Source organism: Balaenoptera musculus, chromosome 5 (assembly GCF_009873245.2).
Source record: "Balaenoptera musculus isolate JJ_BM4_2016_0621 chromosome 5, mBalMus1.pri.v3, whole genome shotgun sequence".
Classification (NCBI taxonomy): domain Eukaryota; kingdom Metazoa; phylum Chordata; class Mammalia; order Artiodactyla; family Balaenopteridae; genus Balaenoptera; species Balaenoptera musculus.
Genome location: NC_045789.1, coordinates 22,944,286 through 23,521,001, shown reverse-complemented (window position 1 = coordinate 23,521,001; position 576,716 = coordinate 22,944,286). Strand labels below are relative to the sequence as shown.

Here is a 576,716-nt window from a genome sequence, read left to right as displayed (position 1 = left end):
TCTCACAGTCTATTTCCATTTCTAATTCTACCTGTACAAAATATAATCATGCCTGCTTGTAATTACTTATGCATACATGAATACTAGTACGTTAAACTTGTTCTTCTATTTACAAAGACAGAGTGATACAGAGTAGCTTAGGAATTGCTTCTTTTCCCTATGATTCTAAACGTGCAGCCAGTTTCTTTCTAAAACACATATTTGCAGATGTCACTTTAAACACTATTTTCTGAGATTATATTTTCCATAGAAAACAGATGTCTGCAATTATCCCTTTTTTGACCTCTGAGACTTATCAAAGTCAAATAGGTAATCATCCAATCAGACGGGCTATCATTATCAGAAGAAAAGTAATTATAATCTGAATATGTTTGAACATGATTATTATAAGCTTTAAACTGTTACACTTCTGATTGGGGCAGAATTGGAAGACATTATCACTTCATAATTCAAATGATGTAACTTCACTTGTTTTTGTCATTTAGAATCTGGAGAGCTAAATTTATTTAACAATATAATTCTTTAAACATGAACAAATTATGCAATAATCTCTTTAAAACCATGAGAATGCTTCTCAAAATCCTGACAGTCAAATTAGGGGAATTTTTTTTTTAACTAGAGCAAATCAGAGCTCAGCACTGAGACCCATCAGAGTGGGAAGCTTGAGGCCGACATGTTCATTTGACAGACATTTTGTGATCTGCTTGGTTCTGTTCAAAAGACCAGCTACCTTCCTGCCTACCTCTGGAGGCTCACCCATTGCTGGCCCAAAGCAAAAGGAGAGCTAGGCCAAAATATAGAGAAATGATGAGCAAGAAATGAAGGGGGAAAATGGATAAAAAAAGAGTATATCTTTCCCAAGAAGATGTGTCAATAGAAGAGTGAATTAGATTCAAAACCAGAACTGAGAATTCTTTCAAGGACATAAGGATTTCAGGGGGAAAAAAATAGGGTTGAAAACCTCACGCCTGATAGATATTGACTAAAACAGCATTTCCCTTTGAAAAGAATTTTTTAAAAACCTGAAACACAATCGTTCAGTCCAGACGTTTGATTAGGTGTTTGCCTAACTTGGTGAGATGTCCTGACTTTTCTCTTCCATCCTTTCCAAGACTGTTCCTGTCACACTGCACTTTCAGGCGGGCATGCCCTTCTCCCCAGGGAGTAGGTGGGAAGAGGCAGGGCATTCCGGGGCCACTGCAGGACCGGAGTTCACACTGAACCGTATAGGCACATGGGGCCCTGAGAGAGATCTCCTGTAGCTTGGAAATGTTGGTATTTGTGCTCTCTGAACATGGCCTGGGCTGAGGGTTAGAAACAGTAAGATAGAGGAGCCTTTACAGGGTTGGAAAGGTACTGAACGTTTATTGTTCCCTAAGCACAGAGTTTCTTAGAACAATGGTTTAAGAGGTGCCATTTAACTTGTAATTCTATCAATAGTTCCGCGGAGTGAAGACCTGTGCCTTTCTCCCCTGACAGCAGAACTTTGGTAAAAGCCAAGTTCACACAATCCCCTTCCACCTCCCTTATTCAGAGGTACCCTTTCTTCTTGTTTTTTCTTTTTTTTAAAACTTTTAATTTTATATTGGGGTATAGCCAATTAACAATGTTGTGATAGTTTCAGGTGCACGGCAAAGCGACTCAGCCATACATATGCATGTATCCATTCTCCCCAAACTCCCCTCCCATCCAGGCTGCCACATAACATTGAGCAGAGTTCCCTGTGCTGTACAGTAGGTCCTCGTTGGCTATCCATCTTAAATATAGCGGTGTGTACACGTCGATCCCAGACTCCCTGACTATCCCTCCCCCCACCCCGTTTTTCTTGTTCTTTCTTGATGTGACTTCTTCCCTTCCCCGGCCTCTGCCAAGCCTATGTATCCAATTGCTTAATTCAAGAAAGACCTAGTGGGCTTCCCTGGTGGCGCAGTGGTTGAGAGTCTGCCTGCCAATGCAGGGGACACGGGTTCGAGCCCTGGTCTGGGAGGATCCCGCGTGCCGCGGAGCGGCTGGGCCCGTGAGCCACAGTTGCTGGGCCTGCACGTCTGGAGCCTGTGCTCCGCAACGGGAGAGGCCGCGGTGGTGAGAGGCCCGCGCACCGCGATGGGGAGTGGTCCCCGCTTGCCGCAACTGGAGAGAGCCCTCGCACAGAAACGAAGACCCAACACAGTCATAAATAAATAAATAAAAGAACGTGAATTTCTTTAAAAAAAAAAAAAGAAAGACCTAGTAAGTACAGTGTGGATATAGCAGTGAACAAAACAGACATCTCTGCCCTTCTGGAGCTTACTTTCTAGTTAAATGCTTGCCAATTCCAGCTGCTGAAATATTAACTGTTAACAAAGGGATTGACAGAGTTATCAAGGGTTTATGGTAGTGCTTCTTTTATCACCCAGGGAATCAGCATCTCTGGGGGTGGGACCCAGTGAGAGTGTGCGTTGTTAACTGCCGTCCGCCCGCCCCTGGTGGTTTGGACCCATCGGTGATGACGCAAGGTGAGACTCCCCGCCCAGAGATGGTGAGAGACTTGTGCTGCCCGCGTCTCTGCAGGTGCCTCTTGGAATTTCAGCACGTGGACAGGTGCCCATTCATTACACCTTTCCAAGGCTGGGCTGCACAGAAGCCTTCTCTGCTCTGTCTGGTGTTGGGGAGTCTGTGAGCCCAGTGCTTTGTTAGTCCCTCAACAGCAGAGATCCTGTTTTATGAACATGGCTAACGATTTATAACTCCCTATCACCTAGCGCAGTGCCTGGCCCAGCATGAGCACCCAGAAACATCCACGTGAACGAACGGCTGTCAATTCTGCTTGCCAAAACTTCAGCACTCTGTTCAGTCCAAGTAGAAAGAACTTTCTTTGTCTGTGTTCTCCCTGTTGGTCAGAGATTCCCAGCCTAACTTACTGTCTTGCGAGATGTCAAAGTGGAAATTTCCAGCTTGATTCTGACTCTCCATTTCATGTTGCCCAGGCATTTAAATGATGGCACTCCTTTCAGATGGGGGATGTACTGTTGCTGTTTCGTCCATCACGCTGAATGTTTTGTACATCCAGGCACTGCTTCTGATGGATTTAGCTTATTAAAGTGCGTGGCATCCAGCTGCAGCTCCCTTTTCTCTTTCCTTCTAATTGACTTTCAAGTAACCAAAGCAGCCTATTAACACTTGGGGTTTTCATCAGACCAGGCACATTACTGCCTTTGAGCCTTGTGATCACATCACTTCCCATCTTTTCAGAATAGCCTCCCTCCTCCATTTTGCCTGGTCTCATTCTGTCCAACTTTCAAGACCCACCCAGCAAGCTTGATGGCCCTGTCGTCTCTGAGTGGAGATACCAGAAATCCGAATAAAATTTTTTTTCCACAGAGCGTTGTTTGACCACTACAATTGATCTCCCCATCACTTAGTGTAACTATTTTATATAGAAATCATCTTCCTCCTTTGTCTGTCAATTATCTTTTTACATAGTTATAGATGCTCCCACACTTAATTAGCTAGATGAATAGCAGTATGGCAAGTGGGTCAGAGCATGGCTGGAGGGGTCCAGTAGACCTAGGTTTCAATCTGGGTCCTCCCCTTGGTGGAGATGTGACTTACAGCAGGTTACCTCTCTGGACTTCAGCTTTGCCATCTGTAAAGAGGTGATTCTGTCTACCTGCATTAAGCATGTTTTTTTTTATTCTGATGCTTTGACATCTGGGGCCTTGCTGACTCTGGAGAGAATGTCCCTCCCAGGGCTAGCCAGTTCCTAAAATTGACAAGGGACTGGGCCTGCAGACATGCCTTTCCTATACCAATCCAGATTCCATAGCTCCAACAACCTCCTTTATGGACCCTCACATTTATTTGGACCATGAATACCCTGCCCTAATTACCCCAGGGCAACTAGAGACAGGCCATAGGCCCCAGAACCCACTAAAATTATTCACACCAGCCAATCCTATGCCTGTTTACCCTACTTTGCCCATTTCTTTCCATAGAAGCCATGATAAATGTTCTTGCCCACGATTTCCCCTGCTCCCTCTGCCTCCTGACTGACCCTGGTGCTTGCCCAAGTGGCCTCCCCTTGGCATGCCACTACTGTTTCTAGGGAAACGTGAGTAAAAGCTTCTTCCTTTATGACAGTCATTTCCATGTCTGCATCTTTCCATACCTGATTAAAACTAATCCTGGGTATATTTTAAAACACTACCTCATATGGTTAATGTAGTGGTTCTCGACAGGAGATGATTTTTAACTCCCAGGAAACATTTGGCAATGTCTGGTGACATTTTTAGTTGTCACAGCTGGGGAAAGAGGTGCTACTGGCATCTAGCGGGTAGAGACCAGGGATGCTACTAAACGTCCTACAATGCACAGGACAGTCACCCGCCGCAAGAATTATCTCACCCAAAATGTCAATCAAGAAACCCCGGGTTACAGGGAGGATTCAGTGAGGTGAAGGAAGTAAAGTGCTTGTCATCCTCAGACTACAGAGTGTGTTAGGATTACCTGTTGGGCTTATTAAAGTGCATATTGCTGGGCCCACCCTCAGGTTTTTAATTCAGTAAGTTAACCTGAGGATTTGCATTTCTAACAAATTCCAAGGTGAAGCTGACACGGCTGTTTCAGCACCAACTTTGAGAGCCATTAGCCTAATTCATAGCCATCATTTAATAAACGATATCCCATAATTATTATTGTATCAGATCCTTTAGGTCAGAGACTGAACCATGTACCTCGAATCCCACTCAGCACTGGGGTTTACAAACAGGCATTCAGTAAAAGATGCTGATGGCTATTTGACATTGAAACATTACTATGTGGCAAGCTCTACTTACTAAGATACACTTGGGAGTAGATTTAAAGATTTGTCTAGTTAGGAATATCTTCTGTTTAGCTATTGCTGCATAGCAAGTTACCCCCAAATGTAGTGGCTTAAAATAACAATCATTTTACTATATCTCACGATTTTGTGGGTCAGGAGTTCGGGCAGGGCTTGGCTGGCTGATCTTCTGTTTCACGAGGCATTGACGGAAGCCACTCAAAGATATTTACCTGGCTGACAGGCTGATTCCTTCACATTTCTGGTACCTTGCGGATGGCTTGAAGGCTAGGTGCCACTGGAACTGTGCACTAGAATTCCTTTATGTGGCCTCTCCATGTGGCCACCTCAGGGTAAACAGACTCCTTGCATGGCAACTTAAGGCTCTAAGGAAGCGTTCCAGCTAACAGGGTGAAAGTTACATGGCCTTTTATGACCCAGCCCCAGAAGTCGCATTTTGCGGCTTCTGCTGTACCCAATTGGTCAGAGCACTTACAAGCCGCCTCCCTGGCTCAAGGGTAGGAGATAAGGATCCCGCATTTTAAGGGGAGGAGTGTCACAGAACTTGTTGGCTGTGTTTTTAAACTACCACATGTTTGGTTGCAGCTCTTTTGCTAGTGAAGGGAGTGGAACAAATAAGCAGACGACCCTCAGACTTTCTAATTTTATTCTGTTATTCTCTGTTCTGAATTTCTGATGTCAAATCCTCTCCCCAAATATATCATTGCAAGCCAAGCAGCTTCCCCACTATTGTTTTCATCTTATGACTGGGAGTGGGAATAAGTGTCCATTTACCTGTCAGAATCGCCTCGTGCAGTAAAACCCACAGTGAAATGCCCTTCCCTGTTGCAGGTTCATTACCCAGCATGAAAAATCACATCCCCCAAGGACACAATCCCAGATGGTATTTCTCTCTCCCATTGTAGTCTACAGTGCCCGTGAGACAGGTCTGCTGTCCCCAAGCGAGGCGATGGGGTCGTGTCCAGCCAGTTCAAACGTGATGCTCCCGTTGTCTCTGAATGGAAGCATGGGAGGCCTGAGTGACGCCCCCTCTCATGTCTCCAGGGCGGTGCTCCCTCTGAGATCCTGGACTTTCTGACCGATCCCACACGCCAGCAGGAGCTCAACGACGAGCTCACCAGTGGCCAAGGATTACTCTGGTTGCATTACTCTCTGTGATTATCCAAAAGGGAAAACAAAAAGTCATTTAAGCATGAAGCTTGTGCTCCAGTACAACAAAGGATCTCCTGGAAATCTTTTATTTTTTTAAATGACATTATAATGTACGCTTTGTTTTGTTTTCATCACTTTTATCAACATTTCTTAGCAGAGGCCCAAGCGGCTTGGCTGGGGTAAAGGGAAAAAATGATAATGATCCATTTGTATACATTTGCCCTAGTGGGAATTTGATGTGGTAGAAATATTATTGGAATATTAAATTAGAGGCACTCAACACTATTCTCTGTTCTATTCGAAACCAGACACAGGCTACAAATATTCCATGGGACCAAGAATGCCGTGATAATTCAGTGACTCATGAACCCCGACCAGAGTACCTTGGTTATTTCTAAACCGAGTTGATGTAAGCTGTATCCTGTGTCTGGGGCCCTTGGTGGCACTGTTTTAGTGAATTCTTTAGCTAGTGTCCTCTTCTGCTTGTTTCTCTGTTAAAGTCCCTCCATTAAGGCCGCAGCTGCTGTGGTTCTGGAGAGAAGAGGAGTAGGCAAGCACACACCCAGCTGTCCCAAAGACCTTGTGCTTTCCAATAAATCTGTCCCCGCAAGGTGTTCCCATGCTGGTCCTTAGCAGCTTTCCTCCTGCATCAGAGCTGACCCGCTCCTGAGACCAGAGCAGGATATCAGTCAGGATCTAACCAGGAAACAAGAAACCACCAGATAATTTGAAACAGAGATCTTGACTACAGGGATTGATTACACAGGGGATGGAAGAGCCCAGAGTCCAGCCGGGGGGCAGGGAGGCGTCCAGAGACTGCAAATGTCGGAAGCTGACACTGCTGCAGGGCAGAGGACAGAGGGGAGGGGATTCCAGAGCTCGGGGGGCCTTGTCACCAGATGCAGGCTGGAGCCACAGTGGACAGACCTGCCTGGCAACCACTGGAGCCAGGGAGCTTTCGCAGCTGCAGAGGAGGGAAAGAAGTACCTGCTTCTCCCCCCCTACCCCGCCCTCCATTCACCCATCAGTGCCTCCCATCCTCCAGTCTGGGAAAAGCAACCGACAAGGGTCAGACCCTTTGATTCAGAACAGGGTAGAGAAAGGGCGAGAAACAGACCCAGGGGCAACAGCCAGGGCGTGCACTGCAGTAACCCCATGAAGCCGTTCTCACTCAGCCAGGATCCTGCACACATCTATACTTCAGCCCAAGGTCACTGTCAGCTGCTCAAAGGTCTCAGCCAATGGCATTTATTCTGACTACACTGATGTAACCTTGTCCAATAACAGTCTTTCTCGTTAAGGCTCCACCCTGGTCGCATCTCCAGCTTTGGCCAACCTGCTCCTCCCGCCTCCCAGCCGGGACCTGTTCTTCCTGCCTCTTCTCTGCTCGCTGCTTTCTATTTTTTTTTTTTTTAATTCTACACTTTATTTATTTATTTATTTGTTTGTTTGTTTGTTTTTGGCTGTGTTGGGTCTTCGTTTCTGTGCGAGGGCTTCCTCTAGTTGCGGCAAGCGGGGTCCACTCTTCATCGCGGTGCGCAGGCCTCTCACTATCGCGGCCTCTCTTGTTGCGGAGCACAGGCTCCAGACGCGCAGGCTCAGTAATTGTGGCTCACGGGCCTAGTTGCTCCGCGGTATGTGGGATCATCCCAGACTAGGGCTCGAACCCGTGTCCCCTGCATTGGCAGGCAGATTCTCAACCACTGCGCCACCAGGGAAGCCCTCGCTGCTTTCTAGCTCACTGACTCTCACTGACTCTCCAGTTCTTTACCAACGTGGCTTTGTCAGTGATCCATTTTTGTAAGCTGATTCTCAGCTCCAACAGACATGGCCTGGGTTTGGTATCAAATCATCCATAGAAATATCCTCACGTTTTCTCTTGTCCAGCAGAAGGTGGTGTTCTGCTCTCATGATGGGTCTCCTTCAAGGGGGGAGGGAGTTGGACCCCACTTCTTTGCAGGAGAGCTTGTGGGATGGGAAATATTGTTGTGACTAAGTTTGAAAATACAGTGAGTCCCTGGCAGAAACTTTGTAGATCTCCTCAATCTTAATGAGTAGTTTTTCTCCAGCTACTCTCCCACCTTCTGTCTCTCCCTCCCTCCCTCCCTTCCTTTTTATTTTCTTATAATTCCTGGAGACAGTAAGACTTAATCTTTGTGAAACAGTACATCTCTGCATACAGCTTAATCCTAGATTAAGATTTAATGGTTCCTTACTGTTTCTTGATTTTGCCAGACTAGGCTCTAACATCTTCACTATTAACTTATTCTAATATACTAACTAATAGGAAGGAACTGAAATCAGGACCTACCCCCAGAAAACTGACTCCGCTTGCTAACTTCCCCACAACTGTCAGGCGACATAGCCGTTGTCTAGGTGTATAAGACCTTCTCAACCACAGCATTTCTCTGCAACTGTTCCTATTTTTTCTTTACCCATGTCAGGGGGTAAACAGATCCCCTTATGAAAGGACTTACAGCGATCAAGCTGGAGATGGGGCCTCAGAATTAATTCTGCCATATCTACCCGGCTGGTAGTGGGTGCACCCAGACTGCAGTTCTGGTGAGGAGATAGCTCTCCACCAGTGAAAGGAGGTCCTCCAGTCCTTCCTGCCTGCGTGCCTTGGTCTTTTCACAGGGAAGGAGGACAGGAAGAGGTTTTCCTGGGGTGATCTAGCTCCCACGGGGAGAGAGAGAAGCAATCACATGAGGAAAAGAAAAGATGGTCTTTCCTCTTGAAGTTAAGTATTCTGTAGAAACTTGTCAGATCACTGTGTCTTAATCATGAACTAGACGTCAAGATCCTTGAGGGCAGGTGCGGGCTATACACCAAAATGCCCTGACCAGCAAACAAGCATTTAAATACCTAACAAAGAGAGGACAGAAGCTAATTCAGACCGAGTGAAACACTCTCTCTTTGGGTTCTGATTCCCCTGTCTCAGGGGCAATATCTGGGAACTACAATGGTTATGATTGTGCTGAGCTTGGCTCTAAAAACCTGTGGTTTTCAAACCTATGAGAGCTAACTAAGCTGTTATAACAAGTGTTTTGCAACGTCCCTTTAATCTCCTGATGAAATTAATAAATGTAACATCACACATTTCAAACAGAAATCAACACCATACCTTAACTGATATAAAGACACATTATTTATAATAAAATAATTGTCATTTCAATATGTAAATGCTCAGGGACTGTGCATTGTGACCCTAGAATTCACAGTGACGTCCTGAGGTTTCCCCGCTGTGGAGAGACCCCAGGAACATAATAGTCACAATGCAGCCCATACAGGTGGTTGTTTTGCCATCCGTGATGTGATTTTCTGAAATGGTGAATGACTCTTGACAATACAGGACACCTTGTTTTATTGCACTTTGCTTCATTGTGCTTTGCGGATATTGCATTTTTCACAAATTGAAGGCTTGTAGCAACCCTGCATCAAGAAAGTCTAACAGGGCCATTTTTCCAATAGCATTTGCTCACTTCATGTCTCTGTGCCACATTTTGGTAATTCTCGCAATATTTCAGACTTTTTCATTATTATTATATTTGTCATGGTGATCTGTGACCAGTGATCTTTGATGTTACTATTGTGATTGTTTTGGGGTGCCATGAATTGTGCCCATATAAGACAGGGAACTAAATCGATAAATGTGTGTGTTCTGACTGTTCCACCGACCAGCCGTTGCCCCATTTCTCTCCCTCTCTTTGGGCTGCCCTATTCCCTGGGACACAACAGTATTGAAATTAGGCCAATTAATAACCCAGTGGCCTCCAAGTGTTCAAATGATAGGAAGCATCACATGTCTCTCACTTTAAATCAAAAGCTAGAAATGATTAAGCTTAGTGAGGAAGGTATGGTGAAAGCTGAGATAGGCTGAAAGCTAGGCCTCTTGCACCAGACAGTTAGCCAAATTGTGAATGCAAAGGAAAAGTTCTTGAAAGAAATTAAAAGTGCTACTCCACTGAACATACAAATGATAAGAAAGTGAAACAGCCCTATTGCTGAAATGGAGAAAATTTTAGTGGTCTGGATAGAAGATCAAACCAGCCACAATATTCCCTTAAGCCAAAGCCTAATCCAGAGCAAGGTCCTAACTCTCTTCAATTCTGTGAAGGCAAGAGTGGAGAGGAAGCTGCAGAAGAAAAGTCTGAAGCTGGCAGAGGTTGGTTCATGAGGTCTAAGGAATGAAGCCACCTGCATAACATCCAAGTGCAAGGTGAAGCAGCAAGTGCTGATGTAGAAGCTGCAGCAAGTTATCCAGAAGATCTAGCTGAGATAATTAATGAAGGTGGCTACACTAAACAACAGATTTTCAATATAGACAAAAAGCCTCCTATTGGAAGATGATGTCATCTAGGATTTTCATAGCTAGAGAGGAGAAGTCAGTGCCTGGCTTCAGAACTTCAAAAGACAGACTGACTCTCTCATTAGGTGCTAATGTAGCTGGTGACTTTAAATTGAAGCCAGCACTCATTTACCAAAAATCCTAGGGCTCTTAAGAGATATGTCTGTGCTCTATAAATGGAACAACAAAGCCTGGATGACAGCACGTCTGTTTACAGCATGGTTTACTGAATATTTTAAGCCCACTGTTGAGACCTACAGCTCAGAAAAAAAAAAAAAGATTCCTTTCAAAATATTACTGCTCACTGATGGTGCACCTGGTCACCCAAGAGCTCTCATGAAGATGTATTTACAGCAAGATTAATGTTTTCATGCCTGCTAACACAGCATCTATTCTGCAGCCCATGGATCAAGGAGTCATTTCAATTTTCAAGTTTTATTATTTAAGAAATACATTTTGTAAGGCTATAGCTGCTATAGACAGTGATTCCTCTGATGGATCTGGACAAAGTAAGTTGAAAAGCTTCTGGAAAGAATTCACCATTCTAGATGCCATTAAGAACTTTTGTGATTCATGGGAAGAGGTCAAAATATCAGTAGTAACAGGAGTTTGGAAGAAGTTGATTCTACCCCTCGTGGATGACTTTGAGGGGTTCAAGTTGTCAGTGAAGGAAGGAACTGCAGACATGGTGGAAATATCAAGAGAAGTAGAATAGAGGTGGAGCCTGCAGATGCCTGAATTGCTGCAATCTCATGAGACAATTTTAACAAATGAGGAATTGTTTTTTTTGAGATGGAATCTACTCTCTGTGGAGATGCTGTGAAGATCGTTGGGATGACAACACAAGATTTAGAAAATGACATAAACTTAGTTGCTAAAGCAATGGTAGGGTTTGAGAGAACTGTCTCCATTTTTTTGTTTTTTTGTTTTTTGGCAACACCACGCACGCGGCAGGCGGTTGGGATCTTAGTTCCAATCAGGGATCGAACCCGTGCCCCCTGCAGTGGAAATGCGGAGTCCTAACCTCTAGACCGCCAGGGAAGGTCCAGGACTGACTCCAGTTTTGTAAGAAGTTCTACCATGAGTAAAATGCTCTCAAATGGCACTGCATACTGCAGAGAAATTGCAGGGGCGTTGAAAAGTATGTTCTAAATTGTTAAAGCTAGACTTTATGAGTGTTTTCTAAGTGTTAGCAACAGTTCTAAGAGCTTTACATGTATGAAATTATTAGTACAATTATTATTTCCTTCTCACACGTGAGGAAACAGAGGCGCACAAAGGCTAAGTAACTTCCCAAGGTCACAGAACTAGAAGGCAGTCAGCATGGAAGTCAGACATTAAGCAATCCAGAACCGCAGGAACCATTACCACTCCCTTTCTTTCTTTCTTTCTTTCTTTCTTTCTTTCTTTCTTTCTTTCTTTCTTTCTTTCTTTCTTTCTTTCTTTCTTTTTTTAACATCTTTATTGGAGTATAATTGCTTTACAATGTTGTGTTAGTTGCTGCTGTATAACAAAGTGAATCAGCTATACATATACATATATCCCCATATCTCCTCCCTCTTGCGTCTCCCTCCCACCCTCCCTATCCCACCCCTCTAGGTGGTCACAAAGCACCGAGCTGATCTCCCTGTGCTATGCGGCTGCTTCCCACTAGTTATCTATTTTACATTTGGTAGTGTATATATATATATGTCCATGCCACTCTCTCACTTCATCCCAGCTAACCCTTCCCCCTCCCCATCTCCTCAAATCCAATCTCTAGTAGGTCTGTGTCTTTATTTGCATCTCCATTCATGAGACTTTTTTTCCCCAACCGGTTCCCTGCTGGCAGGTCTAGGCTCTGATAGTATGACCTCCAGATAATCACAGGGAGCTGTTTACTTACTCCGTCCTGTTTCTCTTTCTCGCAGCAGCATCTCAGCTCGCTCTCAGACATGCCTCGGTCCTCAGCTCACCCCCCGGACCCCCCTCATCTTGCTTTTCAGCCCTGGGTCGCTGACCTACTTCATCCATTCTTGCGATATGATAACCAACCCAAGAAAAAAAAGAGGCCTAATTTGCTGCCTTCCCTCTGCTTTTCCAGCGATCCCATTTGAGCCTCACTAATCTTCTCCTCACCTCGCCTCACCTCACGGAGCTCTTCCGTTTGCTCTGTCAGACCACTGGGTATAGCAATGATAACCTGCTCTTATTCCCGGAGACACTCAAACAAAGGCCGCTTCCCAAATGGGCTGTTTCAGAGGCAATTAGCTCACCTCTCACCCAGGGCGGCTCAGCAAGAGCTTCTGAGAGCAGCTCTAGAAGGCAGAGGGCCTGCTCCCTGCCAGCCCCTCCGTCAGCTGTGTGTTAACACGTTCTCGTTGGCCTCTGTGCAGGTGGGTTATAGGCTGTCCAACACTGATGGTCCAGAATGAAGTCGTGGCAGACAAGGTCTCAATTTCCTCCAGGGAACTTGATGTCAAGTAAGTAAACATAAGTCACTAGGTCTTCGAAAATCTACTTCACTTGACCTTTGAACAACACAGGTTTGAACTGTGTGGGTCCACTTATACATGGATTTTTTTCAATAAATGTTTATATGTATGTATTTACAGTACATACATCCTATATATGTACTGTAAATATATTTTCTCTTATGATTTTCTTAATCAGTTTTTCTTTTCTCTAGCTTACTTTTTTTTTTTTTTTGGCCACGCTGTGTGGCATGGGAGATCCTAGTTCCCCGACCAGGGACGGAACCCAGGCCCACCAGCTGTGGAAGTGCAGTCTCAACCACTGGACCACCAGAGAAGTCTCTCTCTAGCTTAATTTACTGTAGGAATACAGTATATAATATATACATATAGCACACAAAATATGTGTCACTCAACAATTTATGTTATCAGTAAGGTCACCAGTCAACTGTAGGCTATTAGTATCAATAGTTACGTTTTGGGGGAGTCAAAAGTTACATGGGGATTTTCGACGGTGCAGCCTTTGGCACTTCTGAACCCCATGTTCAAGGGTCAACTGTAGTTACTCTGGCAGGAATCTCCACTAGGCCCTCCTCCAAGGACAGCATCCAGCTGCATGTGATTTTTCAAGAGACATAAATGCATCAGAACAGGATTATGCCCATGATTTTAATTTGCACGTGCCTCTAACAGTTACTCTAAGGGAATTTTCAAATCAACACTTTGATGTTATTCTCTTACGGCTATTTCTTCTTCCCTGCTTTCTCCGCTCCTATGCAAGCAGCCCAAATCATTGAATCCAACACTCTTTCAGAAACGAGGAGAGAGGAAGATATAAAAAGACAAGAAGAGAGAGAAAGCAAAGCACAAAAGGACTGTGGGGCTGAGTTTTGGAGATTACGGCTTTAACCCAAAAGGCGAAAGTGAGGGGGGTCTTCAACTTTGAACCATTTGAGACCCTAACAATAAGCCGGCCTTCCAAAATGAGTAGCATCCCAATCAAGTCACAGTCAGACTATGTGTTTTCCTCAGTGTCAACAAATGTAGTCACCATGAAAAAGAGATCCTGTTCTCTTTCTCTTCTTTCCTTTCTTCTGTCTCTCCTTCCTCCACTTCCTCCTGAATGAAACAAAGACAGAGGGATTCATCTGATACTAAAACGTCTCTCTCTCACAGGTCTAGAGAGACATTGATCAGGCTACATGGAAACATTTTAAGCTCCTCTCCTAAAAGCAAAGGGAACAAATAAAATGTACTGTATTAGTTATATTCGTAGATAAAAGATTTTAACTCATCTTTCAGACTTTACCAGTTCCATCTCTCAGTCACTACAGTGCTGCCGAAGAAGAAAATCTTGTATGTCTGAGTCACCTCTCCTGAGTGTCAATTTCCCTTTTCCTGCCAGCTAGATTCTTTTGACAATAAAACCTAGTCTTGCAGCTTCATATGCCACTGGTGTCTCTTGCCTTTACCACTTTCCAAGCTCTGGTCACACATTTTCTAACTGCTGCTTGGCCGTCTTCACCAGGAGGTCCTCAACACCTTCACCTTGACACATCTGAACTTGCCCCCCCATAGGCACCTGAACTTGCCCCCCCATAGGCACCACTCTCTCACTCCTCACCCCTCCCATACTTCCAGCCCCCTTGACCCCAACCCTGGCTGAAAGTAAGGCCACTGTGTATTTGCGTATATTTGACTTTGTGACAAGGTATTTATATACAAGATGTATCTCTACACTAGATGTAAGTTCCCTAAGAGTAGGACCTGTACCTGATTCATCTTTAGATTCATCACATCATTTAGCAAGTGCCTTGCGCATTGGACTACTCACTGTTTATTTCATGAATGAAGAGGGTACTCAGCCTTGAGCATTGGTTGCAGTGAAATCAAAGGGACCCAGACGAATGGGGAAGGAATGTAACACTGTTATGGCAAAGTCTAGGGCAGGGGGAAGGGTGCACAATGTCCTCTCCAAATGCCTTACCGACTACTAGTCATCCCAAATGTTCAGTGAGGCATGATTGACCGACTGACTACGCTCATCTCTTCTGCAAGGCTGTTGGAGCGATGGGGAGATGGCATTTTCTTTTCACTATCTCCACAGGCACAAAGTTAGGGGGACACGTTATACCCGCTTTCTACCTAGTGTCATGAGCCATGGACCCCAAGTCCCTGCCCCTGCTGGACTGCCACGAACTTACATAATGTCTACAAACTTCAGATGAAAGGTTATAGGTCAGCACCGTCATCATCATAGTTTTTCATTTTCCTGCTCTGCTGTGAGCTTCCTAAAAATGAGGATCTATCTACCTTAGTATTTAATTCATTCATGTTTATAACTCTGACCCCCGGCACATTGGTGCTCAACAAGTATGTGTGGAAGACCAAATGTTTCTTAGAGCTTCATAAAGATGGGTTAAAAATGCTCATGCAAGGACACATAATTACTAAGAAAAACTATTAATCAGCTGTTTGTTAATATTCACAAAAATTGGTCCTAGATCAATATGCCTGAACTAACATTTTTTTAAATATTAAATCAGAACAGTTTTTACTCTCACAGTGTGTCCTCTAGACCACTTGTATCATAATTACTGGTGATGTATTATATGTACATATACATTATATATATATATCAGATTCATGTGCCCACACCCCAGAATGACTGAATGTTATTCTTTGGGGTGAGCCTGGGAACTTACATTTTAAACACGCACAATAGGAGTTCCCAAGGTAAACTAAAATTTCAGGACATTGACCTAGAGTGACCAGTGAGAGAACGGTCATGGGTTTAAGCGGAAAGTTGACGCAACTCTGAAACTCAGTTATCCAAAAGATCCAAGGAATTCTATTTCTGAGTTCTTTAAGCATATGACAGATCTCATTTTGTCTTAGATGGCTTAGAGCCAGGAAATTGGACAAGATGGCCTCACAGGATCCTTCCTAGATATGTAACACTCTGAAAAACACATTCTCTATCATCCCCCCAAATTTAACACGCACAGGAACAAAACTCTGGACCTGTCATTCTGCGTTGTGATGAAAATGGCTTGACTGGTTCGTTTTCTTTTTCAGTTGCTTTTTCGTCTGCTAACTCGATCCAACGTTCCTCAGTGACTACTTAGTGCAAGGTTTGGGCAAGATACTTGCAATGAAACTTAGAATATGATCAACCATCTGTAAGGAACTCACCACCCAGGACATGAGAGAAGAGATAAGCATATGAAAGTTAGAGAGCAACTCAAAACACTATTAAGAAAGGTCATGAGTTAGTGTTTGTTGAGTACGTGAAATTAATCATGTACTGTAAATGATAACGCCTCAGAGGGTTCCGAGGAGAGCAATCATTTCAAGCTGAAAGTGCTTTTGATCCCAATCTCTATGAGTGGGAGAAAATTTGGAAAGGCAGGAAGGAAAAGGGAAGGGTGTATCCAGGAACTGGAATGACATGAGCACATTTTGGATGAGAAGGGGTAAAAATCATTTGATAGGGGTGGAGGTTTAATAAAGGTGGGAAATAGATAACTAGGTTGGAGAGTGGCTTTGTGTGTATGAGGGTTTCTAATGCCATAGCATCAGTATTTTGGACATTTTTCTGTAGGGAAACTGAAGGATTGTGGGTCATGCAGTTTGGAGAAAGTAGTATTTTACAAAGATTAATCAGATGGCAGTTTTAAGATGATATTTAAAGAGAAAAGATGTGAAGTAGATAGACCAGCTGGAATGCTGTTGTAATGGACCAGACACAAGGTCAGAAGACTTTAACAAAGATTAGAGTGTGGTAGGAATGAAAAGAAAGAAATGATTTTGAGAGATATTGTGAAGTAAGAAAGGACAACAGAACTCAGTGACCAATGGGAAACGGGGCTGCATAGGAGAAGGAGGAATCAAAATGGGCATCCTTTTTCATTGGATAAGTATTGGTCACTGGTCAACCTTTCGTAGGCAAAGATGTTTCCTCTGTGTCTGAGCCTTGCCAATGCGTTTTTCCATTGACTTATATCAGCTTCAGTAATAATCCTGTCTGTGTGCATTTCCAGGCATTTCTCTATTGCATTCCAAAGTGAGATGTTACCAGTTCCACTTGTTGAGAGCAAACTGAGAGTCTGACAAAAACCAGGCCATTGTATCAGTGATCAGTCATATCTTGGCATATCTGCCTTTCAGTGAAAGTACACTGGGTCAGATATAAGGAAGTAACTAGCAAAAAACCATAGACGATGATAGATGATAGATAGATAGATAGATAGATAGATAGATAGATAGATAGATAGATAGATAGATAGATAGATGATAGACAAAAGAATTATCATTAGGAGGAAATGGTCAGCCCATATGATGTGCCAGCATTTCAAAAAACTGAACCTGAACTCTAGTTTCCACAGTGGGTTTGGCTCGTAAGAGAAGAAGGTGCAAGCTATTCTTGGGGCTTACTTAATAGCTCAGACAGAGAAGAGAAAGCAGACCCGGAATCCCCTGAGGGAGAGCTGTGCTCCAACTCACAAACCATCGAAAGGGGATCTTCTGCTTCTACAATGAATGAGTGTCTGACCAAGTCTGTAAATAAGGAACTTGAAATAATGAGAGTAAATGAGAGAGGCTTGCATGGCACAGGCCTGCTATTCCAGAGAGAAGGGCCAATGCCTCAGGTGAGAACAGCCTGATTATATGGACTGTGTCTTATCCGGAGAGAGGCAGAAAATGTCCTAACCTAACCCTTAATCAAAAACTAGATGTTTGATGGACATGGGGATGGAGGAATTTGCACAGAATACCGCAAAAAGTGGTCAATGAGGGTGTAACTCCAGAAGAAGGGACAAGATGAAACCTCAGTTCAGATATGAGTAGAGGCTGGGGAGAAATTGTTAATAAACATCGCAGCCAGAAAATGGGGGTAATTTCCACATCTGGGCCTTCCGGAGCTGTGTGGGCAGCGGGAAAGAATCTACAGAGCTGGCGGAGTGCTCGGCAGAGGGTAGAGAAAGAGCGTCTCCGCAGACTGCCTGGGTGAAAGCCCCTGTGTGGTGTGGGTCTGGAAGGCTGAGAGCCCCATGACCACCTGCGGGAGGACCAGTGGCCACCAGCCGTAGAAAGGAGAGGCAGTACTGTCCCAGGACCCCGGGACGCCATTCCCGCCTGCGGTGCGAGTTTTCACCAGCTTGTCACCACTTCTGCCTGGGCATGTCCCCTGCCCAAGGAGCAGAGGTTAATATGGGGAGTCCCAGCACCATAGCCAGAGGTACATGGATTCTTCTGGCAGCTCTAGGGACCTGCCAGGGCAGAAGGCTCTCACATGGAAACAGGAGGATGGAAACAGTGAGGGTGATGATGCCGGCAGACACTGAGAGCTTGTTATGTGCCAGCCACTATACTAAGAAGCTCTTTACACTTTTCTATTGCTTTAAACCCTCCCAATAAACTGATGAGACCTTATTATTATACCCAAATGAGGAGACTGAGGCACAGAGAAGTTTAATAACTTGTCTGTATTTACACAGCCTGGGCTCCTCAACACTGCGAGATACCTCAGACAACTCTCCCTTTATTTGTCTGAAAAACAAACTCAAAGGAATAGCAGAGGCACAATTAACTGACTGTCCCCTAGGCTACAGACCTCTCCCGTAAATGTTTACACTCACAGAGGCCTTGAACAATGCCTGTGCGCAGCTAAGTGAAAACCTTTGCTTATCTTCCAGATGACCCCCTGATGCAGGCAAAGGGAAAAAAGTAAATTTGCTAAGCTTCCAATGTAGCCATCGTCCCCGTCAGAGGCAAGAGCATCTGTGTAATGATGAAGAACACTATAATTTTAACCTTGTTATTGGACTAAGCACAATTTGCGCTAGTGATGAACAAAAAAGGAAAAGATTTATGAGATGTAAGATAGAAAGATAAACTCTTGCCCCTTAGTGGCTATTAGAAACATTGCCAAAATACCATAGATGTGTGAAGGATGACATTATTATTTTTGCATTTCCGCTGGGCATTCCCTACACGGCAAGAATGTATAGGGGCAGAAGTCCACGGTACAGATGGTAGAGCTGGAGGGGAGAGAGAAGCTGCACTGACCAAGCCCCGGTCTGAGGTGGATGTAGGGCAGGTGGCTTTAGGCATGGAGGGCACACCCGGTCACTTAAGGCACCACACCTGCCAGCATCTTCTTTATCTCCTGGTCCAGCCACCTGCTCTTAGGGCAGCTGCAGTGGCAATACCCTGTCCGATGTTTCATCAGGATTTGGTGTCAGATTCAGATCTACCACAAACTCTCGATTCTGAAAGGACAAGACAGTCAAGGGGGCACAAAGACAGCCAGCTGACACTCATCTGCCTGCCTCATAAACACAAAGCCCCATAAACAGAAGCTTCCGAGAAGTTAGAGCCACCAACTTGGCCCCAAGGAACCATGGGAAGCTTTACAAAAGAGAAGGGAAATAGACACCAGAATGTGGTTGAACTGAAACCACTTTGGAATCATTCTTGCAGCTGGCCAGTCTAGACTGGTTATCCTGGAAGGGACATCGTCAACATTCACATTGGAAGGTCCAGTCACAGGAAGTTAGTCACGGCTGAGTCTGCTGAGTCAGGTCCGGGATGCAGGTTTTGTAAAGGCCTGGGGTTAAATCAGGTAATGGGTCCAAAACTTCCCTGACCCAGCAGCCAACCTCATGGGCAAGAGGTATTTAGGCATTGACCTCTGGAGAAACTTGATAGCAGGATCGGTCTTAGGAAGCTAGGACAACTACTGGGGAAATTGGGGTTCTGAGATTCGTTCGTCCTTTGGTAACATCAGTCATTGCTTCTTGAGGAACCAGTACAGGGCCCTACACCTCACGGGCCTGTCATACAGAAGCCAGCCGACTGGGGGAGCTTTCACTTTCCGCAAATTGAGTGTCATCTCAGTGGATCCGTATCTCTCCAATACGGATATTAAGGGAAACAGCTGCAGAACATCTGCCGGTCACTTGAGGTGTCCTGAAGAGAGATACTATGTGAATAGGCGCTATGTAGATAGCGTTATGAAGCATGAACTTGTGAAGTTAGTGATGTGGAGTCCTTCCGTGTGTAGAAGTGAGGGCCATGTGCCAGAGATACTGGATTGAATTATGGTGACTCCTGTATCTGACCAAGAGAGTACTTTAATTGCTGCATTCCATATCTAAATTTAGGCTGCAAATGAAAAAACAGTTTTTACAACTCTAAGTACACTTTCTACTACAGAGAATGGTGACTAAAGCAAAAGCAAAAATAGCTGCTTGCACCACGATTTGAGAAAACCTAAATCTGAAAATAATCATTTTTATTTGCATACGACCAAATAAGGACGTTGGGGAAGCAGTGAGTCACCACTGTTCTAGCATCTACCAGATTCCAAGATGATGTGAGGGTATTCTTTAAGATGAGATTTGGATATTCTAAAATTTACATTAAACCTTATCCCTGACGTGTAACCTTAAGCTCCTGTCTGAAAAATGGGTTGAATCACAACTTTACAGAAGAGTTATGGCACAGCTCCAATGAATGATTTCAGTACTTTCAAAATTTCAAATACATGGGAATAATTCCTCACATCGGAAGAGTACTTTAGGTTTTTATAAGCACTTTCACCTACATCATCTCATTTGATCACATTTGATTCTCATAAAATCCTTGAAGCAAGCTGTTTGTAGGTGTGTGGTTGTCATATCAAAATATCATTGAACTGGGGGTCTTTTTGTAGAGACAGGATGAATCACTGCCGGGTAGGAAAAAAGGCACGGATGAAAACTAGATTTAGAGATCTAAACTCCCTGTTAACATGTCACATGGCCCCTGTATAAACCAAAGCTCATAAAGTGCCAAAACTCAGCAGAAAGGTTTAGGAATTGTTTGCAATCCAAGTGTGTTTTCTTCCTCTCTATGCTTTTAGAAGACAGTTTAAAGAGAGTTAGGGAATGTTCTGGCCTTTTGTTTTGAAACCTCCTTGGCTTGTTGTCTATTTGTCTGCAGATTGTGAGATTGGTCTATTTGCTTTAAACAGACTGAACAACCTTTAAAATAAGCAGACTTCTATGACGGGTTGACTTATTTTGGATGTGCAAAGATGCTCACTGAATTTCTCATCTAAGACTTGAAAATCCTTCTGTCTCAGTTATTATGACACAGTTAAGAGTTGAAAGGGGAGCACCGTCTGTTGTAGCATGTTTTGGAAGGTGGCAGAAGAAAAATGTCTCTGTTCTACAATATGATCAGCTATCTGCATCTCCCCAAGGATTTTTCATGAACCTAAGTAGGAAATCTTAGTCAAGTTCCCAAGGGCAAACCATCTTTGTCAAGAGACCACTGAAAACAATTTCCAAAGATGGAGGACACGCCTTCTGTGTTCCCAGCAGCTGAGTTAGCGCTGGGCGGGGGGGTGGCAGGATGGGGGGTTGCTCAAGCCCAGCATCTCAGGAGAAGCATTTTCTGGAGAGTTGTGGATAACTGCATAGGTTTCACATATTAACGTATCACAGCAAAATAATAAAAAGTAATGAAGATGATGTCCATATTGTAGCCCCCCACCGGCCCCCTGCTTCTCGCTCTGTACAGAGGGGAAGGGGTGAAAAGGGAGTGAAAGGGCTGCCGCCAATCAAGGCAGCTTACATGTCAGCCCACCCCCATCTAGAGTTACGGCCCATCTTTGTGCACACAGCTCACCGTGCAGGGGTTTCTCCAGCCAGAAAGGAGGCCATGAGGGTGGGTGAGTCATGGGGTGCTGGGCATCAGGACCTTAAACAGCAGGTCATTAATAGAAACCAGGGCTCTCGGGACATAAGGGTCTGGTCCTGGCTCCATCTCTAATTATTTGTGTGAGTTTGGACAACGCGTTCTACCTCCTTCACGTGTACAGCCGGCAGGGGGCGTGTGTAGGTGGTGGTGTTGGACTAAGTGTTCTCCAGGGCTCTAACAGCTCCTAAAAATTAGGACACTCTTGGTAAGGGATGTGTAGGGAGGTTGTGAAACTGAAGCGTAATTATCCCTGTTGGCTGTGAGAGAATAGACCTTGGAGGTGGTGCGAAAATAATCCACAAGGAATCCTTGTGGTGGGCTGGGCAACTATACAGAAACATGGAATTGTGTGTTGTGGAGATCTATGAGGCCGTATAAAACGGGGCTCATACAAGAAAGCCCACACCTTAACGCCGAAAAGTCAGGCTTTTGAACCGAAGCTCTGCCCTATCCTCTTTACAATCTCTCCCCATGATAATATAGCACCTTGCGCACACAATGAAATGTCAGCCACAGAAAACATTTCCCTTGGCTTTGTTGTTCCAGAACGGGATTCTTTTGTCCTCAATATAATGGATATGCAGAAACAATGATAGAACAGAGATTTTTTTCTAAAGCGATGACAAACACACTGCCGCTTCCTCCCTCCCTCCTTTCTCCTTATCCCCACCCCCCAAAATAAATCATTGTTTAAAAAAAAAAAAACCCCATTGTCTATTGTCCACGGAGATCAAGATCTGCCTAGGAACAGCGCTGGCAGGCTCGCTGCGGCCGCGAGCAGCCGGTAGGTGGCGCACGAAGGCAGCGCAGGCGGGAGCGCGGGACTGGTCCCGGCGCGGGGGGTGGTTCTCGTCGCCCACACGCCCGCCCGCCGCCGCCTTCCACCCCCCCTCGCGTGCTAATTGCTGGATACTCTACTGGGACTTCGGTTAGGGGGAAAGAAAGCGGGAATGGGAGGCGGGGAAGGGAGGTGGGGAATCCGGTTCCGAACGCACAAAGCCTCCGGGGTCTCGGCGGCCCGGGAGCAGGGCGCCCCCCCCTTCCCCCCGTCACCCTTCACCGCCTTGCCGCGCCCGGCCAGGGCTCCGGCCAGAGGAGCACACAGGCCACTGGCAGCGGGAATGGGGGGTGGGGGGCCCGGTGGGGTTGGTGATCTGGGTGCAGAGCCCCACGCCCCGGTCCTTGGCGCCCGCCTATGCCTGGACACCTCCCTCCCTCCCCAGCTCACCCATCCCAGGCATCGGAGCCCAAGGCCACCCCAAATGCTGTCCAGCCGAGTGCAGGGCTGCCTTCCGACTCGGGCAAGGCCAAGGCCAGGGACAGGATCGGCGGCGGTTCAGGTCCGCAAGCAGCAGGGTCCGGTGAGCCCCAGAGCAGCAGGGTCCCATGTGGCTGCCTGGGCCCGGCTGGCGCCATCAGCAAGCCTCCTTCCAGGAGGAGTCTGACCGATCCTGCCCCTTCCGTGTCGCGGGCTGGCGCTGTCAGTTGACGATGAACGGGCCACGCGGTCGTCCGACCCCCAACCTCTTGTCTAGTAGAACATGGTGTTAACGATGCTTGATGGCCCTAAAGTCAGAAGCCTGAGTTGAAACGTGAGCATTGACACCTGGGGCTTTGTAACCTTGGGGATGTTCCTGAACTCCCCAATCCTCCATCTCCCCAGCTATTAAAAGCGGCAGTAATACCTCATGAGAATGTTGTGAGGATTTTTCAAAAGCGGTGCTTAACTTAGCAGGAGGCCAGGCTAGAGTAACTGTTAGTATTAACGACCTGACTCTCCTCGGAGGGGGAGGGAGATACACAGTTTGCTGCCCTTGAAACAGATCTGGCATCACTGTTGCCTAGACTGAGGAGAAGGGGGCCAAAAGGAGAGCCGAGGCACATCCTCAGATGGCAGAAGATGCCATCTGTCTGTCGCTCTGCAGCCCTCATATGCTGTCCCTCTTCCTGCCCCGAGGCTGGTCTGCGGCTGTGTTAGGCCCTGCTCCTCTCCTTCCTCTCCCTTGGATATACATTCTCCCTCCTCAGGTGGAAAGTTCTGAGACAGACAGTGTATGACACGGGCTTTGGAGTCAGACACACTCAGGTTGGAATTCTGACTTCCGCATTTGCTAGCTGGGTGGAGCTTCAGTTTGCTGCTTTATGAAATGGTGGTCACGATACCTACCTAAGAGTTCCTGTGAAGATTAAAGGAGATAATGTTTCTAAGCTGCTAGGCATGTGTTGGGTTGGCCAAAAAATTCATTCGGGTCTTTCTGACGATGTTACAGAAAAACCCCAACGAACTTTGTGGCCAACCCAATACTATCTGTTCAGTACATTTTTAAGTTTACAGTTGAAATTAGGTTAGATAATCTTGCAAAAGATAATGAACAATCACTGGAGTTTCTGCAGACATCCACCAAAGCTGAACCCCAAAAACTACTGACAGTGAGTTTCTCTACTCCCTTCTGAGTCGGCAAGCTTTATTTCCCCTCCAGGAAAAGAGCAGAAATCCAGTGAGGACACGTTCTCCCCAGAGCCGCACGGGTATAACTCAGACACTTAAATAGGCTTATTAAAATGGGCCACCAAATGCCCATTTTAGAGCAGTACTCCATCTGGAGGTTTCTCTGGGGGTGAGCCTTGCTTTAAATTGCATTCTAAGCCATGGTGTGTGCCTGGATAGTCAGTGACTTGGTGACGCTCAGCATTCATCACGTGTGCTGCTGCCCCAGCAGAGGTGTGGCTGGGGAGTGACACTGACCCCCCCCTACCTGAGGCAGGCAGGAGGTCAGGAACTGTTGCCCCTTCTCCAGAAGGACACTTGGGCATTTCCACGAGCGTCAGATTTGTATAGCTCTTGGGAGGAGCTCAGGGATTTGTATAGCTCTTGGGAGAAGACCATGTCCCTTGGGCAGCAGTTGGGCCACTAGACAGTCTTGGTAGCCAGCCTCCAAGATGGCCCCCAATGACCCTTGCCTCCCGATATTCATGTCCTAGTGTAGTCCCCTCCCTGTTAAGCAGGGATGACCTGTGTAACCAAGTGTATATTACAGAATCACAGTGTGTGACTTCCAAGGCCAGTACATAAAAGACATTGTGACTTCCATTTTGCTGTCTCCCCTATCACTCACCATGGAGAATGCTGGCCACCAATGCTGTGAAAACACTCAAGCAGCCGTATGGAGTGGTGCACATATCAAGGAACTGAGGCCTCTGCCATCAGCCAGCACTGACTCCCCAGCCCTGTGTGTGAGCCATCTTGGATGAAATGGGTCCTCTAACCCCAGTCATACCTTCAGATGACTACAGCCCAGCCTGACATCTTGACCTCACGAGAGACCCTGAACCAGAAACACACCCTTAAGCCATCCCTGAATTCCTGACTCACAGAAAAACTGTGAGATAAAAAACATTCAGGCCTATTTTAGGTGTACAGATGTTGTGTAGATGACTAATTTAGCAATACTCAAAAGAGCCAGGGGCTTCCACTGGCCAAAGTGGGGCTGGTAGTGAGGGTCCTGCCCCTTCCCCTGGTCAGCTCTGCTGGCTCCATATACCAATACATGTCTGGGGTCTGAAAGCCCCCCTTTCGACCTCAGTTGAAGGCCCCACCTCCAAAGGTTCTGGGAAAAAACTTTAAGCTACAGTCCGCCAGCAGCACTGAGTTAATAGTAGCCCTAACCTTTGTTTTCGCCAAGGGTTGAGAGCAGGGCATTCCTCCCCTCCCTGTACCTCCCCCCCTGAGCCAGTTCTGGCACTTGGCCCAGGTATAAAATTGCCAGCGCTGTCACTGCTTTTTGGTCTTATTATGAGTGTGTCTGTTCTGATGTGCTGGTTTGAGCACGTCATGGTGGAAGTGTGAGCACAGCAAAGGAGGCTGTGTCAGATCTTTCCCTCTTCATGTTAGGAGCTGGCTGCTGAAAAGCCTGTAGGTCAGGTGGGTGGAGACAGGTTACCATGTCCTGAAGGGCTCAGAGCCGGGCTACTCCACGGATCAGATGTGGAAGCTAGAGTGGTCAGTCGCTTTGCTTCTTCCCGAAGTTTTCCTGGTCATTTTCATCGGTGATCTGGAGAGAAAAGCATGCAGCTGAGCCCATACCCCTAAAAGTAGCAAACTCACACTTGTACACCACCTCTAGTAGGGTTCTCACACGTGTTCACTGCTAGTCACAGGCAAGAATCATGTGTTGAATTCAAGCAGAGTTAATTAAAATGAATTAGTAGATAATAGTCTTGAACTGACCAAATGCTACTTGAAATCCTGTTCTTTCCTGAAATATCTGCCAATGAGTGTAGTCAACTCATAGTTCTATTAAGTCTAAGCAAATCCAAAATATTCTCCTGGGCGTCTGTACCATTCAGCTAGATGTCTGGGGCTGCCTGTTTTGTATAGACCCTTAGATCCCCATGGATCTAGGGTCATAACAGAGTTGGCTTGTCAGGAAACCTCAACCTTTTAAAGACCATCCTGATCCCCTAAAAATCCATTTCTTATTTTTGATGTGATTCTGACTTTCAGTTTTTTATTTTTTTCAGAAAGTTTTATTTCTGCTATATTTTTAGATTCAAAAGTATTTATTTAAGGTGAACAAATGATACAGCATACGCAACTGTTGGGCCTGCTTTTTAACTGAGAACAAAAAGGGAATACCTAGGACAAGAATATGCAATTACCACACTTATTGTTTTCAGTGAATTTTTGTCAAGTTTGTTTATCTTATTGTTAATGCGATGATACAGCAATCCTTGGCAAGAGAATAACATTTTGCATTAAAGAACAAATCTCGATAAAAATGGAAAATGGAGTTAGCCACAACCCACAAGGCCTTCTTTGGGAAGAACTCTTGAAGAAAAACCGACTCACACTTCACAGAAGAATATGACACTGTCGTTTTTCCCTCTATAGTACCAGAGTGTTCCTGAACAAAGGCCTCAAGGCATTATCAACTCGTTATCCATTTTTTGATGTGATTTCTATTTTCAGGACCCTGCTTCCCTCCCTCTTTGTTCCTAATGCATCTGGTCATTGGTGCCTTCTACTTTGGTCCTATCATAGTCAGTGTGACCTGTCCCCACCTGGAGAGTTCACCATGGTGACCACGAGTCCCACGGGCAGGGTTACTGCCCACCCACGGGACCAGAGGAAGACCTCAAGGACACCCCCACTGCATTCAGACAAGCTGCAGATATGTGGAGGCTGAAGGACGATCGGGTGATTCCAAACCATCTGGGAAGGAACTGATGGACTATCCAGATATATCCAAGCCCAGGATATTGTTTAAAAAACAAACAGAACAAAACCCCCTTTTTTTTTTTTCTATTGCTGGGATTTCTGATGGTACAGTACACAAGTTCCAACGTGCAATCTAATCAAAGATAGCTATATAGCGCTTAGAAATTTTCATAGCTCAACCATGAACCTTGTAGAAAAGAAGAAACTGAGGATATTTATACGTCACTGGTAAACAATGGCATAGATTGTCTCTGAACATGTCTTCCATCTCAAAAGTCCTACAGCTTGGATTTTATAAATGCCTTTAATCTGATTTTAATATTCATTCATTCAGTCGTTCAACAATTATTTATTTGTTTACATTTTTGGTTGCGTCGGGTCTTTGTTGTGGCACGTGGGATCTTTTGGTTGAGGCGCGTGGGCTCTTCATTGCAGCGCGTGGGCTTCTGTCTAGTTTTGGCGTGCGGGTTTTCTCTCTCTAGTTGTGTCGTGCAGGCTCCAGAGCGCATGGGCTCTGTAGTTGTGGTACGTGGGCTCTGTGGTTTGCTGCACGCAGGCTCTATAGTTGAGGCACTAGGGCTCAGTAGTTGTGGCAGATGGGCTTAGTTGCCCCACGGCATGTGGGATCTTAGTTCCCCAACCAGGGATCGAACCCTCGTCCCCTGCATTGGAAGGCAGATTCTTTACCACTAGACCACCAGGGAAGTCCCTCAATAATTACTTAATGCCTGTTATGTGCTGAGTATAGACGTAACATTAATGGATAAAACAGAAATGTATCCCCCCTTACAGTCTACAGACAACCAACCCACAAACAAATGTAGATATGCCCACAAACTGCATACATCTGGGGGGAAAATTAAATGGATTCAGCGATAGAAAATAACATACTCTACTTCTACAGATAGAGGCATTAGAAATGGCCTAAGAAGAAAAAATTTAAATCAACATCTGAACAATAGAAAAGGTCAACCTTAGCCATGTGTTGACATTCCAGGGAAAAAAATACCAGGTGGGCAGTGACCCTAAGAAGAAAAAAGTGTGATGTGTTCAAAGAGTAGAACGTTGTGAATATAGAACTTTGCAGACTAGAAAACATGCTAAATCATAGCCTGTCAGGGTTTGATTGGGTAATTTAGTCTGGCCGCCCGACCAGTTCTTAAATCCCCTTCACGATTCACCCTCTAAATAGACAATTGCCTTTTTTTTTTTTTTTTTTTTTTTTTACTTTTTGGCCACACCACGTGGCATGTGGGATCTTAGGATCTTAGTTCCCTGACCAGGGATCAAACCTGTGTCCCCTGCATTGGAAGAGTCTTAACCACTGGACCGCCAGGGATGTCCCAATCACCTTGTGCTTGAGTCTCTTCACAAGAAGGAATGTTCTACCTCTTGAAGCACCCATGCTGGCTTAGTTTAAAAATATGAATTTGTTCCAACCAGGAAGCTGGAATCATGAATTATGATCACGGACGTGCATCTGAGGAAATTTTCAAGTTGAAATGGAAGAAGCTACTTAGATCACTGTATTTACCATTCTTTGTTATGTAGAGTGCCAAGAACACACAGCAGGATTTCATGCTCATCACTTTTTTGAGAAGAAAAATATATGAGAATGTTCAAATAGCTCTCACAAACTTCCAACAGTTTTTCTATTGTAGCAAAATTCATGTCAGCATCCTGGCAAACCAATGATTGCACAATAAGGTCAGTTGTACCCTTGAAAGACAGCCGTGTATTTGGGCTGCAGTGGTGAGGTGGGAGTGACTTTCCTGTGGTATTTGTGGTACATCAAGTAGAGGAAGTGCAGTGTATCCACCAATTTTACAAAGGTCTTTGATAATGCAAGTTGACTTACACAAGATCTGTTATTGACTTGACTAAAGAAGCTCAATGGGATTCCGTGAAGATTCTGCCAGGTATTTACTGGTGTTCCCCACAGCCAGTTCACACCACTGACAGTTTGAGACTGGCTTGAGTATTTATTTGTTCCAAAGTACATCAAGAAACCTAAGTTCCAAGGTCTTAGGGAGGTGCTTCCAAGTTCACAACCCACAGGCCATTCTCTGTTAAAGCCATTTATGAGCTGTTATATGGTGACTACTAAGCCACCCTACTTGAAACAGCCTCCAAACGATTTTGGACCATCTTGCAAAGTTGTAATACTGCTAAAGGTGTGAGAAGTCAAAAAGTTGACCATGATTAAATGCTAACCCATGCAATGAAAATCCCATTAGTAGCCAAAAGAAGTTCACTACCGAAATACAAGAAAAAATCCTCCATTGAATTTTTCTTCTCAGATAGCAGTAATGCTCTAAAAGTATCAAAGCAATAGAAAAATTAAGCGAAAAGCAATCAGGATATCTTGATGAGACTGGCAGGTGGAGTATGGTACCCATTTGGCACCTGGTTCTAGACCAGAGTAAATAAAAATCTACAGACCAGTGCCATAAATATCACAGCCAACTTCTTGAGTCAGCTCATGAGGACTGTCTACTACTAGAAATTTAATTTAAAGTGTAAGACAGATTCACCAACGTGCCTGGAACACAGCCAGTCCACCAGGACTGAAGGGATGTCAGCTGGGCCGACCAAATGTCAAGAAGGAATGTCAACAGGATGCTTGTGAAGATGTCCTGTGGTGAGCTAAGGTGGGACACCTCCCAGGAGTAAGCCAAAGGACTGCTTTCAAGACCCGCTCAAGCGTGACTTCTGTGATGACTTCTAGCCGTGGCAGAGAGAGCAACAGACCTTGCTGGCCAGAAGCAAGGAGAAATGGAGCCGATCCTTCTGAGCAGAGGCATATGACAGCTGGCTCCATGAAAGAGGCCATCTGGAAAGAGTGACTGACCCTTGTGAACAAGAATTGGACTCATAAGCCACAGGTTGGTCCTTGCCTTTTATACAACAAACATAGAAGCAGCAGCCAGTTGGTCATCAGTATGGCGTAGTGGGTTGGCACCCAGCTTCGAGACTCAGACTGCCTGAGTTTAAATCCTCACTCCATCATTTACTAGCTGGTTGACATTAGGACAGTTTCTTAACCTCTCTAAGTTCATTTCTTTACAGGAATAATGATCATGCCTACCTTATAGAGGATTCAATGATTGTATGTGTTACCTGTTAGAACAGTGTCTGGCACATAGTCTGTGCTCAGTAAATGTTAGTTACATTATCAGTCTTTATGGCTCCTCACAGGAAACTAGAGCTCATATTATAGTTTGCTATTCGTGTTTCTGCCATTTACTACTAAACCTAAAGGTCAAATTACTAAGAATTTTTAATATCAGTTCCTTGCTCTGTCAAATGCAAATAATACTACTTCATGGGTTTTATGAAGATTAATGAAATAATAGGCATAAAACACCAACAGTAAGGCCTGTATGCTGTTGAGAATCAATAAACGATGGTTATTCTTATTAGGTCCTGATGGTCTGGTAGAGCAGAGCTGTGCTGTAGAAGCTTCTGTGATGGGAGAAGTGCTCCATAGGCGTGTTGCCCAATATGGCAGCCACGAGCCACTTGCGGCTGTTGAGCACTTGAAACGTGAAGAACTGAAGAACTAAACTTCTAATTTTATTTAATTGTAATTAATTTTTTAAATATCCACATATGGCTTGTGGCTAGTGTATTGAGCAGTGCAGGCTGGGTGGTTCAGGCCTCATTCTGTCCTCCCCATATGCTCCTCCTGTCTGTGCCCATATCATGTCCGTCTTGTTGCCCATCAGTATCTATCTGTACCAGGGTTGGACAAGAATGAAGAGAGGATACAAAACCTGACTTTGGCAGGTCGGTAGTGTGGCATAATAGAAAGAAGAAAAGTCAGTGGGTCTATGGGGACCATCTCATTCCAGCTCTGCCTGTTATTCTTGGGCAAGTCACTTAACCTCATCTTCAGAAGGAGAGAATTGATACTGACATGACTTCAAAGCTCCCACCCATCATGTGATCACCAAGGGGTGAATGTAAGAAATATCACAGAAACTTAGATTATTTTTTAGGTGCTATGGGTCACATTTAGCTGTGTTTAGTGTCTCCCAGATTTAAAGGTGGTGTATTTAAGTGTTAGCATACAAACTAATATAAGTGAATAGACAGAGATAAAAAAGAAGTCGAGGCCAAAGGGAAATTAACCTTGGGGCAAAGAAGGACTTTGATTAAAAAAGAACATTTGTCCTGTGCCTATATGTGCTCCTGCCATATCTTTTTGCAGATACACAGCCTTCCAACAGTGTGGGTGAGAGTGGAGAGTGCTGGGGAATGTCTGACTGGTAAACACTTTGGATATATAAACCCATAATATGATTTCTTGTCTCCAGCTGAATACAAACTGGAAAGGAAGTTCTGCGAAACAGATCTCCTAGAATCCACCTGGGTAGAAGGAGCTCAGAACAAGGAACCTGGAGACCCATTTTCCTTCTCTGGCTCTGTGGCTAACCAGCTGGGTGGCCACACTTAATCTGGCTAACTTCTCTGGGCCACAGTTTAATCATCGGTGCAGTGAATTGGTTGCACCCTACTCTTACAAGTGGGGAAAATCTATGTTTATGCTCAGAGCCCTAGAAATCTCAGAGATGCTTTTCTTTACCAGGAGCCAAAAGCATGAGAAATTACAGCAGCTAAGCCAGATAACAACCCCTTCCCCCAACTCACACACATACACATAATTTTAATCTGCTGAAGATCAAGGCCATGCCCTGTGGCATAACTTCTCAGTGTCTAACTGAAGCATCTACTTGTGAACAATAGGTGATAGGATCCCACTTGGTTATAAGCATAGTTCCAACTGATTAGCCTTGACAATACCCAAAGAGTGGTCTAGATTTTTTTTTTAAGAGACAGTAATTCCTCAAACTTTCAGGGCAGTGGTGGTTGTGTATGTGTCTGTGAAGGCAAAGTGAGAAACCTCACCACCTGCTTCCAAAAATGGTGAAATAGAATACACACAGTTGTCACCTTGGATGAGCTGGTAGTAGCAGGAAAAAAACAACAGTGACATTCAGAACAGGAAAACCAGAGGTTAAAGAAAGCCATCCAGGATAATTGGGTTTATTAATCTATGTGACTTTAAATCATCTTTCTTCCATCATACTTATAGTCTCTAAGTCCACAGGTTGTTTTGAAACTCGGCCCCTCCTCCTCTGCTCCTCTCCCAAGCCTGCTACGTGATAAATAGCTCTCCCTGCTCTCTCCGCCTCCCCCGTCCACCATTTCTTCTCACATTCCTCTCTAGCCATGTCGATTCTTTCCTGAGAGAAGGGTGGGAATCTCTACTCAAGTCCACTTGTCTGGACCCTGTGTCTAACAGCAAGAAGTACTGGTTTTAGAGACACTTAGGGAGTGATTCCTATACACACACACACACACAAACACACACACACACACACACCTTTCTCAGACCAGAAGTCCCTGGAGGCAGTACTAGCTGGACCTTGACCCCTAATAATATCAGGATGAAAGTGAATAGGCTATAAAGCAAACCAAGTCCACTTTCCGTAGTAAGTCCTGCTGCTTCATGGCTTTGCAGAGTCCTCTGGCACCCAGGTTGGTTACAGTAGACACAAGAACAATCTTCCCTGCAGTTTCTGCTTCCTGGTGACAGCTTGTCCCACCAACCTCCCTGGTTAGGAGAGGATCCTTCTCCTTTGTTGGGGCCATTATGACCAAATTTATGGCTCTTTTATTAGGTTGGCAGGTGGTTTAAGTGAGGGAGGAAAGAAGTGGCCTCATTTGCACATAGTTCAGGAAACAAGGAAGTGGAAGAATTTATCCACGGTCATTTTCTGCTAAAAGCTTGCAAAATTCTTCAGCCACCATTGAGAAGAAAACTTCTCCCTGCTTCAAGCCTAGATTTCTGGTACCTTAAGGCTAGAAGGGATTTCTAGATCATGAAAACTTCTACTGGTAGGGGAGGGGGCCTAGAGAGAGAGAGGTTAAATAACAGGCCCAAAAGATCACACATTACAAAGCTAGTTAGGAGAGCCCCAGGGCCGAGGATGGGGTCAACTGATTTCCCCAGGTCTTAACCGCTCTCTCTCTCTCTTTCTCTCTCTCTCCTTGATCATCTTCAATAGGAATCTTCTTTGGTGGGCCTAGGAAAAAACAGTAAATCTCTGAAAGACATAAAGAAGATCGGCAATCTGTCTGCTAGCTTCCCTTTCTTTCTTTCAAGATATTCAGTATTCTGACTTTGCCCAGGAAATGGAGAAGAAGAAAAGAGAATCAGATAACATTTTAAACAAAACAAAGCAAATAAAGAAAACTGCTTTTTTAAAGAAAAGTATGTGGGGTGTGTGTGTGTGTGTGTGTGTGTGTGTGTGTCCAGGGCCATGTATCATTTTGGAGTAAGCTAATTAAAAATGTGAGGGGCCTTTGCATTAAGAGAAACATAGAACATGGCCTTCTTTACCTATTTCAGTCTTTAAAAACCTTAAAAATTAGTGTGAGGACAGATGATTTACTCTACCTCAGACACTGGGTCTCTGCTCTGCCCTATATACTGCGAGATCATCCCATTTCCTTTCGGCTTCTCTCAGCTCTCTTGCCAAGTTGTCTGTCTTCCATTATTAGCCATTCTAATAAACACTCCTAATAAACACAAATCCAGGATGCTACTTTTGGCTCCTATGCTGCCTTTAGGAAAGACTGACACCTGCATTAACTTTGTCATCTGTCCTGGAGAAACCCAGCTGAGATCTCTGACGTATTCTGTTGCAAGCTGCAGTATAACGGACGTATTTGGTGTATATTCTCTTGTTAAATGGAATCTGAATTCCTAAGTGAACTAAAAATACTTAATTATTAATAAAGTACCCCAGGGATTGGTGACATTTGGGATGATTTTATCACGCTGTAGATATTGAACAACATAATGTGTATGGTGGTATCTAATTCAACTTCTTTTGTTTAAAAGAACATTCCTTCCCAGTTCATTTTGATTTATATGCCACGTGGATTAGTCCCTGACCATCCAGCTCCGGGTGGAGGTAGAGGGAATTTCCTGAGGAATGGGATGGGACTGAAGCTGGGGCAGTGCAGGGAAGACCAGAAAGAGGCACCAAGGAGCCGTCTCCTGAGAATTGGAATTGGTTTGGGGTAGATGGCAAATGAGGGGCTTCTATTCAGGTAGAGGCAATGGTGGCCATGGATGGAAGTTTCTGAAAGGATCACAGGTCCAGAGACTCACAGGACTAGGTGCCAGGCTTCCAGTTTTGCACCAGTTTGCTGCGTGACTCTGAGCACATTACTTAACTTCTCAGGGACAGAGTTTTCTCATATATTTGGAAGGGATAATTACACGCCCCTTAGCTACCTTATTGAATTGCACACAGTATACATGAAAGTACTTCCAACAATTAAAGCGCTTCATGAAGAATATATTCAAAGATGGGGAAGAAGGAAATAGCATTTACTAAGCACTGTCTATGTACCAAGGGTTGTGTTTGATACTTTTACAAACATGAAGTCAATTAGTCTTAGCAAAAAACAAATCTGAGATAGGCCTGATTACCCCATTTATAGGGGAGAAATTTGAGGCTCAGAGCTTTTGCTCTGAGGTCACAAAGTGGTGGAGCCAGGCTGAAAACCTACAGAGATAAGGTATGTATTTGGGTACACAACATGTAAACGGAAAATGGGTCACAACCTTAACTTTTAAGTAGAAATGTTCAGTCAGCCTAAGATTTGGTTGACTTATACATGATATGCATTATCACAACATATGAACACTCACATGAAATTTTAATTATTTTGTCATCAGCCTATTTTTCTTCACAGTTATGATATTAAGGCAGGAAAATCTCTAGGTATAGTGTCAAAAATCGGTTATTAAATAAAGTAAACATTGAGGAGGTCTTGCCGTTAGGTTGATATGATCTTGATCTGTTAGTGCTGGATGGACCAATCAGGTGGAGCTTTCACTCATCACTTCCTTGTTCCTGGCACATCACTGTGAGTTTCTGCCCCCAGGGGTAACACTTGCCTTTCCTTCGTTTCTGCTCAGACCCTGGCTCTGCCCAGGTTGGTGGAGATCCCGTTTGCACTTAGATGCTTTGTACACTGTGGGTCCTGGTTTGCAGTGTTTGGCCTGGAGATGAACTCATTGATGGCTGTTTATGAGAGAGACAAAGTGGAGGAGGGCTTGGAGCAAGAGACCAGAAGCCAGTCCATCACCTGCTCCCTCGATGACCTCGCTTCACCTCTTCATGCTTCAGTTTCTCCATCTGTTGGTGGAAAGAGTGATACACGATACCTGGCTCTCAGAGTGTCAGGAACATCTTTGTAAAGCACTGGGAGATGCTCTAAGGGCCCTGAAAGACTTCATGCTTCCCTTTACTTGGTCAGGTAAAATCCCATCTGATGGGCGAAAAATTACAGACCACATATATTTTTTAAATAAGCAGATGATCTTATATCTGAAAAAATACTTGCATTTCTTTATCAGTGGGTGGCGTACCATGAAACCCACTTCAATGACAGGGCCTAAATGTTTGTTTAAATAATAAACAAATAAGCCTAAGCATGTACAAGATGCACATACGGCTGCTAATATTTATACTAGTTTACTTTCCTACTACAAAATGCATTTCAACTACTTTTAACATTCTTAGTGTGCTTGTTTTCACCATACACACACACACACACACACACACACAACCATGGTAGATTAGAAGTGAGATGGTATCATCACCCCCATTTTATAGATGAGAAAACTTAAACCAGGAGAAGTAAATAGATGGCCAAGTCCACACGGATAAGGGGGCAAAGTTAGGAAAATAATCTAAGTCTCCTGTCTCAAAATCCGGCGCTTATCCCTCTCAATCTCATTTTTGATCATTCTGAAGACTGAACTTTTTTCTCTTCCTGTTCTTGCACATCTTTTGTTCTCCACTCATTGATATAACAGGGCTGTAGGTGCCTTCTCATGCTTCTTCTCTGGGAACGGAGCCCTTTAAAGCCTGATGTCCTCAAGCAAGGTTTGCGGTAAAGTGAGAGCTCAGACATGACTGCTTGTTAAGCTTGTTCCTCATCGCCAGCCCGAAGAAAAACCTGCCCCAAATCACATTACCCAGTCCCTGGGACCTCTCAGCTGCTCTCAGTGGGGGAGCCAGTCAAGCTGCACCAAGTCATAATCAGGCTGAAATAGCCGCGTCGGGATGCTCTCACAGACACGCGTTTGCTTTGTATGTGCTTCTAAAGTGTATCCTGACTTAAAAATCCAAAGGGAAAGCGTGGGTTAAACACCAAAAGATCACTTCAAATGGTATTTTTTTCTTCCTGTGGGGAATTCAATTGCAAAGATGATCAGAGACTGATGAAGAAACACAGAAAAGCCACAGCGGATGAGGCACTAACCCCACTGTTTACTCACATTCAAGAGTGACTAGCTCTCTGCACACCCTTTGCCAATCCAGGTTGCTTTGAAATTCCTTCCAAGGAAGCACCCCCTGCCCAGTACCACTCTGCAAAAAAGTTCTACTGAGGGTTTTAAACAGTGAGACAAAGAAGGTTGCGAACGGGAACCCCAACATGACAGCCAGCTAGCCCGCTGTGGCCGCCCATGGTCCGGCTGCCGAAGCGCAGACAGAGAGGACGGGCCCTCTTGAAGATGCTCCTGTCTGCCCCGCTTGAGCTGCTCCTGCCAGGGCCGCACCCCCGGGAAACTGCCCTGTAAAGTGAGCAGCTCCTTTTCCACAGCAGCCTCCCAGCGGCTCCCCACCTCCGCGGCTGCCATTGGACGTGACAGAGCAGCCGGCCCGGCCCGGCTCGCCTTTCGCTGCTGAAGACCTATTGGGAGCCCAAGCTGGAAAGCACAGGTGGGCAGAAGCCACGTGGGCAGCCCCGGGTGGCACGCCTGCCCTCCTACCTGCACGGTCTCCTCCAGCTTTGGGTTGATGGGGTGAGTGATCTGAGGGTTGGATGCCCTTCCCAAGCGTTATCAGTTTCCCCTCTTCTTCCTGAATAGCCCGTGCACCTTCACCCATCCTGAAACCCTGCCTGGAAACAGAACAAAACAGAACACTGCAGCCGGCCCATCCCCCAGGAGCCAGAGGGCCAGATCTGGCCCGGAGCCAGGCTCTGAAGAAACGGGCGGAGGGCAGAGAGAGGCGGTGGTGGGGCAGGGAGCCTCGTGTTACACATTCAAAACCTAATTTTGGATCAGAGTCATACTTGTAGCCAAGCCTGAAAGATCGCCGAGGCCCCCAAATGAACCCACAGCTCTGAGGCGGGTCCTGGGCGAATCCTCAGCTCTGTGCCCACTTGCTGCTCTCCTTAGTTCGAGAGGCTGAGTCAGGCTTGTTTGGATTTTCACTTTAAATGAAAAACATTTATGATGTTTTTTAATTTAATGTTTTTTTTAAAGCAACATCAGTTGTCTCTTTGCCTCTTGCTAGCTGAGGGCAGTGCGCACTTCCCACCCCCATCTCGCGGTCCATGTTCGCCTCGGCTGACATGCTCATTGGAAGCCAGGGTCCCTCGTGCAACTTCCCCCCCTGAGTTAGGCCTAGGACACAACATCTTGCTTCGAGGTGACACCGGCACAGACAATAGGCCATCAGGGCAAGGGCAGCCTCAGGTGACAGAAGGAAGGTGCTTACCTTCCTATGAACAGTAAAAACGACCCTCTCTGGACATGGAGGAGAGAGGATACAGCTGGCCTCCGGGAGCGACAAGAGGGACAAGGGCTGCTCTCTCTCGTCTTCCAAGGGTGTGGGCACTTCCTCTGGAGGATTTGCTGCTGCCAAGAGCGGGCTGTTGCCTCCCTGGAACTCGGGGTATCAGGATGCTTGTTTGCAGAGCTGGCCGGCCAGCAGCCCGTAGCAGCTGGTTGTAATTATGCATTGCAGCTTCAGAGGAAGTTGCTGGCTGCGGGAGCGGGAGCGCGTGTTGGGCCTGGCCGCACACTGGCTGCTGGGCTTAAGGGAACAATAGAGATACAGGCCGGTGGCAGCAAGGGAAGGGGAGGAGCAGGACGAGGGCGAAGAGAGGCAGAGAGAAATGGCGCAAGCTGTTCCCACCGCTGCCGGGGCTGAACCTGGAGAAACCCGTGTCTGCGCTCCGAGGAGCCCTGCTCTTATTCCCAGACTTGCAACCAAAGTGTGTGCCCCTCTGGAAGCAGCCCCCAGACTTTTTTTTTTTTTTTTGAAAGCTGTACCTGCTGAGCACTGGATTTCGAGAAGTGTGCCTGGCTGACATGTCAGATAGCACTCCTCAGCCTGTTTAAGCTAAACTGACTGCATCTTTGTAGCAGCTGGCCACAGGGAAAAACCAAAGAATTCATGATGAAGAAGGCAAATCTCTCCTGGCTAGAAAGTACGGCAGCCACAGCAGCAGTTAAAACCTTTCAGTACCAGGCTAAACGCTGTGCCCAGATGTGGACATCAGGCGGGAAAGAAAAAAGGACAACTTTACAGAAGTGAAATGTGGGTTAATGAACAAGTTGGTTTTTCTTTTTTCCCTCCTGGATGGAGAAAAACTTGCTAATGTGTGGTTCTTTATACTTTCCAAGATTTCTTCAGTGTTTCCTAATTAGAACGTAGCTGGAAAATGAACATAGGGGACGGGGTGGGACACAGGGGTGGAGGACTGCCTTCCTGCCGCTGTGTCTGGAGCCCAGGCTCACATCAGCAAGGACCTCCCGTCACACATACAGACACTCCCACCCATGTCTCTCTGCGCTTCCTTCCTCCGTCGGGAGGTTGCCTACAGCATCCACACGGCTTGGAGTCCCCAGCAAAGTACTCAGAATCCTGTTTTTGCCAGCTCAGGGAACAATTTCAAGGCCCACATCAGACCAGCGGACAGGCCTGAGATTCCTGTGGCCTCTTGATGACCCCTCTCCACTCATACAGCTCCTGATTTAAGTCGCTTTAAAAGGGCAGGTGTCTTACCTGGTAACGGGCACCCTTGATGTAGAAAAGTGACAGCGCCACGCAATGACACATGATTGGCTTGGGCTGGTCAATGAGGAGGCCATTTCATTACCTTTCTCCCTTGTCCATTGCCTTGCACACGATGGCTGGAAATGCTATCAATCAGGAGGTGTGAATGCAGAGAAGTGCCAGCCTGTGTGTGGGCATTGCGGTCTTGTTCCCACATGAGTAATGGAAATGCACGATGACACTATTCTCTTTGGGCCTGATTGCTAGAATCTCCTTATTGCCTGGGTGGAGGTATTATGGTGACGGGTGGAAAGAATTTTTCTAGTAGAATCCAAGTAGGCAATATTTTTTCTTCCTTTTCCTTCTCTTTCTTCCACATGAGGTTCTACATTTTCTAAACACACACACACACACACACACACACACACACACACACACACACTGTTAATTCCTAGAGCCATGCCGGTCAATTCAGTAGCCTCTAGCCATTGACGGCAATTTAAATTAATTAAAATTAAATAGAAAATTCAGTTTTTCAGTCATTCTAGGAATATTACAAGTGCTCTGCAGCCACATGGGGCTGGGAGCTACTGTATCGGACAGCACGGAGTTACAAAACATTTCCATCAATGTAGAAAGTTCTATCAGGCAGCCTGTCCTGGAGCATCTATTTTCTCTTGTATCTTAGGACTCCTGTTCCTTTCACAATCCTCTACCAATAATTTTTACAAAGGTGAAACTGTTTTTTCTTTCTTTAACGACAACTTAAATCAAAACTAATGAACTCCCTTTAGGTTCCTGAGGGAAAGTTCCCCAACTACTGTGCTGATAGAACCTTGTCAAATAGTTGAACAGGGTGTGGCATTGTAGACATTGAAAGGACCTCAAGTCAGCAGGATTAGTCTCAGGCAGTCCTGACCCTTACGTATTCCTGTAGATAATTTTCCTAGACAGTCCTAATCCCAGCTAGAAGAAGCTACTACGAGGCTAAGCTGTAAGTCAAGAAAGATACCAGGGCATCTCCATAAAAATTTGCATAATAAATAGAGAGTATAGCTCCTTTAGAACTACAGGGTAGACCACACGACAAGCTCCTGGCAGCCGGGCTTTGAAGTGGGCGGAGATTCACAGAGCAATGAAGCACTTTGATGCAGCTGGAAGCACCTTCAAAGCTTCCAGGGGGAGAGATTATGGCAACTACCTGTAACTGGTTGTTCAGGTCCTTTGTGTGTGTGTAGGTGGGGGTAGGGACTGGACCACACAAAAAGTAAACAAATAAACCGAAAGCTACACTGGAAGCACTCTCCCCAAACTAACTGCAACCAAAGGAAACAAAGGATAAGCTATTTAATTGAACACTTTTGCTGGAAGATTAAAAATTCCACCCAAACTTTTATTTATTTATTTTCTGACTTAGAATAGAACCTTGTTGGCAACTGGTAAATCCTTTTAATATTTAAAAATCTGTCATTTCAGTTCTTGTTTTGCAAAATTTCCCAATCTGTTTTCTTCTCATCTTGCATAGGAATGATACACGTAGCATCTGATGAACAAGTCAGACAGCATGAATACAGACTTTATCCTGAGCCTCCCCCAATTTAATTGAAGGTAGACGTGTCCAAGGTGCAGGCTCCATGACCACGTTATTATTCACAAACCCTCATGAACTTTTATTCTGCTCCATTGTGGTGAGGGTAGGGGTGGGTGACAGCGCGTTCCTGGAGGCAGATAAACAGGATATTACCAAAGTCGCTTTCTTAGTCCAAGCTACTTTGTCACAAAGCAGCTGTGAGGTATTATAGCCACAAACCTGGGCTACCAACTGGCCTGATTTTCCCATTTTTCAAGGAGTAACTGTGGACCTGGCCTTGATTGAAAGTGAAAGCTGAAACAGGGAGGGAGAGTAGGAAAGAACCAAGGCTTGTCAATCCAGTTTGGAAAGTTCTAGAGGGTAGGAGTTAGAAATGTATTTGAGCAAGAGATCCCAGCCCTTTCTTTCTGACCCGCCGTGGGGAGTGTGGGTAGGACTGGGGAAAGGAGTCCTGTTGAAGCTTCTCTCTCCCGATCAGTGAGGCAGGGAGACAGTCTGACAGATGCTGCCATCCTGGGTACCAGTAAAACCTGGTCCCTTTTCAACCTTCTCCCATGTCCTGGGCTGCAGACCCTGTGTGGGAGGGAAGCAGCTCCAGGTGTAAGCAACACCTCTGATAGGGCGGTTTGGCCACACATCCTCAGGCTACAACTCTGTTCTCTTCTTACACTAGAGCCATCCTCATTTAGCTGGGGCTAGGGCGGGGGGCGGGGGAGGGGTGAAGCTGGAAGCTGTCCTCCAGCCCGTTGCTGACAGAGGCAGCCCCACTGTTTTGCCCAGAGAGCAAGAAATGGCACCTTAATCCTCGATGAACAAATCCTCTGAAAGCGAAGCTCCTCCATAGTGAAGCTGGCTGTTTTCTTTTTCTTTAAGTCTTCATAAATCATATGCGCCAGCGTTGGCATGAGTCATATGGCTCGGCAGCAAAGCTCCTGCTAAGCCACACAGCTGCACGGGACAAAAATACCTCGGTGAATAGAGCATGTTTGTCCTGCATGGTTTACGGTATAAATACGAAATCAGCAAAAATGCAGGGGTTCCCCGGCCTCTCGAGTCTCATAACCCTTTGGCTGCCTCCTCTGTTCCTTCTGCTGCCCCGTGTCAACCCACTTCCCCACTTCCTTGCTTTTGTTCAGGAAGAGAAGGGTGTCATCGGGGTCACTGCCATGTACTGATTGATTGTCAGATTGGTCAGCGAGCAACACTCTAGTGTAAGAGAGTTTTAGTCAATGTGGAACCTCCACTCGGTAAACGGACTCAGTCTTTTCATTCTGATGGAATAATGACAGACGTCCCCCTTGTGAAAGGACTTGCAGATGGATGGGATGACATGGGATGCAATGAAATCGTGTAACTCCAACGCTGAGCACGCCCTTGGTGGGTCTGGGGGCCCCTGTGGCGTCAGAGGTGCTGTCTCTCTGCTCTGCATAGCCGTGTCCTTTCAGAGGCTTGTCTGGCCAGGCTCAGTTCCAGCCCCTCCAGGCCTGGTCTGGGGTTGCTGGAGTGACCAAGTCAGGTGGGGTCCATTCTGCTCCAATCCAGGCCACTCCCGCAGGTTTCTCCTCCAAACCTTTTCCCCACTTCTCTGGAGGAGCACAGATTAGCCCTGAGGGTCCCATTCCCTCTTAATCTCCTCTCTCTAATTTAGAGCTTCCGGAGTCTGGTTTTCAGGCAACCTATTTATATTCTTTTGGTTCATATTTAATAATTTTAAACTGTACCCACTTCTTCTCTGTCCTCCTTGGAGGGGTCCTTATGATTTCTGTGTTATTGCCTCATTGGATAATGAAGTTTCTGACACTAAAGTGTGCCATTGGAATGCATTTGCCTCATTAATGGAGGTTGTACTGAATGTAGGTCACTTAATATCTGTTAGGTGGCATATCTCATTTACCTTCAGATTAGGGCATCACTTAATATGTACTTAGGGCTTTGGTTTTAAGAGATGTATTTTTTTAATTGAACACATATTTTGAGTCCTGACATCTGACATGTTCAGCTTATATATAAAGTGTTTATATAATTTGCCTATCTAAGTTCAGCGAAGTATAAAATACACTAATGAATGATAGTAAATCACTCCACACATATAAACCTCTGTTTATTTGTGGCTGGACTAGAAACAGCCTAAGACTTTTCTAACATTCCAAGTACTGTTGCTTTTGGATTTGCTTCCCCCATATACAGGATAAATTCCTGCCTTTAGGACAGATTTCCAGCCACGTTTCCGCTTTGGGGCTTTAGATGTGGAAAAACAAGGAGAAAAGTAAGAGACAAGGTGTTTTCGGTGATCATCTTTTCTCTTTGAACTATCCGCTGACTTCCTCAGGGAAGCCATCACCTGACGACGTGGTGAGAGAGAATGGATTTCAATGTCAAAGGGGACTGGATTTGAATCTAGTAGCTTGTGACCTTGAACAAGTTGCTTAGGGTTAGGTTGAGGGTCCTTTCTAAGCCTCACTTTTCTCAGCTTTAAAAAGTGGGTGATGATATATATTTTCTGGGTTGGTTGTGAAAAGAAAATGCTTAGCCCAATCTCTATCTAAAAGGGTATTCAGGAAGTGCCAATTTTCTTCCTATTCCGATCTTAGCTTAGATATCAGTTTCAGATAGGTCATGTTTAGAAGATAATATGAGGAAGTATTTCTGTCCCGTCTCCATCACCGTGTAAGGTAATTAAGCTAAATCGTCAATTAGAATGTGCATCTACAAAGTTACATTCATCTCACACTGCGGATGCCAGAGCACCAAGCCACTGCCCTGAAGACGCTTTTCTCTACTTGCCAGCCCTGGTCACGTGGAGTCAGCCCTGTGGGGAAGTGGGCGATGAGTCCCAGCCAGACTCCAGGCTGGAGGAGGACCAAGTGAAGTGTACACCTACCTGCCACTACCAGCTCCACTGGGGAGATATGTTTTGGAGGCCATGGAGAATTACCTGTCACCCACACATCCACCAAATTTCTACTTAAGTACTACTGTTAAAGGTTCATCCCTTTTGTTTAAGAGCTTGTCAGTGGCAAACACACAACTCAAGCTAGCTTTTTTAAGGCATGGGAACTTCTTGGCTTATGTAACTTGGAAGTTTAAGGAGGTGACGTTGACTTCAATTCTATCTGGAGCACAGGTCCACCCACTAAACCAATCACTCTGGCTGTGACACACAAAATTTCATTTGTTGGACTTGGGTCACAAGCCTTCCCGTGGAGCAAGGGGTAGAGACAATCCTACCTAAACTACAGGGACAGAGAGTGAGTTGAGGGAGGCTTGCCAAAATAAAAAGATTGCTTTCTGGGCAGACAAATGCAATAGATGCTGACTACAAGCTACTGTAGAACAGACAATATTGTGGGAGTGTCAACACATGAATCCAGGTTGTCAGCTGTGTATCAGTCAGGGTCCAGTCAGGAGACAGAAACTGCCCTAGTTATTTTAATAGAATTTAATATAAGGAATTCATAACTAGGTACAGCATTGTTAACAAGGTAACTAAAAGTGTAGAAAGAGGATATTAAGGTACTACTAGGGTTGGGGGGAAAAGGGAAAAAGATGGAATTATCAAAATCTAGGAGCTTGGAGATGCCGTATGGAGCTAAAACTCAGACCCCTGGGGAGGGGGTGATGGTTGGCTGGCGCTGGTGACTAGGGATGCACAACGTGGCCGGTTCTGCAGATGCTGGGCGAACTAAACACTGGATTCACTCGCTGCTGTGGGAAAGAACTGCTTCTGCTGAGTGAAGAAGTCTGGCTGGGGGGGCTGCTCACAGACATCGAGACAATAGTGAGCACATGGGAAGGAGTTAGTCCCTTCTCCTCCTCCAGCTTTGCAGGCTTCCTCTAACAACCACAGTTCTCAGATTGGAGCTGCTGGCAAAGGGGAATCATGGTTTGCAGACTCCAGCTCCAGCCTCGGAAAGCCAAGTATACAAGGGTGGGTGTGGAGCTGAGGGACAATGACCGCCTAACCGAGAGGTCATCACACTTTAGTGTGCAGTGTTTGCTTCCTTAAAGACGAGCAGACAGTAAGTGTCCTAAAGACACGGAAGCCTGAATGGCGTTGAATAACGCTTGGAGATATGAATCATGATTCTCTCCTACTTCAAAGTTCCTTCTTCCTTGGGCAGAGCAGACCTGGTATCAGACGGACTATACCAGGTGTGACCGTAAAATAGAGAGATGGCATCTCCAAGGAAAGCATTTCGTTAACTTGAGTTATTCTTTCAGGTATCCACGCTACAAGTAAGCCAGGCTTTCCCTTTTCTCTCTAGGCTGTAGGTAGTCAATGTCTTGGTAATTACTGAGCCCATGTGGATCAAAGATCAGCTGAAACTTTCCCGATGACTAAGCATAAACAACCTTGCCAGAGGAAGGAGTCAGTGTGTTTATACAAAATGTTTGTCCTTTTCCGAATGTAAGCGTCTTCTCTTGGTCAAAATTTCTCATTAACTCTGTCACTTGAGATTAGCTCTTGAAGCCCTGAACTTTCAGACAAATTGAATTTCTCTAGTTATTCTAACCATACTAGTATGACTCCTTTAGTCAAAGCAAGTTTTGTGTGTGTGTGTGTATGCGCTTAACAAGGCCAGGTAGAAAACACATATTCTGTGTAAGCAATAAATGTCAGAACATGAAGTACAATTTGGTGAACTTTAGTAGAACAGTTATTAAGCAATACAGCCCTCTTCTTCGCTCCAACAAATTGTGAAGGCTCCACTTCAAAAAAGGAGAAAAGCCAGACAGCACTACAAAATCATGAATCCATTTTTGGTTTACTGTTAGCAAAAGGCTGTCATAAAAACTAATTTTATGCCTATTAATAAATGAGTCATAAATAACAATCATTCCCAATAAGAATACACTTTCAAGGAAAAAAAATTATGGAGAAAGAAATCTGTCGTCATAAGTGACTTTGAGCCTAATAAAAACTGTAAAAAATACTCTAATGTATTTCAACTAAGTGCTTTATAGTTTCCAAAACGCTTTCACATCTATCTTCCCATTCAATCCTCACAGGAACTATATGAGGTAGGTAAGATTTATCATTCAATTTTAGATTGAAAAAACGAAAAAAAACAACTGAGGCTCAGAGAGGCTTAAGCAACTTGCTTAAGTGGTAAATTGTGGAGCTGGGTCACAAACCAGGTTTTCTGAATCCTGCGTCAGCTGTCTTATCATTGCTGCTTCTTTAACTCTCTGGTCAGATTTCCAAAATATGTATAAAAGGAGGTGATCATAGCCTGCTATTTCCTACATATATAAAGTAGTAAGATCTATCCTATTAGATAGTACCACATCTACAGAATGTAACTTACTGGTAACTGGGAAGCAAGTTTTGGAATTTGAGAAGAATAATAATAGCTAACATTTACTGCTACTACTTGCCAAAATCTCTTCCTTATGCAACGCCTGAAACTACCCAAGAGGTATATATTTCTTTTAGCGTCATTTTACAGATGAATAGACAGAGGCTCAGATAACTTTCCAAAGTCACTTAACCAGTAAGTTACAGAACAAGGATCAGATGGAGGTTTGTCTGATCCAAAACCCATGCCGGCCCCTGCTCTTCTGCGCAGACTCAGCTACGGGCAGGACCGCCCCAGTAATAAATGCTGATCCCTCCTGGTCTCCCAGACCTGCCCAAATGCAGAGCATCTAAATAAAGAGGACGAAGCCGCAGCCCAACACGCTGCAAATATAGCTTCACCTGGGAAAGACGTGAACTTCAGCTTTGATTTGCTGAGTCATCTTGGTTAAGACCCTCCTCCACATTCTTCCTCTGTTAACAGGAAATGAAAATATCAGGCCTGTCTTAATGGCCATTTGCCCCTGATTTATCTCCATCAGAGCTTGCTATCACAAGGACAGACCATTGACCAGAAAAGTGGGTCTTTCCCCCCTTACTTCGTTCAATACCCTAGAATGAGAAATGTCAGATATATTCCAGTTATTACCTAATTGGCAACAGTGCATAATATTTTTTATATTGCAGGCCTGAAGGCAGACAACAAAATTCAATTCTGTCACAAGTTGTGGTATTTTTTGAAATATTCAGGCACAAGACAACATATTTCCCAACAAATAGTTCGGTTGTTGTTTTTTTTTTTTTCCTCTCTCCACTTTTTTTTTTTTTTTTGCATATTTCTTTTTCTTTTTTTAAAATTAGTTATCTATTTTATACATATTAGTGTATATATGTCAATCCCAATCTCCCAATTCATCTGCCGCCTCCCCTGCCCAGTTCGGTTGTTTTTGCTAGCTTTGTGTTGTCTTCAAAACATACCACAGGCATTAAGTCCATGTTATGGACTTAGAGCTTTCTTTTTTCTGCTTCAATTCTAACTTATTTTCAAATTATGAAACTTAAAAGTGCCTGAAACCACAAAACTTTTTTTTTTTTTTGGCACTCATAACTGAAAAAGAGCTGAATTTTTTCCCCTAAGATTTTTATAAGGGATTTGCTCTTAGGCTGACGCTTCTTAACTGAAGCTCTTTTTTCTGACCAACTTTTAATTTTCTGAAAGTTGGGGCTTATGATATGGAGAAGGCACTAACAAGTGCTAATCTGGGATAATGAGCTGGATGGATAAATGAGTCCCTGACCACCACCAAAAGATCATCATGGCCACAGATTTTTTTTTCCCCCCTCAATTAAGTGTAGATGTGATTACCTGAACATGCAGCAATATTCCCTTAGTAATTGTGCTAGACTAACGGTCTAAATTTATTTTATGTAATATTCTTTTCAATAACAATGTCTATTAAAGACATCTGGTAAAAGTCTGTAATGCTTATTTCATGCATAGGCAGCATAAGAGTGTGTTTTAAGAATCCTGTTTTCAGTTTAATGTTATGGGCTGTTAAGGAGAAGGTTTATGGGTGTAACACTATTAGTTGGAATTTGGCTCAAATTGAAATTGGGCCCAAGAATTTACTTATCCACAATATTGTGAAGGGCTTTTTAAAATATTAAAAAGTTTAACTAAACAAGAATATTAGTCTAATTTAATGTTTTACCTGCAATTCTCAAGGCCATTCAAAACACTTCCTAATCACCAGATTTCAAATTCAGATGGTAGCCTGTCTCTCATACTGCAAGGCTTTTAAAAATCAGAGGTTTATTACATCAGGTCAGTATTTTAACCACAAGAAAAAAAGATGTATTTGCTGAATTGTTTGACTATAGATGAAAAAGGAAAAACTAGCATATGCCATGGACCCTTTGTTAGGGTTTGAGGTGCCAGCTGAGCCACAGGGGCCCCCGCCCAGGCCTGGCCTGGCCTGAAGCCACCGTATTCACACCACTGCCAAGTAGAAATGAATCACCCTGCCCATTGGCTAGGTTTAGCATCCCTGTAATTTCATTTTAAAACCTCAACGATCAAGATGAAAAGAAAGCAATAAAACATATCAAACTTTTACTCGTGCAGTTCGAAGATCTCCCCCATTCTGCACGTCTGTGGCCTTGACACTTCTTTTGGCATCGCTATTAGCGACACAGGAGTAATTCACCACTGTCAGGGAATTTGGCTGTTTCATCACCTACATGAGAGACCTGCATAACTCCATGGTGATTGCTGTCTAGATGAATTATGTGGCTCCTTCATGCACTTTTTGACTGAGCAGTGATAACTCAGATAGTGCATTATCCCGTGCCTCTCTCGGAGAGGATCCTGTCCTTTTTTCTCACAGAGCAGTGAAAGAAAGACCTCATCGAGGCATTTAAAGTGACATCACCATGCCAATCCCAACTTCTTACAGTCAGTAAGAAGCAATTGCTGGGCCAGATTAATATAGTAAAGGTAAATCTCAGTGACAACTCTTTCAGCTGTTTAGAGCTGGTGCTAATTGTTCATCAAGCTCTTAGAAAATAGTAGATGAAGCAATGCCAAAAATGTGGCCGATAAAATTTATTTTATAATCTCATATTCATACGTGCCAGGGAATCCATGGGTTTTGCCATTTATCCCTTCATCTGTCCATCCATCCACCCATCCATCCTCCCTCCATTCATTCACCATTCATTCAACACATATTGTGGCATGCTCACGGGATGCCCTAGCTAGGCACTAGTGATTCAACAGTAAGCCAAACAGATAGGCGTTGCTCTTCTAGGGTTTATTGTCTATTGGGAAGACAGAAATTAAGTATATACAAGTGTGATGAGTATTGGGAAGGACATATGCAGGATACTCTAGAAGCATGTCACAGGAGAACCTAACCTTGTCAGAGGAGACAGAAAGACTTCCTAAAAGAAATGATGCTTAAACTGAGACCTAAAGGATGCGAGACTGGGGAGGAACCCCCTTTGGCAGAGGAACAGCAGGTGCAAAGTGCCTGAGGCAGGCAAGAAATGCAGGGCAAGCTTGAGAAACTGGCAAAACTGCTATGTCCATAATGGGTGGGACATGAATAGGGCAGGGGAAATTGGTTCCAGATGAGGCTTACTGATGGTCCATGTGGACCCATGAACAACAAACTGAGGAAAAAAATCTTATGTCAATAAGATTTTATTAGAATATGATTTTAGAGGCATGGAGAATCTTAATATTTTATTATGTATATCATATACACTGAGTGTATGTATGTATATAAAATATGTGTATATATACTATATGGTGTCTGTGTATATATACATATAGGCACTGATACATATATTCTTATTAAACTATTCTTAAACTATGACTATTAAACTATAGTTTAAATGAAAATAATAAAATGATCATACTTGTCTCCACCACCCAGATTAAGAAATGCATCTCTGTAACTTTTTTTTTTTTTTCTGGCCGAGTGGCTTGCGGGATCTTAGTTCCCCGAACAGGGATTGAACTCGGACCCCGGCAGGGAAAGCGCCAAGTCCTAACCACTGGACCACCAGGGAAGTCCCACATCCCTGTAACTTTTAAGACACCCTTTAAACCCTCTCCAACGTATTCCCTTTCCTTCATTTTTGTTTATAATTTTACCACATAAGTGCATATCACGAAGCACCTTATTGGTGTGCGTGTTTCCCTGAATTTTATATAAATGCAATTATATTCTATGTATTATTTTGAGACTTTCTTTCTTGTACAAGCTATGTTGAGAGTCAACCATGTTAATGTGTAAACATTTCCTTTTCATGGCAGTAGAATAAAACTTCATTTGTAGCTAACATGGTGAGAGAGGAAAATAGTACGAATTTTGAAAATCTACAGGCAGTTTTCAGATTTCTTTTTATTCATCAGTATCTCTGACCTTCCTCACCCATCTTTTTTCTTTTAATAGATCTTTATTGGAGTATAATTGCTTCACAATACTGTGTTAGTTTCTGTTGTACAACAAAGTGAATCAGACATATGCATACATATATCCCCATATCCCCTTCCTCTTGAACCTCCCTCCCACTTTCCCTAACGCACCCCTCTAGGTGGTCACAAAGCACTGAGGTGATCTCCCTGTGCTATGCGGCTGCTTCCCACTAGCTAACTATTTCACATTCGGTAGTGTATATATGTCGATACTAAGTAACAATGAAGCTGCTAATGAGCAATACATTTGCCGGAGATTACCTGATATTTTCAAAAGGCTTTGTACATTACGCTGTGCAAACACATCATTGCATTTAAACCTCACCACAACCGTAGGAGGTAGGCATGCCCCAAATTTCCAGTTTGACAAGTGAGGGAACTGAGGTCTAGAGAGATTAGTTGACTTGGTGAGTGGCCCCTTTATGTGGCAGTGAGGTACAAAATCCAGTATTTTCCTCTCTCCTCTGCACCACCAAACTGGGCCATGGGAAGTGGGAACAAGGCAGGACTAAAGACTTGAATGATTTGAAAACTTTGTGAACCATTTTTCCTGATAGCTCGTCATCTCATTTTAACCTCTAGGTGTGAGTACAAAGACAAATCCATTCTGATTTAATTCCCAAGTCTTAAACTCACCCTTGCTCCTGGCCTTCTAAGATTTTAGAGAAAAGCAACATCACAGCCTACATTGACCAAGAATTGACCACGTGAAAACCTACGTTCAGAACCTACTCTCTGTACTCTCTGTAACTCTGGGGTGCATTGCAGTGTTTAGTGATGAGACGAATTTGTCACAAATGCCTTGCCTTCTAAAGCTTTCAAAGTTTATTTTCATTAATTTCTCATAACCCAGTAGCCCTCACAAATGGTATTGGCTGCATGGCAAACTTGCACTTGGCCATGTTCAGGGAGGCAAGGTGATGAGGAGCAAAGATCTTCTCACTCCTGATCCAGTTTTCTTCTCCACTCTCGAATGCTCTGTCTATACCCGAGAGGACTTTCAGTTGTGGCACTGCCTGAGGTTATGTTCAGATTGTCTCTGAGGTCCTGAATCTAAGTAGACCACCGAGCTCATCCTTGCGCAGAAACTATTTGCCATGGGCTCCTCTGTGCAGAAGGTGAATTTCCCAGGCTGGTTCTGTAGTCCCAGGGCTGGGTCATCACAAGACAAGCTTTTCGGGCCTTGGAGATGATGTGAAACATCAGGTATTGGCGTCCAGCTTGTACACCAAACTCTAACTTTTCATCTGTATTATTTTTTTAATCATCACCCTTCTACCATTACCTATGTTTTGAAATATGTTTATCCACAAAACAAACCACTTTTAAAACACTTAGGTCTCGTGGTCTTATCTTGCATAAATGAATGCCCTGCTAGGCTTTAACACTGCAATAGCTCCTGGACCTCCAGCCTACGTCCAAGGACTGTCACGCATCTGCAGCACAGGCCCTGAGGTCCACGTGGTCCCTTGGCATTTAAAGTGTTTAGATTCACTGCTTGAATTACTCCAGAGAGACCCAGGAGACCCTTGACCTGTACTGATTTGTAGTTTAGCTGATGCAAATTTGATTAAAATGAGCTGCAAGGTTGGAGAGTGTGGACACCCAGATACTTTGGCTACTGAATGAAGCTGGTCAGCTGCTCGTGATCTGAGTCTGGGAGTAGTTTCACTGTTTTCTTTCCATTCTCAAGCACAATTACGGGAGATGTTATGTGCTAAAGTGCTATTTGCCGACTTGGGGCTTTGCAAAGGTCTTGGGTGTCCTTCTCAAATGCCAGGAGTCTGCTCTAGCCATCTGTAACATTCTTTGAATGAAACTTTCAATATACGTATACATATATGTATAACATATGAAAAAGATTGCATATATGAAAGTAGTGGTATTTACTTGGTATAATTAGAACAGTGGTTCCCAGCTAGAGTTGCTTTTTTCCCCTGGGGACTTTTGGCAATACTTAGAGATATTTTTGGTTGTTGCAACTGGCCAGAGGGAGTGTATGGGGTGGGGGGGAGGGGACGCTACTGCATCTACTGGGCAGAGGCCAGAGACGCTGCTCATCCTGCTACAGCGCTCAGGGCGGCTCCCTATAACAAATAATTGTCCAGTACAAAATGTCAATAGTGCCAAGGTTGAGAAACTCAGGATTAGAGTAATATTTTCTCTATTGTTCCAAAATTCTATGACATTTTTTAATACAGGCATAGCTCAGAGATATTGCGGGCTCAGTTCCAGACCACCATGATAAAATGAGTATCACAATAAAGTGAGTGACACAAATTTTTTGGTTTCCCAGTGCATATAAAAGTTACGTTTACGCTATACTGGAACCTATTAAGCGTGCCATAGCATTATGTCTAAAAAACAATGTTTATACCTTAATTAAAAATACTTTATTGCTAAAATATGCTAACCATCGTCTGAGCCTTCAGAGAGTCATGGTAGTAACATCAAGGATTGTTGATCACAGATCACCATAACAAATATAATAATAATGAAAAAGTTTCAGATATGTCGAGAATTACCAAAATGTGATAAACCTGTATATACATGATTACATAATGTCATTGTGTTTAGGTTTTCTTTTTTTTTTCCTTTGGTAAGTTTTGTCATCCCAACACCAAACGATGATCATTCTTACTTTCTGGAGAAGTTCTTTTATGATTTAAGTTATGTCCTCCCCTTTCATTAAGGGCTGACCAATGAAAAGCCAGATGTGAACACTCTGCATTTTTGGTAAATCTACTGTTAAAGACAGAGTTCACAGTGGTACTCAATTCACTTTATGTAAAGATGCTTTCAGAATACATTTTTCTAACATCTCAGGGCCAGAAACACTTCATCTACCTGGGTGAACTGTTATATTTGTTGACTTTTGGGCAATACGTACAATGTGTTTGCTGCTTTGCCTTCGCTGCTGAGAAACTCGGTGCTAAGTTTTCTCTTCCCATCTTCCTCATCCCTTCACCCTCTTTACTTGTTGATTCTTCCTGTCTTCTTAGGTCTTGTTTACTTTTCTATCTGCACCGAAACTGGTCCTTTTAGAATTAGTTAATTACCTAACTAAAATGGTCCCCTCCTCTCTCCATGTCCTCCCTCCTACTAATTCTTTGTGTTCCCTCCCCCCACAGATTCTTTTTTTTTCCCTCATGGTTTTTATTCCATATCTTATCTCTTTCATAATTTTAAATGTAGCTGATTTATTATCTCTTTCAATATGTTGCATTATCTCATGTCCCTGTTTGATGTTTCTGCTGACTCTCTTTTCACAGCAGATTGCTGCCTGTGTGTGATTTGTAATTTTTGTGTGTGAGTTTATCTTCAGTGGAGATTGTTGTTTGCTTTTTGTTGGAATCCCATGCATCTTTGTTGGTTAAGGAATGAGTATATACATATTCTTTTTGAAAGTTATTAGTAGTAATTTAAAAATATACACATGCTATATTTCATAATAAAATTTAATATAGTAAAGGTATGAAAAATTATTTGAAATTTTTTATTACATCATCATATAAATAATAATGGAATGAACCTGGTGTCATATAGTTGGGGATAATCAAATAAGAGTATGTAGAATGTTAAAATATGAAAGTTGAGTCTATGATATTTTAGAAAGTCCTGGCCTGGAAGTAACATACATCACTGGTCTTCCTATTCCTGTGGCAACCATTCCAATGGCCACATTTAGATACAAAGGGAACCGTAGTCTCTGGCTGAGCAGCTGCATCTCTGCTTTGAGGGAAGTGTGAATTGCAGTGGTCAGCCCGCCATGTCTGCCACAGTGGGCCTGATCCCAATGTAAGGGCCGTTCTCCTTCCTTCTCTTGCTTGTCTCCTCATGATTGAGCCTTTAGTATGCTGCAGGGTCTCCTCATCCCAGCCCTCGCTCCACACTCAGTGCTTTTCTAAGGATGGCATCAGGGGTTGGGGGAGAGATCTGTGTGCCCACCCGAGTGCTAATGAAGTCAGTCCTTCCCTAACCATGGAGAAAGAGTGGTGACGAGTGATGCTCTGTCCAGGTAGAGCCACAAGAAAGTTAACTCTGTGAAGGGAAGGACTCTGCTGCTCTTATTTGCCACTGTGTCATCAGTATCTGAAAAGTGGCTGGCACAGAGTAGGTGCCCATGGATTCTTGCTGAAAAAATATGAATGATTAAATAAATACCTGTTTCTCTATCCTCTTTCCCAGGGGAATAAATAGAATATCTTTCTATCCCTTTCATCTTTCCTCCTATCGTTGGATACCCACTTACACCTCCTAAAATTTTGCCAAAACTTTCTATTCTCGCATTCATCATTCTATTCTACAGAATTCTCCTGTTTCTGCCCCATTCTACTCCTCTCGTCTCCTGTCCTCTGCAACAACCCTCAGTCCGTTTTTATGCTCATCAGCATCCAGACCCTCTTCCTTGCATTGGAACCACCTTTATTTCACATTAACAGTGATTACTAAAGTATAAATGAATTTATTACAGAATAACCAGCAAATGTCCATTTGCATCCATTGACTTAAGTGGTGTCCCAAGGAGACTTCAGTGGAAAGAGTACTTGACCCCTCCCATGACCGGCTAATCTCTCTGCCTGACTGGATGGCACGGGTTGAGCCACGCAACTTAGAGTGGTAACAATACTTCCGGTTTCCCCAAAGCAGCTGCTTCACACTCTATACATTAGCTCCTGCTGCTGAGGGGCTCCTGAGGGGCTGCTGAGGGGCTCCAGCCAGCTCCTCTTTGGAGCAGAATCCCCAGCCTCTGTCCTTTGTAACCAGCCTCATTGCTGGAGAGCAAGGTTTAGCTGTTTCTAAAAGGCTCCTCTCAAACATAGGCAGAACACTCTATGACATAAATCACAGCAAGATCCTTTTTGACCCACCTCCTAGAGAAATGGAACTAAAAACAAAAATAAACAAATGGGACCTAATGAAACTTAAAAGCTGTTGCACAGCAAAGGAAACCATAAACAAGACGAAAAGACAACCCTCAGAATGGGAGAAAATATTTGCAAACAAAGAAACTGACAGAGGATTAATCTCCAAAATATACAAGCAGCTCATGCAGCTCAATATCAAAAAAACAAACAACCCAATCCAAAAATGGACAAAAGACCTAAATAGACATTTCTCCAAAGAAGATATACGGATTGCCAACAAATACATGAAAGGATGCTCAACATCACTAATCATTAGAGAAATGTAAATCAAAACTGCAATGAGATATCATCTCACACCGGTCAGCATGGCCATCATCAAAAAATCTACAAACAATAAATGCTGGAGAGGGTGTGGAGAAAAGGGAACCCTCTTGCACTGTTGGTGGGAATGTAAATTGATACAGCCACTATGGAGAACAGTATGGAGGTTCCTTAAAAAACTAAATATAGAACTACCATATGACCCAGCAATCCCACTACTGGGCATATACCCTGAGAAAACCATAATTCAAAAAGAGTCATGTACCACAATGTTCACTGCAGCACTATTTACAATAGCCAGGACATGGAAGCAACCTAAGTGTCCATCGACAGATGAATGGTTAAAGAAGATGTGGCACATATATACAATGGAATATTACTCAGCCATAAAAAGAAATGAAATTGAGTTATTTGTAGTGAGGTGGATGGACCTAGAGTCTGTCATACAGAGTGAAGTAAATCACAAAGAGAAAAACAAATACTGTATGCTAACACATATATATGGAATCTAAAAAAAAGAAAAAAAGGTTCTGAAGAACCTAGGGGCAGGACAGAAATAAAGACGCAGTTGTAGAGAATGGACTTGAGGACACAGGAAGGGGAAGGGTAAGCTGGGACAAAGTGAGAGAGTGGCATGGACATATATACACTACCAAATGTATAAAATAGATAGCTAGTGGGAAGCAGCCCCATAGCACAGGGAGACCAGCTCGGTGCTTTGTGCCCACCTAGAGGGGTGGGATAGGGAGGGTAGGAGGGAGATGCAAGAGGGAGGGGATATGGGGATATATGTATATGTACAGCTGATTCACTTTGTTATACAGCAGAAACTAACGCAACATTGTGAAGCAATTATACTCCAGTAAAGATGTTTAAAAAAATTAAAAAAAAATAAAACTACACTAATAATTTTAATTGACTTAAAATGATGTCAGAACAGCACAGCTGCCAAGAAATACAGGGCCTCCAAATAGGCACTACAGCAGGAAGAAGACATTAAACAAAGCCAGATGCCGAAGGCTCTGAACCCCCAAATTCAGTAGAGTGTTACCAAAGAAGAGATATTCTCATCAGAAAGCCCATGCAGCCCCATTAGAATGCAACTTCTACTCCAGCACACAGTATAGCAGAAACTTTAAATTTCCAGAACAAATCCCTGGGGGCGGGGGCAGGCCATGAGGTGTTGTTATTCACTGTATAAAAGTTCTTACCATTGAATAGGCCATCAGCATATTTAAAATTTGATTAAGGAACTGTTCATATACCAAAAAAAAAAGGCTCCTCTCATTCCTTAACACCACCCCCTTTCCCCATATCACAGCTTCACGAACTAAGGCTGTGGGGAGCTGCTAGCTGGCCTATGTTCTAACCTCCAGAGCATATTACATAGGACCCCAAATCCAACTCCAACTACTTTAAGCAAAACAGGGAAATTTGGGAGAAGAACACCGTGGAACCTCTTGATAGTCAGGGAAGAGGTCCTAGGAGAAACATGTATCTGCAGGGTTCCTTTCTCTCTATTTCTGTTGGCGCATCTGCAGCATGTCCTCCATGCCTCAGACTGGCAGCCACTGCTCCTTGGTCCACAAGGCAGAAGACATTCTGGAGAATATTATCAGTTACTGTTCAGCCACCCAGAGCGCGGCTAGCCCAATCATCTGTCAGCCTCAACTCAAAATTTTAGGGAAGAGACTCATTGGCTTAGCTTGGGTCAGGATGTCACCCTTAGATGAGTTAAATCTGGTCAGGGGACAGTGTCAGAATAAAATGGCTGCTGCTACTGAAGCTATTTATTCATTTAACAAATATCTTGAGCATCTGCTATGTACAAAAGCATTGTGCTAGGCCATGAGAGGGCTAGGCAATGATATAAGAGTAAAGGATAGATTTAGTCCTTACCCCTGCAAGAACTAATAGTCCAGTAGAGAAGAAAATAAACATATAATACATTATCAAATTCATGAGTTTCAGATTGAGTTAATACCATAATGATTATTGTGATAATAGCCATGAAAATGTGCGGCTCAGGTCTCCCGCTGCAGGGACCATAATTGACAAAAGCTGCTGCTCCTCTGGATCCACCACCATGCTCCTGTGGTGACCCTCACCTCCCTAATGTGCAGACACACCTTAGCGTGACCCCAGTGAGTCATGCCCTTGTGGATATTTCCTCTCTTGAGTGCAGGCAGAACTTGTGGCTAGCTTGCAGGCAATAGAATATAGCAAAGGTGAAGGGATTTTGCAGATGTAATTCATTTCCCAAATCCATTGACTCTGATTTAATCAAGAGGGAGATTATCCTGGTTAGGCCTGATTTAATCAGGTGAAAACCCTTAAAAGAGGGCCTTGGATCCTCCTGGAGATAAGAGAGTTATCTGGAGGGTCTGAAGAAGGAAGCTGCCTGGTTGTGAAAGGGCTCATGAGAGGCACGTGTGGCCCAGAACTTGGGGGCACCTCTAGGAGCTGAGAATGGCCCCTGGCTGACATTTTTAAGGCCAGCATGAAAATGAGTACCTCTGTCCTACAGCCACAAGGAACCGAATTCTGCCAAAACCCACGTGAGCTTAGAAGAGGATCCTGAGCTCCAGAAAAGAACACAGCCTGACCAACACCTTGATTGCTGCCTGGTGAATCACTGAGTAGAGGACCCAGCTAAGTGGTGCAAAGACTCCCTACCCACAGGAACTGTGAGATAATACATGTGTGCTGTTTTAAGCTACCAGGGTGTGACAATTTCTTAGGCAGTGATTAAAAACTAATATATCTAAGAAGGGCCAGCACTTTCCCTGCAGTGCCTCATTCTCAGGGGCCACAAGTGCCCTCCTCAGGAGCTGCCCCACCTCCTCTCTGGTTGCCAAGCCCATAACTAGGGTTACTTCCCTAGCAGACCTGGCTAGGGATGTGCTGTGCCTGACAAGGGAAGAAAGAGATTATTTCCTAAAGGTGTTGCAAGAATTAGCCAGCATGTACCAGCAGAAGCCAGGGGAGTACCCCTGGAATTGAATGTTGATGGTGCTTGATCAATAGGGTCAAATGAAAGGCAGGATAAACAGGAATTTATTGCTTTAGAGACATTTTCTCAGAACACTGCTTTAACACCTTAGCAAGGGCCCTAGGGAATAAGGTGGTTTCTTAGAAGCCTGGAGAAATTGCTGGACGAAGCCAAGCAAAGTGCGATGCCTGAGTTACCCTGGCAGGTGGTCGAGGAAGGAATAAGAAGACTGAGGGAAGTGGGCGTGATGGAATGGATGGATATGTTATATATGTTGGGTTGGAGGGCCCAGAGGACTCACTGTTTATCAAGGCCAAACTAGCTTTTGTTGCCTGTGAATGTCCAACCTGTCAGCAATAGAGACCAATGCTGAGCCCCAATATGGAATATTCCTCGAGGAGAACATCTAGCCATTTGGTGGCATGTCAGCTACATTGGGACCCCCCTATCCTAGAAGAGCCTGGGCGGCTTCAACAACAAACATTTATTTTTCACAGTTCTGGAGGCTGGGAAGTCCAACATCAAGGTGCCAGGAGATTCAGGATCTCGTGAGAGCCCACTTCTTAGTTTACAGAGGGTAGACTTCTTGCTGTATCTTCACATAATGGAGAGAAGGAGAGAAAGAGGGAGAGAGGGAGAGAGACAGAGAGTGCTCTGGTCTCTTCCTCTTCTTATAAGGGTTAATCCCATCATGGGGTTCTACTCTCAAGACATCATCTAAACCTAATACTTCCCAAAGGTCCTACCTCTGAATTTCATCATAATGGGGGTTAGGACTTTAACATATGAGTTTGGGAGGGACACAAACCTTCAGTTCAGAGAATCTGACAACCATGAAAATGCACTTCTCAAATGATTAAATTAACCACAAGGAGTGTAAGTGACTGGTGGTCCCAGCTGCTGCCATTCTGGACCTGCCATTGGGCTTGCACCAAGGCCTAGCCTGTGGGCTCCCAACCCATAACTGAGCATGGTGGCGGGTGCTGATGAAAGCCTGTTCCTTCAAGAGCTAGGATTCCCCCAACAGGTGACTTTGGGTGGAAGATTTCCCGTAGTCCTGGCTAAAACTTTCTCTGAACTGTGCTGCGCTTCATGACTCTTCCTACTCATGTCTCCTTCCTTCGCTCTCCCTTTCAGGGCTGTCAGACCTGTAGCTGGTGGCTCTCCTCACTTCCTCTCGCTCCCTCTCCCTTTATCCATCACAGGCAATTCTCCCAGTGAATCTCTTGTATGTTTAATCCCATCTAGGCATCTGCTTCTCAGCAGATAAGAACTAAGATATCCCATAAAATATATAGGATGCTGAATGCTGGGATGGAAAATAATGTGGTGGTGCTGGGGGTGGGAAGGTGATTACTTTACATAGAGAAATTGGAAGAGGCACTGGGGAGACTGATCCCAGGCTCTAAGGAAGTGACTGCTGAGTTGGGATGTAAAGTAAGGGGAAGACAAGAGCCAGGCAAAGAGCCAGTGGCATTGCATTCTGGAATGGGGAAGGCCAGGAAGGCTGGAGTGCAGTGGGTGAGGAAGGCTGGAGTGCAGTGGGTGAGGGAAAGTGGCAAGAAGAAGATGAAGAGGTTGACAGCTATCAGCTCCTGCAGGGGTTGTTGATCATCCGGATAGCACGGTCAACTAGAAACAAGGGAGAAGCAATCCCATGTGTAAAAATAACACAATGATGCGGAGTTTACAGTTCTATATGACAACTCCTTCCAGTACTAATGTATTCATTCATCCATCCACTTGTTCATTCATGCTGAAGTTTTAATTCTCCAAAACAGAAAACTGCTTTCCCTTCATTCATATCAGGCCCATAGCACAAAAGCTTGTTTGTAGGAGATCATAAAGTTCTAGGGTTTGGACCTCAGCTTTTAGATCCAAAAATTGTCTTCTGTCTGCCTAGATGAGATCAGACTGTCAAAGATCCTCACACAAACTGAACTCAAGAGAGGCTGATGTCTACACCAAAATAATGCATGTCAAAGCCAATGTGTTGATTAGTCAGAGTAGACTCTTGCTCTAAAGCAAAATCTATCCAGGGAGTTAAGATTTAATCCCAGGGTTGTTTCAATCAGCAGCCATCTCCCAACAGATGAAACCCTCTCTCATTTCTCCTAATAGATCCTTTTGTAGTTTCCATATGGATCATATTCCTACTTCAATTAACACATTCGTTCTTCAGACAGAGCGCAATGCAGTTGATTAGATTAAAGCTTTCCTGGTTATAATCTCATAGCCACCTTCTTCCCTGAGCTTAACCTCCAGGTTATTGTGAAGGAATTTGGGGTGTTCTTATAACTTTCCAACTGCACATTTCTTGGACTATAAATAATAGTAACTAGTAGTAGCAAATTATAATTATTATAGATGTTGTATAATGCTTGATTATGATGGGCTACGCCCTTTACATAAGTTATTTCATTAAATGCTTAAAACTACTCTGTGAAGGAGATGTTATGATACCTATCTTATAGGAAAAAAAGTGAGGCTTAGAGAAGTTACCTGTCATTATGACTTCAAAGCCCATCCTTAGTTTCTTCCATTCTCTGTGATTTCTGTGCCTTTTTCTCTCCTTTCTCCCCTTTCCTCTTTTTTCTCTGTAATTTATTAAAAACCATATGTGCAATATATAAAAATATTTCCAAAAATACAGAAGTGAATAAAGTGAAAATAACAGTGCCCATCTCGTCCATTTTCACTTCCTAACCCCAGGTCTGCCCCACCCTGGTTCTCAATGAAAGTAAATCACAAAGTTTTCTTGAATAAATCCCACCCTAGTCTACACACATGCACACACACACATTTTTTTATTTGTGTAGTTTTCCCCGCAAATATAAATGCTGTGTGTAACTGGGTATCTCAAACATTTTCCCACTTCACTACTTATTGATGCATTTTATTCTTTTATATTGATTCATCTAGACACCACTCTTTTCCATTGATCTGCCTATTTGGACATCAGAATCAAAGTATTTTAGTTACTGTAGGTACAGTTTAATGCAATAGCATTATTCTTCCCCTTTATTTTTAGAATTTTCTTGACAATTTTCACATCTTTTCTTCCAAATTGATTTCAGACACATTTCTTTTTTCAAGTTCAAAACAATAAGAGGATGGAAGAGGAAAACCTATTTACATTTGAAATGGGATTGTAGTGAGATTGTAGATGAATTTAGAAATAGTTGACATCTTTATCCTATTTTGTCTTGCTATCTAAAACCAAAACGTGCACAATTTAGCCAGGAAAACATTTTTAAAAAGTAATAATCACAATAGGGTGTAGTAGTGTTAGAGTGGCCCATGTACAGTGTGTTATGGACGTGTGGGAATGGAGAAGAGGGGCACCTGGTCCAGCTTCAGGATTGACTTTGGGATTAAAATCTACCTCCCAGGGAATTCCCTGGTGGTCCAGTGGTTAGGACTGGGGCCTGGGTTTGATCCCTGGTTGGGGCACTAAGATCCCCCAAGTTGCGTGGCACAGCCAAAAATTAATAATAAAAAATAAAATAAAATCCATCTCTCAGCCATCAACTCCTCGGTTTTAGTTACACAAAATGTGTTTAATTTATCTTCCTCCTGTGTGTTGAAGAAAATTTTCAGGTCTCTTTTAAAACTTCTCCCAGCTAAACATCAGACTTCTCATCCATTTCTTTTCTCTTATAGACATCAACCTCTTAAATTACGGTCCCCAGAATAGATGGCGTAGGCCCTTGTCCTGTGAGGATTTAAAATTTGCAGTTTTAAGAATTTGTGTGACGTTTCATTTGTGTGAAATTTTGTGTGGCCAAATTTTTTCTGGAGGCACAAATTTGAATTCTATAGGCTTCGGTGGAGGAATACATTCATTTATCCATCTATACATTCATTCAACAAATATTTAGTTGACGTTTGTGCAGGAATCATTCCTGAGTGAGTCTAGCTGATTTTCAATCATCTGCGTAGGAGACCAGCCTTACTGTTCTCTATGCTAAAGCACACGTGAGGAGAATTGGGTGAGGATTCTAGGTGAGGGGTACCATGACACTATCAAATATCTTGCTTGCATGCTGTATTTCTTTCTTTTTTTTTTCTGTTCTATTGAGGTATAATTAGTGTACAATGCACTGCACATGTTTAATTGTATAATTTGATTAGCTTTTACATATGTATAAATCTATGAAATGTTCACAATCAAAATAATGAACGTATTCATCATTCCCGAAAGTTCCCTCATGCCCCTTGATACGTATCCCCTCCCTCCTTATCCCGCCCCCCCCCATCCTCCATCCCGTCCCTAGGAAACCACTGATCTACTTTCTATCACCATAGGTCAGTTTGCCTCTTCTAGAATTTTACACAGATGGAATCAAATGTATGCACTTTTTGGTCTGACTTTGTAAATTCAGTATAATTATTTTGAGATTCATCCATGTTATTGGGTGTATCAGTATTTTGTTCTTTTTACTGCTGAAATGATATTCCATTATATGGATATAGGACTTTTTGTGTATCTATTCATCTGTTGATGGACAATTTGTTTGTTTCCAGGTTTTAGCTATTACAGATAAAGCTGCTATAAGCATTCGCATACAAATCTTTCATTTCTATTGAGTAAATATCTGGGAGTGGAATGGGTTATTTTCTCACTCACATGTGCCAATCAGTATTTAGCTGATGACTAAGGGACACACTCTGCCGTTCTCTGGGATTTCCTCCCTGTGCAGCTCTCTTTTTTCTGATACACTGACCATTGAAGTTTAGCTATCTTGACGTCCTTGAAATCCCAGCACCATCTCCTCAATTTAGGGGGATTGCTGGCTCTGCCTGGGTTCTCCCTCCCTGTGCTGGGGCCTGAAAACATTATCCAGGAAGTACACTGGGCGATTGTAAAGATCATCTGTTCATATCCCCTCTCTCAATAATCACTTTCCTGGCTGCTTGTGGTCCAATGTCTGAAAAAAACATTGTTTCACATGTTTTGTCCCATGTTTTTAGTTATTTAAGGCGAGAAGGTAAATCTGGTCCTTGTTAATTCACCTTGGCCAGAAGCAGAAATCCCTTATGTATTCCTGTTAGAATACCCTAAGATTGCTTGCACCCTTTTTAGAAGTCAAGTCTTACTGAGCTTGAAGTCTATCACAACCTATAGGTTTTTCATTTTTAGCACTCAAATTCCTAAAAAGTAGGGTCTCCCCCATCTTGTACTTGTGCGATTGATTGATCAACCTAAAGTCAGCTCTCATATTTATTCTATTAGATTTCTTCATATTAATTTTGGTCCTTACGTCTCTTGGAATCCTGTTTCTAGCATCCATTCTACTCTCTATCTCATTTATTAAATGAATATTTATCAGCGCCATGTATGTGCCTGGCATTTTTTAGTTGATACAGGGGATACAAACACAGTTCTTGTTCTTATGGAGTTGACATTTTGAGAGTGGAGGAAATATACAATAAAATAAATAAATAAATAAATAAATAAATAAATAAATTAATTAATTAAAAGAACTAAACAAATAAAAACAGATACACGAAATAATTACTTCAGATAGTGGTACATGTGGTGAAAAACTGAATACTGTCACAGAGAACAACCAGGATAGGCAACTGGCTGCTTTAGCTTCTTAGGCTTTCAGGGAAGTTCTTTGTACAGGTTCTTGGTTGCAAACAGTAGAAAACAGCCCTGCTTAACTTAAGCAGAAAAGACATTGTGGGGAAGAGTTTCAGGTAGCTAATAGCACTGATACATAGACTGCAGAACCCAGCTTCAGTAGGACCCAAGGGAGGCAAGACACAGCCAAGAAAAAATCACCTGGTAGTCTGCACATCAGCTTGACACCAGCCAGCCGTGGCCACTGCTAAGAGCGCCACCGCTGGACTGAACCATCACTGTGATGAACACCACCAACTTTAGCTATTATTTGGGTTCTACTGGACTCTCCATGGCACCAGAGCCACCAAGGAAACTGCAGCTATCCCTGTCCCTACGCATCATCACGCTCTTCAACTTTGAAACGTAGGAACAGGAAATGATTGGCTGCATTTGAGCCATGTGCCCAGGTCTTAGCTTCCTCAGGTAGGGAAGAAGAAGACCCGACCCTTAGGAGTTTCCTGGTGGGAGCTAGAGATGTGCAGTTGTTGGGTAGATAATAGACAGTGTCTCCACAGCCTCTCTAAAAAGGTGACATTTGAAGCGATAGCTGAAGGATGGGAAAAGGCAGCCGTGTGAAGACCTGAAGAAAATGCATTCTAGACCAAGAAGACAGGAGGAGCAGAGATTAAAACAAGAATAAGGTCGGTGTTTCCAAGGCACATAACGTCCCTGGAGGGCTGGAACATAGTGGACACGGGAAGGAGAGTCAACAGATGAGATCCAGGAGGTGGCAGAGGCCTGACAGATACAACCTTAAACACCACAGAAGGGGATTTGCATGGTATTTTGATTGCACAAGGAAATCATTGGAATATTGGAGGGTTATAGAAAGGGAAGTGTTGTGACCCCTCCTGGTGGTGTTCACTTAAAATTTAGAAAGCATTTTTTTACATTAGATTGTAAAAATGTTACAGCAACATTGAAGAATTTCAGGAAAAAATAATTTAAAATTTCATTCTGGGGGAATTCCCTGGTGGTCCAGTGGTTACGATTTGGCACTTTCACTGCAGAGGCCCGGGTTCAATCCCTGGTTGGAGAACTGAGATCCTGCAAGCTGTGTGGCACAGCCAAAATAAAAAGAAAAATTTTATTCTGTTGATACTATTTTCATTGCTGCCTATTTTCTTCACATTTTGCCTTTATGCATACCTACTTTTATATCTCTGCCCATTGTACATTTACTTTTTTTTTTTTTTGGTTGTGTTGGGTCTTCGTTGCTGCCTGCGGGAGTTCTCTAGCTGCAGTGAGCCGGGGCTACTCTTCATTGCGATGTGCGGGCTTCTCATTGTGGTGGCTTCTCTTGTTACAGAGCACGGGCCCTAGGTGCATGGGCTTCAGTAGTTGCAGCACGTAGGCTCAGTAGTTGCAGCACGTAGGCTCAGTAGTTGCAGCACGCGGACCCTAGAGCACACGGACTTCAGTGGTTGTGTCGCGCGGGCTCAGTAGGTGTGGTGCACGGGCTTAGTTGCTCTGCAGCATGTGGGATCTTCCCCGACCAGGGATCGAACCTGATATATATCACATCTTTATCCATTCATCTGTTAATGGACATTTAGGTTGTTTCCATGTCTTGGCTATTGTGAATAGTGCTACAATGAACATAGGAGTGCATGTATCTTTTTGATTATAGTTTTGTCCGGATATATGCCCAGGAGTGGGATTGCTGGATCATATGGCAACTCTATTTTTAGTTATTTGCGGAACCTCCATACTGTTTTCCATAGTGGCTGCGTCGATTTACATTCCCACCAACAATGTAGGGGGCTACCTTTTCTCCACACCCTCTCCAGCATTTATTATTCGTAGACTTCTGAATGATGGCCATTATGACTGGTGTGAGCTGGTACCTCCTTGTAGTTTTGATTTGCATTTCTCTAATAATTAGTGATGCTGGGCGTCTTTTCATGTGCCTGTTGGCCATGTATGTCTTCTTTGGAGAAATGTCTGTTTAGGTCTTCTGCCCATTTTTCTGTTGGGTAGTTTGTTTTTTTGTTGTTGAGGTGTCTGAGCTGTTTGTATATTTTGGAAATTAAGCCCTTGTCAGTCACATCATCAGCAAATATTTTCTCCCAGCCTCTAGGTTGTCTTTTCATTTTGTTTATGGTTTCCTTTGCTGTACAAAAGCTTGTAAGTTTGATAAGGTCCCATTTGTTTATTTTTGCTTTTATTTCTATTGCCTTGGGAGACTGACCTAAGAAAACATTGGTATGATTTATGTCAGAGAATGTTTTGCCTATGCCCTCTTCTAGGAGTCTTATGATGTCATGTCTTATATTTAAGTCTTTAAGGCATTTCGAGTTTATTTTTGTGTATGGTGTGAGGGTGTGTTCTAACTTCATTGGTTTACATGCAGCTGTCCAACTTTCCCAGCACCACTTGCTGAAGAGACTGTCTTTTCTCCATTGTATATTCTTGCCTCATACACTTTTACATTTGATTCTTCTCACTGAATATTATATATTACACAGTGTTTGACACTAGGGATAATGCCATATTGCAAATTTGTCTTTACAAATTTTCTTTAGGGTGCCCATTTAGGAATGGGCTTACAGAGTCACAAGATACAACATTTTATTTAAAATGCAATGCATATTGCCATAGAGCTTTCTGAAAGAGTTGCCTTGACTTATAATGTTACCAAAGTCCATGAGTATATTAGTTTCACCACTTATATAAGTGCTGACTCTGCAGAGGTAATATGACCCAGGTTGTTCTCATTATCATGCCTTTGATAACTGCCGCTCAGCTCGTGCCCACTGAGGCTATAAGGAAGCAGTGGGTGGGGCAGTAGGAAGAAGTGAGAGGGGAGGCATTATTTCTCTGGCCCAGCCTCCATGTCTAGGATTGCGAAACCCCAGCCTGACATACTGCTCTGCCCCCTCCCTGGGACTCCTGCGGAGTTCCCGGAGTTCCCGCGGTAGCGTCTCCTTTGCTGTGGCTCCTGCTGACGGCTGCTTCCGGTGGGCTCCGTGTCTCAGGGCCGGGGTCTGTGCCTTCCTCCCGCTCCATGCCCCTCCTCCTCCATCCTCTGCCTTGGTGGCTAAGTAGCCACTCCTCCCTTCTGCGCTTCCAGGGTCAGGTCACCTACCGAAATGAGGAAAATTCCCGCCATCCCCACAGCCACTTACCCTTGCTGCAAAGAATGCTTCCCGGTGATCTCAGTTTTCTTACAGAGATTCAAAGCCATGCGTACGTCCAACAACTAATTATTCAGCGGTGTATTCGTCGGAATCCCAGCAGGAAACAGATGGCACACTCGAACTGGGCAACTGAAAAGAGTTTAATAAAGGGATTATTTGCAAATATGGGCAGGGGTTAAGGAAGCCAACCAAGGCTGATGTAGTGCCCAGGGGCTAGCAACAAACAGGAGCTATTGCCACCTAAAAGGACAGGAAGAGAGTGGTTACAGAAACTCAGAGAGAGTAGCTTGATAGAGAGGGCTGCCTGGCAGAATCTAGGACCTTGGGAAGAGGGATGCAGGCAATCCCTCGTAACCCAACCAAGAGGGTGTCAGGAGAATACATACCTAAGCTCACTTTCCTCCTGCCCCTGGTATCCCGCCCCAGCCTCCATTGGCTGAATCCAATCAGAGGCCATAGAGCAAAAGATCCTCCTTATGGAGGCAGGAGTTGGAGACACAGTGGCGGCATTACTGCCCATGTGAGTAAGACTCCTGGGGATGAAGGGTAACCTGAGCATCATATGATGACTGAGTAGACAGGAATAAACACTATGATGGGGTTGGTCCAGATGGTCTTAAGGCAAATACTGAGGCAGCCAGTGTTTAGAGGGGTTAGAAAGAAGGGTGAGGGTCTTGCCAGGAGTGGGCAAAGTTCTTGTGCCACCTCTTAACTCTTCCTAACGATGAGGATATATCCAGGGAGAGCCAGTGTTTTCCTGAGTACAGGAGATCCAAGAGCTATTCTTAGACTCACAGCATGGAGGTGTAGGGGCCTGGTCATATTGTTACCCACTCTTTAATTTGCTGTGTCCAGTTGCCCCATGTCCTTCCATGACCCATTGTCTCTTGATCAAGAATGTACATGCTACTTATTTCATAATTAGCAAGTATTGGCCCCTATCATGGTGCTGGGAATACAAAGATATATGTTGTGGTTCTTTCACTCAAGGAGATTTAGCCCATGGGCATGTAGTATTTAGAACAGAAAGTAACAAGCACAGCGAGAGAAATACACAAAGGATACTATGGGAGCACAAAGGATGTCAGGGAGGTGATCACCTCTTCTGTTGGTGGGGTTTCTCTGCTGAGACCCCTATGTCCATCATTAAGACAGACCTTCAGTTAGATGGTGAAACCCAGAGACTCTGAGACTCTGTTGCTCTGCAAAGTGTGAACTTTCTTCCTGTGAATGTGTCTTTTAAATATGTTGTGTATTTCCTCTTTGGTGAATTATTATTTCTATTCGTCGTGTTTTTTTCTTATAAATTTAAATCCAGTTTTTTTGGTATTATAGATATTATTCTGTCATACTTGATGCAGATCTTTTTAACAGGCTGGTTTTTCTTCCTTTTAATATTAGTGATGTTATTCTGCGTTGTATAGATATTTTAAAAGTCTGCTTATTTAAACCTGTCGTTTGTCAGTCTTTTCTGTTTACATGGTTTATGTTTCTTTAGAGCTGAGAATATTACCATTTCTCTACAGATCTACAAACATCTTAGTCTATTTTCTACCAGACTTTCATATAATTTTGAATTACTTAGCACTTTTAATCTATTTGAGAATGATTTCGCATGTTCTTTAACATATGGGCATACATTAATTCTCCTCCCAAATATTTTAATATTTTCTGTATTATCATCCAATTTACCGATAAAACTTTGGGAAAGTCCAGAGCCAAGGCTGCCACCCAAACCACTAGAAGCTTCCTTTTGGGCTTACACTAATGTATTAATCAATATTCTTGGCGAGTCCCCTATGGATTACCCGTTTCAGTGTGTATATTTTGCATGGTAGTTGTCTCATTCCTGCCATAGATGGTAAGTTCCATAAAAGCAGGGATCATCTAATCATCCCATTACCTAACAGAGTACCTTACACTCTGTTTATCTGGCACCATAAACATTTGCTGAATGAATGAATAAATAAAAGAATGAATGAAATCCATCCACTGTTTTAATATTCATCTTCCTGTAAGTCCACAAGGAAAAAGTGAAGACCCTGAAATGCTACTTAAGCCACCTGGTTTATATTATTTCCTGGATCCAGTAGTCTCGTCACCCTACCAAAAGAGAAAATTATGTTAGGTACAGTGCATCTCTAGTGGACGCACACTGACTCCCAATCACCACTGCCCTCTGGTCTAAGTGCTCACAAAACATCTGCTCAGTAGTCTCTTCTAAAACCTTGTCAGAAGCCATCAGTAAGCCTCTTAATTTCCAGAATCCATTCTCACCTTGCCCTCACCCCTTGTTGAAAACGAGAGTAAGGACCATATCTTAATTTGGCTTGGTTTCGTCTTTGCTGAGCAGTATTCTGAAAAATAAAAAGTAGTTGCTTAATAAACATTTAATGAACGAATGCACAAATGAACAAATGAAAAAAAAAAAAAACGAAAACTATTATCCACCTAAACCTTCTAGACAGCTTAAATGAAATTATCCAAATAAACAGGTAACGTTGGGGAATGCACGCCAACGGATCACCTCTGTTCTGTGCTCCTTCCGGGTGCGATGTAGAGGCAGCTGGAAAATGCTCACTGCATTGGAAGGGATTCACAGAGAGGCAAACCAACGAGCTAATCCCTGCCATCAGGGCAAAGCACTTCCTGGTCAACGTGGCAATCCTCAAGTTTAGGTCATTTGAGCAAGATGTGACTCAGGCTGGGAAATGTTTACAGACGTGTGGCTTCAGTTCCAATTTGCAGCTGTTAGAGAGGCCTTTTATTTTATTCCTTTGTCAATACAACAAGAAAGAAAGCAAATCTGTGTGTGTCACAGTTTCTTCTCTGGTCTGATCACTTGTGCAAGGGTCTAAGTCGGATCACTAGTTTTGGGGTGTGCAGCAGGAAAATGAAAAAGAAAGCCAAGTGTATTCTAAGTCATCTGCTTTGAATGTTTAACTTAACTCTTTAACGTTATTGCACACGAACGGTGTTTAGTACCATTGGTCATAAAGCAGAATCAAGCTAACCTTACTGAAGGTCAGGCTGAAAGTCCTCCAATTTAATGAAGCATTAATATTAAACTGGAATGAGTACATTTTGTGTTGGGGGCTCTGGCAAGCAATGCCCAGTCTAGGAAGAGGAACGAATCAAGGCTAAGGCTACGTTCGGTAATGATGTGTTCTAACTAGGGTCATCAGCCCCTGTGCTGGCCTGGAGACTTGTGAGTACAGGCGAAGAGACAGAGTGTGCACTCAGGGGTAGCCTCACCCTGCACGTGACAGCAGCAGGGGCCCAGGGAGAGTGCCCCTCGCTCACTTGCTGCCTTCCACACCTCTCCGTAGGACTGTCAACAAAAACAGGGGGCCCACAGGCTCTAGTTTGCTGACACCTGCCCTATATTCTCAGCTTCTTTGAAGAAGAATGTTTCTTGACCTTCCTCTGGCTGAGGACATGTCTTCCCTGTAACCCTCTCAGGTGGTCTGGTCGTTATTTCGTCTTCATAAGATGGAGCCCGGGTGGAACAGGTGTTCTCCAGGTTCTACTGTGTTGCTTTGAGACCGTGCTCCCTCTCTCCTTCCTAAAAACACTCAGCTTTGAATCTCACTCATCAGATGTTCCCATCCACTAGTTTCAGCTTTTTACTGATCCCTAGGCCACTACCCCTTACTCCTTGAAGATTTTAGCAACCGACACGCTATCACTGTCTTCAAAATCAGTCTGATTATTACTCCTGTAATTTCAATAACCAGATATTCTTTCTAATACAATGGCCTTTCAGTGTTTCATCTCCTTTCTCCAATGGCCTCATTCTCTGTTCAATCTCTGTTACTCACTTCTATGGCCATACTTTTGACCTTTTCATTCTTAATACATTCAACACCCTTAAAATCCTAATTTCAGGCATCCTACTCTCTTACCACTGCCTATTATCTTTCGAGCTCATACCCCAGCATAGACAGTTCTTCTGTACCAGGACTTTAATCCAATGCTCCTATCACCTTCTCACTGTTCCACCCCCTTGCCATCCCCTCTCTCCTCCCCACCCAGTTTAAATTCCACAGTCTATCTTTCTAATCATCCCTTTGCATACAGACTTGACTCCCTTGCCCCTCTCTCCCTTGTACTGGCTTGACTAAACCAAAACCCTAGTTAAATTTCACCTCTGCCTGCTTCTACCCTCCCAGCATGGCCAGATAAACACCCAAACATGCTGAGTGATTTCACTTTAAATTCATGGTCACTAACCTCAGGTGGTCCTAGATATTGCCTGGAACTCATCCTGGCTCCATCCCTTTGTCATGTTCCTAGGCAACCAGTTCATGTCTGCTGTCTCTTCAAACCTCCAACACCTCCTCCCCCATCTTTGCTCTCAGCTGATGGTGTTGCTTCCAATTTCACTGAGAAAACAGAAGCGATTCTCCCAATACCCACATCCAACCACTACCTCCCTGTGCCCATATACTCTACCTTTGGGTCCCATCCTCTCTGACCTCCTCAAGGATGTTGCCTCAGCAAGTGTCCCCTTTCTCCTCCAGTATCATCGAGGGTTCCTTCTCTACTGGAGAAGTCTCATTATCAACAACCATGTTGTTATTTTCCCATTTGAAAAAAAACCACTCTTGACTCTACTGCACCCCATTTATCTCTTTCCTTTGACAGCAGAACTTAAGAACTGTCTGTTCCCGCTGTTTGCAGTTTCTCTTCTCCCATTCTCCCTGAAGCCCACGCTGATCAGGCTCTCTCCACCACCACTCCACCAAAACTGTTCAAGTCACCAATGACTCCACGTAGCTCAGCTCCAGTGGGCAGTGCATGGTCCTCATCTAATGGCTCTATCAGCACCTTTTCTCTCTGTGTATGCCTGGAGAGTCCACAGTACACTGTGCTTCTGAAGAATGGAATGGGGTTCTGGTTTGATGAAATGAAATGTGTGGGATATGAACAAACCAATCTACAAGAATATGTCTTATAGCTACTTACCCATCTGCCTTCTCTGAGCTAACGATGATTGATGACAGAGCAGTAGTAAGGAATGTTAATTGGCTTCATTTTAGTACACTTAGGTTTCTTGCCAGGGACTGTGGATTGATGGGGGGAAAGTTTGAAGGAACACTGTAATTTTTGTTTTCCAACTGAAACAGCTCGACCACTCTTCCATCTCTCTCAATATTTTGAATCACAGAGTAGTGTTAGACTTGGAATGCATCTTACAGAACAACTAACCAAACCTTTCATTTGATAAAGTCCAGAAAGGCTGAATGACCTTCCCACAGTCTCACAGCCAATTAGTGACCCATTTGAAATAGAACCTGAGCTTCTCACTCTGAGTTTAATATCCTCTCTACACACTTGCTCCTGCTCTGCTTCCTTACAGTTCTTTCAATGTCCACATTCTGCAGTGATACTTTCAATTCACTTTTCAAGGAATCCTTTTTTTCTCCTGGACTGTGCAGGGCCTGTAAGTCCAGCATCTTTTCCAACACACTTGTAGCTGATAGGTTTTCTAACAGTTCTTTCAATGCATGCATTCTTTTTTAAAATTTAAGTATAATTAATTTACAATGTTGTGTTAGTTTCAAGTGTACAGCAAAGTGATTCAGTTATACACATATATACACATATATATTTTCCACATTCTTTTCCATTATAGGTTATTTTTTTAAAATATTTTAATTTTATTGTAGTATAGTTGACTTACAATGTTGTGTTAGTTTCAGGTGTACAGCAAAGTGATTCAGTTATACATATACATATATTCATTCTTCATTAGATTCTTTTCTCATATAGGTTATTACAAGATATTGAGTATAGCTCCCTGTGCTGTACAGTAGGTCCTGGTTGTTTATTTTATATACAGTAATGTGTACAGGTTAATCCCAAACTCCTAATTTCTCCCCCTCCCTTTCCCTTTTGGTAACCAGGAGTTTGTTTTCTATGACTGTGAGTCTATTTCTGTTTTGTAAATAAGTTCATTTGTATCATTTTTTTTAGATTCCACAGATAAGTGATATCATATGCTACTTGTCTTTCTCTGTCTGGCTTGCTTGACTTGCATGCATTCTTTACTGAGGCCTTCCATTCCCTTTTCAAGGAGTCCTGTTGTCCTCCTGGATGGTTAGAAATCTTTGGTTGCATCAAGGAACATACTTCACTTATCAGGGCTAAATCTGACAGTGGCTTTGATTTGTTGCTTTGGCCCCAAGTTGTAAGAGAGACACGCTTGGCAGGATCCCAGAGTGCATTCCAAGGCCAAATACTTAAAGATGTTCTCCATTGTGCAACATTTGAAAACACTGTCCTAACCTAAAATTCTAGACTCGCTGCTTGTTCAGCCATCAGCCCAATGCGGTTGCGTTGCTCCTGTTCCATACCTCAGGGAGCCCTCTGGCCTCTGAACCTCCGTGCACTTTGTGACAGTCTCCTGAGCGCTGCCCAAGTTGTTCTGCAGTTGAGTTGTTTCTGTATTTATATGGATAGCAAGGGAAATGGGAGGAAAACAAAGCCATCCCCCTCCCCAACCCACAAATGACAGACCTTTTAGGACAATAAGCAAGGACACCTTAGTGAGATAAACTGGTTCTAAGAACAGAGTCAAACTTGCTGAAAGCTATTACCATACCTAAAGAAAGACTGTGTCAGCTTAAAGGTTGGGGGAGAGGGGTGGTCTGAATAGCAGCTGTCATGATAACTAACACTTCACTTCGTATCAAAAACTATTCTGGACTCTTTATATGTATTATATGAGATGTATTACATATAATCCTCACAACTCTATAAAATAGGTATTGTTATAGATGAGAAACCCGAGGCACAGAGAGATGAAATAGCTGCCAAGGTCACCCAGCTAATACAATAGTAGGACATGATTTGAACCAAGTCCTGACTCCAGACTCTTTGCTCTTAACCACGGTGTACCTTGTTTGTCTGGAAGCCACAAATAGGAGAGCTAGGGTCCATCCTTGGCAGAGCCAACTGGGCACTTGAGGATAAACTGTTTGCCTCTATCCCTATGGGCAAAGCCATCCCTTTGGTGGAGAAGAGTTCCTCCAACTATCTCAATTAAGGAGCCATTCCTAACAGCATCCATTTTTCTGAATCTCCATTTTAAAATCCACTTTAAGATTATAATGTGGTCTTTCATGGAGCTCAGCCTACAGAGAGCAAATGCAGATCGACACATGGCATTCGAGTTTTTTGCTCAGACTCTGTGGGTCTTGGTTAACGTGAGTCTGATAGCTCCTCTGAATTCACTCTCTGGATGCTGACAGATCAGATGCTGGGCTAAGAGCCAGAGGCCCCGATGTAGTGAGCGCTGCCCTGGGGAGATCCAGGTGCTGATCTCACCTGCAATCCACAGACATCTTGGCATCACAAACCTTCTCCTTTGAAGTTTCAACGGTCCTATCTTCCTTATTTGATTGGTGGCTTCTTGATGGAAACTACTGCGCGTTAGATGTCTAGGTATTCCCCCACTGGGTCTGTCATTGCCTCACCCGCATCCCTAAGAAATTTCAGAGTGCTTCAGCTGACTTCCAGCTGCCAGAATTGCATGTCTGTGCTGAGAGCTTTCCCCCCAGAACAGCAGAAGGCACAGAGCAAACTGGAATTGCCTGGCACATAATCTACTCCCCTCCCAGCAGTCTTCAACCAATGAGTCTTGGGACTAGGTGTATAAATACCCCAGCACTCTCCTCCCTCCGGTAGGGTACACTGAGGTTCTGTGTTGCACTGTTTCTCCACGGGATTAAGTTCCAGTCACCCACATGGGTATCCATCTTAATAACATATCCTGTTGGCTGCTTCCTGGTCCCTGTCTCACTTCTCCACTGCTCTGGACACCTCGTCTCAGGGTCTGCTGTGGGGGGAACCCCAAATAAGACAAAGGACGAAGGCAAGTATTGGTGACAGAATGCCTACAGTGCCTGGCATCATATTAAGATTGTTATAGGCGTGATCTTATTTCATCCTCTCCGCAGCCATAGGATATAAGGAGTTATTTCACTGATGATAGTCTGAAGCACAGGATGATGTATAACTTGCGTAGCTGCTCAGCAGGTAAGCTGGATGCTGAATACTCACTGTTCTCTTTGGCCTCACAGCCTTCCTGTTTCCATCCTACCCTGTGGCCCAGGCCAGGGTTTCATATTCCGGATTAAAGACTCTAGAATATGTGGAATCAATTTGTTGATCTTTCTGGAATAACCTCTGATGATTTCCTACTACCTATTCCATGGGTAGATCAGCAACGATAAAACATGTATCAACATAAGCAAGTGTTTTCAAAACACTTTTTCCTCCTCTGTCCTGTCTCCCTTCGTAGAGACTGAGGCCGTGCCAAAGTTAAGACAGGGAGCGGGCATGACTCATTAACAGCCTGCTCGGCAGACGTTTGTAAAACTCTCCGAAGACAACTGACAGCACAGACAGAGAGGCGAGAGAAGACGGAAGCCGGCTAGGGTGTAAAGGCCAATGCCTGCATCTCTGTGCCTGGCTTCACTCCTGCAAACATGTTCTTAAGCTGTTGCGTGGACATAGCCTGAAGAACTCCACAGAGAGAGACAGCTCTCTGAAGGTTTGGTGTCTTCTCATATTTGGCAAATAAGATCAGATTTTTTGTTGTTTTTTTTTTAGCCTCAGAGGAAAGCTATAGTTTTTGTTTTTGTTTTTGTTTTGCCCAAAGATCTCTCTATGGTCAGTCCATCAGTCTTTATTGAACACACATAGAATATGAATTTAGCAACAACTTCTTGTCCTCAGAAACGTTAGGGTCTCTTAGCAGAATTGACCAACCTAATCCTTCCGTGGAACTAGAAGTCTGCACTCTCCCCATTGTCATGCCTCCCCTGGATACCTGCATCTCAGAGCTAGAGTGACATTCTTTGTCACCCAACCACAGAACATTGCCAGTTCTGCTACCTTCTCAGTGATAATTTAGTGAGTGTCTAGCTCCTGGACAGGCCTCAGTTCTGAAGGTAAGACAAGCGGGGTTGAACAGGGGCTCTCCATCCAGATCACCTGTGAAGACCCTCCCTCTCGAGATGACGAGATGGATCGTCTGTGAGCGAGTAATTGTCCTAGAGCCACTATTGATTGAACGCTGAGAAACATGCTTAGATTGCATGTGCTGTCAGCTGGACCAGTGATGGCTCTGTGTCTTCCTGTAAATTCTTCTTCTCCAGCTGGGCTTTCTCTGTGGTTCTGTATTAAAATAGACGCTTCCTAATTAGATAGATCTCTGTCATGAGGATCCATCTGAGAACTTCGGTGGTATTTTCCTATTAGATATCTCTTCACAAATCAGCCCTGTACTCTCCAGCTTTTCTAAATCATAACTCACTGAATAGCTCCTTGAGCAGGCAATAGCCACATAACTAGTAATTAGTGTCCTGTCAGCTGATATCAGCAGCATTAGTTTTTAGCTGCTGACATCAGCAAGTCATTCATATATTTAAAGCCATAGCGACTCATAATTGCGATGAATACATCTGAACTATCCAATTAATAAGATCTTTTTTAAAAAAAATAAAGCAAACCATGTTTGGGTGAAAGTATATAAGACGAATTAAAATAAGAATTACAAGCCAAACTTCAGCACAAAAACCAGTCTATAAAGAGCCCACAGTCCTAGACAGTCTTCCCAGCTCTGGCACAGACATCTATCATAAATCCACAAACAAGTCTGCTCCTTTCTGATTAGAGGATGGAGTGGTTTGGTCAAGGTTATAGAGAACATCTGTTTTAATGACAGAAGTCAGTAGAACAGCAGTACTTTGAGCCTCTCCATTTTTTTATTCACGGATTTCTCATAAAAGAGTCAGTGATTTTTCTTTTCAAGTATGTTCTGATTAAAAATAAGGCCAAATAAATACTTGATTCTTATTCTGAAGAAAAAAAAATACTATGTAAAGCTTGCATGTATTTGAAAATTCAAAAATTGAAATTTTAGAATAAGTGAACCCTATCTGAACAATACCTATATAGCTTTTCAGAGGAGTTGCAAATTAACTTGACCAAAATACAGAATAGGAAAAATAGAATCATCTTAAAGAAATTAAATATGAAGAAAAATACCTCTTTTGCTGGAAAAGCTATTTTATGCTTAGGAAATAATTAGAGAAATAATAATTTTCTTTAAGAAATGTACTTTGTCTATTACTTAGCTTCTCCTAGCCCCCCAAAAGACTATCAAAATGACATCTATTTTTAGATTTTGTTCTGAGGTTTTGCACCAAATTGATGATTGCTACACCTGCAAAGCCTTACCTATCAAATTGAGTTAAGCATGAACCAGATTGCAATTGCAACTCATCTTATCAACCTCAAGAAAACTCAAAATACAAGAGCTCAGATTTAATAAAGGAATTCTAAACAGGTAACATTTTTCTTTCACCACAATTTGAGAAAATGTTTGTTCATCATATAGAAATGGCAAATAAGGGTGTTGGAAATTCAGAAGACAAACATGTCAGGAAGCATTTTATGCACCATTTAAAATTATATTTAAACAGTTCCCCAGCTTTAAATTAAAGAAAGGAGAAATTATGTGCCTAAGCTTTCATAAATGTCATATACCAAATTCATAGAAATTAATAAATACAAATCAAGTACAATTTATCTTTTTTTTTTCATTAAATAAAACAGTAATTCACCAAGTCCAAATGAGAGTTACAGACACTTCCACATTATTAAAGGGAACAGTGATACTGTATTACCAGAAATGTTAGTAACACATTAGGTATGTTGCTTCAACTGAACGGGAATAAGTTAGAAATAGCATGTATGTTTTATGATGTAGAGATAGTTTTTCTTCCTCGTTTAATCCACCCCTCTTTTCTCATAGTTTAACACTTCCCCTGGGGCAACAAATGCTATCAGGTCATGTCACAAACCAGTTCAGGGCGATGGAATGGCTATTAAACCAGGAGCAATAGATAATAAGGAATATTTATATACTTGGGCAAGATTGGGGAATAAAATGTTGAACCTTCACTCACTTTTCTCCTTTGTTGACCTGCACAGGCATCTAATCCTGCTTACATTTTTGAAAAGAGAGTCTGAACAAGGGGACAATTTATAATGGTGACTTGTAATTCCCCGCAGTGGATTGTAACCCAGGGATATCTATGTGCTCTGTGGTCTAGTGCCAGTTGGACTGGGGAGGGAGATGAAGTGCTGAGACAGGAAGGGGCAGAGATGAGGGTTATTTTCTTTATTAAAAAGTAGCTTTTTCAGCTCAGAAAATTTCTGTTTGTTATATGATTTAGAAAATACAGAAACAGATTAAAAAGTAAAAATCACTAATCATCTAACCTTTCAGAGATAAACACTGGTAAATTTTGGTGTGTTACTTCCTGGTCGTTTAAAATATATATACGACAAAATTTGAAGTATATCTTTTTTTTGTGGGCATATTTCATCTTATTAGGTATTCCTCAAAACTATGCTTTTGATTGGCAACATAGTATTTTGCTGTTTGTGCTGTCATCTATTGAGCCATCCCCTGTTGTTGGACAACTATGTTGTTTCCAGTTCGTTAATGCTCTGAGTAATGTTGTTAACTAAAACATCCTTGCTTGTACATTCTTGTGTGCATGGTTGATTATTTCCTTGGGATAATTCCCTATTGTCTTATTCCATATTACCAAATTACTTTTCAGAAAATGTGATACTGATTCACACAGGTAACATCAGAGATTGAGGGTGAAATTTACTTGCAGCCTTGCCAGCACTCAATATGATAAATTGAAAAAAAAATCACTGAAAATTTAATTAAGTGAAAATTGGCATTTCTTTTTCATTTTAGCCTCCTTAACTTATTTATGGGGCTCCTGAAGCCCAGAGAGGGAGAAGAACTTGTCTGGGCTCACACAGCAAGTAAGGGCAGAGCTGGGCCTAAAACCCAGGTCTGCTGGCTCCCAAACCTTTTCCCACTGGGCCCTGCCACTTTCCTGTCATTCTTTTCCATTTTAAGTTACAGTTCTATGGTAGGTGACTTCTGAAGAACTATTTCAGTAGTTTTATTAAGTTTATAAAAATACACATGATCACTAAGGAATAGAGAACAACAGCAAAAAACATCTACTCTCTAGATATAACCCGAGACAATCATTTAGAAATTTTTATTTAACATTTCTGATATATATATGGACATTATGTCCATATAAAATTATACCGTGTGTAATATTTTATAACCTTTTTCATTCAGCAGAATGTTTCGATATCTTTCCCTATTGTATAAATATAAAGCATCATTTAAAATATTTGCATAGTAATTCATTATGTACTAACATTTGTTTAACTAGTTCCCTATTCATGGGCATCTAGGTGATTTTGAAGAAACTGGACATTTTGATAATTTTTCTTGATTTTAAAATAAAATACCTTAAATTTTAAATGTTTTAGATAAAATATTTCAAACGTACATGCAGTGCAAATAATAATCTAATAAACACTTCTATGCCTAGCACTGAGTTTTAACAAATCCCAGCAATTTGTCATAGTTAGGTCAAATCTTTTTTTAAAAGAAAAAAAACAACATACATATCACTAAAGCCTCCTGTGTACCCCTTCCCAATCATATTCCCTCCATTCCTTCCCTAAAGTGAAATTGTTGCATAGCATTCCCATGAATGGTTTTATATGGATTGTATCTGTAAGTGCATAATATATCCATAAACAACAGATAGCATTGTATTTTTGTTTTTAAACTGTAAATAAATATTATTATACTCTATATATTCTCCAACTTACTTTTTTCAGCATTATATTTTTTTAAGCTTTATTCACATGGAAACGTAGCTTTAGGTCATTCATTTTCACAGCTGCACAGTATTTCACTATATGACTGTATTTGACAATTCATACAGTCATTCCTCTATACTGAAGGGCGTTTAGGTAATTTCTAATATTTTGCTACTACAAATTACACAGCTGTGAATATTCTACTCCTTGTGTAAGAGTTTATCTTGAGTAGAGAATATTTCCTAGAAATGGAATAACTGGATGGTAAAAAGTATAAACATCTTAATTTTGCTATTTGAATTGTCCTCCAAAGTTGTTCTACCAATTTTTTTGTTTGTTTGTTTGTTTTTTGGACTGGAATTATTTAATTAGGTTCTTTGTAAGAAGTTTAGAACAGTACTTTGTGAGGATAAATTCCGTTTGTAAGAGCAAACACAGAGCAGAGGTAGCCCTGGAGCTGAGGAACAGCTTTGATTCTTCGCAGAATTTTTGAGTCCACAGCTTTCTGATCAACCTTCCGCTGCTCTGTAATCTTGTATTTCTCTCTCTCTGTGTCGAAGATCTCACCTTCCTGGTGCCTGGGCTTACGCAGTTTCTTCTTCTTGAAATAAGCATCAGTGAGATGTTCTGGGATTTTCACACCACTGATATCAATTTTGGTGGAAGTGGCAATGACAAATTTCTGGTGTGTTCTCCGCAAAGGAACTCGATTGAGGGACAGAGGCCCAGTCACAAGTAGCAAGCCACTGCTCAGCTGCTTCAGGAAAATGACCCTCTTGCCTCTGTGGCGCCCAGTGAGGATAATCAGAATGGTCCCAGGAGTGATGCTAGCGTGCTGTTTTCTCACATGCTTACTGAAGGGTTTTTTGCCGTGACTCAACAGCTTTCCAGGCACATCTTCAGTAGGATAATACCTAGGCATTTTGCGAAGTTTAACCACCCGGGTACCACCATTCTTGTCACCACCAACTGGTTTTGTGACAGTAGCAAGAACCTTCACATCCTTTTTCTTTTCAACCTTGGATTTAGCTGCTGAATACTTCCTCTTGTACAAGGCCTTTCTGGAATACATAGCCGATCGGGAATATCTGCCAATTCCTCTGACCAGAACAGGGTTTCGGCTGCAGTGGGGCTTCCCCTTCTTAACCTGCTTCACCTTTTTAGCCTTGCCACTAGCATCAGCCTTCTTGGCTTCAGGTTTTTTCTCCTTAGTATCTGGCTTCTCAGCCTTTTCACCCGCCATCTTGCAAGATGGGAAAAAGCTGTTCTACCAATTTGTATCCCCAACGTTAGCACACCAAAGTCCCTGTGAGAGTCAGGCTTTTTAGTCTTTCCAATCCAATAGGTATGAAGTGATATCTCATTTTTATTTTTACTTCCCTGATTATTAGTAAGTCTGACCATCTTAGCATGCTTATTGACCATTCAGTTTCCTTCTATAAATTGTCTACTTATATTTTCTGTTCATTTGGCTATTAGATTGTTTTTCTTACTAATCCTTTGTGAGTTCAACACATAGCAAAATGTCTTCTAGTCTGTAGCTTATCTTTTTACATGTTTGGGGGTTTGGTTGTTATTGTCATGTGGTTGATCTTGCTCTTGATGCTGAATTTTAAGATTATGATGTCATCACATTTATCACTATTTCTTTATGGTTTGGGATATCATATCTTATCTAATAAATTCTTCCCTACACTGATTTGTTATGATTAAAATTATATTTTCTTTTAAAAATTTTGTTTTTCACATTTGATTCTGTAATCCATCTGAACTTTTTGGTGTGGTGTGAGGTAGGGCTCATTTCTTTTCCATACAAATTATTTTAGCACTACTTACTAATATCGATGTTGATTTGTGATGTGACCTCTGTCTTACCCCAAGTTTTCCATAGTCCAGTTTCTGTGTTTTCATGTTTTGTCTCATTGATTTGTTTCTCCTTGCTCTAAAGTCACACTGTCTTAAATATTCCCATCTGATATTAGGTCAGGATTATACCAATTTTTTCTGTTTCAAAAAATTTTGGCTAATTTTTGCCCTTTACCAAATGAATTTTAGGATTAGCTTGTCAAGTTCTGTGAAAAACTCCAGTGTGGTTTTCACTGGAGTTGTATTTACCTTTTAGATTAATTTAGAGTCAGTCGACTTCTTCTTAATCTATTAAGTCTTCTTATCCATGATCATAGCATTTCACTCCATTTTTTCCAAGTCTTCTTGCGTGTTCATCGATAAATTTTTTGAAAACTTTTTCAAAAAGTCTTATACACTTTTATTAGATTTATTCTTAAGTAGTTATAGTTTTTATTACCCTTATAAATTCTTTCATTTATTATGTTTTCAGATTAATTATTACTTGTTTATAGAAATGCCATAGAGCTGTACTTTGATCTTACTGGCGTAAGACAAATTCTCCTATTAGTTCTAACCAATTGTCTGAGCACATTTTTTTGTATTTCTTTGGGAGACAATCATATAGTTTACCTATAAAGATAATTTTGTCTCTTTCTTTCCAGTTCTTATTCCTCTAATCATTATTTTCATCTTATTGTTGAAGAGTGGGGTAGTATCAGGTATCCGTGTTTTTCTCCTTACTTTAAAGTTCTAAAATTGCACAGTTAAGAAAATGGCTTCTATTGTTTTTTATATTTGATGTCTATCATCAGGTTTACTGAGACTTTCATTCAGCACATTTTTATTCAGAGCTTCCTCTGTGCCAGGAACTTTTCTAAGTGATGGGGACAGAGTGGTGAATATGACAAAAAGTCCTTCATGGAGCTTACAAGATACAGAGGGAAACACACACACACACACACACACACACACATTCAGGAATTGATACATGATATGTAGAAAAATAAAGAGTTATAAGGGAATGGTTATTTTAGATAGGGTATTCAGAGAAGGTCTCTCTGAGAAATTAACACGTGAGCAGAGAACTGCATAAGTGAGTTGGGCTGTGTGTTGCAGGCTCTGAGGTGGAATTCAGCACACGGAGAGTATATTAGGAAGGGAGGAGAAGGAGAGAAGAGTGGGCAGAGGGAGAAGCGGAGCTGCAGTGCAGGTCCAGCAACAGCCTTGCCCATTTCAATAGGGGGCTCTAAGCTACCATGACCCCATCCAAGGGGTAGAATAAGAAGGGACAAGGGAACTTCGCCTTTACAACCTTGCAAGGATCAGATGTTAGATGCAGCTATCCCGGGAAGTAGTATGACCATCAACAGGGTGGCTTTCTTCAGCTAAGGTGGAAGAGGCCATCCACTGCAGGCTGTCCAATGAGATTCTAGAAGCTGATGTAGCGAAACCCTCTGAAGGGAATCTGGCTGAGCATCAAAAGCCATGTGATGATCTGGAAGAAAGGCAGTCTATGCAGTGGGCAATGAAAGAAATGCCTGAGTTAGGCATGAGCCTAGTATGTCTAAGAAGCAGATGAAAAGCAGTGTAAACAGAAGGAAACACACAGGGAGAATAGCAGTGGGAGATGAGTCACTGAGGTAGCATTGTCAGGCCACGTAGCTGATGGCAAGAAGAGTGGAATTTACTCTGAGTACCAACAGGAGGCTTTGAGAAGTCACAAGAAGGGACACAATTTGAATGGGATTACATTTTAAGAAGTTCTCTCTGGCTGCTGTTGGCAGAAGTGACTACAGGGAATAAGAGTGGAAGCTGAGAGGCCAGTTGGCAGACAGTTACAATCAGTTGTGTAAGAGATTATGCTGGCTTTCACCGTGTGGATAGCTGTGAAGGTAGTAAGAACTGCTTGGATTAAGGGTTTATTTGAAGATGGAACCAGCAAGGTGTAATGAGAGGTTGAATGTCTGGTAGATGGAAGGAGAGCAGTCAAGGATGACCCTACAAATCTGGCCTGAGCAACAGTAAATGAAGTTGCCTTTACAGAGTGAAGAAGTCCCTGGAGAGGAAAAGGTTGTGCGTTGGCAAAAGAAAAAGGGAAACCAAGAGTTCTGCTTTGGACAAGTTAGGTCTGAGATAATTATGTTACATTCAATGAATGTCAACCAGGGAGTTGGGGCTGGATATGCCTTTGGGCGTATCAGTGAACACATGGTATATAAAGTCACAGGAATGAATTAGATCATCAGGATGGCAAGTGTAAAGAAAGGAGGGAAAACAAAGAGGATGGAGGGCTGAACTCCAGGGAACTTCAAAATTTACGTACCAGAAAGATACGGTGACACCAGTGAATAAGAATGAGAATGGATGACCACTGATCCAGGAGGAAAATCAGGACCATAGGGTCATAGTAGCCAAGGGAGGAGAGTATTGCAAGAAGGAGGGAGAGATCCTTTGTGTCAAAAGCTGCCGAGAGACCAAAATAATAATTTTCCATTAAACTTGGTGGTGAAAATGGTGATAGTTATAGACTGATTTAGTTGGGTTGAGGAGAAAATATTAGGTGATAGAGTGGAAACAGTGACTCTAGAAATAAGATGAAGGGAATTCCCTTCTATTTATAATTTACTAAGATTTAAAAAATCTTAAATGTTTTATTTCATCCCCAACATTTTTTTGCACCTGTTGAGAATGACTTTGCTTTTTCAATCTGACAATGCTGATTACATTCATATATTTTATGATGTTGAAACATCTTTGCATGATGGGGAAATTCCATTTAATTATGATATATCATATATAAGTAAAATTCAATTTTTGTTCTTATTTTACGTAGGATTTTCCTATGTTTATACATGAGATACAGTTGTTTTTATGATTATCTTTTCTTATGCTCTCCCTTTCTAGTTGTAATTTCAAACTTATACTAGCTTCATAAAATGACTTGGGTAGCTTTTCCACTCCTTCAGTTTTTCAAAATATTTCTATAATATTAGGATTATCTGTTTTAATTCCTATCAGACTGTCTGGGTCCAAGGTCTTTGGAGGTTAGGAGATTAGGGAGGGCAGAGAGAATATTTTACTTGCAGATGGTTGCAGGTTTACTGTTGCTGGGGGGTTTTTTCTTCTTGAGTCAATTTTAAGACTGTAATTTCTTTCCTATTTGCTCTCAGATCATTTCTCTGTCTTCCTGCTGCAAACCACATGACTGAGATTTCCTATGCAATTAGCTAGTTTTGGTCAATGGAGAGCCCTAGCAGAGGACTATCGGGCAGGAGGAAGAGGGAAGCCCAGGCGTTTTTCCCATTCTCTCTCCGCCTCCGGCAGTGTCTGTCTCTCCTGGGGTTCCAGCTCCCACTTTTCCCCCATGGTCCAGCTCCCTCGCAGCCCCCTGTCACAAATCCAGCTCCCACTGGTGACTCTGGGTCTTACCCCCCAGTAATGCCAACTGCCCCACTTGGTCCCTCCAGCCTTAGCGGTAGTAATAACTTCCTGATGGGACTAATTTCAGTGTTGGCTCACCACCTGCTGTTTCACTTTGAAGTTTTCCTTTTGAAGCGAATCTCCTGTAATGTATCCCTTTTATTGGACTACCTGGAGAGTCTCTGTTTTCCTGACTGAACACTGACTGATCCAGGTAGCTTATATTTTTCTGAAAAATCATCTATTTCATTTGAGTTTTCTACTTTATTGGCATACATATGAAAAGTGATTGGCATATTATTTAATTAGGATGTTTAGAATCTCTACCATATACATAGTTATGTCCTCTTTTTCATTCCCAATATTGTTTGTGTCTTCTCTCTGTCTCTTATGTCAGTCTTGCTAAAGATCTGAAAAATACATCCAGTTTACCAGAGCTAAATAAAGGAAGGGGCTACTATCTATGTATACTGGCTTCATGTACAAAAGTTATCACTGGAAAGATAAGAAAGAAGATAATACTTGTTGTCTGTGGGAGGGAAATTGGATGGCGAAGTAAAAGAAATGGAAAGTAAGGTTTTAATTACATACGAGTTCATACATTTAAAATTTTGAACAATATGAATGATTCATCTAATCCAAAAATTAGATTTAAAATAGCAAAAGAGGGCTTCCCCGGTGGTGCAGTGGTTAAGAATCCGCCTGCCAGTGCAGGGGACACGGGTTCGAGCCCTGGTCCAGGAAGATCCCACATGCCGCGGAGCAACTAAGCCCGTGGGCCACAACTACTGAGCCTGTGCTCTAGAGCCCGTGAGCCACAACTACTGAAGCCCGCGTGCCACAACTACTGAAGATCACGCTCCTAGAGCCCATGCTCCACAACAAGAGAAGCCACCGCAACGAGAAGACTGTGCTCCGCAACTAGAGAAGCCACCGCAATGAGAAGCCCACGCGCCGCAACTAGAGAAAAGCCCTCACGCAGCGATGAAGACCCAACGCAGCCAAAAATAAATAAATAAATAAAATAGCAAAAGAGCAGATTTTGAATTTGCTTGCCTTTCTCTTATTTCTGTTTTCTATTGATATTTTATTAACTTCTGCTTTATTGTTATTATTTCCTACCTTTTTACTCTATCCAGGTTTGCTCTGTTCCTCTAGCTCACTTATTTTCAGTTTTCATATCTTTTTAATAAAGGAATTTTAAGGCTACACTTCATCTTTAAAATACCATTTTAGCCTATCTCAGTTTTTGACAGGTGGTAATTTCATAGTTTTTATTTCTAAATATTTTATTATTTCCATTGTGATTTCCTACTTAATCATTGGATTACTTAAGTGTATCTTTAATATTTCAAACATATGTGCCTTTTAGGTTTCCTTTTTATTGTTGGTTTCTAATTTAAGTGTACCATGACAAGAGATTGTGGTTTATATGGACACTTTACTTTGAAATTTGTAACCTCATTTGGATGGTCCATTTTTTACAAGTTCCACTAGTACTTGAAATTAAAAGCTTTATTCTATTAGTTGGATATAAGATGTGTGTATGTTTATGCTCATATATTAACTCAAACTTGATAACTTTATTTTTCAAATTTTTATTTTCTTGTAATCTTGTTCTGGTTGGTCAATTCATTAATATAAGTGTGTTCAAATTACCCACTTTATTTTGCAGAATTGTCCTTATAATTGGCAGTTTTTGCTTAACTAATGTCGAGACCATGTTGTTAGCTGCACAGAAGTTCATGATAATTATGTATTCTTGGTGGATTGATACTTATATTATGTAGTGTCCCATTTTTATCTTTATTAATGCTTATATTCTAATTTTTCTGGTGTTATTAACTCTCTACCATCTGTTGTGTATATGTGTGTGTGTTTGTGTGTGTATTTGCCTGGTGTATCTTGTTTCATTCTTTGTTTTCAAATTTTCAGAATCTTTTTAAGCCATGTATCTTGAAAGAAGCAAAGAACTTAACTTTTAAAAAATACAACTTTTAAAAGAGATAAAATTGTCTCTATTTTCAGGTAACAGGATTGTATACCTAGAAAATTTGGAGGTTTCTACCACCATCAACAACAAAAACCCTCCGAGAACTCATAAGTGAGTTCAGCAGGTTCACAGGACATAAGATCAACAAGCTAAAATCAACTGCATTTTTATATACTAACAACAGCAAACAAGTGGAAACAAAAATTTTTTTAAATGCAAACCATTTACAGTTGCTCCAAAGAATATTAAATATTCAAGTATAAATCTAACAAAAATCTATGGAATCTGTATGATGAAAATTACAAGATGCTGATGAAAGAAATCAAAGGTGATCTAAATAATTGAAGAAACATTCCTGTGTTCATGGATTGGAAGACTCAACATAATAAAGATGTCAATTTTCCAAATCGATAAATAAATTTGATGTGATTCCTATGAAAATATCTATAAGATTTTTTTGTAGACATAGTTAAGATTATTCTAAAATTTATGTGAAATGGCAAAGGAACTAGAATAGCTAAAACAATTTTGAAAAAGAATAAAGTAGGCAGAGTCAGTGTACCTGATTTCAAGACATATGTAGCTACAGTAACCAAGACTATTGTGGCATATATAGAGGAACAGACACACAGATCAGTGGAACAGAATAGAGAACCCAGAAAGGGACCCACACAAATATGCTCAACTTATTTTTGACAAAGGTGCAAAAACAATTCAGCGAAGGAAGGATAGCCTTTCCAACAAATGGGCTGAACCAACTGGAGATCCATAAGCAAACAAAACAAAACAAACAAAAAAACAAAACCCACCTAAACCTAACACTGTATACAAAAATTAACTAAATGGACTCAAAGTGAATGATAGACTTAAATGTAAAATGCGAAACTATAAATATTTAGAAAAAACATAAGAGAAAATCTTTGTGATGTACAGTTAGGCAGAGTTCTTAAATTTGATACCAAAAGCACAAATCCCTAAAGGAAAAGCTAATAATTTGGACTTCATTAAAAGTAAAAACTGTATTTCTGGGAAAGACTCTCTTAAAAGGCTGAAAAGAAAAATTACAACTTGGGAGAAAATATTTGCAGAACGCATACTGGCCAAATGATTTGTATCTAGAAAATATAAAGAATTCTTAAAGCACAATAGTAAGTAAACAATCAAGTTAGAAAAATGGGCCAAAGACATGAACCAACACTCAAAGAGAACATACAGAGATGGCAAGTAAGCCCGTTAAATGATGTTCAACTTCATCAGCCCTTAAGGAAATGTAAATTAAAACCGCAATTGAGTTATCACTAACACCTACCTGTATGGCTAAAATTAAAAATGGTGACTACACCAAATGCTGACAAGAATGCAGAAAAACTGGTTCACTCATACAATGCTGGTAGGAATGTTAAATGGTATAGCCACTCTGGAAAATAGTTTGGCAGTTTCTTTTAAAAGTAAACATGTACTTACCATATGACTCAGCAGCTGTACTCCTGAGCATTTACCACAGAGAAATGAAAACTTATGTTCATGCAGAAACTTGTACATGAATGTTCATAGCAGCTTTATTCATAATAGCCCAAACCTGGAATCTATCCAATTTTCCTTCGATGGGTGAATGGATAAGCAAACTGGTATATCCATGCCAAAGAAAGTACTCAGCAATAGAAGGAATGAAATATCGATAAATGCAACAACTTGGATGAAACCCAGGGGAATAATGATGAGTGAAAAAAAAAGGTTACATACTGAATGATTGCATTTACGTAGCACTCTTGAAATAACAAAATTATAGAGATAGAGAAAAGATTAGTGGTTGCCAGGGGTTAGGGAAGGGTGGGTAGCAGGAGGGAGCCTTGTGGTGATGGTACAGTTTTCTCTCCTGATTGTGGCGGTAGTTACAGGAAGCTCTCTCTGTGCAGGCTATTTGTTCAGGAATCTTTTGCACTTTGCCATCCAAAAGGAAAGATAATGACAACCTGAAAACTTTCTGAGAACATTGTTACAATTGAAAAGTAGTTTCCACAGAAGATGCAGAAATTTGTTTTCTTGGAATTAATCATGACATGGAATCTACAGTATTGATCAAGGAGAATTACAGTTTAATTTCATATTCATACAGTATATGGACAATAAAAATTATTCCTTCTGATTCAATATGTTAAATGTTGGATCTCATCTGGATACATTAAAAAGTCATTCAACTTTTAAGAAGTATGTAGACGTGTGGCCTTTTATCAACTAGAAGATTTCCTATAATGTTGATTGGAAAATCATTCTGATAGCTATCCTTCTAAAATTTTAGGAGGTAAATGATTTAAGATTGCTAAATGTTTTCCCTTTGACTTACTCTGGACTACCATTAGGAAAACATGTAGTTCTGAAATAATTGTTCTCCAATTAAAGAAGGAGTTGGAAAGGACTTCTTACTTCAAGTCCTTTCCTGAAATATCAATTTTTATAAATATCCATCTGTTTGGGTTATAATTTCCCTTATCATAATGGGTATGTAAACACACATCTCGGTTTTTAAATATGGGTTTTTAAAATAAATAATGCAGGATACACCTCTTGAATGTTCTCAATATATCATCGATTAAAATGATACTAATCTGTAGGAGGCAGATGCAAAACTTGGATAATAGAATTTTTGGCTAATTAAAAAAATACAATACATTAGTAAATTCTTTTAACAATTAAATTTCATTTCACAATTGTTTATTGTGATTAGTGATATATTTGAACATATCTTTACTACTGTCTTTATTTTGTTTTCTTTCCCTTTTTATAATTTTTCTTCTTGTTTTCTGCTGAATTGGTAAATGCCTTTATTCCATTAAATATTCTTCTGCTTATTTTGAAACTATAAATTACATTTCTATCTTTGCTGTTGTTACCCCTATATTTTTAACTATGTAACAATAAATTTTCATTAAAAATTTTAAGTTATTCTTTACCACCATTCTCCTAAACACACTGAGGGTCTTGGCAAGATTTAGCCACTTACAGAACAACTCCTGAAATTATTATTATATAGAGTTTTAGTTTTTCCTCTTTTTTTTAAGTAAAAAAGTTAATTATTGCAGTCAGTGGCTAATTAAGATATATCCACTTATTTTGTCAATTTCTTTGCTTATTATTATTTCTTTCATCCAATATCTTCCCAGCCCACCTAGTTCAAACCCTCATTCTTACTAGCTGGGAGGCATTAATATTTCTGTACCTCAGTTTCCTCACTTTAAAATGAGGTTAAAAATTTATCTACCTCATAGTATTATTGTGAGGATTAAAAATAGTTGATACATGTAAAGTGTTAGCTATTGTTATAATTATTATTATGAGGCTCTTTTCTTTAAATTCAAGTTAATCCTTTAATGGATCTACGAGGGGTAAACTTCCCATGGGTGAAATATCTTTATTTTGTCTCTCTTTTGAATGCTAGTTTAGTTTTGGCATGAGAATCTAGCTAGATGGGAAATTATTTTCCTTCAGCAGTCTGGATAATTATTTCATCTATCAATGCTGATGAGAAGTGGGCTGCCAGCCCAGCTGTTATTCTTCTGTAGGCAACCTGTCTTTTTTCTCTGGTAGCTTTTAGGATTGTTCTATTTGCCCTTGATGTTTTTACAGTTTTCCTACAATATGGATTTATTTTTATTTATGCTGTGAACTTTCAGCCTGAGGACATGTCTTCAATCCTGGAAATTTCGCAGTCTCATCTTTTCAAATGTTGTTCCTGTCTTTGTCTTTCATCTATTTCCCCCTGGAACTCCTAAATATTTGTTTTGGAGCTTCTCCATCTATTATTCATGACTCTTTAACTTCTCTTAAGTAGTTTTTGTCTCCAGGTGCTGCATTTTGTGTGAATTTCTCGGCACTTTTTTCCAACTCTCTCTTTGGCTGATTTCAATCTAGACTATCCCATCTATTGAGATTTTTAATTTCAAAGAGTGCCTTTTTCCAAAATTCCTCATCAGTTCTTTTTCATATCTACGTGTTCTTGAGGATGTTCATTATTGCTGGTGGTGGTAGTTTCTATAAATAACTACTCAGTTGTGTAAATATCCGTAGCCATGCAGTGAGGTAAGGAAAATTCAGGACCTTGACCAGCTAAATCTTCAGGAGGGTGAATGCTTTAAATTCATTCTATTTTATTTAGCTATAATTTTCATGAAACAGGTGCCTATTTTATGTAAAAATTACTCCACTGCAATGACAAGAATTCTTAAAATGTTTTATTTTCTACTTAGTTCCCTATTTCATCAAGCTCAGGGAATCAAAAATGTGTCTGCAACAAAAGTACTCACACTGCACACACATTCCCAGGAAAATCAAACTGAAGGGTAACAGGCATGCAAAAATACAGTACCCCCTCCCTTTTTTTTTTAACTGATTCCTTATTTCTTCTCAGGCAGTGCAATGGGCCCAGGTTAATTTGCCTGGCTCACAGAGGACAGTAATTAGGAGCCCAACGGATTCAGAACATTACTGGCTTAGGCACAATTTTGACAACCTGTCTCCGAACTCCCTTTGGAAAGCCCAGCAAACTCATTCTTCTATGCAAAGCCGTCCAACTTTTCAGAGAATCAGAAGGAATGTTAGGAAACATTTTCCTTGCCAAGAGGATACTAGCACCGAAGCATTTACTCACTGGTCCCTTTCAGTCTGCAAAATACAGCCAGTTGTCCTGGATGAGCTTTACTGTCTCCCAAGGGTAAAATGGTTTTAAGTTAGGACACTTTATTAATTCTGTTTCTTCAGGAGTTCAGCCTGAAAGTGTCCCTTTTATCTCAAAGGACTCTAAAGCCTTCAAAAAGTTCTGTGCTGGATGATAGCTCCTCGTGAAGATCAGCCTCCTCTGAAGTGCTGGTCTGGACTGAATCTCAAATCTAATATTGATTCTAACTAAATATGCTGTGGGGTTGGTTAGTCACTGAACAATGGGCAAGGAAACCTTTCGTTTTCAACTTTTTGTACATGGTATTAGCTATGTTAGCATTTGTGCTTTCAAATAAGTTTTTAACGTCTGATTTTTTCAAGGAAATGAATGTAACTATTGCATATCTTTATACTTAAAACAAAAGAGATGTATATTATTATTTTAACCCTTATTACTGTCCTGTTGTATGGCTGTAGCAGTGTTTACAACATGAAATGCAAAAGCCCCTGTGCTTATCCTTTCCTTTATAAGTCCTTATATTCTCATATTCAGTTCCAAGTACCAAGTAGGGTAGATTTCTTGCTGATGAGTTTTATTTATGGGTGATTGTAGAATTTTAGATTTGGAAGATGATGTAGACACTAACGTTCTGATATAGATAGACAGGGTAACAAAGCACCAGTAAAGTCCAGATCAAGCAGTTAACTAGTATCAGGTCTAGGATTAGAACTTATGGTTCCTAACTCCTGGTCTAATGCCCATGAAGGCAGAAGGGCCTATAAATAAATACAAATATTTGGTCCATTCAGAAACCACCTGAGATATCCCTTATACTTCATAGTGAGTCTATTAGTAGTATAAAAATTGTTACTTCTGACATGTTACAAACAAAATCAACAATCTCCTGGACCCATTATGAGGTACTTAAGAACTTTTTTTGAGGGCTTTGAAAGGCAAAGGAAGATAGCCAAAGGAGCTCTCTGCAAATGGGCAGCTTTCCCAGATAGCCCCAGAAGGAAAAAAGAACGAACAAATTAGTGAATCAGAGTTCTTTTAATAGTTCTATTATGATGTCTAATTGTGAGTGGAAGACCCTATGACTTCATCACAAAGTTTAGCACTCTGGTTGAAAATCTTGACTAAACCTGCACTCTTTCAAGACACTAAAATTCCATCAAACTCTTGTCCCTTAAATGAAGAGACACCTACAACACTCTGAGGTCGTCATTCATGCAAAACCATACTCAGAATCACAGAGATCACCATTACAGGTAGTATATTGCCAAATACTTAGTGTGTATCAAGCAATCTTTTTTTTTTTTTTGGCTGCATTGGGTCTTTGTTGCTACGCATGGGCTTTCTCTAGCTATGGTGAGCGGGGGCTACTCTTTGTTGCAGAGCACGGGCTCGAGGCGTGTGGGCTTCAGTAGTTGCAACACGTGGGCTCAGTAGTTGCGGCACACGGGCTTAGTTGCTCCGCGGCATGTGGGATCTTCTCGGACCAGGGCTCGAACCCATGTCCCTTGCATTAACAGGTAGATTCTTAACCACTGCGCCACCAGGGAAGTCCCCAAGCAATCTTATTTAATCCATCTAGTAAACTGGTGTGGTAGATCTCATAATCGATATTGCCTCCATTTTATAAACAAAGAAACTGAGATTTAGACAAGTTATATGACTGGCCAGAGATCACGTAGCCAGTAACAGCAGGGCTGGGATTTGTACCCATGTGTCTCTGACTGCAGAGTTTAGCTCCAAATCACTATAAGCTCCATTTTGTTACAGGTGGAAATGAGAGTTTATGAAAGAAGGTATTTCTATACCCCCTGTGCCTAGAACTGTGCCTGACACCTAATGGTACTTAGTAAATATTGGCCGGATACACAAAAGGATAAATTCACGAGGGTAAAAAGGACTGCCAGCATCTTCAAGTGGGTTTGTAAAGCTCCTACCAAATTTACAAGGTATGCTTGACCCAAGAAAGGTTTTCAAACAAGTCTTTGCTGTTACTTTGTTAGTCTCTCCCAAATTGCTTCAGAGGTGTCACAGTGTAAACTGCGAGGGTCCAAAGCTTTCTACTGTCTGTTTACTCTCAGCATGCTGTGCTGTTTAGTTGTAAACTGGTGAAGATACTATGTAGCAGGAAATATTTTTATCCCTGGAAAATAAATTTAGGGAATACGCCTTTTTTCAATCCTTGCTGTTCTTCAGTGTCTCTTAATGAATTTGCAAGAAGTATATTCTGAATGGTTAAGCATGGCCTCTTGAGTTGGCCTGAGCTGGAAGCCAGGTTCCATCCCTTATCAGCTGAGTGACATTGGTAGATTTACCTCCGCCTCAGCTTCCTCATTCAGAAAATGCTAGAGTTGTGGGGGAAAAATGAGTTAATTTCTATCAGAAGCGTGGCCTAGTGCCCAATATATAGTATGCGATCTATAAATGTTAGCTGTTACTACATCAAAAGTATCTTGTTTCCTTCAGTGTATGGAAGGAAACCTCATTCATTCATCAACAAACAGGTATTGAGTGCCTCCCAGGTGCCAGCCTCTGCTCCACGTGCAGAAGATAGAGAAACAAAGTAATTGTCTGCTTTCATGGGCCTCACATCCCAGAAGGGGACACGGAAGATAAATAAAATAAGATGTACTGTGTGCCTGGTGGCAAAACATGACTCAAAAAAGGATAAGATGGTGGGGGAGGATTATTTCACACAGGTTGGCAAGGAAGGTCTCTGAGGGACACACCTGAGGGGAGTTAGCAAGACGCTATGGATACCTGGGAATAGAGCATTTCAAGAGAGGGAATTTCTGGCTTATAAAACACGAGAAGAAGGAAAAAGGCAAGGAGGCCAGAAAGCAGAGTGAACAAGGAGTGGCAGGAGACAGAGCCAGTGAGGTAGAAGGAGCAGGCAGACCCTGCAGGAGCTTGCAGGCCACGGTGAGGACTTTGGATCTCACCCCAAATGAGGGGATTTGACGGATATATTTGAAAAGGAACAGTCAGGCTGCTGTGTGGATACTTGTCTGTAAAGGGGCAGGGGCAGAAGCAGGAAGACCAGTTAGGACATTGTTGCATTTGTCCAGGTGAGGGAAGACAGAGGTTTAGCCCATGATGGTAACAGGAGGAAAATAAGTAGTGGTCAGATTCTGGATATATTTTAAATGTGGCGCTGACATGGTTTGCTTTGGGCTGAATCTTAGGTGTGAGAGGAGGACTGTCAAGGATGACCCCAAGGTTTTTATTACCAAGGCACTGGTAGATTGATTTTGCCATTTCTTCTGTTACTGGGACACTGGAAAGGAAGAATATATTAGGACTCTCCAGAGAAACAGAACCAATAGCACGTGTGTATATATGTGTGTATATATATACACACATATATACATATATATACATGTATATATATATATAGAGAGAGAGAGAGAGAGAGAGATTTATTATTAGGAGCTGGTCCATGTGATTATGGAGGCTGACAGTTCCCAAGATCTGCAGGGTGAGTCGGCAAGCTGCAGGTCCAGGAGAGCTAATGGTGCAGTTCCAGTCCCAAGGCCAGCAGGCTCACGACTTAGGAAAAGCCAATGTGTTTCAGTTCCAGTGTGAAGGCAGGAGAAATCCAATGTCCCAGTTTGAAGGCAGTCAGGCAAGAGGAATTCTCTATTATTTGCAGTAGGGTCAGCCTTTTTGTTCTGTTCAGGCCTTCAACTGATTGAACGAGGCCCACCCACATTAGGGAGAGCAATCTGCTTTACTGTCTATTGATTTAAATGTTAATCTCATCCAAAAACAGTCTCACAGAAACACCCAGAATAATGTTTGACCAAATATCCAGGTAGCCCGTGGCCCTATCAAGTTGACACGTGAAATTTACTACTATGGAGGAGAAGCAGATTTGGAGAGGAAATCAAGAGTTTTGCTTTGGACATGTTAAGTTGGAGGTATTATTAGACCTCAAAGGAGAGATGTACTCAAGCAACTGGGTGCATAGACCAGTGTCCTTGAGATGCAGTACTTTTCTTTTCCCTTGTGCATCCCATATGCAATCCTGATATGAAATTCCTTGTATTAACATCGACTTTAATTGATCCTGCCTTAGTTTTTAAGATTAAATGCTAATTTACCAACACTGATTTAGCTATATCAGAAAACGTATTTCTTAAGACATCATGGTTTCTCATTTTTCTGAACCCCTTCACATTTGCTGTTTCATCTTTCTGGATGCCCTTTCCTCATCTGTCCATCTGGAAGGTATTTTTTAAAGATTCATGAGATGATATCACCTATTCCTTGAATCTTTTCCTAAATCATTTAGGCAAACTTCAGACTACAGACACTCCCATCCTTCGTTTCCTTTCTCTATTGTTCTTTCTTTCTAGAAAATAGAAAGTTTTCATTTTCTCTCTTTATTATATAAGCATACAATTAAAGCAATAAAGAAAAGAATAAATGATAGTAGAAAGCACCTAAAATCCCAAAATAATGATGAATAACTAGCTTTCTAGAGTTTGCTAGATTTATATACACAAAATTACATAATTTTATAAAATAAGAGCATTTTTATAAACTGCTTTTGAAAATCAATTATATGTCATAAAGATTTTTAAATGTCAGTCAATATAGCTGAATATGACTCATTTTTAACAGTTGCTTATTTTAGTGTATGGATATAATATAGTTTTCCCATCCCCCAATAGTGGTTTTCACTTTTTTTTTGCTATGATAAGTAATGCAATAATTCACGTGTGCAATAATATATGAATCCTTTAAATTATTGCATATAGTTCATTGTTTGGATATTATATAATTTATTTAGCCAGTCCCTAATTGATGGATATTTCAATTATAACACACACACACACACACACACACACACAGTTGAAAGAATGGAAGGAAGGAAGGAAGGGAGGGAGGGAGGAAAATGTAAGAAAAGGGAGAATTATTGGCTTATATAATTGAAACTTCTAGGGCATCTGGCCGTAGGCCCACCTGGATTCAGGGACCGAAATGGTGTGTCACGAGGACTCTCCATTTCTTGGCTCTGTTTTCCTCTGAGTTGGCTTTATTTTCAAATAGGCTTTGTCTTTGCTATATCAAAGCTGGCCCCAGGCATTTACGGTCCTTAACTTCCATGATTCCTGGAGGAGAAAAATGTTCCTTTTCTGGCATTTCCAGCAAAATTCCCAGAGAGAGCTTTAATTGGACCAGTCCGAGTCACACGTCCATCTTTGCATCAATCACTGTGGTCAAGAGGAAGGTGATCTGGGTGGCCAACATGCCCCTGCAACCAGGGAACGTTCCGTCTCCCCGCCCCACTGCTAACTTCATGGGCTGAGAATGTAGGTAGGAGGGTTTGAAAAGCTATAAAGGTGTTCTGTTACCAGATGACATGTGCATGGTAACTGAGAAGCCAAAAGCAACAGTACTTAAGGAGATTAACATAGTTTAAAAAAAACAACAGTGCTTGTGTCAAAAAAAACCCAAAAGTTTTTAATGACTACAGATCTGTATAATGTCCATGGCTGGAACTTCATTTTAACCAACAGATGCCATGTTGCTTCTACTTTAAGGTTGGGTGACCCTGACCCTTGCCAATCAGCCTTTCCTTCTTGTCTTTTTGCAACATCTGTCAGTTACTAATCCACGGCTGGTGAGCAGAACTGGATCAATAAACTTCCCCTGTCTGAGCGGCCATCACTTCAGCCCTATGCCTCGTCTGTTCCTTATGGCACCTGAGGTATTACAGGCTTTTTCCTTCTCCCATGCTGAAGATTTTCTTTAACAGAGAATTGGCAGGAGGGGATGCAGAAGAAATGAAAAGCGTGGCAGCCAAAGCTGAGACCTTTGTTTTAAATCTCACAGGCGCTAACTAATACACTGATCCTAAAATGGTCACATTTCACATTCGATGATTTTCTGGCCTCTCCAAAAGCCAACGTATAACCAGAGTCATGACTGGACCAAGGTATGTGGATGCCTGGATAAGTTAATCATTTGGTGGACCTTGAAATCACTTTGTTTGGCATTTACTCGAAGAAGAAACTGGGGGTAGCAGAAGAGGTTCCATCCTTAGTAGCTGTTCCCCCTCCGTAGTCCCAAACTTGTATACCCCAATCAGTAAGACAAAACCCTTGTGGTACCAGGACATACCCTTCTTAGCAGGCAGATTATACACCGTCTACCTTTGCGTGACTCTAGGGTCTCGCAAACCCCACCCCACCACTACACCAGGCAAATGATGCTAGCATGCCTTCTAAACATGCACAGTGCTCCCCCAATGTATTTCTAGACAATACGGTTTTCTCCACCTCATCACACACTTAGTTGGGTCATCCTTATACCTGCCCAGCTCAGAGAAAAGAAGAGGAATTTGAGGAAGCTGACATTAACAAGCAGATCACTAAATTTCGGAGCCAAAGTTAACCAATTCCGAGCCAATGTGAACCAGAATTTGGTGACATCAAGAAGAGTGAAATGATAGTATGTGTGTGATGGAGGACGAAGATTGGGTTGGGGAGAGAAGGAGAGTTTGCCAGCAAAACGAGATGAAACAGAAAACTATTTTCAAACACTTTTTAGCTGTGGAACCTTTTCTTCAAAGGCAATCTTACTCCAATTTGAGTTGAGTTGAAGAGCGGCCAAGAACCAACCAACTCCTCTCCCCACCATGCCCAGCCCCTGAGGCCCCTCCCAGGGAATTCTTAGGGCTCAACGTGGCTTAAAAACTGCTGACCTAGACTGTCTACTAGAGTGACAGTGAAGAATGCAGTTTGCTCAAAGACAAACTGATGTTGCTTAGGCTTTGTTCCAGTGTTAAAAAGGGAGCGTTCAGCTGAGGAACAGGCAATATTAAACCATTAAGCAGATAGCTTTGGGCGATTTTTCATCTGACAATGAAAGTGATGCTTTGTATACTTAAACTGTTGTATCTTATTATTTTTTTACCTTTTGAATGGCATGAGTAGAACGGTAAACCTTCCCTTAATATTGGCTGTCATTCTAACTAAGCTTAGGTTAATCTAATTTTTTTTTCCAATCCCCTTCTCACAGGTTTTGTCTTAACTGTGACAAACCCATTCCTATGACTCCCTCAAACTCTGGTCAGTCAAGAGCTGACTACAATTATGTTAGCCTGTTGTATGATTTATCTTTCCTTCTCTCCACTAGATTATTAAGCTCCCCCGGGGAGGAAAATGTTTCTGTTCAAGTATGCATCCCTTGCGCCTAACGTAGGACTTGTCAATAGTCAATAAATATTTGCTGGATGGGTGACAATAGCAGCAACAGAAGGGCTCCAAGACACCACCACCACCAACAACAACAAAACACAAAGCTGAATTCAGACAGGTGCATAAGACAGAGGCTTTGGAGTTGATTTGGATATGAGTTATGTAAGCTCTTTAAGCCTCCATTTTCTCATCTGTAAAATGGGGATAATAAGATGGTGGAGTTACATCTCTCTCAAGTGTGTAGTTGTAATCACCTTAAAACCCTTACACCATCCATGAAGTGAAATAAATATGCATGGTGTATTACATTCCTCTACTGATTCTGAGCAACTTCCCTCCCTCCCTTTTTCATTTCTGAGCACAGAAGAAAGAGATGGAATATACATATACACACAAAACTGAGAGCATGTAGTTGTATTCATGTTAGAGCACATTTGGGCCAATTCTAGTTTACATACCTCCTAGGGTTGTTGGGATTATTAAGTTGGTTAACACAGGAAAAGCCTTGCCTAATATCTGACCATGGCCATGGGTGTACAATAAACATGAGCCATTCCCCTTGCTGACAGACAGCTGATGCTCTGAGAGAATCTGTAAGAGGCTGGCTCTACTCCATTTGCCTTTCTTCCACCCCTGCACCTCTCTAAGCCAATTTACAGAATACCTCAAACCCCTGAGAAACAACATTTTGAAAAAACAAGCCACACCTGACTATGATTTTCTTATATTGCATTCAGATAGTTTCTACAGAATGGTAGTGCAGTCTTCCTCTCCTCGGGACTACTGTTCAGGACTGGTCACAACTCCCTTTCCCATTTTGTAATTTTGGTAAACTGAACCGTTCACTCTTTCATTTACTCATGCTCCCTAACACAGATATGGAGCTCTGTCATGGCCAGGCCCTGTGTTAGGTCCAAAGACTAACAGAACACAAGCGAGAGACAGACAAGTAGATAGACAATTATAATATAATGTGATAGTATAAGTGCCAAGACAGAGAACTGCACACAATTTTCAGAGCACCAAGAAGGTGACTAACCCAGAGTTGGGCTGAGGGAAGCCTGGCCAAAGACAGCCTTCTGGAAGAATTTCTCCTTAGCTGAAACCCTCCTAAGCATTGTAGCAAGAGCCTTCTGTTAAAGTGAGATCTGGGTAAAAGTCAGTGATCTTAATTTCATAGAAATGTAGACCCTTAAAATTAGAAGGAACCTTAGGGACCTTCTTCTAATGTCATGTTTCTTCAATAGTGTGTGTGCTCTGGGGGTCAGACAGCCTGGGTTCAAGTTAAGACTCTGCCACTGTTCATCTCTGGTTTGGGGAAAGTTCCTTAAGCTTTCTGTGCCTCAGTTTCTTCACCAGTGAAGTGGGGGCCTAATAACAGAACCTGCAATAGAGCAAGTTTTCAGTGACTGTTGACCATTAAAATTATATCCTAGGCTATTGCTGATCACCAGTAAATGTTTACTACAAAAAAGTACAATTTTTCAGTTCTTTATTTGTTAAATAATTGTTTTTAAAGTTAACAATTTGGCTGCTGATAGGCCTCAATAAATAAGAGATTTTATAAATATTTTCCCCAAATTTCAGAGGTCTTCAACGTCTTACATGGAAGCCAGACCTTGTTCAAGGCAGATGCCTTGTTATCTCAAACTACTTAGCACTGGGAATAGAGGTACATGTGAAACAGAACGAAAGGCTTTTAAAAAATTTGTCTGCCATGGACTTTAGATAACTTTCCCCTAATAACCATAAAACTATTATATACATATTTAAATACATGAACAAGAAAATAAACCCCATTAATTCACATTCCTCTCAAATTTATGACCTGGTCTAGAGCTAAGTAAACTCTTTTGTAATTAAAAAGTGAAAATTAATCACATAACCAGGGTCTTTTTTTTTTTTTTGGCTGAGTTGGGTCTTTGTTGCTGCGCGGGCGGGCTTTCTCTAGTTGCGGCGAGCGGGGGCTACTCTTCATTGTGGTGCACAGGCTTCTCACTGCGGTGGCTTCTCTTGTTGCGGAGCACGGGCTCTAGGCGCACAGGCTTCAGTAGTTGCAGCACACAGGCTCAGTAGTTGTGGCGTATGGGTTTAGTTGCTCTGCGGCATGTGGGATCTTCCCGGACCAGGGATTGAACCCGTGTCCCCTGCATTGTCAGGTGGATTCTTAACTACTGCGCCACCAGGGAAGTCCGTGTAAACAGGGTCTTGTTAGGAATATTTAAATACTTAAGGAAACAAACTTTTGAAACACCCCTTGTCCATGGGGATGTCACCTACATACAATTGGTTTACTAGGTAGAAGGAGCTCATTAAAGTAGGTCTAAGAGGCCAGTAATTGTTAGACTAGACAGAGTGCATGCTTCAAAAGTTATAAAACTCTAAATCTTTAAAGATATTACATAGTTAAGATTTTCAGTTAAATAACTACTGACCTTTCCCCCTAATAAGGAGGTTTTATTATACAGAGATAGACATTAACATGACACTCAAAGTACTAATGCTGAAAAAGTCTAGTCAAATTCCCCCTTCTGGGATTTTTGCCTTTGTGTTGCTGCTTCCCTACTGCTTAAAGGTCAGAATTCAACACATCCAGTTAAGGTTAGGGAAGGGTCTTGAACCCTGGGTGCTAGTGATTCTGGCAAAGCAGATGGTAAGGGGAGTGTGGTCTTTGTCACAGACTACCTGCCCAGGCAATTGTGAACTTAAGTAGATTTACAACTGCCTTCGATATTTACTCTCTCCTACACAGAGCTTTCTACAGTGTGTTTCATTCTGTGGGAGATAACAGGACTTTGGCACCGCTAGGCTAAACAAAGTTAAACATGCTTTGTTGAAAGATTTTTTGCGGCCTTCACCATGGTAATGAATCTTTGAGAGAGAGATGCAGTACAGATCATCTCCTAAACTTACTTGACTCAGAAACCTTTCTGGTGAAACATGTTATAGGACCAGGTTCTTCAGAACACGCTCTAGAAAACAGTGTACTAATACATCTGCTGCATTGCCAAAGTAAAAAGTGTAATCAGCTTGAATCCTTTCAATGGTAGCCTGGTCCCGAGGATATTAGTCTAGACTTCTGGATGGCCTTGCAGGGTCTGGCTCTTGCTTTTCTCCCAGCCTCGGACTCATTTCTCATCACACCCTCTTACGCTCACGCTCCTGTGAGAGGAAACGAGTGTGGATTTGCTGAAACAATAGGTCTCAGAGCCTCGCTCCACTCTTTCCTAGCTCCACACTTCGTACCCCCGACCAACCTTAGCTTGGCTCACGTCTACCCAGTTTTGAGCATGAGTTCTGGAGAAGCCTGCTTAGACCTCCAAGCATGCACTTGAGGCCTCTTTTACGGGTTCCCACACCCACTTCATGTTAGTCCCATGTTAGTTCCTGCATCTACCGCCCTGAGTCTTGTTGGCCATCATTGCGGTTGGGACTGTGTTCTTCTTTTTTTTTCTCTTTATTGAAGTATAGTTGATTTACAATATTGTGTTAGTTTCAAGTGTACAGCAAAGTGATTCAGTTATATATATATATGTATATATCTATCTTCTTTTTTTTCAATTCTTTTCATTATAGTTTATTACAAGATATTGAATGTAGTCCCTGTGCTATATACAAGAGGTCCTTGTGTTTGCCTATTTTACATGTGGTACTGTGCATCTGTTAATCTCATACTCCCAATTTATCCTTCCCCTCTCCTGCCCCTTTGGTAACCATAAGTTTGCTTTCTACAATACGTTTGTTTTCTGTCTGTGAGTCTGTCTCTGTATTGTAAATAAGTGCATTGGTACTATTTTTTAGATTCCACATAAAAGTGATATCGTATGATATTTGTCTTTCTCTGTCTGACTTACTTCACTTGGTGGGATCATCTCCAGGTCCATAGGGACCGGGTTCTATACACTGTCATGCTGCATTCCCAGTGTCTACCACAGTGCCTGGCACACAGCAGGCCATAACTATATTCGTGGAATTGCTGAAGTGATAGCTCTCGTTAGATGGTTGAGGGCACACCCCACTGCTGCCAGTAATTCAGGACTGCCTGGGCCCACTCTGTGGGCACATATAAAGGTTTGCTTACCCGTAGGTGGGCAGCAGGGGATTCCTAGTCTCCCTTGGTCACCAAGTATTATTTAGGGGACAATTAGGAAGCCAGTGCTATTTATTGATCCACATTAATAGGGCTGCAGAAGTGGCACATACACTGGAGTTTCTACACAGAGACCTCTTTCTTGACTCTGAGACACTGAGCCCTATCAGATGGACATGGGAGGATGTCGCAGAGTTGACCTAAAGAACAGGGAATTGGGTTCAACTTCTTAGAACTGCCAGCTTTGGCTTAGAGGCAGAGCCTCAGGACCACCTGGCACAGGTACTTCTTCATCCAGCCCTTCTTCTCCTTGGCATCCAGGGAGATATCATCAAAGTCACGGGATACAACCACGTAATTTCTTTCTCGTCACTGCTATGGCATCTCAGATTTCTTCGCCATTCTAGAGCAATAGCACTCATGATGTGTCCATAGCTCCCATCAGGAAGTTTGGCTTTGTAGCAGGCTCACATAAAAAATAAAGATGGTCGTGATACCAGAGTGCTTGGTAGGCAGAAGGGACTAAAATCGCTTCCCCAGAACATGGACTTCTCTATGACTTTCAAGGAGTACTTTACAATGGTGACCAGCAAAGCTGGCAACCTTATAAGGAGATATCATGAGAATCTAGAAGTAGCCAGTATAAAAGCCTTGGCTTCTTCTAAAGTCACTGGAGTAGATGAACATCTCTAACTCAGGGTAACTTGCCTATGTTGCTCAAGACTTAAGTCTTGTTCACTTCCTGCTTTTCTCTTCTAATCGTCCTGCACAGTTAGGATGGGGTTTCCGACCTCAAGTGTGTCACAGTGGAAGACTTACTGCACAGGTCAATTTCCTCAAAGACTCGCCCCCCCTCCCCCCACCCCCATTCGCCATCACACAGCTTCACCGTCCTTCTTTTCCCCACATTTCGGTCTTGGAGCTCATGGCTGCCACTCCCACTGTCTGGACGAGATACAAGATTGGTGCCTTGTGTGTGTGTGTATGTACATATACCCATGAACAGTCAGCCAGCTTTTCTTTGTGTGCTGTAGTCCACTCATGCACTAAACTCAGGCAGCAAACTATACTGTGGTTGTGCAAGAGTAGCTCCACTTGTCTTCGGGGAGCTCTGGGGTAAAGCCACAAAATGTGCCCCTCCACCTGCTCATCCCCCAAAGGGAAGGATGCAAATTCTTGTGTATTTTTGGCTTCCTTTCATCATAGGAGAGGTAAACAGCTCAACGGGAATGCATGTTGCTGCTATCGTTGGAATTTTTTTTTTTCAGAATGACCAACTCTCAGTGAAAAGTTAAATTCTGAGGCATAGGAAAAAAGCTAGAATTAGAACCCAAGTCTCCAGACTAAAGACTCAATGCTCAAGACCCTCAAACTTGCTGCCTCTGTAAATCAAATTGCAATCTTGTATGGGTGATGTAGGTGCCACGGGGTAGGAGGAGGGGTAAGAATTAGACTCTAGTGCAGAGAGAGGAGAGTGAATGCAGAGTCATAGCTTCCTCTCTGCAGTGAAACCATATGTTTCCTGAATTAATAGAGATATTATTTAGTGAACATGTGCAATAGACAAAGGCCACTTTGTGATGTCTTTTTCTTAAAATTTCTTCTAATTTTCTCTATGTTTTTAGAATCAGAACTGACTTTTTGCTATAGAACTCAGTTTAATTTCCTAACAGACTTGAAGGAGGGGCAGTTAGTTATGATACACAAAGTTGTATGTTAACTAACTAGCCCTCTGAAGAAGTATGGCAACTTCAGTGAAAGATACTCTTTCACATTGGTTTCACTGCTTAGAGGTAACCTCACACCATGCCACTCAAGATTTTGCTGCCCATTTTACCAGATAATCCAATGGATGTTAAAGATATAGTTCACCATATAGACCTGATTAATTGAAGAAAAATATAGCTTCTTATTGCTGACACTATGAGGTTAGAAATAGCATCCTATGCTAATCTGCAATGCCAAGAAATGAAGATGGTTTAAATCAGATCTCATGACTAATGCATGAGATCCGAAGTTCTTTTATTCCTGGCTATTTTAGAAAACTGAGGTGTATTTTTACCCAAAAAACTAATTCTATAAGATTTATTGAGGTAATACAAAATGCCTTATTATTAACAGCTCTGTACAATCAAGATTTTTGTCCTACTAATGATCACAGAAGCAGTTTCTCCATTTTAATTTTTTCAAAATTATGTATTTGCAATGGGTTAAGTCCAGATTCAAGTATATTATATTTGATCCTTAGTTGTTGTTAGTGGGGGGTTGTTTTTTTTTTGATACTCAATATCTGGGGAGATGACAGAAAGTTTAGATTACTTTCTGTGGTTGTTCTTGCATTTTAATTGTACTTATTGTGAACTCATTTAAACAGAAAGAAATATATCTAGCTATAAAGTATGCCTGGCATATTTGCTTGTTTTTGTTTTGGTTATGACAACTGAAATACTGTGTTTTTCCTATAGCTCTAATCCATGAAATCTGCAATCTTTCCACTTGATTTACGAAGGACCCTTAATTACTGCTGTCATTAGCACCTAGTGTTCAAAACAGTCTGTTAAAATGTACTGTTAGTCTCACCTCCAAGTCCCTGCTTGCTGTATTTTAATTTTTTTCCAAGGGTAAGTAAAACAATAATTGCCCTAATAGCAACAATCATGATGTACAGCGAATTAAATAATATTACAAGTTTTTTGTTGCCTATTTCTTTTTGTTCATAATTTGGCATTTGTGTGTTAAGACTGGCCTAGAGTTTGAACAAGTGTCCACAAGCAGGGTTACTACTAGCGAGGACTTATTACCTGGTTTCTAAAAACAAGCCACTCATTTGCCTTTTTCTTTCCACACGGATAGGGATGACAGACAACTGCTGCGAAGCTTCAGTGTTTCCGCCTGGTCATGCACAGTTCTGCAATATAATGTATAAATGTATAACAACAACTTGGGATCACTTGATACCTCGTTTGGAATAAGGAAATTAAATCCAGCCAGGCGCGTCCCCACGGTCGTCCGCGCGCACACACATACACACATATACACAGGCGCGCGCGCGCACACATACACACACGCGCGCGCGCGCGCGCGTCAAAAGTTGATTCATTCCCGAGATCCCCCAGAATCTTTCTTTTTCTCTTTTCTGGCAGCGCCGGCTTCCCAGTCCGGGTGGCAGTGAGGTTGGGGGCGTGGGAGGGGCGGGGAGGACGAGCAGAGGGAGGCGGGAGGCGGGAGCCGGGTGCCGGTGCGCGCCGCGCCCGCTCCTGCCGGCGGAGAGTCCGCGCCGGGTTTTGCGCCGTGTCCCCGGGCTTGTCTCACGGCCTCCAGCCGCCGCCGCTGCCGTGTTTACTGAGCTCGCGCGTCCTGATATCACTCCGCTGGCATGGAGGAGGAGGAGGAGGTGGAGGAGCGAGAGGAGGAGGAGGAGGCGGCGGCGGCGGCGAGCAGTTGATCATTGTGATGGTGGCAGGAGCAGCGGCGGCAGCGGCAGCCCAGCCGAGCGTTAGGGGCTGCTCTCCGCGCGGCGTTTTGCAAAGGACTTCACCGATCTACTTTTGCAGTCGCCTCGGACTGTCCATGTGTTTACTTCCCCCAGCCCGAGGATTCGATATCTAGGTTCCTGTGAAATGCAACTGAGCAGCCAAAGTACTTTGAGAACACGGGGCGGCATAAACACCAAAACTTTTTTTGTGGAAGGAAAATGCAATAAGCAAGCTTGCCGTTTTCCGATGCGGTGTGGAGTGAGTGTGTGTCGCGCGTGTCCGCACTGGAGGCATATGCTTGTGTGTGTACATGGGGTGTGTTTTTCGGTACGTAGGGAGAAAATGCTTGCCAACCACCGGAAATCTCCTGGAATTTATTAGAAAATAATGGATTATAAAAAGAAGGCAGGCGAAGAACGGATCTTCCCTTGAGTTGCAACCCGATTTGCTGCTGGCTCAGTTTGTTGTGATTCTTTTTGTTGATAAGGTGTCTGATGGTATTCTGATAACACCCCCCTTTTTTCCCCTCGAGCTTTACAGTTTAAAAAAAGGAAACAACAACAACAAAAAAACCACCCCAAAATCTCTCCCCCTTTTTTTCGCCCGGTCGGGATCGCTGTTTCCATCCATGTGCTTGCGTCTCCCCCGCGTTCCACTTAAACTATTTTAATCCTTGGACCCAAGGAGGAGGCTGATAGGGGGTGGATAAAAAAAGTTCTTCCAAAATAGTGTGCCCGGGGAGCAGGATGGGGGATTTCGCAGCCCCCGCTGCTGCCGCGAATGGCAGTAGTATTTGCATCAACAGTAGCCTGAACAGCAGCCTCGGCGGGGCCGGGATCGGTGTGAATAATACTCCCAATAGTACTCCCGCTGCTCCGAGTAGCAATCACCCCGCTGCCGGCTGCGGCGGCGGCGGCGGCGGCTCCGGGGGCCCCGGCGGCGGATCGGCGGCCGTCCCCAAGCACAGCACGGTGGTGGAGCGGCTCCGCCAGCGCATCGAGGGCTGCCGGCGGCACCACGTCAACTGCGAGAACAGGTACCAGCAGGCTCAGGTGGAGCAGCTGGAGCTGGAGCGCCGGGACACCGTGAGCCTCTACCAGCGGACCCTGGAGCAGAGGGCCAAGAAATCGGGCGCCGGCACGGGCAAGCAACAGCACCAGAGCAAACCCCAGCAAGATGCGGAGGCTGCCTCGGCGGAGCAGAGGAACCACACGCTGATCATGGTGAGGGCGCGCTGGCAGCGGGCACGGGGCGCGCGCGTGGGGGGGGCGTGGAGCTTCTTCCACGGGGGGCACGGGGATCTGATTTGCACCGCGGGCGAAGCGGGCTGAAGCCGAAGGGTTAACGTCAACTTTTGTGAGGTAAAAGCTGCCGTCGCCGCTACCTGTTAATCTGTCAGGGTTGTCAGATTTGGGGAAGAGGGGGCGAGAGGGGGAGAAGCCAGTCACGACTGCGAGGGGCGGAGGGAGCCTGGAGGAGCGTCGGAGTGAGGCACTGGAAAAGTTTTACCCCCCTCTCCCTTTCTTAGATACCGATTTGAAAGAGTGAACCCAGAGTTGAGACCTCGCTCCTCCTCTTCACCGCTCCCCACCCCACCCCTCGCCTGGCCGCCTGGGCTCCCCAGACCGGTCCCCCTTCGCCCACCCCTCTCAGCACGTCCGCCGAGTGCAGGGAGAAATTGATGCTGTCGCAGATTCTGGGCGGGCACCAGGCCCTCGAACCTGGGGGGAGGAGGAGGAGGAAAGGAGATGCTCTCGCCTCCTCTCCCCAGCTCACCCTCTTTGGGCTGAGAAAGTCTGAGAGTTTTGTGAATGAACTTTGAGGTGGGTGAGAAGCAAGCGAAGGTGGCTGCGCGCGCGCGTCCACGAGAGCGCGCGCGGATGCGGGGCGCGGATGCGCTCCCTCGCAGCTCGAGACCCCGGGCTGGCCCGGCAGGTGGAGCGGCTCCGAGGGTCGCGGCACTCGCCGGGGCGGGAGGGGAGAGCGACGCCCTGGGCTTGCGCGGAGAGTCCCCGCCACGCAACTTCGCCGGGGATTCTCTCCCCTCCTCCTCTTAAACTTGCTTGTACAGAGCTCTCTCCGCTGCTCTCCCGCCCCGCTCCCCGCCAACTTTCCGGGCCAGTCTGATAAGCCCGGAGGAGTGGAAGGTAGCGGGGAGGTGAAAGAGGCTTAAATGGCTCGGTGGGTGGGTTGGAGGTAGGAGGAGCAGCCAATGGTTTAACTTCTCCGGGAGGAAGGGGCAGTTCCCACCCCCTAACCCTGAGGGTAGAATCCTTTCTCCTATCTCCACTCTCCGGTTCTTTTGCTTTCCTTTCGTTGGTGGGGGGGGGAGCCGGAAGCTTGAGAAAGGTGTCTGCAGCCCCCTCCGCCACCGCACGGCCCGGATTTGGGCTGCGCGCGTGTGCGGAGTGGGGCGGGCGGTGGGAATCCAGGAGCGTAGCGGGGCCGCGCGCCTTCTCGCGTTTCCCCTGCAGACCGCACCTCGATCGGCGGCGCGGGAGGCCCTCTCGCTGTGCGGCTTATAAATCGCGCACGTCCCCGGTCTGGGGGTCGTCGGCGTCGGAGGTGGTGCGGATGCGGGCGCGGGCTTTCGCTGGGCGTTCCGTGACAAAGAGCCGGCTTGGGGGAGGGGAAGAGGAGAGGCCGCCGCGCTCACTCCCCACCCTCCCCACCTCCCCCCACCCCGCACGTGAAGAGGAACAATTTGTTTATCTTGGGCTTCAAGAATCCTTCCCTCCTCCCTGCTCTCCGAGGCCGCCCAGCCCCTCCTCCCTCCCCTCCCTCCCCTCCCTCCCCTCCCTCCTCGGCGCGATCCTGCCCAGTCCCGCCGGCAGCACCTTCCCTCCTCCCCTTCCTCGCCCCACCACCCCGGTACTCCTTTTCCTCCTCCCACCTTCCTCGAGCCCGCCCTCCCCCTCCCTTCTGGAACGCGGCCGTGGGGGAGGGAGCGGGAGGCGCTTTGTCCGCCTGGCGGCCCGGCTCGCCCGGGAGGCCGCCCGGCTGGGAGGGGCGCTGCGCCCCGAGGCCCTGCCTCTCCCCCGCGGCCGCCCCCGCCCCGCGGGCCCGCGCTCCCTCCCCCCCCCCCGCCCCCGCCGCCGAGCTTGCCCAGAGCGCGAAGAAGAGGCGGACTCGGTGGGGAGGAAGAACGGCGGTCACAGAGTCAGGGAGGGAGGTTCTCGCTTTACAAACAGGAAGCCGAAAACCACTGACACACTGTAGCTTTTCTGATTGTACCCGGAGGCGGGGTCGGACCTGCATCTTGACTGTATCTCGCATGCCCTGCTGGTACCTATTTCTCTCCCATTCCCCGCGCCCCCTTCGCGCTCTGCCACCGATGGGGAGACCCACTTCGTGAACCTAAGACTCAAGTAGTATTTGAAAGGCGCTGAGAATATCGTCGTTGCCTGCTCCACGCCCTCTTTTCCTGTGTTTGTACGCCCCACAAGCTCGGATTGCGTAGGAATGGGCTTCTTTTCGGGCGACTCCAAAAATCTCAGTCCCACGGCCTCTCTCCCGACCTTTGGGGATGGAGGACTGTTGTGGCGTTACCTCGCCAGCTGAGCAGCGCTGGAACAAAAAGCCGGTGCCCGGTCGCTTTTGATCGCGGGCGAGAGCAGTAGAGTTTGCGGCCGGAAAGTTTAGCGTTTGGGTTGTGTTCTCTCGAGGGTGCCATATCTGCCCTGGGAGGGTAGTGGGGGCACTCCGGGTGCGCGCGCCTGGGTTATGATACACCCGCAGGTGGGAGCAAACCCAGGGTCCTGAAGTTACCTGGAAGGAGGTAGCAAGCCCAAGCCAGAGCTTACTTTTGAAAATGAAAAAAGGTAGTGCTTACTGGAGTGGATGAGACCGAAGCAGTACATTTCATGGTGAATCCCAGTTCAGCAGGTTAACAGACTTGAAAAATGATTGCCTGAAAATAACATTTTTCTATCAATTTTGTGACAATAATTTAGCCTATCGATTAGACCAATGTACAGGAGTATGTTCTAGCTTTAACTGTATTTCACGTATGCATCTCCCATTGATATAAGTGGTCCAAGTATGTGTGATGAGTGTAATGAAAATAAACAGCCTTAAACCTTAAGCAAAGAGTTGCATGTAAATTCTAGGTACCACAAAAAAGAAAGGAAAAAGTTAACATCCTCCTCTACAAGTTATTTTTCCTTTAAAAATAGTTTAAAATTGTACATTGGCCCCTGAAATGAAAGAGTATTTTAACTTAGACTGTGTGTGAGATAAAATCTTGAGAACAGGTTGCAAAAAACCACGTTAATCTTCCTTTTTCTGAATTAGCTGCTGGATTTTAGTTGGGCTCTGGGAGGGGGGCGGGGCACAGAGCAATTATAATTAGTTCTGAGATTGAGCTATTTGGAAACCCCTGAAGAAAAGCCATAATCAACCAGAGGCGAATAATAATGATGGTGATGATAAAAATAAAGATGAATAGGATTCTTTTCTGTTTTATTGCTATTGTTTACCTTCTGAGGGCCAGTATGTCCAAAGTACTAAATATTGATTAGTTCTCTTTCTGCTTGGCTTGGATTAAGAAGGCAGTCTAATCAAGGCTTTACCTCTTTTGATTTGTTTTCTTATACATTTACAAGCACAGGCATGAAAAGCAAACAAGCAAACCAGAAGCAGGGTGGGTGAGGTGAAATAGAAATCTTCCTTTGGCTCCAGGCTGCTGGGAGGGGCCTCGGTTTTGTGTGGGTTCATAACAGCCCTGTTAGAGAGTGGATAGCCCAGGCCTGGTTGGAAGCTACATTACTTCAGCTGAAAGGTAGTTTCTGGACATGTAGTAAAATGACTCTCCCAGCACACACTTTCTTTTTTCAGAAGGGTCTCCCCCTCCTCCCCTCCACAAGAGTTGTTGGTGAGAACTATTGATTTCACCTATTAGAGAATCTCATTGAAAAGGTGTCTTCTCCTAAAATAGTTTTAATTGTGGTAGCAGAATGAAACATTGTTCATTTTCTGTACTTAAACCTGAAGTCCTGGTTAAAATTTTAAGATAAATTCCAACTGACAGGTTCATTCTCAAGCCAAAGATAGAGTGGCTTGACAAAGGTGTAATCATTCAGGCATACCAAAAAGCATGACAATGCAGTCTTCAGAATTTCAAAATGGTGGTAGTCTTACTTGACCTGGATAAATTCCGTGTTTTCATAACCTTTCTACTTCATAGCGCCATCATAACTTTCTGAGTGTGCTTAATTTATACACAGCTTAAAGACTGTATAAATCCATGTGATTCCTGCTCTGAAGAGTTTATCACATAAAATTCATTTGATAATAAGCATATTAAACGCTGAGTATTAGAGAAAACGGCAACCTATCCAAAATGTTCTCATCTATTTCTGGAAGAGATCCAGGAAATGTCAAGATACTAGTCCAGGGTTAAAACTCCGTATAAATGAATCCGGTTTCCCATTTCTTATCCTGTTGAAGGTAAATTACTGGCTTTGTATCTAGGTTTTTTGGCAAACTTATAATGTCAAACCATTTCTAAATCTTTCCTATGAAACTTTTCTTTGGCTTATCCTGTTCTGCTTTCCTGGGTGATAGGATTGATAGTGTCCCTTGAAAAACCTTCCATAGCCCACCCAGGGTGTGCCTTAAGTTTGTGAAATACTTTTTGAAATTTCATTTCCCTGTGCTTCACAAGTGTTTGTCTTTTAATTCTCAGGAAGCATTGAACAAAAAAAAAGCTACAATACATGTTTAATTGTGTTATGTATGTACTTTAGTTGTGGTACATTTTATTTAGTACTGGGCAGCCAACGATCAGAAAAGTAGAGGCATAGTTAGTTAATCATTCATCATAATCTACAAAATGCTCTTCAGGCTGAGTTCCTTTCCCAGGGAAAGCTGAGTTTTCAGGCAGATGGCATGTTTGATACTTTCTATCCAGTCGCATTAGAGTCATAAGGGCAAGCTTTAGACTCTTTGGAGGTTTTCTGCCACTTGATATGAGGAAAATGAACAGTCCCCGGACAAGGTGTACTGACATTTCTGTAAGAAGGAGGAGGATTTTAAACCTTAAGATGGAGTTACATAGAGTTATTTTCTAAATACCTCTCTGAGACCAATATAGTCAACTGTTGTTAAAAAGGTTTCCTGACAAGGTTTTTCCATTTGGTTGAGATAAGAATGGGGGAATCTCTCCCTCTCTCTCATTCGTGCTGCTACTATAGGAGGAACCTAGTATGATAAGCCATTCTGCACACTACGTAGTAGTTCTTGGATATGTCTGAAGTACTTAGGGCTTATTTAGTGTCACTTACAGAGTTTTACTTGCAATCAGTGCTCCATGTGTATTAATTAACACTTCTGTACTACATTCTTGAGCTTAAGATGGCTAAATTCTGTCGTCTCTTTCCACATTACCCGTCATAGAGAACTGTGAAATCAATCAGACATCAAAGTCTCATAAAAAGGAACATATTTAAAACTCAGTCCCAAGATTTTCATAATATCTGCCTTTTAATTCTCCCAAATAGCTTTGCATTTTTCACTCTATTATTCAGAGGCTGATGATTGAGTTTTCAGATCCAGCTGTTTGCCTTGTTTTTCTTTCAGCCTCCTGCTGCCAACCTTTTGGTCTTTTCACTGATCTTTAGCACTTTTACCAAAGAGTGGGAAGAAGCAATAAGAAGAGAAATTTAATTTTGGTGCTTCCTCCTCTATAACTAATGAAACAATTGGATAAGATACCAATTATTTTGGAATAATTATGGGTTTGATTCAGTATACCATTTACTCTTCATTAGTGAAAATCATAGAGAATAGACTGGATTTTTAAATGTCATTCATTCATTCAGTGATTCTGGTACATAGTCCATAGTGCTTCATGGAAGTGAAAAAGCTAAATCACACTCTTGCATCCAAGACTTTGACAGCGTAGTATGTTCTTTTTAGATTTTCAGTATTATTTAAGCTAGGTTTAAGGGAATAACAGGTGTTTGTTTTTTAATCAGCATTAGACTTGATGCCAGTGACTTCTCAACAGTTTCAGGCTGAGTTATTCCCCTTTCCTGTGACATTTTCAGTAAAATAGTATGCTTACTTTCGTGTTGTTTCAAACTAATTTGACATTGCAAAAGAAGTTGATTTACAGATATCTGCGCCAAAGTTATTGGATCCCCCAAATCAAATTTTCATTTAAAAAATACAGCATGCTTTTCAGACAGACACATTCAAAAATTCACTATTCATGTTTGTGAGATAGAAATGGAGCTTTTGGAAAATCAGCTATCACCAAAAACTTAGAAAAAAAAAAACAACCTTTTTTTGTTGTTTAAATCTAACAAAGTTTAAAGAACTAAAGGAATAAGACTGGATAAAATCACTCAGAAGATGGAGTTGAGGGCCTGATGTATAATGAATACTTAAAGATCATAGGGTTCTATTCCGTGGATCAGAGAAGGCGCACACTTTGTTTTAAAAGTATACCTGGCTATTCCATCTGTTAAACAGTTGAAGGGCTTTTGAGCTGTGGATAAGTAACTCCATTTGGGAAAGAAACACGGTGTTCCCTTAGGGCCACCATACACACGTGCATAGAAAAAGCCATTACTACTATGGCTCAGTGCTTTTTTTTTTTTTTTTTTTTTATGGCAAGCTGTGCATTCTGTTCTTGGGGGAATTTAATAAAAATCTCAAAAGGCCTTCAGCACTTCCTCTGACATAAGGAAAGTGATTTCCTAAGAATAATTTAGACACCTCTTTTAATCATATTGGACCTTCCATTGGTTGGAATGACCTTTATGCTGAAGTAGAATCTTTTAAAGTAAGAATAACTAACATTCATCCTCCTTAAGCAATGGCTTAACAACCATAGAAAACTTGAGCGAACTATTTAAACTAACAACCTCCAGAATTTCTAACTCCTGAAGTCTCCATTCTGTTGGGTAGAATCTGGTTTTGTAATGTCTCATGTTATGAACTCTCAGTCCTCAACACATTTCACTTGTGCTTATGTGTGCGAAGACGATTTTTAGGATACGTTACCGTATCATTTCTCTCCTTCCCTCTCGCAAGATCTTTCTCCACCTCCAGAAAACCCATGGCTGGGCCGGGGCTTCTATCCCTTCAAAAGAAAAGGCTGAAGTGCTGAGTCTATTTGTGCAGATTCAACCTGGGTGGTAACTGTGACTCAGAAGGATTGCACAGCTCTAAGACAAGCTCTGCTAGTGCCCTTCATTCTCACAGTGGTGGGTTATTTTTCTTTCTTTGATTGTTTGTTAGATGCTGAAAGTAACTCAGTGATTGAGAGTACCCAGTAAAGGACTTTAGGAGCTCTAGTGGTAAGGTAAGAGAGGCAAGAGGGGGGTGAGGATTTTGGAGGCATCTCCTGGAATGGGTGGCAAAAGAGGTGATTGGTTTTGCTCATTTGGGGTAAACAGATAGTATCCTGGCGCCTTGGGAGTTTATGGCAATAACATATGCTTTTAGTAGTCTATTCTGAACCTGCAGACCTTACTAAAACTCAAATATGTATTTTTCAGAGCTAATGGCATTACTGTTTGTATTCCAATATCTGGGGGAAAAAAAATCATTTCCTAAAATATTTCCATGCTCCTTTAAATGACTACCTCTGCCATTTAAATGGATTTACCATAGGATTCCTTTAAATCAGAAATTCTCAATCGGTGGAGATTTTGCCCCCGCCCTGAACATTTGGCAGCGTTGGGACACATTTTTCAGTTGTCACAACTGAAGGGGTGCTACTGCTGTCTAGTAGGTAGAAGCCAGGGATGCTGTTAAACATCCTACAATGCACCCACAGCAAAGAGTCACCCTGTCCAAAATACCAGTGTTGCTGCTATTGAGAAACCCTGCCTTCAACAAGGAGCTCCCCTAGAATGTTGAAAGTACAGAGTGTGGCTTTCCTCACAGCTTTTCAAAAACACTCTTACTACTTAACCAGGTGGAGAAGGGAGGGGCTGCTGTCAGGAGGTAGGGAGTCCCTGGGAAGAAGTCAAAGCGCTGGCTGCCCTGTTGCATCTCAGCTCTGGCCATGGGACAGCCTGGCTTTTCACTTCATGTTGGGAAGGTGAACAGTAGTCATTCTTTTTACCTCCCAGAGCGATTGTTCGGCTCAAATGAATTCATATATGTAAGAGTCCCAGAGACTTGATGGTGCTACACAAAGGCTAGGCTTATTTTTATGAATTACTGTCCCATCACTTACTTGCGTGCCTCCCACCCAAGTGCAGACTTAGAGTGATTTGGGGCTTATTTCACTCAGGCATAAGCCAAGGTCTCATGGTGAGGGCTTGAGCAACTGCTACATATTGGACACTATTTCTAGGCATTGGGGATACAGTAGTGAGCCAGGGTCCTTGCTCTTGTTGGACTCACATCAGAGCATCATTCATGTTTCAGATTAGCTGTATAAAATGGTCTTTGTGGTTTTATGAGAACGTGTTAATGGAAGTCATTAATAACCCAACATTTAGGAAAATCCCAAGGATACTAAATACTTTGTATCTTCTTGCAAGCTTTCTATAGCTTTCTTGCATTGCTTTCTAAAGCAACATTTATTTCACTGTCTTTCAAATAAAATCACTTTGTGGAGGGGAGAGGGTTAGTTGGTGTGGTGGAGAATAAGATTAAAGGATGGTTGTTAAAAACGAGGCTGATGATCATCTTTCTTTCCCTTTTTTGGACTAGGTAACACTTGTAGCACCATAATCATCGCTTGACATCAAGCTTTTAGAGGAAATTAGACAAAGATAGGGAGCATTTAGAAAGAAACAAGCAGAAAGGTGCAGGGGCTTGAAACCATGTCACATGAAGAACAGTTGGGAGACCTGGAGGTGTTTAGTCTGATTTCAGGGATGATATGATTGCTTTCTTAAAATATTTGAAGGGCTGTCATGTGAAAAAAGGATTAGATGTGCTCTTATGGCCTCAAGGGGATAAAGTTAGGATCAGTGGTTGGCGGTTATTAGGAGTAAGGTTTGGTTTAATATATTAAAAAAACAATTATATGAAAGTGGAAGCTGTTCACAGATGAAATGGGCTGTGTTGATGAGCGAAAATGTGCCAGCAAAAGTTGTTCAATTAGCTGAAATGTTGGAGAATAGACAACATCTTTTTTAAATTATAAAACTTTAAAACAATATAAGAATAAAATACCAGTGAAAAGAGTATAGGGCCTTTGTCTCTTTAATCCTCTTTATATCCTCATGATAGAAAAAGATCTAACTGGGAATTCCCTGGTGGTCCAGTGCCGGGGTTCGATCCCTGGTCAGGGAACTAAGATCCCACAAGCCATGTGGCACGGCCAGAAAAAAAAAAAAGAAAAAAAAAGCAATGACAAAAAAAGACCTACCTATACATGGGAGGAACTCTAAATATTTGTGGAAGAAATTGCTCAATGAAAATGAGTAGATGAAGTGACTTGATTCCTCTTCCTCAGTGTCTTCCCTGTGCCCCCAGAAGTTATCACGGTTTAGAATCTCTCTCTCCAGACCTTCTTCTTTTTGCTCACATATATACTATAGAGTGTACATCACCACACACCACACGTTAGTTTTTTCCTCCTTGAATGGAATCATATTATAAATGTGGTTCTGAGATTTACTTTTTCCACATAATATATTTTGGAGACCTGTCCAATTCGATCCACACAGATCTTCAACTCATTTTTTAAACTGTTATATAGCATTCCGTAATAAAATGTTCCATAATTTATTGAATGATCCCCTATTTCGAGAGACTCTGGTAGTTCCTCATTTTCTACCAATTAAGCCTTACTTAATTGCAATGAACATCCTTATCCATATATCCTTGTATATGTGAGCATTTCTGTAGCACAGATTGACTTTTTTCCATATATGTAATATGTATAAACAGAAGAAGTCGGCCAAAAAAATCTCTTAATCTAATATTGTTTAACATAGACCTCGAATCTTATTACAACCTATTTTAGGACAAATGATAATTGTGTCTCCTGAAAAATATGGCTTAAAAAAAAAAGTATCAACTCTAGCGACTGGTGTGTGTCTTTGCAGTCTGTGTGAACACTGTTAATTTTTAAAGGCTGTATATCTGGCCGCACATCTTACACGAATGACTTTCTTTTCATCTGGTCCCAATGACCAAGTGAGTAGGAGTCTAGTTAACAGCTCCTGTTCATGCTGTGAAAGTGGGAACTTCACTGTCTTGAACAAGTTTGTAGTTCTCTTTACCTTTCCTGAGCTTTGTGTTCCCCAGGCCTGCATGGCTTTATGTGTCAAATGTGCATCCATTGGTGATACAGTACCTGGGGTGGCAGCGGGTGCGCCTTTGAGTGGTCATAAAAATCGCAGGTCCGTGAGTTGCCACTTCCTACAGGTTCAGTTACCCTGACTAATCCAGTCATCTGTGTAACATGGTAATAACAACCTGCTGACCTGGCCAGCTGTAGAAAATGCATCAAAATGGACTTGCCTCCACAGTTGCCTTATAGCGTTTGTTTCCACAGTGAGTCCTATCAGTTTTCATTACACACAGGTGCTGAAGTGGTCTCAAGACCGCCCTCCTTCAGGCTTCTTGGTCATTTTGATTTACCTCTGGCCTGGCAGCTGCCCTACCGCGAGATACTAAGAACTATAGTCTATATTTTTACGGAGCCGGAGGAGTTTGGCTCTAGGATCTACTCTCTTGGCTACAATATTATTCTGCCTTCACCTGACTGAAGGGTTCTCTCTTGAAAAGGTTAAGTGAGCAGTCGCCCTTTCTAACTAACCATGACCTCCCAAGGAGCAGTCCTCGCCTATTTGAACTTCCTTTAGGTTTTAAGATCGGTTTGAACAGGAGCCCACATGAAGATCTGTGGTAGTGCTGGTCCTTGGCTGGCCCTGCTGTTTTCTAATGAGGATCCCCCCCTTTGCTGTCTCTCGGCCTCACATACCTCTGGCCTCATGTGTCCCTCTTTCCTCGTCTCCTTTACCACCATCTCATGTTCTACCTTTGTCAAGTGACAGTAGGACCTGGAAACTTGTACAAAATGTAGGTGGCAGTGATGTGAACAACAGAAGTAAACCGAGGGTGGAGATGTAGGTGATTGGTGTCGACTTTAGAGGTCATTCTCTCCCAAGTGATTCCAGTAAACCAAGCGCTCTGCTTCAACTGATGACCTAGATACTGAGAGGCGGCAGCCATTTTCTGCCATTTAGCTGCACTGCCGAGCATCTTCGTGGGAAAAACCCCTTTGGCCTGCTAAGCAAATGCCGCTGTGTGCTCACTGCAGCCTTTAGGGGAGGGGGCTTCAGTTTAAAGGCAGCTGGATAGCTTCTGCTTCAGTAGCTTACATAGCGAGAGTTGGTTGGGCACATAAAATAAGAACCTTGCTCCTAATTTTGCAACTAGGCCAGCCAGTACGATCAACGAAGACGTTCCTCAAGTTGCTGCTCTGGTCACGCAATACAACTTCAACCTTTGACTCTTCTGCTGACAGCCAAGTTTAAACAGTGAAGTTTAGTTTTTGCTAGTCTACTGAGGAGTGTCATCTGACTTTTTTTGTGCTTGCTTCTGATTTTTCCTGGATCTGTTTCTTTCCTTTTCTAGCACTAGAATGTCTTCTTTGAAGGATGACTTCCACATATGTATAAGGCGGACAGCTGCCTTGCATTTTGCCCCAAGTATAACATTTTACCTTTACATGATTGCAGACAGATAAATGGTTCTCTGTTTTGAATATTACTTGTTTCATAGCTATCTGATTATAGTTATTAGATAAAAACTGCTTTCCAAAGGCTGGTGAGATTACAGCTATGCTGCAGTAAACTTCTAATTGCTAATTCCTTTGAAAAGCATTTTCTTATTTCTCTTTGAAAGAGTCCAGAGATGATTTGGAATAGGTAATACATGCTTAGAATCAAGTTTTACCTCATTATGGAGTTTTTAAAAAACATATCTTACAAAAAGGAAGTGTTTCAGACCTGTTTTTTTGAAGAGAGTTCAATAACGATGGACATAAATTCATTCAGAGGTATATCTGGAGGTTAACGTTAGCATTTATGCAAAGAAATCGGACATTTTGTCGGAGCTGGACCAAATTTTCTGGATACTAAGTAAAAGAAATAAAACTGCTTTAATGGTTGGTCCTAGAGTTTTGGCTTCAGAATGGCTAAGTGAGTTCCCAGCGGGGGTAAAACATACATCCCCTAGGCCCACTCCCATCCTCTATTCTGGGCTCCTTTCGTCCCCAGTTCTAATCCACGGTGGCATTTCAGTCCGTCCTTCCTCCTGCCGCCTTGACAAGAGATGTGTCTGCAGCAGTGGCTGCCTTTGCAGAGTATGCAGGTGGTGTTTATCTTTAATCACTTAAGGTATTTCCTCACAGTGGTGTGTGCAGATCAGCACCTCCCTGGTTGTAACATTCTCTTATGTTCACATCCTGCAGTAGCCCTTTCCTGGGAGATCCTCTGGTGTTGGGTAAACAGAGGTGGTTTATATAAAGAAGCAACTTTCTCAGTTTAGAAGTTGTTGCAGCTAAAACGGTTGAAAATGTCTTTTGCAGTTTAACTGGGAATTCCTAAATGGTTTGCAGCTGCTATTGGATTTTTAAAAACATGTTCAAAACACATTCGTTTTCTTCCATGAAGCACGGAAACAATGACTTGAGATTTGGATTTCATGCTGCTGACTGCTCGGAACCTATTGAAGGACTATTTGAAAAAGCTGTTTGTCATAACATTGGATAGCCATATCAAAAAAAATATTTTGGGGGAGGTTGTTTGTATATGTTAGAGTGGAATAGGTCTGGAGCCCACGATGAACTTGGACCATGTCATGGTAACTTGGAGGGTGGCAAAGTAGGATAAACTGGTACTTTGGGGATCTGGGAAATCTGGCACCCCGGCTATTGAAATTCAAATGGACTGTTGCCCTTTTTTTTTTTTTTCCTTCAGTGTTTGATCCTGTTCTTAGATTGAAAGGACTGATATGAATCATTCAAGGGCCTTTTCTTAACCTGAAGTTTGTGGTCTGAGATTCCAGTTGGAACACTTGGATATATGTAACAATAGTTTCAAGGAAGGGAGCTTAATGATAGTGTGTGCCTGGGAGAATCGTGTCTTTGTTCCCTCTGCTGAGGTGCAGGTTGTCTGTGTTACTGGTTTGGTAGGCTCCGTGTTTATCTGTGGTCTGGAATGTCAAAGGACTGCCAACCTAAGAATTTTGCTTCCCTCTCTACCCTAAAGTGATGGTGTTGGAGTTTCTCGTATTGGCTCATGGGGGCGGGGACGACCATATATGGAAGAGGGAAGGGGGATTGGCCGGCTTTGGTATTCTCATCCTTTCTTCCTAATGCCATTTTCATTACTCTATTAAGAGAGAGTAGATATGCTGAGTAATTATTTATGTCTGTCTTTTCCTTCACAGTGTAATGCACACTTCACTTGTTTTCTTCAACTTTTCGTAATCTGTGTGTTCGTGATACACTGAAGAGCAATGAATTTGAGAAGAGAGATAATTAGCTTTGACAGACTTACAGAACTGAGACTGTAAGAGGAGGAAGCAAGAGGGTTGCTTAAGCAAAGGATTCCATTACTGGGTTTGAGGGAAATTATCCAGATAAATTCTTCAGTGTTAAAATTCACAACCATCTGGGTGGCCCGGGTTATAAGAAGAAGTGGATTATTGTGTGATTTTTAAGAATTTAAATATTTTTCATAGTTTAAAAAAATACTTTTTTATTCCCAACATAAATGTTTTTTTAACATCTTTATTGGAGTATAATTGCTTTACAATGGTGTGTTAGTTTCTGCTGTGTAACAAAGTGAATCAGCTATACATAAACATATATCCCCATATCTGCTCCCTCTTGCCTCTCCCTCCCACCCTCCCTATCCCACCCCTCTAGGTGGTCACAAAGCACCGAGCTGATCTCCCTGTGCTATGCGGCTGCTTCCCACTAGCTAGCTATTTTACATTTGGTAGTGTGTATATGTCCATGCCACTCTCTCACTTCGTCCCAGCTTACCCTTCCCCCTCCCCATGTCCTCAAGTCCATCCTCTACATCTGCGTCTTTATTCCTGTCCTGCCCCTAGGTTCTTCAGAACCATTTTTTTTTTTTTTTTAGATTCCGTATGTATGTGTTAGCATATGGCATTTGTTTTTCTCTTTCTGATTTACTTCACTCTGTATGACAGTCTCTAGGACCATCCACCTCACTGCAAATAACTCAATTTCGTTTCTTTTTACGGCTGAGTAATATTCCATTGTATATATGTGCCACATCTTCTGTATCCATTCATCTGTCGACGGACACTTAGGTTGCTTGCATGTCCTGGCTATTGTAAATAGAGCTGCAATGAACATTGTGGTACATGACTCTTTTTGAATTATGGTATTCTCAGGGTACATGCCCAGTAGTGGGATTGCTGGGTCATATGGTAATTCTATTTTCAGTTTTTTAAGGAACCTCCATACTGTTCTCCATAGTGGCTGTATCAATTTACATTCCCACCAACAGTGCAAGAGAGTTCCCTTTTATCCACACCCTCTCCAACATTTATTGTTTGTAGATTTTTTGATGATGGCCATTCTGACCGGTGTGAGGTGATATTTCATTGTAGTTTTGATTTGCATTTCTCTAATGATTAGTGATCCCAGCATAGCATTTTTTAAACCATTTTTAAATTGAAGTATAGTTAATTTACAATGTTGTGTTAGTTTCAGTGATTCAGTTATATATATGCATATAATAATACATGTATTCTTTTTCATTGGTTGGATTAAATTATTCCGACTATCGTACATTATTTTCTCTTTTCAGGATTAAAAAGAAAATGTGTGGAACAGAGTGTGAGAGGTTGACTATGTCAAAAAGGGAAGGGGGCGGGGTAAAATTCGCAACATCTAAATAAGAGAAATGCGCAAATAAGGCTCCCATGTAGCCTTTATTCCTACAGAGCTTCCTCCCTGGGCCAAGTCATGCCCTCATCCACAATGGAGGTCATGATGATACGGAAAAAAGGGATCTATCTAGAACGTTCTGAGATATACTGGTTTAATGCTCATAGGAGCGGAGAGAAGGCTTTGTAGGGGAGTTTCACTGAGAAAGAAAATGTTGAGACAGTTCAGGGTCCAGTCTATGGGATGAGTTCCGTTAGGTCACTGTCAGCTCTCAGCTGCAGGATCTCTAAGCATTGACCCCGGACTAGCTTGAAGGTGGGCTAGGAGGGAGTGGGGAGAGTGGAAAGGTGTGCATTTCCCTGCGCAGGGAATCTTCACTGGGGATCAGCGTGAAGAGCTCCTTTAAAATGTGCAGCTTTTCTCCTCTCCACAACCAGGAGCTGCTTCTGCTTCCCCCACCCGCTCCATTCCTCTGTCTTTTGTTCCATGAATAAATATTATGTGGTTTGGTGCTCATTACTCTTTGATATGAAAAAAGGCAATTCATTAGGTTGAAGGAGGAGGGGGAGGGAGACACCATTTTTCACCCGGTGCATCAAGCGCGGTTACACTGATTTGAATTCCCAGAAAAGTAATAAAACAGTGAAAATAATGATAAAACAGCTCCCGGGCTGACAGCTGTGCAGCACGCGGGAACCCCGCGCACAGGCCCCCGTGCTGCAGCAGGACAATATTGCGGAGCATATGGTGCCTTGCAAGCCAGTTGTTGAACTCGGTGGCTCGCTTTTGTCTGGGTGACTCTCCCAGCACCGGGCCTGTGGTGGCTCTTCAGAAACTTCTAGTCTCCTTGGCAGGAGGGCTCTTGGCTCCAGGCCAGCCGTGCTGTACGGTGGCTGACTCAGGCCACGCGGAAAAGCTCAGGCTTGGGGAGCGTTCACGCCTCCTTCCTTTGGTCACTAATCAGATCATTTGTTCCGCAAGGAGAAACTGGGATCTTTTTTCTCCATGGCAGCCCAGTGGCTCCATTACCAAAGGAAAATTTTCTGCAGGAATGCCAGTGAATTATTAGGGATGCATTACTTCACCGGGGGCTCACTTCTTCTCGCGAGTAACCATTGTTTTGTTTTGTGTTTAATGCTTTTCAGATGCACTTTGCACATTCCCTCTTCATTCTTAAGGCGAGAATAGCTAAAGCCAGCAAGTACGTTAGGGCTAGTGGTTGCTGCTCCCAGGGAGCGCGTGTGCCCGTCTATCTAGTTTTTAAAAGACGTTGCTAAAATAGGCCCTTTGCTTAGCATGGGTCTTTTTTTTTAAATGTGTGAAGCTGGCATGTGTGTGTGCATAAAAAGACTAATTAACTTCACTTTCCTCGGAGGGGTCTCCTTGGCCGCCCCGCAAATGTGCCCCACGTCGGCCGGAGTTGTGCCATCATCCTTGAAGCCTTTATGACGCCAGCCTCTACGGAGTCAGGGTCACTCATTCCGGTTCCTCTCTTCTTGACTACAAAGCACAAGGGAAGACCCAGAAGGGCCGCACGGTCCTGGGAGAGTGGTTCCTGCAAACATAGCAGAAGGCGAGTCTCAGACAGAATCGCACTCCATGAGGAAGGGCGGTAGCCTGTGCTATTGTGCTGCCTGCCTGAGAATATTTTTATTTCAGGAGCTGAAAGGAGAAAACGGGGGTGGTGGGGGGTGATACGACGATTGAGGAGCACCAAATGTCACCATATTCTTGATCTCTATGGGATTTTTTTTTTTTTTTGCAGAACACCCATAAAGCTTGTATTCTGAAGCTGGAATGAGTGAATTTCTTTTTCTCATGAACAAATGTCATTCCAAGGCCGAATCTACTGGGAAAAAATATACATATGTATGTGTATGTATATTTATTTATTTCTGTGATGTTCTACTAATGACTAATCAGAGATTACATCTGAACGCTCTTCTGGGGGAACTGATTTTTTTTCAGGCCTTTAGTTTTACATTTGTGTTCACTGGCCTTGAAAAAAATGTTTCGAAATGGAGGAAAATCGATCTGCTATAAATCTGGTATGAGTGGGGAGGCACTTGCCGTAGCATTCGGGGCCTGGGAGAGTGGATGCCTGTGCCCTGGGTGTGATGCAGAACATCCCGAGGAATGAGTAGGGTGCTGTTTGCGGTTTACTTGCTGGGTTGGTTGTAGGAGCTCCTTGATGGTGTGAACATCCTGTCAACCTTCCCTTGATGGGGTGTTTTCACAAGTCATAGTCAAGGGAGAGGTATTTCGGCTTTTACCTTCCTGAGTTTCCTGAGTCAGGGGAGCAGTCTTAACCTTCTCTCCCTTTAAGATATGGAAGCAAGAAGATAATGACTAAAAAAGACCTACACTTGACTCTTCCTCTTCCTTGTCCTGAGCTCCGTGGAGCTACCCACAGCTACTCTGGAGGTTTTGCTACAACTATCACAGCCTCCCTCAAGGGACAGCTGGTAGAGAAGTTGGAAGGGACGAATAGGGGAAAAAGAAAGAGCTAGAAAGGAAAGCAGGAGACAAGAGGAAGAAGGTGAGGGTAAGAAATGATAAGACATTTTGGGATGTTAAGAATAGGTGAACATTTGGCTAGACGAAGTATCCTTGTTTCCATTGAATTAAGTTTGTAAATATCTTTTTGGCCATTTTATATTTGCACAATAATATTAGATATTCTGATTATGCAGTGCACTTATGGGATAAGTAGAGCTACAGTGAGACTCAGCTCACTCACCAAATGAGTGGGTGGCAAAGCAAAAGTAGAAACAAGCTATTGACCTTCTACATTTGGTACAGCTTTTCCGGTTGGATGAAGAACCGTGAATCTGAAAATCCAGCTGTGTTGTTTTACACTTAGGAAATAAAAATCTTCAGGGGTTATGGGGACAGTTCAATTAAAAAAAAAACTTGCCCCCCCCGATGTGATTTGTATTATAATTATTTAATACCTAAAGGACTCTTCTAATTGAATTTTAGGGTGCTTCATTTGCATTCTAGCTGGCGAGAGTTAGAAATACTGTCACTTTGTGGTCCTCTAATTGTTGCCCCAAACATTCACAAAATGCCCTGTGATTCAATTATAAGTATCTTCTGGGGACTGTGTAATTATATACTACCTAGTTATCCTTATAAAGCACCAGGGGACGGTAAGCCAATCAGGTAGCGTTAGTGGCTGGTTGTTCATAACCCTGTAATTGATAGTACAAAGTGCTTTGGGTAAAACTACAAATTTTATAAGGGAGAATGATCTAGCTTTAGGGGCAGGAAAGGGTTGCATACTCGTTTTTAAGTTATACCAATATGACTTTTGAAGTAAATGCTTGCTGATGATATTAAATAATTGACAAATTTGTTTAGCGTAAATGAAATATGAAGTCTAAAGATGTGGACCAGAAACGCTATAGCAGTGAAAGAAAGGGGAGGGTACTGGTGCGTACATAAAGCTGTCTCTGTAAAACGAACATTAAACAAAGAACAATACAAGAAAATATGCCACGTGTGGGAAAGAATTACCGGATATGAGTATCTAGTAATCTTTGAATTAAAGAACGGAGAATGAATATTTTCAAGGATGTTTGTGCAAAATAAGAAGTCTTTAGCCTACTCTTCCCAGGGCACCACGGAGGCATCTACTTGCAGACGTCGCCGCTCTTCCAGAGCTCTTTAAAGTGGTCGCCAGCTCTCGACAGCAATTGCTTCTGAGTAGTGTTCAAACAACCCTGACATGAGTCCCCTGGTATGTCATTATCGAGTCTCATATTTAACCTTTTTCTAATAGCCTCCCCAAAGTCCAGAGTTTTCAGTTAGTGCCAGAGGAAGTTAGAAAAGGTGTTTTTCCTCCTCTTGACTGCACAGCTGTGAGGAACATCGTTAACTGGAAGTCACCTTTGTTTTTCCTTTTTTTTTTTGGTCCTGTGAGGGGACCAGGTAGATGCGAAAGGAAAGCGACGCGTTGAGATAGGCCAGACTTTGTGGCGAGTGTCAATACATGAGTAAGGACGTCTCTTTTTCTTATTTTTACTGAGTCTCTTGCTTGATTAACTCTATTCTTCTGGGAGAGAAGGACCAGGGAACACAGGCATTCGTAGAGAATGCGGCTCTCCTCCTTTTCCCTTTCCTAAGCTTGTTATTAGTGACGCATGCGTGATGCTAAGAGGTCAGGGACAAGCTGCAGGGTGGGGACAAGCCCGAGAACAGGGGCGATGGTTACACTGGCGTGGGACCCACCTTGGCCGCTCCTTACGGTAGGTAAACAAAACCCTTTTGCCCAAGTGCTGAACAGTCTCATGACCACTGTGCCTTCAGAAGGACGGTCCTTTTTTTAAAAAAATTATTTATTTATTTATTTTTGGCTGTGTTGGGTCTTCGTTTCTGTGCGAGGGCTTTCTCCAGTTGCGGCGAGTGGGGGCCACTCTTCATCGCGGTGCGCGGGCCTCTCACTATCGCGGCCTCTCCCGTTGCGGAGCACAGGCTCCAGACGCGCAGGCTCAGTATGTGTGGCTCACGGGCCCAGTTGCTCCGCGGCATGTGGGATCTTCCCAGACCAGGGCTCGAACCCGTGTCCTCTGCATTGGCAGGCAGATTCTCAACCACTGCGCCACCAGGGAAGTCCCCCTTTTTTTTTTTTAAAGTAGATTTTTGTTTGTTTTCTTTGGTCGCCCCGCACAGCTTGCAGGATCTTAGTTCCCTGACCAGGGATCGAACCGGTGCCCCCTGCAGTGGAAGCACGGAGTCTTAACCACTGGACCGCCAGGGAAGTCCTGAACCTTTCTTTTTTTTTTTTAATTTTTTAAAAAATTTTTAAATTTATTATTTATTTATTATTTTTATTTTTGGCTGTGTTGGGTCTTCGTTTCTGTGTGAGGGCTTTCTCCAGTTGCGGCGAGTGGGGGCCACTCTTCATCGTGGTGCGTGGGCCTCTCACTATCGCGGCCTCTCTTGTTGCGGAGCAGAGGCTCCAGACGCTCAGGCTCAGTAGTTGTGGCTCACGGGCCTAGTTGCTCCGCGGCATGAGGGATCCTCCCGGACCAGGGCTCGAACCCGTGTCCCCCGCATTGGCAGGCAGACTCTCAACCACTGCGCCACCAGGGAAGCCCCCTGAACCTTTCTTATTAAGAGAAGCATATGGAAGTGGTGACATCTCTGATGTCATAGAACTCGGAGAGAGCATTCATGAATTCAGGAGACTGGGGGACACCCAGAGGTCTCGTTCCTGAGAGGAGGCTGGAGGCAGATGACCCAAAGAATCTTCTCCTTTCCTGCTTCTCAGCCTCTGGCCTGGTGCTGGGAGCAGTGGGCGACTGCAGATGTTCCTGCCCCACTGTCACCACCAGTGGAGATGGAGGAGAGGGGCTCTGGGAAGAGAGCTAGATAGAAAGGGGAGAAAAAGAGGTAAAGAAGGGCAAGGACCGCCGGGAGACGTTTGGACCTGGACCCTTCATTGCTTTTTGAAATAGTGAGAGAGAATGTTTCTGCACGTGTCTTGGAGACACATGGAAAGCCTCGTGGAAATCCCATTCTGACTTTCCTTCGTGGCTTGTTCCCTACTGACACATCTTTTTGGTTCTGCACAAATTCCCAGGCACCTTCTGTCTCTGCCCTGGGTCCTTCTCGCAGCTTGTGGTCCTGCAGGGGGGGAAGCGAGGCCACCTCTTGAGAGGGTCTCCTCCCTCTAACTCCTTACCCAGGGAGTCCCATCCTTCCCCTGACGAGGGCTCTGCCCCGTGCTGTCTGGGTGGTGGGTGCTGTGCGCAAGTGAACACGCCAGCCTTTGGTCTCAGCGGCGGAGGTCTGCTGCTGTCAGGGTTTTCCCTGTTTTTCTCCTGACCTGCCCTGGAGGGTTCCCAGGTTCAACCAGCACCAAGCCGGTAACTTCCTCTGGGTGACTGTATAATCTCTCTTCTGTGTATAATACAGACAGAATTTCTGACTATCAAATATAACAAATGCTCCCACTATCCTCTGTCTCTGGCTCCCATCCCCATGATTGGGGTGCAGTTTGTTCTAACTAAAAGAACATTACATGGAGAGCCAGGAAATCAGGTCTAGTTCAGGCTTTTCCCCAACAAACTATATAACCTTGAGCAAATCACGGAGTCTCCTAGGACCACAACACTCATGGTTTGATTCCATTGATTTGTAAGGACACTTTACAGTAGGAAGGAAATAGTTCTAAAATTCAAGTGTTTAGTAACTTTGTGTAGCCATGCTGGTACTACCTGAAAGCCTAGGAGTATCTGCGTCCTTCTTTCAGGCTACCTAGGGTTCCCACCAGGTAGAAACAGAAACAAAAGAGATCTCAGCGTTCACTGAACTGACTGAAGGGTTTTGTCTAACAGATGGTAGTTTATAAATTTAATGCGTATGTGCACGTGCCCTGCTTGGAAATAGGGTGTGTAAAATTCGGCAAGTCAGCAGGATGTGAAGAATTGTTTCCTAATTCAGCTGGTCCTCTCTGTTTAGAACCCTGGGCCCCTCCTTCCCTCATCATGCTCTCCTAGCACCATATATATGAGTGGTCCTAGTCCTGTATAGCTTTTATGGGTGAGTGGCCAACACTGTGTGACGACCTTCTTTAAAGCAGAGATTGAACCTGTTGTGTAAGAGGAACTCCACAGCTATTTCTTGAATGGACCTGAACTGTAATATTGGCTGAGATATTTCATCACGTCCTTATTAATTATGGCATGAGTGCTAAACTTCAGGGCTGGAGTCTTAAAATGTGGCTGGAAAACCCAACTTTGTTTTTCTAGTTGGTTGAAGCCATTTTTCTCTCGTCTTTCAATCAGCACGTATCCATCTGCCATCTAATAGCGAAACTAACGTGTCCTTTTTTGTACCATTTCTTAATGATTTGTGAATTTACAAATCATTATCCTTCCTTTACTAAGGCCAAATAATATCCCGGGGATCTTAATCAGTTTTTGAAAGTCATTGTACAAACTTCAGTTTACAGGCCTTTGTAGCAGGTATGTGTAGGTGACCCTCAGGGTGATTCTTTTAGACTCTTAATTTCTTACTGGTAGACTATCTCAAACAATGTAATACTGTATTACAGTATTTTAGCTGATTTTCCTTTAGAAGTATGCATTTGGGCAGATAAAATTATGAGGATGAGCAGTGGGCCAATTTATATGACTCAAACTATGCAAACAAGGAGGACACAGTCTGTAAATGTAGATATTGTTTCTTCAGTTCTAAAGATGTTTACTTTGTAGTAGGTTTACCAGCACATTTTCTAAGTAAAGAATTTCATAAATTAGAGTGCTTGGATCATCTCAACAAAGCAAGAAAAATAACAAAAAGCTTTTTAGGTGGAATACACTATCTAGCAGATTCTTGGGTACAAAGTCATTTTTCTGTCCTCTGCATCTTCTTCTTTGGGCAAGCCTATTTTCTCTCTGGTTCTGTCTGAGTAGTTTTGACAAGCATATGAAGAAAACCAGGAGAAGGCCCCAGAATTAAGTCACATTCAGATTGTTTTGCTAACAACTCATATTGTTTTATAATTCCAAGGTGAAAGATAAAAGTCACTCCAATCAAATTAAAAGGGCAAGAAATGAACTTGGTTGAGTCTAATGTTTGTTTTAGGCTTGGGATTTATACGGGTGATTCTACTGCTGTGATACACTGATAAACGTCTTATCCCGTGCCACAATTAAGCAACAAAACACTACAAAACAAAAATCCCTAAAGCAAACCAAAAACCTTAACCTTCTTGGTTTTAAGTTTGCAGACAGGTTTTTTCCTAAGTTAATTTTTTCTCACCTATTTCTTGTGTCTGTGCTTCAGCTAACACCGGCTTAGACGTATTACTGGTGACCTTTCCATCATTGCATATTCATTAGAATAGTAACAAATATTAAGGTGTGTTGATTGTAAATGACCACGTATGCTTTGGCTGTTTTACTTGCTATACTGATTGGCCATCAGCCTGAAAACTGCTCTTGTTCCCATTTTCTTTTTTATTTGTTTCAGCTCTCTGGCAGACAGAGTCTCAGCCTGTCCTTCCAGAGGGCCGGGGGCAGTTATTAAGAAAGAAAGATAAAAAAAATAATTGTCTCACTTGGAGAAAGAAGGCATGCATAAGAATTGTGTGTGTATGTGCGTTTGTGTGTGTGTGTTTAGAAATTTGGTTGGATTTTTGTTTTACCTCAGAATGGAAAAACTCATGCTTCTAAGCTATTCATTTATATAACAACTACGTAGCTTCCAGAATTTGCCACGACCTGGAAGGGGGCCTCCGTGATCCTATTGATGGAAAGAGTAATAATAGTAACAGCTCACATTTCCTGAGTGCCAGACACTGTTTTAAATGCTTTACATGTTATCATCTCTCTTAATTTTCACAACCATCCTGTGAGCCTGTGGTAATTATTGTTTCCATTTAAAAGATGAGGCTATTGAGTCCCAGGCTTTGACTACTTCCCAAGGTTAATGAGTGGTAGGACAGGAATTCAAACCCAGACAATATTCCTCCAGCGTATGTGTGACTAACAACTGTGTCTAACTACTTCTCAGTGTTGGTCCTAGGAGGAGAATGATGGGTTTAGGACTTTGGAAGACTATTTACTTGTGCTGTGGAGCATGGTTGAAGGGAAGTCTTGAAGGTCCGCACCCAGATGCCACTCTTCACCATTTATTCCCTGACTGGCTTTTTCCACTCAGCCTGACCGTAAGGGCAGGGTGCCGGTTCTGGGTTGCTAGGGGTCAGCTCTGGGCTGCTCCTGTGTGTGGCCTGATAGCCATGGCTGTTCTCAAAATGTACCGTCTACTTTTATCAATTTGTTCCTCTACCAGATTGCCAAAGTCAAAATCTTATTTGGGCTTCAGCACAAATCTAGAGGACTAGCATAGCTGCCTTTGGAGCAGTGCCTGATGAGAGCCTGTGTGTGTGCACCTTACTATTTATTATTGAAGTATAGTTGCACAGACTATTAGGTATAAAATGCCCCTTTTTTGACAGCACATGGAGAGAGAGGGTTTTCCAAGAGCACCAGGTCTTCAAGGTTAGGGTCAGCCTCTGCTCCACGGACCCGGTTGCTGAGGTGCACAGATGCTTCCTAACAGGAACGACTAGTGGTCAGAGCTTGAAGCTCCAGAAAGGCAGGGATTTTTGTCTCTTTTATTCCCTGCTGTCTTCTGGGCCCAGAATAAGTGCTTTGGACGGAGTAGGTGCTCCATATATACCTTAATTAATTGCAGAGCCAAGCATGGCTGTCCCTTGGTATAAGGTTTCCTCTCTGAGTTCCATACTTCCCTCTCCATCTTTCCCTTTTTATAAACCACCAGAGTTCTCTCTCCCATGAATTTATCTAAATCCTTCTTTATGAATATTTTTGCCTTCTGTACCTCCTGAGGGTGATGAGTGTTCTGTTTTTATGATCTTGCCTCTTACATGTTCTAAAGCAGCTTCCATAATCAAAGGTGGGAGGAGAAGTTTGGAGCAAACCAGAGAGGAATATGGACAGATGAGGGGGCGAAAGAGAGTCGGGGCACAGGGAAAGGGGAGAAAAGCCGTCTCTCTTGTCACTTAAGTCTTGATGTGCTGATGACACTGTCTGTGAAGCACTGGATGAAAGCATGATTCTGTAATTTAGTGAAGTGACTTCATTTGGTGAGAGCAGTGGCTCAAAGGGTTGATGACAGAATACATTCTTTTGACTTTTCATTCAGGGTCAGCTGTCGATACACACATATAATTTTGGAAACTAAGTGAAATATATATGGAGGCTTGGCTTGCGTTCTGCTGAACAGTATCCTTAATAGTAAATCTCTGTGTCTTGAATGAAGTTACTTAATATCTGGCCCTCAATTTCCCCACCTGTAAAGCCAGGATAACAGTAGTTCCATCCTCGCAGTGCGGGTGTGAAGACTGAGAGGTATAATTCATGTAGAATTTTCAGTAAAGTTCGAGATACACGATAAACATTCTATAAATGTCAGCTGTTATTATTAGCACATCACCAAGATGCCCACTTTTGTGCCTCGTGACGGCAGGCTCAGAGAGTAGCCAACATGTTTTCTCTAAAAAAAAAAAAAAATAGAGCATGGCTCTAGGTGTGTGGTAGGTGTCGTAAGGAGGAGTCGAGCTTTTGCAGGCTCTCTTGTACTTCTTGTGTGGAACGTATTCAGCACGTGTAGACCCCGTTGCAGTGACTTTCAACATGCGTCCAAATTCCTTCAACGCTTTCTATCAGTGTCATTCATGTTGGACTTGCCATATACTGTCTTCCATTATTTATCCCTGACCATTCACAGGGCACCTTTAATGAGCCAGATGCTGGGCTAAGCACTGAAGTGATAACTGCAGCTGAACTACCGCCTGTGCCCTGGAGGAGCTTGAAGAGTATTTGGGCGAATGAAGGATGGAGGTGTGAAACACAGGGCATCAGCACAGAATTGCGAGTTGCTTAGTGTTGTTGAGACAGAAGTTTCAGGGTAGAAAATGGTGGGAGAGGAGGCTGGTAAGATAGGCAGGTATTAGGAGGCAGAGGGCCTTATATGCCATGCTCAAGAGCTTAAATCCGATGATGTAGGTGAAGAGAAACCATTCAAGGGTTGTAAACAAGGGAGTGACGTGGCCAGCCAACTTGAGATAAAGCATTCTGTCCACCACGTGAAGGGTGGGTTTGAGACAAGGATTGGAGGCAGGGAGGTCAGTTAGGAGATTATTGAATACTCCAGCAGGAGATGTTGAAGAGCTTGAAGTAGGAGAGTGTTAGGTAGAGATGGAGACCTGAAACCATTTTCAAAAAAGATCGAGGAAGTAATTCATTGAGTAGACAGGGATTATCGAGAGCAATAGGGATGACTTCTAGGTTTCTGGCTTGGCTAATGGCATCGTCACCCAATATACGAAATGCCTTAGGTTTTGGAGAGAAGATGATCAGTTCATCTTTGGACTTGCAGAGTTTAAGGAGATTATGGTCCATCCTGAAGGGATGTCCAGCAGTCATTTGGATATACAGGCCTTAGAATTTAGCCCAGAGTTCTGAGCTGTAGGCAGAGACATCGAAGATGGCTAAAACTCCAGAGTGGATGAAATTGGCAAAGGGTGTATAACATGAAAAAAGAGAAGGAGGTCAGGAACCTTGGAAAACAACATTCAATGTATTTTTAGAGGAGGAGAGCCTCAAAAAGAGATAAAGAAGGAATAGTCCGGTTGGTGAGGAGGACCAGGAGAGTGGTATATCGAAAACTAAGGAGAGCGTAGTATCACATGCAGCAGGATAAGGGCCAAGCAGTGCCCTGGGATTTGGCAACTGGAAGCTCCTGGCTTTTTGTCAGTCATTACAGTGGGGTGGTGTGTGTAGAGGCGGTGAATGAGAAGCGTGGAAGAGGAGAGGCTGGCTGGACAGGAAAAGACAGCATGAGTGGGGAGGTAGGGAGATAGCTACGAGGTCTCGCATTAAAGAGAGGGGCCCCTTTAAGTAGTTGGTAAGTCTATTGGAGATTAGGGTTTCTTTAGTATTTGTAATTTTGTAGTAGTTGTTTTTACAATGCATATTATGGTCTAATTATTACTATTATTATTTTTAAAAGGGTACATTAAATTGAATTATGGTGTTGTCTCTTTAAAACTTATACATTCTCCTCTACATAGGAGTGATATGATCAGTTGGTTTGCCTTGTGTATGAGTAAGTGTCTATGTATAATATAATTTGGATTCTTGTGAAGGACAAATAAGAGGAAATAAAGCCATGTGATTACCGATACATATTTCATGGTGAATTCTTTATTGTTTCTAAATATACACATTTAATAGCTTTTATTTTGTAAAAAAAAAAGTTCCTTTTATTGAGTATGTATCAGTTTATATATATTAATATTAATTTCTGTTCTGATATGAGTTGGAGTGTCTTTTAATAGAATCTATACGAATTGAACGTCAAAACTTCAGGATATTGAAAAATTAAGCCAAACTTGGGCTTAATTAAAAAAACCAAAGTCGTTGTCCAGTTTCTTTAATTAAAGAACATTAGAGAATGATTAATTTCTATGAATCATTTCTTTTGGAAGAATTTGCCTCTTCTGCATTATAGACTCTTGACTGTTTGCATTGGATGTAGGGAATTTGTAGACTGGGTATCAACCTGGTGAGACTTGGCTTTTGTGGGATTTTCGGATGCCGGACAAAAGTTACTCTGTTCATGACCCTAATCATGGAACTCCAGGTTGCTCAAGGCTCTGCCACCTGCATCTTGGGCTTTTCTGTAGTAAGGACAAGGTGTAATCTATATGCTCTAGGAGTTTACCAGCTAGAGGACTATGAAAAAGGGTCAGCTCAAGACTAATTAGAGTTGGAAATAGGCCTGGTAGCCTTGATGGTCTAAACATTAAATCCACCTTCCTGGTTGCTCTCCTTTTTAAAGAAGTGCCTGGGCTTCTGTTTTGTGATAGCGTTGACTTCTGTTCTTTCATCTAGATTTTATTGTGTTTCTCAGGGATAACTTGTGCAGGGTCCCCAAGGCTTTTGAGAGGGCACTTCCTAATGGTTATTATTTGTCTCCAGATTAAGAGAGACTTGGAAACGTCTGAGTGTTTTTCCTTCCTAGAGACTTTCCCACCAGACCTGGTCAGTGCAGTTGAAGGGGGATGCATCACGCATCAGGGACAGAGTGCTGCCCTCGGCACCTGCGAGGAGCTGTAAAAATAAATCTATATGGGCTTGGTCTTGGGTACATTTAGGGGCTAATCAAGAAGGTAGGCTCTTGAGCATTGTTTCAGAGTAGGAGTCGTTTTTTTAGCTCTCTGTTCAAGATGCTGACGTATCAATACATGGCAGCGTGCACAGTGGTGGATGAAGATTAGATGTACAGGAAGCCTCATAGAAACTCTGGAGAGAAAAGGCAGAAAGTGTGATGGTTAAAAACCTCAGAGAAGGGGATAAAGTGTGGTCTGTTGGAAGGAAAAGCATTTTGACTGCTCAAGTTAGAAGTTTGAGAAGAGAGAAAATGAATAAATAGTTATTGGTAAATGTTCAGAAATGTTGGAGGAAAATCTGACAGGGTTTTTCCTAAAAACTGGAGTAAACCTTAGGGATTTGCATCTCAAACCTTATTCATTTTGGGATTTGCAGTGAAAAGTGACACAACGAGTGTTTATTTGTCTTGAGGCTGAATAAAAAAGAGCTCACGTTGCTCTATCCCAAAAACCTTACAAAGACTTTCCCCCCCCCTGTCCATTCCTCCCTTTTTTTATTTATAAGTGAGTTCTCTCCCCATCTTCATTTCATTATTCAGAGGGTCTATGCAGTGCCTGGCTCCACAAAAAGAAATCAACCATCCTTTAACAATGTTGCTCCACGAAATTAAATTTATATTTTTTTTACTCTGTAAATGCTTCATCTCACTCAGATCTAAATTACGAGGACTAATACCGGCCAAACATGAGTCTTCTGATGGAGTGGATGTGCTGTGCTTTTTTGTCCATGGCCAGAGAGGGGAGTCCTCTGAACCCATCACACTTAGGAACTAGGAAACAGAAGACCAAATGAAAGTTACATATAAGAGAGAGAATATACGAAAGTATGTGCAAGGATGAGATAGGAAGAAAAGTATTTCGGGGAAGCTCAAACCTTATCAGTGGGATCAAAACTCTAAGCACTTGAAGTACTTTGTAGATATTTACTTAGTAGTTAGTTAAATATTGCTGTGCTTTAAGAAATGATGATACTTTGAGTTTTACAAATGGTTTTCCTAAATGGATTCAAGGTTCATTATTCCTGTCACCAAAGTGTTTTGCTTTAGATAAATCTTTAGCTCCAGCACCTTTTTTAAAAATAAATTTATTTATTTATTTATTTATTTTTGGCTGCGTTGGGTTTTCGTTGCTGCACGTGGGCTGTCTCTAGTTGCAGCGAGAGGGGGCTATTCTTCGTTGCAGTGCACGGGCTTCTCACTGTGGTGGCTTCTCTTGTTGTGGAGCATGGGCTCTAGGCACTCAGGCTTCAGTAGTTGTGGCTCGCGGGCTCTAGAGCACAGGCTCAGTAGTTGTGGCGCGCGGGCTTAGTTGCTCCGCGGCCTGTGGGATCTTCCCGGACCAAGGCTTGAATCCGTGTCTCCTGCATTGGCAGGTGGATTCTTAACCACTGCGCCACCAGGGAAGTCCCACCCTCAGCACCTTTTAAGTACAGATACCTCTAGTATATTTTCTAAATTTTGTTTTGTTTTATAAAACTTGTCTAGATGCCACTTTGAGGAAGCAAAGTCAATTCATTACATAAAGTCTACCTGGAAAACTACTTTTTGCTTTGCCGTATTGAGTCTCTATCAACATAAGTAAATCAGTGGCTAATACATAAAAATAGAGGCTTTCCCTTCACCTCCAGAGTCTACATAGCCTGTCACCTCTTTTTCCCTTTAGAAGTGGTAAACTAGTCATGATCGGCAGCTGAAGAATATTTCTGATTGATTTCAGAAGAACATTGTAACTTACTTACCATTAGAATCAAGGGAAAGACATGTTATGTTGTAAAGTGGCCGAGCCAGGTTTCTAAGGCTTATTAAAGGTCGGATTATTTATGCAAACATAAGGAGTCTTTAACATTTTAAATTGTACCTGGGCTCTGGTAAGTCCCACTGAGCCATTAATACTTGAGCCTATTTGACACAACTAGAGACAGACAACTTTCTTAGCTTCAGAGACCACCGTGCAAAATAAAACAAACAAAAGCTTTAAGAAGCCAAGAAATTGAGTCTGAGCTCATCACAGTTTATGCACCCAAGTGAAAATGACTTTGCCTTTTGATGTTTCTATCTACAGCATATCCAGTGGCAGAATTTTCCGTAAAATAGCTCTTCTGCAAACTTAGAAAAATGCAGACTATTTTAAAAGCTTAGAGACTTTCCAGGTGGTGCAGTGGTTAAGAATCCGCCTGCCAATGCAGGGGACATGGGTTCGAGCCCTGGTCTGGGAAGATCCCACATGCCGCGGAGCAACTAAGCCTGTGCGCCACAACTACTGAGCCTGCGTTCTAGAGCCTGCGAGCCACAACTACTGAGCCCGCGTGCCACAACTACTGAAGCTCGTGCTCTGCAACAAGAGAAGCCACTGCAATGAGAAGCCCGTGCACCGCAAAGAGGAGTAGCCCCCGCTACCACAACTAGAGAAAGCCCACGCACTGCAACGAAGACCCAGTGCAGCCAAAATAAATAAATTAATTAGTTTAAAAAAAGAAAAAAAAGCTTAACGTTAAGTCTGTCCCTTAGTCTAGATTCAGAGTTTTTAGCCTCAAAGATTTGCTTTGATACTGGAAATATACATTTTCCCTGAAACCACCCTGTTTTAAAAAAAATAATAAAGATCACCACGATGTAACCCATTCCTAAGGATGCTGTTGAGTTGCAAACTGGATGTTACTGTGATTCTTCAGCTCTGGGAACAAGAGGTGAAGGACACCCTTTCCCTACGTGTTGGTTGGTAATTTCAAAATAAAAAGTGAGAGTAAAAGGAAGAGTTAATAACATAATCCATATGTTTCTCCATGAGGGGAAAAAAAAAAGATTAAGGAGAAACTATTAGATCTTAGCTGTGACCAGTCTTTATATGGGAAAAGATTAATTCGAGTGGACTAACTATATCTAAAATTAGAACTGTGGGAAAAGGATTATATGCAACAAAATGCAAAAGATTAATGTGGAAGCATGAGGCCTAAGGATTAGATACATTTAAAATATTAATCTACATTAGACATATTCACACAGTTCCATGTTATCAATAAGGACATAGAGAAACAAGAATATCAGTTTAGTCAAAGGTTTCATTAATTACTCTTTGGTTAATAACTAGTTTTATAAGACATCATCTAGCTTGAATGTGCTGCTTTTTGTATCACATATCGGTAGTAACCTGTAATTTCCGCCTACTCCTTACTCATTAGGAGAGGCACTTAGATTCACAGGGCAGGCGTCACACTTTGGTTAGCTTTTAACCTTAGGAGACAAACTGGATTGTGATTGGAAGTCTTTTTCTCCAGCCCACAGTAATTATTAATTTGCTTCTCTGGTAGAGCTAATAGCAGTGGACTAAATGGTGAGGTTTAGAGATGTTTGACCACAGAAGGGTGCCTGTCTTGAAATGCATAAATACTGTGTGTTCCCAAGTCCGTTTAGGGGAAAGTATTGAGGAAGTCTGTAATGGCTGTGCCCTAAATGAACTGACACAGTTCATACCCAAGTGTGGATTGTGAGGTGTGAGGAAGGTGAGAAAAGTGTATCCGTTGAATTAGTTGAATTAAATTGATTTCTATAGATGATAAGACTTTAATGGCTGAAGGTAGGTTCTTTTCATGTCGTCTGAAATGAGTAGACAAATGTGTACAATTCCATCTCAAGCATATCTGTTAAAAATTGTTCATTTTACAGTAACATCTTTTCCAATGGTTTCTAGAATGGGTTATGTAGTGAAAAGCTGAGTAGGTTTTCCTATCACATGAGCTTGGAGCTGAGGACAAGACCTTGAGGTTGACCTTCTCAGGGTGAATTCTGCAAGCCCTCTTATACCACCCTGAACTTTTGCCTTGAATTCTGTGGGAAATGCTGTCATATAGACTTCGACTTTAGAATGTCTGTGGAAGCTGCCTTTAACAGAAGCTGCTTCTAGCTGCCATTCCTCTAGCGAACAAGCCGACACTCATTTCCAAATCCCTTGTCAAAAAATAATTTGGTTGGTTTGGATGACTGCATTTAGAACGTAGGCCCCTGTGCCCCTCCCCTGTGCCATCAGAGGCCTTGGCAGGAGGGATAGAATCGAGTCCACCTGGATCACTTGATCAGAAGTGGCTCTTGTGTATGTTATTTTTGCAGTTGGAGAGAGTGTTCTGCTCTCTTCCGCCGCTGCAGCTTGTTCAATTCCAGTGGGCTGCGATATAAATATTGACCAGAGGAGCAAATTAGGGCTGTCCAAAATATTTTCAACATTATGTACGTCTGTCTTGTTAGGAACTCATATTTTTTCACACTGGAGTATAGAAGCCCTACAAAGATAGTCAAGGTTAAAGTTATGGTTCTACTACCAGATCCTTACACGAAAATATATTTTATATATTTATATATATATAGTTATATTTATATATATATAATTATTTTTCTTACTAACTAATAATACTTGTATGGTGCTTACTGCGTACCAGACACTGTATTAAGATTTTACACTTACTAGTTCATTTAATCTTCAAAGCAACCAATGAAGTATGGGTATTTACACATGAAGAAGCTGAGGCACAAAGAGGCTAAGAGACTTGACCAAGGTCAGGCAACTAGTAAGGGTAGAGCTGTGGTTTGAACTCAGGCAGGCGGCTTCTAGAGTCCGTGCTCATAACTATTATTTTTAAAAGACTGAACACAGGTTTTTTCTTCTTCTTCTTTTTTTTTTTTCCACAGGAAAAACCCGTATTTATTTTGCCTTATGGTTTGTAGATGGTGTCAGACAGAAAATCTTTTGTGGCAAATGTCTAGCTATAGACTCTGAAGAAACGCCTGCTGTGGATGTCATGATTCTTATTTTAGATCATTATAAAAAAATGAATTTAGTGTGTTCTTTTAGGGTTTGACTTCTTTTGTATATTTGCATATATTACTGGGTGTGTTTATCTCAGAGAAGCCTTAAAAACATGTACACAGAAAATGCTCAGAGAGTTACCAGATAAAATGATCCTCTTTAATCTGAACTGTGAACCTCTCCCATTGTCTGATATACTTAGAGAACATGTTTTGCTCCTTGGATGATCTCAGGCTTTTGTAATTTTATTAAGGATATAGCTGTTATTTAGAAACTTTTTATTTGTATTTTAATGAAACCTGAGAAGGTGGCATCAGATTAGATCAATTTCTCTGTTCTCTACTTATTATTTTAACATGTTTCATGAATTAAAAAAAAAAACTATATCTTTCAAAGGATTTCTGATTTGCAGTACCTTGCTTTGTCACTGATGGATCATATGAAATTTTCTTAAGGAAATAAGTATTCTATAAATCATACTTTTAAAATTTTATGTTTAGGATATGATTAAAAACATAAAGTTGCATTCAAATTTAACTTTATTTTTCGAGATTGGATTTTTATGTGGTCACCAGCCCTAAGTTAAAAGTGTAATTATAGAGGTTCCCTTTTTTGGAAACACCTTTTAAAAGTCTTATTTGAGAGACAATAACGAGTGTTTAAGAAAACACGAGGGAAGTATTTGGATCAATATAATTAGGAGCCCCAAACATTTACTTTGGGATTATAGTAAAAAAAGATATAAGATAAAGGCCTTCCCTATAATTAGGATTTTATTTGTATTAAGACCCTAAAAATCACCACAAATCACACTAAAGATAAAAGAGGAGACAACAACAAGGTCCTATTGTATAGCACAGGGAACTATATTCAATATCCTGTAATAAACCATAGTAGAAAAGAATATGAAAAAGAACATACGTATGTATAACTGAAGCACTTTGCTGAATCACCGGCATTGTAAATCTGTAAATCAACTATAAATTAAAAAAAAAAAAAAAGAGAGAGAAGTAAGCCTGCATTTTGAGAACAAAAAGTAGAACTATTTTGTTCTGCTGAGGAAGAGGAAAGACAGTCCCAGCAGGCACTAGGCCTGTTTTGTGAGTAGAGAGATTCCAGCGCGAGTTGAGGTGCCTCGGTTGTTAGCGATTGCAGTCTGAGCGCTGATACTGCAGAGGTGGTCTCAGGAGCTGGGCTCTGTATCTGTGGGTGAAGTGCCCCATGCTTTTTAAAAGTCTCATCTACCAGGGGAGATGTAAATCCAAAGTGCTAATCCTTTGTCATCAATAACAATCCCATGACACTGCTTTACAAGATAAGTGTTACTGATTCAATTTGGTTGGCTGTGTTGAGCTTCCTGAAAATCTGCTGCACTTTCAGTTGACTAAAGCATGATTCCCTTCCTGCCCTGTAGGGTATTAACCAGCTCTCACGGTGGGTCTGGAAGTGGCCTAAGCCGTGGTGGATGGAAGGGAATAGCAACTTTGGAAGCAGGGGTTTGGCGCCCGCGGTGAGAGTGGCAGTTTCTAAGTGACTTTCTGAAGGAACTGAATCCTTCAAGGCATCCAAAAGGCAGCTGGCTCCACGTGACTTGTGTTTTGTTTCTTTGTCAGCCTCCCCGTCCTTGTACTGAAGTAGAATAGACACCCTCTTGATTTCCGAAGGCCGGCAATAATAGCCTTGAACACGCCAGCGCAATGTTCTGTGTGTAAGTGTCTTTCCTAGAAACACTTACGGGCCAGCGATGGGTAAGGAGCTCCCTGAATCTTAAAGTACAAAAGGGCCCATTCTCTGGGGACCCTGGATATAGGATGGAGTTGTTTGGAACACATGAAAAAAAGTAAACATTAAGACTATAGGAATACAGTATGACTTAAGTTGAACCCGGATGTTCAGAACGTGTGGTGATGGTAATACGGCTTTTTACCATATATAAAAAAGTATCAGTAAACAAGTTAACTGAGTAAATAAAACAAAAATTGGGGAGGATATTTAACCCATTAAATAAAACAAACTGCTTTTATTTAGAATCGTCTATTTTTTTAAACAGGGGAAACAGTAATTACAAATAAAATCACCAAAGTGAGGATCTTAAGGGACATGTATTTAGCACATATTCGTAGTCTCTAACATTGTATCTATTTTGAAGTAATTCCTAACTTTTTATTAGTCCATACCATCTTAACATCTGTTAGTGTGAATTAATACATTTTTTCTCTATGTAAATTGATATCTGCGTTTCTAGTGACTTTGTGATTTTGGTGGGAAGCCTTCTATAGTAAGCCCTAAGTTTAAGAAGGATGATTTTTGCATTATAGGAAAGAGTCTTAATTTCTCGAAGTCTCTGCCTTAGTATTCATTTAATGGCAAGATTTTTGCATGTAAATGTTTGGTTATTTGTATTCAGTTTTTCATTTCAGTTGCATAAATTAAGTGCGCTTACATTGTGCTCTTCGTGCATAGTTTCCGATTCCAAATCAAGGAATATATACTATGTGTCTGGGGTCATCAAGAAACGAATTTAGGAAACTGTTCTTAAATCTCCCTCTTGCTTCTGAATATCCCCGTAGTCCTAGGTTCTGCCTGAAGAGACCGATTGCTTCCCATATTTATCCTGGTGTTGGTCTTTTGTGCTCATTGATTTGTGTTATTATGGATGTAAACATTTTTGTATTAATGTTCATGCCCAAGTAAAAATTATGAGATCGTTTATAGGTTTGCATACTTTACCTTTGAATTGTTCTTGAGGGCATTTCTTTTCTGACCATAGTTTTATTTGAAAAGTGAAAATTTAGAGTGAAAGCACTTGTGTTAATTAAGAGTGAACCCTTGAGTTTCAGGAAGAGGAAGAATTTGTGCTTTAAGACTTAAAAATAAAATGTATTGTTGTGGGCCATGTATAACTCAAAACTAGTGCTAACTCATGTGGAAATCTTGGTGGAGTAAAATCTTTGGATAGAAAGGTAATGAACTGAAAACAAATTATTTTACATGTCTATATAGGACAAATGTTTAACAAAATTCAGCAACACAATTAGTACATTGCAGTGAAATGAGGCTTCATGAGTCTTGTCTTGTGGAATGTTATGGCTTCATGAGTCTTGTCCTGTGGAATGTTACGGAATGTTAGGATACAAGTTTGGGGTTTCTTAATTTAAACAGGGCAACTTGTTTATGAGTTGTATGAAGTAACAGTATATTTTCCCTGTTAAAAATCTAGTGTAAAAGATTGAGACAGTTGAACATTTTAACACTAACTGAATATTTGATGATATTAAGGAATTATTATTGAGTACTTTTTAGACTTGTTAAGGGTATTATGACTATGCTTTTGAAAAAAGAGGCAATAACATTTAAAGGCACATTCTGAAATATTTACAGATACGATACGATGACTGGGATTTGCTTTAATATATATGGAAGGGAAACTAGGTATCACAGTCTGTTTGAGCTGCTATAACAAATTACCACAGACTAGGTGGCTTATAAACAGTAGGAACTTATTGCTCAAAGTTTTGGAACCTGGAAGTTTGAAATCGGGCTCCCAGCATGGTCTAGTAAGGGTCCTCTTCTGGGTTGCAGACTTCTTCTTATACCCTCACGTGGCAGAAAGGGCTAGGGAATCTCTCTGGACCCTCTTTGATAAGGCACTGATCCCATTCATGAGGGCTTCACTCACATGACATAAGCATCTCCTAAAGGTCCCACCAACTAATACCATCACTTCTGGGGGTTAGGCTTTCAAAATATGAATTTTGAGGGGGGACACAAACATTCAGACCAGAGCATTGGGTATGAGGAATAGATGAAACAGGAGAGGCCAAGGGTTGAAGCTGGACAGTGGGATTCATTACATTATTCTGACTGTGTTTGTATGTTTGAAATTTTTGATAATAAAAAGTTTAAAAAATGGAAAAAGGCACACACATACACAGAACTTATGCAGTAGAAATACACTGATATTTTGTCAAAGGTAACTAAGGAGGGTTTCAAGGGAAAGAGGTGCCTAAAAATATCAGCAGTTTGATTATGTTGCAATTATATACAACTACATATATGTAACTACAGATACATGATTTTAAAACCCAATAATATTGTACTTTTATTTTAATTAAGATAAGGCTTAAAAAAGAAAAGAACATTTGCAGTTTGGGCAACAGTCTTTAATTCAGCAAACATTTTTTTAAAGCCCCACTGTACCAGGTACTGTAGAGGTTGCTGGAAATTCAAAGAAGAACATGGATATGGGCCTTGTACTAATGTAGTTGGTAAGAATTTTACATGTCATTCCCCAGTATAACGTGATAAGGGCTCTAATAGACTTATAAAAAAAACTATTACAGGAACAACAAAGGTTGGAATGATTTAGATCTGCTTTTGTAGGTCAAGGAGAGCAGGTAAGGAGCATGTCAGGCAAGACTGTGCAGGGAGCTGGCCTCTGATCTGGGCCTTAAGGGGGATGAGTAGGGTTTTTCTAGGCAGAGAAGATGGGAAAGCTTTTGCAGGCATAGAAAGCAGCACAATCAATAGCACGGAGCTGTGAGAATGAATTCAGCCAATGGTAATAGGCTCAGTGAACATGAAGTACCAGGTAAAATGCGGTGAGTGCAGTGGAGGAGAAGGCAGATACAAGAACATGAAAGTCAGATCCAAAATGTGAGGTCTCCCCACAGCCTGAAGAGTAGCATACCTTAGACCTGTTAGCCTGAATTTCCAGGTCCAGTTTCAAGCTGTACCTATGACTTTGGATAGGATTTGTCACCCGAGTTTGATCAAGGGGTTCTAGGTGCCTAGCTGCGGTGTCACTTCACCTGGGGAGACAGACTGCCATCTGTGTACAGATGAAGTTGGCTAACAAACAGCCAACAAGACTCTCCACTGCTCTGCCAGACAGGTTGCTCTCATGCGTTTCTGGGAGTTCCGGTTGCTTTCCTACTTTATGCTGAAAGATACTGGTGGGGTTTGAAGCCCAAGTCGTAGATGTACTGTTTCCTGGAGTTAGAGGCTCCGACTCTCTCAGACCGGAGGAGGGATGTCTGACCAGCCTCCTTGAAGAATTATTCTCCTACTGCTAGATCTTAGGGTCCGCAGCAAGAAGCTGAAATTGCTTCTGAGCAGAGGTGGATTTTTACCATTAAGTGAATGAAACTTAAGTTTCAGGTCCCCTCCCTTGCCCCGCCCTTCACAGAGTTCTGGGAGAAATTTTCATATAGGCATGCTTTATTTTATATTAGTAATTTCACTACTTTTATAGCTACTTTATTTATTTATTTATTTATTTATTTATTTATTTATTTATGGCTGTGTTGGGTCTTCGTTTCTGTGCGAGGGCTTTCTCTAGTTGCGGCAAGCGGGGGCCACTCTTCATCGCGGTGCGCGGGCCTCTCACTATTGCGGCCCCTCCCGTTGCGGGGCACAGGCTCCAGATGCGCAGGCTCAGTAGTTGTGGCTCACGGGCCCAGTTGCTCCGCGGCATGTGGGATCTTCCCAGACCAGGGCTCGAACCCTTGTCCCCTGCATTAGCAGGCAGATTCTCAACCACTGCGCCACCAGGGAAGCCCCTAATTTCACTATTAAAGAGTTAAATATTGCAGGCTTCAGGCCCCACAAAGCCTGAAACAGCTCTTGTTCCTGAGCATCTTGTAGAAGCTTCTCTGCTTTACTTCTCCTTTCTGAAAAGAACAGATCACAGTATCTTCCCCCTCACAAATCAGTCAGAGATTACTAAGCAATTGTATGTAAAATGGAACCAGAAGCTATTTTCTGAGCAAGTGAAATGTGATAATTAATTTGGTACTGATGGGAGAAGGGAAGGGTCTCCTCCTTGTAGACTCCCTGGGTAGGTGCTACTGGTCCAGCAAAGAATCTTTGCTGAGTTTGGCCCTGCCCAGGGCAGACTACATACATGCTGTGCCTTGTGTCCACTGTCCTGCACTGATCTCTGTGTTCTCACTTTTCTCCTCTCTGACCTACAGCTGCCCCATGGCTTTCATAGCCCAGCTGTGTATAGCCAGGTGCAAAGCCAGTTCTGAGATCGCTGGCAATGAGGACATGAAAAAGGTGCATGAGGCTACTGTCTCTAGATCGACCCGCGATACTTCCATGACCAGAGATGTTTCTGTTCTATATTGAACAGACTAACCTTCATTTTTACATTGCTCCTTTTAATGTATTTGCATTATAGTCTTAGAAACCATCAAGTCAACATAGTACCTTTAAAAATACGGAGCATGACTCAGAGAAAAGGCCATTTCCTGGGCTGTGGTAGGGAAAGTACAGCGTGGACCTGGAACATCTTGTTGAGTCAGAAAGAAGTGGGGAATGGTCAGAGAATCCAAAGAGTCGAACAGCCTGCTTGAGGGGCTCCCACTGGTCAAATTGGGAGGAAATGAACGTCAAAATAAATATGGCAAGGGTTATAACTAACTGAGTAAAATAAGAATCCCTAAGTCCATACTGATACAGGAATTGAGTAAATAAATAGAGTGGGGAGAGAGAGAGTAAAACCCTTAACTTAGAAGGCCAACCACTAAATACAAAAGGAAGGATGGAGTTGCAAAATGGCCCATGTATGGTAAGGCTAGTAGGTGGAAGTTTGATGAGGAACAGGATATTTACATAGTCTCAGAGTATCTCCCCACAAATTGCTTGTTAATTACAAAGACAAATAGAGTAACTTTATAGTAGAGAAACCTAGGGGATATCGCTTTAACCAAATGATCCAAGTTAACATTGACAGTATAGAGACAAACCAACATCTTGTGCTTCTTGGTATGATGCACTGAGGATACACTGTGTTATTCTAAAAAAGAATTACCTGAATCTAATCATGGGGAAACATCAGACATACCCATTCCATTCTGTAAAGGAATGGGCCTGTAATCTTCAAAAACGTCAAGATCAAGAAGACAAAGGACTGCTGAGGAGGGCAAGGGCAGGGACCACAGGAATGGACAGGTTGGAAAGGGGAGAACAAATACTTCTACTCTTTGGGTTGGTGGTGGGAGCTACTGGCTTGCTCAAGAACAGGTTTGTGACCCAGTTTTCAGACTTCGCTCTTCAGAGGAGGTGGTGTGGGAGGGAAGGTCCTTTAAATGAGGATTACAAAAGGCATCAGAGAAGAAAGGTTTACAAGTTGGATCTCCTCCCACAGTTGGGAGTAACAGATAGGAAATTCTTTGCTGATGGTGACTTGAGTTTACAGGCTCTACTCTGTCAGTACCTTTATATTTATCTGGCTCTCGTTATCTAAATAATGTTTTTCAAATTCCACCATAAGGAGGAGGGGACAAAGCTAGGATGACTAAGTGAAATCCACAGACGATTATGTAAAACTGTTTCATCCTTTCAGCCACTGTGAAGCTGGGGAGATCCTGGCCGGGAGAAGGACTCAGATCTCATTGTCCTCCCAGCCCTAAGACCCTCCCCCGAAGTCCCTCAATAAAATGGCTTGATCCCCTCCCCACCCCCCTAACCTCCCCACCCCCCGAAAAAAAGTTCCATCCAAGTGTTTTAAGTTGGCTGATTTGATTGGAATGTTCTGGTCATGGGTTGGCTGTTTTGACTAGAGATTTAGTCAACACCCCAGTGTTTGCTAGCATTTGTATCTGTGGTGTCCTATGGAAAATTACACAAACTATTGAATTTTTCCATTAGGAGGCTCAGCCTCAGTTTCCTCTCAGACCATCTTTTTCTGGCCTCCGATGAGGACTGCTAATGAACAGCAATGTAGCCAAAGGACGCTCAAGGGAAGTTAAGAAGGCCTGTGTCGCAGAGGCCTTTGGCTAGTCAGTTTTCCCATGTTTGTTGTATAATTTTCATAATGCCATGTTTAATACATAGTGTAAGTTATGTTAGTTCATAAGTATAATGTTTTGACAGCTGGTTAAATGTTTTATGGCTGTGGTTTTTAGGATTTAGCCTAAATAAAACATTTCAGGCTCATTCTGACAGTTGTACAATACTAATCTAAGAATTAATTTTTTATACTTAAACATCACATTACTTTCGTCCTTTTGTGGATTGGTATTTGTTCCATCATTTGAAATTGCTTATTTTGTCTTAATGGGAGTATTTTTTGTTAACCAGGAAGCTAGGTACCGCTTCATATAACTTTTTTTTGGAGTTAATGAGTAGTTGATGGGCATGATTTTATTTCTGTGAAAATGACTGAAGTTAAAGAAGGGTGGAGCAGTCTTACCAAGAGCTGAGCGCCTGCATCTGGGGATTAGCTTTCTCTGCCCTTTTGTCCATTTTTTGCTCTTCGTAGTTTGCTTTTCAAGTCCATGTGACTTTTGACTTTGTCTTTCAGTTTAACGACTCTTTCCTGTAAGTGCTTTTCTTCACAAGGTTTTTCCACAAAAGTGTTTGCTGGTCGAAGTTCACTTTTTAATACTGTAAGAATGAGACTTTTCTTAAAGACACTGTTGTACCCACCACTAAGAATGTGCAGTGCTGACTTCAAAAATCGGACAGTCACACATTCATTTTTATTATTGGAGTGTGAAGGAGAGGGGTTGAAGAGTACCGGAAAAAACGACTGTAAGAGAAGGATCCAGACTGAAGGCCTCTGCTTCTTCCTCATTTCCACCCTTGTGAGCTGTTCACTGTTGCCATGACTGCCACGTACTGTAGGGGGATCGTGATACCTGTGTAAGGGTTGCAGTGGTAGTAATGAAATGCCTTTAGCATAGGCCGAAATTGGGGATTTTTACTAATTTCCTTACTCAGATTTTTAAACATCTTAAGATGGTATCCAACGAACTCGGCCTGTTTCCGTATCCCTCTTGCTGGCCGGTGCCTTCTTCCGCTGCAAAGGGACAGTTCACACACGGTCAGCTACGTTTATACCAGTCACAGCCTTCCCTTTCTCCCACCCACACCCCCCTTCCCACTTAAGGTTTCTTTTAGTTTTTGCAAAGCAGCCATGTGAGAGGAATAAAATAATTTTGAAGAGCATTATATGGTGGGAATTTTGACAATGAGTGGAAGATGGTAATTACTCTCTTCCATTAGACTCAGTGGCTTTGGACAGATAAGCTGTATTGAAACGTGTGACCAGGGCATGGGATCATGGATTGTCTTTCACCGTTGTCATGGCAACAGTGATGCAGGTGGCCTATAACTGCCGCGCTGTCAGATCTTATACATCAAACTGGTGCTAAGTGAAAATATGTTAGAGGCATTGGGGAAAAAATTGCCAGCAGTGTTTATAGGATCAGCTGGAGAAAAGTGAGCCGAGTTGAAGATTTCCGTTAAAAGCTCTAGGTGGTTCTGAAGAAATCAGAGTTTTTACTTTTTATTAATAAGAGGAAAGTGAACTATCAAAAGAAAAAATTTGTTTTCTGGATGTTGCACTGTTGTCTGCATGCACATAATTAACACAATGCCTTTCTTCTTCCCCCTTGAGCTAATGTGATAATGTAGTGGCTTCAGAAGAGGAGAAGGAGACACCGTGTGGTCTAGAAGCTTTGCTGGGGGGGCTGGGGAACCAGTTGTGCACACTGCAAGAGGTCTGCGTCCTTCTTTTTCCGGAGAGCTTCACTGAATTTTTGTTAGTAAGAAGTCATTATTGTGGAATTCTAATACAGCGCTTTAAGTATTCTGTAGAGTGTAGTGTTAGACTCAGTCACGCATACTGGACTAAATCTGTTTGAATGTAGGAGGGTACATTCAAATGTGGAGAGATTCCTCTTTGTCAAGCACTGTTACCACACCTATTTTTTCCTATTTTTTTTTTTCTTCTTCTCTCGTCATCTCTTCTGTTCTCAGTGTTTTCTGTCTTTCCTTAAACATTTATAAATGCTTTGAACTGAAACCCTCAAATGCTAAGCAACAATGAATATAACTTGGGTGTGTGTGTGTGTAAGTGTGTGGTGCCTTGTCTCAAGAAGTTGAAACTAGCTTTGTAGATCTCATTTAATAATGCTATCTTGGTAAATAGGAAGAAGAAAATCATGTATGTTTCCATTTCCATGTTATATTTGAGGAAAAAGAGGTTCTGTGGAGTTTAAAAAGAAGTATTCCTGGGTGGGTCAGTCTGTTCATTGGTGAGTCAGGCATAACAGACAAGGCAGTCGATCATTCCTGATGGGCCCCTGAGTTAGACAGTGTGGCCCCAGCTTCTGACATTTTATTTGAAATATCCTCTCTGGTATATTCTTCAGTATTGAAATCTAAGTTAACAAGAGTAGGTAGAATTACCTTTGTATGCCATTGGCATATAACTAACCAGTCAGAGTACTAGGGATTCGGTTTAATCCACACACGTGTATTGGACATGTACTTAATAGTAGGTATTTTGCTTGTACTGGGCTTCAGAAGGAAGTAGCTCTAACATTTGTTGAGGGCCTACTATGTGCAAAGTAATTAAATTATTTAATTCTCACAGTATTCTTAAAAAGTTGATATGTCATTATCATTTTGCAAAAACGAGCCTTGGCAAAATCAAGATTGAAATGTCTGACTCCAGACTCCATGTATTTTTTCCTTATCATGTGGTTTCAAGAGATGTGCTTTGCCTTCAAGGAGCTCACGGTTTCACCGGAGACGCAGGGAAACATTTAGTAATTACAATACAGATTGTTAAGTGCTCTAACAGACATATGTACCGAGGAGTACAGAGCAGGGGGCATCTAACTCCCAAGAGGAGTTCATGCTGTAGCTGGTTATTACAGGAAGAGTAAATCATTTGAAGGTAGATGAAGAGAAAAGGGAATTCCAGGCTAAGAGGACATCATGAGTAAAGACACAAAAGAATGAGACCATGACATATTCTGGAATGGCAAGTGTGTGTGTGTGTGTGTGTGTGTGTGTACTCACGTGTGTTGAGTTAGTTAGTTGACGGATGGGTGCGGGGGAAAGGTATATAAAGTGATTCTCTAGAGTTAGCATAGTATATATACGTGTGTGTGTGTGTGTGTGTGTGTGTGTGTGTGTGTGTGTGTGTCTTGGGGTCCAAAGACTGTGGTTGCTGTTTTAAGTCTTTACAAGCTAGAGGTTGTTGACTTGCATGATAGTTCCCTCTAGATTTTGTTTAATTTCTATTTTTCCCTCTGTGCCTTCTCTTTTTTCAGAATATTTTTTGCTTACCCCTCTTTTTTTTTTTCCATCATTCTGGTTGAGGGCTCTCTTGTTTCCCTTAAGAAACCTAAATAGAAGGAGCTAGTAGGCAGAAGAGGTAAACAGTCTGGTCAGCCATCGGTCCAGAGAATAATTTAAATAATTAAGATGAGGAAGATTTGTACATTCAAAGGGCTCAATGGTGATGGTTCTTAAGCTTTAAGCCCCAAGTAGCTGACTGAGAACTAGACTCAGATTTAGTCTCTGTACTAACTGCTGGCCAATATATTTTCATCATGTAGTTTATATACATAATGGAGATTTTAGTCCTCCATGCAATAATGGTCATAAATTCTCTGCTTTTTGTGTTCTTGTTTTCATAAAGGCACTGCTCCTTTTAAACCTAACTCCTTGATTAATAGATTTTATTCTGAAATTAATCTCATGATTTTGTTAAGCCTTGTCTGTTTTGTTTTTTTATTTTTTCATTTTTTAAATTAAAAAATTTTTTTATATGCGTGGCTTGCAGGATCTTAGTTCCCCAACTAGGGATTGAACCCGTACCCTTGGCAGTGAAAGCACAGAGTCCTAACCACTAGACCACCAGGGAATTCCCAAAGCCTTGTCTATTTTAGATCAAAAGAGAAAAATAATGAATTTTTCTCAAGTTGTGATTGTCAGTGATTTCCAAGCAGTTCAGGCAATTATGATACCAATGATTAAGAAAAAGGAGAACATTAAAGCCATGAAAAGTGATGGAATTTGAGTGTTGGTGTACATCAGTCTCCATGACACACTAAACTAGTTTGTTAATATAAGATTTCAAATCCTGCTACTTTAGAGGTATTTGGAAATACCGATTTTTTTGTTTTGTTTTGTTCAAAGAAACCAGAGTCTAAGGTCCCAGTCACATGAGGAAGATTCTTCTTGACTTCTACAGCTCACTCGTCTGTGGGGCATGCACACGAATATATACTTCTGTTGGATTGGTATGCCTAAGACTCGTGCATATGGCAGTTTAACAGTGTGTTATGTAAGGATATTTACTCCCAGCGCTATAAAGCCATTGACCAGAGCTGAGACTTATGATAGTCAGGAGCAATTGGAAGGAAAAGAATTTTCTTGTGATACCCAGGGCTGAATAGAAGGATTAGTCAGTCCACCCTTGCCTCCAAGCAGGGAATGTCTAATCAAAGAGGGAGATTTTTGGAAACAACAGGAAATGGAAAATTAATTTAAGCCTCCTGTCCCTCAGTCTTTTCACGTGTCTCTAGAGTGGTTCTTTTTTTTTTTTTTTTTCCTAAGAAAAGTGAGTTTTTACAAAGAAATATCCTGAACTATTGATGCCAAATGATTCGTTCATTTTAGAATGACTGTCCCTAGTGGTATAGCATAATACAGAGTGATGGGATTAGGAGCATTGAGGTGGAAAAACCATGCTAGCTCATTTAAAATCTTTATTGAATTTGGAATCATATTCAGTTATAATTTCTTCAAGGACAGTAATGTTTCCCTAGTTATTCCTTTGGGTGTTTGCACATCAGGATCTCAGGATTTCAGCATCAGTGGGCCAGTATCTCCATCACTCGACTGGTATGTCATGGATATATTGACCAGACTGTGGAAGAGGGTGTCATTTTTTTTCCTCCATGTTCCTCACAAACGGCTTCTTAGAGTTACATGCTCACTTATTAATTTGTCAATTAAGCTATTTAAACAGGCAACTGTTTGTTATACTTTATCAATACTAGGCTTCGTAAACAAGAAAAACAGATGTGCTCTAACTTGAACATGCCCTGTTTTGTGAGACAGAGGCTGGGCTGACCTCTTGGGTCTTTTCATGTTTTATTCCTGTTATTCATTGCACAAAGTACTAAGAGGTTCTGTAGGGATCCTTGACACTAAACTGTACCTAAGTTAGCTCTGAAAAAGTAGAACAGGAGATGTAGACTTGATGAGAATTTGAAATGGAGTGTCAGGCTAAGACCATGATAATCTAGTTTCACATGAAACCTCTGGATCCACCACTGGTTAAATCTAGTGTCATGATTACTTTGATCACTATTTTAAAGGGCTTTTTCTCTAGTTATGAATAAAATGCTTTATCCGAAAATATGAAGTACCCAAAAAAGGACTTTATCGTACACAACGTCTTTTTTTTTCTTTCTTTTTGGCCGCACGGCTTGCGGTATCTTAGTTCCCTGACCAGGGTTTGACCAGGGTTCCCCCGGCAGTGAAAGCATGAGTCCTAACCACTGGACCGCCTGAGAATTCCACACAGCGTCTTTTTTTGTGATAGGACACAAGGCCTAAGGAAGTTCCATGCTGGTGGTGGTGGCTTTGAAGAGAGTGGAAAGCTTTCTGTGGTCAGCCAAGTCAAGGAGCTTCAGGACAAGGATCCTGGGATGTATTCCTGCTAAGCAGAGGATCCCAGTAAAAATAATAGGATTATCTTTTACTCCTTACAGAAGCACTCTGGACTCTCTACACCCATTCAGGAAGTTTAGAGAGAAAAGCTGAGAGGGTGTTGAATTAATATCTCAGATGAAGGGCAGTGCCGCTATTAGACTATTAAAATATACACATGACATATATATGTAATTTAAAATCCCTTTGGCTGGTAAAAAAATGTTTTATAATGATGCCTTAATTCTTTTTTTAAAAAATTTATTTTATTGAAGTATAGTTGATTTACAGCATTGTGTTAGTTTCTGGTGTACAGCAAAGTGATTCATTTATACACACACATACATACATATGCTTTTGCATATTCTTTTCCATTATGGTTTATTACAGGATATTGAATATAGTTCCCTGTGCTATACAGTAGGACCTTGTTGTCTATCCATTCTATATATAATAGTTTGCATCTGCTAATCTCAGACTCCCAATCCCCCACTCCCCTTTATCGTGATGCCTTAATTCTTTTATTTAAGATGTGGTATTACTGGTTTTTAGTACCAAATGAGCATCTCTGCTCGGGAACAGAGGTTACTGATATGATGTGTACAACAGTACATACTGTATCTTTACTGGGAGAAAAATAGTGGAGAAATATTATTGTTTGAGTCATTTCCTGACCCATGGGATGGGTTGCTCTATAAACCAAAATTTGGTCTCTGCCGTGATGAAGCTGACAATGTCGCTTGGGTGTCAGTGTGCTAGTAGCCAACAAGACTGAAGATGAGGTGGAATTTTTACCTTACTAGCCATTCCTGGGGTTAGCTGGTAAGGCTGGACCGTCTTGCAGAGCCCAGGAAAGCGGTATCCTGAGGACAGGTAAATGGTCAACACAGATGTCATCTCGTTTAAAGTTACATCAGTCCTGCTGTGCCTCATACTTGTTATAGAATGATTCACACAGAAGAACCATTTTGATTTTTCATATCTTTTTAAAACAATATTTTTAGCATGTCTTTATGCTTTATATAAAGCTGTATCTCCAATAGGCCGGTTTAATTTTTTATGAAACCAGTTTCAGTTGAAAGGCTTCCTAATGCACAAAAGAACCTCAGCTGTCCCTCAGAACCAAAACAAACACATGCATAAACAACAACAATAAAAGAGTTTCAATTAAGATTTTCAGAACACAAATACCCATTTAAATGTACCTAATTCTCTGCTAGCAACCACTTTAAATTATTGTTCTTTTTAAAGGAAAATCCAATATAGTTGAAAGCCTGTGCTTTTATAAATATAAGATGCTTCCTTGCATTATCTGAGAGAAGGAGAAAAGCATGTCTGGCTTTTTCGAATTTAACATATTCTAGCTAATCAGAAAATCTTTATTAATTACATTTATGAGCTCTATAGCACTGGAAGAGGGTCTTTGAAATTTTTTTGGTTACAAAAAACATGATGAAAAAAGTTAAACTGTATATTATCTTGTAATTTTGGAAAAAGCACATTACTGGGTCATATCAGTCCAATGGCTTTTAGTAGGAGAACAAGCATTGGTCCCTAAGACCTTCCTCACCATCTGAGAGGATGAGGGAATTTGCTACTGTTAAAACAAAGCCAGCAACATGGGGACGCGAGGAGACACTTGGCCACGGAAGAATAAGTTTGGGTGTGAGCTGCATTTCCTGTTTTGCAAAGAGTCAGTTTTTCTGGATTTTCGGCATTTCGACTTCTTTTCTCTCTTTATGGCCATACTCTGGCTTTCACTCCCTTAACTGTGTAACGGGCCATTTTCATTCCGGACACAGAATGAGGCGTTGGTGGGATGGCAAAGCAGCAAAGACAGCAATTGGGTGGATCATAGGAAGGGAGCCAGTAGGTACACCTTGGCTCCACAACTGACTAGCTTTGTGTTTTGGGGAGGTGTTATGGACTCAGTTATGTCCCCCCGCAAATTCATAGGTTGAAGCCCTAACCCCCAATGTGATTGTATTTGGAGATAGTGCCTTTAGGGAGATAATTAAAGTTAAATGAGGTTAAAGGGTGGGGCCCCTAATTCAGTATAAATGGTGTCCTTGTAAGAAGAGCGAGACACCAGGAATGACTGTATACAGTGAAAAGACCACGTGAGGACACAGTGAGAGGGCAGCTGCCTGCAAGCCAAGGAGAGAGGCCTCTGGAGAAACCAAACCTGCCAGCACCTTGATCTTGGACCTCCAGCCTCCAGAGCTAGGAGAAAATAAATTTCTGTCGCTTAAGCTACTCCGTCTGGTATTTTGTTATGGCAGCAATAGAAACTAATACAGGAGAGTTACAGAATCTCTAGGCTTCAATTTCCCCATCTAAATTTAAGATGGAGTCAGAAATCATTCTTATGTTACAGGGTTTTGGTATGAGAATAATTGATACGGTGCCTCGGGGGTGCCATCTCATATATGGAGGGAGTGATTCCCACAAGCACAGGCTAGTGTTCATTTTCTAACGGCCCAGGCTTTTCGCTGAGCACTGACCGCTACAACAAAACAACACAAAGCGTTACACATGTAAGTCTGGAGTTTCCCACCGCATTTGGCCTGGCTGATGTCTTACAGAAGACCCAGACTTAGGGCACAGATGATGCTTTTCGGTTCCAACACATGTTATATATCTCCTTCAAAAGTTAATTGAGTTCTCCCTGTACGTTTGAGTGTTGTTTTATTTACTTTAAAGACAATAAAAGGGAAAAGTAGTAAATGTCAAACAAATGCTCAGCCGACCCAGCACATGGAGTTGCATCTATTAATTCAGGCTGTTTTATATACTAGAGTCACATGTATCTGCAAAATAATGATAGGAGCTTGAGTTTACCCACCGTTGTTTGGCCAAGGAACTGAAGGTGTTTTCAATCCTTAACCTCATTTCACTTCTAACTTATACTGATCCAAGAGCTATCGGATACGGTTCTTCCCATCAGAGAGTAAGACAGATGAAGGCACATAGCTTTTCTTCCTCACAGGCATAAGAGGGGGGGCTGGTTAGGGACTGGATGCAGAGTCTCCTGGCTTCCTGTGCTGTGATCCACTGGGTTGTTCCTAAATTTCTCTATTAACTGCATCTGTTCAAATATGAGTGCACACGTCTGTCTTTTCCCTTTTCACAGTAAATAGCAGAGCTTAGGCTCTGTACCTCCAGGGCTTCTAATACAATGCTCTTTACTAAGCTGGCAGTCAATAAATCAAGACTCAAATAGTATTGAGCACTAGCTGTGTAACTCATCCTGTGGGATAAAGGTGTCCTGTAAGACATGGGTGCTGCCCTCGCGTTGCTGATTGTCTAGTTGAGGAGATGAGAGCGCTACTAGGCTCTAGGACAGTTGGGCTTATCATACACATGCGTTATGTGTAATGCACATTTCTTTAAGATAAATTCAGTTCCCCCCAACTATTCTATCTATTGATAAATAAGAGAAGTATTTCCTCTGGAGGAGAAGTATTCTAGTAGTTAGGCTGGGACGCTGAGCCAAAACTGATGAAGATGGAGTTCCAGTTACCTCTTGCTGCTGGCAAACCACATCAACACTTGGTGGCTTAAAACCACCACCGTTTAATTATATCTGTGATTTTGTTGATCATGAATTCGAGCAGGGATCAGCCAGGTGACCCTTCTATTCCCTGTAGTGGATCACAGGTCACTCTGTGGTCTGGTCTGGAGGGTCCCATATGGCTTCACTCACCTGCCTGGCACCTCGGCAAGGGTTCCAGGAAGGCTGATCTCCCCTGGGTCCCTCTGCCTCTCCATATAGACTCTGGGCCTCTCCATGAGGTTTCTCCACTAGGGTAATCAGAGTTCTCACGGGGAGCCTCAGGGTTCCAAGGGACCAAGGCCAAAGCTGTTAGCCGTAGGAAATGCTAGGCTTTGAAATCATATGTCACTTTATTGGTCAAACTGGTTACAGGCAGTTCATATTCAATGGGAGGGAAATAGACTCACCTGTCAGTGGAAGAAGGATCAAAGAATTTGTGGCCATCTTTAATCCAATATAGATGGCATACACCTCTTTGGTTTGCTGGGTTTTTTTAAAAATCTTTCTCTTTTTTCCTGGATACACTCAAGATTTCACTTCTAGTGCATTTTCAGTTTTCTTTTGCCCGAATTTGAAGCACCTTGGGAACGTCTTGCCCTGTTTTTACCTTTTGGTTCAATCTTCATGTAAGGAATGATAAAGCTTGAGGGTTCTTTTTTTTAAGTGTATAAAATGTGGTCTCTAGCATGGCAGAACAAACAATCCAGTGGAGAAGGACTGTCATGGATGTGGGTAAATTTAGAACACAAAATTTAATACAGTTAGGAAAGATATCATCAGTGTGAGTGGAGTGCTGAGTCAGCCAGGAAATCGGGGAGGAATTCAAAGGGGAGCTGGCATTTGAGCTGAGCCTTGAGAAGGACAGTGGTCTCTACAGATGGGAGGGGGCGGAGTGGGGATGGCGTCCCGGAGGAGGGGCAGGGAGGTGAGCGCGCAGAGCAGACGGTGTGACCCGCAAACAGGGGTTGGGAGCCTGGGCTGCCGTCATCCAGGGGGCGGAGGTGGGGCTGTCGAGGGGTGGGGAGGCCGAGAAGATGGGTGGGGAACGTGCAGACTGGGCCCTGAGCGCAGAGTCGTTCTGAATGTGATGGCCACGCGGGGATTTGTGGCAGGGGCGTGCCATGATCCGATCTCTGTTCCTGAGTGCTATTTCTCACAGCAGGTGTGGGATGGATTGGACGAACTGCAGATGGGAGGCCAAGAAGCCAGTCAGAGGGCAGTTGTCCAGGAGCGGTCACTGGGCATTTGAATGGAAGAGAAAGGTTTTGAGATGGGTGTGTGGTGGGATTGGGGTGGTGGAACATCTTATTTTTCTGAATGCCTCACTGTGTCCAGACACTCTGCTTATATCCCTTATCTAATTTCTTTCTCTCAAAAATCCATTTTTCAGATGAGGTCACTGAAGCTTAGACACATTTCAGGACCTCCTTGACATTCGAGAGCTAGAAATGAGGAGGGTTGAGCTTCAAAGCCAACCATCTCTGACTCTCCAGGAAACCTTATTGCCTTGCCCGCTGACAATAACGGGCGATAACAATTTATCGATTCTATCAATAAAGAAAAGTAAGATAAGAAAGTAAAGGACACAGTTCATGTCAGTTTACCTGATACTGTATCTCTTTTTTGTGCCTAAGTGATTCTGAGCCTAGTAACTGTTTTTATTGTATATTAGAATCTTGTACACAAAGAATGTATTGTGCCACAGACAGAGCTGGGAAGGAAAAGTAAAAATGAGTCAGAGAGTAAGGGAAACAATGTAGCAGTTCATTTGGGAACTTCCTCTGTATAGACCTGCCCCCCCACCCCCCACCAAATAAGTCACCTTGCTCATTTTAAGAGCAAAAGGGACAACAATCTATGTCTCTAAAGTTCTATTTCTGCCTAAACCCTGAAGGCCAGGGGTGAATGGCCTGACACAGACCAGTAACCACAGAGGCTTTGTGCCCGAGTGCTCAGGACTCAGGGCTGCAAGCAGAATCTCACCTAAAAATGCAATTCTTGATGCACATCAAAATGAGATATTGAAAATCAAGACATCTGGAGTAACGGTACGGCATCCACTAGGTTTCACGTTCACAGGTTTTCAGAACCCTGATGAGTCCAGGTGGTGATATATAAAGGGTGAGGGGAGAAGAGGGATATTTCTTCTCCTTTTTGTTGCTGAGACTCCATGGCTGGATCAGAGCCTGCATGTAGTAGGTGCTCAGTGAATATTCACTGAATTCACTGATTGCTTAAATGCCAGGTGCCAGGTTCTGCTTGGTGCTTGACATCCCATGTTTCATTTGATCTTCACAAAACAGTGAAACCTGGTCGTCCTTTAAACAGATGCAGAGACTGATGCCTAGAGAAGTTACCTGCCCAAGGACAAGCACCTTGCATGTAATAGGGCTGGAATTCGAACCTGGATTTGTATAGCCCTTCAACCTTTGCCCATTTGAGTGTACTCTATTATATTCTTGATCAGAATATTGTTTGGTATCAATCAACACACTTCACTCATGCAAAATAGAAGTTAGCCCAGTTTGAAAATGTGAGAACTCTCACTGGACCAAGCACATAGTAGGTGCTCAATAAATGTTGACTAAATGAATCACTGGTGCGTCTTTCTCTCTAGTCTACTACTTTGTCATTAACTATTGTGGAGAAAAATATGGAAGACTTGAAGGCTTTTAGCTTTCAAAAAGTTATTTTTAAGACTAGTTTCTCAACACGGGGGGTTTGAGAAAATGCCAAACCAGTCAGAGATAGCTGTTCAATGCCTCCTATCCTATGCCGGTTTGGAAACATTTGGTAGAAACACAATATTGGGACTACTGTAGTAATTTCTCCCATCTTGCTAAGAGTGATCACCTCCCTCTTGTCACCAGGAAGGGAAGAAACAGTGAGCTGGGAGATGCAGTTGTGAAGTTTCTGGTTTTTCAGGAATGGTCAGATGAGTGGGCCGAACTTCACCTTCTTTCCCATCATTCCCTTAACTCTTTGATGTTGTTCGTAGGATTAACCCATTTCTTCTTTCTGGCCACCCTCCATCCTCTCTTTCCCCGGGGTACATTCCTTCTTGCAATATCCTGTTTCTAAAAGAGCTTCTCCTTTAATATTTTTAATCCGACAGCCTTTTCTTTTAATCCCATTTCAAACTTCTATCTTTTGTGGAAAAATAACCAGATATCCCCAGCCCTCCCCTTCTTTGGATTTACCTGGGTTGTACCGGCTGAACCACTGAAGAAATGAGGCCCACATGACTGGCTTGAAACGAACAAAACCTAGTATCCGCCTTTTTCCTCGTCTGAGCTGCTTCTGTACATTTGAGGGTCTGAGAAAAGGTGGGGAAAGGCGTCGGAGAGAGGGGAGGAGGGGAGAGATATTTACCTGCAGGGGAGATACCATGATCACGAGAGGAGAGGGACCTCAATACCGAGACCTAAAGAAAATTATTTTGGAAATGGGACCTGCCTTGAGATAGATCCATTTTTGTGCTCTTGACCTGAATTTAAATCTAAAAGTCCATGAGTGTTTTGCATGGAAGGGGAGGTGTGGGACATGCTATATTTGGTAGTTTTTTTGCAGATAGGGTTTCCTGTTTCACTGTGTTTTAAAATAAAGCTGCCTGTGCAGATGAATTCTCTAGGGTGTTAAGTTGTAGGTCGTACACTCTTGGTGGGCAAATCCTGTGACGCGGTTGTTTAACAGTTCCAATCTGGTGAAGGTAAGTTATGGTTCATTTGTCGGGTATCTCAGTGTAAAATTTCCAGATAAACACAATCTACCCCAGTAAGTGCTAAAACTTAAAACAAGCAAACAAACAAAACAAAAAAACCCAAGCACACACTGCTAGAAAGTGTTCTTAAAATATTTTACATTTCCTTCTCTCTGCAAATAGAGAATACTGGACAGAATTCGAGTCTCTCTTGCTATCTCAGTCATCATTATGAGGGTAAATATTGCACCTCTGTTGTGTGATGGTGTCACTAGGGTCTGTTCATATGTGTGGGACTTATTGTCCCCAAATGTGCAATGTCCCCAGACTGCTGTGTACTCTTTGTTCTCTTAAAGTTTGTCTCCTCTTTTGCACGTGTTACCCCTTGTACTGCTACCACTGCATCGGCCCCCGGGAGCCCCTCTCCACCCCACCTCACCTCATATTTTACATCTAACTTGCCGTGCCTGGGGAATGAGACGGCATAGATTATTGGAGGGTGGAGTTAAAGCGAGAACAAATAGGCTGTGAATGCAGACCAGACGACCCCTAGAACGTTATCTCTTTAAGTTCTACTCTGTGCACTTTCTGATACTTGGCTTCTCTGGAGTGTGTCTGACTGAGGTTCCAGCCTGTATTCTGGTTAGTTAAGGTTTCAAGACAAGTGAGCTGTCATCCTGTGACTCATCGTGTACTGTTTTAAGCAACGACCCAGCCTCCGAGAATAAAAGGATGTCTAATCATCTCCAGTTTCCTGCCACGGTTGACGTCACTGTCGTCGTCATTACCTTCAAGTCCATCACGTTATTAAGTACCCGAGGTAGATAAGTTGCCAGACAAAACATGTTACGTAGACACAATCCTTGGTGTCTTGGCGTCTGTCTTCTTTAAATAGATAACACGAAAATGGATCTAATTCGGACCAAGGTATTGATTGCCCTGCAGTAATAGAGGGCTTCAACCAGCCATCTGAAAGCACAAGTGAGGGATCCCAATTGCTGAGAAACTGCTGCCTGTAGCAGGTGTCCACTGTGTGAAGCGGTTGCTGAGACCACAAGCAGAAACGTTACACACACACACACACACACACACACAGAAATGTATGTGAACATGATGGGGGCCCAGAGGAGCAGCGTGTAACCTACTCAGGAGGTGGAGAAGTCGAAGAAAGATGAAGCCTGGGCAAAGTCATCCTTATTAGCTGGGTGAAGGGGGGGAGGGGCCGGTCTCAGGAGAGCCTGAGCAAGAAGGAGGGGCAGGAAGAACCCTGGGGGGGCAGTGCTGAGTGCAGTTTGTGCATCAGGGAGTGACTGCAGTGACAGTGGAGAGGAGCACAGGTTCTGCATGTCACGATGAGGGGCTTGGCGAGCAGGCAGAGCAGAGGGGCGCTGGAGTTATGGAATAGGTCCTTCCTGTGGGGGTGTGTTGGGGGCGCTGGAGTTATGGAATAGGTCCTTCCTGTGGGGGTGTGTTGGGGGCGCTGGAGTTATGGAATAGGTCCTTCCTGTGGGGGTGTGTTGGGGGCGCTGGAGTTATGGAATAGGCCCTTCCTGTGGGGGTGTGTTGGGGGCGCTGGAGTTATGGAATAGGTCCTTCCTGTGGGGGTGTGTTGGGGGCGCTGGAGTTATGGAATAGGTCCTTCCTGTGGGGGTGTGTTGGGGGCGCTGGAGTTATGGAATAGGCCCTTCCTGTGGGGGTGTGTTGGGGGCGCTGGAGTTATGGAATAGGTCCTTCCTGTGGGGGTGTGTTGGGGGCGCTGGAGTTATGGATGAGGTCCTTCCTGTGGGGGTGTGTTGGGGGCGCTGGAGTTATGGATGAGGTCCTTCCTGTGGGGGTGTGTTGGGGGCGCTGGAGTTATGGAATAGGTCCTTCCTGTGGGGGTGTGTTGGGGGCGCTGGAGTTATGGAATAGGTCCTTCCGGTGGGGGTGTGTTGGGGGCGCTGGAGTTATGGAATAGGTCCTTCCTGTGGGGGTGTGTTGGGGGCGCTGGAGTTATGGATGAGGTCCTTCCTGTGGGGGTGTGTTGGGGGCGCTGGAGTTATGGAATAGGTCCTTCCTGTGGGGGTGTGTTGGGGGCGCTGGAGTTATGGAATAGGTCCTTCCTGTGGGGGTGTGTTGGGGGCGCTGGAGTTATGGATGAGGTCCTTCCTGTGGGGGTGTGTTGGGGGCGTTGGAGTTATGGATGAGGTCCTTCCTGTGGGGGTGTGTTGGGGGCGCTGGAGTTATGGAATAGGTCCTTCCTGTGGGGGTGTGTTGGGGGCGCTGGAGTTATGGAATAGGTCCTTCCTGTGGGGGTGTGTTGGGGGCGCTGGAGTTATGGAATAGGTCCTTCCTGTGGGGGTGTGTTGGGGGCATGGGAGTTATGAGCAGGAGGGGTTTGGGCTTGAACTAGGGTCGTGACCTCATCTCTAGATTCTGGGAGCTGGATTTGAGAAATGTGTGTGAAATAAAATTCAAAAAGCTTGCTGATGGCCATAAAAAGAAACGAAATTGAGTTATTTGTAGTGAGGTGGATGGATCTAGAGTCTGTCATACAGAGTGAAGTAAGTCAGAAAGAGAAAAACAAATACCGTATGCTAACACATATGTATGGAATCTAAAAAAAAAAAGAAAGGTTCTGAAGAACCTAGGGGCAGGACAGGAAAAAAGACGCAGACAGACCTAGAGAATGGACTTGAGGACAAGGGGAGGGGGAAGGGTAAGCTGGGACGAAGTGAGAGAGTGGCATGGACATATATACACTACCAAATGTAAAAGAGATAGCTCGTGGGAAGCAGCTGCATAGCACAGGGAGATCAGCTGGGTGCTTTGTGACCACCTAGAGGGGTGGGATAGGGAGGATGGGAGGGAGACACAAGAGGGAGGAGTTTTGGGGATATATGTATATGTATAACTGATTCACTTTGTTATACAGCAGAAACTAACACAGCATTGTAAAACAATAATACTCCAATAAAGATGTTAAAAAAAAAAAAAAAGCTTGCTGATGGATGTAGGCGGTGAGGAGAGGGCGCAGTAAAGCATGAGCCCTAGTCCCGAGTGCAGGTGCTGTCACAAATGGAAGGGTCACGTTGGAGAGGAAGATAATGGATTCAGCTTTGTGAAGATGGCCAGGGAAGCACTGGTGGTCCAGGCTGAGTTCTAAGTATGATCTTGGAAAATCTGGGGTTGGAGGGTCCCACGGATTTGCTCTGTGAAAGTTGGAGACAGCAGCTGGCATTGCTGGGAATAGATGAGGTGGGAACAAAGGTTCTTCTCATTCAGCCAAAGTTAAATCTGAGAAAAGAGGGAAATGTATGTTGCACCCCGATGGCAGGGGACTCTGTGACACTTTGAGGAAGGCGGGGCTCCTGGCTGAGCCCCACCCCCAAGCCCAGGCCCAGCTCTGGGAATGGTGGGTGGCCACAGCCCAGCCTGTGGCAAGGCAGCCCCTCTGCAGACGCGGGCTCAGATCCGCCCTGCTGATTGGCCTGGGTCTTGTTCTGGGCCATCAGTGGCAGGCTTCCATCCATACCTCCAAGGGACTGCTACTCACCGGGGTGGGGGGGGGGGGCAGAGAAGAGGAACTTGTTTTTCTATAAAGACTTCTGGCTTTGAGACAAAAGAAAATGAACAGTTTATTGCACACTTCATAACTCAGAAGCTATGGATCAGCTGAGAAACAGAGAGACACAGACAGACAGAGGAAAGAGGGAGGAAGGGAGGGGGAAGATACCTGAATAGTTTGTTCCCCTTGAAACACAGCGGAAAGGAAGAGAAAGTTACTCTTGTGCTGGTCCTTAATTAGGAAATTCACACTCTGGCCCCTAGGTCTCTTAGGGACCATGCTCTCCATCTTTTGAAGTGCTTTCTCTCTCATCAGAGATGGGTCAGGGTGATGACTGAAGGAGCAAGAAAGGAGCAAACTGGTTGAGATTTAAAGTTTTCTTAATTAGAAGAGCCGAGAGGAGATGAGCGAGGGCAATCCGAGTCTCCCCCAGTGTGGCTGCCACGGTCAGCACGGGGGGGGGGGGGGCTCCCGGTTAGCTTTATCTGACTTGCGGTTTTTCTTTGTTGGGCACTGAACAGATTCCCTTCCCTGTTATTCAGTTGGGAGCATGTAGCCTGAGGATGGCGATTCGCTAGAGCCTGGCCAGCTCGTCTTTGCACAGCCCAAGAGGAGGCATACAATTACTAAGGCAGCTCACCAGCCCTTTCAGCCCCTCGCTGTACACACAGCAGGAGGACGGGTTCATCCTCCCGCGCCTCGCCCCCCTCCCCCTCCCAAATTCCTGCTTACCTGGATGAAATCCTGGTGTACACGGACCTAGCCTGCAAATAGAACGGCCGGCGCCTGTGACGTCATCGGGCCCGGCGAACCTCATTGGCAGAGAAGTTAAGAGTCTTATTTTAGACCCAGAGACTGGGCCCCCTGGATCCAGCTAGAACAGGTCTCTTCCAGCCTCAGCTGCCGGCCCTCCTCCCGCGCTTGCTGGGGCTTCAGAGGATGGAGTGTAAGGGGGAGCTTGCTGCTAAATGCAGGGTGATCAAGACAACCTCACTGGTCTTCAGCTGGGAAAAGGAAGATGCTGACGACGCAGAGATCGCTTACCACCCAGCTAGCCGATATTCCGCCCTCCACATCGGCACATGCCGCCTTCCTAGGGCTGCTAACCGTTGTGCATCGGGCAGGAGCCGGTTATAAAAGACTCGGGCTGTTCCTCAACCTCTCATGCTTTCCCCTTTGCTTCCCGTAGTCAGGGTTTAAAACCCGTGCTTTTATATCCCAAGTAGACCAAGTGTATTCCAAAGGATGTCTCAAGCTAGGCTAATAATTTCAACTAAGATGCTTTCTCTGCAAGCGGGAGGTTTAAACCTTCTGGGATAAAAGCCTTAATGCAGCGAACGGTGGTATAGATTTGATCCAGGAAGGCAGAGTAAATAAAATATTTGAAAAGACTAGCCTTCACTTTCGTGGTTAGGACCTCCTGAGCAACCAGAAAGGACATTTTTTCAGAAATTGAAAATCTGGACACATCATCTGGCAAAGCCTTTTTCTTTTTTTCCCCCCTGATTTAATTATAAAAATTCACATCTGGTTATGCCTTTAAGGATTTTTTTTTTACGTCAATTTTTTTGGGACAAAGTATTTACATATCTACCACAAACCTGTAAGATGACAGCAGGCTACAAATAGAATTTTTAGATATTTCAGCTCAGGGTTGCCTGAGAAAATTCACGTTCCCTACACTTTAGGGTCAAATTACAGATGAATAACACCCCCCCCCCCCCGTGTGGAAATTTGAGTGCAAAAAGAGCAGTGAGAACTGAATTAAGATCTTGCTGTCTTCACGTTTGGCGACTGTGCCTGCCTTGATTTCACAATAGTATATTGCAGTCGCCCCTGCTACTTCCCCTGCTTGTCTCTTGTCTGCTGTCAAGCTCAGCAGCTAAAATTCTAGTGATGGTTAATATCACCATCATTATTATCAACTTGGGGCTCTTAAGGGTCAGACATCCCTCCTTCTGGCGGCCTCGGTGTAGACCAGGCTCAGAACAAAACCGGGGTGTGGCGGGGTGGCCTGGGGTCCCCCTGGAGCGGCTCTGTGGGCCTCTCCTGAATACCCCTGCAGCTCCCACAAAGCAGCGCCTGGCAGCCAACGTCCGGGCCCGGGTTTCCTGTTCCGTGGTCGTCGCCTGGGCCGGGCCCCTGACGGCACACATTGAAACGCAAATGACAGCAGTAATTGGCTGAGAGAGAAACCAGGACGAGAGAGCGAGCAGTGCGGCGGGGAGTTAAGTGGCTAAGTGACAATTACCGCACTGCAGCCTCCGGGATCACGAGCTGCCGGCCGTTTGTTCTCGGTTTTAAAGGAGCAATAACACATTAATTGGAGGAGGGCGTCCCGGTTAACATTGCCTCACCCGGTTTCTCCTCTGATTCTGCTTTGAGGAGGGGGAGTAGGTGGCCTTGAGAAAGGTGGCTGTGCTGACTGCCTTTCCCCACCCCCCCGACCTCCAGTCGGATTAGAATTTTGGAAATTTTTGCCCTGGATTCGGGTAAACGGGTAGTTGGTTTAGTGTGAAGATTTTGTGAAAAGCTCCCTTACGGGAGGGACAGGTTTAACTCTCGGTCACAAGATTCTGGTGTCTACATCAGGGAAACGCGGGGCCTTAAAATCAGTCCAAGTTGCCTTCTTTCCCTCCAAGAAGTTCATGAACCCTCTGATTTGTTTGTTTGTTTGTTTTGTTCAAGTTTTACTGCAAAAGTGATCAATTAGCTAGATATAGCAATGAACAACAAAGAAGGTCCCTGCCCTTTTGGGAGCTTATAGTCTGGTTTGAAGAGAAGGATAAGACATAAATAAAACCATGGTCTGTTGGGACTTCCCGGGCAGACCAGTGGTTAAGACTCTGTGCTCCCAATGCATGGTTTGTGGGTTCGATCCCTTGTTGGGGAACTAGGATCCCACATGCTGTGTGGTGCAGCCAAAAAGGAAAAAAACAAACAAAAACTATGATGTGTTGTTTTACTTGGAGTGGAGATCCATAATAAGGAGAAGTTTGGGGTCCTGCAGAAGGAGTGGGGAAAGAGGAAGTTGCAAACTAGTGTAGGCTGGGCTAGGCCTGCCCTGCTTTCTTTGAAAGGCCATTTCAACCCTGTTCTGGCCTTAAACAACCATTAAGATGATTAGCTTGGACTAGAGGTAAGCAGACTAAACAAACGCAGGAACTAGTTGAGAAGCCTTTCTCTGTGTAATCTGCCTTTCTACATTCAAACAGAGCTCTCAGGGTCTAAATATCTTACAAGTACTGTCTAATGGACTCATTTTGGGTGGGTTGATTTCCTTCAGCCTAGCCTAGGTTTTACCAGCCATACCCTTCTGGTTGAAAGCTTCTTTTGCCTTGTGCAGAGAACTGGTTATTTCAGGAACAGGCACTTGTCTGCTTTGGGACATGTTTCTACCTGGAGGCCCAAACCTACAAAAATCAGCAAAATGATTACAGGAAAAAGTAGACCCTTTCTAGTGGCAGGTAGAAGCACAGTCCTTCTCTTGCCTAGTCTTGGAAGGCCTCGAGAAAAGCTTGCCTCTCAGCTGAGGCCAGATTTGTTGCAGGCCCTGAGTGCAGACTAGGAAGACACAGCTGGTTTTTTGCTATGCCCACTTCTTCGTGAACTCACCAGACAGAGGTAGACATACTGGCTTGTCTAATTAGAAAAGGCTTTCTGTTCAACTTCTGAAGAAAGCCTGGATAAGAATTTGTGGAATCACATTAGTAGTAGCTAATGAATAAGACCGTCCAAGAAGGTGAATAGATTGCTCCTTTAAATAAACTTTTCTACACAGGATCTTAGCATTGTGGTAAGATTTGACTATCTGGATTTGCCTTCTGACTCAGTCACCTGCTAGCCATTTGACCTTGAGAAATTGTTTAATCTCTCAGTTTCTCGACTGTCAAATGAGGATAGCATAACCCATTTCAGGACTGTTCTGAAAAGTAGATGAGTTACTGTGGCACTTAGTAAGGCTGTATGTGAGCACTTACAGCAGTGCCTGGAACATAGTAAGTGCTAATTAAATGTTAGCTGCTGTTGTTACTGCTGTGTTGTTGTTATTATTCATGTTCTGTCCCTCATATCTTTGGTATGAATCACAAGAGTAATAACATTCTAACATTCCGTGAACACCAGGGGGGGCCTGGGCAGCCCAAGAATCATTCCCTCTTGGGTTCATTTTACTTTTTCATTGTTAGGTGTGCCACACTGGAAAATTAGCTTCACAGAAAGGATTCCGTAGACTGTTTGTCTAAAGGTTAAAAACAACAATAGCACCACAAAAACAAGCAGCAAATTATTTGGATACAAACTTGGTTCATCAGTCTTGGAACAAAATGGTGTCAGCAAATATAGAAGGTCAATGTTATTCTTGGGGGAAACTGTCCATTATGTTGTCGAAAATTGCACTGGATATGGAGAAATATGTTTTTTAATACCTTGAATCATGTGATTCATGTACAGCAAAATTCACTCGTTTCGGTGTACTGTTCCGTGAATTTTGACAAATGCAGAGTCACATAACCACCACGATTAAGACACAGAACAATTCCATTACTATACCTCCAAAGAAAATTTCTTCATGCTACCCTTTTGTAGTCAAACCCTCCCCGCGACCTTTAATCCCTAGCAACCACTGATCTGTTCTCTACTCCTAGTTGTGCCTTTTCCAGAATGTCATGTGAAGGTAATCACAGAGTATGTAGCCTTTTGAGTCTTTCTTCACTTAGCATAATGCATTTGAGATTCATTCATGCTGTTGTGGGTATCAGCGAAAAGCTTATTTTTAACTCACAAATCATTGAATTGAATTTTAGAGCTGGATGCAAGCTTAAAGATCAGAGCCAAACCCTCTTATTTCCCAGGTGAAGAAACAGACCCCTAGGGTGAAGTGACTTGCCCAAGGTCATGAAGCTAATTAAAGAAAGAGCATGAATTTGGAATTTCCTACAATTAGTCCAGGCAGCATCTGCTAAATCATGCTGGGATTAAGAAAAATGGGTAGCTGATGTCAAGGGGGAGCTCCATTCTTCTTCTTATTTTTGGTGAAGATCTGATCAAGCAAACTAAGCCTTATTTATGATAATTTTGGAAGAAGTAGATTTCGAAGGGTTGTAATTTCTTTAGAAAGTATATGGATTAGTCTCTTAGTAACACATTTCTTTCTGTGGCACGTCGGTATGTTAATTATGATTTGGTAATAGAGCTTAGCCTGAAGGCCTATTATTTATTTTATGTTTACAGCATGTTCTTTTTGATATCTAATTTATAGGAGTATCCTGAATATTGCTATCTTCCTTTCAGTTGACCTTTTAAATACCAATATGTTTCTAGGTGGCTTTTTCTGGAGCACGCAGCTAGTGGATCCAGGTTGGAATTAAGAGCTATCAGTTCCTTAATTCATTTGTTAAACAATTACTTGTGGAAATTCTACTACATAGAAGAACTGAACCACGGGAGATATAATTAAGACACTGTTTTTAAGAAGCTTACATTTGAATTGCTACTAAGAACTGGGTACACGAGAAACTCTAATTCATATTAGTTCTTTTGAATACACTCAAAATCTTGCTAAGCACTATGAAGAAATAAAGGTGATAATGCAAACTCCCTTTCCTCAAGAAGCTTACAAATACCAAAGAGAGGTACAAATAGAGTGCTATTGGAAATGTGGTTTCTTGGTTGGGAACCAGTTGCGATGTATTTTAGTGATGCATAAAGCCCCCCAGAATTTTGTGCCAGGGATGGACAGGTCAGGTCTGTGCTATAGGAGATTTATCTGGTAGCAGCTCATGGGATGGATGGAGGGCCAGAGTCTGGAAGCTGGGAAGCAAGCTTGCTGGGAAACGCATCGGTCTGAACAGAAGTGAGGAAAGCCAACCCACTGGGGCAGTGGGATTGGAAAGGAAAAGGTGTTTTGGAGGTAGAAGAACTGGTTGAAAGAGGAAGCATTCAAAGAAGATTATGAGATTGTGCCCTGGGTGACTGGAGGGGCCGTCCTGATGTGATGGACAAATTAGGGTGTGTCTGGGAGAAGGGGGTGGGTGGTAAGTGGATGGTGGAGAACAGTAAGGCGGGGAAGAGAAAAGGCTTTCTCCCTTTGTTCCTAGGTCAATTTTGTGCGAACAAAATTTTGTGGGAATGATTTTGCATATGGGGGAACCTGTTAATAAGTATTTATGATTGACTGTTACTCATTTCTAGAAGTCTAAATATTTCCCATTTTCCTTAACATAATTCCTTAAGAATTGTGTTTTTTGTCCTCAAGAGTTGATGGGATAGTTAGTTATGATTAGACAATGATTTTTGACCCCTTTTCCTACTGATGGCACGATTCATTGCTTAAAAACAGGCAGTGTGAGTAGTGAAGAAGACAGTTTTTACATAGGGTGGAATACAGACTGTAAATTGTCACTCTGAAAAGGGCGCACCTTAGTTAGGAGTTAAAGGAACACATGTTAAGACAACTTTAGGATGAAGTTGCATGCCTAGAAGACTGAAAAAGTAAATAGAAGTTTTAAACCCAGTGTCGATCAAAATGCGGGAAACCATCTTCGCTTACACTTTGTTGATGTTTCTGTAAATGAATACGATATATGCAGAGAAAAATCTTGCTTTAAGTAAAAAAGAGCTAAAATGTGACTTTTCATAGCCTTCTAGAAAACCCCAAATACTTGTAAAGCATGGAGTTTCTTGTGGCAGCATTATTTACAACCGTGAAGAACTAAGAACAGTACAAATCTCCAAATAACAGAATGTCAAGGCAAGTATTGCTTAATAGGATATTTTATTTGGCTTAGAATAGGATGTTATGACAGGGATGAGTATATAAAATAATATTCAGTGGCGAGATGTACAAGATAGATGGACCCTCTGCTGAGTAGAAGAGAACATGATTGCTAAAGGAATCTAGTCACACAAAAAAATGGAAGTTTGTAATACAGGGAAGGGATTGGTAGAAGAGTCCGTTTTGTGTTTTCATTTTTTTCTTGAGTCAAATGGGGACATAGTCAAAAAACAGGAAGAAAATTTCTAGTGAAGTAGTTTACTGTTCATTACTTTGTCTCCTCCGCCTTTCTCTTCTCTCTCTCTCTCTCTCTCTCCTCCTTCCCCTTTTTAAGTGGTTCAAGTTCCATTTATATTTACTATATATTCACGAGACAGAGTAGTATGACAAATTAACCCTATCAGTGAGAGTCTGAAAGCTGGTACTTTAGTTATGATTCTGTCATACCTGAATGATCTGGAGCTAGTCACATGATTTTTGATAGTTTAAATTTCCTGATCTTCTCTGTCTCACTCTGATGTAGAAGACCATTGAAATAAAACAGATAAAATCACTTGAAGCATCTTGACAATTAAATAGTATATTGTTTAACTCTGTTGTGAGACAAAAGAAGATAAAAGAAATGGATACTAGAGATGAACTGGTGAGAGTCTGAGTCTGAAAATGTATGTTTACCAAAGTGGAATTAAAGAAAGAAAAGTTGCAGTGGACACTGAGGGGACAAGGTCTTAGGGCCACACTTATGAGGCAGAGCCCACATGGGGACATTAGACCCCTCTGTGAAGATCAGCTTGTCCTAACTTAGAGCGACTTTGGACACCTCCATGAAGCTTTTAATGTTTTATGTATGTACAGAAAGATGCTCTTATATTGGAAAATAAACATTCATGGATGGCCTTTAAGAGCTGTTACTTAGATTCAGAAAAGACATGCTGAATCCCAAAAGAGAAAGCATCCTGGTGAAATGGAAAGTTTATATGAGTTTAGTTAGGGCCAGAATTTCCTTTAGTAAAGTAAATTTAAACCAATAGTAGTTAAAGGAGAAAGCATAAATATTGACAAAAATATTAGAGGCCTAAGAAGCTGCCTGTAGGACAAATGGCCACACGTGTAAAATAATTTTAAATGATGGTTTTCAGTACACCTGGAGCTAGAGTTTCTGGGAAAATGTGACTCTAAATGAAGGTAGTTGTACCCAACAGGTAGGATTTTGCGTGTTCCTAAACAACTTGGGTGCCTCATTTTTCGTTTTGAAACTGTACTGTAAATTAAAACTGCAAGGTACATGTTGGCTAAGCATGCTTTTGGGTGAGAGATAAGAAAAGAAATTGGAAGTATTTTCAGAATTCCCAGTTCCATACAGTGTGTCGCCTGCTTTGACCAAGTAGCTCTAAAAACACGACTTTTCTAAGTAGCTTGTGTCTGGGCACAGAGAGTGGGAGTCATGAAGAAGTGGGAGGGACCAGGGCAGAGACCCATCTTCTGTTTTCCTTTTCCAGAGAGAGTCAAATAGGGCTGAGTAGGGAACCCTTTTGGCTTGTGATTGGGGAGTACATGTGGCTCAGGTAACCAGGGGCGGGGAATGAAGTAATGGTCCTGAGTTTTAGGAGGGCACCCTTGGGCCCAGGCTCTGTCCCCTGTGAAACTGATCCAAACTAGGGGTGTCCTTTGAAGTTACTGGATGCTCTGCTGGGCCCAGCCCTGTGATCTGAAAAGCAAGAGGAATAACTGGTCCCAAATGTTTAACTACTACCCATTACCTGTTTGTTAAGAGCTTGGGAAGAAATAAGCAAAGACAAGAACAGGTTAGACAACAGCTAGTGAGATCTTTCAGTTTCTCTATACTGTGGCTGGAATGTAAACAAATCCTCGATTTTGTGAACTTGTTCACATCCTGCTAACAGCTTGGTTGTGGTCCTGGGAGCAGATCTTCAGATGCAGAAAGCTTTAGAGAGGACTTAAAGAGGGAGCATTTCCAAATTATCTCTCAGCAACTGCAGCCCCAGAAACGGTAGCAATCACACAACACCAAACTGTGTGAACTGTCCTTTTAAAAATAATATTTTCTAAGGTTACTATTGGGCTAGGTGGTTAATTGTAGGGGAAAAAATCTTAGTATTTTAAATATTAGACCTTTGTATTTTCCGCATTTTTGATAAAACCTTGAACCTAATGTGTTCAAGGCATGATTTAGTCTGCAAAGTAGGTTAAAGGATTCTCTCTCTCTGGAAAAATAAGGCTTGTTTATGGGGTCCAAAAATAGTTGCTAAAAAACTTCCTCTTTTTTCTTCTTTATGAGTCTTTTTCATTTTGGAGGTCAGGAAATAAATGCTGGTTTGAGGTCATGTTTCATAGTAACTTGAAGTGAAAAGCAGAATATTAGGAATAAAGTGATGGGAAATGAGGTGATGGGGGAAATCTGAGACATAAACACTCGGATACAGGAAGCTGGAGGATTTAGGAAGAAATAAACTTCAAAATGGCTGATCTACCAGTAAAAATGTATAATGAGATCCACAATATTTCAGTGGTCTTTGAAGAGTCTGATCTTTAGAACGAGAGAGTGCCAGCTTTACGCACTTTACTGGCGTATACACGCATATCACGTTGCTCATATGGCAGCAAATCATCAAAAACAGTTGAGAAACGTTTTGTAAACAAGTACAACATTGAAATGATTGTAACAAGACAAGTAAACAGAGCTTTAAAGTTGTGTATGCCGCTAAGGGATAAATATCTGAGTGATCATTGATCCTTAGCTTGTCCAGTAATTTATATTTTCGCTAAGAGTTTGGAAAAGTTTCTCTGAAGTGCATATTACAGAATAATGGTATTCATTCATTCATTCATTCATTCATCCATTCTTACTGATTGCTGAGGGTTGGCGACATATCTCCAGAAATGAGGAGATGGGTTTGGCCATTCTCTGCTGGCAGCAGAGTTGATAGTGAATTGCACCTGGTATTCCTAGGGCTGAGGTCCACTATCAGCAGGTTGGTTTTTTAAAAAACCTGGAGTCTTTATTTTGCCAGTTGACTCCTTTGAAGGCTGCAGGAGCCCGTGTGTGGGAGAGAACTTGGGCCTGGAGGAGGCGTGGAGGGGACCAAATGCTTGTTAACAGCTTGGGACAGACGGGGACTGGCTAGTTGATTTTAAAACAAAAGCAAACCCCCAAATCCTGCCATGAACAATACATCATTTGGCTTCGTTAAAACAGGGAAGACTTAGGGGAACCTTCTGGTAAAACTAAAGAATAACTGGAGTTTCCAGAGAGGTGGATGGCGACCTAGTGGCATAACTTTTCCAGATGGATCTGCATATGAGAAAAAGAACATAATTCAGGAAAGTCTTAGTGTCAGGTCTGAGGAGCCCAGATGACCTTTATGTGCAAACAAGGAGCATATTCATCTGTATTTCTTCTTTTTCTTCTGGCTATTAGGATTCCATATGCAACACACAGATATTCTAAATCTGGCCCAGGGCAGGAAGGATGAAGGTATATTGAAATGGTATGGAGTGGGAGTGTTCGTTGATTCAGACATGATTTGCTGAGTATCAGCTGTATGGATAAATGTAGGGGGTATTTTCTTCCCATACCTAAGAAGAACGGGCAATATGGGGAAAAATAAGAGAAATCCTTTACTGCTCCTAAAAAGGCAAGGCTTTTTTCTGAAGGTGAGCTGTGAGGCAGGGGAAAGAGCTGAGACCTGAGGGTTTTTTTTCAGTTTTTTACTCACTACCCAGATTGTTTGGGAAAATCACTTTGCCATCCTGAGCCTTAGTTTCCTTTTCCATAAGATGGGGCTAATCATTTCTACCCTTCTTCCTCCTAGATTTGTTGTGAATATGAAATGAAACTGATCATAGAAAGAATGCAGAGTAAACTGTTAAGCACTATATATACATGTCAGAGGATTGTTATTAAAAAAATAATAATAACAACATACCCCTTTTTCTAGAGTTGTTGTCTGGCCTCACCTGTTTTCAGAGATTTCCTGCTGGATGGAGCTTCAGGAGCACAGCTGACTTGTAAACAGAACCTTTTCTGGTTCCGTTTGATTTTAGGGCTGTTGGTACAAGCTGAGTCCCAGTGGGGCCCAAGAGTCTCACTGTGGTCTCCAACTTCAGGGTATATTTGTAGCAGTTTTGACAAGTCCCCAGTTCAGTTTCTTTTGAAAAAAATCCCTAAGTGGTTTTGGTTCTGATCTGGGGAAAGCCCAGTGGGTGCTTCAGTGACTGCCTCATTGAACCTTCACCTCCCGACGTCCGTCGCTGAGATGGACTTGGCTTGTGACGTTAGATGTCACATGCAGAGGACTCTGATGGTCTTCCACTGATGCAGGCTTTTGGCCATGGTAACGGCACTGACTGTGGGCAGAGCCCCATGTGAGGCCCAAGAGGCTACAGGTAAGGAGGGAGGCTGTGAGATACCAATGGAAAGAAACCCTTCCTCACAGTCTGTTGCGGCCGTTCCATCCTGCAGGCCTAACTCTCCTCTCAGAGTGAACATCACTGCTTTACCATGTAGTGTGTTGTGTCTCTGTATAGCTTGTTTTAAATTAGACCAGGCCTGCAAAAGGAAAGGGAAGAAAGGGAAGAATTTCACTTTGAGAACATATGGAGATGACCAAACTCATCCCACTTGGGCCCCCCGGGCAGAATAAACTTGCACTGCTAGTGGTGAATAGCACTGTGCCATAAAACATTCTTTTCTTGAACCCTTTTGACTGGGAAGGAGACACAAGGGGAAAACACAGCAGGAATTCTTTCTCTTCAGCTGCTTCCTACTCTGTTGCTTACATTCACTCAACAGATCTTATTGGGCTGCTACTGTGTGTGAGAGAGAGAGAGATAGAGCCTGTGTTTTATGGACGAGACTGATTAGCTTGGGCCCGGGTTTTTGTTGTCATTGGTGGGGCCGTGGATCCTATTTTATGTTTACTGCCCCTTGACATTTCTTAAAAGGAGTCTTCAAAGCAGAAAGTCCTATTCTGAAGACAGGTTTCTGGGCAGTAAAGTTGACAGGGTTTAACATCGGGAAAGTAAACCTCATAGAAAAAGAAAGCAGGATAAACAACTCCAGCTCCATTCCGCGAAGGCCTTTGATGGGAAAGGGGGCCTGTTTATGAAGATCTAGGGGCAGGTCTGCACCGTTCACATCCTCAGTGGTGTAGGGCGTGAAGTCTGTTTCTTACCTTCCCCGTAGATGACCCCCCGCATCTGTGGGAGCGGCTGAATATTAACGCTGTTCATAAGATCATGCCAGTGAGACTTGAGTGTTTACTAACAGGATTTCTCAAATTGAGTCCCTGTTGGCTTGTTTTCACCTCCCCATCTACTTCTCCCCGGCTCACCCAGTCTCAGAGCCCCTCTCTTCTTCAGCCAACCAGTGCCTGCATATTTAGTGCAATTAGCATTTACATATTGAACTTGAACCTGACTTACTATCACCAAGGCAATAGCTGAAAGGTTTTATTTCAGTAAACACTCAGTGTTGGTAAATAATGAGAGTGTTGTCTCGCGTGGTCCCCAGGCATACCGTTTTTCTTCTCAGTGATGAGACAGTGAGTCAGGGAGGACTGTGCTGCTGGGACTTCAGGAGTGGGTTGTAGATGTGTGTTTACACTTGTGCTCATGTACAAATGTGAATGTATATTTTGGTTTTCTTGATGTGCTTAGCGTTATGACAGGGACATCTTTTATGCCCACACCTCCTCATAAACAGAATGCTAGGGGAAAAAAATATCTAGGCAGAGGAAGCCTCAAATATTTTTAGAAATCGTATTGCTATAACTACAGAGAGTAAAACAAAAAATAAAGAAGAGGTCGAGAATGTAAAGCGGTCCAGGTATTGTAACACATTCCTTTACAGTAAGGCATGGGAGAGAAATGCACCCATCTAGCCGTTCATGTATTTTGCGTTGAATGATGTATAAATATTTGGCTGTGCTTAATCATTAAAACTCTTAATTCCTTTTCCTCTGGAGTAGACTGTTCCATTCAGAATTCTTTTTTACATACAAACAAACAGAAAGATTACGTGGGGTTTTGCCTTATGTGGAGTAGATCAACATCTTAAAACCAGGGGTGGGGTTGAGGGGAATCAGTGTCTTCAGCTAAAGTAGCCATCACATATTGCTTCTCTCATCATTTTCTGCACCAGCCAGGCAGGCTTCTGCATCGGGGAAACATAAATCAAAGGTAAAAACTGAACAATGGAAAATTTCTTGTATTTTCTTAACTCGATGTTGAGAGCTTACCGTCTACAATTTTAGGTTTTAGGTTTTTAGCAGCGCTCTGCAGACTGCCTCTGGTGAAAGACCGGTTTCTTCTCCTTCCATTTCCAATCCATGGTGGACCGATACATTGATAAAACACAGTAAAAATGAATTGCTAGAAAAACGATCACCTGCTTGGAATGTTCCTTCAGTTACAGATCTCTATAACAGCTGCTATCTTCGCACTCGCAAAGCTGGAACTTACCTTGGGCGTGTGGAACGTTATCGGTTTGGCAATGAGTACTGGGTCCATAGACTGTACTTTGAATAACACTGTCTTCGGGCACATTCTGACCCACGACCAGAGCGTCTGTCTGTGATGGTTAAAGGAGGAAAAGAGCTAAAGAAGAGATATTTCAGCTGTGTGTCATTTCTGCACGTACTTCTGTGCTAGCTCATTCTAGCTCCTTCGTTAGTCTTTACCTTCCATTCTTTATATTGTGTACCTTGGGGTTAATTACACGTCTTAACTTCCTGCTTCCTGCAGATTAACTTTTACTTCAAAAATCTACGTGATTACATGCACTTCTTTTTCCCCGAATTAACTACCACACACTCTGGTGTTCTTTGTGCAAGGGAGTAGCGTATTTTTTTTTTCTTAAATACTTTTGAAATAAATCCAAACAACCGTCTTGCATCTTGTAAACATGTATTTCGGAGTGAATTACACCTTCTGTGATTCCAAACATTTTACAGGTCAGTCTGAGACTTTTACATAACAATTACAAAATGAATATTCTGCTAACTTCATGTCTTTGGCTTTGAATGCCTATAAACAGGCTGGCAAGTAAGAAAGTCCTGGGATTAGTAATGAAGAGTCAGTATTTGGTTGCGGGACATCTGGGAAATATCAGTTACTCTTACATATGGCTTAACCTTGACTAAACATTTTTTAGGATTTAGAGGAGACTTTCTTTTGGAGATGGGAGTTGTTTACTCTTTAGTTTCCCAATGAGAGGAGTAAAAATACAGATACGTAGAACTACCATTTGCTTCTTACATGAGCTGCATTCACTCATGAATTCAATTTCCCCCAGTTTGTTCTATTTTAAAAGACCATCCTGGGAGTTCCCTGGCGGTCCAGTGGTTAGGACTCCGCCCTCTCATTGCCGAGGGCCCCGGTTCAATCCCTGGTCGGGGAACTAAGATCCCACAAGCTTTGTGGTGCAGCTAAAAAAAAAAAAAAAAAAGCAAAGCCCATTTTGCTGAAGAGGCTGCCCTCCTTTCTGCAAAGTGAGGCAGGGCTTTCCTTGCCAGTGGTGAGCCCTAGAAAAGAGACGGCCCTGAGCTCCTGGTCCCGATTTTGCCCAGTTCTCTTAGTGACCCCAGAAGGGGATTTAGAAGACAGAGCTCCCACGTCTGGATGAGCAGAGCCCTTGGGGTTTTTCATGTGCCCTCGTGGACATGGTTTGGTAACGGCACCCACCCAGACTTTTCTCTCTCTCTCCTGCCTGTCTTTCTCCTAGTGACGATGGTCTTCAGGACCGAGGGGCTGGGAGCCCCCCTCTGTTTCTTTTCCTTTCCAGTCTTCAGGATGGGCTCTGGTGAACCCATGCTGAGTTGGGAGCTTCTCTACCCTTGAACCCAGCATGAAGCAGCTCCTGTCTTCGGGCAGTGGGTGCTGGAGTCAAGGCTGAATGTATTTGACTCCATAGCTGCCTTTTCATTTTTATTCCCTTCTACTCTGTTCTTGCCCTACTCCCTTCTTTCCTTGAATCTTTCACTTTCCATCTTTAAACTTTTCTTCTAAATGGCTCATCAAGTCCAGGCAGGCTTCAGGAGCAGAGTGTGGGATTCTTCTAAAAGTAAAGTTCTAAGTGGCATCCCCATGGCAGAGCTGGTGTCCCATTAACAGCCCCAAGCTCTTGTAGGTTTTCTCAGAGCACTGTGTGCAAGGCACAGAAGTGTAATAAAAACGGTAATGATTAAAAGAGTCCTCGTTTTCTCTAGGGTCCTTCTGCCATTTCTAAACTAAACTAGGGGTCACGAGGCTCGCGCTAGCAGTTTGATCAAGCTGCAAATGACTGGTGTGGGCGTGGGTGATATTTTATAAAACCCATCATCCTAGGTCTGTTCCTTGGTGCTGGAGTGGACACTACGGTGCCTTCGTGTCCTTAGCCTACATTCTTTATCCCTGTTGTTTTCAGGCCTCTTGGAAAGAGTGAGAGGGAAGGAGGGACAGCCCTCACTTCTAGGAAAGACTGTTGATTGCAGCTGATTCATTTCTAGAAGTATTTGGGGACAGAAGGAGCTGACTTGTTTTTAACTCTGCTTTGCTCAGAAGGAGATAGTGGCTCCTTTGATAAATACTACTAGTCCTCTGTGCAAAGATTGGATATGCATCATCCCTCGTAAATACCACGGCAACCGTAAGATAGCTATTCATCATCAACCCCACTTTGAGGGTGAGTAAACCGAGGCTTGGAGCGTTTTAATGACCTGCCTAATGTCTCAGGCCTTTGTGAGATTTGGAATTTGAATTCAAATCCCCCCCCCCTTTTTTTAAATAAATTTATTTATTTATTTTTGGCTGTGTTGGGTCTTCATTTCTGTGCGAGGGCTTTCTCTAGTTGCGGCAAGCGGGGGCCACTCTTCATCGCGGTGCGCGGGCCTCTCACTATCGTGGCCTCTCTTGTTGTGGAGCACAGGCTCCAGACGCGCAGGCTCAGTAGTTGTGGCGCACGGGCCCAGTTGCTCCACGGCATGTGGGATCTTCCCAGACCAGGGCTCAAACCCGTGTCCCCTGCATTGGCAGGCGGACTCTCAACCACTGCACCACCAGGGAAGCCCAAGAATTCAAATCCCTTTGACTCCAAATCCCAGGAGCGTATTGGGAAGGGGTGTTACGATGCCTAAAAGCATTGGCCTCCACGGTGGAGGGACGCTTCAGGGCTGCCTTTGACATGTGGCCGCCAGCTCTTGTTGGGTGTGGAGGGAACAGCCTCTAATGCTGTTCTAATACCTTTTGGGGAAGTACTGACTGGGCAGATTCCTATAAATTAGGAACATTGGTGTTATACAACTACATTGATAAGATTTCTGCTCTAGACATGGAGAGGTGAACAGAAGACTCTTTGGGATGTTTCAAATGAAAGCACTTGAAGAAGTTACTGAGGATGAGATGTGGTCTCTGTGTCTGCCTATGAGTGGGAGCCATGCCCCAGTCAGGGAGTAGCAACTTGCGTGTGACAGCTTATCTTCAGGAAGAACAAACTCTGCAGTGGATGGTCGGAAGGGACAGAAAAGATGCAGGCAGGTTTCAGGTCAAGATGACCCTGTGCAGAGGCCATGAGTGAGGCCAAGTGCTAGCTTGGAATAAACGGCAAAGGAAAAGAGCTTCTGAAACAGCCTCAACAAAGTTGGAGGAACCAAAGGGCAACGAGAGAAGTAGGGTGGAGGTGAAAGCAGGACTGCCAGGGGCCCGGAGCCCGAGACCTTGAAGAGGCAGAGAAGAAAACTGCAAAGTCAGGACGAAGTGACTGGAGACTTTTCTGAATCTGAGCACAGAAATCTCATTTGTCCCATTTTCATGTGTACCCTTCATCCTAAGATCTCCACCAGTCAAAGAGATTAGTTTGCTTTATTTCTGTTGTTTGCTTTATAAATGCAATAGGCCTGCATTTTCATTTTAAAGATACAAAGTTTAAATGTTAAATATCCATTTTTTAGATTGTGCAGAAAGATCTAAAGCAGACTCCTCAGTCATAGTATCTCATTTGATCCTCACAGACCTTGAGTTGGGGGATAGAGAAGGAATATTCCTAGAAAGAATGAATAATAAATAGCTTTTATATTGTGTTTAAACTATTTAAAGTATACATGTGTTATATATTCTTCCTAACATCCTGGGAGGAAAATTGGCTGGTAAACTTATTCACTGACAAACATTTAGATTTTGATGTTAAGAGCACAAGAGGCTGAGACTTCCCTGGTGGTCCAGTGGTTAAGACTCTGTGCTCCCAACGCAGGGGGCCTGGGTTCGATCCCTGGTTGAGGAACTAAGATCCCATATGCTGCACGACACAGCCAAAAAAAAAAGAGCACAAGAGACTTGCATTTTAACTTGGTTTTTTTCCCCCCAAGAAGTTATATTTTGTTTTTTTCTTAATTCTTCAGTAAAGTTAGTTTTGGAAAATCCCAGCCGTGTCTTGGCCAGAATACAGGAAAGACTCCCTATAGTGAAGTGGTTAGGAGCCTTGAGACTGGAAGGGGACATATACCTGGGTCTGGTTCCTGCCACTGTCACCTGCTGGCTGTGTGACCTTGGGCAAATCACTTAACCTCTCCAAGTCTCAGTTTTCTCATCTGTACAGTGGCAATATTACCAACCTCAGAGAGATGTTGTGAGCATTAAATGAAGTGCTAGATCTCAAGCACTGAAAAGATGCTGAGCCTATAGTCAACACTCAACATGGGAAAAAATTATTGTTATTGTCATTGCTGTTAGTTTTCTCCCCCTAGAGGTCATTGTGGTGGCAGCTAAGGATTCTGCCTGAGGTGTTTTCCAAGAACCAGGGAGAGCTGGCAGACAGAAGGAAAACAGAGAGAAGCTGGGGCCAGCTGGGGATGAATAGTGACCCTCTCCTTCATCGTAAGCATCCTTCTTTTTCTGATTTCTTTGCTCCCTTCTTTGAACCAGGCCTCCCATTTGGCTTCGGTGATCCTGGTTCCTACCTAACCCTTAAAGTTTCTCACCAATTTCTTAGATTTCTCCAAAGGACCAATGTGAGTTGTTGGCAAAAAGCAATATAAGAGTGGTTTTGAAGACTAGTTTTTCCAGCTTCAGAAGCTGTGAGTTTTGATTGCTGGTCACTTATACGCACCCTCTACCCCAAAATGGCAGGCCGGGGACCCCCATACCTCTGCTTCTCTTGTATTCCTGTGGGTTCCCAGCAGAGCACCTCATACCCAGTAGGTGTTCAGTGCCCAGTGGGAAGACAGACCCAAAGGGCCAAGGAACTCATCTATCCTTTCGGTACCAGAGTCCCTCTGATGGAAGTTTATAAGAGATTACGCTGAAAAGGTAGATATAAATCGGTACAGAAAACCAGACAGTCACAGATCTGTTGATTTCTGGTCCTTCCATCACTTTCACTGGGGCCTGTTGTCATCCTCTGCCCCCCCCCCGCCCCGCCTCCGGCAAACACACACACACACACACACACACACACACACACACGCACACTTTCTGTTACCCAGGTGGAGTGGTGACTTAAACTTAGAGGCGTTTTACCCTGGAATCCCTGTGGTTGAGATGAACACACCAGACCCCCTGTTTCCTTTGTCATTTTCCATGTGAACCCAGAAGAGGTGCCAGAGAAGTGACAGTTTCAGTCAGCATATCCTCTTCTGTGCCCCTTTATGTTTTTCCGATGGAGAGGTACTTATGTCTAGAGAAGGAGGGATTGTTGGCAGCTATGGTGACCTCTACATGGTTTTCTTCAGTGTTAATGCTGTCGAGGGAGCGGGTAGAACGGGAGCTGGAAGTGTCTGGGCACTGAACCACTGCTGAGGTGTTCGTGGCTCTTTGGATCACGACGGGCTGTGTGTCCCTCCCCCACGTCCACTGCCTGGCCTCGTATCTCACACACACACACATTCTTCAAATATCACATTCTGGGACATTCTTGCCCCCCACCCCAGCCTGCCCAAGGGACTTGCAGATAATGAATGAGAGCTTTCTTAACTAATGATATTCTTCACCATCTGTCCAGCTGGTCACTGAGACCATAAGGCAGATGCTCTTTTTTTTTTTTTTTTTTTTTAATCCCAGTCCTTGTAAAATTATAAACATAACAATTTCTATCATTGAATCTGAAAGAGGATGTCTGCTGATCCATTTTCATTGCGGGTTTTTAAAAAAATTATGATTACTGTGAGGCTGTGAGTCTAAGAAATGATGTGATTTTTTTAAAAAGTCCTGGGCTAGTGTGTACGTGTTGAGCTTTATTGTCTGCCACTTTGGATTTCTCAGTGTTCAAAAAGTGGGCATCCTCACCCCTCTGTTGTTAACATTTAAAGCTCACGGGAGCAATGGGAATGTGGGAGGGGGTCTCACCTCTGTGTAAAAGCTGTAAAATGAGAAAGCCCAGCAAGTGTTGGTTCCCACCTGGTTTCCTGGAGGCGCAGGAATGTATGTCCAGGAAAAGGCTGGCTGGCGGAGTCAGCTGGGTGGGGCAAGTTCAGGGCAGCCTGCAGCCTGTGTGGATGGTGCTTCTGAGGGAGGGAGGGAATGTGTATGTGTGTGTGTGTGTGTGTGTGTGTGTGTGTGTGTGCGTGTGCCCGCGCACATGTGTGTCCTCTGCGGCAGCTCCTGCAGACAGCTGTTGAGGAACTGCCGGTTGTATTTGCCCTCCCCAACAATGACAATGCATGGTACGAATCCCCAGGAACTGAGAGACAAAGGAGGCTACAGAAAGTGAGACTTAGGCAAGTGATCCCGGGAGCTGGAGTTGGGGGCCGAACAATGCCGCCCTCATATTTCCACGGCACACTGTTGTCTGTTGTGGGAAGTTTGGCGGTTCTCACAAGGACCCTGGGCTGGCAAGGAGGCTGGGCTGCCAGACACTGCTGTGATGTTATTGGCATGAAGGAGGTCCCCCAATGGAGAGGGAAGGGGCATTTCTACTTCCCAGTGATTTTAAACGATGACCACCTTGACCAGATGCAAGGGGAAAAATCATTTGTGTACCAACAAGGCTCAATCAAGTGCAAATACAGATAACGATGAGTCAAAGCCTGACTGCCTTTGGTAGGTGCCCTCCTCTCTCAAGGGGCTCATTTAAAGGCATTTGCCCCCTCTGTGTTGAGGCTTTAAAAATTGTTCGTCATCTCAGAGGTGCCATTTTTATTTCAGGGAGTTATTTTTCAAGATTTGAATTTAGGCTTTGCTAAGCAAAGGCCAATTTCATTTTGGTTTCTGGGTGTCTACTGAGAGCTGCTGTGCAGTTTGTTTGCTTGTTTGGGGGATGCTGCCTTCACTTTTGTTGCTTGCCTTTTCCCCCCCTCCAGAGTGTGTCCTACTTTATTCTGATTATCTTCATCAATGCACTGAAAAAGTAAGCTCCCTTTCAAAAGGGAGAAATGTTTTCATAATGGAAAAATAAGATTATAACAGATTAAAATAAGATGCTCTGTGGGCCTCAAAGTCAAAGTACTTACTTAGGTTAAAACATCTAGAGGGGTCCTTTCCCAGGCATTGATTTTAACATGAATTTATGCAGCTCATTCAGCAAATACTTCTGAAGCCTTTGCTTAGTGCCAAATACTGAAGTGGGTCTCAGAAATGCAACAGTGAACTGGACAGACATCACAGAACTTAAGAGCCTATCTTGTCTTTAGTTTGCTATAAAAAACAACAAACAAAAAACTAGCAGCACTATTTGCAATAGCTAAGACATGGAAGCAACCTAAATGTCCATCGACAGATGAATGGTTAAAGAAGATGTGGTATATATACACAATGGAATACTACTTAGCCATAAAGAAGAATGAAATAATGCCACTTGTGGCAACATGGATGGACCTAGAGATTATCATACTAAGTGAATTAAGTCAGACAGAGAAAGACAAATACCATATGATATCACTTATATGTGGAATCTAAAAAAAAAAAAATGACACGAATGAACTTATTTACAAAACAGAAAAATACCCAACTCTAGTGTGATCTTTCTCTATAGAATGATTTAACTATATATTCTAATCTGTAGGCCCTCTGCTACAAAAGTCATCCCTCCTCCTCTTTTCCTAGCATCATACCTCTAGACTTAGCAGTTGAATTTTGCTGCTTGGTCCTCTCTCGTCTCTTGAAGAAAGAGGCAGCCACGCTATAGTGGAACCTTGTGAAAAGAAGAAGACTCCACACTTCGCATTCTACAGGATAATGACGTTCTGAAGTTGCAGCATTCAAGGGGAAATCTTTTTTCATAGGTCAAGTCCAAGCTGATAAAATCACATATTGATCATCCGAATATTCAAGGAACCTACAAAGCCTGAACTTTCTTAAAGTTACCCATCTTTGGGCATTTCCATTGTTCTTTTTCACATTTTTCAGATCGTAAAGAAGGAGTGTAAGAAGTTCTGAAAGTCTGATCTGTCAAATTGTGAATTTTGTCAGCAACCCCTTCAATGTTTGGGTGTAGGGGGAAGGTAGAGAGGGGGATAGAAACTGGACAAGATGAGGGTTAGAGGTTATAATTATATTAAAAGTTAACGTTTAAGGAGTGCTTACCTTGTACTATGGAGTGGCCTAAGAATTTCTGAATAGTAATAATGATACAAAAACCACACATACTTTTTGAGTGCCAACTATGTGTCTGGCTGTAGTTTTAGCCTTTTATAGATATTCACACATTTAATCCTCACAACAGCACTATGAGATAGGTGGTATTATTTGTTACTGTTTTAAAAATGAGATAAAGGTTTTAGAAGGGTAAAGTCATGCGTTTTAAGGTCCAGTGTGTAAGTGATAGGGTCAGGATTCAGCGCCACATTTTTCTCACTTGAAAGCTGACAGAGTAAGCTCTCGGTTGAGTTCCCTTTACTGAACGTGCTTGTTTTCATTCTCTTACAAATTTAAGAACTGGCCCAATTAGTCTGAAAAGTGCCTAGGCAGAGACCCTTGGTTAAGCACGCAGGTACACCCCAGATTTCTGAACACTCCTTTGTGAGTTGACTTCAAGTTCATGGCCGTGACCTACTTTTCCCTCTAAGAAAAGTACTCTTGATAAGCCTTTCAAACATCTATCGAACACATGCTATGTACAAAGCCTGTGTGTGCTCAGGTTCGTGGGCATAGATTCAACTATCTGCAAAGAATGACAGAGAACGCAAAGACTGACAGAACCATTGTGACAGTTGTAAAACATGATGCCCAAACTTTCTGACACTCTTCCCATTGAGAGGTGAGGTCTGCATCTGGGTGGGCTGGTGACCACTTGGACCAATACAATACATGGAAGTGATGCTTTGTGATTTCCAAGGTGTCCAAGTCTAGGCCAGAAAAGGCCATGGTAGCTTTCACCCAGTCTTCCCGAGACCTCTGCTCTAGAGGCCAGCGCAACATAAGAAGTCCGACTACCCTGACACTGCCATGCTGGAGAGGCCGCTGGTAGATGCTCTGCTTGACAGCTCCAGTGGAACTCCCAGCTAACGGCTACTGTCAGTTGCCTGCCATGCGGATGAACCACGTTGGGTAGCCAGCCCGTTGGAGCCATCTGATGATGCAATGAGCCCTTCCCAAATTCCTGACTCACTGAAACAAAAATGGTTGTTCTAAGCCACTGAGGTTTAGGAATGGCTGTTATAACTACAGGAATCAACTCCGCATACAGAATTTAAAAATGAATCAAGTTTTAATACCAAATATTGTGTGGTTTAATGGTTTTTTACTAATTTTCTTGGAAGGGATCGTAGCTTATGATCTGAATATATTGCAGTGTTAACAGTGGTCACTTAATTTAGAGATGGCATAAATTCCAAATGTAGTGGTTTCTATAGTCATTTAAAAATTACCAGTATTTACTCTAGTTATTGTATGACCTTTATTCCTCAATTTATCCTTCCTTTTCTGTTCACTAAAAGCAGATAAAATCAAAATAAGATTGACATTTACGTATTACCCGCAGTATACATTTTAAATACAAGGAAAAATTCAGTGTTGTATTATATTTATTATCACAAATAGAATAGCTGCGTGGTCTTGGTAGCTGAGAATGTTTTTTGTAGAATAGTAGAGACAATACAGAAAACTGTGCTGTTTTAGGAATTTAATACTTTCAACCACACCCCTCCCCACTCCAATGACTTTTATATTCCGGGGCATTATAATTTAATAACATAGAGAAATGGTTAGCAAGTTTTGTAGTAAATGCCACTTATGCTTCCTCCCTCCCCTGACGAGATTTGCAAACTCTTGGCCATTTCAATAACTGGACTCAAGTCATGTACCTGAGCAGTAGAGGGAATTGAACCCTTTCTGAGAGCCTTGGGTCTCCTTTCCTCTGTTCCTTTTCTTCTTTTTTTCTTCTCCTTTTTCTTATTCTCTTCTCTCTCTCTCTCTCAATCTCTCCCATGCACATACACTTCCCGTGATCCACTGGGGTTGTAATATTACATGATTTCCTCCGTTACTATCCTGAGGCCCTCTCCCTGCTTCCAAACTAGTGAAAGTATTCCAGAAAGCCTTGAGATTGGAGAAGAAGCATGCCAGATGCCTCTCAGGGTCACTCAGGGATTCATAGGTGCACATCGTTGTTGTAGCAGCTCGTGGAAGGGATGCTGGTCCTATAACCCATTTACATAAAAGACTGGGAGTCTTTGAGATTAAAAATAGCCTGTGTGGGATAAAACCCCCTTCCGTGTCTGAATAATTGATTGATAAAAAGATTTGTGGTTCATCTCTCAACACTGATCTAAAGCTATTAGGTTCAAAGTGATACTAATCAAAAATTGGATGTGATCTCCAGGAAAGGAAGCGGCAGCTAGGAGGATGGGAGACTCTGAGGCAGTTCTGGCCCTGCTGGCCAAATGCTGGGCCATTCCAGACCAGGTCAGGCTGTAGCCTCTGGTGTCACATATAGTCCCTGCCTCTGGTGACCTTAGTGGGAATACAGCTGGGATTCACTTGACACCATTTATTATTTTGGAATTATTCAGCTTTGAATCCCCAAACTTCACGTTAGTCATTTCCAGCAATATGATTTTTTCCCCCTGCTCCTGTTCTTATGGATATACTTGTATCCTGAACTAAAGTGGAACTCCTTCCTCTTAGATTAATTCCAGGGCATATCTATCCACATACATGTCACATTGGGCAAGCCACCGATCTATGTGGTCTGAGAGGTGTATATTTGAGAGAGAACTCTGTAAGTGTAAGGATGATACTTCCTAAAACCTCTGTTTTGGATAGGAAGCAGAGAGATGCAGACTTTATTCAGGGAACCAGCACCTGTCAGGAGCTGGCCTTTCTTGCATGTCTTCTGTGTTAGCTATTTCATAGTTCATTTACTCCTCACAGCAACTTCAAAGGTAGTAAGCCCACTTCCCTTGTTAGAAAATCAAGGCTCAGAGTATTTACAGTCCTGCCCAATAACAAAGTTGTGATTCAAACTCAGGTCTGTTTGCTGCTCAAATCCGTGCCCTTTCAGGATTCTGATTCTAACCCACCAGTCTTGAAGAGCAAAGGTCTAATCGGGGATGCTTCGTACCTCTGATTTACATATCTTCACCCATCTTTTTTGGACTGCCTGGTGCATGAGACACATGGGTGTGTCCTGGAAAATTGGTGGTAAATCAATCATTGCTAACAGTGTGTGCTAACTAAGAGGCCTGACTTTTAAGCTCTCGCAACGAGGAAGATCTTGAGTGAATCCTTCTGTGAAGTTAGGATGCCATTCACTGATCGAGCAGCTTCTCCATGCCAGGAGCTGAGCTGTGGCATGCTTCCACATGGAGCGTCTGTCTGGTGGAGGTGCCAGGAATATGGTGCCAGGGGACTGGGCAGAGGAGGGCCCTTTTTTTTTTTTTTAATTTTTTAAATTTATTTATTTATTTATTTTTGGCTGTGTTGGGTCTTCGTTTCTGTGCGAGGGCTTTCTCCAGTTGTGGCAAGCGCGGGCCACTCACTATCGTGGCCTCTCTTGTTGCGGAGCACAAGCTCCAGACGTGCAGGCTCAGTAATTGCGGCTCACGGGCCCAGTTGCTCCGCGGCATGTGGGATCTTCCCAGACCAGGGCTCGAACCCGTGTCCCCTGCATTAGCAGGCAGACTCTCAACCGCTGCGCCACCAGGGAAGCCCCCAAGAAGGGCCCTTTTTATGATGAGAATAATCTCAGAGATCCAGTTGATCTACAGTTTTGGATTTTCACATGTTAGATTACTTTTTAAAGAGGGAGTGAAACTTACAACGCCTTTGTGGGCTACCAGAGACTTTTAAGGCAGGGCTCTCTGCCAGAGGTTTCAAAAATCTTAATATGGATGAGTCAAGGCCCGCACTCTCATAGCAAACTCTGTTAGCTTTGCACGGCTTATGATTTGTGAAGGTCAGCAGAGACTGTCTGGACTGAGTTTAATCCAGAAGGTCTCGAAGATGGTAAAACCATTGATTTTGAAAAGTTACAGCTCTGTGGGTGAAAGGCTGCTTCTGATTTCCGGAGGCAGAAGGAATCAGCTGCATTTTATATGAGAAATAGCACCATCAGTAGAGCCAACTGATATGAGCACTTATTATATTTATTTTCCTTCTGCGTCAATAAAATAAATACTAGCAATGTGTATCAGAAAAAAAAAAAACTTAAAAAGAGAGATGGGATTCTACTTTAATGGAATTTTACAAAGGAAAGTCAAAGCAAACCATAACTCCAAACACAACTGAGAATTTAATGTCAGTTCATACTTTCACTTCCATATACGTACCCATCACAAAGTGGCTTTTGGATTTTGCTGTAAAACCTCTGTAGAAAAACAAGTTTTTGTTTCTACTTCCTTATGAAGTCTTGGCATTTAATGGTGGAGGTGCCTTCGTGGATAGGAGTTCTGCCCTGTAAGTAACTTTACGTGTGAACAAAAGATAAAGACAACCTCAATTCAGAAGGAATGGTGAAAAAAATTTCAGTTTAAGGAGATGGGAAGTTTGGAGTGATTGGAACTTTTCAGCAATTTGAAAAGAGCCTTGAGAAAACCTTCTGGTAATTAGAAGAGAGCTTTAAAGAATAAGATCAAAGAGTCCCACTGTAATAATTAGGGCATAGCTGTTCTGTTGTTTTGGGCAAGGTGAGGAGGGATGAAGGTCATGAGAGAAAGGAAGTGATGGTTTTTGTGATAGGGAGACAGGAAGGAAGGTGTGTGGGTCTCACAGGATAGTCTGAGCTGATCAGTACAAGATACTGTGAAATACAGTAAGTCCCCTACATATGAACCTTCAAGTTGCGAACTTTCAGAGATGCGAACGTGCCCCTGTATGCCAGCTGTTGTACTGTACTACTGTACTTTTCAAGGTACTGTAGTGTAAGATTAAAAATGTTTTCTTTATTTTTTGTGTTTTTTTTAATGTATTATTTGTGTGAAAAGTATTATAAACCTATTACAGTACAGTACTATGTAGCCGATTGTGTTAGTTGGGTACCTAGGCTAACTTTGTTGGACCTAACGAACAAATTGGACTTACAAACACGCTCTCGGAACGGAACTCGTTCGTATGTAGGGGACTTACCATATTGGCTTCCAAAAAAAGACCAGGCCACAGCAGAGTCAGAAGGGCTCCAGTTATCGATCTGCCAGGAACCAGAGGGCCCAAGTTCAATGGTTGCCGTCCACCTGTCCCTGAGGACTCAGCCGGACAAACTAATGCTTGAAGTGTGAAATGGCAAAAAGCCACCTCTAGCCCAACCGTAACCAACAGAAACACGTACAGTTTAGTAAAAGCCTATGATAGAGCACTTAGATGGCACCAATTTGGTAAACTTTCGATAAGACTGTGCTCCCCCTTTTGTCTTATGTAATGTCTTCCTCATCAAAACACAAAAGGCTTATAATGTGTTTCTTCCATGTCCTCTGGCATGAGTGTTAAATCAGAATGCTAAGATATCTCGCTTAGTGAAACAATTAGATATTTCCCCCTCAATTTGGTCACCCCATAGGTACTTTATTGGATGCATTTTTTTCCTGAAATACCTCCTTAAAGATCAGATCCTTTGAGGAATCAAATCAAAGTGGATTGTTTGTAATTTAGAAAGCAGAGACCCATTTATGTGATTAAATATGGATTATAATCCAGTTGGTGAAATAAGAAGTTTGTTTCTGATTTCTTTAATAAGAAATGGAGTTTTCCCAGCAGCTCTAAGGAGGGAGGAGAGGGGAGCACAAGGTCTGCCTTGATGCTGTGTGACACACATTCTTTTTTTCTTAAAAAAAATTTTTTTTTATTGAAGTATAGTTGATTTACAATGTTGTATTAGTTTCTGGTGTACAGCAAAGTGATTCAGTTATACATACATATATATATTCTTTTTCATATTCTTTTTCTTTATAGGTTATTACAAGATATTGAATATAGTCCCCCGTGCTATACAGGGGGACCTTGTTGTTTATCTGTTTTATATATAGTAGTTTGTATCTGCTAATCCCAAACTCCTAATTTGTCTCTCCCCGACCTTTCCCCTTTGGTAACCATAAGTTTGTTTCCTGTGTCTGTGAGTCTGTTTTGTAAATAAGTTCATTTGTGTCATATTCTAGATTCCACATGTAAGGGGTATCATATGATATTTGTCTTTCTCTTTCTGATTTACTTCCCTTAGTATGATAATCTCTAGGTCCATCATGTTGCTGCAAATGGTGTTTTTTCATTCTTTTTATGGATGAGTAGTATTGCATTGTATATATACCACATGTTCTTTATCTATTCATCTGTCGATGGACATTTAGGTTGCTTCCATGTCTTGGCTATTGTGAATAGTGCTGCTATGAACATAGGGGTGCATGTATCTTTTTGAATTATAGTTCTGTCTGGATATATGCCCAAGACTAGGATTGCTGGATCATATGGTAACTCTATTTTTAGTTTTTTAAGGAACCTCCATACTGTTCTCCATAGTGGCTGCACCAATTTACATTCCCACCAACAATGTAGGAGGGTTCCCCTTTCTTCACACCCTCTCCAGCATTTATTGTTTGTGGATTTTTAATAATGGTCATTCTGACTGGTCATGACACACATTCTTAAGCGAGCTCTCTTTTCAACATGCCCAATGTGTGCTATTCTACCATTATCCACCCATAGCACCTGTTTGTACATTAAATATTTTAGAGAGTACTGAACAGCATGTAGTGCTACTGTGTGTTTAGCAAAATCGTAGGCTGAGAGAAAGAGAACTGGAAATCCCTTTCCAAACCAAGTAAGAAGTAAAGAAGATGTTTCAATTTATAGTAGTCTGGATGGCCAATTATTATCAGTTATAGTATCTCAGCCATGTGGCAGAAGATTCTGACCTCATGATGTTTACAAATATAAAGATCATGTATGCTTTAAACAAGTTTAAATAATAACTGTAAGGACCCCGGAGTAGGGTATAAAAGGGAATATGGACCCCTGTGGAAAATAGATCAGGAGCCTCTCTTATTGTGGACACTGGCAGGTTTTGACTTCCTAGGTAGGATGGCATGACTTGAATCTTGTGTCTTCCTTGATTCCCCCCTAGGAAGAACACATCTATTCCTTTTCTGAATATTGGCCATTCACCACAGTCCTTTCCTACTCCTGAGATTCATCCCTGCTCCCACCCCCTTTTCTAAGCTTTGAGTTCATACCTGGCTGCCTCTTTGCTACATAGCCCAGTGATATTTTTTTAAAAAAAGGAGAAGAAGAAAGGAAGAAGGAGAAGAAAAAAAAAAGAAAATAGGTGGCTTTAGAATCCAGCTAACCTGAATTTGGGTTATTTTTCTTAATAGCCCTTTGATCTTAGGCAGGTTCCTGAATAGCTCTGTGCCTCTTGTTTCCTCATCTAGAATGATAATAATACCTACTTCTTGTTGTGAGGATCTGATTAAATAATGTATATAAAATGCATATAGCACAGTGTCTGGCACATAGCAAATATTTAATGAATGGTAGTCACTACAGCCCTGTTAAAAATATTAAGATGAATGTTGCAGAGACTCACTTGTAAACCACAGAAACCTTTCATTTTCTGGAACTCAGTTATTCAGCAACCTCCTCTACTGAATAAAAGCAAGTAAATATTGTACAATTAAGGAAGTAAGCAGAAAAGCCTCTAAATAGCCAAAATAGATACTCAAAAATCTATGTCCTAGAACTATGCATTCCCCTCATTAGGGTGCTTTCCCAGTTTTTAATGCAGTTCTTGACTCATTTGATCCTATGTATTTGTATTTTACACATGATTTTTAACTACCGTGAAAACTGATTTCTAAGTCTGTAGCAGATTAGATGCAAATTGGAAAGGAGCAAATTGGAAGGGAGAAGGACCAATATAGAGGCATATCCATGGCGGGCAGAAATAACTCGATAACAAATAAAAGGAAAACCCAATGAAAGCAGACAAAACTCTTAAGAGCACAGAAATTCAGACCCATTTAGTGGATGACACTGGTCCTTAAACCCTAGCCTATGTCAAACTCACCTTGTTAAAACACAGATTGCTTGGCCCCAAGGCGTTCTAAGTCAGAAAGATATTATATTCAAAATAATTAATTTTAAAAAGTCCTTTTTGTGGATAAAGAGGGAACTTTCATCTCTCCAGAAGAGCTGGCCATCCACAGTAATGAACTGCCTGAGAATCCTGGGTGGCCACGCCTGCAGGGTATTGTTACAATGTTGGGGGTAGGAGGTATCCCTTGATAGTGCTATTTATGATTTTTTTAGAGGTATTTGTGTTTGTGTGATTGCTGTGTTTCCTCATCCTTTTCTTAGTGACTTTCTAGACAAAAAGACCTCACAGATGTTTTTTCTGCCACACCAACTGTTTGATTCAACTTAGCTCTCATAAATAGTTGAGTGTGTTTCAGTAACAATGTCAAAACACTGGGCTCTGTGGCAGTTGCAATATACAGGCACCATATTGTCATTCTCTTCTTAGTTCCTTTTGCCAGTTAGTGGCAATTTCTGCCAACACCAAATAAAGTCTAAGTAAGAAGTTTTGGACTAAGGTGACCGTTTGTGAAAGAGGCAACCGTTTTCCTCCTGAGGCCCGTTTCCATTCTGAACCTCGGATTTTTAAAAATTTTCATTAAGTAGGAGGAAGAGAGATCTATACTGGCAAAAATTATTATTGGCCATGGTTACATTTCAGTAACTGGGTATAAACTTAGTCTTGTTATTTTCCTTGAATTGACATATTGGAACGCTTGCATCGTTGTGTACGTTATCATTGTTCCGATTACAGACATCGTTCGGAATTTTCTAATACCAGACCTTCTAAGAGCAGCATTTTGTTTCTTGCTAATATTAGAGGTGCCTGAGTGCTGTCTTCCTTCTATGTCAGAGGCAGTGTGTTTTTTAACTAGAGAGAGAGAAAGCAGTCTTCCGTGTCATGGTTAGGGGATTACTTTCATTAGGCAGATCCCTCTCTATGATAAATCTCCTTGGTGCATTGAACTGTTTAACTTACTTAGGGATGGTGTTTTCTTTTGAGTCCAGTTCTGGGAAAAAGTGATGGCTGTTCCCAGGGTGTTCACTGAGAAATGAAATATGGCTCTAGGGTTTGGTGCTGATGGCTGAGGGAGTAGGGGAAAAAGGGGGAGGTGAGTAGAGCTTTGAAAAATCCATCTCTGCATGTGAGTGCCACGTAGAAATCCACATCAGATGTAAATGCCTTATTGTCACTACTGGTGATACAAAATCTGAGCCATCATATTTCTTGATGGTAACTTGGAATAAAAAACAAAAATTTCTGGGACCACGGTTGCTTATTCTCCCTGCTTGTTTAGCTGAGCGGATTATTCTCTGCTGATGTCATTGAATTTCAGCTAGAACCTGGACCCTCTGGCTGAAATCCAGTGGCATGTGTAGTTAGATTTCTATTTATATGTGATCACACAGATCGTTGCATTAATACTGTAATTAGGAATAGGTCAAACCCTTTACTTCTGTTATGAACAGTACAAAATATTCAGTACCTGTATTTAAATAGATTCTAGATATTTAAGAATGTCAGAATATCATTTATAACAGTGATAGTCAGGCAATGGCTATTTAAAAGTGTTTTATAACATTAATGTAGGATCTGACACTCTCTGTAGGGGAAATCCATAAAATAAGACTTTAATTTTCCTTTTAATTTAGTATCTGGCTTTGAAATGGCTTTCTGTGCATTTACTGTGACTGGCCATGTTAGCACTGATCTAATGCACTGTCCAAAGAAATCTTTATAATGTTTTCTAGGATCTGTGTTATTAAGCTGTATCAGAGGCAGGGTCTGAGGGTTAAGTTAGCGCGTCTTGGTTCACAGTTTTTACTTTGATTTCAAGCTTGTGCTAATCATGTCTCTGACTTCTAATAACTTCCCTGTCCCTTTTCTTTGAAGCCCTTGCAAATCCCAGCTAGACTCTTCCAGATTTCATTAATATAAATAAAAATTGATATTGCTTCATAGATCACATCATATATCAAAAATTAAGGCTCTTTTGAGTTCTAAATATAGTAACTGTTTTGTCAGAGAAAAGCATTTTTACCTATGTTTTAAACGCCTCTTACCTTTCTATTTGAAAAAGATGTATATTTGATTTTGCCATTGCAATGCCATAGAAACCCTGGCAGTTTCTGCAAAACTAACAAATCCTTTTATTTTTTTCCTATCTCTTAACCTGATCTTTAACTCTTACAGACATAATTAAAATCACCAAGGTCTGTTTTTTACCCCAGCCTTCTTTATAAAGTTGACTCCCTTCAGCGAGCAATATACAAACACAAATTTATAAAATTTGTCCTGTATCAGACTGTCTTCTGGTTCAGACGCAGTATTCCCTGTATTGATTATTCACCCCATTTCTTTATGTGTTTATTTTATAATAAGGATTTACTTTATTTCCTTAATAACCAGATCATGAGAATGTAAGAGCATTTCTTTTTTCCTCTGACCTGCATCCCCATCAGCAAATGCTCCTAAAACACATTCCTTCGGAACTATGCATTATCAGATTTTAAAGACTTTTCCATCCATAACTATGCTGTAGAGTAGGGGAAAGTGATTTCCTTCAGGGAAGGGAACAACTTTCTGCCACCCATCATTCCTTCCGGAAGTGTTTACTGCATTCCTAACTTTAGTCCCTTGACTGTGCTTATCAGCTATCTACTGTGTTCCCGTGAATGTGCTAGGGATACTACAGCGAATAAGAAAGTTGTTTTTCTTCACTTCCAAGCTTAAAGTCACCCTAAAAGCTTTTGATAAAGTAATAACTATTTCTTTGTAGTATCCAACTCCATTTAGACAAATTTTACAAATGAAAGTAAACCTCAAGTAGAAATAATGGCAGTTGGTCTAGAAAGCACTGAACCCTGTTTCTGCTCTCCATTTAGAATTTCTAGGCCATAAGTGAAATCACAGCGAGAAAAACAATCTTCACCCGAATCGTAGTGTTGTTCAGCATTCACAGTAGAACAGATGATATAACCAGCGTTTTACATACAAGATGCAGCCTTCTCAGGAGAAAACACATCCCCAGACTCTTCTTTCATTTCTCTCATACCTGTTCTCATTTGCTTTTTCTTCTGTTTCTCTTTTCTAACTGTGCTTGGATTTTTTTTACTGGGTCAATAGCACGAAGATCCATGTTTAAACCCAAAGGATTAATTCAGAAGAACAAGTAATTTCTATGAAAACATTCATTGTCATGTTTTTTTAAACAACAACAAAATTGTAAAAACAAATGAAATGCTCAGTAATAGGGGAATAGCGAAACTAAAATAATAGGAATTTCAGAAAGCTATAACATAGTGATTGGGTACTTTGTTGAAACATGGAAACATGAACTAACATAACAGAGACAGGCAGAATACAAATACTGTGAACATACGTAGTATCAATAATTCCATATATATGTTTGTAAATATGTATATGTATAATATATATAAGGTTATATACATCATATATAACCTTCCATTTCATGTCTAGTATCTATCTATCCATTCATTGACCAAAATCAAGCAGGAATAATGAAGGAATTACATCAAATGTTGGGTTCTTTTTCTTACCAATGTAACTAAAATCTGTAATTAAAAAAAATACTCTAAACTTGAAGGACTATCACCAAAAACAAATGAAGTGTTTAAGGGAAAACAAAATTCTATTTTACTTTTTAAAAGAATCACACTTTTTTCCCCTTCCTGTTCCATTGTATGATGATATTTAATTTTAAAAGAGTATGGTCCTGATTTCTCAGGTGAATAAAATAAAGCTTCTCCAGAAATCCACACTCTGGTTTTGAAGAAACACATTTTTTTTTTTTAAAGAAAAAAATTAGAGTAACTCTACCTTTGATTGGAGGTTAGGCTTCCATCAACCTCAAGCATCTGGAACCAGGAAGTGAGTTTGAAAGAAAATCAAGATAAACATTACAAACAAAAAACTCAAAGAGAGGTAGCAGGGGGAAACCCTTTACAATTAACTCTGGAGAGGGTATGGAGCCATCCTGAGATCCTCAGCAAGCCAACCATGTGGAAAATAAGAAAGCAGTCTAGAAGCAGCATGAAAGCAAGAAGTGCAGAGAGCTGTTGGTGGGAATGTAAATTGATACGGCCACTATGGAGAACAGTATGGAGGTTCCTTAAAAAACTAAAAATAGAATTACCATATGATCCAGCATTCCCACTACTGGGCATATACCCAGAGAAAACCATAATTCAAAAAGACATATGTACCCCAATGTTCATTGCAGCACTATTTACAATAGCCAGGACATGGAAGCAACCTAAATGCCCATCGACAGACAAATGGATAAAGAAGATGTGGTACATATATACAATGGAATATTACTCAGCCATAAAAAGGAACGAAATTGGGTCATTTGTTGAGATGTGGATGGATCTAGAGACTGTCATACAGAGTGAAGTAAGTCAGAAAGAGAAAAACAAATATCGTATATTAATGCATATATGTGGAACCTAGAAAAATGGTACAGATGAACTGGTTTGCAGGGCAGAAATTGAGACACAGATGTAGAGAACAAACGTATGGACACCAAGGGGGGAAAGCCACAGTGGGGTGGGGTGGTGGTGTGATGAATTGGGCTATTGGGATTGACATGTATACACTGATGTGTATAAAATGGATGACTAATAAGAACCTGCTATATAAAAAAATAAATAAAATAAAATTCAAAAATTCAAAAAAAAAAAAAGAAAACAACAACCCACACACACACAGAAAAGAAGTGCAGAGAGGAGGATAAAAAGAAATATAAAAGGCAGACTTGGAGACCTGGAAGGCATGGCAGTTTGGGGTCATCTGTCATGAGGTCATGTAATGCAGGGGCAAAGAGCTCTACTGGGTTTAACACCCCCCCTCAGAAGTAATTGAGTAGCAGCCTATTATTACTAATAATATTCATAATAATGATCCTGTAATAAATCATCGAGAAAATGGTTTCTGTTTAAGAATATATGAATATAAATATGTCATGTTTCAGAAAGATTTCCATCAAAATAGCTTTTTACGTCAATGACTAAACTTCGCTCTCTGGATAATTCAACTATGTGGAATGCCATATTTTTTTTAAAGCCAGATAAAGTGTTATCTTAGCCATCACCTTAGAACATTCTTTCGCTGACCAAGAGGCTGTTCCTTAGACTTTTTGGGTTTTTTTTTTTGGCCGCGCCATGCGGCCTGCGGAATCTTAGTTCCCTGACCAGGGATTGAACCTGGGCCCTCAGCAGTGAGAGCGCGGAGTCCTAACCGCTGGACCGCCAGGGAATTCCCTAGACTTCTTGTTTTAATGCCAATAAATTGATTTTTCCTCTTCCCATAATTTCAGAAAAAAAATAGCTTCTGGCAAATAGTCCCTGGAGTCTGGATCAGTCTTTTGGGGCAAATTTTGTTTTGGATTCCTAGGATATAGTTTTTATTAATTGTGGTTTCTTTTTTAAAGAGAAGAACTTTTAAACTTTTATTAACGAGTAAACTGTTACCGTCTCATTCTGTGATGTTCAAACATTAAACAGCTCCTGCATGGCCTGAAGGTGAGAAGGCCTCTGAAGTTGAAAAGGCAAGTCAGTGTGGTATTTTAGGCATTCTACTGCGTTCTAACTCTGTGCTTAAGAGTCCTAGATTTGGAGTTAGATCACTTGGGTTTAAGTCCTGGCTCTGTTACTTACTAGCCTTATGATGCTGGGCAAGTTTCTAACTTCTCTAATCCTCAGTTTCTACGTCCAAAAAATGGGTCTTATGTAATAGGGCTGCTGGGAAAATCCATTTAAAGCGCTTAGCTTAGTGCCTGCACACAGGCAGCACTCAATAATTAGAAGCTCTTAATATTACTCCCTGATTTGTTTTTACGGCCAGAACATGACTGAATCTTTTCTTAATGACCCAAGGAGACTTTGAAAAGAAAACCAACATCAGCTGAAGGTGTACTGTATGTTCCAGGCTTTTTAGAACTTATGTCAGGACACCCTTAGAGAGTCCTTGGGACACGCAAGTATAGAGAAGTGATTCCTGATTATGAACACCGCTTAGTTTGCTAAAGTGAAGGCACCATGTGGCATTGGAGGCTGTGGACACCTGGAGTAGGTGCCCCGGTGATTTCCGGAAGGTTCAGTATTAAGCTCCAAATAGCGTCTGGGGCCCCGTTTCCTCTCTGTCAGCGTCTCCTTACTTCTAATGCCACGTGGCCTTGTTGCTGCAACTGATTCTCATTCTTCTCCTTTTTTTCCTCCTTTATGCCTTTCTTTCCCCCCTGTTATCTCTCCTGTCACCAGCTCTCCATTTGTAGGCTCTTCAATAAAAAGGTTGGTCTCTGATAGACACTGAAAGCCAGTCGATGTATTTCTTTCCTTTTTTACAACTGACTGGCCCTTCTAGGTGACAGTATAAGTCCTCGAGTTAGGGTCTGTCCCCGGTACCTAGCGTACTGCCTGGGCCAGGGTGGGTATTCAGTAGCAACATGATGAAAAAACCCATGACATGTAATTTTGGAACTTTGTTTACATGTCGCGGAGTGCTCAGAGGTTATATTTTTTACCTCCAAAGAGGTTGTGGGGTATGTGTGTCTAAGTTCCTTTTGAACCTGAGGTTTTCCCAGAGTTCTAAAGGCTCTAAGAAAGCTGGATGCAAGATAAGCAAAATATAGGTGTAGTTATGATTTACATATTGTCATTCAGACAACTGATTGTGACAGCCACCCAACAACCTTTAAAAAAAAAGAATCAACAAACAAATGGATAAACAAAAACAATAAGAAAACCATCCCCAGGGAGCTGTCTAAACAAGAGGCAAAAATTCTCACGGCTCTGGGATCTTTCACGTCAGTATTGGTGGTTTATCAAAAATATACTAAGCTTGCCTAGAACAAGCCGATTAATACCGTCCTGTCATACCCACAGAATTGCAACAAATGGCAAAGTAAAGTTTTTGATGATCTGAGTTGTGAATGTGTCACCCCTGTTACTTCAAATCACTTAATTTTAACAATAAATGAGATATTTGGGGTAGGGGCAGAGTATCGATAAGAATAACAAATTCTTGAGTGAGAAGGGACTTGAAAGCCCATGTGGTCTGACCTAAATAATACAGGAATTCCTTCCATAGAATCCCTGACAGATGGTCATCCACTTGTGTTTTGAATACTTTTTAGTGTCAGGAAATGTGTTATTTCAAGAGGCAGCGTATTTCATTGTTGGACAGTTTTGAAAGTTAGAAAATAATATTTTCATATATCAAGCCAACATTTCTATCCTTCTAACTTCCATCCATGGATCCTAGACTATTTATTAGCTATTCTACAATTGTATTTTAGCATAGGGTGACCAAAAACTGTCAAGTGTTTGTCGAACACCTAAGTGGAGATTTCTTACTGGTTGGTGCTGCCGAAGGTTCCAAGGTGGTCCCTGCCTGTGGGGAACTCAAGACAAACACACACTAAATTAACTGACAAGTGATGATCGGAGAACTGAAGCCTTCCCTTTACTCTCTTGGGTATGGGAGTCTTAAGGAAGTTAAGACAGGAAGTAAGCCTTGAAATACGAGTATGATGTTCCCAGGCAGCAAAGGTGTGAAAACAAGAGGGGTGCATAGGGTTTTAGGCAAATAATGAAGAGACACAGAGAATAGTAATGGAAATTAAGTTAAATAAGAAGGATATGGAGGAATTTGAAAGTTCTGAAGAAGCCTTTAATTAATCAATCACATCACATCTTCCATGACTGTTTTTCAAATCATAAAAGTAAAATAATCCATGCCTGTAATGAAAAGGTAAATAATACAGAAATGTCTTAATTAAAAAGCGAAAAAAAGGACTTATCTCTTTGCTCTCCTGCCCATTCCCTCAGCCTGACCACAGTTTTCACCACTTGGTGTATATTCTAGGACTTGCGAAACTATGGCCCGTGAGCCAAAATGTCCCCACCCCACCTGTTTTTGGGTGGCCCACAGGCTAAGAATGATTTTTACATATTTAAACGGTTGAAAAGCATTCACAAGAAGGATATTTCATGAGATGTGAAAATTGTATGAAATTCAACTGTGTCCACCAATAAAGTATTGAATTTTGTCAATAAGAAGTTTGTGGGAATTTTTCTCTCTCGTCATGTATCTACATAAGAGCCTCGATTTTGCCTTTTGGTCCGCCAAACCTAAACTGTTTACTAAGTGGCCCTTTGTTGGCCCTGGTCTATGCTTTCAAAAAAATTTTTATAGATATACACACACATGCATGTTTATGGTGTTCTATTTTGTTTATAAAAGTGGAAATGTAGGAGCCATTTACAGCAAATCTCTTTAGATCTGAAACAATTAAATAAATAAGAACCACTGTTGGTTGTGAGGGCAAAGGGCAGACAGTGTCTCGAAGCTACATGGCCCAGAGGAGAAACCCAAGGATCCAGGATCCGGGAGTGTGGTCCCTGCAGTGATACAGGTGTAAAGTGATGTGCTCCCAACCTGGGTTACCTGAATTCAGATGGGAATGGGAGCCAGATGTGAGATGTTCCAGAAGAATAGTCCAAGGGGCAAGTCACTGAAGGAGACGAGGTGGGGAGCAGTCAAAGGTGCCCCCACCTCCAGGTCAGTGCTGTGGAAGATGTGAAGAATGTTGTTGAAGGGGACTTTTTGGAGAGGCAAGCATCAGACTTGCTGACTCGGAAGCGGTCCATCCAACTCTAACCAGGGGCACTGGTTGTTGGTGCCGACAGCTCACGTTACCGTCTGAAGAATGTGTAACCCCTCAAAACTGTGCGATTGCATCTTGCACGATTGATTTGAAAAGATACAACTTTCACATTTTGAATGAGGGGAGTTCTCGGTGCCTGTTTTATAGCTATTCGTATACAACTCGTAAGTGATGTCCATTAGGTTAATGCTGGATGTTTGGGTTCGTGTTAAAACAGCGTCTGGAAAAGAATCATGGGGACAGATGGACCACCATTTACTTCCCTATTATGGGGAAATAGTTTTACGTTTAAGAATATTTTGAGGGAAGGAGCCTCTCGTTATAGAAAAGTATGTGAGATTTTTGAGGGGCATTTGTGGATGCCATTTCTACCACCCTTACCCCACTGACCAGATTTCTGCACATAGGGTTGTGTGATTTGTGGCATAGTTGTAGGTAGAGCTTTACTGCGCACACACAATATGGGTTTGTGTTCCAGGTATGTTCTGTCGGTGTGAACTTCTGTGAAAAAGAATGAAAGTTTCCCTGTTGTGCTATAATTAGACCATGTAGCCGGATGCCCCATAGCAGCTCCACCTTGTGGATTGTATCTTAGTGGTGAGTCCCTACAACTACTTTTCAGAGTATCCTCACTTAATACTCATTTTAATGTTAAAATGCTAGACAGTTAGGTAGTTAGAGGTGGGTAAATTTAGCCTTTCATTTGACATATGTGTGAACCATTTCTGGGTTTTTTTGTAGGTTTTACTCAACCTTAACCCATTTGGTGAAAGCACCTGATAAATGACATCACAAAATAAGAAACGTTAAGGAGAATGTAAATAGAACGACATCTCAACTCCGAGACAGTAGCAGAAATTTAACACACAGGGATGAGGTATCCATAAGTGTATGAGGTAGACCTCACTGTGATTCAGAGACTGGCCTGGTTCTAGTGGCCCAAAGGCTAGGCCCTGAGCTTGAAATCAGGAAGCCTGTTCTGATTTCAGCACCTCCACTGGCTCGCTCTGTGACCTTGGGTAAGCTGCAAGACTCCTCTGTTTCCCAGTTGGGAAATGAGAGTATCACAACTTAACATTCCAAGTGGGAAGTTGGGAATAAAAAGCAGAATATTTGCAAGCACTTTTGAGCATCCTTAAAGATGAGTGACGTTTGAATTTTCAGCATTGCTAGTGTTCTGTTCAATGTGTACCTATCTTGGTGAAGACTCATTAGATATTTTTTGCCAAAAATGAATCAAGCTCTACCTCCTGACCCATTACTTTTATCATCCTGGCACCTTTAATATGGCTTTAAACTTAGTGCCTATTTTGGGAGAAATCATGGATTCTGTTAGCGACATTGTTTCTTGTCCTTATTCTAAGACTTGTGGATATTTTTGTCATTAACATGGCATTTTTGCTATGCTTTCAGAAAAGTATAACTTTAACTTTCATAATGACATGGATTTTCTTTTTTCAACGGGAGGGAATTTCTGGGATCTGACTAAACACATAGAGTAAAAGAAATGTGGATTGATTAACATGCTGTTATATAAACTATGGAAGTGGAGTTTCTAAATATCTCCATTGTACTAGCCCTTCACTGTCATATTTTTCCCTGCAGAGTACCATTCTGTGGATACTGGAAACTTCCGTGGAAGTTTAATCAGGATAATTAAATCAGGATAATTTAATCAGGTGTCAAAGAGGATTGTTGATAAAAGTGATTTCACCTTAGTAGTGATTCTGAACGGGGTGTGGGCTCTTACGAAACTATGTTTTCTCTCCCTCGTGTGTAGAATCACTGCCAGACGGAGTCAGTTTATATTCAATACATGGGAGTTTTTGTACCCCATGTACCCCAGGACCCCTGGCCCCTGAGGAGGTCCTGAGTTACAGGTGATGAGGCTGGCCCAACAGTCAGAGGCTAAAAGTGTCCTCAGTCAGCTGTTAGTAGAGAGAAATGTATTCAGTGGAGCCCACACCAGTGGAGCAAATTTGAGAACCTGGTAGATGATACCAGATTGTATAGCTGCGCCCCGAGCAGTAGGTGTCACTGTAGTCAGTGGCTTTTACTGCTCAGCGTTGAAGGGGTTAATTGGGTCTGGTTTATTTGGGCAGATAGAGGTCCATCTGTGCCCTCCGGGCTGCCTGTCTTTGTCTCTAGGGCCCCAGTTGATACCAATGAAAGGCTCCAGTCCACGCTGAAAGGCACCCTTTTTCTCTAAGAAGGGAAGAAAGATACTCTCCCATCTATACAGTCTGAGACTAGGCTGTTTGATGTGATGGGGTGGGTTGAGTTGAGGTGGGGAAATAGGTGAGATAATCCTTCTAAAGTCTGGTGGGGGACCTGGGATGGAGGGGAAGGGAAAATTCTATTAAGAGAAATGAAAGGAGATGGACTGGCGGAATACATTTCCTTGTTGTTATTGGCCCCGGGCCCTGTTATATTCAGGCGGTGTGAGCTATCAGAACTTCTGTCGGCATCCTTCTCAGAAATTAAAACATCTCTCTCCCGCAGAGATGTACTTCTCTTTTGCCACTTTCTACTCCAGAAAGTTAATTCTCAAACGCTAAAATGGAACTTAGGATTTAGAAACAGCTACTGTGTTGACTAACTAAAAAAAAAAAAAAGAAATCCTATCCTGGGATTACACAGCCAACTGCTTTTTCAAGTACACCCAATTTTACTTTTCCTTTTCTAGTAGCACCCTGGTTTGAAAACAAAATAAAACGGAGTAAACCCACTGGACAGTTTCAGATTCCTCTTCTCTCTTATTTTTTTTTTGCCTAGAGAACCCATCTCTCTCCCCACGCACCACCCAGGCAGCACGGGGTCGTCTGTCCTTTAAACAAACAAAAAAAATACATGAAGGCTTTCTGTATATGGTTTATACCCAGATACTCATTAAAAATAGCTCCTGTCCAGTCTCCGCTCTTCCTCCCCTAGCCTGCTGGTTTGGCTGTAGTTAACACCCTGATTCAGCCCTGCTCTCGGCGGTACAATACGTGAAGCTCAGACTGCCCCCCGCCCCCCCCACCCCGGCAACCCCGGCCCCGCCCCGCCCCGCCCCGCCCCGCTTCGGTCTCCCTCGGAGCGAGTGGCGCGTTTTGAGCCATCCGCACCCTCGCCAGAGCCAGGTGGCGTCGCTTCCTGCCTTCCCTGCTCGTTGTTGCTAAGTGAGAGGCACCAGATCACACATAAAGCTGAACCAATCGCATCCTGACCCCCATAGGCTGGTAAAAGCCGAAGAAAAGAGACTCCCACCGCGTTGTCTGTGGCCGGTGGGTCCTCCTCCCCCTCCCTCTCCCCTCCCACCTTTTCTTTTCCAACAGGAAGGGGAGGCGGGGAGGGAGCCGGCAGAAGGAAGAGCGAAGAAAGAGGGTGGGGGAGGTGAAGCCTCGTATGCCTCGCTGTACTTGAGATAAATGCCATTTTTTCTTTGTGAAGAAAAGGAATGGGCGCTTCTCTTGAGCAGTCACAGGCGGGCAGATGTGCTGCTTTCTGCCCCCAAACTGCTCAAACTGCTCTGAATAAGACGTCTGTCGATCTGCACATCTGCTTTGCTTTCTTCCCTCTCTCTCTCTTTCTCCTTCTCTCTCCATAGCTACGAATCTTTTCATCCCCCCAGTTTTGCAGATCTTGGCACCCTCTGTTAATTCTTCCTCTTCACCTCTCCATTTCCTTTCTGTCTCACAGTATTCTCCCAGTCCAGAAAGCCTTTCCTTGAATGTACAAGTTAGCGGAAGATATTTTGTATCTTGTCCTGTGGAGGAAGTCATCAGGTTATCCTAGGGAACGAGCAAGAGAGGAGGAATATTTATAAAGGCAATTAAAAAAAAAATCCCCTGTTAAGAATGTCATTGTCTTTGGCAAGGTCTGTGCAAGCACAAAGTGAAATGAAAGGCGGTTCTTAACTGGATAAGTGCCAGTGTAGACAGCCAGTGGTATAGTTGCGATTACACAGAGAAAATGACCTTTCTCCTATAATTAGCGGGATATTTTGGGCAGCATCAGACCCAAGTTACCTGGGTGATTACGGCTTTGTAGGTCTGACCTTAGAACAAAACATTCCACTTAAGTTCTCCACGGAAAATGTTTGCTATCTTTGGCCATAAAAGTAGCAAAGACATCCACTGCGTTTGCAACCAGGTGAAGTCCAATTACAGGGAGGCTTTCTTTGGTTCTGTGTCTAATAGATTCCCAATAAATTTCTTCTGACCTTTTGGAGGTGGCTTATTATTTGGGCGCTCATGTGCCTTTGGAAAAAATAACCTGTGTTTATTTCTCAGTCAAGAGAGTTGTGGTTTCCTGTAACCTATTCTTGGATTTGCTGTGTTTTGGTGGGATATCAAAAGGACGCTACTCGTGGTTAAACTGTCCGTTTCCCTCAAGAAATGTTCCTTTCATGCTTGAAATACTATCGTACTCCTGGGCCAGAAGTCCAGTCTACTTACTCAGTATCATACAGAAAAGTGATCATATTCTCCCACTCCACCTGCTGTTTTCCAGCCTTTAGACTAATTTTTGTCTCTCTTTCTTTCTTTTTTTTTTTTTTGAACCAAAGCTAAAATGGTTTCATAAAGGGAAGCATGGGGGATCAGATTAACCAAAAGGGAATTACCAGTGAAAAACCTTCGCAGATGCTGAGTACCTGGAATGTTTTTCTTTTTAAGAGTTTATCTTTCTCTTATTATCATGAGGTAAAAACTAGGCAGTACAGTTCTCACATATACCATTTAAAGCTACAATTCTTAGATAATCTACAGACATCATTTCACTCACTTTCAGTCTCTTCCAGGTTAAATCAGAACTATTTACAGGTAGGCCACTGCTCAGATCTGAGTGATACCTTCATCTTCTGCTGTGCCCATTTTTGGAAGGGAGACACAATGACAAAATAAAACTCCGAAAGTGGGCAAAGAAGTGAAAAGGAGTGGGGGGGACTGGCCAGCTCGCCCTGTAGAACTGCCTTGCCCCTCAGTCGGTCAGTGGGTTAGTACCGTTAGCAGTTATTCATTTACCACTCGCCTATTTTATGTTCAGTCCTGTGCTGAAAGTTTTGAGCTGGAAACACAGTGCAAGCCGGGTCCACCTTGGTACCTTCTTCACTGGGTTGCAGCCCTCTCGGTTTTATCACCTTCATTGTTCAGACACAGGCGCCATGCTTCAGCCACGTCAACCTGCCAGGACCAGCTCTGCCTGCTGAAGGAAGAGAATGAGTTGATCATTCTCTTCCTTCAAACCCCTGGATCCTGCCTACCTCTGCTGCCCTGAATTCCCTGACTCAGCTATTCAAGCACAAATCCCTCTAAGCCCCTCAGCACTCTCTCCCCAGATTTGCACTTGTCTAACGAACTTCCTAGACATTAGTTCTGACTTCTCTGCCCTGGATACCTTTCTAGATAATGTCCTCTGTTTTCTCTCCTCTGTGCCTTTGCTTAAACTGGGCCTTCCTTCCAGATGGCTTCTCTTCCTCCAGTCTCTCCCTGTGGCAATCTGGCCCCCCAAAGCATATCTCAGATACGGTTTCCTCGGTGAACGTTTTCTCTCAGTCTCTCCCACTCAGACTGCATCTTCCAGTCTTCTGAACACCACAGCCTCTTTCTTTAGAAGCTCTCCACAATCTGCTTTGAGTTGTATTTGTTGTATCCTTGGTGGTGCTAAGGGCAGCTCAGAGGAGGGCATTTGACACTACAATATTCCCCATCAACCTCCCTGCAAAGCCACTTCAAATAAATATATAATTACATACCGACTGCGCTTGCTATGCAAACACAGCTTCAAGATAGTCTCCCAAGTGCCCTTTGCATCCCAATTGCTAACCCTAAATTCCTCCTTTATAGAAATTCTGAAACTGTACCCTCCCCACTTTATTTTAAGCTTCTCGGGACCGCAGCTGTGTCTCCATATTTCCCGAAGCATGTAACGCAAGTGCCTGGCACCCAGAAGGCACTGGAAATACCCACTGAATGATCACGTCATAAAGCCCAGGAGACCTTAAAGATTAGGTCTGTAACTCTTCAGGTTTTCAAATTATATGTGTAGAGAAGGATGGAATTTTATGTAAATATTTTAATCAGATCATGAGACAGCAAAGGTCCGTGAAATATTATCATATTTATCCATCAAGAGAGGGTAGGTGATGATACAGTAACAAACAGCCCCCAAAATCTTAGTGGTTCGAAGCAACAAAACTCTCATTCTTGCTCATGTTTATTGTGGGTCGGCCGGGAGGAAGAGGGACTCTGCTTATCGTCATCACTCAGGGACCCATGCTTGATGAAACTAGCTGCTATCTCACACCCGTGGCTGAGCCAGAGGAAAGAGAGCTCTCGGGAGGGTCTAACGTCAGCAATTTAATGTTCCAGCCCAGAAATGGTACCTGGCACTCTGCTCCCAGTTTATTCATCAGAACTGGTCACACGATCCCGTCTGACCACAGGAGGGCCAGGAAGTGCAGTTCTGCTGTGTGCCTGGAAGATAGCAAGTTAGAAATATTCGGAAAATAGCATAAAATAACTCCCACATTTTATTATTCACTCAGAGGCTTTTAGAGGAAGTTTCTATTTAATATTGAGCTTGGAAGTGTAGAGCATATTCACATAATTCCTCTCCCTTTACATACCGTCTTCTTTCCCTCACCCACCAAGACAGATTGCTTTGCTTGACTCTAGAAGGCTTGGCCACAGCAATTAAGGGATAAGTGGTTCTGTTTTCTCGAAGTATAAAGTGAAGAACTTGCCCATTGTTTATACCTCTTCAACTACTCTCACCAATACTTCAGAGGCTCTTATGATGGGTAAATTATGCTCTAGACACCTATCCAAGGACTGCCCCCCAGGTTCACTTAGAGTGTTGTCAGGATCATAGAAAATCAGTACGAGTTTTTATAAATTTATTCCAAGAGATTAGAGAGTATACACATATTACATACTGGCTGCATTATATTTCATAGTAAAAAAGTTGGAAACAGCCTAAATGTCCAACGATAGCGGATTAACTATGTTAATTATGGTATATGTAGAAAATGGAGCATGTGTCGCCATTCAAATTATATTTTAGACGAATATTTAATGAGATTGGGAAAATGTTCACAATATATTGATTGCTAAATTTTTTAAAAGCAGGCACTAGAACAGAACAAAGAGCAGATTCTGCTTTTTAAAAATGCATGTAACTGGAAAGAAAAATACGAATATAAAAATGCATTATAACTGGAAAGAAGAATGTGAATGTGACCAGGGCTCATCTTTTTGTGGTAATATTATGAGTGGTTTTTGTGCTTTCCCCCTTGCTTTTCTTTTCTTAAGTAAGCAGGAATGACTTGTATAGCGTATAAGGAGGTAATGTAAATATCTCTGGCGTCTGAATGTGTTAATTTCAAGTAGCATACCTGGTGTTCGTTCTTTTATGTGAATAAGAGGCACACAAATGACTCTCGTGCATGGTGGAACGAAGCTGGTGCCAAGGCAGAGGTGCAGAAGCAGTGTTCCCGTGAATCAGGAGACAGCTCGACGTCAGTTCACACTTGTCCGGGCGTAGGCATGTTACCATTTCTTGCCCTTTCTTTTGCTGAGGCGCTGTATAGATCTTTCGTGGCATTTTGACTTGACATTTCACAGCTGTTGCAAATCCACTAAGCAGGGACATGCCACTGGCACTCTGAGGCCGCTGGTAGCACAGGGGTTTGTCAAGAGATGCTAAATTTGCTGAGATAGTGAAAAACTGGCATGTATTTATTTTGGGTTGATACAAGCTCCTGTGAAATAGGGGCCCATTCTGGAAGAACTTGTAACACTCATTCATCCTGTGTTGTTCACCGAGCTCTAATGCTACAGCTGTCATCCACTCTCAACGAACGACTGTCATATTGTCAATCCACAATAATACGGGACAATTTTCACTCCCCATGTTGAAGTATCGTCATTGTAATATAATTCAGTTCATATTAACAGTGCTTTGATGACAATTCCTTTCCACTCCACCCTTTTAGTCCTCCCTCTCTCCTTTTCTTAACCAGAAGGAAATGTATTTTGACAGTATCTCCAGTGTAAACAGTTTTCTGCTTTTAAAACATTTTGGGCCCATAGCCCTCATTGAAACTTCAGAGAACAACTTCAGAGAACACACCAATCTTTTTTTTTTCTTATAGAACTATCTGGGGATTAGGTAGTGCCTTACCCACAAGAACTAAAAGTATTGGGTTGGCCAATATGTTCGTTCGGGTTTTTCTGTAACCTCTTACGGAAAAACCCGAATGACCTTTTGGGCCAACCCAATATTTTTACCTGTTTGTCTTATTTATTCTTAAGACATCCCCCTGGAAAAAGAACATGTATTATGATTCTCTTTTTATAAGGGAGCATAATTAGGACTCAGCCATCTTCACTTTAGGGTTTACAATCTGTTCATTTGAAAAGGCTGCTTATTTTTCCAAGTATTAACAGTGATGTCAGGAACTGCTTACATGGTGGAATTAACTACCCTAATGAATTTATATTCACTGATTTTCCCTGCAGGGGAAATTGGTTCTATGTGTGAGTCTTCACCAATTTTCAAGGTACTTTCCTGTCACAATAGACTATTTTAAACTGATTGAGAGTGTTGTCTTTGTTAGAATTTCCCAACAGCTGAATCTAGGTGGGCACAGTTGATATGATTAAAATATATGGTGCATACTTGTGAAGCTGTTCCAGCTACAATGCTGCAATTTTAAAAGAAAAAAAAAATCATTGTGACTGTTGGACGTTTTCACTTTTCTCAGTTTTTAATTCTTCACTCATCCAAATACTTGCCCAAAAACATGTGGCAGAGTGTGGGGAGAGGGAGAGAGTTTGGGGAAGGGAAGGAAGTTGGATGTCAAAAACCACCAGAAATTTTTGTAAGGTCACGAATCCCCCAGATGACTGCTTGGAAAATGTTACAGTATTGCCTTCTGGGGGCCTCTTCCTCCGCATTCTTATAAGCTAAAAATCAGGGCTTTTGAAACAGCACATTTCTCAAAGGTAGGGAAACAAAATCGAAGCTGGGTGAGGAAAAGCATGCTGTTTGGGATCTGAGAGTGGAACAGAACTTGAGGTAAATGAGTCTAGAAATGTCTCCTATTCTGCCTCCATAAATGAAGACTCGAGAAATAAAGGGAAGAAGGGCGAGAAGCAGAGGGGAAGGGGAAAATACATTGTAAAACATGCATGTCATGTTCAAATTGTCATACGCTTAGTGCTGTGGCACATCTTGGGACAGTCCTGATGAATTTGAAGACTTTATCTCTTTGGCCCCATAGGGGAGACCTGCTTTATGAGCCTCTCAGGTCTTTACGCCGCAAGCGGAGACACCTCAGGGCTGTGAGGTGCACGACTGTTACTCAACAGCTTGGAACAGGAAGTGGAGATCCTGCCACTAACTGAAACTTCAAACTTCATGTAAAGTGTGTGCCCACTTGGAACGTTGCCAGGGCACCAGGACCCATCTCTCTCCTCCAGCAGGAAGTGCCGTGGGCCCCAGAGGAAGCCCCGCAGTCACTCTTGCTTACAGCACTGCCTTGTTGCAGGGTCCCGATGTGACAGGGTCAGACAAAGGAGACATCAGCCTTACTTCTGACTCTGCCCCTTTGAAAAGGGAGGACCAGGTTGGGATGAGGGTGCGGTGCGGATAGGGGTGTGCGTGAGGCATGGTTTTGGTGACCCACGTTTATAAGGCAATTCTTTGTGGTAGGGACAAGCTCTGCCAGCAGCCTTTAAAGCCACAGTTTAGAAACAATCAGCATAACTTTTGCATTCATTCATTCATTCACTCACTCACTCAATCCCTAATGAAATGGTTAAGAGTGCTGGGTCTGTAGTCAGACAGCTGGGTTTGACTCCCCAGCTCTGCCATTTCCCAGCTGTGTGATTTGGGTACACTCCTTATGTTTTACTAGTAAAGTGTGGATAATAATAGTTCCCACTTCCCCAGAGCTTTGTGAGGATTCAGTGAGTTAATATGTGCTCCGAACAGCACCTTACGCTTAGTAAGACCTTAGTAAAGGTTAACTGTTTTATTCTATCTCATGAACGAGAGATGGCTACCCACCTAGTCACACTAGGATCTCCTCTCATGAAATACCTTCTCTGGATGATGGAATTGCAACATCCCCTTTAAATCCTAGTTTGGTTTCTCTTTGCATTTCTCCTTGTCTGAATCATTAAAAAAAAAAAGTTCTCCCATCTTAAACAGTGCTGGAGGTGAGATCACGCCTTCGATTGTTTGTTGGGGGGAACGGGGGGGGATGGAATTAATTCTCTTTCCCCAGTTTTGAGTAGTTATGCTTCTGCCTTGCTCCCTCTTCTCCTCTTCTATTTCTTCTATTCTCCTTCTTCCTGCCTTTCTTTGTCATCGTTCTACCTCTGCCCTACTCCACAGAGCCTGGGCTAGCGAAGGTGTAGTATCCAGTGGTAGGTGTATACCACGCTCATTCATAGTTGGTGCTTCAGGACTTTCTCCCAAAACAGTGTAATTTGCCTCTCTAAAGTTAAGATAGCTCAATATGCATCTCTATAGAAATGCTTGCATATTATTGGACGTTAAACAACTCTTATCTAAAGAAAATAAAGTCTTATTTTAAATGTCAGGAATATGAAAGTTTAAAATATATTCATGGTGTGTCATACAACACAATGATTCCATGAAAGTTTCATAGAATGCATTTCACAGACAAGCAGAATGGATCCAGCACTTGGCTAAATAGTAAGTGTAGTTCTGTTCTCTCGGGACTTGAGTTGAATTAAACGTATTAGCTCAGATTGTCATAAAGTCTCCAGAATGGAAGGAGGGTAATATTTTATGTTTATGTAATACTGGAAAAAGACTATTATTATGCGTAATATATATATTTGAATCCTATTTAAATCAGTAACAGGTTCATTCCTGGCACTGATTCCCATACTTTGGCAAGATGAGGTCAGCATGAAAGACATAAATATGGCAATTACTCTGTGTGTAATTTAACATTTGCATTTTTCACAAAATTAGGATGTCCTTTTGTTAAGCACTTTACCCTGTGTATTGTTGAATTTTTCTTTTTTTATTTTTTGAGGTGGTGTGCGTTGGAGTTTCTAATTTCTGTTTAACATCATGTTAGATGTAATGTGGTACCCAAGGGTTAGAGGAAGGAGGGATGGACACATTAGTGGATGGCAACTGTATCAACCTTGTATGGGAGAGAGAGGGTCGCATTAATTGTGCACATTCATCGTTTTCTGCCTAGAGATGGAGTCCCTTTGTGAATTCTACATAGTGGTTGAGAACCACACGAGCACCTTGCTCCTGGGAGTTTTGACAAGTTTTGAGAGGCATCTCCTAAGTTCAAGATACATTTCTTTGTCTCCTATCCAAATATGAGTTCATTCATTCAGATGATTGGAGACGCCCTCAACACTGTGATGGAGCAGAAGTGAGAATGAGAAGGCATCCCTGTCTCCTCCCCTTTTGCTCTCCCTCTTTCCCTCCCTCCCTCCCGTCTCCCTTCCTCTCCCTCTCCCTCTGTTCTTCTCACGTGAGACTCAGTATTCACACTACATAAAGGGAAAGAGCCGGAAGTCAGGCAGCATCCCTCCCTTCTTCCTTTTCTACACTGAATGTTCAGTTCTCAAGCGCCTTGTGGTCTCACGCGTGTGTCCGCCTGTGTCTCCCTGTGCTCCCTTTCCTGCGTCCTCTTGTTTAGCTTCTGTGAGTGTTTGAGTGTGTTTGTCTCCCTGCCCCAGCAGTGGCAGAGGAGCTTGGCTCTGCTCTCATGTGTGTCTTCTTTTTCTTTGCGGGGGGATGGTTGCTAGAGGTGATAGAGGAGTATATTTGCTCTTAAAAGATAAAAGAGCAAAGTCTCAGAGGCATTTTCTGCCAGTGCGTTAGCACTCCGTATCAGAGTAGCTCTTGTTGTTTGGTGCGTGTGACACAGGGACAATGCACTGAAGGGGCCCTTTTGTCAAGTTCTTGCCTGACCTTGAGTTCAGGAAGCACTCCTGGGGAGTAGGACATTCAGAACTGGAATGAGTGGGGGAGTCATACAAGTAAACCAGCAGTGACAGGACAAGGGGCCAATGGGAGGAACAGGTGAGGGAAGCCTTATGGAAGAGGTGACATCACCTGGATCTGTAGCATGTGGAGACTCCAAGAATGGGGATGTTTCTGACCAAGGTGTGTTGGGCTCTCAGACCACTCGAGCTGAGTGGCCAAGCGAAGGCACCTGAAACGGGGCCCCTTGGCTGGTGGGCTGCAGGAGTGAGTGGGCACACAGATTTCCCCCTCCTGTGTCCAGGTGACCCTACTGGGGAGCCTTCCAGCAGGCAGGTAGGATGCTATGGCATCATCATCCAAAGCTTCAATGATGCTTTCACAGGTAACTGTCTCTACCACACCAGCCTCACCTTGGCCTCTCCCTTTGAAACTTAACTCTTCTTTCCGTTATTCCCTCAGGGCTCATCCTAAGGAAAGTTATGGAATTTGTTTACTTCGCCCTAACTTACCACCGCGTTATTCCTGTCCACACAGATGTAGCCCTGCCATTGTAGCTGTCATCGCAAGAGCCCCTTCCGAATAACAGCTGAGCTTGCACATGTCAGCTCCTGTCCTTTGTGTTTTGTGTAGACTAATTCCTTTAATCCTGATAACAACCCTGAGGGGTAGGTATTATTATTATCCCCATTTTATGGACGGCAAAACTGAGATACAAGGAGTGCAGTGTTTGCTGGAGGCCGCACATCTAGTCAGTGGCGGAACTGGCATTATGGACTCAGATTGTACGGCTTAGAAGTCATTGCTCTAAATACAGACAGCGCTTCCTCAAGACACCATATGCAGTCATTGTGCTTCCCCTAGGAAGTCTGGGAAATAAGATGCAAGATCCTTGCCCTGAGAAGAGACAAAAGACGCATTTAAAAATACCAGTGTTGTCTGGGGTAGGACATCCTACGACACTGGGGAGGATGTTTGTTGGTGGTGGTGGTGTCTTTACCTAGGTGCGCTCTACCAGGATCACCCAGATGGAATGGGGAAGACAGCAAGGAGGACACACCTGCACCTCTGTACGACCTGGGGGAGGGTCGGCTAAAATTAAAAAAAAAAAAATCAGAAGCCTTGTGTAGGCTGTGTTGCCTTTGGTCTCTTTGTTTTCAACAGCTTTAAATTTTTTACTTCGAGTAATGAGAGGTGCACCTCTGCCAGCCAGCTGTGTGACCTTGGATGAGTCATTTTGTTCCCTGCCTTATCTGTAAAATGAAGGAGCTGGGTCAAATTATCTTCAAGGTTGCTTCCAGCTCTGAAGTCTTCTGGTTCTGTGTTTTTTGTGTTTTTGTGTAGAGCACTCATGACACTGAAAACGTCTAGCGCTTCCGATTGCATCGCTCTCTGATTTTCTTCTTCCCCCATGTAGAAATTCTGAAGCAGCCTGTGATCTTTATTAATCACACAGAGACTGTCCTCTTCTCAGACTCGAGTGGAATGGCTAAGGTGCCCTCTGCAGAAGATATCGTGGCTAATGTTCTCATTACTGACTAATTGGCTAAAGAGACTTCTCTCACATTGCATTTAGCCTGATTGATAGTTTTCTATCACCTGATGGGTAGAATGGACAGCCAAACCAATTATGCCTGCAAAGAGAGTCCCATACAGCAGAGCAACACCGCCTGAGACAAAAGGCCCTTATAGATGATGTCTAGTCGGGGTGCCTGCCAAGAGTTTGTTAGAGGAAATGGTTTTCCGAAAAGTACAGTTTGACATGCCTTGAAATACATGTGCCTTGGGTCACCCCTAAGCTCACTGGGCCTCGTCTTACTGAAGGAGGAGGGTACGTTTCTGGTTATGTTTCAAACCTGGATAGCTGGGATACCTAGTTAGCTTTGTGCGGAGTGAAACAGAGATGCCAGTTTGTTCAGAACTGAAGCTGCAGAACTGAAGCCCTCCCACAAGTCATGCCACACGGAGACGCGCTCTTCCTCAGATGCAATCTTGTAGACGTAGGGCATTACTCAGATTCCTTTTTGGATTCATTTTCTTTTTATGTTGCTTAGGCTGTTGAGAGGAAATAATATTGAGGTCACTTGCTTAGTCATTTCAATCGAGGCCGTTTCTTTTTAGCTAATGCATTAATTTATTGAAATCTCTGTTTAAAGTGCAAACTTGTTTTAGAGTGGAAAGATCCTCACGTGGTAAGGATTCACGTGAAAATCTAAGTCAGGGAACTTCTCATTCACGTGAAAATCTAAGTCAGGGAACTTCTCATTCACGTCTTAGTCTTTTTTTTTTTTTTTTTTTAAAGCAGAGGGTCAGAAGGCATTTATAGTGCTTCACTGTAAACAGCCTTAATTTTGGGGATATTCCAGGAAAGACAAATCAGGGTTCTCAGTGCCTCACTTTCCCGGTAATCTACTGAATTGTGTTACACAATCAGAAGCAGAGTAAGAGACGCCAGTGAAATAATATGATGTCTTCTACTTCCGTCGCTTCTGTCACCCCCAAGCAGGGCCACAGTGATGTCAGCTTATGCTTGGGATCCTTGGAACTTGTGCCAATATCGGTATGACGTAAATTCTTGTGGCTGAAGCCAGTTTCAGCCCATGTTGGAAAGGGAGACGAAGGAGCCCAGGAGAAGGACTGCGATCGCAGCGTGTAGCATGGTGTGCTACTGAGCGTTGTCACCTTCAAGGGCTCTTCTTTGCTTTTTTTCTTTAAAACCACTTTATTGAGGTCTGATTGACATACTGAAAGCTGTCCATGTTTAATGTGATGCAACTTGCTGAGTTTGGAGATAAGAATCCAGCCGTGAGACCATCACCACAATCAAGACCTTAAACATAGCCATCACCTCCAAAAGTTTCCTTCTGCCCCCTCTATTTTATTTTTTAGAAGATTAATTTTTTTTTTCCTTCTGTAGTAAGAACACTTAACATAAGATCTACCCTCTTGCAAATTTACCTAAGTATACAATTCAGTTCATTTTAGGCCCCATGTTGTACAGGAGATCTCCAGAACTTACTTATCTTGCATCCTGAAACTCTGTAGCCTTTCGCCAGCCCCTCCCCATGTTCCTCTCCCCATTTCAAGATGTTCTAAAATACACACCAAGAGTTTGATGCTTGAGATCAGCTCTAGGGGACCAACTGGTGGGAAAAGAAATGAAAGAGAGCATGATTGTTTTTGTGACCTAACAGCTTTTAAGTAAATTATCCTTGTGGGACTATTAAGTAGAAAGAGGAAGAAAGGACATTTCCCTTGGAGTGGGAAGAGGAAGGCTGGAGTGTGTTGGAGGCGGGAAACGGGACCTGTTCCTTCTCAGCACCTCTGTTCCTTCTGCCTAAGCAGATCCTGCTGCTGTAGCTGTGCAGGGCGCTGTGGTCGCACCATGCCGTCCGCGCTGAGCAGTGAGAGGGCTCGAGGCCAAGGTGCCGACTTGAAAGGGTCGTTGTGCAGCACAGCAGTGGCATGGCCGTTTCAAAAGGGGTGGGTTTGAAATGACTGTAGCTCTTTCATCCTCCGTGTAGTGTTCCCTGACAATGCAGATGCAGTCGGTAAATACGCAGGTTCCTGCGTGTTGGGTGACTGAGGTCTCTGCATCCCACTCCCCGACTGCCGTGTCCACCGGCTGCAGCGGTGCAGGCTGCGACCTGGGCAATTGGTGCCTTCTCCTCTTGCCTCACGTTAGCAATACTTTGTCAGAACGGGCCTCAGATGCATTAGAAAAAACACACGCGCTTGGTATTTAGTGAAAACCTTGACCGGCAGGGTATGTAAGCAGGAATACTATGAAGAACATAAGGCTGTGATACAATGACAAGCCATTTAGAAAAGAAATAGGTCCCGATCCTTACTTTCCTATACAAGCCATTCCCTGTTGGAGATAGGCTTTGTTTCTGGTTTGAGCTCATCTCAAGCCATTCCCAGCTCTGCTGCTTCATCTTCTGTGAGCTCCTCAATAAGAAATACAGCGGGATAAACCTCTAACAAAAAAGTAAACAACTTAGACATAGAAAACAAAGTTATGGTTACCAAAGGGGAAAGGGATGGAGGGATAAGTTAGCAGTTTGGGATTAACAAATACACACTCTTACATATAAAACAGATACAACAAGGACCTACTGTATAGCATAGGAAACTATATTCAGTATCTTGTAATAACCTATAATGGAAAAGAATCTGAAAAAGAATATATATACATGTAAAACTGAATCACTTCGCTGTACACCTGAAACTAACACAACGTTGCAAATCAACTATAATTCAATTTTAAAAATTAAAAATAAAAGCAGGGAGGATGAGGGGGGCGAAGTAAACAGCAAGTTCTGAAAGGAAATAAACTAAAGCTTTACCCCTCAACCTTAGATGGAGCAATTTGGTGTTAAACTTTATTGTTCTATGAACATTTTAGGGGAAAGACTTCCATATATTCCCTAGAGGTAAAGACATGGTTTGTCTCTTAAAACCTGTATTTTATTAAGTGATGATTCCATTGATTGTGGTATTGGATAAAAACAGGGAGGAAAACCTGGTCTTGAGTTCAAACATCAGTTCTGAAAAGGACTGTATTGATCTCAGTCATTTGGAACACGGACATTCTATCTTTGAGGGTTTAACCTTAGGTCTTCCTAGACTCATATTGTTGGACAACTAAAGACATTTTGACCTGCGTCTGGTAAATTGCCTTCCGGTGGGGTTTGTAAACATTACTCTGCCTGATTCTACCCATATATAACTCCCACCAATGCATGATTTGATTTGGTTATGTATCATTAAGTGGAATTTACTGGAATTAGACAAGCAGGGAGTCACATACAATCAAATAATAGAAATGCCTTCTTTATTACCCCCCTTCAAGTCCAAAGCAAAACAAAGCTTTGCTCAGTTACTGAATAGTTGAATTTATAGATATATGAACACTGGACAGTAAAACCTCAACAAATTATTAAGGGTTTCCTTTTTTTGGTCAAAAATTTCTGTCAAAGTCAAATCGCAACCAAATTACCACACATCAGATGTTCATTTATAAGGAATCAACTTCCAGGTTGGGACGAGGGATCAGGTTGTACTTAGCCCCCTCTCTTCCATGATGTCACTTGGTAGGCAGTAGGACCCCTGCCAGGTACATGGAAACTCTGGGTCCTAGCCTGGCCTCCATCATGATACTTGGCTGGCTTACCTCACAGCGTTCTTGTGAAAGCTATAGAAGCCTTTGGTAAACACTTGGGTGCTATACAAAGCTGTTGTTGTTGTTGTCGTTATTGTTACTATTATTATTATTAGTCTACACTGTGAGAAGAGCTGTATGTAATGATGACTCTGAGACCCATTGCAAGATGATTAGTCATCAAAAAACAATTTATGTGCAGGCAGTTGTATTTTCAAAAGCAGGTAAATTATTTACTATATCTTATGAAGATTTAAAAATAAGACTTGAAGAACATTTCAAAGTCTCATACCGCTGCTTAACACAGGCAGACGTCATTCCATTTTATGCTCAGTGCCTTGCCAATGTGCCACCATTTACACTGTTCTCACCCGTAAATGACTGAATCCTCCTGACAGCCCTGTGTGATGGGCGCTGTCTTGATACCCATTTTACACACCTGGAAACTGAGACCTAGAGAGATGAGGTGACTTGTCCAAGATCACAGAGCTGGTAAGCATCAGAGCTGTTGTTGTTTTTTTTAAAATTATTTATTTATTTATTTATTTATTTATTATTTTTGGCTGTGTTGGGTCCTCGTTTCTGTGCGAGGGCTTTCTCTAGTTGCGGTGAGTGGGGGCCACTCTTCATCGCGGTGCGCGGGCTTCTCATTATCGAGGCTTCTCTTGTTGCAGAGCACAGGCTCCAGACGCACAGGCTCAGTAGTTGTGGCTCACAGGTCTAGTTGCTCCGCGGCATGTGGGATCTTCCCAGACCAGGGCTCGAACCCACGTCCCTTGCATTGGCCGGCAGATTCTCAACGACTGCGCCACCAGGGAAGCCCAGAGCTGTTTTGAATCCAGCTACTCAGTCCTCTTCACCACTGCACTGTATGCCTCATGTCGCATCTGGCCCAAAATAGACCCCCAGTGAGTGTTTGGTCAAATGCCATTAGCAACCTAAATGTCTATGGACAGAAGAATGGATAAAGAAGATGTGGTACATATATACAATGGAATATTACTCAGCCATTAAAAAGAATGAAATAATGCCATTTACAGCAACATGGATGGACCTAGAGATTGTCATACTGAATGAAGTAAGTCAGACAGAGGAAGAGAAATATTGTATGATACCACTTATATGCAGAATCTAAAAAAAATGATACAAATGAACTTATTTACAAAACAGAAACAGACTCACAGACTTAGAGAATGAACTTATGCTTACCAGGGGAGAAGGGGGAGGGGGAGGGATAGTTAGGGAGTTTGGGATTGACATGTCCACACTGCTATATTTAAAATGGATAACCAACAAGGACCTACTGTATATTACAGGGAACTCTACTCAATCTTTTGTAATAACCTAAATGGGAAAAGAATTTGAAAAAGAATAGATACACGTATATGTATAACTGAATCACTTTGTTATACACCTGAAACTTACACAACATTATCAACTATACTCTGATTTAAAATAGAAAGTTAAAAAAAAATGTCGTTAGAGACTCTAGGTGCCCTTCAGGCTGGGCCCAGTCAGCCTTTCCCTCTGACTTGTTTCTCAGTATTCTCCCACTCAAAACCAGAAAAACTTTTCTTCACCCTGTCCTCCAGTTTTCACTTTTCCTTACATTCATTCATTCATTCACTTATTCTTTTGGCAACAATTCTTTTGACACGCTCCTCACGATTAATAGTACAAAGTCTGGGAAATAAAACAAAGTACTACATGGCCCCTGTGCCTGTGGAGTTCATGGTTAGAAGGGGCGGGGCAGAATCATAAGCAGGGTAATTATGTTTTTTTATAGAAAGAAGCAATAGTCAAAGCATGAGGGTGTCACAAACTGTGTGGACACCTAGGGGAAGGCTTCATGGGGCGGGTGACATTTGGGCTGGACTTTAAAATATGAAGGAATTTTCAGGGGAAGAAATAAGGAAGAACAGAGGGAACAGCCTATACTAAGGCAAGGAACGAGAAAATGGAAGGCAATTCAGAACAGCAGGGAGAACTGAAGCTAGAGGTTTGGGTGAGATTGGGAAGGGCTCCGTGTGCCATCGGTTTTAACTTCATCCTGTAGGTGAAACATTTGAAATGCCTCATGAACATGAGGCCCTGAAGACCTTTTTTTTTTTAAATTGAAGTATAGGTCATTTACAATATCACGTTAGTTTCAGGCATACAGCAAAGTGATTCAGTTATATATATATTTTTTCAGATATATTCCATTATAGGTTATTACAAAATATTGAATATAATTCCCTGTGCTACATTAAATCCTTGTTGCATATCTATTTTATATATAGTAGTGTGTATCTGTTAACCCCATATTCCTAACTTGGCCCTCCTTCCCTCCCTCTCCCCTTTGGTACCCATATGTTTGTTTCCTGTATACCTTTATTTACTCCACTGCCCCTCCCAGGTCAGCCCTTTCCCAGACTCTGCCTCCATCTCTTTTTCGAGTCTTGAATCCTTCCTGCTCTGCAAAACCTTTCTGCATCATGAAGCCTGAGCTTCTCCCTTCTCTAAATGCCTACCTTTTGTATTTGGAAATTAGTTATGCCTCTCATTCCCAGTCATCTTTTCATGGGCTTATGTCATTGCTACAGGGCAGAAATAGTCATGAAGGGCGAGGAAATGCTGCTGAGGTGTGTTTCTACAGAGCTCTCAGTGCCATGCCGGTCATAGGCTGTGTTCAATGAGTGTTTTTAGGTCTATTGATTATGTGAAATCCATATGCACAGAAGAGGTTCAGCTGGATCCTTGTTCTTCTATAGCTTTTCAAAACTTCAGACACCAACTAATGTTCTGAACAGCTGTTCTCACACTTACAAGTTGGTGACCTCTTCCAGAAAACACAGTTTTTCCCTTTCTATAACCTTTGACCAGAAAAAAAAGAAAACATCAAGCAGAGCAGGAGAGCTAAAAGGGACCTTGGAGGGTCAGCAACCTGTTCCATCCCCTCATTCTTTACAACGAGAGGGTTTTTGTTTTTTGTTTTTTCCAATGGCAGAACTGACAAATTCATTGTAAGAAACCTTGGAATGTCTCCAAAAGTGCAAAGAAAGAGGAAGAAAAGTTGATCGTATTCCTAGATCTCTAGTGAGTTTTCCTTAAAATTAATTTTTAGAGGTGACCTTGACAGGTTGAAGAGGATTCACATGTTAAAATCTTTTATAACATCTGGCTAAATGCCCCTCAGTAAGATTGTGCCCATTTACCTACTCGTACCAACAATGTGTGTGTGAGTCTAGTACTTTTATTTTTATGCAAGGTGCAATAGACATTATTCTCAAATAACTAACAGTTTTTATAGTCAGAGGACTTTGAGCCTGCTGAGGCTTGGTGAGGAACTGAATGGAGAAGTAAGATGATTTTAAATCTCTGGTTTAACTATAACTAATTAACAATTTCAGTCTCCTTGAGAACAGAATAATTTCCAGTCTGAAATTTTCATTCAGATTAAACTCACTCCACATTCATTGCTAGAGGTCTAACCAGTTCCAAGACCAGGTCATCTGCTGCAGAGCAGCCCCTTTCAGTTTTGTCTGAATTTTACCACCAACTCTGATAAAAGGGGCACTTAACACTCTTTGAGGTTCCCTTGCCTTATCTTTGAAAATGAGTGGGTTGAACTAAATTATATCTAGAACCATCTCCATTGATGATTCTGTTAGAACCATAGATCTAAATCGATATGGAAACTCCTGGAGTTATGGGAGTACTGTTGGGTGTGTGGGAAAATGAGACCTGTCTAGTTAAAAGCTGAGGCAAATCTGAGACTGAGCTAGAGTTAGGATCTAAAATTCCACATTTTCACTGGACAATTTTTATTTATTTAGTACTCGCTACAGAAGACACTGGGCCAGTCAGACAAGGCAGAGGCTGCAAAGTTAGTTACAGTTACTGATACAATTGCTTCCATTCAGGCTTGGGGATAAAGCAAGGCTGGAAATAGACCCGTAAGAGAATTTGAGTGTAGTTCAGAGGTTGGAGAGATCACCTAATTGGGAGACAAGGAAAATCTTTGTGAAAGAAGAAATTTTTCAGATGCATCTTGGCAAGTAAAGATGGCGGAAGGCCGTTTCAACGAATCTTGTCATTTCCAAAACATCATGATGACTAACTCTATGAAAGATTAAAATTTGTGCAGAAAAGTTTCCATGCCACTACTACGGGATTATTATAAAATTTAAGTTAAATTCCACTTCAACATTGCCATTTGTTGAAAGTATTTGTATAACCAATATTGCGAAGCCTTTGCTGATAGATTACTTATTTGAATCAAAATTTAATATAACAAAATTTCAGTGAAAGCATTGGGACAGGCTCAGCGGGTTTGTTGTCTATCCCCTAATAACTTTACAGTTTCCCCACATACAGTCACAAACATCCTCAGAGTTTGAACCAATGTGAAACTTTTTGTTCTCCACGGTAGTCTACAAGAAAAAAAAATTAGTTCACTGTTAAATATTTATTCTTTCTATAATAATATTACATACACACGACCTCAGCTTTGACCCTCAGAGGAGAGCTGGAGGTCCAGTGTTCTGATGATTTCACATGGACACACTCACTGGCTATATTTGAGGAATAAATATTTAAATCATAGAATGAGTAAGCCTTGGAAGAATAGTGGACAAGTTTTCTCTTTTGTATCTATTTGTGCTCCAATCTGTTTTAAATGCCCAATTTTAAAATTTTCTGATGTAACAGACCAGAGAGAAGAATCCCAACTAGTGGCAATATTGAAGGAAAGGGTAATTTAGTGCAGGAGCTCAGTATCGCTAGATTCTTGCAGCTGTTTTCTGGTTGGATTTTCATCTCTGCTGTCGTTGCCTATTGTGAGATAACTAGAGCTTGAGTTTTTCAGATGGTATTATATGCTGATGCTGTGTAACCAACCTATGTAATTTGAGTTTCTCATTATCAAAGGTGGCAGCCTTAATCTCTGTCTAGCGCTGCAGTGCCTGGAGACGTAATAATGATGATGATTTTTACCATCCCTGGGGTTTAAACTGTCTTCTCTGTTATGAGGCTGGCCCAGTAGCAGCGGGTAACTTCAGAACTCCCTCCTCCTGAAGCACTTAGCTGGCAGTGTTGGAAGCCTGCATTCGTATCTCAGCAAGCTGGGAGACTAGGATGGAGAGCCAGAAAGGGATTGGGGAGCAGCAGGGGCCGGAGGGGGGGCGTTGGTGGGGGGTTAGATGCCTGAGAGTTGAAGGGGAAGAAGCTGTGATGAGGTAAAGGAACCTATGGCTTTAAGGAAATACAGAAGCAGAAATGGGTAGCAAAGAAAAAAAAAATTAGAAGAAAAGGAAAGGATGGGAGGAGGTGTATGGGATGAGGATGACATGCCTTAGAATAAGCCGATCCAAGCCCGGCCCTTGTTTTCATTTGACCTGTTAGTAAAAGCGGATCTTACCTTCCTGTGTCGTATCTTCACCCCCCGGGAGACAGTCTTTCCCCTTGCATGTGTGCAGACAATTTAGGGTGGACCTGTTGCCAAAGCTGGTGTTTTGTTGTCCAGTGTCTTATGTGTGGTAGTTTATCAATAAATGGTTGTAGTTTTAGAATAATTTAATCCGCTATCTCCAAAGAAGCTGCCACAAGGTTACTGCTGTGTGGTTGGCGTGGCATTTAAAGATGAAGAATGCAATTATCCTAAAAATGGGAGGGGAGGGGTGGAGTGAACTGCGGATGGGATCAGTGCCAGAATTAAAGGAGGAGAAAAGAATTGTGGGGGAAATAAGTTGGGGGCCAGATGGACACAGAGAAACCAGGATGGGCAAAGAGAAAGATGTGGTGGGAGAAAAAGATCCGTACTTCACTTTATTCATTTTTTCTTCCTCATGGACATGCTATATGCACTCCCAAACGAAAAGAGTGTGAATGTTTGACTAGCTCTCGCTCAGGTAGAGGAGGAAAAAAATCAACTCGTTTTATCTCCATCGTCTTATTTTACCAAACCAAGCAAAGAGCCCTCTTTAAACTATCCATGATAACTTTAGTTAAAAATACAGGTCTGGGACCAGAAAATTTAGATTGATTAATTTGGTGTGAATTTTAAAGAACATAATAAATTGACACCTTTACTTTTTTCGGATTTGAAACAAAAATGCACACATTTGCTGAGCTGGCACTTATGTAATAATTAGGGGTATCTTATTTCAGTCTTTTAAAAAGAAGCATATAATTGAAGTGATAGATGTAATATTTGCAAATAGTATTATACTTACTAATATAGTTATAGACCCTCTTTTTCTTTAGTTTGTGATTTCTTCCTAGTTGGACTCTTTAAAATGAATCTTTTTCTTAAAATTTCCCTATTTTTAAAAAACATGTTTTTTGTGCTGTAATACAGGGTGAAAACCAGTTGGAAATTAATCTAGTCTAGCAATTAACAGTCAGAAATTCAGGTAGCACACGAATAAGAAAGGGATAAAAAAGAGAGTGAATATCTAAAGTCAAATATAAGCATGGCTATTACCCAGAAAAGAAAGATAATTTAGTATTTCTCTTAGTTTGTGGTCTTTGAGGCATAATTGATAAATGAGGGAAGGTAGTTAATTGTCCTAATGGCAGTGCCGGTTTTGAAGAAAGGGACCGTGGCTGAAAGTGGCCCAGTCTGCTCTTTTGAGGTGGGAGATTCACAAATAGGGATCATCTCCCTTTTCGCCAGTTGAATCAGCTCCACTGTGCTGAGCGGAGTTTGGTTTTACTGAGGAGATGGAATCCGTCCCATGGGGGCAGGAGAGTGTGTATCTAAGTGGTCTCTGACCCGTGAACTTGCTCCCGTGGTTCTGTGGCACTTCTCACCCTGTAACATTGGGACACAGGCTTCAACTCAGGTCAGTGGTTTCACCACAAAGGCCAGAGGTCATTGGGAAAACCAGAAGAAACATCCAAGTGACAGTGACAACTGTGCAAAAATAGGGGAAGAAAACGGAGAAAGCTGCGAGTAGATGAAGTCTGTCTGTAGGACTCTCAGAGGAGAGCACGAATCATCAAAGAGGTTCCAGAGTTACAACCAAGAAGTATTTATGGCAATCAGTGGTGCAAAGGGTAATAATATAAACATAATAAAGAAGAGAAAGGAAGGCATGCCAGAGATAAAGGAGGCCTCACGTTAAATGAATGGGGAGATAAGTGTAATGATTATGCTCAAATGACTGAGCTATTGATGGCAAAATGGCTGAGCTCCTGAACTGCTTTTTAAGACTGGCCTTTAAGAAGATAAATAAGGATAATTAAACAGCAATGAAGACCTGTTTCATTAAAAAAAAAAAGAAAAAGAAGAAAACAAATAAATAGGCAAGGTCTTGGATGATGTGTTAACCAGTGTTAATGGAAGTAATAATGAATTCATCAAAATATGATGCTCTCCTTTGGAAATCATGAAGGAATAATGAGGGGTGGGGAGAGAGAGAGAGAGAGAGAGAGAGAGACTGACAATGCGTGGTTATCCAGTGTCCAAGAATGAATATTCAATTGTCAGCAGACATAGCACAGATAAAGCACAGATCCATTCTCATATCTTATTTTAGCCTCTTTTTTTTTTCAGAATTCTTACCCCAGGAACCTGTTTATCATACCTTCCAATAAGACTCCAAACTCAGTTTTCTCTCTTCTCCCTGCCCCATCTATGATCCAGTGTTGCTAATGTATAGTAAAAATAACAGTTTAAGAGAGCACTGTCCTGTATATTTCACAGAACAAGAGGCCCTGAATAATTCATTTCTAAATAGAATTAGTTTTAAACCTGTTCCAAGCACAGTACCTGCCCATGGTTAAGTACGGTCATCCCTCAGTATCCACGGGGCATTGGTTCCAGGACCCGCCAGGGACACCAAAATCCACGGATGCTCAAGTGCCATAGTTGGCCCTCAGTATCTGCAGTTCCACAGCCACATATCCTGTAGTACTGTATATTTTTTTTTTTTTTAAATTTTATAGCTACTTTTATTTTTATTTATTTATTTATTTATTTTGGCTGTGCTGGGTCTTCGGTTCGTGCGAGGGCTTTCTCTAGTTGCGGCAAGTGGGGGCCACTCTTCATCGCGGTGCGGGGACCGCTCTTCATCGCGGTGCGCGGGCCTTTCACTATCGCGGCCCCTCCCGTTGCGGGGCACAGGCTCCAGATGCGCAGGCTCAGTAGTTGTGGCTCACGGGCCCAGCTGCTCCGCGGCATGTGGGATCTTCCCAGACCAGGGCTCGAACCCGTGTCCCCTGCATTGGCAGGCAGACTCTCAACCACTGCGCCACCAGGGAAGCCCCTGTATATTTATTGAAAAAACGCCATGTGTAAGTGGACCCATGCGGTTCAAACCCGTGATGCTCAGGGGTCAAGGGTCAACTGTATTCCATAGGCAGTTGTGGAATGAATAAGTGAATTAGGAAAACTACATTGCTAACAAATAGAGTATTTGAACGGATAAATATACGAACATCTAGGAGATATTAGAGCCATGAGCCACAACTGGCATAGATTTATCAAGCTTTTTATGTTAGACCAACTTAGCTGATTATTGTTTGGAAAATCTGAAAACAAGTGGACAAAAAAGAATGCACTGAATATATTATTATTTCTACATACATCCAGATGTGAATGGAAGGGTTGATACCAGGTCTTATAAAATCTAGTTCAGAAAATGAATTCAAATTGACTCGAATGTGTCAAATTGATTGAAAATTGCCTAAAGGACTGAAAGGGTAATGATAAATGGCAATGCATCGAGTCTAGGGGAGGGTGGGAATCTATGTTCAGCAAGATCTTAGTGAACATCTTCATTAATTATCCGAGAAAGGATGTAAACAGCCATTCATTAAACGTATAGAAGAAGCTAAATAGAGAGGAATTCTAAACACTGGGTGGGGCTGAGGACAGTAAAAAGGGAACCAACCTGCTCAGGAACAGAATGACGCTAATAATTGGATTGAAATCAACTCATGTTCCGGCAGTGTTGACTCTGCAGGGCAGTCCCAGGCAGTGTTGGGGCTCTAGGGATGAGTTCAAGAGACTTAGCAGACAGATAATGCAAACAACGGACTATAGGATGAGGAAGAATGAAGGAAGTGCAACCTTGGAGGTGGAGCAAACTGCTGTGGGAGCAAAGAAGGGTGATGAAACTCTAAACGGAACAGCCAGGACTGCAGATTCATGTTGTTACACTGTAAGAAAAACAAGGGAGCAAGAAGCATTTAGGGGAAGTGACTAGGGTTAGGTCAAGGTTAACCCCGTGTGCAACCAAGAAGTACCAAGACAGAGTGACATTTTTCTTCAAGCACATAGTATCAGCCATAGATTTTGGAGTCAGGACGTTAGGGCTCGTCTAATGCAAACTCACTTCTCAGTGGGACCTTTTTTTAATGATTCTTTTCTTGTGTTATGGTAAATTACTAGATACTATTCTTAGTTTCATTTTTAAATTTTACTCTGAGGATCAATTCTGTGGAAATACATATAATTATGTAAGAAAGTATTGCACATAAAGATGTTCATTAGAGTATTATTTATAATATTGAACCAATGGCAACCCCCTGACATCCAGTAGTTGGGAAAAATTTAAGTTTCCTGTCTTCCCTTGTGAGGATATGGATATTCTCCAGCCACTCACGGGTGTTTATGAAGAATTAGAGGAGGAAAATATTCATCTTTTAATGTTAGGTGAGAAAACTAGAATGGAAAATTTACCATAGAGTGTAATTAAAAGCAAAAAGCTAGTGTATGCTTAGAAACAAAATATATCAGTGATTGTTTTCATCAGGGGGGAAAGAGGATGCTATAAAATGTAGTGTTTGTTGAGTCTGACCAACTAATTTGTTCCGTGTGTTTATTCCTGTCTCTAAAGGTTTTTATTTGTATTTTAATATGTTTTGATGAGCCTCTAGTAAAGGGACTTAGGGAAAGTATAGTGTTTTAGCTGTGTGGTTTTTCTTTGGAAAAAAAGACTTACTTCCTAACTATTGAGAGGTATCAGCTCTCCTGAAGATGGATGTTTAGTAAGCACACCTGGAATACCAAATGGAAACGTGGCCTTATATTTTGGTCTATTTTGGTCTTATAATAAAGCTGTAATTCAGTGGGTAAAAGACAAGGATGTACATGATAACCACCACGATAATGGAGAGGCTCCTCACACACACAAACACCCACCTACCCCCAATGATTACGCCAATTACTCCTAAGGACTGAGCGCCAGTCGGCGGGTGAGATTATAAACACCAACGACCCAAGGTGAACAGGGGTACCAGGCTCATTTTATTTATGATTTTTCAAAGTAGTTGAGAATACTGGGTGAGAAGCACATTTCTAAAGGAGGTCTAAGCAGAACCAGCAAAACTAGAGCTGGCAGGCTAGTCCTCTAAAATCTCCCTGAAACAATGGAATTGTTCTTTTTCCTTCCTGTCTCTCTCTGTTCCATAGTCACTCCATGCTCTTCCCTTCCATTCTTACTTCCCTTTCCCGGCCTAGGTGCACATCTGGCCATTGCTACAGTAGTTTGTTTTCAGTGTATTTGTTTTCAAAGTATTTTCCATCAGGAGGGAAAAATCCTTCCATATTCTTTATCAACATATTTTATCTTGAAAATTGTCAAACACGCAGAAGCAGAGGAACAGTACGATGACCCTTTGTATGCCAACAGATTCAACAGTTACCAAGATTTGCCACACTTGCTTCATCCAGCCCCCTCTTTTTTTTTTTTTTTTGGTCAAAGTAAAGATCTCAGCCATCGTGTTGTTTCACCCTTATTTACTTCAGGATGCACCTCTACAAATTATGGAGATCTTTCAGATAATCACAATGCTCTTATCAGACCTAATGAAATGAACAGTAACTCCTTGGTATCATCTGATACCCAGTCCATAACGAGATTTTCTTGATTATCTCAAAATAGCCTTTTCCTAGTTGGTTTATGTCAATCAGGATGGAGACAAAGTCCACACATTACACTGGTTGTTCTGGCTGTTAAATCTTTTAAATCTCAGTCCGTGCTTCCGCTCCTCCTTCATCACCTTCCCATTCCCATTAACATGTTAAAGAGCATTCTTTTAATGACTTGGGAAAATAATCATGGAGTACTTGCAGGAAGGACTTGGAATAACAAGGTTGAGGACAGTTAACTTGGCCCATTTCAGTTTCTGTGAGACTTTTGCCAGAATATTTCAGATGGTTCTCTCACTTTTATTGTTAAGCATTTTGGAAAGAGATTTCTCAGCCTCCTTAGCTAAGCCAGTCTCATATCATTGAAAAGACAGACGTGTTTTCTTATATCTAACCAGTATCCTTCCTAATATAGGTCAGGCCTTTCCCCCTTGATCTGACTTCAATAGAACCAAGAGGTCTTTAGTTATATTATGGAGTTCATGTAAGCCCACCTTATGTCCCTCAGTGATTTATTTATTTTTATGGTGATGGTTCTGTTGTTTTACAAATTTAAGCAAGAGGTCCATATAGCCTGGTGATTAAGAACACAGATTGCTGGATTCAAATCTCAACTCTGCCACTTCCTAGAGGTATGTGGCTTTGGAAAGTCACTTACCCTCTTGGCACCTCAGTTTCCACATCTGTAAAATTGGGATAACAATAGTACGCATCTTATAGGGTTGTTGTTGAGATTAATGCACACATACACACATTGCTTAGAATAAAGTGTGTCACATACTAGGCACTTATATGTGTTAGTTATTGCTGTTATAGCATTAATATGTCCTTGTTGTAAAAACAAGAAAGTCAATCAACCTCAATTTGTAGATAGATAACCCTTAGTTTTCTTTAGACGGTTTTGAAGAAGAAAAACATGTAAACAAAAGGAAAAGGTGAATAATTTGTGAAACTGTATAAAAGTTCTGTTTTCAGTATCAGGAACCATTCTCTGGATCGTGATCATTTTTTCCCCGGAAAAGTTGAAATGTCAGGGTTAACAGCGTTTCAAGTGAAATCAGCTGAGAATAGAGACTAAGAACGTAGGCCTAAAAATCAGTTGTAAGAGTTTGCCTCATTTCTCTGTTTTGGATGAATAATGTTTATTAAACTTGCATAATTAAATGAAAAAGCACAAGAAACTATTTTAACAGTCATGTCTGAATGCCAGCAAATGTTTCAAAGAACAAACGTAAGCTTGTTTTAACAATTCTCTACAAATTTCCCTCCCGCCACTTATCCCCCCAAAGCAGCCTTTGCAATGCTAGCGCTCAGGCCTGGGCATAAAGGGCCGAATGTGAAGGGTGTAAAAGAACCCATTGTCTAGGCTGCTCCTGCGTGATGTGAGGACCTCGGAGGTGTGGGCCCAGCAGGAGGAGCTAGCTGGTCCACAGTGCCTCCTCAGAGCCCGGCTGCCATGCTGCTGACCAAGGCCACTTAAGCTGATGAGTCGAACATACTCTTAGAACCTCGTGGCTAAACAGACTGAAGTCCTGGAAGTCAAGTGACTCAGGTCTCACAGGAAGGAAAGATGGGAACTCAGTTTGACCTCCTCCTGGTCCAGAGTTCTCACCTTCATTCTGCACAGAGATGTTAATAGGGGTTAAGAAAAAAGGATGATATGGCCAAAAGGCTTGGGAAACACTGGGTTACCTATGTTAAGCAAGTGTCTTTGCTGAAAGACCCTGAGCCCTCAATATCTTAAAAGGGGGGTAAACATGCAGCATTTCTCAGATTTATTTGAACATGGAACCCCTATTGTATTGAATATGCTTTGGCTAATAAAAACTTTCTCATGCAGTCCTTTTCTTAAATAGAGTACATGACACAAGAAGAGAGGGAGAAAGTAATAGCATAAGCTCGTAGTATTTATAATAGTCATCCTGACCTGTATTTGAACTAGGGGTTATACATTCTCCTGTTGAGCTAGCAGTGGCAGATGAAGACAGGGAGGGAAAGGTAAAAATTGATTAAACTGCTTATTTAGTGGGTAGAGCTAAAAAGAGATGGCCATATTTTATTGTCTATTTTCAATTCCTTGAATCATACAAGGAAGAGGTGAATTTTTCTTCTGACTACGCCTCTTGTCTCATGCCTTCCTCCCTGGCCTACACCAATTTTGCTATTTCTAGAACCAAGTTAATCCATTGTTCTTTGCTAGGCATCTTATTGATCTTCTATGTTATTAATATTCACTTTTAGCTGCCAAATTAGCTCTAACGAGCCATTTATGTTTATTTTTAGTGCACTCAGAAAGCTGGGATGTATTATCCAGATCGCATTCTGAATTGTATCTACAAGGAATTTGAAGTGTCTCCTTTCCCCTCTTTTTCCTGTTTCCCTAACTTTATCCCAAATGGAAATAAAGGAAGCCTTCAATTTATGAGCAGGCTGTTCCAATAGTTTTTGTTTTTGTTTTTGTTTTGTTTTTTTCTTTTTTGAAAACTCAGAACTTATGTTCCCATGAAAACAATGTTCCTAGGCTAGCCCAGTATAAAATAATTTTATCCATAGTGACTTTTAAAAAATTTTCAAGAATTTCTTGTTGCCTTTTAAAAAACTATTTATTTAGTTAGTTAGTTAGTTTATTATTTTTTTGGCTGCGTTGGGTCTTAGTTGCAGTATGCGGGATCTTCGTTGAGGCATACGGGATCTCTCCTTGCGACGTGGGCTCTTCGTTGTGGTGCACGGGGTCCAGGGCGCGTGGGCTCTGTAGTTTGCAGCATGCGGGCTCTCTCACTGAGGCGCGTGAACTCAGTAGTTGTGGCGCGTGGGCTTAGCTGCTCCACAGCATGTGGGATCTTAGTTCCCCTACCAGGGATGGAACCCGCATCCCCTGCATTGGAAGGCAGATTCTTTACCACTGGACCACCAGGGAAGTCCCCATGGTGATTTTTAAAAATTTACAACAAAAAGGAAGCAATTTTATTTCAATCATCATGAAATGTATTTACCCACTTTTTAAACAGGTACTCCTCTCTCCTGCTCTGACTTAGTTGCTGAAATCAGTAACTTACTTTGGGTTTCTCCAGGGTTGTGGAAGCAGTGTAGTGTAGGGTTAGATAAAGAACTTTGGAGCCAGATTGCTGAAGTCTGGGCCCCTGATAGGGAAGCTACTTGCCTTTTCAGTGACCCAGTTTCCACATCTCTAAAATGGGGACAATGATGGTAAGGTAACTATCTCATAAGGTATCCAGTACATAGAAAAGTGCTAAATAAGTGTCTGCTATCCTCATGATGATGGTGCAGATGGTGGAGACGGATCTAATAGGAGTAGTGGGGTTGAGGACGGGGCTCAAACCAAACCGAATTAAGTAGAAGTACTAGGATCAGTGGTACCAGGAAGTAGGTACGTGATTTTAGGAAAGTTAAGCTGGCCAAAGAAGGGAAAGAAGGAAGAAAGGCTCTCAAAGTAGTTGTGACTTGGAATAGCATTAGGAAAAAAAGGACTCAGAGAGGGAAGGAAAATTCTTGGGTCATTTTTTAAAAATGAGGAAAAAAATGATGTAGGTAGATGGTCTTGCCATTTTTCAGCTTTGAGACCAAGTCTAATTCCTTAGCTACTTTGAACATGAGTTTTCTTATTTTATAAACTGAGAAAAATAGTATTAACCTTGCAGGACTATATAAAGTTTAGAATGATGTGTCTGAAATGCCTGGTTCATAGGAGACCATCAATAAATGGTAGCAATTATTCTTATGTAAAGGTTATGTTGCTAAAGTACTTCCAGGCAATCACTCTTTATTTTTTCATCCCCATTTCATCTCTCTTATATTAGTAATCCATGCTCACTTTTGAAAAATAGAAAATTAAAAAGTTAATTTGTCCAAGATCACAGCTACAGATTGGTCAAATTGGGATTCAAAGCTTGCAAGTGTAGCTCTTAAACAACACACACATTTGTAAATCCCAAGGGAAATAGTATCACTGTCTCATTTCTTAAGGCTCTACACACAGAAAAGAAACAGTATTCTGTTTTCCATACTTGTCTGTTTTACTTCTATGTAACTGCTTGGGCACTTTAAAAATGAAAAGGTGACCCCCGTCTTTGCTTTCCATGCATCAAATCTTGTCCAGGAAATACGTATCTGGCTTCAGTTTGTTTCACTGGCAGTCATGTTCCCAGAAATTCTCCGAAGATGGAATTTTGCCTTGTCACCTGACCCAAGCCTAAACTTAGGTAAATTAATGAGAGTGAGCCAACTTTTACAGAAAAGCTGACTCCAGTGAAAGGTTTTCCCCCGCAAGTCAGTTTTTTATTTGTATTTAATCTGGTCTGTGTGGTGTTTGGCTCTCCTGTTTGCAAGTTTTGCAATTTCACTGTCTAACAAGCAGTAGCTGATAGGAGTTTTAATCAAACCCTTCACCCTTCTAAGTGCTCAAGTAAATATGATCAGTTTTCTTCCATCCCCTCAGAAACAGGCTCCCACCCACTCCAACATAGCTATTCCACGCAAGAAACCAAGCACTCAAATCCTAAGCAAAGAGAGTCCAGTGCCAAGGCTTATTTCTTTTCTCTGTATTCTGTGAAATATTTATACACTGTTTATTCAATAGCAAACTCTTTGAAGCCATTATAAGCAACCCAGAAATAGGTGCTTTGTATCTCCTATGTTAGCAAAAACCTGAAGTGGCCAAATGCACAGACAAAAATCAGCCATGAACAAGATATCATGGTGCAATTATTTTATGTGTATCTGAAAACGATGTTTTTAACATAGCAACTGTTTTGTTCTGGCCTTTCAGTTGTCTCCACGTCTCCTCCCTGCCCCTACCTAGCAAAAGACAAGGCTCCTGTTTGCATTAGGGCATTTACATAGGCATGTCTTTCCTGGAGAAATATGGCAGCAGCTAAGATAGCACAGGCCTTGTTAATACTTAACACTGAATAAACAGGGCAGGTAATGACCATTGTTAATACTTCCAAATGCAGTACAGCAACACAGTTGACAAAGGTCAGGAGGAGAAAAAATAGCGCTGCTGTTTGCAGTGGGAAGAACTCTCTGAAATGATACGTGAGAAAACAAGAGGCTGGCATACATCCTGTGTCTTAAGGCCTTTGTCCCTGGGAGTACTGCCGAGCTCTCTCAGAACTGCTGTTTAAGGCAGTCTCAATACTGAGAAAGATGGAAACTTAGAGGCAGACTCTCAGTACCAGGAAATCCTCCCTTTAAAGTACCCGGGTCCTTAATATTTCTCCAGGAAAATGAAGCAGTCAGATTAACCTACCTAAATATTACATTGCAGGCAGCCTTTTATGCCAGCTTCACTGGGGACACTCCTAGCTACCCACTGCACACTGAAGCTACGTGATGTATCTTTTCGAGGACCTTGAAGTGTTTGCTGTAAAGGACTTTGGTACTTCCAAGAGTAGCTCACGGGAGACACCTGTTAGAATAGGTGGTGTTTTCTGCAAAGATGCTTAAGCTTCTAGATTGTATAGCAGTGGAAAGATGAAGCTCTAAGATAGATTTGGGGCATCTCCAGGGAGCTTGCTCATCCTGTTGACCATGTTCATAAGCGAGAATCAGTTATCGGGGTGACCAAGGAGTTGCCCATTTTCCTATGCCAGAGGTTTAAGAATCTGTTTGTTCGTTCATTCATTCATTCTCATTCTTTCATCACTCTTAGATAGTCACTGAGCATCTGCTATGGATCAGGCCATTTTCTCAATGCTGGTGATAAAATAGTAAACAAAATATCATCCCTGCCTCAAAGAGTTTTAGGTCCATCGGGGCAGGCAGACAAGTAAAGGGGTAATTACAATATGGTGAAACAATTACAGAACACATGAGGTATGCTTCGTCCAGCCTTCTGAGCGATCTGGGAAGATTTCACAAAAAAAGTGTCTTTGAAACCCAAAGATTTAGTAGGAGATAGTCAAAATGTTGGGTAGGGTAGTTTTCAAGACTGAGAAAACACACCAAATCCCTGGAAAAGAACATAGCTGGTTAGGGGAACTGAAAGTAGTTCAGCATGGCTGGAGGATAGAGTTCAAGGGTAACTTAAAAATGGGTCAACAGAAACCAGTTGGAACCCAAGTTGGTCAAGAAGCTGAGGTTTAAACAATTTGGAAGAGAAAAAAAAATCATCCTCCAATTAATAATTTTTCATATTAACAATTTAAGCTGAGAGGTTAAGATTTCATCTTTCTTTAAATAATTTTTCATCTTTTAGTTTTTTGGTCTTTTAAAATTTTTAGTTTATTGTCGGTTATTACTGCTCTTTGTTAATTACAATCATGAAAAGTTGAGAAAACATATAAATGCCCAGCATTAGGGGATTAGTTACATAAACTGGCAGCAAACTAAAAAACACTATTTACACTGAGGAAAAAAGTATAAGAAAGGTTTGAGGAGTTATTCAATTTTCCAACCCATTTTTAAAAGTTATTAAAACATGAGTAGCAGAGACCACTTCTAATTCATCTTCTTGCCTCCCTCAGTACCTGATAACAGACTCTCAAAAATGCTTGTGGACACATTAACGAATGAAAGGGGAAGCATGGCCTCAAGAGGCTGTTGGATATTCCCTTTCACACAAAAAATTAACTGCAGAAAAAGAATTGCATGAAATTGGACAAAACTATTTTGATGAATGTAATATTTGAAATTAGTAATTCAGGGGCAAATAATTGTCCTATGCTTTTTTCTATTCCTTTTCATTTAGTGAAATTAATATATTAAGAGAAACAAGATTATTTTCCTTATTTAGAACATTTACTCTATCACTGCTACAACAATATTGTTTGACTTATTTATCATATTCCACAAGTAGATATGTGGAATTAATTCATTTTCCACTTTAACACTGTGTGTGGAAAGTTTTAAATTTTTTATGGTGTCTTATACATTTGTTTGGTTTTTGTTCAGTATATATATCAGCAGAAGCAGCTACATGGGGAAAGGGACACCTAGAGGTTTTAAATTAGAATCAGGGTTAGTTCTTAAATTAAAATTTTAGGTTACTTGAACTTGGGATATCTATACCAGCACTTGTGTGTAGACAGCCTCTTAGATTTGGTAGAATGTTAGCTGACCCTGACTAGCACTGATCTTCATTTCTGTTTTGATTTTTCAAATTAAACTTTTAATTTTGAGATGATTGTAGATTCACATGTAGTTATAAGACATGATTCAGAGAGATCCCGTCTATCCTTAGCCCTGTAGTATAATATCACAACCAAGATATTGACACTGATACAGTCAAGATAGGGAACATTTCCATCACCACCAGCATCCCTCACATTGTCTTTTTATAGCTACACCTTTTTTAACCCTGGCAACCACTGGCCTGTTCCCCATTTCTATAATATTGTCACTTCAAGAATGTTATATAAATGGACTCATGCACTCTATAATCTTTTGGGATTGGCTTTTTTTATTCAGTGTAAATCTCTGGAGATTTGTTCAAGTTGTTGTATGTATCAATAGTTCATTCCTTTTTATTGCTGAGTAGTATTCCATGGTATGGATATACCACAGATTTTTTTAACCACTTATTTCTTGAAGGACATTCGAGTTATTTCCAGATTGTGAATAAAGGTACTATGAACAATCATGTACAGGTTTTTCTGCTGTCATAATTTTCATTTCTCTGGGATAAATGCCCAAGATATTACAATCGCTTGATCGTATGGTAGTTGCATGTTTAGTTTTTTAAAAGAAACTGCCAAACTATTTTCTGTGGCAGCTGTATTACTTCACCTCCCCACCAGCAATGTGTGATTGATCCAGTTTTCCTGTATCTTTGCTAGTTGTGTTTTGAGAATTCTTACTGCTATGTTTGAGAATATTTTGTATATTCTAGATACAAGTCTTTTGTCAGATAGGTGGTTTGCAATTATTTTCTCTCAATCTGTAATTTGTCTTTTCATCCTCTCTTTTAAGAGTCTTTCACAGTGCAAAAGCTTTTAGTTTGGTGAAGTCTGATTTATTCATTTTTCTTTTACTCATTCTACTTTTGGTAGAAAGTTTAACAACTTTCTGCCTAGCTCTGGATCCCAAAGATTTTTTCATTCATTATGCTCTAACATTTAGTTTGACATTTTACATTTAAGTCTAGGACTCATTTTGAGTTAATTTTTGTGTAAGGTGTGAGGTTTGGTTCAGTTATTTTTGTCCCCCCCAACCTATGAATGTTTAGTTGCTCCAGCCCATTTGTTGAAAAAGTTATCCTTCCTCCATGAAATTGCTTTTGAACCTTTGTAAAAAATCATTTGAACATATTTATGTTGTATGGATGTATTTTGGGGTCCTTTATTCTGTTCCATTGATCTACTGTCTATCTCTCATACTGGTACTGCAGTCTTGATTACTGTTAAGTCTTGGAATTAGGTAGACTGATTCCTTCCACTTTATTCTTCTTTTTAGAAATAATTTTAGCTATTTAAGTTTCTTTGTGTATTTATATAAATTTTAGAATATTCTTGTCATTACAAGAAATCTTGCTGAGATTTAGATAGAAATTGTATTAAACTTCTATATCAATTTGATGAAATTGACATTTTTTACTATGTTGAATGTTCCAATCCATGAATTCAGCAAGCATTTATTTAGAACTTCACTGATTTCATTTATCAGTGTTTTTAGTTTTCAGCATATACGTCCTTACATGTTTTGTTAGATTTACATCTTTTTCATTTTTAGTGATTCTAAATGGCATTATAGTTTTAATTTTGGTGCCCACATTTTTAGCTGGTATGTAAAAATATAACTGTATTTTCGTATGTTAATCTTATATCTTGCTACCTTGCTGGTCTCACTTACAAGTTCTAGGAACTTTTTTTGTACCTTCCTTACAGTTTTCTACCTAGACAATCATGTCCTCTGCAAACAGGAACAGATCCTTTCTCATCTGTATACCTTCTATTTCTTTTTCCTGCCTTATTGCCCTGACCAGCACTTCTAATAGTTTGTTGACTAACAGTGGTGAGAGCAGACATTCTTTCTTTGTTCCTGATTTTAAGAGAGAAAGTACTCAGTCTTTCAACATTAAGTATATGGTATTTTATAGATGCTCTTTATCAGTTTGAAGGAGTTTCCCTCTATTCCTAAAAATTAAGAATTTGAAAGAGTAAAGAGGTTTGAATATTATAAATCTTATAGGTTATTATTGTTTAGCTTAAGATAGTCTTATAGAGTTTATCTTCTTGCTAGTTGGATATATCTTCAGGACTTACACAAAACAGGACAACCCAGAGAGGTAGATGTCCTTTTTATTGCCATTTCATAAGAGATTTAAAATTTCTTTTTGCTTTTTATATTTGACTTTGATTCCTTTCTCTTTCTGTTTTTTTTTAACACATCAATAGACAATACCTTTGCATCATAATTGACTAATGGAAGCCTTTTAGTTCACACTTTAAAATAATATATATTTATAATGAGTATATAAAAATATTTCAAAAAGCTATCCTAAAATTAGTTTCCGTTGAGATTCAAATTAATCTTTATTTGATTTATACTTGCCTCCTTTTCACTTGAAATTTTGTTTTAGAATGTGCAGCTTTACTTCATCCTATAAAATTAAATATTGCCAGACCTACTCATGAAGATGTCTATTTCTTCAAGGCAGGCTATGAACACAGAACAAGTATATCTTCAAGTTATAAAAAAAAGCAACAACAAAAAGTTAATTCATATAAATTATATTCCATTGTAACCCACTGTGTCACTCAACAATATAAAAATGTTTTTCCTTACATATTCTTCTATATCATCATCTAGACTCTAAGCACCATGAAGACAGGTGTCATTTCTTTCTTACTTAGCTCATTCAAATGAGGCATTCATTTGCATTTGTTGAATGACTGAATAATTTCTGATGGCTGTGTAGTATTCCATTGTTTGGATACACCATCGTTTATTTAAGCAGTCCCTTTATGTTGGACATTTAGGCTGTTCCCAATTTTTTTTTTTTTTTTTTTTAGGCTGTTCCCAATTTTTGCAATGATAAACATGTAACTAAATCTTTGTACTCCCTCCTGCTTTGATGAACCATCTCATTTCAAATTAAGTTATGTCTTCATTAGACTTTTAGACATCCCGTATAGCGTCTTGTCATTTTAATGACTCCACTCTCTGGTTGTTTGGTTGGATACTTATGTCAAGCTTCTTAACAAATGAGCATATGGCATTACTTCACTGTTCTACTACAGTGTTGGGAAGTCAGAACAGTGTTGGATGGTGAGCTCTTTAGAAGAATTGAGAAAGAGGTTGACCAGGAAAGATTTAAAACCTGTAACTAAAATGTGTAAGACTAATTTAATTTAGCAGAAGATCATGGAAAGGTGGTTCCAAATTGTGTAGCTTCTGCAGTGCTGCTCCTGCAGAGACTGGCTTTGCCCATACAACCAAAGGAAGTCTCCTCACATGCTGAAGTGTTTTCAGAACAGTTGAAGGTGTAGTGGAATATACACAGCATTTCTGTCAGAAGAGGCAAGGAGTCCCAGCACCATTGTTAACATATATTTATTGACTATACCCGATGGTCAAGAAAGGATCTCTTTTGGGGACTGTGGAGAGGCACATAGATACCAAAAATATGACGCTTGCCCTCAAATAACTTAAACCATGGCTGGGGAGGCAACACTGAAGTGCTGTGGTAAGAGCTCAGGCTGCAGAATTAGATACATCTGGGTTTAAGCCATGCCCCTTCCTGGATATATGGCTTTGAGAAAGTTATCTAACTTCAATAAACCTCAGTTTATTCATGTGTAAAATGGAATAAAGATACTATTTAAGGTTATTTTGAAAAATAAATAGAAAAATGCATGTAAGACTCTTAGAACAGGGCTTGGCAAGAGGTAGGTGTAAATTTTTTCTAAAAAAAAGAAAAATGGCACAGAAGGCTGTATGGCATTGTGTCAGAGATAATATAGAATTTCAGAGGGCAGAGGGATTGCGTATGGCTAGTGAGATTAAGGAAGATGCCACAGAAGGAAGTAGAGGCTTAAAGGACAGTTGGAATTGTAGATGGCTGAGAAAAAAATATAAGAGAGGTATTCCAGAGGAAGGGAAGACATGAGTCCAGGAAGAGGAAGAATGGCAAGGTGTGTTCATGGGGTTGTAGGTAGACCAGGTGGCAAGGGTGAAGAGCTATGTGGGTGCCCCTGGCAAGCTAAGCATCTAGCCCCTTGGCTATTTGTTGAACATTTCCTAGTGGGAGAGTAAGGGGAAAATGATTTTCTATCAATAAGATCAGTATACTTTTCTCTTCCTGTTTCTATATGTTCAAAATAAGATGTCTAGGGACTTCCCTGGTGGTCCAGTGGGTAAGACTCTGCTCTCCAATGCAGGGGCCCTGGGTTCGATCCCTGTTCAGGGAACTAGATCCTGCATGCCTGCCGCAACTAAGACCCGGCACAGCAGAAATAACTAAGTAAATAAAAATTAAAAAAAAAATTAAGATGTCTATTACATGCTCTGAATGCAGCATGACATTTTAACTTATTTGGACTTGTCTTTCATTTTAGTTTTCTTTAATCACTCAAAATTGGATACAGTTAGTTGTACCCACCATGGATGGAGGTAATCTACGTGGTTACAGACACGTGGTCTCTTTGCTCAAGGCATTGTTTGCTTTGATGGGAATGGGTCTGGTTTACATTTCACTAGTGAGTAAGGAGTTTGAGGGTAGAAACCCGAGTTAACTGGCACTGGATTTCTGATTTATTAGTGGTGTTTCAGTGCCCCCTATGGGATGGTGCCAGGGCAGCGGTCTCATTGGGTGTCTACGTAACTAGACAATGAGGATGAAGGATGGCAATAGAACCCAGAGCTGGAGAGGTAGGTTAGAGCCAGACCCTGGGGAGACTTGACTCACTGGTTAAAAAGGTATGGATTTTATTTTTTAATCAAAGAGGTCTCTTGGAAGACTGTTAAACAAGTGCCCAGATGAAATTTAGGAACATTTTTTTGGTGGTGAAGGGCATGGGTGAACGAAGGCAGAAAGCTCCCTTGGTGGTAAATTCAGAAATATAGGTATAAGGTCATAAATGCTGACTTTGGATGGGAGTGCAGCAGCTGAAAGGAAACTGAGAGCTGCACGCAACACAAAGAAAGAGCTGATGTGCAGGATGGCTGATGATACAGAGGAAGCTGGGAAGAGGGAGTGAGGCGGGACGACGGAGATCACATTGACCTTCCGGTATGTCTGTCACCACAGCCTGTAACACAATTTATGTCTTCTGGCAAATACAGTATAATAGATTGTCATACATCAGGGGAATGGAAGCTTAGATTTCAGAAGCAAAACTCATTTTTGAATCTAAACAGCACTCCTTTCATCTTCTTTTCCTCACTGAATTAGCTCCAAAGTAAAATTTTTTTTTTGGTTGTCAAACTTGCAGGAATTCTGTTTTTCAAAACTTTCCATTTTAAGGCCCCTTTCTTACCAGAAAACTTGTCTGATTGAAGAGGTATTAAATAATAGGTGGCTGCTTAAAACCTCTGTAAGACTTTTTTTTTGAGGTTTATGTTACTTCTCTAATATATGTAAAAATCAATTTAGACTTACTAATTCAGAAGTTTCGATAATTTAGGCAAGAAGAAATTTTCATTGTAATTCTCCATGAAAAAGGTTTTCCTCCCTTTTCCCTTTTTTTTTTTTTTTCCAGAGGTAGAATGTTTAAGATGGATTGACTAAGAGAATAAATTGTTTATAGCTCTTTGGAAAAGTGAGTAATATGCTAATGAAAGCATCTCTTCTCCACATATGTAGAAACTTGCCAATCTACAGATGGACGAGAGGTTAGATGTATATAGCCAAATGTTAAGCGCTAAGAAAAATCGTTAGGGCCCTTAGTGTACGTGACCCAAAAAGGGAAAAAAACCCTCCTTGGAGTATAACTAATGAATATCCTTTCTCTGCTTTGTAAAGTCATCAGAATAAAGTGTTTAGGGCCTATATATCTCTTATACATTATTTAATGGGATCATTATTTCATTTATTTCCCTTATTTCAAATCAGAAATAGCTTCGTATTTTTTATCAGTGTGTTCCCCGTTCAAAATATTTTGACGCTTATTTTGTTTCGACTGATCCTAAAGGATTTTTTCCTAACATGAGCCGATCTTATGAAGCTGTTGTGGATATGTGAGTATACTCAACAAAATGCATTCAAGTAGGTACCTTAAGGACTTAATGCTTGGCAACACATGTTTTATTGATTTAGTTCTAGAGGTCTAGAACTAACTTCTAAACAGGGCGCTCGTATTTGTAGCTAACGAATGATCTTTTAAAAGTGGAACGTTGTGGAGAATAAAGGATGAAGTTTCTCTGATGCTCCTTTTCCCTTGAGTTAGTATACTCAGTGCCACTTTCATGCATAGGAGGGTAAGGTTACCTTTTGCACTGGGAAACAAAATTTTTAGAATGTGGAAGAAGCCACTAAAGGCAGTGCCTACTTCCACACCATCTTAGTTGAAAACAATTTCTCTGAATAACCAAAAGTTCATTCATTTGCTATAGTATCCAGCCATTTGTTCAACAAATGGTAAGCCCAGCCTTAGGATGTTTAAATAACAGTATTATGCCAAGATACATTCTGTCTCAAATGAATTTAGCTTAAACTGATAAAGTTCCAGTGATTTTAGACCTTTCCAGTTACTCAGTACATTTATGTTGAGTGAAATAAACGACCAACCCTTGTGTCTGGATTACCGAGAAGAGTTTCCTTGATTTAAGGAGAACTTCTTAGTGAAGTGATGTTTAAGATATATTATTATTATAATACATGTTACAGTTGAGTAAGAGAATTGACTCATGTAAAGATTCTTAAACATTGATCAGCATGGTTGACTGAGGACAAAAAACTTTATAGGAAATGATGTCTTGTTAACCAGAATAAGAGACCAAGGAAGAGGCTGGGAGAATGCATTCTGTCTGCACTGAACTGTGGCACGGACTAGGGAAGTGGGTTAGGGTCGGCAGCACGTGTGATGGGAGGGCTGAGGGAAAGCTTGTTCTAAGAAAAGTGCGAGAGCTCAAGCTGCAGAATGAGGCCTGGGAACCAGGGGCTCGTTGGTTCCTGACTTTGACCCCTGACTGTGTCTTCCTGGCAATTCCCAGTTAGTAAACCAAAATTCTAGTGACTGAAACGCACATCACACGTTAACAAGAGGCTCGGGCTGACGTTCTGTCCAGCGTTAGCTGTTGTCAGACCTGAGCAGGTAGATGCCTGTATCTGTACGGTGGTGTCACACAGACTGTGTTTTGGGTATCGATCATGGCATTATAGTAAGAACTCAAACTCACAGGAATAACTACCATCAAGTCACAGTTTGGAAGGTGTTAGAATTTTCAGGAAAGATGACCGTTTTAGATATTCAAGGAACTCAAGATTAAGCCAAATATTCAAATCATAATTTATGAAGAATTTCACTGTCCCCTTTCTGTCAAATCCGTTGGTAAAGAGTTTGTTTCTATGGCAAAGAGTCAACTGCGTATCAGGTTAACGTGTGTGTGTGTGTGTATAAAGGTTGTTTACAGACATAGATCCATCTCTTTTTTTCATTCTCATAAATTTTGTTTATTAGAGTAAGACACATTAAGATCATCTGAAAGATGAACTATGTATATTCAGTATCTGAAAATCAATATAAAGGCAGGCTTTTAACTTGTGAGGAAAAAAAAGAGTAAGATTTGTCGTTTGCCTTTTCATCTCTTATCGGCCCATAGTTTCTCTTCGGTGTTCCTTCAGGGACCACTGCCATAAGGGAATGAGAGGTGGTAAACTGTATTTCTAATAAACCTACTTTATTTGAGAAAATATTTGGTCAGAAAATGTTTGGTCGTCACCATGTGATATGATTCTAAAAGGTCAGCAACCTGTAAACACCATGTGAAAACATTTAAAAAATATTCTAACTCTAGGGTAAATATCACAAATATTAATCCTAGACATTGGAATCTCTTTTCTCAGCAGTCCAGAGTGACTTAACAACACCCAACAATGCCATTTCTTACTGATGAAAAATTCTCTTTGACAGTAGGGCCAAATGAATGACTGTGAGTTATTGGATTAATGTGGCCTAAAGGGCCATGTCACTGAAAGGCTTTCCCAGAGATTTTAGTCAAAGAGCAGGGAAGCAGTGTTAGTGGATGGAAGCCGGTGGCTTTTCCAGGGTGGTATGGGAAAGACAGAGGGTCAAGAATTGGAGTCTGGTAAGATTAGTGTTTTCCCCCAACTTTCCCAGTTAGCTGTTGATGGAAGAGTGTGATAAACCTGGTCTTCCAAGGCTGTCCTGGGCTGGTGGCTTTGGAATATAACCTGATCACCCTTCCCTTTTTTTTGTTCCAAAGAGCTGAATTTAAAATGGTGAGGGGCTTCCCTGGTGGCGCAGTGGTTGAGAATCTGCCTGCTAATGCAGGGGACACGGGTTCGAGCCCTGGTCTGGGAAGATCCCACGTGCCGCGGAGCAGCTAGGCCCGTGAGCCACAACTACTGAGCCTGCGCGTCTGGAGCCTGTGCTCTGCAACAAGAGAGGCCGCGATAGTGAGAGGCCCGCGCACCGCGATGAAGAGTGGCCCCCGCTTGCTGCAACTACAGGAAGCCCTAGCACAGAAACGAAGACCCAACACAGCCAAAAATAAATAAATAAATAAATAAATTTAAAAAAGAAAAATAAATAAAACAATAAAATGGGTGAGAAGGCAAAAGTAACTGATACAGGAACCCTTTTTCAATTATTTCTTTTTCCTCTTTCTTTCTAGATCTCTGAGGCTTCCCTGCTCTGCCCATAAATGTAATAGAATACAGAAACATTTCCTATTCTCCCTTTGCTTCATTTTCCATATCCTTGTTATTATTTTAGCTACTAGGAATTGGTATTAGGAAGAATCCCAGGAAGTAAAAGCTGATTATGATTTCTAAGAAGGACCAGCCCAGTCTTCTTTTGAGATTTTCTTTTGCTCTTGAAATGAGTGTAGACAATTTTCCTCAAGTTGATGGTAGATTTTTAGCTATTGTGAAGTCTTTTCACCCTTTATTACATATCCTCTTCTTTTTCTAATCTTTTTTAAATCTTACATTTTTCTCGACAGAGATTAGTTTTCTCTTCAGTGGAAATTTATGAGCAAAGCTATTTAAACAAAATGCAAATAAGAGATCCCTATATGTTTTCTTCTTGTAACATTTGCCCCCAGCACTATATAGGGCAATAGCCTATGTTATAGGATGTGTAGGCTTCAGAGATTTCTTTTCAAAATTATTACCCACCCCTATCCCATTATACCACCAATATCATGAAGTTTTTTATTTCTCAGGTATAACCAAGTTTATATTCACGTGTATACCATACCTACCTCGGGGTTGTTGGGAGGCTTAAATGAGTTAATACATGCAAAGCACTTAGAACAGTGTCTGACACAGGGTAAGATATATGTAAGTATTTGCTGTTATTATTACTACCTGTTTTATTTGACGGAAGAATATAGAATGTCAGTTTCAGTTCATCGTCAGCTATGGTTGGATGCAAAGTTGGCCCGGAAATTGTTTGCCCATTAGAGGTCAACAGAACTACTTCCGTTGAATGAGAAAACATGCCAACCACCCTTTTCTCCATTTTGCTCGGGTTTTTGAAATGTTCCCTAACGTAACGTCTTGTTCACACTAATATGAGTTGGGGAGGAGAGGGCTGCAGGTCCCTCCTCCTTCCATTCTCCTCCTCTCTGTTGGCATCTTAGAGTTAAGGACAAGGCAGAAGAGTATTTTTTTTTTTTTGATGCCTCATTTGTTCTGATAAAAAAGAATCAGCTTATTTTATAAAGCCCACTTAAATTTGGAAAACCCTTGCAAGGCACATGATGTCAAGTGGCAGCCTCTAAGCAACAGACGAGTCTACAGCCTCTTAAATTCAAGGTCAGGATACTTGAATTTGAGAATATTCAAATACTGACTGTTTACCCACCTGGTGCTTTAAAACTGACCTGTGTTTCCCACAAGATGTCTTGAGGTTGAATTATGTCACAGCAGTAACATCTTTAACACCTTAGGCTGAGATGATTTGAGAGAGATCAGATTTCATCAGGTGAGCGACAAGACTTTAACTCCCTCTTGCAGTGTATAAAAACAATCAAACATTAAATGCATTTTACTGCAGACTAACGTGTGCATGTTGAAATATTTTTTTTTCAAAGACCTGTGAAATAGGAACCTATCTCCCTATGAATGTTTATAGTGCTCATTACCAAAATTCATCTCCAGGACGTATGTTTTTCTGCTTTTTCTCTTTCTAATCTCCTTTCGGGAGAATGGAGGGTGGGCGGAAATCAATTTTCCCAGCTAGATCTGCATTCTTCCAGTTTAGAAGGGATGTTTCATTTTAATTTGTTGTCTGATGGAATTGAAATATTTTTTTCCAGTCTGTTGTTATTTGAAAGAGCAAACCCTATTCCTGTCATCATCTATTACCTGGGATAGTATTTAGTAAGTGCTTTGTTTGTAAACAGACAGTGGTTTTTAAAAGATCTAGTTGTGTGGTGAGCATGTTTTCAGCAGTCTAGCGTGGCTTCTTAGCAGCTGCAACTGTGAGTTTGCCTCTTTTCCATGTTTTAGTTTTAGATCTCACTTCTGAGTTGATTTTTTTTCCCGAATGTTTTCTAGGTTAAGGAAGATTTTACACATATTACTTGTGAAATCCCCAATTCTTTTTTCTGTCAAGGATGACGAGGATTCACGAGTGAATTAACCTGTTCCAGATCTTTCTGGGGAAAGAAGAGAGATGAAACATTAAAAATTCGACTCCTCTGCATTGCCTTATCACTACAGCTAAACAGGACAAAGGGTGCTGATACCGTCAGGTTAAGGTTAACTTACCGACATTAACAGCCCCTGTCTCCCAACCCCCATTCCATTTAGGACCCCAGTTTTTCTACCTGTGTTTTTCAAACCAGCACCGGATTTGAACTACTTTGCTGAACTTCTTTTTTCCTCTTAATTATTTATTTCACAAGCAATTCTCAACTCTTCAAGAAACCGAAATCATTGTTTGTTCTTTGGATGGTTGAAAATACAGCTGTGTTTGGGGAATGTGGGAATGGGGAGGTGTTAGTTCTTATCTTAAAAAAAAAAAAAAAAAAAGCAAACCTAATTAAAACGGTAGGAATACTTTTAGCCAGGAAATGACTGTGTGAGCCTCTCGCAGTGGAGCAGCTGCTGTGAGCCCGTCAGCTGGCACCAAGCGAGCATGGATTTGGGGAGGGGGCTGCTGGGGGGCTACCCTGCCCGCCCGCGTGCTCTGCGTTTGCTCTGAGCCTTCATTGTCTCCCTTCCGTCGCCTGGTGTTCTTTGTCTGCGGTGGGTAGCTCGTGTCACACACTGCACTCCGTAGCCAGTCTCCCTCAGCCTCTGTTCATTCCATTTTCTTTCTTTCTATTCCCACTACTCGCCCCCCCCCCGCCCCCGCCTTTACTGGTTCTGTGATTCAAGTGATCTGAGAGGATTTTAGTGAAGTAAATGCTCAAAAGGTCCAGCTTCTAATGAGCTTCAAAGAAGCAAAGACACAAGACATGATGCCTTTAAAATGGACAGTGTGCCTGTGTGGATTTGGGAGTTGTATGTTCTTGATGTAACAGTTTATAGTGACAGTATATACTGGGGGGGGGGGCGTGAATGGGGGGCTGGGGCTCGTCCTTAAGTAGTACACCAATAATAGGTAAAGGGGTATGCAGCTGAGGAACACCCCCTCCCCCAGTATTCCGGGGGTATGGAGAGAACTGTCTGTGCCCTGGCTTCTGTGCCATTGTTAACAAGAAACGAAATGTGACAACAAATGCCTTGTGAATTTAAATGGCCAGGTACATGTTGAGAACGGCTTCTGAAATAAACACGTGCATCCACATTCTGGCTGGTGTAAGGCATTAATAATGGCTTGGTGGCTTCACTCTGAAGAGCTCATTTACAGTCTCTCTTCTCTTCTGCCCGTTACCTGTAGCTTACAATGCTTTTTAAGTGATTCCCTTGCTTGTGCTGAGGAGGAAGACAGCAGGGGAGAAAGGTGGGGTTGACAAGGCTCTGAAAGCCATTTGTAATTGACACAGAAACTTTCCTTGGGGGAACTTCAAGCGCTCCATGTAAAGAAATCATAGAGCTGGGACAGACTTAATTCAAGGAGCCTCATTGTTAGAGATATGGAAACTGAGCTTAGAGGATGGGATGCTTCAGGATGGTTCCTAGGACACTGAGCCCACGTGTGGCCACACGAGGGCTTGAATCTGGTGCTCTTTCAAGACTCCTTCAGAGGCACATGCTAATATCTCAGTCCCCTTTGAAAGATGTCATTGGCAAAATGTTATTATCCCTGAACACAGAACGAGGGCATTGCCTGGTGTTAGCCCTGTATGGCAAAGCCAGTGAGATAGGACCCTGTGTTTCTCACAGCCCTCCTGAGCTATCTGAGATTAATCGTGTTGGCCTTACAGGTATCAGTCCCTTGGCCCCAGCCATGCCAGAGCTCTTGTTTCTGCCTTTCTTTGCTGCACTTCTCCCTGACCTATCCCCTCCCCTCAACACCACTTAGCCCCTTTTCTCCTTATATCCAACGTGTGTCCTGCATTTTTCTTTCACTAGGTACTTCCCTCCCAGTATATCTGGAACTCTGTCCAAGAGCGCCTCCTAAACTTTTCTCTTAGGTAACCCAGGCCTGACCCATGTTCCCAAGAAGCAATGCTAGCACCATTTCCAAATGTGCCCCAATCTGGTGTGGCAGGATCAACACAGGACAGGCTCAGGGGCAGGAGATCAAGTCCCGGCTAGCACCAGTTCAGGAAAACGTATTAACTCCTGTGGACTCTAGAATCCTAAATCCTCATATACGTTTACAGAGAGGAATTTTGAGAAAAAATCGGTCAACTGAAGCATCAACCCAGTCAAACTGTGTTCTTAAAAGCTCAGGTTCCTGGACGCCCAGATCTTTAGTCTCACACTGGAGCTGGCTGCCTTGTCCCCGCACTGCTCTCCTGGTGCCCTTCACAGAGCACTTCCACGTGGGTCTGCCAGCGCTTGCTCAAGGGACTGGTGCTGCTGGTGAAGGAGGATGGCAAGGGATGCTATGTAATTGGAAAAGAATTCTAATACACACAAGTTTCTTCTCTGCCAAATGGTTTGGGTATATCTAGTAAACAAATCAAGGGACGGGGTAGCAGTGTTCATGTAATTTCTATTTTCTGTGTTGTGTGGATATTCTGATTCTATGCCAGAGTATAAGCCTCCATGGAAGCCATGTAATGACACAGTGTTAGGGCTGGGTTGCTGCTTCATAAGTGATTAATGGTAATAACAGTACGTTCCAGGTCTTCTGATTTTAAGTCTAGTATTTAGAACCCCTAGTGTGATGGAATTTGAAGTCATTATTGTCCTCTGAATATTTACGAATATATCATGAAAATTAATTTGATAGGAAGTTGACTAATCTTACTCTTTCCCACTGTGACATTAAAAATCCTGATTTGTGTTTTCTGCTTCTACTTCTATGTAAGTTTTCCCATTTTGGGCCTCAACTGGAATAACTCTTCAGATTTTTAAACTTATTCCAAATGTAATTAGAAGTTCAACAGAACAGATTTCAGGTAGAGAAAAATCAATAGTGTTCATTTGAATGGTTTTCATCTCTCCATGTTGCTGTGAAAAAGGCATGGTAGTCCGGGTGTGAATCTGGTTTTGCTGGGTTTTTTTTGAAAAGGAAAACTGTCCCCCAGTGTCGATGGACAGTATCTGTTAAGCCAAGGATGTGATTAAATAGTGATAAACTTTTGTGAGGCAAACATAGATTTCATTATCCAAATAAGTTATAGTATATGGGGAAAGACTCATCGTGGTTTTTGTAGAATCATCTGGATAAATTGGGAAACATTGTTGGGTTAATTAATACTCAAAATGATACCTTTGATAAATCAAGGTGTGCATGTGTATAGATGTGCAAACAGGTGAGAGTATTCATCTGGCTTTTGTATTCACCTGTAATTTTGACCCATTTCTTATAAGCACTCAGGATAGGGGTCAGCCCAGTTTTTTAGACACAGCTCTGTACCAACTTCAGCGACTTTGACTTGTCACTCTGCTACTTATGAAGTCCGAGAGCTCTTGGCATCTTTTAAGCTCTGGCTTTCCTTTCACTGGAATTATAATACCTGCTCCCTACCTTTCTTAAATGAGTATTATAATAGTTATCAGGATATATGGGATAACGCCCCCCATGAGAAAGCAATTTGGAACCTTCAAAGTGGTTTCATTATAGAGAAGAAGCTCTGAAAATGTGTTTTAACCTGGTAAGAACTGATGGTGGCTAAAACTGCAGCTGCTCATGGGGAAAACTAGAGAAGAATGTTGCAAATTTAATAGACATCTATTCCATTCTGGGCTGAAACAGCAAAATCCACCTGTGTTTTGTTAGTTTATCTGAGATTTGGTTTTGCGATCATACTTGCAATCCATTTGAAGGGAAAGAAGACCACATCTTTTCTTAATTCTTGGTTCTTTCTCTATTGAGGGTGCCATTAACACGCTGGATCTTGAACCAATCTCTGTCCTCTTCCACACCACCATTCTTTGTTTTTAGGAAAACTCTCAAGCAGAAGTGGTGCTGGGATAAAGGTTTGGGTAACTGGCCCTATAGTTTGGTTTTGATGTAAGCAGAGGGAGACTGGGATATGGTGATGAAAGGACAAGCATTCTGGTCTACTTTTCTGGTTGTTGTACCAATTTATTACATGATCTCAGGCAGATACGCTTATGTTCCTTTAAGGGGCTGGTATTGATTTTAACTTCACCAGCTGTGGTGAGTTTTAGTTGATGTTGGCAAAGCGCTTTTTATTCCCAGGTTGAATCATGCCATGGGAAATGCTGTGTTGTTTTTAAATTTCAGAGATAGGGACTAGAGGTTCTGGATATCCTGCTGCTTTGCTGGCTCTTTTCGTCCCGTAATTTCAGACTTATAGCAATAAAGCACCATTGAAAGTAATAAACCTTCTTTATTGAGGTAAATGAAGATGACTATGACAGTTTTAATACATTCATCAACTGGTATTGCTGTTTAACAACATCTCAATCAGATGCTTCCTTGAGATTAAATGGAAAACCCACTGTGACTTTCAAGAGGAAGATCATATGAAAAAGTAAAATGTAGCTATGATTGGATGTTTTTAGGGAAGGTATTTTTTAAGTAATCCTTAATTATATCCTTCATATGGCATTTGTTATAATTGCTTGATGAGACATAGTGGGCAGAAATACTGTTAAAAATGGGGGGAAATAGCACATTTCTTCTCAAACTATATGTGGTAATCCACATCTATGAGGCAAGGGTCATTTACTGAGTTTCTACTGTGTATCCAGAACTGGGACCCCAAATGGTTTGACTTAAATCTTTATCAATAGTGTTTTTATTCCACAGTTTCAAGTTGGACCTTCTTTACTTGAAAAGGTCAATATTTTATCAGACCTACAAAGAACTACATAACGTTTGACTCTGTAAAAATCATATTGGATGGGATATAAATAATTTGGAGTACCAAGTTTCCGTGTAGTCTCCACAGCATTTAAAAATAAATCCTGGGGCAGGACTTCTGGCTCCGTAAGGAGGTCAACAAATCCTCTCTTTAAAAAGGCAAATATAAAATTGGACAAAATGAACAAAAACAATCATTTCAGTGCTCTGGCAATTGAATAAAGGCACAAAATCAATCTGAGAAATGTTCATACTAGAACAAGTGCCGAACTTCTGTTCAGAATAGTGGGAGTTCGTGGAATTCTTGCCTGCGACTGCACCCATCCCTTTTTGCACCCAACCTCCCCAATCCCAGTTGCCGGGGAGGTTGTAGGGGTGAGGAGACCGTAGTCCCCAAGGACTGGCAGGTTGCTGCTGCCCTCAAATAGGACTCACTTGGTTTGGAACGGTGGGCAACACTCATGACCAGAGGTGGACGTAATGAACTTGGGGGCTAGGGATTGGGGAGGGCCATTGGCTCTGTTATCTTGGGGTTGCAGATGGGGCTGGGTAAGCATATTTCTGGTTGAGGCTGCCCACATATGCAGCAGACAACAGAGGGTCAAGCTATCCATGCACTCCTGGCCAATCCTGAGGCTGAGCACCTACACAGAGGAAATGAGGAAGGGCTTGGTGAAGAGCCAAAGCTGAGATCTGCTTGAAAGTGGCCTGCACTTTGAGGGGGCTCCTCTATCTACAGACAGATCCATCAGCAGAGAATGGGAAGTCTTACTGGCTTAGGGTGCTTGATCACAGTTCTGTCAAATCATTGGCCCATCATGAAGTTATGCAGACACAGGAGTGACAACTAGGAAAGAAGAATTAAAAATAAAAACAAAGATTAAAAAAGAAAACCAAACAGAGAGGAGATATCAGTGACCTCACACTACAGAGGTGATAGATTTCACAGAGTTAATCCAGGCAAATTACTAAACAACTCAAGAAATAGACAGAAACAGAAACAACAAAAACCTTCAGGGGGAAAATATCGCAATCCAGAATTGCTACAATATATCCATCTTTAATGTCCATTTTCAACAAAATATTGTGGGATATGCAAAGAAAGAAGAGAGTGTGACCTATACTCAGGAATAAAAGCAGTTCATAGAGACTGTGTTCCATTAATGTAAAGTTGAAAATTAATTAATGTAATATACCATATTAATAGAATAAAAGATAAAAACCTTTTCATCTCAGTAGATGCAGAAAAAGCAACGAAACCCAGAACCCAGCCATGGTAAGAACTCTCAACAAACTAGGAATGGAAGAGAATTTCCTCACCTGATGAAAGGCACCTACAAAAACCCTACAGCTAATAACATCGTACAGAATAGTGAAAGATGAGATGCTTTCCCACTAAGATAGGGAACAAGGCAAGGATGTTTGCTCTTAACACTTCTACTCAATATTATATTAGAAATTGTAGACAATGCAACAAGGCAAAAATAAAATAAAAGCATCACGAATGGAAGGTTTATTTGCAGATGACTTGATCCTGTATGTAGAAAATCTACAAAAATACAAGGAATCCACACACACAAAAAAAACAATTAGAATTTATAAATGAGTTTAACAAGGTTGCAGAATACAAGATTCATATATAAAAAACATTCAGTTTCTCTTATAAGCAACAATTTTAAAATTAAATTAATTGACACCATTCCCAATAGTATCAAAAAATGAAAGTCTTAGAAATACAGCTAATAGAAGTATAAAACTTATACACTGAAAACTATAAAATATGGCTGAAAGAAATTAAAGACCTTCATAAATGGAGAGACATTCCAGTTCATACACTGGGAGACTAAATATTGTCTAGATGACAGTTCTTCCAAATTGATCCATAAATTCAGTGCAGCCCCTATATGAAAATCCCAGCTAGATTTTTTTTTTTTTTGTAGAAATTGACAAGCTGGCTCTCAAATTTATAGGGAAATGTAATGGACCTGTAATAGCTAAAACTGTTTTGAAAAAGATGAACAAAGCTGGAGGACTTACTCTACTCCATATAGTATTTCAGAATGTACTGTAAAGTCAGAATACTCAAGAAAATGCGTTATTGGTGCAAGGATAAGCATATGGAACAGAATTGAGAATCCAGAAATAAACGCTTACATTTTAAACCTCCAGTAATACTATTTTCAAGGACAAGATTTACATTGTAAATATATTAATTGATATTAATATTGCCATTTAAAGCTAGTAAATATTATTCTTACTATACACATATCTTTTTAGCACATGTGATTCATAATCATTAGAAGTAGTGTCATGACCAGATTTTATTTTATTACATGTGATTTTTAGGTCTGTCCAGGTAAGTAAATACTAAGATTTCTGGGTGGTGGGATTAGTTACTCATATAATTATAGAAGTTGTAATCAATAGTACATCAGACTCTGAAAAGTTTGAAAAAAGGGAAAAAAAATTTAAATTATTTCATGTTAGAGCAAAATAATTAATATCTTCTAGTTCTATCCTGTTTATTTTCTTACAGTTCTTATTTTCTTTTCTTTTACCTGCCAATTTACTTTAAAAGTAATTAGTATTTAAAATATTTAAATTATTCTTTTTTAACATTTTATTGAAGCATCCATACAGAGAAGTGCACAGATCTTAAGTTATACCTTGATGAATTTTCACAAAATGAACACATCACTGTTACCAGTACCAAGATCAAGAAACCCATAAGCTCTGCTTATGCCCTCTTCCAGTACTTACTACATGCCCCAAAAAAGTAACCACCATTATGACTTTTTAAAAAATTTTATTTTATTGTGGTAAGGACACTTAATATGAGATCTACTCTCTTAAAAAAGTTTTAAGTGTACCATGCAGTATTGTTAACCATAAGTACAATGTTGTATAGCAGATCTTATTGTTGTATAGCAGAACCTATTCGTCTTACTTAACTGAAGCTTTACCCCTTTTAATTAGTAATTAATAACCCATATCCCTCCCCACTCCCAGTTCCTAACAACCATCATTCCACTCTTTATTCTATAAATTTGGCTATTTTAAGTACCTCATATAAGTGAAGTTATGAAGTATTTGTCCTTCTGTGACTGGCTTATTTCACTTAGCATAAGGTCCTCAAGGTTTATCCATACTGTCACATATTGCAGAATTTCCTCCTTTTCAAAGGCTGAATAATAATCTATTGTACATATATACCACATTTCCTTTATACATATCCACTGATGGACCTTTAGGTTGTTTCCACATCCTGGCTGTTGTGAATAGTACTGCCATGAACATGAAAGTGCTAATATCTCTCCAAGATCCTAATTTCAGTTCTTTTGGATAAATATCCAGAAGTGGGATTGCTGATCATACAATAGTTCCATTTTATATTTTTTGAGGAACTTCCGTACTGTTTTCCATAGCAGCTGCACCATTTTTAATCCCACCAACAGTGTGCAAAGTTTCCAATTGCTCTGTATCATTGCCAACACTTGTTGTCTTTTGTTTTTTGTTAAGAGGCATCCTGGTTGGAGGCAGGTGATAGCTCAACTATGGTTTGAGTTTGTGTTTGTTGTCCAGATGATTAGTGATGTTGAGCATCTTTTTATGTATCTGTTGGCTATTTGTATGTTTTCTATGGAGAAATGTCTGTTCAGGTGTTTAACCCACTTTTTAATTGGGTTATTAGTATTTTTGCTATTGAGTTGTAGGAGTTCCTTGTATATTTTGGAAATTAACCCCTTATGAGATATATGGTTTGCAAATATTTTCTCATAATCTGTAGGTTGCCTTTTCACTCTGTTGATTGTTTCTTTTGCTGTGCAGAAGCTTTTTCAGTTTCATGTAGTCCCACTTGTCTATGTTTGCTTTCGTTGCCTGTTCTTTTGGTGTCAGATCCATGAAATCATTACCAAGACCAACGTCATGAAGATTTTCCCCTATGTTTTCTTCTATGAGTTTTATAGTTTCAGGGTTTTAAGTCTTTAATCCATTTTGAGTTGATTTTTGTGTATGGTATAAGAGAAAGGCCCAATTCCATTCTTTTGCACGTGGATATCCAATTTTGTCAACACCATTTGTTGGAAGAGACTATCCCTTCCCCATTGTGTTTTCTTGGCACCCTCGTTGAATACCAGTTGTTGACCGTATATGCATGAATTTATTTCTAGGCTCTCTGTCCATCAGTCTGTATGTCTGTCTTTATGCCAGTACCATACTGTTTTGATTACTGTAGCTTTGTAATATATTTGGAAATGAGGAAGTATGATGCCTCCAGTTTTGTTCTTCTTTCTCAAGATTGATATGGCTATTCAGCGTCTGTTGTGGTTCCATAAGAATTTTAGGATTCTATATCACTAAAAGATGCCATTGGAATTTTGAAAGAGATTGTTTTGAATTTGTAGATTGCTTTGGGTAGTTAAATTATTCTTGAAGTAAATACTTTGTGTGTGTGTGTATGTGTGTGTGTGTGTGTGTGTGCGCACGGCGGAAGCAGTGATGCTAAGTGCAGGAACGAGATAAACAAAATTATTAAAACACCAGGGTCACAGTTATAGCATTAACGTGTTCACATGTTCCCTGCTGTGATCCAGCCCTCTAAAGGCCTTGGGACATTAGTTTTCAGAGACAAAGTGTAGCACAACCAAAGCACTTGGGTGGAAAGACAATCAGATTATGTATCCTTTGTAGCAGGAGGAAGCTTAGCACAAATCATTTGGTGAGGCTGGTGGGATAGGAAGTAGGTAGAATCTCTGGGTTTCAGAGTGAGTCCTGTGAGCTCCATGACTCATGGATATGTAATAACATCCCAAACCAGAGAAAGTTCAGCTGAAAACTTATACACATTCAGTGACAAGTTCAACAAAATCTTTGTCCAGGTTTGCATCATAGAATTACCATAATAGGGACGAAGAACAGGGAAAAGGCAGTTAAAACCATCGAAGTATTTTGTCTTTAAATGCTGGCTCGGGGGAGGCTGATGGTTCTGATTCGCCTGGCGTTCTCTCTGGGAAAGTGCTCCAGAGGGTTCATTATTTCATTAATTCTCACAGTGCCCTTGTGGCATAGGTAAGGTGGCGCATACTATTAGGAAAAATCTGGGTAATGGGATATCAAAGAATCCATTCCTAACATTCTTTTGTTGGAGGGCAACGCCTTTGGTGGTCCTGGGAGATTTGTGTCCTTGGCCACGATTCTTGTTTCTCTCCCTGCCAGAGCCCTCCTCTGGGCTGTGCTCTTGGATAGACAGAGTTCATAAATGCCCGGGAAGAGGGAGTTCTGCCAGTGGAGGCGACTTGCAATTTAGTACATCTGTACCCAGCAGCAGCCAGAGAAGGGGCAGGTTCTAGCAGTGAGCACTGCCTTGGATCCTGCACCGCTGCTCTGAGAGCTTGGATTCTGCACTGCTGCTCTGAGGGCAGAGCAGGGCTGGGTGATTCTCCAAGGAATGTGCAGTATTTGAAAATGATAACCCCTTGTTGAATAGGGGGTAAGACAAGGACATGTTTATCTCACTTCCCCATCCGAGGATCTGGCTCCTTAGTTGGGAGTTGCTTGTCCTTCCAGAGTTTTTAAACTCAATTTTCTTCAGACAAAATTTACATACAACCAATGCGCCAATTTTAAGTGTACAGTTTGAGCTTTGACAAATGTACACATTCGTGTAACCACCACAGTACCGAAGATATACACCATTTCCACCATCCTAAAATGCTCTCTCTTGCCCCTTCCCATCCTTGTTTTGTGTAAGTTTAAGCCGGGACAGCTAAAGAACTGAAGTGATTTGTAAACGGCAGTTTATTGGAAGCCTTTAATGGACTTAGACTTTGCTGTTCTCTCCAGCTCATGAAAAGGGAATTTATCCTCGTCTGGAAAAACTGTTAAAACGCAGCAAAAATAAACCTTAAGAATTAAGTGTGGGACAACTCTTCTGAGGCTCTCTGCCCTTTTGATTAGTTACCACTGTGGTCAAGCCAAAACGTCCATCAAAGTAGTCATTGTGGGACAGCCCACTATTTCATAGAAGACTGGCACCAAACAAACAGGCCACAGAAGAGGGGGCACCAGAAGCCCGGTGAGGGTTGGAAAAGAAAGACTCCGTAAACATACAACTCTGGGTTTCTTCCTGAGAACTCCCATATTGTAAATGAAGATGACCGTGAAGGGAGAAAAAAAGATGCCCAAGCCCAAGAAGAGATGGAACTGACTTATATTTTGACATGCTAGGAACACAGAGAGGCTGGCTTCTTTTTCAGCTTCTCACGGACAACGTAGAGAACAGAAGGAGCCTTCTGGGCATACAGTGATGTTACGTAGCGTTCCCATCACAGAACAAACAGCGAGTGACGTCATAGCCACAGAGCTCTCTGGTGACTGGTGGGGTCCAGAAGCAATAGGATGGCTGTCTTTCCTGCTTGACCACAGCTCCTGTTCAGTCATTTTCTTTGAGGCTGTTGGCTCACATGAAACTGCTGACCAGGATACCTCAAATTATGCCCAAATGTTTATAAACAGTCATCCCCTTGGGAGAGAGAGAGAGAGAGAAAGGGAGTATAGTGCAAGTTTTCAACAAAACCTTAATGTAGGGCAGGTGAGGGGCTAATTTATATCCATTTATCTGTTTAACGTGAAGGGCAAGAAGCCTGCTTTCTGCTGATCTAAAGGCTTCGCAGTGGCTACCTCACACATCACTTCTCACACAGCCTTAAGCCTTTTCAGACTGGCAGGTCGGCAACCCTCAGGTTGATAGTGCAGAAGTGCTAAGTGCGTTTGATTGGTATCATGACTGGTCCCTAGCAATTGATTACCGTCCATGGTGAAATATGCAGGGCAAGCACACAGCCAATAGCAATCAGTTAATCCATCATGGCTGTTTGTTCCTCATCTCCTGAGACCTATCAGCCACGTGCTATCTGACCCCACCAGGCAAATTGCTGATGGCTGCTTTGTGTGTACAATTTACTGTGTATTTACTGTGTCTCCTGTGTTAACCAAAACCACTAGCTTTAGTGAGCAGGGAAACACGGGCGGGGTGGGAGTGGTTCTTGCTTTGCAGTGTCAAGTTTACTCTCTGGTTAACCTCTTTGGCCTCCTTTTCATGGAGATTTGTTATTCATTGGCCTCCGTTTTGTTGCTTAAAAAAAAAAAAAAGTCGAACAGCATAGTGGCTGTATTATTAATATTAATTGTAAGACTGGAGATAGGTTGATTGGAATAAGATCCTGGAGGGTTGTTTGTAATGCAGATTTTTTAGAAACAAGAAGTGGGAGAATAATGAATAACAACCAGAACTAATCAGTTTTGTGCGTGCACATGTGTTTAATCCAGTGATAATGACTAAAAGTAGTTATAAAAAGAAGTAGAAATTCAGTGGCTACACCATTTTCTTGGCTTCCTTCCAAGATGCTTTATCCTTGGATCTTGGCAAATATGCCTGTCCCTGATATATACTAAGAAACTTCGGTACTCAACCCAAGGAAACACAATAGGAGGGGGAGGAGGTCAGCTGGGAGGAGAAGAATAAAGAAATGACTGTTATGTGTGATAGTACTCTGATGACAAGTGATAATACTGTCTATGACCAAAATCAGAAAAAGCACAGTTTATACTCAGCAATCTATAGGAAAAAAAACCTGAGAGCCACGGATGGTAGAAAGCACACATTGGTCTGCTTCTCTGCTCATCCTGACACTGCTTTCAGTCGAGCTGGAAGAAACAACATGATAGGTGTTACTAGGTCCACCAGTGAACTTGGGAGGCCATCAGGAATGAGACTGGGAAGAACACGAGGAGGTGTCACCTTAGAGACAGCAAAGAGATCCTCCAGTCTATTTCCATAGCGACCCTTCAAGAGCTGGTATTCTATAATTTATAGAAACTGTTGTAAGGATCTCAGTGGAGATCTTTGTTGCCTCTTTCGGTGTTTTGTTTGTTTTTTTCAACACTCCTTGGTATCTGTAGCACACAGTGGAATTCTAGTTAATTCCCCACAAGCTAGGGCAAATTTGTGCATGCTGTGCTCCTGGATGAGGCTTTTTAGGACACCTACCTACACATGGTCATTTCTAGAGAGGACAGAACCTTAATCCTTGTACATAGTCATTCCTCATTCGGGGCCTCTTAGCTAAATGACATGGACAGCTGGCTTAAGTGATTCCCAGGTTAGACAGGCATGTTTCACTGTTGATCACAATTCATTTTAGCTCAAATAAATAGATGAAACACATCTAAAAGCGCTGACATTTTATTGTTGCTGTGAGACTTAAATTATTGCAGAGTATTGGCTCATCCTTCTGCTTATTATCTAACATGTGATGTATTGATCCTTGACGATTTGAGGATCTTTGAGATTTGATCTTTCCTTCTCCACAGCTCTGCTCCATGGCAAGATTTCCCTTCTCTGGAGTCTGAGGATACAGTCCTCCTCTCATTCTTGAGTCACTGACATTGAGAACTAAAATAGCAATCAGTCATTTCAGCTCTGTTGCTGGAAACTTCTAGATCAAGCCTGTGCTATGCTAATACTTGTCACTCTTCTGTACTTATTTACCACTCAGCAACAGTTAACACACTTAACCATCACCCCGCTATAAAAACATTGGTGTTCAAACTGGATTGAAAAGGCTGCATGCTGTATGATTTTATTTTTATGACAGTTCTGTAAAAGCAAAACGATAGAGATAAACAGAATAGCAGTTGTCACGTATTTGAGGGGAAGGGATGATTGATTATGTGAGGCACAGGGGATTTTTTTTAGGGTGGTGAACTATTCTTTCTCTGATACTGTAATGATGAATACATGACACTGACTTTGTGAAGACCTACTGAACTTTTCAGCACAAAAAGTGAAGCTAAATGTATACAAATTAAATATACATATATATATTTAGGGAGTCAGAGGATCCCAGGATAGAATGTAGATTGCGACAAAAGAATCTATTTATATGATGTAACTTCAGTGAAGGGAGTGGAGGATAAAGGTGCTGACCTAAGTAGCTTTAGAAATGAGTGAAGCCCGCAAAACTAAAGGCAAAAGGAGCTATACATAAGCACTGTCCTCTAATTGATAGCTTTTCCCTATAGAAAGTATAGACTAATAGTTTTGAAACAACTGTAACGCATGTTGGAATTGAACAATTAAGTAAGTGAATGGTGGACTGTGGGAGGCAGGGGTCTCACTGTTGAGGTGGAAGGTTACAGTGAAGCAAGGAGAGGAGGCGAGAATGATCCATAAATAGAGTTGGAGACGTTAGTATGATTTCGTGTTCGGCTTAATACAGGTACATTTGCATACAAATAGAAACATTTGTAGATGTGTGTATATACACGTTACGATACACACATACATTCCTTTGCTCCACCAGTTAAGAGGGCCTAGAAATGACACCCTCATAACAACAAACCCATCTAGTGCCCAGATCTTGGTTTTTAATACCATTCTCCAGTAAAAGGAACCAGGACTTCCTGAAGAAATGGCTGATTGTAGGGCTGGAGCAGGAAGATGAGCCTGGAAGATCTTGTAAGATCAAGAAGTAAGGAAGTGTTTTAAAAAAACCCCACAATAATAGGGGTATGCCAAAGGGACACAGGAGCCAACTGAAAGAGCTCCCAGTGGCCAACGCTGGAAACATCAGAGCAACAAAATAAATAAAATAGCATTGGATTATAACCCAAAGTATAAAATAAACATTCATGAGTTCATACTGATATGAATAAATGATTGAATAAGTAAATAAATGATTGAATAAGTAAATAAATGGGGAGAAAGACAGATCTCCTGCACAGAAGAATTCCAAATCATTTATGGAACTACTCCACTGACAAGGAGGTGGAACATCATTTCCCACTCCCCCTGAAGCGGTCACAGAGTCACACAGTGACCTCCCCCTGAAGAAGAAAGAGGGAAAAAAGAGTGACTTTCCAGTGAGGAAGTCTGGCAAACACTGCCTCGGCCAGATGATGAAGATTCACATCAACAGTGATAAGTCATGTTGATATCATGCACCCTTGATGAGATGTGATGAAAATGGCACCTCACCTCTGTGGCCTCCCTCCCAAAAACTTGTAACACCCGTGTAGCCATGAGAAAAGCATCAGACAAATCCCAAATAGCGGATCAGTCCTCTCCAAACTGGTTATCAATAACAAGGAAAGTCTGAGAAATGATCCCCAGGCCAAGCCAAAAGGAGCTTGAGAAGACATAATGACTAGAAATACTGTAGTATCCTGGATGGGCTCCTGGAACAGAAAAGTGACATTAGGTAAAAACTAAGGAAATCTGAATAAAGTATGAACTTCAGTTAATGATAATGGGTCAGTATGGGTTCATTAGTTGTGACAGATGTACCATACTAATATGTTAATAATAGGGGATAGAGTATATGGGAATTCTCTATACTATCTTTGCAACTATCCTATAAATTTAAAACTCTTTGTTATGGGCTAAATTGTGTCCCCCCCACCCTAAATTCATGTGTCGAAGTCCCAACCCCCAGTACCTCAGAATGTAACCATATTTGGAGACAAGGTTTTTAAAGAAGCGATTGAGTTAGAATGAGGCCATTAGGGTGGGGCCCTAACCTAGTATGACTGGTGCCCATCTACGAAAAGGAAGAGCTACCAGGGATACACATGCACAAAGGGATGACTGTATGAAAAGACTGTAAGAGGGTGGCCATCTGCAAGCCAAAGGAGAGAGGCTTCAGAAAAACCCAAGCGCTGACACCTTGATCTTGGACCTCCAGCCTCTAGAACTGGAAGAAAATTTGTGTTGTTTAAGCCACTCAGGCTGTGGTATTTTGTTAGAGCAGCCCTAGCAAACTAGTACACTATTCTAAATTAAAGGTTATTTAAAAAAACACTGGGGCTTCCCTGGTGGCACAGTGGTTAAGAATCTGCCTGCCAATGCAGGGGACACGGATTCGAGCTCTGGTCTGGGAAGGTCCCACATGCCACGGAGCAACTAAGCCCGTGAGCCACAACTACTGAGCCTGCGCTCGGGAGCCCGAGAGCCACAACTACTGAGCCCGGGTGCCACAACTACTGAAGCCCGCACGGCTAGAGCCCGTGCTCCACAACAAGAGAAGCCACCGCAATGAGAAGCCCGCGCACCGCAACGAAGAGTAGCCCCCGCTCACCGCAACTAGAGAAAGCTGTGCACAGCAACGAAGAACCAAAAGCAGCCAAAAATAAATAAATAAGTAAATAAATTTATTTTTTAAAAAACACTGGCATTCTTTCTAGACCCAACGCAGGACCTTTGCCTGGATTTTCTTGTTCATTCAGATCTCAGCTCAAGATCACCCACAGAGGAGCCTTCTCTGACCACACCATCACATTACCCTATTTTACTTCCCTGCATGGAGCTTACCACCAACGGTTATTTTTCTCATTTGTTAATTCATTTATCACCAGTCTTCCTGCGGTAGAATATGACTTCCTTGAGAGGAGGAACCTCCGCTGTCTCTTTCACAGCTGAATCCCCAGCACCAAACACCAGGACCAGTGCTGGCTACGTAGTAGAATTATTTGTTGAATGGATAATGAATCCCCCTGGAGTAGAGGAACTCTTGATGTGGACCACTTATTCACTTCTATTATTAGACTGAAAGCACTTCTATACGTCTTTCTAAGTTGCCGGGATCTAGAGGGTGGGCAGACTCTAAACCATGTGGCCCAAGGTGTTTGATTTTTGATATGGTCTCCCGTCTGAGAAGCAGCCTGAGTCCGAACCAGGACTGGAGGGCAGGGGGTGCTGACTTGGCCAGAGGCCCTCATCAAGCCTCAGAGACCGGGACAGAATCAAGTCAAAATAAGGCAACAGCCAAGGGAGGTGTGTATGTGGGCAGGGGAGAGGGAGTCTCAAAGGGAGCAGGATGGAGGGTGGCATCTGATGCTAAGGGCAGACACAGTCTTTGTCATCTCTGTGTAGACGTGTTGAAAGCCAAAGAGGCCCTTCAGGATGAAGCTCCCGTGCTAGGATAAAGAGGCTGGTAGGAACGAGAGCCTCCAGACAGCCAGCTAGGTCCAGGGCTGGGCTGAGTCTCTGCAGGAAACTGAATGGGTGGGGAACCATATGTCACAAGCTCTGTGGCAGGCCAGCCAAGCAGGTAGCAGGATGGTCCAGGGAAACACAGCTCAATGCTCAGTCAGGCCCTGAGACTCTGTCCATACCCACCTAGACCCTGCGTGGGACAATAGGATAGTCTCAGACCCCATGTGCTAATGGTGGATAGTCCAGCTGTTAGCAGCTGGACCTGGGTAGAGCTGAGACAGCAGATGGAGGGCACCATTGTGGGTAGTGTGGAAGGGGCCCGGCAGATGGGCAGACAGCCGGGTGGAGATGCTGGTCTCCACAGAGGGGAGGATGGATGAGCTTGACCTCCAGGCACAAGATGTCAAGAAGGCAGGTTTAAGTGAACACGATGAAAAAGATTTAAGGAGAGGCCTTCCCTGGCGGTGCAGTGGTTGAGAATCCGCCTGCCAATGCAGGGGACACGGGTTCGAGCCCTGGTCCGGGAAGATCCCACATGCCACAGAGCAACTAAGCCCGTGCGCCACAACTACTGAGCCCATGTGCCGCCAACTACTGAAGCCCGCGCACCTAGAGCCCGTGCTCTGCAACAAGAGAAGCCACCGCAAGGAGAAGCCCGCGCACTGCAACGAAGAGCAGCCCCCGCTTGCGGCAACTAGAGAAAGTCTGCACGCAGCAACGAAGACCCAACGCAGGCAAAAAAAATTTAAAAGAAAAAGATTTAAGGAGGGAGCTATGAGCCAGGCAAGTCTAGACTCGTTTACATCATGTTGAAGCAAGAGGCAACTTAGACTAAAATGTTTTAAAATTTTATTTACTGGCTCTGTGATCTTACATCATTCTAACCCTTAGTTCCTTCACCTTTAAAATGAAAGTAAAAATACCTGCGTTACAGGGTTGCTGAAAGGTTTGGAGATAATATCGGAATGACTCCTAACACAGGGCCAGACACATACAAGATGCCTAATAAACAGTGGCTGAGCTGATGATTTACTGATACCACACAGGAAGGGTTGTGGCTTTTGTTTCTGTCAGTTTCTCTAAAAGTAACTAGTTATAAAGCCCTTTGAAAGGGAAAGGAGAATGTGTCTTTGTTTCAGTGCCATCTGGAGATGGAGAAGTGACAAATCTGCTTCCTGTTCTACAGCCAGTTCTGCAGGGAAAGGCCAGGTGGTGGCAGCTGGAAAGGGGCAGGCTGACCTGCCAGGTCTGCGGGAGGCGTGTCATCCGTGGGAGGGTGGGGGAGCCACCGAGAGCAGATGGGGGGTGGCGAGGCAGAGAGGACCCCGGGTTCTTTGACAACCAACCCCCCGGGGCCGGGGTTGGAGACCTGGGAGAGACAGGGGGTCGCACTGCCCAGTGCGCTCGTGTCTTCTCCCCATCTTAGGATGCAGCTGTGCTGGGAAGTCAAGGGGGGCACCTGGAGGGTGTGGTGGGGGTGCCTCTGCCCCCGATCCGGGAAGAGAAAAGAGCAGAGAGGCCATCCGAGGCTGCTCGTTTTTAAGGTGTTTCCAGATCTTCCTGTTTCGGTAGGACTTTCCCGTCAGAGAGAAGTGGTGCTTGAGGTGCCGCCCTTGCCACCTGTCGGGCTTGTTCTGGCCTCACGTTAACAAGCCCCCTCTAGAGGTTCTGGCTAGTGCTAGCTGGGCCTGGGGAGAGGTCTGCAGCCAGACGTGGTGCTGAATCCTCCTCTGCTCGGGCAGCTCGCCACTCCCAGGGACTCCTTGGGCTCCATTTTTCACATCTGCTTCTCATTCAAGTAGGAGGAGCACAGACATGGGGGATGAGGTGCGCTCCGGTGCCAACTGTAAAACTAACCAGCCGTGGGCCGGGAAGCAAGTGCCCTGGACTCGCTGGGCATCACTCCCCGCCCCGCCTCCTACCCCCATAGTAAGATGAGAGGGTCCGCCTGGTAACCTCTCAGGGCCCTTTCAGTTTTGGTGTTCCCCGATCCCGTGGTGATACATTTTCCTGAATTTCCGTGTAAGAACAGAAGAGACCATAGAATATCCTTTTAATGCTTATCTGGAGATTTAATCTAAATGTTCTTAATTAGCATTACCAATAGGGACAGAACGTTCCAAAGCAGAGCCGGACTGCATTTTTTTAAACAATGCAAGTTGTGAGTTTCGACGTTTTCTACTTAGTCTTATGTGAAAGACACACTTAGACGAGAAAGGTTATTACTCTTTCATAATTCGGTGATCTCTATGAGAGATGATTTAGGGCAGGGTTTCTCACCGCCAGCACTGTTGACGTTGGGGTCAGATAATTCTTTGTTGTGTTTGTCCTGTGTATTTGTAGGACGTTTAGCAGCATACTTGGACTCCATCTACTAGATGCGAGTAGCAGCCCCTACCCTCCTGCACTTGTGACAACTAACATGTCTTTAAACATTGCCAAATGCGGCCCCGGGGTGGGGGGAGCAATCACCCCCAATTGAGAACCACTGATTGAAGGCTGATTTGTTGTATGTATTTGAAAGGCAGAAAAATAAATATAGAAGCAAACTTAATTATGCATATGCCTCTGGGAAAAAATACTGAATTTCTGAAGAGGTAATAGTAAAATCTGAGTTAGCAGAAGTGTAGGACTCTCTTTTATACATATATACCAACCGTCTGTACCTTCTCAATTGCACCTGAGATATCATTAAAAGAAAGAGGACCATCCACCTTTTTTCCTTCTGAAGGTATCACGTATGATTCCAAATAATATTGGATGACTGAATGTTAACATACCATGTTTTAATCGTTTCTTAAGAAATGCATGAATAAGACATCAACCTCACATATATAGTATTTTCTTGCCGTGACTCTAGTCAAATCTTCCAACCTGCACATACTGATAAAGACTATATCACAAACTCTCTTGCTTTTTCCAGTTCCAATATGTTTAATTACACCAAAACTGATGTTCGAAAGATTTATTATCATCTGCATTGATTACTATTTTATGTGAGGAGAAAACCCAATGAAGAGAAGAAAGGGAAAGAACCAAACCCCAGAAGAACCAGATCTGTCTTTCCTGTATTCTGTTTTGTGTTCCTAAGAGCTGCTAGAGAAGAAATTGTGAAATCAGGGTGAGGTTTGCCCTGTCATTCAGGCTGAAGTTGCCTTAAAAGGAAAACATGGCATGCTGTATATTTCCCCTTTCCTTTTCTTTTAGTTTCCTTTCAGCCATTCTCAGAAATGTAAGCAGGAAGAAAATTGCAATCAATTATGTTGAGAAACAACTGAAGTTAAATTCAACTGACATTTGTTTATAAAACTATGCCCCATTTTATTTTCAGTGCATTTCCAGTTCCTCTTTTGCCCTTGAACATTCTCCTAACTCCCATGGTGAATATCTTTCCTTTAATCCATGCCTGGATGTTGAATTCATGAACAGTCCTTTTTGGTTCTTACTTCTTGATGTGATCTCTAAGTCAGCCCTTTCCCTCTTCTCATGGCCCTTCTTTAGTTCAAGCTTTCATAACCTCACACTCCCCTGATGGTAATAACCTCGAGGCTCTCCCCCTTGCAGTTCAACCTGTGAGATTCATTGGCCTCAAGCCTTTTTCATTATATTCGTGCATTTATTCACGTGGGCCAGACATCATTCTAGGCTCTGGAAATACAGCCATGAATAAAGCAGACAAAAATCCCTGCCCTCATGGAGTTTACATTCCACTCAGGGCAAGGAGGGGAGGGTTGCATATGGAGACAGACATTTTACAAAATGAATAAATGACAGAGTAGGGTAGAATATGGTAGATGCTATGGAAAAACAAAGTGGGGAAGGGAAACAGGGAGTGGTGTGTGTGTAAGTGAGTCTGTGTGTGTGTGTGTGTGTGTGTGTAGGGAAACAGTGGGCTTGATTTAAAATATGGTGACAGGGAAGGCTTCACTGAGAAAGCGACTTTTAGGCAAATACATGAAGAGGTAGCCAAACATGTAGATCCCCAGGGAAAGAGCAGTCCAGGCCGAGGAAAAGCGTTTGTAAAATCTTGAAGCATGTCAGGTGTTTGAGGAAAGGTCTGAGAAGGTGGAGGTAAGGTGAGAGAGTTAATGGGGCTGGGGAGAAACAGATGATTCAGGGCCTTGAGGACCATTGCAAGGACTTCAGCCTTTATCTAGAGAGATGGGATGCTGTTGGATGGTCCTGAGAAGTAGTGTGATCTGACTTACAGGTTAATAGGATCATATCCTCAAGTCATTACTTCCCCTGCTTAAACCCACCACTTGACAGCATATAATCCCGTTATCCACAAGCTCCTCATCCTCTTGGCCCCTACTCAAGAATTTTGCCACTCATCCTGAAAAAGCCCTCTGCACTCTCAGTAAAAAGAACAATCCCCATCCCCTTCAGATTCTACCCATCCTTCAAGTTCAAGGTGAAATTTCTGCTTTTCCAGAAAACCTGTGCACCCAACATTGATTTCTCTCTGCTTTTATCGTATTTATTGATTACGTAAAGCATGCATTTGGACTTGATCATATACTGTCTTGCCCTGTTTTGGAAGCAGGTCTCACGGGTATCATACCAAAAGGTCTGTGGAATTTGAGACCTGGAAGGGCCTCAGGAATCATCTGTTCTGACTCCTTCACCTTACAAATGAGGAAACTGAGGCTCAGCAGAGTTTAGGACATTGCTCAAATCCACTTAGCTAGTGGTTAATGTGTAGTAAATAGCCTTTCATAATGAGGTTATAAGCTCATTAATGTATGATACCATGCCTTATACTTCTCCAAAGTCCCCTATATTAGTAGCTAACGTAGTACTTATATAACAGATGCTTATTAAGTTCAGTTAAGTATAAAAGTAAATTGATTTTTTTGGTTTGTCTGTTTTTAAAGGAACACTATAGCCCGTTAATGCATCAACCACACCTTGAATTCACAGATATTCTGATGCAGAAAGCCAAGTAAAATGCTTGTGTGTGATTTGCCTTTGGATTTTAGGGACTTGCTTGTGAATGTGGTTAGGTGAAAGAATGAAAAATGTTGCCTTTCTTGTAGGTATTTGTTCTGATGAAATGGTAAAAGGTAATTCTATCATCCCCACGTGATATAGCTATTTTCAATATTTCAATAAGATTTATCAAAGCAATTTGGATTGAAATTGAAATGTTTTTTAATCATTCTTTGTCCAAAAGGGAAAGACCAGTCATGGCTGAGTCCCATCCTCCGAGCTGTTTCTTTGGAGAATTATTGGTTTTGATGGCAGACATGATCTTTCGATGTGTACAGATGTTGACGGCCTATCAGGACTATTTCAGGAGACCTAATTCACCCTGTGACCCAGAGATGTCCTTGTGAAGCATAGGGTTTTCTTGAAAACATAGCGCCAACGTGGGGGGTAATGCTAAGACCCTGTTCCAGGAATAAGTACACAACAAAACAAAGTGGTTTCCGAGAGTCCGTGGTCCAGAACATAGACTCGTTACACTTAACCTTTAGACCCACCCACACAAGTCAATAATGATTTTCCAGCGTTTCAGTCTTTGCCAGTAAATTCAAAACAACTGGAAAAAGTATGGAAAGCGAACTCAATTTGCCATTGCTCTTCATGCATGGCAGCCAGAGCAAAGCTCCTGAGGTTTGAAATAACTTGTGGAGAAATCCTTCTGGCTTTTCAAGTCCGGTATTAGTGACCCATGGTCCGACTTTACGACTAGGTCAGTTAACTTAGCTGACCATATCATTGATGACAGTAATGCTAAGAGGAAGGAGGAGATTCCCGATTGAGCCAAGCAGCTTGAGTGATGGCTGCCCAGTGGACGCTTACGCTAAGGAGCCATCTAACAGATGAGTATCGGTGGTCACAAATCCAAGATAAATTGTAAATGGTTCAATGAACGCACCAGAAATAGTCTTACTGAAAAAGAATCCAGATATGTATTCATATGGAAGATGAAATGAAATATCTGGTATTTTTGTGCATGTTATAGGGGAAATATCCTTGGTGGTATCTCCTTGTATGTTTATGTATATGTGTCTGTAGTTCTCTAAATACTCTAATTGAATGTTGTTCCTTTAGAGTTGTGAAACGCTTCATCTATTTGTCTTCATACTTAGGATATGGGCAATTTCCCTTTGGAAATTTTCTTCAGAGTTCATATTTGGGTCCGTTTTTGAAATCGAGATATCATTTACATAAAATAAAATGCATGACTTTTTAGCGTACATTTCTATGAGTTTAGATAATGTATACATTTGTGTAACTGCCACCACAATTATGATATAGAACGTTTTCATCTTTCCCCAAAGTTCTCTCATTTTAGCACGTTTTTGACTATTACTTTTGTTTGGTGATAACTACTTTAGTGGATTTGACTTTTGTAGGAATTGAAAAAACATAGGGAACTAAGTCCAGTGGCTAAGTGGTTGGAGATCAACAAGATGTGACTATAAAATCGTGGCATCTGTTTTCTGATGAGGCTTGTAAACTGGTTCGGACGGTCATTTCAAAGTTGAGCTCCACAAACGTTTTGAGCAATGGGTTGGATATATTGTGTAATAAACCCTGGTATTGTCTCCCAGTGTGGCCACTATTATGAAGAACAACACTTATTTGGTTCCTTAATAGACCCCTGGTATTTATAGACTGAACATTTTGTGTATTTTGAAAAACCCAAAAGATCTGAGACAGGAAGAAATTTGTAATTCTGCCAAGGCACAAGTTTGAGTCTCGACTTTATGAGCTGGATGGGTACAAGAGTAAGTGGGTTCACTAGTGAGTGAGCCAAGCCCCCTGCAAATCACCCCAGCTGCAAAAAACTGACCATTGTAAAGATCTCTTCCAAGTCTGAATGAGGGAATTTTCATAGAGTGATAGAAGCATGGTGTCTTTGTGAGAAACAGCTCCCCAAAGAAAGTTAAAAGTAGTATTGGAGATGGAAGTGAAGAGGGCTAGAAAGTAGTTTTTCTTAACCAGTAGAATGGAGGTGTTGACCGCCATTAATGAATTTACTCTATGAAAAAAAAAAATTAAATAATTTCAGAGAATAATTGGGGTAATGCAAAAAATAATTCCTTAAGAGAGAAACAAGTCAATAGGGATCGAAGAGACCCCTTAGATTTTCAGTCATATTTATATTAGTATGAAGTACAAGGCAAATTATATGCTATTGTATTTCTGAATTTGGCGATTCATGAAGATTGAGGCTTTCTTCTGTAGGCTCCGTTGTGTTAGTTTAGATACCAGCATCATTAAATATAGTTATATCTGGTGTGTCCAAGAATATGGGGGAAGTTGACATTTGAAATAGAATCTATTGCACTAGGGATGAAGAGAGTCCTTTGGGTACTTTCAGTAGATTAGTGTACAATCACTGGACTGGTAGTTGATCGACAGAGGCCCAGTAGGCTGGTGGTGAGTTGGAGCTGCAGTGCCATTTAAATCGCTCAGAGGGTGGGGGAGTGTTTATAACTGGGGGAGATCATTCAAAGGGGGTGGAGGCTCATGGCTGTCCTTTTGAGAACTAGAGAGGAAAACTGATATATGAAGAGATTGCAAACTAACCCCAAGGTCCTTAAAACATAGATATAGATTCTAAGGCTGCCTTAGCATTAGTATGACAGTTTCTAGTGAATAGTGTAAACCCGAGATGTAGATTCTTACTTTCTCAGTGATCATGGGAAATTCCACGTCTTTATCTGGGAACTGGGAATAATAGAGTAATTCAGATGTTGGACTGCCTACTATGTGCGAGGTACCCTTCTAGGCCTCTAGAAATAGAAGGAAAAGGCATAGGCTCTGCTCATAAGGCACTTCTAATAATGAGAAGACAGACATGAATGTGAACCACGAGAATTCCATGAAATTTGCTGTAATGAAGATAGATACCAGGCACAATTAGAACCCGGGAGAACAAGCCCATAAGTCTACTGCAAGATAATAATACTTAGACTCATCTATCCCATGATTGACCTTTTCCCCTCATTTGGAGAAAAAAAAAATGATACTAAGGCCCTGAGCAATTAAATAACTCTCCTCGTCATCTGTCATCTAAACTGCTTGGGCATCCTAATCTCCCTTTTGCTTACTAATCTCTTGATTCTCTGGTCCATTCTTAAAACCACTGCTCCGTTTTCCTTTTAAAACTCTGAGGGTATCTTTATTGCCTGCAGAGTAAGTCCAGAGCCCCTGCCACGACTTCAGAGCCACGATTTCCTTTCTTCCCACTACGCTCCTCCACAAACTGAGCTTCAGTACCCTGCCCGCTCTCCTGCCTTAGCGTGCAGCCAGCATTTCCTGCTTCCAGCTTTTGCTCATGTTCTTCTTTCTTGCCCAGCTTCTTTCCACCTATCAAAAACAGTGCATGCATTCAAAGCTCAGCTCAAATGTTACCTGGTCCAAGAAGCCTGCTCTGATTCTCCCAGTTCAATTTAATTATTGATTCCTTGCATCTCCACGATGCCCATTTGCAGACAACTTCTATGACAACGGTCGCATTGTGTTTTGATTATGCGTAGCGTTCATAGTTCTAGGTCTTTCATTAAATTCTAAATCTCTGGAAGACTTTGGCAGGGACTGCATCCCTTATAACCCATTGACCTCAGAGCCCAGAGTTAATAAATAAACCCTCATCCAATGCTGTTGAATACTGCCCAAGGTCAGATGTTAGTGGAAGATCCAAGTCTAAAAACCTGGTTCATCTGATCTATATCAAGATTTTAGGAACTCCAAGACATTACCTAGCATGTATCCACTCCATCAGTTGCTTCATCTTGCAGAAACTTCTTTGTGAGTCCGTGGTGCAGAATCGCCAGTGTTGTCATGGCTCCTGAAATTTCAGGGGCAGCCAGGTTGAGGGGTAGTCGGGATGGATGTGTTTCTGTTGAGCATAATTTCCCCATCTACTGTACGCCCTATGAATATTTGAAGGGGAGTCTGAAAGCTGTTTCCTATGAGGGCAGTTAAGTTGAAATGCCAGAAGTAAAGATTAAGGAATATTAACATAAAATCTGTATTGTGAATTCTTTTACATAAATATGTTACCATTGTAGGGAGAAGTGGTGTCAGGGAGCTTTTCATATGTCTACATTTTAATACCCAAATGAAAAGTTTGTTATAAATTATGAAATGTGGAAATTCTTCATCCTTATAAAGGTCCTTGACAAAAGAATGTGCTGAAAGGAGATACTGTGTGTGTGTGTGTGTGTGTGTGTGTGTTCATTTTTCCAAGTATAATTTTCTGATGCAAAAATGTGGGACAGCAGAAGGGAGTAGAGGTGAAGTGAGGGGTGACTGCCTTAGTCTTTGGTATTTTAAACCAACCTCTCTCTCTCATCCATCTATCTGTCTGTCTATCTATCTATCTATCTATCCATCTATCTATCTAAACTGTGTTGTGGGAATCATGTACAAGTTTCTGGTCAACCCAGCATTAGCAACACAGTGGGAGGTCTGGAAAGAGGAAGGGGATTGCAGACCGTCCCTCCCTTAACACTGCAAACTTCCTCTGCTGGTCAGGGAAGGATCCGAGTTGTTATCATATATTCATGATCCGTGCTGCAGGTTCATGAGCTTTCACCTGAGGTCTTCCATTTACCAGCTGTCTGGCCCTGCTCCCTCCCCCTCCCTCCTCACCCTGGCTCGGGCCACCCAGCGTCCTTTACCTGTTTCTCTTGCCATCTGGTCTGGTTTACAGTCTGAATGCTACTGGGCAGGTCTGGGGCTACACACTGGTCGGCTTGCTTCCCCAGAACAGGAAAATGCTGGTAAATGAAAGCATCAGTAGCCTTCTTGTTCTCCACTCTTCAACAGAAAGGATTTGTTTTCTGTAATCCCCACAACCACTAAAGTATTTGAAAATGAGCGCATTTAAACAGTCATCTTTGGTGGAAAAATTCCTACCAAGAGGTAGTAGTTAAGCACCAGCCTCTGAAGTGGCACTGTAGGATTTCAAGCCCCTTTGTCTCTCAAGGGGGCAGGTCTTTGACCTCTATGTGCCTTAGTGTCTTCATCTGTGAAATGGGGGTAATAAACCCCACTTCATAGGGAATTTGTGAGGATTAAGCAAGTTAACATAGATAAAGCACTTAGAAGAATGTCTAGCCCATAATAAACTCTATATAAATATCAAGCCACTGTTACTGTAAGAATGGTTTTGCCTGGTGCTCAAGAATTCAGTTTATGCTAATTGAAATGAATTATTAAGAGGGATTAGCAGCCTTCTTGACCAGAGGAGACTGAGGCACTGAGCAGAAGCAGCTAGCTCATGCAGGTCAGGTGGAGTCCGTAGTATTGCTTGACTTAAAATGTGTATAAACTCGTCCTGGGCCTCTGCCCACCCTCTGCGTATTCTTAAGGAAACATAGACACCCAAATGTGACTCTAAAATCAGATGGAGCCGTGGGGGTGTGTCCGTTGGGAAAGAGAAGTTGAGCTTAGATGAAAGTATAGCAAGAAAATAAATAGAGCAGTGAATCCTGAATGCAGTTCAGGGCCGGCCAAGAGGCAGGGAGGCTGCATTCCCCTTTGCCCAGGTGTTTGAAAAAATCTTCTCCAAACCTGTGCCAACCAGAATTCAGTCCTGCAGACACTGTGATTTTGCCATTTGCTTGCATCTGTGTTTTGCTAAAAGCTTTCAGTTTTAGGTGCCCTCCAGAACTCTTCAGACCTGGCAGGGACAACCTATCTCTTGCTGTCTTTTGCAAGCAACCTCAGGACAGCAGATTTCATTTGGGAAACTGCTGGGGATGAAGAATTGCCCGTGTGTGTGTGTGTGTGTGTGTGTGTGTGTGTGTCCCTTATAAAGGAAACCAACTTGATATTTTTTCATGTTATGTTTAAAGAGGCATGTACTCTAGGCTCTGCAGGAAGATAGAGTAAGATTGTACTATTTTAATGCCAGCTTATTTCTCAATCCCTTTTCCTTCTTTTGTTTCCCAAATGCTACCAACAGGAAGGGCACAAACGCAGAGACAGAAAGGTGACCTCAGGGAAAGAACTGTGTATTTAACAGGGGTGACTGCTTTCACTGAGACCTCTAAGTGTCTCCTGTCCATCTCCTTCTCTCCTTCACCTCTTACTCACTAGTGAAGAATCCCCAAATATCTGTGAAGGTTCCCTAATAGAGTTCTTTTCCATTGCTGCTGTATATTTTTGTCTATTTGTGTTTTATTTCTGACGGAAAATATAAGGATTTTTTTTTTTGGTTTTGCTCTTAAATTAAGTATAATTATTTCCAATTGTTAAAAATGGCATGAATAGTCATTTGTTTACCAGATAGATCTATGTCTACATCTATTTCCATGTCCATGTTCATTCTATACATAGCCCTCAGATAGAACTTGTATTCTTCACATCTCTTTTTTAATGTCTTCATGCAGCAGAGCTAGTGCACTTGATGAGTGGCGAGTCAAGAGGTCTCTGTCAAAATCTTTCAAGAAAACTGGATATTGTGAATACTTTGTCTTTCATGAAAAATACTTTTGTCACTGTTAAAGCCTTAGCCAGTCTTCTGGTTAATGTAAAAATGTCTGTTTTTTTAAAAAAAAAAAAGGGCTCCAATTTAGTGATAATAAGGTTACCCATCTGACTCTGTTAGAAACTGATCACCAGCCAGAAATCTCTAGTTAATGTGAAGATTAGCTGGCAGTCATCAGGCACTGGTAAGAAACATCCAGGATAGTAAAAGGCTTTCCTATGGCTAACAGATTCATCCACAGGAGTGGTAAGCCCATCCCATTAATAATCCTGTCAAGCTAGAGACAAACCTAGTGAATTTAAATGCATCTTAGGAAAAGGAGAGGCAGGGACAGATTCTGCCTGTTTTACCTTTGATGAGCTGACTTCCACCATTTTTCTAACATGAAAAATCCTTGCATGTTTCTAGTTGCTAACATCTGGCAAACGGCAGGGTGTATGTATACTGTGCTGTGTTTTGCATGTGTTATAACCTAGTGCATTCATCCTAAACGGGGTACTCAGTAAAGAGAGAATTTTAAAAGTTCAAGAATTATGAAGACTTGACAACATATATTTTCGAAGAGTTAATAGGCACACAGGGTACACAATTCCAAAGACACAAAGTGAGCAGGATGGGAGCGAGAAGGAAGACTTGATTTGAAGCAGTGTTTTTCCGCTGATTTGTTTCAAGCAGTATTTTTTCACGTCGGCTGCTCTGACAAAATCGTTTGCACTTGGGGTGGTGGGCAAGTGGTGGCGGCTTTTTGTTTGCTTGGTTTTGGCTTTTGTTGATGCATAAAGACACGAGTGTAGTCCTGATGCAAATGTTTTTCTTCAACTTAATGACATTACTTGGCCAGATATTTTTCGCCAGTATCCTCCCTTCCCCCATCCTGTGAGCTGAAGCCTTCTTTGCTTTTGTGTTCTTCTAAGAAGCTCACTGGCAATAAGCAGGTGTACATGGGTAAAAATATGAAATGGTTAAATAAAGAATCTCAGGTAGACTAAAAGTGGAATGAAGGAATGATATGTTAGAAAGAGTTTTACATGTTAAATATGTAAAAAACACACCTATGTTACAACTTTTTGTTAAAAATGCAGTTTTCTCATTCCAGTATCCTTTTAATATAAAATAGTTTTTTAATTTGAAGCAAATCATTTCGGATATAGGGGAGGAAATAAAGACATTAAGCTGCCTTTAGTCTCAGAAGTAGTGGTAGGGAACAATAAAAACCACAGTGATGGTGATTTCAGCCTTTTCTGCAGATCCACAGGCCACAGAGGCCCACTGAGCTGTGGCTTGTAGTTCATGAAAGGAAGAGCTTAGAATGATCCAGAAACAAAAACTCACAAGATCATATAGAAGAATTCCGAACTTTCAGCATGTTTGTGTCATTAAAATCCAAATGGCTTACTTTGTAAGATTTTGTGGTGATTATACAGATTGCGAGATTGTCATTAAAAAAAAAAAAAGAAACTAGCAGGGAGTTATTTTTGGTTTATAGAGACACAAGGGCTTATGGACTTCTTTGGTAACAAAGTAAAAACATTTTAATAAACAAGCTATTTTGGAATGATGGAATATTTTTAGTCCTTTTTAGATTATTACCGTTTAATTATGAAAACAACAGTGTTTTATGTCTTCAGGGTCACTTGTTATCGTGTACCAGAGCTGATTCTTACAGGTTTGTGATTATGCACATTTCTTTCTAGTTTTTTGGTTCAGTAAAGTCAGGTTGGTACTTGAAATCGGCCACAGTGGTTGTATTTACACCATAAACATTGGCAAAAGCTACATACCAGGGCTTTTTTTTTTTTTTTCCTGGAGAGCTGGTTATTAAATATTTATCAGCATATCACTGGATATAAAGCCTGAGTTGCATAAATCAAGTTATGGGAGAAATCCAAAATAAGTAGAACCATGGTTTGGAATTCAAAAATGTATTAAAGGGGTAAACAACCTAGTGGAGGAGAAATGTGGCATTTGTGGCAGTTACCACAATATTTTCCACAAGTTGTAAGAAATATGTTTTTCTGTTATTCAAAGTAGCTGCTGGCCTCGTCTTACCATTTTGGATGGAATAACATGAATCATATCTTCATCAAGTGAATATCATCCACAGGACAGGGGGTCCTTCATCCTGCAACAATCCCCCTTGTGGAAGACAGCTAAGATCCAGCTCTGAAAATAATATGGTGCTTCTGGGGAAGCTCTAACAGTTACATGACATTTTTTCCTTAACCTCAATATTAATAGCTCTAATAGCTAGTATTTTATAAATATATTGTAGAATGTGAAGTATGAGGAGACATAGAGTCAAAATAATAAAGATCAGATCCATGCACACCACCCCTCCACCCCGCCACTTGCCCATTTTCCCTGATGCTGGGGCACTTTGAACAAGAATAAAGAGTTACTTCTATTATCGGGATTCTCTGAGCTAATGGACAATCTGACCCCTGGTATAATGCCATTCTACTAATGTATTTCAAATTTTTGACACAAGGGATGATTGGCCAAGGAAAATAGAAAATGTATATCTGTTTTGCTGGCAACTGCTTCATGCAGACTTCTCGTTGTCAGTCATGTAGTCAAGATATTGTGGTATTGCTCTGGCCAGGAGCAGTTACTCACCCAAGTACTATTCCGTACACCCTTGCTACTCAAAGTTTGGTCCGTGGACCAGGAGCTTTGGCACCAGTCAGGAGCTTGCTACAGACACAGAATCTTGGGGGCCATTCTAGACCTACCGAATCAGAATGTGATTCGCAAGATCCCCAGGTGATTTGTATGAACATAAACTTTAGGACACACTGCCTCACCTGTTCACTATCTGAAGCGCTCTTTGCTCTTTGAAAGAAATGGTAGGTTTAAGACACACAGAGAAACAAACTGGACGTTTGGATAAATGGCCGAAGAATCAATTTTATTCGTGGTATTGTCTTTCCCTTCACCTGCCTCTAGTCTCCCATTACAAACTTATTTGCAGAGGTTAAAAAAAGAAAAAGAAGCACAGCCGTATCCCCAGTGTAGAGAGAGAATAACCTGGAATTTCCAAAGGGAACCATATTTTTTGGACTATTTAACTATTTCTAAACCTTGATTTTACATGGTAACCTGCTAAAGTTGAAGCCTCACATTAAATAACAGTTCTTTCTCATTCCTTCTTCTTCCCTCTTTCTTAATTTTTTAAATTAAAGCCTTTATTTTAGAACAGTTTCAGATTTACAGAAAAGTTGCGAAGCTAGTACAGAGAGTTCCCATTTACCTCATGCTCATCCGTCTCTCTTGATTTTTGACCAGAGTTGTATTTACTTCTCCCTGATTGGCAGAGTTTCCTGGCTAAGGAAGCAAAGTTACAGCACCTAACACAAATAGTATTTGATTAAGAGTAATTACAGTGCTGTCACATAAAAAGGGGAGAAAAGAAAGCTGGCTTTTTCCACCAGCAATGAAATAACCTGCTGTCTATCTACTGACTTAATAGCTTTAATTGCCAGAACATAGTGAAGATCTGGTGAATTTGTTTGAACATATCAGCAGGCACCAAATATTTCAATGAGTTCAAGTTGTATAACTAGTTGTGCTCTAACTCGAGCTGAAATCCCTCTGACAAAGTAAGCGTTGTAGCCTAAAAGGCAACAGCTGTTGGGAGAGGCCCTCTGTTATGATGATTTGAGTTATTAACACTCTCTGAACTAAGAAAGTTGTAGGTTTAACATGGCTGCCTTAGATGAGCAATAACCCTATACTATGTCTGGCTTCTTAGTTTGATGAATTAGGTCAGGAGTGTATCTACACTTTCTTTGGAGACTCATTCTGTTTCCCATTTATTGAGAACTTCTTTCCCAAAGAGACAGCAAAAATGGGCATTTCCTTTAACAGACTTGGTTAGTATATTTCAGATCATCAGTAAGAGTCATACATCATAGCAACCATTCTTCCACATTTTATTGACTTCTACTTTCTTGTTCTTAGGAATGTAGAACCAGAAATTAAGGCACGTATAAGACAGTCTAGGGTTTTCCCTGGCAGTCCAGTGGTTAGGAATCCATGCTTTCACTGCTGAGGGCCCGGGTTCAATCCCTGGTCAGGGAACTAAGATCCCACAAGCCATGTGGTGCAGCCAAAAAAAAAAAAAAAAGACAGTCTACTTCCAGGAAGCCAGACCAGGAAGTGAATCTAACAAATGATTTTGAAAAAGGGGGTCCCAGGATGAGCCCATTTGGGGACCTTGCAAAGACAATCACATCTGACTGGTTCCTCCCTACCCTGTTCAAATACTCAGTACCTGCTTCAGGACAATCCAATGGAGGGTTGTCTGTTGGTTGTTAAGTATGTATACCCTTGAGCTTTCTGAAAATCGAGTTCAAGTGAAAAGAACCCTTTTCGTGGAACAGTAAAAATAATTCCTCTCCCATTTAGTAATCATTGAATTCCTCAGAGGAATTCAAACTCTTTACCAACAAAGGACCCAGCCAAAATTCTCAAAAGAAGTTAAAGGTAGGCAGTGTGGTTTTCTTAACTTTCAGAAACAGAGACATGAAATTGCAGAGTAAGAAGTAAACCCAGCTTAGCGGCCCGCAGTAACTTTCCCAGAGACGACCTTTTTCGGGAGGACGGCCGTTGTTAGGGTGCAGGGCAACGAAGAGGTGACATTTGCTGTCTGTTACCTTGCAACCCCAGCTCTGTTGCTGGACTGCGCTTAGTGACTTAGCTGCTCTCTAAGAAGTCTCCATGTCTGCAACAGACCTGTCTCCTGGGTGACTCCTAGGTAACTGCTGGACTGAGCCGCGGGGACTTGAGTAAAAGGGTTTGGGCTGGGGGGGGGGGCATCTCCCCCATTTCTTTTCCTCTTCCTTCTTCCCCAGCCAGGATTTCCTGATCTGTTTGCCTCCAGCATTTCCTCACAGGCCCTGAGAGGCTGTGGCTCCCGTGAAGCTGCTGAGGGACTAAGCAAGCTGCTTGCGCTGATGTTCACATGTGCAGAAAGCTTAGCGTGTCAGGAGGACCACAGGAAGGGGCAGAAGACTGAGGGTTTGGCTTTTCAAGTTCCTGCTGTTAATTTTTTTTTTTTTTCATTTGCCTTTGCCTCTTCTACTACCTCTTTGAGGCTGAAGAGGCCCAAAGTGAAGTCTGTCCTAATTTTAAACTTGCCTCTGTGACTGCCCTGTAATTTTCATTCCACAGCCTAAATTGGAACATGTCTCCGTAGGCTGGGCTCAGAGCATCTCTTTCTGTGAAGCTTTAACAAACTACCCTTGATAGAGCAGAGGAATTTCAGCATAAAAATCCAGGATTCAGTCTTTGTCAGATGACCACCTTGGGAAGAGCTTTGTCCAGTTCTAGAAGGTAGTGGGCGAGGAGGGTAAATATACCCATTGGCTACAGCCGGTCATCTCTTAAAACAGATGCATTTCAACAGATGCCCACAGGACAACATGTTTATATTCCTTCTTTGACATGAGGAAATGTGAGAAAATTTTTACTGCCATCATCTGACTGAGATTCTTTGTGCGTGTACTTCCAAGATTAGAGCTGTGACTCTGACCAAGAAGATCATGTAACTCTCATTTTCTGTGGGACCCAACTCCTTATCTTCCTTCCCTCACGTAGGCCTCCTGAAGTGACCTCAGACCACTGTGAGCTTTCTTTTCCTCTGAATTTCTAGGACGAGCATAACTTGGATCTCTGTGGTTCCCTCCAACTAAATGATACTCTCTGTCTTCCGTTTTGTATGTGTCCATTACCTGTCAGGCGTGGGGTGAGACATATAACACAATCTCAGTGAATGATGCTTCAATTAAGTAATTATTACCCACTATAATGATCTAAGAGTCAAGAATTTTCTTAGCATTTTAATCAGGGGTACTAATGGCCTTAAAAAGTTATTCCATTAGAAAGATGGAATATTTATACTTTCTGTACATATATCTGCCCTACAAACAGAAGATAGATTTCTATTTACCTAGGAGCATGGAAGAAATCAGCAGTCATCATCCTAGTTTTTTCTTCAATGACAGTCAATGTTTTGCCAGATTAGTCCATTACAAGTAACTGTTCATTTCCTTCAGGACCCAGATTGCCTTAGAAACTTCAATCCCTGCCAATAGCTGAGGCCAAAAAGGCTCAGACAATCATGAAAACTACTGCTGGCCACTTAGTTTTTTAATTCCGTGAGCACACTTGAGCTCCGACCTTGATGATGGCCACCTTCCTTTCTGCCGTAGAGTGGTACCCAATATGAAGGAGATACGTCTTGAATCCTATTCCTGCTATGGAGGCCTCAGAAGAAGGATTTCAGCCTGAAAGCAGCCCCACAACCTGAATCCCCTTGGATGCAGTCTCAAGAGGGCTAGGAAAGGCCCATGCTCTGGGCATCCTCGATCTTTGGGCTACCTGGTTTGTACCGGTGGATGTCAAAAACTGTGGAGACTCTGAGATTTTACCCTATTTACAGTCTACCCAGTTGGCTGCCTCTCTTCATATAGGCGATTTTGTTAAAATGCTTTTGTTCTGCTGGAAAAGACATACCAGAGAAACACATGTGGTTGGTGCACTCAGATGGTTATCTTCTGGGGCCCAAAAGACCAAGCTCTTTCGTTCAGTCCCCGCAGAGACTTGTTAGCTCCACCTACGGAAAAAAATGGTCTAAGAACGGTGAATTCCAGCTCCCATGCAGGATAGCCATCTTACAAAAGTGTGCCACTGGTCCCAAGAGAAATCAATAGAGGATGATGGATGTGCTGGCATGAATCCAACACGACTGCAAGACAGACAATGCGAGCACAGCTCTACAGAGTAATTAGTATCATTGTCATATACGTGGAGGACAACAGAGTGTTATTATCACTGTACTCCTGATCCTAATAGTTTTCCAGAGCCCCAAGGGGATAGGTACTTTAGCCATGTTGGAAAAATGGAGGAGGAGCCCTATTGGCTACAAACCTAGCACAGACCTGAGTGTGATGATAGACGTTGACTCCCCTATGGTTCTGCCATCAGGTGACTCTCTTGACGTGGCCCAAACTTTGTCAGATCCACTTCTTCTACTCTTCCTGTATGTCCTGCTTATGTGCTATCTCTTCCACGAAGTATTCCTCAGTCCTTCCCCTGCCTGAAGAAGTCTGCTTTTCCTTTGAGTCAGGTTGGTACTCTTTGGCAGTGCAATTCCCTCCCTTAACATTTTAGCTGTGTGTACACTTTATGTCTCATCTTTCCTGCTACGCTAGAAAGTCCCTGAGAGTAGAAATGCTGCCATATGCACGCATGTATTCTCCACATTGTCTTTGGTACAGAGATCACACCCAATAAATATGTAGTGAAAGAATAAATGGTTGAGCAATGACAGAATACAGACATAGGCAGAGCATCTCTAGACTATCAGTGGTAGAGGCATATCTAAGCTCTGTCGACAGAAAAGGGTCCACAGGCACAGCTACCAACCGGCAGAGTAGTCAGAAATACAAACAAGAGGAAACAGACAAATGAAGACACTGACAGATGAAGAGTCGTTAACATCATTTGACTCCTTCCACTGTGTCTGGTCTCCTCACAGAAGCTTTTCTCTTCATTTTGTTTCTGGGATCGGGGTTGGGTATTGTTTGTGGAATTCACTCAGGAAAACTTCGTAATTTTCCAACATAGTTAATATTCAGATATGAAAAATCTCTTACAGTTTAAATGGTGAATAGATGCTAATTTATACATATATACTTATGCTCAGAATGCCTAATTAATGATCTTCCGTGTCAGTCATGGGTATGTTAATGAGCTTCTTTTGCTCCTGTGTCATAATTGCATTGCACCTCTCTAGCTTGAGGTTGGGAGAACATTTTAGCTGTGGGTTATGCAAATGATGCAAAATAACAACAAAACAACTAAAAATTATGCAGTGATTCATAAGTTTAGGGAATGTGGAAGTATATGATCATAACAATTTAGTGTGAGTAGATGTAAAGACAGCCCAAAAAAAAAAAAAAAAAAGGGATCAGCTACTTTCGTAGTAACTCCATTTGCTGAGTTAAAAAAAAGGTTTGCTTGATGTGCAGGACTATCTTTCTTTGGTCCAAACAGTCAATTCACCATCTTTTTTACCCTAAGGACAAAAAGGCTCTGTGATAAAGGGAACTCTATCAATAGGTTTTATCCTATATTTAGATCTGTTCTATTTCTCAGAACCCAGAAGTGCCAGCTTCTCCCTACCTTCCATAGTCTTTCTTTTCTCTGCCTTATTATTGTATTTGATTTCTTCCCCAAACTCTGGCATATTTTTCAGCCAGAAACCTTCCCACTTTAATCTGGCATAGTCAGGTTGGACTTGATTCCTGACGTTTCACTTTTTGGCTCTGTGACTTTAGGCAACTTAATTGACCTCTCTGAGCCTCTGTTTCTTCACCTGTAAATGGGGAATGAATACCAGTTGTTAGAAAAGATATGAAAATGAAGCGAGTTAAAGTGTCTGAAGCCCATTGCAAGGCACGTAGCAGGTGATAGGATTGCCCCTGTTTTCCCTCCCTTTTTCTATCCCTCCCTGATAAATGCAGTGGTTAATACTGCAGCATCTAGAGCTAGACTGTCTGGGTTGTTGTTTTTTGTGGGTTGTTTTTTTTTTTTTTGGTTATCTTTTTATTTTATTTTATTTTTTAACTTTATATTTTGTATTGGAGTACAGTTGATTGACAATGTTGTGTTAGTTTCTGGTGTACAACAAAGTGATTCAGTTGTACATATACATGTGTCTATTCTTTTTCATATTCTTTTCTCAATCAGGTTGTTACAGAATATTGAGCAGAGTTCCCTGTGCCATACAGTAGGTCCTTGTTGGTTATCCATTTTACATATAGCAGTGTACACATGTCCTGGTTCCGCCATATCCCAGTTCTGTTCTGGGACCTCAGACAAGTTACTTAGCCTTGCTGTGACTCAGTTTCTCGGTATTTAAAATGTCAGTGCTTGGCATTTAGTAAGTGCTCAAAAAAAGGCAGCTGTTATTATCTGAGAATCCAAGCAGCTGGGTGACAACAGCCCTCTGCAGATCTGTTTGTCGATCGGTGTCATCTGCTGTCAGGGTCAGGAAGCCCTTCTCCTGGGTTAGAAGCAGAGTGCCTCGGCCCTTTGTCAGGGACAGCAGGGCACACAGACGCTGGCCCTGCTTCTAGATCTTCTCTGTGTGGAGGCCATCTCCTCCGTTTCCCCTCTCCTCTACGGAGAAATCTGTCTTCTTTGTGAGAGTCACACAAGCATAGATTTGTACTAACCCCTCCTGAATATACATGGCTCTCCCTGCCTCCCTGTGCAGGGGTGGAGTCTGGAATGCCCAAGCTCACTGTTCCTCCCCTGTGTTCTCCCTCCCGCCTCCCCTCTGACAGGCTGTGGGAGGAATGAAGGGCTTTGTGCCAAACCTTTCACTTGGGGCCTCTATTTTTCCTTTCTTTTTATGCCAAAGGCAAAATAGTTGAGTTTGCTTTTGCTGGAAGTGAGGCTTCTGAAACCATTCAGCTAGCCCTGACATTTTTAAGATAACAAATTATTCTCCAAGTGGTATCAGAATGTGACTTTTCATGATCCTGATCTATAAGTGGAATGTATTGCTTGGCATTTTAAGAATGATGAAGCCATGAATTCTAATAACTGATCCCCCAAAAAGCAGTCAAATTTAGCCCCTTAAGTTCTCCAGATATACCCACCGCAGCAAGGCTAGCACTTCACATCGAGGGTTGTGATTTACAGATTTCAAAATGCTTTCAGAAAAATTCATTTGATGCTCACATATCCCTGGCTGGTAAACATGCCAGAATACATTATTCCCATTGTACAGTTAAAAAACCGAAACAAAGCAAACAGTCAAACAAAAAACCCTAAGCTCAGAAAGATTAGGTGACTTGTTTACTAATTACATTGATAGGAAGTCCAGTGTCCTGACTGGAACTCAGAGATTTTAGACCAGTAGCCTTGGTGAATCAGAAAAGGCAAGATCATCTTGCAGTAACCGGTTGTACCTGCCCCCCTCATCCCACTGGCTTAACACAACAAATGTTGCTCCTGCCACGTTTCCAACTCGAAGTTCGTGGGAGAAGGGTGCGGAGGCTCTGCTCCGTCTGGTCACTCAGGGATCCAGGCTGACAGAGGTTCCACCATCTTTTGACACTGCCATCTCGATATGTGACCTCAAGGTTTGCTGCAGCAGCAGAAGAAAAGGTGGAGAATTCACGGGGGTTCTTTTTCTGCTCATAGCCTATTGGCCAGACTATCTGCATGGCCCCAGATTAACCACATGGGAGCCTGGGAAATCCTCCCATACACTCAGAAAAGGAGGAAAGCCAGCTCTGATGAGGCCCAGAAATCTCTACTGCAGGCTTTTAGGTGGTCCATTTAAAGACACTCTGCAGGGGCTTCCCTGGTGGCGCAGTGGTTGAGAATCTGCCTGCCAATGCAGGGGACACGGGTTCGAGCCCTGGTCTGGGAAGATCCCACATGCCGCGGAGCAACTAAGCCCGTGCGCCACAATTACTGAGCCTGCGCGTCTGAAGCCTGTGCTCCGCAACAAGAGAGGCCGCGATAGTGAGAGGCCCGCGCACCGCGATGAAGAGTGGCCCCCACTTGCCACAACTAGAGAAAGCCCTCGCACAGAAACGAAGACCCAACACAGCCATAAATAAATAAATAAATTAAAAAAAATAATAATAACTTTATTAAAAAAAAAAAAAGACACTCTGCAGTACAGGGGGCCCATTTGGAATTAAGGATGCTTTATAATAAATATTGTAACAGGGACATTTTTTTCATTTGTTTGAGAAGGATGGAAAGAGATAAAACAAATTTAAACAGCACCTGATGTATGAGGTAGTTGCCAAAAAGAAAAGGGAAATAATTTGTATTCACAATAGGTCATGTTAACATTTCCCTTTGTGTTTGTTTTAAATTTTAGCCTTATTGAGGTGTAAGTGACAAATAAAATTGTAAGGTGTTTGATATATGTATACATTGTGAAAGGATTTGATATACATATACATTGTGAAAGGATTCCCCCCATCTAGTTAACTAATATCCATCCCTTCACATCTTTATCTCTTCTTTTTTTTTTTTTTTTTTTTTTGGTGAATATTGTTCCCTTTTTGGACCTGGTAGTTAAAAAATTAGAATGTTCTCCAAAAAGTAAACAGAAAACTTGTGATCTAAATGTACTGATTCTCTCCCTCCTCTCCCCTCTGTTTTATAGAGAAACTTTTAAATTAAAAAAAACTCTTCAAGTTATTCCTTAGGAAATATCAAGGTTTACTCTTAAGATATTTTAGAAAACGCATCGTGTCATTCCAAACAAGTTTTATTAACCACTCAGGTTATTTCCCAGGAAATAAGCATCTCCATGGTTTGTCCTCTCTATGTTTGGATAATTGATGTATAGGAAAATTGCAATCAGGGATATGAACCAGTCTGACTCTGAGCTACATAGAGGGCTTGGCTGTGGATGGCCTTTTGGTGTGAAAGATTTTAGAATATTCAGAGATAAGGATGGGACCTGTGAGCTGAACAGAAAATAAAATGGTCCAGGGCCAGCTGGACGGCGTGAGATAGTTCTCACGCAAAGTGAATCTCTTGCATCCATCCCCGTTCCATATGGTAATCTGCCACAGAACCAGTTGCTGCCTGAATATCCTTGTGTTTGAATTGGCCTCGCCTCCAGCCAGTGGGCTCACCTACGGAGCTTCCCTGTGGCTCCTACCCTGCTCTGTGCATTCTGGAAGCGGCCGTACTTGTCATGCGTGGAGGATCGGCCCAGTGTGAGCTCCCTACTAAACACCTATCAGCACAGCTGAAATTCTTAGAAAAGCTTTTCCACAGAAACAGAGACGTGTTTTTCACCCCCACCCTTCTCTTTCAAGATGAAGTATTTTTCTGATAAAGTGAATTTTAAAACATAAAATAGGAATCCAAAACACACATGCCAACATGTGTAATTATCATCAGTAATCATCATCATCGTTGGCATTTGTATGTAAATCTGATGACGTGGGGAGTTCAGCCTTTTTCACAAGCATCACCTAGTCTCAACAGACACTTCTGAGTTTCACAGGTCAGAAATTTCATTCTCTGTATTCCAGGGAGATAAAAGGTGAAAGCGAAGCAACTTATCCGAGGTGACAGGCAGGACACACAGACAAATGAGAATGGGGTTTCCCAACTGTGCCTGGGCACGGGGGTCCACCGACACTTGTTAACAATATGGTTCCCAGGCTGCACCTCAGAACTACTGAATCCAGATTTTCAGGAAAGAGGTCCAGGAATCCTTCTTTATACCGAGCACTGTGAATAACTTGTGCGACACACAGCAGTAACCCGATCCAGCAGAAGGGACAACTCCTCTCTCATTTCAGCCTCCTGTCACCACTGGAAGGAAAGGAAGGTCTCTAAGAGGATGAGGAAGTTAACCCCAAGAATTCAGATGCACTGTGGGAATAGCAGCTACTTCTGCCCATCCCTGGAATTTTCAAGAAAAGTACAGTTTTATGTATTTTTAAATGTCAACACTTCGTACCACTGGTGTTCAAAAAAGGCCCTGGGGACTAATAGTCGTGTCTGTAAGCATTCTCCAGGTGGTCAGAAAATGGGGTGCTTTCAGAATTTGTGTTTTTTAAATGTAACTTTTGACTGGGTAATAAATGCACAAAGTACAAAATTCAAAATGTGAAAAACAGTATATCGTGGAAGATAAATCTCTTTTCCACCCCTTTTTTTCCTGTCTCCCAGTTCCCTTTCCTAAAAGCAACCACTGTTACCATTTTCTTATGTTTCCTTCTAGTGACATCCCAAGCATATATAAGCGTATGTGAGCGAATATTTTTTTTTAACCCAAATGGTATCCATGTTTAACATCTATGTCACTGTGTCTAATTAAATTGATACTTTTTCCTCTGATGACACATTGATTTTGTGCTGTAGCTTTTGTAATAGAGAACGCTAAAATCCCCAGTGGCTTACCACTGAAAGTTCATTTCTGTCTTGTGCAACAGGCCAATGTGGGCATTCAGTGGACAAGCAACGAGCTCCTTCCATCTTGAAGTTTGTCCATGGGTTTTGGAACCTTTTGCTTCCACCTGATGGGGAAAAGAGAGAGCCTAGAAGATCATGGGGAATCTTGCTGGAGGTTTTTATGGGTCACCCCTGGAAATGGCACACATCATTTCTGCCCACAATCTTTTGGCAAGAACTAAGTCGAATATCTCCATCTAGCTGCAAGGAGAGCTGGGAAATGTAGTTCTTTACTGGGCAACCAATCACCAGTATCCAATCCATACAGGTGAAGGGGGCACACATCTTTGGTGGACAGCTAGCCATTCTGCCATAGTTTTCATCCCCAAATGTACCTGGCATTTTTTGTAATTACAGTGAGTGGGGTTTTTGATTCTTGGCATGTGGGAGGACAGTAGGGAGGTTGGTAAGGGATTTTTATACCACAGATGTGACCTGTGAGAGTTTGAGAATGACCACTTTATTCAGGAGGCCAAAGATCAAGTTCAGCTTTTGCCCCTGCTAGTACGTGAGCCCAGGTCCCAGAACTGCCCTACTGCATCTGTCTGTGAACAGGGAAATCCATTGCCCACCTGAACACTATTTGACCTCCTCAAACTAAATGATTTCCCTATTATCTAACCCAGATAGAGCCAAGAATAGAGGGATTCCAGAATCCCCCAATCCTAGTCTACCTAGAAAACAGTCTAGCAATATTCTTATTGTCCGTTTCAAGATTTAGTTTAATGGTCCCTCCCCACGCCCTCCTCTCTTGCTAGGCTTGCTACACAGCAATCTTCAATTTTGTTTTACTTACAAAACTCTCTTTGCTACTAGAGGGGAAAAAAATGAGCAAAAACAAATCAGCAATATAAAGAACTTTTGTAAGTTAAATGTTGGAGAGGGAGAAGTTCTGAAGCTGCTGGGAGCGTCGCAGCCTAACCTCCCTCGCGCCACCTCCTGTCAGTGGAGGAGGGATGGCTCCCTCCTCCACAGCTCTGCCTGTGTCAGCCCCCAGAATAGAAACTTCGAGATGAAGCAGTGGTGGAAGGAAAAAGCAGAAGGAGGTGAGCCGCGTCCTTTCCCTACCATCCAGCCCGGCCTCTACGAGCCGGTGGCCTTACCGGTGGAGCTCCGGCAGGCAGGGGAGGAAAGAGGCCTCGCGTCCCCCTGGGCATTTCCGCCTGGGTTTTCTCTTCCTTGCTGGTCTGCGTGGCCTCTGTGGTCACGGTTCTCCATGTCAGCACATTGGAAATTGCTGACTGTAAACACTGAAGGCAGCGTGCCTGCTACTGAAGAAGCCACAAGGAAAACAGCTCTGGGCAACCGTGGATGTTCTCCGTGTGACTTCTTCCCGGCTCCCAGCGCTGGCCCTTTACCAGGTCCAGGGCTCTGTGGTTTGGGTGGGATGGAGAGAAAGACAGAAGGAGGGGGAAAAAGAAGGAGATCGGTCTTTTGAGATCTTTTCTTAAGGAAGTAAATATTGGTTTTCTGTGGGGTCCTTTCTTTGGGAGCTGGGACAGGAGAGGAATTCGGACAGCTGGAATGGGAGGACTGCCAGCCACCAAAATAAGAGGATGACAACCAAGCCCACGTGCAGATAGAAGTTGGGAGCCATCGGAGTCCCGAGGGACTTCGCCAGATCTTGGGAGGAAATGCTTACCAAAATACCACTGTCAACCAAATCACCTCTTCAAGTCTCTGGGGCTGGCCCAGAGTGGCACCCAAAAGCCACGATGGTGGGTGGTGCCCTTCCCACGGGGCGGGACTTGGCGGGATTCTGAGCTGGGCGGCAGCGGGTCTCTGGGGCCCTGTCTGGGGACTTCCACAGGCCAGGGTGTGTGTCTTTGTAGCCTGTCAAACCACAGCCGTTCACAGAGGGCATGTGGATTAGAATCCTCCATGGTCAAACCAGAGTGTGTTACCCAGCTCCAGAAAGTGTGTTAGTCAGTGTGCTTGTGCTTAAAATAGCCAGCTTCATCTTTTCTCGTAAGAACCACAATGGGAAATCAGGAAGGAGGCTCTACCTAGAACAATTCGTGACTGTATATCAAGAGCCTTGTATGTAAAAGTGATAGAGGCTGGGTTCTGGGGTGGATGAGTCAGTTCCCCAGAGAAAAAGAACCAAGAGGACAAATATATGTCTATGATATGTATATGAGGATATAGAGATACATATATCTATGTATCCAATAGGGTATATACGCCAATAGGTGTTTGTGTGTAAATATATATATATATATATGAAAATAAGAGATATATATGTATACCTTACATATGAGATAGATATATGTACACACATATACATTATATATATTATATATATCACATATATCCTATATGTCAACAACGTGTGGGTATGTATGTACATATACATATATAGGGATGTATATATAATACCCACTCACATTAAGGAGGGCAATGCTTTACTCAAAGTCTACTGATTTAAATGTTAATCACATCTAAAGAAATAACCTTCACAGCCACATCTAGACTGGTGCTTAACCAAAGAACTGAGCACCATAGCCTAGTCAATTGACTCATAAAATTAGCCATCACATGGAGAATTTGTACATTGGGAGTGGAACGTTATATTCAGATGATATGTCAAATGATAGAAATTTCTTTAGAGTAAAACATGTTATAAGTCAGGCTGTCTCATTGACATGCTTGCTGGTTTCCTTGTGACAAACTGTACTTGGTGTAATCTCTGATCTTAATGGGCATTCATTGGAAAGAGTTCTTTTTACCTTGGTGTCAGAGGAATAGCACATGGGCTAACGCAGAGCACTGAAAAAGTGGGAGTTCATTTCCTGATCCTGCCTCTGTCTTATGATAAGAGCCTGAGAGTAACTAATTTCTACCACCGCTTCTGTACGTTGAGAAGCGTGTCGATAAGGCACAGAGGCTGCATCGCTAGAGGGGAGAGTGCGAACCCTGGGATGAAACTGCCCAGGTTCAGATCCCAGCTCAGGCACTACCGGTGTGTTGTTTAACCCACCCGTGCCTCAGTTTCCTCCTATGTGCAATGGGGATGACACTAATAGTTTCTACCTCTTAGGGCTCTTGTGGTGATTAAATGTATTAACATATGTAAGTGTCTGCACTTACAGACACGTAGTTAGTGCCACATAAATGTTTGCTCTTATAATGATTACATCCTGGGACTATGAAGAGATAAAGTCTGAGTAGAAGACGGAGATGGTTGAAGAAAAGTTTTTAGAAGTAGAGTATTCATTAGAACTTTGCTCTAATTCAGTCCATGTTTGAGACTACTTTCTGGTGTTGTCCTTTAGGGAATTCCGTTCATAATCCCCTTAGATGAGTTGAAACCAAGGTGGAGCCTCCTTGTATCCAATTCTGCGCTGTAGTTAATAGTGTCATGGTGAATTTCCGGGGTATTAATAATGAGCTAATACAGCTATGAATGTTAAATGTCTTGGAAGCAGTTTCCTGATGAGCAAATAGCAGATGTGGCAATGGCCATGGTCTAATTGCCCGAGAGGCAGTTAAATATAGTTTTAATCCTTTTCCAAGCAGTTATTTGAAAGCTGAAATATTTTCCCCGAAAGCCCTGTCACTTGTTCTTAGATTCCCAAGTGTAGCACAGAATAGAAGGAGCACTTGGGAGTGTGTTTTCTTCCTCTACATCTAATTTATCGCTGTAAATTGTTGGGTTTTCTACATAGGTTTTGTTTTGTATACTTCCATGTATAACTTTTTGGTGTAGAGCAGTGGCTTTTATTGTCCTACAAACTAATACTAGTTACCTTTTATTAAGATTTTCTGTGCATCAAGCACCATACTGAAGGCTTTATGTGTATCATCACATGTAATCTTCACAATAATCCAACAAAGAAGGTACCATTATTATCACTATTTTCCATTGAAGAAACTGAGCAGTTACTCTAAGGGGTAACCCTTAGAGGGGTTACCTTGCTCCAGGTTCACCTGAATTCCAGGTGGCAGGAATACAAAAGCCCAAACACTTACCACAATCCTCTAATGTTCTTTAAGTTCCGTAAATTCACATCAGCCCTACCTTCTGCTAGGGGCTTGGGGGTGTTTTGCAAGGTGTGCGCTCAACTGCTCTCAGGTTTGTAATTGTTTTAGTAAATAGTACTGAGTCCAATCTGGTGTGTTAGGAAGTGGTCATTTTCATGCTAGTATTGTTGGTGTTTCACTGAGCAAGACTTTCCCTGGGTGCCTGACAGCCAGCCTGTGTGTGTAGGTTCTCTGCTGTGGACCAGTTTCATCCCTGGAGGAGATCTGGGGACTGAGACCTAAGCCTTGGGCTCTGGCTAGCTCTCATGTCCATTTGGCAAACAGCACTTCACTACCTTGGGAGGAAGAAGAAAAATGCCATTTAAATAGCAGTTTAAAGCTAGAGGAGGGACAAGGAAGGAATAAAATTGACCCGAGATGTTAAGAAAATCTCCACTGCAAATGAAAAATTAACGTGGTCCAATTTTCATGTGTACTGTCTGTGTATTTTCAGAAAGAGTGATTCTTTTATGCAGCGGTGGTGCTGACATGTCAATGGTGAAAGTTTTACAACAACAGTCAGAGAGGTTGTGCAATGTGGAGAGTCTTCCTCTATATTTAGAATAAAACTTTGTGTTTTTTACTGCCAGGATGTGAGCTTAATTATAGCATGTTGCAACCTTTGCCTTTGTACAGGGTGGGTGGGTGTGTGTGTGTCTACGTGTGTCTGGAGAAGTTCAGGTGCTTTTTTGTTTTCCTTTAAGCATCAGTAGGAGTCGATATATGGTATTTTAAGAAATATGCTATTTCTTGACTCTCAGTGAATTGATAAGCTCCCTGAGGGCAGGAAGCATGTTTTATTCCTCTTTTTGTAGCCCTTACCGTAGTACTTAATATTTTTTTACTTGAATAAAACCAGGGATGTCAACTTAGGCTATTTGGAAGGCTTTCATTTTGATTTTTACTTAAGTACTGCACTAATTATTCTACTGGAAATGAATTTTTTCCAGCCCGGAAACTTACATTTTTTAAAAAAAATTTGTAATTATTCATCATATTATCCCCAGAACTAGCAGCTATGTGTTTGGTCTAGTTATTTCTTGACTATTCAGGAATTACCTTTCTGTGTTTGTACATACCTGTGTGTTTAGTGTCAAAGAAAAAAAAAATTACTGCATTGAGATTTTTCACATTGTCAGGCTCATTTCACAGACTGAAAAGTACTTGATTCTGGCCACAAGTCCTTCCTATCAACCATGAAAATTTGCTGAAACCCACGTTCCCTGAGTCTGAAAGAATCAGCCTGGATGGTTTATCTAGAAGAAGAATAAATACCATCTTGCCTTTAAAGACTTTAGTGTGAGTCTGGTGCATATATTATCTATAGCTTCTGAACGTTAAGATTTTGCCGCACTTTGCACATCGTTAAGTTTTCACTATTGTGCATACTGAATGATTAATTCAAAAGACATCAAGATGGAACTAAGAAGGATGAAACCAGCCCACATCTGGGGGGTATATAGTGTTCACAAAGTTTTATTGGTATTTTCCATTCTGATTCTACCATCATACCATTTGGGGAAACTTAACATTTTCTCATTAGAAGATGTCTGATGCTAAAATAGAATGTAGTTAATCAGGACTGAGGAGATGTGCAGTGCATACACTTATTAGGGAGCAATCCGCTGGCTCCTTATTACAGCTGTTAGTTCCCAGGAAACACCTTCCCCCTTTTTTTTGTTTGTTTCATACAGTGGCTTATTAAAAACCACTGCCTGCTTTAAATGCTTTGGTATGATGTACATGGGTAGGCAGATGAAGCTGTGCTGGTAAAACCATGACCTAGAGGAATTGAAACATTCTAACAATTGACATAAAATTTTGTTTTAGTTTTATAAAATATAGGGGAAAATCTGCCGAGGACAAACATTTATTAAATATCTATCTAGTATCAGGCTATCTAAACTCAGTGAAACAAAGTTGGTGAAGCTAAAGTTAACATGATGATTTGTTAACCTTTAAATACCTCCATGCAGTTAAAACTTTGACTTCAAATTATATCTGAAAGAGTGTTGTGGAAAATGCTGTCTTGTCTGTGGTTTAGTTTTAGTATTAAGGATAAATGTTTGACTATTAAAAAAGAGGAATTGGCATCCAGCAATCATCAATCCATAATACCAAGTATGAAACTTCCGGGCTTAAGGATACATCTTTTTAAAAGTGTTTCTTTACAAGGTTTTTGACAAAGTCACATCAGTGTATTGCTGGAAGTCATTCAAACATCTGAATTCTTTTTTTTTTTTTCTCCCCACTCAGGTCCACAGCATTTTTAAATTTTATTTATTTATTTATTTATTTTTGGTTGTGTTGGGTCTTCGTTTCTGTGCTCTCTAGTTGCGGCAAGCGGGGGCCACTCTTCATCGCGGTGCGCGGGCCTCTCACTATCGTGGCCTCTCTTGTTGCGGAGCACAGGCTCCAGACGCGCAGGCTCAGTAGTTGTGGCTCACGGGCCCAGTTGCTCCGCGGCATGTGAGATCTTCCCAGACCAGGGCTCGAACCCGCGTCCCCTGCATTAGCAGGCAGATTCTCAACCACTGCGCCACCAGCGAAGCCTGAATTCTTCAGAAGCAAGTAAAATGATAATTCAAATAATCTGCAGGAATAGAAAGAGTTCTTTGGAATAATTCAGTCTTTAAAAAAAAAAATCTGGAATCAGCCATTCTTCCAAGGACCCCTTCTTCATTTTAGTGGAAGATAGTCTTTGGAGGCCACAAACTGGGCCCTAGGGGTGCTCCTTGCTACACGATTGTCATCGCTCTTAGGCCTTTCAGTTGACAGAGCTAGGAACTGTGTGTGTGTATTTTTTAAGAAAAACTGTCATGGATTTAGACTGATATTTTAAATTCAAATTTAAGATTAAATGATTTTTTACTTAACTTTAAAAAAATTCTTCTGATAAATTCAGGATATGATATGCAAATACTTATTTAAGATGTTTTTATTAAGGTATAATTGACATACAACATTATATTAATTTCAGATGTGCAACATAATGATTTGATATTTGTATATACTGTGAAATGATCTCCACAATAAGTCTAACTAACATCCATTGCCACACATTACAGTTTCTTTTTCTTGTGATGAGAATTTTTAAGGTCTACTCTCTTAGCAACTTTCAGATATGCAATAGACTATTATTAACTTTAGTCACCATGCTGTGCCCTAAAGGGAGAGTTACTTGCCTTGTAATAATTCAGTCTTAATTGAGAAACTAAAATTTAAAAAGCAGAGAAGCGAAACTCCCCTTAATGGCCCAGGGAAATAAGAAGGAAAAAGGGAAGCCTGGGAGAGTGAATGAAACTGCCCAGAGCCAACCTCAAATCAAAAGTTCCTGGAACTTGCCTTTATCCTTTCCTAGGACTTGGGGTGAGGGAATCCTCCGTTTTTTTAAACTTTTGCCTTTGGGCTGCAACCTAACCTTTAGTACCATGTTGTATTTCAGACTTTTTGTAGTGAATAATCAACAGATTGTGGATAATCAACAGAAGGGAGCTATTTAGCATATAAAATCTGCTACTGCAAGAAGATCTCCATTGAACATATTCTAAACAAGTAAATCACATACGTCAGTGTAGGTATACACATCCACGCTTGATACACATCCACGCTTGGTCCTGGTTCTTTCTATTTGCATTTTAGCCCAAATGATACTCTACATAATCACGTGGATCCACAGCTGACCATTCCCTAGAATTCCAGGATTGCTGCAATGGGCTTATCTCCTTAAATAAACTGTAAACATCCTCCTGTGCCCATTCCCCCATAACCAGCCTCCCACCCCAGGGCTCAAATTCCACTGGCTTCCTTTTCTTCTTCTCTAATGTTCAGTTTGTTTCTTCTCTACTTCTTTTCTCTATTTTCAAAGCAGGGACACTTTACTTTTCCAGCCCCTGGCAATCTGTGGCCTCTCTAGAGCCCTTCCAGGCTCCATCAATTGTGGGTCCTCTTTATTCTTTTCCTGTCAATCATGCCTGGCTTCTCCAATATCTTCTTTTACCTCCATATGCTGTAAAGATTATAAACTTTTTTCCTCTAATAGAAGAAGCTTTCTATTCTTTGATATTATATGATTGGTGGGGCAAGGTGCTATTCAAAACAATCCTATATTTTAAGTGTTTCATTTTGGAAGAATCTTTTTATTTAAGTGAAACATTCTTTTTTATTTTTGTCGGCACCCCATTTCATAGGTATCAGTAAAATAAATTTTGATTTTATATTTTTGTTATGAAATTATATGTTTTGTTGAAGAAAAAGATCAAAATACAAGCACGTTTATATAAACATTTTACCTTGGCAAAAACTTAATGTCAGTTGTTTTGAATTATGATGGTCATTATTCTAATATAGCAGAGCAAAAAATGTTGCCCAAATTAACCTGTCAAGCTGAAAATGCTTTGTCTCACTGTAACTTCATAGATAGCTGCTTTATTTAGCGCTGAGGAATAAAATAACCAAATCACAAGTCAGTTTTCTAATGTAACTACTCGAACATGTGTTTCTATGTAGTTTACACATATACTGTGTGTCTTTTTTACATGCGAGAACCAGAAACCCGAGTTTTTTCTCATCAGTGGTAGGAATAGATACAACAGGGGGCATACCTCAGTAAGAAAAAAGAGTCATGAAATTGTACCTTCTTGAAGTTTGCTTTAAATCATCTTTCTGATGAGTGATTTAAATAAGATACAACCTAAGGTGATGGGGGCCCAAGGGTCTCATGTCATGGTCATAAAGTAGTGGCTCTCAGCTGAGATGTCTGGTTCGTTTCTTCCAGTCAGTGTCATGACCAGATTCATCACAGAGAACTGACTTCAGTAATCACACGGTGGTTCCAGGCCACAGCTTGTTTGTAGCAGGGCAGAGGATGGGAAAGAACAAAGCTGCAGCCCTTTGTGTTAATCAGCCGACGGTTAAGTGGGCATGGACTCCTGAATCTCTTAGCTTGGCTATTAAAGAAGGTAATGAAATCCTCTGGGTTGTGTCCTCCTTGATGCTATGCCTCTTTGTTTGGTGTTAAAGGCTTCTAATGGGAAGTAAGAGAGATTGAGTAATTCACTCAGTTGTATGTTTCATCCTGAAATATGAAGGGATATTAGATCAAAGGGCCCAGAAGCTAACCTTCTCTCTATATCTTGCAACTAGTGAGGCTTAGCATGTATCTCAACTCTCTAAACATACACACATGCACACAACACGTGCTGACACACATACATGCACATATCACACATACATGCACATGCCTTGTTGATGTCTGGTCATGATTATCATTCTTTCTGCCTCCAGAATTCTCCCCCAACCCTGAAAAAAGGACTCCAGTACCACCACCAACGGTGACGGCAAATTAGGATTACCCTAGTTTTGTGCATTGGAAGAAGACTACAGCAGGACACTTGGGGAGAAAACTTCTTAATATAGTACAAGTTGAAAGTTTTATACCTAATTCATCGACCTACCTCTGTGTGTTGATGGCTTTGTTTCAGAAACTTACAGTGATAAATATATGAGTCCATGGATTATTTCACAGAATCTACAATATGGTAGGAAAACCAAAGATTAAACACATATAACAATTTAGAGTAGAAAATCTTATACCCTGAAAAGAATTTTCAAAGATAGTATAAGTTATTACCAAATTCTGTAATGTGGGCAGCATAAGTTGCCAATAATGTACAGCTAAATCTAGAAATAGAAAACAAAATAAAAAAGGCAACATGTCTTTAAGAAAATGAAAGGAATATTATGTCATCATAATGAAACCCTAGACCAAATCTGCATAGTAGGGGTGGAGAGCATTTTAACATATGATTGTAATTGAACTAACACAAATGTGACATCCAACTCATTCATCAGCATCGCTCATGATCTATATTTAACATAGATCACAGGACAATATCATTAATAACAAAGTCTGAGAATTGAGCCAACTCCTGAGTTATGTAAGTAAATCTTAATGAACAGCAGTCCCCTGGTGTTATATCTCTGTGTACTGGGACACGGCAGAAACGGAGACTGAGCTCTACTGTGCTCTTAAAGTGAAGGGTGACATGTGCCGGGCATTGCATCGTGTTGTATATGTGAAGAGAGATAAGTAATGGCATCCATGTGAAGGAATTCAGAAAGCCAGTGTGCTGGAGAGAAGCCAAGTGGGCCCCCAAGGAGGGACCTAAGTTTTGGGTTCATTCATGAGGCAGCTAACTCAGGCTTAGGGGAACAATTTGCTTCCTTTCTCAGCCGACTTTCTTTGGCCAGGTCTAAAATCTACCACGTACTATTTATTGAATGCCTCCTCTATGCCAGGTGATTTACCTATATTACTGCTGCAGTAATCCTCATGGAGTTGAAGAATTACCATCCTTTTCTACAGGTGAGGAAACCAAGGCTCAGAGCAGTTAAGTACCTTGCTTGGAGTCACATAGACAGGAAGTAAGGGGTGCAGATTCCAATCATCCTTTACTTTAGATGTCCTAGTAAACCTTGAGATATTTCTGTAGGCTGAATGTTTGTGTCCCCCAAATTCATATGTTGAAACCTAACCCCCAAGGTGATGGTAGTAGGAGGTGGGACCTTTGGGAGATGAATAGGTGAGATTAGTGGGAATGGGATTAGTGCCCTTGTAAAAGTGGCCAAGAAAGCTCCCTTGCCCCTTCCACCATGTGAGGACACAAGGAGAAGTCTTTGACCTGGAAGAGGGTTCTCACCTGACCATTCTGGCACCCTGATATCAGACTTCCAACCTCCAGGACAGTGACAAATAAATTTCTGTTGTTTAAAAGCCACCCAGTCTATGATATTTTTGTTATAGCAGCCCAAACGGACTAAGACAGATATTGTGCCGATATGACATAGATTAATTGGAGTAAATGTGGAGAAAATAAGTTTGCTAAATACAAGTGAAGGTGGTTGCTGGCAGATTAAATGCAGTATTAGTGGTTGGGGCAATGGAAGGGCGAGGAAGGGAAAGTGTAAAGGTACACCTAAAAAACAATTTAAGCAATGCAGAAGAGGTAGAGCGGGTCGGAAAAGTACAGCAGTAACAAATGATTTGGTGTGTAGAAGTGCATTCAAATTCAAGTAGTATGCAGAAGGCCCTGTACTGGTGCCTTGTTCAGACATATAGGAGGTATCAAAGCCCTCAGGAAATTTATAGTTGAATGGAGAAAAAAGACATATAATAATGTATTAAGAGCTATCATTAGAGATATTAACAGAGTGCTGTGGAAGCCCAGGAGAGAAGAGACTAAATTGTAACTGAGAGATTTGGGAAAGGATTTGTTGAGTATGGGCCTTGAAGGGTAGATAGTGCTCTGGCTGGTGGTGACAGAGCCTGGGGTGGGGATAAAAGTGTGGGAAAAGGGCATTCCAAACAGAGGTCGGTAGGAACTTGATAGGAATACCAGGAGGTGCCTAGAGGATAGAGTCAGTGTCGTAAGCCAGACTGAGCCATCTTTTGGAGCATCTGGGAGGTCATGCCAAGAAGTTTGGACTTCACTCAGCCGTAGGGAGCCATGGAAGATTTCTGAGTAACTTAATGATGTCTGGAGTTGTGCTTTAGGATGATCATTCTGATGCCTCTGTCAAGAATGAAGAGAAATGAGGATAGAATCAAGACTTTTACAGTAATAGTTTATATAAAAGGTAAGGGAACCTCAACCAAGTCTGTGGCAGTGAAAGAGGAAGAAACACATACAAGAGACAGTCATTGAAGAGGTAGCATCAGAATGCGGAGAATGAAGAGTAGCAAAGAATCAGTGATGTGGCCGTGGGTCTTTCTGAGTAAAGGTATCCTGTGTTCCAGGAGGGAGAGGAAGTAAAGCGGTTCATGGAATAGAGACTTAAATTAGAAGCCAGCCTTCATGGTCTGCAGTGTGGGAAGCACTACTAGTGACAGACTCTTCTTTAGTCATATGTACATCAAGGTTAGAAAAGATGACTAGGAAAATTGTGTCTGGCAAAGACAATAGCTGTACCACACGTTATAGTAATTGGGTTTGTGTATATCCGAAAGTGTTTGTGCACTGGATAGCACTGTGAGTACCATTGGCCATACATTAAAATTAGTCTCAGGACTTACCTGGTGGCGCAGCGGTTAAGAATCCGCCTGCCAATGTAGGGGACACTGGTTCGAGCCCTGGTCCGGGAAGATCCCACATGCCGCCGAGCAACTAAGCCCGTGCGCCACAACTACTGAGCCTGCGCTCTAGAGCCCGCGAGCCACAACTACTGAAGCCCACGTGCCTAGAGCCCGTGCTCTGCAGCAAGAGAAGCCACCACAATGAGAAGCCCCCGCACCGCAATGAAGAGTAGCCCCCACTGGCCACAACCAGAGAAAGCCTGTGTGCAGCAATGAAGACACAACACAGCCAAAAATAAATAAGTTAATTAAAAAAAATTAGTCTCATTTTTAAAATTACAATACATGTAATACACATATATACCTTTAAAATATATTCATATATACACAGATATATTACTTAATATAGATACAATAAGTATATCTTTGATATATATAAAATACATCATACATATCTTTAAACCACTTTTATCAAGGAAAAGATAGCCTCCATTGACTTGAATGAACTATTTTTGTTTTAATTTAGAGTTTCATCTTTTTTTTAAAAAATTTTAAAGTATAGTTGATTTATAATGTGTTAATTTCTGCTATACAGCAAAATGATTCAGTTATACATGTATATATTCTTTTTCATATTCTTTTCCATTATGGTTTATCACAGGGTATTGTATATAGTTCCCTGTGCTATGCAGTAGGACTGCGTTGTTTATCTCTCCTATATATAATAGTTTGCATTAGAGTTTTATCTTGATCCCTTGTGTAACCCTGGAGGCAAAAGGAAATTGTGCCATTGTTTCAGAAGGCAGCAGGCTATTAAAATATCTCATCCCCTTTTATAACCACCACCACCATCACTCCACTCCCACAACCATCTCATATCTCGTCACCCAGGCACGATTATAATATGCAATGTGCTAATGTAATATGGCGTATGCATTAAAGTGTTGTTATATTTTCTGATTTTCCAATCCAGAGGTGGCTTGAAGTGTAAGAAGCCTTACTAACTGATAGTAGATGCAGGTTCTGGCCTTAGCTTGCCTCAAACTGGCTCTGTGACCTTGAGCAAATCACGTCATGATTCTGGGTCTTCGTTTCCTTTGCTGTGAATGGATGGAGTTGGACTAGGCGGTCCCTATGATTCCCCCCACCTGGAGGCTATTCTGTGCCCTTGATGCCCAGGACTGAGTACCCCTGCCCTGTCTCTCCCCATCTCTACTACTAAGTACCTACCCAAGGACTACGGGCAGTTCAAAACGTTCACTGTTAGAGTTTCAGAATATGTCATTGCCTGTATTTTAAAATCTCTTGGCCTCAGAGACCACACATAGCCCTTGGCGACCAGATTCTGTAGGGATGTAAACGTCCACACTGGCACAGGAGACAGGAAAAACACGGAGCACTGTGTGTGTGGTATCAAAGAAGCACTTTTACCTAGAAGACAACCGCTAAATCAGCGTTTGTCTGTCTAGCCTCAGAATGCAGCAGGGATATTGAGTTGAAGTCCATGCATCTTGATCTGTCTGGCTGGTGAAATTTTGAAGTCTGGGGAAATTGCATGAAGGCAGGAACGGTGTAATGTAATTACAGAGGTAGTTCTCCTAAATTCATCAGCAGAAAACACATCTGTGTACAGAGAAGCAAGGGTAAAAAGAGACCTTAGAAAGGAGCCAGTGAAGCTACAGGAGTGGCCGACATAAAGTCGAGTTCTTCTGTTGTTGCCTTTGAGGTTAAGTAATAAAAATGTCCCTTGACATAGCATTGTCTAGACCAGACTTTTGCCATTAACCCTTAATTCACTCTAAATTGTCACTGACATGAGTGCTGTGGGGTTTTGTGGTGGTGGGTTAAATCTATGACTGAGGTTAAGAATAAAATATTTAGTTATAGGAAACAAGAGTGCAATAATCATTATATTTCCAGGAAGGGCAATATTTGATGAAATTATGCAGATTTTAATTCGGTACTGAAAGAAAAGTATCTCTACAAAACTTTTTACTGAGTGTATCTTTCAGAAAATGTAGCTAGAAATAAAAGTTGGCAAATAGCATTTCAGCCTCTCTTTCCTTCTTGTCCCCCTTGTTTAGAAACAAAAATAAAAATGAACAAGTGTTTTCTGACTTATTTTTGGATGCTAATGGGATACAGTTGTTTGATACCTGGTAGAAACTTGACCTTCCCTTGCTTTCATCAAATAACTGAATAGACTATTGGCTCCTGAATCAGCCTCTTGGCTCTCCCAAACAAGATGAGTTTCTAATGTTTTGGGTTCTTGAAAAGCTCGACCGAAACCATGATTTCAACAGAACTTCCTTTCGGGAGGTCACTTTTTTAAAGCTATTCAATCTTAGAAATATAATATTGAGGGAAAAAAATCAACTCCCTAAAGTATAATACTCTTTTGATAAATTGCAAAGATAAGTAAAACTTTATAGATACTTAGAGAAAGAGACAAGGTACCTTCAAATTCAGTATATCTGTTCTTAAGGTAGAAGAAGCCTATAGGTCAGTGGTGAAGCCCAATCTAAATGCTGAAACAGATACTGGAAGGAGAATTTTCAGTAGGGAATGAGGTCCTAAGGATCCTTCTGGGATGGTCTTTTCAGGTCATATCCAAAACCCAACATTCAACTATAAGAACCTAAATGTTTACACAAAAACAATTTATTGAATGAAACTGTGTTCCATGACTTGATACTTCATTACCACACATGCCATAACTTCATTACTTAGTAAAGATAAAATTTGGTGTACTATTACTTACCTGCAACACATTGATTATAAAGGACAGGAAAAAAACTGAACACCATGTTTTTTATAGATCTATACACATGTAATAAAAGTGTTATATAAAAATGAAGAAAGCGATTTTAAAAAGGCTATTCAAGCGACATTGTTGGGGGGATGGGGGCACAGATAAAGAGGAGGCCGTGGAAGTAAATATATCTTGGAAAATTTCTAAATTATTCTTTTAAAACAATAAGCCAGCCGAAGCATTGAGAATGAGTGTTAGATAAAAGCACCATTCTTCCTAAGAAAGGAACGACCCCAATATTGGATGTGATGGATCTATGATGTTACAGGAGAAGAGAGGAAAGGCAGGGAATGTGGGGAGGGGGCGTCTATTGACAAGACATTGCGGAAATCGCTTTTGCTTGGTGAATACGAAGCTTCCTGAGTATTGTTTGTGGAGATATGTCTATTGCTTCAATCTATTTCACGTAGGTTACTTATTTATAACTTTAAAGATAATTTAATATGTAAAACCTCCTCTGCTGAAATGTGGGTATTAATTTACAAGCATCATTTATTGCACTTATGGCTGATGGATTGTTATGAGTCAGAACTAATAAACTTGTAAGGATTCATAGAATATCAGTCGGGGGAAAAAAAAAAGTGTCTGTATGGTTGCCATGTAACTGCATCTGCCGGGAAGGTTGGATGACAGGAGAGGACTGCTGGGCCCCATGTCTTGCTGAGGAAGGGGGGTGATGGGCAGTAGGGAGAGCAGTAAAATGGATGATGAATACCTTCTAATTGAGTGGATATTGGCAGCAGTACATTGACCAGGACATGAAGTGTCTGGCAAAGCAGAGAGCTTTTGCTGAACACGGTTACACCCGCATGGAAGTGCCCGTTCTATAGTGAGCCAGGTGATGCCAAGGAAACCGGGCTTTGTTGAAACAAACCAGGCACAAGATTCAACAAGCAGAAAATTGCTATAGGCCTCAGGGTTTATTTTCTCTCTGCAGATAAAGAATCTTGCACTCCATGTTATGTTCCAAAGTGGTGTTAGGGCAAAGAGGTTTAGAAAAACAACGGCGGCAGCCCGCCAGATTTCCTCGTCGCGGAGGAAAGCACGCGGGAAGAGTTGAGTTGGGTGTTTTCCCCAGCCCTTTGGAAGGTGAGGTCCCTTCTCCCCACATGCTCGTAAGTGAGGGGTAGGGAGAGCCACGTGGTTCATAGTTGTCTTTGGATGGAGGTAGAAATAGGAGCCGAAGAGCCCCCGCTGACTTCCTCCCTCCCTTTCCAAGAGTATGATGGGCGAGGGGGATGAAGGCGAGGGGCGTCTGCCTTCTGATTAAGAGAGGCTGAACACCCAGCCCACGGTCGGCTTTTTTACATGTTAATCTGTATGTTCAGTTGAGAGAGGAGGATTTCTACATGCCTTTTCACACAGCCTCCCATTTCCTTTTTTGGTTTTTCTCCATTTCTTCCCTTCCTTCTCCCTCCCCCGCTCAACACATTCACACACACACACACACTCACAAACATGTTCACAACACACTGTCTCTCGCACTTTCTCTCTCTGGGTTTCCCCCTCCCTGCTTTGCTAGCTCCTGGTTTTCAAACAAAGCCCCAGGCTGACCTCAGGAAGTAGAAGGACTCTGGGTTAAGAGTTGCTTGTTACTGTAATTGTTTATTAGACCTGAAGTTTGATTGGCCAAATTGGATTAAATAAATATTTAGCAGGCAGAAGCTGTCCTGTCTGGAGACATCGAAGGACTGTGACAGACTCCGCCACCGGCCCTGGCATCAGGCCCGACAGTACAGCGGCTACTGCTGCCTTTTACAGGCAGGACCCAGGCCTTAACCATCCCAGAAAAAGACCCCTTTGGGGTTCTGTACAGATAATGACGTATTCTGTAATAACCTAAATGAGAAAAGAATTTGAAAAAGAATAGATACATGTATATGTATAACTGAATCACTTTGCCGTACACCTGGAACTAACACAACATTGTTAATCAACTATACTCCAATATACAATAAAAATTTTCAAAAAGTTCACACTTACAAGAAGGAAGGCTCTTCAGTGTCAAATGCGTTCTGTGTTGAATGTCTCTCCATCCTGCCCCCCGCCACAAACACACACCCCAGGGCCCCTTACTTTGCTCCTTTTAGGAAGATGTTTTGGGGTGTTTTAGTTAGTCTCTGGAGGCAAGCTACAGAACACGGAACAGTGATACATTCATTTTACCTCAGAAGATAAAGAGGTTCACTCTAAGGAGGCTTATGGGCTGGGCCTGAATGGAAAAAGCCAACAAGGAAACCTCTAGGGGCAGACCACGCCCTCTCAAGTGTCACGTGGTCTAGCATCTGTCCTGTCTGTGTACGTATCTCTTTCTCTCATTTGTTTTCCTCCCTCCCTCCCTTCTTTCCTTCTTTCCTCTCTCAACCTCTCTATTTCCTCAAAGTAATTTCTTTGCAACCCGATCTTCCCGCGTGGCTCACCCCAGCTCCTGGCCTCTCTCTGTGTTGCTGTCCTTTTGGTTCTGCTGCCACTGCTAACTGCATCTCTTTCTCTACATTCCCCGATATATCTCCCAGAGTCAGAAGCTGATGGAGCAAGTTCATCTTTCAAGCCAGACTATGTCATATAGAGACCGCAGGCTTTCCTTGGATCAGGTGTTCCTCCTTGGTTCCATCAGCTATGACCAATGAAGCTACAAATTCTTGTAGAATTTGGTCACTTCACTTAAAATGGAGATATGGGAGATCAACACTGCTGGTGAAAGTATTTGAAACTATCAGTAGATTAGGTCTATGAGTATCACAGTATCTTTTCCAATGGTTTGTCACTCATGCAAACCTACTTTTAAAGGGACTTTGGGTAACATTTTTCTAGAAATAAAGATTATTAGTTGACGATACTTATTTGGAATTTGTGATGATTTTAGCTTTTTGGTTGACATTTCCTTGGCCTAGCAGAGACTTGTTTGGAAAATAGTGTCTCAGCCCTCCGTATCCGTGGTTCAGCGTCCGCGGATTCAATCAACAGTGGATCCTGTAGTCCTGTAGTACTTATTGAAAAAAATCCACATATAAGTGGACCCCTGCAGTTCAGCAGTTCAAACCCATTGTTCAAGGGTCTACTGTAGTTCCATAGCACTTAACTATTAGGTATTATAAGTAATCTAGAGATGACTTAAAGCATACAGGAGGGGCTTCCCTGGTGACGCAGAGGTTAAGAATCCACCTGCCAATTCAGGGGACACAGGTTCAAGCCCTGGTCTGGGAGGATCCCACATGCCGTGGAGCAACTAAGCCCGTGCGCCACAACTACTGAAGCCCTTGCACCCTAGAGCCCATGCTCTGCAACAAGAGTAGCCACCGCAATGAGAAGCCTGCGCACCGCAATGAAGAGTAGCCCCTGCTCACAGCAACTAGAGAAAGCCCGCGTGCAGCAACAAAGACCCAACGCAGACAAAAATAAATAAATCAAATAAATAAACTTTAAAAAAAAAGCATACAGGAGGATGTATGTAAGTTATATGCAAATACTACACCATTTTATTTAAGGGACTTGAGCATCTGTGGATTTTGGTATCCACAGGAGTTCTGGACAAATCCCCCATGAATATCGAGGGATGACTGTATAAATTAAGCAATGACAATTTAACCATAGGGACAGAGGGTATATGGGAAATCTCTGTACCTCCCCCCTCAATTTTGCTCTGAACCTTAAACTGCTCTAAAAAAATAAAATTAAAAAAAAATTTTTTTTAATCAAACAAAAAAATTCAAGCATAGGAGAAAATTAGTGTCATGATCAGAGAAATAAGAACAGAATACCTTTTATTTACATGATACTTTTCTTAAGCTTGGTCAAAGGAAGGCAGTCAAAAAAGCGCTATTCAAAGAATTAAGCAAATCAGGAAATTGTTTCTAAAGTACTCTTTTAAAGTTCTTTTCACTCTTCAGAAAGTGATTCCAGAAACAGGGATTACTGAAGGAGACTACATGGGAGGGTTGTTGACACTGTGAAGATGTTTAAGTAGGAGGAAGATAAAGGCCCCTGATGAAGAGAATGCCTTCCATTGACCTACACAAATATCCAGAACTTCAGTTAGGTAGAAAAAAATTAGAGCAGGTATGGGGACATGCTCCAGAACATCGTATTCAAAAGTGATAACGTAATTAAATATTGCATAAAATAGCAAAACATAAAGTGGAAAACATTTTAATATGTCTCCGCAGTTCTAGGTGGTACAAGGTCCAAAGAAGAAACGGCAGATGAAACCCAGTCACGATCAAGTAGTGTCTTAGCCTGTTGGTGAATTTTAGTGCCAAGAATGACAGGCTTGCTCAGGGAAGAGGAACTTGAAGGCAGAACAGCAGGGCTTCATGGCTCCTGGAACTTGGGGCATGGGTTAGTGCTCTGCTATCACCAGCTTGAGATTCTTCATTTTTTGATCAAGGGGTCCTGCATTTTCATTTAGCACTGGGTCCTACAAGTTGCATAGTTGGTCTCACTGGAATTGGAGGTTGCTTCACAGCATCTTGGGACACAAGAACCATAACCTAAGTGATTCCAGGATAACAAAGGAAAACATGGACTCATCTTCCAACTCTGCCACCTCACTTCTTCTTTAGAGAACTAAAAATGGGACCGTAGTTGCCCTTCTGACTGCTCCGTTCACACAGCCTACAACTGGGCAAGCCTTGAAAATTCCTTTAGCACTGACAAAGCCTTCAATTTCATAATTAGAAATCAAAAAAGGAAGATCATGGAATCAATTTGTAATATGATAACCTAAGTGATGAACATACTAACGTGTGGTTAATCAATGAACAGTGTAAAGGTCTAGTGTCCCATTACTCCCCATTTAAGCAGAAAAAGGGACTTAGAAGGACAGAGAAAAGGGAAAGTGACATGAAGGGGAGGAGGTTACGGTGGGGGGGACGGGGACAGCACACAATGACGTGTCTTCACCGCTTTGCAGTTTTTGCCTTTACCTCTTCCTTGCTGCTGTGTTTGAGTACTTGTAATTGACCCTTCAGTCCTGCCGACCCTGCTTGCCTTAATTGATCACCATGTCTTTTAATATGGCAATTTCGTAAGGAGGGAGCTTAATCCCTGTGGGAATGGCTGTTTCGTATCTTCAAGATGGCGAGACTGGCCTCTCCTCCCTTGCACCCTCAGTCCGTCTTTGTACTAGTGAAGGTCCAGTGCAGGGTCTTCCTCAACCCCTCTGTCAACTCAGGGTATGAATTCGGGTCCACAGACTCTGCCTGGAAATGTGTTCTGGTGGGACAACTCTTTTGGTCACAGAGCTTTTCATGGGACGGGATAACATGGACTTCTCTCCTTCGGTGTGACTCCTTTGATTCCACTTAAGAAGAATAGTAGGCCTCTGTCTTCCACCTGATTAAAAGGATCTCCATTTCTACCGGAAGAATGTCTGTTGTAGAAACCATTCCAGCAGCTTTACTCTGTGAGAGCCGTTAGTGTAGGAGAGACACCTTGTCTAAGACAAGGCTTGAAGACCTTTCACCTCTACAGCCAGGGGAAGGAGGAACAGGTGACAGCGGATAGTGGATGCTGGCCCATCCCCACGTGGTCACCTGGCTGGGGCCAGGCTGGGCATCCACGCCAGACTTCCTTACAGCCAATGGGTCTGCAGTTCCAAACTCCATCAGATCTAATAGCAGAAAAAGTACGTGCTCTCTTCCTCCACTTCTGTCTTCTCTGTTGGCCTATAGCATGATTAAGTGTCTAGCATCTTGCAAAACAAATGAACAAATTTAGCTCTTTCCTTTCTTCCTTAAAAAGAACACAATTAACCGAGACTGTGGCATAACAACAGTTGACTCGTAGTTGCTCCTTGTGCCTGAAAGCCAAATATACTCCAGCAAACACAGCCTATGCCTATATATTATGTACTAATAAGTGCTGTCCTGATTGTATAGATGCTAGTGTATTTGCGTTTCAGCTGTTCCCTGAGATAAACTATCACATCTGAGTAGTGATACAACATTAATAGAGGAGCTGTGATGGCTTGATTCTAACTTCAGTGTTCTAGAACACTCCCTGGTGACTAGAGTTATAATGGCTCTGTTTTACTAGCCTCCAAGTCATGATGGATAAAATGTGGGCAATTTCTAGTCTAGAGAGTGCTAACTATCCAACTTCAAAGAAAATAGCCCTTTGTGGTGATTAGCAATGCCAATGGCTAACCAGCATCATGGGCAAATGAAATTTCATTATCATCTAGAAATTTCATTTTGCTTTTTAATGTAGTTTTTTAAAAAAATATTTATTTATTTATTTGGCTGCATCGGGTCTTAGCTGCGGCATGTGGGCTCTTTGTTGACGCGTGCGGGCTTCTCTCTAGTTGTGGCGTATGGGCTCAGTAGTTGCAGCACGCAGGCTCTCTAGTTGTGGCATGAGGGCTCTGGAGCACACGGGCTTAGTTGCCCTGCAGCATGTGGGATCTTAGTTCCCTGACCAGGGATCGAACCCGTGTCCCCTGCATTGGAAGGCGGACTCTCAACCACTGGACCACCAGGGAATCCCTTAATGCATTTTTTTACTGTACTGGACGTTTAGCATTGCTGCTAGAAAGGAACAACACTGCTTGATATAACATTTGATTTTTCTCTCCTTTCCTGTCCACTTATAACAAAGCACCAAAATGATCACATGGGAAGTGATCTACCTCAACCCTGCGTTTTGGGGGCCGTTGGACAGTTTCCCATTATCTTGCTTATGTTGTAGTCTCTAACTCGAATAGTTTTTTAATATACCTCCTTGAAATCCGGAAGTTACCTCTGACTCTTTCCTTACTGTCCTCATCTGTTGCCAAGTGTTGTTGATTGTACTCACCGTTGCTCCTCACATACGTCGCCTCCTCTCCGTACCTGTCATCCTTGCTGCAGTTCAGACCACCTCTGGTCCCCTAACCTGTATCAGTAGCTTCCAAACTGCTTTCTCTCCTGCATTGGTCTTCTCTGGTCCACAGATTCCCCCCTCCCTTCTGAGTCCCACTATGTCACTCCTAGCTGGTCACTGCTTGCTCGCAAACTCTCAGGAGCTCTCCATCGCCCGTGGACAGAGCCCAGATTCCACCAGAGCCAGTTGTCGACGGTGCTCTGTGATCCAGCTCCAGCCACCATGCTGCCTTCATTGGCCTGGTCCCCCCCCAGACACGGCTGTTCTTTTTCTACGCCTTGCCTCCACAGCCTCTTTCCAGTGCTTTCGTTCAAGCTGTTTCCTCTTCCTGGAGTGCCTTCCCCTAATCTTTACAGATCCCACCCTGCCCATCCTTAAAGATCCATAGCTTCTTCAGGAAGCCTTCCCTTATCCCTCCAATAGGAAGGCATTTCTCCTTCCTCTTCACGCCCATCGCCATTTATTTGTTTCTCCTAACACTCCTTACTTTCTGTATTATTTTTATATATTTCCTAGTAGCCCATAAACTACCTGAAGGCAGTGTCTAAGAGTCATCTCTGTTCCATCCAGAGAGCTTTGTATGGGGCCTTAAACAAATATGGTACTTGTCAATGAATATTTGCTAAATTAATAACTCCATTTCCAGTCTAATCAACGAATGGCTTTGGAGTTGATTATTAAATGAAACTATGTTTTAAGTTAAAAGAAAGTTATTATGGGCATCACGCTGATGGAGAAAAAAGGTATCAGTAAGGAGAGAGGAAGGCTAAAATGAACCCTATGGTGTTGGATCAGGATCAGAGTAGTAGCATAAACTACTATCTATGTACACAGAGGGATACAGAAATATACATATATGTATATAAATGGGTTAATATGCATACATATATTACCTAGCTCTATCTGCTGAGAAGGCCTAGAAACAAGAAGCTCACTCAGCACCCATATCTTGTTTCTAAACACCATTCTCCAATAAAAGGAACCAAGCCTCCTTGGAGAAGCAGTTGTTTTTCAGGCCTCAGGCAGGGGAAATACAAAATGAACCTGGAACATCTTAACAGTGCCAGCAGATAAGGAAATACTCCCCTCAAAAGACAAGGGCTGGTCAAAAGAACACAGGAGTCGATGTTCTTTGTGACCAAACAAAGAAGTGTTCCTAGTGACCAAACCTGGTACAACTTGGGCAAAAAAATAAAGATAGTACTGACTTTTAACCCATAGAATAAAATAAATATCCAGGAGTCCAGACTGATTAAAAAAAAAAAAAAAAAAAAACATGGGAGAAGTGACAGCTCTTCTTTAAGTAGAATTCCAGATAATAAATATGGAAGGAAATTGGGAAACAGAATCACCCTTAGGCAAACACCACAGTAACGATTATTTCAGGCAGGAACCACAGATGGATGCTAAAATTAGTGGGTAACATTTGAGGAGAAACAGGATTCGTATAGTGTCAGCATATCCCCCTCAAGATACTTTGTTACTACACAGGGAAAGATAGTGAAACTTTACAGTGGAAAAACAAGCAGGCACTGTTCTAACCAAGTGATCAAGGCAAATACCACCAGTGATAAGCCATAATGACATCATGAACCCCTTGATACGATGCACTGAGAAGAACACAACGTCATTTTTGTAGTATGCTTGCTAAAAAGGCATAAGTTCATTCAAGTCATGAAAATACATTAGGCAAACCCAAACTGAGGGACCTTCCACAGAATAACTGTTCAGTACTCTTCAAAAGTGTCAAGGCCAAGAAAGACATGGGAAGACGGAGGAATTGTTACAAACTGAAAAGACTAAGGAGAGATAACAACTGGATGCAATGTGGGATCATCTTAGATAGAATCCTGCAACAGCAAAAGGATATTAGTGTAAAAAATGGTGAAATTCTTTTAATAAGGTCTGTAGTTTAATTAACAATATGGTATGGATGTTAATTTCCTGTTCCTGATAATTATACTATGGTTAAGTAAGACATGAACATTAAGGAAAGCAACGTAAAGGATAAGAAGGGCTTTGTACTATTTTTGCAACTTTTCTGTAGGTCAAAAAATAGTTCAAAATTTTAAAAAAATACTTTTTAAAGGGAGGCTATTAGCGATTAATATTGTAAACATTTCTTTAATCCAGAGAGGATCCAAACTACCTTTAAAGAAAGTTAAGCAGTCAAACATCCTTTGTATTCTTTCTAGTCATCATTCTTTTCCATGTCTTACATCTCTCGTTTCCACTTGTTTCTAGATATATGGGTCTGACAGCCTGTGCAAAAAAGCTCTTTCCTTCTGGTCAGAAACTACAGAACATATGCCATCTCTGTATGTGGATGTTTGGGTTTTCCAGCTGACCGGGGCTCTGTCTGAAATCTCTTCTGACAACGTGATGCAAACAGCAGCATTTTCTCCTTTGCCTGGACCTTCCCATCACCCTGGGAAGTTCTTTAGCAAGAGCGGAGGCTGCCCTCTTTGTTCCTTGCTTTCTCCATCCTCCTGTTTCTTCTTGCATCGTGACTTGGTGGAGTGCTCAAGATGGCACCAGTCCTAAGATGACTGGACTGGTACAGTATTCACCTCCTTTGCCCTCTGTGCATTCTCCTTTTCCAGTGAACCAGTCGACATACTTTTTTTCAAAACATTTTATTTTGGAAATGTTCAAACACACAGAAAAATAGAGAGACTATACTAAACCCTTTGTGAACTTGTTCTTCACCAGACAGGTACCATTTCCAAGGGTCATCAATGGTCTGTATTCTGCATGCTGAGGATGAAGGTGACAGCACTGGCCCCAGTTCTTACACTTCATTCATACTTATTTTTATACTCTTAGTTTAGGGACAATGCCTTGTTTCTTGGCCACTTTATCTTATCAGTAGGAGCAACTGCTCCAGTGAGGGTTCCCCAAAGTCCTCTCTCCCACCCGTTTGCACAATGCAGATTGAGGTCATTTCTGGGGTGGCTAATGAAAGAGGGACCTCTTTAAACGTTTGCTTAGGGGCCCAAATTTAATTTATGCTTTTACTCTAATCTTAAAGACATTTTTTGCTCTAAAGTCTGATCCTTCTAACAGAAGCTGAAATCGTGTTTTGCTGATTGTGTGACTAAACCCTGAAGGAAAAAGGGTAATGAAATGTCACCAAACCAGAGTTCTTCGAGTTGTTAATCTGGGTTTTTCCATCATCAGTAACTCAGGTTTAGGAATCTCAGGTTTTATTCCTAACAAAGCATTCCAGCAATTTTTGGTCATCAGAAAGTGATGATCTAAATGGATACTGAAATGAGATGAATAAGATGCTCATTTCCTGAGGGTAAGAGAGATTTTCACATCTGTATCCAAGTAGGATACCAAAGCGTGAAAGCCACACCTCTTTGAGAGAAGTAGTATTTGGGAGTGAAACCTGCCAGATGATGAAAGTATACTTTGCGATAACTGACTTCAGTGACTTTCATCATCATCTAACAATTTTACAATAGGGTATGATTTTTATTTCATGGTGGTGAGAAGGAATGCCATTTCTTGGTTCAGGATAACAGAATTCAAGATGCTTACATGGAGAGAAAATTTCATGTGTTACAAATTAGAAAAAAAGTGAAACATTTTTATGTAAATAACATGAAAAGTAGAGATCTCAGAGATGGATCTTTATATATTTTAAGTTAAAATAGCCTCTTTATGTACACACAAAGAAGCAATCAAGAGAAGAGGAATATCTTTGTCCACCTGGACTGTTGCCTCTAATTTGATCATCTCAGACTTGCTATTAACGGCATGTTCTCTTTTACCATACTTCTCCATCTTTGCAGTAGAATTTCTTTCTGAGATTTTAGTACAATTCCGCTGCTATCTCTGGATGAGAGTGACGTTACGGGAGCCCAGAGATTTTGTGAGTTTCTGTGTCTGGGGAGAGATAAAGAGAGTACGTTGAAGTCGTCTGGGGTCAGTACCACGTTTTTTTGATTCCATGGTGATATTCAAACACTAAGAAGAAAAAATAAATTAAAATGTAATGTTTCTGCAGAGTGGAGATGGGAGAGAGTTCATGTCTTGTTGAGAAACAGATCTAGCATTCCTAGAGACATTAGATTCTGGAAATATAGCAAGGTGGTGTCTCAAGACAGAGTTATAAGCGAGTCTCCTAAATATATTGGTCTATCATCTTTTGCAGGGCTCTTCTTTCCTAATAAAGGGAGGTAGTAATCAACTACCAAGCCAAAGAAACTAAGCAGCTGACCTATAACCAGCAACAGGGTCAGTAACTTAGGACCCTATGAGTTTCAAAAAAGTTACCAACGCTTTAATAAACTAGGGAAGCATCTAAATAGTTTTAGAAAGCTTTTCATCATAAATGTTTCAAATCTTTAAAAATTATTTTGGCACTTAAAAGATGTAGCCTCAGTGTGCATGTGTGTGTGTATCTTAAATGAAATACTTCATTCCCCGAAGTGCAGGATAAGCAAGGCACTTACTATTAATTTTCAGAAGGGTTTTACCATAGTGCACTCACCCGTATTTCCAGGCCTGAAATGGTGAGGCAATTCCGTGAATGTTAAGTCAGGAAACCAAGGAGAACACAAAGAACCAAATACACCATTCCTTGCTTATGTAAACAGTAGTACTTGACCTGACGTCAGCAGTTACGGACACTGAAAGCTCCTGTCCTCGTGAGTTGCCGTGACTGTTCCCAGATAGGCGGAGGTACAGGAGTGCGGGCCTCCCTGCAGGCGGGGCCGTACAGCCAAACTGCTCGCCCGCTGCAGCTTCACTGCCCGGTTCCCCACCACCTGGAGCCTGGGGTGTGGGAGCTGGAGTTTTTTCTACAGCAGGTGCAGCGAGTAACAAAAAGGCAAGTCAGGGGTGCAAGGCCAGGTCCTCTGTTGTTCTGGGGACTCAGTGTATGCTGGTCTGGAGGCTCCACAAACGTGCTTGCAGATTGACTACTTTTCAGCGTGTTAATTACCTTTCCGGAACCCTGTCGTGGGCAGAGCTCACATGGGCCGCAGACCGCCTTCGCACTCCAGCGCCGTCCGCCTTGAAGGGAGAGCTCTATCCTTACGCCCACTGGATTGGGGCTGCTGCAGTCTAACGCTGACGGCAGCTCCGCTCCAGCTTGGCTGTATCCCTCGTGCCAGGAACCTCGGGGAAGAGACAGGGATTTGGCAAAACTCCTGGCAAATGGACGGCGCCCCAGTGAGCGCCGAGCGTAGCGTTTCTTAGCGTTGCCAGACATCCACCGCTGCCTTCTCCCGCATCCTCGGGAAACAAGGGCCATCGCGGGGCAGATTTTACAATGAAACACAGAGAAAAGTAAAAGAAACCGAAGCCCAGAACTTAAAAATAGAGGGTTTCCCAAAACTTTTGCTTCTTGAGTGAGAAATAAATTTAAATCTTGTGTCTGATTCCCCTGATCTTTCCGACTTAGCTGAGGCAGAAAACCAATCCATTGCCTTATCGACTGGGCTCACCAGCCCGAGGTTAGGGACCCACCGTCCTCTCTGAAGCAGGCCTGCCTTCTCTCTGCTGCTATATTATCCCTCTATCATTTTTTGCATGCTCTCTATTGCCTTTGATATGGTAATGCTCTTGCACAAGAAAAGCCTTTTTTTTTTCTCCTTAATATGAGTGCTTAAGGAATTAAAGGTGAGTGAGAGGTGCAGCGTGTTAAGAAGGATGGCAGTTTGTCATTAAAAAATAAATAAGTATACCCCTTGGAATAAAAAAAGAAGAAAGGAAGATAAAGGGAACCGCAGTGGGAGGACAGGCAGGTGTCTCTCGGCGGAGGCAGGAGCCGGGGTTCCTAGCAGGCTGGCTCACGGCCCTTTAACGTTGCGCACGTGCTCCCCCCGGCCCCTCATTGATTTCCCTCTGCCCTCCTAAGACCTGGCTGCAGTTAAGCCTTGTGTCCTCCACGTGATGCCGAGCCGAATCAGATTTTCCTTTTAGTTGTTCGATCAAATTTTCCTTCCTAGAGCTTCGAAGGCACACTTGGGACCATCTAGTAATTGCCTCCCCACACTGAACTGCTGATACCTTTATTGGATTGGCCTAGGGTTTCAGAGGACTGCGTTTAACATGCAGTGAGCCGCAGCAATGCAAACAGCCCCAGTGTTTAAACAAGCATCCATTAGGCCAGGAAACAAGGCGGTGCCAGCCCATTTGGTGCTCTGTAGTGCTGGCAGCTTGCGGTGCGCAGGGCAGCCGGGGCGGGGAGGCGGAGGAATTGCAGTGTCAGAGAAGGAGCAGCTTCTCTGCGGAAGAGGGGGGTGCGGGGTCGGAGGAGGGGGAGGGAAATGTGGCTGGGGACATGTGCAAAGCTCATTAATATCTCATTATGTTAGAACTGCAGTCTCCCCGCAGACAGGCGTTAACATTTGCGGTGCCAGAGGAAGAGCTGTGGGAAAGCAGCACTGACCGCCCCCCCTCTTTTTTTGCAAGCCCCGGCAAGCTCCACACACTTGTGTTGCACCGAGGGAGTGGTGGTGTTGAATTTGTGAGGGAAGGCTGCGAGCAAACTAAGGAGCGATAGGGACCAATGCAGTACAGTGAACTGAGACGGAAAACTGTAGAGTTTGTAAATAACAAAGTGACCAGCTTTCCAAGGTGCCGGCAAGTGATGGAGAGGGAGGAGTGTTGACCTGAAGCCAGGCAAGGGAGACAGTGGGTCTCAAGTATGAGCCATCCTAGAGCCTGGGCGTGTGGAATGGTAGATAGACATGCTCCAGATTCAGACCCAGGCCTCCCAGAGAGTGTGGCACTTGTCCCCTGAGTTTGCCCAGGGCTCCCCGGGATCAACCAAGGTAGCATAAGGCAGAGAGGAGACAAATGAGGAGTACCGAGAAGAAAAGAGGGCAGGGGGATTCAGCCTGTGGGATGCGGGAGGCTGTATTCTCAGCTGCTGCCACCTGCCCTTATTGGTGTGCGTGGAGCAAAGGGAAGGTGATAAAGCAGATAGAAAGAAGGTTCTGTGTGTGCGTGTGGGGGGGGTGTGGGGGGGGCAAGGGGAGGTTTTGCTTTCTTCAGATCCGACCTGGCTGGGTCCAAACCCTTCCAGGCTTCACCCCAGGGATTAAATCCCCGTGTGCCATAGCTCTGTAGCTCTGGCCGGAGCTGGACCCTGCACCTCACTCACCCCCGGCAGTAACCCCAGGGGCTCCAGCACTGAGACAGCGGCCTCATGGGAGGAAAAGTTGGAGCCATGTTCTGTAGAAACTACAACTTTCCTGCAGACACTTAATCCTGCTGTGTTAAAGGATCAGGTGTTTCTCTCTGCCCTGAACCCTTATGTGTCCTCTATCCAGAAGTGAAAGGTGGGCGATAGCCACTCTAGCAAAGAGTTACACAACAGAATGGACCAAAACACAGTGGTGTGTGGATTTTGGATCATGAAGGCCCCTTAAGGTAATTCATGTTCCAGTCCTTTGAGAATATCCCATTTCTGCCTTTTCGTTTTGTTTGTTTTGTTCTTATTTCTACCTTAGAATTTTCTTTCTGTGAACGTCCAGCATTCGGGTTCTGTTTCTAGTGTAAGTGGACACGGACACACCCAGAGGTCCACAGGGACGTGGCCCATGGACATTCAGCCCACGTTCTGGAAGCAGTGACCAGAGGAAGGAGTACGTAGCCTTGATGGATGTCCTAGGAAGTGACAGGGCCGTCTTTCAAGTATGGTTTGTGAAGACCTTTATGGTCACACTTCGTTCTGACTTAACACAATATTCCATAAAAGTATGGATTATCCATTAACTTACAGAAAGGCAAAAGAGTTAATTTCATCATTGAAAGCCCTTTGTATTCCTTTTGGAAGAAAGAAGAAACAAAACTAGAGTCCTGTTGGCCAGTAGCTTGTTATGTACAACGGTGCCTGTAATGAACATCTAAAAATAAATGTATTTGATCATCACAGCCAGGTTTATTTAGGTTAGAAATACAGTTATGGCTACAAATGCTTCTGAGGAACATTAAACAAGGCTTTTTACAGTGTGGCCTCTATAGTAAAAATAGTCAAATTCAGACTCTGTGTATTAAAATCTATTATTCTTTCGACTATGCAGCTTTGACAAATCAAGCAAGAGTCATAAGAACAGAGCTAGGAAATAGTTCAATTGCTATACTTTCATAGCCGTATATAAGAAAAAATATGCCTTATGCTGTTTACATGTTGACTTTCCCAAGCTTGATTCCATTAAAAAATAAAGCAGGACAAAAAATGAAGACTACAGTAGACTACTTCTAGACTTAACTTCTGTGTGTAACCACGGCAGGTCCCTATTGTGGGATGTATGACATCCCACAAGATCTTGCCTGTTTTAGACTCACAGACTTAGAGAATGAACTTATGGTTACCTGGGGCGGGGGGGAAGGGGAGGGGGGAGGGATAGACTGGGAGTTTGGGATTGACATGTACACACTGCTATATTTAAAATAAAATGCCTTTCCATGAAAAAGATAAATTAAAAAAAAGTAGAATAAGCATTAAACACTTAAAAAAATGTTTTGCCTGTTTTTCCTGGGCTGCTCCTGTCCCTCGATCCTTTTCAGTGGCCTGAACAAGACCCTCATAGATTTGTGTTCTTCACCCTGTCATTTCCCAGCATCTAAACTTTTCCATCTTAGATTCTTCTGCTTTCCTTTCTAGGAAAGAGAATGGAAGTTAAGTTTCATCCAAACTTTCTACCTAACCAAAAAATTATGACATCCAAATTGCCCATTTGAGGAGAGAAGGAGAGTGATATAGCAGAATTACAGTTCAAAGTAAAATGGGATTTCAATTTCCATTAAAAAGAAAAAGTGAATTCCTAGCTCCTTTCAGGCTTTTGCCATGAATAAAAACTTAAAGTGAAATATCAGAAAATCAAGGATGAGATGGAACCTAAAGAGATGCTTCCTTCCCTTTTCATTCCCCTTCTTCAATGGAGACCATATCTAAATCATCCCAGATGGCTGTTCTATTTTTAAAGATCTCCAGAAAAGGAGATTCTACCACCTCCTCAGTAACCCATTCCAGCATCTCTTGTTCCTCTCAGCCAGAATACTTTTTTTTCTGAGAGCCCTAGGAGGAAGAAGAGATATGCTATCCTAGGTTGAGGGATTTGGGCTAGTCCTCTCTAGGATTTTACCCCTCAGTGGACACTCCGAGGCATGGGTAATGTCTTTCTTCAGTAAAAAAGGTTGTTTTTCTCTAATCTTTAGCTTTATATTAGTGAGCTTCTTGGGGGCCCATGGAAAATCCTCTAGAGGGCCTGCTGTTTACACAGCCCTGTCCTAGGTAAGAGGACGGGCAGCAAGGAAGTGTATTCATTTCAGTCTAAGAGAAGAACAAGGTCACGCACAGCTGCAGAGCTGACCATCTGTACTGGACAGACTTGTTCATGCACTCACTCACTCACTCATTCATTCTTTCATTCGGGAAATACGTACTGACCTCAACCATGGGCCAGTCCCTGTGCTAGACACGGGGCACAGGCACATCAGTCAACAGTGTGGACTAGGTCCTTATCACCAGGGAGCTACCCTTGGATGGGGGAAGAATACCAAGTCAAAAGTAAGAAGCATAATGGTTATAAGTTGTGATAAGGGGTGTGAAGGAAATAAAACAGCGATGTGCTCGGGCATAGGTGGGGTTATGCTAACTGAGACAGCATGGCCGGGGAGTTGATACTTGCGCTGAGACCTGAAGGATGACCAGGAGCTCTGACGAGCAGGTTCAAGGCAGAGGGGACGCTGGTGCAGATGCCGAGGAGGAGAAGAGCAGGGGGAGAGGCCCGTGTGGCCAGAGCGCAGTGGAGGAGGGAGGCTGGCCTGACCTGGGCTTGGAGACACCATGTCATCCAGCGATTCCGGGCCATGAGGGTGACTTTAAGAGAATGGGAATCTATAGAAGGACCTTAGGCAGCAAGACATGCTCTGATGAATGGTTTTAAGCGATTCCTCTGGTTGCTCGTGGAGAGTAGATTGGAGAGACCGTAGGATGAGAAGCAAGGTTAACCGGTTAGGTGGAGAGCACAAGAGAGGCCTGGGGAGAGGCGAGGGTGGGGTGAAGGCTGTTGGGGGCGGGGGAGACTCAGACGAGGAGGTAGATGGGCGGAGGGTGCGCTGAAAACACAGATGCCGCATCCAGGCATAGGTTTCCTCCATTTTAAGGCAACCGAATACATAGAAATCAAAAGTTTTAAAGAAGTAATTATTCCCTTTATAAAATGATTCACCACAAGGATCTATTACACGAAGTAAGGGAAGGAACGTGTGTATGTGTCTTTGACTATAAATTTTAATAAGAGATACAAAATCTTAATAGACAGATCATGGAATTCGAAGGAATCATAGAGGTCATTTTCCCCTACCTTCCACCCAATAAAGAATCCCTTTTACAAATCCCGGGCAGATGAACATGCAGCTTGGTATGAAAACTCAAGGGATAGGAAGCTCAATAGCCTCACAGTGAAGCCCTTTCTATTTTCAAAAGTTCCTCCTTAGAGAGAGGCTGGATTCTTTCTCCCCATAATTTCTAATCCTTGATCTTAGTTCCATATTCTGGAACTACATTAGATTAAATCTAATCCACTTCCTACATAGCAACGGTCAGCTATTTAAAGAGGAGCTCTGGCATTCCTACTGCCCAGTTCTTCTCTTTCTCCAGCAAAATATACTTGGCTCCTTCATCTGTTTCTCACGTGATATGGTTTCGGGGGCCTTCTGTGCCCTGGTTATACCCTCTTGCTGCCTGATGAGAATGAAGACACAGAACCAAGCCCAGCCTTCCAGCTGCCATGAGTGTAGAACATACACAGTCCCCCTTGGATCTGGAGAATGTACATTCATTACTGTAACCTGGAATTACAAAAACACATAGCTTTGGACTTCGAGGAAATCAGGGCTGCTTATAAAACAGGTTCCACCCAACCTGATCCGTTACCGCTAACCCGTAGGAGAGCTGTTGTCACACTTTCGGAGGATCATGAACCACACTGAGAATCTGATGAAAGCTTTAGATCCTCTCTCGTGAAAAAAAGGGCATATAACCACAAAATTCTGCATACAATTCTTGGGGATTCTTAGAGATCCTAAAATCCATTTTTATGTAAACCTCAAGTTAAAAAACCAGCAGTATTCATGTTGTGGAACCCTGGTTCCGTCATCTAAAACTGTATATTTGCATTATCTTTATACCTGATAACAACATTGCACAGGGGGATAAGGAACACCCACTTGGAAATCCCTACAGGTCACTACGGAATCATTAATGGAAGAGGAAAGTTACAGGAAGTCTTCAAGTGGCACTGTTGGATACGTTGCTTATGTTACCTCATTTAGTGTATACAGTCATCTTCTGAACTAGAGAATATTAGCCCTGTCTATGAGGAAAGTGAAATTGAAGTGAAGGATATTAATAAAGAAACATAAAGAGAAATACAGAGATCCAGGTGAAGGCAGTGCCAGTATAACGTGCGTTTTTACAGCTCCAGAGATGAACCATGGTTGATTAGCAGGTTTGGTTTCCTGGGAAATGCGTTCTTGTGTTGGTGCCTTTGTAGAGATGCCCCTGGAGAGTGGTCGTCAATGTGATTGGTCATTCCCGTGGCCTGCATGGGCGGCATGCCATGCTCTTTAGGATCAGACTGGGGTTGGGTTAGTGGCCAGTGTGTATCTCTACCTGAGCAACTCAGACAGCTGCAGAACTGTTCTGAGAACATCCGAAAGAACTGCAGCCCTTACAGGAAATCCCCTTTCAGATAGTACTTCCTTGTGTGCCAGCCGCCCACTGCATAGAAAGAGCAGTTCTGAAGATGCCTCCCCTCTTTCCCCATTTCATTTGAGAGCCACGCTCATTTCAGAATAGTTTGGAAATAAGAAACACATCCCATTCACAAGTGGAGAGGCGTGTAACTAACAGAAAGCACAGGCTTTGGAATTCAAGTCTCAACTCCCTCACATGAGCTGTGTGACCCTGGGCAATCTATTTCATCTCCCCTAGTTTCCTCATTTGTATAAATGATGTTTATTACATTGCAGGGTCGATGTGGGAATTGAGAGAAAAGATTTGGGATTTGGCTGGCATAGAATGGATACACGATGAGTGTTTGCTACTTGCTGGTAACTTGGAGGAGGGCTTAAATTGTTGGGGCCTGTCTGGGTAACAGTAGATTTGGTTCAGCAATACCATCAGGTTTACCCTGGTTTGGACCTGGATCCCTGAGCCATTCCAGAGGAATTCCTGTCCCCGTAACCACCCCTCATCACCATCAAAATTTTGCTTAAGATAAAGAGGAAGTGTTCACCATAAACCCATCCTCCACGTGAGGTGCCATGTCACAGGGGCGTTTAGAGGACTCCCCAATACTACTTAGTCCCCAGCCTCTCAAGGATACCGGATGTCGTGGTAACTTGGGTGTGCACACGCACACGTGCGTGCACGCACAAACATAGACATCTCTGAGATGAAGCAGTATGTGAATTTTCGCAGTTAGCAGACCTCCGTGGTAGTTCACGTGGACGTTTCTGAGCGAGTCCTTGGTTCCACAGTAGTAAAAGCAGAACTAAATACTGGGTAGGGCTAGTACTGCTTATAGATGTTCTCTGAGACTCTATCTAAAAGTCAAGTTTAAATATAGAGATGCGGCTAGCTAACCTCATCATTCTGTGAGTCATTAGATGTGGACTAGACTTGGTCATCTCCCTTTGCTAATAAGGAAACCGGCTTAATTAACTGAAGGAAATTAACTTGAACCATTTTGCAGCATGAATCTGTTTCCCAAGAGGGGCTGAATTCTTCCCTTTCTGTGAGCTGATGCTCATTCGGCAGTCAATTCAAGGGGCTGTGTTGGCGTGCTGTTGCTGCCAACTGACAGATGTAGTATTTTCCTGATCAAGCTCCCAAGCCTTTCTCCTTGCCCCTTGAACAACCGAACACAGAGTAATAAACTACTTAGAATGATTTTGCAACATGGGAGTCATTTGCTTGTCTTTGTGTTATGGGAGTCAAATGCCTATTCTCAGTAAATATAAGCCTCCCAATTGACTTAAGGTAATTGAATGATTTTAGATTTATTGTGTATATACTTTTCTCCATAGCCTCTGATTCTAAGCAGGCATAAAATCACATCAGGAAAGCCTGAGTTTGGATATTTGAGTTGTTTCATCTGAGTTAAAACCAAAATATGTAGAAATTGGGTTATCAATTCCAAACTTGGGTTACTTTGTGAAACCTCACGTTTCCAGTGGAGCTGAAGGTAATGTCTTTCTTCGGATGTTACTCTGGGGCAATTCTGCAAAGGACAAGGAGAGAAAGATGTTTCTGACTCTATTCCAGGTTGTTTCGTTTTCCTTTTTTAACTGATTTTTACACAGTATATGATTTTCTTTCCCAATTTGTTTTGAATTCCTCTCGTCTAGCTCCAGGTGTTTGTTGTGGTTGGGCCTGGTACAGTTTGCTTAGGCGTTTTGCTGTGTTCTTTCCTTTCCCCGCCCTTCGTTTAAATGAGGTCTAAGCTCGCAGAGTAGCTGTATTTCTAGACAGACCTGCCGCCTTTACAGGCTTTACTGTGGTCATTTTCTTTTTCTTTTTTTCCCCTCTCTCCACAGTATGGTTCTTTGTGAATTAAAATCAAGGTTCCTGGAGCTAGAGGTAGGAACAGGGCATGGGAAGCCTGGCCACATTATAATGAATAATAATCATGACTGTCTCCCTCTGTTGTCAGCTCTTCCAGACCGCTCACGTCCTATTCATCTTTGTATCCCCAGCTTCTCGTGTGGCGCCTGGCGCATAAATGATGCTCAGTGAGTGTGTGTTGAAGGAACAACCTAATTTTTGCAAATCCCTTTACAGTTTATAAAGATGCTCCACATGGCAACGGGGTGATTGTTTTCAGGACTTCAACAAAAAACCATTTCCTCCCTCATTTCATTAGGATTGTGAAATTGCTTTGGAATTTTGGAACAGTGATACTTTTACTGTGTGCATTTCATGACAAGCCAGAGTCTAATTGCTTTTTTTTTTTTTTCTTAATGCGAGGGGCTGTGGAAGGGAGCGAGACAGGAGGGAAAGAGTTTGTTAACTGGATACATTTCTTGTCAAGAAATTTAAAACTTGAGATATCTCTGGATTTTTTTTCTTTATAACTGCAGTTAACAGCTCTTTTCTTCCTCTTTTACTAGGATGTAGGTGAATTTTAACAAAAGCAAGAGGTATGTTCTCAAGGGAGGAGGACAAGTAGGCAGCAAGGGAAAGACTTTGTTTTTATGACTTGTGTCTTGACTTGGCAAACACTCAAGGTTATCCTGCTCAACCAAATAATCCACATCGCTTCCACGTCAGCCATGGCCGAGCTCCCCTTACAAGGTGCGCCAGACAGACTCTTCTGTTGGGACATTTGAAGGATTTCAACCCTTGTCTTGTGCTGCAGTCAGTGGCAGCGCTGACCCGACGACACCCGTCAGCTCTCACAGCCACTGTACATCCGCCTCTGGCATAGACTCACCCAGGATTCATAATCACGCAGCTTTTTTGTTTTTTGAATTGAAGTATAGTCGATTTACAGTGTTGTACTAATTTCTGCTGTACAGCAAAGTGATTCAGTTATACACATATATATTCTTTTTTTTAATATTCTTTTCCATTATGGTTTATCACAGGATATTGAATATAGCTCCCTGTGCTATACAGTAGGACCTCGTTTATCCATCCTATATATAAAGGCTTACATCCACTAACCCCAAACTCCCACTCCATCCCTCCCCACCCCCCTCCCCCTTGGCAACCACAAGTCTGTTCTCTATGTCTGTGAGTCTGTTTTTGCTTTGTAGATAAGTTCATCTGTGTCATAGTTTAGATTCCACATATAAATGATATCATATGGTACTTGTCTTTCTCTTTCTGACTTACTTCACTTAGTATGATACTATTCTAGTTGCGTACATGTTGCTGCAAATGGCAGTATTTCATTCTTTTTTATGGCTGAGTAGTATTTCATTGTGTATATATACCACATCTTCTTTATCCATTCATCTGTCAGTAGACATTTAGGTTGTTTCCATGTCTTGGCTATTGTGAATAGTGCTGCTGTGAACATAGGGGTGCATGTATGTTTTTGAATTATAGTTTTGTCTGGATATATCAGGCAACTTTTTCTTAAATGGCTTAATCTCTAGGCACTCGTCACCTTAATGCTGACTTTTGCCATAAAACTCGAGTGTAAAAGTAGGAAAATAATTGTACTACTGTTTTCCCGAAATCATTGGCACTTAAAAGACCAAAGTCAGCAAAAGCAGGCAAACTTAAGAATTTAAAAAATTAGAAAAGTCTTTGATTTTTACAGATGAAGCAAGAGCCATACTAAGACTTATAGCCCAGAAAAAGAAGTTCAGGGGAAATGAATCAGGATGTCCACTGGCTGGATCAGTGACAGCGTTTACGTGCAGCATTAGAAATGATGCTGGCGCCTGATACACACACATAATAATAATACTGTATCTTACGCGATGCAATAATTCAAGTGAAGTGTCTTCCTACCATTATGCTGAAGTTGCATTTACCAGAAAAATTTTACACTGCTTCAGTTTTTACATTTAAATCTAAATTAATTAAAATTAAATTTAATTAAAATTTCAATTTCATCGTTGCAGTAGCTGCCTTTCAAGTGCTCAGTAGCCACAGGTGTCTCAGGGCTGCCTTCTTGGACAGCATAGCTAGGGACAGCAAGGGAATGAGAACCTATTATTAGGGGGCCAGGCATTTTGTTAGGTACTTTCAAAGACATGATCTCAAAGCAGTCCCATGTGTTATCTACATTTTATATAAGGAGACAAGCTCACTGAGATTCAGTGATTTGTGCAAAGTTGGACAGTTAGTGAGGGAGCTGGAGGGACACCTGTTAGTCTAAACCCAAAGCCCATGTGTGTGCTGTTCTGATGTGGCCATTGCCGGTTGTAATGGTATACACCACTGAGCAAGAGCTAAGGATGCTTTCCTTATCTCCCCACCTCCCTGTAAAGTTTGCAAGCCTCTAATGGTTTTAACAAGCTTGTCTGAATGAATTTATTCAAGAAGGATTCCAGGTAATGACAGCCCCGAGGTATTGCTTGTACACATCTACTCCACATGCTTCTCCCCTAAGCTTGTGAGATTTCTTTCCTCCCTTGGTTCTTAGAAGCATACAATTTATATGCAGGCACCATTTGTTCCTGACAGAAAGAAAATCTTTTAGCAAGGACTATAATTCAAAATATATGTTACGTTGACTGATTACCTGTATTATTGCAGTAGATCAGGAAGCATATTGCTGGTAGGTGGGACACAAAGTAATTTGGAAGTACTCATTTTGACCTTGGCTTGGGATGACCTTGGCCTATTGCAGATTCATACTCTGCAGCTGTATTAGTTCCTAGGGCTGCCATAATGAAGTACTACAGACTAGGTGGCTGAACGCACCAGAGATTTATTGTCTCACAGCCCTGGAGCCTGGAAGTCCAGAATCAAGGTGTCAGCAGGGCCATGCCCCCTCTGAGACTCTGCATGAAATCTTTCCTTGCCTCTTCCTAGCTTCTCATGGTTTGCTAGCATTCTTTGGCATTCCTTGGCTTGCAGCAACATAATTCCAATCTCTGCCTCTGCCATCACATCGCATTCTCCCTGTGTGTCTCCATGCCTTCACATTTTCATCTTCTTATAAGAATGATACCACTCATGTTGGACGAGGAACCCAGTCTACTCCAGTATGACCTCGTCTTAACGAATTAATCTGCAGTGACTCTGTTTCCAAATAAAGTCACATTCTGAGGTCCTGTGGGTAGGACTTCAACATATCTTTGGATTGGAAGCACAATTCAGTCCTGTAACAGTCCTGGCTATACCTCTGCTTCAGAGCCCTGGGAAAGTTTCCCTGTTCTCTTTTTCATTTTTCATTTCTTTTTAATTGAAGTTTAGTTGATTTACAATGTTTCAGGTGTACAGCAAAGTGATTCAGTTTTATATATATACATATACATGTATATATATATATTCTTTTTCAGATTCTTTTCCATTATAGGTTATTACAAGTTATTGAATATAATTCTGTGTGCTATACAGTAGGTCCTTGTTGTTTATCTATTTTTTGTATAGTAGTTTGTATCTGTTAATCCCAAATTCCTAATTTATCCCTACCCGCCCTTCCTCTTTCGTAACCACTAGTTTGTTTTCTATGTCTGTGAGTCCATTTCTGTTTTGTAAGTAAGTTCATTTGTATCATTTTTTAGATTCCACATATAAGTAATATCACATGATATTTGTCTTCCTCTGTCTGACTTACTTCACTTAGTATGATCATCTCTAGTTTCATCCATGTTGCTGCAAATGGCGTTCTTTCATTATCTTTTATGGTTGAGTAGTAGTCTGTTGTGTGTGTATGTGTGTGTATGTATATATTTATATACATACACACACATACAACATCTTCTTTATCCATTCATCCTGTTATTCTCTTATGAAAGACTAACTCTACAAACCTTCATTCACTTCTTTCCTCAAGCCCTTGGTTTTTCCTTCTTAGCAGTGTTCTTCCTTGGAGGTGAGGTCCTTGCATCAACTTCAGTGAAAAAATTGAAACCATTAGAGCCGAGCAGCCTTGTCCACACGCTACCCCCCCCACACACACTTCCATCTCAACGTACCTCTTCCCCACACTTGTCTTTAGAGCCGTCTTTTGATGGCTCCGATGTGCCATTCTTCATTGGTTCAAAAGCAAATATCTTGATGGGAATGTAAAATAGTACAGCTCTATGGGAAACAGTATGGTGGTTCCTCAAAATAATTAAAAACAGAACTACCATATTATCCAACAATTCCATTTCTGGGTATTTACCTAAAGGAATTGAAAGCAAGGTCTCGAGATATTTATGAACCCATCTCCGTAGAGGCACTATTCACAACAGCCAAAGGTGGAAACACCCCAAACATCCATGGACAGATAAGTATATACATATAATGGAATATTATTCAGCCTTAAAAAGGAAGGAAATTCTGACACATGCTACAACATGGATGAACATTGAGAATATTATACTAAGTGAAATAGTCCAGTCAGAAAAAGACAAATACTCTATGATTCTACTTTTATGAGCTATCTAGAGTAGTTACATTCATAGAGACAGAAAGCAGAATGCTGGTTGCCAGAGCCTGAGGAGGGGGGTATAAGGAGTTATTGTTTAATGGGTATAGAGTTTCAGTTTTGCAAGAGAAAAGAGTTCTGGAGATGGATGGTGGAGATGGTTGTACAACAGTGTAAGAGGACTTAATACCACTCAACTGTACACTTAAAAATGATTAAGATGGTAAATTTTATATTATGGGTATTTTAGCACAATTAGACATTTGCAACACAATTTTTTCACGTGTCCCTCCTTTCTTAATGTCCACCTCTCCTGCCCCCTCTGATTTCCTTCACCTTTGAACCCACTCAGGATTTCCTTTTCCTGAAAAACCTTGACTTCACCTCCTGACGTACAAGCCATGGTGCCTTTTTCCCTCCAACTTTTCCAAATGAGATTTCTTCTGCAGAAGAGTCACAGACAGCATCTCCAGTCTTCACCATTTGCTTCTCTTACTGACCAAAAACCTGGCATTCATTCACAGCAGCATTCTAGAACTTTGCTATCCAATAGAGTAGCCCCTAGTTGCATGCAGCTCTTATTTTTTTTTTAATTGATTAATTTATTTTTGGCTGCCTTGGGTCTTCGTTGCTACACACGGGCTTTCTCTAGTTGTGGCAAGCGGGGGCTACTCTTCGTTGCGGCGCGTGGGCTTCTCACTGTGGTGGCTTCTCTTGTTGCGGAGCATGGGCTCTAGGCGTGCGGGCTTCAGTAGTTGTGGCTCGCAGGCTCAGTAGTTGTGGCTCGCAGGCTCTAGAGCACAGGCTCAGTAGTTGTGACGCACGGGCTTAGTTGCTCTGTGGCATGTGGGATCTTCCCGGACCAGGGATCGAACCCGGGTCCCCTGCATTGGCAGGTGGATTCTCAACCACTGCGCCACCAGGGAAGCCCAGCTCTTTTAAATTTAATTAAAATGAACAAAATTCAAAAATTGGTTCCTCAGTAGCAGTAGCCACATTTCAAGTACACAACAGCCACATGCAGCTTGAGACAAATGTATTGGATAATGTAGATACAGAACATCTCCGTCCTCTCAGCAAGTTCTGTTGGACAGGCTGCACTGTTCTTGAACAAGGATTCTCAGCTCAGGAGAATCACTTGGAGGGCTGATTGAAACACAGACTCTGGGCCCCGCCTTCCGAGTTTCTGATCCAGAAGTCTGGGGAACTAGCCGAGAATTTGCATCTCCATCAAGTTCCCTGGTGATATTGATGCTGCTGGGCGTCCTGGAGGAACCCTTTCTTAGATTCCCACTGAATTACTCTGGTACTAATTTAATGGTCTCTTAGGTCTCATTTCAAAGCTGCAACTGATATGACAGATCTGACCACAAATTGTTCTTTTTGCTTTGTCCTACTTTCCTGATGTTTTATTTTAATCTCTCACTGATACTGTTTCTTTGTCTCTTTGCTGACTGCTCTCATCTAATTAAGAGGGCCGGGGGGCTTCCCTGAGGCGCAGTGTTAGGAATCCGCCTGCCAATGCAGGGGAAACAGGTTCAAGCCCTGGTCCGGGAAGATCCCATGTGCCGCGGAGCAACTAAGCCCGTGTGCCACAACTACTGAGCCTGCGCTCTACAGCCCGTGAGCCACAGCTACTGAGCCTGTGTGCCACCACTACTGAAGCCTGCGTGCCTAGAGCCCGTGCTCCGCAACAAGAGAAGCCACCACAGTGAGAAGCCCGCGTGCCACAATGAAGAGTAGCCCCCGCTCGCCGCAACCAGAGAAAAGCCCACACTCAGCAACAAAGACCCAATACAGCCAAAAAATTAATTAATTAATTAATTAATTAATTTAAAAAAAAAAAGAGGGCCCGTCTCCAACCATGTGTTCACTTTCCTTGGGAATTTTTGCTCTCACGTTGTTCAGGCCACCTCAGATGTACGGATGGGTGATTCAAATAAACATCGCCTTATTTCGAAGGCCCTATCTTCAGGTTTACGTGATAACTGGATCTGGATGCCCTACTCCTCTTGAACACTCTGATGTTAGAAACAAAGCTTCTGTGTCTCTACCCACTCTGGCCAATGCGCTGACGCTGCTCAGATCTCTGATAATTGTTGCCATGCATTTCTTTAAGTTACGTTAAGATACTTGCATGAAAAGCTCCATAGAAATGTCAAGTGTTATGTGTACCTGCTGATTAAATATTCATGCAGTTGGAGAAGTCATCACTGCAGTGTGCTGAGTAATTTCATTAATGCCTTTCCTCCTAGTGACCAACTGTTTTATAGACTTAATCTGCTTAATCCTTTCCATGAGGTATATAGTAGGGGTCATGCATGAATATGCCCATTTTCAAATTAGAAATTAAGGTGCAGAAAAGTTTCAAAGAGAGACCAGAGGCACAAAGCTGGTGATGGTTCTGCCCGGGATCTGCAGCTCGTGTGCGTGACTCCCATGCTAAGCCCCCAATTCCCTGCAAAGCCCCCAACTCTCTTGCAAAGCCCCCAACTTGCATACAGAGCTCCAACTATTAGCGAACACTAAGCTTCGGGGTTTTAAACATAAAAAGAAATTGCTAAATGTGATTCAACGTGTACTTCGCATAATGCATTTCTGTGACACTTCATAGTAATGAGATAATTACCATGGGTACAGTATTAGAGTATACATATTCTGATAAGTTACAGCTGTAAGAAATCAACAATGGCCATTAATCATTCCATGTTCATTCTTTACGAGTCTCAGACTAAATGGTAAGCTTCAGAATTCCAACAAATCTAAGATGAATTTTATAGTCATCTTTCTGCCATTTAGATGAGGCGTTTATGAATACAATAGACTCTCCCTAATTTAAACTAATTTGGGCAAACTGCTGCCTGAATTGAGAAGAATTGAAGTATAGTAGTAAATATATACTACCTGTGATATATTTAAAAGTAACAACTGCAATTCAAACTAGACCATCAAACTGTTAGTAAACAAACATCCCCGGGAACTACTTTAATTAATATATGAAAAGGAATCATAATACCTGTATCAATCATTTATTTAAATTTGAGTCTCCTGAGTCCTTGAGTCCATGAAACCCATTTCTGTCTTAAGTAGCTTAAGCATTCCCCTTATAATCTTTATTATACCTATTCTTTTATATAGTGAGCTCTTTTTTTTTTTTTTTTACACATAAGGATAAATATCAGGTTGGCCCTTAGCCAAGTTACAGCTAAAGGCAAAGTTAGCAGGAATTGAATTAGGTTTTACTACACAATGTATTTAGAAACAGCGATAGTCACAAACTTTTTCATTCTTTCAAATTTAGGAATTAGTTACGTATTTTAGAAAAGAACCACAAGGTTAAGAGGAAACCTAAAATGTCAGTTGGCTCATCTTCCAACTATATCCAGATTGACCTAGAAAGATTAAAATTCTAGGCTGTTAGATCTGTAGGGGATTTTAGAGAGTAATTTGTCCAGGAGAGAATGGAGGTAGAGAATAGTCACCTGATTTCCACAGAACACACAGCTTGGTCATGAGAGAAGTGATTCTAGGACCCAGGGCCCGTGACCCTAAGCCTATGATTAGACCCACACCCATCTGCATCTTCTAGGTGAAATACACGATGATCGATCCATGACAAGAAAAGGTGGACAGTTTCTCCCTGTAACCTGGTGCAGTATCCAGTTACCCAACTGGCACATTTAGGGTCATTTATTCAAAAATCACTCATGGTGGAAATGAAGAAGCAGTTTTGCATCATCCTGTAAATTAGCAAAGTTAACCAAGTTTTGGTCACCAGAATGGAAACATCACTGTTGTCTACCTCCGGACAAATGCCGAGCACAACAGGAGCATTTCCCGAAAGTATCCAATAGACACTTAGGAGCAAAAGGAAAATGTGCAACAGGCTCTGAATTTCTTTAAAAGCAAGGATCCTCTGCATCTTTCCTGTTTCTGCACCCAACTCAGCACCTGATACCAAGCAGACCATCATAAAGTGAGAAATTCTTTTAAATGGACCATGTGATTTACACACTTGGGTTTCTGGTTTTTTAAAAGATCTCTGTGATTTAAGATTTAGGGTAATTTTTGTTTTTAATTTACTAAAGCCAGGAAACATTTGCAGAAGGGTGTAATGGATTCTTGCTCTCTGACTTAAAATGAGGCTCTTAGTTACTCAGTAACTACCTGCCAAATACAGCTACCCTTCTGAGTTAACAGTGCCTTCCAGGGTGATTTTGAAAGTGAGTCACTGATTTGAATCCAGAGTCTAAATAGAGCTGGAACAAGCCCTGGAGATCTAGTAGTCCAGCCCTCTCCTTTTATAATTGAGGAAATGGAGGTCCGGAGAGGTTAAGTCACTGCTGCCGGATCACATAATTAAGTTTGTTTAATTGCTGTACTTTAGTGAGAGCTGGAAAACACCACATGCATAGTTTTGCTTTTCAACTTCCTGACGTTTTCTGTTGTGTGCACTCAGGGTATTTTTAAATACTGATAAGCATGTGAATGCAAACCTCATTTAGTTAAATCTGGCAGTGTGGGCAGTCTTCAGTGAAATCTATTACACTGCCTTGCTTGATGCCTTTATTATGTTCAGCTCTTTTTGATTTGTGGTGTTTGATTGGACAAAAGGTAACAAAATATTCGTTGCAGTAAAAAAATCCTCCTTTCTTTTTTTTACATTCATGTAACTTCAAAATATCCCCAAAGTCATCATTTGTTGTTACCAAAAAAATTTACTTCAGAACTGAGACCGAGGTGAAAAAAACATCTGTCCCAGGGGATTTTAGAGAGCCATAACCATGCAAAAGTAGGTGGTTACAGAAAATATTATGCAAACTTAACTGTAGCATTATAATGGAAACCGCATAAATAATATCTGGATGGCTAGGTAAGAAAGATAAAACCACTGAAATACATACTTGTGACTCTACACTGTTACAGTACATTTACAATACACCACAATTTGAACAGAAAGTTGACAAACTCTGAATTTGTTACAGGCAAAGTGATTTATTGCACGGGTCCTCGGGCTGGAGCCGGAAATTCTATCATTCCTTGTACTTTCTCTGAGTTAGGTTTGTAGCCCTAGTCTCTCGGTGCCTCGGTTTTCCCTCTGTCTCTCTGAGGTCACATGAATTATCAATGTGTAAAGTAACATTTACTAAACTTCAGGGAACAACTGGTCATTTTTCAGAGCCTTCTAAATCATGACGGGCTACTTCTGAGGCTTTGCTGGGTGTCATCTCTTACTACACTTCTTTGCTAATAGTTCAGGGGCAAATATGAAGTGTCTTTTGAATTTGGGTTTGAAATTGGGAGACAAACACTTTTTTAAAAAATATGCTGTTAAGCTCTGTACCAAATAGCATTTGTTGAGCTACTTGATTCAAGACCAAATGTGTGCTGTATTGATTTATAAGTTAAGGATGACTTTAGGGACTTCCCTGGTGGCGCAATGGCTAAGAATCCGCCTGCCAGTGCAGGGGACATAGGTTCGAGCCCTGGTCCGGGAAGATCCCACATGCCGCAGAGCAACTAAGCCCGTGCGCCACAACTACTGAGCCTGCGCTCTAGAGCCCGTGAGCCACAACTACTGAAGCCCGTGCACCTAGAGCCCGTGCTCCACAACAAGAGAAGCCACCGCAATGAGAAGCCCGCTCACCACAACGAAGAGTAACCTCCACTCGCCTCAACTAGAGAAAGCCTGTGCGCAGCAACAAAGACCCAACGCAGCCAAAAATAAATAAAATAAGTAAATTAAAAAAAAAAAAAGGATGACTTTAGCCATTGGCTTAATCAGCCATGCAGAGAATGATGTTGGATCATGTTATGGGCTGAAATAGTGTCTTCTCCCAAAATTCATATGTTGAAGCCCTCAGAATGGCACTGTATTTGGAGATAGGGCCTTTTAAGAGGTGATGAAGTTAAAATGAGGCTGTTAGGGTAGGCCTTCATCCAATCTGACTGGTGTCCTTCTGAGAAGAGAAAATCTGGACACACAAAAGGACATCAGGGACGCACACCCACAGGAGGAAAGCCCATGTGAGGACACAGTGAGAAGGTGGCCGTCTGCAAGCCCAGGAGAGAGGCCTCAGGAGAAACCCAGCTCGCCAACTCCTTGATCTTGGACCTCCACCTCCAGAACTGTGAGAAAATACATTTCTGTTGTTTAAGCCTCCCAGTCTGTGGTATTTTGTTACGACAGCCCTAGCAAACTAATACAGATCACTTCAAATGCCTTACCTTTTGCAACCAGTGTCTCTCACTATGAAAGCAGAAGTTAGCATTGCAAGTGACTCCTTTTCCTCCAGTGTCTCTCAAAGCCTCTGGATAAAGTCCAAACTTCTTAACATGGCAGACAAGCCCTCCATGATTTGTATAGCTCTCCCTTCCCCACCCTCCCCCTTGCACTCTGGCTCAAGCCAGACGCTACCACTTGAGTTTCACTTAGAAGCCATGCTTTCTTTTCCTCATTATGAAGCCTTCAAGTCTCAGCTCACATACCAGTCCCCCCAGGAAGCCTTAGCTCATCTGGACTGAGTAACACGCCCTTCTTTTGTGCTTCCACAGCGCAGGCATCTATGTCAAATTATCTTGTCCTTGTTCATCCACTTCTTTCCCCTCCACTCTGAAGGCTCCTGAGGTCAGAGACTGAATCTTGTTCACTCTCGAGACCCTAGTGCCTGATCTAGAACTTGGCACACAGTAGGTGTTCCGTTAGTTGAATCAAAGCGTGAACACATGTGTGCAAGATTTTCCTTTAAAATAGTTATGGAGTGCTTAACCTGTGTAAGATACTGAGAAGACAGAGATACATCTAAATCAGATTATTAGTTGCATTAGTATGCTTGGGCTGCCATGACAAAGTAGCACACAGACTAGGTGGCTTAAACTTCAGGAATGCATTTCTTTACAGGTCGGAGAATAGAAGTCCAAGATCAAGGTGTCAGCAGGGTTGGTTTCTTCTGAGGCCTCTCTCTTTGGCTTGTCCACGGCCATCTTCTCCCTGTGTCTTCACATGGTCTTCTTTCCGTGGGTATCTGTGTCCTAATTTCCTCTTTTTATAAGGACACCCGTCAGACTGGATGAGGGCCCCCCATAGGACCTCATTAAAGATCCTATCTCCAGATGCCCTCATGTTCTGAGCTGTTGGGGGTTAGAGCTTTAACATACAAATCTGGGGAGGACACAGTTCACGTTCATCGTGAGCACTGGCTTCATAGATATTTACCACCTCGGGGTACCTCCGGGGTGAATGTAGACTGTTATGTTGCCATCTGCCTGGGAAGGTTATTTGCTATAAAGGTTGGGTAATAGGTATATATTTTCGTCAAGAAAGGGGCATTTTGGAGCTGACTGTTGTTTCTCGGGCTTGGACTAGGCTATTATTTTGGGAGTTCCACACCCCCAAGAATAAACTCCTGGAGGACGAAAGTCACGAAGCAGTTGAGAATGTGGTGGTGATGGCCAACATTACCAAACTCACTGGAAATTCCCGTTCTGAAACCGCTAGTACTTGGTTAACCCCAGGAAATTCAGTGGTCACGTGTCCAGTTCCTACCCAAGAGATGAAAACATGAGAGGCAAAGGTTTTTCTCTGAGCTTCTCTGCTCGTCGACTTTCAGGACTGGGAAAGTCTCTGTGGGGCATGAGAATCTGGTCTTTTAGCTTCAGATTGGACATAGAAGATCTAGACTTCCACTCCTTAAAGGGCAAAGAAAGGGTCCACCCGGGCTCAGCCTCGGTCACGCCCTGTGCGTAACTGAAATCGCTGGCCATGAGTGAGTCTGTGGGGAAGAGGCTGTGTGTAAGTGACTTTGACTGTTGCTATAACAACAGTACCTCCGTCTAATTTCTTTTGAAAAATGAATTTTAGCTGGTGGGATAAAGCCAAGCAGCTTCTCCCCACAGATGAAAGCTCGGCCGACAGTCTTCGGAGCCCAGCTGTTTATGGGTTGAGTGCGTGGTGCACTGCCTGCCTCTGCCCACTGGAACATTCTCAGAGCCAGTTAAATCATACCCATGTTTGCCTGAATGTGAGAAAGCGCCTCTCTACACGTGGGCCTCGTCACCCACGGAGGATTCATCCTAGAGACAGAAATCCTCTCCTCCAGCCTTGTTTCCTATTTGTGAATAGTTACTCCAAAGACGTAAATAATGGCGATCCCTTTGCTGGCAAATGAAGGCAAGTCCCTTAGCTTTCAGCTTTGGGGTAAAAACCTGCTAAGAAATGGAGGTGTGGGAGTCAGATGCCATCCAGAAATACGAAAAACGTCCTGTTTGCTCACTAAGATGGTGTGTGTGTGTGTGTGCGTGCATGTGTTTGCGCCTGTGTGAAAGGGAGAGAGAGATGGAGAATTCTCTTCCAGGACGGTAGCTCTTACCTTTGCTTTCTGCGAACTTCAACTGCCCGAGGAAGAGCAGTGCCTGCCTCTTTGAGGGAAACAAGAGGCTTTTTATAGACTAGGAGATCTTATTTTGATACTTTTGTTTCCAAAAGGAGATAACAAGTGCTGGGATTTTATTCAACAGCTGTGTCAGAACCAGGCGCAGTGGGCTATTTGCGTCCCTTAAACTGGTGTGGGACTTCAGTGCCATGGAGGCACTCCTGGAAAGGGCTAAAAACAAAAAGGAGAATTTCTCCTTGAAAAAGAAGGGACATGTTGAGTAAACAGTGAAATAAAAATATTCTTGATTCCTACCCAAGGGAGAGAAAAGTACTCAGCCTCCCTCCTCCCAGAAAATAAACAGACTGAAACCTCATGCTTCCTTCCAATATGCCTGTTCTTTGGTCTGTGCTGTGGTGTAAGTCTCCAGCTGTGAAGGATGTAGATAAGATCTGATCTTTTCATTTGCCCTCTTCCTCCCTATGGTTTTCCCTTCTTCTTCCCTGACCTCCTTCACTGTCATTTCTTTACAGCTCTAAATAAAATGCCATTAGGAATTTCAGATTGTAATACAAGGTCACGCATACAGGCGTGTTTGAGTAGATAAAGTATGCGTGACATCTAGTAGGAGATATTCCTAAGGAAATTGTTTCTTGTCCTTCAAAATAAATGTAGTGTAATGTGTGTGCGTGTGTGTGTGTTTATGTATCTGAAAAGACAGAGCAGTTCAGTGTTCAGATTGTAGTATTCCGATGGCAACTGGCAACTGCAGATCTCAGCGGAGTTTTTCCTACAGAAAGCTACTGAATAAAGGAGGCTGCCACCAGGATACACACGTCTGCTCCCTCCTGAAGTTTTCAGCTATCATCACTTCTCAAACACATGCTAAATCTACAGAGTAACATCCTTCCTTGTAGAGGAACACAACACTTTTCTGTGAATCAGGCAGCTCTGACTCAAAACCCTGAACACATCCTCCTAAGGCCGTCACGACACAGGTGTCTAAAACGCTTTCCCAGAATTTCTAAGCAAGGTTTGCTCGTGTTTGATCAGAACAGGAGTCATCTGATGCAGAATAGCACAGTAGGTGAGAACGCAGATTTGAGAGGCAGATGGAACCAAGTAAGGCTCTGCTGTGTGTCCTGGGACAAATGACCACCCTCTCTGAGCCCATTCCTCATTCGTCATAGGGGTATTGTGAGGATTAACCCAGGTAATACAGGTAAAGCATTTAGCTTGATGTCTGGTACATTATAAGCTCTCAGCCAATTACAGTATTAAATGCCAATCTTGAAATATTTAGTAAGCAGTGAGCCAAAGTCTCTAATAAAAACTTCGAAGTTTAGAGCTTTCTACTGATAACTATGTGAGGAGATTTGAAAGTCATATAACCTTGGCATTTACAGAGATAACAGTCTCGGTTTTAATGAGTAGTTAATAAATTCACTGAAACCCCAGTTTGGACTACATGTATGGAGCTTGTGAAAAACCTCATTACTTCAGATATAAAGAGTACACAGAATTCATGTGACTTGTGATGAAAATATACTTTATTCATTCAACTGAGAGAAAGCCAAGAGCCTCTATGAACATTCATGTATTTGGAAATATGGAGATTTGAGGAGATCTTGGGACTTAGTGTTTCTCAGTGTCAAGGGCCTTGATTGCCTCTGCTCCTGTTGTTTTACGATCCATTCTCAATGTGTTGTTGTGGATAAAGTTGGTCCAATTTAGGCATAACTGAAGGATAAAAGCGTACCTAAAAATTCAGCCATGCACAAAAGATTTAAAATGCTTTTAAAGAATCTCTTATCTTGGCAGCTCGCAGCTGGAATTGGGTGGGCATCCACGTTCCAAACACTGAGAAGAGGTATGACGACTCTTGTGTGTACATACCTAAAACTGCTTAGGAATAGAGTTTTAAATCTGGCTCATAGCAAAAAGGAAAAAGATCATGGTCATTTATAAAAATAAACTCACGGTCCTGTCCCCTTGGGCTGGGGGTTCAGCAGTGCCCCAGCATTCCCTTGGGCCTCTGTAGCTGAGGTTTCAGATGCTTTCCAGGAGGGCGAGGCCCCTTCTGCGATGATCCTTTTCTTCCTGGAGCATTTCAGAAGAGAGATTTTTTTTTTTTTTTTTTTTGGCTCTGCCGCAAGGCTTGCAGGATCTTAGTTCCCTGACCAGGGATTGAACCTCGGGCCACGGCAGTGAAAGCGCTGAGTCCTAACCACTGGACCACCAGGGAAGTCCCAAGAACAGAGGTTTTTAACTGACCTCCCCTCCAGAGACCCATCATTTCCTACTGACTAGGTCCAGAGAAGCTGTATCTATCCTGGGATGGTCACAAGCAGAGGTTTTAAACTCTTGGCTCTCAGGGAAATAGTGTGTGTGTGTGTGTGTGTGTATGTGTATTTAAATTCATATGACTTTTATTATGTAATAATGTTGTTTTCTCTCTAAAATGATCTTAGGAGTATATAAGGCTGACAAGGTGCATTTCAGGAGTTGTGATAAGAGATCTCTTTTTTGTGTGTGTTGTTCTACCCTTCATGTAGATCCCCTTTAAACAAACATACTCAACTTTTGTCAATATATAGCTGACATGTGTTCACTTTCTGGTGTGGTCTCTGTTTTTGGGAATGAATCCATTCCTTTGCACCTGGCACACAGGCATACAGCACACCCTCAGTTCATGAGGAATGAAAATATAAAAATATAAAAAATAAACGTTTTCATGTAAAGTCTTGTAGAAATCCAGCAAGCTCCTGCAGTATTCAAGATCCTCTGTGCTTCGAAATATCTCCATCTAGAGCTTTGTTTCTTAGTCCTGTTTATGAGCTGTCCCAGAGTATCACCAATCAACTCAGGAGCATTTGATATTGACATTGGGTTTGTGTGTGTGTGTATTTTTTTAATCAAACAAACAACTTCAGAGTTTCAGGACTCCGGCAGAATTGTTCTTCTAGATCAGAATTTCTAAAAACTGGGGATGCTAGATCAACTACCTTAGAGAAATCGGAGGTTTTTATTATATTCCTTTAGATGCCTGTGCTGCCAACCTGTGTCCCAATGTGGGCCCTACCTTGGGCGACTAAATCAAACTGAGGAAGTGGCACCAAGACACCTGCATGTTTAACAGCTTCTCAAGACGCTTTAAAGTCGGATAATCACTGGGCTAGAAGATTGAACCTCTAAATAAACCTCCAAAGATCCTTTCTAAGGACGCTTAAATCTAGAAGACACTTCGGGAAATGTTTTGCACACTATTCATGTTCTACTAATTAAAATATCTAACACATGAATATTCTGGGTCACTCGTCAAATACATTAAATAAGCAAGTCAAGTTTATCCGTGTGTTCATATGCTTATTATCTGCTGGTAGAATGAGAAGAAAATAACCATATGAAAATTGATATGGTTAAACCAAATCATCTTCTGGTTTTGACCAGAGCAGATCAGAATGACCAAAATGTTCTCTTGGAGCCTCTAAATTAGTTATAGCATCTGCAGGCTGAGATTCCAATGCATCTTTAATTCTTGGGAAATCCTTGTGTCTCTAATATTTGGTGAAGGAAGTTCACTCACACTTTTGGTTGGAGGGGGTGCTTTGGCAGGTGAAAACCACTTGAAACCTTTGAAAGGAAATTTACAATTCAACTATGAAAACATCCAGCATTTTGAGTTCACATGCATGTCAAAACACTTGACCTTGGGAATGTTATATAAAGTCTCTGGGTTTCAGGTTCACTTTTCCTTTCCATGGTGCTCTTCATATGCTCTTGAGTTGTTCTCAACATAGGTTTCCTGGACCCTTAGAGTCCTCAAAAATTTTAAGGAAGGGACAGTCTATGAGCCATCTCCAGCATTTTAAAATAACCAAAATAAATTGTACATTTATTCAATGGTCATTAAAACACCCTACAGGCCAACATTTTCAAATGCCTGCTTTAGGGATCTTGTTACACAAACTGAGTGTGGTTATTTGAGAAACCTTTTTAGTTTTCATTCATTCATACAATCTTGTGAAGGAAAAGGCAAGCCGTTATGGTATGATGTGTACGAGGATGCCGTGGGAGCACATAGAGGGTCTCCAAGATTTGAAGGTGTGGGGAGGGGCTGTCAAGAGAGACCGTATAGAACGTAATGTCTAAACTGAATGGTGATGGACGAATAGAAGTGGTCGGGTGAAGAAGTTGGGTGAGAGTATAACATATGCAAAGACTCATAGAGACAGATAATAAACACCATGCATCCTGAGTATGGCAAATCATTAAGTATAACTGAAGGTTTAGAGTTGCTTGGTGTTGGAGGGCCAGTGGAGGGGAAGAAGTTGGAGGTGATAGCTGAGTCTGGAGAGGTGAGCAGGGAGTGAGGACCCAGTTGTGCAGGGCCGATGTGTGAGACTTAGATGATGCTGACGACAGCGGACAGCCCCAGAGGAGCTGCAAGTGAAGAATGGGTCCACATTTTATAAAGAAAATCACAGCCACAACACAGAGAATCGGTTAGAGAAGAGGCAAGACCGGAGCAGAGAGGCTAGTCAGGAGCTGCTACAGAAATCACGGGAGCAGTGTTGATGATCTGAACCAAGGTAGTGGCGTTGGAGGTGGAAGATGAGAATAAAAATCGTTAAGGATGAGAACGGATAGTCCTCAAGGTGTAACTGGTTTGGGGTGGTGGGGAGAGGGTGGAATCAAGCAAGGATGAGTTCTGAAAACAGTCTGAAAGAACTTTATCACGATTAGCATGGGAGCCCAGGGCCATTGATGAAGGCACGACTGTGCGTCACCGCCTGCGTGAATCAGGAGTGGGGGCCATGCAGTCACAGCTGAGTCTGAATTTGAATCCGGGTTGAGCACCTGCCCTTCCCCCCAACCCCCAGCTCTGTAATCTGGGACACAGTGCTTAATCTCACCGTACCTAAAGTTTCTCCTCTGTAAGTGGTTCTAATAAATCCTACCCACCTTTTAGAATCATTAGGAGTAAGAGACAGGAATCTGATAGTTACCCCCAATATCTTCTATCCTAAAATCTTCATTATTTTAATAGTAGGATCATCATGTTTATTCCCAAGCTCCCTGATCCTCCCCAATTTCATTCAAAGTCTGGGACAAGTCAATGAGAGTTTTTTTTTTTTTTTTTTTTTTTTTTAACTTAACTAGCACTGCTAAGAGTCTAAAGGAAGAAAGAATGTCTTCATCATGGACGCACTGGCCCAGGGGACCCGCTAGAATCTGCTGGGAATGTCAGCAGAGGCCTAGCTATCTTAGCCACGTTCCTCCTTGTCCTGGGTGTCACCCAGCCTCCCCATTCCACCTCCTCCAAAACACTGCCCTTTTCTCTGTTGAACCATCAGACCAGCACACGACCTGCCCCAAAGATTTGCTATGAGGATAATATACGATCCTGCGTAAAAGTGCTTTATAACCCCAAAGGCACAGCTGTTCTTATTACTACTGGCCTGGGTGTCGTATCACCACTCCCAAACCCATTCTGTATCTCCCTGCCTCTAAGTTTCTCTCTCTGTCTCTCTCTCTGTCTCTCTCTGTCTCTCTGTCTCTCTCTCTGTCTCTCTCTGTCTCTCTGTCTCTCTCTCACACACACACACACAGTTTGACAGAAACAGAAGCCATCAAGCCACACTGTAGGCGAGAGACTCGTGCTGGAGCCGCTGTGGAGGAGGAGGAATGGTTTCCCTTAGAGTAACGGACACATGAGCGCGGCCCCCATTGTACTAGGCAGGGGATGAACAGCAACTTTAGCTCCTGGCACCGCAGCGTCCCTTAATGGGAGAAAACATGTATATGTAATCATACAAGCATACCGGAACAAGGAAGCTGAAGCTCGGTCAAGAGTTCCTGTGATTCTTCCACAGGAGCACAAATCGTACTAAGGAGGCTTCCAGCTGTGGGAGGCAGAAGGGCCAGGGACTTCCTGAGATGAGGCTATTCGGGACGAGACCCTGACCCGAATCCTTACGGGGACGGGGAGTCCCCAGGACGTTTCCCCGTTCTCACGCCCACTGAGCAGGAACTTGCCTGCAAGTTCCTCAGCCCGCAGGTCCTGTCTCCTCCTGCCCGCTCTCCATCTATCTCCCAAGCGGGAAATGAGGAGAGAGTTAGACAAGCAAAGGATGATGAGACGCGGGAGGGATGCTTAGATGGCTCTGCTATTTTGGACACGACTAAAAACTATAACATGGTTTCAGTGTATCTTCCGTGAGGTCTTTCTTATATTCCCAACGCTGGTACAGGAAATATATGTCAAGATTTGTGTTAAAGGGGCCAGCAATGGAGAACTCTAGGCCCTGAAGGAAAAGGAAATACTCAGCAGCTCCATTCAGGTTGCATCCTGGAAACGTATTTGATTTGAGCCCCAACCATCCACTGCTGTTCTACAATCTAGGACACAAATACATTAGCACTTGGACTCAGGCTTGAATTGCAAATTTGATCTTTTGTTGTTCATATTTAAAAAGCTCTACAAGGTGCTTGGAAAACGTTAGGCTTTTGCAGGCTAAGGAACAGAAGTATTATCATTTTACCTATTTGTATTTAGAGATCCAGAAACTAATCTCTCTCAGCTGCAGTTGTGACTATTGATATCACTGCATTTTAAAAAATTTGTATTGTGTTTTAAAAATAGTAATAGCGAAGGCTTAGTGGGTGCTTACACGATACCAGACATGAAGCTAAGTGCTTTCCATATTATTTCATTTAAGTTCATCCTCACAGTAACTATAGGAGCTAGATATTATTAACCCATTTTACAGATAAGGCATCCAAAGCTTAGGAGAGTTTAAATAAGTTTTCCAGGATTCATTCATTCAACATGTATTTATTATCTACTTTGAGCTACTAGGGGCCCAGTAGTGGAATAAAGCAGAAAAATCCCTGCCTTCATGTAACTCACTTTCTAATGGAGGGTATCGTAGCTAACATTTATGAAGTACCAGACAATATTTATATGTATGAACTCTTAGGTAGGGGTTCTTGGGTTTGAAGCCAGGCTTTCTAACTCCAGGGCCATTTGGGCTGTTTCTGTGTTACTGCCCTATTCTTTTTTTTTTTTTTTTTTTAACATCTTTATTGGAGTATAATTGCTTTACAATGATGTGTTAGTTTCTGCTGTATGACAAAGTGAATCAGCTATAGTTTCTGCTGTATAACAAAGTGAATCAGCTATACGTATACATATATCCCCATATCTCCTCCCTCTTGCGTCTCCCTCCCACGCTCCCTATCCCACCCCTCTAGGTGGTCACAAAGCACCCAGCTGATCTCCCTGTGCTACTGCCCTATTCTGACTCACCCACCTAGGCCTGCTCTGCTGATAAGAGGTGAGGCTTGGGGTTCCCAGCCAGACCTGTCTGTCTCCATGGTCTCGGCCACCACTATTTTCCAGTGGAACAAACAGAGCATTTGCCTTTATTTCTCCATCCTGCCCCATCCATTTCATGGCCTAGAACAGAATCATGGACCTGTAGTTTTAAAAATAAAGTCAGGTTCATTTTTAAGACAAGTGTCTGTTTTTTTAAAGTTAACATCCCTGCAGGAGGTGCAGAGGGCCCTGAGCTTTACTTCTTTTAGACCCTGAATCTGTCATATCTGAACTTGCCACTGTGTGTTGGAGCCACATTCAAGTATCTGCCATATCTACAATCAGAACCACGGTTTCCTGGTTTGTTCAATAAATAACGTAATTTTCTAGCAGGTTCTACCTAAGATGATGGATTGAGCCAGATCTTGTTTGAAGTCAAATCCCAGTGTGTCCCAGTTGGGGCCTTGTTTTCAGAAATTCAGGAACACCTACCAAGCAACTACAGAATATTTGGTGATTAAAAATAGAAAGTTTATCATTCTCTTATTGTCTAGATGACCAGGAGCCATGTTTCTGAGGCTGGTCCCCTGAAAGGATGTCTAAGTCTCCGATCTGTGAGGGTATAATTGTGTGTGCACGAGAAGATCCTAGGTGTGTGCCCTAAGCTGGTGGAAGACCAAGAAGTTTCTGTGAATAATTAAATAGCCAATGATTTGAAGACAACATATCACAAGTTTGATTAAACCATGTCTTTAAAAAATTATCGAAAGTGTTAGTGACTTAAGACTGTCTTAAATCATGAGCAACTGTATATATAGGTAGTTTCTTGTAGGCACTGATATTTCTAACCACAAATAAATGGCAGAGAAAAATATGGATATTACAAATTATAAAAAATTACAAATAGTGAAATAGCAAAGAATGGTTTTTTAAAAGTATCATTATGATAAGTGAAGAAAATAATTGAAGAATGATATCTCTAATTCAAAAAAAAAATAGAAAGTTTAGGAGCAAGGGTTAGACTGGATTTTTACTTAAGGACCTCTTTTGTTTCCTTTTAAAATGGAATTCTCTACTTACGAGAGAAAGGCAATAAAGTAGCACATCTTAGAATCCCCCAGATTGTCTCCGGAACGGTTTTATTCTACAGGGGGCGCCTGGGGAGGCTTCCCAGTTCCATGTGTGAGTGCGGGGTCAGAGGGGATCCTGCTCCTCTCCCCCCCTTGCTCCTGTGATACGCAGCCCCTCTGGCAAGGATAGGAGAGTGCCCAAGTGGGGCTCTTCTGCCTCTTCCCTCCTTCCCCAGGTCACTCTGCCTTGTGCCTTCAGCTCTGCAAAGTTGCTGAAACCTCTGTCCAACCCAGTTTGCCTTCCCTTTGTCGTCATCCACCAAGGGTTGCCCCCGGGCTTTTCAAAGGAGTCCAGTTAAATGGACACAGCACTCTCCAGGGTGAGAGATTCCATTACCAGGAATGTCGAAGCTCAAAGTCAAGCATTCTTTAATGTCAATGGAGTTGCCTCCTGCTCTGATCCAAGCTCACCTCCTTCAGCCCCTGTGAATTAAACAGTAGAATCATTCATTTTTGCCACTGTCTATTAACCACTGCTGTGAACTTGAACTGAACACTACCTGCAGCCCCACAGATACACAGTAAGCAAGTCAGCCATAGCCCCTCTTCTTGGCGCTCACTAAACAGACACTTAAGCAATTGCCCCAAAGTATGGTAGCAGCTATGATGGGGAAGTAGAGGTTGCTTGGAGAAACGTATTCCAGGATTTCCAACCCAGTGCAGGTGGGTCAAAGGAGGTACCTATTGTAGTTGGGGTGAAGGGATGTGAGAGAAGATTTCCTAGAGGAAGTGAAGTCTAAGCTACAACCTGGAAGATGAGTAGCTATTACCAGGGGAAGGGGAGGAGGAGGGGGAGGAGTATATTCCAAGAAAAGAAAACAACATGTACTGTGCCCTGGAAGCAGAAGGAAGCTTAAGACCAAACAATGAAGAATCCCATCACTTAGGAGAGCGAAAGAAGAATACATAAGAGACTGAGAAAGCACAGATGGAAAGAACGAAGGAAATCCAGAAAAGTGTGGTATCATGGAAACCCTTGGAAGCATACTTTTAGAACAGAGCAGGCTACTATGTCACGAGGTGCTGGGAGGCCAAGTAAAATAAGAACCAAAAAGAAGTTTCTGGTTATGTTAACCATTAATCTTCATTTCTGTGTTATTCAGTAAATGTGTTAAATTCCATAATCTTAGAGGATTTTCAGTGTTCTTTAAAGTATTGTTGATTTAATTCCTTAACGTTCTCAAGTCAGATGTGACAAGAACTTAAGATAGATATTAGCACCTTTCTCGAGCATGACACATTTTGGTCCAAGTCTCACTCGTAGCATTCATTTGAAAAATAATAATAAGACGATGCTTCCCAATGGGAGAATTATTGCCTTAACTCTTTCTTTTCTTTTGTTCCACCGTCCAGTCTTTAGTTTGCTTTCTATCTCTTAGCCGTGTGAGCTCTGCTTTTGGGTAAAACCTTTTCCCATAGAATTTGAATTGAAGCCTGGCCAATTTTGAAATTAGAAGTATAACATCTTTCTGATGTGTTCTAAACCATTTAAAAATGAGTTCGTCGTGATGCGTACCACCATGCTTAATGAGTAAGTAAACCATGACTTGGAGATTAAGTCATTCTCTTTCCTGTTTCTTTTCCAGCTCCAAGAGACTGTGAAAAGGAAGTTGGAAGGAGCCCGATCACCACTTAATGGAGACCAGCAGAATGGTGCTTGTGATGGGAGTTTTTCTCCAACCAGCAAGCGAATACGAAAGGACATTCCTACAGGGATGGAAGCCATCAACAATTTGCCCAACAATATGCCACTGCCTTCAGCTTCTCCTCTTCACCAACTGGACCTGAAGCCTTCTTTGCCCTTGCAGAATAGTGGGGCTCACACTCCTGGCCTTCTGGAAGATCTGAGTAAGAATGGGAGACTCCCAGAACTTAAAATTCACGTGAACGGTTGCAGTGACCTGGAGGACAGCTTCACCATCTTGCAGAGCAAGGACCTCAAACAAGAACCTCTAGACGACCCTACTTGCATAGACACATCAGAAACGTCTCTTTCGAATCAGAACAAGCTATTCTCAGACATTAACCTGAATGACCAGGAGTGGCAGGAATTAATAGATGAACTGGCCAACACGGTTCCTGAAGATGACATACAGGACCTGTTCAACGAAGACTTTGAAGAGAAGAAGGAACCAGAATTCTCGCAGCCGGCCACGGAGACCCCCGTCTCCCAGGAGAGCTCCAGCGTGAAGAGTGACCCATCTCACTCTCCTTTTGCACACGTCTCCATGGGCTCTCCCCAGGCCCGGCCTCCTTCTTCTGGTCCTCCCTTTTCTACTGTCTCCACGGCCACCAGTTTACCTTCCGTGGCCAGCACTCCCGCGGCCCCCAACCCTGCCAGCTCGCCAGCAAACTGTGCTGTCCAGTCCCCTCAAACTCCAAACCAAGCCCACACCCCGGGCCAGGCTCCACCTCGGCCTGGAAATGGTTATCTCCTTAATCCGGCCGCCGTGCCAGTGGCTGGTTCGGGGTCGGGGCCTGGTGCCGTGCCCGGCTCTGAGCTGTCTCCGGCCGAGCAGCTCAAGCAGATGGCAGCCCAGCAACAGCAAAGGGCCAAGCTCATGCAGCAGAAGCAGCAGCACTCAAATCAGACCGCAAGTTGGTCTCCTTTAGGGCCTCCATCCAGCCCCTACGGAGCAGCTTTCTCTGCGGAAAAACCAAATAGCCCAATGATGTACCCCCAAGCCTTTAACAACCAAAATCCTATAGTGCCTCCGATGGCCAACAACCTGCAGAAGACGACAATGAATAACTACCTCCCTCAGAATCACCTGAATATGATCAATCAGCAGCCAAATAACCTGGGGACAAACCCCTCAAACAAACAGCACAGTATTCTTACTTACGGCAACACTAAGCCTCTGACCCATTTTAATGCAGACTTGAGTCAGAGGATGACGCCCCCGATGGCCAACCCTGGCAAAAGCCCGCTGATGCCCTACATCCAGCAGCAGCCCCCGCAGCAACCCCCGCCGCCGCAGCCGCTGCCACAGCTCCAGGCCCCCAGGGCACACCTGAGTGAGGGCCAGAAACGCATGCTTCTCATCAAGCAGAAGGGAGTGATGAATCAGCCCGTGGCTTACCCGGCGCTTCCATCCCACGGTCAGGTAAGTGTGCAAGTGGGACGCGCTTGGAGGGGCCCTTGGCGTGCGTGGCAGACCGTCGACGTGCGACGCTCCCCGTGCTTCAGTGGTAGGGGGTTAATCACCTGTGGAAATCCTTCCTACATATCCTCACGTAGTTACCACGTTTGTTTGAGGGTTTTTTCCTCTTTTTCCTAAGAGATGCGGAAAGGCGGCACAGTATACTTTCCTGTATTTGAATGCCTGGGAATCGGACTTCTTTTATTCTGGACATGGTAAAAGATAAGAAAGCGAAAATGACATAAAATGCTCACTAGGAAGGAAGCAGGCTGTCGAGGTCCCATGACAGAACGTGGTTCTCCTCCTGTAGCTTCTCTCCCGGGTCATGCGGTCCAGGACTGGGGATGGCGGGAAGGCCAGAGCGTTTAGGGATCTCTACAACCGTCTTAGAAGGTTCTGAACAACCTTGGCCTGTCTCACTGAATTATGAATCGTGGAAATTTGGATTCTTGATGTTCAAAGGTGGGAGAGTTTTCTGTGTTTGCAAAGGGAAGTGGAGGATAGATTTTTATAGGACCGTGTAACGTTTTAACATTTGTCGATGTATTAGCACCATCAGAAGCTGTTTCAACCTCGTGACCTGAGAGTGTAGTAAAACCTCTCCAATTCGTTCAGCTCTGGTTCGGGAGAATTTGATGATGACCGTCTCTTAGTGCTCTATTAAAGTCTCCTCTTTCCCACTGTCTTTCGTCATGACATCCTGGTATCGGGGTGTAGGGCTCTCAGGGATCCATGGTAAAAATGAATGGCAATCATTGGAGAGTGGACCCTCATTGACGAGCATCGGCTCTCCTCACCCTGACCCATGTAGCAAGCAGACAACGCTCCTTTAATGTAACACGTCATCTGCCTGGCAGGGCGCGGGGGAAATCCGCGGTTCTACTGATCTTACCCCGACATGGGTGAATTCATGAGCCATCCATCATTTTATTGCCGACTGCTGTCAGTTGTGTAGGCATAATTCTGCGCCTCCGTCCTCTCTGGATGCCCACATTTGCATTGCAGTTGGAGACTTTGCAGGAAAGTCTTTGCTTTAGGGGCCCTCGTGCAAACAGGTCCAGACTAGTGCTTGGATATGCATCCACGGTGGGGTGCATTGGAAGCGCTGGGAAGAAAGGCAGGCAGATCTTGCATCACCAGGCACTGTTTGCATCTGCATCTCCAGGTGTGCGCCCCCCCCCCAGCCCCCCGCCCCACCTCCCCAAGCCTGAGGGAGGCTGCAGGGCTGGAGGTGGTGCTGGCCTGCAGAGACAGGCCTGAGCTCTGTGGCTTGATGCTTGTCCTTCACAGCACTTCCAACCCCAAAACCTCATAGTGGTTTCTTGTCTGCACATTGCTGTCCAGCTCTAGAGAAATTCTGCCTGGAGAAATAAAAATGTAGCTTGGTTGACATCAACGGCAATCAGTAGCTGGTAGAAAAACGTCATTGAAATGGAAACTTTTATGTCTTATCTTGGTTTCATTAAAACTCTATATACCATTGGAAAACGCAGCATTTTATACATTTCAGTCTTAAGTTCTGAAGCAGGCAAAAATATAGGCAATACACAAGGATGTTTGCTGTAGCCCCGAGGTTTATGAGATGGAAGGCTGTCAGAATGGTCTGCTCTTAATCTTAGTGCATCTTGTGCTTCTACATCCGCTGTTTTTCACACCAGCTGCGGTAGAGTCCTTCCTCCAAACCAGACCAGTGGTGCCGACTCTGCAGACACGTGGGTGCAATGTAAGGCAGCCTCACTCCTCACCCTCACTTCAATGTCTTTTGAAATTTGCCAGCTTGGGGCGAAGCTCCTGTCTTTGCTGGAACATGAATTTTAAAGGTGCTTATTTCAGGTCCTTATGCTTGCCTGTCTATGAGTAACCAAAGCCTTGAGCTGCAGAGGTCATGTTGAGAAAGGGCTCGGTCAAGTGATGAAGAAACAGAAGTGATGGTTTTCTGGATTAAATCTGTGGGCTCCTCCGCTCCTCCTTCCATCTCACGAGGTGCTTTCAGGACGGACAGAATCTTCCTTATTAGAATAATCATTTCTTAACCTCATAAAGAACCATCAAGCAAAAGCATGCTTTTTAATGAAATATTAACTCACCACTGTTTGAAACAAGCTTCGACATACATATATAAAAACATGTGACTATCTTTCTGCAAAGATACCATTTATTTCATGCTTTTATCTGATTGTGGAGAAGTATTGACACAGCCCTCGGAATAGCTAATTGCACTCTACGGGAGTACATTGCACAAATACAAGCATGAATTACAGGCAAGATATAAAGTATAATTATACATAGGTATAGTTCAAATTTGTTGTCTGCTGTTGCTAGTGAAAATTCACTTTACTCTTTGTTGGCCACAAGGACCATGATGAACACTTAGTTTTAATGAGTAACTCGAGCACTGAAGCCAATATAACACTAGAACACTTATTTCAAGATAATTTTCTTATACAGACGTTTACTTATTTGGGACATTTGCAGCAAACGCCATTTCTCTCAGGAACAAATAGAAATTCACTTTGTTCCTGGAGGTTTTGAGAAAGAGGGAGCCAAAAATAGAGAAAAAAAACCAACACCACTTATTTCAAAATTTTGAATATGTTTTATCTGGTAGTTCCACTTCTCAGAATTTACATATTATTCCTTATAATTAGAGAATTGAACAAAGATTTATGTACAAAGGTTATGCTCATGGTTTGCTTATGATTGTGAAAATTAGGACCAAAATAAGCATTTTGGAAAAATGAATAATGTACATGAAAATCATGCTATTAATGAATGATTAATCACATGGAAATGCTCAAAGTATGAGTGAAATGAGCAGATCAAATAACAGCTTGTATGTCACAATCCAAATGGTGTTTTTTAATAGGTATAGAAAAATACAGAATAACTAGAATATTAAGAATGGTATTTCTGGTTGGTAAAATTATGAGCAATTATTATTTTCCTCTTTATACTTTTCTTTCAATTATTTGAGTATTATTTATTGTGTTTTTTTTTTCATCTTTATTGGAGTATAATTACTTTACAATGTTGTGTTAGTTTCTGCTGTACAACAAAGGGAATCAGCTATACGTATACATATACCCCCATATCCCCTCCCTCTTGAGCCTCCCTCCCACCCTCCCTATCCCACCCCTCGAGGTGGTCACAAAGCACCGAGCTGATCTCCCTATGCTATGCGGCTGCTTCCCACTAGCTATCTATTTTACATTTGGTAGTATATATATGTCAGTGCTACTCTCTCACTTCGTCCCAGCTTCCCTTTCCCCGCTGTGTCCTCAAGTCCGTTCTCTAGGTCTGCGTCTTTATTCCTGCCCTGCCACTAGGTTCATCAGTACCGTTTTTTTAGATTCTATATATATGCTTTAGCATACGCTATTTGTTTTTCTCTTTCTGACTCACTTCACTCTGTATGACAGACTCTAGGTCCATCCACCTCATTACAAATAACTCAAGTTTCGTTCCTTTTTATGGCTGAGTAGTATTCCACTGTACATATGTGCCACATCTTCTTTATCCATTCATCTGTTGATGGACATTTAGGTTGCTTCCATGTCCTGGCTATTGTAAATAGTGCTGCAATGAACATTGTGGTACATGTATCTTTTTGAGAAATCCTCTTTATACTTAGTTTTTTTAATGTTCCATCATACATGTATGTTTAATTCTACCACTAGGAAAAAAAATGTTTTTAAGGAAGGAAAATACCCAATTTTTTAAATGTTTACATTCACTAATTTTTTTTCAAAAAATCCTTAGTTATCCAATTTGCTAGTAGGATTGAGGTGATACCGTTACTTTCTATTCTTTTACATATATGAGTTGTGAATCCCTGCTCTAGGAGATAGTTCAAACTCCTTCTCCCCACACTTCACTCTCTTTTCTTTTCTCTCTCCACATCCCCTTTCGTTCCTTACGATCTTCTCTTAATTCATATGAAAATCAGCTAAAATAGTGACAATGAAAATATTAATAAAATTTCCACCATTATAAGTTTTCAACTCTTCTCTGAGTTATGCTCTTGTTATTATTTCTTTGATCATTTCTCCCTTCCCTTTTCTCCTTTTCCACTTTCTGGAACTTCTCTTCATCATGTATTGGACCTTCTGGATTGCTGTCTAATTTTTAAAATATGTGTTTCTGTGATGAAATAACCAGAACTTACTTTGGTTGTGTCTATTATCTTTTCCTGATCTTGTTTCTCAAGGACAGGACCTCTCTCTCTCTCTCTCTCTCTGTTTTTACTAATTTTTGTATAGTACAGAACGCTGTGTCTTAAACATAAGGATGTTTCATAAGTCATTTGATGGCAATGATCAAAGTTTGGACCAAAAATATGTTTACAGTTGATTATCAGCTCCAACGGGGAGCGTGTTAGCACAAATAACACAGAGCTGCCATTGAGATCAAATAGAAGAACTGGAAAGGCAAGTCTAAAAAGAATCCTTTGATAGGAGGTGGTTATCTTGAACCAGTGGAACAACAATGAGATTGCTGGGATGGCAAACTCTGTCTCTGTGTCCGACAAGCGAAAAAACAATGGAGCAACTATGAAAGAAGTAAAGCAAAAGCAAATGACTACTTGCTGGTCAAGGAAGGGTACAGGGATACCCAGAGCCCAAGAATAATTCCTACGGGGAAGAGTGGAAAGTGAATGATTTCCAAAATGTGATGTTAATTTTTACTAGTTGCACTCATAGGACTAGATAAATCATAGACACTTCGCTACTTCATTCTTCATATGTGTGCTTTCTGTGTGTGATTGGGTCTATCATAATGAGTCCATATATGCTTATATTTTACAGAATGTTTTCCCCTTTCAATTTTATTTTACCAAAATCCGTTGGGTCTCCTGTGAGGTATATTATTATAAGCTTTGGAGCCATAAAAATCTCCACAGAAGGACCAGAGCTCCAATATTCACAGACATCGTGGAAATCTCTTTGAAGATACATTTTTCTTAACTTTAAAAACTTGGTGCCTCTTTGTTTAGTTTTTGTAAATTATGTATTGTTTATTTTATCCAAATAATACACGACCTAGTTCAGAAAATCAAATAGCACTATAAGGCTTATCAAGAGTAGCCCCCTGCTTCCTCCCCTCCATTCTAATTTCTGCTTCCCAAAGGCAGTTGCTTCAAATCATGAAGTTGTTTTCTCTTATCTCCATAAACTGCTGTTCCTCAATATTTCAATTATTCGATTCTATAAAAGACGAGGATTTAACTCACTTACACTGCCCTCCTCACAAACAACCCTCTCCACACACCGCCTCTCTTTTTCTCTTCCCATACTCGCAGTAGAACTCGATATATCACAAATTATGATTTTAAATTTATTTATTTATTTATTTATTTATTTTTGGCTGTGTTGGGTCTTCGTTTCTGTGCGAGGGCTTTCTCTAGTTGCGGCAAGCGGGGGCCACTCTTCATCGCGGTGCGCGGGCCTCTCACTATCGTGGCCTCTCTTGTTGCGGAGCACAGGCTCCAGACATGCAGGCTCAGTAGTCGTGGCTCACGGGCCCAGCTGCTCCGCGGCATGTGGGATCTTCCCAGACCAGGGCTCGAACCTGTGTCCCCTGCATTGGCAGGCAGATTCTCAACCACTGTGCCACCAGTGGTTACCCTTTTTCGATCTAAAGCTATTAATTATCATTTTAAAATTAAGTTTTCTAGTACTCCCTGCTTTGTTTCTGTTTCTCCTAAGCACCATTTTCCGTATGCTCACTTTATTTTTCTTTCTTTCACATTGAAAGCTTTTCTCACATGTTTGTTTATTTAAAGGGTGAGGCACGATAAAGCTAACTAGTTGCTCTGTGCGCTTAGATAGGGCTTGTCAAATGTGGAGCTTCACTGTAGGGGGATTGAGCTAGAACCCAGCCACTTCCCTGGGCCAGTGTCTACAGATTTTTCCCCCCAGGGCCAGTCAGAAAAGACTCCCTCAACCTCGTTACAGAGAGTTGTAACTCTAGAGGCCGGCTTTCAGGAGCTGAGCAGAGGAAGGGAATCGGCAGGTGGTGATGATGGTGAGGGGTATCTCACTAAATACTTTGTAGACTTTCACTTAATTTCCCTGTTTTGTATGGCTCCTCAGCCCACCCTCAGCCAGGGCTGGGATGCAGGATTCCAGAGTTTTGTGGCTTCACCTCTCCCAACTCCTTCTTCCAGTCTGGGGTTGTGTATCTGGTCCACCTCTTCATTAAACAGAACTTTAGCCAATTTTCCTTTTGTGTGCACCCCACACCTCCCACGCTGGCATTCAGAGGTGCTTCTGACTCCTGAGATTTTACAGAATCCTTTAACTTGACCCATCTTGCTTTATTTCTGGCTTCCCCCACTGCCGGATTAGATTTAGCTTTCCCTAAACAGCTCAGTCGTTCACCACTCAGCCATCTGATTTTCATCTTCCAGAATTTTGTTGACACCCTGGATGGCTATTTCCATCTCCCACCCTCTTTGTTTTGGATGCTTATGTCATTTTTATTCCTTTATTGTCACTATACCAGGGAGTTGGAAAATCCAAGACAAATGTGGATGTTCAGTCTACCAGAGGCTTCCTTGGCGACTTTCAACACCTTTCTATCTGAATACCGAATACTGTCCAATATTGAAATTTATATGTTACAGCATATTTCACATTATTGCTTCTAACATTTTGGGCTTTAATAGAGCTGATTTCATGAATGCTAAAGTGCTCTCTTGACATAAAATTTACATGTCAAATACATGTGTTCAGAAAGACAGCAGTGTCAACATGACCATCATGATATTTTAGAATAAGATCTGGTGGTTATAACCATTGAGTAGTTTTTAGAATCTTGAAAATATTGACTTACTTCAAGGACTATAGAAACAATTTAAGTTCCATGACCCTGACTAAGCCAATAGCATCTGGCAACTCAGATGCAAGGTAAAATATTGACAGAACCCTCATCACTGACTTAATCCAGGGCCTCCCAGCTGAGGGGAAACCCGTGGGCAGAAGCACTACGAAATTCCAGATAATAAATGAAATGTTCCAATTCATGGGTACAATAGGTCATTTCCATCCACATACTGGCATATTTTGAAAATCCTGATTGATATTCTGTCAGAGTCTTAGAAATATGAGGCTAAGAGTAAACAGCAGAAAAAGAAAAGTTTTAGGAAAGGAATTCATTTTATAATAGTACTGTGGAAGAAAGAGGTTTTAATTAGCCCCCTATGAGAATACTCTTTAAAGGTTTTGTGGGATGAGAATATTCTTATTTACTGAGGGAGCTTACAACCCGTCAGACAGTGGTTCTGAAACTTTTGTGGGCCTAAGAATCACCTGGGGAAATCGTTCAAGATACAGGGGATCAGATTCCACTGCCAAAGGTGCACAATCAGTAGGTCTACGGTGAGGCTTGGGAAGGTGGATGTTAATAAGCAAACCACCACCATTTTCTATTGGAAAAATAGTACATAAGGTAACTCTGGAACTACAGTTAAAGCAACCTATGTTTATTTCATTGCTCAGTATTTGCATGTGCTTAAATTATTGTCCGTGGAACTACAAATTCTGCAAGGTCTCCGACTTGTATCGTTTGAAGTAAGATGGAAAAGTTAGGGTACTCTGTGCTTCCTGGATTTCCTTTTCTTTTTTAGGATAGAGTGATTTTTTTAAGAGATCAAATCCTGTGGATCCTGGCTATGTTTTGTAAATCATAGAATTACTCCTGTTGATTCTCTTAATAGGACAAAGCAGTTCATCCTCTATGCCCCCCGCCACCATGGTGAAGGGCAGAATTTCCCTTTGTCTCCCAGAGAGAGGGTTGGATAGTCAGTCCTCTGTTTCAGGACCTGCTGAGGGCCCAGCCTTGTGTGTGCCGAGCTGCTTTCTTGGGATCTGTAGAGAGTGCCATGATATGGAAAGGGCACACATTAAAGGAAGCACAAGGCTTACTGAGGACCTCTTTTAGGACATCTTCCTCAGAGCAAGACTGCTGGCAGGCACATCAGTAGGGTCACAACTTGGGGTTCTGTTTTCTGATGCTGTTACATCAAGAATGGCATCCAAGCACCTTTCCCAGATGTTCCTGGGCTTTGTGGAGGTGTTGCCTCGGCCACATGCTCAGTTTAATTCTACTTCCTGAGTCTTAGATTCCCTTCCTTGCAAAGTCATTCACTGAACCCTAAGCCCCGGCCCAATGCTCCCACTGGATATCCAGTGCATTCACACGTAAGAGAGTAGATCTGGCTCTATTTTTACCCTGACAGGAGCCTACTAGCCTAAGGGTCTATCGCAAGTGTATAAAATTGTGAAACCTGACCAGGCAAACCCTCCCCAAGTGTATTCACTCCTAAAATTCTTAGAATTCTAAATATAGACTAAGAAGATATATCAAAATAGTATCATCTACAGTGTCTGGCAGTATGCAGTCCAGTTGGGGAGATGAGGAGGCTTATGAAACAAGTAAATACAAGGCAACAAGTGGTTAAGTGCCATCTTACTAAATTCTACATTAAGGCTCATGGGCAGAGAGAAGGCGAGGGTCAGGGCTGCTGGGAGTAGAAAGGAGAAGCCTCCAAGGGGGAGATAAGCCTTGAGGCAGACCAAGAATAAGTAGGAGTTGGATGCGTGGAAGGTGGTGGAAGGACATTCTGGTGCAGGCAAGGGGTTGTTCCTTAAGAGATGATACAGATTCTGGCCAGTCTGGAGGGAAGGTTACCCTTGGAGAATAGTGAAGCGAAAGGCATGGGAGAACAGCTAGCGGACCTTCTACTATTTGAAGTAGGAGACAGTAAGAATCTCGATCTGGATGTGGCATTTAAATTTTAAGGAAAAACAGACACAGCGGCATTTAGAGGAAAGGAATAACAGAACTTGGTGATTGAATATATGATGAGATGAAAGGGAAATGAATCAAATATTTATGACCATAAGGTTAAATATTAGGGTAGTGTAATAGTTTCTGAAAGATGATAAGCATGTCATATATACATCTAAATATCAAAACTTATTTGTATTTAAAAGCAACTCAAACAGTTGTTATTATTTATCTTATTCTGCTGATTTGTATTTCTCATTTGCTAAGGTACAGGTTCCACGCTCTGCAATAGGGTGAAGCAAGCACATAGCACTTTTTTAAAAGTTTGTGTTAAATTGAGCCACAAATATCTTCTCCTGTGTTTTGTAGTTGGACTTTTTGTTTTTATAAGGGGTTAGTTTTCAATAAATTCATATTATTATGAAAATAGTTGTTTTCATTAGAGTAGTAATAGACTATTATATGTTCCTTTTGCTTAATATTTCTATCATAAGGATTTACTTGGTCACATCTTACCTATGACTCGAAAGTCCTGTCTAAAGATAGCCATTACGCTAGAATATGAGAGGAGCGGGATTCCAAGCTTTCAAACATAGTACATCATCATTCATTAACTACTCATAGCAACTCTGGACTTTTCTTTGAAAAACAAAATGCTGTTTTCCGATACAAAGATATTCTATTATATCTTGGTTTCTGAGCAAGTTTCTATGGAATTCATCTTTTTTATGACACCAAATGGTTTGCATCTGACACAGTGCGTAAAGAATCAAAATACCTTTTATGAGTTAGTTACATTTCTAATACATTGTCATGATTAGTTAATATGATTCATGAGCTTATGCGGCTTATCTATACATTTTCATTTACTAAAGAGTAAGTATTGACTCCATATAGTATCCAAACTGATAACTCTCATTTATTAATATCATGATTTCCTAGAAGACGTTTTATCAACATACCTGCATTCCCTAATTGCTTTTGCATCCGACACATTTGAAAGTTTATTTGGGCTTCTTTTCTGCACTGGGCTCCAGCCAGTTCATACAAAGGACATTCATGAGCTTGCTAGGCCGCGAATGCTTGCGGTGCCAAGCTGAAGGTAGACAGTGGTGCAAGGAAGAAGGTCATCTCTGGGTGGAGAGAGCAGTGCACCTGAGGCCACTGCTAGTGTTTCTAGGGCCGGGGTGAGAATCGGGAAATGGTCACCCCCTCTGAGCAGATGGGCTGCAGCTGCAGCCTCATACACATCCCAGGTGTGAAGCAGCCCCCTTGCACCCTCCACTGGACACTGTTGTTCTATTCATGAACTGCACAACCACAGGTTGGGGCTCTGGTACACCTGCTCATTCCCTAAAAGCCACTAAGCGCAGAGCAGAGAGTCAGTTTCTCAGGTCAGTGCAGTAAGAATCCAAGTACCGTGTGCCACGCGGTGCCATGCTGTGCTGTCCCCAAGGGGCCTGGAATGTGAAACCATCAGGTTGAAGGGTGACCAAAGGCCCTGGAATGCAGGGTGGTTCACATCTGACTGTAGAGCAGCCTTCATGACAGACAGTGCTGGTTTCAATATCACTTCTTACTAAGATTTTCCTTGCTGTGGCAGAAAAGCCCAGAGAAAATCATTTGGCCTCTCAGAGCTGTGACAGGTGTAGATGTACCAAACTCTAGAGCGGAACTGCCAATAGAAATAGCATACAGACCACAAATACAAACCATGGAATTTTAAAATTTCTATTGGCCACGTTACAAAAGGCCCAAAGAAACAGATAAAATTAATTTTAATATATATAGGTATTTTTTAAAAAGCGAATGAATTGACTATTTAAGCCAGGCTTTTATTTTTATTTTTTGTCCGTGCCACACAGCATATGGGATCTTCGTTCCCCAACCAGGGATCGAACCCATGCCCCCTACAGTGGAAGCGGGGAGCTCTAACCACTGGACCGCCAGGGAATCCCCTTAATCTATTTTTATTTAGCCCAATAAATGAAAATATGATGTCAAAGAATATAAAAATTGTTAATGAGATATTTGACATTGTTTTCTTCATACCAAGTCTTTGAAATCGGGTGTGTCTTTTACACTTACAGCACAACTCAATTTGCACAGGCCACGTTTTGGGTGTTCAATAGCCACACGTGGCTGGTGGCCAGGTGTTGGACAGGGCAGGTCTAAAACAACAATAGCAAAAGTCTGCTCTGTGATCAGAAAGGCGATCGACAGGACCAGAGGTGAAGCAGGATGAAAATGTTTTGGCTGTTTCAGAGCCGCTGATTCTTTATGTCACCTCTTAACAGCTCTGTGACCCTAAACCGGACAGAATAGACTGGACAGAATAGACCGGTGCCTCCCATTGCCCTCCCGACATCCCGAGAGCCACACACAGCAGGCTCTGTGTCCTTGTCATTAGAATTCACCTGCTCTGCGTGGCCCACGGCCTTCAGATACTTCCACAGCCGTTTGTTACCGGGGGCTTCCCTTATTCATTCAAACCCTATTGTCAACATATAACATTCGTGAGCAGCAGCCTTGGGGCCATATAAACATCCTGCGGTGGGTCAGGAGCGCCTGACCTCCTATTAACATGTCAATGAGAGTGGCTGGTGCTCTGGGCTTGTTTTCTAGGGTTTTGATGAGCTTCATTAATTATGTTGAGAAAAAAAGGTGTGCAGCTGGAGAAGAACCCACTTAGCTCCACGCAAACGTGAATAATTGGACAGTTGACAGAGTGTTAAATTGGCGGTCTAGTGAGAGAAACTCGTGAATAAACACAATTCCCCCGAACGCCACAAAGCAGGTACAGTTCTCTCGCCCGGTCACCTGCACCTTCTCTGGACTTGAGAACCGGCTGGTGTGAGCTCGTGTGAGATCAGTTAGGGAGCTGCCCTGGCAGGTCAAGCGTGGACTCTGGAGCTAGGAGGGATATTCACATCCTGCCTTCACCTCTTCGTTACCTGTAGGATCTTGGGCAGATTACATAAGCTCTCTCTGAGCTTTAGTTTTTCCATCTAGAAAATGGGGACTGTAATAATAGGATTGTTGTGACGATTCTGTGTCTTAATTTATGTATAGCATTTAGAATATTATCAGACCTATTATATGTACTCTATGCATTTTTTTAAATGTAAAACATTAATCATACCATAAGCTATTCATACCTTGTTAATCCTCTAGGAGAGTATAACTGTGTTTCAGTTTTCCTCTAAGCTAACTTCATTCATTCATTCATTCATTCATTCAGTAGACATTGATTATATACCTGAAATATCTAGGTATTGGGCATACAAAGATGGAAAGATTCTGGGAGAAACATATTATCATATATATGAAAATCATGTAGACAGGGACTGCAAACAAAATGGCAAAAGTGTATTAATATTCTCTTTTAAAAACCCGCTATTAGCAAGCTTTAAGTGCTGATAAAAAGAGTTTTCTTTCATCCTGGCCACGACAAGATTGTTCCTCCTGCAATTACCTCTGTTTGAAATTAAAATCACTTGTCATATTTTAACATACAATATGAATATGTATACTTTTTGTTCATTTCTGTTAAGTGAGCAAAAACACCTCAAGAGAAAATCTTGCTACTTCCCCATCCCTTACCTTAGAGGTCTCTTAGACTATTTGAGGCCTGATTATTTCTAGAATCTTACTATATGGCAAAAATCATTGGTCTTTGTCAAAATCAGTAGCTTAAAAGGAGATGGGATTTAATTCAAATGAACACTTAGAACATCTAACCTTCTTGTGTATTAGGAGCAGGTAAACAAGTATTCCCAAAATAATGAAAACTATTATTACTTTAAAACTGCTTTTTTCTTTCTTTCTTTCTCTCTCTCTCTCTCTCTCTCTCTCTCTGTCTGGGGAGTTGGTTAGAGTAAAACAGGCATTTTAGTAAAACTTTTAAAACTTAACTCCAGCTTAGCATGAATCTTTGCTTCTTATTTTCTTGGTTTGTCTTTGTTGATGTTTTTATTTGGGGGCTGGCTGAGCCAAAGGGTCAGAAATCTGCCTTTGCCCCCACCTCTTGGCATTCTGGTTTTGGTGTATGCGTAGTTTTGAGTTTTTCTATGCTGGTTGTATTTCTATTAAACCCCTGGTTGGTGTAAAAAATAAATAAATAAATTTAAAAAAAAATAAAAATAAAACTTAACTCCAAAATAAATAAGAGCTCTATTGGAAATTTTACTATATTAGTTCTCTATCGATATGTAACACATTACACCCGAAATCTAGCAGCTTAAAAGAACAAGCAGTCCTGAGGAAATCCAGGAGCAGCTTAGCTGGGTGGCTGTGGCTCAAGATCTCTTATAAGGTCGCAGTCCCATTGTCAGCTGGACCGCAGTCATCTGAAGGCTGGACGAGGGCTGGAGGATCTGCCCCCCGGGGACTCCCTCACATGGCAGCTGACCGGAGGCCTCAGTTCCTCACTACATGGATCTCTCCACAGGGCTGCTTGAGTGTTCTCATAACATGGCAGCTGGCTTCCCCAGAGTGAGTGATTCAGGAGAAAGCAAGGAGGAAGGCACCATACATTGTATGACATAGTATTGAAGTCACACACCTTTGCCTCTTCATTACTCTATTTCTTTGAGGCAGATCATTAAGTCCAGTCACCTTCTAGAGGAGTGGAATTAGTTCTCCCCTCTGAATGGAGTGTCACAAATTTGTGGACATATTTGTGGACACCGTAATTACCATGAAAGGCTTTTGACATTTCATAAGGTGCTTAAGTGGTGTCGGCACAGAGATGCTGAGGGTGGGGAAAACTGAGCTGGCAAAGACGAGCAGACCCATCTGGTGGGTATGTGGGTCGGCGTGGTGTCCAGAGTCGGGGAGGGGAGGGGAGGGAGGAGGCCGGAAATCATAGGCTCCAACACGCCAGAAATTTGCTTCTTTTTATTTTGCAGCCCCGATCCTAATATCAAATGTGCCTTGTGGCAGAGAATTAATGTAGAATTCTGAGGTCCAGTGCGAAGAAGCCTTTGCTTTTACTTAAAGCAGGAAATACAATTTTAGAAGACCTAGCATCTGAGCTGTTATCTCGTTGACACTAAACCCAACCTTGTTAGTTACGTGAGTTTTTCGCTTCTGCTTTAAGAATTCTTTCCCTCATCTTTTCACTTGAAGGCATTTATTGTTTCTGTCCTGGGGCTTCTATCCTATGGCTTCTATCCTTGCCCTCGTCCTCTGTGCTGTGTTTCCCACTGAAGTATTTCTCCCTGAAAGCCATTTCGTGCTGACGCTGCAGTTCCACGGCACCTCGGAGTTCCTCCAGCACATCCTTCGTTTCCTCCGTCTTCCATCTTATGACCTGGGTGCTGCCGTTAGTCACGTTGTAGCTTCCTATTATTGCATATTACAGGGGCCAAAGCCCACAGTGCCCCCATGCTGTCCACTCAGTCATCTCTCTCCACATTTGTATTATTCACAGCAAGATGCGTGCATGCAAATCCTTTAAGTCCTTCGGGCTTTGCTTTCCATTTCCCCTTCAAATATGAATCACCTAGCAACATTTCCTGAGGACCAACTGCACAAGAACGAAGCTATATTTCCGTTACTGTGAGCATCACAAAGGATGTAAAAGGCATGGTCCCTGCCCTTAAGAAGTTTATCCTCTAGTAAAAGCTGGATTTAAAAAAAAAAAAAAAATTTAAGTAATAACAGCATACAGATTCCTATTTATATTCAATAGAGTGACATGTTGTCCAAGTTACAGTGATGAAATTCAAAGGTTATTCTTTTGTATACCTTTTAATAGAGAAAACTAGCCGTCTTTTGGATTAAGTAAATGCATGTGCCTTGATGAGAAATACTGCTACAAGAAAATCATTCAGTGGGGTTGACTTCCTAGTATTGTAAATACATTCCACCCAATCTGGTGAAAAATGTGTTTTTGAAACGAAAATAAAGCAAGCATTTATGAATAATCTGTACAAAAGATACACCCTATTAATGTAATATATAATTAGCTACAACTAGTAACTGAAATATTAGCAGAAGGATAACTTATTCATGTTCTAGTTTTTCTTCTGTTTTGAAAGACATCAGCCCTGTTCTTTGATGTACTTTACTTTTAATGGACTGTTCAGGAAAAGGGAATCAGGGAACTGTGGGCTGCCAAGAGCTGATAAGGAATAAAAAGTATAAGTTGAGGAGCAGCAAAAGATGAGGCCTTGGGAGGGGGCTGAGGCAGTGAGGAAGCCCTTTGGAGCTCGTTACTGAGATCTAACCTGTGATACAAGAAGCAATGGGTAGTCATTGTAGGTTTCTGAAAAGAGGAGGGTACTATCTTGATCCAAGTGATTGGCAGGAGAGATGCTGGGAAACAGCACACCTGGAACAAAATAATCAGGACCTGACTGATAGGACCTGGGAAATAGATCCAAAGAAAAAGTAAGAGGTGTGAAAGTGACCATGGGCATGAGCTGGGACAAGTAAGGAAAACAGGAGTCAAATTTCACTTCAGAGAGCTGTCAGTTACAGGTAAAGGGAGAGTTGTCCAAAGGGAATAGTTTGAACGCTATTCAGCACACTTGTCAGTTGGATATTCCATTTTCAGTGGAGGAATAAAGGACTAAAACTGGATTTTAGGTTTATTTACACCCAGGTGGTAGTTGAAACCATGAGTTGATGAACCACTTCTTGAGGGAAGTTGTACAAGAGAAAAACTATATAACGTCTAGCACTAGATCTAGAGATAGCTAGAATTAATGACTGGGGGAAAATGACAAGCATACAAGAAATACCTGTTGCGTGTATGTGTGCATTGCATGAGTGTATATGTACATGTGTATTTGTGTATATACACACATATATTTACTCGAAAAATATCTGAAAACACATTCATCCTGATGTTAAACCTAGTTAGTTTTAACTGCTGGAATTATAAATAAATGGCATTTCTTCTCTTTTTCCCTTCTTTCTTTTTTGCTTATCTGTATTTCCTGATTTTTCCAGTTGAAGATGTAGCACTTGTACAAGTTTCCGCATAAGGAGAAATCATTTTTAAGTCCTTGGGGAAATGAAAGAGATAGGAATAGAATTTTCAAGGTCAGAATAAAAGGGAATCTTGAAATAATGGTCTCAAGATGAGGAAACTAAGACCCCCAATAGTTGTGTGATTTATTACTAAGCTTTCAAAATAAGAGTATGAATTTTTTAAAGCTGGGACTTAAAATGTATACATGTCAAGGAGAAGAACTGAGTTATCTTCTCTTCTAGAACCTGGATTGATTCAAAGCAGTGGTTGTCAACTAGGGATAATTTTGTTTCCGCGTGCCCCGGTGGCCAGTTGACAACATCTGGAGACGTTTTTGGTTGTCACAACTAGGGGAGGGGAGGCTGCTACTGGTCTCTAGTAGGTAGAGACCAGGGGCGCTGCTAAACGTCCTACAATGCACAGGACAGGCTCCCACAGCAAAGAATTCTCCAGTTCAAAATGTCAATAATGCCGCAGTTGAGAAACTCCGATCTAAAGGGTGGTGCGTATTAATAGCTACCATCCGTGCAATGCTTTGTGTGCCAAGATCTGTGCTGTGCTAAGCACTTAACATGAATCATTGCATGTCATCTTCAGATATCCTGGAAACTCAGACATACGAAGTTAAGTAGCCTCTTCAAGGTCACACAGTCGGCACTGGAACTAGGAACTAAAAGAAAGTCTGTTTGAACCCAAACCTGAGCTCTTAAACATTATGCAATTTTGCCTTCAGGTTGACACTCAGAATGAAATGGGAACAAGAAAACCATCTGAAGATCACGTCTGACATTCTGGTCTCATTTTTTCCCACCCTTGCCAAGGCAGTGGCTTTTATTGCCCTGGAATGTAATAACCGGTAAAGCGGATTTAACACTTAGTTCTATGTCCCTTCCCCTCCCCCCCTCCCCCCATCCCCATCTTCCAGATAGATGATTCTTTTGTATGAGTATTGTGTGCATCTCGTTGGAGCTGGGGTTGGGAGGTGGTTTTGGCCGGTGTGGTTTTGGTTTGGTTGGGTGTGGAACTGCTGTATTTCTGGTCTGCAGGCCTTTTGGTCATGGAGCAGCAATCTGAAAATGTCCGAGAGTTCCTACTTTATAGCATCATTTAAGCACACGGGCAACAATGCAGGCAGACCCTTTTACGTTATTCTCATCCAGCTTCCTGGGTCTCTTTCATCTTTGTCTCTGGGTAAAGAATTCTTGTCTCCAGCATTCTAAAGTTACCTCAACCCCCTTGTTACTTTCACCGAAGGACACTGTATATTTAAAACAAAAATTGCATTGCTTTTAGAAAGCTGCCTTCCGTGGGTCCTTGAAAACATGCATCAACAGCTAGGTGGATCTAATTGGCTTGCGTGTCAGCTGGGAGGGAAGAGTGGAGTTCCCACTGTTGTGTGCAGTCATATATCTCCACTCTGCTACCAGCACTCACCATTTCTTTTCTGATTGAAAATCTGTATTTTTAAAGACTTTTGTCTTACATATACTAAATTACTGTAGAAACAAGAATTGGAAAGTATCAATCAGGCTCTTCAATCTATCTTCACTTTGCCATGTTTCCCACACCAACATGGGATTGAAATACAGTCATCCCTTGGTATCCAAGGGGAATGTTTCCAGTATTCCCCATGGATACCAAAATCTGAGGCTGTCTCAAGTTCCTTACATAAAATGGCATAGTATCTGTATGTAAGCTACCCACATCCTCTCTTATACTTTAAATCAACTCTAGGTTACTTATAATACCTACTACAATGTAAATGCTATGTAAACAGTTGCTGCGTGGCAAATTCTTTTGCTTTGGGGAAACTTCTGGAATTTTTTTTCAAATATTTTTGATCCACAGTTGGTTGACTCCGCAGATGTGGAACCAACCCACAGATACACTGTAATTAGTTGTAACAGTGACATGTACAGAAAGACCATAGCACAGTTCAGCTTGCCCCACCCATTTCTGTGACTCTCTCTGGATCACACAAGATTATTTTAAGTAATAAAATGTCAACAGTAATAGATATAATTAGGAAGGAAATTTGGATAAACCTATGCACAGGAAAAGACTTATTTTAGAATCTTTTCCTCTGAACTTTTTTTTTTTTTTTGGTCAGGATTGAGTTTCTTTTTAATACCAGTGCTATCACTCAAGGAGAAGGAGAATTTATTTGTATCCTTTATCCTGTTTTGATTTTGAGAGAGAAATCTTACAAATTCCTTATCCGATTTCATTAGACATGAGGTCAAAAAACCAAAATACTACCTTTTTTTTTTTTAGTGAATACAATGTTTCAAGCATTGTTCTACACAGCCTACCTATGTGTCTTCATTTAATCTTCACGAAGCTTGTCATAACCGTATTATTATCTCCATTTATATGTGAGAAGACTGAGGCTTAGAAAGGTCAAGTGATTTTTTTTTTCTAAGGGCATGTAGCTAGTCAAGGGGAGAGTGGAGATTTGAACTCAGATCTCTTTGAATTCAGGGCCCAGGCTTTGCTTAACTACTGTGCAAAACTGCCTTCCAGTTAAATCCGAATTTCAATATTATTTTCTCTCAAAGAGCTAACAGCACTTTCACATATTAATCTACTCTCCTCATATCAAGCTGAGTAGCTAAGTGGAATGAATTCATAATATCAGATGAATCTTGAATGATCCTATGGCCAACCTTCCATCTATATCCAGTATCAACAGTACTATCTCTGAGGTGCTGATAAATGTGGAGGTAGTATTCCTTGAAATTTGAAGAGGGACCATTACAGCTGCTCCACTGAGGGCCCAGCCACCGTTTTCCTAAACAGCCCTAAGTACCATCATGTATGAGAAACAGTATCCAGAATTCTGGTTAAAAAGTATTCTGGTATATTGAAACCAGGAACCATTTTTTTGGTATAAGAGTCATGGGGGCTCTTATACATGATTTTTGTGTAAGAGTCACGAGGAGGCCAGGCCATCCCCACAGGGGGCTGTGAAAGGCAGTGAGGAGTAGTGGGCCCAGGAAGTGGACGGACCTTAGTTTGAGCACTGGCCCCTTCGCTTACCAGCTGTGGGGTCTTCCTCAAGGTATCATCTATATTTGAATTTCATATATCTTTCTTAACTTCAGTTTTCCCATCTGTGAAGTGGGGATAATAATAATCCACCCAAAGTTAATTTATTTATTATTATCATTATTTTAGGTAGGGCATCAGAGAGAGACAGACAGTTTTCATGAAAAGCTTCCTAATTTGGAATCCAACAGATCCTGATTCACATCTCACATTGGATGTTGAATAACTGTGTGCCTGGGGCAGGTCTCTTCAGTTTCCTCATCTGCAAAATGAGACGATGATGCCTACCTTGCAGGGAAAATTAACTATGGTGAATGTCAAATGTTTGGCGTGAAGCAGAGGCTCAGCAGATGTTGGCTCTGATGAGTGTTTCCTGCGCACCAAAGCTGCTGAATTATTTTCCTAGAAGCTTAGCCCAACTTCCTGAGTACCTTCCAGGCTCATGGATTTTAACTTTTTTTTTTTCTTTTTTAAGTAGCACATACAATGAAAGCTACAGCAGTATCACCAGAAAAATACACATTCCCCGAACAAACGTGGACACAATTACAGGGGATTCATAGGCACTCACCTCCTCCCCCCAGAATAAGATTCCCCAGTTTAGACCCAAGAGTTTAAAAATGTATGACAATCCAAATGGAATAGTGATCCGCTTAGTATCCTAGTATTCGCGTTGCAACTTTCCCAGTATCGCTAAAATGGAATTGTTTACCAAAAAACTCACTTGATTCAGAACATTTCAAGAACACACTTATTTCATTAGCGGAGACAAGCTTCTTTTAACAAAACGTATTTATCAAATGCCTATTATGTGCCTAATAAGGTGGTGGGTGTTATGGGGAACAAAGGCAGCTTAACATGTGGTCCCCTGCCCTCAGCGTTTCCTTCTAATTGGAGAGGCAAGTGAACAAGGCCGCGTGAGATGTATTAGCGCTATATGCTGATATAATCAAGCATTAAATTGTGTGTGCTTGTGTGGGTGGGTGCACAAGCCTCGCATATCATTCTCTGACCTTGAATTGTACACAAATCATTAGCGTCAAACTGGAGTTGCTCACTGCTCCCCCGCCCCGCATCTTTACTTGGCCGACTTCCATCACAGCCGCTCCCTCTGTGTCTGAAACACGTTTTAGAAATAAGGGGATGAAATAACACACTGAGGAAGGGAGGAAGATCTGTAAAGAAAAAAGGGGTCACCCGTCTGTCTGTGGTTACCATCGCACGCGGGTTCCATGTTGGAAAGGGGCTGACCCAGGAGGACCCAGGCTTCGTGAAAACCTCTCAGTGGGACACACGACAGCTTCTCTTCCCTGTTTACAAATGAACTGCAGGGTCTTGCCGTCAGGGACTGAATCTGAAGAGGAGAGGAATAGTGCAAAGAAGAAGGCCTGGCCGGCAGGAAGGGAAATAAACACGTTGAAGTTCCAGACTTTGTTTAGTCGTCACTAAACAAAGAGAGACGGCATGGGACTTTGGCATGGGAGAAGATCTGCAAGAGAATTGTTGGGTGAGGAGAAAGAGGCCTGCCCCTAACATTTATGGGCCCAAGACAAGAGTACAGAGGTAGACCTGCATACCATATGCTCATATGTATTCGTTCTAGCTAACGGTTAAGTAAAATATGTTCTGTCATCTGACTTTGACAACTGTAACTTCATAGCAACGGGGAAGGCCAGGTTTGAATGCAGAATCGGTTCTGCAGCGTGGGTTCCCTGGACCATCTCGTTCTCTTCCCATCCTTGGCTCTGTGCTGTACCACGGGGGCCTCCCACACTTCTGGGAACTTTGAGCCCACACCCCCATGCACACTCGCTCTGTCGACTTTTGGGGCCTGGAAGTGCACACAGCTGTGTGTCCACCTTCCAGAGCAAAGAGCTAGGAAAGCTCTCTGGGCAGGGAATGTGGGGACTCCAGGTGTCCAGAACACAGTCTAGAAGGGAAGACATGGGCTCCTCTCGCCTTGGCCCTGCTGACTGCCTGCCCTGGTAGGGAGGGGTGGCTGGAGGAAGACCTGATCGGGCCCTCTAAAGCTGGGGGTCAGGGCAGGGGCCCCTCAATGCCTGTGTCAAAGGGCAAAACTGGAGAGAAGGAGGAAGACTTAGGGGGGAGTGGGTTTAAGTCACAGTCATGAAGGCCGATCAGTTCATTTGGGGGCAGGGTGAGTGGTAAGTTGGGAGGAGCCAAACAGCTGGAAGAGAGGTTGATGAAAAGAAGGGAGAAGGCCGGACCTGGACACCTCTAACAAAGATAGGGACTCAATTTATTATCGTGTTTAGTTAGAGAATGAAAAAAACTGCTTTTCCAGAAGCCAAAGGGCTCCATAATTCAGTGACAAGAGATATGAAAGGCAAAAAGAATGATGGTTTTGGAGCTAAAAGCAGAGACTGAGAATGATTTCTCCTCAAGGTCACCTGGCCCCATCTTGCTCCTGCACCTTGTACCATCTGCGTGCTGTATACTGGCCCCTGAACCCTTTCAGAATGAAGCATTCCACCATATTGTACTCCCCAGAAGAGAACGAAATTGAAGGTTAATTTTGATTCCCCAAGGAGAAAAAACTTACCTTTTAGAATACTGAAAAATAACTTATGTAGATTATTGAGTATAAATATTGAAGATTTAGCTAGACAAAGGGAGGATAGTTGCTGTATTTGAAATTGCACTATTTGCAGAATTAAAGAGGAAAAGATATTTTAAATTTTGCAGAAATATACTTTGTGGAATTGGAGAAAATTCTAATGATACTTATCATTTATCTCCATATCACAAAATATTTGAATGATTTAGGAGGGAAGAAAATGAGTAACAAGTTAAGCTTTATAGCAAAAAAAAAAAATCAAGATGCAACTTTGTATTACTATTTCCTAGAAGTATTTTTTATCCATACTTAGCTTTATTTCTAATCAGGCAGGGAATTTGAGAGGCCTTGGGTCCTTTAACCCCATCTAGCATTGTCCCTTGGCCCCAAAACATGTTGATGGCAATTGTAGGGCAAAAGTAACTGAACGTGGTTGACTTCCAGTATTCAGAAATTTATCATTCAAGATTTTTATTCATCACAAGTAAAGCCAAAGAACCATGGTATAGGTAATTAATAATTATACTGGAGTATGAATTTGACACCAGTACAAGGAGTAAGCAAGTCAGAGTTTGTGAACGAGCCCACAGTGGCCCAGGATGGCCCAGGGTCTGAATTTTCTTTCCTTCTCTGTGTTCCTAACTGTCATCTACCTCAAAGTACTGCTCATGAAATGAGAATTTGTTATTATCCATCCCTACTGTTTAGATTTTTACAAATTTGGTTAAGTTCATGTCTGGCGTTATGATAATAGTGATGTCACTGACACCTATGGTGGGCAGGTATTTTTTTGTGGCAGATATTATTTTAAAAGCTTTAAAAATTCCTTTGGTCCCATATTGGTCAAATCACTATGCATCTGAAGGTGTGACCCTAATGAAATATTCAGTTATAGTTGGTTGTATTTTCTGGGGAAATGTATCTGCTCTAGTAGTATTTGCAAAATTGGATGTAAGGATGTTTCTGGATGTAGTCCCCTTACATGTCAAGAGTTTGTGGTACAGTGTACAAGAAAAATGCTTGCTCTGATAATATCACAGAAGGTGGAAGAAGGCACAGATATTAGGAAGTAAACACAAAGGGCAGCATGGGGTGGTCAGGGCAGAGAAACTCAAAGGCACATTTGAGCTGAATATCAAAGGATGTAGAAGTTGGTCAAAAAGAGAAAGAACTCCAGGACAGGGAAGTGGATGGTTTAATCCACAGTGGGGTTTGGAGCTGGAGACATCATATCTGCTGAAGAGATAGGAAAGAGTCAAAATGGGAGGGACAGTGGTGCCTAACTTAGTGGTTTCCAAACTTGCTTGTCCATTAGAATGACCTGGGATTTTATGAAATGTCAAAACCAGGCCACATTCCAGACCAGCGAACTCACAATTTCTGGGGGTGGGATGCAGGCATCAGTAGTTGTCAAAGCTCCCCAGGTGATTCCAATGTTCAGACAAGCCTGGTAACCACTGGCCAAACAAGCTAGGAAGGACTTAATCCTGTAGTACAATCAACAGGGGCTTGTGGAAGAGACATGATCATACTCATTTCTGGAAAAAGTAATTCTGTCCACACCCAGAGTGCCCCAAGCAGGGAGTGCCCCATCCGGCAGGAGAAGCAAGTGTGCAAGGGCCTGATGGTGGGCTGAAGGGGGAGCCTGCCCTTTGGAGTTTAAGACCTTGATTCAAAGTAAAGACCCTTCTTGACCAACTTTAAATTTTAGGCTATGAACTAAAACTCTTTGAGTTCAGCTTCCCTATCTGTAATAGGAATTTATAGGATCTTTTTTGCTTGACTGTTGTAAGGCTTGTGAAATAATATATATGTAAAACACCTGACAGATTGTGTGGCATTGGACAGACATTCATACATATTAGTACCCTTAACCCAGTGGAATAGTGATGGGGAGGCTATTTTGTGATAGGTTGGTTGGAATTTTGATGGTAGGACAAAGTTGAAGGGACAGGAGGAAGATCTGTAAGGAGCCAAGGCTGCCTAAGGTTTCTAGCACGGGAGAGTGCATGAAATCCTACAGTGAGAGAGTACACAGGGACAGCAGAACCAGGCGAGGATAAGCCTTTGGGAGCACCAGTATTTAAGGATTAGGCGAGTAAGGAGGGAACAAAAGGAGGAAAAGAGAAAGCAGTAGCTGGGAGTCTGGGAGTTATGAGGACAGCCAGGCGGGAGTGATGTCCTGGGGTCTGAGGGTGGCCGCTAGGCAACACTACAGAGAGATCAAGGGGTCAAGGGCCGGAAAACGGCAGATGAATTGCATGGTGCTCCCAAGTCTGCCAGGGATAAGTGGGGCTTCATCTTTAGTTCTGGCAGTTTTTTACACATATATGTATATTCTGTGTGTTTCTGTATGTATAGGTAGGTATATACGTGTAGGCACATTCACAAGGCATAATTGGAGGCCCTGTGTGTGTGATCTGTGCGCACAGCCTGAGCTGGAGCCAGAGCTCAGAAGACGGAGGAAGTGGTACCTGACCCAGTCCTGATGGGGTGGGTACAGGACAGCGGCCAGAGGGAGCAAAGGAGCCCTGCTCTCCTCGGGTTTCAACAAAATAAAGGCAGTGGATCTGTCACACTTTATTTTGTGGGAGAGCAATGGTTGACTTGATGGAACAAGAGAAAAATACGAGAAAGGGAAGATTAAAGGACCGTGTGTCAGCAGCATCTGCCAGCCAGGAGCTATCCCTGGAAATTCCCTGCTCGTTTCCATGAGATCCACGCATAGGAAATCCTCTCTGGGAACTTTCTGGAATATGGCCACGAGAAGCCCCTCTCCCAGATGCTTTTCAGAGAATCCATGAAACCATCTGCAGAAGAACATTCTTTGGAAGCAGAGGGATTAACCTGAAGTGAGTCTGTTCCTGATGCTGGTAGGAAACGATTCCATCCTCCTTTCTCAGGCGCCGGGGACCCGCTCAGACTCCCACCGGCAACGACCCTCTGCTTCTGGGCCTGAGAATTAGTGATTCCAGCAACTCAGGCCGTGGGTGTTGAAACGTCTTCGATGACAAAGGAAAATCCTCCTGATGAGACGTCCATTTTACACCTTAAGAACAGACTGAGGGCCTCTCTCCGGAGGCCTTGTGGAGGCAGCGTGCAGCCGTGAACCTGTGCCTGGCTGACCTTGAACTCTGGGCGCTGCTCTCCGGGCTCCACCGCTGCGTGTCTGCAGAGGCCGCGCTGCCACGGCCGCTCGCTCCCAGCCAACCGGGGACTAAGGCAGCCCCGCCCAGGGCGACCCGGGGCTCCTCTGACTTTGACTCGGGGGCTCCCAGACTGCGGGGCTAAGACCCACTCGCTGACCGTCCCCCTCTCGCCTTCCCTTGGGGTATCCTCGCAGCGCGATCTGACAGCCTCTCTTCCCATTTTCTCTCACACGAGTGTTTTCCCTTTAAAAAAAAAAAAGAGAGAGAGATCTTGGAACCTTTAATACCGTCTTGGTGTCTACTTCTTGGAAGACCTGGACCAACACACAGTGTATTTAAGAGGATAAGTGTTCAACAATGCTGGAGTCAAGCTTTAGGGCTCTGCTAATTACAAGCAAGGTAATTAACATCTCTCTGTCTCAGTTTACTTATCTGTAAATCGGGAATCATTTTAGTATACTTTTCATAAAGTTGTTGTGACCATTAAATGAGAGAGTGCATGTCAATCAGTTAACACTGTTCCTGACACTTATTAAGTACCAATTGCTTGTTATTATTTTTGAAGTTAACACTATTCTCAGGGCTCTTTATTCCAATGTGCTTCAAGGTAGTTTATATAATATAGAGTAGAAACTCTGATAACATTGGTGTCAGGAGACAAGACTTTTCAAGATAAAATCAGAGCAGTTCTTCCTGTGAGTGCAGATCTGGGGACATGATTTGGCCTACCGTATTAGCAGATCCATGGCACACACTGAGATAGATGGTGGTTTGTAAGGTCTTGGGCTGCCCTCTGATATCGTGGTGCTATTATGCTTTGAGAGTTGGGGTAAGAATAATGCATGATGGCATCCTCAGAGGTGAGGCGTATGCCTCAAACTTCTCTTTATTTTTACTCTAGCTCCTAGATTCCAGTCTTGTCACGGTGGACAGATAACTTCTCATTACGACTTTATTACAGATGACCTGACTTCTGATCCAGTGTGATAAATTCAATCGTAAATGTGGTTCATCTTCTAAAATTCTCAGTGTCCCGTTAGATCCCCTGTCTCCAAAGCATTATATCCTGGATTTGTTCACCACTGTTACTGGCTTGTGAAAAGCACAGAATAGCCAACAGAACAAGGCTGGAATGATGACAGAATAGTCAGTGGTAGAGAAACTGTTTGCCTATTACCCTAGAACTGCAGGCAGTACATATGCCACCCCCTTGAACCTTTCCTCGGGCTTCGTATTTCAGAATACAGTACTTCTTTCAACGATTTTTACTGAGTATTAAACTAGCTGTGTGGGATGCAAAGAAATATGTGACAAGCATTCAAGGAGCTTACAATGAATTCATTTTTTTTTTTTTTTTTTTTTTTTTTTTTTTTTTTTTTTTTTTTTTTCTGGTTTCTTCACTTTTTTTTTTTTTTTTTATTCACACACACACACACTGTATTTTATTTTTACAAGACATAAATAGACTGACACCAAGCATTGTACATGGATGACCACAACAAAAGCAACAATGATTGCAATTACCAAACATGAAACACACTCATACATGAATTCATTTTTTAAATAAAATCTCATTTGACCAAATGGAATAATTTCCACTGGCACTGCAAAAAAAAAAAAAAAAAAAAGAACCAAGAGTCATTAGGCAGCACAGCCATTGTTCTGTCCTGGTCAAAATTTTATGAATGACTTGGATAAAGTTATAAAGGGCACGTTTATCGAGTTGGACATGGCATGGGCTGGGAGAAATGATGAATACAGAACATTGAAGGAAAGAATGGAGGTCTAAAAAGAGCTTCACAATTTGGAAAGTTGGACAGAATCTATCAAAATAAAGTATATCAGGAATCAATGGAAGGCTTGCCAGTTACTGTGTGACTTTAAACAAGTTGCTCAACCTCTCTGTCTTTGGGCCCTTAGGTGTAAAATAGGAAGTATGGCAGCCCCTACACATAGGCTCATTTTCAGAATTTAACTCAATGCGTGTAAAGTGCTTACCGTGCCTGTCCCATCATAGATGCTCAGCACGTGTAGTGAATACTCCTTTTGGTCTGCAGCTGCCTGATGGAAGCGTATGGTAGCCCCAGAAAAGGTGGGGATGGTTCACTGTGGCTGGTGCTTGTCAAACCACATTATGTGACACATGTCCAGTGAATACTTTAAGAAGGAGATAGAAAAACTGGATTGAGTTCAGAGAAAAGTAGCAACAATAGTGAGAAAGTTTAAAATCATATGACGAAAGGTTAAAAGAACAAAGTATATTTAGCCTGTAGCAGAGAAGACTTGAGTAGTACATAATAGCATTTTCTAATATTTGAAAGGTTCTCATATTGTAGATGGTTTAGATTTATTCTCTCCCAGGGGCCAAAGGTAGATATTTCAGAAAGACAAATTTTAGCTCAATCTAAGGAAGAATTTGCTAATAATCAGAGCTGCTCGAGGATGGTAACAACTGCTTCAGGAAGAAATGAGGTCCTTGTTACTAGAGGTGATGATAGGCCAGATGGCCACTTGGTGGGTGGGCTTGGTGACCTGTAATGTCCGATCTCTGAAATTCTGTGATTTTGAGAATAAACAGGGCTGTTTTAGTCAAGACAATAGACCAGAAAAATTATTATCAAGGTATTGATTTTTTTTGTACACCAAAGGAGAAGATCCAAGACCATCAGATCGGCATCTGATGGTGGCCATTTTCCTTTCATGCTCACTGGATGGGGGAGGGCTGGGGGCAGTGAGGTCTGGAACCTCCATCGTGTTCTAGAGCGAGCACTCCCTCCTCACCTGTCCTCCTGGCTTTGTTGGCTGCACATGAGCCCACTAGCTCAAGAGCAGACCTTCCCCTTGGCTGGACACATGCAGCCAAATAAAAAGTAGCACGACAGACTGCTTACTGTTTATCTTTCTTAATCTCCTTTAAACCTCTTCCTGCCTCAGCCAGCAGTAAACCCATCACAGAGGTTAAGTCGACTCCCACTCCTCTTTCTTTTTGGTGTTTAATGTCACTAATATTTGTGTTTCCCGTTTGCTTTGGGTTCTCTTTATTGTTTAAAATTACAAAACTTCATTACGCCTGTGCTAATTAATTATCTTTTTTTTCTGTCGTATTTTCATGACTTTTTCTTATTTGGATTTTCCTTCATATTTCCACTACTCGAATTGAAAATTTGGAACCACGTGGGTACTCATAGACAGTTTTGCCTCCCCTTGGTGTATATATATTACTGTCTTGAAGACCTGTTACTCTTACAAAATAGCATATAGATACAGTTTATGAGTCACGGTCTCCTGAGAGTTACAAGTAATGTTCTTCAATAACAGCAAAGATTATAATAGTTGATTTACTTTCTTTTGGTGAAGGGGATGGGCCACCAGCGCTCCCCAGTACTCTTCCCAGAATCACAAAGTTTAAAGGTGAAAGATGGCCACTTTTCTTAAAGGTACAAGCTTCTCCTGGCTTATGTGTAGCCTTAGTTCGGACTCCAGCACTTCGTGGAACTTAGACAAGAGGCTTTACTCCAGCCTCAAATGCCTGGGTATAAAGACATCAGGATGAAGCCATTCATTTGCTTTCTGATACCTGGCATTTGACCCTGAGCGCTGCCTACTCATTCTGCTTCCCTCGTATCTTTCTATCCAGAGAACTTCTGGAAGCTGGAAGAGAGAGTTAAGGTCAGTCACTGCTTGTATCCATCCAGGTTCCCTACGTTGCAGGCCCTCGTAATTGTCCTTTTTCCAACAGGGGAATGTTTCTCCTGACTGCTCTCGTCTGCCCCATTTGCATTTGACTTCATAAGTTGTAAAAGCTATATTCATCCTTTTGCTTCAGAATATTCTTTGACTACACAGGCAGGTACCCAGTTCACGCTCACACTTTCCATAAGGTATCTATCTGTTCCCTATGGGCTTTTCTCTCCATTCATTCCATATATACTGAATCCCTCCCAAGTGCCTCACTCTGTAAGAACAGGGGAGATAAAAAACACTGGCATTGCCCTCAAGGAGCTTGTGGTCCATAGGAGGGGAGATAGATGGTTGCAGTGTAGCGTGAATGAGCTGGGATACTGGCAAAGGCAGGTGCATGTAGTCGAAGGAAGGATGCACATCCAGACAAAGGCGAAGGAGTCAGTGTGTGAGGCGGGTGCCCTGAAAGAAGTGAGACCTTCTCAGTTTTCAAGGGGAGTGGGAGTTTTCCAGAGCCAACAATTGGAACAGAACAATTTTTCTAGGGAATTTTTATGAGGAAGCCTGTAATGGTTTCCTCATAATGAGTTTATTTTGTTCTCCTGTAGACTCGTGAAATGTTTTGCTGCCCTGTGAAAATTAAAACTTAGAAAGAAGGGGTTTGTAATAGAGTCTCCACAGACCTGAACTAGTCTCATGCTCTCCAAACAGTATCAAACCTCTGATGCCCGTAATAAAGATGAGATAATGTATAGAAAAGCATTTCATAAAGTAAAGGGACCCATAACAATGTCAGGTTTTCCATTTAGGATTATCAAGCAACCTTTTTGGAATATTTTTCACTCCTTATAAATTCCCTGGTGATTTTAAATTGGAAGAACTGAAATCCTTTGGAAATAGGAAGAAAAGAACATTATGCAATGCATGTAGATATGCCACTAGGGTGATAAATCTAGTACATGTGTTGAAAAACAGGGAAATATATAGAGGGGTTGGTGCTTTTTTACAATTGCTTCAACCGTACACATCCCTGAAGCCATTTTATTTGGACAGCTTCTTTTTTCTCTAACATATACGTTGATAAACTTTTTATTCTGATATTGGTTCCTCTCTTTGCATGAAACATTTTTTATCTTGCGGCGGCTTCATTCCCTCAGACCTCCAAAAGTGTCAGACCCCGAGATTTATGATCCGCCAGCATGTAGCACAAGATGAAGTTCACATTCAAATAGGGTGAGAACAGGATTGCTTACCATATGACAACTGCTCCATTGACACCCCATTCATCCTCTGGTGAATCTTCTAGAAACCTCAGACATCTAAACAGATCCAACTCTAGGGATAAGAGACAGAGTTTAAGACACAGAGTAACCCTCAGGACCAAGTCCGTTGACTGGGAGTTGAAAGTAGACAGAGGCTAGTGATTAAACAAGCTTGATTTCCCTTTCTCCAGGGTGAGAGCACATAGATGATTTAGAAAATAGAGGGAAGCTGGGAGGGGAGATTGAGAAGGATCAGAGTGAGCCTTAAGACGGGTATCTAAGGTTCAGATTCCAGAACCAGGCTGAGACCATCAACAGAGGAGGTCATCCCTCCAGCGGAATTGGTCTGACCATGCTGAGAGCCCTAGATGACCAGAGTGCCCGACATCGTGTCCCGCAGCAAAGGGCCGGCCTCAATCCCTAAACAGCACTCGGCGCTGAGAGATGATCTTGAGCCTGGATCAAGAGATCCCCCGCACTGGAGACCATGGCTTTGCTCTCTGCTGTTGCCACCAAACCCGAATCAGCGTTGAGTGGCTCATCTGCGGCCTGGGGTCATCCGCGAAACACAGAACACTGAGAAATGGTTGTGTGTGCTACTCCGCCATTTAACATCATTGATCCTATAGACCTAGAAGGGCCCTCAGAGCCCATCAACAGGTGACCGTCCCTGGGGCACAGTGGACATCAGAATCAACGTAGGATGTGGAGGAAAATGTATTGGAACATCGGCGAAAGGATTTGGTGTGTAGTCCATATTTTACCATTAGTCTGAACCTTGTGAATTTGGGCAAGCCACTATACCTCTCCGGCCCTCACTTTTCTTGCTGGGAACTGAAGAAGCTGAGTTCGTAGCAAAAACAACTGACATTTTTAGAACACTTACTATTTGCCAGGCACTGAGGTGAACGCTTTAGAGACAACAGAGTTAATTCTCAAACAACCCATGAGATTATTTTCCTCCATTTTTAAGTGAGGACATGGAAGGGATAAGGAACTTACCCAAGGTCTCATAGCTGGTAACAGGCAGAGATGGTATTTGAACCACGTCCAGCTCCCTTAACCTTGGGGGGTACTGTAGTTTCTTCCCCCTTTCACATCCTCCGATTTTCTGACTAGGGTGTCTAAAGACCTTAGCAAGGGAGTTAACACTGAGGGGTTGGTTTATCACCAGCTTCGCTGCTCTCCTCCGCGCAGAGGTGATCGGAGATCATTTGCCTCCTGAAGAGCCTTTTGTGTTCCTGTCACCCAGTCTTTAAAACCCTACCCCCTGGGGACCTCCAGGCCTTCCCCATAATCCTCAAAGCGTCCTTCCAGCTTTGCTCCCTCATCACACTCAGCAAATACACCTGCAGGCCCCCACCTGCTCCTCTTTCACTCTGTTTATTCAAGAATGTAAAGGCTATGTATTCTGGATCTGGAATATATGGGCATCCTTGGCAAGGTTAGTTGGTTTATTCTTTACCATTTTCGAAAGGGGAACATACTGTTATTATAAAGAAAGAAGCAGCTTTTTTGATGGTACCATTTGAAATTGATGAAACTTGAAGCGGATTGGAAGCCTGTCCTTCGTCTGTGTGCGTAGGTAGAAGCAGAAATGAGAGGGCGCACCGTGCCCTGGACGCATAGGTGCTGGCTGAGTGCAGGGCTCTAATGGCATTGCTTCGTGCTTCTGGTCAGTGTTTTGTCCTAGTCTTTTGGTGCCGTCAATTCTTCATCTATAACACAAGAAGACAGTGATAATGTGTGTACTGTGCGTTCCCACTTACAGGTTATTTTCACATACGTTATTTCTCTTAATTCTGACCTGCAAGGACAAGTATTTTCTAAGTAAGGAAACTGAGGCCCATAGAGGGTTCAAGACTTGGCCAAGATCATCCAACTCATAAAGAGCAGAGCCAGGAGGCAAACCTCATGTGCTCTTTCTATTTCACAATAGCCGAGTCTATACGAAAGGCAGAGACAATTAACCAGAATGCTTCTCATGCACTCTCTTGGCAAATGTGAAGTTCCGGGAACGGATCACCACCAGTCCAGAACCGGGAAAAGTGCCATTCAACTAAAGACACATAGCCTCTGAATCTTCGTGAACACTGGGAATAAAATGAAGCTATTGATGATAGGTTTCACACATCTTTAGACCCGGGATGGTTTCTATATCTTTTATGGTTTACTCTGTGACTGTGACATGGGCACAGGTTGATTTGCAGAGAAGTTTAAAAAAAAGCTTGAAACTTCCCCCTAAGACTAATTATGCCTTACAAAGTTTTCATCAAGCTTTGTTCAATAACACAGGGATGATATACTTGATTAAATGATCTTTAGCAGTATACAACAAGTGTCCCAAAATGTGTTTTCAATAATTCCAAAACTTGTACCTCCTTTGAGCCTGATTCCCATAGGTGGTGAATCTATGAATTTCTTACTTGGTATAGTTAGTATAGCCTGTGATGTAGCTGGTAGAACCAGGGTGAAGATTGCTATGTTGCCAGCCCGACTCAAAATTCAAGTCCTGAGGTCATCAGGCTCTTAGAACCCCTTTCTTTGTTAGAGAGAGACCAGGTACAGACTTAGAAGGGTGGCTTTCACTTCTCTACTTCCTATTAGTGACCCCTCAGCTATTCACTCAAGAAATCGTAAGGTCAGTTTCACACAGGAGCGGCCCTTCACCCGCCTTGCATGATCAGCTGTTCACAAGCTGGCAAGGGAGTTAACACTAAGGGGCTGGTTTATCACCAGCTTCGCTGCTCTCCTCCGCGCATTGTTTTAACGTGAGAAAGCCGAAACGATCAGAGTCAACAAACATGACCGAAATGATCACAGTCTACAAACATGACCATGCTTTCCTATTTTCCTTTGCACTCTCAAGAGAAGTCCTGAAGCCACACACTCAAAATCCACTTTCTGCATAACGGCCTGGGCCAGTCTGCCCACCCAACTTAGTTCAGTTATTCTTTCTATCAGCCCCATATTGCCCAGAATGAACATGGGCCCTCTATATGGAAAAAGGGAATAATGAACTATTTATATATTGGCTGTCAACAGTTGAGAAGAGAAAAAGCCTGAAGGTATTCTATACTCTAAAACAATGTGGTTGCCCTTTCTTGCTCTTTTTCTTCCAGATTTCTCCCCAAGCTCCAGCATTTACAGCCTTGGGCACTGGTAATATAAATCGGATTTTCAGAGTGAAAGGAAGTTGTCTTTCTTTTGAGGAGTCTCAGAATGCCCTGGAGAAGAACAAAGGAGTCCATATTAAGTCTGTGAAACCAAACATGCCAGCCAATAGCAGACCTGGACCATACATAAACAGCATCCCAAAAAGTTGGATTGCCATAACTGTGATGCCCTGTATCTGAGAAGAGGTCGGTCTTCAGTTTCTGGTTCTGGTTAGCTATCAGAACCCCACTGGGGAGTCTGCAAGGTTATAGAGCCATTGGTACCTTCAGAAAGAAGGCACCTAAGAGGACGGTATCTGAAAGGAGAATGTAATTAGAGAAAGTTCTGGAACTTAAGTCATTCAAAGAGTGAATGTTAAAAATCCAAAGAAATTTCATCTAAAACTACCATAATTTGCCACTTTTCTGGCAAGAGGCTCTCAAAAGATGAGTAATCTTCTAGGGTCGACCATTTTCTACATTTTGGTAGAATGCTCTCTCTTTACTTCCTTTCATCTTGCGAATAGTCCTGTCTATCTTAACATGGGTATATATGTACAGCAAGAGCTTTATTCTCAACAGTCCTTTTGGAAGCAAAGAAAATGTATGTGGTTGAGGTTTGCACCAAAGCTAGATGTTGACAACACAACCTAGCTTATCTTGTGGGCTCGTGGAAAACCCTGGGCAATCCCATCTAATTTTTCGTCCAAACCAGGACACTTTTGAGAGTGAAAAGGGGCACTCACCAAACGGGTCACCAGGACAATGCTGTAAGCCAGAGAGGTCCTGAGCAAACCAGGAAATACCATCATCGTAATTTTGCATGGTCAGGTTAATTGGATGAGAAGAGAGGACTAAGACAGTAATAACGGCTTGAAACTATCTTTTAGGATTTTGTCTTGCCATTGTTTAAATGTTTACTTTTCTTTTACATACAATCATATAGAAGCTTAGATTTCGTAAAATACTACTCACTCTTGTTTCTTTTGTTCTGATACAAGCTACAGGTCAACTAGCTACAAATACACAGGGTCTAGAAGGAAAACAAAAACGAAAAAAACAGTGATTCTAAATAAATTAGATTTTAGTCAAGTGAGAATTTTAAGCAAACTGAAAAGATATGGTCTACAAAACCAGGAGTTCTGTTCCCCTGTAAACCTCATGGAAGTCATGGAACACGAGGTTTTTTATATAGTGAAAATGTCCATATGTAATTTTGTTTCTAGTAAGTATCCTGAACCGTGTTTTCCTATGAGATGGTTTTCTCTATAACTTCTCTAAATAACAAATACTATTTAAAATGTTAACAGTTATAGAAAAATAACTTTTCAGAATTTTATGTAAAATTTCAAAGAAATGAACTGAACCGCAAATGGACTGTAAAGGGATATTTTGATTGGATGGAATAAACATGACACATTAAAAGCTGAGCGGTTAAGTGACAGTGGATCTCATTTGGGTTGGTAACTAGTCTGTACTTGATGATTTTGTTGCCACCAAGCTCAGTATTGTTAGGACGCAAGTGATTTTCAGACTCAAAATTTTAAACTATTCTTTCCAGTGACGCTGGTTTTGCCTTCACCGTTTCCCATCCCTGCTGGTTCTCCTTCTTCTTCTGATTAAAATCCTTGTTTAACCTCTTAACTAGGGGGAGCCGGACACAGGTATACAGTTTAACCCACCTATCAGCAGTGAGGTCAGACCTTGTCTTTTCTTTTCCCCCATGTTTCTTGTAGGCGCAGAATCTGGGCCCTCCTTTCAATGTATTTGCTCTAATTCTTTTCTACAGGAAGTTTCTAGGGACCAATCAGAGCCAAGAGGTTGATACAGTTTTCCTTTTAACCAGTTAGTCACTGGTCTGAGAGCTAATGGAATCCTATTACAGAATGACAAGCCTGAGTATTTGCTCGCATACACAGAGCAGGTCAAGCGTGTCTGGTTTTGTCGTCTCCGATTCCTGTGTTTGTTCATTATTTTTCCCTTTTCCCGTGATCAGGGTAGTCATCTATGCTATCAAATGGGTGTCCAGTTGGAAAAAGATGGTATGCATGTACAGTGCAAGAAACAATGAGATTTAATGGTGTTTAAATATGTATGTGAGGAAGATTTCCAGAAAAGGAAAACAGTAAAAAGGGAGCAGAGATATTGCTGAACAGGAAGAAGAGAGACATAAGAAGGAAACAGGGGTTCATCCTAGCAGATTGAAACCACGGGCATTTTTCAGTTCAGCTAATTTTTCTGTTGTTTATAGTCTCAGCCACAAACAATGGCCAAAGAATACATTTGATTTAATTTCATCCCAGAAAATGTGTCCCTCTTCAGATCGCTGTATCCTCTCTATTGAATTTCCTCTAAAAATTGACTTGCATTTTCTCTATTCTTAGAGGAAAATTAGGTCTTATTTCCCACTTATTTCATAGCTAAAACTTAGACAAAACTTACTCTCTTCTCTTCTTTTGTGTTTATTTTTGTAACCTATAAGTGCATATTTCTCCATGAAGAATTTTTTTAATTGGTCAAAATTTTATTATAATGTTGTTATGTCTCTTAGCATGGGATTTTTAAGTTATCTTTTGTCTTATTGCAAAAATAATTTGTGTTTATTGTAGAAAATGTTTTCGAAAAATAGAGACAAGCAGAAATAAGAAAATTTAAGTCACTGAAAAATCACAATGACCCAAAATAACCACTATCAAAATTGCTGGTGTGTGCAGCGGTTTTGTTGTTGTTGTTGTTTTGTTTTTTAATGATTAAAGGGCTATTTTTGAGGGAAGGATTCTACCCATTTCAACACTGTATATTTGCAGACGTGTGTATCTCACACATTAATGCTGCTGGATCTATAGAATAATTTTTTTAATGACTGGAATATTTAACCAGAAAATGTCTGACATATGCAGCTTCTGCTTAGCTTTAACGGTGCCCTGGTGAGAAGCAACCGTCGACGTGTCATTTCTGTGCACACACAGACATCCATCCGTCATGAATATTTAAAATTTAATCATTAGGTGCAGCAGCGGCGGCGGCAGCATATTTGTTGCAACTGATCAGCCACTAATGGTTTAAAAACTTAGAAATTGGGGGCTGCTTTTGTCAATTGAAGGAGATTATTCCAAGCCACTGAAGCTCCTTGTCAGAATCGAAAAGTGTATTAAAAGAGATGGGATTGCAACACCCCAGGGTCGCTAACAATATATAATTCACTAAGCGCACATGCTTAAGAGAAAAATAGCTCAAACGGATGAGACTGGAGATCCCTAAAATAGTCTTCGGTCCAAATCAAACATACAAACAAACAAACAAACAAACAAACAAATATTCCCAATTCTGTTTCTTCCTGAGTCCCACGTAGACAGAAGTTTCTGCTTATGAGGGCCCCTGGGCTTGGTAACCTAGGTTTGGCACTTTGCTCATTCATTCCTCCAGATTAACTTTCCTTTTCAAGCGAGTCTTTCACAACAATAGAAGCAGCAGTGTATTCTGTTGTTACAATAGTCAGGTGAAGTCTGTTTTCTTTCATTACCGGGGGCTTGGTGATCGGCGACTAGGCATGGTTGGAAAGTATTTTTGAAGATTCTATTTTCTGTGCTTAATTTGAACAGTTCACCAGTACTGTCCACGTGCTAGCGCTAGCCACAGCACTTTTTTGTTTTTTAATCATTCCCAACTCTTTAAATCAGATTTAGAAAGCTTCGTAGAGAGGCCCAGAAAAGGTGTTCTAGCTTACCAAACACTTCCTTATAACCTGAGCTGTCAGAAGTCCTTGAGAGAAAATGACAGGATCAGGTATGCATGGAAACACATTTAAAACAAGCATTCTGAAATTCCTTACGACTCTTGCAGGAACCACTTTAAAAATGTTCTTATGATTTGCTCCACAGATTGAATCAATGAGTGATCGTGTTCTTTCCACACTGCCCTCAGCTTCCCAACTTCCCACACTCACCCGGACTAACCGTGACCTGTGCTAACCCAGAAGAAAAGGGCAGTATGTGTGGTTTTTTAATGTTCTAATTTTACACAACCTGAACAATAGAGAAAGGAGACTGAGAAAGAGAAGAGAGAGGGAAGTTCCATTTCCCTATGGCTGGCCTGCCGAGATTCAGAAAATACTAGGCGTGAACTGTGAAAAATCTTATTGAATAATGTGAGAAAAAGCAGATCCATCCAGTCTCAGGATACTGTTCTGGGCCCCCTCCGCACTGCCTTTTTGCTCTCAAAGAGCTGTTACATGGGTCACTAGCTTCACGGGGAAACCACAGAGTTTTCCTCCAAAATATCAAAATGAATCACCTTGATTTTCTAAATTACAGGATATCCTGAGAAAGCCACGCAAAAGGTATTTTTAAGTATAGGGAAGAAGCAAAAATGTTTTAAATGGAGCTGTTTTAAGGACCGTAACTCCAGAGAAAAGCTCTGTCTGCCACCAAAAGTCATCAACGAATGACTCTTTTAAAGTACATCTTTGAATATAAAATAATACTTCAACTATTATTCATAGATCATTTATTTCTTAAACTCTTCCCCTCATAGACGGAGATGCTTAGTTTGGTGAGAGAATCTGGCTAGTAAAATAAAAATAAGGTGCAGTGCTAGCTTGTTATAATCTATAGCTTAGCTATAGCTTATAATCTATAGCTTCCAGCAATCTGCAGGAAGGGAAATTAAGGCACAAAATAATCCAGGGACGATTGCATAAAAATTCAGCCACAAAGTTGGGGAGAAAGCATTCCAGCTCCTGATTTTTTTTTTTTGAATTTCTGAATTTTATTTTATTTATTTTTTTATACAGCAGGTTCTTATTAGTTATCCATTTTATACATATTAGTGTATATATGTCAATCCCAATCTCCCAATTCAGCTCCTGATTTTTTTTTTTTTTTGTCACTGTCAAGCTGTCACAAATAACTGCAAAAAAGTCTGCTTGGGGCATTTCAGACTCTGAATTCTCTGTTTATAGGGATGTTAGGATTTCCTCCCACTCCTAAAGATACATTCTAGACTTAAGGGTTAAAGATCAGCATTACCCTGATAAACCTTACTCTGACTCAAGATTTACTTAACCAACTGTAATTTTACTACTGCCCAGATTCAATCTGTTGAGCAAATAAATATCACTTTCAAAATGACCTACCTATGTATTTATTCAGTTTGTATTTTAGAATGATAATGTTGGGCATAGGAGATGGTGGTGTCAATGAAACTATTATATACCACTTACCATAGATTTTTATAAATGGGACTACAAAAGAGAAAATAAGAAATCACAGCATATGTGAAAATAAGAAATCACATCACGAATGCTTTCGTTCAGATAAGCATCTATTTCAAATCCAAAAACACCGAGTTAAGTAAAATTGTAGTTAAAGTGGTTTCCTGCTTCCTTTCGGTCTCAAGCCAGTCTAATTGCTGATATCACTTACTCTGTGAGATCTTGGTGCAGTCATGAAGAGGATATAGACATAAATTGAAACTTTCTGACATCTCTGTCTTCAGAAATGAAATTGCCATGCAGCAAAATGTGATTTCTTTGCTCTTATTTAGTTTTTCTAACTTCAGTTCCTACCTGGGTATTTCTGCCAATTTGACCTGATTCAGACACCTCGACCTTGGATAAAGACACTCACTCTTGGCAGGAGGGATAAATTAGGAGTTTGGGATTCACATATACACACTACTATATATAAAATAGACAAACAACAAGGACCTACTGTATAGCACAGGGAACTATACTCAATATTTTGTAATAACCTATAAGGGAAAAGAATCTGAAAAAGAACATATATATATATATGTATGTATAACTGAATCGCTTTGCTGTACACCTGAAACTAACACAACATTGTAAATCAACTATACTTCAAAAAGAAGACACTCATTCTTAATTTATGTCTTTTCCCATTTCTGTGTTGGCGTACCCCTGTATGTACTCTGTCTCATACAGCCGTATGTCCAATTCCTTCTCCCTTTCTCACCCTCCCCACTTCTCCCCTTCCGTCTTCTTAACTTCTTTGTTTTTTATGTTTTAATTTTATTGGGGTATAGTTGATTTACAGAGTTGTGTTAGTTTCAGGTGTCCAGCAAAGTGATTCAGTTTTACACATACATATATTCATTCTTTTTTAGATTCTTTTCTCATGTAGGTTATCACAGAATATTGAGTAGAGTTCCCTTTGCCATACAGTAGGTCCTTGTTGGTTATCTGTCTTATATATAGTAGTGTGTGTATGTTCATCCTAAGCTCCTGATTTATCCCCCTCCCCCGCCATGTTTCCCCTTTGGTAACCAGAAGTTTGTTTTCAATATCCGTAAGTCTGTTTCTGTTTTATAAATAAGTTCATTTGTATCTTTTTTAAAAAATTAGATTCCACATATGAGTGATATCATATGATATTTGTCTTTCTTTGTCTGACTTACTTCACTTGGTATGATAATCTCTAGGGCCATCCATGTTGCTACAAATGGCATTATTTCATTCTTTTTTATGGCTTAATAGTATTCCATTGTCTATATGTACCACATCTTTATCCATTCCTCTGTCGATGGACTTTTAAGTTGCTTCCATGTCTTGGCTATTGTAAATAGTGCTGCAATGAACATTGGGGTGCATGTATCCTTTCGGATTATGGTTTTCTCCAGATATATGACCAGGAGTGGGATTGCTGGATGGATCATATGGTAGTTCTATTTTAAATTTTTTAAGGAACTTCCATACTGTTCTCCATAGTGGTTGTACCAATTTACATTCCCACCAACAGTGTAGGAGGGTTCCCTTTTCTCCACACCCGCTCTAGCATTTATCATTTGTAGACTTTTTGATGACAGCCATTCTGACCGGTGTGAGGTGATACCTCATTGTAGTTTTGTTTTTTTTTTTAATATTTATTTATTTATTTGGCTGAGTCGGGTCTTAGTTGAGGCACAAGGGACCTTCGTTGCGGCATGCGGGATCTTTCGGTGTGGCACACGTACTTCTCTCTAGTTGTGGGACGCGGGCTCCAGAGAGCACTGGCTCAGTAATTGCGGCGAGAAGGCTTAGTTGCCCCGTGGAATGTGGGATCTTAGTTCCCTGACCAGGGATCAAACCCACGTCCCCTGCATTGGAAGGCAGATTCTTAACCACTGGACCACCAGGGAAGTCCCCTCATTGTAGTTTTGATTTGCATTTCTCTGATAGTTAGTGATGTTGAGCATCTTTTCATGTGCTTTTTGGCCATCTGTATGTCTTTTTTGGACAAATGTCTGTTTAGATCTTCTGCCCATTTTTTTGATTGGGTTGTTTGTTTTTCTGTTGTAGAGCTGCATGAGCTGTTTGTATATTTTGGAGATTAATCCCTTGTTGGTCGCTTCATTTGCAAATATTTCTCCTATTCTGTGGGTTATCTTTTCGTTTTGTTGTTGGTTTCCTTTGCTGTACAGAAGCTTTTAAGTTTAATTAGGTCCCATTTGTTTATTTTTCATTTTCATTATTCTAGAAGGTGGATCAAAAAAGATATTACTTCCATCTTCTTACTTCTTTGGTGTGTCCTCTCTGTTGGACAGTGTGCCATTTCTGATACACACACACACACACACACACACACACACACGCTCTCTCTTTGATGTCTGCCCTCAGAATTCAATTCTGGGAGCCATTAAGCTTTAGTGACTATTTGACTGAGAAGTCAACACCCATTATCTCTTCTAAAAAAAAAAAGTCCCCTCCAGGAGAAAAACCTTGCAGAAACCACGTTGACACTATAAAGAAGGAAAGAAGGGTGAATAGTATGGGCCAGATTCAGACTAAACCAGTGATAGGCTTTTTCCAGCCCTCTGGCCTCTGAGCGGTGGTGCTCTGCCTCTCTGCTCACCAAGTCCCCAGTCTCTCTGCTGCCTTGTCTTCTAATCCGACTCCATGTTATTCCGCTACTGGTGGCCTGCACACTTGGGCAGTTTCCCCATAGTTCCTTTCTCTCACACACACTGTCAATTCCAGCCCCTTAACAACGTGTGAAGCAAAGCAGTGGCTGGATGATGGGGAGGGTACAGCCTGTGATGGAGAAATGGAGATTTCATAAGGTACCAAGTAGAGGATTAAGAGCATTACAAGCTGCTCTGACAGCCTAATGGTCATGACCAGGTTCAGATGTGTTGACAGTGATTCTGAAGCCTGCTAGAAAAAGTATCCAGTCTTAAGAGGTTGAAGAGTTTACCAAGGGTCTACTCTTTGCCAAGGAGTATGCCCAGCTTGGTACTGTTACTCCCACATCAAATCTGTGCCTAATGAACAAGATAAAGACACTAGAATGCCACCAATGTTTAAATGGTGGCACCTAATTGATTTTAATCTTAGGTCAACAGTGTGACCCGAAGGATGTTTCAATTACTATCACCATATGGGACACCAAGTGTCTGATTAGTAGGGATGCCCATGTTCTTCATTCTTTCAAGCGACCACTCATTAATCTGTAAGTTGCTGTCTCCGTCGATGAAATTGTGCCCCAGTGGACTCAAATAGTATGCACAGCTGCTTGAAGGTGCACGTCAGCTTATAGCCAGAGAGTGGCGAAGGTTTGGGAACAAGCTGGGTCCTATGTGAGTGGTGCCTGCTAGAGCCAGCGGTGTAGCAGCTGCTCCTACCCCACCTCACATATTAGTTGTGAATTTGATAAACGCCATCCTCGAGAGCAATTGATTTATTAATTAGCTGATTCGGAATGTTCTTAGGACTCATTTGGGATATGGAGTCATTATAATTTTTAAAATGTCAGTGCAGTGCAATAGCAGACGAAAATGGCACCTCCCAGGGGCCCTGTGGGCAGAGCTCTTTCCTTGGGTGTGTGGGGTTTTCGCCATGGCCATAATGGCGCCCATTGGAGGTCACCTCATCAGGCCTTTGAGTGAGGGCTCCGGAAATGAGGGGACGTTCCTTCCATGAACAGTCAGGATCAGGACTAGGATAGGACCAGACCAAGCAGGATAGTTGTGGATCTTAAACTGAGGATAGTAGCCATTTCATTAGAAGACGCAAATGAATTAAGGTACTTTAGTTTAGGAGTAATTTCTAGAAAAATGCAAACTGTATGTAATTACCTATATCTATGAATAGGGAGTCTATAAATTTTTTTCCCACAAAAGAGTTGATGAGCTGAGGAAGATCCAAAAATATGGGCTAGATTAAATTATCATGAATGTTAACGAACAGGTTTTTGTTTTTATTTTTGCTTTGTCTTTAAACATGGGTAATTAAGACCTGCCAGTAAGTTGGCATTTTAGTTCATACGCTCTACTTCTGTGTACTTGGGACTGGGTAGTAAATCTAAAATTGTGACATAGCAAGTTATTATCTGGTGTGTTTTTAAATGTGACCCACGTGATCCAGAAAGGTGATGTGTCTTAGTACCATACTCACCTCTGGGCAAAAGATAGGCATGTTCCTTCTGTTGAATGCTAAGTTCTACAGTAGATTGAGGAGTTGGGTTGGGGACACTAGGTAATTCCCAGAGCCCCATTATCAAATGGATACACGTAGAGCTTCGGGGAAGAACAGAGGTCGTGAGTTATAGTTTTACTACTACCTTTCCTTTAGAGGGAGAAGGAGTTGAAGAAAGCATCTGCAACTAACAAAAGGAGCCATGCTTGTTTTCCTTGTTTACTGTCTTAAAGCCTCGTTGATGGAACAGGGCCACAGACAGACAGAAAGCTTCCTAGAGTCCCCTGTGGCTTTCAGAAGTACTCGAATAACTCTAAAAAGCAGATCACCTGGCTTCTTGCGCGCGGGCTCAGAGCCAAAACGACCTTGAGCAGCTTGGAGTGGGATGAGAAGGGCTTTAAAGTCAGAAGGATCAAAGTGTGAATCAGCCCTAGGAGAGTGATTTTGAGCAAGTTGATGAATCTCCTTCAGCTTCAGTTTCCTCAGGGGTGTGTGTGTGTCTCTGTGTGAGTGTGTCTGGAAGTCCTACCTCCTAGGATGGTGGAAGTGATTCAACTAGAAAATGTATCTGAAAATGACTGATACCCAGTAGGTACTCAGAAAATGCAAGTTCTCTTCCTTTTTTTGGATGTGCGATGTAGTCACTGACCTCTTCTGTACTCTTCGTTTCCTTGTACATGAAACGAGGGATAATAATGTCAGCATATGTGGATCTGCTTAAAATTCTTCCATTAAAGAGTAACTACCTGAGCATCAGTAAAACAACTCTCCCTTCTTTTCAACTCCCCTTCCTTGTTTGACATCTTTCAAACCTCTTGGCTTTCTTCAGAGGAGAACTTCACCCTGAGCCCAGTCGAGGTGCACTTGCAGGGCTGCTCTCCACACTGGGCGTGCGTGCATCGCCGCTGCCATGGCTGGAAGCCCACAGCCTCCCAGGGGATCCCTTGTCTGCAGGTACTGCCCCCAGACCGCTCTGAACCCGGGACCTCTTATTGATCTTTCGTACATCTGGCTCCACTGTGATACCAGGAAGAATGGAGGTTGCTGGCCCTGGACTTGGTCCTGGACAAATAAATGTGTTTGTCAAAGCCCTTTCCCGACATTGGTTGTCTCAAGCCCAGGTGGCATTGTGGAGGGTAATTAGTTCTCTTAATTGGAGGGAACATCAGGAGTTCCGGACTGTTCACCGTGGACACACGCAAAAAGATTTTGTTAATGCGGGCTGTTACTCGCCCTTTCATCATGCTAATGGGTAGCCCGTAAGAAATTTGACTTCCTGTCACTGGCACCAAGCAACACCTATCGAACAAAGCATTGTTTCTTCTCACTGTTGATAAGTGTGACTTGTGGAGGCCGGCGATAGCATGCTCATTTTTATCTGCTAAGTGCACAGCGCTTGTAAAAAACCAGCAGTGGCCTTGTTACCACTTGACATGACACTAGGTTTAGCTGTTTACATTGACACACTGCTGCACCCTTTTAGAGCTGCAGCCAGGGGTCAGATTCATTAGAGCGTCAGCCCTGGGAGGCGGCATCCGGTAGGATTCTCTCTGCTCCTCTGTAGGGAGCAGCAAAGCAAGGAGACCGAATCTTGGAAAGGGTGGCTTTTCATTCTTTTCTTTGTTATGATTGTTTGAGAACCCCTGTTTATTCTCTAACCATCCACGGAGAAGATGAGAGAGAAAGAAAGGGCTGGGAATAGCACTCACGCCCCCCCCGCACCCTCCCCCCACCCCGCCCCCCGAGATGAAGCAGAGGAACGCTGGGACCCTCCGTGTGTTTCTCTTCTCCTTGCCAACATGTGGCTTTTTGTTGCCCAGGAGAGCCGCAGAGAGGGAGTAAAATGCACGTGTCTTTCTTACCCCAGCAAACAAGGCTGAAAAGCAGAAGTAAATGGAGCGGAGCGTTATCCTTCGTCCTTTGTTTCCTCCTTTTTCCTCTCAAATTTATGAGCATCCCCTGGACAAATCTGGGGACCAGACTGCCTTTATAATGCTTGAAGCCATTTATCTTTTGCTTCTAGTCTTGTTGTCCTTTTGGACATAGAGGAAATGGAGGGTCTCTTCCAGGATCCTCAGTTCATTTTGCAATCCCGGTAGCAGACAAGCTGCTGGTAACCTGGTGCAGCTAGAGCGCTCATCGCATCAGGAGCTGAAGAGCAGGCCTTCACTGTCACCACACGAGTCTCAGTCCAGGAATCCACGTGCAGAAGGATACACGTGACCCACGAGAAGCTGCCTTGCAGCCCCATCAGTGTCGCGTGAGAGCATGCTGGCTGCAAAGGGCAGGCAGAGCAACCATCCTCTGTGGGCTCGGGAACCTCTGGCATTCCTACACGTTGCAAACAGATCTCATGCCCTGTCACAGCTTCTTTGTTTGACAGGCAGCAGAAGCTCCTTCCCACCTCTACCTTTCCGTAAGGATACAAGGATAATTAATGCATTTCCTTGGGTTAAATAATACACCCAGTTTAAAAAGCAGTTGCCGTATCATTCTGCCCTTGCCCTCGGAGACTGGATCACTGCGTCTGTCAAGACTATCCCTTGCCAGGCCTTTTCTTCTCGCTGCTGCCGCTCACACAGCGCAGCGGGTTCTTCTGTCTGAGTGATTCTTACTAGGTCATGCCAGGAGACGTCCGGGCATTTTCCTGAAGTGCCTCGTATGACGTCATAGTGCCACTGAATCACGAAGCTGTGAGAAGCGTTATCAGGATCTGCCGTGGCTTTCTCTGTCCAAACGTTATGATGCCCAGTCTGCCAGACCATTGTTGTCAGCCTGGCTTGGAATTCACCAGCTGCTCTGGGGAGAGATACCATCCCCTGAACTGTATTTATATCTGCACCTTCTTTTCCTATATGCCCAGTACACAGCGACCAAGGTGGGATCCCAGGGGCCTTGGCGCCATTTAGTGGCTTAGCATGGATTCTATGTCATTGCTGTCTGCATCCCAGGTGCTGCCAAGGACTTCCACGTACAGGAGGAGAGAGATGTTCGCAGTGGCCTAAGTACTTCTACACAAGATGCTTTTCTGTCTTTGGGGGTTTTTGATACCTTCCCATTCACCTGTGCTGGCTCAGAGTAAGTCACGTGCTCTGCTGCTGGGGGGGGGTGAGTGCTGGGTCAGAAAAGCAGGGGGAGTTCATTCCAGGTACCATGTCCACCGCCTGCCCCGCAGCAGCAGCCCCTCCCCCCGACCCCTTCCCACGGTCTCCCCTTCATCCCCACCGTCTCCTTGGCTCTTTGCGGGTCATTTATAATCAGCAGTCATGGCGTATAGGCCTCATTAGTGATACAGCCATTCCTTCAGTGCTTCAGAAATAATCATTTAGAAAAAAATGCACGGTTTCCTTCCCTTGAGAGCCCATGAGTGATGAATTTATTTCAGTTTGGCTGGCTTGGCTGTCTTGCTCAGCCTTATTTCCATATTTATTTCAACAAACAATGTAGGGTGGGAACGAGAAAACACATGCTGGGTGTACACACGGGCTGCATCTCTGCTCCCAAGCTCAGTTCCTCTTGAGGGAGGTGTAAAAGGCATGCCAACAGAAGTGCCCTCCGTTTTAAAAAAGAACGGAGCCGTCTGCTACGATGGGGTACCCTGTAGCGGAAGCTGAGCTAGGTCATCATGGTTTGTGTTTGGAAAGTGGGGGTAACATGCTGAAAGCGATTGACTCTTAGCTCCCATCCTGGTAAAGCAGGTGTCCCAGGAGTGCTTAAGCCCTAGACCCCTTGCTCTTGTAGGATCTGATTTGTGTGACGGTGGACAGCAATGAACTTTCAGTGCCAACTGAGCATCAGATGGCTCGGTGCCCACGAGGAGTGGGGAGGGGCATGCGGGGGAGAGGTAGTAAGCTGCTCTGATGAGAAACTATGCCAGCAGGTTCTTGATGGCAAATGGTGTCCTCAAGCCAGACTTGTGGATGCGCAAGCCACCTGGCTCCCAGAAATCTGCTCCCTGAAACAGCTTTTCCGCTTTATTGAGAACGTGGCTAAGGCTTGCACTTAGCCCACCTGAATGTTCTAGGGTGAATGTTTTCAAGTGACGTCAGCAATGGGTCAGAAGCGAAGACCTCAGAAATCTAGAGCTATGTCACTGACACTGTGTCAAGTGCCAGACAGGTCACTGCACCATCATTAACCTCACCATTTCAGGCCAAGAAAGGGAGGTGCATACCATATCTTGATTCTACAGGGAGGCTTTGAAAGTGGCAATTAGTGAATAATAATAATAATGGGTTTTCTGCTCCAGGGTGAAAGGGGCTAGAATGTGCAAAACCGCATCTTGTCCTAAACATAACAACACCATTTTCCTACAGGAAATTTACACAGTTCACCCATTTTACAAGAGAAAGAACGTAAAAAGCAAATGCGTAGAAGAACCAAGAATAAAAGTTTTTGATTCAGGGACCTCAACAGCAACACTTCCAGAATTTCCTTTTCTCAGAAATGCATTTTCTAACCTTAGGATTCCTGTTTCTAAGAAAGACGTCTTGGTTTCCCCAAACTAGTTCAATGGACAAAGCAGGAGTGCTCAGGGGTGAAGAAAAAGATGGATTGGACAATATCTAGAGGATACTATTCCTCCCCCAAATTAGACATGAAATGATACTAGACAGGAGGGAATACCTATAGGGTAGGTAAATACCTGTAAGGTAAGGAAATACTGCTGAAATGCAGTATTTTTTTCAGAAGTAACCACCCCCAAAAAAGTTAAAAATCTAGTGCCTGGTTGAAAATTAATAGTAGATTCACATACGTGCTAATACCACTCTTAGCTTTGGAACCAAAAGAAGACATCCTTTATTAACTGAGGGAGATTTGGTAGAGTGGCATGTACAGGGCAGTCTCTAACACCTTGTGTTATCCCAGTAATGACGACCTAGGAAAATGCATCCCAAACCCAGCCTCTGCTGGTCTAGACTGTTCACTTATTGGGAGTATAATCTAGCACGGACAGATCTCTCAGCCAGCTCATCTTCTGTCCTTTTCATCTAATGCAGGCAGTACAGTATGGTTTTTATTTATTCAGCCAAAATAGTTTTTATTATCCTTACAACTAATAGTATTATAAAATAATTGTTGGAGTATACATATAATTAATATAATATACATGACTATTATATAAAATAATGTATTATAAAAAATGGTGGGAAAAGTACCTTCTCTTACCCTATCTGAGAGAACTGAACTGTGCTCTTGTGGGAAAAGAGATTGGGAAAGGGATGGTTTGGGGGTTAGTACTGGGGTTAGTAACTCTCCAGCAAATTAAAGGTGATCTGTAAGCTTGCCGTACCTTCTTGGGAAGATAGTCGAATCATTATAAAAACAGTATTGGTTTGTAAGTGGGAGTAATGATGTATTCCATCAAGAGTACAGTGGTTCATGCTTTGCAGCATTCCTTGGCCTTTGGAGAAATGCACGGGTTCAGGCAGCTGAGAAGGGCCCCAGCCGCCTATCAAAGGAGGGCTCCAGCACTTGGCTAAGCCCCTGGGGCTTGCTTGCTGGAACTGTGGTATTCCATTTTTAATTGGTAATCTGACCACCCCTAAACATGGCTTTAAGACAGCAGAAGTTGATAATTGAATAAAGTTGATCGTCCTCGTTGTTTTACATTGGAAATAGTTCTCATAACAACCCTCTGAGGGTATTTCCTATCACCAACCTAATTCCTGCTCATGGAATCTTATACTGCATAGCTCTGTGATTTTTATTGTTATTGATGCGTTTCTCTCAACTGCCCTTTCTAGATTCTTTTCTTTTACTGACGAGTTGGCAGACAGTAGGCGTGTAAAGCAGACAAATTGACTGAGTGGCTGAAATGCAGATGTTTGTCTGGTCTCTGTAACACTTTCCTGCTCCTATTAGTATTTATCTGTTTACTTATGTATGTTCTATTTTGGTGCACTTTATAATGTGGTTTCTGTATAGAAACTGTTACGGACATACAGAGACAGAATGATGAGTCTTAACATCTTCTTACTGGCATTTCAGGCCTAGAGAGCCGAGGGCCACATGAGCCACCACCTTCACTGGCTTCCCTGATAAGGTTCTGTGTCATCTGCACCCTCTGGCACAGCCCCCAGACCCCCTCACTCGGGGCTCCTTTACCTTTAAGGATAAGCATAAAAACATGTTCCTGAATATCAGTTCCCTGAATTATAAAGTTATTCTCTTTTATTACGTAAGTGGAATTTCACTTATAATCTTTGCATTTAGATTTGCTTCTTTTGAGCCACAGTAAATTCCTCCTTCATGAAAATAATATTGGATTCTTCTGTTATTGTACAAAGGAAATGAAGGACCTCTTTGGAAAAGTTATCTTAAACTTTGGGTGAGAGTCATCAGGATGTGATAGAAAAAACTCCCAATGAGAATTAAGAAGGTTGGGTTCAAGTCCAGGAGCTGACACGACCCAGTCACTCATTTTCCCTTAGTGACTACATGTCATCGAGTGAAAATGGGGACAGTCCCCACTGGTAAAATGGGGAGGTCGAATTAGATCATTTCTAGCCTCCTTTCAACCTTAAAAAACGATTTTTTCAGTCTGGGAACGTGTAATATTATCCTTGGTATCTGTATGTTTTACCCACTGCTGGATGGACTTGTAAACCCAACCACAGGCTTTCTGGTTCACGGAAACCTATAGGCTCAGAGTCTGGAAGGAATATGGCAAGAACCGAAATGAAATCAGTGTTAGGATACCTCAAATAATAAATGAAAGCTGAACTCACGCATCTTAATTGATCAGCAACGTTCATTGAACACTTAGATTTGCAGCATAATATAAAGTGTCCTGAGGCGCCTGAGCTAAAACTCATTCACTACCAACACAGGACAGAAATACACACGTGCACACAGCCAAGGGTACCTGTACAGGCTGTGGACACACGGGGCCATCTCTGAGCTGGGATGAAGGGGTCACCGCTCTCCCTCAGCCCCCCCCCCCCCCCCCCCCCGCTCTTAATGAAAACATTTACTTTAGTTAACTTTCGTTAAATCCAAATCACTATGCGAGAACACGTATCAGAAGAAGGGAGCTCCCCTTGTCCCATTCCCCTGTCCCTGTAACTGGAATCTTTGCCAGAGCGGTTTGCTTCCTCATCCAACCGGAAATGTATTGGTGGAAAGTGAATAAAAGCCCAGGACTCCTTTAAGCTGAACTTTCCCTTGAGAACTGAACAATATTCACTTCTGGGGGTAAGCAGAAAATCAGGGCCTACTTCGTGTTTCACACCCTCTCTCTAACTATTCTTAACTCCCCTCCCCTCTGTCCCGGGAAGGGGTGGTCACCCTTTCATGATCTCTGTAGTCAATCCAGAGTTGTTGAAATTTCTTTGACTCAAAATTAGTAAAATTCCCAGAGTAATTCTACACAGTGCTTCACGTTCAAGAAATTCTCCTTTATTCCACCGTTCCCAGACGCGGGCCCGACTAGCATTGGGCAGAATTTGGGGGCGCGGGGTAGTAATTTTAGGGCTTTGCTGCTGTGCAGAAAGCTGGCAGCATCAGCTTCACTTTGGAACTTCTTAGAAATGCAGAAGCTCAGGCCCCACTGAGGACCTGCTGAATTAAATCTGCATTTCCCCACAGTCCCATGATGGCGGTGCACCTCCAAGCTTGAAGAGCACTGTTTCACAGGTGGCACACGGGAACCCCCAGGCCTCGCAGCGGGGCGGCAATTTGGGTTTTCATGAGTAGGACCAGACTGCGTCTAGTGGTGGCAGCAGGCAGAGGCTATAGGGCAACGCTCCCCTCCAGAGAACTGCCAGGTCTTTCAAGCCGGCATCTGTGATCCACAGAAGATAGTATTGTTCCAAGCGGAAGCAAAGATCGATGTTTAACCACACTAGAAACCCCTCATATCATCAGTTGTTGAATACAGATTCCCAAAGAAGCGTGTCAATCCTCTGGCAGAAAGCTTTCGTGTGGGAATGGAGGTAAATTTCCTATTAAAACCCACAGTGGATTGAAGTCTAATTCCAAAATGGCAGCGTGCTGTATTTTCCATTTCTGTTTCCCTTGTACCTGTCACCAAGTTACCCAAGTGATTTGGGATCTTTGTTAGGGTAAAGTTTTTTATGTCAACCAAAAGCACGAGGGAGCATCTTCCCCCCCCACCCCACCCCGCCCAGCTTCTTTCACTGATTTTTCCTCTTAAAAATCCTCGCTGTAGATTTCTTCCCACTCTTCAGGGAACCGAGCCCCACCCACAGTGTATCAAAGACCCTTCCCTCTCAGGGGGTGCAGGTGGAGGTTCCCTGAGTGAGAATGCATACAGGTCTTCACTTTGCTAAAGAGCTTCTAGAAGGACCCCCAGCCCGACCCCATCAGCAGCCTCACCCTGCTTCCGACCAGCTGCGTCTCTTGGGTCTGCCCCTGGGGACACAAGCAAAAGGGCAAGTGGGTTTGTCCCCAAGCCGCAACCCGGGGCAACGGTGATGGAGGACTCTCCCGACCAGCCCTGGGTCCTGCCGTCCTTGAATAGGAAGGAAAAGCAACAGCCGCGAAAACAAATTCTTCCCTCTTAAACCTGGGGCGTCGAAACACTCTGGTTTCTCCTCGCCTTCTTTCCACCGGGATCGCCTTGCCAGAAAACCTTATTTCTTGGGTTTCCTCCTCTTTTCTCTTTCCCCTTGGCTGCTCCCCTTGTCTCCCACTCCAGCCTCCACTCGCCGCTCTCACTCCCCAAATCGAACATGTACAGATTTTACGGTTCACTGGAGAATAAGTGGCTGTCATTTCACAGACGGGCCAGGATGTAATTAGCCACAATGCATTGGAGTAATGGAACAGATGTCTCTTTGTAAACTGAGTTTGCTGCCGAGCACCGCATGTGTGTGACCCACCGACCGCTCCAGGCGATTCCACGCTGCTCCCCTCCCCCTGGCCTTCTCTGCTTTCCTCTGGCCCCTCTCTGGCTTCCCGAGCCAGAGGCTGGGCTGACTTGAGTGTTTGTATCTTGATTATTTGGGGTTTTTTCCCCCCTCTGTGCTGCCCTGGCACATTTCTGCGGCTAAAAAGCTGCTGGTGACGTGAAGAAGAGTGAGTGCGCTGAACCTACGTTTATTGATGGAGTCATTGAGAACGGGAAGGTAATACCCCTCTTATGAGATAATTGGCAGTTTCAAGTTGCACTTATTACTGGATGATAATACACCAGCAAAATCATAAATTACTGTTATACTCTCTGACCTGTTGTTGTTTTTCTTAACTAGAAATAAGGGAGATGCGTCTCCTTTCTTCCAAGGTTATTATTTAAAATTTAAGAGGAAGAGCCCATGCTGGTCACGGAAGGATGATACACCCAAATATCAGATACTTAAACTTACTGCCACATAACCTTTAAGATCATTCGTTTACACAGACTATGGGATCCCGTGGACCTCTGCTTTTCTATGTGTTTCACTTTAATCTGAAGGTCTTCTCTTTTTAAAAAAAAAAATTATTTTTAAGTAATAACTTTTGCACATCCTTCCTTTTGAGGCTGTAGATTTCATAAAAAGGTGCCAGGCAAAATTCCTGCTGTATTTACTGTCTCTTCTCTCTCTAGGGGGATGAGAGGTACAGACAGTAAACTACATGCAACTCCTCCCTCAAGCCTCCTGCACATTTGGAGGAAAACAATCCTGATTAAAATATGTGGGGAAATCAACTCCCCGGGATGCTGCTGGCCTTTGTTCCTCAGGATATCATGTTCGGTTTGATTGGTTTTTGTCTCCTGGCCACATGCTCAGAATCTCGGCTTTGGCCACACACAGGAGAGGGCGATCCTGGGCTCGGGTCTAAGGCTACTCTCCAGTGTGTACATGTATCTGGTACCTTTGTCAGGTGAGAAGTACTATTCTGGTTGCCACCTTGGTCACTGGAATCAGGAAGGCCACAGCCTCTGGGTCTGTGATAGAAAAAGTTATGTAACATGCCTTTATTAATAAGCAGGGAGTAGTGTATTTATCATACCTGTAAACTGACCACAGTGAAACGGAAGCCAATAATCCTAAACGCTCTAATCAGGACCTTGGGTTTGGGTTTGGAATCTTGTGTCATTAAATCTTAAAATGTTTGGTTAATTCAAATTTTTCATTTTAAGATTTTAAATGTTGATTGTTTTTCCCCCAACGGAATCAAAGACCTTCATTTGGGCTTTTAAAAATCATTAAAAAATTTAAAACAGCAGTCTCAAGTTAATTTTTACCCTGAGGAGTTTATAATAAATAATAGGTGGAAATGGATCTCTGGTGTATGAAATTGATACTTCTACTGGTTTAGCAGCAAGTAATTGGAAACCTTCTCACCATGACCTCATCGATGGCCCCTTGCTTATGAAAGTTGAAACCTCCCCCTAGTCTCTGAGGGATCTGGGTGATCATGATTGTGTCCTCAGCACAAATTTGGAAAAGAAAACTTCTCTGTTTTTTGATAGTCTCCTTACTGCGTAACAGCCAGAATGTGGAGTGCCTGATAGGCTCTAAACACTCTTTCAATATCACTTTTATTGTTTTGTTTTTTATAACTCAGGGGAGCCCTTCATATCTTCAAGGTGCCATTATAAGCTCCATTGCTAATAAAACTATTTCTGAATGATTTCTGCTGCCAAATTAGTGACAAGTTGGGACCAAGCCCCAGTTTCATAAAAGGTCAGTGGCTGTGCATAGAATCATGTTGCGTGCCTCCCTGAGGACAGGAGAGGTGATAGGATCATGTCTTATTTTTTTTACCCTCCTCAAAAACTGGCACAATGTGCAAAAACAGTTGGTAATTATTCTAACATGAACTAGATTTCCAGAGATGTAAATTGCATGGGATCATTAGTTATTTTGAAATTACAGATATCTGAGAGAGCCAGGGTGTATTGCCATTTTACAGAATCTATGCATCAAAATTTTGGTCAAGGTCATCCAGCTCAGCCTCTGGCCAAGAGCAGGAACCTCCTCTAAAACTCTTCTTTGTCAGGATAACTGTTGAGTCCTGGCTTGTCATCCATTTTCATTTTTTGGATATGGAATGATCTGAAAGTCCTTCCTTGCATTCAGCTGCAATCTATCTCCACATAACCACCACCTCGTTTTTCTGTTGACATAGGGTAAACCTACCCTTCTTTTCCTATGCAACCTTTAGAGAACTAACAAAAAGCTTTCATATTTCTCTATCTTCTTTTTCCCAACTTGGATTCCCAGTTCCTTCCACTATTCCTTATATTAGCATGATTATCTGACCCTTTGTCACCAAGCCTGTCCTCTTTCTGATGTGCTATCTTTTTAAAAATGAGATTCCCAGATCTGTGTACAAAACCCCAGATGTCATGTGACCAACGCAGAGTTCAGTAAAAATGATCACACCTTGTCCGCAGCCTAAAGGTGCGTGCATCAATTAAAACTTTCAAATCTTTTCATATAAACCACATTTAGACAAGATTTTCCTAATGCAGTACCAGAGAAATTAGTGTTTGTGAATCTGTGTGTTCAAGTATTAATACTTACTTTTTGTGGCCTGGTAAGATTTATTCTTTTTCCTTGTAGTTGTCATTCTTCCTGCTTATTATGCCAGTATACAAATCACTAATGTAAACAGAGAGCAAAATTCCTGCAGGGGTGGTTGTCCATCACCACGCAGGAGAGTCTAGACCCCCCAGGGTACATCCTCCAACTCCATCATCTGCCCCCTGTCAACCTTGGCAGCCTCATCTCCAAACATCCCCATCCCCCCAAACATCCTCTGAGACCCGCTGCTGTAGTTCCTCAAACACACATGTTCTTCCTGTCTTCACACACGCTAGTTCTCTGCCTGGGAGGCTTTGGCCATGTTTTCTCTGACTCATAAACTTCTACTCCTCCTTTAAGGCTTAACTCAAGAATCACCTCTTAGAACAGACTTGTGGTTACCAGAGGTGGATGCGAGGTCTCAGGGGTCAGGATTGGACGAAGGTTGTCAAAAGGTATAGACTTCCAGTTATAAGATACATGAGAACTAGCGATGTAATGTACAACGTAATGGCTATATATTTTTTTGAAAGATTTCTTTTTTCTTTTTAAAATATTGAAAATTAATTTTTATTGGAGTATAGTTGATTTACAATGTTGTGTTGGTTTCTGCTGTACAGCAAAGTGAATCAGTTATACATATACATATATCCACTCTTTCTTAGATTCTATTCCCATATAGGTCATTACAGAGTGTTGAGTATAGTTCCCTGTGCTATACAGTAAGTTCTTATTACTTATCTATTTTATATATAGTAGTGTGTATGTGTCGATTCCAATCTCCCAATTTATCCCTCCCCTCTTTCCCCTGGGTAGGCATAAGTTTGTTTTCTACATCTGTGACTCTATTTCTGTTTTGTAAATAGGTCATTTGTACCATTTTTTTAGATTCCACATATAAGTGATATCATTCTGACTTACTTCACTCAGTATGACCATCTCTAGGTCCATCCATGTTGCTGCAAATAGCATTATTATGAGGACTTATACTTCACACTGCTGTATGATAATTTGAAAGTTAAGAGAGTAGATCCCAAGAGTTCGCATCACAAGGAAAAAAACTTTTTTCTTTTTTCTTTTTTTGTATCCATATGATATGACAGATGTTAACTAAACTTTTTATGGTAACCATTTCCACAATATATGTAAGTCAAATCATTCTGCTATATAATAATCTCATACAGTGCTATATACCAATTATATCTCAATAAAACTGGAAGGAAAAAAGAAAAAAGAAAAATGCATGCACAAATGAACAGAGTTAAGAAGAGTAAAAACAAAAATAAAAGTATTTCTGGTAAAAAGTAAAAAGAATCACCTCTTAAGCTCTGTTGGGATCATGGAGCTGGGGGCACACCAGAGGTTTCCACCCCACAACTAACCCTTGAAGCCAACATCTGTTTTGTTTTATTTTGACATTATAAATAAAGACCATAATTCATCAACAATTAAGATAAACTTTTTTTAAAAAAGAGAACTGCCTCTTCTGCAAAGCCTTCTCTGGCCCACTTTCAACCTTTCATCTCCATGAAGCACCTGCTCCACACAATTACTGCAACATTTATCACTGATTATGTTGCCTTTAACTGCTTGTTCATTTTTTGGCCCCTCTAGACTTTCAACTCCTTGATAGACAGTGTTTTGTTTTTTGTGGCTTTCCACTGTCTCAGACGGTGCCTGGTGTTTAGTAAGATTATATGTGAATACAATAGTCTACAGGTCTGCTCCTGTACTTTACTCTCTTTGTTCAAAAGGATGGTGAAAGAAGTTACATCCAATGCTTTGCTCAAGTCAAGACACCCTGACCTATTGGTGGAGTAATATCATTAACAAAGAAGTGAGCTTCAGTGGTTTGTTTTCTTCCCTCCCTTTAAAAAGCTCAGGCTAGATGCTCGTGCCCTAGTGTCAAGGCTTTCTAACCACGCTGAACCTCCACTTTACTGATGATTACAAACACCATTATGGCTCTATCTTGAGCCATACTATAATTGTTTTTTCCTAAATGTTAATGGGTTTATGATTAACTATAATTGCATATAGGATCCCACACTGAGGAATAATTATAGGTGCTTATTCACTCACCTATTATATCCCTACTATGTGCAGATATGTCAGACAACATTCTGACAGCACTGTAATGGCAGCGTAATCAGCAGACAAGATGATGCTGGATTCTTCAATTACATGCTCACTTTTTCAAGAGTTGACATACCACCACTATATTTATCATCAATTAAATTTCCCTATATTAGTTACTTACAGTAATTTTTGAGGCAATCACCTCAGCTGAAATTGCCATAGCAAACCACGTAATCTCACCAAATAGAACTATTATCAGCAGTCATCGTCCTCATCAATTCTTTATTAAAGACTCATTTCTCAAACCATTTTAAATTGTGGCTTAGAGTAAGTCATTTATAACCACAGTTTGGAAATAGGCACATTATATTTCCATTTCATAAATATGTTTTATTAGTAATGAGTAGTATAGTATTAGATTACTATTAGTATTCTCAGCAGAGGTTGGAAAATGCTTAATTAACAAAGATATTGGATTGGAAAAAAATGACTCTGGGCATATTTCTTCTTGACCAAATTATTATCTATTTTTTTCCCTCTAGTCCTTGGTAATTTTTAATTGCATGCACTTATCCGAGAGAGTGTATTTCCAAGGGTCTATGTAGGGAAGCCAAAACCCAGTAGAGGCAAATTTTCTGAAGACTTCCCTGTTACTGTGTCAGGACCTCCCAGCACCTTCACCTGAACCCTGTCCCCAGTTCCTTTTTAGAAACCATCAGCTTTCAGTCTTTGTTCCTGAAGGACATTGCTGGGAATCTGTTACACATCATAAAACAGCTAGATTCCTGTTCTGGTTGTGGTGACCTAAAACTGGTATTTGAAATCCAGAGCCATTTTTTTCCATCACCCTCCGGGTGCCTTTCATTCTGAGAACGTGTAGCTCCCTATTTTCCTTGCTCTGGTTCAGCCTCATTTTTCACAAGAGCAGTGAGCACCGGAGTATTCACTGTGCTAGGGAAACCACAGAGATGTTGGTACCCAGACTATCATGCACAGAGATTGTACTAACCTTGGGCACATACAGGTCTGCTGTTGCCAAGACCTTTTCTTCATCGTTGCTGTTTTAAATTAGAGCTTCTGGTTTACTTTCTTTTTGTTCTTAACTCTTGTGAGGATTCTTCCACTGTTTTTTATTTTATTTCATTTGTAGTGGTGTCTCTAGCATCCTTATATTATCTTGTATGAGATGTGTTTTATTATTTCCCATGATTATTTTTCCAAGGGATACGGCTCTTTTTATGATGGTGTAATATGTTCCTATCAAGAACACGTGGATGTGTTCTCTGAAGAAACAAACTGATGGCTGCACGTGTGGACACTTTGCTAACACAAAAGAGCAGCAGTTTGTGTTTCAGCAGAAATACCGGGAGTTGTGGACGGCTTAAGCCTGAAGTGGCTTGCTGGTTCTCTAACAGCAGGCAATTATGTGACACTTGGGGAGCCTCCACGCAGGCTGTTCTTATGCAGAGAGTTGACTGAGGGAACAGAAAGAGCAGTAGAAATATGTGAGAGACACGTGACTTCTCCTTAGCGATTGATTGCCCACAGTTGTGTCCTAATTGCTGATGACACCATTCCATCCATACTTAACATTTGTTCAGATATCTTTCCCAGGGTCCCTAGTTATGGGATTTGTGTTCATAAAAGCTTCTACTATGGCCCTTCTGTTCACCCAGCCAGTGAATAATCCCCAAGTTAATAAAAAGGCAAGCACTATTTATCAACATGGCATTAAAAGACTCCACCCAATGCAGGTTCATACTGTGAGGGAAAAGTAATCTTTCCTGACACCCCTCCTGGTGTAAAAAGTGAGCTAGCCCACGCCAGCTTTCCCGAGTCCTTAGTAAGGTTTTGCCTAAAATGATGTGGAAAGGCTTCCCTGGTGTTCCAGTGGTTGGAACCCTGCGCTTCCAACGCAGAAGGCACGGGTTCGATCCCTGGTCGGGGAAGTTCCGTTTGCCACGCGGTGCGGCCAAAAGTAAAAAAAAAAAAAAAAAAAAAAAAATGATGTGGAAGAGGGCATTGACTTGGAATGGAGAGCTGGGATTGGGGATGGCTAAAAGTGGCTTCTGGGGAAGGCTGCTCAAGAACAACAAAGAAACTGACACCACGTGCTCTTCTCCAGTGGGAAGGAAACACTTCTCATTCAAGTGGCCTCTTTCTTTGAATCAGAGACCTGCCTTACACAGTGGAAAGACCGGCCTCGCTTAGCCAGGCAGACCCATGGCACATGCCCCCTTCCTCTGGCAGGCTCCCGGTGGAGAAACTGCCAGGGACACAGAACCACTCCCAGAGCGATATCGGGACCCCGGGTTACAAATGAGGATTGATGTTGAGCTGAGCAGCTCTAATGGCCTTATCACAGCAATCGTTCTAGGACACCCATCTCTCCCCTTCTCCCTTCACATCTGACTGGTTATCTATTGTTCCTCATTGCCAGGGCTTGTTTGGAGAGCTCTGCAGCGTTTGCAGGTATAGAAGAAAGTGCAACTTTTTTTTCCCCCTTGAAGTCATTGTCTATATTTAGGTCAGTGACGTGATGAGGGATGTCGATGTGTTTTGTACCTCGCGCTGAAAGATGCTTCCTCCCCGGATCTGAGGGCAGGCGAGGCGCTGATGGCACAGCCTGCGCCCGGAGCCCGCAGCCCACGCTGCCCGCGACCGGAGGGTGGCATCTGCCCTGTGCCGCCCGCCAAGCCGCTGCCCAGGGTCGCAGAAATCTCACCCTGGCCTCCCTGATCCTCTGTGTGAGAGAGGGGACTGTCATTAAAAGGTGAGACGGAAGGTCGAGGGAAGTTGCTTTATCCTTTCCCTGGCGTCCTCACCCTACACTCTGCTCTGTCACGTAGGAAACGCGGCCCAGATAAATCCTGCCCACAAAGGAACTGCGCTTTTTTAACATGCAAATGTTCAGTCGGGGAGAGTAAATAGACATCTCCTCCTTCAGGGAACTCGGAGACAATCGGGGCAACCTCCTACCCCACCCCCAGCTGCATTCCCCTTTCCTCTTTCCATTCTAAGAGAAAGATATTCTGATTTTTTTTCCCCATCATTTCTTTTTAAGGGAGGGAGGGGCTTGCATTGAATTACTCTTAAGCCACTGTCTTCTACCCCAACTTCCTCCCGTCTAGATAGGCTTCATTAATTTGATAAGCCGACACCAAAAGAGAGGGGTGGCGAGGAGAGGGGGGAGGGGGATTGCAGGAGGGGCTGCCTAAGGGCTGCCCTGAGGTTTTAGAGGATGAACTGCTAATGATGTTGAAGACGTACCTTTTCAGACTGCCTGGTCCCTCCGGAAAATCAGGGTCCTCTTTCACTTATTCTGATTGTACTGAAAGAACGGAAAAATAGGGGCCTGGTTGGAGCGGAGGAGGGGGCTTCGTGCTGGCAGGGGTGGTAAGGAGACAGATGGGCCTCGGAGGAGGAATCAGAACGCGTCAGTTGCACAGCTTGAAGGGCCTTTGCTTTAACAGGGTATCTGATATTGTCATGCTAAAGAGTCAGAAACTAATGGGGGGAAATAGATTAATTTGCTAGGTCATTGATTGAACAGTCTTGCCTAATACTTACAAACTAGTGAAATTAGCGTAAATTGGCGATATGAATATTTTGATCAACTGACCCTTGAATTCAAATGGAGAGGATTGCAAACCACAATGCTTTTGACCTTTTCAGAGGCACTAATCTTTGCTGGCCCTTTCCCATCCTCTGTAGTGACAGAAGCTGATTATACCTAAGATAACCATATTTAGAATCTGCCCAAGAAGTCCTGTTGATGCCACTTCTCCTGGTTCGGGCAAAAAATTTATCTATTTGCCCTAATTATACCTCTCAGCGACTGGGAGAACCTGAAAGATACCCAGCTTCAGTATGCGTTTATTTTTTATCGTCTGTTCTCTTGCATACTTTCAAGATCATTCTCAAACATTTACTGAAAACAAAGGTGTGAGACCTTCCGAGGATGGAAAGCCATTTAAGCAAGAATCTTTCCTCGTTTGAGTTAGTAGCAATATAAGCAATTTGCAGATTTAACAAAAACCCAGAATATTCTTGAATCACAGATCAAAGTCCTACAGTGGCTTGTTTTGCTTCTGAAATAAATACCAAGATGGGGGTGGGAAGTCAACAGGCATCCTTAGTTAAGTGAAAACATCCCAGACTTCTGCCCTCCCCCCACCTCCCCCAGTTTCTGCTTCGGTAAATATTTTACTTCCTCCTCAGTTTTACCGAGTGACAGTGATTGTTTGGCAGTGTCAGAGCTCAGTGCTTTGTGGACGCCAGGAGCAGCTTTGAGCCTGAGGGATGGAGGCTGGGGGTAAATATTTCAAATAGATGAACAGGTCTTGGGCTTCGAACTTAGCAATTGCTTAACTAGGATCTAAATTCTAATTAGATTCTAATGGCAAATAAACATTCATTCATTAAACAAATGTTTATCGAGTCCCTGCTGTGCACCAGCCACTCTTCTAGGTGCTTAAAACATATCTATGTATGGAAAAGATAAAGATTCCTGCCCTTATGCAGCTTATGTTCTAGCAGACATTAAACATAATAAATGAGTGTAAATTATATAGTATGTTAGTTGTAAATGCTGTGGAAAAATAAGAAGTAGAGCAGGGTGAAGGAGGTGTTAAAACTGAGGCATATTAAAATGTCTGAGTTTATTTGAGCAGAAATGGATTCGAATCAGGACCCTCAAACCAGAAGTGGTGAGGCGGACTGCACCGACAGGAGCTGGGGAGAGACTTTTATACAGAAAAGGCGGAGGCGGAGAGACTTTTATACAGAAAAGGCGGAGGCAAAAGAAGGAGATTATTTGACTAGCTATAGCTTCTACGTCTGTCTTATTTGGGAAAGCCCGGTTGGCTGTGATTGGTTGTCCTTAGGTTTTGATTTCTTAACCTTGAGGCATCACAGGCTTAGGTATCTGTTTGCTTGCTTACAGAGGCTGCTAAGGTATCAGAACACCTCAATCTAATGGTCTCATTGTTTAATTGATTGAACACAGGGTAGAGTGAAGGTCCTGCCTGGGCAATGGGTTTACGAGCCGCCCACACCAAACACCAAGGACAGGGGAGGCCAGCCCGCACATGCAGACACATGAAGCTGAAGATACAAGACAGGTGTGACTTCGGCGGCGGCAGCCGTGGTTGGGTATTTGATTGTACCTGCCAGGGCTGCCATGGCCAGTGGTACTCTGTGTGTGTGTGTCTATGAAAGAGTTCAGGATTAGAAGGTGGACGAAATGGTTCAGGCCCTGCCTTTGGGGTGGAGGGCTGGCCTTAGCAGTCCCAGTTCATCTCAGGATTCCCAGCTAGAGTTCTGGGTTCCTTTTCTGCTTTTGCCAGTGGTTCATTACGTAACCTGCGGCGTGAAACTTAATCTTTTCCTGACGACTGTCATGTTCATAGAATCACAAGGTACAGTTATTAAAATGTGGCTGACTTGAATGATGAGGAATTATTTATTGATGGGGGTTCTAAGAAGGGCTAAGCCAGCATTAAGAGTTCCTTAACACCCAAAGACAAAACTACAAAATGTCCAAGTGTTCCCCTATGTTTGGTCCATTTTATTCATTTAAAAACTACGGTTTCTTTCCCTCCCTGCCATGTGTTCTACACCTGCAGCTAAATAGGAAGGATCAAGGCAAATATGCCCACACGCATCACCCTGCCTGATTTCAGGGCACTTCAGGGAGAGGTAATAGACGATCATTTCTTCTGTTCTTCAGAATCAGTGCTACGCTTCCTGCATCACTGTAAAGATGGTGTGATGGCATCGATTTAGTTCAAAAGCAAAGCAGATAGAGTTCTGATTGATTCTTCTCCACTCCTTCACTGGGACTGAAATTAGGGCTCCTGGCTTCCTGCCTGATTAGGGCTTGGTCTATGGAGCAGATCACTGAAGTGGGTCCACACTCCCCAGCGCAGGCAGCCATCCTGCCGAAATCCTGATGTCTGTGTGTACTTTTGCAGCTGCTTCCTTTTTGTTTGTGGTCAGCAAAACGAAGGAATGGATTCAGAGGAAGCCCTACCTCTGACGGAGCAGGTGCTGTGCTTAAGTGTGGAGAACATTTACCCTGGCAGAAACGCCCTGCCTATATGTATGCCTGGGGCCAATAAGGAGACTCCTGAGACTCAGAAGCATGAGGCCTGATTCTTCCTCCAGTAAACCTGTTGCCCAGAGAGCCAGAGTGGGGCTGGCACGAGGCCTGAGGCCCAGAACTCACACTAGAAACTCAGCGATAAGCACAGAGCGTGAGGCATGGCCCAGCCGCAGCCCTTGCCGTCTGTCTCTAGGGCCCCAACTCCCTCGTTTGCCACCGTGATGACGATCTGACTTTCAGTTGCCTTAGCCACACACAGGACCAAGAAAGCTGTGCGAAATTTAGAAACTTCGGATCCCAAATAGACAGTTTCTTTCTGGTTTCATCTACTCTCCAAATATTGAAGTTCCATAGGTAATTGTGAGCGTGGAATTAATAATTTTGAAACATAAGTACTTCCTGGATGCTTACCCTTCATCTGGTACTGTGATAAGTGTTTTATCCCACTTAATCCTCATGCATTCTTTTGAATTTAGGCACTATTATTTGCAACATTCTTTCAGTTGAATGTATCATAATTTATTTAATGAATCCTCTACTTTTGGATTATCTATTATCCTCCTTACATGGAGGAGGAAAATGAGCCTGGTTTAGTTATCCAGCTACCAGGGTACACAGTCAGGCTTTGAACTCAGAAAGGGTGGGTTCTAACGGCCAGACCAGGTTCCCTGACTCTTCAGTTCTGATTGGTGGTAGAAAGACATGCTCGGCAGCTGGGCCCTGCTTACTTAGATTATCTTATTGCCTAATACATGTGTCTGACAACCTTTGCAATAGATAGTACATCTAATTGACGAAACTGAAACTCAGTGATCAGCTCCAGGCAAGCATACAAAATAATGCATTCCTATAATGATAACAGTAGATTTACTTTGATAATAGAAGTTGCTGCTTCCAGTTGATTTGACAATGGGTTTTCTCATAGGAACCTTCAAGCAGTGTCACCAAACATTTTCCACATGGGAAATGGGCATAGAACAGTTAAGCAGTATGCAGAGAAGTCCTCAGAAGTACTCCTATCCCCTGAACCAGCAATGCTACTTCTATATATATAAGGATGTTCACTGCAGCATTATTTATAGTGGTGAAAGTTGGGAAAAAAGCACTGTATGACCAAAAGTAAGGGGTTAATTAAATAAATTATGATACATTCAACTGAAAGAATATTTCAAAACTGTTATTTTAGAAGAGTGTTTAATAACATGGGGAAGTGGCCCAGATATAATAAATGAAATAAAGTAGAATATAAAACTACCTATGATCCCAATATTTTAAGAAGAGTGAGAATGAGAACAACTTGAGATTGGATTTTTGGTTTAATGCAATGGAGGATAAGTATGAGGAATTTTTTCCCAGTAACTAAATCTGGAGTAAATGTTTGAAGAACCTGGAGAAATGTTTGAAGAAATAACCTGGAGAAAATTGTGACTTTGGAAGAAATACTTTCTCTTGTAAATTCCCAGTAAAATGAGAGATAGGATAGCTCAACATCAGTCTTAAAAGTACTTTATGTTCCTCTTAAGTTTTTTTCTTTTCTTTAAAACACATTTAACCTTAAGTTATATTTGATCAAAGCCGATATTTTTGCAATATCGTGTTCCTTCGAAAGCAGTCTCTTTCAAAGAAAACAGAGCTCTCTGTGCCGTTTGTATAACAGTTGCTTTATTGCCAAGTTCTTCAAAGTTGGTGAAGTGTCTGACAAACGTTTTCCTGATCAGAAAAATGGCAGGTGGGAGATTTGCAATGCTGACATGGCAGCACTCATCATACCCGCCTTCCTCTCGTGTGGCAGTCATACGGATGGAAAGAAGGCAATTTCTCTGTTATGCTAGGGGTGAATGAGAGGGAGAAAGTTTGAGTATTGGAGTGCTGAGCACAGTACCACTGACCAAGTGAGAAAGCCCAAGGCATCAAAATCCTATCTTGCCAGACATGTCAGAGCAGAAGAAAATGAACAGGTTCTTCAACACGTGAGAAGACAGCTCTAGAGGAGGACTCTGTGTGTCCCCCAATTTTGACAAAATGTAAAATGTAAACACTCAGAACCAGTTGAAGAAAGGCTTTGCATCTCGGTAGGGTTAGAGTGGAGAGAAATCCGAGTCAAGAATTTGTAAGAAAGCTGCCTAATTATATCTAGATATTTGGGCTCATCTGGCTTTCACAATTTATTATATCTCTGAGAACCTTTGGGCGTTTAGAAAATAAAGTCATAATTGCTACCCGTGACCACTTACCAGTTGGCAGTATAGCCCAGTTGAAAGAAAATACCCCACATGCCCCAGAAGGCAAATGGAGGGTTAACCTTACAAATCTAGCCAATCAGAGGATTGTAGACATCACACCGGTCTACCCTAAGCCAAACCTGAGAAAAAACGTAACACATGAAGGAAGAGTCATATAGACGAGGCAGTTGGAACCAGGTCACCCATGGAACAAAATACTAGCTTCTTAGCATTATGTCCAAGATTATATATAATCTGACAGGGGACTATATTCAATATCCTGTGATAAACCATAATGGAAAAGAATATGAAAAAGAATATATGTGTGTGTGTATATATATACACACACACATGTATATGTATATAGGTATAACTGAATCACTTTGCTGTATAGCAGAAATTAACACAACATTATAAATCAACTATACTTCAATAAAGTTAAAAAAAACAACAACATTATATACGTTCTGACTGCAAATATCTTTCCAGCTTTCTCTCCCTCTCACTGTGTCTCTCATCTCTGCAGGCACACTGTTCTTTTCTCTTTCCCCTGAGTGAGCCGTGCACCTCAGGGTGTCGGAGCCTCAGCTAATGATGTTCCATTGGCCCCGAATGGCCCGAAACGCTCTGCTTCTTTGCTCTTCAGGATCCCTGTCTGCTTTTCAGGTCCAATCAGATACCACCTCAGTCAGAAATGATCTGACCTTCCTTTCCATACCTGTACGCTTGTATAGGTGCCTTCATCTCGTGTTTATTTCATTCTGCCTTACATTTTAGCGGGTGATTTATGTTTCTCTCCCCCATCAGATTGTTACTCATCTGTAAATACCTCTGATGGATGCCAAGCCAGATGACCTCATACAGTAGTCGCTTAATACATGTTTGCTGAATTCAGTCAAATACAAGAGAGTATATGAATATGAAGATATGTGCAACCATGTTTTCCGGACCAAAAATGTCAAGAAATGTGACCTTGGGACAGAATATTTGAAATTAGACTAGTCCTAAAAGACCCAGATTGCCAAGGCTGCTGTAATACCAACCCATAATAACAGCTAACAGTTTTGAGTATTTGCTACATTCTAAGCACTACACTAAGTTCTTTCCATATAACATCCCATTTGATCATTCCAACAATTTTATGAGGCTTAAGTACTATTATTATCCCCATTTTGCTGATAAGAAACCAAGACTGGAGGAGCCTCTTAGCCAGGAAACCAAAGGGCACTTCACAGACACCAAGTCTGCCTCTTTCTCTGCAGGGTGTCTCTCTCTCTCTGGCCTTGGAGGAGGCCCTGGTGGGAGTTGATGGCTGTCATTCATGCAGTATACCTGGGTATCTGCCTAATTCAATCTCAAAGTGGGCCTCACAACAGGCATTAGTATGTTTTGTAAGCAGCTTCTCTGCTTCTGACATTGGTATCAGGTATCATTCGACAGTATTTGATGATTTTCCTACTCTAGGGAAGCTCTAGAGTGTATCAACTCTGAAGTGAGGTGGGCTTCTTATAAGTAAAATAGTCATGCATAGGAAGTATATTAGGGTTCTCCAGAGAAAACAATCAAGAGGATATAGATTTTGATACATATATAAGAGGCGATTTATTATAGGAATTGGCTCACACGATCATGGAGTCCGAGAAGCCCCACAATCTACCATCTGCAGACTGGAGACCCAGGAAAGCTGGCGGTATAATTTAGTCCCTGTCTGAAGGCCTGAGAATCAGTGGGGGCTGATGGTCTAAGTCCCAGTCGAAATCTAAGACCTGAGAACCAGGAGGGTCAAAGTCCAAGGGCAGGAGAGAGGGACGTCCCAGCTAAGGTAAAGAGAGTGAATTGGCCCCTTCTCCACTTTTTTGTTCTATTCTGACCATCAATGGACTGGATAATGCCCACCCACATTGCTAAGAGGGATCTTCTTTACTTAGTCTGTTTCAAATGCTGATCTGTTCCAGAAACACCTTCACAGACACACCCAGAAATAATGTTTTATCAGCTATCCGGGAGTCCCTTAGGCCAGTCAGGTCAACACATAAAATTAACCAGCATGAGAAGGAACGGCAGTATGACCTCAGTTAACTAAAGGGAACGTCATAGAAGAGATTAGTCTACATTTAGCAAATACTTGTGGAGTACACACTATGTGCCAGGTACTCAGCAGCCGCTGGGGACAGGATGCTGAACAACACAGACACGGTCCCTAATCCCATGCACAGGAGTCTAATACCAAGGTAGACATTAGTGCGATGATCACACGGATACATAATTAAAGCCCAGGAGGAAGGCCAGCGCTGGGAAGGAAATGTATAGATGGCCATGAACATGTATAGCCTCGCGAAGGGCAAAACAGACAAGGAAGACTTCTCAGAGATCTAGAAAACCAGTAGAAGGTAACTAGGGCAGTGATTCTCAAGGTGTAGTTCCAGAACCAGCAGCAAAAGCATTACCTGGAGACTTGTTAGAATTGCAGATGAAAGGGTCCCACCCCAGACCCACTGAATCAAAGACTGGGAGTGGGGCCCAGCATTCTGGGTTTTGGTCAGCCCTCCAGGTGATTGTGATGTGCCCCGAAGTTTGAGAACCACTGCACCAGCAGATGAGGTGGGGCGGAGTGTGACGGAGGGCAGAGCATTCCAGCTAGGAGAGAGAGAGTAGTGAAGTCCAAGCTGGGAGCAAGAAGACGAGAAGTGGAGCTGCCAGGAGGCCCCACAGAGAGGATAGTGGGGTGGCACGAGGCTGGGAGATATGCCGGGGTCATGTTGCTTCAGGGCCCGTTGTAAGGATTCTACCCACCGTCCTAAGAGCCATAAAAGCCACTGAGGAGCACTAAGCAAGAGCGTGGTATGATCACACTTGCATTTTGAAAACATCCCTCTGACCACAACGGGGAGAACTGATAGAGCAAGCAGACTTAAGTTCTCTCATTTGAAGACTGATAGAAGTGATGGAGTGATTGGATATTGAGACAAAGGGAAGTGAATGGGGTTGAGATGTATTCAGGAGGTGACAGTGGAAGGATTTGGCAATATTTTGAAATGGGGACTGAGAGAGAAAGATGCTTCTCTCAGATGGAGGCTAGGTTTCTGGCTTATGAACTAGATTGATCGTGAAGGTTCCCGTCACTGAGATACAGAGGATGGAGATCACGTGTTTTATTTGGATCATGTTAAGTTTAAGGACCCTTTGAGATATGAACTAGACCTCGGTGGAAATTGGATGGATGAAAGCCAGGAAAACATAACGTTGATGGGGAGCTCTGGTAATTGCATGAGCCAAAGGATCGAGATGGAAATGAGTTTTGTGAGGTTTGCTTCCCTATTTTATTATTTTTTATGTATTCATTCACTTATTTATTCATTCTACCTATTATGCCCTTCCAAGAACATGGAAACATTTGAGATAGAGGAAAATTAGTAGGTAGGATGGAGACCAGCTATAGCAGATCCTGAATTCCAACCTAATAATTTTGGATCACCATTGAATGTAGGCAGGGTTACATCACATAGGTAGGTATGTTTTGAGAAGATGGACCTAGCAGTGTCACATGCAGTCAAGAAACTAGAGGAAGACCATCACGGTAACTCTAAGGGTGCTGAAGGACTACCTCATTCTTTCTGATTGAAATATAAGGTTAGCATTTGGGGACCACAATCAAATTCATATACATTTATTCATTATATTCCATGTGTATGACTGTGTATCTTTAATCTATGTCTCCTTATAAGTTTGGGAATAGGAAAAGATAAACTTTGAGAGTGTGGAAACTAGGTCTTTTTCCCGTTTCAGTTTTCCATAACCAAGTAGAGGTAGGGTGTTTTCACGGGAGCTAATATTAATTAGAATTGAAAGACCTACACATAGTAGGCACTCAAAAAGATCTCTTAAATGGAATTGTACTGACGTCCGTGCAGTAGTGAGAGAAGACGCAGCTCCACACTGGACCCCCTAAGGGGAAAGGGGAGAGCATGGGGCCCTTGCATGAGAATTAGGACCTTGGTGACCCCCATCTGTTCCTTCCTCTCTCCCTCCCTCCCCCACTGCTGCCATGGCGACATGTCTGGAATCACAGTAAGCCTTATACCCCGGAGAAAACAATCCTCTGTTTGAACGCTGTAAGTTGGCCTCTGAGGCTCCCGGTCTGCAGGCCCCATTCCCCCCAATCAGGGGCTTCTTACAAAAGGCAGCCTTTTACCAGAGGGTCAGCGACAGGGCCGCTCATCGATTTGAGCCCATTTTATCCCTCGGCACTTTCCACTTGTTTGTTTTTGAACTCACACCACAGCCTCGATGCTGTTGGTCTGGTTGTGGCGTGAAGTTACTGATGTGGCCGTCTGCATCCGCCTGCACGTCCTCTTGTCTCTGCCGTTGACTCCCCAGGCTGGGGCTGTTTGAGCTAAAGGGAATTAGGAACAATGCAATCAACATCTCTATTTTTATATTTGCTCCCTCCCCCGCTTTTCTTCCCTCCCTCCCGATTGACTCACCATTTCTAGGTCTCAGAGCTTGGCAGCCTTAAAAGAATTATATTGGGGCTGAGGTGAATATATGCACAGATGTGATATTTCTACCATTCGATAAAGAGTGGGTTTTTTTTTTTTCTAGTGACCCAGGGGTTCAAATGTTGTAAGTATTGTTTATTATGTCATCCTTACTGGTGCAGTCTTGCTGCTCAAGCTACTGTTTATCTCTGAAGTCTAAGATGAATTGTAGGCAAGGGAGGGAGCCCAGAACTGATTTCTGAAACTCATCTTTAGAGAAAAGTGCAGTTTTGAAGTGAAACTTAACTTTATATCCTGGTTGAATTCTGGCAGCTTGAGCTGGGATTCATATAAAGAGAATGTGACCTGTAAAAAAATATTACCTGTAAAGAAGGCACCATTAATGCAAAATATCTTTTCCTACCATTTTAGCATTTATTTACCATTATCATTCAATGTTACCATTTCTAGAGATGATGTAAATTAAGAGTCTGGATTTGAATTCCACTCTGCCACTTACTACCTGTAATCTTGGGCTAGTTACTTAATTTCTTTGTATCTTAATTTTCCCTTCTATAAAATGGAGACTTCTTTCCTCTCATACATACATCATAGTACACATCTCATAGAACTGTCTTGAGAATTAAATAAGCAAATATTTTAAAGTGTTTAAAACAGAGTCTAGCACCTTGTAAGCTCTCAATAATTATGTTGCCTATTATTACTCAACAGGCTGTATTTACCTGTTTTAAGATAAATGATTGAGTCCTTAAAGAGTTTTCTTTCAGCAAGCACAGTACACCTTGGGATTTTACCGTCCCTTCCTTCTGAATTTACAAGCCACCCATTTTATGGACACTTAAGTGGGCACAAAGTTATAGAATAGACCTCGTTGTCTTTCATTGAAAAGTAGAGCTTTCCAGCTTTCCAATCTGCCTTGCTTATAGCCAGAATTTTATTCTCACTTCATCAGAATTAGGTTTTGGCTCTCATGTGGTCCAAATCCAAGTGCATTTCTTCTCCAAGTAATCATATTTTACATGCAATGACTTTTCCTTGGCTTATCTAATGCTGCCTCATTAGACTCTAAACCCTAATGATACTCTTTCATTTCAATAACAGAGCCACAGGAATCACATAGAAGACTCTCTGTAGAAGTTCTCCCTTTGTCTTGCAGTCCCTAGATCCCTCCCTCACTTCCGGCCCGACCCCTTGACTGGAGGGGGAGGGAAGGCCAGCTGCTGGCCTCATTTGGCAACAGTCCAATGGAGGGTCGTGGAGTTCAGATCAGCTGGGATCCAAAAGGTCCTCAGGAAACTCCCAGCAAGTCTGAGAGCCCCCCACGCACTACATTATTACTCTGGCTTGCCAAATCTAGGGGGGAGCTGCACCACCCACCTTTCAGCTTTCAGAGCCATACCGAAAATGATCTGAACCACAGTTCATTGCAGTGTGGTCATATCTACACAGCACCCACAAGTCAGGACTCAGAGAAGCTTAGGCACCAGTTTGTAGGAAGCAGTGCTACTAGCATTGAAATGTTCCCCTGGGACAAGAAAAACCCTCAGGATGACTTCCAGAGCCTGAGGGAATTAGACACACTCAGTCACCTTCATTGTGTTTAAGTGTTCGGTGATAACTAGTCAGCTCTTTTGTTTTTCAATAGTGTTTTTATCGCAATAACATGGATTCATAATTTGAGAGGTCACATAGCTCTGTACAGCTGATATGATGGAAAGCAGTAGCCCTACCCTACCCCTCTTCCCTTCCTGATGGCTGTTCCCCAAAGTTTTAACATATTCTAGCTGTTTCTGCTGGCATGAACCTCTGTGGTTTTTTTAAAATTAATTAGTTAATTAATTTTGCTGCGTTGGGCCTTTGTTGCTGCGCCCGGGCTTTCTCTAGTTGCGGCGAGCGGGGGCTACTCTTCACTGCAGTGCGCGGGCTTCTCATTGTGGTGGCGTCTCTTGTTGCGGAGCACGGGCTCTAGACACTCGGGCTTCAGTAGTTGTGGCACACAGGCTCAGTAGTTGTGGCTCGCAGGCTCAGTAGTTGTGGCACACGGGCTTAGTTGCTCTGTGGCATGTGGGATCTTCCCGGACCAGGGCTCGAACCGTGTCCCCTGCATTGGCAGGCGGATTCTTAACCACTGCGCCACCAGGGAAGTCCTGAACCTCTGTGTTTTTAAATGATATGTTTCTACAGTTACCTCTTGATTATTGTGTTTTAGTTATTACCTGTTGACACCTTACCATGGAAAATATGGATTTATCTCGCTTACTCCTTCAACCTCTCACACATGCTCCATCTTCCTCACTCTTCCTAACGACCGTTATATCACAACTTTTGGTGAAATCAGTATTGTGTGTGTGTGTGTTACGGCTCGATAAATGTCATTCACAGCTGAGCCAAATGGTGGGCTTTGATCACCTTTTTATCTCGTACATCTCTTGTTTTTCCTGCAGTTATTGGCTCTATTGCTTTATTTGCTTGCTTAGTTCTTTTATGTTCCTGTCCTTAAATCATTCACAGAATCTTCATCAGCAGTGTAGATCTCCTCTTGATACATTTGTAAACATCAGGGAATCAATCCACTTCTTCATGGAGTCATTCCTCGTGGAGGTCTGCATCCTTCTGCCCCCGCTTGGATTGGTGCTGAGGCTGCTGCAGAGCTGGCATCTCCCGCCTTCGTTTCACCTTGCTCCTGTGTTGGCTCCGGTGTTCATGGATCCCAAGTCTTCTCTAGCTTGGCTTTGTCCTCATTTTAGTGGAATGTATCCTCTAATCACTGCCTAAGAACTCACGAATTTACATGAGAGGTAAATTTTTGAGGTCTTGCATATATGAAAATAGCTTTATTCTTCTCTCGTATCTGACCGGATATAGGATTCTAGGCTATAAATAACTCTCAGGAAGAATTTTGAAGCACTTAATGCATTTTTTCCTGGCTTCCAAGATCACTGTCAAAATGCCCATTGCCATTCTAATTCCCACTCTTTGGACACTTATAGCATTTTAAAAAATTCTTGGCTTTCTGAAATTTCACAGTGATGTACCCTACTATGGCTCTCTTTGTATTCATTGTTCAGGGAATTTTCTAGGCCCTTTTAATATGGAAACTTATGTCCTTCAGTTCTGGGAAATTTTCTTGTATGATTTCATTGATAATTTCCTCCATTCTGTTTTCTCCTCTTCCTTTCTGGACTTATTATTTGGATGTTGTACCTTCTGGACTGAGCCCCTATTTTCTTATCTTTTTTCTTCTGTTTTCCATCTCTTTGACTTTTGTTTTACTTTTCAAAAGTTTTTTTAACTTACCTCTCCACACTTTACTTTGATATTATTTCTGCTACCATGTTTTTAATTTATAGAAATTCTGTTTTAATTTTCTAAATGTTTATACTCATACCATCCTGTTCTTAATTCATAGGTTCAATGCATTTTTCCCGAGAATATATTAATAATTTTTTAAATGTTCTCTTTTTTGCCTTTATTTTCTCTTTTTCATTTGTTTATTTGGAGTCTGGATTTTGTGTTAGAGGTTTTCCTCAAATGTGTGGTTATTCTTGCCTGTATATTCATTGTTATGAGGAAAGTATTAATAGTCTAACTGGGAGTCCTATGTTTATATGTGAAGACTTTCAAGTGGTGATGATTGGCCTGGAACCCAGCCATGGGGCATCCAAGATCTATCAGTCATTTCTCCTAGGCTGGTTCATTTCCCTAGAGAAGAGTATGCTGACCTTCTGTCTAGGAGATGTAAGACTGGCTGCCAGGGTTCCTTTTTTTTAAAAATTTTTTTATTTATTTATTTTTATTAAAGTATAGTTGATTTACAATGTTGTGTTAATTTCTGCTGTACAGCAAAGGGACTCAGTTATACACATATATACATTCTTTTTTTATATTCTTTCCCTTTACGGTTTATCACAAGATATTGAATATAGTTCCCTGTGCTATACATTAGGACCTTGTTGTTTATCCATTCTAAATGTAACAGTTTACATCAACCAACCCCAAACCCCCAGTCCATCCCTCTCCCTCCCCCCTCCCCCTTGGCAACCACAAGTCTGTTCTCTGTGTCTATGAGTCTGTTTCTCTTTTGTAGGTAGATTCATTTGTGCCATATTTTAGATTTCACATTTAAGTGATATCATACGGTATTTGTCTTTCTCTTTCTGACTTACTTCACATAGTATGATAATCTCTAGTTGCATCCATGTTGCTGCAAATGGCATTAGTTCTTTTTCATGGCTGAGTAGTATTCCACTGTGTATATGTACCACATCTTCTTTATCCATTCATCTGTTGATGGACATTTAGGTTGCTTCCATGTCTTGGCTATTGTGAATAGTGCTGCTATGAACATAGGGGTGCAGGTATCTTTTTGAATTATAGTTTTGTCTGGGTATATGCCCAGGAGTGGGATTGCTGGATCATACGGTAGCTCTGTTTTTAGTTTTCTGAGGAGCCTCCATACCGTTCCTCACAGTGGCTGCACCAACTTACATTCTCACTAACAGCGTAGGAGGGTTCCGTTTTCTCACACCCTCTCCAGCATTTGTTATTTGTAGACTCTTTAATGATGCTGCCAGGGTTCTTGAAGGCAAGTGGAGGAAGGGTTTGGAGTTGGGGAAGCTTATCTCACCAGTGACATGGAAGTTTCCACTTAATTACCTTGTTTCCAGTACAGCAACCCCACCTTCAACTGTGCTTTGTGTCCAAGTACCTGATCCCTCTGCTTCTGCTTCTTCAAAGAGGAAGCCACCAACCCTTTCAGGCTGGAGAAGAAATAGTCGCATGGCCATGTGCAGTAGGAAAAGGGTCTCAGAGTCTCATGCTTCTTATACAGACTTTCAACCAACCCTCCTGTTTTTAGCGCCATTTACACCCCATCATCAGAAATATCTGGTGCCTCCAATTCCTGAGCTTTTTAAGGTTCTTAACATACATTGGCTTCCTTCTCCTTAGCTTCCCCCATTGAAAGTTTAGATTACGGCTTTTTCTGCTCTGCTAAATTAGTTACCACTCATTCATCTGCTTTCCAGTTTCCAAAATTATGTTGACATCTCATATCTGCTTTTGGCTCCTTCCCTATCCGCTCTATGCAGAGTTTTGCTCTTTAAAAAAACATCTCTTTTTTGTCATTTTTATGGAGTGTAAGGAGGTATGGTAGAAAAGGAGTGGAAATAAACATGTATTCAATCTGCCATGCTTAACTGCAATTCATGAGCGACCCTTTGTTTCTAAGGAATACACTGTTTCTATATGCATCAAAATAAAACTGTCAGGGTTACTTGGCAAGGCCCACATCCTGGAATATTTCCACTTGGGGCCATAGTGATGTGGGTGTACATCAGAATACTCTTAAGAAATGCAATGAGATTTAGAGCTATCCCAGGTAACATAAATCAGATTTCCCTAGTTTACGGAAGATTAGGGAGATCCGGGCCCAAACTCCAGAGCAGCCTAAGGAACTAGAAGTACCTAAGCTATGAGACGCCTTACGAACTGAAGAAATCCAGCCATCCCCTTGTCCTAGGCTTTTCTAGACTGTGGGCACTCTGGAAACACAGTGTATCATAGTATGATAGTGTTATCGTAGTATCATAATATGACCAGTGTCCTTAGGGAGATTTGATTTAGGTTCTAATGCTAGCTTTGCCCCTTGGATCACAGTTGTCTATGTGCAAGAAGCACTAGGTTAATATTTAAAAAAAAAAAAAAAGATGTTTCATTTTCCTCATGTAATAAGAAGCCAGATGAGAGGAAATGCAACTGATCTGTGATGTCAGATATTTCCCACCTCCTTCTCTCTTCCCACCCCAAGTCTGTGGCTTTTATCCTCATACTTGTTATTTCAAGTCACAAGATAGTATCTCTACCACCAGCCTGACGCCTGCACTCCGGAAGCTGAGGAAAAAGAAGAAAGGGACAAGGGGCGGGGGGGCAATCACAAATTCCCAGCATACTCTCCGTGCATCTCATTGGCCAGAACTGCATTACATAACCACCCCAGCTGCAAGGGAAGCTTGGAAGTCCCTCCTCAAATACAATCAGTATTTTAACGAAGAAAGTAAAAGGAATATTAGCTGGGCAGCTAATAGTGTCTGCCACACTAGGTGTATATCCTTGAGCAAGTTATTTAATCTCCCTTGGCACCTATAACCTTATTTGTAAAGTGAGAATAAAAATACCTACCTCACAGACTTGCAGTGAAAAATAAAGGAGGAAATATTTAGAAGAAAACATAGCACCATTACCAGACACATAATATGCCCTCCGTAAATGTTAGTTCCCTTCCCTGCGATCCCTAATATCAGTCTGATCTCCGAACACGCCACGCTGTTAGCATATGCTGTGAAGACCTCTACAGATGTATATTATTTGATAAAAATTAAGTTTGTTTTGAGCATTACAGAGTACCTGTTGGCAGAGCATTTAGTAAAAATGAGATCTGGGGATCACAAGTCAAAAAGCGTATTTTTAGCATAGAATGACTGCATATAAGACACAGCGAATATAAGATTATAAAGATGATTTTACAGTCCATGTCTTTTATTATAATCCTTAATCTTCCTTTATATCCCTTCCCTTTATAGCTCTCACCCCCCCATCAACCTCTTTTTACCACACTCTTCCCTTGATGTCTTGAGAGGTTCCTTAATTTGTATTTACTATTATTTATCTACAAAGCTTTATTATGCAGTCATTGGACCATCACTGTGTGTGTGTGTGTGTGTGTGTGTCTGTGTTTCTTTAATCAGCCCCGATGACTGACTGCACCTTTGCTCCCTTCACCCAGCAAAGCCGTGTGAAGACCTTATAAACCAGGTTGAGTCGAGGAGGTGGGGAAGCTAATGTGAGAGGAGGGAGGACTGTGGCCAACCAAGCCACAACTGAGGCTTTATGAAAACTGCACTGGTCTGTTCAAGTTTGGGAGCCAGAGGGTGAGAAGACATACGGCTTCTGTCTTTTTTTGTCCGTAGAATCTTCCTGCCTGTACGTACTTTGAGTGCTTTGAGTCCTGCCTTGTTTTACACCTCATGCCCTATCACCTGTCACACCCCAGGCCCTGTCACCATGCTCTGCCCTAGCAGAGGACAGGGACCAGGGTCACATTTAATAACTTAAATTGGAAGGGACCTTTGTTTTCCTCTCTCCAGCTAAATGAGCACTGGAAACAGAGGAGAGAGGTTTGGTGCTGTGGATATTTCTGTACAGCGAAAAATAAACCATATTCCAATCCACATGAGCCAGACTGCCTCCTAAAATCAGCAGCTACAAACACATCCTCTCAAGATAAATACAGAAGGGAGAGAGAGAAGCATCTCCCATTTAAAAATGTTGCCCTTCCCGCGAGGCCCTTCTCTAGCTGGTCTTTGCCTCCGTTGAGTTCTGGCTGTCAGTGGAGAAGCCAAATGCCAGAGTCCAAAGGAGAAGCTGTTTCACAGGGAAAACAAAAGGCAGCTGTCAGTTTAATCCCAAGCTCCCTGATAACATTCCAGCAGAGCTCCTTTTTCTGGAGATGAAATAAGAACCCTGGCAGGCCCTCTTGACTGGCCACATAAATCACTTGTAGTAATTGCTCTGAGAGAGGAGTGCCTCCCAGCCTCCATGGTTAGAAAGGGGGGGAATCACACACCGACATTCTATTTCTCTCTCTCTCTCTCTCGCACGCGCACGCACGCACACACACACACACACACACATTGTGCCTTTGCCTCTGGCTCATCCCACACACACGCACTTTCGCCCATATGCACGCCCCCTCTGCTCAGGAGTTGCTCACACCAGGGTGGGCTCAGCAATCCATACTGACAAAAAAAAAAAGCATGGCACGGAATATAGTGAATAGTCAGTTTTATGTTTCCTTCTCTTCGAGCTTGAGCCAATTTAAATTCTCCTGGAGTACAGTTTGGGAGGGGATATCGGGAGGGTTGACAGGGAAAGTGGGAGGGAGAGAACACAGAGGTAAGAGGGGGGTGGTTAGGATTTGGCTTTGTTGGGCTTCTCCGTTGCTGTGTATTCTGTGACGTGTCACCTGCTTCCTCCTTTTTGCCTTTTCTGGTGAGAACTGAGATGCAGTCATAAAAATCCTCCGCACTGTGATCTGGGAGCTGCTGCTGAGGCTTGGCAGTTCACTAAGGACCGAACTCTCAAAAGCCACAGAGCTATAATATCCCTTCCCCTCTGTGGCCAATAAAGATAGTGATAATCAAATAACAGGGCTTAGAAGTGGTGTGGTGCCTACAGCGGTTGGCCACAGGCCGGTGATATACACCCTTCCCTTGTACCCTGATGTATGTTCATTGAAAATATTGAGGCCACCAGAGATTGGAGGGGGGAGGGGCCTGCAGGCACACACAGCTGTTTGAAGAATGAATGGATGGATAAATAAATACATGAATGGATAGTTGGATGAATGAATGATGGATGAGTAGAGTTCAGCGTTGCGTTATGAACACAGCTTGAAAAGCCAGGAAAATTGCACAGCCTCTGTGACAGATGGACGACTTGCCCCTCTCCACACACTGTATGTTGTAGCTATCCTCAGCTTTGTGCCCGTGGACAGAGGAGAAAGTGAGGGAAAGGAATTGCTGGACGTGAGTGGAGAAGCATACGTTTCCCCCTACTGCCCTTCAATCCTGACTGTCTCCTAACCCAAGCTGTGAATCAGAGCTGTCTACCCTCACCACGAACATGGAAACTGCTAAGCTAAAATTCACGGTCATGTGTTTTGTTTGTTAAGAAAAAATATCAAACTTGGAATGCATCCTTCATGCCCAGAGCCCTTTTCACCTTTGTCAAGCTAATAATAAAATCAACCCTCTGTATATATTTCCCAATTTATTTGACACCAAGTTTCTCACCTCGAAAGGAGAGCGGAGTGTGGGCCACGAACTCTGTTCCACCTGCTGTACCGCAGGACGAACACTAGGTGTGCTCCGCCCCAAGTCACTTCTGCCATGAAGGCGCCAGGTGTTTTAGGGTGATGTATCCTGTGGAGTCTGAGCTCAGCCCTTCCTGGGTTGGATCCTTCTCTTATCTTCTCCACCCATAACCCTTGAAGTGATCAATCATTCCTCGCCTGGCTACGAAGCCACTAGTTACAGGTCAGCATGTGCTTGTACATGGGACCAAAGATGGCTCCTGTGTATGAGGACACAAGTATATACATTTCATTTTAAGATTTTTCTCGACCGAGGCTTCTCAGATATAGGTTAGTACATTTTTGCTTTAATCCGCAAGGTCCGTTTAGGTTGGAGTTCTAAATTCAGTCACACACACACACACACACACACACACAACTAGTAATAATAGCTTCTATGTGTGTGGTGGTTTACAGTTGGCAAGGCAGTTTTCCGTATGGCAGGTCTTGTTGGTAGCTATTTTTAGCCTGAAGAAACCAAAGCTTAGAGAGAGATCAGTGACTTATTTAGGGTCATACAGCAAATAAGTGGCAGAAACAGCTATGGAAGCAGCTGATGAAACATCTAGTTTCATCTGTCATTGAGCATATATTGTCTTTCTAAATTATTGTGGGGAATTTTAGCAAATTACTTTTTACATTGTATTTTAATGCTAAAAAGATGTTTATTTTAGAAATTTTTTAAAAATATACACATGAAGTGTTTTAAAAATCATGCATAATTGTACCATCCAAGATGGTCTCTCTGACATCATTTGAATCGATTCATTCTAGTCATTTCTACACACATAAGACTAATATAAGACTTTGATATATTCAGCATTAAATCAAGCAGCATTCAGTTTTACATCTTACTTTTTTCGCTTATTTTATTGAGAATTTTTTTCTTTGTCATTAAACATTATTTATAAAACATGATTTTTAATGCCTGTATAATTTCCCCTGGTATGACTATACCATAAATTATTTAAAATTTAATCCGTCTCCGATTGTTGAACATATTATTTATTTACCTTTTTTGTTTACGAACATCCTTGTAAACAAATCTTCAGTGGAATTTCTGATTATTTTTATAGTATAGATTCCTAGAAGAAGAATTGCTGTGTTGGAAGTTATTAACAACTTTTTAGGATCTTGACATGTGTTGCATAATTGGTTTTCAGAAAGATTTTATCAATATATACCAGCCATCTGAGTGAGCTCTCTCTCCATACTCTTTCCAGCTTTAAGAATTATGAATATTAAAAATTTTTGGCAATTTAATAGTAAAAAATATATTTTGATATTTTTATTTACATTTGTATAATCATTAGTGACATTAAACATCTTTGCTAAGAGTTATTGGCTAAATTGTATTTTTCATTCATAAACTGTCTTCTATTCATGCCTGTTCCTCATTTTTAAAATGAGATATTTCTTGTTTTTAAAAACTTACATATTAAAATTTGCATTTTTTGCAAATATTTTATCCCAGTTTTTAATCTGCCTCTTATTTTTTAAAGTTTTAAAATTTTTATGTAAGGAAAACTATTAACTTATTCTTTTGTAACTTCTAGTTATTTTTATACCTAGACTAATGCCAAAATCATTAAATATTGACTTTTTAAACATTTTTTAGAGTTCATCTTTTACAGTTAATTATATGCTTTCCAGAACATGTATTTTGGTGTAGTTGTGAGTCCAGATCTACCTTCAAATTTTTCTCCCAACTCTTATCTATTTAATAATCTTTCTTTTCCCCATATTTTTTTTTAACGCTTCTTTTAAAATGAATTTGTTTATTTATTTATTTATGGCTGCATTGGGTCTTCGTTGCTGCGCGTGGGCTTTCTCTAGTTGCGGCAAGCGGGGGCTACTCTTTGTTGCAGTGCATGGGCTTCTCATTGTGGTGGCTTTTCTTTGTTGCGGAGCACAGGCTCTAGGCACTCGGGCTTCAGTAGTTTTGTTGTGTGGGCTCAGTAGTTGTGTCTCGGGCTCTAGAGCGCAGACTCAGTAGTTGTGGCGCACGGGCTTAGTTCCTCTGTGGCATGTGGGATCTTCCAGGGACCAGGGCTCGAACCTGTGTCCTCTGCATTGGCAAGAAGATTCTTAACCACTGCGCCACCAGGGAAGTCCCTCCCCATATTTTTAACATATAAGTTCCTAAGCTCTCCTCTTGAACTATCATTTCTCTTCCATTGACCCATCAATTCCTACCTCAATAGCACAGTTTTCAATTACTCTAACTTTATAGTAGGTTATAATATCACGCATTGCTCTTCTTTAGCTGCTTTAGCTCTCCCTCCCAGTTTATTTTTCCAGAATAACTATAAAAAATTTTTCATTACATTCGTAAATTAATTCCTCTGGAATATTGATTTGAATTATATTCAATCTATAGAATAATTTGGGAAGAATTGACTTCTTCACAATATACAGTATTTCCATTCAGGAATATGAAATTTATCTCCATTCATTCAAGTCTTCTTTTATGATTCTCTAATTTTCTTCATATAGTTCCTATTCATTTCTTATTAAGTTTATTCCTGGGTAACTCGAGTGTTTAATTATTTCTGTTTCTGAAATCACTGCAAAGTGGCATTTTTAAAAGGAGGGTCCTGATTAGCTAAATTGGGGTTAGACTATGAGAACACCCAACAGAACTTGACAAGCTAGAAGTCATTAGTAATTAAATAATTTCCATCTAAAAACTAATTGGATTAAATTAACCCATTTTAAGGTATTATTTCTCAGACAAGAAATGTCCAACTGCTATTCTTATGTTATCATCAATGAGTATCCCTAATAATACACCACTCTTAGTCAATGAGTAAGTGAGAAATAAATGAACTTCACGTCTATAATAAATTCGTTTTTAAACACATTGCTGTTTATCATTACTAAACAACAATGTTCTAGACCCATTATTCCCTACTTCTAAAGTCACACTTCTTCCTAAGTCAAATCTCAGGCCTTACCTCAGTAAAACTTGATTTCCAAAAGCACACATTTTTCCAGGACAAAAGTAAACATGTTAGTGTAGCACCATTTAAACTTACACACACAGACGAGACTATAATGCATACCTAAATTACTATGTTTGTAGAAAGAGGATATGTTACAGAATTCTAGAGCACAAACAGACCTTAAAAATCAACTAGCCAAAAGCCATCTAGTCTTCTTGGGATCCATGAATGCCCTGAAATTGTTAGCGAGATTGTGTTTGTGTGTGTGTGCATTTTTCTGAGGGGAGAGTCTATAGCTGAATTTCATGTCCTTGCCAACTCTCCAAGACCCTACAAACAGTTGAGAATGACTGCGCTGCTCTAAACCTCTCATTCATCAGAAGAGAAAGCAAAGGCCCAAGTTGTTGAGGAAACATACCCTTGGGCACACAGGTCTTCTGGGCCAGGGCCGAGGCAGGAAGTCAGGTATCCTGATCCCCAGCTTTTTCTGCGACACTTTTCTGCACACTGCGTATGGAGATTCTATCATAACCCCACACGCCCTGTGTACCTACGTCACGTGACCTGGGTGCAGTGGAACCAGTGTCGAATTTGGAGCCCAGGCCCCAAGTTGAGATTTGGCTCTGGACTCACCAGTTGTGTGACCCTGGGCAAGGTATTCGGTGCTGGCCTCTGTTTCCTCTTCTGTGAAATTGTGAGGAGTAAGACCTACTCATGGAATTTAGAGAGGATGCAATGGGATGATATGTGTGTGCTCATATATACCTAAGTACTTTATAACCTGTAAAGTGCTTAGAGGGTTAGTTATTATTTCCATCATGGCTCTGGGGGAACTGCAGTAAAGGAGGCACAGTGGACACATTGGCAGCGTTGGTAACATTCAGCTGCCACCTCGTATACACCAAACATCTCAACCTCCACCAGAGCCAGACTCCCAGCACTAATTAGCCCTCTCCACTGCTTTGATAGCAAAACACAGTCATTAACTTACACATCTCCCAAACACCTGCTGACAACAATTCTCTTTATGATGATATGCCTAGGAAAAAGAACATACAACTCTTAGAACTTCATAATAGGGCTTCTGTTTTTATTTTGTTTTGCTTTATAAAATCTTTATTTTTTTCCAAAAAAAAAAAAAAAAGGTAAGCTATATAACATTTGAAGGAGTATGGTAAACTACGGTTTAAGAAAAAAAAATATTTCTTTTGGAAACTTTTTTTTGGAAGCTATCTGGCAGCACTGCACTTTAAATTGGTCCCTAAACTTCATGGAGCATTCACCAGTTCATATTATTAAGCATCTTGGAAAAGTCACAAATCTGGCTACTTGAGAGGGGAATATTTATGAAGGGTAGTTGTATAATTTCTAAGCACTATAATATATATTCATTTAACACTGCTTACTATAGAGTACAACGAAGCATAAGACATTTTTGTCATTTAGATAATAATACGTTACATTTGAAAAGTGCTATTCAGTTTCCAAAGCACTTTTACAAGTGCTTATATTTAACATATAAACATGCATTTTATTTAATACTCTCAACAGTCCTGTTAAGAAGGAATGATTATCCTCATTTTTAAAATGAAGGAATGGAGGTTGGCTGACTGGAGACCCACACTGAACCATCAGCAGACCTGGAACTGGACCCCACTCTTCTGACTTCCATCCATCTCTCAGAGGTTATAAGACAGCCCCACCTGGAAGACTCTGGTCCTATAACAAACAATTATACTCAATTTTATTTTTTAAAAGAATATTTTTTTTTTGCAATTTGTATTATCCCAATATTTTGAGTCAAGGGAAATATAGAAAACTATTCAGAGAATGAATGAACAAAAGGAAAACCAGTAAGCCAAAGCTAAGGTAATAAGAGGAAGACAGGCATAGCAGAGGGCAAAAAGAAGTGAGTTGTTCATGGGAAAATAGTGAACAAACTCAACAGTAAACTCTGGATAGGAGAGATAGGGAATCAAGGAGAGAGAAAGAAACACTATGACAGACACGGACCCAGCTGTATCCAGGCACTCTGGGGAAAGATGCACGGGGAAAGATTCACAATAGAAGATGTATACAGTCATCCCTCGGTATCCGCGGGGGACTGGTTCCAAGACCCCCCACAGATGCCAAAGTCCTCGGATGCTCAAGTCCCTTCTATAAAATGGCATGGTACTGTTGGCCCTCCGTATCCCCAGGTTCCACATCTGCAGATTCAACCAACCACAGAGATCCAAAGGTGGTTGAATCTACAGATGTGGATCCCTCAGATACAGAGAGCCAACTGTGTGATCTTCCAGTAGGAGGTTCTAGTCAGCTAAGAACCAACCAGTTCATTCCAAATGTTCCCAGTTATAGGATATCTTGAGGCTTCTCTGTCCTGCACTCTACCCACCCCATCCAGGACCAGCTGGATCCCAGTGGGCTAGAGTTAGAGCTCTCCCCGTCACTGGTAGCTGGGATTTGGAAGTAGTGTGATGCTGATCTGACACCTAAGATTGAAACTTGTTGTTTAGCAAAAGAGAGCCTTGGTGTTTAGAAATAGCCAGACCGGGCTTCCCTGGTGGCACAGTGGTTAAGAATCCACCTGCCAATGCAGGGGACATGGGTTTGATCCCTGGTCCGGGAAGACCCCACATGCCGCAGAGCAACTAAGCCTGTGCGCCACAACTATTGAGCCCGCCTGCCACAACTACTGAAGCCCGCGCGCCTAGAGCCCGTGCTCCCCAGCAAGAGAAGCCACAACAATGAGAAGCCCATGCGCCGCACGAAGAGTAGCCCCCGCTCGCCGCAACTAGAGAAAGCCCGTGTGCAGCAACAAATACCCAACACAGCCAAAAACAAAAACAAATAAAGAAATAAATTTATAAAAAATAAATAAATAGCCAGACCACAACACCCTGAACCACACACCCAGCGCCATCCTGAAGAGGGCAGTCTGTCTGTTCATCTGGCCCCCTTCTGCCCAGGTCACTTGGGCATCTGGGGAGCCTAGACCAGCTGCAACCTGCCTATACTTGGGAATTAACTCTTTACAAGACTGTACTCCTTCCTATTTCACATCTTTTCTTCTCACTGAACAACTTTCCCGCTTTAGTTATCTGCTCTGCTCCTGTTACCAAGCATCGCTGCTGCCTGGAGTTTCCAAAGATGTGGACATGAACAGACATGTGTGCCCACTTGTGTACACACACACCCTGTTCCTGCTCCCTTACACTTGGGCCTCCTTTGGATGCTGACCCAAGTCAAAATCTATCCTCACGTTCACCGTCTTCACTCTGCCAGATCACGGCCTTCCTTTCCAAGGAAGAAAGTCCACTGTTCCTGAGCCTGTGGCGTCTGCCCCTCCTACACCCCCTCCCCCACCCCTGCTCCCGCCTCTGGCTTCAACACTCCCAGAAGCAGTGCTGTTGAACCCTGCCCTGTGGCAAAGTACCTTATTTGGGGAGTAGGGTTGCCAGATTTAGAAAACAAACAAAAAGCAGGAAGGCCCGGTTAAATCTGAATTTCAGATAAACAAAAATTTTTTAGCATGTATTTGTGTTAGTCTGAAACACAAATAAGTTGTATAAGTTGTTTGTCTGAAATTCAAATTTAACTGGGTGTCCTGTATTTTATCTGGCAGCTCTCCTCAGGAAAGTGCTCAGTGCCCTCCCAGGGAGAGGTCTGGTGATGGTCAGAGCCATGTGCTAAAGGTGGACTTTGCCATGGAAACTGGCCTATCCCATAGCGGGCTCCTAGGTCCCTTAGAAGCCTGCTTATTTCTAAGAACTAAGCAGATTCCACTTGATCTGTCAGTCAGGCCCAGGCACATCCGAAGCCCCATAAGCACCAAACCAGATCCCTGAAAAGAAATCTTCCCACCTGGATGCAGCTCTTTACAAGCATCCAAATGCCATTTTATTTTTTCTCTCAGCCAGGATTTCCTCCAACTTTCCAAATAAGGGCCAGAAACATTGCACATAATTCAAACAATTTGCCAGCCCTGTCTCTCCTCAACAGGATTACTGGTTGCAAAATAAATGAAATCAGTGCTGTTTACAACTCATCATGCAAAATTATTATTCATTTTGGGCAAATGCCTGTTTGTAAAACTAGTCTACCATATTTTGGGTCATTATCTTCCATTCCTTTCAAAAATTAAAGCAGACTTTGAGTTTTCAAATGAAAACAAATCAGAGGCCTTTGGGATTCTTTCTGCTTTGTCTTATGTGCGCAGTCTTCAGTGAAGGAGGCCTCCTTTGTTACTAAGGTCCAACTGAAGAGGTGCAGCACTTTTTTTTTCCTTCTCTTTTTAAAATATCTCTCTGATCCATAAAACTTTGAGAACAGAAGCTTTATAATTTTCAGTGAGTTATGTACCTCGCTCTCCTTTTCATCTTTATTTATTCTCATCATCAAATCGAATACTAAGTACGTAGGTATTCCCGTCTACTAGAGTTGAGACCCTGGAAAAGCCACATCTTTATAAATTTGCCTTTACTGGGACCACGCACATGTCGGCTTCTGTGTGACTCTTCTCTGGGTACTCTGGGACTCTGCCTTCTCAAGGAAGATGGTACGGATGATCATTAAGCAAACCTAGACATAGGAATGGCCTTCTTCCAGTTCTAACGACTGTTAAAACACTGCACTCATCAACCTGCACCAGGGAACATTTAAGAATATTTACTGTGCGTGGTGCATGTAACATTTTAAAAAGAAAGTACGAGCTGTTAAAAGTCTGAAAGAACTAGCCCGGCTACTCTTTTCCAAAATGAAAATAATGTTTGGCATAGATTTAATACTAGAATAATATATGTTCTTTAATATGGTGGAAGAAGTAATACAATCTTTTACAGTGCAGTTATGTTTTATACAAAGATTTACACGTTTTCCTTGGTAGTATAAATATTTGGTCTCATATTCCCCCTTTTCTCCTGTTTCCCTTATTCCTCCTGAAACTTGAGAGGGTAAATATTGAAGTACATTTGCTTCTGTTTAAATATGAGTCACAGGGCTTACTGGGAGCCCTCCCTCTGGAAAAATAATTGTAAAGTACCACAATTGATATCAGCTGTAGCTGTGCTTGGTCCTCACTTGATGCAGCAGGGGACTGCCTGATTCAGAAGTCCAGTCTTTTGTTTCTAGAAAACAGAAGACGTGGATCCCTTCAACCTGGAGAAGAGATGAGACTCAAACTCTTTCCTGTCTTCCTTCCCTTCCCCCGCCCCAGTCTCATCCTACTTCTAGTTTATAAGCTTCATTTCCAGTTTCCTAACATGAACCTGATAATACATTGTCATATGAGGACAAAAAGAGTTCAGTTAACTGCCTTCCTTGGATTTTTGAGTTTCCCTCCCACTGCCCAGGGTTTAAATTAACCATCTATTTCCTTAACACACACACACACGCACGCACACACACATTTTATCTGTGAAAATTTGTCCAGTTATTTTCTGAGTTGAGTTGCTTTAACCTTGAAAGTAGAAGAGCCACCTTGATCATTAGACAATTTGTAGCATTAGGTTGATGTATAGAATCCAGGGCGGCGGTTTCCTTGCAAGGATCACTTGAAGAATTGTTGATCCCAAACAGATAGAAATGGTTATCACTCATGGAAGTGATTCACTTTAGAAGCAGTGGGTCATTTAATTATTACTTCACACACAAAAAAATGACCCTACCACCTACGAACACTAAAGGTCATGCTTTTGAATGTTCTCACCCAATCCTTAAACCTTGGAGAGCAGGGTTGCAGTAAGGCTGGCTGGGGTCAGAATGCTCTTATTATCCATGGTACAGAGAAGAAAGCCGGGGAAAGAAACTCAAAACTTTAACTGCCTAAGCTAATGACTTATAGGCCAAGAGATTCAGCTATCTTTAATCTGCCCAGTTCAGATAAAGAGATAAATTTATTAGATATTAAAAAATTACAAAATTTAGTGGGTGAAAGTCACAAATGGGCCTGGTAGAGGATCAGGATTTAAATGAAATACTTACACATCCTAGTTAAATTGGATAACTTTCCCTATTTTAAAGTACATTTCCAAAAGTAGTTTTGTTATTTTCTTTAATTTTGGAGGTGAGACCTGGACTAAATTTAGAAATCGGCAGAATGTCAGTCTCTGAGGGCTTCTACTTTCTACACTTGGAGGAAGCAATATTTTGGTGGGACTGGCCCTCATCTGTCTTACCTCATAGACTATGAGTGATGTGATAACTTGTACTAGGGGGATACTTGGGGTAAATAACATCAGGAAAGCACACCATGACCAGTGGTTGGCAGGCCCAACCATAAAAAGCCAAGGCAGGTAACAGCTATGGCCTTTGTGCTGACTTTATCTTTCCCTTCCACTTTACGATAAGAAGATGTATGGTACAAAAGGCAAGGAAATTTTTGCTTTTTTACTTATATTTCATACCCTGTGTTTAGTATTTCTGAGAGGTTTAAAAGAGAAATTTTTTTTTTTTAGTGTGTTTAGATATTTGTCACATCAGAAAGTCCAATCTTTTTTTTTTTTTTAATTTTTATTTATTTATTTATGGCTGTGTTGGGTCTTCGTTTCTGTGCGAGGGCTTTCTCTGGGTGTGGCAAGTGGGGGCCACTCTTCATCGCGGTGCGCGGGCCTCTCACTGTCACGGCCTCTCTTGTTGCGGAGCACAGGCTCCAGACGCGCAGGCTCAGTAATTGTGACCTACGGGCCCAGTTGCTCCGCGGCATGTGGGATCTTCCCAGACCAGGGCTCGAACCCGTGTCCCCTGCATTGGCAGGCAGACTCTCAACCACTGCACCACTAGGGAAGCCCTAAAAGAGAAATTTTTAACTGGCCCCTTTAAACACATCATTATAGGTTGAATTAATTTGTGAGCAAAGTAGCATTGTTATCCACATTTTAAAGGTAGATGCAGAGGCTCCTGCAGGCAGGTAAGTTCTTTCCATGTAATGGAACTAAGGAAAATTCCAAAGCTTCGTCCCGGGTCTAGTTGGGCCCGTGCCTTTCAATACTAACAAATGCAATACAGCTGTAATAGAAGCAGTTATTGAAGGTGGTTAGCAAACTATCTAACTTTTTTGCCCATCCCTGTAATTTCCAACACCTTTGGATACTGAGCTGTGTGCAGAGTTTCGATCTGTCTAGGATTAGGGATAGACTATCAGAGATGAAAGGTGCTTTGGGGGTCTGTGGATTGGGTTCGGTTGGACCATATAAAGCTGCTGATGTTCAACGGTTTCTGATCTACAAAACTGGCAATTTCATATGAATCGACCTAATGCATACCACTCACTTTTAATATTTGGCACCAAGTCCCAAAAAGGGTAAATTATTTTTTTCGTATTTCATTGTGAAAAGTTTTAAATGAAACAAGAGTTGAGGGACTACCACAATGAAGTCCCACATATATGCCACCCCAATTCAATTGTCAAGAAATTGCCACACTTCCTTCACTAATCCCTGCACACTTTCTTTGTGCTCAAGTATTTTATTTATTTTATTTTATTTTTGGCCGTACCACACAGCATGTGGGATCTTAGTTCCCCGACCAGGGACCGAACCCGCACCCCCTGCACTGGAAGCACAGAGTCTTAACCACTGGACCACCAGGGAGGTCCCCTGTGCTGAAGTATTTTAAAGTAAATTCTAGACCTGAGGTCACTTTGCCACTACATTGTATATATACATATTCATGTCTAAAATATGAATATTTTCTTAGGTGACCACAATGTCATTATCACACTTAAAATTATTAGTCATTGCTTGGTCTATATGAACATGGTCTCAAAAATGTCTTTTATGGTTGGTTGTTTTTTGTGTGTTTGTTTGAATTTTTGAATTTTATTATGGTTGGTTTTATGGTTGGTCATGATCCAGAGTCCACCCGCTGGATTTGGGTGTTAAATCTTTTAAGTCTCTTTCTTGGCGGGGGTGGTGGTGGGGAGCACATTTATTTCATTTATTCTTTTATTCCTCCTGCTGAAGTATTTTTAAAGCAAATTCCAAATCCACCTGAATTCAATCTCTACCTCTCCGCATAGTCTCTGGCCAGCCAGCAGTGCCCTTGCTGCCAAGAATGGGAGGGTGCCCCTTGCCACCAAGAATGGGGTATTTGGTTTAAGTCTCCTTTTTATAAACCTGGAGCAGTACATCCCCTTGCCTCCTTTTTATTATACCCCCTTGACTTGTTGAAGAAACTGGGTCAGTTGTCCAGTGTCACATTCTAGATTTATCTCTTCACCGCCACAGGAAGTTGTTAGCTTTAAGTGAGCCTAGCCATGGCCCCTCACCCAGCTTTCCTGACCCCAAGACCGATCCCACACCATGATCCTGCTGACATGTTCATAGCCCAGAGGGCCAGCACCACCCCTTAACTGGGCTCTAATTATAAACATCAGCACGTCTATGTGTGTATATCTATCGTGGGTTTTATGATTTGAGAATAATACAAACTTTAGTTGAAGTAAACTGTAAAGTTTCACATGACATAGATATTATTTTCTTCAATTACAAGAACAGATTGAAAGCTTCAGTTTCAGTAAGCAGTCTCATCTGGAACACATGCAGGGGCCGGGCCCTTGGACATGACACTTTTAGGCATCTCAACAATCCTATGAATTATTAGCCTCATTTTACAGATGAGGAAATTGAGTGTAAGGGAAATTAAATAATCTACCTAAGGTTTTCTGGGTCCAAGTCCAGTGCTCAGGTGTAAAATAAGACCTGTGAAACCTAACTACTGAGTCTTTGTGCTAATCGCCATTCATTCATTCGTTCATTCATTCAGATTTATTCATTTAGTCATTCATTCTTGCTATGTCCCAGGCATTATGCTTGGCTTTGGTGAATACCCTTCTTTTGATTTGTTTTTTTTTAATGTTTTAATCCCTTTTTTATTGAAGTATAGTTGATTCATAATGGTGTGTTAGTTTCAGGTATACATCTAAGTGATTCAGTTATTTTTTTAAGATTATTTTTCACTATAGGTTATTACAAGGTATTGAATATTGTTCCCTGTGTTATACAGTAAATCCTTGTTACTTATCTATTTTCTATATAGTAGTGTGTATCTGTTAATCTCAGATTCTTAATTTATCTCCCTCTTTTGATGTGTGATCACTTTAAAACATATATATAGTAACCTTTTTATAATTGCTATAGAGAATTATAGAACTAGCCGCTGCCTTAAGTCTCATTATTCTAATATGAAGTGTTGCTGTAGTTTCTGGAAGGGTGAGCTAAACCATGGCCCGTAAATCCATGATGGTTTGTTTGTTTTTTTTTTTGTTTTTTTTTTTTTTTTTTTTTTTTTTTGTTTTAAATTTATTTATTTATTTTTGGCTGCTTTGGGTCTTCATTGCCGTGTGCAGGCTTTTCTTTAGTTGCGGCGAGTGGGGGCCACTCTTCTTTGCGGTGCGTGGGCTTCAGTAGTTGTGGCACGTGGGCCCAGCAGTTGTGGCTCACTGGCTCTAGAGCGCAGGCTCAGCAGTTCTGGTGCACGGGCTTAGTTGCTCCGCAGCATGTGGGATCTTCCCAGACCAGGGCTCGAACCCGCAACCCCTGCCTTGGCAGGTGGATTCCCAACCACTGCGCCACCAAGGGAAGCCCGGTTTGTTTGTTTTTTAACACATTCATATAACTAGGTTTTCCATCATAAGGGACTAATTCCTCTAGAGGTTGGAGCCACAGAGTTCACACCCACAGAAAACTCTGATAGGGTCCTCTAGCCTGGAGGACTTTTAACTGCCTCTGAAACGCCTGAGAAGACGGTAGCGTCTCTTAAAATCCATGTAGGATCTTTGTGCCAGCTGGGCTTCATTTCAGAATCTACTGCTGTCATTACAAAATAGCTGTTTTCTCTTTAATCTGTGTGCCACATTGCAGCAATTTTCATCAAAAATATATTAAGCCCCTGCTGTAAATTGGCCGCACACACCCTTGTCAGACATGTGAAGCGTAAAATATCTTCTTTTTTCAAAGTTTTTCCTCTCTCTAAAGCCCTAGCAGATATCAGCACTTCCTAAAGCTTCATAATAGTCCATCATGTCTGTAAGCCAAGGATTATAATGTGTAACAAATCTGACTGAATGTCAGAGACGGATCTTATCCTTTGTTTGTAAAAAAAATTATAGAAAAGGCATTCTAGAACAAAAAACTAAAGCCCCTACATTTCCACGTCTGATGAACTCTCACCTCAAACTGCCTGCCCAAAAGAAACTAGTTTCCAATCTCAGGGAAGAGATTTCCAGTGGTACCTAAATCTTACCCTACCAAATGCCGGCACTGTATACACCTGTGCTGAAGAAGATACAGTCATACTTACGATGGGGGCAGGTAGGTAGGTGCGTGAAGTGGGTGTGTCTGCCTGTGAAAGACAGAAGGAGAGAATGTATTTGTGGGTGCCTTTCTGTGCACTTACAAACGTGGAGACACAGTGGACCACTCTCTCCTAGAGTAACTTAGGATCCTCCAGAAGCATTTTACATCCCGACAGCAACACTACCACATGTCATAAGTGGTATCAGCTTGAAACTTCATTCAAGAGGGTCTGCTAAAAAGACAGAAGCTCCTTCCTGGCCCGCAGCTTTCAAGACACTGCATCTTTGTGGTAGGAAGATTTGTCAACCTGACGCCTAGAAGTCTGTAGCATGGAGAAAAAAAAATAGAGTCCATTCCTTCCTGGAAACTGTGACTTTGAATCTTTCTTCCACTTTTCGGTTTCTTGAGAACACAAGAACTGTAGTGCCTTAAACATTCCCGAGAAGCTCCTAGAACAAAATAGCTTTGACAATTTAACAGGAAATTGCCTCCGATTTGTAAACCATTCTAATTTCACCCTTAACACTCACTAAAATGCATTCAAAGACATTTCATGTATAAGATGCATGACACACAAAGCATGACCCATTCAACTGAATTCAAATTTAGTCAACACCCATATATATTTTTGTTTTTACAAAACGACAGCTGGAAGTCTGCATTTTAAGGGGCATCCAAATTTACTTGCTTGTTTTCCTCTTCAGTAAAATGTCTCTGAAACACAGCATTGTGATAGGGTTGTTGCTGGGTTAGTCTTTTCTTTTAATTATTACTACTATTAATGAAATTTCAATTGAGACAGTCTTTCAGGCTCTCCTGAATTTCAGGATGGATTACTGACATACCTGACAGGTATGAAGCAGAACTTCCATTGATTCCCCTGTGCTTTCTCACCTAACTTTGTGGAGCTGCCCTTTCTAAACCCTGGGGAAGAAGCAATATAACTTCAGTCTCAGTCACTTTCTAAGAGAGGTAACTACATTGGTAAGGCAGAGTGATTTTTTCCCTCGAAAAATTCAGCTATTTGGAAGTTTCTAGGTGTCATTGCCACCAATTTTTTTTTAGCTTATGCTGTTTATTTCTTTGCTTTTTTAAAATTAATTTTTCTTGGAGTATAGTCACTTTACAATGTTGTGTTAGTTTCTACTGTACAGCAAAATGAATCAGTTATACGTGTACATATGTCCCTTCTTTTTTGGCTTTCCTTCCCATTTAGGTCACCACAGAGCATTAAGTAGAGTTCCCTGTGCTATACAGTAGGTTCTCATTAGTTATCTATTTTATACATTGTATCAATAGTGTATATATGTCAATCCCAATCTCCCAATTCCTCCCACCCCCTCCCCTTTCCCCCTTGGTACCCATACATTTGTTCTCTACATCTGTGTCTCTATTTCTGCTTTGCAAATAAGATCATCTATTGCCACCAATTCTTACCTTCTTTCAGAAAAGAAGCCTTCTGGGCAGGCAACCTCTTGGCACCTGACCCCAGTCTATTAAGCAGCATGAAGACAGGAAATCTTGGCCAGCTCCACTGAGGAGTAAAGGCTGTTGGCGGTGCCAGCAGCAAGAGTCGGAATACAGATGTACTCCTTCCGCATAGAATCCAGATGTGCCCCCTCAAGCTACATTTTTGCCACAAAACTGGGAGCAGAGAGGCTAGCATTTTTCCAATAGGTCCTTTGGAAAACTGGAAGAGAGCTTTTCAGACCAAGTAGAAGCGCAAATGTGGAGACCATCTCAGTAAGTCATTGGGGTTCACATTATAGAGCCAAGGAATTGCCAACATGGAGATGGAAGTGGTTAGAAATGACAGGATAGGGCTTCCCTGGTGGCGCAGTAGTTAAGAACCCGCCTGCCAATGCAGGGGACAGGGGTTCAAGCCCTGGTCCGGGAAGATCCCACACGCACAGAGCAACTAAGCCCGTGTGCCACAACTACTGAGCCTGCGCTCTAGAGCCCGTGAGCCACAACAACTGAGCCCACATGCCACAACTACTGAAGCCTGTGCACCTAGAGCCCGTGCTCTGCAACAAGAGAAGCCACCGCAGTGAGAAGCCCACGCACCACAACGAAGAGTAGCCCCCGCTCGCCGCAACTAGAGAAAGCCCGCGCGCAGCAAGGAAGACCAAACACAGCCAATAAATAAATGAATAAATTTATAAAAAAAAAAAAAAAAGAAATGACAGGATGCTTACACAAGCCTTGTGAATAGACATATAGGCAGGGCCAGGAACAGAGAGAGGCGAGTAGGGCACCCGGGCATTCAGCGCACAGTCAACTTGGGTGTGAGGGCACCGGCCACCCCATTTGTTGTCTGGGTTGATTTTCCTGATCCGGCCAGCTCACTAGCCCCCTCACCATTCTGCATGTGACCCTCGGTGTGGTTCTACACACCAAGTCAGAGAGAAGGACAGCCTTCCCAGGTAGAGCATCATTCTTCGGCCAAAGATATGTGATGCCTTTGTCTGTTACCTGGCATCTGAAGGAAACATGGTGTTCTCGTTAATCTTATTGAAGTAACTTGAATACGGATCATGAATGCTGTTAATTTTCCCAAAAAATACATTACATTAAATGAAGGAAGTACGATGTAATCTTTATTTGGTAATGATTTACATGTTACTTTGGGATCATAACAGAGCCCAGGGCTCATAGGCACAAACATCAATTACCCAGGTAGGACTGTGCCTTAGGTACATGAGTACTTTCTGACAAGAAGTTCTGGCTAATGTTAAAAGATGAGTAGCCAAGATGTGCAGCGCTATTTGTTTTTTCTTCTTCCTTCTAATTAGAAAAGTAATGTATTCTCACTACACAACTATAGTAATAGTCTTCTATTACTGGTTGTACACCACCAGTGGACACTATAGGTGGAACATGCAAACACGCACCTGTAGATGCTTACTGATAAGACATAAGTAAATTGTAGAAGAATGTATATAATACCCTCTGGAGCTGAAGATCAGCATTTCTGAACTCAGTATGTAAGTTGGATTCTCCGGTATAGAAGGCAGTAGAAATTAACTCATGTGAACCAGAGCCAAAAAAAAGATTGGAAAGCTGTTCGGTAGCTCACAGATTCCAGAATGCTGGAGAACCATGGAAAAGCATGAGAAGAAGGGCAACTCTGGGGGTCTTTTAACAGGAAGTGGTATTTAGGCTTTTAGGATGCCACTGCCAGAATGAGTCAGCTCCAGGTGTTTTCCATCTTTGTATCCCTCTGCTTGAGTCTCAAAGAATTGGGAGAGAGTGTCTGTATGGCCAGTGGATCATATGCAGACACCTTGGTAAGAGGAGAACAGGGCACCTCCTGGTGGTTCCACAAGCAATAGTGGAGATGGCTCCCCAAGAGGAAATTGGGGTACCGATACCAAAAGGGAGAATAGGGAAACTAGCATCAGTAAGGGTCCTCTTCTGAGAGGTCCCACAGCCACTCCGCGTCTTCATGTTCACATCTCTGATACGAGCAGGTGGGGTTAGCGCTTTTTCCATGAATCTATAACTCTTAAGTTTAGGTCAGATGGGCTGGTGGAAGGGATGACCCAAGAGCATACAGTATAAGAGGTAGCTTTTATGTGAATAAATGCATATCCTTTCTTTGGATAAATAAGAATGGATTCTACCAGTGAGGTAATGCCACTCATCCTTATTAGCATTCTTAAAGAAAACTGTTCTACCAGAGCAACAATTCCACCATCCAAAGAAATGTTAATAGTGTGCGTAGCTTCTAAAAATCTTGTAAACAGAAAAAGAAGAGTTTTTGGCATAGTCTGGCACTGAGTACATTGCATTAGTCTTACTGCTATCTGGGTGACTTACACATACAAAGTACGTGACATTTTTAATGCTTTCTATCTGAAAATACAGACCAGAACAGAAAGGCTTGTATGATCTTGGTTAATTCACTTAAACTCTGTAGAGTTGTGAGAGAGTATTTATTGTAGAATGTTTGTAATTCAGAGCATATTAGTTTATAAAGGATGTAAATAAATCAATGTCAAACAAAATTTCTTTCTTAAATATTTTAAACCTGAATTGGCGTTAAGACATCAGCTTAAATCTCTGTTCCAAAATCATCTATACTGTTTTAAATATGCTCTTTGTAAAGGATACCATTTGCTCCTTGTTAAGGGAGGACCTGGAGTCGATGACCTCTTAGGTCGCTTTCAGATTTCATATACTATTAGCCTGAGTCTCATCTTTTTGTATGTGACAGTTTTTGTTCTACTGTCTCCTTAGCTCCATGAGAATTGCATGCTTGGCCTTTGTCACGGTGCCTGAAACTTAGCAAGTGCTCAATAAATGACTGAATTGAATTCATTTGTTCAAAGCAGCAAAAGCTTATGTAGCACTGTCTGTATTAATGCTTCTCTAGCCTATAACATGCATTGGCCCAAATACTGAAAAGCTCTAAGTTCAGAGCTTTCCAGAGCATATCCAGCACTCTCCAGCAGAGAGAGCCTCCATTATCGCTGTGGCCATCTGTCTCTAGTGGCTGCTGTGGGAAGGAACACCTTCTATAACAATCCAGGGAGCTGGCTGTTAATAGCAGCTTAAGTTAGTGAAGAAGCAATACAGAACATGTGGCTAGAACACAATGCACTAGAAATGCTGTAAAATATGCTCAGGGTTCTGGGAATAATACTGGTTTTGGAATAATGTGCCTTGTGGCCAAACAGCTCAATAGTTACCTTCAAGAGGTGAATTTCCCTGTATTATGAGCGAGTTGCCTTGACTCTCATCTTGAAATTAATAGTGTTAAAAGATAAATAAATGCACTGAAGGGAACACTTACTTATATCATGCAACTTTAGAGAAAATTTATCTGTAACTTTGTAAGTCAATGACATAGTCTGTTTGGGTTAAAGGATACCTTTATCTTTGAGGACAATGGATAAGACTAAAGATTTATGTAACAATAAGGATAGTTCTATTGCACAACTTTTGAAATTCAGTACATATTAAGAGTTAAGAAGAAATTTAAGCAAAATTTCTAGCAGAACTGTCTTTAAGCTTGATTTAATGTCTTGATGTCAGCTTTGTTTTCTATTCAAAAATTCCGTTTAATGTTCATCAATATGGTGATTTAAAATGACATAACCTCTTTTGCCAAAATCCCAGAACAAAAAAAGAGGGGACACTAGAAAAATTTTCAGGTTTCTCCCTGTTGCTGTGGGCACTTAGTCAAAAGCTGATTGATTAAGAAGTTTTTTTTTTAAAAGATTTTTTTGATGTGGACCATTTTTAAATTTATTTATTGATTGATTTATGGCTGTGTTGGGTCTTCGTTTCTGCGCGAGGGCTTTCCCTAGTTGTGGCAAGCGGGGGCCACTCTTCATCGCGGTGCGCGGGCCTCTCACTATCGCGGCCTCTCTTGTTGCGGAGCACAGGCTCCAGACGCGCAGGCTCAGTATGTGTGGCTCACGGGCCCAGTTGCTCCACGCCATGTGGGATCTTCCCAGACCAGGGCTCGAACCCATGTCCCCTGCATTGGCAGGCAGACTCTCAACCACTGCACCACCAGGGAAGCCCCGATTAAGAAGATTTTAATTTAAGATTACTCAGGTACATTGACATATATACACTAATATGTATAAAATAGATAACTAATAAGAACCTGCTGTATTAAAAAAAATACTCAAATACAGCATTATTCACAATAGCCGAAAGATGGTAACAACCCAAATGTCCATCAACAGATGAGTGGATAATCCAAATGGTATACGATGGAATTATTACTCAGCCTTAAAAAACAATGAAATTCTTATATATGCCACAACATGGATGAAAACTTTGAAAACATGATACTACATGAAATAAGTTAGACACAAAAGAACAAATATTGTGCAATTCCATTTATATGAGGTACCCAGCATAGGCAAATTCATGAGCCAGAAAGTAGAATAGTGGTTCCCAGTGACTGCGGTGAGTAAGCCGTAGTTTAATGGGTACCAAGTTTCCATTTGGGATGACAAAAATGTTCTAGAAATGGAAAGTGGTGATAGTCGCACAACATTGTCAATGTGCTAATGCCACTGATCTGACCTGTACACTTAAAAATGGTTCAAATGATGAATTTTGTTGTGTATATTTTCCACAATTTAAAAAGTGGTTTTATCTACACATCAAGAAAACAACAATTACCGTGATAATTTTAAAAGGAGGTGGAGAATAATATATTGCTGAGGTTTTCTTTATTATTATTAGTTTGTTTTCCTTGACTTGTATTCCTCAAGTTGTTACCATAATTCTCTTACTAAGCTTTTTATAATTCTCACCACACCTTGAGAAGTTAGTATTTTCAGTGCCCCGGTTTTACACGTGATAAAACTGAGATTTGCAGAGTTCACCTAAGTTTCCTGAGGTCACCCAGGCATGAAACGGTGGAGCCAGGGTCCACACCAAGCTCCCCTGAGTCCGTGGCCCAGACCCTCTCTAACGGCCCCTGCGGTTTCTGTAAGGAAGCTGTATTCACTGCATTCCTCATTCCCTTCCTGCCTCTCCGGCCACTTGCTCTTGTCTTCCTCATTGACCTCTTCCTGCTCTACCTACCCCATAAACCATAAATGAAATGGTGAGTTCGCCAGAGGCCTGCCTGCCGTTTGCTTTTCTTCCCATGCTTCACTTGCTCCATCACCTGCTGACGTGTGTATTCAGTCGTCACTCTGGAACTCGGGCCTTCTAGGTGTCCTTCTGTACCCCGAGCCCTCTGCTTCATTCCAGATGGGACGTTCTCTCTCTCCACTGGTCACTAGAGTAGAGTCAACTAATGGCTCAGGCCAGGTGGGTGGCCCTTCATCCCACACTGCGCCCTGCCTGCCTCCAGCCTCTTCAGGGAGTGTTAGTTGAGAGAGTCTGAATAATTAGTTTTCCACTTGAGCTTCCAAACAAGGTCTGAATGTCCCATGTGCCTGCCTTCCCGCAGTCGGCTGGACTTCTCCTGAGAATATCATTCTGGCACCTCAAGCTTGGCCTACTCAAAGTCGAGTTAATAGCTTCAAAGCCTTTCAGTCACCCACGTTCAGTCAGCGTCAACCCCCAGGCCCAGATCCTTCCATGCCCTTTGCATCGCCCCCTTCCTCTCTGAACAACATTGCCCTCGTTGAGGTTGTAAAATATCTTTGGAGTAACCTCCTCTCTCATTTCCAATATTTCCTGTTTCCAAGACTCCCTTAAAAAACTGATTATATATCACTTCTCTGGGCAGAAAACTTTGATGGCTTCCCAGTACTTACAGACTAAAATAAAAACTTACATGATATTCAAGACTCAGATTCCAAGTTCCCATCCAGGCCTTACCCCTGTTGCATCTTTATACCCCCCTGTATCTGCTCACACCAGAACACCAACAATTCCCACCCAGACTGGATTCACCTGCTCTTCACCTTTCTTAGCTCACAAGGCTCCCTCTGTCTAGATTGTATTTCCCTCTGTCCACCCTTGCTGTGAAATGCTACACCTCTTCAAGGCTCAGTTCAAACACCTTTTGTGAAGCCTTCCCTGGTTCAGGACCACTCATCCTGCCCCCTCATCAATTGTAATTCTCCCAATGTTTCTGCAGTACACTGTGCGTTCCTGTCTTACGATGTTTGACATATTCTGCCTTATACTATTTTCAATTGTGTGATGAAAGCTCCTTTAAGGGAAAACCATATTTCACAGCATTTTGCCTCCTCTATGGCACTTAGTCTACTGACTTTCACATAGTAGACTCAACAAATGAAATAAATTGGCTGTATTTAAAAGGATTTTACATGATGATCTCTAAGACCACTCTCTAGCATTAAAAGGTCTTGGTTATATGAAATAAACCTAAGCCAACTCTTTCTGAGTTGGTAAAAATTAGATACAGCTGCAAAAACAGAGATTCCCCACCCCCACCCTCACCTCCCCACTCCCGAAATAGTGGCTTAAAAAATAGCAAAGTTTATTTTTCTTTCTTATACAGGAAGTACAGGAGTATGCAGTCCAGGGCTAGTATGGCAGCTCCACAAAGCCATCAAAAACTCAGGCTTCTTCCAACTCTCTACTCTGCCATTCCTAACTTGTGACCCTCATGGTCTATAATGGCTTCTAGAGCTCCAGCCATCACATGAGAATTCCAGGCAGAACTTCCAGGAACAGAAGAAAGCATGCCCTCTTTGAAGGAAATCTCCAAGAAGGTCTACCCAAACTCACTTACATCTTACTTACTTGCATCACTTAGTTTCTTGGCCACTTTTTATCTGCAAGAAAGGTTGGGGATTATAGTCTTTTAGCTGGATAGCAGTGGGCCCAGTTAAAAATGGGGGAAATGGATACTTGACAGGCAACTAGTAGTCTCAGCCACATTCTTTTTTTTCCAGCTTTATTGAGATATAATTGACAGATAACATTGTGTAAGTTGAAGGTGTACAACGTGTTGATTTGATCCATTTATATATTGCACAACGGTTACCACGATAGTATTAGCTAACACTGCTGTCACCTCAGGTAATTACCATTTCTCTTTTATGGTGAGGACGTTTAAGATCTACTCTCTTAGCAACTTTCAAGTATATAATACAGCATTATTACCTATAATCACCAAGCTATTCGTTAGAGCCACAGAACTTGTTAATCTTATAGCTGGAAGTTTGTACCCTTTGACCAATAACTCCCCATTTCCTCACTGCCCACCATTCTACTCTGTTTCTCCAACTTGAGCTTTTTTAGATTCCACATATAAGTGAGATCATACAATATTTGTCTTTCTCTGTCTGACTTCTTTCACTTAGCATAATGCCCTCTGGGTTTGTCTGAGTTGTTGCAAACAGCCAGATTTCCTTCTTTCTCATGGCTGAACAATATTCCATATACCACATCTTTATCCATTTGTCCATTGATGGACACTCTGGTTGTTTCCATAAGAGCAATATTCTTTTTTTTTTTCCAAAGATTTTTTTTGATGTGGACCATTTTTTAAAGTCTTTGTTGAATTTTGTTACAATATCGCTTCTGTTTTATGTTTTGGTTTTTTGGCCGCGAGGCATGTGGGACCTTAGCTCTCCAACCAGGGGTCGAACCTGCACCCCCTGCATTGGAAGGCAAAGTCTTACCCACTGGACCGCTAGGTAAGTCCCGTATAAGAGCAATATTCTTAATGGTCATTTTGAAGTTGGAGGATTTCATTTTATTAGTTCCTCTTCCGGCTGTGTAGGGGAAAGGATTAGAGACAACTTGGAGCAAAGAATTAGTGACAAGTTGCAACATATTTATCATTCTCTTAATAGCTGAGAAAAGAAACCAGGAAATAACCATGGAAGAGCATCTAGTGAACTCACTGATCCTAGTTTCTATTCAGTTAAAAGAAGTAAGCACTGTGAAGAAGAGGGACAGGAAGACAAGTGGTCGTCAGGCCCCTGGCTGCCACCACAAAGGAAGACAGAAGAGAGGGTGGCTCTACAGGAAAATTAGCTGCCTGCTAGGATACCTATCTGAGGTGTTTGGGTTTTGTTTTTTTTTTTAAATAAATTTATTTATTTATTTATTTTGGCTGTGTTGGGTCTTCGCTTCTGTGCGAGGGCTTTCTCTAGTTGTGGCAAGCGGGGGCCACTCTTCATCGCGGTGCGCGGGCCTCTCACTATCGCGGCCTCTCTTGTTGTGGAGCACAGGCTCCAGACGCACAGGCTCAGTAGTTGTGGCTCACGGGCCCAGTTGCTCTGCGGCATGTGGGATCTTCCCAGACCAGGGCTCGAACCCGTGTGCCCTGAATTGGCAGGCAGAGTCTCAACCACTGCGTCACCAGGGAAGCCCTGGGGTTTTTTAAGATTTATTTTTTATTTATTTTAGGCTGCATTGGGTCTTAGTCACGGCACGTGGGCTCTCTAGTTGAGGTGCGCGAGCTCAGTAGCTGTGGCCCGTGGGCTTAGTTGCCCCGCGGCATGTGGGGATCTTAGCTCCCTGACCAGGGATCGAACCCGCATCCTCTGCATTGTAAGGTGGATCCTTTACCACTGGACCACCAGGGAAGTCCCCCTATCTGAGTTTTTAATGTAATATCCCAATGAAAGGGGAAACATTTTAGGGTCATTTCTTCTCAGCATAGGAATGAAGGTGCTTCCTGAGGTTGAATTTTACTCTGGAGCCTCACCTTCAAGTGTGCTGTCATTAATTTGTTGGGATCTTTTATGCATCCCTTAGCATAGCATCTACCCAAATAGTGCTTCATTCCACACCTTTTAAAAGGCACTGATTTCCAAAAGTGTGAAGAGAGTGGAGGGCAAAAGCTCTGAAGCAGAGAGTTAAGTAGGAAGCTTTGAATTGGCACAGTTAATAAAAAATTAAGGACTGCTATGAAACACTTCAGGCAAAGCTAAGCAAACTAGGGGATTGGGTAGTGTGAAAGCAGATGAAATTCATTTTGGTTAAGTGTCAAATAATGCACTTTGGGGAAAATAATCTCAACTTCTCATAATCTCTGATAGGCTCTGAACTCATAGTAAAATAATTTAAGAGTCATGGCTGATAACTTGGGGAAAATATCTGTCTGGTATCCAGCAGCAATTTAAAAAGCCAGTAGGATGCTTGGGGGGGTTAAAAGAAAAAACAATATAGAAAACTTAAAATAACATAGAAAACATTAGTGCTATTCTGTGTCCACTTTTGGTTATCATAGGAGATATTAAATCCCAGAAAAGGGACTTGAAAATAGTTTAGAAAAGTAGTGTGACTTGGGATTTATATAAGCTTACTGACTTGGAAAATGGCATTTTGGAAGAAAGAAGAGGAGGTGTAATACAGAGAAGAGGAAAAACAATTTAGAAAGGGATGCTTCCTCCTTGGTTCTGGTGTCTTATGATATGAAAAGGCTACACTTAGTGAATTCAACAAAAAAGAATATTAAACAAAGATATCAGATGATCTTTAACCAGTGTTCCTTTAAATTGTAGATCTCCCTGTTCCAGGAGGGGACTTGTATTTGATTAAGGGACACAGAATTACATTAACATTTGTGTCTGTTCGGCTGAGAATGAGTAAGTGAAGTGTAAGGAAACTCCCTGTGGGATACTGGCCTGAGTGGGGATACAGAATGGGGAGGAGGGCTCAGCTGAGTGCTGCCTGCAGCCCGGGAGAGAAAACTCAGCAAACCCAATTAAGTCATGTCCATGTTTCTCTTAGACATAGAATATTTATTTTTGCTCCGACCGTGCTCTTGTGATTCAGCACTTCCTACAGCAACAGTTGGCAGGGGTGCTTCTGGAAGGCAGAGGGTGTTCAGACTCTGCCGGGGGATGGCCCCAGACAGATGAGAAGCAGGATTGGGAAGCAAGGCTGGGAACACGTATCATTTCCGTGAAATCAATATACGGTGCTCTCTTTCTCCAGTGGAAACTGTACTAGCATTAACCTGGACCCCACTTCAGCCTCACCTCCTGAAACACATAATCCTCGGTTATCCATTTTCCAAATATAAGTAACTGCTGAGCCGTGCTTCCTGCTGGGAACACAACCTGCCCAGGGACCGCAAGACTGTCGTATTGACAGATGTGTTTGTTACCAGCTGACACCTTGGAGAACCGATTGATTGGTTCAAACAAAAATCTAGAGATTTATTTGAAGGGCCAGCGAGGTCCTTCACAGCATTTTCTCGGTTCAAGATGTCAGTTCTGCCTTAAGAACAGGAAGCCAAAGAGCGGCCACTCTTTTACAGGTATTTTGCCAACGGAAAACAACCCAATTTCCACCTAATCTCTGTGAAATTAGCATCTGGGCTGAGATTTACGGGGCTTCTTAAAATCGATCAGCTAAAATGATGCTTGAAATCCCCAAAATACTGTGAAATGCCCCTTTTCCCCTTCTATCGTTTCTCACATGCTTGAAGTACCTTAGTACTCATCGCCCCTGTGTTAGTGTGCTTGGGATGCAGTAACAGTGGACCACAGACTGAGTGGCTCAAACAAAAGAATTTATTTCCTCATGGTTCTGGAGGCTGGAAGTCCAAGGTGTTGGCAGGGTTCATTTCTTCTGAGAGACATTCTCCTTGACTTGTAGATGGCTGTCTTCTTCCACTGTCTTCACAAGATCTTCCCTCTGTGTGTGTCTGTGTCCTAACTCCTTTTCTTACAAGGATACCGGTCATACGGGATTAGGACCCACCCTAATGGTCTCATGTAACCTTAATTACCTCTTTAAAGACCCTGTGTCAAACACAGTCACATTCTGAGGTCCTAGGGGTTAGGACCTCAACATATGAATTCGGTGGGGGACACCATGCATTTTACCCATTGCACCACCACCAACTTAAAATTCAAGATATAGTGACTTTCCCTGGTCCACGTGGCAAGTAACTATGGGAATTGAAATTCACAGCCCTCCTTCTCACAGGTGTGAGAAGCTTGCAAAGCACAAGTTGGCACCTGCTCATTTGTCAGTCAAGGGGCTTTCTTAAAACCCAGAGTAGGGCTTCCCTGGTGGCGCAGTGGTTGAGAACCTGCCTGCCAATGCAGGGGACACGGGTTCGAGCCCTGGTCTGGGAAGATCCCACATGCCGCGGAGCGACTGGGCCCGTGAGCCACAACTACTGAGCCTGCGCGTCTGGAGCCTGTGCTCTGCAACAAGAGAGGCCGCGATAGTGAGAGGCCCGCGCACCGTGATGAAGAGTGGCCCCCGCTTGCCGCAACTGGAGAGGGCCCTCGCACAGAAACGAAGAGTCAACACAGCCAAAAATAAATAAATAAATAATAAATTTATAAAAAAAAAAAAAAAAAACCCAGAGTAGTTCCAGGACCAAAAACCCTCAGTAGCATTTTAAATTCAGGAAATCCATTTGTTTTATCACAGAAAAAAAAAAAAATTTAGGGAGGTGGTATGTCAACAAGGGGACAGATCTCTCTACACATCACCTCAGGCGCCGGGTAGCCATATTGTTCTTGCTGGGTGATGTCTTTCCAAGCAATGCTGTACAGTGTGACGCCAGCCGAGCAACAGCCCAGCAACCACATGCAACCTGTTCTTGTCAGTGGGGATCACCGTATTCCGTACAAAAATAGAAAGCCACATTTACTGCCCAGGGCACTCATCAGGAACACTCTGATCCCAGAGCAAGCATCGGTAACCATTTTCTTCCTACTCACAGCCTTTCCAAGGGAATTCGGAATACGGCTCTGCTGTCAGTTTTATTTTCTGCCCAGAGCCCTACTAAAATGAACTCTGCTGTTTAATATTTTAAACATGTAAATAGCAAAACTTCATCCATGCTCTTGATATCAGGATCTGGCAATGCCTGGGAGGACCCAGAAGCTGAGGGGCAGGATGGAGTTCAGACAATGGGTTCCATCCCCCCCCCCCGCCGTCCCCCCAGAAGGCGTGTGGCAGTGTGGCTGTCGTTTAGGAAGCCAGGTGTCAGCCCTGGGCTCGTAAGCTTTTGTGTCCAAGCTAGCCTTCTAAGCCTGTCCAGGATCTCTCTCTCTGGTGGCAACAAAGAAAGGAAGCAGGGGAGCCCCTTAATCCCCAGTTTTGGAAGCCCCTGCTGATCGGAGGTGAAAGAAGGGGGCCTCTGCCTTGGCCAGGGCATACCCGGGTGAAGGCGTAAGGCCCTAGAAAAATGGCCAGAATACCACACCAGGGGACTAAATAGGAAGAGGTTAGGATTTTACAAAGCAATGCAAACGTGATTCCTTTTTAAGGAAGGGAAAGAGATCCTTGAGAAAGGAGATACGCACACACACACACACACACACACACACACACACACACACACACACACACACACACACACACACACAGGAAAACACCAGTGTTCATGCAGTAGCAGCCTAGGGCCACAGGGAAGTATCCTTAGCAAGTGGAAGTAAATCGCACCAGGAAGAGTAGAGGGAAGGGGTGGCAAGGGGGTCCCCAAGCCTCCTAGGTAACCCCGGAGCCACCTAACCAGACCCTGTGCTCGCGCACACTGAGTCGGTTCATCCTGTCACTCGCCAGGATCCTTTGGAATGCCGTTGGAGATGCAGGACGGTTTTAGAAACAGGAAATTGCAAGTGTGCTGCTTAAAATACTTCAGGCTGTGTGTGTGAGAAAGGGGAGGGGGGGTCTGTGTGTCGATAAGAGGAGGCCTTGTGTGGATGTACCCAGGCGGGCTGGTGGGCAGCCGGGCGGGCATCGCGTTGGCCTAGCCTAGCTGGTTCCTCTCTGCAACAGAGGCTTCTTGTTCTGCATGGCCACTGCCCTAGGATGGCAGAACCAAGGGTCCTGTCTTTTCTTCTCCGGCTTCTCTTGCATCAGGGAAAGCGGTTGTGTGCAGATGCTCAGGAATGTAAACATATGCATTTTAATATCCACGGCTCCCCCCACAGTCAGCGAGCTGTCTCCTCCACCCAGGTGGAAAAAGGATGGCGGGCCTCTCTGACATGCTGCTTAGTCTGAAAACAGACCGCTAAATGCATAATGAAGAGGCTCGGAGGAGTCAATCTGCATGTTAAAATGGTGTTTAGCAGCCCAGGCTGTCACACAACATAATTTGAAGATGAATGCGCATGCATCGCTGACGGGCAGGGTCCCCGGCTAGGAGGATTACCTGTCTGCTCGCTGCAGCGGGGCTTCCGAGGGGCCACGGGTTCACACCGCCACCCCCCAGTCTGTGACGAGGCCAGTGAGCCCTCTCCTGGCCCTGCCCAAATCTGCACGATCAGACGGATGCCAAGAGACAGTGTGATCTAGCCAGGAGCAGTTAAGGAAGTGACCATTGATCCCAACGCAAAGACACAGGGCTTTCAGCACGCTGGGGTCCAGGGGCTGCAGGCGATAACAAAGGAAAGTGTTCCACTTGACACTTAGACGCAGAAAAGCCAGCCCTGAGCAGCCCGGCACTGGCGGGTGCCGCCCACCACGCAGCTTGGGCTACGGCCACTGCCTCCGCCGCCGCCGCCACCGCAGTTCCCAGCCAGTCGCGGCCTTTGCAGGAATGATGTGTAGACGCCACTTTTGTCTCTGAACGTTTGACAGCCATTAGGACCTGACTCCAGGGGCAGGACATCACACCAACACAGGAACACTGGAGAAATGAGGTTAGAGCAGAGAAATTAGCCATCTGCCGGATGCAGACTGCCCTGGACGTGGCATTTACATAAGAACAACAGACTACACGTGTCCATTGTCCTGTGCCACAGCTGGTCGGAGCACACATGGGCTTATAAGGACCACATTGTCTTTAAGGCCCCTGGACTCAGGGAGGCTGCATGTGCCTTCCCCCATTCCCCCCCCCCCCCAATTCTAAATGCCTGATGGAGCTGCAGCTAAATGCCAAGCCCTGGGGAAGGATTCGTATTAGCTGGAGGTTTTATGCATTGCTCCCTTCTTGAGGTTCCCAGACACTGGAAATAGGCAGCCTACAGCCAAATTTGGAGCCTAGGAAAGAGCAGCAAATAAAACCGTAAGGCCCTTGGGATGTCGCAAATCCCCATCTGAAAGATGGAGGGGAAGACTGCTTTTAGGTAAGAAATGATTCAGAATTGAGCCCCGGACATGTTCCAGCCACGAATAGCTGAGGGGTTGACAGCAGAGACCTCTGTTTAAAGTGAAGCCTCTCCCCCAGATGCTGTGGGTTCCAGGCACACACACCACTGGGCCCTGGCCACCTCCTCCACAATGAAAGAGGGCAGCCCACAGGTGCTCCCGGGCTGGGCTGGGCCATTCAGTACAGACCGACTGAAAGAGGTGTGAGGAAGGCTCACCTCCACTTAGCGTGTGTACTGCCCTTCCTGAGAGCCTGTTAAGATGGGGAGAGCCGTCCAAGTCTTTTCTACAGAGGTATGAGAGCCAACGATTGTTTCTGTGTCCACGTGAACTCTAAATTTCACTATGCCAGGTTGACCTACAAGTCACTTAAATTCTTCTAAAAAATGTTTTGGCTGATTTTTTTTTTTTTAATTTATTTTTGGCTGTGTTGGGTCTTCATTTCTGTGCGAGGGCTTTCTCTAGTTGCGGCGAGCGGGGGCCACGCTTCATCGCGGTGCGCGGGCCTCTCACTATCGCGGCCTCTCTTGTTGCGGAGCACAGGCTCCAGACGCGCAGGCTCAGTAGTTGTGGCTGACGGGCCCAGTTGCTCCGCGGCATGTGGGATCTTCCCAGACCAGGGCTCGAACCCGTGTCCCCTGCATTGGCAGGCAGATTCTCAACCACTGCACCACCAGGGAAGCCCTTGGCTGATTATTTTTTAAAGCTGATTTATGAATTGGGCATATAGGTCTAGCCTTCATTTGGGATGTCATCATTTTTCCTCTCCCTTCCACATCCCACCACAGTATCTCAGTGTTCGTGTTCTGTGTGCAGTTCTCCCCGGTACTCAGCACCCTCCTCCCTCCAATCAGATTCAGCTTCCCTTGGACCAAACGGATAATCGAATATATTATCTAATCAAATGACATAAACGGGGTGCTGGCACGTGGGGGAAATGCTGTGAAGGGATTTTTGTCATCGTTACCATTTTATGCTGTTGGTTTTACTCAATTGCCTTGACCTTTGGGTGCCAGATATCTTCTCAAGTTTTGCAGAAAAGGCAGCATCACCATACCCACGTGGTCTAGACATGAAATAAGCTTGGCTTGTGTTCAGCGTCCTGAAAGTAAAACCAAACTTCACTGCCTATGGGGTGGCGTGAGTCTTTTACCTCGGTTTGCCCACCTATGACATTAGAACAATAATAGCTAATCCTGCCTAATGCAGGAAAACAAATGAGGCCTGTGCAGAGAAAATAGCCATAATGGGGGTGCAGTGCAGCTTCTATGGATGAGTGCTTCAAAATCATTAGAATCAAGCTCTTACCATAAATCCAATCTAGTAGTAGAATTGGGACTTTGAGGTTTATCCAGTGTCAAGACCCTGAAGTTTACCAAATTTAATCACCACACCTCAACCTTGCAAACTGTAGAACTCCCCAGTTTTATATCAATTTGTAAGTATAAAGGGCTTTTCCATTTACTGTTCACACCCCAAAAGTTCAGCAACTGAGTTGTACAGCATAAATTCTGATCCAAGTTGGAAAGAGTATGTTATATTGCTTCATGTTTTAGGGTGTCTCTACATTTTTTAAAATTAATTAATTAATTTATTTCTGGCTGCGTTGGGTCTTCGTTGCTGTGCGTGGGGTTTCTCTAGTTGTAGCGAGCGGGGGCCACTCTTCGTTGTGGTGCATGGGCTTCTCATTGTGGTGGCTTCTCTTGTTGCAGAGCACGGGCTCTAGGTGCGCAGGCTTCAGTAGTTGCGGCACGCGAGCTCAGTAGTTGTGACGCACAGGCTTAGTTGCTCCGTGGCATGTGGGATCTTCCCGGACCAGGGCTCAAACCCTTGTACCCTGCATTGGCAGGCGGATTCTTAACCACTGCACCACCAGGGAAGTCCTTGGGTGTTTCTAGGTTTTCTTCTGCAACTTTATTTTTTTGATGATGATGTACAACACATTTTGAGGGCAGTAAGTAAATTAAGAACTTAGAATTCATAATATGCAATGCAAGCAGCATTCAGAGACTAAGGCATTATGGGTAAGAAGTTAGTGGAACCAGTTGTAGTGATTGCTGAGCATCGAAATTATGATTTCAATGACTGCCCTAGAAGCAAAGGTTAATCCTCAGAGCCTCTGTAGTTCTTCGTCATCAGAAAAGGGAGACACATGCAGAGCCCCATAGAGGATGAAATGCATCTCTATCAGGGATCACAGGTGATGAACAATGAAAAGGTAGCAAACACAGGGTAAAACGTTCCACGTGCCTTCGCAGTTTGGTAGAATAAAAGCACAGGGTAGGCTTCCACTGAGAAATCTGAGGTTCGTTCAGAGTCCTTGGTTTGAGGTTCCTTGAGCTATGTCACAGATTTGTGGTATCCGCATTTTACATAGACGCATGGCACCCAGAAAATTCTCAAATTCTAAGAGACCCAATTCTCTTCACCACCACGAAGATGTGAAGATTTCAGTAGCTGTGAACAGAGTAAGGAAGGGCCTCCTGGCACCAAGTGAGTTTTCTGGATCAGGGACATGTGATACAACTTTCTGGGATATAAAAATGTCCTTTATCTGCATGGTCCCATGCAGTCACCACTAGCCACATGTGGTTATGAACACTCGAAAAGTGGCTAGTACCACTGAGAAACTGAATTTTTTATTTAATTTTGCTTAAATGCAGTTAGTGGCACTGCATTGGATAGCCTGGCTCTCGATTTTCATGTGATTCTTAAGAAGCTTGGAAGTCGGAAACAGCAGCACCTCAGCTGGCCTGGAGGCACAAGGACAGCAGAGTCCACGAGCTGACAGAGAACAGCACTTTACATGGGCGACATATGGCTTGTGCCCTCCAAAATAAACTAAGACGGATCTGTGACAGAAGAGGGGAGAAGTCTTTCCCTGTCGGCCTCCCCTCCTCCACTCATTCGAATTGCAGAGAGTGGAGAAGGGGCCAATGTAGTCAAGCCTGGTTATTGTCAAGCTCAATCTACCAGGACTTTTATTTTCCAATAAGCAATCCGGCCAGCTGTGGCTAAAAATGAAATCACCAAAGCAGACAGTCCCTCGTCCCTCCTCCAGTTATTGATTTATAAAGAATCCAGCCCATGTTCCAGTCTGTCATCATATCCTATGCTTATATGTATCACTAGCAAATCCCAGGATACAGATATAGCCCAAGAAATACTTCTTGAAACAGACAGCAGATAGTAACTTGTGTTTCTAAATTTAAGGAGATTTCACTGGCCTTTCTTAAACATTTTAGAAACAATGTTAAATATAAACAATCAGGGCTATAAGCCTTAAAAAACACAATTAAAATTGTGACCACTTAGAGGGGTTTTTTTTTGGGGGGGGTGTCATAAAGTATTCTTTAAATTAAATTTCTAAATCTACTTCAATTATCTTCAATTATTATCAGCCACCTGATTATAACACTTTGAGATTTTGAACTGAAGGGCAGCAAAGCCTACTAGAAACCTGCGAGAGTCTGCATTCTGTGAGGTCTATGAGTCAATCAATCATTAACATTTACACAGCTCCCCCTCCCCCGCCCACCCCTGTCAAAGGCTGCCCTCGCCTCTTCAGGGACATTAAGGGCAAAAATAAAATTGAAACTACTGACCCTGATCTTAAAGCCCTGGCTAACTGGCTGGGGCAATGGAAAGTCATTGCATGCAAGGCCTACAGAAATCTTGCAGCCATGTCTTCCAATGGTCCTTCCCATCCCTCCTTAGTCCAATTCTGAATCAGAGATGCGGAGGGATAAATTGGGAGATTGGGGTTGACATATATACACTACTATATATAAAATAGATAACTAATAAGGACCTACGGTATCACGCAGGGAACTCTACTCAATACTCTGTAATGACCTATATGGGAAAAAAAATCTAAAAAGGAGTGGATATATATACATATATATATATACATATATATATAGCTGATTCACTTTGCTGTACAGCAGAAACTAACACAACATTGTAAATCGACTCTACTCCAATAAAAATTTTTTTTAAAAAGTAGACGATACTTAGATTTACGATGACTCACAGCATTTCCTATGGTAACTTAAAATCACTAGGGCCTTATAAATGTTATGGAAGCAGAGCTGTGGACTCACTTTCAGGAAGAGTAAGGGAGCAGCTGAGCCTCTCATGACTCTTTATGAAGTAAAAAGGAAACAGACATCTCAATTCCTCCTAACGGGTGATCCAGCTCAGTGGTTTTTGAGTGGGGTAGCGGATCTTACATCCCCATCCTTCTCTCCTTCCACCGTGACTGTCCTCCAAGACCCAAGGTCAGCCCTCAGTGCTTTTTCCTTTGCTCAGGGAAACGCTCCTAAAATTCCCTGACCCTAGTAAGGATTATGCCCCACTGGTTTCACTCTTCTCTAGGACCTCAATGGAGTAGGCTAGGCCCCTCCCCACTTCAAAGATACACAGCCCTGTGAATCTCTGCCCAAAAGATCGTCTCGTCCATTCACAGCAGTTTCTTTTTCTCATCTCCAGCTCTCTTGGGATATAACAACCTCCTTTTACAGTCAACCTATCCTTTATTCAACCAATATTTATTGCATTACCTGCAACGTGTCAGGTACCTGTTTGAGGCTTGAGGACACCATTGGGAAAAAGATAAAGTCCCCACTCTCAGACTGTGCATGGCTAGTGGCTGCAGGAGGCCTGCAGAGGTGACACTTGAGCTGAGGCCTGATTGACAAAAAGGAGCCAGCTGAGTGAAGAGGTCAGACAAGAGTGTTCCAGGCTGACGAAGCAGCGGGTGCAAAGACGGAACGAGGCTGGCTTGTTCCGGAACATCAAGGAAGTCAGCGTGGCTAAAGTGAGGAGCAGGGAGACAGGGTTGGAGGAGGTGATGAGGCCCCGGCAGTAGACAGGAGCCAGGTGATGCAGAGCCTTGAAGGCCATGGTAAAGAGCATGGGTTATATTCTAAGCGTGATGGGAAGTCTTTGGATGGTGCTGAGCAGGGGAGCAACATGGTCTGATTTATGCTCTAAAAAGCAGCCCTATGGAGAATAGATTGAAGGAGGATACAAGGATCCTCCTGGCTTGAGTCCGAGCAAGTGATGCTGATGGCTTGGATGGGGAAGGTAGTGGTGCAGATTGAAAAGTGGTCCAATTCAGACTTTGTTCTGGAGGTTGAGCTGACAAGATCTGCTGAAGGACTGGATTGGGGTGGGTAGGGAAAGAAGGACATGTGAATGATTCCTAGGACTTTTCCTTGGCCAACAGGGTTGGTGTTGGTATTGTCTACTGAAATAGAGGAGACTTCATGAGTGTCAGGAGTCGGGGTGAAAAAAGAACAGAAATTCTGTTCTGGACATGTTAAGTCCAAGATCCATATTAGCCTGCATATAGTACTTACTATCCTGCCTTTCCCTGAATTCTTCCTTCTAGGCAACTGAATGTGCTCCAACTTTCTTATTCTTTTTTTTCTTTTTCATTTCTAATTTTATTGACTTGAGTCCTCTCCCTCTTTTTTTTGATGTGTCTGGCTAAAGGTTTATCAATTTCGTTTATCTTCTCAAACTATCAGCTTTTAGTTTTATTGATCTTTGCTATTGTTTTCTTTGTTTCTATTTCATTTATTTCTGCTCTGATCTTTATGATTTCTTTACTTCTACTAACTCTGTGTTTTTGTTTGTTCTTCTTTCTCTAGTTCCTTTAGGTGTAAGGTTAGATTGTTTATTTGAGATTTTTCTTGTTTCTTGAGGTAGGATTGTATTGCTATAAACTTCCCTCTTAGAACTGCTTTTGCTGCATCCCATAGGTTTTGGATCATCGTGTTTTCATTGTCATTTGTCTCTAGGTATTTTTTGATTTCCTCTTTGATTTCTTCAGTGATCTCTTGGTTATGTAGTAACGTATTGTTTAGGCTGTATGTGTTTGTGTTTTTTACATTTTTTCCCCTGTAATTTATTTCTATTCTCATAGCGTTGTGGTTGGAAAAGATGCTTGATATGATTTCAATTTTCTTTTTTTTTTTTTAAATTTTATTTATTTATTTATTTTTGGCTGCGTTGGGTCTTCATTGCTGTGCGAGGGCTTTTCTCTAGTTGCGGCGAGTGGGGGCTACTCTTCATTGCAGTGCATGGGCTTCTCATTGCGGTGGCCTCTCTTGTTGCAGAGCACAGGCCCCAGGCGCATGGGCTTCAGTAGTTATGGCACGCAGGCTCAGCAGTTGTGGCTCATGTGCTCCAGAGCACAGGCTCAGTAGTTGTGGCACACGGGCCTAGTTGCTCCGCGGCATGTGGGATCCTCCCGGACCAGGGCTCAAACCCGTGTCCCCTGCATTGGCAGGCGGATTCTCAACCACTGCGCCACCAGGGAAGCCCGATTTCAATTTTCTTAAATTTACCGAGGCTTGATTTGTGACCCAAGATGTGATCTATCCTGGAGAATGTTCCGTGCGCACTTGAGAAGGAAGTGTAATCTGCTGTTTTTGGATGGAATGTCCTATAAAGATCAATTAAATCTATCTGGTCTATTGTGTCATTTAAAGCTTGTGTTTCCTTATTAATTTTCTGTCTGGATGATCTGTCCATTGGTGTAAGTGAGGCGTTAAAGTCCCCCACTACTATTGTGTCACTGTCGATTTCCTCTTTTAGAGCTGTTAGCAGTTGCCTTATGTATCGAGGTGCTCCTATGTTGGGTGCATATATATTTATAATTGTTACATCTTCTTCTTGGATTGATCCCTTGATCATTATGTTGTGTCCTTCTTTGTATCTTGTAACATTCTTTATTTTAAAGTCTATTTTATCTGATATGAGTATTGCTACTCCAGCTTTCTTTTGATTTCCATTTGCATGGAATATCTTTTTCCATCCCCTCACTTTCAGTCTGTATGTGTCCCTAGGTCTGAAGTGGGTCTCTGGTAGACAGCATATATATGGGTCTTGTTTTTGTGTCCATTCAGCAAGCCTGTGTCTTTTGGTTGGAGCATTTAATCCATTCATGTTTAAGGTAATTATCGATATGTATGATACTATTACCATAGGATACAATGGTATCAATTGTATCAATGGTATCAATGGTAACAATTTTCTTAATTGTTTTGGGTTTATTTTTGTAGGTCCTTTTCTTCGCTTGTGTTTCCCACTTAGAGAAGTTCCTTTAGCATTTGTTGTAGAGCTGGTTTGGTGGTGCTGAATTCTCTTAGCTTTTGCTTGTCTGTAAAACTTTTGATTTCTCTGTCGAATCTGAATGAGATCCTTGCCAGGTAGAGTAATCTTGGTTGTAGGTTCTTCCCTTTCATCACTCTAAATATATCATGCCCCTCCCTTCTGGCTTGTAGAGTTTCTGCTGAGAAGTCAGCTGTTAACCTTATGGGAGTTCCCTTGTATGTTATTTGTCGTTTTTCCCTTCTTACTTTTAATAATTTTTCTTTGTCTTTAATTTTTGTCAATTTGATTACTGTGTGTCTCAGCGTGTTTCTCCTTGGGTTTATCCTGCCTCGGACTCTCTGTGCTTCCTGGACTTGGGTGGCTATTTCCTTTCCCATGTTAGGGAAGTTTTCAACTATAATCTCTTCAAATATTTTCTCGGGTCTTTTTCTCTCTCTTCTCCTTCTGGGACCCCTATAATGCGAATGTTGGTGCATTTAATGTTGTGCCAGAGGTCTCTTAGTCTGTCTTCATTTCTTTTCATTCTTTTCTCTTTATTCTGATCCATGGCAGTGAATTCCACCATTCTTTTTTCCAGGTCACTTATCTGTTCTTCTGCCTCAGTTATTCTGCTATTGATTCCTTCTAGTGTCTTTTTCATTTCACTTATTGTATTGTTCATCTCTGTTTGCTTGTTCTTTAATTCTTCTAGGTATTTGTTCTTTAATTCTTCTAGGTCTTTGTTAAACATTTCTTGCATCTTCTCAATCTTTGCCTCCATTCTTTTTCTGAGGTCCTGGATCATCTTCACTAGCATTATTCTGAATTCTTTTTCTGGAAGGTTGCCTATCTCCACTTCATTTAGTTGTTTTTCTGGAGTTTTATCTTGTTCCTTCATCTGGTGCACAGTCCTCTGCCTTTTCATCTTGTCTATCTTTCTGTGAATGTGGTTTTCGTTCCACAGGCTGCAGGATTGTAGTTCTTCTTGCTTCTGCTGTCTGGCCTCTGGTGGATGAGGCTATCCCAACTTTCTGTTTAAGCCCCTTCTTCCCTCTCATCAGTCTCCCTGCACGTGGAGAAGCTGGTCAGTCCCCCTCCAAAACCCTTCCTGTATTTGAGTACTGTTTCTGTCACCCCTTAACCTTTTTTGCTCCAGGATAAACAACCCAATTCCTTTCATCTCACTTTGAGATCCCTTTTTCTATCCTTTGAATCATGGCTGTTGCTGGTCTCTGGATCCTCACCAGTTTTCTCCATGTCATTTTGTAAATGCCAGAACCAAAGTAGGACACAGAATATCAGTCTAATGCCGGTCAAACAGAAGGATTGTTTCCTGCTCTTTGTTAGTCACTTTTTTAGCCACCCCACCCCTTTTTTCCACAAACCCCTTGACTTGGATCCTTGGTCCACCTGTGATCTCTTCCCCTTTGCTTCTGTCTATACCTATGCTCTGCCATCCAGTGTTTGTGCCTTTTGTTTGGGGATTTAAGGGCTCCACTTTGCAGATATCTGCTTTGGGTGTATTTCTATCCTGCTTTTGTAAGAGTCATCCAAACACAGTGCAGGGAAAGACTCTACTTGAAAACCTCTGCCAGAATGGCTGGTAGCCTGGCTTCACCCTGCACTTTTTCCAATAGTGGCCAGTAGCTTCTTTATTTTTCTTTTATCTATCAATGTGCATCTTCAAAGTGCTTTCTAATCTGTTATCTGCTGAGTCACTTCCCTGACCCTCTCAAGAAAGGTTCAAAAGAAAAACAAAAGCAGAAGTGGGGGTGGGGTTTCTAGGGTCCTGTAGGCAAGACAGCAGCCACTCTGGATGCGATCTGACCTCAAATAGATCTCTTTAGACATGTCAGCATGTTTTAGTTCTTGCTAGACAAATCGCAACACTTCTGCCGTAAAATACAACAAAAATGAATATTCCAAAATAAAATTAGAGCAAAATACCATAAATTAACTGCAAATGATATCAAAGAACTGTTGATTTACGAAATAATCATTCTTTCAACCTAGATGAATTGGAAAATTGTTTATGCAGATCCGTTTATCATTTTGCCTTGGGTTAATACATTCATATTTGGCATGCTATTTGGTGGAAAATATTTATGTAAGTAAGATTTTCATCTCCCATAAATAAGTTAAATGGCAGAGGAAGAAACAGAGCTTCTCATATTCTCTTTGGCTCTGCCCTTATTTCCCTGAGATGGGGAAAGGTGCCGAGTCTTCTAATAGCTGCAAGCTGTACCTTCAAGGTTAAAGGAAACTGAAATATTTCCTAAGCAGTTGGAACTATAAGATGCTCTCAACTAAGCTGAAGGTAACGGGCTTTTGAGGGAACCCTACGTACAGTGGAAAAACAGGATGCCAAAGGATGTCCACTGTGCCTTTCACAGAGTCAACACATGATAACAACTATTTGATTTGATATCGGGGGAGGATGTAATCAGTCACAATGAAACCAGGATGTGTTGGAAAATAACATGCAAACTGGAGATCAAGCAGAAATTGAACAGAATCATTCTCTTCCTGGAACTACTTCGGTCAGCTGCTAACTGTCCCTTCTTTGGTTTTCCAGCCTCACAGCCCATGGTTTCACCTGGGAGATTGTAAACTCCAGTTTCATTCCTCATCCTTAATTTAGCTAGACAGAGCTTTGAAATGGCAACTAAATTCCCTTTTGGTGAAATCAGATCTTCCCTACTAGCATCAAGCAGAGAGGAATCCAGACCCCTGCGGCCGGCTAATGCACCCCAGCAGCTCCTCGTCACTCTCCTGGAGCCCAGAGAGGGTGTAGGACATTAAAAGGGTTACTCACATCCTTTGGCCCCCCGCAGTTTATCCTGTAGGGGGTTACTCTCTGCACAGGCTTTTCTCTTCTGGCTGCCTGCCTAGCAGAAGGTTGCTTAGGGCAGTAAAATGTTTATTACCTGTTTATTGTGTGAGTAACTGCAGTCTAGGAGGAGTAAATATTTACCAGTTTACTAGGGCAATGAAAATAGGATTAAGAGTTCTCAGGGCCGAGGAAGGAGCAGTATAAAACCCAGAGAATCATCTACCATGAAGCCCGGAGAAGCCCAAGTCCCCCTGCATTATCCTTTCATTCTAGTCATGGTGGCTTTTCCTCTTATTCTCAGACCCGTGTAATTCGCCATTATGGATTTGGAGATTGCTGGTATTCTAAAAGTAAGTCTTTCCCCAAAGAGAGTTTGGCTCCTATCCCAGGTGGAGCTATCAAATTGCACCAAAAGACAGGTCATCGACCTGGCTAACATTTACATGCACATTATTTCTCTTTCCTCCAAAGTAAGTTACAAACAGCTTAATTTCCCCCAAATTTGCAGTGTGAAGACTCAATAAAATATCATGTAACAGTTCAAGCCATCCTACAACCGACATGTGCACTGAATTCAGTTATCATGGCTTAGGCAATTCATCTCTAAGATTTAAAAATTACTAGTAGAAATCTTCAATTAGCTCTTAAGCATGACTTTCCTCCTGCCGTCCTCCCCTCCCTTGCCTCTTTTCCCTTCTTAGGAGTCTTTTTGTCTTGATCATTCAGGAACAAAGCAGAATTTAAATCCTGTTCGTACGTCACAAAATTATACTTAGCAATCTCTGAAGCTAAAATACTAGCATCTTCTAAAAGGCTGTCATTCTTAGAAGTGGGCTACAGGATTGAGCCCTAATTACTTTTGGAATCTACTGTTGTCTCTCCATTCATTCGTTCACTTATTCATTCATTCACTTATTCATTCATTCACTCGCTCTTTTCATCCTTTTGACAACTATGGATTGAACGCCCACTATGTACCAACCACAGTGCTAGGATGGCCAGGTGTGGTTTTGGATTCCGTTTGTTTTAAATTCCAAAGCTTGAAAAGTGTTTCAGAAGTAAAGGGCACAATTGGAAAGAATCCATGCATGTGACTTCACAGTGGTCCTGTCGTCGTAATTTCTCATCAAGTTGAACATTTCTCTTCTTAGCCATCACCTCAAGGTGCTCTTTTCAAGTCTGAGGTCCAAATCTGTCAAGGTGCTTGTGTACAATCCATACAACGTGGATTGAAGGGTGGGCGATTTGGCAGTCATTTTGTCAAGAGGATACCTGTAAATGGTTTTAGCAAATCATTCCGACTCCACCAAGGCACTCTGCGCTTAATGTGAATTGCTGGTGTTATTAATTGGGGAACTTCAGGGTCCCCCTCTTATTCTGTTTGGCACAAGCCTACCTTCTGTTCCCATTACACTGAGCCTTTGGGTAATACGCTAACTGTAACCCACCCTCACCCCCACCTCTGCCGGCATTCTTCTTCTGTAGTAGCAATGATCCACGCACACATACACATTCCTGAACAGTGAAGAATAAACTCTAGGCTGGTAGAAAACAGCTGCATCCACCAGCACGGGCAGGCATTTATCCTCTTGAGGACTGTGATTCCCTGGTCCTTTAGTGATAGCCTTCTCTAGGGTTGAAGAACCTAAAGCATTGGGAGGGATTTAAGATCTATGATCTGATGAACACCAAGATGAAGGGTGAAAAGGCTCAGCAGTCATTTCCGTGACATCAGATATCAGGATGCTTGGGATGTGTAGACCACTGTGAAGATGACGGACTCTTTGCCCTTTATCTGTTTGTCATCGTGAGCACCCTGCCAGCCAATAAGTTTCAGAGCTGGAATTAAAGCTAAGAATCCCCAAGTTCGTTGTTGGTTCTATCCTCAGCTTCTGGACTTCAGATTTATAGACTGGTTTTCTTGCTGCTTTTACAAGCTACCAATAAAGTTTCTGAGTGTACGCTTAGACTTTTGAAAATGTAGTATTTGATATATTAAAGCTGATTTTGTTATAATATTATCATAGGATTATAGAGCTGGAGGACATGTAATACATTACTTCAGGGCTGGGACCCTCTACTGACACTTGAATCCTTTCTACAGTATCCTTGCTAAGTGGTTTTCCAACCTCTACTTAAACACCTCCAGTGATGGAAAATTCACTAACCCATTCCATTTTGGGACAGCTTATTCTTTAAGGCCTGCTATAATACATGTAAAAGTTAATAGAGGGCCAATAATGTTACAATAACTTCTTTAAAATGTCTGTGAATTGGCTGAGCAGGAACTATACCTGAAGAACTGTAATGTCCTTTTTTTTGTTTGTTTGCTTGTTTTAAAGAGTAAGGGGAGGTTAAAGACATAGCAATGATTCCTAAACCTCAATGTGCAAAAGAATCACCAGGTGAGTGAGCTTGTTCAAAATGAATATTCTCAGGCCCCATTTCTGTGATCCAATTCTGGAATCTCCAAAGCACCTACAGCTGATTCTGGTACACAGGGTCTCTCTGGACCACCTAATGAAGAAACTCTGGCCTAGGCTGGGAAATTTGGACTCCAATAAAACTAAGGAGTCCCTGAGAAATCTTTTACCTCTTCTGTTTCCTCAACCAGAAAATTATTTCCAACAGCTGAACTCTGGAGGCATAATATGTAGATTAACTAGTGATTTTGCTCATTATTTTACATCCTAAAGCCCCAACTACTGATATAGGACATAATGATTTGGGTTTGAGTGAATCTTCTTCCCGGTGTCTGCTGATGGGCAAAATGTATTGGAGCATGGGCACCAATGCTCACAGAATCTTTTTCCTCTTCCAGGGAAGGGAAGGTCTTCTTCACTATTTGACATTCTGTTTATGCATTTAGTCTTAAATTGGCTGCACAATGGAATAGTTAGGACGGACACTGCAAAAAGGGTCCCTTTGGATTGTGAGAGCTCTTTATACACAGGCCTATCAGCCCATCACATGAGGCTCTATCTTAGAAGAGCTCTGAGAAACGGCTGTGATTCTTGGACCCATCACAGCGTGTAATCGCTCTAGATGACGGCTGCCCAAAACCTTCCCCAAATAGAGCCTCTTTGAAGGAGAGGGGCTGCGGCCCTTCTGCTTGTTCGATATGCAGCATAATACATCACTGTCATTTTATTAACTGAAGCTGTAACTTTGGGTGAAGACTTCATGAATGGAGAACTCTCTAGAAGGAAGGTGTGGTAGGAATCCTTCATGGGAGGTCTTTCTATGAGGCATCCTTGCCACCAGCCCTCCTAGAGAATTTTCTAAAACACACTGCATATCCAGTCATTAATCCTTTCACCACCTCTGGGCAGCCTTTGCGACCCAGTTTTCTCTCCCTAGTCCTGCCCACTCACCCTTTCTGCTGAGCCTTTTTTTTTTTTTTTTTTTGCTGAGCCTATTTTGCTTTACAAATATACACTGCAGCCATATCCTTTCAAGAGAGACTTAGTCTTACATCATTTACTTTATTGTGGAGCATTTTGCCAGGAGCCAGAAGATCTTGAGGGTCTTGGGAGTTCACCTTTGGGCTGATGGCAATTGAGCTAATCCTAAAAAGAGGCCCGCAGTTGGCTGGCTTCATCCCAAGGATGAATCCAAAAAGGGAGACTCAGATGTTTCATTTTTAGGAACAAAGAGCAACTTTCCAACTGAGTGCCTGCCTGGCCCTCTGACATCAGGATCCTATCCCGTCCTTCATCCCAACCATGACCAGTCTCTCTTCCTCCACCCTCTATATCAGGTCCCTTAGGACCTCGGGAGGGGCTTGTTACCAGGGACACAAACAGATAGTCCTTAGTGAGTTAAGTACTAAAGTGGGGACGGTCTTTTCCTTCCTCATCCGTGGGAATACCTGCTAGATTCTGAGAGCTTCCACCCTAAGCCCGTTGAAGCCAGAAGGGTCCAAAGGTTTTTTCCCCAGTACCATTATTTACTTTCTTCATATTCAGAGATAATGAAAATATTTCTCAGGATGTCTCTGAATCCTCCTGAGAAAAGGAGCCTTGACATGGAAGGTCTTCAGCATCACTCAGATTTTCTTGACCATTGATAAGCATCATATATACATGTAAATTTTCCTGGTGATTATACTGTTAATATATTCACCTCGTGTAAGATACACCACTCAAAATGGGTTTCCTAGAAAAGTCTCGTTTCAGTCAACTAGAGAGTGTCACTGTCATGCAGATGGCCTTCTCCCATGGATTACAGCACAATGTGCACAGGAAAGTACACTTAATGAAAGCAGCATTTTTTGTGTTCCATGTTCCTGAGATGTGTCCTCCGGAGAGTGTGTTTCAACTTACCTCACCTGCTGCTACATCAGGATTCAGGGGCCTCAGAGCCCCTCCAGTGTGAGGGAGGTGCCCACCCTCCTGTGAGAGAAGGGCTGCCCCCATGCAGCTCTGCAGCGCCCCCCGCCTGCCCCCAGCTCCTGGCCGAGTCCTCAGAACCCAAGGGTTCTTTGCCAACCTCGGAGTTCTCCAAGCCTTTGCTAATGGTAGGGCCTCTGCTTCTGCTGGGACTTGGAATTCCTTTAGTGAATTCACCAGGAGGTGAGCTTCGGAAAAAGACTGGAATATTCTTCCTGAAACCACACTCTTACCAAAGCAGCCGCAGCCAGGACTGGACCTAACCACAACCCGGGGCTCCCATTCTTCCATTCCCATAGTCATGGACACTTGTGTCAGTGCTGACAGAGGCCAGGTGAATGTAAACCCTCTTGTCCTATATTACCACCTGGGAGAAAAGAGGGGGGAAACACACTGTTGACCTGAGGGGGAAGAGATTGTTGAAGGGAGAACGTACAGCTTGGTGGTCCAAAAGCACCACAGTAGCTCTCCGGCCTTGATTTTCTCGACCCAAACCCATCCATCTACCAGGACCAAGTCACACCACAGCAGAGCTGGTTTCCACCTTGGCCACCAAGGCCACTTCTCTCCCTCATAATGGTACTAAGAGTAGGACCAGAATTCACACTGATATTGCTGTATTTCATAAACATTGGTAGGACAGTTTAAGGATCTGGTGTTATTTACCATTCATAAGGAGGTACTTACATGTATAAATACAACCGGGTGTTTATACTTGACTGGCAGAGCCCTCACTGTTATATTGTTAAGGCCAGATTAATCTGAGCAATAATAAATACTGACATGTGGGAATTATAAAGCAACTTGTTTTCAAAGAATCAAAAATACTTTTCAGATATGTTACCTTTTACTAGAACCTGGATTCAGGCAGATCACTTAAACCTGTGGCATAAGACTATCAAAAAAAATACCTTTGGGGCGTCCCTGGTGGCGCAGTGGTTGGGAGTCCGCCTGCCAATGCAGGGGACACAGGTTCTATCCCTGGTCCGGGAGGATCCCACATGCCGCGGAGCTGCTGAGCCTGTGCTCTGGAGCCCGAGAGGCGCAACTGCTGAGCCCACGTGCCGAGACTGCTGAGGCCCGTGTGCCTGGAGCCCATGCTCGGTGGCAGGGGAAGCCACCGCAATGAGAAGCCCGAGCACCGCATCGAAGACTAGCCCCCGCTCGCCGCAAATAGAGAAAGCCCGCACGCAGCAACGAAGACCCAACACAGCCAAAATTAAAAATAAATAAATAAATTTATTTTTAAAAAAATACCTTTGATAAGGTATCTTACAAAGCCTATTACAATGTTTTAGACACTAGGATTTTACAAGAGGACCTTTTTCTTGTGGTTGGGGAAATGATATAGACACCTTTGAATACAGGAGAGAGAGAGATGGCACTTTCTATGGATGGAAATAGTCTGAGTGGTGGCCTATCTGAATATTATCTGCTGTCATAAACAAACCCCCTACATTTCAGAGGAGAAACAGATGTTCATTTCTCACCTAACAGTCTGATGTGGGTGTCCTTGGTCACCAGGGTAGCGCTTCTTCACATGGTGACACAGGAACCCAAGTTTGTCCCCTCTTGGGCCTCTGTCCTCAGCAAGTTCCCAGAGTCCTCTGTATCCCGTTGGCAAGTGGAGGGAGGGAGGTGATGGAGAAGGCACCCCCATTCTTAAACAACTCTGGCCGGAGGGGCACCATTCACTTCCAATTACATCCCACTGGCCAGAACCAGTTATTTGGCCCTAGCTAAACGCAAGGCATTCTGGAAACTGTGGTCTCTGCCAGGCTGCCCCCTTCCCAGTTGTGACTCTTCACTATGGACACAGGAGCACAATGTTTGGGGGGCAGTAAGTTCTTTCTGCCACATGGACTTGGTTACTTATTTTAAAGTGATTTAGTACACAGGAGAATATGCAAGTTTGCAGAGGACACTTTATCACAACCAAAAATCAAACCCACATTATATAAATTCCAGAAGATCTGTTGGTTCTACAGCTGAGAAGTAGATAAGCAGCAGATGAAACTCAGTGTGGATAAACGGAAAGCAGTGTATCTAGGGAAAATGATCCAAATTAGGTTGCACTAATGGTAGGATAATATCCCAAGGTATGGGATTCCGTTCAGAAAACACACATGAGAGTCCTTCTGTACCACTGTCTGAAGACATGGATACAGGGGCAGCTACTACGGCCAGAAAAACCCACCAAAATAACAGACATTATCTGGTGAACGATTACAAATATATAACAGAATAATCTTGTTCAGAATTTTGACAGTCCTCATCTAGAATCTTACATGCCATTCTGGCTACTATATCTCAAGAAATAGCTAACCAGAACTAAAGAAGCTCCAGGAAGGAACCAAGCGATCAACGGTGGTGGTCTGTAAGCTTTTTGGAGTCACAGAAGCCTTTGAGAACCTCAAAGAGAACAGCAAGCGTGTGCACACACAGCTTTGCATGCCATCTCGTGCCCATCTGTGATTGACTTGTGGTACTCAGACCAATGTTAAGAAACTTTGGTTTAAAAAATACTATGTGAGAATAAATGTTCAAGTTTGGATTCTTCTGTCTCAATACAGAAAGACTGAGAGAAGCTGTATGTAATCAGATTTTTTTTTTTAAATTACGAAGTGTGTGATGAGTGCCAACACGGACATTTTCACCAAATCCTGATGTAGTAAGACAAATCAGGAGGACCACCTGAAGTTTGAAAGAGGCAAATTCAAAAAGAAAAAAAAAAATAGCATCACTGATTTACATGGCAGGTTTCATAAGCTTATGGAGTTTCATTAACTTTTTTTTTAAGCATCACTTTTAAAAAAAATTTATTTATTTATTTATTTATTTTTGGCTGCATTGAGTCTTTGTTGCTGTGTGCGGGCTTTCTCTAGTTGTGGCGAGCAGGGGCTACTCTTCATTGCAGTGCACGGGCTTCTCGTTGCGGTGCCTTCTCTTGTTGCAGAGCATGGGCTCTTGGTACGTGGGCTTCAGTAGTTGCAGCATGCGGGCTCAGTAGTTGTGGCTCATGGGCTCTAGAGCGCAGGCTCAGTAGTTGTGGCACCACGGGCTTAGTTGCTCTGTGGCATGTGGGATCTTCCCGGACCAGAGATCAAACCTGTGTCCCCTGCATTGGCAGGCGGATTCTTACCCACTGTGCCACCAGGGAAGTCCCTAATTTCATTAACTTAAGATGTGGTAAGGCCAGAATTACAAATAGCTTTTAAAATGGCTTAAACCAATTTCATGGATGATGGGTCTATGATGAGGGATGTTAGAGAAAACTCAATGGTTTGGTGCGTGGCCCTAACCATCTGAGGTTGACATCAACATTGACAGCCATCTTCCTTCACATGTCCCTCAACTTGTCCCTTGGTGCCACCAAAAGAGATTCAGTGCTGAGCTGAATGGATGGATGGGAGGCCTGACCCAGAGTGGAATTTTTAGGTTAGAATTAATCACCTGCACCAACTGGAAAGTTGTGGTACTGATGTCTTATTGTTTGTCTGTTTGTTTCTTTGGGAGGCAAAGAGATATAAATTGGTTTATGTAAGTGACCAAATTCGTATGCTAATGAAATGGGCAATCATGGTGATGTGTACACTAGTTATGTGTACCCAAGACATTTTTGTGAGGGAGGGAGGACCGTGTATCATTACGTCCAGTGTTTCATATGTATATAAGTAAGTCCCCTACATACAAACGAGTTCCGTTCCGAGAGAACGTTCGTAAGTCCAGTTTGTTCGTAAGTCCAACAAAGTTAGCCTAGGTACCCAACTAACACAATCGGCTACGTAGTACTGTACTGTAATAGGTTTATAATACTTTTCGCACAAATAATACATTAAAAAAACACAAAAAATAAAGAAAACATTTTTAATCGTATGGTACAGTACCTTGAAAAGTACAGTAGTACAGTTCCACAGCTGGCATACAGGGGCTGGCATCGAGTGAACAGGCAAGAAGAGTTACTGACTGGAGGAGGGAGAGGAGGTGGGAGACGGTAGAGCTAAAGGATCGTCAACAACAGGAGATGCAAGGCAAGCTGCAGTTTCACTCACGACTGACGTTGATGGAACGCACGTTCGCATCTTTGAAAGTTCGCAATTTGAAGGTTCGTACGTAGGGGACTTACTGTACTGAACTACAGAGAGTAAGTAACTAGCTCAGCCTCACACATAAAATCTTGTGAAGCTCACCAGCTCCACTGGTTATAGAGCCAGGGTCCAGGGAGACAGTGTACCAGCAAACCTTGGTTGTTTCCTCCATTCTGCTCCTCCTCTGCTGGGTGCCCTGCAACCAGAACCTTCACCTCACCTTATCTCCATGTACCTCCTTGTCAAATAGAGTGAATGATTTCTGAAATCAAGCTAGAGGAAATGGTGTGCAGAAAAATCAGAGGGACTGAGAAGTTGCCCCTTCTATTGTTTTCCCCTGAAAAAACAGCTAAGGTCTGCCCTAAGGTGCCAGGCTTTATTTTGTAATGGTTTATTGTTGTTCATTGGAGGAACCCCAAGTTATTAGAAGTTCCCCCCACTGCCGCTATTTTGGCACCTACAGCTTAAAAAAAAAAAAAAAATCATGCATGAAGCAAGGTCACTGCTGAGTGCCTTACAAAGCAACCAGTGATGATCCCTTTTGGTAGGGGAATAGGGAAGAAGATGAACGAAGAGGAAATACACGACACTCTGCCCGATGTTCAGGCCATAGTAGGTTCTCAATAAACAGTTCATCCTTCATTAATTGAAAAGATTGCAGATGTCAAAGCATTTTCCAAATTAAAAAGCTACGATATGATTTCCAATTTTTAAACCTCTCACTCCCTTTGCCATTTACTGCATACTCCAAAAAATACCTTGAAGCGAAGGAGGCCACCCTTAAAATATTTTAGAGGGTGAAAATATAATTATTACATTGAAATACTTTAGCCTACGTGGCATTTCTTTAACTTTGCACTTTCAAGCCCAGCAAAGGCAAACTCAGGGTAACCGGATGCCATTTTATAAAATGTTACAACTCCAATTACAGTTCCTTTCCTTCTTTATTTTAAAGACTAACAACATTAAGATAGTGTGAGAAAGGGACTTCTCTGGCCGTCCAGTGGTTAAGACTCTGTGCTCCCAGTGCAGAGGGTGCGGGTTCGATCCCTGGTCAGGGAACTAAGATCCCACATGCTGTCTGGTGCAGCCAAGAAAAAGAAAAGATAGTGCGGGGAAGAGGCAAGGGAAGAATTCATAATCCCACCATCCTAACACAGCAAGTAATTTCAGTTTTTAATGTTCCCTCCCAGATTTAGACAACACCCCTGCGTATTTTTTAATCACCTCGGTTAAGTGATGGCTAAACAGCAGCTGTTAGTGGGGCTGCCTAAGAGAAGATGGGCATCTCTCGTCCTCCCAGCTGGAGCTAACCAGCCTGGGGGACCAGTCCCAGGGGAGGCCCTGGGGATAACCTAGCTCCATTCACATCAAGGCTGGGCCCACATCTGCTTCGGTCCCTGCTTCCCAATGACTCCAGGCCCAACCCTGCTTTGCGAGCCACCCAGAAGAGGAGCAGCTACTGAAACAAGAGTGGAGCCAGCGATTATGACAAGGAACCAAGTCGAGGTGGAGAGCAAGCAGGAAATATCCTGTACCCTCTGCTGCTCTGATCTGGGATGTGGGCATTGCTGTGACCTGCCTGAGATGGCGCCATCCCACAAGAGAACACAGTCTGTGTTCACAGCACTTTCTAATCACATGAGATACGGCTGTTCCTTCCCTGCCTTTCCAGTAGAATGCCCAGTCACAACAGCAAACGCATCCTCCGTCAAGCTTGCAGCTTTTCAGATTCACACAATGCTCTCTCTCGCCTGCATGAGCTTGTTCTAGCTCCACGACAACCTCAGTAGGTCATCAGGGCGCTCTTTTTTAGCTCCACGTTCTAGGAAAGAGAAATTGAGACTTGGGAACCTGCTGTGTAGCACAGGGAACTCTACTCAGTGCTCTGTGGTGACCTAAATGGGAAGGAAATCCAAAAACGAGGGGGTATATGTATACATATAGCTGATTCACTTTGCTGTACAGCAGAAACTATCACAACATTGTAGAACAACTATACTCCAATAAAAATTTATTTTAAAAAAAAGAAAAGAAATTGAGACTTGGGGAGGTGAGGCCACGTCCTAGGAATGAAGTCCTTGAAAGAATGAATGTGAACTTGTGCTTGGATCCACTGGCCATTCTGGAAGGGGTAGTGGCCTGTTCTATCCACCGACACGCAATCACACATACTCACCCTTGTCCGTACTCAAGCAAGTGGCTCTGCCAGGCATGTGACACGAGTAAGTTGGGACCTTTCCAGCCGGGCATTAGTGAGCAGGACGTAGGGTTGCTGATGAGGGAGTCCGGCAAAATGATGTTTAAAAGTAAATGGTTTCTGACCAAGATGGAAAGGGTTTGATTGTCGGCAGGATGGCTTGTCAGCAGGACTACAGATCCAGGTATGCAACGTCTTTTTGGTGCTACCATTTCTGTCCTGCGTTATTAAAAAAATAACATATTGATTACTGCCGCTTCAGTTTACTTAGGGAAGCTATTTATTTTTGGAAAGTGGCAAAGGTAGGAAATTACCTCCTTCACTTTGGCATGGTTTCTCACCCTCTTCTGGAAATCTCAGAGCCCACCCTCTCCCCCCTCACCCATTTCTTTGTAGGTTTCAAAAAGGAGTATATCAGTTCAGTATCATTTTAGCAACAGAAGTGCTGCCACTTTGGCTATTTGTAGCCTGTCAGGTGCACTCTGCCTGCCATGAACTTGGTATATTCAAGTGTTTAATTCAGCAGCCTCTCTCATTTGAAAGGGAGCCTGTTCCAGCCCTCTGACCACCATAGCTCCACTTTTACAGCTGCTCGTAAATTTCTGAACATGCAGCGATATCTTTAGCGGTGACTCCAGATATTTCCCGTTGAGCTGCAAGATGCGATCCTGCAAAAGCACACTGAGGCTAAATATCCCCTCTCAGTCCAGCACTCTGCCAAATAAACAGGGGCAGCATCAACATGAGTTTTTTAAATCCAGTACTGAACAGGTTTTTTCAGTTAGATTAATTAAGTAATTTTGGTGACTTGGGCAGTCCAAGTTATTCCACCTACCCGAGCTTTGAACACCAGGCTTCATTTTCTCTCCTGATTCAACATCCGACCAGAAGCTCAGATACAGGGACCTATACCAGGTATGTTTTAATTCCGTGCGCCTCTTAGCCCCATACTTGTACCTGGTTAAACAGACGGCCACACAGCCACCGACTCAGGGCAGCGCCGTACATGTTCTCACAGAATCCAGACTCTTCTACAACCTTGCCTAGGGCCTTAGTCATTGAGGGGAGGAGAGAGATCCAAGATTTTCTTTAAGGAACATATCCTTTTGAGACTTGAGAAAGGAGAAGAATGTTAAATTCTTTCCCGGGCTCATAGGAGACCTGTGAAAGGAAAAATTTCCCCTCTGGAGTTAAATTCTTGTCCACAGCGGATGCACTGACCTTTTTACCAGACCCTAAACAGTTAAATTGTTGTTCCTGGATAAGGCCTTGGATTCTCAGAGAAAGTTATGTTTCCCGTGAATCTTCAGAAGCAGTAGAGTACACCAAACACCCTTGCTCAGTTTCCCTATAACTAAGATCAGCCAATCCCGGGCCGTCCACAGACCAGGAAGACACTACATCCAGAGAAACCAGAGGAACGTGAGGAAGCCTGGATTTTGGCTTTGGACCACCAAATAAGCACCGCCCCCCAACTCCTGCCCTCCTTATGGAGGCTATGGGGTCGCGCCTGCCCTCAGCCCACCAGATCAGACTCCCTTCAGACGTTTGTTAGAGTCAGTGGGGTCTACAGAGCCCGTCTATTCCCACAGTGTTCCGCCTGCCTCTTACCCAGAGGCCACTTTGGGGGCACACATTTTAGCCATCAGTCTGGCAGTGGAGCCTTGTCTGACGCATGCACCTTCTCTCCAAGAAATGCAAAGATAGGCCTGAGGATCCCATGGAGGAAACCAATCCAACTGTCTCCTTCACATGTCATTTTCTGGTTTATGATGCTGAATATTTCCGTAACTCTCTGTACTTTGAAGATTTCTTTTTGGGCTCTTATCGTTTGGCAAACACCATTACTCATCAAAATGTATTCAGCAAGGGTGGCCACAAAAGCAAAGGTACTAAGCAGTGGGCTTGCAAAGCCAACCAGACAGGAGAACAAGAAACACTAATGAGTAACAGTAATAATAATAACAACAACTCTCCCTTATTAGTACTTACTAAGGCCAGGTGCTGCTCAAAACAAGATATACATAGTAATGTAGAGGAGCCTCACAACAATCCTGTGAGGTTGCATCCTTTCTTCTCCCAATCTTTCAGTGAAAACATATTTATTGGGCACCTACTATGTGCCAGGTACTGGGCTAGGCACTGGGAATATAACAGTGAAGGAGATAAACAAGGCTTTTGCCCACAGGGAGCAGAGCAGACCTAAGGGAGTGAAACAAACAATTGCACAATAATTCCTAGAGGGCAGGGACCAGCTGGGACTCTGCAGCTTTAGGAAGAGTCCCGTGTGGTGCAAGTTTGTGCATGTGGCTTGCGATCCCTTAGAAACCCACGGGGGGGACTTCCCTGGTGGAGTAGTGGTTAAGAATCCACCTGCCATGCAGGAGACACAGGTTTGATCCCTGGTCTGGGAAGATCCCACATGCCGCGGAGCAACTAAGCCCGTGCGCCACAACTACTGAGCCCTTGTGCTGCAACTACTGAAGCCCATGCGCCTAGAGCCCATGCTCCGCAACAAGAGAAGCCACCGCAATGAGAATCCCACGCACCGCAACGAAGAGTAGCCCCGCTCGCTGCAACTAGAGAAAGCCTGCGTGCAGCAACAAAGACCCAACTCAGCCAAAAATAAATAAAAATTTTTTAAAAATAAAGAGAAACCCATGGGAGACTGTCTGGGCTCAACTCTCCAGCCCAGTTTCCTCCTGTCCCATGCTCTGTACTTCCCAGTCCAGCGACACAGGAGATGTTGTATCTTACCTCCATCCCTTTGCTCCTTTTGTTCCTGCTGCCTCTGTTACTTTCCTTGACCAATCTCTGCACCGCTTCCAGAGTCTACTCCCCCAGAAAACCCTCCTTGACCCTTTTTGCCCCAGTCCGGCTGGGTTAGTTGAACTGCCTTTGTGCCTCCGGGGCCCCTTGTGCTGATCTGTAGCACTGCACTTGGCCTCACCCCTTCCCGGGCATCCTTTGCGGGGTCTGTTTTCTCACCAGCCTGCGTGCTCCCTGGGCGCATGCTGGCTCCATTCTTTGTTGCCTTTGTCAAGTAGCACAGGTCCTGACCTGCAGACGGCTACCAGTGAACACTTGTGGGGTGAATATGCATCTGGACATGAGAGCGTCCCTTCTCTGCCCTAGTGGAAAAGGTTGGGAATCGGGAGACTCTCCATTTACCTGGTAGTAATTAATGGGACAAAAGGGAGCCGGGTGGGGGGAGCAGTAGAGGCAGTTACTGCTGGAGGAGAGCAGGGGAAGAAGGGGAGCAGTTGTGAAACCCTCTCCATCTCCCTTAAGGGATGCCCACCCACACTCTCTCTGAACAGTTGCAGTGACCGAGAACTTGCTGCCTCACCAAGCAATCTGTTCCTCTGTCACATCTATTGAAAAGTTCTCCCTTTTGTTAAGCAAACTCTGCTGAAGATTTTCAGAGCTTTGTCTTCTAGAACAGCAGAGTAACTTGACTCTCCTATATAAGAACACTTCAAGGGCTTCCCTGGTGGCGCAGTGGTTGAGAATCTGCCTGCTAATGGAGGGGACACGGGTTCTAGCCCTGGTCTGGGAAGATCCCACATGCCGCGGAGCGAATAGGCCCGTGAGCCACAAATACTGAGCCTGCGCGTCTGGAGCCTGTGCTCCGCAACAAGTGAGGCCGCGATAGTGAGAGGCCCGCGCACCGCGATGAAGAGTGGCCCCCCGCTCGCCGCAACTAGAGAAAGCCCTCGCACAGAAATGAAGACCCAATACAGCCAAAAATAAGTAAATAAATAAATAAATAAATAGAAATACACTAATAAAAAAAAAAGAACACTTCAAGTATCAGAAGAGTGTTATCGTGACCCATGTCAGATTCGTTTTTCCTTACGAAATCATTCTAGTGCCTTCAGCTATTTCTCCCTATCATGTCACACAACTGGACACCCTACAGCCTCCTGATGTCTCTCTTAAGACATGGTGTCCTGAGCTGAACAGTATGATCCAGAGGGCTTCTGGTTGGTATGGGCTACGGTGGTATGACTTCGACATCCCTTGTTTTACAGCCTCGTCACTTTGTCAGTTCTCACTACTCCTGTGGGCAGTGAAACTCCTTCGTGTTCTGCATACGACAGACTCCGCAGACCACGTTTAATAATTGTGCTAATAGCAGCTACCGGTTATTGAGCACATCCTGTGCCCATGAGCCAGGCACCTTGTGGATCATTGTACCATCACTGCTTTCCTTAATTCTCCCATCTACACTGAGGCTGAGTGAGGTTAAGTCATTTATCCAAAGTCCTGGGATTTGAACTCAGCGGACTGTCCAAAGCTCACATTCTATTTAACCCACTGCCCTACCTCCCATCCTGAACTTGTGTAGCTGATTTTTTTCACCTAATTGCCACAGTTAGCTCTGTTAAGTTTGGTCTGAGTTTCTCCTCAAGTTTCCAGCGTCTCAGAAACTCCACGGGTAGAGTTTTGAGCTCATCTCCTCAGGTTTGTATCATCATACCTGTGTTCCAGCTCAACGACAATGCCTAATAGCTCCCCATTAGAGAACTCCTTCTGGGTTGACACCATCTGGGCACCAGTAGGGCCCAGAATTTCCATCAGCTTCCAAGCAACCTACCTTTGAATTCTCTGCCCCTTTTTCTGTTTTGTCCAAAAGTCATCATGAGAGACACCGTTAAATATCACATTGGTTTGAGGTACGTTATATACGTAGCATGCCTCCACTCTAACAGATTAACAACAGCAAGAAATAATGCAGAAGGTGGATTCTTTGTTTATTTTCACAAATTAAGTGTTTAATCTTTTGTCCAAAAATTTTGCCAGAATTCAATAGCATGTTCACCTTTACTCCCCGTGCGAAAGTGAGCTATTGCCTTGACTCTAGGCTTCATTATTCATCCTAGTCTCACGTTATGCATTCATTCATTTCAACATCAGCAGTGTTTCTACCACCACAGAAGCAAAAAAAAAAAAGTTTTATCTTTCATCATTTTTCTTTTCCCCAAATATTAAAATAATGCATACTTCTTATGAAAATATGGGAAGTACAAATATAGGTAAAGAAAACACAAAATAAAATGGTCCAATAATCCTAGAGATAGCCTCTGACATCGCCTAATTCATTTTATAATCTAGAAGGCAATTAGCCTATGTGCTAATGTAATTTATGGCAAGACCTAGGCTTGATTTCCCACACCTAGAACAGGAGCTACAGCCTAAGAGCAGCTAGAAAATTAGGGAGGGACTTCCCTGGTGGTCCAGTGGTAAAGAATCCGCCTAACAATGGAGGGGACTCGGGTTTGATCCCTGGTCAGAGAACTAAGACCCCACATGCCTCAGGGCAACTAAGCCCACGCACCACAACAACTAAGCCCACGCGCCACAACTACTGAGCTCGAGCGCCTCAACTAGAGCCCATGTGCTGCAAAGTACAGAGCCCACGTGCTCTGGATCCCACGCACCACAACTAAAGTAGAGAGAGGCCTGCGTGCCTCAACAAAAGATCCCGCATGCTTCAACGAAGATCCCGCGTACCACAACTAAGACCCGACGCAGCCAAAAATAAATAAAATAAATAAGTAAATAATAAATCTTAAAAAAAAAAAAAAAGAAGGAGAATTAGGCAGAAATGCTGCTGGTTCAAGGTGAGGAAGAAGACTGGGCCCCCGGGAAGAGTGGGAGGTATGGTGGGACCCCCAGGGCATCTCCCTGTTCAGCCAAGTGTGTTCTGTTTCTGCTGATGTTCAAGGCAGCACATGGTAGTCCCCAAACCTCTTGATATTGTTTCCCCAGAGGAATTACTTGGCTGCTCTCCAGCTGTGGTTTTCCTCTTTCTGTCATAACTGCAGTGCCCCCTACTATCCAGCTTGAGAGTTCTATCTGGACACATTTCTCTCTTCCCCTCAAACGTCAGTTTGAACATCAGAGTTTAGAAGCGGAATCATATGGGCGAGAAGGTTCCCTCTGGGTGACTGTGATATGTTGGACATCTGTCTCCAAATACATTAGGTTCAGTTTAGAACCAATCTCTCAATCAATCACTGTGATTTTTCACAGATGGATGGATGGACAAACATCTAACAAAATGTCTTATAGATTCTCATCAAGAGAAGTTCAGGTGCTGCGCTGCCTAGAGGTCCCTTCCAGCTCAGTGATTCTTTGAATGTGTGATTGATATTTTGGAAACAGGGATATCAGTTGGTATATTTGTCAGTGGCTGTCAATCTTCATGAAAATTCAGTATGGTCTAGGGAAAGCCTCGAGGAAATATGGGTTGTCTAGAGGAACTTGGGGAAGAGACAAGCTAGTCATCAGATGGCATAGGTAAGAATGCGGAAAAGCCTGTCCTGGGAAAGTTGCTGATGGAAAATAAAGGAGGAAAACAAGAAAGGGCCAGAAGAAGTGTTTGATGACACCCCAGCCTAATCCTGCAATCATACATGGCAGGAGAGGATAAAGGAGACTTGAAGTAACCATTATGTCAAGAACTTAACCTCAAAAGGCAACAGCAGGTCATACAAGTAGAGGTTTCAGACACAGATCAAATTATGTGTCTGGTAGCAAATGAAGAGTTGGGAACACATCAGTCTTTCTGGCCATTCCTGCACACACAGATAGATAACCATCAGCTGGAGTAGCCACGTCTTAAAATAGTGTCAAAAAAACCCTTAGAAGATGTAGTTAGGTCCTACAGTGCCTCCTCAGTTCTTTTCTTTTATACAGTAATGTGTACACAGGCATCTGCCAGGTAGGAAAACACCTTCTCTGCCGTAGATGCTGAGAACTATAGTTTAGATAGGAGCAGACGGCCCTCTCCCAAGACGAAAGAAAAAGGTTATTATCCTGAGTTGACCTGAGGAGGGGTCGAGAGGGAATTTAGAAGGTTATATGAAGGAGCTAATCACAGACCTATTTTCTGTCATGCATTCATTCACTCACTCATTGAGTCCCTACCGTGTGACGGGCGCTGCAAGAGGCAGGTGAGTACACAGATGAAGGCTGGCAAGGGACTCAGAGCCTAACAGGGGAGACGGAAGGTAAGTGTGTGATCCTAATCCAGGCAATGAGGAGGCCAACGGAGGAAAAGCAGAGGGTGCTTTGGATGCTCAGAGAGGAAGCAACCAGCCCAGCTGATGACAGGCAATGCTTCTCGCGTGTGATATTAGAATTCAGCGTTCAAGGATGAGGAGAAGGAGTTAGCCAGGTGAAGAATGAAAGGAGGGGGGTTGGCGCAGTGGAAACAGATAGGGGAGCGCAAGACACGTTCCGCCAAATAAAAGTAATTTGGTAAGGCCAGAGTTAGCATTGCGGGGTAGGATGGGGGCAGTCAACAGATGGGGCTGGAGAGCTAGGTCGCGAAGCACACCCTGCTGAAGAATATGATTTTTACCCTGCATGCAGTTAAGGGCCGGGGGCGGGATGAAGAGTAGGACAAGCATCATCAGAGAGATTAGCCTCGTGGCTGGGTGGCTGGAGGGTATGCTGGAGGGCAACAAGAGAGAAAAATGGAAGACCAATGAGGAGACTAACAGAGTGACCCAAGGGAAGTGTGATGACCTGGACCAATGAAGTAGCAGGTGGGATGAAATAAAGGAGATAGAAGCTACCAGATTCTTTAATGGAGTAGACCTGGAGAATGAGAGGGGAAAGGTAGAGTCTAGGATGACCCCGTGGCCCAGACATCAGGCTAGCAAGATGGCAACACCATCCTCAGGGGCATGAGTCTAAGGCTAGAGTGCAAGGGGCAGGGGGACATAGGGGAGCTGATTTCATTCTGGTCCCACTGTAAGTATCTCTTTGCCGTGAGAATTTGCTTCCAAGCTGCTGATGGTAGAGCCGTACTGGCAGGAGACTTAGTCACACACTCATATCAGGTCCTGCAAAGCTAGAAAGCCTGACCCTGAAAAAAAAAAAAACCTTGGGGAGAAGGGCAGGGGATTTGGGCTTTGCAAAAACCTGGATGTTTCCTGAGGGAATTGTTTGGTTCTCAGTTACCTGGTTCTCAAAATTACTTTGGTTCTCAAGAATATTGTGTGCAGATATTCCTAGTCACAACTGTTTCACGGGTGCCAAGCTGTCAGACACTGACGGAGTCCAGACGAAAAGTTGCAGGTGGGGACGGGGTGTACAGTGAGCAAAGAGCTGGTCCATGCGGGCAGGAACCTAACCCGGCTTAGCACAGCCTAACCGCTTAGACACATCCAAGTCATTTCCAGGAATATTTTATTACCAGTAGCTTGAATTTGCACCCCACCTTCTCCAAGGCAGCTTCCCTTTGAGGTCAAATTTAGGTGGTACATCTGGGTCTATCTGAGGTCTAGGCTTGGAGTGCTTTACTCCCAGGTATAGTTTGTGGGCTACTCTACGAGAATGCTGAGGGATGACTTTTTAAGGCCATCTTTCTCTGTTCAGCCAAATGTGATCCTGTTACATAGACCCACATACTTCTGGCTTTAGTTTGTATTGAGGGGCATAATAAAAATCTTCTCAAAATTAGAGATCCATTTCATTCAACACCATGGTAGACTTTAAAGTGAATAACCCTTTATCAACACACATCATATTTTTCAAAATCATCAACTTTTTCACCGTGGGGGAGTGTTACTTTTAAAACATACTAAAACAGCTAATAAATTGGGATTAGAAAGTTCAAAGAACATTCTTCCGCAGACAACCCACATGCTTCGATAGTCTACAGAAAGCTGCTTTTTTTTTCTTCTTTTATGTCAGCTTTTCTAATGAATTATGTAGATGAACAAATAACTTTTAAGTTAACTTCCATTTCCCATTCTCACACTTATGTCTATTCTCAGACCACCAAGAGTATCCCCACATAAGTTTTAAAGAAAGAGAAATTTAATTTCAAACTTGCAAAAACTGTTCTCAACCAGCTTTGGACCCCACAACGTCCATTAAATACATTGAATTGGAAATTATAGCGTTAAGAGTTTTTAGGTTTTTTTTTTTTTCTATTTTAATTATTGTCATATCCTGATGCACTGCCTAAACTTCCGACAACCAGAAATTTCGGTAGAACTTCCTAGCCTCTAATAGTTTCATCAGAAGTACCCAGTGTCTCTTTCTTATGTGCATCGATGTTTATCTAATACTGACAGACAAAACCTTACTCTCTCTCTTCCTTTTTTTCATTATTGTAGTGAACCACGTATGGGGAACCAAAAAAGTTATTTGAAACCCTGAATCAAATCAATTGCAATTGTAATGGAGCAGTAGATTCTACCTTGATGGGTTGCCCTCATTATTGGCATAGTTATCTTTGATCCAAGATGCTAAAGTAGTGTGATGTCCAAGCCGGATAACAAAAGCAGCCTTTCTCCAGTGTCCTTCCGGGCACTTTTCGTTCTCAGAGCCTACAGGTGTTATCCTGGCTTAGGGCTGTTGAAATATGGAACAGCAAACCGGCTGTTATTCGTAAGAATTGGTGCTGGCCAGCTGGCCGAGCCAACTCTAGGAATAAAGACGTGCCTTTTCACTCGGATACACGGGGGCCTTGGCTCCGAGCAGACAGCTGAAGAATCTCAGGTGACAGCCCCCCAGGAATAGTGTTTGTGGCCCCCAGGCATCTACCACCCTGAAGAGGCCGGGCAGAAGGCATCTGCTGTCGGCATGCTGATTAAGGAAAGCAAAGCCTGACCAGGCCTGCTCCCCAGGCTTTGGGTAGAGGAAAAGAAACTGAGGGAAAAGCTGAGATGACAACATGCTATAAATTAATCTCATTTGCAGCATCTTCCATTGTATTCCTTAGGAAGGAAACACGTAGAATCATAATTGCACTGGAGCAATTGGTCATTTAAAAAAATTGAATGTAACATGTAATACAGAGACCCTTTGCGTATTCCCGATGCGAGTGTGAATAGGTTAAATCTTTCCAGAAAGCCATTTGGGAATATGTTCCAAAACAGGAGCCTTAAAAATATTCATGCTCTTTGACACAGAACTTGTACTTCTAGGAAGCTATCCCAAGGAAATAATCAAGAGATATGCACAAATGTTTATGGACAAGAGTGTTCATTTCAGCATGAATTAAAATGGTGAAAAATTGAAAATGATTTAAATGTCCAACAGTAGACAGTTGGTTAAATAAATGATAACACAGCCATACAATGAAATAATATGATCCTTATTTTATTTGACTGAATACTTTGGAAGGAAAATTACCAAGTGATTACCATTTTTTGATAAAGATTACCAATGCTTTTGCTTTCTTCTTTTATATTTTTCTGGGTTGTCCAGTTTTTCTATGGTGAATAAATTTATAATCAAAAAGAAAAACAGTTTTAAGGAAATGAATGTTATATTAATATAAGAGGATGTTTACATTTCTAAATTTAAAAAAAAAACACCCAAAATTCATCAACCTAACACGACATATTTATATTTTTCACATTATACACTTGTTTAAGTTTTAACACAGTAGCAGTCATTGGGCATATGCTATTTTATAGTCTGCTTTTCAACTAACATTATAGTTGAACATATTATACATAGTCTATACATCCATATTTATAACTCTGTAACAGTATCAAATATTAATGTACAGTCACACAGGAGGTATATTGTTTGCCTTGGGTGACGAGGATTTGCAGTCCCACCTCCTGCCCACACCCCAGTCCAAGGACAGAATTATTCATTCCCTCATCTGTGTTTTGCTCATTACATAATTCTTTGTTTTCATATTCATCTCCCTTCTGATGTAGGAGTTACTTGGAGGTGGGCCAGTGCCTGTGTGTCTCTGTAGCCACGATGCCTAGCGCTGGGTCTGGTACATGTATCACACCTGCTCACTAAAGCTGGACACGTGAAACGAAGGAGAGACGGACGATGGACGGACAGAAGTGAACAGGGCTAGGATTTGATGGTTTAGTATCTGTTCGGCTTGAGGAGCCATGCAAACGTACTAATTCTGACCTCAGCCTCAGGGAAGTGTGTAGGTCAGTAGCATAAAAGGCCTGCAATTGCCCCAATACAGGTTTTTCCCCTTTAGTCATTTTGTAAAATCGGCATTTATTTTCACAGTAAGTTTTAGACCCTGGTAAAGGCCTGTTTATAACAGTTCTCTTACCAGCTTCTAAAACTCATCTTTAACTTTTTGATCGGGACTTTTCCCATTTTGCCTTTGTCACATTCCTTTCCAAATTTGTATCAATACCCATAATAGCAGTGAAAATGATCGTAGCAAAAATAAACAGAGAAGAACAAAGAAAGGAAGGCTGTTTAATGGATACAGAGATTCTCCTTGGGATGATGAAAAAATTCTGGAAATAGATAGTGTGATGGTTACAAGTGTTGTGACTGTACTTAAAGCCACTGCATTGTACATTTTTAAATGATTGAAATGATAAACGAAGGAGTATCACCACAATTAACAAATGAAGGGAGGAAGAAAAGAGGGAAGGAAGGAAGGAAAATAGAAATTGAGTCGTGTGGCACCCACTCCTTCTATAAATCTGTTTTTTACTAGTTGAGCCCTTTCCTGAATAAGATTCAAGACCGCAGTAAGTCTTTTTTGAAGACAGGAAGAATAAATTCCTCAGGTTTGTCTTGTACCCTATTATCTTGACCTAGCAGATAGGTCCAAAAAAAAAAAAATCACTCCAGCCTGCAAAAACTTTGCTGTTCCATTTTCTTTCTTCCTTTTAGCTCGTCCCGCTGTCACCACAAGGAAGCCACTGATGACCATAGCATTAGCAGGATGAAGAACTATGGTTATAAGTGTAGGGGCTCATTTTTTTCCTTTAAAATTATTACCTTCCCCTAGCGTTTTTCTTCTAGAATCGAACTAAAATGATTTCGGTGCTAGCCCTGGGTTTATTTGAGTGGCCGCGCTACCTCTTATCTATACACATGCTCTCTTGGAAGAAATATGTGCAATGCATTGTGGTAAGGATTTTTTTTTTAACTATCATTTAGAAAAATACAGAAGGTGTTTGTTCCCAGCCTTGCTCTGAATGAAGCCGTGAGAGGGAAACACCGGCCGCTGAAGCTCTGGTGACCCGCGGCCACTTTCCCCCCTCGTTCCCACAGACCAGGATGGGGGTGGGTGTCGTCATTCACCCCTTTTCAGAGATGGGGCCATGAGGACAGAGAGAGCATGGCCAAGTCCAGGGTGGATGCCACTTGTGGGTGGAGGAGTGACCACCGCTCTGGTCCTACTGGTTGTACAGGAGCCTAGGCCCAAGCCTGGGCCCACGTAAACAATGGGCCTAAATACCATCTCCCCTTGAGCCTGAGATACACATTTTTACATCTCTGAAATCAGGATGCACCTTACACTTGATGACCTGCCATAGTTTCATACGTACCTTTTTTTCTTTCTTTCTAGCAGTACATAACGTGTGCCTTAAAGTTTATGAGTCTTAGAGTTGATGAAATACGACATATTAGGGAGAACCTAAAGATGGGCATCTGCACCATTTTGTAGAAATCGCTGCAATCCCTACCTGCAAGGAGAGTTAGAATTTGAATCTCTGAGTCATGGGCAAGGGAGAAGCCAAGTCTGTGTTTTAGAGTCAGGCTACTTATTGTGAGCCTCTGATTTCTACTGCTGGACCCAGAGCACAGTAGTAATAAATGCAGTACAGGCCTCCTTTCTCATGTGGGCTCCGTGGAAGTCTCTGCTTGAATGTGTACCTTTCTTTAACAAAGGGGCTATAACCTTGCATGTAGACACTACAAAAAGTAAGGATGGATCCTTTGTGGATTAGAGGTCACAGATGTCATTGTAACTCTGTGACTTGCTGGGGGCGAAACGGCTAACTGGGCTGGGTTTATTTCAGTGTCCTTTCCTTCCCTCCTGCCAGGCACAAGGTCCTGTCCCCTGGCTCCCCGGGGTTCACTGAACCTACAGTCCTGTGTGTCACCCCTTAGAACCTAACTCTCTAGAGTTAGGGGCTGTGTGGGTTATATATACATCGCTCTCAGTAATATGTTAAGTATCATAGCAATCTTCTAGAAAACCTAAACACATAGGTGAAAATGTTACACTGAGATTGAGACCTGGGAGAGAGATTTTTAAGAGGCATTTTGTTATCTGGCAAATCATACCTACAGGTAACTACCCACCCTACCTCCACTTAAGGCTCGTCCTTTGCCTACACTGCATGCCAGATCCAGACTTAGAGCCTGAAACTTGGGCTGATTTTCAGGTCTGAAAGTCTTTAACATGGCAAAAAGAATGACTGGATCACAGCACACAACTTGCTAGCCGTCCCAACCAGGAGGCGACACTTCTGTTCCTACTGCCCACAAAAGGATAACCATTTTCAATGAAGGCTGAAATCAGAAATGTGAAAGCAAAGCGGAAACCCTTCTTCCCAAACCTCCTCTCACCTCCATTAAAAAAAAAAAAATGATAAGGGGTAGTGGTGGTAGTGATGAGATTGACTGATGGGAAATGCTAGGATGAAAATGTATCACTGACTTTTGAAATTCAAACTACAGCAGGGCTTCCATGGTGGCACAGTGGCTAAGAATCCACCTGCCAATGCAAGGGACATGGGTTCAAGCCCTGGTCCGGGAAGATTCCCACATGCCACAGAGCAACTAAGCCCATGCGCCACAACTACTGAGCCTGCACTCTAGAGCCTGTGAGCCACAAGTACTGAGCCTGCGCCCTAGAGCCTGCAAGCCACAACTACTGAGCCCACATGCCACAACTACTGAAGCCCATGCACCTAGAGCCCGTGCTCCGCAACAAGAGAAGCCACCACAATGAGAAGCCCGCGCACCCGCACTGCAACGAAGAGCAGCCCCTGCTCGCTGCAACTAGGGGAAGCCCGCGCGCAGCAACGAAGACCCAACGCAGCCAAAAATAAATAAATAAAATAAACTTAAAAAAAAAAAGTTTATTCATTCAGTGCACTCTTAAAAAAAAAAAAACTACAGTAGTCCTAGACCATTTTTAGGTGAAAAAGAAAAAGAAGCGAATTGAGCCTAAAGAGAGCCTAACTGCCTCTTTAAATGTCTGTTTTTCTCAGCTGCACCAGGGTAGGCTCTGCACTGAGGTCAGGCAGAGTGAACAATGGAGGAGGGGGAACCCAGTGTGTCAGATTTCACCACGTGACGCAACATGGTTTAGACACAGCCCCATCGGTAACTCAGAGTCAAAGAGGATATAAGGCTTAATATCTCCGAGGAACAAAGGGAAAGAAAGCCCCAAACTGCACCCAAGACCATTTCCACAGGCAGCCTGGTTTGCATTTAGTGCAGAGGCAGCAAATGCTGGATGGTCTGCAGAAGGAGAACTAGTGACCCTCCAGCAGGACGGCCTCTCCTTCCCTCGGAATCCATTGATTTTATTGGAGGTGGAGAGTAAACCGCAGGAGAGGGCCCGCCCGGGTTAAGTTCCTCAAGCTTCTAATGCCACCTAGGAAGGGGCTGGGGAATTGTTACCTTCCCTTCTCTTTCTCGTATCGGGGGGTGGTGGGTGCACCCAGGCAATCTTAACCCTCTCTTCCTTCCCACTTAGCACTGAAATATCACGTGGGCCATGAGCTACCTTATCTTGGAGGACTGGAATTCTCGCAGATGAATTCCAAAGCATGCTTCCATCCAGAGTTCCTTGTGTTTTTTTTCACGGCTGTGGTTGGCATCCTATTGGCACTTCAGGGTAAAATCAGATTCACTGTCACTCTAGTGACGTGAATAATCCATCCATATTAATGAAATGATAGCTGTTCCTTGCCATGTCTTTTCCTATTCTTAAACTGATTTCAAATAACATGAGTCTCACTTTTTGGGGGGAGGGGGGTGGATTCTCTTATTCAACTCCACTCTGGTGGGGGGAATGGGACAAAGAGGTAATGGAATGCTGGTGATGCAAAATAACTGTAAAATAATTACCGAGTTGCTCAAAACTCTGTATTATTCATCCGTGTAGTGAGAGCCCCTGTTCAGTATCACACTTGAGTGGCAACTTCACCAATTAGCCCTGCCGCTGCGGGTCTGTGAATTGCATGTGAAAACAGAATTTGTCCAGAAGTGTTCATGCAAATTGTGCAACACGAATGTGGCCTCCGTGTCAAGTGCTTTCACGTGTTCTGACAGACTCGTGTCTTTCCAGATTTCTCTGATCGGTGCCCCCCACCCTTGACAGTTACCAGAGCTCAGAAGCCAAAGGAAACAGCTCCTGTTGCCACGAGTACTATGTCTGTGGTGAGGTTTACGAGCTGCTCCTGCGGCTGGGCTTTTGCCTCAAAAAAACAAAAAAATTCAGATTTTCACTGTGAGAAAACAGATTAGGAAGGGAATACATGCAAATATCTATGTTAAAGCCACCAAAGCTATACCCTGGCCCCATGGTGCTTGAGTAGCCACTTGTCTTAATGGAAACCTTTTTTGAGTATTCTAGCATGAATATATGTTTCATATTTTAAAAATTGGTATTAAGGCAAAGATACCCAAAAAGCAGAAGTGTCAGGTCAAATATGAACTTTGCTTTCATTTTATATAATCAGGGTGTATCATATCATTGTAAATATAGTACCTGTACATTTATAAACCATTCTTTGTTTTTCCCCAATATGAAGAAATTCCTAATCTTTCCTGAAGAAGAAATTATTTGTTCCATTTGAGCTCTGTTGAGAACTGTTGGGGTTTTTTGATGACAGTTCGGAGGGCCCAGATGGGAAGGAGGAGGTACCCTCTGGGGCTTCAAGGGCTTAAGCAGCCACAAATCACGCCCATACTCTGCTGGCCAGTGACACACGATCTTCTGAATGGCGCTCACACAAAGGGAGGCCCCCTAGACAAGCTGTCTTCTGAGGCCAGCAACACAAAGCTGGGGTGAGCTTGCAGGCCTTGAAAACGGTTGTCGACAAAATATCTGGTCAGGCTAAGACCCTCCTGATTTTTCCCCTGCCCTTCCACTGTCTAAAATCTCAGAAGCACTCACTTGTAATTGCTTGGCTCTCCAAAGCTACTTGCATTGGGAGTAAAAGAAAAATAAGAAATGTCACCCCAATAGCGCTTTCAGGCTTTAACCCCCAAAGGTATAGGCACCAGAAAGCACAGCTTTGGATACGAATTTCTCCAAACCAAACCTCATCCTGCTTTTGGGGACAGAGATGGAGTTGTCTGCCAGCCAGGGTCTGTTCTTGGACTTTTCTCAGCCTGATTTCTTCTCCGATTGCATCTTCCTCCCTCAATTGCAATCATTTGCATTGATGCATTTTGTCTGATTTTGCAGTTCAGTCCCAGATATCCTTTTCTCCAGTGGCTTTTGACCTGACTTCCATTCCTCTCGGCTTCTAGCCCCTCCTCCTGGTATTGAAGGCTTTAGTGCCTCTGTTTTGAGGGGTGGTCCTGTTTCTCCGGAGCCCCTAAAAGGAAAGTGATCAAGTAATCGACAAAGGGACTCGTGGTGACCAGCACCAGGAACCCCAACCTAGGAAGTTGGCCCAAGTGATCTGAGTCTCAATTCCCAAGGACTCCCTTCTCAATGAGCCCCCTGACAATTTAAAGGGCTGGAGGCACTCTTAGAGAGGAGCCCATGAGTGGAGGGAAACTGAGGCACCACAGACAGGTGTTACTGTGAGTCTCTCTTCCCAGTCCTCGTCAGAGGCCCTCCAAGCTCTACACGTGCATTCCTGCTACTCCTAATGGGTATCACGGTAAAATCATGTCTGCAGGGAATAACTATCCTACCAGAATCTTTAAAGTTCTTCCGCCCCAAATTCATTCTCTAACTCTGAAGGGATAGAGACACTTGAAGGAAAAATCCCTGTCTAAAAGGAGAGAAAGTTTCCCTAAGCTCTCTACCCTTCTGCTCCACACACAAATTCCCAAGTTATATTTCCTTTCTCAGCAGTGTAGATAGTATGGATTTGGTAGTAAGTTTTAAGGGTTTCAATGGATTTTTTTCCCCCCCACCTACTAACTCCCTTTGCAAGCAGCCCATCCTACAGAAACGATATTTAAGTACTGATTTCCCTGCACATCTGGAGGGCAGGGCCTCCCTCTATTTCCACCCCTTTCGCTTCTCCCCAGAACACAAGCCGAAAGGGCTGCAGGCTGCACAGACTCAGCTGTTCAGAATGCAGACACCGTGAGAGCCTGCTGCAGCTGGCCTTTGGCCACTGAGTAAAATTGGGAACGGGTGGCCCAGAATTCCTTCAGATGAACCCCCGACAAGAGCTGGCCTAGCCCAGGACCGCAGACCGCAGCAAGCCCCTCCCACCTCTGCTTTCCCTGGGCCTTTTATTACCTTTACTTGGTCAAAGGAAGGAAAGCAATCTGTCTCTCTTCTAGTTGTTTAATGAAAGAAAACATAATCATAGTTGGACACATTACTTTTGGTAGATGCACAGAAAGAATCCGCTATAATAGAAAGGGAGAGGGCAGGGGGAGGGGCGGGCGAAAGGAAAACAAATTGGCTGCACGCAGAGGTCCAGTGTCAGGCGTCAGAGGAATCTTGTTCCTTCAGACACTGTGGGAAAGACCATGGCAACGAGGGGCCCAGCGACAGCGAGCAACAGAGGCAGATGAGGAGATCTGCGGCCCCTCCCTCAGATTAGAAGACAGAACAAATAGGTAGAAGCAGGCCGTTTTCCAGAGCCCCGTGGAGATTTCAGAGCGCTGCAGACCAGAGGGCCTGCTTCTCCTCAACGTTGTCTCAATACCGGGTAGGAAGATTTTCAAGGAGGAGATTTTTCATTTGTTCAGAGGAGACACCTAGTTTCCAAGTTGCTGATAATAAAGCATGTTTTTACCTGGAACCACCAACGTATTCTTCAATCATAAATTTGCAATGGCCTGACTGGTTTCTGAGGGATTAACTATTTTATTAGAAATTATTTTTACTCCCATGTCCAGTTGAGATTTAAAAGATCAGTGCAATAAATGCAACATTAACTATCTTATGAAAATATATCACACCACTTCTGTTGCAAACAAGGTTTAGCATGAAGACTCAGAGTGATTTGCTGACTTTTAAAAAAATCCATTAGAGGGACTTCCCTGGCGGTCCAGTGGTTAGGACTCAGCGCTTTCACTGCCGGGGCCTGGGTTCGATCCCTGATTGGGGAACTAATATCCCTCAAGCTGTGTGGCACAGCCAAAAAAATAAAAAATAAATAAAAATAAAAAATCCATTAGAGGACATAAACCCACTAACGGCCTTGGTGGAAATACTTAGTTATCATATTTGTTATGAATTCTACTTGTATTCTTAAAACGCTTTAATTGGGTTAATGAAATTAACCCAACTGGGTTAATGAAATTGAGTTTCATTATTATTATTTCATTATTATTCTAACTTTCATTATTCTTCATCAGACCTTCTTAAAAAAGTTAAGTGAAACACTTAGCAGGAAATAGAAAGTTGGGGGAACCAGGTAAGGAAGCACAAAAATGAAAAGGTTTCTTCTTCTCCAAGTAGTTTTGGGCATATTTCCTGTTATTGTTTGGCATTTTCATCCCCAGGATATATTGTCAGGGCTTTGAAAATATTCAAGGTGTACACCTACCATCCTACTCCCGGTTAAAAGCCAGGTGCTATGTTTAAAATACCCTGTACTGAATTCAGATGTAAATAAAGTCAGTTTTTAAAAAGTCGGGAGAACAAGGAAATGAATGTTCCTTGTGGAATTATTTATATTCAGTTTTGTTTTTTTTTTTTAATAGATTTTTATTTTTTTATTTTTTTATTTCTTTATACAGCAGGTTCTTATTCATCATCAGTTTTATACACATCAGTGTATACATGTCAATCCCAATCTCCCAATTCATCACACCACCACCCCCGACACCTACCACTTACCCCCCTTGGTGTCCATACGTTTGTTCTCTACATCTGTGTCTCAATTTCTGCCCTGCAGACCGGTTCATCTGTACCATTTTTCTAGGTTCCACATATATGCGTTAATATACGATATTTGTTTTTCTCTTTCTGACTTACTTCACTCTGTATGACAGTCTCTTGATCCATCCACATCTCACCAAGTGACCCAATTTTGTTCCTTTTTATGGCTGAGTAATATTCCATTGTATATATGTACCACATCTTCTTTATCCATTTGTCTGTCGATGGGCATTTAGGTTGCTTCCATGACCTGGCTATTGTAAATAGTGCTGCAATGAACATTGGGGTGCATGTGTCTTTTTGAATTATGGTTTTCTCTGGGTATATGCCCAGTAGTGGGATTGCTGGGTCATATGGTAATTCTATTTTCAGCTTTTTAAGGAACCTCCATACTGTTCTCCATAGTGGCTGTATCAATTTACATTCCCACCAACAGTGCAAGAGAGTGCAAGAGGGTTCCCTTTTCTCCACACCCTCTCCAGCATTTGTTGTTTGTAGATTTTCTGATGATGCCCATTCTAACTGGTGTGAGGTGATACCTCACTGTAGTTTTGATTTGCATTTCTCTAATAATTAGTGATGTTGAGCATCCTTTCATGTGCTTCTTGGCAATCTGTATGTCTTCTTTGGAGAAATGTCTATTTAGGTCTTCTGCCCATGTTTGGATTGGGTTGTTTGTTTTTTTAATATTGAGCTGCATCAGTTTTTTTTTTTTTTTTTTTTTTTTTTTGCATATAACCTACACACATCCTCCTGTATACTTTTTTAAAATTTTTATTGGAGTATAGTTTCTTTACAATGTTGTGTTAGTGTATACTGTACAGCAAAGTGAATCAGCTATAGGTATACATATATCACCTCTTTTTTGGATTTCCTTCTCATTTAGGTCACCACGGAGCACTGAGTAGAGTTCCCTGTGCTATATAGTAGGTTCTCATCAGTTATCTATTTTATACATAGTATCAATAGTGTATATATGTCAATCCCAATCTCCCAGTTCATCCCACCTCCCACTTTCCCCCTTGGTATCCATATGTTTGTTCTCTTATGTCTGTGTCTCTATTTCTGCTTTGCAAATAAGATCATCCATACCAATTTTTTCAGATTCCACATATAGGCGTTAATATATGATATTTGTTTTTCTCTTTCTGACTTCACTCTGTATGACAGTCTCTAGGTCCATCCATGTCTCTACAAATGACCCAATTTTGTTCCTTTTTATGGCTGAGTAATATTCCATTGTATATATGTACCACATCTTCTTTATCCATTCCTCTGTTGATGGACATTTAGGTTGCTTCCATGTCCTGGCTATCGTAAATAGTGCTGCAGTGAACATTGGGGTGCGTGTGTCTTTTTGGATTATGGTTTTCTCTGGGTATATGCCCAATATTGGGATTGCTGGGTCATATGGTAGTTCTGTTTTCAGTTTTTTAAGGAATCTCCATACTGTTCTCCATAGTGGCTGTTACCAATTTCCCTCACACCGGTCAGAATGGCCATCATCAAAAAATCTACAAACAATAAATGCTGGAGAGGGTGTGGAGAAAAGGGAATCCTCATGCATTGTTGGTGGGAATGTAAATTGATACAGCCACTCAAATTTTAAGCAGGGATCTCTATCTCTGCCAGATTTCCAGTAGCCACATGAGGGCCAAGTGAGAAAAAGGTCCGGGAGTGAACGGGAGGGGGTGGGAGCCAGTGGAGCAGGGAGTGACCCCAGATATCTGCATTCAGCAAAGAGCGTGTGAACTCTTATTCTTGCCGAAATAGACCTTGCAGTTAAATCTGACTCTTTACTCTTCAGTTCCCACTGTCAGTAACAAAGTCTCTCTCGGCCACCTCCCCTTCAGGTCCTGGGTGGATTCCTCCCAACCCTGCCTCCCCACTTTCTTCCTTCTGATCCAGCCCCATTCTAATCTCTGCCTTACCTGCTTTTATCATTTTAGTTCCTCTAAGAGCCTCCTGTGGCACCTGGCTGTTGGTTGGGTCACACGTCTGTGCCGCACTCAGGCCTGACCGTGGTCAGACCCACCCTGCCCCTCGAGGCTTTTCTCCCGCACGTGCCAGCACACACCTCGGCTGGGGCCTGAGTACGGCCGCCTCCCTCCTTGTCCGTGGCTACTCCTCCCTCCTTCTCTGCTCCCTCAAATCCAAATCTGCACTAACATCGAGGCTCCCAGTCAAGTCCCCCCTTATCCATAAAGCTCCTCGCAGAGAATTTTAGGGCAGGTAGACCCCGAGAGCTCACCTGAGCAGGTGTCCTCATTTTATAAAGGAGCATATGAAGCTCAGAGATGTGCAGTGACTTGCCCTGGGTCAAACAATCCCTAGAACCCCTGTGTCCCGTGTCCCCTTCCACCCCCTTTCCACTGTGTAATTGACCATCCCAGGTCTGACCAGGAGGGCTTTATGGAAATCCTGTGGAACCAAGGCACATGCCACAGTCTAACCCTTCACAGGCTGGGATCATCCTTGAGCTTTTCAATGAAGGGGAACTTTGTCTCTCCTCTGGGACTTTAGTATCCCTCCAGAACCGAGGCCACGGCTGCCCTTCTCTTAGATTCCACCCATAACACCTGCCATTGTGCTGGGGTGCTGGAGGGCCCTGGGGACTCCTGGAGCAATCAAAACTTTTTAAAAACTGGGATCTTATATCTGAATTGAAAGAAAACTTTAATGACAAATTATACATTCCGCACATGATGTTCTAGATCTCCAACTACGGGTGGAGGGTTTGTGGTGTATGCTTGTTTTCTGGGTGGGTTTCCATTTTGGCCATGGAACTGTAGTATTCTACTGCACATAAAATCAAAGTGAAGTTGTAAACACAACCCATGCCCATGGATTTTTGGTATTTGATTAAACAAGTCAGTTGTTTGCTTTTTTGTTTTGTTGGTTGGTTTGTTGGTTGGTTTGTTGGTTTTACCTGTGGCCGAGGATTCTCTAGGACTAATCAATTCTGAGACCTGGAAATTGAACTGAAAATGGCACTCTGGGTTGTGCCATGCTGTCCAGTGACAGGCATAAGGCTCCAAGTTCTTGAACCAGATCCCTGAACTTCCGTTAGTTTAGCAACCTTGGCAATATATCTTACTGACCTCCTCACCCTTCTGTATCTGAGTCCCGTAGCAGAAAGTGAATCAGAGTATTCCAGACCTCTCTAGCTTCCTACCCAGGGTGTTTGTGCATCTGACTATGAGATATATTGGGGTTCTGTCCCCAGTGAGCCTCTGGGACATGCTGAGAGCGAGGGGGACCCGGCAACAGCCCCAGATATTTCCGTGGTGACGTGGCTGGGCCCTGTGGCAGGGGATGGCCCCTCCATGTTGTGAGATATCTTTCAGCATTCTGTTTAGTCAGCCCTCCAAATCCACGGGTTCCGAATCTGCGGATTCAACCAACCACAGATCAGACATATTCAGGAAAAAAATTCCAGGAAGTTCCAAAAAGCAAAACGTGAAGTTGCTGCGCCTGGCAACTATTGACATAGTACTTACACTGTATTTACAACTATTTACATAACATTTACATTGTATTAAGTATTATAAGTCATCTAGAGATGATTTAAAGTATATGGGAGAGTGTGCATAGGTTATATGCAAATACGCCATTTTATATAAGGAACTTGAGCATCCGTGGATTTGGGTATCCGCAGGGGGGTCCTGGTACCCCCTGAAGATACACAGGGAAGACTGTACATGGACATCCACTCCTGAGGGCTTATGTTTACTGGCTAATGGGGACTCAGTGGCTTCCTTCTTTGCTGGGAAATTCTCTACGACTATATCCAAAAAGGAATGAAAGATTGGTCTTGTCAGCCTGTTTTACATGCTTCTAAATATGAATTAAGAGGTAGTGTTCACTGGGCCTTACATAAAAAGTAAACTTCAGTAAAAATTAAGCCCTGAGAACCTAAGGTAAATAAAGAAGGAAATCTTACTCTCACTGGCTTTTCCTGTGTGTCACATGATGGGGACGTGAAACAGACTTAAAGTTGAATTCAGAGTTTCGTCATCCCCACCCCTGTATATAAAGGCTTCCAGCCATTTATACTGCATCTCAGCTTCCAGAAAAGGTTTGGCTGACTTGGAAGGGTTTCATCATTTCTGATTGAGAAATTCTCTATGAAGATAGGGGGAGGATAAAGAGGAGGAAGTAAAGTAAATTAGTTGGACCAACGTAAAAGAAACTAAGCGTGTATTAGAGAAATGGTCAAAAGGTAAAGTGAGTCCAGAAATAGGCTCCTCAATGCTGGGGAAGCTTTCCCAGGTTGATAAATACCCCGAGCAACAGGTTAGATCTGCTCGTCCTCCTCCAGCATCAGTCAGCCTGACCCTCCTGTTCTGATTTTAACCTCCTAGGAGCAGTCAGCTTGGAGAGAAGATGCAGTTGTGAAAGCTCTTAAAGGAGCTGTGCGGGTTTAGGTGAAGGGTGTACGTGAATCACGTGTACGTTGTAAAGGAGGTGACCGGATCTGGGAAGCAGAGCAGAGGGGGTATTAAGCTGGCTAAACTAGAGGAAGAATTAACACAAGAAAATTTGGGAAAAAGTGGGGAGGGGTGGGCATTTGTGATGACGTTATGGTAAGGGGGTCAGACCAGGCTTTAGCTTCTGATAGAAAGGAATAGGAAACTGATGATACCTTCCAGATGTTTAAGCAAAAATACTTAGGCTTTTAGAGGGGATGTGAGGCAAAAGATATGTGGCCCATAACCCCCATCTTAGAAGGCCTCTATTGCTGTTGCCAACACGAGTGGATTTATTCCTCACGAAAATGAAAGTTTCACATAAACTTCACCCTCATTCCAGGGTCTAGTTCCATATTTAGTTACCAACTTAATTTTTATCCTAAGCGAAAGGTGGTCATTTGTGAACAGGGGTTTTTTTTCTCCGGAAGGCTGAGGAACTGATCTGATCATTAAGAAAGAACAAAATATGAGCTGAACATATAGGCCCTGCCTAAAGTTTCTAATTCCTCATTATTATTAACATTGATGATAATGATTGCAAACATTTATGAGCACTTGCTATATGCCAAGCACTGTTGAATCACGCTACCTGAGAGAAGTTTTGGTAAAATGAGTGAAAAGTTTAAGATCTGTGGAAAGGATGGTTTCTAATTGCTTCCAGGTTCCTTTATCTAGGTTACCCTGTGTGTGTGTGTGTGTGTGTGTGTGTGTGTGTGTGTGTAGCTGTGTTCACTGTGATGGAGGAAACTCCCTTTGAGGCCCATACTTCTTCTAAGGCTATTTTTATCCCAGTTTGTCCCCAACTCTTCTCAAAGTTAACAAAAGACCTGGACCACTTTTGTTTTTTGGAGTCACCAGGTGTATTTACAAACCGAAGAAATGCCAGTAAGGTTGTTTTTTTTTTTACAGCAGCAGAGGCATCTCATATGTTTTTTTTTTTGAATTTTTGAATTGTATTTATTTTTTTATACAGCAGGTTCTTATTAGTCATCCATTTTATACACATCAGTGTATACATGTCAATCCCAATCTCCCAATTCATCCCACCACCACTTTCCCCCCTTGGTGTCCATACGTTTGTTCTCTACATCTGTGTTTCAAATTCTGCCCTGCAAACCAGTTCATCTGTACCATTTTTCTAGGTTCCACGTATATGCATTAATATACAATATTTGTTTTTCTCTTTCTGACTTACTTCACTCTGTCTGACAGTCTCTAGGTCCATCCACGTCTCTACAAATGACCCAATTTCGTTCCTTTTTATGGCTGAGTAATATTCCATTGTATATATGTACCACATCTTCTTTATCCATTCATCTGTCGATGGGCATTTAGGTTGCTTCCATGACCTGGCTATTGTAAATAGTGCTGCAATGAACATTGGGGTGCATGTGTCTTTTTTTCTTTCTTTTTTTTTAAATGTTAATCTCTTTTTTTAAAATTAATTAATTTATTTATTTATGGCTGTGTTGGGTCTTCGTTTCTGTGTGGAGGCTTTCTCTAGTTGTGGCGAGCGGGGGCCACTCTTCATCACGGTGCGCGGGCCTCTCACTGTCGCGGCCTCTCTTCTTGCAGAGCACAGGCTCCAGACGTGCAGGCTCAGTAGTTGTGGCTCATGGGCCTAGTTGCTCCGCGGCATGTGGGATCTTCTCAGACCAGGGCTCGAACCCGTGTCCCCTGCATTAGCGGGCAGATTCTCAACCACTGCGCCACCAGGGAAGCCCTGTGTCTTTTTGTATTATGGTTTTCTCTGGGTATATGCCCAGTAGTGGGATTGCTGGGTCATATGGTAATTCTATTTTTAGTTTTTTAAGGAACTTCCATACTGTTCTCCATAGTGGCTGTATCAATTTACATTCCCACCAACAGTGCAAGAGGGTTCCCTTTTCTACACACCCTCTCCAGCATTTGTTGTCTGTAGATTTTCTGATGATGCCCATTCTAACTGGTGTGAGGTGATACCTCATTGTAGTTTTGATTTGCACTTCTCTAATAATTAGTGATGTTGAGCAGCTTTTCATGTGCTTCTTGGCCATCTGTATGTCTTCTTTGGAGAAATGTCTATTTAGGTCTTCTGGCCATTTTTGGATTGGGTTGTTTGTTTTTTTAATATTGAGCTGCATGAGCTGTTTATATATTTTGGAGATTAATCCTTTGTCCATTGATTTGTTTGCAAATATTTTCTCCCATTCTGAGGATTGTCTTTTTATCTTGTTTGTAGTTTCCTTTGCTTTGCAAAAGCTTTGAAGTTTAATTAGGTCCCATTTGTTTATTTTTGTTTTTATTTCCATTACTCTAGGAGGTGGATCAAAAAAGATCTTGCTGTGATTTATGTCAAATAGTGTTCTTCCTATGTTTTCCTCTAACAGTTTTATAGTGTCCGGTCTTACATTTAGGTCTCTAATCCATTTTGAGTTTATTTTTGTGTATGGTGTTAGGGAGTGTTCTAATTTCATTCTTTTACATGTAGCTGTCCAGTTTTCCCAGCACCACTTATTGAAGAGACTGTCTTTTCTCCGTTGTATATCCTTGCCTCCTTTGTCATAGATTAGTTGACCATAGGTGCGTGGGTTTATCTCTGGGCTTTCTATCCTGTTCCATTGATCTATATTTCTGTTTTTGTGCCAGTACCGTGTTGTCTTGATTACTGTAGCTTTGTAATATAGTCTGAAGTCAGGGAGTCTGATTCCTCCAGCTCCGTTTTTTTCCCTCAAGACTGCTTTGGCTATTCGGGGTCTTTTGTATCTTTTTTTTTTTTTAAAGATATTTTTTTAAAAAAAGAAAGCAATGTTTATTTTAAAAAAATGCAGTCTGGTGTAATTATATCATTCACAAGATAAACACAGGACTTACGAAGAATATTAATTCATAATGGACTTAGAGCAGTGTGATCTAGTTACAGGACACAGCTTAAGCCATAAAATAGGAGGTACCTTTCAATCATATCAAGGTTTCTCAGTGACCCCCTGTAAAACCTTGTGTGAAGAATATATCTAAGGATCTTGGGCAATTCCCTGGTGGTCCAGTGGTTAAGACTCCATGCTTCCACTGCAGGGGGCACAGGTTGGATCCCTGATCTGGGAAGTAAGATCTCACATGCTGCACGCAGCAGCCAAAAGAAAAAAAAAAAAAGAATATATCTGATGATCTGAACTGGAAGACCATCGTGGATGTAAGGCCTAGGGGTCAGTGGCCCCCGTTGCCACCTGCCCATCGGCCCTCCCTGCCCCAGTGTGAGCCCCTGTCCTAGACTTGCTTACTCTAAGAACCTGGTTCTCAGCCCAAATCTCTAAGTGTGTAAAGCACCACCCCCAGATTTCTAAATGTTCCTCCTCTTTTTTCTCCTTTCTCATGGCCTCCTGTAACCCCACCACGACGGCTGGCTTAGCTCTGCTCTCAGGGCTGTGGCGAGGGCTGTCCTCTCCCAGAGCCTCGCTGGGATCACACCTGGTTTGCCCACAGACAGGTTCAACCATGAGAAAACCAGCAGAGCAGGCTGACACGGACCCTCCCTCTGGCAGCGTCTCCTGGGGGCCAGGGGGAACAGGGGGACCACTTTGTGGAAGTGGCTCTTCCCAGGCGTTCAGATGGAGCATCCCTGAGCCACCCTCCCAAGGCTGATGGAGAGCATGGAGGATGTGCCCAAGCCTCCTCTGCACAGCAAGCCCTCCAGCTCCAAGCCTTCCTTCCCTTCTTCCTGTCTTGTAGTGGCTGCAGCAGAGAGCGCCATTTGGCAGCATGGTGGTGCTCTTGGCTGTAAACGGAAACATTGGCCTGACTCCCAGTATAACACAAGATAGGTCTCTGCAGAAGTTATGCAGTCTTGGCTGTGATGACTTCATCAGAAAGGGGAGGCGGGGGAAGGGGCAATGAAAGAGAAAGGTACAGCATGGGGGAACAGTAGCTCGGGAGGAAAGTTTTCCCAGCGGCTCGGCTGAAGACAGTTGAGACTCCTTCTTCCCCCTCTCGATTTTTAAATCAAGGGGGAAACAAAGGCAGCAGGCGTATGGGTAAAAAGCCGAGTTCCTGGAGCCACTGACAAACCACTTGCAGTCGTGTCGGGACCGTGGTCACTTGGATGCGGGCAGATGCGGTGTCCACCTCTGTGGGGTGGGTCTCAAGCCCCTGCGCTGGGTTTTCTTACAGCCCTGTGGAGGAGACTGCCTATACAGGTCAACAACGGTTTTCACTCATCTCGCAAGTTCTTAAACTCGAAAGGTTGGGCTGCTTCTGGCCCTGCTCTGTGGTTTCGAGCCTAGAATGGAGAAAAACCCCAGAGAGCAGGGTGAGGCCCAAAGGGAAGCTTGGCCAGGTGCATCAGAGGATTCTTGGAAGATGTCAGTCCCCTCGGAGCCTTCTCTGGCACTTGGGGCCTCTTTGTTGAAGCAACAAAAAGCTAGCCTAGTTACTGAATCTGTAGCCAAACCCAGTTTGTTCACATTCGTGCCATGTCCAGGTCTTAACAGGAGAACTACCCCCGTTAAGGATGTCTGCTGCACACTCCGCGGTGTGAGATGGGCTCTGGTGGAAATAGTCCAGATCCCAGATACAACCGGAGCCCCTCTCAAACTCCTACGTTCCATTCCTAGTTGAGCCTAAATAATCTTAATGAGGTCTTGGGTTTTTTTCGGGGAGGCAGGGAGGTTGTATTATAGTTTAATGAATCCTCTAAATGTTGGCCATTTAGGTTGTTTCTTTTTTTGCTACTCAAAACCATTCGCGCTATTCAAGATAACTCTTTGCACAGAGCTATGAATATTTCCAGGAGACGAGTCCTTAGAAATGGAATTTCAGGGTATGATGTATTCAAGTCTTTGATCATTCTGTCCCTCCACCCTGGAACCCCTTCCCCTCTTGGTTACCTGAGCCATTCCAAGACATCGCTTCCTCTGGGAAGCCTTCAGTCCCCTCCCCAGGCACAGTCAGGTGCTTCCTGGTGGAAGGCCCAGGGGTGTCGCTTGCGCCACCTCCCCTTCAAAGATGCCATGAGCTGCTCAGGACCTAAAGGATCCTTACTCCACATCAGAACTGTGGACTCCTTGAAACCAAGCAAATAGGTCCTTTTTCTTTTCTTTCTTTTTTTGTCCATTTAAAGACTTCAGTTTTTTAGAGCATGAGACTTAATATTTATTTGAAGTAATATGTTCATAATAGAAAATTTGAAAGAGTATGAAAATAAAAATCACTTAAAATCCTCCCCTAACATGATTGTTCTGTGGCTACTGTTCTAATAACTGCTTTTTCTTCCCCTCTTCACTGTATATTGTAAGCTTTTTTTTTTATATTTATTTGATCAGATAATCTGAAAAGGCCTGATTTTTATTGGCTGCCTAGTATTCATGGTATGGATGTACCATAATTTATTTAATCAAGCTCCTATTGTTGCACACTAATGAACTTTTAACCAATTTAGAGTTGCTTTGGTGGTGGAATTAATCACAACAAAGGGATGAGAAGGACTCTATAATTTACATCAAAGGCAGAGGAAAAGCATAACTCTCAAAGTTGTGTTTCCACTGGGGGAACCTATGGTAACTATGTTCAAAGCACTGATAAGGACAAATGGTATTTTTGTTGTTTTTACCTCCAAGTAAGTCCTTGAAACACTGACCTTCCTGTTGCTGATGGCACTCTCCCATCTTACTCTGGACCAGCAACTTTAACCCTTTCTTTCATCTTCAGCGGAAGCTCCGGTAGCCTGGAGAAGCAGTCCATTATGAGGGTTATCTTTTTTCCTCCTCTCTGGTCATACCTGATCTTGGTCTAAGCTCCAATTCATCATAGACAATTAGTTCAGTTCAGCAGATATTTATTCTGTTGCAGCCGTGGACCTAGCTCTGTGCTGATGCTGGGAGCCGCATAACGAAACCTAAAGACCTTGCAGGAATGTTGCCATAAGGTAATATCCTACCAGAAGATGACTGCTTATAAGCATTTGGAAAGTTGGAACTTTCTACCTCTCCTGTGTTACTTAGTAAGAAATAGTGGTACAATCATGTATATACCATGATCATGAGCATGGAAAATATATTCCTGCACTGGGTGGGGAGCTGAGAAGAAACACAGAGACACATCAGAATATTAACGTGGTTGCCTGTGAGTGTTAAAAATGAATGTTGCCTTTTAAAAATACTTTTAGACAATATTTTTAAATCTTCCCCATGATCGGGGGCAAAGTCAGCAAAACATGCATTTGTTAAAGAGTCAAAGGTCTGGATAGGAATGCCATCCTGCTCACTGAGAATCTAGAAGGAAAACCAAGTTTAAAGTGTTAGACTTCATTATCTTAGGAATTAAGCTGGAACCAGAGCCATAGCACTTCCTTCACCCTGACTTTCTAAAGCTGCATAAACAAGAGGTCGTAGCAATAATAGTGATAACAAGCTATGGGTTATGTGCCAGTCACTGGACCCTCGATGGAGCTGAGTTTCTACCCAAGCCTGTTGGGTTCCCCCAATGTAAACTGCTCCTTCTTAGAAGCTGAACAAAGAACTTTCCTGAACCCATTTAGCAGGCTTAGCACTGGGCCCCGAGTTACTGCCCTGTCTGTGATAAGCTTCCTAAATCGGTAAACTGCCTCAAACCTCAACTGTCTTGGCAACACAGCCACTACACATCATATAACACTTTTTTTAATCCAAATTTCTTCAATAATCTGCTGAAGAAGCAGATTATCTTGGGGTGAGCCTATTGGGGCTCTGCAATGAATTTATTACAAGCAACTCTCCAAACCCACATTGAAAAATTATCCTGGACAAGCACAAAGAAAGTCTGTAAAAGGAGCCACCATCCTGAAACCAAGTTTCTGCCCTGACACTTGATCAACTTCAAAGAGAATTCTAAGGTTTTATTTTATTTTGTTTCTTCCTTCCATTTCTGGTTGAATGGTCTAATCTTATGCCCTTTCTTTAAATGTCAAAGTTGATACCACAGAGGCATCCTAATTTGGGGTATCAGGCAACATATAAAAAATGATGTATATTTCTATGCTCTTTCAGCTTCATCCTTTGATCCCAGTAGAGTGTCTACCTTTTTATTCTGTGCCTTTTTATTCCTCTCCCCCCACCCCTTCCCATTTCTCATTACTCCAGAGTCCTCTTGGGTGGTCTGCTCAATTTAGACCAGATGCATGTTCTGGTCAGTGGAAAAGTCAGAATCCCAAAGACCACCATCAGCTGTGGGACATCAGGCAAGTTATTTAACCTCTCAGAGACTCGGATCCTTTTTAATCAGCAAAATGAGTTTTAAGTACACAGAAGAAAACACTGAGCTGAGTGCTTTGCATACAGTAGGTGCCCCATAAGTGTTAATTGCTTTCTTCCATTGTCGCTTCTGGTCTTCTTCTTGTTTGAAGAGGGGACTTTCTCAAATCATAGCTTTCCTGCCTTATAGCAGACCAGGAGACAGGAAGTCTAGTGATGTTTGATGCTTCCTCCCGGAGGAAGGGAGGGAGTTTAACTGGCTTCACCCCTTCCTTGCTCTTGGCTGCACCTCCGCCTCCAGAGCAGAGCTGCAGGAGCACCGACCTTTCTGGAAGAATCATGGCATAGGCTCCTTTCGGAATTCATGAGTTTACATTGCCTGCACAGCCCTCTGAAAATTAGAGAGTTCTGCTCCAAGTGCAGAAGAATTGGCAATAGAAACTTAAGTAACTCAGCACTCTGACTTGCTTTTGAAAGTGCAGGGTTTGCAATCTAATCACAGAGAGCGCTGATACCCCAGGTTGCAGTCAGCGCCCATAAACCAGGATTATTTGCCCAGTGAGTCTCAAAACGTGGGGCATGGTAATTATCGAAGGGCATGTTAAATTGCTCCCAAAGACTCTGGTTCAGGAGGCTTGGAGCAGAGCCTGAGAATTTGCATTTCTAACAAGCTCCCAGGTGATGCTAATGGTGCTGGTCCCGGAACCACGCTTTGAGAACCCCTGATGGAGCCCTCACGGTTCCCCAACAGCCCACACTTAAAGTGGAGGAAGTTTTAGCACCCTCTTAGCCATTTTCTCTCTCTAGCTCATTCATCTCCAAAGTTGCCATTGTCGAGGGAGGAGTCCTATGGATAGGATTTCCGTTTGAAGAGGTGGGGACCGAGACCCAGAGGTCAGATGTCCCCCTGAGCCTCAGGAAGCCAGTTCACCACCCTGAGCCCCAGGGAGTCACGGCCGGATGCCTCCAGCCAGCTCTGCGGTGGGTGTCGGATTCTCTGACATGAATGTACTGAACTTCCCAACGAGTGTGAGGTTCTGCGTGAAACGTCAGCTTCCACCTTTGAAAAGACTTCCTCCTTCTGAAACTTAAAACTTGAACAGTACCTTTGCAGGAGAAGACCCCTGACAGCGGTGAGAGGTTGGACATAGAAGTGGCTTGATGTGTAGAATCTAGGCAAAATTCCATTGGTGCTGGATTTTTTTTTTTTTTTTTTAATTACTCGATCCACTTCAGTGTGTGTGAAAAGCACAGGTTTGTCTTCTGGGGCGTGCTTTTTGCTTATGTATTAATTTTACTTCTTCCTACCGTGAACTACCCTCCTGTCTCCCCCAGTGCCCTCCTGCTCCCACTTCCTTCCCGGCGACCGGCCCACACGACGTGGCGGGGAGAGGGAGGTGAAACGCGCCCCGGGGAGCGCGCAGCGGCCTCCCAGCTTGCGGAGCAGCGCGCAGGCCGAGGATCTCGGGGCCCCGTGGCGGCTCGTCCGCCGCACGTCCGCCCTCCGCCGCCCCTGCCCGCGCCCAGACCGCCTAGTCGGTTTCTTTGTTAAGGACGCCTGCGCGGAGACGCATCTTCGGCCCCGGCAGGGGCGCACGGGCCTCACTCCTGACTTCTTAGAGTCCCCTAAGGACTTGTAAGCATACAGGCTCGAGTCGAGAGGCTAAATTACGCCCCAGGGGGCTTTTTAAGTAAAATCCTAAATTTCATTTAGGCTGTTCGTAAGCCATGCGATGGCAAAGACACTAAGCCCAGGCTCGCCCCCGGCGCGGCCCTTACCGCGCCGGCTTCGTGCAGCCCGGGTTACGGGGAACCCTGACCCTCTCGGACAGTCCGCCCCTGGGTCTGGGGTACGCCACTGTCCCTCCCCTCTCGGGTCGCCAACGCCCCCATCACCTCCTCCATCTCCCGGCCCTTCCGTTTCCTTCCACGGCCTCCCCCACCCACACGTGAAATCTCCCTCCCCTCGGGCTGGCAGCAAGGTCGGTAATAAGAAACCAGTTCGGTGTCAGTCGGAGAGAGGAGGGAGATAACCCCAGAGATACACGGCAGTGGAGAGAGAACTCATTTTGTGTAAAGAGGGCCTCGAGTCACCAGGGAATTCCTGGATTGTCTCAGGCTGTCGTGTGTGATGTCCATCACGCCGTGCGAGCACCATCTGTTCGGTATTATGCTCTCAGTTGCCAGGCTACCTGCTATACGCGGTAACACTTGACTGCCCGGCTCCACGCTCGTAGCGTTAGCCCAGACGCGCGGGGCCGGGGGGACCGGCTGGGGGAGGAAGGCGAGTCCTGATTAAGCCATCTGCAGGCTGGGAGGGGGGCGGGGGGGACACGCCGCGCGGGCGGAGCGGGCGGGCTGGCGGCGAGGACTGGGCTGACACCACCATCTGCTGGGGCCGCGGAGGAACAGCAGCTGTTCCTTGTTTTCCCCCGAGGAGAGCACCTGAAAAAAGGCCGAAGCCCTGAGCGTCCTCCAGCCCGTTCTCCACTAAGCCCCGGCACCCCAGTCCCAGTCACCGCCGGGAGCCTCTTGCAATCCCCCTTCCAAGGAGCCAGCCGTCTTTGGTCCACCGCCAGCAACCCCGGCCCCTCTCACCCAAACACGAGGCATGTTCTTGAAAACACGTAAGAGAAAATGAAGCTTCCTTACGCACAGATTTATAAATAAACAGCTGGCTACTCTTGAGAGATTTTTACCACAGCTGCTTTTTGAAGTGAAAACTGCCTCTTTGGGGGAAGTAGGGTGTTTTTTTACACCTCTTACCTATCTCCAGACCTTAGGAAATTGCTAAGATCTTTTCCCTGGAAGAGAAGATACGTAAAATATTGGTTTTGATTTTTTTCCCCCCTCCCTTTATTTTACGGAAGAGTGAGAGCTTTGGGGAGTAATGAAGATCTATGTAGTCAGTTGGATTTCTGAGAGGAAGAGGCTGAATCAAGATTCTGGGTAGAAGGCAAGGGAGGTCGTTGGGCAGGGGGTGGAGTGGAGAACAAGCTAGTAATTAAAACTAAAAATACTGCATCATTTGGCTTCAAGGCATTACATTTCTGGTGACGAAACCCCAGCCTGGTTTTCTCTGATTGCACGTACAGTGTGTGTCCTCCTTAGAAACAAGAGCGGGGGCTTGAAATTCTGAAATTCGACAGACTAATGCTCATTAAGCCCTCTTAGACTGGGGATTAAAAGCCAACATGTCATGTGCATCAGCTAATGGCCTCAGCCAGCCCAATTTGTAAGGTGAGTCACTCGGCGCGTCTTCACACTTGGCATACACATCTGAGGCTGGGGCTCTGGGTGTCACTCACCCGCTGTTGAATGCAGCAGAGCTGGTTGGGAAAGGTGTATCAACTTAGGCTCACAAATGTTTCCTAGGGAGGGCAGTCCTTTAAAAGTGCACATAGCCCTCTTGCCTCTCGGTCTTCAGGTCTTTGGTGAGAAACCTGAAGGCAAAATCTTTGAGAAGGAATCATTGGGGGAAATAGATAATCCTGGGAGGTAATAACCAGACTATCCCTTTGGGAAGGGTTTTACACACTGTGCTTTTTGAAGTTCAGCAACACCCCGCCCCATCTGAAAAGTAGAGCATTCCTAGGAAACCTTTCCTAAGCCGAAATGGCTTACAGTGAAGAAGCAAGCACCTTAGGACACATCTTGCTAAGAATGTGCGAAATAAATAGAGATAGAGCACAGATGCTCACACAGTTCGAAGCTATGGCAGCTTGATGCTGAGATGCTGAGTGTAGTTCCTGGGGAAGGCGCTTGGTGGCGCCACTCTTGTTGCTGGAGGCGCCTGCTGTCTCTACAATCACTCGCTGCAAAACAAACACTGAATGCTATCTTAGATTTTCACCTTCTTTTGTAAAAGCGAAAATCCTCTTCAGATTTCTTCCAGTTAGCAAAAACAGATACTAGTGTAGGTGTTTCATAAAAGGGGAGTGGTGTAAATTGAACTCTTGAAAAGTGGGGGACCTGTATTTCTTTTTGGTCTAGGAAGACAGGGACTAGACAAGCTTAGATGAATCTACATCCTCACCTCATTTGCCTCTCCCTTTCTTTCTGGGTGGAGAGAAGGCTGGGAGAGCAACACATCACTACTTACGGCTCCTGGGCAAGCTCACCAGGTACTTGAGGGCTAGCCTCACAGGACAAGAATATCTCAAAGTGTACAAAGATAAACGGGGCCAGCCCAGACCAGTCCTCTCATAAAACCAAGCCGAAGAGAACTGGATCTTCCCTTGGGTCTCATTTTCTTTCCAACTCCCTCCTCATTATCAAAATGGGAAAATATCAAATATTCTGAAATACACAGAAAAAACTGTGTATCTGTATTTTCGCTGATTGGTCGACTATCTGCACTTCCATGTGAATTTGTTTGTTTAAGTATTAAGTCAATCAGCTATTTGTCTCCAAAGGTGGCAAGAAACAGCTTCATCCCATTGGAAGGAAGGGTTTGGAAAACAGGTAGCAAGTTTGGGGTGGGGGGAAAGGAAAGAGTGAAATATCTTGACCTCTGCAGGGGTCAGTCATAAAGTAAACTTTCTGGTGGCATAAAGTTCCAGGCATTGCTGAGTATAAGGTCTTTTTATTAACATTAATATCTCATAGCTCTCTACCTAATAATTGTCTATGTACAGAGAAAATACACAAAGACAGAAAGTTTTAATTTCAGTAACACCACACTTAACATTTGAAAAATAGAACACAGTGTATTTATGGGAGACATACTATATATTTAGTCTACAGGCAATTCTTAGGCACACACTTGGCACCATGGACCCATCGTCTGGGAGAGGCCTATGCTTGTGGAAGGAATACTGAATTTAGACTCAAAATCAGTGCTCCAGTTCTGCAAGTTCTGGTTCTTCCATTTACTAACTGTGTGACCTGGGCCACCGCACTGACTAACCAAAACTTCCTGAGCTATTGTTTCCCAGATGAGAGGAGTGATGGGGTTTTGTTTGGTTTTTTGTTTGTTTTGCTTGTTTTGTTTTGTTTGGGTGCTGATGGGAGGGACGAAGAGTACGTGAAGACGCGGTTTCGGTATACCTGGAAAGAAGAGCGTGGATGGTTGATCTCCACACAGTAGCGGGGAGGGGGGTCCAACAAGCCCAGGCTACGGGGGCTCCCATGCAGGGCTGCGTCTCTAGGAGTTGTGTCAAACACAACTCTCTGTTTTGAGAGGAAACTGCCCACGTGATTGACTGTACCAACACTGAAGAGGTAGCAAAGCAAAAAGAGGACAAATATTAAAATCCAGTTTGACTGCACCCTGTTTTTCATTTAGGATGGCTCAGAAGAGGCAGATAAAATTCATGTTGTTCACAAAGCAGGCTAGTTGCATGCATTAATGAAGGAATGCATTAATAACGATGGAAATACCATTGCAAATAACATTTGATAACTACTAAACATCCATTTAAGGTAGTCACTTGCCTGTATACATCTGCGTAGTCTTAATTTCCTTCACCCCATATAACTGGAAATAATAACCAGTGTGGAAAAAAAGAATGAATATCTAGATTTTATAATGAGGAAAGTTTTTTTTTAATCCAGTTTAACTGGATACAAAAATTTAAATACTGTAGATTTATTCACATTCGTTTCTCATGATCTAAGTCTCATAATTGTGCCTCATGATATGACTGTGTATGTCCTTACACGTATGCCCATTTAACTTGTGTACCTCTCAGACAGCAGCTTCTCTTTGTTCAGATTAATTACTTGAAACTTCAGTGAATTAAAAGAAACCTTTCTGTGAAATGTTCAGACAGTGCTTTGCCATTACCAGCTGTGCTTGATAGAATGAACAGGAAAGAAAGCATCAAGAAACTACATCTTACGGTCACACACCTACTTTTCCCATCAGCTGTTTTTCCCCAATGGTCTACACCGTCGGGCTATTACTTCCCCTCTGAGTACAGTCTCCGAGTAGTGACTTGGGCTGTGTGTGAGGAGTTCTCTACCACTTTACCTCCTGTTCCTTAAGGGCCAGTCCTTAAAAGTTGCCATCATTTGATTTGACTGACTGACACATAATTATAGAATCAAGAGACCCAATTCAACCCCCCATGTTTAAGTTATCCCAGACACCTGAGACCCAATTCTATCTTTAAAGATGTTGGGAGATTTCGTATCTTTGGTCCGGGTCACACACTCCTAATTCTCACCATCAACAATTCTCACTAGCAGGATTTTTTTTTTTTTTACACATGTCAAAGCTTTCGAATGTCACAATTAATTAGAATTTCATCAAATAGCAATCTGCTGATGAATCCATTCCAGCAGTCTTCTGTAAATGTCTCTCCTACTAGCTAAGAAGCCCATTTTGGCCAGGCAGGCAGTAAGGATGAAGAGGTAAGGTGAGGATGTCTCATTCCCGACTTAAAATGAGCCCCACCTGAGGGCTTATTCCCTTTCCTTCGGAGGAGCACAGATTGTTAGCTGAAAATGCGGTTCTTGTTCCTTAGCCAGTCCCATCAGAAACAGACTGGACCTGGTCTCAGATTTTCCCAGAGCCGTGCTCTATTACTGTCGCCCTGTAGCCTCTGCAATCCCACCTGTGGTAAGGCCAGGTTTGAGGACCACTGGGTTCTTTTTGTATGGAAATGTAATGTGTGCCTCTCGGGATCCCGTAGGTCCCTAAGGCGGGACCTACCCCCTCCCCCTATCCCCTGTGCTTTCCTTCACATGTGGAGTGGCTGCATTCTCTTCTCTTCCTGTCTTTCCAGGAGCAGCATCCGGTCGGGCTTCCCCGGGCCGCGGGCCCCATGCAGTCCTCCGTGCCCCCGGGCTCCGGCGGCATGGTCTCCGGAGCCGGTCCAGCGGGGCCCAGCTTCCTGGGCGGCCAGCCCCAGGCAGCCCTCATGAAGCAGATGCTCCTGGACCAGCGGGCGCAGCTGATAGAGCAGCAGAGGCAGCAGATGCTGGCGGAGCAGGTAACTCACGCCCGCGGTGGGATCCGTTCGTGCGGCAGACACTCACTCGGTGCCTGGTGCCTGTGAGGGAGTCTCGGTTCGTGTCCTTCATCAAGAAATTCACAAGCAGGCATTTCCTGAGATCACAGAGGAACCTGCAGAATTTAGACCTTTCCGTTCGTTAGGCTTTTGCTTAGAATGAATGAGTGTGTTCTGAAAAGACAGGCTTCAGCCATCCATTTGAAGACCCATTTGCCAGAGACCGTTCTTCAGTTCAAGTCTGGCTCTTTTCTTCTGGCTTCTGGTACCGGGGTCTGTAGAATCAGCATGGGGGGCAAGGGTGGAAGGGGGCTGGCTCACATTCTTCGTAAAGTCTGCTATTTCCAGCATGAAGAAAAAAGAAAATAATTCAGAGAACTTTGCTTCTTGGAGGAAAGTGTCAGAAGGAGGGATTGAGAAGAATTCTTACACAATTGGTCATGAACAATGGAACAGGAACAATAGCTGAATAATAGGGCCCACAGAACTACCTGGAAACCTGAACTCGGGGTCACAGAAAGGGTGCAAACTTGAGAAAATTCCCAGCAGCTTTGAACACAGCTCAGGAAATGTTTGAGTTAAAGGCCTAACACAGAGAAAGCTTTACCTGAGGCATCTTTGACAACCCTTGACATATATAATTCCTCCAGCTTTGAAAGAAAGCCTTCCATGCGGGCTACTCCTCTCAGTTTCAGTGTGTTTTGTTTTTCGAGATGCCCATGCCCGATTTCGCGTTATCTCGGGAAAGGCCTGAGGACTTCCCCAGGAGGTCCCTGGGTGCCTTCCATGGGGGCCTATCCAGCGCGTCTCACCCTTCTGTTATAGGAGACGTGAGGCTGTCATCTAAGGCTCAAGGCCCACAATTACCCTTCTAGAATGTTCCTAATAGGATCAGAATTTTGGAAATGTATTAACCATCCTCCACCATATCTATAGGAGAGGTTGTGTAGGACACAAGACGCGTCGAGGTCCTTAGTAACCAAGGGCAGCAGTTCAAAGTAACACCAGTCATCCCCCAAATAGAAAAATTGTACACTGTTGAGCACAGTACTTATGTTCCCTTGTTCGCTTTTGTTCTTGAACAGCTGTGTAATTATCTCCCTTTTTACCAAGGTCAGTCAGCTGCCTGGCAGCTCTTGTACAAACAAACCTCTATCCCTCTCACCCTGCGTAAGGTGTGTGACAAGGAGCCATGCTCATATCTCTCAGACAGTGATAAATGGAGCTGCCGAGGGGAAGCTGGGCTTTGCAGATCCGCCCCTCAGCCAATCCCAGGAAATTTCAGGTGTGCCTGATACTTGGAGGGATGGTCTTTGATGCCTGTGCTGCGACCAAGACACAAAGGGGAGTCGGGGTAACCAGGCCAAACTCAGCTGTGCCAGCCCAGGGGTGTCCCCACTTGGCAAGGTCAGCCAACTCCGGGAATGAGGGGGAAGGCAGAAGACTGGGAGCATGGATTTCACAGGATGGTGCCCACAGACCATGAGGTGAGAGAGTGCGGGACCCCTCAGAACCCGGGACACAGAAAGACAGACATAGGGCTCCTCAGAAGAGATGAGGAAATGGGAAACTGGAAAAAAATGAGTATAATTCCTTAATGACTGTGTTCCGGGAGCTGAAGAGGGACCAAGGAAAGAACAGTTCACTCTGGGTCACATCCTTTGCTTATGGTGTGATTTTGGAAAAACCACCTAACCTCTCTCCTCATCTGCCAAATAAGGTTTTCCTAATCTCCCAGCCTTCCTCCTGATGCTCAACATGAGTAATGAGCGTAAAACCCTTTGGAAACTGCACAAGGTGTGGATCTGCCACTTGACCCTGGTGTCACAGAAGGCAGTGTAAGAGCTGCAGCCACACGTGCCAGCCATCCTGTGGGACTAGCCCAGAAGTTAGTCAGAGGGATGTAGCATCTCACCTGCACCTGGGGAAAGTGCTTATTGATGCCTACACTTTTGAGGTTGAATGTGGCCACATTAACGCCAAGCTGATTTTCTTGGTCCCTGCAGCGGCAGTGAAAGCATCCTAACACTTTCAATTTTGCCAACAGCGTACTGGGAACACTTGGGTTTCCGGAAAGGACACGTGAGGGAAAACAGAAAGACTGGGGATATCTTGCATATCTTTGGGAACTTTCAAATGGTTCTCAGTGGACTTAGAACAGAGCAAGTTGAAAGCAGGTGTGAATTAACATTTAATGCGTTATTCTCAAGAGCACAGAGTGTGTCAAATCCCACCCATTCACAAAGGTTCAACGGAATCTGGAATTTTGGATCTGAAAGAAACATTGAGGATCATGAAGTCCCTTTATTTTACACACGAGGAGACTGAGACCAGGGAGCTTACATGATTTTTTTCGGAGATCGCAGAGCTAGAGAGGGGCAGAGCCAGGACTGGCACCTGGGCCCCCTGACTCCTGACTGCCAATCCACCCCAGGCTACCCCAGGGCTGATGCCCAGTTGTAAGTGGGACCGTTAAATTCTTATGTAATATGGGAAGTTTGGCTTCTGAGAAGCTTTTAAATGCTCCCCTTACTCTCAGTAATGTTCTTAGATTGCTGCCTAGAAGATTAGCATGGTTTCTTGTCTACGCCGTGTCTATACAATTAATACATTTCAACGGTTTCGTGCAAAACACCACAGGATGGGGTGAACAGAGGCCGTTCTTTTCTTTTGTTGCCAGTGCTGGCTGGCCTTGTCAAGAAAAAGAAAGAGAAAGAAAATTATAGAGCTGCCCAGGAACAAAAACAAGAGAAAAAATAGAAATAAACACATGTGTTAAGAAGTGGTCAATGTGTGTTATTTTTATAATGAACACTGTAAAGATCCGGGCCCTCGTTGTCTGTTTTCCTAGGCCTTGCAGATGAAAGGTGCTTGATGCATATTCCACAGCTGCAGAGGAGGTTAGATGACAGGCCGAAGGTCACGCAGCTACTTGACGGCAGACCCAGAACGAAAACCCCATTCTTTGCTCTTTCCACCTCACTCTTATTTTCTCTCCCTTTTCACATACAGCATGATAATGACCATAATAGCCTTCCCTGTATATTGGTAACAATGCCGGCAGTGCAAAAGCCCCGTGACTGGAAGAAGAAAAATTAAAACGCAGGCCTCCTGGCTCCTGGTGTACGTGGAATCCCACGCGGTTTCCTCAAGGCAGTAAATGCTGTATGTTTGACTTGTGGAGATGTATTTTGCAGGCAGCGTGGCTTCCTGGGAATAAAATGAGCCTTTTTTTTAATAGGCCCTGAGAATCCCATCTTCCTATACCCGAAGCATCTACCTTAGGTCATTAAAAGTTAGCTGCTTGTCCGTTTGAGCTCGGTACCCACCATGCTGAGGAAAGCACGCAGGCTGATGTCGGAAAAGCAAAGTCAGAACCGCCTCCCTGGCTATACCTCCCTCGTAAGCCAGCAAGTCCACACGGCAGAAATGCCGCAGATGTTCACCGAGGATGTTTGCAGCAGGGGGGGCTCTGACAGCCGAAAACCAGAAGCTCCCTAAACAGCCACCCCTAGTAGCATGGGCAAAGACATCGTAGGATGTTCTTATGGGGGGAATGCTACTCGACAGTGAGAATGAATGGACCCCACCGCAGGCATCACCGTGGATGGAGCTCCCAAACGCAGTGAATGCAAGAAGCCAGACCCCAAAAAACAGGCTCAAGTACATTGTCTCAGGCCGCTTCTCTGAAGCACAGAAGCAGATATAACTAACCTGTTGCTAGGCTGGGATAGTGCGCCCACGGGTCAGGTGAAGGGCGGTGGCTGGGAAGGGGCAGGAGGGGCTTCTAGCAGCATTCTGCGTCTCGACCCACGAGCGTGTTCCTTTGTGAAAATCCATCGCATGGGGCACGGATGCTACACGCTTGTGCCCTGACCTGTATGCGTGTTACTCTTCAGCATAGAATTCAGTTTTTGAAAACCGCCTTCCTCAGAACAGCCAGGAGATCTAACTGTGCGCCTCCTCCCGCCCCGCCCCCCGGCCCTCCTTGTCCTATCGTTTCAGCAGCTGCAGCCGCCACAGCTACCCCGGCAGCACCTCCAGCGGCCCCGCAACCCGTACCCAGTGCAGCAGGTCGCCCAGTTTCAAGGTGAGGCCGGTGCACACCTCTGCCATTGTATCCCTTCCAGTGGGCAAGTGTAAGTGAATGCAGAGCCAGTGACAATGCCACGGCTGCTGTGTTTGTGTCCAGGTAACATTAAAAATCTTTAAGAACTGATGGTGCCAACCAATCAGAATCCCAGGCGTTAACCTTTGGGTCACTGGGGCCCAGAGAGGTCCTGGTGGGCCCGGGGCAGGGGCGGGGTGGCGGTGGGAGTGAGACTGGAGCAGCCGTTCTTTACCAAAGGTACGGAAGTTATTTCGGGGGTTTAACAACCAGCAAAGACATCCAGGCACCAACTGACCTAATGTCAGCCCTGTTTAAGTCCGGATCGTCATCTCAGTGGCCATGGCGAAGAGCGGGGGGAATCCCGTGTCACATCTTTCTAGCTAATCCCAGCAGGTCACCTGACCAAAGCCCTCACTTCCAGCAACCGAAGTAAAAGGATCTGGCTTTCGGCAACCACTAATCTCTGCTGAACATAGAAGACAAATAGGGACTTGAGTTTGATTGGACTTTCTTGATCCTGCCGCCCTTTGCACAAATCCTCAATCATGGCCCCAGGAGTAATGGGTGCACTGTTTGTCTGGCGTTGCCATTCCTCTGTAAAGTAGAAGGTCCACTCAAATATCAATCCCTTCCGTCTCTAACAGAGAGAGCCCCTGTGGGTCTTGTATGGGGTGAAGGATGAGTCTGAGGACCCTTCCCAATCTCATCCACAGGCGTTTTCAGGGGGCCACAGGGGTCATGAAGCAGCAGAAATCCTAATTCCTGTCCTCTGTCCTTTCTGAAGACCTAGATCAATGCATCCTAACTTCCCAAATGTTACCTATCGCTTTGACAATCTGCCAAAAGCTATGAAGCCCCTTGTACAGAAATATCCATATATATAAATAAATACAAATTTTGTGGATCATTTCACAAGTGTTACCCTTTTCCATAGACGGTGGGTGAAAATTTTGTGATCTAGGGTAGACTTTTTCAGTCTTTGGGTTGCAACACTCAAGTAGGTTGAGAAGATAATTGGCCACAACCAACATTTTTTAACGAAATAATAGGAATGATTGGAGTGTATCATAATTAAGGCAACTTTTGTTTCTGTCCTAAACCCACATGTGTATGTACTGTGAGTTGTGGCTTAAAGAGTCTGAAAGCCGCTGATGTTCACGGCCAGATCTCCCTGAAGATTGCCTGTGGACCCCCTGGGGCTTGAGCCGCCATCACCCCCTCCCATCCCTGGGACATTTATATCACTTCAAATCCCTTTGGACTCGACACAGGGAAGGACAAAGGGAATTGTTCTGTGCACTAAATTAGTGCCAATACTCTTTGAAGAATTCTGTTTCTCACTTGGTCAATGGTGCGGAGGAGTGGGAAATAGTCACGTTACATGTGTAGTTTTTGTCGCAGACTCGGAGCCCTCTTTTGTACCTGTGGTTCTCAGACTTGAGCCTGCATCAGATCACCAGCACAGCTGGTTCAAAACAGAAGCCCGCCCTCACCCCCGGAGTCTCTGATTCAGTAGGTCTGGAGCAGGGCCTGAGAATTTGCATCTCTAACAGGTTCCCCAGAGTTGCTGTTGCTACTGGCCCAGGGCCATACTTTGGGAACTGGTGCTTTATATTATGAACTAATTTAAACCATTAAATCTGGTAAAGCTGGTATTGTGTCCCTTGAGTTTTCTAGGTTCATAACTCATGTATTATTTTTTGGCATACAGGGACCCACCAAAATTTAATAACTCCTCTATGTTATGAGTTATTCTGAATGGTTTGGGTCCAATTTAAAAGTTCTACTCTTTGAACTTTTCTAAAACCCCAAATCACAGGTAATCAACCTAAAAAACTTAGCTACACTTAGGCTAAACAACCAGTGACATTTTAGGGTTCCTAAGCTGGTTGATATGATAATTTTTAAATTTTTCTTCTGTATTTTCATGTACTTTACTGACATCCTAGATATCATAATGTTATGTATCTGGGAAAATAGCAAATTGATAGATAAAAAAATATTGTCCTTGGAGAGAAGTTCTGTTAGGAATAACTTGTCTGAGGCCTACAGGTCCACTGACCACTACAGTTTTCAAAGGTTTTAAAGACGAACTTTCTCTTACTGAGTTCTGTGTCTCCGGGCAATGTTACATGCCTAGGGGAAAAGCTTATTTTACATAAATATAGACTTCTTGTGAGTGAAAATAGAACACAGACCCTTTTAGGGAAAAAATTGCATGTTACCGTCTCTGTTTGAATATGGAAAATTTTCTTTGACGTTGTGGTGTTAACCAACAGACAAGAAAATTAATTTGACTACAGTATCTCACAGTAGTATCTGTTTTAGACAAAAATAAAAAAGAAGAAAAAGTAGTCTGTTGTTTAACATATGTAGTTGTCAGATAAAGACAAGTTAATTCTTTGAAGGCATTTGAATTTTTTTCCTTTGTATATTTAAAATTACCCAAGTTCATAAAACCAGATTAATATGAGGTATTTTGTTTTTCTTAGGTTGAAAATATGGTGCTGACTGCTGATATTAAAAGGTCTTTTTTTTTTTTAATAAGAATTACATCTGGATAGTGTAGTCATTGACACCAAGTAAAACTAAAGGTTGGCTTGGATTAATGGTTCAATACTTCTTAAGAGGCACTGCAGCATTTTTGCCCTCTAAAGAAAGGAAATTATTTCTCATTCACAGAATTAGTCCAGTCAATATCTAATCCCTCAACATATTTATTCTAAGTTACAACAAAAAATGTCCGAAATATGAAAGTCCTTTCATCTGTTTCCAGCAGCCTGTTTATGTAATTTGGGTCTATCCAATCAATCTCTGAGTCAGCAATATTTTTCCCTTAAATTTTTTTATAAGCAACTCAATAACCCATTTCACCACAGTTGATCAGACTGGCCATGTAGTCAATACAGATTTAGTTGTTAAGGTCACAAAGCTTCATAACAAGATTGCAAGTTGCAATATATACCACCATCCAGTGTTTAATCAGGAACTTTTCTTTAAAATTCCACTTAGATACAATTAAGCTCAAAACAAAAAACTGAAACGCTTCTAGGGATCTCCCCCAGGTCTTTCTGGTTTCCCCACAGTAACCGTTTCATTTTTCAATGCAGCATGATATTGATCTCAAGCCACAAAAACTTGTCATAATCAAAATTCCCATAATTTTCTTTCTTAAAGAAAGAAAGAAAATATGGAGACATATTTGCTGCCCAGAAATCAATAACCCCATCAGGAAGACAAAAACACACTTCAGTTATCTGCCAAGGTGCCAGGCTTAACAAGGTTACACTATTCTCACCTGGTTTCTCATCCAGGTTCCAGGTAGGATCAAATTTGCTTATAGTATCGATTGGCTCCCATGCTGTGCCTTTATTAAATGTCCAGGAAAAAAACTATTTTTCTTTTTTTCATAGACTTAATCATCAGCAGGGACACAGAAAAATCCATTTCTGTGCACCTCCTAGCCCTTGACAACATTGACATGTTCTAAGGGTGACATTTCTATTCTCTTGACTGGTTTAGAAATTTCCCGGAAACATGTAAAGAAGGACTCACTCAAATGTCTAATTAGAGTTGAGTGACTTGGCACTGATATTCTGGTCAACTTTTAAGCAGCATCATTAAAACTGCCTTAGTGGTCATTGCTGATTTGAAGGAGTGGCCTTTGTTGGAGAAATGCATAAAGTTCATTGCCAAGTAGCAAGTAGGAGGATGATTTCTTTTTCTAACTCAGGAAGCTGGCCAGTTTGCACTGACATATTATGATTCAGAGAATCTGGAGCATGTGGAAGTCTACAGAGTGGATCTAAGAAATGTCCCATCTGTCGAAATAGCTTCTTAGCAGAAGTGATAGCCTTTAACCTCTCAAATCCTACTCAAGTCTGAAGGGAAATTAGCCTAATGGTCTTTATTGATCGTATTCTCTACTGAACCATATTCCACTTCACAGATAGGATATGCAAAGTGATCAGCTATTTCTGCCTAATTTAGCCCAGGAGGTGAATTTCCGCTCACCTCCAAAAAGATGGTATCTTAGTGGTTGAGGATGGCATCACATCAAGACGGGTGAGAAACGATTTGTTTCTGAAATGTGAACACAAATAATATCAGGGTATATCAAATAGAAAAGTCAACTACAAAAGCCTGTGTACTGCATGGTCCCAGTTTTCATGTGTCTATTTATATATTAATGTAAGTTAGCAGTGGTCTTCTCTGGATGATGGGAATGACTTTAATTTTCATCTTTATGCTTTTCACTATTTTCCAAACTTTTTACAATCAGCATATGTTACAGTCAGAAAAATAATACTCTGGTTTTTTGAAGGATTTATTACGAGTAGCTCCTTTCATCTAAAAGAATTTTGTCAGTCCCAAAGAAAAGTCCAGCAACCTGTTACCACGCATTGCTTGTAGAGATGAGTGAACGGGTCTGTCCTTTTCTCCCTGCAGGGTCTCCCCAGGACGTCGCAGCCGTGAGAAGCCAGGCGGCCCTCCAGAGCATGCGAACTTCACGGTTGATGGCACAGAACGCAGGCATGATGGGAATGGGACCCTCCCAGAACCCAGGGACAATGGCCACAGCAGCCCAGTCGGAGATGGGCCTGGCCCCTTACAGCACCCCACCTGCCAGCCAACCGGGAATGTACAATATGAGCACAGGAATGACCCAGATGTTGCAGCACCCAAACCAAAGCGGCATGAGTATCACACACAGCCAAGCCCAGGGGCCGAGGCAGCCCACCTCGGGGCAAGGGGTTGGGATGGTGAGTGGTTTTGGTCAGAGCATGCTGGTGAACTCGGCCATTACCCAGCAGCACCAGCAAATGAAGGGGCCGGTCGGCCAGGCCTTGCCCAGGCCCCAGGGCCCGCCGAGGCTGCAAAGCATTATGGGAACGGTCCAGCAGGGAGCACAGAGCTGGCAACAGAGGAGCCTACAGGGGATGCCCGGGAGGACTAGTGGAGAATTAGCATCATTCAACAACGGCGCCAGCTACCCACTGCAGGCTGGCCAGCCGAGGCTGACCAAGCAACACTTCCCGCAGGGACTGAGCCAGGTGGTGGACGCGAACACTGGCACGGTGAGAACCCTCAACCCAGCTGCCCTGGGTCGGCAGATGATGCCACCGCTCCCGGGGCAGCAAGGCACCAGCCAGGCCAGGCCCATGGTCATGTCTGGCCTAAGCCAGGGCGTTCCCGGCATGCCAGCGTTCAGCCAGCCCCCGGCACAGCAGCAGATGTCCAGTGGCGGTTTTGCCTCAAGCAGCCAGAGCCAAGGCTACGAGCGGAACCCCCCTCAGGACATGTCATACAATTACAGTGGCGACGCCGCTGGGGCATCCTTCCCCAGCCTCTCGGACAGTGCCGATCTCGTGGACGCCATCATCAAAGGTGGGCCGGGGGAGGAGTGGATGCAGGAGCTCGATGAATTGTTCGGAAGCCCCTAGTCAAGAGGGGCCCCGGCAGCCACAACCCTAGTGGTTAAAGCTTCAACCGTGAAAAAGAAACAGGATGTTGCCTCATCCTTGTTTTTTTGTTTATTTGACCTGCGTAATCTGAGCAAAACTGCAGCCGGCTGACAGTGGAAGATCCAGGTGCCAATCCACAGCCCCGCTGGGGCCTCATTTCACCTGATTTTCACACAGCAATCAAGACAGACGCCCTGCGAATCCCGCTGCGAGAGAGGGGGACGCACCAGAGACAGGTGGGGAAGATGCTTCTGTAGCCCCTCTGCTTGGCCCTCCCTGTGATCGTCCGGCCCAGCAAGAGCCGCTCTGGCCAAGACAGACTGCTGCCCGACGTGAGGTGGCCGTCAGCCCCTCCTGGCCCTGGTCCAGAGTCTGTAGCTTTGGAGACACAAAGGAGAGAGAGCCTGGGACTGAGAGTCCCACGGAGCCTGCTGGGTGGTGGCACAAGCCAAGAGCACACGTCAGAAGCGCGCTGAACTCCGGCTACAAAGAGATGTCAGGCTTCAAGACATGCTATATGGGTCTGGAGGGTAGGTGCAGAGAACAGTGAGATGTCACAGGAAGACACAGGCTCCTACAGGCCTGTCTCCTGCCTGTGATGACCCTCAGGAATTTTAGAGCCATTGCCTCACAGGGGCATGGAGAAGTGAAGGGGCATAGAGCGTGGAGAAGGATCCTGGCAGTCCTGGGCGGGCAGCCCTCTGCTGGTGACCGGGGTGGCCGTCACTCTGCGGAGTTGAGCTGGCGCCTCCTGAGGACCCGATAGGACCCGATACATCTTGGCAGTTCCCATCTACTCCCGGAGGCCGAGGACGGAGAGGCCCAGGCTGGACGCTGTGTGTCTGCTAGCATGGCCGCCTTTCTCCCCGGTCCCTGCCCTTATTCCTCCTTGCCTCTACCCCAGCCTGCCTTTGCTCCTCCTTGCAGACTAGCCAAGAAGAAATGAAGCTTTTGTGTTTAGGGAGCCCGGGCAGAGGGAAAATAGGTGCAAGAAGAACTTAGACAATGCCTGAAATGCAAAGGCGACACTGGAGTTTTCTTTCTCTGCCTGGAACTGAGCGGGCCACGCGATGCTTCTGGGACACCAGGGAGGACTGGCCTTGACATCGCTGGCTCTGGCTCCCTTTGGGAAAATCCTAGGGGTGAGGCTCTAAAATCAGCCTGGCCCTTCATCCCTACTCACCAGAAAGACAAATCTCAAACCCTGAAAGTTGAGGAACTGAAAAATCAATTGCTCCACTTCGCACATTTTGATAACGAAAAGGAAGCAGGTATGGTTCCTTTCCTGTGGGCAAAGTGATCCACTCCTGAAGTTCTGTACAGCCGTTCTCTTTGTAATTCACTCAAATCTGCCCTAACTGAAGTCTGTCTGAAGGGATCCACAACCTCCACTGTCGTAAAGCTGATCCCATCCGTCCTTTCCTCCCCTCCCGCTGTCATGTTTTGGAGGCCGCATGGCATAACCATTGTCCTAAGTGAGTGAGAGTGGCGTGAGCTTTCCTCCCGCCACCCCCTCCCTCCGCGTCCAAAAGGCAGGCTCCCTTCTGCGCACTCACGTGTTAACTCGCCACACCAGAGCCCCAGCCCAGCCACGGGAGCCGGACTGGCTGTACTGGGGGCGGGTCCTGGGAAGGAAGGGGGTTCGAATGAAGAGCTGGGGCAGAGGGTGCAGAGAGGCGGCAGGCAGGCAAACACTGGCCTTGACTTGCTCGCCAGGTACCAAGGTCATAGCCCTACTCAGCCAGGGGCAGGATGGAGAACAAGTGGGCCACTCCTGGGAAGAGGTGCTGGGTGGCAGGCTGACTGTGAACTCCCTGTGTGGGGAGGGACACTGCCAGGGAAACTCTTGGGTGGAAACAGATGAAAACCAAAAACAAACAGAAGAAAGTAAACAAATGAGAAGACACAGAATATATAATTACCTTTTTCTGAAAGGTACAGGAAGTAAATGTATAAGAAATGATGAGAAACTGGAGGTGGCTGACGGAGGGGGAGGGGCTCTCCATGCTCTTTTTAAAGCTTCCTCCAAATGCTCAGTACTGGGACCAACGACATAGAGAGGTAGATTTTAACAAGGTGGTTTTGTTTTGTTTTTTCTTTTTACTACGGTGCTGATGTATATGTAATGTCTAAAAAAAAAGTTATTTGTAAATAAGTTTTTACAATATGACAGATATCACTGGGTCTACTATCTGTAAAAAATATACATATAAATATATATATACTGTTTGTTTAAAATAGAGTATTTTTATTTCATTCCTTAACTCATCATCCCAGCAGTGGTATTGCACTTCAGATGACATCATATTACTAATTTGTACTGTATGACCTATGGCAACTTCCTCCATTTGATTCAGATTTTTCTAGTTTTCTGTTTTTACTTTGTACATTGAGCATTGCTTATTTCCTTTTAAGAAATGTACAGAACTCTGAAATGTAGAAATGATGTTGACATACCACTTTTAAAGAAAAAAACAAATAAAAGATCATTATCTGAACCAATCCAAAGTTGAGTTTATTTTAGAACTGTCACTGGAGCTCCAGCCTTAGTTAAGCAGATGGATTATGCCTGGGTTTTAATTGATTAACTGCAGTTCTTGTCTCAAAATTTTTATATCATTATTTAAACATTTAAGTAACAGTGGAGATCAATCATTCCCAGCCTTTTTAATTCCACCACGCTATTAAAATGTTCTAAATTTGCACTCCAGGAGATGTGGCAAAGGTAAAAGAAGAGAGTCATCTATGAAAGGAATATACTGAATCCATTTGTAGACTCGGAACCATAACAATTCAAATTCCACCTGGTTCACTCAGAGAACTTGGAAACTGATAGTAAACTTCTTATTTAAAAAGGAAGAAAACTCAAGGAATATACTGGGGGGAAAGTAACGATGGGCCTTGCCCCACTGTGATGAACACTGTCGCTACACACACACACACACACACGCACACCCGTGTGTGGCTGCGTCTCTTTGGAGAACAGCCTGGCTTGGCCAGCACCACCCACAGAGAGTTGAATGTGCTTAGACGTTTACATCCCTCCAGACTGACGTTAGCCCATGACCTGCTGGTGCAGGAGCATGAGAGCCCAGTTAACTTACCTGGACAAACCCTGAGATGGCATTTCTGTTCCAAGGTCCCCTGCAGGATCAGGCAGAGGCTGGGACTTTGCCAGAAGGTGCCCCCTTGCTTGGCTTCCTGCCTTTTTCTGCCCTGTTTCCCCCACTCCCTCAGTTTCCCTCCTGGGAGCCCTTCGGTGACAAATCACACACATGTGAATCCACTCCACTTCTAGAAGACCTGACCTAAGTCTTCCCATCAAACTTTAAAAAGCATGGTAAAGCAACATGTTTCAAAACTGTCTGGGTGAAGCAGAAAAAGAGGCCACAAGAATAGAATAAGTTCATCATCAAAAATAGATCCAAAGCAAAGGTGAGTTTTAATATGTACAAACCAAGAGAAAGAATGAACTTGACTCTGGAAAAAGAGGCCAGCCCTACCCTGTGGTAGGCCACAGGCTGGCTGTGGTTCCAGACCAGCTGACAAATAACACCATGTAAAAAACAGTGTGACACTGGGCTTTGTCCCAGTGATATGGGCGTAGTGACATGAGATCAAAAATGAACTGATTCGCAGGTGGGGATGGGAAGGCTGACAACAGAATAAAAACATGGAGTCTGAGAAGGGCTGAGTACTACTCCTTGTCCTGATGAGTCAAAACCACATATTTTTATTTACTGCACTGGATGGATGGAATACCATTCTCCTTTAAAATGATTTCTTATTTATAATCGTGTTGACCTTTATAAAGTCCCAGCACAGCAAGTGTATAATGGGGAAAGAAGGACAATAAACATCTTTCCAAGAAGTCACTAGGCACTTTCCCCCGTAAGAAGGAGGTATTTTATTGCCGAAAGTTAAGGAACATTCGAAAGCATTAAAGGAACTATTTCTGCCTTTAACCATTCTTTTCAAGGAAGGTTGTATACAGAGAAAAAGGATAAAAAACAAATGACCTGATATTTTTCCTTATTAATGACTTTTTTGGCCACACCTCCTCTATTTCCAATCCTGCAAAGAAAAGTGTGAAAGGAAAAATACCTTGGAAGAGAGCAGGGCTGCTTGTTTGTGTAACCAGTCCTTTATCTTTCTAACTTATTTTTCATTTTAAGTTCTAAGGACATTATATTTCCATGCTGGTGTTCTCTGGACAAGTTACTACAGACACCTGTTTCATTTCATTACAGGCGGAGGTAATTAGGGCAACATTCACGCACTTGGGGCCCAAGTGTCCCTGCCACGTCTAGGACAGCTGCTGGGCCAGAGCTAATGCTACGGCTCTATCCCTACCTCAGATCCCAAGTCAAGGATGCAGCACTCAACATAAAAATCTTCAGAGCTACTGAGAACCTGACTTTAGCTTTTAACTTCGCTTCATATATTTAAACTTGTATGACAATCATTTTCAAACAATCAGAAAAATAAAGAATAGTACAATGAATAACTATACACTTACCAACTTGATTTGATACTTGTTAACACTTCACCATATACGCTTCACATATATATTTTGTGGAACCATTTCAAAGTAAGCTATACACGTGCAGTCACTTTACCCCTCAACCTCCCAGCATACCTTGCCAAAGAATTAGGGCATTTTCTTTCCTAGACACAACATCATTATCACACCTAACACAATTAATTCCCTAATATCTAATTCTCACTCCTTATTCAAATCGTCCCAAATGTCTCCCATAGCTGTTTTTTTCTAACCAGGATTTGATCAAGGATCCCACGTTGCCATTTGTGTTTTATGCCCCTTAAGGGTATCTTTTAATGCAGAAAAGTTCTTCTCCATCCCTTTGTTTATAACATCGACTTTTCGAGGCAAGGAATCTGATTTCTAAAAATAAAATCAGTCAATTTACTAATATGTAAAAAATATGTATGTCAGATCAGAAACTCACATCTCCCTGGCCAACACGTTTGCTCCCTGTAACCAAATTACAGGAATTAAAATCGTCAAGAGGTTGCCTTGGTGACAATAGAATTGGAACAAAGGAAATAAATTCTATAGTTCAGATATTTTTAAAGATAAAAAGCTTTGATATACCGGTGGGACCATCTTCTTTTTTCCACATGTTGTTTAACCAACTCTGTGTGTGTGTCTTTGTGTGTGTGTGTGTGTGTGTATGTGTTTATAGTTTACGTCTTTAAATAGTTCCAATTTAAATGCAAGATAGAAATTGTTTAAAAATCCTCAAGTGTAAGATTTGGAAAGTTGTGGTTTTTTTCCCACTTCCAAAGGACAATGAGTTTGCAGTAATTATGCTTTACGGTCAAAAATTTGCACTTTACCCCCTGGCGGGACACATTAAATTTAAGTTCTCCATGAAAAAAAAAAAAAAAAAAAATTGCACTTTCTCTTCCTTTATTGTCTTCAATGTGTAAAACAATTAAAATGTCACAATACGAGTCACTATAACTGGCTGAAATACTAAAAAGTAAGAAGACCACAGAATCATAGCATTTTAAAATATTAGCCCCATTTTACCTGAGAAGAAAACTGAGGCAGAGAGCTACACGGCTGTGGTAGCATAGCCAGCAAGTGGTAGGACAGGATTAGTGCTGACTGGCCCTGGAGTCTTCACTTCTGCTGCACGACCTCTACGGTGAGCTGCCTTATCCAGAGTCAAAGAGCCAGTTAGTGGGGGAACTGGGCTGATATCCAGATACCCCGTTCCCAGACTGGTCGTTCTCAGTGTACTCTGGGGTATTTAGCCCAGGTATTTGGGACGCAAGAGGTTGTCGTGTCTTCTCCCCTACTATTTTGGAAATGCTAGTGTTTTAATGCCTTTATTTTTCTCTATTATTCATAGCCTCTGTAACTGCCTTTGTACCCACACACCAAAAAAGGCCCAATAAAAAGTTTCTTGGAGATGCCTACACCAGATTCAAGGCTGTCACACTTTCTTTAGAAAAATTACAGAAAGCTCTTTTCCTGATGCTAAAAAGTTATATATGCTCATAATTCCATTCTCCTAAGGTCCCTGAAGACTCATTCCCATTTTACAGATGAAGAAAGTGAAGAAAGGTCATTTGCCTTTTGCCAGACAGTGACTGCACGTCAGGGTCCAACAGCAGCAGGCCCCCAGCCCTGCATGGCATGGCAAGTGCAGTGGAACCCAGCCTAGGCTCTCCAGCCATGACCATGACCCTCCTTCCCCTGCCCAGGGGCAAGATATTCCCTGAGCACTCTTCTCTGGATGGTTTCTTGAAAATGACACACCTTTTTTTTTTTTCTTTTTCCTTTGTTTGTTACAAAGTCCATTTTCACAGCCAGATGTGTTTTGTGCTGTTAGTTAATGACTCTCTTCTCTGGCTACTTGATGTGTTTGCCTGACTTCCCTCACCAACTGTTGCATTCCTGCAACTAATGAAGTGGGCTCAGATGCCTTATCAGCATCTATCTGGAACTTTCCATCGAGAAGCAGTCTTAGAGGTGAGTGATGGCAGTGGTCCACGGAAAGCCCTAGACACAGACAGGTCAGGCTGCTTTCTCCCTACACCAGCAGTCATGACTTTGGCATGTGCTTCTAAAACCAGGGCTCAACACACTTCCACTGACGCTACGGATCCCCCGCCTCAGAGCAAACTTCAGTTGTTAAACTAACAGGAAAATCTAACGGGAATGTTTCTCCAAAGCCATTTCAAAAAAAGGAGACTTACTTCTTTTAATTGAACAAGTGGCACCATCTAACCTTTAGAGTGGAAACATCTTCTGCAAGCATTTGAGCAAAGGGAGGGGGGAACGTTAGAAGTGCCTCAGTTTCTTGGCAACACTGAAGTCCAGGTATTCATCCAGAAAGCTGCTTGCAATCCCCGGGGTGCCTAGAACAGTCAACAAGGCCAAAAGCCCCAGACTCAACCGGAAACCAGTGATCCTGCGGGCGGATGTGAGAGAGAGAGAGAGGTGATAAATAAACTGGGCTACAGGGATGACCCTGGGGAGCCTGGGGCAGAACTCTCATTGTGGACACTGCCCAGAACTTCCATGTTTTCCCCATTTGAAAATTTTGATTCGTCAGATAAATTAAAGAGGACGCCTAGCCACAGAGGTCAAGCGGCTCCTTTCGAACATTCGAAGGATTATCAAGGCCGGGAGGGATTATTTCCTTGGTAAATTTTGGGAGATAGTGCAAAATGTTTGCAAGGATTTAAAGTGTGGCGGTCAAAAGAGTGCACACTTAGTGTACAGTTTTATCCTTGCAATTTCCTGTCTCACACCTAATTGTGTAGGGCCTAGTGAGACTTGGCCTCAGGCAACATAGATCACTTCTGCCGTCATAGCCATAAGTGCTGTATTACTCTCAGGAACAGGAAGCTAATATAGGCTCCATCCTGCTACTTTTTGTCTAAACACACAATTCTTGGGTGTTCCTTACCTTTTTTTTTAGCAGCTTCTGAGTATCCCCAGAAATACTGGGACGGACATATATGTACACCAGACTTGTCTGGTGTACTTGTCTAAGTATCAAAAACTACAGAGAAAAAAAATAGAAAAGACACAGAACATGATGGCAGCCTCTCAAAATGCGGTGTGAAAGTTGACAATACTCACAGAACGTGTATCTGACAAAAGACTTGTGTGCAGAACTCTGGCAATTCAATAATGAAAGAAAAACAACTTAGTGTTTTGAATGGGCAAAATATTTGAATAGAAAATTCACATAGCAAGATAAACAAATGTACCAATATGCACATGAAAATTTTTTCAACATTATTCAACATCATTCAATATCAGCAAAACTGCAATTTAAAACCACAATGAGATGACACCACTTGCACACCCACCAGAATGGCGAAATATTAAAAAGACTGAAGCATAAAATATTGGGGGTGTTGGAATCTCATACATTATTTGTGGGAATGCAAAATGGTACAGCCGCTTTGGGAAAAGTTCTGGTAGTGTCTTATAAAACTAAACATTACTTTTTGACCCAGCAATTCCTTCCTTTCCTGTGTATTTACCCAAGAGAAATGAAAGCACATGTCCATAAAAAAAACTTGTACAGAATGGTCATTGCAGCTTTATTCATAATAGCCAAACACTGAAAACAGCCTGGAAATCTATCCACAGGAGAATGGATAAACAGTGATAACCATACAATGGAACCCCACTGGCCATGAAAAGAAACAGACAACTTGCAACAAACAGCATGGTGAATCTCAGAAATATTCTGCTGAGTGAATGAAGCATTATGCAAGAGTACATACTATGATTCCAATTATAGAAAGTTCTAGAATGGACAAAACTAAACTATGATTTTAAAAAATCAGAGCATTGTCTGCCTCTGAAAGGGACTGGGAAGGACCGGAGGAAACTTTCTGAGTGGTTGTCATGTTCCGTATCTTGATAGGGCTTTGAGTGACACAGGTGTATACACTTGTCAAAACTCATCGGATGGTACACTTAAGATTCGTGCATTTCACTAAATACAAATTTTACCTAAAAGAAATGTAAAGTGTGGGGTTCTGTTCTGCCATCCAGTCCAATGAAAACTCTCAATATCTTCCCTACACTAGAGACCCTCTGTCTTCCTCGACACTTCACAGATGTAAATTGCCAGAGCCCTCTTATAAACACAAGAAGTCTGTCTGTGGGACTCTGATATGCTGGATAAAATGAAATTCATTATTTTATTAGGTCATAAACATTTTTTTTGGCTTCTACTATATACCAGGTATTATTCTAAGGATTGGAGTTAGCTGTGAAAAAGATACAAGCTCCCTGCCCTTATGGAGTTTATCATCAAAGACAGACAACAAAGGGGAAAACAAGAAGAAAAAGAGACTTGAACGTGCTGTGAAGGAAATGAAGGAGGATGGGCCGCCAGCAACTGGAGGAGGCCGCCTTTAGGAAGGGTCAGGGAAGGCCCCTGTGAGGGAATGACGCTTGTGCTGGGCCCTGAACGGTGAGAACGAGGGGGCCCAGCAAACAGCAGGAGGAGAAAGGGTGGAAGGGCCACCTGGCCTCTGAGGAAGGGGAGAGATTCTGAGCACGCTGCGGTTTAGAAACTCTCTATCTAATCCATTACTCCCACAAATCCAACGGGAACTGTTCAAGGCAGTTAATAGGCAACCTACTCTGGATGAGAAAGAGTGCAAATTACAACAAGATACCCAAGAAATCCTTTCCTGATAGGCGGTCGGCCTCATTCAGCCCATCACAGGGAAATCCAAAGGTTCAAGTGGCAGAGGCCGAGTCCCATTAACAAAAGGCACTTTTGTTATTATTTGTGAATGTGGTCTCACCTGACAAGGACCTGCCGCCTTCATTCTTGCCCTTAAGGGATAAAAACGTAAGTTGGAACAAAGTTAAATCATTCTCTAGAGGACATTTTAGCTGAAATTTCTCAGTTGACAGTAAAAATTACAAGAGGGGAGGTGATAGGGTTGCCTTTAAAAACCAGCTAGATTTGGGGTTATTTAAATCGTAGCAATCAAGTGTCAAACCCAAATGAGGCCACGGAGAGTTATCAGAAAGAAAAAGGGATTGAATTTCTCCAAATAAGGTAGCTGATGCTAGTCTGAGCTCCCGTGAAAGGGGCGGGCAGAGTTTGGGTAAAGCCCTCAGCTCACCAAGGATACTCCATTCAAATGGAAAGCAGATGTTTATAGAGTTTCTACATACAGTAGTAGCAGCACTACATCCTTGGAAACTCTTAACAAAAAGTACATGGGTTGTTGGGTCAAATACCTATAAACCCTGCTCTGTACTCAAAAGCTACTTTTCTCCTACATTGGGAAATGTTAAGTTGGACAAACGACTTAACCTCTCTGTACTTCAGTTTCCTCACCTGTAAAGCAGGAATGAATTACAGACCCTGCCACAGAGGAAGATAAATCCTACATATGAGATAATACGTGCATGACACTTAAAAACTGTACCTGGCACAAAGTAAGTATTCAATAAATATTAGCTATAATTATTAGGGTGAACTGTTAATTCTGTGTTCTGTTCCTGCAAATAAATTAGAATTTAGCGTATTAGATTTGAAGACAAAATCGCATGTCATATTCATTCTGGATTCCCCCACGTACAGTTTGTTCCAAGTTTTTAAAAAATCACTGAATTAAATTGGAATGACGCCAAAGTTAGCCTATCTGCAGCACAGTGTTCTTTGATGCAAACAGACAGTGCTTATTTTGTTTAAAACAACTTCCAGGATCAGTAGATGTCTGGTTGTGTATCTGCTGTTTAATAGTTGTAAAGACCATAGTCGTCATTAAACTTACCTTGGTTGAAATACCATCCAGCCATCCACAATGTAATCATAAATATTGGGTAAAACTCCACACAGTTTTGTCTGCAGGAAGAAAACAAAGATGTGGGTTATTTTATGAAAAAAACTATACATCAAAGCAGTGAGTTTTCATCTATAGGTAAATGTCCACCCTCTTCTTACAAAAATAATTATAAGAATTAACCTAAAGAGCATAAATGTCCTTACAGGTAAAATTAGTCTTTCAAGGTGGGACTCAAACATTTTTTTAAACCTCAGAGCAGGGCTAAGAATCACTCTCCTACGTGTAAGTTGCCAGCAATAGAAATGAAGTGTAGCTCTTTTCCAAAAGACAGGCCCGGAGATGGTCCTGATTCCGAGCCTAAAGATCATTCTGTATCTTATCTAAATAACCCAGAAAATAACTCAATTCATATTAAATGGATTTCTTCCCCAGAATTCCCTTGCATCTATTGCCTTCCATTTGAGCTCCTCAGCACATTAAAAACGGTTTTTAAATAATTCCCCTAAAGACTCCTGAAATAAATGAATGAGCGTATTTCATTCCCATTTTATGGAGGAAAAAAAGCTAAAGACTGAGAACCCAAGCTGATGGATGCCTTGCAGAGAAACAGAGGTAGTCTGTGTCATCTCCAGATTCCAAAGCTCTGTCCTAATGTCAAGTCAAATAGCTTCTATTCATAGAAGACTTGGATGGAAAATTTGACACTATTTTAAGCGAAAGGGAATGCTTCTCTGGGAACTATAATTAATTCATCTGCACCTAGCAAAAGGAAAAAAGATGAACTATATTCATCTTCCTTCCTGTGCTACACCCCCAAGTGATCTTGGTTAGGTTGGCTGAGCTCTTTCCTGACAATATCACAACCAGAAAAAAAACTTTAATGTAATTCGCAATGAGGTCTTGAGTTGATCCTGGTGGAAGAGTCATAGTCTACAGGATTAGAAATGATCCTACATCCTTCCTTAAGCTGTAAAGCTTAAGTATGTAAGGTTATGAGGCAATTGACCCAGAAACAGTTGATTCTGGTTCTTGAAGGCTGAGTCTTCTAACCCAGGTCACCATGAATGATTCTTCCTTTTTTTTCTTCTTTTTTTCGCTTTTTTTTCTCTTTTCTTTCTTAATGAAAAAAAAAAGTGTTTTGTTTTCTTTTCTTTTGTGACCAAGATGGTGACATGGGAGGCTCTTAAACTTCCCTCCTCCCACAGATGCACTGAATGTACAGATACACACAGAGCAATTCCCGCTGAAAGAAATCCAGAAACCAGCTGAATGACTCCTACACATCAGGCGAATAAGAAAATAGCCACACTGGCAGTTCCCTGGTGGTCTAGTGGTTAGGATTCCAGACTTTCACTGTCGTGGCCCAGGTTCAATCTCTGATCAGGGAATTGAGATCCTGCAAGCCGTGTGGCATGGCCAAAAAAAAAAAAAAAAAAAAAAAAAGTAGCCACACTGAAATAAGTAGGAGAAGCTGAGACACACTCTAATTATAAACACCACCCCTAGCATAGCACCATACATTCAGGAGAAAATCCTCAACCCCCAGCTTCTCCCTGAGGAGCAAAGGGTTTAGATTGCATATCTAGCACCCTAACTTTTAAGACTTCCACCTGAGGGCTGGGTCCCCAAAACACCTAGTTCTGCAAGCCAATGGGGCTTGCATCCATGAGACTCACAGGACTATAGCAAACATAAAAGCAATTCTTAACAGAGCACACGAACACTCAGTACAGCTAAGCCTCCAGGGCTCAGTGCAGAGGGAGCAGGCAAAAACTCCTGTCTCCAGTCTTTCTCTAGAAAGGGTTTGACTCCATACTTTACAAGCTGATGCCTGGAGACCCAGCTTCTAGTTCAGCACATATCCAAGGGCTAGCTGAGATCCTCTCTGGAGCCCAGGGGAGCTCATGGGCACTTCTCTTGCCTACTTCCTTCAATTTGCTCCATTGATAAAACCAGATTGCCAGCATCTGTCTGGAAGGAGTCTGTACACACATCTGGCACCCCAGCTTTTGCAGCTTCTCTCTGAGGGACCGGCCTCCAAATCACCTAGCTCTAATAGCCAATGAGGCTTGCATTCACAAGTCTCACAGGACCATAGCAAACAAAGAAGCAATTTTGAACTTTGTAAGCCAGAAGGGAGTGGGAAGATATACTCAAAGTGCTGAAAGAAAAAACTGCCAACGAAGAATACTCTACCCTGAAAAGTTGTCCTTCAAAATTGAAGAGATAAAGAATTTTAGAAACAAAATCTGACGGAGTTCATCACCACTAGACTTGATATAAGAAATGTTAAAGCAAGGTCTTCAGAGAAAAACAAATACCGTATGATATCACTTACATGTGGAATCTAAAAATTTACAACAAACTAGTGAGTATAACAAAAAAGAAGCAGTCTCAGAGATATAGAGAACAAATTAGTCATTACCAGTGGGGGAGGGGGCAATAGAGGAGTGGGGGAGTGGGAAGTACAAACTACTGGGTGTAAGATAGGCTCAAGGATGTTTTGTACAACATGGGGCATACAGCCAATATTTTGTAACAACTGTAAATGGAAAGTAACCTTTGAAATTTTTATTTAAAAATTAATAAAAATCCTGACATATGTAAAAACTATAGGTCCTCAAGTTGAAATGAAAGGATGCTAATTACTAATATGAAAATATATGAAAGTATAAAACTCACCAGTAAAGGTAAATATATAATTTAATTCAGAATTCTCTCATATTGCAGTGATGGTGGGTAAATCACTTACAACTCTAGTATAAAGGTTAAAAGACAAGAGTATTAAAAACAAAACAATAATAATTTGTTAATAGCTATACAATATTAAAAAATATAAATTTGTGCATCAAAAACATAAAATGGGGAAGAACTGTAAAAATATAGAGCTTTTGAATGCATTCAAAGTTAAGTTGCTATCTGCTTAAGATGGACTGTTATAAATATAAGATGTTTTATGTAAGCTTCTTGGTAACCACAAAGCAAAAGTCTATAGTAAAATTTTAAAAAAAGTCTATAGTAGATATACAAAAGATAATGAAAAAGGAATCAAAGCATAGCACTATAGAAAATCATCATATCGCAAAGGAAGAGAGCAAGAAAGGAACAAAGGAATTACAAAACAGCCAGAAAACAATTAACAAGATGTCAATAGTAAGTTCACACCTATCAGTAATGACTTTAAATGTAAATGAACTAAAGTCTCCAATCAAAAAACACAGAGTGGCTGAATGGATAAAAAAATATAAGACCCAACTATATGTTGCCTACAAGAGATTCAGATAAAATAGACTTTAAGCCAAACACTTTAACAAGAGATAGAGATGGTCATTACATAATGATAAAGGGATCAATTCATCAAGAAGATGTGACAAGTGTAAATATTTATGCACCCAACATTAGAGCACCTAAATATATAAAGCAAATATTAACAGATCTGAAGGGAGAAACAGACAGCAATACAATAAGAGTAGGAGACTTCAATACCCCACTTTCAACAATGAATAGATCATCCAGATGGAAAATCAATAAGGAAACATTGGGCTTAAACTACACATTAGACCAGTAGACCTAACAGACATATACAGAACATTCCATTTAACAACAGCAAAACAGACATTTCTTCTCAAGTGCATATGGAATAGGATAGATCAAAAAATAAATAAAATTAAGAATATTGAAATCATATCAAGCATCTTTTCTGACCACAATGGTATGAAACTAGAAATTAATTACAAGAAGAAAACTGGAAAATTCATATATATGTGGAGATTTAAAAACATGCTCTTGAACACGAGTCAAAAAAAAATCAAAAGGGAAATCAAAAAATATCTTGAGACAAATGAAAATGGAGACACAATATACAAAAACTTATGGAGTACAGCAAAAGCAGTTCTAGAGGGAAGTTTATAGTGACAAACACCTACATTAAGAAAAAAAGAAAGATCTCAAATAAACAACCTAAATTTACATTTCAAGGAACTAGGAAAAGAAGAACAAACTGAGCCCAAACTTAGTAGAAGAAAGGAAAAAGCAAAGGTTACAGAAAAAATATGAAATAGAGACTAAAAAGACAAAAGATCAATGAAACTAAAAACCGATTTTTTGAAAAGGTAAGCAAAATTTACAAAACTTTAGCTAGACCAAGAAGAAAAAAAAGAAGACTCAAATAAATAAAATCAGAAATGAAAGAGGAGACATTGCAATTGATCACACAGAAATACTAAGGATCATAAGACACTATATGACCAATTATATACCAACAAAGTAGACAACCTAAAAGAAATGGATAAATTCCTAGAAATATACAACCTACAAAGTCTGAAACATGAAGAAATAGAAAATCTGAATTGACCAATTACTAGTAAGGAGATTGAATCAGTAATCAAAAACATCCTGACAAAGAAAAGACCAGGACCACAACTGGTGAGTTCTACCTAATACTGAAACAACAACTAATACCATTCCTTCTCAAATCCTTCCAAAAAATACAAGAGGAGAGAACACTTTCAAATTCATTTTGTGAGGCCAGCATTACTGTGATACCAAAGCCATTACTGTGATATCACAGCATTACTGTGATACCAAAGGACATTACAAGAAAAGAAAATTATAGTTCAATATCCCTGATGAACATAGATGCAAAAATTCTCAACAAAATTTTAGCAAACTGAATTCAACAATATATTAAAAGGATCATACACCACGACTGAGTGGGATTCATCCCAGGGATGCAAGGATGATTCAACATACACAAATCAATCAATGTGATACACCACATTGACAAAATGAAGGATAAAAATCACATGACCATCTCAATAGATGCAGAGAATGCATTTGACAAATTTCAACATCCTTTATGATAAAAACTCTCAATAAACTGCGTATAAAAGGAATACACTTCAACATAATAAAGGCCATATATGACAAGCCCACAGCTAACATCATACTCAACAATAAAAAGCTGAAAACTTTTCCTCTAAAATCAGGAACAAGACAAGAGTGCCTACTCTCATCACTCCTATTCAACATAGTACTGGAAATCTTAGCAATTAAGCAAGAAAAAGAAATAAAAGGCAACCAAATCAGAAAGGAAAAAGTAAATTTGTCTCTGCAGATGACATGATATTATATATAAAAACCCCTAAAGATTCCACCAAAAAACTGTTAGAACTAATAAGTTCAGTAAAGTTGCAGGATACAAAATCAACATACAGAACTTCCCTGGTGGTGCAGTGGTTAAGAATCCTCCTGCTAATGCAGGAAACACAGGTTCGAGCCCTGGTCTGGGAAGATCCCACATGCCACAGAGCAACTAAGCCCGTGTCCCACAACTACTGAACCTGTGCTCTAGAACCCACGAGCCACAACTACTGAGCCCATGTGCTGCAACTACTGAAGCCTGTGCGCCTAGAGCCCGAGCTCCGAAACAAGAGAAGCCACCACAATGAGAAGCCTGTGTAGCACAGTGAAGAGAAGCCCCCGCTCACCACAACTAGCGAAAGCCTGCACGAAGACCCAATGGGGTCTGCAACGAAGACCCAACAACAAAGACCCAACGCAGCCAAAAATAAATAAATAAATAAATTTATTTTTAAAAAAAATCAACGTACAAAATCGTTTGTGTATGTATACACCAACAATGAACGATCAGAAAGATAAATTAAGAAAACAATCCCATTTATAACTGCATCAAAATGAATAAAATATTTGGGAATAAATTTAATCAGGGAGGTAAAGACCTGTAAACTGAAAACTACAAAACATTGATGAAAGAAACTGAAGAAGACACAAATAAATGAAAAGGTATTCCATGCTCATGAATTGGAAGCATTAAGATTGTTAAAATGTCCATAATACTTAAAGCAATCTACAGATTCAATGCAATTCCTATCAAAATTCCAATGGCATTTTTCACAGAAATAGAAACAAATCCTAAATTTCATATGGAACCAAAAAAAGAACATGAATAGCTAAAGGAACCTTGAGAGAGAAGAACAAAGCTGAAGGCATTGCACTTCCCGATTTCAAATTATATTACAAAGCTGTAGTAATTGAAATGGTATAGTATTGGCATAAAAACAGACACATAGATTAATGGAACAGAATAGAGAGCCAGAAATAAACCCATGCATATGTGGTCAATTAGTTTTTACAAAGGAGCCAAGAATATACAATGGGGAAAGGATAGTCTCTTCAGTAAATGGTGTTGAGAACACTGGACAGCCAAATGCAAAAGAATGAAACTGTACCCCTGTCTTACACCATACACAAAAATCAACTCTAAATGGATTAAAGACTTGAACATAAGACCTGAAACCATAAAACTCATAAAAGAAGACAGGGGAAAATATTCTTGACATTGGCCTTGGCAATGTTTTTTTGGATTTGGCACTAAACGCAAAGGCAACAAAAACAAAAATAAACAAGTGGGACTACATCAAACTAAAAAGCTTCTTCACAGCAAAGGAAACTGCCAACAAAATGAAAAGACAGTCTATGGAATGGGAAAAAATATTTGCAAACCACACATTCGATAGGGGGTTACTACCCAAAATACACAAAGAACACATACAACTCAATAGCAGAGAAAACCAAATAACCCAATTAAAAAACGGGCAGAGAACCTGAATAGACATTTTTCCAAAGACATAAATGATCAACAGGTACCTGAAAAGGTGCTCAACATCTCTAATCATCAGCGGAATGCAAATCAAAACCACAGTGAGATATCACCTCACACTTGTTAAAATGGCTATTATCAAAAAGACAAGGAACAAGTGCTGGCAATAACTTGGAGAAAAGGGAACCTTATACACCACTGATGGGAGTGTAAACTGATGCGACCTCTATGGAAAACAGTATGGAGGGTCCTCAAAAAATTAAAACTAGAACTACCATATGATCCAGCAATCCCACTCCTGTGTATATATCCAAAGGAAATGAAATCACTATCTTGAAGAGATATCTGTACTCTCATCTTGATTACACTGTTATTCACGTAGGCAAGATATGGAAACAACCTAAGTATCCAACTGTGGATGAATGGATAAAGAAAATGTGATATACATATATGTAATGAAATATTATTCAACATTTAAAAAGAAGGAAATCCTGCCATTTGCGACAAACTGGATGAACCAGCAGGGCCTTTTGCTAAGTGAAATCAGCCAGGTAAAGAAAGACAAATAGTGCATGGTATCACTTACATGTAGAATCTTTAAAAAAAAAAAAAAAAAAAGGTGAACTCACAGAAACAGAGAGTAGAATGGTAGGTGTCATGGTCTGAGGGTGAGCAAAATAGGGAGAGCCTAATAAAAGGGTACAAACTTTCAGTTATTAAAGGAATGAGGTCTGAGAATCTAATATATAGCATGGTGACTATAGTTGACAACACTTTATCGTATAATTGAAATATGCTAAGAGAGTAGAACTTAAGTGCCCTCACCAAAAAAAAAAAAAAAAGAGTAAATATGTAAAGGGTAAATATGTAAGGTAAGGGATGTATTAATTAACTCAGTGGGGGAAATCCTTTCACAAATCATACGTTTATCAAATCATCATGTTGTACACTTTAAATATCTTACAATTTTATCTGTCAATTATACCTCAATAAATCTGAAAAAAAATCTCTAACTCAAAAAAAAGAAGAAGAAGAAGAAAGCCTAATTACAAAGCATAATTCTTTCCTCATTCTCCATAAATCTACGGGAAATTGTGGATGGGTCAACTCAACCTTATTAGTTTCTGACTCAACTACATTAGAAAAAACTCCCTGCTAATCATTCAGCCATCTCTTAAAGCTGGGTAAAAAAGCTTCCTAACTAACTGCATAACTCAGCGCTCATATAAAGACCACAGCTGGTGCAGAGTCAGAAGCATGAGTGGACCTTTCTAACCCTGAGCCGGCAATGACGACGGTAAAGTCACCCACGCAGCTCTCTAAGAGCCAGAAGAGCAATCATCAGACCCCTGGCACATCAGAAATGCAGAATACGAATGCCAAATGCTTTCCTCTTCATTTTTTTTTACTGTTGCCTTTAAGGCCTGAAAGGCCACTGGAATGACCTAAGGAATATCTTGTCCAGAGCCTGACACTGATACCCTCACAAACCATAGCCACAGCTTTCTCATTCTTAGGGAAATAACTGAGCTTTGTCTTTCTGCCATTTCCTATCCTTGGCATTATTTTGCTTCTGATGGTTGCCTTTTTACTAACGTCTTTTAAAGTTTGTGAGTTCCTATGGTAGGTTAAGTGAAAAGATGCTTTACAAATGTGAATCGTCAGAATAATTACAGCTATGTTAAAAAACATTTCCTTTTCCTCGGCTAAATCCATGGACCTGTTTTCCATGAAGTAAAAGAGCAGAAGTATGCTCTATTTTCCACAGCCAATGTCAAGGGCATGATCCCCTTTGTCTTCTTCTATGAGTTTTATCCTTTTTGGAAACAAAACACAATTGTCCCATCTTCTATCTAGTCTTGTAAAACACCTTAAATTATCCCAAAATTTAAGGGGTAATTTCTTCTACAACACGACACAAAATTAGCCATGATGAGATTTTTTTTAAAAATCACCCTTGGACTTCCCTGGTGGCGCAGTGGTTGGGAATCCGTCTGCCAATGCAGGGGACACGGTCCCTGGTCCAGGAGAATCCCACATGCCAGAGAACAACTAAGCCCATGAGCCACAACTATACTGAGCCTGCGCTCCAGAGCCCGCGAGCCACAACTACTGAGCCCGCATGCCAAAACTACCAAAGCCTGCGTGCCCTAGAGCCCCTGCTGCAACTACTGAGCCCACGTGCTGCAACTACTGAAACCCACGTGCCTAGAGCCTGTGCTCCACAACAAGAGAAGCCACCGCACCTCAACGAAGAGTAGCCCCCTCCCACTGTAACTAGAGAAAGCCCGCGCGCAGCAACGAAGACCCAACGCAGCCAAAAGAATAAATAAAAAATTTTTTAAAAATCACCCTCAAAACCAGTCCATATTATTCTTCATAAAGTCTAACTATTTAGAAGGTTTTTTCTCCCCACTGTACTAGCAGCCTTGGCTAGGCACGTGGGGCAGATGATATTATATAAAGGCATCCCAGCCAAGCCCAAACTGAGCTGCAGAGGCAGAACCTTGGGTCTGTGGCCCCTGTGGGCATCCGTCCATACACACTGAGATGCAGGTGCGCTTTTGTGTCTCTTATTTGCAAGAGGAAGAAGGCCTCTGGGCAAGAAAGAGTGAGGAAAGAGGAAATGAGGAAAACGGAGGGATGTTCTGGGGTCTTTCCCACCCCTGCCCAAGCCAGGGGACCGGTTTCACACCTGAGTGGAGACCAGGCTGAAAGCTGAAGGACGGTCTTCATGAAAAGACTGGTGAAACTCCAGATGCCTGCAGTGCTATGCCTCAGACAGAAGTGCCAAACAGCTGCAGAGAGCCACAGCCCTCACCTCCCTCTGCCACAGACCAAAGAGCAGCCGGAGAGCAGTCATGGAAGACTCCAGAACCTGTGGAGGGACCCAAACTCACAGGACCGGAGGACTGGAGCAGGGCAGTGGCATGGGCCCTCCCTTCAATTGCTAGGCAGCAGAATTGTCCCTGCCCACGTCCCCGGAGGCCCCAGGAAGTAACTGAGAAGATGGGGGAAAGGGGTGCCGAGGTCCCGGGGGAGCAGGGGCGGTTAGAAGTCACGGAGACTCAGGCAGGGATGTGAGTGTAACTGCATTTGTGCTCCCAGAGGGCACAGCCTGGTGTATGTGGGCAGTTTAGCACCGTATCTCTGCACCCTCCTCTCCTAAGAAATGAGACTCTTTGTCCCCAATAAGCCGTTGTTAGTCACTGTTGGTCTCACCCTGACCTCATGTCCCAGCTGCGCTCATTGTACTTTTCTCCTGGTCCCTTGTTTACCGACCCGCCTTAAGCCCTGAAGATGTGTCCCACTATCACCTTTCAGAGATTGAAGATAATTCTCTGACAGCCAGCCTGGGGCCCTGCTATTGCTAACGGTCTTCCCTCTGCTGCCTGCTGAAGACACCGGGTGTTGCTTGGCCTTAAAATAACTGGAATCCCATTCTGGCGGCTCGGTCTGACCCCCTGCACCTCCTCCACCACGTGACCATGTCCTTCCACCACCAGCACTTTCGGGTCCCTGCAGATCCCACAGCACCGTTAGGTGGTCCATGCCCGGATGTGCTCCAGAACAGCTTGTTCACAGTGAGCTGTCCACACACATCGTTTAACTCAAGGGGACCAAACACTGAAAATGTGTCCTTCACAATCCTATCAGTGACTAATTACAGTCACTTTGACAGGAAAACCAAAGTGAAAATAATTGATGATCTCTTTTTGGACATGAAGGCAGATTATATTACAGGAGATCCTCAGGAAAAATCTCCTACGGGACAGAAACCAGCTGGCAGCAGCTGTGTCAGTTCCCCTTTGCGTGGGAACAGGGGGTGACGTTGGTTCTGACCGCTGCTGGACCGCCCCATTTCCTGCGTGTCCACGCTGAGGGAAAATGAGTCTGTCTACTCATTCCCTGGTGAGAGCCCTCTTGCCACTATAATCCTGTGCTCTTTGATATTTAAGCTTCCCATAAAAAGATGAGGGAGAAGCTTCTCTTTTGTTATAGGCAGATGTCACCATGGGCCTCAAGTTCCACCCAGGGGTAATAAAGAGAAAGAGTCTTTACTGGAAGAACAGTGGGGTGACCAACCATCCTGGTTTGCCCTGGACTGAACAGGTTTTCAGAACGTGGGACTTTGATTTTTTAAACCAGGACAATCCGGGGTTTGCCTGGAACGGAGGGATATCCTGGGACACAGAAATCGGAGTGCTAAAACTGGGAAAGTCCCAGGCAAAGTGGAAAGAGTTGGTCACCCTAGAAGATGGACCAATGGAGCCCATGGGGATTGAATACTTAAAGCCACTGAAAGCCCCCATCGTCCGTCCCCAACTCCAAAGGAGCCTGGGCCTGGGGGCTCAGGACATGTGACCACTGCAGAACCCTGTCTGGACCTGAAGGCTGGGAGCAGTGAAGGTACTCCTAAACTAAGTACTGCTTGGGCCCTGTCTCCGTCATTAAGTGTATGTACTATAAAACTCACCCCATACTGGAAAAGAAAGAATCATATTGCATTCTGGCAGTTCCTAAAACCCTAGTCTCTGACTTTTTTTAATTGCATAACCCCGATAAAAAATATCCACATGTCCTACTATAGCAGAGGCGGCTGGCCGACAACAAGGATGGTGTGAAGTTGGCACTGTGCAGTAGCTGCCCAGTCAGGGATACACTTCCCAGCCTCCTGGGATCTTAGTGGGGCTACTTCTTGCCAATGGAAAGTACGTGAAACGAAATACGTCACTTCTGAGCCAGATGACTAAGCAGCTGGTGTGCCAAGCTCCCTTCACCCCACGCACTGGTTGCATGGAGAGAACGCTGAGGACCAGGATGGGGACAGAACCCTTAGGTGGGAGAAGCCTTGGTCCCTAAATGACCACGTGGAAGGCCACCCAACCAGGAGCACCCACGTAGGACTTGACATGAGCAAGAAAAACGGTAAACTTCCATTACATTAAACCACTGGGAATATGGGGTTGATCCACTAGCACAGCTAATACATTCGACTGGAAAAGAGTATCATATACGTTATAAAACAAACACAAAATAGAGATTAAAAGATGATATTTTAAGAGTAAATATAAATAGGAGCTCCAATGTTTTCCTCACTCCCACAGCAGAGTTCTTAGTGTGCCCCCTCAATGTGTACACATCACTTGGGAAATCTTTGGCCTAAAACACTTCTGAATATTTCTGCTATTTGATAGATTTCTCGTAAACACTCAACATGAAACTTTGCTTATGACAATCGTGTTCATAGAAAATCTGAACCATTTCCCACAGAGGAAAACCTGAACAGCCAGAGGACACTTCTAATGCCATGCTTAGAGTATGACATCTTTTAAAAATAAAAAGCAGGGCTTCCCTGGTGGTGCAGTGGTTGAGAATCTGCCTGCCAATGCGGGGGACAAGGGTTCGAGCCCTGGTCTGGGAAGATCCCACATGCCGCGGAGCAACTGGGCCCGTGAGCCACAATTACTGAGCCTGCGTGTCTGGAGCCTGTGCTCCGCAACAAGAGAGGCCGCGATAGTGAGAGGCCCGCGCACCGCGATGAAGAGTGGCCCCCGCTTGCCACAACTAGAGAAAGCCCTCGCACAGAAACGAAGACCCAACACAGCCATAAATAAATAAATAAATAAAATAAAATAAATAAATAAATAAATAAAAAGCAGACAAGGCAACTTAAAGGAGGTTTCCCTCGTTCAAGATTTTTGCTGCTCCTTTTTCTTTCTTCTTTTGTTTTGGTGACTTGTTCTGAAATACCACCAATAGGTTGCACACCTCCATGAGCTATTTGCACTATTAACAGATGACCTAGCCTTGGTCTGCTGGCTTTTGACCCTAAGAAGTGTTCTGGATTATTACACTGGCTGGGGGGTCAGAGCAACAGGTTAATATGCTCAGAAAAGGCTTGGGGACGAGAGGTTGCTGGAGCTAATCTTTTTATATAGATCTGTAACTATCTAAATTGTTCCTTGTCAAGTAACCCTCGGGGACACCAGAGGGAGGCTGCTGCTAATGGCAGGAGGGCACGAAATCTAACCAGCACTTCAGTGGTACTGCTGATAAGGAACAGGATGGGGAGATGAGGGAGTGAGGCTGGCAGCTCATCCAAATTCTAGCTGCCTCTCGTCCCCTGACTACCTGAGAATCACCCAGCTTGTGTGACAGAAGCTGTTTGGTGGTGGTGTGGACTAAATGTTTGTCTCTCCAAAACTTACATGCTGAAGCCCTAACCCCTCAGTGAGGCTGTATTTGGAGTAAGGAATTAATTAAGGTTACATGAGATCAGAAGTGTGGAGCCCTGATCCAATAGGATTAGTGCCCTTATAAGAAGAAACACCAGAGAGCTCTCTGACACCTGCCAGACTGACTGACTCTGACTCTCTCTCCCTCCCTCTCCCTCTCTCTCTCTCTCCCTCCCTCCCTCTCCCTCTCTCTCTCTCTCTCCCTCCCTCCCTCTCTCACCCCTCCACCAAGGAAAGGCCATGTGAGGACACATTAAGCCAAGAGAAGAAAGCTCTCACCAGAAATAGAATCAGCCAGAACCTTGATCTTAGACTTGCAGCCTCCAAAACTGTGAAAAATAAATATCTGTCATTGAAGCCACCCAGTCTATGGCATTTTGTTACAGTGGCCCCAGCTGACTAATACAAGGTGGGTTTTAGAGGAGGATGGAGTTTGAAGAACTCATCATTTAGTCATTCTCTCATCTTGGAGAACCCAAGCCCTTTATAACTCAGTGAAAAAGTACATCTTGGGATTTCAGCTAATGTCTAAGATCAGTACCTTGTAATAAGAATGGAGATGTGTTTATTGTCTATTATTTATCATTTTTGTACCTACTACAAAAGTAGGTGACTCATATTACTATAATCCTGGTGTTGCAGAATACTTGAAAAATTACTCTATTTGTGAATTTTCCTTTTCTCCATGGGTTTTAGGCATGCATTATGGTCAACAGTTTTAATTTCTAAATTTCAGGATTCAAAGTGACTATAAGGAGTTAGTAAAATGGCAAAAAAAAAAAAAAAAAGGAAGAAAAAGAAGAACTCTAGTAGAGTAAGAAAAGGCTAACATTTCTAAAGAGTTCTCAGATTCATGATGACTGGGTTTACTTGTGCCTTGTGGCAGGTTAATTCTGGAACAGGAACTTAAAAATTCAGCATTAAGCAAATAGAGTACATACAAGAAAGAAGTAAGAGGCAATTCTTCTACCTCACCCAGAACTGATGGAACCATTGTTGGGATACTATGTACATTTCTAGGCTCCAGGTTTAGAAAGAATATGAAAAATTTTAGTCTAAAGAGAACAACCAAATTGTTTAATGATTGAAAAAAAAAAGCTGAATTTCTGCTACCTAGCCTCAAAATACAGAAGATGAAAGACATTTAATAATGGTCCTCAAGTGTCTGAAAAAGAGTGAGGTCATCCGCAGCTATTCTTCTCTTCTGGTGAGGATAGAATCAGAGGAAATATGTTTAAATTACAACAAGATCAATTTATTACTTGGATCTACTTTTTAAATTTATAAAAGCCTTTAATCTAAAGGGATCAAGGTGCTCAAATTAGACTAGATAGAATTTTCTAAGCTTAGCAATACCATGAAGAAATGGCCCTCCGTGAAATTATAGCTGCTATTTTCATAATTTCAAAGAGTGTATTCTGGCAAAAGACTGCAAAACTCTAGAAAGAGTCACCTCTAATGCCCTCCCTGGAGGAAGGGAAGAGGAAATGAATGGGGCCTCTAGAGAAGGGGCCCTGGGCTAGTAACTCGGGTAAGCTGGCCCCATAATAATCATCGCTGCTTGACAAGTAAGTATCCAACTTGAGGCGACCCTCAGACAGGAAACAGGTACTTCAGGGGTGGTCAGAGGGACCTTGAAATGGTTGCTATGAGATGTCAAATTCTGCTCAAAGAAAGAATTAGTCATAACAGCGGGCTTCTTGGCTACGCTTAGGGCAAAGCTGCAGGAGAAAGAGTAGGAGAAGAGGCAGCATTTCTGTTATTCACGAGGCCATAAGATCTTCAAGGGAGGCTGAAGGGGCTCAATGCTTTGGTCCAGGAGAGCCAGAAAAGAAAGTGCATTCCCTCTTGGGGATTTGCAGAGCTCAAGGGAGCCTTCCCTGAAAAAGAGAATAGGTAGCCAAGTAGGCTTTGGAATAAACTGGTTATCCCAGGGGCTCCTGCCCTAACTACCTCAGATAAAGTCGAAATGGCTTCACAAGCCATGAATCTTCTCTGATCTGGCCAAGTTCATCCTAAACCTTAGAACCTAAGGCAACAACTGGGCTAGTGCCCTGGAATATCCAAGAAGAAATTCAGAGAAGGGAGTAGGACCATTCCCATCCACCCTTCAGAGAGAACCCAGGACAACTATACTGTGACCTTAAAGGTATTTTATGGCTCCAAATCCCCCACCTCACCCTAATATTGGCTATTATTTTTTAACCCCTCTCTGTTCTGCCATGATTAATCAAACAAAACATATTTAACAAGGAAATTGGATTTGGATACTTATAAACAGCAACTTAAGAGAAATATTTGGAAATGGTATCCAGCTTTATTCCTAGGACAAGAGGAGTCCAGATGCAGAAAAGGAAGGAGAGAGCAGTAACTCGAAAGAAAATCAAATCTGTGAAAACTATGTGAACGAACATAGAGCCAGAAGTGACCCAAGAATTTAACCTGCTGGAAATCCAACACTCCCCAACAAAGTCTCAGAACATGAAAGACAAAGTGAGACGATGCAGAATTTCCTCCTGTGATCATTTGTATAAATAGTATGGTATCTCCCAAACTCCAAACATTAATATATTACTGTCAAAAATTTAGCTTCTCCATATACCTCTTATTATTTTTCTATGAATCAACTTCTTTTGACTCAAACAAATTCGGAAAAATGAAATTGTTCCCACTTGCGGTAGTGATGTAAGAGTATAACTTTCTAAATAAAAGATAAGTATAAAAATAAATGCCATGAAAACAGAGAGTTGTCAGATTCTTATTAGATGCCATTGATTGCTGGAGACTCTGAGCATGAGACCCTTCCTCTGCTGAATGGGGGGAAATGGGTGTCCAGATGGTGTCGAGAACACATCCCAAGGACTTCCTGCTAAACATGGCAGATTGAACCCGTGTTTATTTCTTCTCCCTCCTGAAACCTCACTAAAATGCCAGTAAAGGAATAAAAAATAGATATAAAGTTTTCAAGAACAGAGAGGATGGGAGCAGACACAGCAGTGGAAGAGAGATGGTAGCACATTTCTGAAGGAAAACCACCACAAGGGGAACGATAGCTGAGTTGGCAGAGTGCAGAGAGCTGAAGCTATGTGCCTGTAGGAGGAAGAACCAGTGAAGACTGAGACAAGGAATTCCCTGGCTGCGCAGTGGTTAGCGCTCCACACTGTCACTGGCGAGGGCCCGGGTTCAGTCCCTTGTGGGGGAACTAAGATCCCGCAAGCCACGCGGCACAGCAAATAAAAAAAAGACTGAGACAATCCTTATCCCAGAACCCAAGAGGCTCAGCAACTGGGGCCCAGGTCCCTTGGAGGCCAAAGGCTGAAACAAAAGAATTCGTTGAAAGACTGTAGAAGGAGGGCTTTGGCTCCGCTCCACCTCTGAGCCCCACCCTACTCCTCCATCAGAGGAGATGGGAGGACTATTGTCTGGAGAAACTGAACCAGAGAATCTCTGGGGGCTCCAAGAACAATGGAGAGTGAGGGTAAAATTCTGTACTGATCATAGTGTGAATTCACATACTGCACAGTGGAAGACGCTTCCTTCCTTCACCCACCACACTGTCAGACTACTAGAAGGCAGCCCTAATATACCCACCCTCCTCCCTCACCCTTCACTCCCTCCTCCCTCACAGGGGAGGTTAAGGGGTTTTTTCCTAGAGGAAGTCAACGGTCCCATAAAGATGACCTACAGATGCCGTCATCTGGGGTCCCCCCAGAAGAAAGTTGCCTCCTGATCCATCACCCTTCAGTGAAGTTGCCTACTCAGTAAGCCCCGTCTGTGCACACAGAGCCCCCAGTTCACTCCCTAGTGCCTCTTTCTTAAATTGCACAGATAGCCAATCAAGAATGACCTGACATTTGAGTAAAGCCTCTAGGGTCTCTTTTGCTCAGATCTCTTTGCTGGACCCTTGTTTTCTTGGCCTCATCAGGCTGGAGGGCTCTAGGTTCAGTCCTTGGTCCTCTCCTCTTTTTGACCTATACCCACGCCCTTAAAGATGTCATCCAGTGTCCTGGCTTTAAATCATCTTCATGTGCCAATGACTCCTGAATTTATATTTCCAGTTCAGATCTCCCTGCTAAAATGAGGATTGGTATATCCAACTGTCTACTCTCTATCTCTGCTTGGATGCGTAAGCAACAATGTATTAGCCAGTTTATGATGCAATAACAAACGATCCAAATAGCTTAGTAGAGCACAGTGTCTAAAGCCTCTCCTTAGCTGTAGCGTTAAGTCACATCTCCTGGTCTTCCCCCCAAAACTGCTCCTCCTGCAGCCCTCTCTGACTCGGTTAGTCACAATTCCATCCTTCGGGATGCTCAGGCCAAAAATCTGAAAGCTGTTCCTGACTCTTCGCACACTCCTTATTTGTTGAAATCCTATTGGCTCTCCCCTCCAAATATAGCCAGAATCTGCCATATCTCATATGTCATCTGCTATCTTCCTGGCTCAAGTCGCCATCATCCCTCACCCGTATTTTTGCAGTAGCTTCCTAACTGAATTTTCTGCTTCTACCAATGCGCCCAGACAGTCTATTCTCTGCAAAACAGACAAAGTGATCCTTTTAAAATACAAGATCATGTGACTCCTCTGCTTAAAACCCTGTAACGACTTTCCATGTCACTTAGAGAAAAAGCTAAAGTCCTTACAATGGCCTTCAAGGCCCTGCCTGGTCTGACCAGCCATTACCTTTCTGACTCTCCCTCCTACCACTCACTGCCGGCTTCCTCTCTCAGCTACACTAACCTCTTTGCTAACCCACCAGTCACATTTCCACTTAAAGTCCTTGCGTTGGCTATTTCCTCTATCTCAAGAGCGCCTTCCCTACATGGCCACATGGCTAACTCCTTCACCTGCTTCAAGTCTTTGTTCAAGTGCCGCCTTCACAGTGCGGCCTACACTGACCACTCTGTTTAAACTGCAACCCACTCTAGCTCACCCCCCAGCAACCCACCCCCACGTCCCTATATAATGCTCTCGCTTTTCTTGTATAGCTTAACACCACCCTCTTACACGATATCTTATTTTCTTATGGTATCATCTGCTTATTGTGTATTTTCTGTCTTCCTTGGTATAAGGTAAACTTCAAGAGGGCAAGGATCTTTGTCGGAGTTGTTCACTACTATCTCCCAACTAATACACAAAGGTGCTCAAAAAATATGTAACGGGTGAATAACAAATAAAAATTAAAGGCAAAGGCCAAAATAGAAAAATAAGAAGGAACTTGGAAGAAACAGAAATGATAAAGGAAGATTTTTTTTTTTTTAAATCATTAAAATCCTCAGACAGAAGGGAATAAACTGCATCTATGAAACAAGAAAGGAATGATATAACAGCAGCAGCAACAAGAAGAACTAAAGAACAATCAAAGGATAAAAATTAATTCTTAGGAATTAAATTCATATTTGAATTTTTTTAAAAATCAGTAAAAAGTTGGAAGTTCAAGAAATTCCCCGAAAGAACAGAAGTCCAAGAAGATGAAAAACTCAAGATAAAAGAACACTAACGATCAGTCCAGGAGGTGAACTTACGACTAATATATATTTTAAGAATGAGGGACAGGGCTTCCCTGATGGCTCAGTGGTTAAGAATCTGTCTGCCAGTGCAGGGGACACGGGTTTGAGCCCTGGTCCCAGAAGATTCCACATGCCACGGAGCAACAAAGCCCGTGTGCCACAACTACTGAGCCTGCACTCTAGAGCCCGTGAGCCACAACTACTGAGCCTGCATGCTGCAGCTACTGAAGCCCGCACGCCTAGGGCCCATGCTCCGCAACAAGAGAAGCCACCGCAGTGAGAAGCCTGCGCACCGCAATGAACAGTAGCCCTCGCTCACCGCAACTAGAGAAAGCCCGTGCGCAGCAACAAAGATCCAACGCAGCCAAAAATAAATAACTAAATAAATTTATTAAAAAAAAAAGAATGAGGGACTTCCCTGGTGGTCCAGTCGTTAAGACTCCCACTCCCAGTGCAGGGGGCCCTGGTTCGATCCCTGGTCAGGGAACTAGATCCCATATGCATGCTGCAACTAAGAGTTCAGATGCCACAACTAAGGAGGCTGCATGCCGCAACTAAGGAGCTGGTGAGCTGCAACTAAGGAGCCCACCTGCCGCAACTAAGACACAGCACAACCAAATAAATAAATAAATAAATAAATAAATATTTTTAAATAAATAAAAGATCCTACAGGCCACAACGAAGATCCCACATCGAAGATCCCACATGCTGCAACTAAGATCCGGTACAGCCAAATAAATAAATAAATATTTTAAAAAAGCATGAAAGAACAGAGAAAATAAGAAGACAAAATTTAGGGGTAAACAATATTTTAAAATATTCTAGAACAGAAGGGCATGAGTTTTCAGGCTGTGAAAAAACCTCCTCTAGGGTTCAGCATAGTGAAGAAAAATGCCTCTGAGCAAGCACAGCACTGTAACACCTCAGGCCAGCGATCAGGGGAAGCCCCTAAAGCTTCTACAGTTTCCAAACAAAGCATCAGAACAGCACAGAACACCTCAACCATAGCAGCGGAAATTAGATAATAATGAAAACAATGTTTTCGAAATTCTGAGGGTAAGGATTTTTAACAGAGAAATAAAGGCATATTCAGAAGTGTCAAGGCCTACCATTCCCCTCCTCTCAGGAAGTGTCTGGAGGATGTGCTCCACCAAAACGAGAGAGAAAAACCAATACATAGGATAATATGAAATCCAGGAAACAGGTGATCCAAATCAGTAGGGTATAAGGGAAATTCCTAGGATGGTGACAGGAAGTTGTGGGATGACAGCTATGTAACAGATCTAAAGTGCAACCTCCAGATTGGAGACGAAATATGGAAGACTAAAGCACAAATGACTCCAGGAAAAAAACAAGTGGTATTACTAGCTTACTTAATGTATTTAAATGTACTGAGAGGAAATTTTCAGTTCTGCTGAAGATTTGGAGATGAAACTAAGCAAACAAACAAAGAGGCAATTATTAACACCGTGTATAACAAAAAACTACACAAGAAGGAAATGTAACCATAGTATACTACTTGATTCAGCTTTGAACATTATTTACTTAATCACAACAACATAAACATTGATTTAACTCAACAAAGTGATATAACTTTTCCGGAAGGATGAAGTGAGGAAAAGAGGAAACAGAGGAGCATGAAATTTTTTCTGCCGTAAAAGGAAGTCAATTGGTAATGTCTAAAATTTGTGAATCAATAAACAGCAGTGAACACATAGTATTTAGAAATATGGAAATAAATACCAAAAGTAGTAGTCAAAAGGAGTGCCAATGGCTGTCTCTGGGGATGGATTGGGGATAAGGAGAATTATTTGTTGTTATAAGGCTTGTAACCTCACTTTATTTTCAGACTACATACATGTATTACCCTGATAAAAATAAATATTTTGGGATGTGGGACATACCAGCACCAAATCAATACTTTCCACTTGATATAACATAAAGATTCAAAGACAGTGGAAATGACTTTCTCATCATGTGGTCCAATGTTATTTAAAATCATACCTTGGGGGACTTCCCTGGTGGCACAGTGGTTAAGAATCCACCTGCCAATGCAGGGGGACACGGGTTTCAGTCCTGGCCCAGGAAGATCCCACATGCCGTGGAGCAACTAAGCCCATGCGCCGCAACTACTGAGCCTGCACTCTAGAGCCCACGAGCCACAACTACTGAGCCCGCATGCCACAACTACTGAAGCCCTCGCACCTAGAGCCCGTGCTCCACAACAAGAGAAGCCACTGCAATGAGAAGCCCGCACACTGCAAAGAATAGTAGCCCCTGCTCACTACAACTAGAGAAAGCCCGCACACAGCAACAAAGACCAAATGCGGCCCAAAATAAATAAATAAATAAATAAATAAATAAATAATTTTTTTAATTAAAAAAATAAAATAAAATCATACCTTGGGCATAAAGTTTCAGCCAAGTTAGATGAATAAGCCCTAGAGATCTGTTGTACAACATTGTACCTCTAGTCAACAGTAATATATTATACCCTCAACATTTTGTTAACAGGGTAGAGCTCAAGTTACACATTCTTACCACATTTTAAAAAATGTTTAAACATGTCTATGCACCTCTTAAAATTATCTCTTGTACTACCAGTGGTAATCATCACACTTTCAAGCCTAGGGAATAGTGTGTGCCATCCTCCCTGGAGCAATTAGATGGACAAGAGACCAATGTTCACAGTTCAAGGGCCATGTCTGACCCAAACTAATTCAAGACATAATAAAAAGCCTGAATAATTCCATAATCATTAAAGAAATCAAATCTCATAGTTTAAATTTTTTTCACAAGAAAAACATCTGGTCTAGATCATTTTATAGGCAAATTCTAACAACTTTGAAGGAACACACTCTTCCAATCTTATTAAAACTCTGAGAAAATAATACTCTAATTCATTCTGTGAGGCTAATATAATCTTGATACCAAAATGAGCAAGGACCATACAAAAAAGAAAAATTATAGTCCAGCCTCACTCATGAACAAAGATGAAAAATCCCACAGTATTGACAAAAGAACCAAGCAATGTATAAATGGTGATACGTGCAATGTTTTTAAAAGCACCAGGTTTGGGGGATTAAATGTAAAGGGAGTCCTAGCATCTTGCATCAGGCAAATTCATGGTGTTTATAGGGGAACATTCTGTGTGGATCTGAAAAGGCAAGGAGCACAAGATGTTTAAAAAAAAAAAAACTATGAATACACATGAAATAGAAAGCTTTCTCATTATTATAGGTTTCTGATTTTAGGAAGTGGGTTGTTGGCAGACGATAACACTGACCTACCTCTGTTTTGAAGTGGAGAGGAAGAAGTAAAGGTTTCAGATAGAAAATTGATAGCATAACTATTCCAACATGAGGCTACTGAACTCTCAGGGAGCCCCTTCCAGGCTCTTGGACCAAACTGTCACACTTAGAGACATATAGCAGTCCCCCCTAAGATCCCAGCCTTTTCTGTAAATGTATCCTCTGAATTTGTAATATAGGTGGGTAGAAACTCCATGCACTGCCTACTTCAAACCTCAAGGATCATGAGAAGGGTCTTGGCCACGAAGAGTGGTTTGTTATAATGGCATATCTTCTCTGCGTATCTTTCCCCTAATTAGGAATTGTGTGTATGTGGCAGATTCATACCCCTGAAGGGAAAAGCATTACTCACTGTGCACGAAATATCCTCTCAAATTCTGGTGACCCAGAGACTGCTGGGGGTGTAACTTTGTATTTTGATCTCGCCTTTCCTACCTGCAAAGCGAAATAACCTGCAAGTAAAGAGGAATGAACGTTAAACATGTGGCACATCACTATTCATTAGTAAAATGCAAATTTAAACCACAGTTAGATATACTACATACCTATTAAAATGTCTAAAATTAAAAAGACAGATCATACCAACTAGAAAAGACAGACAGACAAGTGAAGATACAAAATCAACTGGAATTCTCATACACTGCTGGAGGGAATGTAAAATGATACAACTGCTTTGGAAAACCATTTGGAAGGAATTTTTTAGTTAGACATACCTTGACCATATGATTCAGGCATTCCACAACTAGATATTTTCCCATGAGGAATTAAATCATATGTCCATAAAAACACCCGTCCACAAATGTTTACAACAGCTTTATTTGTAATAACCAAAAATTAGGAACAACTCTCTGATGGTTAACATTATATGTCAACTAGGCTAGCCATGGTGCCCAGCTGTTTGGTCAAACAGCAGTCTAGATGTTGCCGTGAAGGTATTGTTTAGAGGTGATCAACATTTACATCAGTAGACTCTGAGTAAAGCAGACGACCCTCCATGTTGTGGGTGGGCCTCACCCAATCAGTTGAAGGCCTTAAGAAAAAAGTCTGAGGTCCCCCAAAGAGGAAGAGAGTTTTGCCTCCCTTTGGACCCAAGACTGCAACATCAATTCTTGTTGGAATTTCCGGTCTTGCAACCCACCCTGCAAATGTCAGACTTCCCAACCCCAACTATTATATGAGCCAATTTCTTAAAATAGATATGTGAGAGTGTGTATGTGTGTGTGTGTGTGTGTATCCTATTGGTTCTGTTTCTCTGGAGAACGCCGACTAACACAAATGTCTATCAACAAGTGAGTGGATAAATAATTTGTGCTTTGTCCATACAACAGGATACTATTCAACAGTGAAAAGGAATGAACTATTAATAAATGAAACAACGTGGATGAATCTCAGAATAATTATGCAGAATGAGGTGTGTGCAGATGGTGTCACCTGGAACTTGAGCAGCTGCACGAGGGGTATCGGAGGTCTGACAACAGCCAAGGACAAACTCAGAGGGCAGAAGTCCAGGAATGTATTCCCCACAGCCAGCCAAAAAAGCTTTAAGGTTAAAAATAAAGCAAAACCAGTTACCACTAATCTTAAGATAAACATTGTGAATGATGAAAAAGATAATTGAGAGAATAAAGCTTCCGTAGATATACGAAAGGAACTCGCACACTTCTCAAAAGGCCTTTCTCTTGAACCTCTGCAGAAACAGCTGATTCCTCAGCAGTGAACACGAACCAGTTAATGTTGATGAAGCTACAAGATTAATGGGTCAGTTGTAATGCACTGGTGATGCATCGAATTCCCCCAAAAGACCAATAAATTAAATGTTTTATACAAAAAAATTATGCTAAATGAAAGAGGCAAGACCCCCCAAAAAGTATTACTGTATAAGTTCATTTGTATAAAATTCTCAGAAATGCGAGTGAATCTACAGTGACATAAAGCAGATCAGTAGTTGCCTGGAGACGAGGAGGGCCAGGAAGGGGTGGGTCACAAGAAAACTTGGGGTTCATGGCTCCCTGCAGGACTCAGCTTCCCTATCATGAAATGCTTATGACTTTCTTCTTCATTTGCTGCACGGAAAATACATTAGATTATGAAACCCCAATGCCTGGGATCACCTGCCTCTGATCATCAGTTCTGTGACCCTCTTTCACTTTCACACCCACACTTCCTCCTTTGTAAATAGTTCTCACCTCCTGTCCTTATCTCCCTCGTTTATACCCCGTAATTAACTTCTGGGGTCTATTATTTCCCTTCAGATGATTTCTTCCAGTTTCAGTTGCTCACAGTTTCTCGCCAACACTGTTCTGGTCTCCCTTATTTTAGTACCTCGATATCCATTTCCTACTTGCTCATGTTTTAAAGATAATTTCCTTTTCCACTCCAAGTTTGCAGCTTCAGTCTCTCACTGTGTGACAGTATTAGGGGCCATGTGTTTCCTCCTGAAACGTGGTACTATCTCCCCTCCAACAAGAAGTCAGGAAATACCGAACGTGGTCGAGTAAGCCTCTCACAGCTGGTTACTTTCCTCCCCCTTCATTCCCCTCTGCTGCAAATAAAGTGTTGGTCCTGATTTAGAAGCTACAGCTGAACATCTAAGTGTGTAAGCACTTAGGACTGGCCTCTTGCTCGTTCAAACTGTCGTCGTATCACTGAAGCCTGGGAGAGTAGAGTGAAGGTAAGTGTGGGATTAGGCACTGATGGTTTCCAACCCTGGGCTAAGTCTTTTCAAGGCAGCACAAAGCTGGAGAGGCCAATGGCTCACGGCCTCAGCTGGAGCCAAAGAGGAGGTCTATCTATGGAGGGGAAAACTGGGACTTGGCCATTCTGGACCCTGCTGTCACCACCGCTTCTAACGTGCTCCACAACCTCAGAGAACACACCAGGCAAGGCTTCTTGTTTTCATGATAAAATGGAAACGATGAAAGATGTGTGCTCCTAGATTTTTCTATCGGCAATGGTGCCAGAACCTAGAGCTTCAAAATGAAGGTGAATAAGCGAAAGCTTTGCAGGGCTGTCTTTTTCTGGTTGTTCATTGCACCTGGTCGGCATCTGTCTGAAGCAGCAGCAAATGTGAGGAATGAGCTTCAGTAAATCGAAGACCCCGCCCACCTCCAGCCCCAGGAAGGAGGACTCAGTTACATCAGCTCCAGTTCCAAGGAGTCTCAGGTCAGGGGCCTGCCTGAGAGAGACCATGGTTATCACTGGGGCAACATCATGAGGGTGGAAAGACTATTTCACCACGTTTTCTGGAGAGCTTCCATTTTATTTCCCTTCTTATGAGTTGATTAAAACCTACTTGAGAAGAAGCTCCTTTTGCTTTGCCTGTCTTTCCTCTTCCTTTGCTCTCTCCAGGGGGACACGTGTGCTGGAGAAAGTGAATCAAGACCCTTCATCCTGCCCCCTACTCTCAGCCCAGCCACAGCTGGGCTTCTTCACCGCAAGGCTGCCTCTCAATCCACCAGAAGCTTCTCTCTGTGGGGAAGCAGCCAAGGTCTGGAAGTCACTATGCTGAACACCAACCCTGGGCCAGGCACCATGGTGGGCATTTCCTACCCAGTGTCCTGTTTAACCCTCTTTGATGAGGACACTGAAGGACAGATTTTCCTGGCCAAGGGCACCCAGCTTGTAAGTGGCTGGACCAGAAGATACAAGTCTGTTTTCAAGCCTTGAGTTTCTTCTACTATAGCACAGGGCGTCTCATCTCTTTCGCTAAAGCAGCGAATTCTGGTTCTTAATGCCAACCCCTTCCCTCCCTCTCTCTCTCTTCCCTGTCCATCACCAACCACCACTGGCCCAGTCTCCCCTTCCCAACTCAGCTGCCTGAACTCCAGACTGCAATTCACACCATCCCTTGCACCCACCAGCAAACAGAACCTCTCTGCGGGGATGGCAGAGGCTATGCCAGCCCGGGGGCATCTGTGGACCTGCCCCTGTGCTCTCTGCAGGGCCAGGACGTGGGCACACACGGGGTGGACAGTGCCTACGTGTAGAGGGTCAACACAAGGCGTTTCAGACCGAAGTGCTGCTTTAGTTGGCTATAAGCATCCCGCTTTACTCCAGAAAAGATGGTAAATCAAACCACAAAACATGTGTCTTAAGGTATAATGTTTTCATAAATTCACAAAACAGACTGGCTAGCAAGTCTGCCATTGAGTGTGCGTGCAGACTCTATCTATCCTAAACCGTGGTGCCTCCGTGCTTGGGGCTGAGAAGTCCGTGACTCTGCCCCGTTTCCTGGTACAAGCACACTGGGAAAATAAAGAAATACCTGTTCTTGATAAGAAGTCTTGCTCACCAGGGCTCAGACCCTTTTCCCCATCTTGCATGTTAAGTAAGCATGTGCCTAAGATAATATGAATTGAGCAAAAGTGACCCCAGAGGAGAAGAAGCCTCTATTTAACCAGGCAATCAGGATATTGAATAATCCTAGTGGGAAGGCACTTTAAAATTTAGAATGGGGTCTTCCCTGGTGGCGCAGTGGTTGAGAGTCTGCCTGCTAAAGCAGGGGACACGGGTTCGAGCCCTGGTCTGGGAAGATCCCACATGCCGCGGAGCAACTGGGCCCGTGCGCCACAACTACTGAGCCTGCGCGTCTGGAGCCTGTGCTCCGCAACAAGAGAGGCCGCGATAGTGAGAGGCCCGCGCACCGCGATGAAGAGTGGCCCCCGCTTGCTGCAACTAGAGAAAGCCCTAGCACAGAAACGAAGACCCAACATAGCAATCAATCAATCAATCAATAAATCTTTAAAAATAAAGATAAGAGAGAATAAGTTTAAAAAAATTTTTTTAAAAATTTAGAATGAATTACTTAATCTGAAGCTCATATTTTTGCAGGAGATTTTTTTTTTTAACCTGATAATCATACTTGCCATACCCAGCTTATTTAAGAAACACACAGTAATTAAAAGATCGGGGTTCAAGAAATCACAGCCATGATTTATGAGCCGGTACAATGTTACCTTTGGAACACTCCAGATTAGTATTTCTAGCCCACTTCCCCCAGGTTACCGCATTTCTAACGCTCCCTCGAACTGGGCTGTGGGTTGTAACCACAGATGATGCAGAATCTCTGGGCTCGAAGGCCCACCGCATCCCCACTGGAAGAACTAATCCCTGGAACGTTCCACACCTCTGCCTGTCCCCAGGGAAGGGGGCGCCGATGACCCTGAGCACAGCGTGCTCTGCAGAGCCCACGGACCACCAGCAAGTGAGTTAGAAACCCCAAAACGCTCCCTCCCTCCCTCTGCCACACACACACACACACACACACACACACACACACACACACACACGCAGCCCGGGACGCTTACTCTGCTGACAGGCAGAGAGGACAGAGAGAGCAGTCAGCAAGATCGAATTCCCGGCCATCTTTCATGCGGAAAGTTCTGGTTCACGGGACTATTCGCAGAAACCGAGGAGAAGATAACAGAAGCACTTCCGACTTGGCGAGGCTGACCTTCCTTATAAGGCGGAGGTTCAAGCGGCTGTGTGACCTTTGCCCTGGAACAGGAATCAGAGAGGCAGGCGGGCCCAGGCTGTCAGTCAAAGATCTTCACCTGGATGGGGCGCCGCTTCCCGACGACGTGCTTCTCGAGCTCCGACCTGCGGGCTTAGCCCTCCAGCCTCAGCACCTGCTGCCGACCCATCTCAGCCAATTCGAAAACAATTCCCTCTCCTTCTCTTCCAAAGTCTGGGCTCCTTAGCCCCCCGCCTGGCTCCAAGGCCTTGATGAGACCTTTCCCACCGCCCGTGGGAAAAGAGAGGCGGTGGAAGGTTTTATTTAACCCCACTGAGATTAACATGCTAACTTAAGCCGATTCTAACTTTATTCCCTAGTAAATGGAAGACCTAGGATTTGAACCCGTGTCCAGCAGATTCCAACAGTGCCCTAAGCCCCCCGCCAGGCTTCCTCCCACTGTCACCCCAACTCTCCCATCATCGTGGTGACCATACATTTTTTCAGTTGAGATATAATTGACATATAGCATTGTCTTCGTTTCAGATGTACAACATAATGACTTGATAACTGTATATATTGCAAAACGAGCACCACAGTAAGTTTAGGTTAACACCCGTCACCTCACATAATTACAGTTTTTTTCTTGTGCTGAGAACTTTTATGATCTACTTTCTTAGCAACTTTCAAGTATACAGTACAGAATTGTTACCTATAGTCATCATTCTGTATGTTACATCCCCCAGGACTTATTTATCTTATAACTGGAAGTTTGTACCACAGATTTTTTAAAAAAGAATACACTAGGGTATATGTTCTGAGAAGGAAGAGGGCCCTTGAGGAAAGAAGTAGGCCAGTGTTTTTATATAGTAAACACAGCACACATGGTCTCCATGCTGGCCCAGGGCCTCTCCATTCCAGAGCAACGCCCCACACCGCCCAGGTACAGCTGTCCTTCCACAGCTGGTGGCTTCTTCTGCAGAACCTCTTCATCACAGCCCCTCCCCCTAACACAATTGTTTTGTTCTTTAAAGACTCAGCTTCCCACCAAACAAAGTCGGGGTCCCTTCATTGTGCCACCCTTCAACTCGGAGGGAGCCCCAGTGCCCATGGGAAAGCTGGTGAGTCTCTCCCGTGGGCCCACACAAGCCCGCTCCTGGGCTCCCAACCCAGACACTGAAGGATGACACATCTTTGGGCAGAAGTTGAACCTCAGTTTGCTAAGACGGGCTAATGATGGGTGAAGGGAAGTTTAGATGAGATAGGGCTGCTTTGAGGATTGACTTAGTTAACGTTTATAAAGCACTTAAAACAGCACACGGTATCTAAAAATGTATTCTGTGTGTTTGTTAAATAAACACATAAAGTATCTAGAAAACTACTTAGCATATTAGGTACCTAATGTTAAAAGATATTTTTTAAAAGGTAAAAGTCATGTCTCTTGTACAAATATAAAATGAAAACACATCAAAGATTTTATTGAATTCATTAATGAGGGAACCAGTACCACATTTTAGGGAGAATTCAAAGAACCACACATGTATGGTGTTAAAAAACAAAATCCAGCTGAGTTCATTTTAAAGGTCTTTATTCAGTGATTCATGAATCAAGCAGCATCCAACCTAGCAGACAAAAAGGAGCTCTGAGGAGCGGTACAAAGTGAAACACACTTATAGGCAGAAGGGAGCAGGAACAAGGAAGTTATACCTGGCAAAAAGTGAATTAGTTATTGCAAGGTTACTTTCCTTTAGAGAATGGCAGGAGTCTATCAGGCAGTTTACCTAAGGGTTGTTGATCAAGCAATTCCTGATTGACTGATTTAAGATTCCATTTCTGGAAGATTCCAGAACTGTAAGTTATGTCTGGTTTGGTGACATGGGGCTTAGCATAAGTGACTCCATTTGGGGCCTGTTGCTTTGTTTTTAACAATAAGGAATCAGAGATTAATTTACAAATAGTTGCAAACCAGGTCTGCTCCCAGTGCCCTGTTGGTCTCTTCATGTTGCCTCTGTTCTCATGTGTTCCTGAAACCACTGAAGACTAAGACTCTGTAAGACAGATCCTAGAAGCCCAGGACAGCACCAAAACGTTCTTGTGTATTTGATTGAATGGTTTTGGCCTTCAGTACACGGCAGGGATTCTAAACTGCGAGGCATTCACCCTGAACCACATCAACCATCTCCTAAAATAACCTCCCCAAATGATGGGCCTCGAAGGAGAGGTCTGGGCTGGGCCTGTGGGCAGGCAGAGGCTCTCCAAGTAAGAAACCTGCTCCGAGAAAGAGAAATAGCGGGAGGAAGAGCTGAGCAAGGGAATGGGGCTCCTGGCTGATGGCCACAACCGTTGGGTGTTTAGAGCTGCTGTTTTGAGAATCTTGGGTACGTCCATACTAGGGAACTAGTTTTAAAAACACAACTCCCTGAGAATTCACTGGCAGACCAGTGGTTAGGATTCTGTGCTTCCACTGCAGGGGGCACGGGTTCAATCCCTGGTCGGGGAACTAAGATCCCACATGCCATGCGGTGCAGCCAAAAAATTAAAATTAAAAAAAAAAGAACAAAAAAAACCCCCACAACTCCAGAGTGACCTTTGGTTCCCACTGAATTGCTTTCTTCCCACTTTCTGGACAAATCCTGAGTTTCCCTACTGACTTCTCTCAGCCAATCCCAGTCAATCCCCCAACCTTAGAGATGGTTGATACAACAAATAGTGCCTCGTGTACTTTGAAACCCTGTGCATTCACGTGTAACCTGCTTCAGTAGATCTTGAAAGCTGGTGTAGTTTCTGCCTCTAGGAAGATACGAAACAATGGAACTTTGGATAACAAAATGTTCATCACCTTCTGTGGTGATAAAACTTCCAGGTGACTCCACAGTTGAAACACTGCCATAGCATTTAACAAACTAACAAAAATCTGAGCTTCTCTCTATATCTCCCCTGGATGGGTAGAAGCTGAAAAGCATTTTCCCTGAAGGTAATACATATAGGTGCTTCCAGTATGGGTCCTAGTCCTTATATTTTAGTAAGAAAAGAAAAACGAGAGGAGAAACAACATATCGGTAATTATAGTAAAATGTTTTTAAAAGGTTTATATTCCCTATATAAACTCAAAAAAACTACAAGAGTTTGTGAGAGTTTAGCTTATTAGTTCATCAGTGTTTGTTACCAAAATTATACTCTGGATAAGGCAAACCAGAGAAAAGTTTGGTAATATAAAAACAACCCAGAACCATGTGAAAGAACTGTTGTTGTGAAATGTAAACTCTAAATGTAACTATTGCTGAATAATTTTGCTGGTAGATGAAAAGATATATATACATAACTATAGACATGTTCTCTCAGACCAATTGCATCCCCCCCAATTATTCCCTGACTTCACCCTCTGTGTTCTATCCCTGTCCCTCCAAAAAATGACAGCTTATTGTCCTGGTTTCCACTGGCACTATGGCAAGCCGTCTCTGCTGCCAACAGGCCTGGCCGCAGAGAGACAGAAAACACACCGCCTGCCCGAGGATGCCCAGAAACCGTCAGTGATCACAATTATCAAGGACCATAATACTCCTGATTGAAAACTAGCCTAGAAAAGGGTTTCCACGTGCCTAGCGTTTATTTCATTCTCTTGCTGGAAGTCCTGACCAATTGGAAACACCTTAACAACGCAGCAATTGTTTAAACAAAGCTCAGATTAACCGAACTTGAGAAATTATGCCCCAGCCTACATGTTGCAAAAATTCAGGGAATTGCAGCGGTCCTGCAGAACATTTTCTCCCCCTTCAGAAGCTGGAGCACTTTGCTCTGTGACGCTGGGTGTGGAAATCAAGCTACAGAGTGCTCAGGCATTTCCTACATTGGGGAGCCCTTTGCCCTGGGATGGGCGGGGCACAGGGCAGAGGATTACAGTAGGTTACACCAAGCCTCAGGCAGAAACTGACAGTCATCCAACACCAGGAATGTCCCATCCAGGCTCAAAGGCAGAGACAAAAGGGGAGCAGAAAGGAGAGGAAACTAAAGATCAGTCCCCAGGATAGTGCAGTGAGAAGAGCACAAGCTTTCAGCTAGTGATCTAGGCTCACGTCCCTGGATGGTGTTGGCGAGTCGCTAAACATCCCCTGACCTGTTTTCTCAAAGGGAAGTAATAGGACCAACCACACAGGGTCCCTCTGATGACTTAATGAAATAACACGCGGGAAGCAAACAGCACAGAACGTGGCACGTGGCAGGGCGTCCACGAGGTCTCTCTGCCGCCCCCTCCATGCCCTCAGGCCTGGTGGACGCAGAACAGACAAGATCTATTTGTCGGGAAGGGCCCGGTACAAAGAAGCGATGATCACAGGATGCCGTTATAATTTCCCAGAAGAATGGAAACCGAGCACTTGAATTGCTTCAGAACGGCTTTTGACAGTAATAGGTCTGAACCTGAGTTGTCTTAAGTGTACATAAGGCTTGGGAGAGGATAAAGTAAAGCAGAATCTAGAGACCGGGGAGGGGAATTAGAAATCCTCGTTGACAAACCCCAGCACACGCAGCCCTACACACACACACACACACACACACACACACACACACACACGTGCACACGTACATAAACACACTCATGTACAGATTCACACACATTCCTACACACTCACATTCTCATAAATACGCACACTCACACACACACACACACACACATTCTACCCTCATGTCTCCAAAGGGGATTTGTAAACTGAATGTTTGGACCTCAAGGCACATATTCTCACAAAAGTAACATTATAAATGGTGGCCATGTTCTCAGGTGGCTTCACGGTTAAGAAAATTGTAACCCATAAGTGAGGTAACATGCTGCATATTGGCAGTTGAACAACAGCAAGAGGAACTAACACTTCATTTGCCTCTTCTGTTTAATCATTAGTAAATTTTTTTAAACCGAATAATATTTGAAATGAAGCACTTTTAAAAGAGGGCTGTTGGCAAAAACTCCCTGCCCACCCCCCCATGGAGAGAAGCCAGGCTCCCTGTGGGCCATGCTCAGAGCTGGATTCATATATACTTGCTGGGACCACAGCAGCAAGAGGCAGGAGGACCCTGGGCCCAGAGGGCTGAGACACCCTGGACGGGCCTCAGTCTGACGGGGGCTCTGATATCCACCACCCCAGCTCCCAATTCCACTCAACAGAAGGGAAGTTTCGAGCACTGTGCCAGGCCCCATGCAGAAATGTCTCAACTAATCTGCCTAATCAACAATGAAGCACGTGTTTTATTCCCATTGTTCAGATGGAGAAACTGAGGCTCAGGGGTTAGTGACTGGCCCAAGGTCAGTACAGCCCAGCCCTGCTGCTCCCAAAGCCTTTGTGCTTAACTTTGGCTGTACACTGGAATCACCTGGGGGGTCATTAAAAATACTGGCGCTTAGCTTTCCCCACCAAAAGCAATTCTGATTTAATTGATCTTGGGTTCGACCCAGGCACCTGAACTTTTTAAAAACTCCCCAGATGATTCTAGTACACGGCCAAGGTAGAGAAGCACCGTCCTAATCAGTGTTTCTCAGTGTGGTCCTCACCACCTGCCACCATCACCTGAGGTGATATAAACACGCAGATTTCTAGGCCTCATTCAGGATCCGTTTTTGAACATCACTTTCACGTTGGTGAGGCATCCACAGGCTCATATAACTCACACAACACTGCTCTAAAGTTGTAAATTATTCTCAGTTTACCGGTAAGGACACTGAGACCCAGAGAGCTTTGGGAAGCTGGTCTAGTCACTCCATCTCACTGCTTCCCAAAGAGGAACGATCACACACCATCTTGGGGTGCGGTTGGGGGAATGAACCAGCTGGTAGAAGCCAAAGTGGGTGTCCTTGGAGCCCGGGAAGGAAGAGGAACGGGTATGGAAGGTTCTGCAGTGGCAGGAGGGAAGAGGTGAGGGTGGGAGGAACGGGATCCTGGGGGCCTCAGGGTGCAGCCCGGGAGAAATGGAGGGAGATTTCCACGGCAGGACTTTGGGGGGGTGCCTGGGTGGAGGAAGGAGGAAAAGACAGACACAGGAGAGAAATCGAGGCTGAGGTGGGGGAGAAGGGGTGCTCCGAGTTCTCAGTAGAGAGCAGTCTGGCTGGAGCCGGTGTCTCAGCTAATTCCTCATCAGGTCCACCAGTACTGGCCCGCTAACTGGTTTTGATGTCCATCGAGACTTGGCAGTTCTCACTTTAGAATCACCAAAGGCGCTTTTGAAATAGACACGAATTTAACTGAGAAATCTCTTGGATTTTGTGACATCAGCACGGCCAGCTACTGCCTCTGAAAACTTACTGAGATTTCTACACACGAAAGGAAGAGAGCTCGCCTCCTCTGAACTAAAACACGACGTTTCTCTTTGGCTTGTCCTTAAGGCGTAAATGTTAGTTCGTCTCTCGTGCGTTGCCCGGTTCCTTCACTAGGCATCCTATCCTATGTAGGCGGGACAGAAATCTAGCGTACAGAGGGTGCAGTGTGATTGGGCTACTTCAGAAAAAGGGGGGACTGTGGCTTCCCCTCCTGTCTCTCCGGGGCTTGTTAAAGCAAAGGAAAGGGCAGCTATTCCCCCTCTTGATGAGAAAACACAAAAGGTCGCAGATTAAGAACAAACAGTTAAAAGCAGCTCGGCCTTTGAAATGTGGCACTATATCCGCCACGGGGCTGACATGCCAAACCGTGGTAATTGCCTCACAGCCCAGCCTGGGCCAACATGACTCACAAGACACCCATCTATCAGATCGAAGGCCCAGTCAGGTCCTGCAGAAGAAGAAATATAACAAACTAAATTAGGAGCTTGGGATTAACAGACACACACTACTATATATAAAACAGATAAATGACAAGGACCTACTGTATAGCACAGGGAACTATATTCAATACCTTGTAATAACTTATAATGGAAAAGAATCTGAAAAAGAATATATATATATATATACACATACCTACATACATATACATGGTATACATATTTCTGGGTAACTGGCCACGTCCAATTCACAAGCCTGTCCCCGAGTTAATATCCCTAAAGCCTGTGTCTATCATTGTTTAGGAGTGATGGGTGAGGGATACGCTTGTATTTTGTAGATAATCCAGGTCTTGTGTTTTGTCTGTATTCACCAGCCATCCCCATGCAGTCAGATAAGCCACAAGCATGGGGTTGCTACTTTTAAACTGGAAAGAAGAGACTCTGAGATTAACAGGATATTATCGCTATAATGGAAGAGGAAGACATCTCTCACGGTAGTCAGCTGCCACAGGGTCCCACATGCTAGCGGCCCGTCACCTCGGGATCACCCCCAAACAGGAAAACCCTAGCGTGACACGAACCTAGGCATGAAGGCCTATGACTGCTTTGTTCTGCTACCTTAGCAAGAGGATAAGGAATTTCAAAGATTGGATGCCTGGTTTTCACTTTCCTTTTCTCTTCCTTTCTTTCTTCTTTCTTATCCCTCCTGCTTTACCTTAGATTGTGTCTGGTTCTCGCCTTTGTTTCTGGGACTTCGTTAGCAAAGCATCCTCGGGATTTCCGTCTCTGGCAGTTTCTGGGACCAGAATTTTAGACAAAACAGCTTCCTCCGCCCTCTGCGTCTCCCACCTCCATGAGCCGATTTCCCATCCTCTTCTCAGAGGACCCATCGGCTTATCATCTCTTTTCATCCTTGATTTGCATTCGGAAGATTCTGACCAGCCACACATTCAGAGCTGGGAGTGTTGTAGCTGAAACTTTGTCCTTTCCATCGAGAGAAGTTATATTTCGTCAAACCACTAGGGGGAGTAAATCCCAGGGATACCAGAAATCAGGGATTCAGCAACCTTGGGAGGAAGCTGGAGTGTCACCATGGGCCAGCCTCCCGGCTCAGTTAAACTTCCTCCTCCAGCTTTCCAGAGGCCCTGAGAATGCACATCAGCAAAACTGGAACAAGTCAGTTAACAGAAACTGTTTGCCAGAATCACTTCTAAAGGATGCCCTAAAAAATGTCAGGTTTTCAGAAATCAACATATTGACACTTTCCAGCAAGAGCTTGTGATAGGAACAAAACCCACTGGTGCTTAAATGTAAAATGACCAGAATTTAACCCTTAGTCCTGACCCACGCAAAACTAGACACAAGCCAAACACAGACTCTGCCCTAAAGACTTACATTCCATTGAGAAACGGTCCAAAACAGGACGCAACACGTCACATTTGGCATCCCTGCAGGAGGTAGTCAGGAGTGAGAGGTAAGAAAAGACAAAAGAAGTCCCATTTGGTGGACAAGCAACCAAGAGAGGAGATTCCATCTTTTGGTAAATATTCTGAGCAATCAAATACCACATCTTGGACTTTGATCCTTCAGTGTACCTCTGGCTTCTAGAATAGTTTAGTAAAATTTAAAAGTACTCTGCAAAGTACTTTACATAAATTCTTTGTAGAGGAGCAGGTCAAAGAACTGAGCGGAGTCTGGAAAGATTCTCAGGATCAGGCAGAGAGTCTGGCTGATAAAACATCAGAGAACGGGGCTTTCACCCACACATGCAGTGAGAGTCCCGCTTCAAAGCGACAGAGGGAAATCTAAAGCAAGGAAAGGAAGGAATGTGAAGATTCTCAAGAATACACGTAAGTAGTATTTGTCCGTTCATTCATTCATTCATTCATTCCCAAATGCGCTGAGCACCTACCACTCGCCAAGCTCTGTGCTAAGTACTGGGATACAGGGCTGAGCAAGATGACAGCATCACGCTCTGGTGGAGTTTACAGAGGCTTGAGGAGAAGCATTAACAGGGCTTCCCAAGGCTAATTAATTCGCCATCACCGTGATGAATGCTGTAAGTGCGTGGTCGCTGATGCCACGGGAGCACGCCTCAGGGGACTAACCTAGTCTGGGAGGCCAGAGGAGCCTTCACAAAAGTGCCATTTTAGCTGAGGACTGATAATGACGTGTGAGCCAGATGAGTGCTATGCAGGTGTGTGTGTCGAGGGCAGATAGGCAGGAGAAAAGGGGATGTTCCAGGCTGAGGAACAGCAGTAAAGAGGCCTGAATAGGGAAAGGCCCTGGCATGGTTCAGAGGATGCCGAGAGAAGTCTAGCCTTGGCTGTTACATAAAGACCTGGGAGAGAGTGGCATCTGGTGAGCCAGGGCCAGTCCACGCAGGGCGATGTCAGGAATGCTTACTTGAGACCAGAGCTTCTCAACCGAGACGATTTTGCCTCCCTCCCCTCCAGGGACATTTTTCCTTGTCGCAACTGGGAGTAGACGGCTACTGGCATCTGGTGAGTAGAGACCAGAGATGCGGCTAAATATCCTACGTTGCACAGGGCAGCCCCACAGCAAAGAATTCTCCCACTCAAGATGTCAATGATGCTGCAGAGGAAAAGCCCTATTTTAGAATGAGGATCAAGGAGCCACGCAGGGGTTTTAGGCTGGGAGGTCTGGCGATGAGATTTGTTTCAAAAAGATCACTCTGACTTCAGTGTGGACCGATGGGAGAGAACTATTAGTGTAGATCTAAAGCAATCTGTTGGGAAGATCTATTGGGGTCTGGGCAAGAGAAGATGTGGCCCAGCCTTGGGGAATGTCGGTGTGGATGGAGAAAAGTGAATGGATGAGGAAGATACTTAAAAGAATAAATCAGTGGGATTGGGTGACAGATTGGTTGTGGTGCGTATCTCAGCCCATGCTCTTGAAAGCAACAAAGCCCGAGGCAAGGCTTAAATGCTGATGCTTTACTTGGACGGCTTGGTACCAGGGCAGCAAGGGTGAGGGAAAGGGAAGTAAGGCAGAATGACGGGAAGCAGTGCATTTCCACCCAGACCGCTGCTTCAGAGGAGCTGTGATGAGACACAGGCACCCAGCCAGCCGCCCAGGATATCTTTGGATGGGGTGCTGGAGTAGCTGCACCTTAGAACAGTCCACTGGAGAGAGGAAGGAGAATATAGCTTCTATCTCCCATCTCTCACTGGTCAAAATTTCCCCCGTGGCAGTTTTAAAACATATCTTCAAATTCTCCCATTAAAACACATCTGCAAGTTTCTCCCATCATGAGGTGGGAACTGTATCCTCTATCGTGAATCTGGACTGGCCTGAATTACTCACTCGTATCCAGGAGAACACAGCAGAAGTGATGCTGTAGGACTTCCAAGGCTAGGTCATACAAAGCCATGCGGGTTCCGCCTTGCTCACTGGAGCACCTGTGCTTGGAGTCCTTGGCTGTCCTGTAAGGAGTTGACGACCCTAAAGCCACTGTGCTGGGATGAAGCCCAGGCCACACAGAGAGCCCAGGTGGAGGGGCTCTGCTTCATGGCTCCAACCACAGACCCTGTCAACAGCCAGCATGCACTGCCGGCCCTGGGTGTGAAGATACTTTCAGATGATTCTATTGCACGAGCGTAGGGTCACTCATAGCCATGAGTCACCCAGCTCCGGCTTCAGACGTCAAGGAGCAGAGACAGGCCAGTCCTACTGTGCCCTACTGACCCTCATAATCCACGAGCCTAATTAAATGATTGTTTTAAGCCCCTGAACTTTGGGGTAATTTGTCACCCCCAGAGTCACTGGAACACCCTTGTTACAGGTTAATGACTCAGCCTTCTCATTTGCATCATTTGGCCCCCTGACATCACCCCAAACCCTGCCATGTGGCACTTCAGACAGGAGCCAGGGACACCAGCAGTATGGCTGGGGGTCCTCAGATGGCAGATTACAGATACCCCACAGGGAGTCAGCCAACCACAGTGCAGCCTAGGTAGAGCATGTGGTCGAGGATTCAGGAGAGACATAAGGTCAAGGCATCAGGCACGGTGTGCTGATATGTCTGATACAGGGGTGAGGCAGCGGGAAGGCAGGAGTTAAGGATTCTCACATTTCTGGTTTCTGACCTGAGCAACCAGGTAGATTAACGATTTTAATTGAAATCATTAGTGCAATTTACTGAGAGAGGAACTGGATAAAAGGAGGGGGCTCAGTTCGAGGTACCTGTGTGTGCATTGGATAAGGCAAGAAGTAGGAGCCCAGAACACCAAAGACGCTCAAAGTCATTGATCTTAAGACTCCAGGGCCCCAAGAGGGCTTAAGAGCCTGTCCCTGAATCTTCTTTCATGTGCGATGAATATTTTCCAGGTCTCTGGTTGGGACCCTATACCCCAGTGCTGGCAGGAGAGATACCATCAGGTTTACTTATTATCATTATTTTTAATGTGTGCGGAAAATAGTTTAGTTACCTTTAATATGCTGGAATCCTTTCTCAGCATGCAGCACTCTTCTTTCTCCTCCCTCTCACTTTTTAACCCAAATTGCAAATGTTCTGTATATGCAAGATGTTAGCCTGTTTTGCACTACATGTTTAGATAATTGGTGCTTTTGACTGATGTTCTTGTCAATGTTGCTTTAGTTCACGGATTTATAATATTCCTAGGCCTGGAGGAGATCTCACAAAGAAATAATGCAAAACAATCCCCAGTGCCTGGATGCCTGAGGCGATGGGAGCCAGCCAACTCCCATCCCCTATCACAGGTAGGCAGGATCCTCTTCTGAAACAAGAAGTCAAGGTCAGGTCTAAGGATAGGTCTGAGCTACTCTGATTCCTGTGAGGGCAGAGCCTGGGGGTCTCCCAGTCTCAGCTGGGACTCCCGGGACCCACTCCCTGCTGCTCTCCCAACACACAGTTTCAGGTTCTTCCAGACCCGCTTCCCTCAACCCCTCCCCTAAAATGAAAAAGGCCGTGCCTGCAGCAGTAATAACTTTTGATTATTTACAAAATCGTGTTGGGGCGGTGGGGGGGGGCGGTGGGGGGCAGAATACAAGGAGGAATGAAGAAAAGGAGGGATGAAGCATTCACTGAGGCACCACTTTCCTGTTCTGGGGGGCTTTATCACAATGAATCCGTACAAAATCCTGTTGGTATTAGTCACCCATATTTTTTACATGAAGAAACTGAGGCACAAAGAGATTCATTAATGTGCCCAAGATTGTGCAGCTAATAAGATTCAAAGCCAGAGTCCATTTTTCACTCCAGTCCAGTGCTCTTTACACCATCCTTTTCTTCCCTAGTCTTTGTATCCACCCCTCTATTACTCTTTTTTTTTTTTTAACATCTTTATTGGAGTATAATTGCTTTACCATGGTGTGTTATTTTCTGATCTATAACAAAGTGCATCAGTCATACATATACATATGTCCCCATATCCCCTCCCTCTTGCATCTCCCTCCCACCCTCCCCATCCCACCCCTCTAGGTGGTCCCAAAGCACCGAGCTGATCTCCCTGCGCCCCGAGGCTGCTTCCCACCCCTCTATTACTCTTAAAGAACAGAAGGCATTTCTCTGGTTGTGGGGAGACCGGGCTGTGGGCGCAAGAACCACTGTACCTCTCCCTGCGCGCCACCAGGTGGCGCCGTGAGAGGCTGAAGTCCTGCTGCTTTTCACCGGCGCCCTTGGCGAGACACACAAGCGTGGGGTGGAACAGCTGCAGGGAGAGTGTCAAAACAGAGTTCTATTTAGGAAAGCGGAGCTTTCTGCCCGGCCCTGTTTCCCACCGGGATCCTTGGTTGGCTCTCCACAGACTATAAATGAATTTGCTTTTTTCTTCCTTCCCCATCCTACTGCTAACCCACATCTCGATTCTATTTTCTCTCCAACTCTGACACCAGGGCACGAGTCCCACCCACATCAGGGAATAGTGTGTCCTGAAGAGAGAGGGCAGCAGGCAGGCTGGGTGGTGCAGAGTCGGGGCCCCAGAGCAACTGGTGGGCCATTTCCCACACAGACCCTTCCCACCCGTGGACCGTCACAGCGTTCCCACGACCCCCCCCCCCCGCCCCCCAAATCTAAAGGACTTATCTTAGTCTGCTTGGCTGCCATAACAAAGTATCACAGTTCTGGGGGCTGGAAGGCCAAGGCCAAGGTGAGGACAGTTTGCTTCCTTCTGAGGCCTCTCTCTGTGGCTTGCTGTGTCCTCACATGGCCATTTCCCTGTGTGAGCATCCCAGGTCTCTCCGTGTGTCCTACTCTCCTCTTCTTATAAGGAGACAAGCCGGATTGGACTAGAGCACATAAAGCGGTCTCATTTTATTCTGTGTGTGCATTACTATTCTTTTTTTTTTTATTATTGAAGTATAGTGATTTACACTATTGTGTTCATTTCAGGTGTTCAGCGAAGTGATTTGGGTACATTTTTTTTGTCAGATTCATTTTCCATTATAAGTTATTACAAAATACTGAATATAGTTCCCTGTGCCATACAGTAAATCCTGTTGCTCGTCTATTGGATGTATAATAGTTTGTATCTGTCAATTCCATACTCCTAAGTTATCCCTCCCCTCACATTCTCCTTTTGCAACCACAAGTTTGTTTTCTGTCTGTTGAGTCTGTATCTGTTTTGTATATAGATTCGTTTGTATTGTTTTTTTAGATTCCGCATAAGTGATATCATATACTATTTCTTTCTCTGACTGACTAACTTCACTAAGTGTGATGATCTCTAGGTCCATCCATGTTGCTGCAAATGGCATTATTTCATTCTTTTCTGTGACTGAGTAATATTCCATTTTATATATATACATACCACATCTTCTTTATCCATTCCTCTGTTGATGGACACTTAGGTTGCTTCCATGTCTCGACTATTGTAAATAGTGCTGCAATGAATATTGGGGTGCATGTGTCTTTTCGAATTAGAGTTTTCATGTTTTCTTTTTCTAGTTTTCTAAGGAACCTCCATGCTGTTTTCCACAGTCAGCCTCATTTTATTTTAATTGCCTCTTTAAAGGTCCTATCTCCAACTACAGTCACATTCTGAAGTACTGGGGATTAGGGCTTCAATAATATGACTTTGCGGGGGGATATAATTCAGTCCATAACAGGATCCAATCACTAATGTTTAAACATCCTGAGGAGAGGGCAGAATTTTGTGCTTAATTTTAGCCCCAAGAGGTCACGGGAAAAGTCATAGGTCACAATGTGCTCATGACGTTCACCTCATGAACTTCATCAAGTGTGTGATGTTAAGGATAAACATAGCTGAAATAATCCAAGTAATTGCAAAATGGCCCATCCTGGGGCTCACATGGTAACCCTGATGGATCTGGTTTGGGGTCTCTAACCCATGAACTAACTAGAACATCAGCAAGTGTCTACTTCCCTTTGAAAAGCAGTTTCCCCTCATCTCCCTCTTTTGAACACCCCCAAATGCAGCACACTCCCGGAGCCCACAGAACTCCCTCCTTCCCTGGGGTCTGTCTACCTGGGAGACAGCTCTTGGATGGCAACCTGGATCTACCCGACACACCCTAGGGGGCTGTAGGGATGGCATAGTCGTCCCCAGGTTGAAAGACTAGGCCAGAGGGTCTGCTGAATCTGGGAATGCCCCCAAGCCAGGCTACACGGAACCTCATTTAGAAGAAATTCATAGAGAATTAAGAAATCCCAAAGAAGTCGTCTCTTCCCCAAGAGAGAATTGTGGAGGAAAGGCAAGAGAAATGCCTAATTAGAAAATAAAGAAGGCAACTCCCGTTTGACAGTGGCCAACATGACCAGAGGCTGAGGGCTGGGTTGCCCTCAGCTGGGGAATGATTGTGTGGTCATTTGACAGCTATGCATCTCCAGCACCTTCTTGTCCTCAGACTGCTCTTCTGTCCCCTCAGAGGGAAAACTAACCCTAGTTTGATAACCTAAGTAATTCTCAACCCAGCCCCTACTCAGCCCTCTTAAGGGTTTCTTGCCTTCTTCAAGACCTCAGATTTCTGTACTCACGTGTTATATCGTGGTGCAGTAGAGTTATATGATGCTGGAGTCACAAGTGCGTATGTGCAATAGTTGTGAGTCCGGCCACATGTGGTTTGGGCAGATGTATCTCAGGCAGGGAAGGCAAATCTGTATCCAGGAGAAGCGTCTATTTTAGTGAGAACAAACTATTGCAGGAGACTGATCCACGCGGGCTATATCATCTCATCTTGGCTCTCTCTGAACATTCCTACCGTGGTCACCTGTCACCCAGTGACTTTGGTCCTGGGCCCTGGTGATGCTGTCTCCATCTTTGTCTCCAACCTAAGGCTGGTAGAGCTCCATGCTACTGCTAATCTTCGGGTTGCCTCTCCAGCAATTTGGACTTCTCAGTCTGACCATCATTTACAGAACCAACTCCCTGTATCAGATTCCCACTCTTTTAAACACTTAGTTTCTTTTTGCCTGGTTGGACCCAGACTGATAACAGCCCACTTGAAGTTTGAGTTCATAAAGTTAAAGAGAGACCAATCAGCAGAGCGTGTGATTGTTCCCAGTAGCCTTCAGCTTTCTTCAGGTGTAGACAGAGAATAGGCAGAGAGTTGGATCTAAGTAGCACTGGAGTCTTGCCAAGAAAAAGTGATGGAAGGAAGAGCTGAAGATGATTTTAAGAATGACCCAAAGACTCTCGGCTGGGTTAAGAGATAAGTGAGGTTATGAAAGGGTGAATAGCAATGCAAAGATGGGAAAGCCAGTGGGTTAAAAATCCATGTGTGCTTGATCATTTTTTGAGCAGAGGTGCTACAGGGAGTGAGCCGAAAGGTTATGCAAGGGTAATCAGGGATTAGGATGCTTGAAATCAAACTTTTGGAAGAGATGCAGCAATTGATAAGACCATGAGAGTGAGTGGCTGAGACAGGCTGGAGGACAAGATCAATGGAAATGAGGAAATGAGGGATTACTGTTGAGTGGATTGTCTACGTGGATATTGAAGACCCACCCTAAGACCTCTGAAGGATCTGGGTCTCTCCTCTCTTGCTTAAACCTTGGAGAGCGGGGCTCCAGCTTGTTCTCTCCTCTTCTCTCTCTGCTGTCCTGTCCCTCACCATGACCCTTGATGGTGGCCACGGTTACTCTCGTTCCCCAAGCCCCACTAGCACAAAGTTGTTATGTGTAACAGACGTTTACCAACTATTCGCAGATAAAAGAGGAGACATAGCAGAGCATAAGGCTAGAAATAACTTAAAACTGAACATCACCTATGAAGTCTTAGAGTCCTTAATAGGAATTTCTCAAGGACCAGTTTTCCCCTTGGGTCCTGACTCTGCCAGTTTTGTTCAGGTCACCTCTCTCTACAGAGACCCTTCTCTACCTTGCTTCCTCTTTGGGACATCTGGTCCCCCAACCTCCCTTTATTGCAAGCATCCGGGATAATGCTCTTAAATTCACATACAGGGAACACACATTCAGTGGTGCAGTCCTTTCACAACTCTTGCCACTACGGGGGTCCCACCTTTTATTTCCAAAAAGCCTGTCAAGGTATTTTCCTAAAGAAAAGAGCCATCAACCTCTAAGAGGAATTCTGCCCCTTCCCCAAAATACAAAATTGCAACAGGCATGGCATTATTCTAATAAAGCAAATGTTTCACTTTCCTGTTATTACCCAAGTTAAAATGACATCATGCAAACCACAGTGTTTAAAATCTGAAAAGCACTTTTCTAATTCAAATATAAGAGGAGAGAAATTGTATGTACAATCGCACAACCCAGTCTAATAAGGAGATGATCCAAGAACCAAAGATCCATTTGTCTGCAAGGCCCCAGGGATGCAGACTTGGGGAAAGTGGGTTGTGACTAAATGCAGTGCTCAGTTGAATGCATGCTTAAATTAATGAATGAAATGTGCATAGTTGTATATGACATCATGACTTATAATAACAAATATACGTTTGGTCTTCTGGCATAGGGCTCCTAAAACCCTTGGAATTTCCTAAGCGATAAGAGAATGAGAGCATCTTTTGTTATAATATTTAGTCTTTGGCCTTGGTTCCTGAAATAGCTCCAGAGCCATTGGAGCTATTGGTGACCTATTGGAGGTTGGTGACCTTCTGGGCTGGTGAACATATGGCGGTGCAGCGAGAATGGCTCCATGCCCCTTCCTATATACTTTGCCCTATGCATCTTTTCCATCTGGCTGCTCCTGACATATCTTTTTGTAATAAACTGGTAACCTAGTAAGTAAACTGTTTTCCTGAGTTCTGTGAGCTGCTCTAGCAAATTAATGGAACTGGAGGAGGAGATCGTGGGAACCTCCGACTTACAGTTGGTAGGCCAAAAGCACAGGTGACAATCTGGACTTGCGATTGGCATCTGGGGATGGGGACAGTCTTGTGGGACTGAGCCCTTACCTGTGGAATCTGATACCAGCTCTAGGTAGGGAGTGTCAGAACTGAACTAAATTGTAGGACACCCAGCTGGTGTTGCAGAATTGGTCAGCATGGGAATAAGCCCACATCTTGTGTCAGAAGTGTGAAAATAGAGAACCACAGGAACAGGTTTTCCTTTACAGTGTAATGCAAGGAGGTGCTTGGTAGGCACTTTTTAGCCATCTCAATAAAATCATTTCAGAACTGTGGTGGAACCCAAGCGGGGAATAAGAAGGGGATGAAGGGGAATAAGAAAATGGATAAAACAAGTGTGACTCTCTTTTTCTAGACGCTAAATG

General features: G+C 42.7%; 4 protein-coding genes across 5 annotated transcripts; 2 read left to right on the top strand and 2 right to left on the bottom strand.

Annotated features, from left to right (window-relative positions):
• Positions 1-79,540: 79,540 nt before the first annotated feature.
• Positions 79,541-80,436, bottom strand: LOC118895707 (60S ribosomal protein L6-like). The gene has a single exon (XM_036853166.1). The coding sequence runs from the start codon at positions 80,421-80,423 to the stop codon at positions 79,569-79,571; it is 855 nt and encodes a 284-aa protein (XP_036709061.1). The 5' UTR covers positions 80,424-80,436; the 3' UTR covers positions 79,541-79,568.
• A 25,212-nt stretch (positions 80,437-105,648) lies between these two features.
• On the top strand, positions 105,649-523,156 carry MAML3 (mastermind like transcriptional coactivator 3). Of its 2 annotated transcripts, none has more exons than XM_036853304.1 (5): positions 105,649-107,107; positions 346,612-348,132; positions 512,057-512,263; positions 516,290-516,371; positions 520,842-523,156. In XM_036853304.1, the coding sequence occupies exons 1-5, from the start codon at positions 106,631-106,633 to the stop codon at positions 521,834-521,836; spliced, it is 3,282 nt and encodes a 1,093-aa protein (XP_036709199.1). In that variant the 5' UTR covers positions 105,649-106,630; the 3' UTR covers positions 521,837-523,156. The 2 variants fall into 2 exon arrangements, with proteins under 2 accessions (XP_036709199.1, XP_036709198.1); XM_036853303.1 differs by having other exon boundaries at positions 516,287-516,371.
• A 146-nt stretch (positions 523,157-523,302) lies between these two features.
• On the bottom strand, positions 523,303-559,259 carry MGST2 (microsomal glutathione S-transferase 2). The gene is made up of 6 exons (XM_036853305.1): positions 559,160-559,259; positions 554,206-554,305; positions 532,160-532,230; positions 529,306-529,401; positions 528,590-528,804; positions 523,303-523,896 (listed from the first exon to the last, which is right to left on the bottom strand). The coding sequence occupies exons 1-4, from the start codon at positions 559,215-559,217 to the stop codon at positions 529,388-529,390; spliced, it is 243 nt and encodes an 80-aa protein (XP_036709200.1). The 5' UTR covers positions 559,218-559,259; the 3' UTR covers positions 523,303-523,896; positions 528,590-528,804; positions 529,306-529,387.
• On the top strand, positions 555,235-555,622 carry LOC118895835 (ribosomal biogenesis factor-like). Its single transcript, XM_036853401.1, has 2 exons — positions 555,235-555,466; positions 555,573-555,622. Exons 1-2 carry the CDS (start codon positions 555,235-555,237, stop codon positions 555,620-555,622), a joined length of 282 nt encoding a protein of 93 aa, XP_036709296.1.
• Positions 559,260-576,716: the final 17,457 nt, after the last annotated feature.

Coding starts and splice junctions, on each gene's coding strand:
- LOC118895707 (XM_036853166.1), bottom strand. CDS start 80,423: ATGGCGGGTGAAAAGGCTGAGAAGCCAGATACTAAGGAGAAAAAACCT.
- MAML3 (XM_036853303.1), top strand. CDS start 106,631: ATGGGGGATTTCGCAGCCCCCGCTGCTGCCGCGAATGGCAGTAGTATT. Junction 348,133..512,056: donor CGCTTCCATCCCACGGTCAG/GTAAGTGTGCAA, acceptor CTGTCTTTCCAG/GAGCAGCATCCGGTCGGGCT. Junction 516,372..520,841: donor GCAGGTCGCCCAGTTTCAAG/GTGAGGCCGGTG, acceptor TTCTCCCTGCAG/GGTCTCCCCAGGACGTCGCA.
- LOC118895835 (XM_036853401.1), top strand. CDS start 555,235: ATGAATCTCAGAATAATTATGCAGAATGAGGTGTGTGCAGATGGTGTC. Junction 555,467..555,572: donor TGTGAATGATGAAAAAGATA/ATTGAGAGAATA, acceptor TCAGCAGTGAAC/ACGAACCAGTTAATGTTGAT.
- MGST2 (XM_036853305.1), bottom strand. CDS start 559,217: ATGGCCGGGAATTCGATCTTGCTGACTGCTCTCTCTGTCCTCTCTGCC. Junction 554,306..559,159: donor CCTCTCTGCCTGTCAGCAGA/GTAAGCGTCCCG, acceptor CTTTACTTGCAG/GTTATTTCGCTTTGCAGGTA. Junction 532,231..554,205: donor GAGAGGATATTTCGTGCACA/GTGAGTAATGCT, acceptor TTCTTCCTGCAG/ACAAAACTGTGTGGAGTTTT.